At 40.1% G+C, this 509030-nt stretch overlaps 1 protein-coding gene, 1 long non-coding RNA gene and 1 other non-coding gene across 3 annotated transcripts; all 3 read right to left on the bottom strand.

The window, feature by feature from the left end:
* Positions 1-50660: 50660 nt before the first annotated feature.
* On the bottom strand, positions 50661-67356 carry LOC126469532 (uncharacterized). Its single transcript, XR_007586005.1, has 2 exons — positions 67108-67356; positions 50661-50966 (listed from the first exon to the last, which is right to left on the bottom strand). It is a non-coding gene; the product is annotated as an uncharacterized LOC126469532 (long non-coding RNA).
* A 56941-nt stretch (positions 67357-124297) lies between these two features.
* Positions 124298-444455, bottom strand: LOC126470406 (WD repeat-containing protein 6). The gene is made up of 17 exons (XM_050098254.1): positions 443470-444455; positions 367874-368045; positions 348153-348320; positions 320451-320595; positions 281638-281847; positions 276284-276394; positions 263079-263427; positions 257858-258013; positions 253708-253859; positions 250454-250693; positions 243490-243672; positions 205904-206198; positions 167164-167392; positions 158146-158600; positions 157865-158024; positions 138232-138346; positions 124298-127104 (listed from the first exon to the last, which is right to left on the bottom strand). The coding sequence occupies exons 1-16, from the start codon at positions 443555-443557 to the stop codon at positions 138250-138252; spliced, it is 3210 nt and encodes a 1069-aa protein (XP_049954211.1). The 5' UTR covers positions 443558-444455; the 3' UTR covers positions 124298-127104; positions 138232-138249.
* A 60143-nt stretch (positions 444456-504598) lies between these two features.
* Positions 504599-504682, bottom strand: Trnas-gga (transfer RNA serine (anticodon GGA)). Its single transcript is given in 2 exon segments — positions 504599-504633; positions 504643-504682. It is a non-coding gene; the product is annotated as a tRNA-Ser (tRNA).
* Positions 504683-509030: the final 4348 nt, after the last annotated feature.

Below are 509030 nucleotides of genomic sequence, written 5' to 3'. Positions count from 1 at the left end.
CTATGTTGCTGTATTTAATGGACTATAGCAGTTTTAATATTAGCACAGTGGTAACAAGGAGGGACTTCAACAAATTTGATCTCACTTTAATGGCATCTTGATGCATGTGTGTTCCATAACTGTTATGTGTATTATAAGTAAATGATTTTGATCATATGAATTACAGTGAAACATCCATGACATTTAAGCATTTATATTCTTTCTTTTTAGGTTTTGTTTCTTCTTATTTATCTACATTTGTGTCCACTTGAATCATTGGACTCCATCAATTGGTAAAAATTGGCTATAATTCATTTTAGTAACTGTACAATTCTTAGAAGTAGTGACTGGCATAAATTTTATATTAAAAACAAATTGTTCAAAACAATATTTTAAACCATGTAGTACAGACAGTACTAATTTTCATTAATTGATAGATTGAAAATCTATTTTGAAAATAAAATTGAGTCTTTTTACAGTGTGTGTTGTTTCTTTACTTCATTGTAATTTATTGTGTAGTTGATATTTAGTTTCCCCATTAATAAATCCACAAAAAAAAAAAAAAAAAAAAAAAAAAAAAAAAAAAAAAAAAAAAAAACTATACTTGCGTCAGCTCAATTGAAATTTTTCATTGTGGTTTTCTGGTAAATGTTAGATATTGCTTGTATGTTGTAAAAATTTGTTCATTATGTTGTGTGCATTTAGAGCTAACTCAGGTCTCTAAAACCAAATAGGATATTCATGTTTAGCATGATTGTTGTTGTGACAGTCAGGCTAGTAGTTTTTTCACATAAAACTACAGTAATGAATCTGACACATTTTTACTTTCCTCGTCTGCCTCTGTAGTTCAGTGTTCAGGTTGTCTGGCTATTCTACAGAGGACCTAGGTCTGATTCCACATACTGCCGGGGATTTTTTTCCTTGGTGGGAGGACTAGAACAGATTGCACTCAGCATTGTGTTGCCATTTGAGGAGCTATTTGAATGGGAAGTCATGGCTCCATTGTCTGGAAGCCAACAATGGCTGGGAGACTGGTGTGTCAACCCCGAACCACTCCGTACCACATCCAAATCATGCCATAGGCAGAGTATGACATGACTGTCGCATATTCTCAAGTGGTCTACCTGAGCAGAATGTGGAGCTCTACTTTGCTTTTACTTTTATGAAATCTGATAAAATTTACTTGTATCAAAAACTTTTGTGTTTGCAGTACTTCCTTTCTCGGCACATTACACACTTTATTGCTGTTCATAAACTCTTGAATTATTTTGAAATTCACAGGTAGTTTTATCCTTAATGTTATTAATTTTGTCATTTTGTTACAATTGATGGTTATCTCCACCTACAGTGTCATTGTCACAAAATAATGTTTTCACATCCCATTTCATTTCATTCTAGAAAATACGATCCAAGGATTTCAGTGTGTCCTTTACAGTTGATAGTTTTTTTGCTGACTAAGAGTGAATTTGAGCATTTGTATTCCCTTATACAGAATGTTGCAGTGCCTCATCTCTGTAAGAAGAAAATGTTCTTTATTCACCCACACTGTGATTCTGAAACACTTGTCCTTTCTACAGGCAATTATTTGTGACAGTATTAGCCACTTCCATCTTTGATTGCCTTTTGATCTCGGTATGCACTGTGATGTTAAGAGGAGAAACCAGAAAGAAACACATACTTACAATGCAGATTTGTAAGTGCAGTGTTCAAATAAATGAAAGGAAAGTACTGCACTTGGAGAGCTTGATAACACAGCTATGAAAGTATATAAGGTGGTACAGTTTAGAGACATTTGTGTTTTATTTTAATGCACACACTTTTGAATAAATGCCTGAAATTCAGCATTTCAAATGTACAAATACACTAACTTCACACCCGTGTCATTTGTAAGATTTTTATTGTAAACGTCAGGGTGTTGTACATGGCAAAGGTGAACATGAAACAATTGTGTAGACAGACTAATACGGGATGAGTTTTAAAATACTGACACAGTCATTAAGTACTTGCACAAATAAGCAACAGTGGTAATTACTTGGGATCAGATTAATAATTTATGTAGCTGCTTAACTTATTGATGATTACGCAATGGTGACCATGGAATTTTATAACATACAAGGTGTTTAAGGAGGAGATCGAACGAGATGACAAAATGGACCATTCTGATTGGAATAAATATATCTGTATTCTCTATGGTACCTGACATAAAACTTTTTGAAACTGTCATGAATAAGAATGGAAGCAGTACAGGTGAAAATAATAAAATATATCATTCATTGTGCTTAATTGTGGATTTCCCCAAAGTTCAATGTTTCTGTCAGCAACTTCAATGTGTTTTGTAGCTTTGTAGACAACATACCATCTATTAAGTGGACTTGATGTCTAATGCTTGCTTTCCATCTTGTCTTAGATCGAGCCTCATTCCTTTGTGCTATTCGTGTTTCAATGAGGTGTACACCACCATAAAATGCTGTGCACTTGAAATTATGGGCCACTCATTATATTTGAGATGTGTCATGATTTCCCTCCCCCTTTCATACATTTTCAATTAAGAATATTTGGCAAAATGAGGACAAATTACTCACCTATACAATCCAAGTCAAGCTAATGCTAACAATTTCAGTGTGACATTCTCTAACAAAAGACATGGTATCTCTTCAAGAAGCAAATGTTGGTGTGTTTTCTGATTGCCTTAAAATATGGTATGAATATTGTTATTTTCTTGCATTGAGCTGAATCTCTATCAGAATGGCCATATAAGTTTAGTAACCAGAAGCAGAATTAATTTAAAAACAGTGATATCTGGAACCAATCTAAATGAACCGTATATGATTAGAAACACAAATATGTAAAATGGAACAAAGCAATAATTATAATTATAATATCCAAATGTTTCTAGTTGAGGAATTGACCATTAACAGTTGTGAATTAATTTAATTATGCAGACTAAAACATGGTTATTCATAAGCTCCTCCCAGGATTTCAGAAGACAACTGCACAAACATTACAAGACATACAGAAAAAAATGACACAAATCAGTGGATAGAGCATCCGTCCAAGTTTCAATTTGCATGTCAGAACGTGTTGAAAAATCACCCACTCCATATTGAATTAGTTCACGATTGCAGATAAACAATCTAATGACCATATATCCAAAGCAGGCTGCTGTTGTAATTTCCTGGGCACTTCATGTTAGTGAATTTGATGAAATACACATGTGTATTTATGTTTGCTATGCACAGATGGTACCCCTATTAAGCACATGTATTGTGAGTTAATATTTGAAAAAAATGCTCTATCCACTAATACATTTTTGTTTTCTGTATGTCCTGTAGTTTTCATGCAGTCATCTTGTGAAATCCATAGATACTTACAAGTAACCATGTATAACATTGCTCAGATTTTTGGCATGTTAAAAATTACTGACTATATTGTTGACATCCCCATCCTTGGTACTCATGGCCCACTATATTTCACAGGTTTGCTGTTGATTTATTCAAGTATTGTGCAACTTCTAAATTGGCATGTAAATTGATATGCACATAAATACGAAGTCACATACTAGCACACAACAAACAACAACTAAATTTCATTATTATACATTCATTTACACTGCAATTAACAGAATGACAATTTATACAACACGCTATACATACAGTGTTGTTGTTGTTATCACTAGAGCTAATAATATTGTTCTGCCGGTATTAACTATAACTTTTCATTAGTTGCCACAATACTGAGGCTTGCTGTTCCATATTCTGTAGACTACATATGCTTCACAATGGATCCCACTGATGCCAGCTACTTCTTTCAGTGTAATGTAGAGGACCTTCTATATCTGCAGTGGTTTCATTTTTTGTGCCAGATCACTATACTTCACCAGGATTTTATAACGAGGGGTTTCATCTCTGACAGTACTTCGTCAGTGTGAAAAATCCCAAGCACCCATGTGGTTCGGATTTCAGCTTATAATGTAAGTATTCCCATGACCAACCAGACAAGCAGATTCTTAAAATAAGTAAGTCAAAAGATACCATCTCTAGTAGGGATCAACAGAATAAAACACAGTGGTGCAAACATTTGAAATGGTGGTGCTCTTACCTTCCTGTCTTTTAATAAAACAGTTGACATTTCCTTTCACGCATAAGCAAATACATCTGAAATTGGTGTAAAATGGCATTCCCAAAGCACATTGGTGAAGCGACACCTTGTAATGATATGCACTAAAACAGCCCATTAAAATTCTGTCCTGATGATTTATTTGTCACCTAGGAAAGCAATCTTGTGACAATTATTAAATTAATGGGCATAATATTGATTTCCTTTTAAGCTTAGTGTATGTTGAAAAGTGTTAATCACTTTGGCTCAAACATTTCATAGTAATGGACTAAATAATTTTGTAAAGGATAAGTACAATCAGTTGAGCTTTGATCTAAAAAGTAGATAAAATTTGTGAAAATAAATAGTGTAATTCTGTAGAACTTGTCTTAGAACTTTTCACTTCAAACTCAGCATCATGTGAGGAGGCTAAGTAAAATACCTGTTAATCTTCCCTCACATTCAAGGCTCACATACAGAGGTTTTGCATTGTCAAAAGGCACGCAAATGAAATAGTGAACTTTGCCTGAAGGCTACATAGTGCTGACTGACTACATTTTGCCTGCACTGCATCTCTGCAGCTCGAGTGGGGGGAGAGGTTGTGTTGGGTAGAATGAACAAGTAGAAGAAGGAGGTGACAAGTGGAAGGGAGTTCTGAGAAAAGGTGGCTGATAAATGGGAGGGAGAGAGAGACAGCTTGTGCATGAGGCAGGAATAAGGAAGGGAGAGGCAGCAGCAATGGAAATGCACATTGATTTGCAGTAGGGTTTTAGAACATATACTGTGTTCAAACATTAAAAAGTACCTCAAAGAAAAAGATTTATTGACACGTAGTCAGCACGGATTCAGAAAATAACGTTCTTGTGAAACACATGTAGCTCTTTATACTCACGAAGTAATGAGTGCTTATCAACAGGGAATGTCAAATTGATTCTATATTTTTAGATTTCCAGAAGGCTTTAGACACCATTCCTCACAAGCGTCATTTAAACAAATTGCGTACCTATGGAATATTTCCTCAGCTGTGCGACTGGATTCATGATTTCCTATCAGAAAGGTCACAGTTCATAGTAATAGACAGAAAGTCATCGAGTAAAAGAGAAGTCATATCTGGCGTTCCCCAAGGAAGTGTTATAGGTCCTCTATTATTCGTGATCCATATTAACGACATAAGAGACAATCTGAGTAGCGGTCTTGGATTGTTTGCAGATGATGCTGTCATTTACCGTCTTGTAAAGTCATCAGATGACCAAAACGAATTGCAAACTGATTTAGATAAGATTCTGTATGGTGCAAAAAGAGCAATTGACCCTGAATAAAGAAAAGCGTGAAGTTATTCACATCAGTACTATAATAAATCCGCTAAATTTCGATTACACGATAAGTCTCACAAATCTGATGGCTGTAAATTCAGCTAAAGTATTTAGGGATTACAATTACAAATAACTTAAATTGGAATGATCACATAGACAGTGTTGTGGGTAGAGTAAACCAAAGACTAAGATTCATTAGCAGAACAGTTAAAAGGTGCAACAGGTGTACTAAAGATTCTGCTTACACCACACTTGTCTGCCCTATTGTGGAGTACTGCTGTGCGGTGTGGGATCCCCATGAGGTGGGACTGATGGATGACATCGAAAAAGTTCAAAGAAGGGCAGCTCATTTTGTTTTATTGTGAAGTAGGGGAGATAGTGCCACAGACATGATACATGAATTGGAGTGACAATCATGAAAACAAAGGCGTTTTTCGTTGTGATGGGATCTTCTCATGAAATTTCAATCACTAGTTTTCTCCTCCAATTGCGAAAACATTCTGTTGGCACCCACCTATGCAGGGAGAAATGATCATCATGATAAAATAAGAGAAATCAGGGCTCACACAGAAAAATTTAAGTGCTCATTTTTCCAGAGCACTGTTTGAGAGTGGAATGGTAGAGAGACAGCTTGAAGGTGGTTCATTGAACCGCCTGCCAGGCACTTTATTGTGAATAGCAGAGTAATCACATAGATGTAGATGAAATGTAGCTTGGCCACTGGCATTCGTCAACTCATGCAGTGCATGATGATGTAGAGGAACAAATTGGTCGGAGGAGACAGAACAGAGGAAGAGAAGACTGTGGGGAAAATGGTGCACGTGCAGGATGAGTGAAGCCAGATTCCTGGGACAGGGGTGGAGGTGGATGTAAAGCAGTGGGCTAGAGGAGTTTGAGGCCAGAAAGATTATGGGACCAAAGGATGTATTGCAAAGACAACTCCCACCTGTGTAATCCAGAAAAGTTGATGTGGGGGGAAGGATGCAGATGGTATGGGCTATGAAGCAGCCATTGAAATTGAGCATGTGCTCAGCAGTATTCTGCCACTGGGTGTCAATTCAGAGCTACGGAACAGTTTCATAGCGACCATTTATTTGGGTAAACAGCTGACTGGTGGCCAAGCTGACACAAGGTGATGTTTCATGTATTTATTTACCAAATTCTGTTGGATCATGTGAGCCAAAGCAACTTGGTCTAGCAATGTATTGTTTGTGAACTGCCTATTTAAAAAAAAAAATTATAAACACAACATTTAAGAATTAATCAAATGCAAAAAACAGAGTATATGAATAAATAAGGCACTAGAGGGAAAAGTTTTCAACTACTCCAAGAAACTTCAGGACATAACAGGAGGCACGTGCCCCAAAGGAAACTTTCAGCATGGAGTTTAGTACTTGGGGTTTATCACAATTTTTTTCAGTTCTGCTGAAGCGTATTGAAAATGAAATTTGCTGAATAGTGCAGACTATTTTATACAGTGCCATACCAGTGTTAGTTCAGCAGTAGGATGTGTGGGCATCTGGGAAAGGCAGTGAGAAAAACAGATGGTTTAAAAGGTAAAATGGTGCATTTTCTTCAGTTAGGAGTTCAGCTGGTGACCCTAGGTTTGGTGAACAATCAGAGGAACCATAATGGCCGATCATGTATGGAGTAGTGTCCACAAATCAAGGGGGAGAGAGGAAGGGAGGAAACATCTTTACAAGCTGAGCACTGAGACCAGAGGGGTTGATGTCCCTCGACTGATGCTTCTGGACCCATCTCATGTTACATCATACTCAACGTTTGAAAGTATAAGAGGACGTTGGCCACAAACAAGTAAGTATTGGCACAGACTACTATATTATGTGAACAAAATAATTGTTGAATGTGATGAATAAGCTAAAAAAAGGGGGCGGAAGGTACGGAGAAAGGAGTCTATATAATGTGAGCATGGAATGGTTATAAAATGCATATTATTTAATGGTAAGAAAAATAGTAATAGGCTGATACTACTTTAGTAACAGTGAAATATTAAACTGTGTTTGGGCATTAAGGGTGAGGAAAGGGTTCTTTGATTGGGGTTTATTAAAAGCCTTTGGCTCTTCTGTGGAGAATGTGACGTTTAATGTCACAAGAATGAGATTCATTCAGAGCATGTTAAGCAAAGATGGACACTTTCTTTTTGAACTTCCAACTCTTTTCATGTTCAGTCAGTCTAGTAGTTATAGCCTTACTTAGTGGGTCTACATGTAATTTGTCACACAGATAGCAGGAAATTCTGAGAGATCCACTCTGTTCTAAAGGTGGGATCTTGTCTTGACTGCGGAACAGAATGTGAGCAACGCTACTCCTAGTATAAAAATCTGGAGTATTTTTCCTGGATTTTAGTTGCCTGGCAAGTATTTATGAAGTCCTACCTAAATACAGCATGCAGCCTGTTGTTGTGGTTCAGTGCTTTCTGAGGAGGATACAGAAGTGCTGTTACCTTGTCTCTCTTCTTCCTACTGACTATGTTGTCAATTATGGTAGGATTATAACCATTGCTGTGTGCTATATGTTTGGTTATTTCTAATTAATTTCCAAAATCTGATTTGGTTTGTACACTATGTTTGTGTGTTATGGAATACCTAGGGGTTCTAAAATACAGTGCTGGACAAGGTACGTGGTTGATGTACTGTACTCGTGGACAGTTATTACGAGACAAAGTTTTCCAACATTTAAATTCACACAACAGTAAAATTAAGTTTACGGTGGAGTTGCTAGACCTTACATTGACATGAGTAAGCAATAGCATTTATTGAGGATAAACAGGAATGTAACTTCTACAGACACAGTAATATCTGCCAGTTCAAAAATGGTTCGAATGGCTCTAAGCACTATGGGACTCAACATGTAAGGTCATCAGTCCCCTAGACTTAGAACTACTTAAACCTAACTTATCTAAGGACATCACACACATCAATGCCCGAGGCAGGATACGAACCTGCGACCGTAGTAGCAGCACAGTTCTGGACTGAAGCGCTTACAACCGCTCGGCCACAATGGTCGGCCACCTGCCAGTTCCCAGCATCCCAGAATACACTGTCATGCATGCAAACAGCACCAAAAAGCATATCATATTTTGGAAGTGAATGAAAAATCATTCAAGACGTAGCATACTGCAATGGTTTTAATCCTACCCTATTTGATATCAGTCAGTAGAAAGAAGAGAGACAAAATAACAGCACTTCTGTTTCCTCCTTAGAATGCACTAAACCATCCTGATAACAAATGGGCTCCATGCTGTATGTAGGTAGGACTTCACAGGTACTTGCTAGGAAACTAAAACCCAGGAAATATACTTCATGTTTTTATACTAGGAATACTATTGTCCTTATTCTGTTAAACGGTAAAGACAAGATTCCACCTTTAGAACAGGATGGAATTTATAGATTTTTCTGCTATCTTTGTGGCAAATTTATATATAGGTCAGTCAGGTACGGCTGTAACTACTAGACTGATTGAACATGAAATGAGTTGAAAACTGGAAAAGAAAGATTCTGCATTTGCTGAACATGCTGTAAATGTGTGTCATTCATATATATTAAAAGTATTCTCTGCAGAATAACTAAAGGCAGAAAACTAACAGTACTCAAAATTCTAGCTTTTGATAAACACCAATAAGAGATTACTAGCCTTATGCTTAATGCCGAAACACAGTTTCATTTCTCCCCATTACTAAAGTGGCAGCATCAAATTAAAATTTTTTCTCACTGTTAAATAATATGCTTGTCAGAACTGCTCCATACCCACATTCCACAGACTTGCCTATATAACGTAGCAGTCTGTGCCAGTATTTTACACCACTTGTGGCTTACACCCTCTAATACTTTTATACTTTGAGTATAAAATATCATGAGGTTTATTTGTTCAAGGCTTCTTTGTGAATTTCATTGTGCTAGTGTTTTTTATAGATACTCTCCAGGGACCCCATGAAGATGACAATGAGTCTTTTTGCCAAAATATTGTGGACTTATTACTGTATGCCCTGGTCACACACCCAAGAATTCTACTAGTAGAAATATGCCAGGAAAATGTCAGATTGAATTGCTTATCCTGATCAGCAAGCTCTCCATAATTTTCATTATGCAGCTGGGATTGGAAATGGTGGATGAATGATGTTTAATGTTGGTAGCTGAAGAGATTCTTAACAATGATAGCTGGTGGTTGGCCTCTGCAGGTTTGTTGCATTGATCATGCAAAGTCTCGTGCAACAAATAATTCTCTTCCTGGAACATCAGATGATCCTTTTTATTATCTACATACTACTGACACATTATAGTCAAATACTGAGCTAGAGTCTCGCGCAACAACAAATTCTCTTCCTGGAACATCAGATGATCCTTTTTATTATCTACATACTACTGATACGTTATAGTCAGATACTGAGCTAGCAACAACCTAAATTTTTGAGTCTCACTTACTGAAGACATTCAGGACTCTGTTTGCTGTGGAGAAACAGAAAGCGTAGGTCTGCCAACAGTACATGGAATGGAATTATCATTACCTAAGTTAAAAAGTAGTCCTCCTCTCAAATCAGGGTGCAAGTGATAATGATGCAGAAAATCAGCCCCTAACAGATGTTTGTTAATGTCAATCACAATAAAAATCCATGTTAAAGTTTTGCATAGACCTAAGTTAATGGTGCAGGTAGTGGAACTATATGCTGTTACTGGTGAATTGTTTGCAGCCCACAGCTGTAGCAGAGATCTTGAAGTGTGAGAAATAACAAGGCCATGCTTATCTTGAAGCCTGGGTCATCTAGAAAATGTTGGCTTATACTCTTCTTGAGACTACGGAGATGGTTGTTGTGTTTGGAAGTATGAAGCAAGCTAGTTTGTTGTATGCACATAAGGCCTAAGAGAGAGGGTTTTTTTTTCCCCCGTGTGACTTGTGATGCCTGCTGAAGATTGTGAGTGGCATTTGAGTGCTTGCATGGTGAGATGCATTGGAGCATGAGAGTGCTGAAATGCAAGTGAAATGAGCACCAACAAGCACTCTGTTGGTTGTTGTTGGAAGTCTTAGTGATGTATGGTGGTAGCCAGTCAATTATATACAGCTGATGATGTTGAATCTTGGAGGCCAGAAGGCACTGACATGTGGTGGGTGTGTCACGATTTACTGGATGTGTTTGGCACTGTTTAGTTGCCGATTATCACGACATAGAGCAATATGGCTGCCATAGACGTGGCTCCTGGGTAGTTAGAGTGTCCATCTTGTGGTGCAAAAACTTGATCAACATTCTGTAGTTTCACATTCTGCATGAGTCCTTCATTCACAATCAAGAACCTTTGAATAATGTGAGGCAATTTACTCATCAATATTGCCCATAAAGGGTTGTCCAATATTAACTTCAGATCCTCTAAGTTCTGTAAATGGCACCAGAACTATAAAGCTCTCCTTCCAGTTAACTGTTTTGAGTAAAGTGGGTGATAAACTTGTTGCAAGAAAACTGCTTTAGCTGCACTGAGCTTGCACAAGGTTGATAATAGATGCATGATCCCTGATGTTACAAAGTAATGCAGAATATTTTGCTGTATCATCAATGACACTGTGAAATGAAAACGGAGATTCTACAATGGTGAACGAAGTTTGTGGTTGACGAGAGAGAAACTGTGTCAGTTAATGTAACACACACTATATGATACGAATGTTGCTGGAAATGTATGTGTATGATACCAAGTAATTCAGTATAGGGGTGTCAGCAAACATAACACTACTGATTGGCCACAAGACAGTAGGTAGCCCAGAGATCATGTGTGACCTGATCATCAAGGATGGACAAGTGGGAATAAATGGGTTTGTCTCCTCAAAAACTGGTGCAGAAGCATGACTGGAAATGTGAGGGGCCTTATCACAATGATGTACTCACCCACAAAAATCTGATGCAGGCCCAAGAACACCTGTTTTTATCAGTCTCTTTTGCTCGTCTTTCATAAAGATGCCCATAAGATCTGAGATAAGTAGCAAAGAACTGTAATGTATGTGATCCACCTGATCTCGTACATGTGTGGGAGGAGAATTGTAATCACTTACACGCATAGCTTCATACTTATACTATTTCATATTGTTCATTGCACAACACCACATACCAGAAACACAATCCGTATAGACCAATGCCCCCAGGGGCTCAGCATTCATTTGCTGGGTACGGACTTGGCAACCCCGGGGTTCCTGAGCTGGGGACTGGTAAGCGCCGCCAGTCCCCTGTCACCGTAAGCTCTGAGCATACTTCAGCGACCACCGTGCGGCGCGGCGATGGAACGTTGTGTGTCTCAGGAAATGGGGATCTTGGCTTGACCGCCCGGATCGCGAGGATGGAATAAACCTCTATAAACAACCTTTCAATCTCAAGGTGTGCTGTGCGCTGATGAGATGCGTGGCTGTTGAGGTGGAACAGTCGTTAGCGGGCAACCTCTGGAGAACCTGCCGCACCTCAGTTGTATAAGGCTTACCTAGGCACGCGGGGCTCTGTCTAGGTGGACTTCTAGTTCCCTAGCTGCTCGTGGGACCGAGATGGAACCCTCGAACTTTTCTTCTCCTCCTCCCAGCAGAAAGGGTGGGCCGCTGGTAGGTTCTAACACTCAATCTAACAAGAGGGCTCGTGTAGCCAGTCCTCCTGATTCAGGTAGTAGTAACAGAATGTGTTTCTCACAATTAAAAAAAAAAAAAGATGGGAGTTTTGAAAAAGTTTCAGGATTTTATATACAGAAGGGCTTAGAAGGTATTGCTGGCACGTTAAAGTCTGTAAAGCGCTTGCGAAATGGCACCTTGCTGGTTGAAACATCTAGCTTCCAGCAAGTCCAGAACCTTCAGAAGGCACAATTTCTTGGGGAGTTTGTGATAGAGACTGAATTTCACAACACCCTGAACTACAGCAAGGGTGTTGTGACTTGCAGAGATCTCGTTGACACTCCCCAAGACGAACTGAAGTCTGAATGGTCCCGGGAAGGAATTGTCGACGTGCAACACATTATGAAACGGGTGGATGGTGCTCTCATGAAATCTGACTCATTTATCCTTACGTTTAACAGCACCAAATTGCCAGAGCATGTGAAGGCAGGTTTCCTACATCTCAGTGTACGGCCTTATTACCCCAACCCCATGCGGTGTTTTAAACGCCAACACTTTGGCCACACTACTCTCAGCTGTAAAGGGGAAGCCACTTGCGGGAAATGTGGTAAAGCCGCCCATGAGGGAGTTGTTTGCTCCTCTCCTCCCAAGTGTGTCAACTGCTCTGGGGATCACCCTTTGTGGAGTAGGGAATGCAGAGTTTTCCTTGAGGAACGGAAGATCCAGGAACTTAAAACCACAAAACACATCCCGTATGGTGAGGCAAAGAAAATCTACAAGTCCATGCAGCCGCCCACGTTTGCTGCCTCCTTTTCTTCCATTCTGAAACAGCCAGTCTTGAAAACCGATGCCGCTATGCAAACGGAGGTTGCTACTGTCAGCACTAGCACCTGCATTTGTCAATTTACATGTGCTGCTGCTGTTCCTGTGAAGCCTGCTGCTCCCCCCCTCCCCCCCCCCCCCCCCCCCCCCCCCGCCTTCTGACCAGGCCGCAGGCCGTGGTAGCTGACATCATGGAACTTCCTGCCCCTTCCCGGGTCCAGTCTTGTGCACTGCCCAGCACTGCTACACCCCCTACTGTTTCTGAGGTTTTGGCCTCAATGCCACCTCAGGCCAGAAAATCTAAACCAAAGCCAAAGGTAAAGACTCGCCCACTGAAGGAGACTGAACTTATACAGTCTGCTGATGTTGATGTCATTCTCTCTGACGTCTCTCTCAACTCCTCTTCAGAGGCGATGGAGGTTGATGTCAGATTGGGGCAATCATCTCGCCCCAAAACTGAGCCTCTACCTGTTGTGGGCTCACCTCCCCAACAGGAAGTGAGAATGAAGGTACTCCCACCCTGATAGATGGCTCCCATTATACAGTGAAACATGAATGGATTCGGGGCACATGTGGAGGAACTTAACCTCCTAGCACAGCAACGTCCCCTGTGCTTGTGTTTACAGGAAACGCATTTCAAACCTTCTGATGCTCATGTACTAAGGGGCTATACGTTATATCACAAAGATGACCTGACTGGAGAAAGGGCCAAAGGTGGAGTCGCCATGTTTGTCAATCATGACCACCACTCCTCGGCTCTCCCCCTGGATACTGACCAGCAAGCAGTTGCAGTTGAAATTCATTCATGTCGGAGGCTTACCGTTTGCTCCCTTTATTTGCCCCCTCTGGATGCAGTGAACTTAGAGGCTCTCACAGATCTTATCGACCAACTCCCCCACCCATTTCTCCTCCTGGGAGACTTCAATGCCCATCATTTCCTGTGGGGCTCCACTTCTCTTTGCGCTCGAGGTCGAATTTTGGAGAGCCTCCTAACATCTCAAGTGTTGTGCATCCTCAACACAGGTACTCCGACCCATTTCTCTACTGCTACTGGGTCATTCTCAGCCATTGACCTATCTTTCTGCTCTCCAACCCTCACCGACTCTGTTCACTGGGAGGTCATTGACGACCTTCATTCCAGCGATGACTTCCCCATCCGCATTCATCTCCTGGATGGTGTATTGCTGGAACAGAGGCCGCCATTGTGGATGATTGGCAGAGCAAACTGGCCACTGTTCACTCGGTTGGCTGTCTTTGAACGCCACAACAGCGTACAGGAATGGGTGGATCACATCTCACTTGTGATCCATCATGCTGCTGACCTGTCCATACCACGGTCTTCTGGCCCTCTTAAGTGGCGCCTTGTGCCTTGGTGGACAGAAGAGTGCCGTTCCGCCATCCGGGACAGGCGTGCAGCTCTTCGACGATTTAAATGCCGCCCAACAGCGGCCAATCTTACCGCCTTTCGAATCGCGAGAGCTAGGGCACGCCGTGTCATTAAAGAGAGCAAGGAAAGGTCATGGCAGGAGTTCCTGGACTCCATCAACCGTTCCACTTGTTCCACAAAAGTATGGGAAGCCATCCGGGGGATTTCCGGTAAATGCAGCCGTTTACCAGTAGCTGCAGTCCTGAACCAGGGATACTTTCAAATGACACCCAGAGCCATTGCTCAGATGCTGGCAGAGCATTTTGCACAAAGTACTGCCACTGCAACCCAGGATCCAGCGTTTCGTCGCTACCGTGCGACTGTCGAAAGAGCGACCTTGGACTTTCGGTCGAACAGTTCTGAGGCCTACAACTCCCCTTTCTCCATGTGGGAACTTGAATCGGCACTTAATGAGACTTCTGACACTGCACCAGGTTATGACCGCATCCAGTACTCCATGCTGTGACATCTGCCAGCGGCGTCAAAGGAAATCCTCCTTGAATGTTTTAATCTCATATGGCAGACAGGAGTGTTCCCTACCTCGCAGAGGGAGGCAATCCTCATCCCTCTCCTCAAACCAGGAAAGGACCGCACATGTCCCAGTAGTTATCGTAGTATCGCCTTGACAAGCTGTGTTGGAAAGACCCTGGAACGGATGGTTAACCGGCGTCTGGTCTGGCTGTTAGAGACCAGACAGCTCCGTAGCCGCTTTCAGTGTGGATTCCCCAAATTTCGGTCCACGGTCGACAACCTGACCCTCCTGGAGGCGGCTATTCAGCAGGCTTTCCTCCGTCAGCATCACTGTATCGGTATCTTCTTTGATATCAGTAAGGCATATGATACTACTTGGAGACACTGTATTCTTGCACAACTGCATCAATGGGGCTTTCGTGGCCACCTCCCCATTTTCATTCGGTCTTTCCTGTCTCAGCAGTTTTTTCGGACCCGCGTTGATGACACACTGTCTGATCGCTTTGAGCAAGAGAACGGTGTCCCCCAGGGCAGTGTTTTAAGCGTTACACTCTTTGCCATAGCCATCAACAGTATAACGTCTACAGTGAGGAGTCCAGTCGAGTGCTCCTTGTTTGTAGACGACTTTGCTGTTTTCTGTTCCTCCTCCAGTGTTGCAACCGTGAGCCGTCAGTTGCAGCTAACAGTGCGGCGGTTAGAGGAGTGGGCTGCAAAGACGGGTTTTCGGTTTTCTGCCGATAAGTGTGTTTGTGTTCATTTTAATCGTTCTCGTCGTCTTTTTACTTTGCCTGCCTCGCATATGGGGGATACTGTCCTACATTTTAGAGACACAGTGCGTTTTCTGGGCCTAATTTTTGACTCCAGGTTGTCATGGCTGCCACACCTACGTGACTTGAAAGCTAGAACCCTGAAGGCACTGAACATCCTCAAGTGCCTCAGCCACAGGTCTTGGGGAGCGGACAGGGTGCGTCTCCTTCAGTTTTATCACGCTTTTGTGCGTTGAAGGCTGGACTATTGGTGCACAGTATATGGGTCAGCAAGGCCGTCTTATTTGCAGATCCTTGACGCTGTTCACCATGCTGGGATTCGACTGGCCATGGGTGCTTATCGGACCAGTCCCGTACCCAGCCTCTGTGCTGAGGCTGGCGAACCGCCACTTACCATCCGGTGGCAGCTCCTGCTGGTGCGCCAGGCATATAAGTTTCTTGCAGCTCCCAGCTCGCCTGCTCACCATCTTGTTGCCCATCCACCTCTGGACCGCCTTTTTTCCCACCGTCCTCGGGCTACGTTGGCGTTTGGGATCCGTGTGCAACGTGTGCTAGAGTCCCTCGGTGTGGAGTCTGTACAACCCCAAATCCTGGGTTTTAACCGCCTGCCACCCTGGTTACTGAAGAGCCCCCAGAGTGATTTTAGATTTATTGCAGTACAAGAGAGATTGCACTCCTGCCACTGTTTTTAATGCAGCATTTTCTGCCATTTTATCTGAGCACCACGACTATGTAGCTGTTTTTACGGATGGATCGAAACAAGGGGATTCCGTTGGTTGCTCAGTTGTTTTTCCGGATCGTGTCCTCAAGGTCCGACTGCCTCAGACTTTTACTGTCTTTGATGCAGAATTGTCTGCGATCTTGCGGGCACTGGAGCAGATGAGGCTTTCTTCCTCTCCTAAATTTCTTGTCTGTTCCGATTCGCTCAGTGCCCTTCACTCATTGCAACGTTTGTATCCGGCAGACAAAATAGTCCAGACCATCCAGGATGCCCTCCTCCGACTACAGCGACTGGGGAAGGTTGTAGCTTTCTGCTGGGTTCTGGGGCATGTCGGCATTGCTGGGAATGAAAGGGCAGATCTCGCAGCCAAGGAGGCGTGTCTCGAACTACAAGTATCTCAGTGTGCTATCCCCTTGCACGCACTCACCTCGCTGTTGAGCTCACAAGTCATGCGTCAGTGGGAGGATGAGTGGCTGGAAGTGACTGACAATAAGCTCTGTATAGTGAAGCCCACAACGCGTGTGTGGTGTACTTCCTTTCAGCTCCATCGACGGGACGATGTTCTCCTCACGCGGCTTCGAATAGGCCACAGCCTTATGACGCATGGCTTCCTGCTCCGGTGGGAGGACCCTCCAATGTGTGGTGCTTGTGGCGTTCAGGTCACTTTGCGCCACGTTTTATTGGATTGTGTTTTATTTTCTGACCAGCGGGCTGCGGCTGGCTTGCCAGCGGACCTGCCATCTCTTTTAGGCAACACTCGGACGAATGTGGTTAAAGTTTTAAAGTTCTGTGCCATGTCAAATGTTTTTACAAAGATTTTAGGGAGAGTATTTTAATTTGCTCACTGTGTGACAAGCTCGCCAATATTTTATGTAAGTGGCCAGCCAGTGACAATTTTGTGTGGCATTCTTGTTGCTATGTTTTCCCTTTCCTTCGGTTTTACTATCTTATGTAGTATTTTCCTTCTTTTCCTGTTTTCTTTAAGTGTGTTTTTCAGTTTTATTAGGTCTCTCCACATTCGTTCCTTTTAATGTGTGTCAGGGCGCTGATGACCTCGATGTTGAGCGCCCATAAGCCCCAACACACACACACACACACACACACACACACACACACACACACACACACAAAGTATAGACCAAAGGTCCCAATAATCTTTGTTGGGTATCACTGTTCATTGACTGGTGGGAAAGCAACACAACACGCTTTCTGAGTCTGTAGGTATTGTACGGCTGTTGCAGGTCATCAATGTTTTTGTTACCATAGAGGTATGTAGATGGAATAAGATGCACATACTGATTCTACAAAAGTAACCACTTTATTAAACATGAATGACATGATACACATGCATTAGCATAGACAATCTGAAATGAACTAGAGAAAAATCAAGAATGAATCAAAGGGCAGTACACACCTATAATGTTCTTAGGGTTCAATTTTGCTTGCTCTTATTGACCTCTGGAGGTCGATGTCATTGAGAGGTGGCACAGCATATGTTCCAGTGGTTCAGTGAAAAAAAGATGACTGTTTAAATATATACATTTATAATTTACACACTTATTCTTCATTTGTTTCTCATATTAGATCATTTTATCTTAATTTTCAAGGTATTTGCATCATATAAAAAAAAACTTTTAAGGTCTCCAAATAGCATGCGTATACCCCCAAGCACTGCTGGGGCTCAATGTCCCTTCTGAACCTCCATAAATAAGCTTATGGGTGTTCCTTTGGCAGGCAGGAGCAAGGAGAACTATTGCTAGTAATATATGCACATTTACACTGGTGGAAGGACCAGCTCAGATGTGAGTTGGACTTTCATGGAAATTGACCTGAACTGAAAGATCACAGCCCATAACCAAAGCAGTTAGCACATGTGCCTTCATTGTAATGGAGTGATGTTCATACAATAGCTTAACAGTGTATTCAGTTATTAATTGTGCTTTAGTGCTCACATGCATATTCATCTGTTCTTGGAGTTTGCTGTCAGAGAAGGATGAACTGTGTTCAATACCTTTTAGATGCAAATTTCTCAGCTTTGATCTTGGAAGAGAAGTGTGAAATGAAGAAGCTTGGTAGGCCAGTACCTCACCTTGAATTAAAACAAGCTGAGGAAAGACATAAGTCATCTAAAACAGAAGGCTAAGAAGTGCAAAGAATCTATTGCACATAAGAATTCTTATTTAGATTTATCAGTCCTTGGAAAAACAGAAATTAGGCAATAGCTTAGCTCAGCTTTCAGACATAATATAGAAAGTCACAATGACAATGTAAGAAAAAATAACTATGATTGACTCCATAAAGTTCTGCTGTGAGTTTGAACTTGGCTTACGTGGACTTGATGAAACAGCGGAATCTAGCAATTCTGGAATATTCAGAGGGTCAATAAATTTCACTTCAGCAAAGATGCTCTTTTAAAAGAGCACATGAACAATGCTACAGTCTTTAAGGGTACATCCAAGGATATACAAATTGATTTACTAGGGTATGTTACATGCGTTTCATGGAGAAATTAATTCAGAAATAGCTAAGTCAGATTTTATGTATGTGACATCAGGTGAAACTTCTGCTGTATCTTTTAAATTTCAATTGCTTGTAATGTTTTGTTATCTATTATCTGCTGGAGAGCCTGTTGAAAGATTTTGGACATTTTTAAATTCATCTGGTAATGATGCTTCCTCCTCAGCAGCTTGTATTAAAAATGTTCTTGCTGATGTTCTCCAAGAAAAGAAAGAAAAAGTAACATCCAAAAGTTATGATGGTGCTTGTATCATGCACTGCCAACATGCAGGGGTACAAACAATTGTAAGAGAAAAGTATCATTTCGTGTGTTATGTGCATTGTTATGCACACCAGCTGAGCTTAATTCTTGCCCAAGTTACAAGTAGGAATAAACAAGTAAAACTGTTTTTCAATATTATTGCAGACGTAACAATATTCTTCTCTAATTCACCTCAAATTGTGGCTTTTCTAGATGCAAGTGTGAAATGAAAAATCCCTCATTGATCAGCCATAAGATGAAATTTTAAATCAAGAACAATCCTTACAGTGCATAAGAAAAAAAAAAAGCCATTCTAGAATGTTTTCAATCTGTTGAAGACACCAGCAACCAGATGACAACTTTTGCATATGGTCTAAGGTTGAAACTGTAACAGACAAAAATTCTCCTTTTGGTTAGAGGTATTTTATAAAATAATGTCTCACATGGAGATCTTGTGCAACCAATTACGAAAGTCCACCACTGATCCCATCTCAATAAATCAAGCAGAAAACATCATACAAAAATGAAATTTTGAAAGTTAGAGGCAATGTTAATAACATCATAATCGAGGAAAAACCAAATACAGCAAAAAGAAGCTGTAAGGACATATATGAAAAACAAGGAATGAAGCAGCAAAGAAAGTAACTGACATAATAATTAAGGAGAGCAAACAGAGGTTTGAATTTGCCAGCCACTTATTGGTCTCTAATTTACTTCACCAGCACTTCTTCCCCTCACTGAAAAATAAATTACCTGAAAAAATTCTTTCCAATGTTATGCAGTCCTATCTATTTTTAAATAAAGCTAAGTTAAAAATAGACCTATGAATCATTTGGGCTTGAAATGATTTTCAAGAACTGAAAAGTGCAATAGCCCTTCTAAAATTTTTAATTGAAAATAACCTGTGAGAACCTTTTGTTGACATTGCGAAATTGTTGAAATTAGTAGCTACTATCCTAGTGACAATGTGTGAAACAGAGAGGTATTTTGCCACTTTGTCACAGATCAAAATGATCCTTAGAAGTACCATGGATGAAGATAGACTGTCTGCTCTTGCCAATTTATCTGCTGATATAATTCACATGCTTCCAGATACTAACACAGTATCATGAACCATAGTTCACTTAGTAAAACAGTTAAAATAATAAGCAATAGATAGCTGAAACTGTACAGTAAAATTATTAATGTCATTTACTATTACAGTACTCTTACACAGTCTGAATCTTAGAACTCTGAGCTGCTTTCTCTTCATAGCATAACAGAAAACACCTCTCAGGTGTCTTTACTCTCAACTATAGAATGAACACCTTTTCATATAGAGCTGCCACAGTGACAGTTATGAACATTATGATAACAAATATTCACTGTAGTTTTACTGAAGTGCTAGTACTGAAGTAAATACTAAAAGCATAAAATAACAGTGCTGCAGTCTGGCTAAAGGGGGTCTGCATATTATTCTTGCTAGTTGAGACGTAAAGAACAAGACAGCGGCATGTCGTGGCAGGAGCAGCTGGTCCACTGTCATTTAAAATCGTCAACAGTATCCATATTCAGATATTGGAGAGGTGGGTCCCATGATGTCAAGAACGCAGGATGGCCACTAGGCCATAATGTAGAAATGGGTGGTGAGAGGAGGGACAAGGACGGATAGTGGTCTCATGGGGACTCTGCACATGTGGCACAAAGCATGCATGCGTGTTCTCAGAGGGAGGAGGTAGCAACTGTGTCAAGCTCTGTGCATTTGCAGGGACTCTTGGAGGAGAACTTGCAATGCACTGGCTGCCCATCCACACTTCCCATATACTTATGTTAGGGATGCAAGCTGCAGTCACTGCCACATTGGAAAGCCAACTTATTCCAGTCAAGGCACAAAAACTACTTGGCACTTTCAGAAATACCACTGGTTGTATGGGGTACAGTAATTTGAAAATACAGGAAAGAAAAGAGCACTGTGAAAGGATTGTTTAGAAAGATTTTAAGGATGGGACTGCCAAATTATCTTACAGAAATTGTTTGGGTAATCAGAAACACTGCACACCTGTTTCATGTTTCCATACCTCCTGAGAGTTGAGACGGGAGTCTGCAGAGGACAGTCAATTGTGAGGAAAAGAATTTACACATTACAAATGATGGCAGGGATATTGTTGTTTCCAGTTCCATAATTCAAACTGAATTCAGTCCTTTGGCTGCAGGACATATGGGCATTTAGAGTGCCAGTAAAAGAAGTTTCATAAATCTCCTAAAATTTTGGGAGGTACTGCATTTAACTCACACAGGATCAACAGAAATTACAACTGGTTGTGGTGTCAAACGACCATCATCAGGCTATAGCCTATCAAATTGCACGATCACCGTGCAGTCTGATACTGTATTTTGGCATCCAAAGGTGACATCTCCCAAGTAATCTGGTATGGTCCTTCATACTGCAGGGAGAACTTTTTGTCCTCCTCTTTTGGAGGGTAGGATTTCTCAACAGCACCTAGTCACCCTGATGGAAAGGTGGTAATACGGCACTTTTGTGATTGTAGTATGAGCATTTCATGATTGCTGTATCAACATATTCAGCCCTACCATTTACTTTAGGATGAAAAGAGGCGGTTCTCCATTTTTTAATATGTGGTAGTTTACAGACTTTTACAAACATGAAAGACATAAAATGTACACCTTTATCAGAAAGTATTGCAACAGGGATTCCAAAAGGCAAGATGAAATACATCACAAATTCTTTCACTACTGTTACAGCTATCATATCAGCTATAGGGACCAGAAATAGATAGTGAAAACAGTGACCAATAATGGACAGTATATGTTTGTTTTCTTTATATGTTTGTTCAAAAGGTCCCACAATGTCCAACATTATGATTTCAAAAGTCTGGAGTCAATGTTTGCAGTGGAATTTGAGGTTTAGTCAGTTGCGCACTCTGCACACACAGAATGTACGTGCAAATGTGTTCTTCAGAATGACATTGATAGCCTTCCCACCAGTACTGTGTCACTACCTATGTATTTGTGATCTGCTTCTCATGTGATGAGCTTGAATGCTATCATGACATTGGGCAATAATGTGATGCCGGAGTGCTTTCAATATTACCAACCAAATTCCTTCAGGCATTTTTTGACACAAGATACCTTCTTCAGACACATGAAGTCCAGAAGTGTGGCAAATTGCTTGCATTCTGCAGTTTTTTCCTATGCTTCCTGCAAATCAGCAACAAGTACCTTATCTGCTTGCAACACACAAACCTTTCTGTGCAGAACATCAGCATTTTGATGTAATTTGCCCAATATGTGGTGTATCTCATAATCATGTTCATTTAGTTTTAAAGCTCACTGCATCAGTTGACTACTTGGATCTTTTAAGTTTAAAAGCCACAATAAGATGGCATGATCAGTAACTACAGTGAGATGTTGACTGTATTGGTATCACTTGAAGTAGTTCTCTCCAAATACCAGTGCCAACAACACTTTTGCAGTTGTGCTGTAATTAATATCTGCTTCATCAGGATGACAGGATGCATAACCAACAGGTTTTTCTTCTGCATCTTGCTCCTGACTTAGGACACAACCCACTGGCATCACATGATGTTTTGAAGTCTAGATAGATTAACAAGGGAGATTTTGACAGAACATCCTTAACCTTAATTTATTCCATTTCTGCCACATTTTGTGATCTAATTGAAAGGTACCGCCTTTTTCAGTAATTTTGGAACTTGCCTTGTGTTGGTGGTATAACCTTGAATAAATCTATGGTAATAATTAGCAAGCCCAAGAAATGGCTGTAGTTCCTTCACGTTCTTAAGTGCAAGGAAATAGTCAACCACCTCCATAAGACACAAAACTTATAATGTGGCCCAGATATTGCACCTAAGACTCAACAAATAACACTTTTCCAAATTAAAACTTAAGTTTCCCTTGTAGCTGTGATAGTATGCTTCTTAGGTGTTCAACATGTTGCTCTATTGTCCATGAAAAGACAATGGTATCATCAAAAAATACTAAACAGATGATTAGTTTCAATCCATGAAGTAATATGACTACAAACTGCTGGAAAGTAACAGGTGCATTTTTAAATCAAAAGGCAATCTAAGAAACTCACATAATCCTGAAGCCACAACAAATGCCATCTCATGTCTGTTCCAAGGCACAATGGGAATGTGATGATAGCCTGATTTCATACTTAGAACAAAGAAATACTTGCAGTTTCCTAATAAGTTAAGTGTCTTATCAATATGAGGCAGCAGATATGTACCAAGAGTGCTTACCCAGTTCACTGCTCTCATCTCAACACAAAGATGATAGCTTATTTCACTGTTAATGCTTTCCTTGGGCACGAGTATAATAGGGGATACCCAAGGGTTTGAGGAAGGCTGAATAATTCCAGAACCTAATTATTTCTGGATGCTTTCTTCAACTACTGATTAAAAGTGGTATGATATTTCTTAGGGTTTTTGGGCAATTAACCATGCATTCCCAGTTGAAATTTCGTACTGAGTCAAATTGGTGGCTAGCAAGTACTGCCATCCTTCAAACAGTCATGCAATTTCCTCTTACACAGGGTAAAAAATACTTCCCTCTGGTTTGTTTGGATGCATTGATTTTTCCCTCAGCTGGTCTGTAAAGTGTGGAGCAATTGAGTACAATCCTCAAATTGGCAATTTTTGCTTTGCACTATCCAGGAATTGAGTTTATCCTATCATATATTGCTCATCATCTGTTATTTTCTGTAAGCTGGGCAGCACTGTTCCACATGGAACTACAACATTTCTCAATCCACAATTATCTAAACATATTTTCACATACATTTTACCATTTATGTTCTCGACCCTACAGGGCCTTGTACGGCATGAGCCTACGGATGATCTAAAACTTCATTGTTGCAGAATAGGTCAACCAGAAAGATAGTTTTCATAGGTTCTCAAAATTTGATTGCCATACAGAGAACTCTTTCTGTCCCACCATATACGCTGGCCTTTAGCACTAAGATACATGTTCCGTGGAAACTCGGGGAATAGGTCTTTTTGGCCAGGTTCCTCACACTTGTTGAGTGTTGTTGCCACCAAACTGATGGATTAAAACACCAAATTGAACAGTTTGTGATATAATTTCAGTGACATCCTGAAAGGTGCGAGGAATCATTACCAAGAATGACATCAAAATCCTGTCCCTTTTTCTAATTGTTTATTTTCACCCCGCAGTCATTACCTCAACCAGAGGGTTCAAAGTCTCTGTCCATTTATGCATCAGTGAGACAGTGTCAATATGTATCACCAGGGGATAAAAAATACTGTGCTCACCTGAGCATCCATATCTATGAACGCTTTCACGATTTGCTTATAACATTACTGAGTACAATTACATTTGCCAACATCAGCCCACAAAAGTTAATGGGGTTGACTGACCTTACTGGAAGTGTGGAGCCCCAGGCCCTCTACCATTTTCTTGACCAGATCTTCCAGTTCCTCTAAAACTTCAAGCTCCTCTCCATCCTCATTTTAGTGTACCCCATGACTGGCAGCAATCAGTAACAAGATGGCCAATCTGTCCACAATAGGTACAATAACGAACATAACATGTATTGAAAATATGACCTGACCACTTGCAACATATACAGTTTGGTTTGGAAGTGTAGACCCTGTGGGAATCAGTGCCATGTGGAGAAAATGAAATAAAGCATCCAGCCTCTCCTCACAGCAATGCTAAATGCACTACCTCCTGTAGGGACAAGGGTGACACCACCTTTACCATTGTCTGTGGGTTTATTCCCCTAACGAATACATAACTGCTCATACCTCTGCCTCCTTAAGCAGGGCATTCCTGGATTGGTTTGATCCTAGCACATACACAGGATATGAGATTGTGCATACACAATTGACAAAAGCTCCAAAACTATTACCATTGCTGTAGTGGACGGTGAACAACTTGTCCTGATAGCAACTTATGCCCCTTTTATCAGTGTACCTGTCTGCTAAAGCCTTAGCCAACACCTCAGAACTGCTGGCATTTTTCAGTCTCCACTGAATCAACATACATTCATGCATCTCCTGACAACTTCAAATGTGTAACACTTAATTGAAATTCGTTGGGCCACTAGCACATCTGGCTGACATCGCGTAGCTTCTGTATAAATGTAAATGTGTTTTCTGACCATCTGCCCACAAAGAAAGGAATGAAAGTGATGGCAGGATAATTAATTACTATGCTGAACTGTGATGCACTAGGAGGAGTGTCAGCATATTTTGTAGGATCGCCAGGGATTGCCTGAACATCTGAATCCACTTCTTTGAACAGGTGGCAATGCATGAATGGTCTCCAGATGCTCCTGCAGTTCAATATTTCTAATAGTAAGAGCCATTATCTGCTCTGCCATGAAATATTTTCCCAGCTTGTCATGATGTTGCGCATGCATTGGATACAGTCCAAATCACAGTGGTATTCCTAGTACACTATAGCTGTTCCCTTTTAGAATAAGTTTATCACAAAATCAAAATTCATTGTTTCCACAACTTTATTTTGATGATCATATGTAATTTGTACATTGATGTCAGACCTACAGTTCAGCTAATTGAACCACTATCATATTGAATGACCAACACAATAATAACACTAAAGTTTACCAGTAACTATTAATATTTGTTTTCCACTGAATAACAGAAAACAGAGGCATCAGATAGCAGAAACCTATGATAATAGATGGTAGATGTTTCGAACTTCAAACACTCAATTCCCCCACCCCCTTTTTCTTTATTCTGCTTCTACAATCAAGCTTTCCAGAGCCATAAGTTTGGTGCTGCTGGGCAAATCAGCTGACAGCAAACATCCACACCCATGCATGCAAGTGTTGCATGTCACTGTCATGCTACTGCACCATATCTCAAGACAGCTCTCCTGTTTTTATGCACTTCTGTGCTACCTCTAGCAGACACCAAATCTTATTTTATTTTTGCATGGTTTCTATCTGTCACGGTGTCAGTCTTGAAGTATCCTAACAATGTTACTATACTCAACACGTCTTTTTATCATTTGGAGAATTTTAATTTAGATTCTTTGGTCCTGAATGTGTACCAATATACAGTGTGTTTGACAAAGAATCCCTAGTTTTAATATGTCCTAGGATCTGTTCAAAGTGACATACACTATTCTAGTTTGTGGTGTTTGATTCATCAACTCTCCAAGTTTGGCTCCCTGCAGTTGGCAGGTCTGCTCAACATTGAGATGGCACCAGTGCCGTTTTATCCTCTGTTCCCTCACTTCAGTCCAGGCATGCATGCAGTGCAGTGCAGAGCAGAGCAACTCAGCAACAATATGTATTCCACAACATAAACTGCAGTGTGTTATTTGGCTTGTGAAAACTGAGTCAGTTATAATAGTGCAACATAATTTTAGACGTCAGTATGGTGGTGAACCACCTACAGCAAAAACTATCTGTCATTGGTTAAAGTCTTTCAAGGAAACAGGTAGTTTTTTAAAAGCAAAATCGCCAGGTAGACCAAGAACTTCTGAAGATGTTGTTGAACAGATCCGTGTTTCGTGTATTCGGTGCCCAAAGAATTCATTGGCCAGGTGTAATCTACAATTAGGAGTGCCTAAAGGTGCATAAAAGACTTAAATTGTGCTCCTACAAATTGCAACTGTTACATGAAATAAAACCTACTGATAAAATCGAAAGGTATGAGTTTGCTGTTGACTTTCTATACAGAATTGATGATGATGTCAATTTTTTTAAGAAAGATTGTCTTTTCTGATGAGGCTACATCAGAATAGTTAATCATCATAACTGAAGAATTTAGAGGGGAAGGGGGGGGGGGGGGGGGGCAGAGCATCCACATGAAGTTATTCAGCATCAATGTGACTCTCCCAAAGTTAATGTCTGGTGCAGTTTGATAGAAGATCGTGTGATTCATCCTTTCATTTTTGTAGAAAAAAAAACAATAAACAGGGACGTTTACTGTGACATGTTGGCAGAGTGTGTCTTTCCCCAAATGGATGATACTGAGGTGGAAAAGGGGATTTTGTTTCTTCAACAAGATGGCACACCACCTCATTTCATTAACCATGTGTGTGCGGCTCTTGACACTCGCTTTCCAGGAAGGTGGATAGGCAGGGCTGGCCCAATACCTTGGCCACCACAAAGCACAGACTTAACCCCACTGGACTTTTTCTTTTGGGGCCACATAAAAAATGTTGTGTATAGTGAAAAGATCAGAGACATCAATCATTTGCGGGAAAGAATTGTCCCAGTGGTTGGGACAGTTACACCTGAAATATTGGTGAATACATGGCAAGAAGTGGGATATTGTCTCAACACGTGCAGGGCAACAAATGGATCCCACATTGACGTCTACTAACATTACACAAAACTTGAAGGCATTCTCTTTCATGATATGTACCGATTGGTGTAATTTTTCATTAATTTCCCCATTAAATTTTTACTTAAAACTAGACTTCTTTTTCAAACAGCCTGTATGTCATCTTTCACATTAGTATGTCAATAATTAGCTCTTTTGAGATATTACTGTAGGTAATTAAGCACTGAAATACATTTTTACTAGTATTTAACCTCAGCAGTATGCAGAAATTGCTTTAAACTTGGAGGTATGACTACTAAATACTCTTTTTGCTGATGCTCCAGCTTCAGGTACTCTAACCAGTTGAGGCGCTGTTTGAATAACATTCTTAAACCATTCTTGTTATATCTTCCACATTCATGTTCAGTTTAAAACATTATGAGCTGTTCCCAGAACTGCCTAAATCTAGAGCAAATCTCACTGGAAAAGGGAGTTACCTATGCTTTTGGATTTGCATTATCACAATAGAATAGTCAAACCAATGTCATATGGTACCTCATTTACAACTGCAATTTTATTAATCATAGAGGAATGTTTGATAGAAATGGTTACTGTAGATTGGAACATACCTCATCTCCTGATACTGTCCTACCCTGTCCACATACTAATGGAAGTCACAGCCTGAAAGATCACCAGATACTAGTGTTTACTGTATATGAGTAATCGAATATTTTTTAAGTTTATACCTGTGGCAGTTGCTTTATGAGCCTAGTAGTGGACCAGTGTATGATCTGACCATGAATTTACTGACATCAGTATCAATGCATTCTTATCTTCAAGGCCATACCAGGAATTGTACCATGCTCATGCAACTGTGCTTGTTATATTCCACTGGCATCATCATCAGCACTTCCTTATCTCCAAGGCCATTCACGGATCATGACATCAGCATCATCACATCCAGTCAGATGCTGAGGCCAGGAGGGTGAGTGGAGGGATGGGAGGGAGGAAGGGAGTGGAGCAGACACACCCCGTGCATCCCAGCTCTGCAGTCAATTGCATGCAGTGCAGTGGAGAAGCTGTGATCTGGTGACATCTCAAGAACAATTTAATGTAATAATACACTACTGGCCATTAAAATTGCTACACCACGAAGATGACGTGCTACAGATGCGAAATTTAACCGACAGGGAGAAGATGCTGTGATATGCAAATGATTAGCTTTTCAGAGCATTCACACAAGGTTGGCGCCGGTGGCGACACCTACAACATGCTGACACGAGGAAAGTTTCCAACTGATTTCTCATACACAAACAGCAGTTGACCAGCATTGCCTGGTGAAATGTTGTTGTGATGCCTCGTTTAAGGAGGAGAAATGTGTACCATCACGTTTTTTACTTTTGTAGCCTATCGCGATTGCAGTTTATTGTATCGCGGCATTGCTGCTCGCGTTGATCGAGATACAATGACTGTTAGCAGAATATGGAATTGGTGGGTTCAGGAGGGTAATACGGAACGCCGTGCTGGATCCCAATGGCCTCATATCACTAGCAGTTGAGATGACAGGCATCTTATCTGCATGGCTGTAACGGATCGTGCAGCCACGTCTCGATCCCTGAGTCAACAGATGGGGACATTTGCAAGGCAACAACCATCTGAACGAACAGTTCAATGATGTTTGCAGCAGCATGGACTATCAGCTCGGAGACCATGGCTGAGGTTACCCTTGACGCTGCATCACAGACAGGAGCGCCTGCGATGGTGTACTCAACGACGAACCTGGGTACATGAATGGCAAAACTTCATTTTCTCGGATGAATCCAGGTTCCGTTTACAGCATCATTATGGTCGCATCCGTGTTTGTCAACATCACAGTGAACGAACATTAGAAGCGTGTATTCGTCATTGGCAAACTGGCGTATCAGCCGGCGTGATGGTATGGGTTGCCACTGGTTACATGTCTCTGTCACCTCTTGTTCGCATTGACGGCACTTTGAACAGTGGACGTTACATTTCAGATGTGTTACGACCCGTGGCTCTACCCTTCATTCGATCCCTGCGAAACCCTACATTTCAGCAGGATAATGCACGACCGCATGTTGCAGGTCCTGTACGGGCCTTTCTGGATACAGAAAATGTTCGACTGCTGCCCTGGCCAGCACATTCTCCAGATCTCTCACCAATTGAAAATGTCTGGTGAATGGTGGCCGAGCAACTGGCTTGTCACAATATGCCAGTCACTACTCCTGATGAACGGTGATATCGTGTTGAAGCTGCATGGGCAGCTGTACCTGTTCACGCCATCCAAGCTCTGTTTGACTCAATGCCCAGGCATATCAAGGCCATTATTATGGGCAGAGGTGGTTGTTCTGGGTACTGATTTCTCAGGATCTATGCACCCAAATTGTGTGAAAATGTAATCACATGTCAGTTCTAGTATAATATATTTGTCCAATGAATACCCGTTTATCATCTGCACTACTTCTTGGTGTAGCAATTTTAATAACCAGTAGTGTATAATGTCAAATATGATAAAGAATCTCAAGTGCCTAAAAGATCAAAAATTTTGTCAACTATATTTGCATTACTGCCTACCAAAAATTCATTTAAAGACTGGCTCACAAGTCACATTGATAAAATTCATTTGAAGCTACAAATCATTCTGCCTCTCTCAGACACATGTATAGATCTGTCACTGCCAAATAGGAGTTCTTGATCACCTATGCAGACGGTATGTGACCCAAAGTTAATTGGACCACTACTGTAGTGCAGCAATACATTCCCTAGTGGCATAATCCAAATCTGAATTCTCCCATGATAGTGCAAATGCTTCCTAACCTATCTTCAAATTAGCATCCCAAAAGACTGTAAGATGTCTCATCTTGTATTCTAAATCACTCACATGAGAGTGAGGCTGCCACAAGTCATGGCAGTTGCTAAGATCTGTGGCTCAGGGCAGTAAAGTGAGGAGCAGCTTTGGTCTCCCTCGGGTTCTGTCAGGAGTTCTGGGCTGGATGGTAGATGGCAGGTGCCAGTACTCAGACAAAGAAGTGAGAAGCAGCTTGGCTCAGTAGGACAGGAGATCAACACTCGCACACTACCAGTACCTCTCACTTCACTGCCAATTAATAAATACTGACTCTACACAAATGTAGCTATCAGTGTTCGTCCTTCAAGCTGGTTATTTAAGTGCATAATCAAAGTGGACATTATAGAGTTTTACTTGTTGCTCTACACACTGAATGAATAAAATCATAAAACCAACACACCGCCCATTTTGAAGTGTTTGACTCACTATGAGCTGTTCACAAAAAGGTTAAGATCTAGAGTTGCAGTTTTAGTTGAGATGAAGAAGCAGCAACTAACAGTGGCAGGTAGGAATGAATGTTTCAGTACATCTAGGATGGCATAAGAAATTCAAAACTTCAGAAGATGGATGTGAAAGTATCCAAAACTGGTAACAAGTGACAATGCTAAAATCCACTACAGTTGTAAAAATTATTTATTTCTAGAAAGGAAAGCACTATACAATTTCAGGGCACATGTCCCATTTTCAGGTGCATCCACAAAAATTTTAAAATAGTGATAATACTGATCCATGTGATAAATAAAATCAAAGCTAAACAGAACCAACAGAAATTCTTACAAAAAACTTCTATGAGTACAATAAAATGTAAGTCCACAAAGGATGCATAACTGAGGTTAAAATGCACTGAAGAGCCAAAGAAACTGGTAAACCTGCCTAATATTGTGTAGGACCCCTGAAAGCATGCAGAAGTGCCACAATACGATGTGGCATGGACACAACTGATGTCTGAAGTAGTGCTGGAATTGACACCATGAATACTGCAGGGCTGTCAATAAATCTGTTAGAGTATGTGGGGTTGGAGATCTCTTCTGAACAGCACGTTGCAAGACATCTCAGATATGCTCAATAATGTTCACGTCAGGGGAGTTTGGCGGGCAGCAGAAGTGTTTCAACTCAGAAGAGTGTTGCTGGAGCCACTCTGTAGCAGTTCTGGATGTATGGGGTGTCGCATTGTCCTGTTGGAATTGCCCAAGCCCATTGGAAAGCACAATGGAGATGAATGGATGCAGGTGATGAGACAGGATGCTTACATGTGTGTCACCTGTCAGAGCAGTGTCTAGACGTATCAGGGGTCCCATATCACTCCAACTGCACATGCCCGACACGATTACAGAGCCTCCACCAGCTTGAACAGTCCACTTCTGACATTCAGGGTCCATACCTGTACATATCCATCCGCTCGATGCAATTTGAAACGAGATTCGTCCAACCATGTAACATGTTTCCAGTCATCAACAGTCCAATGTTGGTACTGACGGGCCCTCATGAGGTGTAAAGCTTTGTGTCGTGTAGTAATCAAGGGTACACGAGTGGGCCTTCGTCTCCAAAAGCCCATATCGATGATGTTTTAGTGAATGGTTTGCATGCTGACAGTTGTTGAAGTCCCAGCACTGAAATCTGCAGCAATTTGGGGAAGGGTTGTACTTCTGTCACACTGAACGATTCCCTCCTGTCGTCGTTGCTCCCATTCTTGCAGGATCTTTTTTCAGCTGCAGTTATGTTGGAGATTTGATGTTTTACTGAATTCCTGACATTCATGATACACTCATGAAATGGTCATAAGAGAAAATCCCAAATTCATCGCTACCTCAGAGATGTTGTGTCCCATCGCTTGTGCACCAACTATAACACCACATTCAAACTCACTTAAATCTTGATAAACCTGTGATTGTAGCATCAGTAATCGAGCTACCAACTGCACCAGACACTTGTCTTATATAGTCATTGTTGACCACAGTGCCATATTCTGCCTATTTGAATATGCATGCCTATACCAGTTTCTTTGGCATTTCAGTGTAGGTTAAAATGCTAAAACAGTGTATCCCTGGTACATGACATGCAACACAATATCCTCTTCGATCTTAGGTCTGCCAGAAAGCCTCTCACAGAGGAGCACCTACATAAAAGGACAAAAGTCCCTAATTAGAAGAGTAGAAAATACTGTCAAATTGAATAAAATATAAAAGAATTAATGATGCAACATCCCAAATCCCCCATTAAAAAATTTACAGCAGTCCAGGCTTCAGTGTGTACCTCACATGGATTCACATGAAGACAGATGGGTAGTCTTTCGAACACTGAAATGTTTGAAAAAGGGGTTACATAGACTGCACACCTGCATTTATGTGAGGAAAAAAATGTAACTCCCTGAGTGAAGTTTGCAACTCACCAGTGCTTCATAGACATTCATCAGACTAGTATGACACACAACCCAAAGTTCAAAAGCTGGTGGGAGTGGCCCTGTATCCATAATGTTAGCAAGTGGGCTGCTCTGATGGTCAAAATTTAGGTTAATGTACCCACAAACAACAGGTCTAAGAATTCACCAGCTGTCATCTGCTGCAGTTAAAATTACCTTCTCTCATGTACCAGACAGACATTAATTACAGATTACCACATCTTCATGTGAATACATTGTAAACCAACCAATTAGGGTCAAACCAACGTAAACTGACATAATTTGTGGAATGTCAATCAAGAATTCATATCGCACACACAGTCTCAAATTGTCACTACTTTGTACATGCACAAAGTTGTGAAACAGTTAATACAAATGGAAGGAAACCCACAAAGCACTTATAGCCTACCAGCAATTACAGCAGAAGCATCTAAGTTAAAACTATTGATCACATGAAGAATAGCCATACAGTGAAAAGTACAATGAAAGATTTTTAAGGAATATCACTAAAATCCAAAATAATAAAAACAATTGATAATAAACAGAGCATAAAATGCATAGTAACCTCCAATAAGGAAGCCTGTGTATGTGCTGCAGTGAAAAGGTTGCAATCCTACCCTCCCTGTAAGAGCTGCTAATTTAATTTCAGAACTGTAGAACACAATGTAACCATAGAGTTAACATACACATTAACAAATGCTAGTGACACAAACAGAGAGCCACATCATAAAGAATCGCATTGCTTCAGGGACAAACAAAGCTTGGCATAAACAAACAGGAAAAAATTTACAGTAAATAACTATAAGCAGAAGATGTAAAGAACCCTCATATTTGGAATGTGGAAATCAATTTTTACTGGCTGTAGTAACCAGAAAGTATTGGACGTACTTATTTAGTATGCCCCTGTGCTTTAACTCAGTTTGTTTATTAAGTGCCTTTTCAGGATAATTAATTTTGCATTTCATAATCCCAATTTCTTCTAAGATGTTAATTTTGACTGTCAGATGGCGTGAGCAGCCCACTTGTTAACAATACAGTTACACAGTCGCTCCCATCGGCATTTGAACTTTGGGTTGTATTTCATACTGGTCTGATGGGCATTATGAAGCACAGGTGAGTCACAAACTTTACTCATGGGGTTACATTGTTTTACTTACATACCTCAGATGCATAGCCTATATAATATAATCCCTTTCTTTTCTTGGACGTTTCATTGTTCAAAAGACCATCCATCAGTCTTCATGCTGATCCATGTGTGGAGTGCCCCTAAGCCTGGTCCGTTGTAAATTTTGGAATGGGGGATTTGGGATATCAGGCTGACAATTCCTTATATCTTTTATTCCATTTAACTGTGGTTTCTGCTCTTGTAATTGGGGACCTTTATCCTTTTGTATGGGTCTTCCTCTGTGAGAAGCTTTCTGGCAGACTTAGAATTGTAGGGGATATTCTCTAGCATCTCATGTACCAAGGATGCATTATTCTAACATTTTAAGCTATTTTAACCTTAGTTATGCATCCTTTGTGGCATCACATTTTAATGTATGAATAGGGGATTTTTTCTTAATCACATGGATAGGTATTATTATTCTTTTAAAAAATTTGCAGATGGATATGAAGATGGGACATATATCCTGAAAGTGGTTAGTGCTTTTCTTTTTGGAAATAAATAACTTTTTACAACTGTAGTGGATTTTATCATTGACTCACAACAGCAGTTGTAGATATCCTGAGAAGAGAACTGTGTGCCAAGATAGTGAGTGGTTGCTGCATCATTGCTTAAGTATTATTACCACAGTCATGCTGTTTGACCCATCCAGAGTGTATATATTCATTAGGATGCTGATTTCTGTTCGCACATCAAACTAGACAGGCCCACTTATCATGGGTCTTGTCCTGTAGATACCAGATGGGAGAAAACCATGCAGAAAACACCATGTCTTTGTGTATGGGTACTGCAGTAACTGAGCTCAAATGCTTGACATTTTGTGATTTCACACTGTTGTAGTGCTTTGTACCTTGATTATTGCTGAGTTTCATTCTTTTTCTTAGTACTGTTGTAGGTTCTTGGTACCAAAGTTTGTAATCACTGCAGTGACTGCTCTGTATTCGAAGTGTTCAAAGTGTCGCAACCAGATTTGGGCTGCAACATACTTACTTTGGATCTCACAATCAGATTGGATGTGACATGGGATTTGAGATCATCTGTCTTAGGCACGTGAATGGCTATGTATGAGGGGTGAGACAGCAAAGGTCAAGCTAAGATTTTTCATTACAGAACAACTTGGATGTTTGGCCAAGGAGGCAGGTATGGTGTCAGTAAGGAAATATTACTGCATTGTCTTTCACTTTTAATACTTCTTCATATGTTTACATAAAATTGCTGAAGAGCACCGACACTGATTTATCACTTGAGTCCTAAGAACCACTAAACATATGTGTAGAATAAAGACGAGCCTTGTAATCTTATACTATTAGTAACTAATTACTAGAATAAATGGCCACACCAGCCTAACACTCTATTAGGAATCAGGTATAGGCAGTAATGTCTAATGATGGTATCCCAGGCAGCAAATCATGAATAGAGCCAGTTTCTATTGCTCTAATCAAACTCTACGTGTCCAGAGGTACGTACCTTTTTTAGTGTAAAAGCTTAAATGAGTATAATTGTCACGCACATAATTCCTGCTGTTGGCTGGTGATCATCAGAGACACTGGTTTCAGTGGATGACAGGGTCGAACTTTAATGTTGGTTGGAACTCTGCCCTGCTTGTCCACTGGTGGCCTCTATATACTGCATTTGAGCCTGTTTGCTTACAGATGGTGCATGACAGCATTGCTTTTTCCATCCAAATCATAATCAGTGGGAGTGAAATCAGCAGTTTCTTAATGCTATAACCCCGTATCAAACTGGCAAAAGCAACTGGCTTTGTACGTCTGCATCTAAGTTACCAAGCTTCCTGCTAATATTCATACCTAAATGATTTTTTTCATATTTATGGCAAGCATTCATGACTTAGTCATTACACCTCAAACCTTAGGAACTTCTCTCTTATTCAAGTTACATGTTACATGACCATATACATATACACACATAAACACATACTTTTTGTTCCACTTAAATGTATAAATATACATGCAATGTTTTCTGTTAATGCATATAATACAGTCCTGAAACACAAATATATAGAATATATAATCATATCTTCTCTTTTCTTCATCTGCGATCCTTTGTATCCAGTGATGAAGCACTAAGGTTAGGAGGAATTTCATTCAAAGAGAACACTTCTTGTGAGAATTTCTCATGAGCCAGATCACAATTCATATGCACATGGTGATAAAACTTCTCTTCTTGCAACTTTCTGCATAAGATGCTGCATTTGAGATATCTAACAATCACTCCTACGATTACGAGGGTGGTGGTGGTTACTGTCACGTAGACAGAAATGTGTGTTTTACGATTGTATCTTTCAGTCTCTACTACTCTTTTATGTAATCCTAAATTATTTTCTATGTAATGTGTATGCTGTCCTATAGTCACTGTTTGCTGCTGCTATTAGGGTTAGGCTAATAGAGGCAAAGTGACTGGATATTAGCCTGTCTCTGAGGGCCAATTGTGATGCCTCCTTCCCCTGTGTCCTTGGTATTCCAAGATATAAGACCCTTTTTAGTCAGTTTCATCATGAAATTTAGCATGTTCTTTCTCCTCATACTTCAGAAACATCAACTTTACTTTTTTTCACAGCCTCAAATACCTTAAGTTAAAAGCACTACCTTAATCTGTTCGTGTGCACCATTATAAACTTCTTACTTGTTAACTGGAGCAGTACATTTGATCATAGGGTCCTCACAGAATCAAAAGACCCTCTCCATGGGCTTATTAATTTCTTTAACTGCCCTCTGTGTCCTGTCTTAAATTCCTTGGAGTTTTGTGTGCAATCATACTATCCCTTATCTTTTTTCTTACATTGCTTATTAAAACTCTAGCCATTTGATACATCTATCACATCCCCTCCTTTAGTTCTGTTGTGTAATAGTAGTAATAATAATAATAATAATAATAATAATAATAGTTGGATCATACTTTGGTCAAATTTTGTTCTTTTGAAAAATAACTTGAATGGAGTTAACCTAGTCAATGAATGCAGTTTGGTGTTATGTACAAAAGTGACAAAAGACACCCATTCATCTCAGCTTTCCTGCTTCATTCCCACATCATGACATATATATTCTGTTAGTATTTGATGTGTTCTTTTGAGTGATTCGTTTTTATGCAGATAGTATGCACAAGACTGAATCTTCTCAGTCTCCAATAAACAACAAACTCTTTTTTTGGGAATCATTTAGTAATTTTCTTTCTTAGTCACTCAATAATACTGATGGTATTCCATAACTGCAGATTATTTTATATACTAAAACACATTATTGTGTCGTCATGCTGTTGTGCTACAGCCTCTGCTATGATGAATTTTGTGAGAATGTATCTATTCCCCATCTGTTATCTGAAGTGGATGGGCCACATTGATATCACAATGAGCAAATACCTGGTTAGGTATTTCAGTAAACACTAAGGGCACCTTGACCTTATTCTGCATAATTTTCTTCTTGTGACAACTCTCGCAACTTCAAATGTACTACCCTACACTGATCAGCCAGAACATTATGACAATCAATCTACTGTTGATATAAACCTTTCAAGTAATAGTAGTGTCACCTAACAAGGAATGACTGCTAGTCAGACACATGCAAGGTGCATGAGCTATCTGTGAGCATGCTGTCCGTGTGTAGAATGGGGAAGCTACACGATATATCTGAGTGACTGATTGCGATGGCCTAGAGGCCTTGCATGAGCCTTTCAGAAACCGCACGGCTTGTCAGATGCTCAACAGGTGCAGAGCATTCCATGGTCTGACGAATTCCAATGCCTTCTTTATCATCCCGATGGGAGTGCATGAATCTGTTATCTTCCCAGTGAACAGCTCCTTAACACCAGTATGATAGAACAGAGACAAGCTGGCAGTGGCTCCATTATGCTCTGTGGAACATTCATGTGGGCATCTGTGGGTCCAGTAGAGCTTGTGCAAGGCACCAAGATGGCCAAGGAGTATCATATACTGGTTGCAGACCACATACACCCCCTGGTGATGGTCACATGTCCTGGAAATAGTGGAATTTTTCAACAAGATAATGCGCCATGTAACAAGGCCAGCAGAGTGATGGTGTGGTTTGAGGGACACAGTGGCAAGTTCTCATTAATATGATTGAATGGAACAGGTTCATTGATTAATCATAAACTGCATCACTTTTACTGGTTTGTGGATTTATTTCTGCTTATGGATTTGGTCCATTACTTTTGTTTGCTTAGGCATTGTTTATATATGGAAGGGCATTAGTAATTCAATCACTGTTCTTCACAGGAAGTAGGAAGCTTCAACGAGATGCTGGAGATGGAATTACTGCAAACAATTAGCAGTGGATGAAGACACATAGTCAAAATAGGAACAAGGTGCAGATGGAAAAGGTTTAGTTCACACAGATGCAGATGACAGAGAAGAAGATTTAATACTTGCTGAAAAACCTAGCTGGGTTATAGGAGTGAAGAATCAGTATGGCAGAACATTAGAGAAGAGGGCAGTCAAAATCAATCAGGAACAATGCGAGGTGCAAGCAATGTAGGTGCAGAAACAGTATATGCAGAAGTACAGAACGTGGAGAGGGAAGCAGGGAAGCAGCAAATAGGTTGGCAAATGGTGGTGTAGGTGACGCGGTAGGTGATAACGCTCATGTAAGCCAGGCAAGTATGTCATCTGCACCTACTGAAAAGGAAAAAAAATGAAGAGAGTGATGTATGAGGCCTGTAGCTGCAAATGGAGCGGCAAGAAATACATAATAAAGAGCATGAGATGCACAATAAAGTGATGAAGGTGATACTAGAGAGGCAAGAGATGAGATTAACTGAAATCAGGTTTCAGCTGGAGCAGTCTCCAATTATGCAGCAACAAATTAATGATATAGAGTGAAGAAAAGGAGAGCAGGACAGCCACATGGAACAAAAAGAGAAAAGAATAGAAGGAGTAGAATTTATGCAAAAATACCAGTTTCCATGATACAAACTGTGAGATGTGAAAATGTGTGCCCCAACCGGATCTCCTGCTTACATGGCAGATGCTCTATCCATCTGAGCCACTGAGGACACTGACAAATAGTGTGACTGCAGGGACTTATCCCTTGCACACATCCCGTGAGACCCACATTCTCAACTGTCCACAATCTACATACGTATCGAGGTATATCAACATCTGTCGGCAGCTGAGGATTTCAATTAATTATCATTTATTCTAGAGAAGCTGCACGGTCATCAATGGTATCTGTTCTTTCGACGACAGTTACTATCTTAATATATTATGGCCACTGCCCACCACAATGTTGGATGCCGCATAGTGGATTTGCCGCCACATGAAAAGGTAACAAAAATATGTAAACAGAGCTGACATGGATGGGGGATCACCCTAAAGAAGATAGGGGCCATATATGAGGAAATCATTGAGATAAGTGACTTTGACAAAGGGCAGACTATTACTATGCAGAGCCTGTGATTGAGTATCTCGGCGGTGGTGAAGCTGGTCAATAAAACTACCACTATGGGCTAAATGGAAGGACGTACATGACTTCACAGAACATGGCATTCGGAGGCATCTCTGCTGAAAGAGCACAATGCTCATGCACGCACAATTGTTTAGTTGGACACAGTTCATCATACATTGTTGAACATGGAGCTTCACAGCAGACCACCACTACGCATTCACACGTTGACCCAATGCATCATCAGTTATGATTGCAGTGGGAATGGGACCATTGGGATTCAGTTGTCGGTCAATGGAAACCTGTCACTTCTTCAGCTGAATCGTATTTTCATTATATGAGGTTGATGGTCATCTCCACAAACATCATCATCAAGGTGAATGGTGGCTCAAAATGTGCAGTGCACCATGGAGCTTTCTGATGGGAGCAGTATTATGCTACGCAAGACATCTTTCTGTGCTTGCATGGGACAAAGACAAGCTGACAGCTGCAAACCACCTGCATCCCTTCATGCTCGATGTCTTTCCTGGTGGCAATGTCGTCTTTCAACAGTACAGTTGTCTGTGTCTCAGAGCCAGAACCATGTTACAGTGGTTTGAGGGGCATTATAGTGAACTCATGTTGATGTCTCACCAACCAAATTCACCTGATGTAAATTCTATGCAACCCATCTGGGCCACTATTGGGTGCAAGTATGGCATATGAAAATCAGCATGAATTACATTTAGATGAAATACGTGAATTACATGACCTGTGCATACCCATCTAATGGCACATATCTCCACAAACCTACCAACAAACTGTGTGACTCCTCGTACAGAGAATCAGTGATGCATTTTGTTCCAAAGATGGACAAATATGATATAATGTTTTGGCTCATCAGTGTACTTTCTTGTAGTTTAATTCCACATAAGATGTAATTTATGTAAATCAACCAGTGGGCTCAAAAATTATTATTCTTTTTATTTTTCTTGTGCCTTTGTCCCACATCAGCACAGGGTTGACAAGGTTATTAACAGATTAAGTTATGCATACCAAGTTTTATCTATGGAAGTAATTGAAGGAAATTTGAGGGACCACATGGAAAAGAATAAACTGCTATGGGACAGTCAGGAGAAGGAAATTGTCTGCTCTGCTAAAGCTTAGTGATGAAGCTGTGTGGTTACGTCAGAGTTTGAATTGAAGCTGAAGACAAAGGTTAAAGGTGCTGTAGGATTAGAGGTGAAAAGTTATTGGATATTGTCAACTTGGCAATATGGAAACTAGTAAACCATACATGCCTTACATTCAAATTGTCATGCAGGGACCTGAGTTGAAACTATTTTCAGGAACAACTTGTGGTCAAGAAGAGAGTTTAAGTACCAGCAGCACTGCTTTGTTAGCCAGGGCAGTGACTGTGGCTCAGAACAGGGATGTTTGGGGGTGAAATTAGGGCTCATACAGAGACATAGACACTTGTTTTGCCTTGCTCTATCTGCAAATTGAACATGAAAGGGAACTAGTGGAGGTACATGGTACCCTCTGCCATGCATCATATGGTGGCTTGCAGAATATGTATGTAGATGTAGAACAGGTATCATCCTGTCGATTTCTTAGCATTCTGTACGGGTATTTTTGTCATGGTGTTGTTGAATGACAGGGAAATTAAATTTGTAGAGTTAGAGGATTCTGCGGACTAAGTTGCAAGATAGTTTTTAAATGGACCTGCATTCAACAGCATCAGGGAGATAATGGATCTTGTTGGCCAGAATGAGTTGCACAAGTTAGTGCATCCCAATAAAACACTGGGGATTTTAATTGAGTTTTGTACTTTCAAAAGGCAATGACCAGAGTCTCTCCATTGGGGCTTGATTCATAGTACAACAAATACAATGGACAATTTCTGGGTTACATAGACAAATTGAAACAAATAGTATGTTACAAACTGAAATCACCAAATAACAGAGCTAGTAATGCAAATGAAAATAATCAAGTACATATGATAAAAGAAAATAAAGCATTTGATGGACACAACCATAACTGGGATGGCAACCAAGGCCAAAATAGTAATAAAACAAACAGTTTCAGGACGACAAAAATCAGGGACGATTCCATGAAGAATCAAAGCGGTTGCAGGTGACAGTTCGGTCCACAAAACTGCCAAAGTTTTATGTACAGGGAGATACCAAGCCAAGTAATGTACAGTTATTTTAGAGGGGAGAAACAACTAATAAGCAGTCAAAAAAACTGGTCTGCATCCCACTTAAGGTCCAAGGCAGGATGACAAAATTTGCAAAGGAACAGACGAGGAGAAATAGTGGTGATGACCATGAGGCAAGTAAAGAGCTAAATTTATGTACATGGACAGCATTCTTGGAAAAACAGAACTGTGGGCTGGTGTTGACAAATCTGGGAACTGGCAAAATAAAGGCAAGATTAAGAGTTAAAATGCTAGCTTAAATAATGATTCTTTTTAATCATTTACTTGAATGAGCTGAATCAAAGGAGGATGCCAACTCAAGTAGCAATATTGACATTGCTGCTTTAAATAACATAAATACGTGTTTGTGGTGCATGGCAGGAGGTAGGTTAGAGCGTTGTACCTCAGAACACTTTTCATGCTTTAGTCTCTAGCTAATCCTGTAATAGAAGTTTAATATGTTTTCTTATTCTGTTTAGAAATAATAACATTCACTTTATGTGTGCAGCAGGCTTTTCTGAAATTACAAAACTTACTCTGAAAAGGTAAGATTTTTCCAAATGTGAAAAATTGTTTAAAGGTACAATATGGTCAATTACCTAAGAACAAATACACTACTCAAATTTATAACTGCTGCAATCAAGAAAATCTTGCCAAAAATGTGTTTGATAGTGTGTGTGTGTGTGTGTGTGTGTGTGTGTGTGTGTGTGTGTTACATTATTACTCTACTACACACCAATAATCAGTAAGTGAAATCAAATTAATATGGAACATTGTCAAACAGCAGTTATAATTTAAAAATATTTTTAAATAGAAGCTAATAGAAACTAACACTTTTTTCTGTTGTTGAGAGAGAAAAAACTATTAAGACATTAAATAAACTCTATTCATTTTCAAATATCATGTGTTCCATGATGTTTCAAGATGCAAGATGATCCATGACTTATGAAGTATGGCTTAACTGTCCACACATTATGTATCTAGTTTTAAAAATATACCTATATAAAGTAAGGAATAGGCAACCACTCACCTATAATGGCCTGATGCATGGAGCATGGTAACAGACATTTTCAGTATCATTTAGATTCATTACTAACTGATCTGTTTCATTATTATGTCCTCTTTTATTATGGAAGGAAACTGTTTTGTTTAACTTTTGCACATTTTTAAAATTATTAGGTATCTGGGTAATTTCAGTGAGCCCAAGTACTGGCAGTCTGGGCTGCTAATATTTTCATATACCCTCTTCCTCTGCAATGAAGGATACCAAAAATCCTCCTGGAGTGTAGAGGTCTTCTTTAGTCTTAGCTTCATTACTCTTGTTGTTGCTGCTGGAGATTCCAATAATTCTGACTATCTAGTGTGTTAAGTGTTATCAGTTAAACACAATAACATCTTTTGTTTACTCAGAACTGCTGATTCTTCTTTATATCTCATATTGTTCTTTGCCATGTACACAAACAAACAATGTTTGTTAATAGCATTCTGCTCTTCATTGAGCCTTTCTAGTTTCATATCACTTCTTTTTCATAATTCTCACTTTCTGCATCTCATAACCTTCAGCATGAAGGACTGGCTGTTGTCAAATAAAGTCAAAAAATTAGGAAAAATTGATGGCATTGCATTTGGTTTCAGCTTTGGATAACGTCTTACAAATGTAGATGTTTCGAATAGACAAGGGATCACTACAAACGGAGGAGGGTGTGAGGAACCGCATACAGCAGGCTGCCACACATGACAGGACCAAGAAGAGAGTTTCCTATCGAGCATGAACCCCTGGAATTTCGCAGTTTCAACGAACGGAAGGGCAACAGGCCCAAGATGTGAAGACAGTGGGAGAAACAAATTGTGCCACCAGAAATTCATACACGTGGTTTTGTAAGTGGAAAAACGAAAGCCATTGTCGATGCTCCAGGAGTAAAGATGATCAAGACATCGCTGAAGATGCTGCTCAGTGAGACAGGTCTGTGGAGAACTGCAATAGATGGCAAAATTGTCAACAAAAAGGGAGCCAGAGATGCCCAGTGGGAGACAGGCCATTATAGGGTTAACGGCGATAGCAAAGAGGACGATGCTCAGGACGGAACCCTGAGGCACACCGTTCTCCTGGATAAAGGTGTCTGACAAGGCAGGACCCACCCACATGCACATTGAAAACTCGGTCTTTTAAAAATTCCTGAAGGAAACAGACCAGGCAGCCACAGAAGCCCCACACGTAAAGAATAAGGAGGATACCTGTTCTCCAGCAGGTGTTGTAGGCCTCCTCCAAATCGAAAAACAGAGCCACAATCTGGGATTTCCACAGAAAACCATTCAAGACATGGGTGGACAAAGTGACGAGATTGTCAACCGCAGAATGCTGCACTCTAAATCCACACTGTGCATTCATTAGCAATGCTCAGATAAAGTTGTACATGTTAAGCAGAAAGTGCTTGCCGACAAGAGAAAGGTGCTGCAACATCTGAATGTGGATGGCATCTAGCCCTGAGACAGAGGATTGGGATGAACTGAGAGCAAGATCTAGCTCCATCATAGTAAAGATGGCATTGTAGCACTCGCGATTCAGAGAAGATAAGGGTATTGCCCAAGCCTCCTCCACTCGTTTCCGATGGAGGAAGGCAGGATGAGAGTGGGAAAAGCTCGAAATTTCCACAAAATGGTGGCCCAAGGTGTTGGAGATAGCAATAGGGTCCACGATGACATTGTCTGCTATTGTTAAACCGGAAACTGGGGAATGGATCTTGGAACCGGAGTGCCATCGGAGGTTGGCTCACATGACAGAGGAAGGGGTGGACCAGTTAAAAGAGCTAGTGAATGAAATCTAGCTAGCTCTTTTGCTATCCCGAAGAATGCAATGACACTTTGCATGCATCTGTTTATAATGAATGCAGTTTGCCATTGTAGGATGATGGTTAAAAATGCAGGGAGCACATCTCCATGTGCGAATTGCGTCACGGCACGCCTCTGTCCACCAAGGGACTGGGACACGGCATGGTAAACAGAAAGTACAAGAAATGGAACATTCTGCAGCAGTAAGGGTAGTGTTTGTGGTATATTCCACCTGGTTATCACAAGTGGAGAAATCTTGTTCTTTGAAGGTCGGCAGGGAGGAGTAAAGTTGCCAGTCAGCCTAAGTAAGGTGCCATTTGTGTGTGCATGCAGGTGGGGTAGGAGTCAGCAAATGGATAGCACACAGGAAATGGTCGTTCGAGTAGGTGTCAGAAAGAACAGACCACTCAAGGTGATGGACAAGCTGGATAGTGCAGAAGGATAGGTCCAAATGGGAATAGGTGTGTGAGAAGTCGGGAAGGAAAGTGGGTGCTCCAGTGTTGAGGCAGTAGAGGTTAAGGTGGTTAAGATCAGCCAAGAGGGCACCTCTCGGACCGGTCCTGGGAGAACCCCAAAGGGGATGATGTGCATTAAAGTCACCGATTAGTGAAAATGGGGGAGGTAACTGCCTGATAAGCTGAAGGAAGTCTGCCCTGGTGCCTGGTGACATCAAATAATGGAGGGACACAAATGGAGGGAAAAAGTCAGGTGGGGAAAGAAAAGGCAAACTGCAACAGCTTTAAGATGGATAGTCAGGGAGATGGGTTGACTATGAATGTCATCCCGTATGAGCAGCATGATGACCCCATGAGATAGGAAGCTGACCTCAGGGGGTAGGTCAAAATGAACCGGAAGGAATGTGATAGTTCAAAGCGGTCAAGAAGGCGTAATTTCATTTCCTGAAGGCAAAGTACAAGGGGACGCTGCCATGCTAAATGCAGCCATAAATCCTCTTTGTCGTACCGAAGGCCGCAAATGTTCCACTGGAGGAGAGTCACAATGAGGATGAGATGTAGGGGTGTCACCTCAGTGGCTGCTGAGTGACAGCCTGTGAAGAGTTGCTACTACAGGGCATAGAAGCAGGAAGGATCTTGCTCCATGGGTTCCACAGAAGCATCGGCTTGCTTGTGATGTTGGTCTGTGGATTCCAACGCTGAAAAGCGGTCCGGGGTGCATATCGGCATCACAGAGGCTGGTTGGGCTAAGGTATCACATGGTGACAACGTCAATGAGCACCTTCGAGTTGGCGAAGGAGAAGATTCTTTGCCTTTGGTGGACTTCTTCCAGCCTTTCTGGCTAGTAGAAGACTCAGGTGTTGGTTGGTTGGAGGGATGTAGGAAGTCTCTATGGGAGTACTCCTGTCCTTTGTAGCCTACCGGTTGTGTAGCTGGTGGTTTTGCCCCTTGAGGTGAGTGTCTGATGGCTTGCACAGCTGGCCAGGGGATGGTGATGCTATCTTGATGGTGAGCAATTTCAAAATCTTAGTGCTGAATTGGAGGTCGCATGTCTGCATGGCCATGTCCTTCATGGAGCGAAGGGTAGAAAGAATTGCACTATAGGTGCCAGACAGGAGAATGCAGGGTTTGCAACTAGCCAGTAACATTACTTGAATCTACTGGAGAGCCCACACATCGAGACTCACTGGAAAATCCCAAGAGGCTGCGGCATGGCCACCATTGCAGCTGAAACTGTGGGGAGGAGGTGGACAATCGCCCTCATGCGCATCCCTACCACAGGTTACACATTTGACTGGGTGTCAACAAGGGATCATTCCATGTCAAGTCACACAGGCCATGACACCCATTATCTAGTTGTAAACTGAGATTTTGTGTACTGCTTTTGTATCTAATATCATGAACTTCTGCCAACTTTTATTGCTTTATATACATTATGTTGGCAGCAACTGCTGAATGTTTGATGCAGTGCTTTACTTCAAAGCAAACTGTAAAAATTTGAAAATTGGCTGCAGTTTTTTAACAAAAAATGGTGTGCTGGCAGTTTTGTCCCTGAATATCCTTTCGGGCATGTAGTTCAACATGATAAAATATAGGGCAACTTGTACATTACATGACATATGAACACTTTCTTACCTCTGCCATAACCAAATTAACTCAATGTAAAAATACATATCATTTTGTTTATAATATTTAAGCATTTTGTCAAAAGCCAATATTGTCAACACTGCACAAAATGATAGTGCTGCAATTTGCATTCATATTTATCCGGCACTACACTTGTGATAAGACTATTTGTTGCTCAGATAATATTTTTCTGTATGAGAAGCACTTTTCTTCCACCAACCTCATTGCTCAGAGAATAAGTACGGCCTGTTGCTGTGGTGATATCAACTTCACACAGAATATGAGAGAAAGAAACATCATGAACATCATTATCAGGCCAATAGAAGGATGGGAATGGTCCATGAGGATGCATGAACCTTATTCTAACATCTCCTTCTTCACAATTCACCTTCTCAACAATTCCCAAATACCAAGAAGAGTCATATGCACATGTAACATAGCACTTGGGCTGCACAGTGCATTTTGGCATTAGTGGTGGAAGTGCATATGAGAAATCATGCACAATACTAAAATCCGTATCACAACTCAGCTTTTTTGCTCCAGTCTTGGTTGGTGGTAATGGCACAATGTGATGCATAGATCGTGTCCCAGGAATTGTTTTTGCACTTGTGAAGCACTGAGAAATAAAATGTCTGACTTGTACCATTTCATCTTTTGAAACAAAGAGCACTGAAATGCCTTGCAGGTTCTTGCGACAGAATTCAAAATACTTGTGAAACTGTAAGTATTTGGTCTTTATAAACTCTTTCCAAACTTGTTTTTGTGACAAGTCTTTTAACAGTGCCACTAATACCATCACAGGGAGATTTGCCATGGCTGGTAGCAAAAGAGGACTATCTGCACTTTATATTGAAGTCATGTTCATGGTAGCAGATATTTCTGAAATTCTTACAATTTTTATATTGTGCAGCACAACCATCAGTGAAATATTCAACATACACAATATGAGTTTCTGGAAATTCATACTTAACAAAATTCAATAAAGTCTACTGAGTCTGGTACACCAAAGCAACTTTATGTTCCAGATAATCAGAAACAATACAAATACTTTTTGCATGCAACTTTTTGTAATGTATATGGACAGTGTGAAGAGTGCAGCTTCCATTGTTCCAATGGTACCCCTGTACTTCACCTTGAACAACAAAATTGAGATTTTCACTGAAATCCATTAACATCAACACTGATCCTTCATCAAGTGTTTCCTTCTTTATTTGCAGATAATCATATTGTGATTGAGAAATAAAAGAGTGTGGAGTTAGTGTTTCAATTTTCTTAATTAGTGTGTCACAGAATTCTGATAGAGAAGTGATTGGAACACTTAAAGTCATTCTATCAGTTGATACCCATTGACTGTACTGTACCATCTCATCAGGATCATAGTCTCCTATTTCATTTTCTAAGTGGGTTTGAAGCAATGAACTGGTGGGGCCTTTTTCTTACATACAAAACATACAGGCTCAGTTATTTATATCATATGTTATTACTGTAATTAGATCTTGGTATGTTTCTTTAATAGAAAGGGAATTTAGAAGCAATTTAATGTTCTGGTGGTAAATGCACACACATATTGTATGTGTTCCTGATGATCCTGCAAGTATACACTGTTTTGGTTGAAGAGAAGCAAATTTTGAGAATCCTACTTTGTCTTCAGGATACAGTTCAGTTAAATTACTTAAAACAAGACTTTTTTCATAGGTATTTTTGCTGGTGCTCACTTTGTCTTTTTTCCCATGCATTATTCTTGTGTTTTCGTCATCCAAATAAAAGCTCTTTGCTTTTTGCACTGTATCATGTGGCAATGTCTTTCCTCTTTTCTGCTCATCCATTGATAAAATTCCCTTCTCCATTAACAGAGCTCTTGCTTGTCATACCAAATATTCAGAAACCTGAAATCTGGAACTGACTTTCTGTTGAGACCATGTTGGCAGCACAAGAGTAAGTAACTGAATTTTTTCACAATTATTTGCATATTCAATTTTCTGTTTGATTTTGTCCATGGGTTCATCATGATGTTTTACCTTTGCTTCCAGTTCTGTTAAATCACAGTCAGGGATAGTGCTTGCATCAGCAGCCAGCTCAACTTGATATGTACATGAAAGATTAGTTTTCAGAGCCCCAGCTACTGATTTGATTTTTCGTTTGACTGCTGCATACTGACTATCCAGAGCAACCAAATGCAGCTTTGCAGGAGATACTGTTACGCTAGTTAAGCTAGTATTGAACACAGATTTATCACATTACTGTTATTTATATAGCCTCGTGATGAGTCATCACTTGCTTGTTTTTCATTGATACTTTTGATACAGGTGGGCATATTTTCTCCCCAGGAATAATGCTAAAGCCTCGCATTTTGAAAGTCTTTGACTTTTCTAAACTAATTTCACACAATCCAGATGAAACAGCTTGTTTATGGCACTTGAAGGGACCACAGCTAATTTTCTTATGTAGAGAGAATCTGCACAGGTACCTGTCTTTGTGTTTAACACATACACACACATGAAACACTTAAATCAGAGTATGAATTAATATTGCTTTGCCATAATAAAAGTTGTTATTCTTCATTGGTCAGTTCAATCACGCAAGTAAGGGCATTGTCACATGTATCTTGCAGATACTGTCCAAGGAGACACTGCCAACTTGTACTTTCCACCTTTCTTCAGCCATAAAACCAATATTTGTCATAAACAATTCAAAAGATGATTCGTGTAACCTAAAAAGTAATTAAATAATGAAAAATAATTCTATTCCATTGTTTCATTACAAAAGCGTTTCACATTATTATTGTAACACTAGGGGACTTACTTTTGTTTTCGAATGAATAGTTAAAAACTGCAACAATTTTTTAAGCAATAATTGACTCTGGATACAGCTCAGCACAAGAGCTCAGAACTGCATGCTCAGCGAACACATGACTAAAAACAAAGGAACTGGATGATGCAGAACATATAGTGGCAATAAAACAGTGTTCTCAGATATGATTTGTTCCTAAGAAAATCCAGTGTAGCCAACTTCAGCAATTTAGTGGTGACACGATAGTCATGAATTAGCAACTTCAATTTTCTTTACAATAGCATTACTTTTCACACTTCCCATTATTTCTACAATCTGATTCTTTTTGTGTGAGGAATATTTATCTCTTCCAGAAATTGAACTGTTTTCATAACAGTATAACAGTGCACTTTATGATAAAATATGTCAAGTTTTCTGGAAAAAAAAAATTACTTATAATTGGAGCTAATGTTCGTAATTGTGCCATCCCTGTGGGTTTCTGCATAAATAATTGTCAGCTTCTTAAGGGTACCAAATTTATTTCTGGACATTGATTGTTTTTAGTTATCTATTCTCAGTGGCAATATGTATTATCAGTTAACATTTTACACAATTCTGAGAGCATGTAGAGCCATTTTACAACACAGTTCCAGCCTGTTCAAGATAATGTTGCCATTCTATTATGTGTTATGGTGAAAGGAAAATAGGATGTGTGTGCCCTGTACGGTTTCATTTGTGGATTTTTCAGCTCTCAAAATTCAACATTCTTACACTAAAAAATTAAATGCAAAATAAATTTTAATCATTCTGGGCATCCCCCGTTTTATTGCATTTTACACATTTCATTATTTTAGTAATTTTTAGTGTCCAGTTGTCATGTCCATTTTTATCAGATTTTCCTAGGCACCTTTTATCCTTTTGACAGACAACATTGGGGTGAGGATGGCCTCAGATGATTAAAGTGTTGTTACTTGTAAGTAACATCCTGTTTTCCCTTTTTAATTGTTTTAATTTAGGAATTTAGCAACAAAGTTCCTTATCTGATATTTCACACTTTAAGATCCCCTCCCATTCATGTGTAACATGATGTTTTTGTTATTACAGTTTATACCAGATGATGGAACTTTAAGTGTTCTGAACCCAGTTGTGTACACAATAAAAGATTGTGGATTAAGCAGCTGTCTTGCAGTTTCTTCATTTTTCAAAATAAGCTTTCTTGCCTAATGTTACTAGCACCTAGCAGATTTTTAAACCTGAAATATTATTTGTAATATTACAAAATAATTGATTAACAAAGCAAGGTGCATAGGAAAATCCTTCATAGCAAAATTAGCATTCTTCGGCAGTACTAGTCTGTCAGTGGTGTTACAAATGCTTACACTTTATACTTAGGGTCCATATAAACCTAGTTAAATCCGCAGAATTAAACAAGGAAAAGCTCAGGGGGTACTGTAATGTGTAAAACAATTCCAGTTCAACATTTTGCTATTTTTTATTTAGTGCATTTTTGCCACAACTGAGTAATACACATGCAAAAATTCCATTGCAGTACAGTGTGAAGGTCTTCAGAAAACTAACAATACTGTACTACTGTGTTTACGCATTCACTTTTACACAGGACTTCAGTGGATACTGATACTTTTAATTATGAAAAGTAGCAATGGCATACTTCAGTTAAAGTTTGTTAGTTTTATATACTAGGATAAAGGTATGAACAGACACAAGGAATGCAAGTCATTTGCTTTCTTTATTAACAACAGTTGAATTTCCATATCACCATAAAAACTTTATGCGTTACTCATTTTTATATGAAAACTTTCCCCAAAGGTCCTATAAACCATTATGTGAGTAAAGAGTAGATCAAGTTCAGTCTTACAGTATGTGTGATCAGAGGCCACACACATAGTCAACACTTCATTGTCAGGTGCCGACTGTCACTGATGATGAAATCCCTTGAAGGTGACTTTTCAGTACGGATGGAGTCTCTCACATCATCAAAAATCCTCAGTAAAGTCACACCTTCCACAATTTTTCCTGTAACATTTCATTTGTTAGCCAAACTATAAACATATCATTACACAAATATTACTTAACTATGCATGACATTCTACATTTTATATCACTCTGTAAGGGTGAATTCTGGGTAACAGGAAATGGCCTGCACTGAGCAGCTGAATGATACAGAATTGGTGCACAAGGTATGAAGCTTACTGCATCTCAGCAAGAACCACAAAAAAAAAAAAAAATGACTAATTGTAAGTATATTGTATAGATATTACGTCCATAACAAAATTAAATAGTATTTAAAAGTTTTACTTTAATCTGTGGAAGAGAAAGAGGGAGTACTAATACTAACCAAAATTAAATAGTCCTGAGAGGGGCATTTTTTTTTTTTTTTTTAACATTTGACAACATTTCACAACAGTGGCAATTTTCAGTATCAACCATTTTCCAGTTCATTCTGAGCACATTACAGGTTATGTAATCAGCCAATCACATCATCACATTTTCAGTGTGCGAACACACAAACTATAAAAAAATGTTAAGCATAAAAACTGAATAAAGTACTTGTTTCAAGTAATGTACAAAATTTACAGTACCAAGCAAAATGATGCTGTAATATACCTGTAGTGCTGAGGAAACTCAAGGCACTGGTTTCTCCGGAAGGCACAGTATTGTAGCCACAGATCTGCCGGGCAGGAAAAGTTTACCCGCTTCAACAAAAAACTGATATAATGTTTCCTTCTGGCAATGTGCTCAAAGGAATGTATGCTCAACTAGATAGTCCACGAAATGTTTGATCTTCCTGTCATATCATGGGATGGCCCCTCTTAACATCCCACCACATTATTCTCTCCACGTTCTGTGTGTGAACAGAACGCTCTTTTGGATCTACAAAGTTCAGATTGTGGTTCACTATGAGGTACTGAAAATCTTCAGGACCTAGAGTGTTGTATGGACTGAAGTAGTCGCTGACAATCGTCGTCCCAGTGAATCTTTTCTTTCATTATTCTGACCCACACTTCCCAAGTCCGAAATTCAACGGGCTCAAGGAAGTAATTTTTTGACCATCGCTGAATTGCACCAAACACCTAGTTTCCATGGATTTTATGGCCTTCGTTGTGTTTCCTTTTCCCAAATTTTGCCTCATCTACTTCAACAGTGACTCCTGGGCCCCCTAATAGTTGAAAATTGTTTATCGCCCACTCAATACACACTTTATTACAGAAGGAAGTCCAGTCAGTCACTGAAAGCATACACATGCTGATATTTGTGACAAGCCTCACCGTCTTCAGACAACATATAGAAACTCACATGCTGCAGAAGTCTTGAGATTTTTCACACCATTCGGGCATGACCAGACCATGTACCATTTCGGGCACTGCACCTGAATGTGCACTCAACATTGACCACGTCACTACTGTTCTGCACCTTCTGTCAGCAACAGCACTGGAAAGAATCCTCATTTGGCAAGAAATTGCTTAGTCCATGGCATCTAGGGAATTCCAATGATCATGGAAGTATACATTATGGTCCACTCTGCTTCCATTAGTCCTTAAGAAATTACTTCATCCAGAAGGCAGCCACAACACTCCATATTAAGAATGAACAATGACCAGACAGATGGTAATCGCCTTCAAATGATCTCAAATTTCAAAATACGTCACAGTACTTGATATGGTATGGACAGTGTCGAACAGTAACATCAAATATGTCTCATCCAGAGCAACTGCTAGAGATGTGCTGTGAAGTAATCACAAGTATCAACTCTGCTTAAAAATGGATGCTTTCATGAAACAGGAAATTAATAATTTAGATTATAATGAATAGTTGCGTCCACCAACTGAAGTTATGCTCTTAGTTTCTTGCCTATCCACGCTATCGGAAATTGCAACATATTCTGGAAAACAGATAATGATTCATGACAAGCAAGGTTATACATTTCACTGCTCTGTCATGAGCTACACAAGATTTTCACCACAATCGAGTGTTTTGCTTTCACACTAGGGGGCTTTGCCAATTAACAAACATGTCTTCCAACATAACATAGACCCCTGGCTATGCCACAGATCAGTCTGTCACCACAACCAGATTTTCTCTGCCAATTCAAGCTGTGGTCTTGCTTCCCAGCCAAATCACACACTTGGAAATCGCGAGATATTCGGAAAATACAGCCGAAAACAGACTAACCACACTCCTGGAAATCGCGACCACTTCTTCACTCCCAGCAATTTAACCTTATATTACTAAATGCTCCTAAAATTTATGACTGTAATTCATACCAATTCACAGTTCCCATTCAACATTTTGAGCAGTAAAATTTTCAGTATATAGTGCATGTAAGACACGACATTTTGTCTTTATTTTCTATGTGACATACCACTGGAGATCTTATAATTGTAATTAGTGAATAAACTACAAATTATGACTTCCTTTGAATAAAATATGGAATAGTAAAATTTACATTGCCCCCTTAGCATCCTAAGACTAAGTTGTGTTGTTACGTCCAAGCCATACGATACCCTTAGAAAATGTAATGCGCAAACCATGACATATAGTGTATAAAACAGCCATATATTTCTCACAAATAAGAATAGCAATGTCATTGCTTCATTTACATCAATTTAAGAGGTTCTCTTACATCCCAACCTAAACACCTGCCTAATGGGGGGGAAAAAAAGCAGCAAGCAATATTTGTGATAATCAAAACTCTATATCTGAAGTCATGGCTTTACTTATTTTTATATTGTGCGTACATTAATTTGTGTTTGCACGTGACAAAATAGTCATGTAGCAATTGGCTGAACAGATCATGTCTGCTATGCTCTCTATAACTGGCTAACTAGATCATGTTCAAAATTTTGTAAGAAAAGCATACTGCAAATTCTATTTCACAATTTCTGAAGCTATCATACCAGTATATGGGGCAGGGAGGGCTCTAGAGGTGCAGTGAAGCCAGTCTCTCTAAAGGAGTAAACCCGATACAAATCCAGGCCCCCCAGGTTGGGGGTTGATCATGGGGGCTAACAACTCCATATCGGAAAAAACATATTGTTACAAAACTCAAAGATAGTAACAGCCGGACTGATGAACAACCCACGCAAGGAAAAGGAAACTGTAAACAGAAAAATGATATATACTTTTCTACTTGGAATGTAAGAACTTTGAACAAATCAGGAGCTCTACATGGACTCAAACAAGAGATGGAGAAATACCGTATAGGAGTACCAGCAATTCAAGAAGTCAGATGGAAAGGAGATGGTATCATAAGAAGTGGTAATTACACAATTATGTACAGTGGAGGAGACAGTGGTATAGTAGGTGGTACTGGCTTTCTTGTAGACAATAAGTATAAAGCAGCAGTCATAAATTTTAACCCTATAAATGAAAGGATGAGTACGTTGAGAATAAAGGCCCACTCCTTCAACATCACTCTAGTATGTGTGTATGCACCCATGGAAGATAATGAGGATGAAATGAAAGATTAGTTTTATTGTCGACCAGGACAGGAATTAGAAGGCATACTAACGAATGGTGTATAAATAGTGATGAGTGACTTCAATGCAAAAGTGGTAAAAGAAGAAGCCTTTAGAGAAACAGTAGGAAATGAAAGACTGCATAAGGAGTCGAATAAAAATAGACAAAGACTTATAGACTTCGCCATGGGCAATGCAATGGCAGTGAAGAGTACACGGCTCCAGAGAAAGAACATAAGGAAAGCCACATGGCACTCTGCAGATGGCACTATTTTTAATCAAACTGGCCATGTGGTAATGGACAGGGGACATGCATCTGACATCCTTGAAGTTGATTGTTGCAGGGGGGCTGACTGTGATTCGGATCATTATATGGTAAGAGTGAGATACAGACAATGCAAAGCAGACTATAGATCCAGAGGGAAGAGAAAAGCTCAACGAAGATACAATGTTTCCAAACTGAAAGAGAAGGGAGTATCCGAAAAGTATGAAACAGAACTGCAGAAGAAGTGTGAGGCTAAACAAAGCCAAATTCTGAAAAGCATCAAAGGGAAGTGGAGTATGATTAAAGAGGCTCTACAAGAAACTGCAGAAGAAGTTTTGGGTTTAGAAGACATGGTGAAAAGGGCAGGACGGTATGATGAAGATTGTAAAAAGGCAGTGGAAGAGGGAAATGAGGCAAGGAAGAAAATGATAAACAGGACAACAAGACCTAATACAGAAGAATTCATGAAGAAAAGGAAAGAGGCAGATAGGATTTGCAGAAGAAATAAATGAGAATTAGAGAGGAGATGGATTACAGAACTAGAAGAAGAGTATAATGATCAAGAAGTAAGAAAATTCTACAAGATAGTTCAGGAACTGAAGAAAGGCTTCCAACCACATATGGTATTCTGCAGAGATAAAGAAGGAAATTTTATAGGAGGAGAAGAACAGGTTCTAGGTCGAGGGGCTGAATATTTCGGTGAGCTGCTGAATGCCACTACAGAAAGAGAAGTTCTGGAAGAAAATGAAACAGAGGGTGACCACCGTGGCAGAATGTTAGTCAGGATGAAAGACCTGTATCTATACCAACAATAGAGGAAGTTAGGAAGGCAATTAAAAGCCTAAGGAATAATAAGGCTCCAGCAGAGATGATCAAGGGTGGAGGTGAACATCTAAAACATTGGCACACCAGCCAATAATGGAAATATGGGAAAAGGAAGAAATGCCAGACCAGTGGAACATTGCCATTACATGCCTGATTCATAAGGAGGACAAAGCAAACTGTGAAAATTATCTTGGCACTGCTTTAGCCAGCATGGTGTACAGAACATTAGCTAAAGTCATTGCTATGAGACTTGCACCAATTACAGAAGAAATAACTCTGAGACTACCAGTGCAGTTTTCGACGGGGCAGATCAACAACTGACCAGATCTTCATTATAAGGCAAATAATGGAAAAGTGTTATGAATATAATGTGAATGTACACCAGCTTTTTGTAGACTTTAAACAGGCTTATGATAGTGTTAAAAGGAAAAAGCTATATGACACCTTAATGGAGACAGAATTCCCAAGTAAACGTAGACTGGTACAAATGACCCTCACTGGTACAAAGTGCCAGGTAAAAGTAGGAGGAAAACTATCTAAAGAATTTGAGGTCAGCCAAGGGTTAAGACAGGGTGATGTATTATCCACACTACTCTTCAACATAGTGTTGGAGAGAGTGATGCGAAGGGTGGAGATTGATAACCGAGGTGGCATTCTGTTTAACCGTATGCACCAAAATCTAGCTTATGCCGATGATGTGCGTTTGCTCTCTAGAAGTTTGAAAGAAATGGAAGGAGGATTTGGCAGACTGAAAAAGGAGGCAGAACAGCTGGGACTTAGACTAAACTACACAAAAACACAGGATCTCTTTGCTTCCAGGGAAAATGCTGTTGTTAAAGCGAAATATATTAAGTTGAACAGAGGCAATTATGAGAGATGTGAGAAGTTCCAATACCTGGGAGTGCTGGTTATGGAGAATAGCAGAATAAGAGAATAAATAAAATCTAGGATAACTTCAGGAAATAGAGCTTACTGGGGCCTGACCAAGACCCTTCAGTCACGTAGCCTGAGCAGAAAATCGAAGGTGACTGCCAATCAAACAGTCATAAGACCGGTGGTAATGTATGGCTCAGAAACATGGACAATGATTGTAGCAGAAGAAGAACTCTTGAGAAGATGGGAGAGGAAATTATTAAGAAAGATTTTTGGAGTCGTGTATGAGGTGGTTGGTGACTGAAATTAAGTGTAACAGATTGAGATGGCTGGGCCATGTGAGCGAATGTTGGAGGATCGAGCTGTCAAAAAGGTTTACACAGGAAACCCAGGTGGCAAAAGGAGCAAAGGAAGACCCTGGAAATGATGGCTGGAGGATGTGGAAAATGATCTGAGAAAGATTGGAGTCAGGAGATGGAGGAAACGAGCAGAAAATCATCCAGATTGGGCTGTAGCACCAAGGAGTAAGTATCATGCCAGTATTTTGAGGCTTTCATATTTATACTTGCTTATGGTGCAAATATGCAGTTTCAATGCTACAGTGCATCAAAGATCTATCCAAGCCACTTCCTTTTCTTTCTCAGTTTGTTGTGCTATGGTGCCATGAAGTCTGACACCCATATATAAAAATTTAACTATTACAGCTACCCTTATCACGCCATGTTACGCCAGGCAACAGTGCTTTACAAACATTGTACTAGCCATCCGCTACGCAGTATTGAAGAAGAAGGGCACTGAGTACCAAAATGACCACAGCTTTCTTCGCAAATTATATTTTAACCACACTTAAAAACATTCTTGTATGAATCTTATGAGTAACTACAGTTAAAGTTGTAGCTTTGGACATTCAGAAATGTCAGTGTGAACAGGAAAGTGTTTCTAAAAGCAAATATTAGAGCCCTACTAAATTTAGAATACAATAAGTACGTTGCTGTTTGTGGCTAACAAGAATAAATATTATGCTATAATCTTGAATTTAAAACTCTGTTTAGGCAATTTAATTTTAGTTATACTAACCGGAAATCTACAAGACAGACTGCTTGTCTTGATGCTATATTTACAAAAGTTAGCAGAGATTTAATGTGTTCTGATGTAGATGTTTTTGCTTTCCCAGATTCTGATTCAGTTTGGGTAGAAATAAGTAATCTTAACGTGAAGTATAAAGAGCTCAAAGAGCTTAAAGTAGACATTAGAAGACCAATAACACAGGAAAATATTTCTAATTTTATTGTTTCACTTGAGAATTATGAATGGAAAGATTTGTTCAACATTAATAGTCACCGTTCTGCTAATATAATCTTTGATAGGTTTTTTCAAGCTTTCTTAAATATTTTTGAGACCAACTTTTCTCAGTATAACACAAATAAGCATAGGCCTAAGGACACCTGGTACATGACATTTAAAGAGTTCAAAAGGATTATAAACATGCAGTCAATGAGGCTAAGAAACAACATAACTTCTTTAGCATAGAGTCATCCAAAAATGCAAGAAATCACAGAGTGCAATAATCCCAGTACCCAAAAGCAAACAAAAAAGAGGCTGTAGCTGTATGACCAGCTGAATTTAATAACTTTTGCGTACAGTCAATGAAATTTGTGAAAGCACTGTTAGGCCTCATGAAACTGTATCTGATATTAGAAAATGGCATAGTGTAAGCCATGCATTAAAGACAATTTTTTTCTCAGAGGTAACACCAGGAGTTGTTTTAACTATGGTAAATAATTTTAGGCCTTCTGGTGTGTGTGTGTGTGTGTGTGTGTGTGTGTGTGTGTGTGTGTGTGTGTGTGTGTGTGTGTGTGTGTGTGTGTACATATATATATAATGTGTTAATTTTTTTTATCAAGAGTTGTGCCCATTTGTAAGAAGGGGACAGAAATTGCCCCTCTAGTTGTCACCCAGTATCTCTGACACCAGCTTTATCAAAAGTTTTAGAATCTGTTATCTATTACCAGTTATGTGATAATGATATTCTCTCTGCACCACAGTTTAGCTTTAGGAAGGGCAAACCTACTGTTCATGCTACTGACTCTTTCATTAAAAAGGTGCTTAGTGCTTATGGAGAGACAAACTTCACTCAGGCTACTTTTTGCGATCTTAGCAACGCCTTCAGCTGTGTAAAGCATAACTCGCTTCCCACCAAATTAGTTTATTTTGGAATAATTAACAACAAAGTAGGTAATAATTTTGAACCATTTCTTAATAACTGTAACCAAACTGTGTGTACTGAGGAGGATAGTTCACAAATAGTTGGAATTCAGCGTGGTGGGCCACAAGGTTCAGTTTTGGAACCATTGTTTTTTTTTTTCTAATGAGAAATTATTTGTCATTTTATATAAATGCTCACTCTGTTCTCTATGTTGATGTCGTGTGACTAGTGTCTCCCGTCAGGTAGACTGTTCACTGGGTGCAAGTCTTTCAATTTGACGCCACTTCGGCGACTTGCACATCGATGGGGATGAAATAATGATGATGATTAGGACAACACAATACCCAGTCCCTGAGTGGAGAAAATCTCCGACCCAGCAGGGAATCGAACCCGGGCCCTGAGGATTGACATTCTGTTGTGCTGACCATTCAGCTACTGGGGGCAGACTCTATGTTGATGATAGTACATTTTTCAGTATCAGTTAACACTTTAATACCCTTCAAACTACAGCTAAATACACCCTATCACAAATATCAATCTGGTTTCGAGTTAATGGATTCCTCTGATCACAGGGTCCCGGGTTCGATTCCCAGCAGGGTCAGAGATTTTCATCTGCCTCGAGATGACTGGGTGTTTGTATTGTCCTCATCATTTCCTTGTCATTCATGAAAGTGGCAAGACTGGACTGAGCAAAGGTTGGGAATTTGTACGGGTGCTGATAACCATGCAGTTGAGTGACCCACAAACCAATCATCATCATCATCATCATCATCATCATCATCATCTAATGGATTCCTACTCAGTGAGAGTAAAACTCAACAGTTATTTAGTTTAAGAGATTTGCCAGCAGAAAATTGTTGTCTATGGGGGTGTACAAACTGCCTGTTGGTTTCTGTCTCAGGTTCTTCAGCCAATGCTCATCTAATGAATTAAAAACATTTCGTCAGCATGAGCGGTTGGCATTGTCAAAGTTTAACCCCTCATTTCTGGTGGTGGACTGGAGCAGAGTTCATGACCGAAGGCTATATGTACCTAGCGTGTCAACATCCAAGGGCTTCTCCGAGCCATTTCTGGTGAGGTTCTCCTCTTGCTACTTGCAACGGTCATTCACTGCAGAGCGGGAAGCCAGGATTCATTTACCTTGGGCTCTCTTCTTTCTTGTTGGAGCTATTCGCATGTTTGTGTATTTCTATTGCTTCTCTGAACAAGCAGGTGTGATAGTTCTTCTCTACAGCCAGAATTTCCATGTTGGTGAATTTTACTATGTGGTCGGTCTCACACAGCGCGTGCTCTGCCACAGCCGATTTCTCAACCTGTTGTATCACTTACGTTCTGTCATCCTTGTGTTGACTGATAATCCAATCATTCCAATACAAACTTTTCTGCATTAGCATGGTATGCGGTATAGTCCCGAAATTGTAAGTGGGTCCCTTTTATTGTTTGCCCATCTGAGGCACTCGTTGGCCTTCTTTGTTGGTTTGTAAATAATCTTTACGCCGTGTCTGCACAATATACGGCTGATTCTGTCTGGCACTCTGGGAATGTATGGCAGAAAGGCCGTACTCGACGTTTCTTTTTCTGATGTGTCACTTCACCGAGTGTTTGACTCTGTTATATTTCTGATACAACTTGTGGAGTACCCATTGCTCTTCAGAATACTTTCCAGGTGTTGCATCTAGCATCTGAGTTGCTGCGGTTCATGTATTCATCTTGCTCGCATTACGAGCATATTAATCATGCCGCTTTTCTGGCTCAGGTGGTGATTTGATAGCTTGTGCAGGTATTGGTCCATGTGTGTCGGTTTTTGATACACGCTGTGTCCCAAGTTCTCACCACTCATGTGGTAAACCATGTGATCAGCACATCAGGAAATGGTAGTTTTTTGTCCTCTTCTACTTCCATGATAATTTTTATGTTGGCATGGAGTACGTTCAGCTGTCTTAGGAAATCACCGAGCTGTTCCTCTCCATGGCTCCACACAATGAAGGTATCATTGACATATCTGTACTGCAGCTTAGGTTTACAAGGTACCAAGTCCAGTGCTTGTGCTTCAAAATGTTCCACAAATAAGCTGGCCACCACTGAAATAAGAGGACTACTCATGGCAACGTCTTCCAGCTGTTTGTAGAAGTTGCCATTCCATATGAAATACCTCTTGGAGAGACTTGCACGAAAGAGCTTTGTGATGTCTTGCGGGGTAAATGGAACCCATGTACTCCAGAGAGTCACTGAGTGTCATTTTCATAAACAAACAACATCAAAGCTGATCAGGATGTCATTTGGTGCAAGATTTAGCTTCTTCAGCTTCTCAATGAAATGTCCTGAGTCCTTTATGTCTGTGTCAGTCTTCCCCACATGCGGCTGGAGCCTGGAGCAGAAAGGCAAAGTGTTTTGCCAGGTTATACATTAGAGTTAGTGAAACATTATTCATATGGACCTATGGTAATCCATACAGCTGAGGTGGTAGGGCTTCTGTGCTGTGCAGGTTCCTCTGCATGTACATACGTATAAACTGGCAAAAGACTTGGCCTCTCTGCTCCAGGCACATGTGGGGAAGACTGACACATCCATAAAGAACTCAGGACATTTCATTGAGAAGTTGAAGACACAAACTTGCGCCAAACGACATCCTGGTAAGCTTTGATGTTTCTTTGTTTACGAAAGTGCCCCTTATACGCGGGCCACTGAAACGTGTCACTCAAGGTCATTCCCCAAGCGCCATAAAGTTGGCAATATAGCTGACAAACAAGTGAGGAACATGAGGCACTGCATCTTCTGAACCAATAACAGAACCAAAAAAATGCCAGTTTCGACGTTGACACTACTATGTTGCTGGCTTCCATGTAAATATTGTTTGTTAGTACGCAACCACCTGCTTTTGTGTTGTGTTGTGTCATGTTGTGTTACCGCCTCGACTACAGTTTCTGTTTATGAAACAATGTCACCAAAACAATGTCGTTCACCAAGCAATAATCTGTTGCGCCGTGGAGTGCCATTAAATAGTCAGGCTTGGGAATTGCTACGGAGGACACACGAGTTTTACGAGCACGAAAAACAATTTGTTTCTGTTCATGAGCAAGTGTTGATTTCAGCTGATAAAGTTTTAGAGCGTACCTCAAAAACTGTAGGACTCAGCCAAAGAACAGTTACACTCCTGGAAATGGAAAAAAGAACACATTCACACCGGTGTGTCAGACCCACCATACTTGCTCCGGACACTGCGAGAGGGCTGTACAAGCAATGATCACACGCACGGCACAGCGGACACACCAGGAACCGCGGTGTTGGCCGTCGAATGGCGTTAGCTGCGCAGCATTTGTGCACCGCCGCCGTCAGTGTCAGCCAGTTTGCCGTGGCATACGGAGCTCCATCGCAGTCTTTAACACTGGTAGCATGCCGCGACAGCGTGGACGTGAACCGTATGTGCAATTGACGGACTTTGAGCGAGGGCGTATAGTGGGCAAGCGGGAGGCCGGGTGGACGTACCGCCGAATTGCTCAACACGTGGGGCGTGAGGTCTCCACAGTACATCGATGTTGTCGCCAGTGGTCGGCAGAAGGTGCACGTGCCCGTCGACCTGGGACCGGACCGCAGCGACGCACGGATGCACGCCAAGACCGTAGGATCCTACGCAGTGCCGTAGGGGACCGCACCGCCACTTCCCAGCAAATTAGGGACACTGTTGCTCCTGGGGTATCGGCGAGGACCATTCGCAACCGTCTCCATGAAGCTGGGCTACGGTCCCGCACACCGTTAGGCCGTCTTCCGCTCACGCCCCAACATCGTGCAGCCTGCCTCCAGTGGTGTCGCAACAGGCGTGAATGGAGGGACGAATGGAGACGTGTCGTCTTCAGCGATGAGAGTCGCTTCTGCCTTGGTGCCAATGATGGTCGTATGCGTGTTTGGCGCCGTGCAGGTGAGCGCCACAATCAGGACTGCATACGACCGAGGCACACAGGGCCAACACCCGGCATCATGGTGTGGGGAGCGATCTCCTACACTGGCCGTACACCACTGGTGATCGTCGAGGGGACACTGAATAGTGCACGGTACATCCAAACCGTCATCGAACCCATCGTTCTACCATTCCTAGACCGGCAAGGGAACTTGCTGTTCCAACAGGACAATGCATGTCCGCATGTATCCCGTGCCACCCAACGTGCTCTAGAAGGTGTAAGTCAACTACCCTGGCCAGCAAGATCTCCGGATCTGTCCCCCATTGAGCATGTTTGGGACTGAATGAAGCGTCGTCTCACGCGGTCTGCACGTCCAGCACGAACGCTGGTCCAACTGAGGCGCCAGGTGGAAATGGCATGGCAAGCCGTTCCACAGGACTACATCCAGCATCTCTACGATCGTCTCCATGGAAGAATAGCAGCCTGCATTGATGCGAAAGGTGGATATACACTGTACTAGTGCCGACATTGTGCGTGCTCTGTTGCCTGTGTCTATGTGCCTGTGGTTCTGTCAGTGTGATCATGTGATGTATCTGACCCCAGGAATGTGTCAATAAAGTTTCCCCTTCCTGGGACAATGAATTCACGGTGTTCTTATTTCAATTTCCAGGAGTGTATAATAAAAGGGGTGCTACTTCACAACTTGCAAGACTCTGAAGTAAACAGTGTGGAAGACAGTCCCTGTGGGAAAAACAGTGTGTTTTCAAGTACCCTGGAAAGAAAAAAAAGCAGCGTCGTCCTCTTAAAGATATTGATTCTTTCCAATCCGATGCAATTCATCGGCACATATATGGATATTATAGAAGGAAAGAATACCCCCACAATAGCGGAGTTGCTAATTTATTTAAGAGAAAGTGAACTTTTCTCATGGGGGAAAACTTACTTACGATGGTGTTAAGAAGTATGGGCTTCCGTTTTAAAAAGTTGGGTGGACGAAAACTGTTACTCAATAAAGCTCATGTTGTTGCAGCTCCTTCCATTTTTTTTTTTTTTTTACACAAAATTGTAGGAAAGGGCATACACTCAGTCATAAGGTTAGATGAAACACTGGTCAATGCTGGAGAATCAGTCGAGAAATGCTGAATAGATGATATTCCGAATAGCAGCTGACATCAGCCAACAAGAAGAGGATCCATATTAATTGTGGCCCATGCAGGATCTTCCAATGGCGTTGTGCCTGTAGGACTTTTAGTTTTTCGATCAAGAAAAACCAATGACTATCATGAGGATGTGGACCACCAACGGTTTTGGCAGTGGTTTAAAAATTTGTTGCTCCAGTTTAGCGTTCCGACAGTGTTTGTGATGGGCAATGCGCTGTACCATTCTGCGATTTTAGATAAAACTCCTCACCACTAGTGACTGTAAAGAAACTATAGTGCAGTGGTTGCAGGCAAGAGACATTGCTGCGGACATAAGCATGACAAAGCTATTGCTATATTCACTCGTGAAGCAAAATAAGCCTGTGACGCCTAAATACGTTTTGGATGAAACTGCAAGCAAACAGGGTCACTGGGTAATTAGGCTACTGCCTTATCACTGCCATTTTAATCCAATTGAATTGGTCTGGAGTGAAGTCAAGGCATACATTAGAAGTAACAAGACTTTTACCATAACAGTAGTGGAAAGGCTGCTACATGAAGATCTTGCTACTGTAGACACTACCTTATGGAGGAAGAAAGTAGACAATGTTGCTAAACTCATAAGAGAAGCACAGGCTTACACATGATTATAAATGAAAACTAACAATTAATGACTTCTCTTAATGATGATGAAGAAGACAATGGTTTTGGCACCAATTCCAATGATAGTGAAGGAGAACTGTAGAGAACTGACATCGTAAATTGGTGAGTGTAAATGTATTAAGAATTAATTCTCTCTCTCTGCAATCGAGTAGGCTATGCGTGTTTTGGTTTATTTCTTTCTGTGAGCATGGATAGCGTGTTCTTTGGTATGCTTAGGCTTACATTATTATACGACTTTTTACATGCAGCTATTATGGTAACAATTCAGAACAACTTTTCATACATATTGTCATTAACTTCGGGTGTTTTTACTTCCCGGTTTCAAATACTATCAAAAGTTTAGTCTCCATCATCTTTATCTCCATTGTTAGAAAAACGTACTTTGCTGTACTTACATATAAACGTCGATTCTAGCTTACATTTACAAAATGTATTTCAGAGTTGTTGGCAGCTATTGCAACCTCACAATCGCAGTATAGCCAACTACACGCGAGCTGCCAAGCTACATATCAGTTCCATTTTTCCCACAAGACACCACAAAGCTCTTTGATTCATGTCTCACCATGAGCTATTTCACATAAAATGGCAACTTCTATGAACAGCTGGAAGGCTTCTTCATGGAAGATTTTGAAGCACAGGCACAGGACTTGGTATCTTGTAAAACTAAGGTGTGGTACAGATACTTCGATGATACCTTCGTTGTGTGGAGCCATGGTGAGGAACAGCTCGGTGACTTCCTAGGCCACTTGAACAGCCTCCATGTCAACAGAAAATGTACCATGGAAGTAGAAATGGACAAAAAACTACCATTTCTAGGTGTGCTGGTCACAAGGGATTGTGAAAACCTGGAACACAGTGAGTATCAAAAACTGACACACATGGACCGATACATGCACAAACCATCAAATCGCCACCTGAGCCAGAAATAAGGCGTGATTAATAAGCTCATAACATGAACAAGACTAATACGTAAGCCGCAGCACCTCAGACATAAAATACATCACCTGGTTTGCATGAGTACTCCACAAGTTGTATCAGAAGTATAACAGAGTCAAACACTTGGTGAAGTGACACATCAGAAAAAGAAACATCGAGTACGACCTTTCTGCCATACATTCCCAAAGTGATGGACAGAATCGGCCATATATGGCGTAAACATGGCGTAAAGACTATTTACAAACCAACAAAGAAGGTCAAAGAGTGTTCAGATCAGCAAACTATAAAAGGGATCCCACTTGCAATTTCGGGAATATACTGCATACCATGCACATGCAGTAAACGTTATGTTGGAATGCCTGTACAATCAATCAACACCAGGATCACAGAATGTAAGCAACATATCAGGTTGGAGCATGTAGAGAAATTGGCCGCAGCAGAGCACGCACTATGTGAGACCAACCTTGTATTAAAATTCGCCAATACAGATGTTCTGGCTGCAGAAAAAAGCTATAGAAATACGCAAATAGGAGAATAGTCTCAACAAGAAAGAAGAAAGCATCAAGGTAAGTGGATTTTGGCTTCCCATGCTGCAGCAAACGACTGTTGCAGGTAGCAAGAGAAGAACCGCACTGGAAATGACCACAGAGAAGCCTTTGGATGCTGACGCACCAGGTACATACAGCTGCAGCCGCAAACTCGGCTCCAGTCCACCACTGACAATGGAGGGTGAAACTCTGACAATGGCAGCCACTCATGCTGGTGAAAACGTCAGAAAAATCATCAGGCAAACATTGGCCAAAGAACCCAAGACAGAGGCCTACAGGTAGTTTGTCAAGAAGTGGCCACGAAAGCCTTCACAATTCTATGGTGGTTTACGTGTTAAGAAATTTAAAAAAATCATGCACCTGTAGCATATGTAAGATCATCCTGTTTTGCTTTTTTTTCACAGTATTATGTCATATGGGCTTTTATTTCGGAGCAAAAGCACCCCTGTTCAGGATATTCCGGTACTTCAATAGAAAGTTATTAGGATTATTACAAACTCTGGGAAACTTGCCCACTGCAGACCATTGTTTACTGACCTAAAAAATTAACTGTAATAAACTTGCACATTTACACAGTTCTTATGTATACAAAGAATAACTTATCAGAATATCAACTTCGACTGGATTTGCACTCTCATGACACTAGAAATTATAGACATATTGACATGCCTTACTGTAGATTATCTACATTATTGAACAGCTATGAAGTGTTGGGTATGACAATGTTCAACAAACTGCCTGTTGAATGGGTAGCAGCTACATTCGATTTATTTAAGCAGACTGTACAGTTGATTATCGATTAATCCTTTTTTACTCAATTCATAAATTTTTATTAATGTGAAAATGCGACAGCACAGTAATAATAATTTGGAGTGTAACACAATTTCTTTAACACTGTCAATACGAGATGCTTTGTTCAAATTGTTTTGGCCTAAATATTGTAGTTTATTTGAAATTTGTTATAATTTATTGTAGTTTTCGCTTTTATAAACAAACCTTTTTTGCATATGTACTGTATATTTATAGTTATACGTTTGTGGCTTGACGTTGTTTATAGCTGTAACAGTTGAACGACAACAAAATTTTAATTATTTCATGGATAAGGATATTTGCGACTTCAAAATAGAATCGAAGCAAGTTCGTCAGTTACTAGGCCGTTAATACAAAGCAAAATCTTTATACATGCACTGAAATAAACTCCGTTTAAAACTATGTCAAAGCAACAAAGAATAAAACTCGACAAATGGACTAAAAAACTTACTACTGTCCTTAACCTATTGATGGTATACATAAAACTGCCTAAAGAATTTGTGCATAATAAATTATTGATTACATGAAGGTATTTACCGTCTGATGACTGGAATAAAACACTTCTTTATAGGTTGTAACAACGTGCTCGTCTTGCACATGTGATCTTTGATTTTTTCACATTTCGCTGTACTTTATGCACTGTCCACAAGCGTGCGTACAATCTCTCTCCATAAACTCATTATCGTACACGCTACATGCGATCAATGCTATTAAGTATTAACAAATCACAAGTGGCTGCCGCCATACTTAAGTGACGTCACTTGCAGAGTAGCCCGTGGCCAAACAAGTTACAGCCTGCCGTCAACAGATGGCATTAGAGTGCAGACTTGAATACCCTTGTGACAAAAATTAAATTTAGAAGCACAGAAGAAAAGAGTAGGTACAATATTTGACAAATTATATTCCAAAAAAACTATTGTTTTAACCATTAGCACTTTTATACTTATAATTTTACTTTACGAACAGATATAGAATTTATACTTACTACGACAACGTAACAGGTTTTCAATAAGGTTATGCAAGCAGGAGTTTTGTGTCATGGGTGGGGAGGGTGCTAAAGCAGCAGTATATACTACTGTTCGCATCCTAGGACACCCACGCTTCTACTGCGGCATGGTGCGCATAGAGTGTGGGTGTCGAATGCTGTACATGATTTGGGGGGGTGTTGCTGTGACTGTACATGTCACTGGTCACTCCTCGGTACACCCATGCACCTAGTGCGGTAATCCCGCATAGTGTGTGGGTGCCGAAGGCTGTACATGATTTGGGGGGGTGTTGATGTGACTGTACATGTCACTGGTCACTCCTCGGTACACCCATGCACCTAGTGCGGTAATCCCGCATAGTGAGTGGGTGTCGAAGGCTGTACATGATTTTGGGGGGGTGTTGATGCGACGGTACATGTCACTGGTCGCTCCTCCATACACCCAAGCATCTAGTGCGGTGTTTTCGGCATAGTGTGTGGGCGTCGAAATACTGTACATGATTAGGTAAGGAAGGAAGGGGGGGGGGGGAGGTTGGTTTATGCGGACCTCATGCCCAGTGTCTGGGTATTGAGGTGCATGTACATGATAATTTTTGAACCTCTATAGTCGAGGTCCATGCACATGATATGGATTAGATAATAGACGATCTAATGACGAGGTCTATGCACATAAGCATGATGGGAGAGCTTGTTTGAACCCGAATGACGAGGTCTATGCACATAAGCATGATGGGAGAGCTTGTTTGAACCCGAACAAGCTACGCAAGTGACGGTGCAGTCAGTACATGATAGTGGTTAATTAGGCGTCTGATGTCGACGTCCTTATATATACTGCTAGAGGAGCTAGTTGCACCTGAATGAGCAAAGTTATGGTGCAACCACCAAGCAGTCACTTATGTAGTCTCCGTGTTACTCCAGACAAATTAGTAAGAAAATCAGCAAATCGGGGAAAACGTATAAAGTTTTGAGTCTTTGGGAAAACACTCATATGTGGTGTAGCAATAAGAAATAGAACAGCTCCTCTTCGTAAGGGGGGGGGGGGGGGGGGGGGGTCTTCCCCCTTTTATCCTTTCCAAAAGTCAATTTGTACACAATAACTATTGTGATTGCTTCTCAGTTTTGGTTACTGATAACTTAATACCAGTGTCTGAGTTTAATGTGTACAGCACCGAAGATGATCACTATGTGATCAAAAATCGATTCTGCTATTAATAAAACATCAATATTACGACCAATGCTGACCTTCCTTTTAATATACACTAAAATCACATAAGAATGACTATGAACACAAACTGCGCGACTGTTCACTTCCACTGTAAAAACCAGCACAGAAGCGGCAGAGACTAGTCTCGATACCTGCTAGCAAGCGCAGCGCACCAGCCTTCATTGAAGAGAGGTGGTGGAGGGGAGCCGAGAATGCCACTAAAACGCACACATAAGGGAAGGGAGGCAAAGACTGGGAGCATTCGAGTCTCAAACAGGCAAATACACCAATACTCAGGGTGCGGCGTGGGCTGCAAAACTGATGTCTTTGCACATTTAGAGCTCTTAGTAGAAAGTTGTTTATATTTTTGTTATGAATTACTATTGTATCTTTTTTAAGCAGGAATACAGGGGAGACTAAGTCTCAAAGTCTCCCCTCACGCTACGCCACTGGTAGAAACTGAATTGAATGATAGTGTTACTGACCGCAATAATTGTTCACTGACAGAGCTTTTCAATAAATCCACATTAAAATCTCCAGCAACCACTATTTCCTTGTTTTTTGCTATGAGGTGGAACAGCGGAGCTTCCAGATTTTTTAGGAAGAGGTTAAAATTTCCCAAAGGAGATCTGTATATACCTACTATTATAAAGGACTTATTATGAAATACTACTTCTGTTGCACAAACTTCTAAGTGCTGGTCTGAGCAAAATTTATTAATATCAATATTCTTGAAATCAAAACAGTTTCTGACAAATGTGGCATCTCCTCCTTTCTCCGTATTTCCTCTACAGAAATAAGAAGCTAACTTGAATCCTGTATCATTTAACATATCTATACCAGTGGTCACATGACGTTCAGAGAGGCAGATTATATCAACTGGTTTGCTCAACTCTAATTCTTCAACACAAATAAGCAACTCATTAAGCTTACCCCTTAGTCCTCGGATATTGTGATGCAAAAGTGATAGCTGATTTTGTGCACTGACTGAATTACAACTGGATGAACCTAATTTTCCTGCCAATTTTTGAGTATCTTTAATTTCAATCGGAGGCTGTCTGTGTGAATTGTGTACATTCAAATTTGCTTTATGGCTGCCTATTTTATCAATGTGAATGTCATTTTCAGCCTGTCTCTGAACAACTTTTGTTTCTGCCCCTCCTACCCTAAAAAAACTGCTGATCTGTCACTTGTAACCACTGTTATTCCACTTGTGACAGTGCCCCCCCCCCCCCCCTCCTCGTAAGTTATTTGCTATGAGCCCAGACAGTTTTCCCTTTCCTGTTGAGGCAAAGGCCATGCCTCGTATAGTCCCACCTGCTGATAGAGTCAACAGGAACCACACCGATATAAGAACCCATGCCCGATCCAAGCAGCCGTTCCACCTCTAAATTAACTCTCCTAACAGAAGAGTTTAAATGAGGCCAGTCATGGCTTCTCAGAACAGACACAAGCCCAACACCAATATGTCTCGTTACTGAAGCTATCTTTACCAGGTCACTCTCAATTGAATAATTTTGGTCCCTATCTATGTCCTTGCCCGCCCCACCCTCCTTTGTGAAGTCTTTAAAAAGTGAACCTACAGTCTCTATCACTTGACCCAGACTTGCACTATATTTAAAAAAGCTAGTGACCTGGTAATCTGACCCTAGTTCATCCAGCAACAGTTGGCCAACACCTCTACCATGTGAACTAACTAACAACAAAACTTTCTTTTCTTCACAGCTTTTTCTGACTTCTCACTTTTCAAACACTTTTTGAAAGTTTGTTGTGTCCCGTCTACTCCTACATCTATTTGTGGCTCATCATTTACCAACTGTGACAACAGATCAAACCTCTTTTCCACATTCACAACACACTGTCTGAAAATGTCCTATTCCTATTTCTTCTATAACCTGTTGTCACTTCCCACCTCTCTTTTCCCTTCTCTCCCCTTAACCTTTCCAGATCTAGTTTCGCTTAATCTAGTTCCACGTCAGTTGAGTTTGCTATGCCAATGAGCGAGGACGCTGCGCACCCGGCCGTGGCAGCCACCTCGGACGCACCGGAGTCGGCCGCTGGTCAGTCGGTTTGGCCTGGCCTGCCAGACGCCCCAGCAGCCGCTCCACACAGGATGGATTCCAGGTTGACAACCCAGGCTACATCACTGGTTCATGACAGGATATAACGTCAAGAACGATGATCGACAGGTGCTATTCGACCGCAGAAGACTACAAACAACACAACGAAACCGTATTCGGACGTCGGCCATACGTCACACCACGACGGACGCGGCTATGAAGACGACCACCAGGACTACGCCAGAAGACTCGATATATGTCGGGAGGAGGACAAAGAAATGCTGAAGGACGTACAACGCCATATCTGTTATTCACGGGAAACACGAGAGATGGATAATGACACCTGTCTGGCATCACCAGCTATGGACTCAGAGATGTCAAATCATAGCACTCCCACCAAACGGTCGACAACGCGGTAATGACAACGGCCTTCCCATCAGAAAACAACGATGACTCCCCACACGCAGAGGGGGTCTTTATGCTCGTACACAACAAACGGTGCAGAAGCAACGCATTAGCCAAGGACTTAGCCAACGCGACTAAGCAATAAACAGAGACCATCCCCATAACGAACCAATTTGCTCCACTGACATCTCAAGCTGCACCTCCATCACCCACCAACAAGCCACAGGCACAAACTTCTAATGCCGCAGAAGCCTTGGACAGAAACAAGAATGTGCTTCACAAAGTGCCCCGAGTCACTGTTTATTACACGAAGGATTATGTTCACCTCAATGAAACGCTCAATGGTCTTCTAGAGGGCAATCTTAAAGCTATATACCAAAAGGACCACATCAAATACCACTTTGAATGCTTTGAAGACCAAAGACATGCAATAAAATTCTTCACAAACCACAGCTTCTCCTATTTTACACACCAAGCACCAGACGACAGAGAACTGAAAGTAGTTGTCAAACACCTTCCGGCAGAAGTTACCGAAGAACAACTTTACTGTGCCCTCAAGGAAAAAGGCTGCAAAGTGCTACAAGTCTACCAATTTAAGGAACACGACAAGAAGACGAAACAACTGATACAGCAACCTGTGTACCGAGTCACCCTCCAATCCAGAAAAGACAGTGACAAGATATATGCTGGCACGTACCTGCTCTACACACGAGTGATAATAGAAACCTATAATAGTAAAGAAGGACCAGTTCAGTGCCGACATTGTCAACGTTTCGAGCATACAGTGAACTACTGCAGCATGCCAGCACACTGCGTCCGTTGTGGTGGCTCCCACAAATCATAGAATCGTGCCCATCCTAGAATGGCACCCCCAAAGTGTGCCAATTGTGAATAAGAACATCCAGCGACCTACCATGGCTGCCCCAAATTTCTAGAACTCCTACGGAAATGCACTAGAAGGACATCAAAGAAGTCAACCCCACAAAGGCATGTAATTGTTAAGAACTCGGCCATGGCAGTGATTCTGGCCACCCAACAACAAGCGGCACCTCTCCCTGCGGAAACAATCGCCTCTCGACCACAACCAGCGCCCAGAGTGACTCCACGACAGACAAGACAACAGTGCTCTTACTCCAAAGCAATATATGCCCATCCACTGATGCCAACACCAGCAGAGACATTATCTGCCTGGTCCATCATCTGCTTGGTCGACCACCTTTACACCAGCATTAACAGATATTGTTCAACTACTCACCGCCCTCCAGCAGAAGCTGACATCTATCCTCTTGCTTGTAGAAAGCATACTGACAGCTTTTCAAACGCCCTAAATGGATTGACGGCATCACACGAGGAATCTTAACTTCTGCATCTGGAATGCCAACGGCCTGAAACTGAAGAAAATAGAATTCACGGACTTCTTGCATCACCACAGGATAGACTTAGCATTTGTCTCCGAAACACATCTCCGTGAGTCAACCGACCTCCACTTGAAGAACATACACATCTACCAGATGCACAGACGGGACCAACGGGATGGAGGGACCGAAGTTCTGATCAAAAAATGCATTCGTCACCACCAAGAACATTTACCCCAACTCCAGACTTTAGAGGCCATGGCAGTAACAATCCACACAATGCTTGGAAACATTATCTGTATTGCAGCTTACCTTAGCCCAAAGAAGCCTCTTCACCCAGAAGATCTTCACGCCATTACAGAGGGTTATGACAAGATCCTCCTTGGAGGGGATCTTAATAGTAAACATGTTGCCTGGAACTTCTGTAAAACTAACCCGGGAACCAACGAGGATACCTTACATCCAGACACAAGACCCTGATGTTCTAGACATTGTCATAATCAAGAACGTCAACCTGAATCTCCATCTGTGGATGCTGGATGATCTTTCGTCGGACCACAGACTGGTGTTAGGACTCATAGAGGGGGCCACTTTGCAACTCCCACCACCGATGACAAGAACTTACGACTGGTAGCAGTTCCAAACGTACCTCAACAACAATGTGCGACCAACCCAGGTTGTTCCTACCAGAGAAGCGATTGATGTGGCAGTCTCAGTACTCACGAAGAAGCTTAACAGTGATAAACAATGAGCTCTCATGCAGCGCCTGCAACCAGGAGTCAATTATGACAAGTTTCCACCACCACTGCAGGAACTTAAGACAAGGTGCAATCGATTTCGTAAATGATGGGTCCATTACCGCCATCGGGATGATAGATGGGAGACTCACAGACTAACCTGAGAACTCCGGTGGAAGGTTCAGAACTGGAAGCAACACACGTGGGAACTCTGCAAGGACAACTTTCTATCATGCACCAAAGATGAATGGCATATAGTTAAAAGTCTCAGACAGCTACAGTCCCCCTAAAGGGCCATGACTCATTGGCACAGGCGGAGCTGTATGCGGTTACATACCAACAACATATGACTACGCCCCCCATGGAGGATGGAGATGATGCACTCCATCGTGCAGAGGAGGACACAGCCCCAACTAATACTATGCCCCAGTTGACAACGCCAGAGGAAATTAGGAGGATTATCAAGTATAGCAAACACACCTCACCTGGAACAGATAGAATCGGAAATATGGAATTGAAACACCTACAGAGAAAGCCTATTGTGCTTCTCACCCGGATAGTGAACAGCTGCATCAGGACTGGAGACTTCCCCGAGGCATGGAAGATTGCCAGAATAGTGCCAATACCAAAACCGGGCAATGATCTCTCACACCCTGACAGCTACAGACCCATAAGCTTACTGCCAACGCTGGGAAAGGTACTGGAACGTGTCCTACTGAAATACATGCTGGACGTCCTTGTGGCACACAACATCATCCGACCGGAGCAGTTTGGCTTCCAGGCGAGTTACAACTACTATGCATCACGGAATCTATCCAAGACAATTTCAACAAGAAAAAACATACCATTGGAGTCTTTCTCGATATAGACAAGGCTTACAATAAAATATGGCAATGTAACTTGATCGTCAAGCTCTGATGTACCACTCCCCTACCAGACTGCTATTTAAAACTTCTTGACAATTTTCTTCAGGATCGCAGATTATATGTTCACATTGATGACGAGAATTCAACAACACAGCCTGTCCTTGAAGGACTTCCACAAGGATCGGTCATATCTCCACTGCTGTTTCATTTATACATTAACGGCCTCCTGACGGTGTCACATGTTACTGCCAGTTTCTATGCCGACGACACAGCACTCCTGACTGCAGGCACCAGAATGCCAGAATGGACCACTTTGTCACACGGATGCAGTGCCAACTAGATTTAGTGGACCACTGGACCCACAGGAACAAAATAACAGTCAATGCAGAGAAAACCAAAGTTATTGTCTTCACACATCGGAGACTCATCATCAATGAATGCCTACTGATATCAGACCAGCCACTCCCTTGGGCAACAACTGTAAAATACCTCGGAGTGCATCTGGACGCCAAACTGCTGTACAGTCATCACATTATGAAGAAGAAGACGTCTGGCCTCTAAATGCTGGGAGCTCTCCTCCAATTTCTGAAGAGCTCGTACCTCAGCCAACGCACGAAACTTCAGTTGTACCACACCACAGTCAAACCATCTATTTATTATGGATCAATCTCTTGGGGTGCTATGTGTGCCACTAACTGCAAGAAGTTACAGGTTGCACAAAGCAGATGCCTATGATGGATCACTGGAGCCCAATGGTGGATCTGGAATCATGATATTCATTGAGCCTTAAGCGAATCTTACCTCTCAGGCAAGGTTAAGGAGAAGGCACGAACCTTATTTCGGAAGTTGGACATGATACGCGACAATACACCACAACTCACCACAGTAGGTACGGTAGAACCCTTACGCAACCTCAAATATAAAGTACCAAAGGTGATAGTATTTGAGCCTCCGTAAATGTTATCCCTACATAATTCTCCATAATTTAAGGACATAAAGTCCTTTAGCACTTCTACACACCGTTTTCAAACACACACCAAAAGCAGCGAGTTAAAGGACCCTTCTTTGTGCCCAAACTGAAGCTGAAAGAAGAATAAATAAATAAAGTGAAAATTTTTACCCTTTCCATTCCCTACAGAAGTAAAAATCAATGAAGTTGATTAGACTTCACACACACACACACACACACACACACACACACACACACACACACACACACACACACACACACACACGCAGAAAACTAGTTCTGCCGGAAGGGCAGCAATCTTCTCCTCCTGTTCCACTATCTTCCTATCTCTACAGAAAATCCTCCACAACCAATGAACCTAGTTTATTTCCCCAATTCCCACGTTGCTACAGTCACCCACATGAAAGGAACTGCAACAACCCTCACACCACAACCCGGAACTAGCAATCCTATGGCAAGTCATACACTTCTCTCTCATGGCAAACAAATATTAGCTTTAGTCTGAGTTAAGACAAGAATAATTTCATAGACTACTCAAATAATATATTAAATTTATTAGAAAGTTTAGGCCCAAAGTTTGGATACTAATTGAAAATTTCTGGAGAAACAAAAACGATATAACCTGTATTGTTTACGTGATGAAACAAAATGTAAACAAAGAACTGAGCCAACACTGTATAAAGTTTCCACTTATTTCGGTACTTTTCACTTCGACTACCTACAAGAGAATCAAATAGATAGCGTGTGAGAATACACTAACACAACCTTACTTTATTGAAATAATCACGTAACTTACAGTACAACACAACATAAACAAATCCTAGTTCAAAACCCGCGCCTACGAAATGTTTTCTTTTTTCAGAAAAATACGCAAAAAATATGAATCCTTCAATTGATAGCTTACAATAGATATTAACTTACTAATTATGATGTAATATTGCCTTAATTAATTGTTATTATGCAATTAAACACTTATCTTTATGAGAGCTGTGAACTCAGTAATGTAAAATTCTGGATAACAATAACGTTATCCAGGGTGTGGTTTTGTGAAAAATGAAAGGTAGTGAACAGTCCCCATTAAAAAATGAACAGCAGTATCCCATGTGATTGTGTCAGCTACCCACTGCAGCTTGGTCTTGCAGTGTACTTGTTTCATAAAGTGGGATCAGAAAACATTGTTGAAATTGTCTCAAATATGGGTTTCTGCTCTCCACATAGCACTGTGCTTTGTTTGAGGCTTCTGCCATTCAGTTCTGGAAACCAAATATTTCAAATGATTCGTTTCCACAGTTCATTTTCGATAATGCTGACTTCAATATTGCAACAATGAGGGATAAAGGTACATTCCATGCTATGGGTGAAATCAGGCATGTGACTCTTGGGAGAGTGATAGAACATCAGAAGGTAATGAAACTCTTTGTCATTCTGAGCTCTACCGAAACAGCAAGTACCCAAAAAATTAGTCTGCTAACATTCTGAAGGCAGAATAGAGTTGGAATTGAAGAAATTGTTCTACAAGATGTCTACTCATAAAAATCATTCACTAAAGAAACAGTGCCTACCAATCACGATTTTACTTGGATGATAGGAAAGTTTTACAGCTTTCTATCCCTGCATGGCAAAGTTTTATCGAGAAAATCACAACTGGAGAACCTTATACGCAATCAAATGTATTAGTGCTTCCCTTCATCAACAGCCCACCCACAGATTATAGTACTATTTTAACTGCTTTAACTTCTGCCATCACAGAGAGTAAGAAGACCAACACACAGCAAACATGTAGTGTGACGTTTGATCGACCACTCTACATGAAAGATAAAGATATAGTTGCAATGGAGGCTGATGGAGGGAATGAGTTATTCACTGATGTAGTTATTTGAATAGGAGGCTTTCACTTGGTAATGTCTTTTCTAGGAGCAATAGGATTCTTAATGGGAGACAGTGGACTCTTTCAACTTTTGGAGACTGTGTATGCTGCAGCTTCTGTTCCCCATATACTATCTGGTCATACATACACGAGGGCAACTTAGGCTTGATCTGCAGTCATTTGTGCTCATTCCATTATAATACTGGGGGAAATGGCAGTCATGGAGGGGGAGAAGCAACATATTAAACACTGTAGTTCTGATTTTAGTAGAAATGGTGCACCTTTTGGTGATTTGGAAAAAGATCGTGATTGAAAAGGTGAAAAATAAATTTGTCAACACAATGGATGATATTAAGCAAAGAGGGGAAACTTCCCAGCTATGGATACAATACATTCAGCTTGTCATCTTGGCATTGGATTTCATCCAGGCAGAGCGTATGGGGAATTGAGAGCTCCATATAGAATGTGTGAGAGCTATATTCCCAATATTCCATGCAACTGGACACTTTCCTTATGCTAAGGTGTGTCATTTGTACCTCCAGGACATGAAAAAACTGAAAGAAACCATGAAACCCGCAGAGTCTGATAAATTCACCAAGGACAGCTTCTTCATGGTTCAACACTCTGATAAGTATTGGTGTGGAGTATGGACTGACATGATGATAGAACAGATGCTTATGAAGAACCTGAAGAGTGTTGGAGGTGCTTCACAGGGAATAGGTTTCACCGATAGTGTGTTGAACTGATGGATTTGCAGTATACCAATAGTACATCACATATGTGAAGTTACGGAACAGTTCTGCAATTTACATTCGGTTTCAAGTGATCAACATGTCGAATTGAGGAGTGGGAGGATAGAAATTGACAAGAAAATTTGCAGAACATTTCAGCTATGGCTGCAACAACACACCCAATTTGTTTATAGGGAACAATTAGATTCATTAGGATCTGGATTAGTAGCTTCTCAGGAAGTAAACTGCTACAAAGCTGTGTCTGTTGGTGAAGAAGCTCTTCGAACAATAGTTACTGTCTCATCGAAATTTGGTTCTCTGATGCTTAAGCAATCCCGCATGGTTTGGACAATGTGCATATCAACTGTAGGCTTGAAAAAAATATAACTGAAGTAGATACAATGCAGTTAGTTCAGAGAATACTGTGCACATTTCATTCACCTGATAATTTAAAGCACTGCTTCATGTACGAATTATCGAGTGTACCTGTGTCTCTGTTTGACAGCAGTGGATTCATGAGGAAAACAAAAGAGTTGTCACTGTACAATCTTTTCAATAAAGTACCTGAAAGGAATATTGACAATATTGATTCAAAGTTCTTTGTTATAGATGGAGGGTTTCTTATCCACCATGTCGTGTGGCCCGAGAATGGAACTTTTGCTGACATTTATAAAACCTTATAGCCTGTATTCAGAGACATTATAAAGATGAAGTTGCTGTTGTATTTGACAGATATTCAGATAGTTCTCTGAACATAAAACTATTAAATGTCAAAGGTGAATGATGAAGTGGACCTCACGAGAAATTTTCTTTAATGATGAGACAGTATGTGTTGAATCACAGCCCGCCTTTCTCAGTAACCTCAGCAACAAGGAAACGTTTATTACTCAGATTGTGCAAAAACTAGTCAGTTTTGGTATTGAAACAAGGATTGCAGATGATGATGAAGAAGTTGAAATTGTTGCAAAAGCAATAAGTGCCTCAAAATTTTACCAGTAGTGATTATAGTGGGTCAAGCTGTAGATCTTCTTGTGCTACTTATTGCTCTTGTCCCAGACATAATTTCTAAATCCCCTAAGAGTGTTTTCCTAAAGTTTTGAACTCCCAACAAACAGTGCATGCAGAATTTAAAAACGTGTGCTGTTGCTTTAGCAGAGAAGAAACAAGGCAATTTATTGTAAAGTAGTCACTAAAGTCTCATTAAAGAATGAAAGTTGTCACAGACGCCAGGTTCTTTAGCTGCATTTGATGCTGAATATATGAAGTTACTTGTATCAGCACATCATTTATAACATACATTCTCACATTATTTCTGCAATTTCCGAAGTTAATGTGGATGTGTTTCACATGACTATTTAAGAAGAAACATAAACAAATTATAAATCAATTACTGGTACTCTTATGCGAATGCTATTTTTGTGAAAGGGTATTTACTATGTTTTGCAATTTTAATTAAGCTCAGTCTACAGTCTCCAGCCACACGTGCTTACCATAGGTCCAGACATACAGAACTGTACCAATAGTATGTGATAATGTGTTAGTAAAAAGTGATGATAATAATATATGCTAACTACTGCATGATAGTGAGTGATTAAACATGAAATGCAAAATAAGTAATAAGGTTACTGTGATTCGACTGGCTGTTGCTTGGGCACAATATTTGCAACTTCCTTTCCTTTTTTTCCAAAGGGGTGGGATGGGTTCTGTTAACAAAAATTTGTTTTGTGTTTGAAAAAAGATTATCATTGCATTTATCTTTTTGTGTATCATTCATAAATTGTGCATCTGTATTTGGAATGTGTTCCCATATGCCAGTACTGAATGGAAATTGCCAGAGAAGTTAGCTTCTTTGAAAAGTAGGTCAGTAACCCATACAAGTTCATCAGTTACACAGGCACAAAAGTCTGTTAAGTTGTTTCATTGGTTTTCATCCAGATACTGGTACTGAAGACAGTTTTCAAAGACTGACAACATTGTTTTAGTATTGTTTCTTCAGTACTCTCCCTCAGTATTTAGTATATGTTGCTTCTTGCCATTTCCTCAGTCTTAAAAAGGTTGTTGTTTGTAATAATTTTAACCACACTTGTCTCAGAGTACTTTATGCTAGGACACCAAGGACCCAACCTTTCAATCATTGTCATTGTCATGAATGTGACATGTAAAGCAAAAGCTGTAGAGCTCCATCTCTTGTACAAAAAGGTCCAGTTCAGTCTTGTGTCAGCTTAATCATTCTCTGTATTTTATTTATTGTGATTAAAATTGTGTATGTTTGATAATTGTTAGCAAGACACACTGCCAGGCACTGTACACTGTAGAGAGAGAACATTTAATTTAATACTGAAGTTGTCGATAGTACATACAAGAGACTGTCATAAGATAGAGTTTATGGTTGAAGATTTTTCAGTATGCCCCTAATTATTAACTGATTCTGAATTGCAAAAACGCTGAACTATTAAGATATTTTTTAGCTCTTTCAGTTAAAAAATGTACATTAAAAACTTCTCACAAGATTATTTCTCCTTTTTTAGTGTTAAATGGAGGAGATATGTTGCTTACCATTAAAGTACTGACATGATACACAGGTGTTCATAAACTGCCAGCTCTTAGCAAGATACCACCAACTTTCATCTCCTACGCACAGGTCTAAAATTGCTAATGTGGCCATCATTTGTTAATTATTTTTTTGCATCTGTACATGTTTACGCAGAATAATTACACAGCTGGTCTACAACAATTGGCAACATGAGTGTGTGTCCATGTAGCATTTTGTGATTTATCATGAGACACACAGAAAATGACAATCTACACACTCCATCACGTTGCTGAAGGACCAACTGAATAGGTTTGTGATGTGTTCTTCAGAAAGAGGATGGCCCAGCTCTACTGTAATACTGGTCATATTTTTAAACAAGATTTTCCATTATAATAACATAACTGTGGAATTTTACACAGAAGTTATCAATCCATCAACTTTTTTTTTATTATTCCTTTAACACCGACTGCCATGTGCTCGCAACAGAACCATGCACCACAGCATAATTTCAATTTCTAGCCAGCTGCAAATGTGCATACATTATTTGAAAAATATAATGTACCTACAGTTTGTGAAATTTTGTACAGTAATTACCCTGCCAGTACAGAGACGAGTAATGACTCAAAGTAAAACCTGTGTTGAATGGGAGCATGTCCCATCAAACACACTTGTTCCAGTGCATCAAATGTGTAGTGGAGGCTTATTAAAAGTGGGGATTCCTTTATGCTTTTAGTACTGTTAGAGCAATATTTATGATATATCACCTCTCTAGCCAACAACCCACAGTACATCATAACACTCCCTAGGAATGTATTTGAACATTTGCAATGACAATTATTTAACAGTTTGTGTTAAAGCATTTCTGTTTTGGTCCTTTCAGATAGTGAGATATGAAGCCAAGTAGGCCTACATATGTAGATTTTTCTTTACGTTATGTTCTTGCTTCAGTAGTGAAGTAAAATAGGAATGCAGAATTATATAAAAAAATATGAAGTAGTGCAATCAAAATGTTGTGGACTCATTTTTAGAGTTATTTCTGCGTTTGCACTACCATGTTACACAGGAAAAGTGTAATGGTCAGTGATGAAACGAAGTGTTTGTGATAACTACAATTTGAAATGTAATGTGTCTCATGACATGCAAGACAAATCACGTTATTTGCTGTAAAAACTGGCAAACTGCATATAAAAGATTGTGAATCACAAAAGTAAAATAACTAAATTTTAGAACCATCAGCTATAACAGTGATATGCAGGAGTATTTATTTACAGCCTGGGAAACATCTGTTAGAGAGTTACAGCAAACTCACAACCATGAATTATTTATTGTAACAGTAGCAGCTTCTGCTGGGCTACCGACATTTCTAATGACATTCATTGCTAGTAACCTTGATTTTATTCTCCCCAGAAAATACCGCTGTAAATTATTATGTGCTGGTGCACATACAGTGGTACCAAGAAAGGATGGAAAGGTGATGCAGAGGCTCCATAAATACAAAAGGAAATGGCAAATGACATGCTCAGGAGAGATATAATGGGTACAGTAACTCCGCAGGAGTAAACTCTTTACTAAGTGTATATGCCATCATTTTTTAGGTTTGCTAAGGCACCACCATCAGAAACTACTTTATTTTCATATCTGTGGATTATAGTGGGTAATTTGCAAGACATTAGGAAAACTGTTCATAATTATTGATAGCACATGGTTTTGTTATCTGTAACAAGGAATACAGTAAGCTTACTTTTCACTCAAAAAAGATAATTACACAATCTAATTTATTCATATTTCAAATTCACATACATAGTACACGTCTGCTTATAAAAATGTGGAAAAAAAGAAAACTAAAATACATTGACATATGCAATAATATCACCTTTTAAAAGACACCAAAACTTGTAGTCAGTCTGAACAATAGATTATTGGTAAGCTTAAAGGAACAATGAATATAGATGAAGGTACTCTGACAGTGATGATATGAACATAGTTATTCCCTCTTATATCATGATATATTTAACCCGTATGATTCATCATCGAAGGAAATGATAATTACACAATGAATTTATTCATTCCAATAGGACGTACTAATACCATAATCAAAAGACAGCATGTGTATTCAGACTGTGTAACAAATTATGGCAAAGCCTAAATGAACACTGCCTATAAAAGTATTTTGAGTTGATAGTGGTTACTAAATGGAAAACCCTTTCTCAAATATTAACTGTTTTACGACATAGCTTAAACAACTTATATCCATCTGTACAGAGCTTATTTGTTGTAAGGAAGGCAGTGAGTAACCAAGATGTAATACAGACAACAGACACACTTGTTGCAAATAGAACATCACTAAAGTTTGTTAGTTACACTTTCAAGGTTTGTGCTCTTTAACTTTGCCAGGAAAACAGACCTGATCACACTAACATAATGTTTCACCCTGTAGTCAGATTCTAATTTATCACCTTATGTATCAGGCCCTCGAGTTAAAGAAAACCACTATTGACCAAGCTGTGTTACAGAATCAAATTAATGAGTGAGGAAATAATTCAAGGTATGAGAGATTTTTTCAGATGACAGATGAACTGCAGCTATCACCCTTTTGTTGCGAGAACAAGTGGCAATAGAAATTTATAAAGAAATATAGTAAGGTATGTTAGCTTTATGCAACTTACAAAACAATGATGTATGACATTCCATTATTTTTCTTAGTAGTGAAAGCTAATGTATGCTATTTAGTAGTTGGGATATTCTTTGTTGAAGTAGAAAATACAAGTTCAATTGAAGAAGCTCTGTTCTCTGAATTCAAGATACAGGTCGTTTAAGGAACACTTATTCTGCCCATGGTTTACTTATGTTGACATCATTAGCAAGCAAGGCTTAGTGGGAGAATTTAGCAGTACCAGGAGGTATTAAGTAAAATCTGATCATATGGTGACAGTGCTGCATCACTATCTGAAGAATGTTTGTAGCTAATAGGAAAAGCTTAAAATTCTTGAAGTATTTATAAGAAATAACAATGCACTTGCTAATTTTGGTAAGCATTGGCTGTCAGTATCTATAAGGTGGATGACAGTTTGTGAGGACAAGTAAAACAATATTAATACAATTATTAGTGGTGAATCAGTGAATAAGAGGGTGAACCATTTTTTCCTCAGGCACACAGCAGATAAAACACTGACAAGTGTTGTTAAAGTTTTAGTAAATGATTTCCTCCCTAGCCTGTTTAAAATTGCCTGAAAGATTCAGCAATCGAATCTTGCATCTCACATCCTGCATATTAACACTCACAATTTTGTGAATCCTATAATAAAAAGGTACTTTTTGGGACAAACTGAACTTACTGAAAGTTCAGTGAGAGAAATGGGGGAAGGATTGTTTTGTGTAGAAAATGGTGTTTACAGAGACTTACTATGTGGCTCATTTTATACAACCTAAGAGCACATTAAGGCTCTGAAATGTGGAAATATCCACTTCTGTGCCATTTTCATTTATGAAAGTGGGTAGTTTCAAAAAGTGAATGAAAATTATAGGATTGGCCCTTTAATTTGTCTTGACAAGACTAGAGTTTGGCCTGAGCAATAGCTATTTTGCTCATACTAGCCCTGTATTATAAAGTTCAGAGGACAACAGTGAGGAGTCAACAAACCAAGGCAGAGACTATCTCATAAGCACAACTTCTTTATCAGAGGAACAAGACTCAAGGGAGTTAATGAGACAAGTTAAAAATCTGACATACAACACCAGAAAAAGAGAAACATCATGTAGAACAATCAACAGACTTGGAGAATGTATGCACAAGTTATGTTGAATACCCTGAAGATGATATACTAGTAACAGTATCAAAAATTCAGAAATAGAAATTCCAGTTCTGCAGCTACTTCAGTTATTGCTTTAGGAATATCAATAACTTGCAACACAGTACAAAGGTATAAAATTATTTATAGTGAATTGCTTAGATAACATGTTCCTGAAAATTCAGAACCAGGTACATACCTTTGTTTCCCTGTGATCATTTGCTCACTGAATAGACAACCTAGGAAATACTAACATATTTGCCGAAACTGTAGCTGAGCTTTCTCTCATTTGCATCCATTGTATTCTTCCTTGGACTGATATGGTCTGCCTATAAGTATAGAAACCAAAATGAAATTTGCCTGTAAGTAAATGGAAATACCATGTGTCTAGGGCCCCTCGTCTGGTAGACCGTTTGCCTGGTGCAAGACGTTTGAGTTGACGCCACTTTGGTAACTTGCATGTCAATGGGGATGAAATGATGATGATATGGACAACACAACACCCAGTCCCTGAGCAGAGAAAATCTCTGACCCAGCCAGGAAATGAACCTGGGTCTTTAGGTATGACATGCCATCGCACTGACCACTCAGTTACCAGGGGCGGACTGCCTGTAAGTGATATGTACTGATGTAAATAAATGTTATCACTTAACATAACTTGATGTTCCACATTCAGATAATGTGTCACAGTAACCTTACTTGTAATGGTAGGGCCTACCACATCTGTGCATGCATTATGCGTGGATTACAGTTTCCACAAGAGAAGGCAGTACAAAGGAGTGGCCATGACATTGCCTCTCCCCACTTGGGAGAAAACAACTGTCACTTGAAAAGGAGTACACTGTCATGAATTTTCAAATAACTTTGTCCACAAATGATATTTTAATCAAAAGTCATTACAGAGACTAATATACTTTGATATCACACAGAAGGTGATCTGCAGCTGCAAATCTTTTGGAAACAGTACCTGTGGCATGTCCATTGCTTACACACTACATGTAGAAGCCATCAGTAAGAATATGGAAGTACAAATGAACTTTACTGTGCATACATTTTCTGAAATTAATGCACCTTAACTGTAAAGTCTGATCCCTCAGTGATAACCACATTAGTTCCTTGAAAAATATCTACTTTTTGGTCTGTAACACAGTCCGCAGACACATTCACAGAATTCTCCATAACAAATGTTTCTGACATCTGGCAGCTAAAGATGCACAGAACCAATTAAAATCTCAAGCAGATGACTCTCCAGCTCTCTCAATATTGGCTGGACCTCTGCTAACCTTTGCAGCTCCCACATGCCTGTGCCACCCATACTAAATAAGAGGGTTTTGAGGTCCATGTACACAATACCTATTAGACCAGTGATGATGTACACAGCTCCCACATGCCTGCACCGCTTGCAGGTCATAAAGAATATGGAGCTAAGAACAATAAGAAACATTCCACAATTCACACGCACCATGGAAATTCATAGAGAATGCTGCCTTGAGACTCTCACTGAGGTTTACAAAAGTCTTGCCACACAACTGTACAGGAACTTGAGATACTCAAACAATCCTTCCTTTTTAAACCTGGGAAACTACGATCACAACCATAGGTGGAAACATAAGTGCCTAAAAACACTCCTTGCTAGGGACTATTAATCACATATGGCTACCAGAAGCTTGCAATCAAAGCAAATACTGGTGAACCCCTGCATTACAGCAAAACTGGCTGGCAACATCAGTTAAATGTATCCAGCCGACCAGCTGACAGTGCAGGGAAACTTTGTTGCACACCAAACACAAACAAACCCAACAATATCCCACACAATATGTGAATGATTTATGGCCAATCAGCCAATCATATGACAGCCTTGGCACCTTACAGGTACAAACAGTGCTGCTGGACCAGAATACTTAACAGGTTCCTAGCCTCAGTAGTACCACTCCTTGATTTGACTGATTCTCGTATGACAATCTGAGCTATGAAAATGGTACCAAGCACTGCAAAATACTCAAAAAACTAACTACAACTACACCCTTGCGTGATCTGTCACAGATAGGAAGAATACGGCTTCTACTCTTACCACCTGTCCAGACTATCACAGAGATTTTTTTTCCATGGCACATGTCTTGGAACTTTTTCCCCTCTGCCCTAACTCATTACCTTTTATTCACTTTTTGACCACTTCTATATTTTAGATGGGCCCATATTAGTGGGTTATCCTACCCAGATGTATGGACAACATGGCCTCACATCCTATGATCACCTCAATTACAACTAACAACACAGAGGAGACAGTAGAACTTTTGTGTTGGTCAACATTTCAGAGTGGGCTTGGAGGAGAGACTGTTCTGAACAGTTCCTTTTGTAGAATAGTTCATTTTAACTGCTTTGTTCAAGAGCTACATATCCCTAATTTGAACTGATAATTGTCAGTGTGGGTTGGACAAATCTATCAATAAAGTTTATTATAGTAAGAGGATTATCTTTGATTGTATAGTCTATGGTATGGGCCACAGGCTGAATGAAAATACAAAGAGATCAAGAGAAAAAGATTTCCTCACGGCCGAGTTATGCACAAATTCCATTGGGGACCTCTCTGCAACATGAATCCCCTACAATGCATTAAGTAGCATCGTATCGAAGGACTGACCAATGAGTTGGGAAGGTGCAATGAAACACATTCACAAAATTGAAATTACGTTGCTTGTACTATAATGCTTGTCAATCACTGTGAGTGCTGGCTGCTTCTTGTAGTGTATGTGTGACGATGTTGCCCAAATGGCAGGGGTGACAGCTTTTGAAAATCAGTGTGGGTGCTCTAAACCACAGTTCACAAATTTTGAAAACTAATCCTCCCTTCTGAAAATCCAGTTGCAGGTATTTTTGAATGAGCAAAACTGTATAAAGGTAAATGAACTATTCCATGAAGTTTCAGGATTGTAGCTGGTGACATCAGATCTTGCCACAATATTTTGCTTGACACGCGTTCAGCCATCTTCAGGTGAGTGGTTAGCATTGGAGATTGCTATTTTTTTCCTTTGTTGTTATTTCATCCTTCTCACACCATATGGTGAGCTGGAATTGGTACAATATTCTGCTCTTCAGCCAAACAAACTGAAAAAAATATAGAATGAGAAACAAAAATGTTTTTATATTTAAAATTAGAAATCAAAGACAGACAAATAAAAAATGAAAACATATAAATTTTAAAAACACATCACAGTCAGGAGAAATTCTTCTGATAAACATTGAAGCACTGCACTTTCACCTAAGATCTGAAGGACCTCCACTCAGTGACAAGTATTGTCAGAGGAGAGAATATCTTCAATAGGATAGAGGAGCATGGGTAAAGAGGTAGGGGCCATCATATAGAGGAAGTATAGAGAGAATAGGTACTAGGTGAGGCGGATAGTGGGAATATGGACAGTGAGAAAGACAGAGGGTGAGGAATAGTGTGGTGTGCTGGGAGGGTAGTGGTTACAGGAGGAGAAGGATAGGGATGGATGGAGAGGGAAAAGGAGAGAGGGGCTCTGAGATGGAGTGTGGAGTGCAATAGGAGAAGAAGAGTTAAAGTCGGTAGTAGAGATAAATATCAGGGCAAATCTCATTGTCTGAGAGAAGGAATTGGTTGGAGTTGCATTGAGATAGGATATGGAGTGTGTGCAGGTGTAGAGATGGAGGGATGTGTTTGTAAAGGTGTGACAGCAACCAGAATTGGTGATCAGAGGGGAGACAATGGAATTACTGGAATCTAGTTTGTGGATGGTACAGAGGATGCAGAGGTGTTCGATGTGGGTGAGAAGGGATGAGAATCAGGTAAGATGGTAGAAGGTCCGTGTGTAGGAAGGTAAACAGATGCAGCAAGGCATAGGGCATGGCATTCCAGGACTTGGAGGGATTTACAGAACATTGGTGAGGCAGAGATCAATGTAGCATTTGCATAGCAGCAGATGGGTCAGCTCAGGGTTTTATTGGTGTGTAGAGTAGTGGAGGGATATAATCCCAAAGTTCAGCCTGTTAGTAGTTTTAGTCTATTTTGGGCTTTCTGTTGGATGGTTAGTAGGTGAGATTTCCACACTTTTTGCCAGTCAAGGGTTAGTCCAAGATATTTTAGTGTGTTAGGTAATTGGATAAGACAATCGTAAATGGTAAGGTTTAAATCAAGGAGACGGAAGGTGTGGGTTGTTCATCCTATAATTATTGCCTGGGTTTTGTAGGGGCTGATCTTCAGGAGCCATTGGTTACACCAGGAGGTAAACTGACTGAGGTGGATTTGGAGGAATCGTTGGGATTTTTGGGGTGGAGGTAGGAGGCAAGGGGGATAATGCAGGCATATTTACTGGAAGAGCCTAGATCTGAAGTTTGAAAAGGAGACTGGAATGCCATACATAGTCGTTGATTTACTCTAGATCAAGGGAGACAAAAATAGTGGATCTATGGAAGTTGAGTTGTTGGAACAGGAGATGTGTGAGGTGCAGGAGCTGGTCATCAGAGAAGAAATTGGGACAGAAACAACACTGGTTTAATGGGAAGGAGGTGGTGATGGTTTAGGTATTGATGGATGTGTTAGGAGAGGGTGAATTCAAAGATGTTACTGAACACTGAGTTGAGGCAGATGGGGCAGTAGAAAGAGGTATCAGAAGGAGGTTTGTGCAGTTTCAGAAAATGTAGGATTCTGGAGGTTTTCCACATCTCAGGTTAGTAACCTGTGGAGAGGAAAGTGGTATGATAGGTTGTAAGGGTGATGAGAAAGAAGAGAAGGCAGTCTTTAAGGTGTTGATGAGGTGATGTGGTCATGACCAGAAGATTTGATGCGTTTTCTGTGAAGTACTTGTTATATGTCATGTGCTGTGTTTGGTGTATTGAATTCTCTTTGTGGTATGTTATCGAAGTACTGGAAGCTGGGAGCCAAGGGTGGGATGGCAGTGTTAGTACAATTGTGGATGTTAGGGAATAGGGAGTAATCAAAATGAGAGTTACTAAGATGGAGAAGATGCCAGAGAGACAGGATTAAAAAAAAATGTGGTCTGCTCTGGTTTTCAGGTAAGGGCTGATTATTGTGGAGGAGTGGGGAATGCGGTACGGTGTTGAGTTTATCGAATGCTTTCCAGTACTAGGAAGAGATTATGGGGAGGGTATGGGGGTCATTCCACGTCAAATAATCCAGAAATTTTAGGAAATGACACCCTATCATCACGCAAATTCTTGAAATTTTAGGTAGTGGAAGTTTACCCAGATATACTCACATTTCCAAAATGTAAATGTTGCAGGTCATTACTTTTTCAGTTATGATAAAAAGAAGTTGTATAGATTCAGGAATTCAGGCTCTCATAGACGAGCTCCTTTATAATTTAAAAATGCAATAGTTCCTACAGTTTTTATAGTGGAAGCTTGAATTTTTTTTAGTTAAGGAGGAAGGTTTATATTTTTATGCTCCTTGTAGTGAATATCCATAATCTACATCTCAGAAAAAAACGTAAATAATTTCTTTTAAACAAAATCCATGCATAGACATTATAATTTTTTAAGGTATTGCCCACTCATAGACACCTTTGAAAAATTTACAATATTATCATAAATATTCTTCACACAAAAAGAATCAGATTGTAGAAATAATGGGAAGTGTGAAAAACAATGTTATTGTAAAGAAAATTGAAGTTGCTAATTCATGACTACCATGTCACCACTAAATTGCTGAAGCTGACTACACTGGATTTCCTTAGGAACAAATCATATATGAGAACACTGTTTTATTGCCACTACATGTACTGCTTCATCCAGTTCCTTTGTTTTTAGTCATATGTTCACTGAGCATGCAGTTCTGAGCTCTTGTACTGAGCTGTATCCAGAGTCAATTATTGGTTAAAAATTCAATTGTTGCAGTTTTTAACTATACATTCCAAAACAAAAGTAAGTCCCCTCATGTTACAATAATAATGTGAAATACTTTTGTAATGAAAGAATGGGATAGAATGATTTTTCATAATTTAATTACTTTTTAGGTTACACCAATCATCTTTTGAATTATTTATGACAAATATTGGTTTTATGGCTGAAGAAAGATGTAAAGTACAAGTTGGCAGTGTTTTCTTGGACAGTATCTGCAAGATATATGCGATAATAACCTGACTTGTGTGAATTAACTGACCAGTGAAGGACAACAACTTTTATTACGGTGAAGCAACATTCAACCATACTGTGATTTGTTCCATGTGTGTGTGTGTGTGTGTTAAACACAAAGACAGGTATCTGTGCAGATTCTCTCTACATAAGAAAATTAGCTGTGATCCCTTCAAATGACATAAACAATTTGTTTCATGGCAAAGACCTTCAAAATGAGAGGCTTTAGCATTATTCCTGGGGAGAAAATATGCCCACCTGTATCAAAAGTATTAATGAAAAACAAGCAAGTGATGACTCATCACGAGGCTATATAAATAACAGTAATGTGATAAATCTGTGGTCAATACTAGCTTAACTAGCGTAGCAGTATCTCCTGCAGAGCTGCAATTGGTTGCTCTGGATAGTCGGTATGCAGCAGTCAAACGAAAAATCAAATCAGCAGCTGGGGCTCTGAAAACTAATCTTTCATGTACATATCAAGTTGAGCTGGCTGCTGATGCAAGCACTATCCCTGACTGTGATTTAACAGAACTGGAAGCAAAGGCAAAACATCATGATGAACCTATGGACAAAATCAAACAGAAAATTGAATATGCAAATAATTGTGAAAAAATTCAGTTACTTACTCTTGTGCTGCCAACATGGTCTCAACAGAAAGTCAGTTCCAGATTTCAGGTTTCTGAATATTTGGTATGACAAGCAAGAGCTCTGTTAATGGAGAAGGGAATTTTATCAATGGATGAGCAGAAAAGAGGAAAGACGTTGCCACATGATACAGTGCAAAAAGCAAAGAGCTTTTATTTGGATGACGAAAACACAAGAATAATGCATGGGAAAAAAGACAAAGTGAGCACCAGCAAAAATACCTATGAACAAAAGTGTCTTGTTTTAACTGAACTGTATCCTGAAGACAAAGTAGGATTCTCAAAATTTGCTTCTCTTCAACCAAAACAGTGTATACTTGCAGGATCATCAGGAACACATACCGTATGTGTGTGCATTTACCACCAAAACATTAAATTGCTTCTAAATTCCATTTCTATTAAAGAAACATACCAAGATCTAATTACAGTAATAACATATGATATAAATAACTGAGCCTGTATGTTTTGTGTGTAAGAAAAAGGCCCCACCAGTTCATTGCTTCAAACCCACTTAGAAAATGAAATAGGAGACTATGATCCTGATGAGATGGTACAGTACAGTCAATGGGTATCAACTGATAGAATGACTTTAAGTGTTCCAATCACTTCTCTATCAGAATTCTGTAACACACTAATTAAGAAAATTGAAACACTAACTCCACACTCTTTTATTTCTCAATCACAATATGATTATCTGCAAATAAAGAAGGAAACACTTGATGAAGGATCAGTGTTGATGTTAATGGATTTCAGTGAAAATCTCAATTTTGTTGTTCAAGGTGAAGTACAGGGGTACCATTGGAACAATGGAAGCTGCACTCTTCACACTGTCCATATACATTACAAAAAGTTGCATGCAAAAAGTATTTGTATTGTTTCTGATTATCTGGAACATGAAGTTGCTTTGGTGTACCAGACTCAGTAGACTTTATTGAATTTTGTTAAGTATGAATTTCCAGAAACTCATATTGTGTATGTTGAATATTTCACTGATGGTTGTGCTGCACAATATAAAAATTGTAAGAATTTCAGAAATATCTGCTACCATGAACATGACTTCAATATAAAGTGCAGATAGTCCTCTTTTGCTACCAGCCATGGCAAATCTCCCTGTGATGGTATTAGTGGCACTGTTAAAAGACTTGTCACAAAAACAAGTTTGGAAAGAGTTTATAAAGACCAAATACTTACAGTTTCACAAGTATTTTTAATTCTGTCGCAAGAACCTGCAAGGCATTTCAGTGCTCTTTGTTTCAAAAGATGAAATGGTACAAGTCAGACATTTTATTTCTCAGTGCTTCACAAGTGCAAAAACAATTCCTGGGACACGATCTATGCATCACATTGTGCCATTACCACCAACCAAGACTGGAGCAAAAAAGCTGAGTTGTGATACGGATTTTAGTATTGTGCATGATTTCTCATATGCACTTCCACCACTAATGCCAAAATGCACTGTGCAGCCCAAGTGCTATGTTACATGTGCATATGACTCTTCTTGGTATTTGGGAATTGTTGAGAAGGTGAATTGTGAAGAAGGAGATGTTAGAATAAGGTTCATGCATCCTCATGGACCATTCCCATCCTTCTATTGGCCTGATAATGATGTTCATGATGTTTCTTTCTCTCACATTCTGTGTGAAGTTGATATCACCACAGCAATAGGCCGTACCTATTCTCTCAGCAAAGAGTCCTTAAAGTTGGTGGTAGAAAAGTGGTTCTGTATATAATTTTTTCCCCAATGCCATTCATTTCTCAAAACTGATTATTTGTGTGATGAAACTTTATTATTTGTAGATCACTTTCAAATTTTGTCAGTGTTTTGTCCAAAGTATTCATTCTAATTCAACAATAAAATTAAATAAAATTAATTTCCAAAAATTTAATGGGCCAGTTCTAACACATTGTCAGAAACTACATGTCCAAAAGGATAATCAGGGAATAACTATCTGCATACCTTTTTTGTTTAAAAACTGCAGCCAATTTTCAGATTTTTACAGTTTGCTTTGAAGTAACACATTGCATCAAACTTTCAGCAACTGCTTCCGACAGAATGTATGTAAAGCAATAAAAATTGGCAGAAGTTAATAATATTAGATAAAATAGCAGTACACAAAGTCTCAGTTCACAACTAAATAATGGGTGTCATGGCCTGGATGACTTGACATGGAATGACCCAGTGTTGAGTCCGGTGCATGTCTGGCTGGTCCAGGTGTTTCTTTGCATTTAATAAATTTCTGATGTGTGTTCCATATTTGCATGTGAGTATATCCTGGTCATGAGTTCACAGGAAGAAGCGACACATGCATCAGGATTCTTGAAGGAGGAGTGGGGCTTGTGGGGGGAGGATGGGATGGTGAGGATATATGAGGATATATGTCCTTGGTAGGAATGTTCGTGGATATAGTGTCTGAAAATTTGCTGCAGGGAGGATGTGGCATGAAGGATATTGTCAGGAAGGTCAGGAGGTAGCTTCCAATCTGGGTTTCTATGGAGTCCCAGTAGGACTTATTGTTGGCACAGGAGTAGTCTTGGATAACTCTGAGGAAGAGACTGGGGTAGTGTGCATGGAGACGAGGTTGTGTGTAGGAGAGGTGAAGAATGCAGGTCCAATTGGATGAAGGGCTTCTGCAGTGAGGCATCCAAGGAGGTTTTGAGATGTTAGGGTGACATCTGGTGTGCTGCTGCTTTCAGGATGGGTGTGGTGTGGGATGGGAACAATGTCACCTTGCAGGGAGCTGGTAAACTGACATCACTGTTGGCGTTCTGCAGGGGATCTATCATGGATGTTGAGGTCAGTGGCAATAATATAGGTGTGGATGAGGAAGTCATAGGAGATGGCATGATTAGGTGGCATTGGTAAAGATTAAGGTGTGGAAAAAAGGGTAAGAATAAGGTGTTCATGTAAGTATTAGTTGGTTGGTTGGTTTGTGGATTAAACTGCAAGGTTATCAGTCCCTTCTTCCTTAGTCACATGGGTCTCAGATTAAAACCAATCCCAAAAGAATCCTACCGATTATTATTATTATTAATTCTTTACTTTCTCAGACGTTAAGTCTGGTTAAAAATGGGATGTGATGCGGACCTTGATCAAGCATCACTTCCTTTTAACTGTACGGTATATGTTATATTGCATTTAGGAACTTTCGGGTAATTGAACATGTATCAATAATTACGGATTTCTGTAATTGTATATATAAGTTTGGATGTAGCTGTATTGCGTTTATGTACTGGTGGATATTGTGTGGTATGACTCCTGTAGTTGATAGTATAATTGGTATAATGTCAACTTTTTTCTGATGCCACATGTCCTTGACTTCCTCAGCCAGTTGGATGTATTTTTCAATTTTTTCTCCTGTTTTCTTTTGTATATTTGTTGTATTGGGTATGGATATTTCGATTAGTTGTGTTAATTTCTTCTTTTTATTGGTGAGTATGATGTCAGGTTTGTTATGTGGTGTTGTTTTATCTGTTGTAATGGTTCTGTTCCAGTATAATTTGTATTCATCATTCTCCAGTACATTTTGTGATGCATACTTGTATGTGGGAACGTGTTGTTTTATAAGTTTATGTTGTAAGGCAAGCTGTTGATGTATTATTTTTGCTACATTGTCATGTCTTCTGGGATATTCTGTATTAGCTAGTATTGTACATCTGCTTGTGATGTGATCTACTGTTTCTATTTGTTGTTTGCAAAGTCTGCATTTATCTGTTGTGGTATTGGGATCTTCAATAATATGCTTGCTGTAATATCTGGAGTTTATTGTTTGATCCTGTATTGCAATCATGAATCCTTCCATCTCACTGTATATATTGCCTTTTCTTAGCCATGTGTTGGATGCGTCTTGATCGATGTGTGGCTGTGTTAGATGATACGGGTGCTTGCCATGTAGTGTTTTCTTTTTCCAATTTACTTTCTTCGTATCTGTTGACGTTATGTGATCTAAAGGGTTGTAAAGGTGGTTATGAAATTGCAGTGGTGTAGCCGATGTATTTATATGAGTGATTGCTTTGTGTATTTTGCTAGTTTCTGCTCGTTCTATAAAGAATTTTCTTAAATTGTCTACCTGTCCATAATGTAGGTTTTTTATGTCGATGAATCCCCTTCCTCCTTCCTTTCTGCTTAATGTGAATCTTTCTGTTGCTGAATGTATGTGATGTAGTCTATATTTGTGGCATTGTGAACGTGTAAGTGTATTGAGTGCTTCTAGGTCTGTGTTACTCCATTTCACTACTCCAAATGAGTAGGTCAATATTGGTATAGCATAAGTATTTATAGCTTTTGTCTTGTTTCTTGCTGTCAATTCTGTTTTCAGTATTTTTATTAGCCTTTGTCTATATTTTTCTTTTAGTTCTTCTTTAATATTTGTATTATCTATTCCTATATTTTGTCTGTATCCTAGATATTTATAGGCATCTGTTTTTTCCATCGCTTCTATGGAGTCACTGTGGTTATTCAATATGTAATCTTCTTGTTTAGTGTGTTTTCCCTTGACTATGCTATTTTTCTTACATTTGTCTGTTCCAAAAGCCATATTTATATCATTGCTGAATACTTCTGTTATCTTTAGTAATTGGTTGAGTTGTCGATTGGTTGCTGCCAGTAGTTTTAGATCATCCATGTATAGCAAATGTGTGATTTTGTGTGGGTATGTTCCAGTAATATTATATCCATAATTTGTATTATTTAGCATGTTGGACAGTGGGTTCAGAGCAAGACAGAACCAGAAAGGACTTAATGAGTCTCCTTGGTATATTCCACGCTTAATCTGTATTGGCTGTGATGTGATGTTATCTGAATTTGTTTGAATATTAAGTGTGGTTTTCCAGTTTTTCATTACTATGTTTAGAAACTGTATCAATTTAGGATCTACTTTGTATATTTCCAATATCTGTAGTAACCATGAGTGGTGTACACTATCAAAGGCTTTTTGGTAATCAATGTATGCGTAGTGTAGCGACCTTTGTTTAGTTTTAGCTTGATATGTCACCTCTGTATCTATTATCAGTTGCTCTTTACATCCTCGTACTCCTTTGCAGCAGCCTTTTTGTTCTTCATTTATAATTTTGTTCTGTGTTGTATGTGTCATTAATTTCTGTGTAATGACTGAAGTTAATATTTTGTAGATTGTTGGTAGGCATGTTATGGGGCGATATTTAGCTGGGTTTGCTGTGTCTGCTTGATCTTTAGGTTTCAGATAGGTTATTCCATGTGCAAGTGTATCAGGGAATGTGTATGGGTCTGCAATGTAACTGTTAAATAATTTAGTTAGATGTGAATGTGCTGAGGTGAATTTCTTTAGCCAGAAATTTGCTATTTTATCTTTTCCAGGGGCTTTCCAATTGTGAGTAGAATTAATTGCTTGGGTGACTTCATGTTGCAAAATTATCACTTCAGGCATTTGTGGTATCATCTTGTATGTGTCTGTTTCTGCTTGTATCCACCGGGTTTGACCATATGTTGCTCCAGAAGTGTTCCATGTCTGTTATGTTTGGTGGATTGTCTATTTTAATGTGTGTGTTATCTATTGTTTGGTAAAATCTCTTTTGGTTTGTGTTGAATGTTTGGTTTTGTTTCCTTCTATTTTCACTTTTTTTGTATCTTCTAAGTCGTTTGGCCAATGCTTGTAATTTCTGCTTCTTTTCATCTAATTGCTCTATCACTTCTTGTGGTGAGATTTTACCTAACCTTTTTCATTTTTTGTCTGATATTTCATTTCTTATAAATTGTGTTAGCTGTCCGATGTCTTTTCTCAGTTTTTCTATTCTGATCTGTAGCCTGTGTTGCCATGCTGGTTTTGTGGGTTTCTTCTCTGTGTTGGTTTGTTCTGATCTCTGCTTAGTGTGTATATTTAGTGTAGTGAGTGCTCCTATATAAACCAGTAGTTGTAACTCTCCCATAGTTGTATTTTCATTTATTTTGTTGTGTATGATTGTGTTGATAGTTTTTATTGTTGTTTCGACTTGTGGGTTATTTGGCGGTCTATGCAAGAATGGTCTAATGTCTGTATTTGTGTCTTTGTATTCTATATATGTCAGCTGAAATTTCTCTTCTATATCTAACATGTGTGTCTCTTCATGTTCTATTTGTGCTTGTTCTGGTGGCTGTCTTAAGATTTCGTTTTCCTCTGATTGTTTAATTGATGCGTGTTGGTCTTTGTTTGTTTGCTCTGGGATGTTTGAGTCCATTACTGTATTTTCTTCTTCTTCTGATTGCACATTATTTTGTTCCAGTATTTGTTGTACTTGTTGTTTGATGTTTTCTAATTCTGACTGGGGTATCCTGTTATTTTTTATTATTACACGGATCTGATCAGCTAGTCGTTGTTCTGTTAAAAATTTTAATTCTGGGTATCTGGTAATAAATGTTGTGTATACTTGTGATCTGTATCCAGTTGTGTTGGTACCTAGGTTTGTTGCTTGGTAATAACAGAACATGAGGTGTCGATTAACTTCATCTGACCATCTCATCCTCTGTCTTTGTTTTCCTTCTAGGGTGGTTGCAGGAAGCATATCCTGCAAAACACCTCTATTTGGATTTAAATCATTTTCCAGTTGGCTAGCAGTGTCGTTACCATTGTGGGCGGGCATAGGGTTCAAGCGTCGTCCCCGACCATGACGGCGCTTGTCCGAGGCTTCTTTAGTTCTGTCCTGAACCGAGTAATCACACTAAAAGGGGGGTTAGCCCTATTAGTGGTTTGTTCTTTTCGTCGCCTTTTACGACTGGCAGAACATACCGGAGGCCTATTCTTTTCCTGGGCCTCCACGGGATTTATTATTATTATTATTATTATTATTATTATTAATGCCTGAAGGTAGTAAACAGCAAGGTCATTAGTGCCATTGCATCAACGATATGATGAGTGTGGTGAAAATCTATGAAAAAGGGCCAATAAATTGGAAAAGCAAGTTTCATCCCCCCACAAGAATCGCAATGCAAACTCAATAAGGGGAGCTTCAGAAAAGCCCATACTAAAATCCCTACAAGACACAGCACAATTGCTAGATGAAACCCAGGATAAAATAACTGTCAAAACATGATTAAGGAAGGAACAAATAACTGCAGATGGATGTCACTGATAAATAATGAGTGACCTAGCCTCATTGTGATACATTAAAATCTCACACACAATATTTTGGAAGAATTCCGGACACCACAAAAAATCTTAAAGCACGAATAACACTCACCTCATTACCAGTTAAAATAGAGTTCAGATCCTGTGGGAGCCCCAGTTAAATCGCAGGTCATCATATAAAACACATTCAGCTGAAGTATGTTGCATTGACTGCTGTGTCCTGCATCTCTGACACACTGGGGGCTCCTCCTAACATAAGAGGAAGCCATGTGTCAATGGGCAATGTCCCACTCTAAGCCATGTAAGGATTACTTCTTCAGACTGTCATGGGCATAAGGAGGTAAACTATGCTTGCATTGAAGATTTTATGGAAGGTAGTTTATTATTCCTCACTTCCAGCCACTGAGCCTCCCACCAACACATGGCTTTCCTGGTCACAAATGAAATGAAAACCTGGTGGGGAACTCAACAACGGACAAGAGGAGGAAGAGAGCAAGCCTTCTTGGCAGCCACATCAGCGAGTTTGTTTCCCCAAAACCCTATGTGCCCTGGAACCCCAGTAGAAAATGATTTCCCTTGTCTTGCTTTTGCAAGAGAAGAAGAGTATCCTGCACTTGTTGCATTATTCAATCTTTTGGGTACATCTGTCTAACTTTTAGAATCTCAGAAGATGAGGAATTTCTTGTCATGATGGCATCTCATATATTCTATCGTCCTCGGGATTGCAAACAATTCCATGTAATAAATTGGAAACTGCTCTGTGAGCTCTACCTTGAGGACAATGTAGGGGAACATGACAGAACAACCAAGAAAATCTCTCTGCTTAGAATCATCTGTGTAAACAGTAATAAAATCTGGGTGGTAATGTAAAATCTCATTAAATTTAATTGTAAAAATACTGTCTGGGAAGCAATTGTTCCTGTAAGCAGCCAGTTCTAAAAGCAATTTGGACCTCAGTAGTAGCCAGGGTGATGCCCTACTCCACCCCTGGCTTTGGACCTTAACAACCCCCCCCCCCCCCCCCCCATTCGCCCACCTGTAATAATAACTCCTTGCATGGATTCCAAATGGAATTGTTGCCTGTGGCCGATGACTGACAGCCATTCCAGTGGTGGCTGTGCAACATAGCTGGATGCTGGCGATGTAGGAATGGACAAAGCCCTATATGCTTGGTGTACCATGAGATGATGATGTTGAATAGCCTCCAGGCTCACCAGCCTCCACACACAAGTAAACGACAGGACTCTTGTGATAGGCCCCTGCTGATGTTCAATACCCTTGTGGTGAACTGCATCCAGCATTTTGAGGTATGAAGGCCTTGCTTAAACATAAATCTGGGATCCGTATTCAAACCAGGGTCCCAAAAATGGCGTTATAAAGTTGGAGCATAAGTGTCCTGTTGGCTCCCCAAGACTTATGACTAGACACATTTAAAGATGTTTAAGTTCTTTAAAGTACGGCAGCCATGTTCATTTCTTATCAAAAGTAAGGCCCAGATAATTCACCTTTTCCTTATAAGTGAAATGGTGTCCCCAGTTTTAAAATAGGTAATTTACAAAGAGAGGAGGAATGATTAAAATCAACATGAACAGTTTTCTCCAAAGAGAATTTAAAACCTGTGGTGCAAGATCATTCCTCCAACCGTCTGATTGTCAGTTTCAATTTCCATGTAGTCATTGAAGGCTGGAGGATGTACAGAAGATGGAGAAGTCATCCAGAAACAAGGAACATAGTACAGGCCATTGCACTGTTGATGTAATACTATTTATTGCAATGACAGGTGCCGTGACACTTAAAACACTCCCGTGAGGGACACCATTCTCCAGCTTAAAACAGTCAGACAAGACCTTCCCAACCTTGTATCTAAAATATCTGTCCCAGAAAAAGGACCGAATGAATGTGGGTAGATGTCAACGGAATCCCCACTGATAGAGCTGTGACAAAATATTATGCCTTCAGATAGTCTCATAGGCCTTTTCCATATCAAAGAAAACACCAATAAGGTGTTGCTTATGAAGGAAAGCTTGTTGAATTGCTGCTTTGAGCAGTGTCAGGTTATCGACTGTGGAGTGATACCTCCTGAACCCATGCTAGGAGTGACTGGGTAGGGTCCTGGTTTTAACGACCCACACTAGCCGTCAATTGGCCATATGCTCCAGTGTCTTTCCTACACAGCTTGTCAGGTTAATACTACAATAACTATTGGGGTCTGTCTGATCCTTCCCTGGTTTTAAATTTGGGATTAAAATAGATTCTTTCCACGAGCTGGAAAAGTCATCCATCATCCAGATTTCATTAAATTCAAATTTCATTGAAGATCTGAAGGAGGAACACCTTAAACTGTGGACCCAACTGTTGCAATATGATGTACGTTATCAGGTCACTTCCAGGGGTCGTATCAACAGCTATTGACAATGCAGAATCCAGCTCCCACAGAGAGAAAGGCTGGTTGTATTCTCCCATGTTGGTGGAACGGAAATCAAAATCAACCTTCTCCTGTGTCTTCTGATATCACTGGAAAGTAGGATCTTGGCTACAATCAGCCATAAGGGACTCGTATGATTGAGCTATTGTTTGAGTTATGCCTCTTGGCAATGTTACGAGAGACCCCTGTATTCATACAGCTGCTATTGATGGTCTAGTGTTGCGCCCTGAGATCCTCCTGAAGGCTTCCTATACTTTGCTGGTGGATGTGGACCTGTTGATGGAGTTCAGGAACTCTTTCCAAGACCTCCACTTACCCTCCCAAATTATTTGCATGCACCATTCAAAAGTTTGCAAGATTCTCATCTGTAGGACATCGATTGAATCAGCACATAGCCACTCTCCTGTGTCTGATTGCAGAACAACACTCATCATTCCACCACCGGACTTGTCGCCCACTAGGTGTTCCCATTGACTTTGGGATGGATGCATCAGCAGCATTGTGAATCACAGCTGCAATGTGATCCACCCAGTTCTGGAGGCTGTCACACTGCTTGAAAACAACTAACTGCCTGTAAAGCATCCAGTTAGCCTTTTGGAACAACCATCTCAGTGGCTTCCTTTCGGGATTTGTTTGATCAAGCAGATGGATCCAGATAGAGTAGTGGTTGCTACCATGAAGGTCATTGTCCACTCCCCATTGAGCAGTGTCTGCAAGGGCAGAAAGCAAAAGGAGAGGTCTATGGCTGCAGATGAATTGGCATCAGTGTTAAAACGTGTAGCTTGACCCACATTTGTTAGTATAACTTCAGTATTGTGTATCAAGTCCTCAAGTATCCAGCACTTGGGGCAACTGGTTTTAGAACCCCCATAGTGGACCGTGTGAATTGAAGTCCCCTAAAGAGAAGAAGAGACTGGGTAGTTCATCAAGAAGATGAGTGAGAATCCTACTGCCAAGGCGCTCATGACGCAATAGGTACACAGAGCACACCATGACGACAATATCAGCCACTATCCAAACAGCAATCACTTGTAGTCTTGTGGTTAAGTGCACAGGTGATGAGTGAAAAGTGTTCTTTACAAACATTGAAACCCTACTTTTTGCCCTGTCACCAGTAAGGTCGCCTTTTCTATAGAGATTACAGCCTCCAAGTCCAGGTGTATTAGTCTCTTTAAAAAGAGTCTCTTGAAGACAGAGACAAGTCGGTCTGTCCTGTAGAAGGAGTCTCAGTTCCTCCAGATGACTCCTGTATTCATTTATATTCCATTGAAGTATGTGAGCCATTTGATCAGTTTGGTCTTTATTTATCCCTGTCCTTGCACTGGGGTGGTGAGGCCCTTATAAAGTGAGGTGGGTTGGAGGGGCTGCCTGGGTCTGGTGATGATGCATCAAAATCCACAATATCATCAGTCAGATGTGCCAGAATGACATCTGATGGCATCCTAGACAGTGTTCAATCTGAATACTGAGATACTTTCACTGCTCCCTTTCCCAGCAAGGTTAAGGTGGAAAGAGGGTGGTGAGAGCCACTTTTCTTTGAAGGAAGTGGGCTTGGAAAGGCACTTGCTTCTGATGTGCCTTCAGGATGCTCACTGCAAAAGTATTACTGGTATCTTCCATAGTAGCTGCCTGGATCTCTATAGCTTTAGCTTTGCTTTGGCACATTCAGGTGCAGGAGCAGGCACTGGTGGTGCATAATGATATGCTGGGTGTCGTCCGTGTCAAAGCGTGGACCTTAGGAACAGGTTTCTGCATCAAGGAAGCAAAAGAAGAGGCAATGACAAGGGGTTTCATCGCCTTATATTGCTTTTTGGTTACTGCATAGGCAATCCGCTTGGTCACTTTTATTTCCTGAATTTTCCATTCCTCTACAAAATCTTGGCTCCAGGCTGGGTGGCTCCCAGAACAGTTAATGCAGACTGTTGGAGATGGACTGTCAGTCCCAGCTTCATGAGCTACCTTTCTGCACTTCCCACAGGTAGCTTTGCCTCTGCAACTCAGCGTTATATAGTCAAAACACTGACATCTGAAGCAGCACATAGGGTTCAGTACATAGGGCCTAACCTGCCACTACATGTTCAGCATCAGAAATTGGTCACAATGAAGGTGGCAGTCTTCTCAATTTCTCCATTATTATTATGTGTCCTCTGCTCCACATCCACTATCCCCTGTGATGCCTCTCCTTGTCCGAGTTTGGCAACATCGATTACCACAATATCATGGCAGGTGACTGCACTTTTACTAGAGTTACTTGAGGTATGCAACTCAACAATGATGTCATAATCACCCAATTTCTATGACTTCCTGAGTAGTTCCACCTGATTTACCCAATTAATCTTGACCAGTAAGGAACCATTTTGCAACCTCTTAATAGACTTTAGGATTGATTTGATTTGATTTGGTCTGATTTTTATCAGGGAAGCAAAAATGCCCCGGCACAGTGCAAGGAGATCCTTTACCAGTGCTTTGCTAGACACAATTTCTTCAGGTCTGGTTAATCCGAATATTCTGTGTGTTTTAATCTCCAATGCCTTGCATTCAAAAACCAAATGTGATGCTTTTTCCTCTCCCACACCAACATATCCTACATTTGGCATCTTCTTCTATTATCCCCATTTTATGTAGGTGCTTTTTGAAGTTCCCATGGCCTGTCAATAGTCCAACCATGAGTTTCATTTCTCTCCTGTTCCAGCCCTGTTCAAGCCCAGGATTGAGAGACTTCTCTTAGAACATGGCTTTGGCATCAATATCTTACCATGCTTTTGCTTTTGGACCTTAGCCCAATATTCTGCATGCTGTCTCCCTGTCCAGTCTCATAGTTTTATTTTGATCATCGCCTTCGTGATTGTCAGGACAGGTTTCAGTCCAATAAATAGTGTCATCGCCCCTATCCTGGCCAACCTATCAGCTTTCTAATAACGACTAATCCCTGAGTGACCAAGGACCCACAATAGGTTTACCCTATTTCTTTCCCCTATGTCCACAAGGACTTTGTGGCATTCTGCCATGATCTTTGAACTTGTTGCACAGGCTGCCAGTGCTTTCAGGGCTGCTTGGCTGTCTGAATAAATGAAAATGCTATGACCTCTGTAACACCTCCAGAAATTCTCCTCCGCGTGCACCCTGATAGCAGATATTTCTGCTTGAAACACAGTGGCCATCTTCCCTAAAGAGATTACACTCTCCAGCCTTGGCTGAACTCTGTATACTCCAGCCTGAACACCTTGGTCTGTTTTCGAACCGTTAGTGAATCAGACTATGTCCCCAGTGTAGTGTCGAAATTTGTTCTCTCAGAGCTCTGTAGTTCCAATTACTACATTGAAAGGCTTGTTGAAGCTGGGAGTTGTTATATAGTCAGATGGCATTTTCCCAACCATACCTATGTCTATCTCACTCAGTATTTCAGTGTGAGATCCTGGATTCCCCAGTGAGTTCCAGTTTTTGCCAGTCTTTAACCTGTGTGTTCCAGCTGCTGCCTCCACCTTTACCCACAGGTGTAATGTGGGCATGTCCAGCATGGTTCCCATCCCAGCAGTGGGTGGGCTGCCAATTTTGCCTGTAATGGCTAAGCAGGCTAATCTCTGCACCTTAGCAAGCTCCATAGCAGCTACCTGCTGTTCTACCTTTTTCCACGACACTTTAGCCTGATAAGTATCATAGGTCTTGCTACCACGGTGTATATCCAGCCCCAGGTTTTACCAGAAGCTCGCCTTGGGACAGGTGCTCCATACATGAGAGGTCCATGATATTTTCTTATCCAGGGTTACCCCTAGATATTTCACTATCCTATTCACTGGTAGAGTTAAATCGAGAAGCTTGAGATTCCAATATGTGCATTGGATCTCCTTCCTCATAAATGGTACTACAGCAGTCTTCTTAGACTGACCCTTAGGTCCTGTTTCCTGCACCAATTTTGTACAATGTTCAATGCTCCTTGTGCCACAGATCTGACTGTACTTGAAAATTTGCCAAATATTACTGTGACAAGATCGTCTCCATATCCCTGGCAAAAGTACTGTCTAGAGTTTAATTCTACAATGAGTTCATTCACCACAAGGTTCCACTGTAGAGAGGACAGGAACCCTCTTTGTGGACAGTCTCTGGCGGTATTGATTACAATTTTTTCTTGCATCATGGTTGCTTCTACCTTTCTATCACTAAGCATGGCTCTAACCCACCTGCAAATGGTGGTCTCCAAGCCATGAACCTCTGCTGCTATAACCATGGATTCGAAGGTTGTGTTGCTAAAAGCCCCTTTGATGTCCAAAACGATGCAGAGGGCTATTTCCAGAAAGTGTAGTGCTTTCTCCACCTTCCCAACAAGCTGGTGGAGTGCAGTTTCACACGACTTTCCTGGTTGGTATGCATGTTGGTTTATGTGTAGAGGGACCCTAGTTAGCCTCCTCTCCCTAACATGCACGTTGACCAGTTTTTCTAATGTTTTGGGAAGAAAGGAGGACAGACTAATTGGTTTTGTATCCTTGGCCTTGGTATGATCAGATCTCCCTGGCTTTAGAATGAAGACAACCTTCACTGCCCTCCAGGTGTTAAGAATGATTCCTGCTGCTAGGCTAACCCTAAATAACCTGCAAAAGAATCTTATTAAGTTCACTCCTGCTTGTTGCAGGAGCGCTGGAAAAATTCCAACTGGACCAGGTGACTTGAAGGATTGGAATGTTCCTACTGCCCATTGGATTTTATTATGGTCAACACATTCTTTGGCAGATTCCCAGTTCTCCTTTCTAATACTTATCGGTCTATGTTGTCTGTCAGAGTACATTGAGGAAAATGAGTCTTGAGGAATAGTTCCAGCATTTCATGTGCTGTCCTTGTATACTCTCCATCCTCTTTCCTTAAATTTCCTCCTAGATTAGTTAGTATCCTAATGAGGATTTTGTGATCCCTGGCCTGAACAGCCGTACCCTCTACATCCTCATGGAATACCTCCCAGGAAGCGTGCTTTGCTTGGTTAATTACAGGATTGTATTTGACAAGGGCCTCCCGACATTCTGACCATTGTCCTTTCTTTCTTGCAATGTTAAACAGCCTTTGTACTTGTTTCCTCTGTGATTCCAGGTTGTTGTTCCGCCAAGATACATTTCTATTGGTGCACTTCTTGGTGACTGAGCAGTTGTCATGGTATGAGGTCATGTTGGCAGAGATCACTGCCTCTGCTACCTCCACAAACTCTACTGGATTCCCTATTGAAGTACTGACTGCCGATAGACTTGAGTCAAGGTCCCTCCTATATACCTCCCCGTCCATTTTCCTGGGATTCCTATAGGACATGGTCTGTCTAATTCCCATTTTAACCTTGAAGTGAATATAGATGTGGTTTGATGAGGATGGCTCTAAAGCCACATGCCATTGTTTGACATAACTACCCCTCAACCAAAGTTTATGTCATTACCTCTTCCCTTCTTATATTCCTTGCCCCTATTGAGGATCTCTAAGTTATTAGCTAGAAGAAATTCTAGAAGGTACTCACCTCTACTGCTGGTGTCAGTGCTGCCCCACACTAAGTTGTGGGTATTAGCATCACATCCAACCAATAGCTGGTCGCCCCGTTGGGCACAGGCTTCTGTCAGTCTCCTCATCTCCTGAGGAGGAGCACTGTCCTAATGTAGAAGGTAAGTCGAGGCCATTACAAACTCCCTCATGATACCTTCCTCACGTTGCTGCATCATGATGATCACAAAGTCCCTAGAATAAAAGTCTGCCATCGGCATGAAGGGGATTCCATTTTTTACATAAATGCATGTTCTGGAGTTTCTTGTATTTCTAGCATAAACCAGCTTACATCCAGTGCCGCTGAGGCCCAATACACACCTTTTATATAAATAAAGTTCTTGAATTAGGGCCACATCCACCTCTTGTCCTCCCAGAAGACGACTCAGGGCAATAGTGTCCCCTTTACTGTGTTGCAGATTTATCTGCACCACCTTCAGTCTCTATCTTGTCGCTATTATCGCTTTTGATGTCTTTGATTACCCTGACGGCAACCTGCAAATACCCCAAGAATAGTCTCAGGCCATGTACCTGCATTGCCTTCAGGGACTTCTCTCTGACCTTCACCACAAGGGTTTGGCCATTTTGTGCAACCTTCTGGTTGATTACCTTTCAATCCTCTGTCGAGACTTTCGGGTTTTGAGACACTATCCCTATTTTCTCAGAGTCTCTGGAGAAGTATCCTTAAGGAGTTTTGGCACCCAGATTAATATATTTGCGGTCTTGAAGAGCTCAGCCGCTGTCTTTATCAGCAGTTTCACATCCTGCTATGGTGGTATTAGGGGCACCTTTTCCTTAAGCCAGTCCACTGCACCCACACCCTCACAGACAAAGATAAGAGCACTGTGCTCCAGATAGTCTCTCCTGAATTCGAGTCCTGGGCCAGCATCTCCCCCAATCTTCTCAAAGAGAGTCATCTGCACGAGCTCCCCTGCTGTGAGGTGTTCTTGACCAGTGGATAGCCTTGCTGAATAACCGCCATCCTAAAAGCTGACACTGCAGTACTATAGGTCTGTTTCCCTATTTCTTGTCTCGACCAGATACACTTATCCTGAGAAGTGGGATTCCTCCCTTGTTCTCTTACTGCCTGCCCTTGGTGTGGAATGGGTTTGTACACCCCCTTCGCCCTGGGACAATCTTTTTTTGGAGGTCTTGGTCTCAAGCCCATTTAGTTCCCTCCACTTTTGTTTAGGAAGCCACTCTTTTCCTTCCCTTAGCTTTTCTTCTCTAAGAAGTTTCCCCCTCTGAGCTCCAGACAAGTCTTTGATCTTAATCTGGTCCAACTTCTTAGTAATCATTTCCACTACTTGAACAGGTCTGTCCCTCTGTTCAGCTGATAGGATGTTTTCCATCGGTTCCAGCTCCAATGTTTTGGTGTCTGAAGTCTCAACTTGCCCCTTAGTATTGAAATTTTGTTTCGTGTCCATTTTGGTCCTACGAAAATTGGGGATCTAATCGGCCCACATCACGAAAACCTCACGTGGTGCAAGACTAATTACTCAGGGAGGTCGCCCAGTATCCATGAGGCTCAGTTCACCACACATCTTCCCAATTGCCATGCACTCCTGGGCATGGATCGCATCACACCTGAGGTTGGGTATTGAGGAATTGGGAAAGGACAAGGAATGGATGTGGGATGACAGTTCGTTGTGGGACACACTAAGTCTGGTCCATCAGTCAAGACCTTACTGACTGTAGGTCCCCACAGCCGCCATAGCCCGTAGTTTCACACGAACACACAAGCCTCTCCATACACACAGTCAGTGCTACTTCAAGGTGGTGTATCATGGAGAGGAGACCTTAGGGTTCCAGTAAGCCGTTCAAAGCCTTTATGGATATAAAAGGGGGACACTGTTTCAAACGGTTCCCCTTTTCTCTTGATCACTACAAAGACATTCTGATTCATGATTCCTTGAGTCCCATTACTAACAGCAAGTTGATTATCAGGAGGACTAGCCTCCCTCATTCCTTTTGATGAATCAGTGTGAGTACCAACAGGCAGTACAGCATTCCCGCTGGGAGGAGAAAAAGAAGATTTGGAGGATTCCACCTTGGTCCCATGAACAGCTAGGGAAATAAGGGTCCTCTCACACAGAGCTCTGCACACCTGAGTAAGCCTTATACAACTGAGGTGCGGCAGGTTTCCCAGAGGTTGCCCGCTAACGACTGTTCCACCTCAACAGCCATGTATCTCATCAGTGCACAGCACACCTTGAGGTTGAGGATTTTTTCCAGGGTTTATTCCATCCTTGCATTCCAGGCAGTCAAGCCAAGATCCCCATTCCCTGTGACACACAATTTTCCACCACTGTGCCACTCGATTGTCGCTGAAACATGCCAACAATTTACAGTATCAGAGAACTGATGATGGTTATCTGTCCCCAGCTCAGGAGCCCCAGGGTCGACAAGCCCATACTCAGCAAACGAATACTGACCCCTGAGGGGGCCAGTGAGGACAGACTGGCAATGAAGACTGTCAGAGAAGACGATGAAGACAACTGGAAATTTTTCCCTACTGGAATTTAAACTCAGAGCTGTTCTTATTCCTGAGAGGAAGAGGAGTTCTAACCCTCGAATTTACTGGAAATTGCTAGTTCACGTCAGTAACCTTATACCAAAACATCTTCGCGGAGTCGTATGAGCAAAGGTAGCCGCTACATGAACGATTTCTGTCGAGTTTCATGCCCTCCTCCAATATTGCCCCATCTACAGCACGCAGGCACATGTGTAATGGTGATAATATATGTGCACTCTCTGTCGGAATGTGGGCTTCCGGAGTTAAAAGTTCAGATAGCAAATTAATAAAATTAACCGTTGCTATGTATCACCAATCATAAAATGTTTCCTTTCCATAGATATTAACGAATTCACCGGGTCCCACTTCTTATCCAGTTGAAAGCCAACATCACGATAAATAAGATCTTTCGCCAGATGTATTTTCACCGATTCCTTAATAACTGAATCCCAGAAGGGTCTCGCCAAGGCCAAGATTTCCACGGCAGAATAATACATGAAAGGTCCTGTGGAGATACAATTCTCCACTATTGCTGACATACTGGGCTGCGAAAGGCGAGTGTGGTGATCATATTTAATACACCTATCACGCACTGTGCGCGTTGTGTGACCACGTAAGCTTTGGCACATTGGCAAGATATTCTATACATTCCAGCCCTCCGCAATCCCAGATCGTCCTTTGCCGTACCAAGAAGAGCACAAGTCACTGTACGTGGGCGGAAGATTACTTTGACATGACGTTTCCTTATGATTCAGCCTCCTTTCGAAGAAATACAGCCGTTTTGTAGGAGGGACGACCTGGACTTGAAATGCTTCTTCTCCTCTTGATTTTGTAGATGGTCACGTTTCTTCCTTCTCAAAGCTGTGCAGATCTAATGTGGAAAATATCCATTACCTTTCAATGCAGGTTGTCGGTGTTCTAGCTCCTCTGCAAAGCTGTTTCCATCAGACACATGTTCCCAGTGCACCAATGTTCGAAGGACGCCGCCCACAGTTTGTGATGGATGGTGGCAGCTAGTCACCTGCAGATACAGCTCTGTATGTGTGGGCTTATGGTAAAAGAAATGTCCCAATGACCCATCAATTTTCTGACTGACCAAGACAGCCACAAACGGCAGACAACCGCCCTTCTCCACTTCAACCGTAAATTTGATACTCTTGTGTATTAAATTTAGGTGCTGCGGAGAGCGTGACAGTTCTTCTTCCTCGTGGGGCCACACTGCAGAAGTGCCATCTGCATATCGGCAGAACAGTTTTGGTTTACGTTTTCCCGAATCTCCACAGTTCTGCATTCCGACAGATAGCGCGCAAGTAATGTCGCCTCACCACCATGCATGCGCCTGCGCGCCATAGGTGAAGTAATATGCGAAGAGGGTGCAAAACTCGACAGAGTTCGCTCATGTAGCGGCTGCCTATGTGCATGCGACTCCGCGCCATTGTTTTGGTGTAAAGTTAACAATGTGTACCAACTCACCTGAAAATAGCTGAATGGATGTCAGCCAAAATATCGTGGCAAAAAGTTGAACTCATCTGGCTGCAGTCCCGAAAATTCAAGGAATATTCTTTAGACTGGGAGAAATTCAAGCATTAAAAAAAAATGTTTACTAGGTTCTTTTTTCATACTAACTAGTACAAAAGTAACCAACCATCCACATAGAATTGCTTTATTTTTCTCGAATCTTGGTGTAATTTCTAATTCTCACTCAGAAAGTATGTGTACCCATGAACAGCAGTGGATAGTTTTTATGAAAAAGTTCGCCACAGTGTCAAGGTTCAAGTTTTTTTTGCTTATTGTTTATGAACATGCACGATAGCATTATCGTTCAATTTCTCTTGTGTCATGGTGTTGCGCAGGTAAGTTTTTAATCTACTAAGGGCGGAGAACGAATGTTCTGCTGTACATGTAGGGACTGGTATAGTCAGTGCGACCTTGGTCAATTTCGCCGGCGGGGTTGGCCGAGCGGTTCTAGGCGCTACAGTCTGGAACCACGTGACCTCTACGGTCGCGGGTTCGAATCCTGCCTCGGGCATGGATGTATGTGATGTCCTTAGGTTAGTTAGGTTTAAGTAGTTCGAAGTTCTAGGCGACTGATGACCTCAGAAGTTAAGTCCCATAGTGCTCAGAGCCATTTGAACCATTAGTCAATTTCATGACCTCTGGAATCAATTCGTCAACGTGCATACTTGACAAAAAGAAGCCCACTAAGCCCCCCCTACTCCAAACGAAATAATTTTTAGTCATACACATCTAACATCATATTTTTATGCAAAGTCATCCTTATAACATTCTATTATAAAACTGCAGCATTTAGTTTTGGAAAGAAGAAGTTTTTCTATTTGTTTGAATTGACTCATATCGATCCTCGAAACAATGAATCACAATATCTAAAACATCAAATTCTGTGGTAATAATCAAGGCGATGGCAAAAGCATAGGGTAGAGCGTCGTCATCAACTTTTCGACAAATCTGTCGAACTTTTGGAAGTTTCGGATCTTCAACAGCAAACATTTTGGTCACATTCCATTGAAACGTTCATCAGTTAGAGGCAACTTTACACCATCTCTGACAATATTGTCTATGGCTTTTTGGAACTGTAGAGAGGGATTTTTGCAATAAAGCTTTCAAAATATCGACTGGGTCTAAAGTTTTAATGAGAAGTGTAGCGATAATAATAAATTTAAAAAAGTACTAAAAATTTAAGAAATCTTTAGCTTTAGCAGAAGCATCGGATTTTTCAGGCTGCATTTCCTCGAAGAACAAAATTAAGTCCTAGTAACTCTGTAAAATAGTTTTCTACGAACTTACTGTACAAAACTACAGGACAGAGCAAAAAGATAGCAAGCACCATGGGCAGCTTGCAGAGACTCAAATATTGCTAGTCGCGTAGAGGACCCACATACACAATTGGTCGTAGTCATTGACGATCTTGCATTATTACGTGCTTTGTTTCTTTGTGCCTATACTCTTTATTACGATAAGTCATCACTGTTGGCCTTTGCTGCGATTTATTCAACCTACCCGAATTATCCTATGAACTGCTGCGCTGCACTGAAGATTCACGCTGACGGCGGCAGTTGATTTTCCTGTGACGAACTTACCTTGAAGTCTGAAAGCTTAAAGTCGGCGTGGTAAATCACAGGAACTAGCTTGAAGTGTGTTTGGACGCAGACTTAGGGCTTATAGTCGATGTCTTGACAATTAACAGATGGCCCCTTCAAGTAGGAAGAGCTTGGGACTGAACGGCCATGAAACTCCGTTCGGCATTACAGTGTCGTAAGAGGCTGTATTTTCAGAATCTACTTTTTGTTAATAATTTGTAGCACGAATTTTTTTAATGTGTTTTGTAAGGGCACGAATAACTGGGATTGGTAAAATCAATACAGTATTTTGATTTCAAAAAGGAGAGATCGTGGCTGTATTCCGAAGTTTTCTAGCTGCGTTATGTAAAAGTGCTGGATGCTGTAGCTAAGCCAGGCTCCTCGCAGTCGTTGTGGCGTGATACCAGTGGCAGGTGCTATAGTCAGCAGGATCCATTGTAGCGTCGGTAGTGAGCGTACCTCCAGAGCACGAGCGGCTCGCTCGGTGCATTTATGACGGCCAGTATTCACGTGCTTGAGAAACGTTGGAAAATGTATCTGGCTCATTGACGCAGTGGTATTATGAATATCGATTTGCAATATCATAATCTTCTGTTGTCGTTATATATACAAAATTCGTAGTTTACTTCAATTACGTTTACGTGGCGCGAGGATACGACTGGAAATACTGAAGATTGATAAGCTGGTTACCCATAGTGACTTTTAGATACTCAAGTCCTCATGCTGTTATTACAGTTACAAAATAAATGGCAGGTCTCGCCCTAACTTAAGTGAAGCATTACTGAACACAATCAATAATGGGTATTACTTATATCGTATCTTGAACAGGACTTCGTGGTATTTGTATCTTAATGTGCAATTTCTGCTTAGTTTGAAATCTCTACTAGGAGTAAATTTACTGGGTCAGAATTTGACTATACTGGCGTATTATACTCTCTTTCTCTCTCCCTCTCTTACGCATTAAGGATTTCCACGGACATGCATATCATAGTAGGCTCTTGCTAAAGTATGAATTTCCGTTAATCACTCCTGCTGCAGCGATAGACAGGACGACCAATTCGGCCGGGAAGAGTTAAATGATATTACTAATGGGAATGGTTTACTTGTGTTTATCAAAACTGCATCCATTATGGTTCTGAGTCTTCAGTCATAGAACGGAATCAGGTTGCGTGAGAAGCTAGGAATATTTTCGTTTATCTACTGAAAGCTATTAACATCGGCCGCGCGGGGTAGCCGCGCGGCTTGAGGCGCCCTGAAACGGATCGCGCGGCTCCTCCGGTCCGAGGTTCGAGCCCTCCCTCAGGCATGGGTGTGTGTGTGTGTCCTTAGCGTAAGTTAGTTTAAGTTAGATTAAGTAGTGTGTAAGCCTAGGAACCGATGACCTCATCAGTTTGGTGCCACAGGAACTTACCACAAATTTCCAAATTTTTAACATTAGATTGCATGCTATGATTGATATGGTAGATTGTGCGGAATTGTTTCAGGTGAGCTCTGAGCAGTCTAACATTGGGATTAATTAAGCCATTAGGCAAATGCATAACCCTTCAGGCTTTCCCGGCGATCTACGAGGTGCATTCAAGTTCTAAGGCCTCCGATTTTTTTTCTAATTAACTACTCACCCAAAATCGATGAAACTGGCGTTACTTCTCGACGTAATCGCCCTGCAGACGTACACATTTTTCACAACGCTGACGCCACGATTCCATGGCAGGAGCGAAGGCTTCTTTAGGAGTCTGTTTTGACCACTGGAAAATCGCTGAGCCAATAGCAGCATGGCTGGTTAATGTGCGGCCACGGAGAGTGTCTTTCATTGTTGGAAAAAGCCAAAAATCTCTAGGAGCCAGGTCAGGTGAGTAGGGAGCGTGAGGAATCACTTCAAAGTTGTTATCACGAAGAAACTGTTGCGTAACATTAGCTCGATGTGCGGGTGCATTGTCTTGGTGAAACAGCACACGCACAGCCCTTCCCGGACGTTTTTGTTGCAGTGCAGGAAGGAATTTGTTCTTCAAAACATTTTCATAGGATGCACCTGTTACCGTAGTGCCCTTTGGAACGTGCCCTCGCTGTCCCAGAACATGGACACCATCATTTTTTCAGCACTGGTGGTTACCCGAAATTTTTTTGATGGCGGTGAATCTGTGTGCTTCCATTGAGCTGACTAGCGCTGGATTGAAAAATGGCATCCACATCTCATCCATTGTCACAACCGACGGAAAGAAAGTCCCATTCATGCTGTCATTGCTCATCAACATTGCTCGGCAACATGCCACACGGGCAGCCATGTGGTCCGTCAGCATTTGTGGCACCCACCTGGATGACACTTTTCGCATTTTCAGGTCGTCATGCAGGATTGCGTGCACAGAACCCACAGAAATGCCAACTCTGGAGGCGATCTGTTCAACAGTCATTCGGCGATCCCCCAAAACAATTCTCTCCACTTTGTCGATCATGTCGTCAGACCGGCTTGTGCGAGCCCGAGGTTGTTTCGGTTTGTTGTCACACGATGTTCTGCCTTCATTAAACTGTCGCACCCATAAACGCACTTTCGACACATCCATAACTCCATCACCACATATCTCCTTCAACTGTCGATGAATTTCAATTGGTTTCACACCACGCAAATTCAGAAAACGAATGATTGCACACTGTTCAAGTAAGGAAAACGTCGCCATTTTAAGTATTTAAAACAGTTCTCATTCTCGCCGCTGGCGGTAAAATTCCATCATCCGTACGGTGCTGCCATCTCTGGGACGTATGGACAATGAACGCGGCCTCATTTTAAAACAATGTGCATGTTTCTATCTCTTTCCAGTCCGAGAAAAAAAATCGGAGGCTTTAGAACTTGAATGCACCTCGTAATGACATCTTGGGTTGTCGGGTGTTCTGCCGGATATCTGCGTTTTACTTGCACGATATTTCGGTCACGTAGCTCGTGACCTTCATCAGGTGTGACCTGAGACTGCTCCTCGAGTGGACCTGGTCCAGTATTTATGCCTATGGCCTTCCCCCTCCACCAACGGCTGCAGGCGCTTCCTCTGTGGTCCGCGCCCATTCCCTGCGACCTGCTGGAGCGTTGCTGCTCCGTTTTCCGTCCGCTGCGGTTCTAGGTGTTCCCTCTGCGGTCCGCGCCCACCAAACCCGCTCCTGGGGGTTTCATCTACGGTCTGGGGTACCAAGCGTTCCCCCTGCGGTCCGCGCCCGCTCACCACGACCTCTTGGAGCGTTGCCGCTCCGTTTTTCGTCCGCTGCGGCTCTGGATGTTCCCTCTGCGGTCCGCGCCCACCAGTACCACTTCTGGGTGTTCCATCTTCGGTCTGGTGCGCCTGGCAGTCCGTCAGGGGCTCGTTTTCCATCTCCATGTCTCTGGTTCTTCTGTTTGTGTAGTGTTGCAGCTGGCCCCGTTGCTCCTTTAATCCCAGGCTCTGCTTAGCTGGTACCCTGTTTCACGGTTCATAAGATCGTCAGCCATTTTAATTTCTATCGATTCTCTTATAACACTGTCCCAAAATCTGGGTGTTTGTGCTAGAATCTTGGTATCCTCATACTTCATGGCATGATATAGTTCTAGACAGTGTTCAGCAATGGCTGACTTAGTCACCTGTCTTAATCTAGTGTGCCTCTGATGTTCTTTGCACAGTTCTTGTCGTCTGGCCAATGTAGGACATGCCACATTGACAAGGTATATTGTAAATCCCTGGTTTTCGTAACCCCAGGTCGTCTTTGACACTCCCCAGCAGTCCCCCGATCTTGTTGGATGGACAGAAAACACAATTGATTTGTGTTTACGGAGGATCCTACTGATTCTGGCAGAAATAAAGCCTATCTCTATAGGTAGATTCTCTTGGTCTGACAGGGCACGTGCTCTGTGGACCAAAGTCTTCAGAACCCCATTCGTCTGTGCAGGGTGGTGACAGCTGCTGGCCTGCAGATATAAATCAGTGTGTGTTGGTTTTTGGTACACACTGTGGCCAATTGATCCATCTGCTTTCCTCTGGACTAGTACATCCAGAAATGGCAGCTGGCCATTCTTCTCCAGTTCCATGGTGAACTTGATATTAGGGTGGCATGAGTTAAGATGTTCAAGAAACTCATTGAGCCTGCCCATCCCATGTGGCCAGATCACGAAGGTGTCATCCACATACCTAAAGAAGCATGCGGGTTTAAATGTGGCTGTCTCCAATGCCCTCTCCTCAAAACTCTCCATAAACATGTTGGCAACCACAGGGGACAGTGGGCTGCCCATAGCTACACCTTCAGTTTGCTCGTAATATTGGTTTCTGTACAGAAAATACGTGGATGTCAGTGTATGACTGAACAGGTCCAACAGAGCACCGTCAAATTTCTCTGCAATCAGTCCTAGTGAGTCCTTCAGTGGGACCCTGGTGAACAGCGATACCACATCAACTATGATGTCCGAATCTGTGATGTGCAGTTGCTTGAGGCATTGCAGGAAATCTTCTGAGTTGCGGATGTGGTGAATACATTTCCCCACATATGGAGACAGGAGACCTTTCAAGTACTTGGCTGTTGTGTACGTAGGTGCCCCAATATTACTGACAATAGGACGTAGGGGCACGCCCTCCTTGTGCATTTTAGGCAGACCATACAGTCTAGGTGGAACTGGCGCTTTTTCCCGTAGTTGTCTGATGATCTTATCGGGCATCCCTGTTTCCTTCAAGAGAGCACTAGTCTTCTTGGCCACCTTGTCCGTGGGGTCACACTCCAGAATTCTGTATGCAGGGTCCTCCAGAAGTTGGCGTACTTTCTCATCATAATCCACCTGCTGCAAGATGACAGTGGAGTTCCCTTTGTCTGCTGGCAGTACTACAATGCTGTTGTCTTCCCGTAGTTTCTTGAGTGCAAGCCTCTCCTCGGTTGTGATGTTCGATTTCGGCGGCCTGGCCTTGGTGAGGGCCCTGCAGGTCTCTCGGCGGTCTTCCTCTGCTACATTAGGTGGAAGTGTGGCTGCAACTTGCTCTACTGCACTGACGAAACCTGAAATGGGTACGTTTCTAGGGGTCGTAGCAAAGTTGAGACCCTTGCTGAGTACCTTTAAGGTTGTATCATTAAACTGCATGCCACTCAGATTCGTCACAGTGCGTGTCTCTTCCAATCTGCTAAGTTTGACCGCATGAATAAGACAGCACAGCGGACTCTGAAGAAGTTTTTCTGACTGGAAGGGAAAAATTTAGAGTCGAAACATTTGTTCCAGTACTTGTCAACTTGTACACCGAATTAGTGAGGAGGAAGGAAAATTATAGAACACTGTTGGACTCCTTCACAGTTTTCTGTAATCTCGAGAACAGTTCACCAGACGATACTTCTGAACGTGCAGCAAAACTCCAAGCGTCATATGACACAGATTTAAAGTCTTCATTCCCTCTTGAAAGTGTACATTTCGTGGAACTTTTGAAATCTTCTGAGGTTAGTAATATACCAGTCGAAATAAGTAAAGTTTTACGAAAAGAGAGGTTACAGACCGTGTTTCCGAATGTTGACATTGCTCTTAGAATATTAACATGTATGGCACTTACAAATTGTTCAGCAGAACGCTCGTTTTCGGCTCTTAAAATAATGAAATCGTACCTACGTTGTCTGAGGAGAGATTGAACGCCTTGTCCATTCTTCACATCGAAGCCGACCTCCTAACTGATAACCGTCTGAGCTATGAAGATACGATCAATGAGTTTTCTGCCGTCAAAGCCGGATGCAAGCTTTGCTGACTGGTGAGTTTGTTTATTTATTCATATTAGTTTTAAAAATTTAAGATTATAATATAATAGAGCACATTCATTGGATTTACGAACTACGTATTATATGTTTATTTTACAATGACAGAACGGGGAACTAAACCTCGTTTACGTGCAGACGTGACCGAAGGCGCCCGACAATACTAAACAATACCCGAACGACTCTCGCCGCTCGGCGCTGTACAGCCGTCATACGTAGTATATTACAACTGATGTGTATTCTTGGCCTCTGCTGAAATGTATAGTTATCGCGGAAATATACATTATCGGAGAGTACGCTCAGATGAAAAAGTGTTAATAAATATCGTAGTTCAGTTCTGTCGATAAATGCGTAAAAGCTTTGCTAATACCGTTAGAAAGAGCTATGGTGAAAGCAATAGCTGCAGTACAAAACTGTTCAGCCCTTACATGGGTTAAAGGTATTTTGTACACTTATTATGCAGCATCTAGCAACACAAACCCTAATGATTTACACGTTTACCACACTAGTCTGTAAAATTATGTAGGCTAATAGCAAATCCAGTTCTGTGTTTGTTCGTCTGTATTTAGTTACTAGTTCGTGCACCGAAATGTCTATTTCATTTTCATTTCTTACGCTTTCCTATAGATTCACGTATTAATACCGAACGTGTTTTTTTTTTTTTTTTTTTTTTTTTAATCTGCTACAGATTCAAGTTATTAGATCTTAAAACGAGAGTTTAATTTTAATTTTGAACGCATCTCTGTAAAAGTAAGTATTAATTTTTAACGGATTCGAGTAAAAGAAAATATTAAAAGTGAATGTACAACAAAGATCCGTTGTTTCCCACACGCTCTGCTGAATTTTTAGGTCATAAAAGACCTTGTCTTCGTTTCTCTTGTCTTTCGACAGATGAATCTGTTAACGCAATGCAGTTTTAAGTTTGTTTTATCCGCTGCCGTACACCAAGTGCAGTTCAGGAACCATATTACATTTTGATTGATCGCCACTACTCCGCTGACGAGTCCTTCAGAACAACGTATAACAGAGTACGGAAATAGGTCACAGCGCTCCCACCCAAAACTGCGATTGTGAAGTGATCGGGTAATAGTTATTAATTAAAACATGTTTTTTTTTGGGGTGGGGAGCATATAATATGGTGTGACCAGGGGCTAAAAATTTTTAAATCCGCCACTGGCGTCACCTAGTCAGATGAATGATATTTTTTGTTATACCATGCTGACAGCTACGTCGAGATATGCCACCATCCAGGTGTACATTTGCTCGAAACTTGCACCACACCACGAACACAGTGGGTGTAGGCAGTATTATGTATGCTAAGGGTGGCATTCAACTAGGTTTCCATGGGACCTGCGGTAGTAAATGAAGCAACGTCACAGCTGTGTAGTACAGAAACATCAGTGCAGATCACCTGTATCCCTTCATATTTTATGCCTTCGCACATGGTGTTGGCATATTCCAGCATGGTAACCGTCCTTGTCACAAGGGCAGAATCATGCTACAATGGTTTGAGGAGCATTATCATAAATTCGTGTTGATATCTTAGCCACCAAATTTGTCTGATCTGAACCTGAAGGAACACATCTGGGACGTTGTCAGGTACCAGCTCTGCATGCACAAACCACCAGACCATAATTTATGGGAATTGGATGACCAGTGCATAGACATCTGGTGTTACATACCTCTGGAAACCTACCGAGGACTTGTCAAACCCATGGAATTCAAAATTGCTGGTGTAGTAAAATGGAAATGAGCATTTGGCGTCATTGGCCGGGAGGTACCTTACGGGGCAGGTACGGCTGCCTTGGTGCAGGACTTATTACATTCGACACTACATTGGGTGTCCTGCGCGCCGGATGGTGATGAAATGATGCTGAAGAAAGCACAACATCCAATTCCTGAGGAGAGAAAATCTCCGACCCAGCCGGGAATCGAACCCGGGCCCGTAGGATGGTAATCCGTCACGCTGACCACTCAGCTATCGGGACGGACGCTGGTGTACTGAATTTGAAGGATGGACCAACATGCTATTAAAAATGTGGTCATATCATTTGGGCTCATCACTGCAGTACCTCACACAATAGAAGGCAGACAAGAAGTAAATCAAGGATAAAGGGCATATGAAGATGTCTACTTCTTCAGTTTTGCTCCCAACCTTCTATCGCTACTTTGAGGTTTTTATCTCTCCCTTCATATTTTTTCTGTCACCATCATTTGTTTGGTTTTTCCACTGTCTATATTTTTTCAGTCTATCATTGAATTTTGTTTATATCTTTAGGCAATCTTATACTTATCTTCCCAGTGCTTGCTTCATCACATATCACCTTCTGGCCTTCTTCTCTGGCTCTTCTAGTGGCTTAGTTTTGAATCATCATTTGTTTCACTTCAAGTTCCTTATCACTATAATTAGTAACTCATGATATACAGATTTCAAAAATGTTTTGTGTTCAAAAATAACGGGCACACTAGGACCATTCTGAATGAAAGACAGATTGAATCATGCAGAATTGCCTTTCAAAATCCCAAAAATTGATAACAGATACTACTGCAGTAAAATAATGCAGACACCCATTTACATGGCTTAATAGGTAAAGATCAGCTGAAAAGTATACCACACAAACTGTGAGTTGTTGAAAACAGAACTGCCAGAGCCACATGTTGAATGAGACCTCCTGGCATACACACTCAGTGCACAAGGTGATTCTTCCTATCCCTCACAGCCATTCTCATAAGGGATACCATTTTATAAGCAAACTTGTGGATTCTCTTTTAACCTCTGGACCTCCTACACTAAAAGACTTACAAGTTCCCTATAAGTACTGAAGCAATTAACAACCAAGAAAGCTATTTTCTATTCCATCATCTTTTGGGCCTGCACCCAAGACAGTATTATTTCTTCTTCAGTTGGAAACTTTAACAAACACAAACTGATTTTATATTATAACAAGATCAAACATTACGACAAAATATCTTGATTCCCTAAAGCTACATGGACCTTTGTGTCTCAAACTTTCTTTCCGTCCATGTTATATTCATTAATTCTTTAAAGGGCAGGCACCACTGTAACCTACCGCATATGCAGATACTTTGAAAGGGCAGTGGTCACTGTGGCTAACCACATTATTTTTCTCAGTTTACCATTCAGGCGCAGTAGTTCTCTTAACTATTGTTGACTTAAGTATCACTATATGGCAGGAGAACCAAAGTGCTGTATTTTTCCACATATTTATGGCACAAGCTGATATTTCATACAATGTTGACGTTGTTCATGGAAGTCTCATGCACTCCTCTCTGTAGCTGCTCTTTATATGGCTATTTTGGTAAGTAACTGTTTATATTTATGTGCTGACCTCCCATAAATCTACAAGATGTGTTACTTTTTAATCAAATAGAATTTTCTATACTTCACAGATGGATGTCTGTGTGATTAATGGCACTAACCACTTGCCCTTCTTCTGCATCCAGTGTATTTTCTTCCACATCCAGTATGATTCACCAAAAAAGAATAACACAGGAATAATGTCGCTGAATATTACTTGATGAAATTCTTTCTAATTACAACAGTGTTAACAGTGATGAAAGTGATAATAATGACCAATCATTCAATACAGATTGTGCAACTTCTAGTTTTGTTTAAAGTCCTGTGTTGAGCAGTATTGATTCTGAAGGTCACAGTGAAAGTGATGAGACAAGAGAAAACAATGCGGTGTCATTCACTGTTCCATCAACTGTCATGATAAAGTGGGGCCAAGAAACAAGTGTTGACCAAGTGCCATTATTTATTGGAAAAGGTGGTAAGGCTGCAGCAATAAATAAGAAACTGAACCTGAAGCCAACTGACTTATTTTGTGAGTTTTTTGATGAAACACTTATGAATCACATAATGTTTCAAACTGATTTTAATGCAACACACACAAGCAAATCTTTCATCTCCACCAACGAACATGAAATAAGAACTTTTATTTGAATAAATCTTTACATGGGAATGGCCAGAATCGTAGTTATGATGATTACTGCAGCTCTGATCCAGACCTTTGTGAAAGTTATGTATCAAAGCTAATGACAGTAAAAAGATTTAGTTGGTTGGTGATAACTTGCACTTCAACGGTAATTCTGTGGCTCCTCACAGAACAGTCAGAATTATGACAAAATATACAAACTATGTCCATTGCTAGATAATTTGAACATTAAATTCCGATATTTCAATTCATCACATCAGAATCTCGCTATTGATGAATCAATAGTTAAATTTAATGGCAGATCACCTCTCAATAAAGTACATGAGAGGCAAACCTATAAAGAGAGGATACAAAGTGAGGATATTATATGACGAATCATCACACAACTTGAAATTTGATATTTATACAGGAAAAGTTTCACAGTCTCCAGTAGTAGGGATCTTAATAGAAAGAATCATATTTTTATGGACAATTATTTTGCATCTACATCTACATCCATACTCTGCAAGCCACCTGACGGTGTGTGGTGGAGGGTACCTTGAGTACCTCTATTGGATCTCCCTTCTATTCCAGTCTCGTATTGTTCGTGGAAAGAAGGATTGTCGGTATGCTTCTGTGTGGGCTCTAATCTCTCTGATTTTATCCTCATGGTCTCTTCACGAGATATACGTAGGAGGGAGCAATATATTGCTTGACTCTTCAGTGAAGGTATGTTCTCAAAACTTAAACAAAAGCCCATACCGAGCAACTGAGCATCTCTCCTGAGAGTCTTCCAATGGAGTTTATCTATCATCTCCATAACGCTTTCGTGATTACTAAATGATCCTGTAACGAAGCGCGCTGCTCTCCATTGGATCTTCTCTATCTCTTCTATCAACCCTATCTGGTACGGATCCCACACTGGTGAGCAGTATTCAAACAGTGGGCAAACAAGTGTACTGTAAACTACTTCCTTTGTTTTCGGATTGCATTTCCTTAGGATTCTTCCAATGACTCTGTCTGGCATCTGCTTTACTGACTATCAACTTTATATGATCATTCCATTTTAAATCACTCCTAATGTGTACTCCCAGATAATTTATGGAATTAGCTGCTTCCAGTTGCTGACCTGCTATTTTGTAGCTAAATGATAAGGGATCTATCTTTCTATGTATTCGCAGCACATTACACTTGTCTACATTGAGATTCAATTGCCATTCCCTGCACCATGCGTCAATTCGCTGCAGATCCTCCTGCATTTCAGTACAATTTTCCATTGTTACAACCTCTTCATACACCACAGCATCATCTGCAAAAAGCCTCAGTGAACTTCCGATGTCATCCACAAGGTCATTTATGTATATTGTGAATAGCAACGGTCCTATGACACTCCCCTGCGGCACACCTGAAATCACTCTTACGTCAGAAGACTTCTCTCCATTGAGAATGACATGCTGCGTTCTGTTATCTAGGAACTCTTCAATCCAATCACACAACTGGTCTGATAGTCCATATGCTTACTTTGTTCATTAAACGACTATGGGGAACTGTATCGAACACCTTGCAGAAGTCAAGAAACATGGCATCTACCTGGGAACTCGTGTATATGGCCCTCTGAGTCTCGTGGACGAATAGCGCCAGCTGGGTTTCACATGACCGTCTTTTTCGAAACCCATGCTGATTCCTACAGAGTAGATTTCTAGTCTCCAGAAAAGTCATTATACTCGAACATAAAATGTGTTCCAAAATTCTACAACTGATCGACGTTAGAGATATAGGTCTATAGTTCTGCACATCTGTTCGACGTCCCTTCTTGAAAACGGGGATGACCTGTGCCCTTTTCCAATCCTTTGGAACGCTACGCTCTTCTAGAGACCTACGGTACACCGCTGCAAGAAGGGGGGGCAAGTTCCTTCGTGTACTCTGTGTGAAATCAAACTGGTATCCCATCAGGTCCAGCGGCCTTTCCTCTTTTGAGCAATTTTAATTGTTTCTCTATCCCTCTGTCGTCTATTTCGATATCTACCATTTTGTCATCTGTGCGACAATCTAGAGAAGGAACTGTTCAAGAACCTAAAGTCCAGTGGTCTGAACACTTGAGGAACAATAAATCTCAGAAGGAAAAAATTCCAAAACTCAAGGAGGAAAAGGAACTTGAGATGGAAATTTTATTATACAATTAGCAATAATGTAGTAGTTATGGAAGGACAGCAGGGCAGTCAATATGATTTCTATATGTCATGCACCATCGGATGTGTCCATACTAGGTCACAGTATGGAAGACAGAACAATAACCAATGTCACTTGCTCTCTTGCATTGAAAGATTACAATTCCAGTATGAACTAAATGGGTAATTTTGATTGACTGAAGTGAGACTACATTGCAGACAGAAAAAGTAAGAGATGGTGGATGAGATTGCTCTTCCACTTTGTAGACTGCTGTGTAACAAAACCGTTCATTATGCACAAGGAGACTGAAATGGAGCAGTTCTCCAAAAGATGATGTGCAATTTTCAGTTAAAACTGTGTGAATGTGTTCAGCGTGCAAAATACCTTTGTGTCTGAGAATGGGTAAGAACTGTTTCAAGAGATACTTTGAAAATTAAAAGCAAGTTATACCAAAGTTGAACCACTAAGCACTGAACTTGTATACCGTAATGTGGTGGCGGGTTGCTGTGATGATCATATTTAATAGCAATATTTTGGTATCGTGAAGGTGAATTTTGGCAAACCTGCTGTAGATAAATAAAAAACTTAAGTGTTATAAGTGGATCAGATTTGAATATGTAAATTACTGTTCATATCCCCTTAGGATAAATTTTTATGGTGTTCACCTGCCCCTCAAAGAGTTATCTAACTTGCAAAACAAACACAAAAATGGTAACATATATGGTAAACACACACAATACATTCTGCAGATGAAAGGAGAAACTAAATAGAACACACTGTGATAGTTATAATATCCACAGAACGTGCTGTTATGCCATGACAGTTGACTTCGTACGACCATGATCGTAAACTTTCAGATACCTCAGTAGTACAATCTGGCCAATTACTGGAAAAAGGTTGAAATATTGAGTTAATTATATTAGTATCTAGATGACAGTTAATTGAAAATGATTTTCCAGACCAGATGTTAATGCTAAAATAAGTAGAATGTGCAAATGTAACTCGCCACGATCAGTTTACTTTGAAATACATTATACACAACATTTACAAACTTCCAAACATTCTCAAAAATATGCCTTGATTTGCACAGATATAGACATAGTACACACATAATACAAGAGTTAATATATATGATTTTACATATATCTGATTTTACACATATCTCATTTTACACATATCTCATTTTACACATATCTGATTTTACATGTATCTGATTTTACATGTATCTGTAACTTATTTACATAATTTTAGTCAAATTATACATAATAAATCAAAGAACTTATCACTTTTTACTCATGCTGTTCCATAGCCTCTTTGGCAGAAATTTTACTAGATGATTACAAGGATAGCCTAACAGGAAATAGAAGTGGTGGATTCATCGCAACAGACACAAAACTCAAATCCACTGACGGAGAAAGTGAAGCTGAATGTGAGATTTTTTGGCCAAGACTCAGTATCAGGGATGTACATAAATTTATTACTGGGTCCTTCTGTTGACCGTGAGACTCAGGATCTTTATGTAGGAAATTTAATGTATTTTAATTTTACAAAGGGATATGTTTTTGCCAGAGCATGTGGTTTTTGAATTATTAAAGAGAAACATACAAAAGTGACCTCCAAATGCATTTTTCTTGAATAACACGAAAATTGTGCCCTCCAGCAAAAATGTATCCCCCGATGCAAAATTTAACTACATTTAATTTCCTACAGAAAGGTCGTGTTCATTTTGTCTGTAGGACTAATAGTTTGCACACAGCAAGTGAGAGAATATGAAAATCCTGCACATGAGGGTTGCATAAAATGCAAAAATCTTATGGCTACAAATAAACCTGACCTCTCTGAGGAGGTCCACATTGAAACAGGTATCAGTGAACACAAGGCAGTTGTAGCAACAATGATTTGTAAAGTATAAAGGGCAACTAAGGCCAGTAGAAAGATTTACTTATCCAGTAAATTAGATAAAGAGGCAGTAGTGTCATATCTCAAGTAGAAATGTGAAGCATTAAGCTCTGGACAGGAGCATGAATAAGAAATGTGATTGAATGTTACGGTATATTGATAATTTTTACTTATGGACCATCTGACAGCAACTGAATAAAACACAATTTTAGTGCCATACACGTTTCGCCTTTATTTTCTGCAGAGCATTATCAGTGGCCTGAAATATGTACATATGTTAGTTATTTAAATTTACATTTTTGTCACTTACGGTCCATAAGTAAAAATTATCAATATACCGTAATATTACACACAACTGAGGAAGACAGGACTACAAAAAATGAAAATGTGATTCAAGTTTAGAGGACTAATTGACTAATGACTGGACAGATATATTCATAGTAGGTCAGTTCACAAAGGGGGTCCCTGTTTGGTATACAGTCTCTGTAAGTAAGAAACACTGAACATTGCACAATAAGTGCAAAACAAAGCATAGGGCTGTAGATAGAGATTTGCTGAATGGAAAGACACTTCACAAGAGGCAAAGAAATTCTGGTCATAAATATAATGGCTTTCAGTAGCACCCGAGTTAGTGCCAGACACTCATGAATGACATTGGAACTGAAACTGAGGTAGCAAGACAAAAGCAGAAATGTTTAATTTGACTTTCAAATGTTCATTTACAAAGGAAAATCCAGGACTGCTGCCCCACTGCCATTCTCATGCCACGGAGAAGATAGTGTACATTGAGAAACAGCTGAAATTGCTAAACTACAACAAACTTCCTGGACCCAGTGGAGTCTCCATCAGTTGAACTACTGTGATGGTTTAGTGTTGTCAGCTGGGAAAATGCAGCCCTGTGTGTGTGTGTGTGTGTGTGTGTGTGTGTGTGTGTGTGTGTGTGTGTGTGAATTAATCAAGCAACATAATAGTTGAGAGAGGCATTTACTGCCAAATGATTCTCTATTTCACTTCAGTCACCCGAGTTATTTTCTGGTATGCAGGCAGACCACAGCCCCAATGTTCTGGATCCATTCCTGTACAGTTATTTGAAAAACCTCTTTTCTTCACATTCCTAGTTTTAAAAGTTATTGAGCTTTCTATCTGAGATGGTTGAGCTGCAGCAGCCTGGTAAGTAGATGTTTTCCTTTGTTTCTTTTACCTTTTTCATACACTGAAACTAATCTGAAGTTTACAGGCTGATGGGGAAGTATTATGTGACACTGATTCTGAATAAATGAGTGACCATTTACTGGAAGAAACATTGAAAAAAGGAACCAGGAAGGAAGATTAGGGTTTAACATCCCATCAACATCAATGACACCTCTCCACAGTTGACAGCTGACTGATTTAAGACAATTTTTAGCACAAGTACCTATTACAGAACCCAACATTACTGCCTATCTGCCAACAAGAAATTAATTCTCCCCCTTTCCCGAACATAAAAGAAAAGTTTTGTTATTTTGTTACATCTCATGTGGTGTCCATGCTACATTCCTTTTGCTACAATGAAATACAGTAACAACAGCCATAAAACAAAGTATCTTTAATAGAACATTAGTTACCAAATGATATGTATTTACATTGGAAAATTTAAATTAAATCCTGATTCTGAATAAATGAGTGACCATTTACAGGAAGAAACATTGAAAAAAGGAACCAGGAAGGAAGATTAGGGTTTAACATCCCATCAACATCGATGTCATTACAGACAGAATAGAAGCTCAGATTGTTTCAAGAATGGGGAAGGAAATCACAGATAACCCAGATCGGGATGGCTGGATGGTGAGTTGAACTGTCATCCTCCCAAATCCAAGTCCAGAGTGCTAACCACTGCATCACCTTGCTCAGTAGGAAACACCGAGTACGTCTTAATACCTGTAATTATGTTTGACAAAAATTCAGAATCAATTTGTGGTTACACTTTAAATTCACGGCACACACTCACACTTAAGGCTCCCTTTCATCAGAAAACAAACACAGAATATGAATTTTATTGCTACAAGTCTGTTTGGAAATACACATGCATTACAGTCATGTTTCATATTTATCATATAAATTAATCACTTTTAAAATGAGAGAAGTACTTGTAAATTAACCTCAGTATCGGTATTTCCTCACTGTACACCTTATAAAACAGAGTGATGGTTTCTGCTACTGTGTTCCCAAACAAGACATATAGGTTAATATCAGTGTGTTCTTTTCATATGATCACAACTGAAAAACACCTGATCATATGAAAGAGAATTTATAAAAACAGACACTTCAAATCTAACTGACACCTCTCCACAGTTGACAGCTGACTGATTTAAGACAATTTTTAGCACAAGTACCTATTACAGAACCCAACATTACTGCCTATCTGCCAACAAGAAATGAATTCTCCCCCTTTCCCGAACATAAAAGAAAAGTTTTGTTATTTTGTTACTCCCTTCAGTAATAATTACCTCAAAAAACTGCTGTTTCAATGCAGTAATTACAATAGCTCATACAGGAAAAGATTGCCTGCACATAGAGGACACATTCTTGGCTTGCATGTGAGTCCACCGCTTTATTCCAACGAGATCGCCATTAAATTCACTTACTGTCTGTCATCCAGTGATGAGACTATAAAACTGTACCCAAGACAATGGGACCCGTTCCAGTGAGTGAGTGAGTGAGTGAGGGAGGGAGGAGCAAGTAGCTTCCAGAACTTTTCTACTCTAGGAAATATATGGAAAAGGGAGAAGGATGTTTTAGATTCTTCATGAACGAGTTGTCTCGAGACTGGTACATAATTTCCACATCACACACAAACTGCCACAACAATGAAGCAACTCCTTCTTTCAGTGAAAGAAAATGTGTCACTTAAAGGAGGCATTACATTATAAAGCACAGTAGAGACTTCAGGTATGTTGGTGTTTTTTTATACTGTCTATGCCACATTTAAGTAATTAATCAATTGTGTAATTCACTTGTAGACACTTATCAGCTGAAGAGAAACATCTGATAATAATATGGTGCTTTTTCAACATTTATATACAAAGTAGACATATTGTTTCTACACAAAATAAGAAATTGCTGTCAAGATAGCAGTGCCATCATTTCTACCACTGGAAAATACATTCACAGTTCTCATATTAAACTAAATAAATGACCAGATGGATCAAGTGAAAGCAATGCAGGTAACCAAATTACTCTGCATGAACAAATAGTATTGGAGGGCACAAGGAATTAATTAATCAACTGAAAACTACTAACTGGTTACCTCTACAGGAAGAAAGTCTCGTTTGGTTTCTAATATATTTTTAATATTCAGGAAAGAGAGTAAAATGGGAGATAAGCATGAAAATATGAATGTTATACACTTTTCAAGGTAATTAGTTGAGCCTTTATCATTTACTTTAAAAAAATCTGTACAGCATTGTCGAAATTTTATTGACTGAATAGTTGTTTTAGTGTAGGACTGTCCGCCGCCGGTAGCTGAGTGGTCAGCATGGCAGACTGTCAATCCTAAAGGCCCAAGTTCGATTCCTGGCTAGGTCAGAGATTTTCTCCACTCAGGGACTGGGTATTGTGTTGTCCTAATCATCATCATTTCATCCCCATCGATGCGCAAGTCGCCGAAGTGGCGTCAAATCGAAAGATGATACAAAACTTGTCAAGTTCTTGCTTTAGTTTGACTGTGCAAGTTAACAACAAACTGAATGAGAAACCACCAATACTGAATAGCAAGAACACTGAGCTAAATTACTAATCTAAGTAGTCAATGTGATAACAGAAAGTTCTTAGTGGAATTCGAATAATCTGATGATAAGAGTAACTCACTGAATAGTTGGGGCACTGAGTTGTCAACAGGCACATTAACTTTGACCTTTGAAATCCAGCCAGTTGTAGTGGGAACAACAGTATAACATGGACTCCAAACCATGGTTATTCATATAATGTTTAATTCAACCAGTTAAGCAAAGAAATTGAATCCCCATTTACCTTAAAAAAATCTGTACAGCATTGTCGAAATTTTATTGACTGAATAGTTGTTTTAGTGTAGGACTGTCCGCCGCCGGTAGCTGAGTGGTCAGCATGGCAGACTGTCAATCCTAAAGGCCCAAGTTCGATTCCTGGCTAGGTCAGAGATTTTCTCCACTCAGGGACTGGGTATTGTGTTGTCCTAATCATCATCATTTCATCCCCATCGATGCGCAAGTCGCCGAAGTGGCGTCAAATTGAAAGACTTGCACCAGGTGAATGGTCTACCTGCCATGAGGCCCTCATCACACAACATATTATGTGTGGGACTGGAACAGAAACTGATACAAAACTTGTCAAGTAACTCTTGCTTTAGTTTGACTGTGCAAGTTAACAACAAACTATAGCAAGAACACTGAGCTAAATTACTAATCTAAGTAGTCAATGTGATAACAGAAAGTCCTTAGCGGAATTTGAATAATCTGATGATAAGAGTAACTCACTGAATAGTTGGGGCACTGAGTTGTCAACAGGCACATTAACTTTGACCTTTGAAATCCAGCCAGTTGTAGTGGGAACAACAGTATAACATGGACTCCAAAATATGCTCTAATAAAAAAATTAAATACCCACATATATATTCTCTGCAGCTAAACTTCTGGGGCTCTTCTCTAGAAGCCATCAAATCACTTAGTACGAAATGTTATAGAAATGGTATGAGCTCTAATAAAGAACAGAATAGCTAACAACATGTCTCACTTGTGGATGTTTAGAAGTTTGCTGAGAAAAAACTTGCCTCCTTTGGCAAACAAGAATGGGTAGCAATTTGAAGAACTGTTGATGAAGGTGACAACAAGAAACATGTCCATTGTGAAAAACTAATCTATGAAATGGAATAATTGATTCTTGATTTCCATGCTGATAATACTGCATTCATCAACAACAACAAAGGATTTTAATCTTTACATACTCATAAAGGTCAGTATTTAATTTTCTGTGTGCTCCTTATTTTACAGTGTCAGCTTCACTATGTGTGTTTTCATCCACTAAATCTCTTGTCTTTTTGATAGCAATGGGTTTGGTTTACAACTTCTCCTTCTGATTATGGATTTAAGTCAGTTGATGTGGGTTTTTTAGTGGCTGTATTTTTCTAATTGCTATTTGCAGTGATCTAACCTATACACAAGACTGTTTGCCAACTCACTAACAGTACAATGTAAGATGTGCATCAGTTTGAGGACTATGCACCTGCACCAATCATTTCTGTGCAGGTCTCAATTTGTTGAACTGTGCTTCTCTTACTATGTGGTGGATGTTCTCAATTGAACCTACACTATTCAGCTAATAGGTCAAATTCTGTTGTGCATAACCTAAATAGGCAGAAAATGTTTATGAGTAAAATATTTTTGCAAAAGACAGCAAATAAAAATGTTTATTGCACAATTATTAACATAGTTGCTTAAATAATATGAGGCAAAGCTAGTTCCCATTTTAAGACAGTTCAGCATCGTACATTTATAAAGGATTTATGTCAGGAGTTCAGTCCCCCCAAATGCATTCTCATCCTCGTTACCTCTACCCTTACTCTCTCCAATCACTTACCAATACTTTGGGCTTGAGAATTAGACCTGTAGTGTGTTCATGTGTGCTTCCTATCAGAGGTAGGCTATGGTCAAAAAATATGGTTGTTATGCTAACTACCTTCCTAGTAATAGAGATACCTTATTTTCAAATTATGATTAAACTTTCTATTTTCTGTTAAATGATTCCCATAAATCCTTAAGAAAGTAAATGGTACTATATTTTGTCAGTGTTTCCCTTTCTCATTGTGTAATGAAGAATTCAACGGTGTTGTTGTCCACATCTCTGGCTACTTATTATGCTTGCTTGTTGAAGTCCCTATCCTTGTGTTCCCTTCTTTTCTGCTGTGCATTTATCCCAGCCACTGTCATATTCTGGAATAAAACTCCCTTTGATCCAATTGCCACCTGCCAGCAATTTTATCAAATAGCCTATTGGTTTCTTGTTGCCAGGTTCTATTCAGTGTGGAGAAAAAGAGCAACTGAGGAAGAATTATACCTATCTGTGACAGTGAAAGTGACTATCTACCCACATTCTCTTTGCGAGGAGAAGCAAACATCTCCCCAGGGGAAGCAACGTCATTGCTTCCACAGCCACCAGCTGACCAAGCACATATATAATAATATGCCCTCATTCATTCATTGTAATTCAACAATTTCTTCTTAATCAGGGTGAATTTGACAGCCATCACAGGAATCTTCAAAGTATGGGGATGTTTTCCAATGGTTGTTATCCATGTTATAGTATTGCATTGATGTTTCCAAACCTCTTGTCACTGTGTCATCAGGGTTTTTCAATGTACACTATGTGATCAAAAGTATCCGGACACCTGGCTGAGAGTGATGAACAAGTTCGTGGCGCCCTCCATTGGTAATGCTGGAATTCAATATGGTGTTGGCCCACCCTTAGCCTTGATGACAGTTTCCACTCTCACAGGAATATATTCAGTCAGTTGAATAATAAAAAAAGCAAGGCTATAATGGTATTAGTGATTTATAAATACATCTCTGCAATGTAAAACACAAAAATTCTGAAAGATGTAGCTCAATTGAGGGTTATAATCACTCTTCTTCACTCCGAAATTCTCAGCTTTGGATAAGAAGGTTCAGGCTACACCTATCATCATTCATTAAAGCATATGGACTGCACAACAAACTTTAATTAAACACTTTTTAAAGTACCTGATGTAGTTAAAGAGTTGTTGTGTAGAAAAACAAGAAAAAAAATCTGGCTACTGTAAACAGTCCTATTGCCTATATGCATTAGAAATTTTAATTGAAATTCTTAATGAAAGAATACCATAGTTTGGCTTATGAAACAGCACAATTCAGATTTTTGATTATATGGAGAATGGCACTCAGGTACAAGTATTAGAAGTACAGGTTTGTTTAAATGAAACACCTGAAACTGTAGAACCTTTTATTTCACAGACCTCAGACAAACAAACCATTTCCTCCAAGTGTAATGCTTTAAGTGGAGACAATGCAAATGTAAACTTTGGTGGTCTTACCTGTAAGCCTGGACAGAATGTGTGTTCTGTTCAATGAAAATATGGTAATTATTAGTTGTCCAGCACATACTGTGCCTACCTGCTTACAGCATGGAAGTGATACTCTCCCTTTGGTTACTAAATCACTAATAACAAAATTTTTTAACTATTTTCATGTGTATACAAACCAGATAGAAGCGCTAAATTTTCTGTGAGTTTCTTAATACTTGATACCAACAACTCCTAACACCATGTGGTTAACATTTAATTCAGCAGTGAAAAGACCCTTGAAACTGTTTCCAGCTCTGTGGTCTTACTTCCAGTCCATTAATCAGTGTCTTCCTAAGTAAGTAAGTAATTTATTTTAACATAACTTACATGACTGCAATCTTATATTCCTTATTTCAACCATGCATCTATTCCATGACAAAATATTGTTAACTGAGCAAAACAGCATTTCTGTTATTGAAATGCAGGAAACCTTTAATTTTGCTCTCACTTCAATGAAAGAGAACTGGAAAACAAATGTATCCCACTAGAAGCCAAACAAGCTCTAAACAAACTTCAAAATGAATGGTTATGGCAAAGATGTGGAATATTTCATGGAAAGTGTAGGATGAGCTCAATGGGAGAATTTATGACTTTTGTTGTAAAATAACCACAGAAAGCTGTTAAAAGTGTTTGTTTTATTACTCTGCAACTAACCTAATGCTCTTCATCTGACAGAACTTTTTTAAAAAAATTATGATATATACCACTTTTCTATAATTTTGAAAATTAATCCACAATTACTTATCACTGTACAAATATGTGGCCCTTGCATTTAACATGACATCATCAGATCTTGTTATATTAAAGAGCCACATAGTCACACAGTGATAAGTAATCACAGCACAACATCCTGGTCCATCTCTACGTGAGTCCAGCTCCCAACCCCTTGCCACAGGGGCCATACCCATGTCAAAGACCCAGGTGCAAGACCTGCCCAATTTACCTACCCAGCACATGTTACTCTAGTCTTGTCATAGTCTATCATGTCCAGTCAGAGGCAGGGACTCCTATGAATGCAGCAATGTCATGTACTAGCTCTGCTGCAGTTTCTGCTCAACACTTTATGTGGACATCACCACCTACCAGCTGTCCACCACGATGATTGGCCACTCCCGAACTGTGGCAGAGAACAGAGTTGACCTCCAAGTAGCAGAACTGCTGGGCACAACATGCTCAAACTCAATGCTGCTATACAGCCCATGCCATCTGTATCCTTCCCCACAGCAGCAACTTTTTGAACTATGTAAATGGGAGTTATCCTTGCAACTCATACTTCATTTCAGTAATCCTACTGGCCTCAATCTCCACTAATCAACTGTACCCACACTCTCTACCCAACTGCTTCACTTCCCCTGTCCTGTCACCCCTTCCCAATCCACTCCTTCACATCGTTGTCATTGTGCACTGCACCAAGCCACCAGCTAGACAACCCATGTGTCTCATTCCTATCCTGTGCAACTACTGCTTCTCCCTCCCACATTTCTATCCTGTGCAGTTGCTGTCTCTCCTTCCCACATTCCTATATTCCTATCCTGCACATCTGCCGTGTGTGTGTGTGTGTGTGTGTGTGTGTGTGTGTGTGTGTGTGTGTGTGTGTGTGTGTGTACAGTAGCAAACTGTTCAGTCTTTTTTGTGTACCTGTCAATTACTCAGTGGCTCTACTATTCAGTAAGCTGCCTCTTTTACTCCTAAATGATTGACATCCTGCAAGAACTTTCCTTACCAGTTTTATTAGTCTCAGTTTGAAAATACTGACACAAATTATCTGCAAAATAACAGAATAATTGGTAGAAGCCAGCCTGGTGGTAAGATCAATTTGCATTCTGGAGAAATGTACGACCATGCAAGGCAGTATTTATTCTTTGACTCATCTTACAACATAGACTGAAGAAAGTCAATCCTACATTCAACATTTGATAATGGGAATGCCTTAGGGGAATGCAAATGATGGAAGGAGTAAAGGTAACATCTCACCATATTGTAGAGGTATTGAGACAACAATATGCATACAAACATGACTAATGAATTTGCTAGCTTTTGGACGGATGCTCCTCCAGAGTTGGAGAAGGATTCATCTGAAAGTTAGCAACATTCTTAGCTTTGTTTGTGTGCCTACTGATGACTCAATGTCTCATCTAAATTTTGAGTTGTTACATTTACCCCTTCTGTTATCCAACTCTTACAGTTACAGATATATAGAGAGCTTTTCACAATGCCAACTGGAAATCGCTCATTGAAATCAAGGCATTATTGAGGATATTAAACAGGGAGTGAAAAGCTATCTACAACTTGTACAGAAACCAGGCTGCAGCTACACGAGTAAAATAACACAAATGGGAGTCATTAATGGAGAAGAAAATGGTACAGGTTTGTATCCTACTCATTTTTCAGGTTTAGAGCAAGCAGTAAAGTAAACCAAAATAAATACTTTAAGGTTTATCAATGATATCTTAGTTCTGTTATAAATGGCAAATAACTTGGGAGATTAGATAACAGAATGGATAGTGTCAGATGAACTTCAACAAAAGTAGAATGAGGGTAATGGACAGTAGACAAATTAAATTAGGTGATACTGATGGGGTTACATTAGGAAATGAGACACAAAAATAGCAGACAAGTTTTGCTATTTGAGCAGCAAAATAACTGACATTGGCAGAAATCCAGGGGATATAAAATGCAAACTGGCAAAAGAAAGAAATATTTATCTGAAAAAGAGTAACATGTTAACATCTGACATAAATTTATACAGGGTAACACAGAAAAATGGGAACATTTCCACAATCCAATAAAACTAGAAGTGATGAAAGAAAGAAATTGCATTCATAGTAATTGAAACCTTACAACTTTGTCATTTACAAAACACTGATGGCATTTGTCATTTTTTTAAAAATTACTTTCTTTAGATGGCGTCCTACTGTATGAATACATTCGCAAAACCTGTTGTTGAGATTCCTCATTGACTGCTGCAACATCTCAGCTGGGATACTGTGAATTGTATTCCGAATTCTCTGTTTTAACTCACCTAGGGTTCTTGGTCGAGTCGTGTAGACTTTGCTCTTGAGGTAGCCCCAGAAGAAAAAATCACAAACGGATAAATCTGGCGATCTAGGGGGCCAGGGAATGTTACCAAACCGTTAGATCACATGGTTGCCAAACAATTCTCGCACACATGCCATTGATTGGCATGCAGTGTGATGTCGCTCTGTCCTGTTGAAACCAGACTTCTTGAACATTGGGAAGTTTTTCAATCCAGGTGTAATGAAAGTTCATAACATCTCCACATAACAATCGGCATTGACAGTTATTGTGTTTCCCTGTTCATTTGCAAAAAAATATGGTCCAATAATACCATGTGATGAAACAACACACCATACTGCCACTTTAATAGTGTGTAAAGGGTGCTCATGAACATCATTAGGATTTGTGTTTGCCCAGTAACGGTAGTTCTGTTTATACAGATAACCTGTGAGATGAAAACGTGTCTCATCTGACATCCACAAGTTGTTTAGAAATTCATCGTCATTGTTTAGTCTTGTTATCATTTGTTGACAGATTCCTAATTGTAACTGGTAACTGTTGTCCTTCAATTGTAGCACCATCTGTAGTTTGTATGGATGAAATTTTAAATCAAGATGAAGAATTCTGTGAACACTCTCCTGAGACATTCCAACCACTGCTGCTTGCTTATGAATTGAATGCCATGGGCTCCGTAAGACAGACTCGTATACAACCTCAATGTTTGTTGGAGAATGCACACTTCTTGATCGTTCTGTTGGTTTCTGCTTGAGGGCAGATCCAGTCTCTTCAAAGTTATTAATCGCGTGGTTTGACAGAATGGCATCATGACATCCTAAATTATAAAAATGTCGAAACTCCTTCTGCGCCGCTACCAAACTATCATTGTTTTTATAAAACATTTTTATGGCTAACGCATGCTGTTGTGTGTTCCACTGATTCATGATTACTGAAATGGCGGACTGTTTACTTGCTAACTGTCACGAACCCGCAGTGCTGCCATCTGCCCATGGCTGCCACTACTCACTTCAAACATTTCCATTATTCTGTGTCACCCTGTACATGAAGAATTCATTTCTTAAGATATCTTTTTGGAGTCTAGCTTTACATTGAAATAAAAAATGTATGATAAACAATACAGACAAGATAAGAACAGCTTTTGAAATGAGATGCTATGAAAGAATTCTGAATGGGTCGATCAAGCAACTAATGAAGAGGTACTGAATTGATGGGGAGAAAAGAAACGTATGGCACAATTTGACAAAAAGAGGGGATACATCGGTTGTGCCCATCCAGAGCCATCAAGGAATAGTTAATTTGGTAATAGAGGAGAGTGGGTAGTAAAAATTGTGGAGGGAGATCAAGGCTTGAATATAGAAGCCTTTGAAACTGGATGTAGGTTGCAGAAGTTGTGCAGATGTGAAGAGGGATGCATGAGGTAGACTAGCATGAAGAGCTGCAAGGAACCAACCAGCCTTTGGAATGAAGAGCACAACTTATTGGTGTATTATACAGAGTGTTTCATGCTTCCTATTACAGGATTCTAGGGGTTGTAGAGTGGAACATAATAGATAAAGTCTTGATAAGTGAACCATTTGGATATAAAATGAGTTTGAAGAGCGGATCATTTGCAAATATTCCATTTCATGTTACATTATGTAATGATCAAGTTGCACAACGCATGTCAAGAATGTTTTCTGGGTCATCTTATTGCAACACATACCATTTTCATCTGACTATAACAATTCTGCGAGAAACTAAAAAGTTCATGGTGACAGTTGACTGTGGTACTCCACGACCATGCACCAGGGTGTGGGGGCTGTGTGTATGAAAGCTTGTACTGCAGATGCACCTCGTGGAATGAACAGAGTTGCCACATGGAGCAGCTCCTTTAGAGCACACAAATCACAGGTCATTGTCTCACCTGTGTGTGTATAGTGAAGCAGGAGATTTGAAAGTGAACCAGTCTTCAAACTTATTTTATATCCAAGAGGTACATTTCCAGACATGGGTTCCTTATTAAAACTCTACCTACTCAATGCTCTTTATAGTCCTTAGAAAGCTGTAACAGAGCTGTGAAACAGACTGTTCATATGATTTCATGTGCTACATACAGTGTTTTAGTATCTACATAACAGCGAATAAATAGGGTTATAGGAAAATAAATGCAAAGTTGGAGGAGAACTGTTGTGTAGTTATGTGTAATTAACTTTACACACTTGTGGAGATGACTAAATAGAGTGCAAGAATGAATTTTGATACCCTTGTCAATACACAAATATCAGTGGCACAATGTTTAACCAGAGGCACAGTGACACAGAATTGAATTACAAAACTGAAGTGTGTGCACACAATGCACAAAATAATCCAAAGCATGAAGCATTAACAGTCAACTCAACTGCATCCAGTTTAGCAAGAACAGAATACTGTTTTGGATTTTGCTTCTAACAGGAGAAATCTCCATTGGGCAGATTGTGAAGATGTAGTTCCACAATCACTTTTTCTCATAGCTGTTATAGTTTAAGGAGAGCCTTGGATCGACTTCAAAACTGGGCATGTTGTTCATGTGCTTCCCTGTCACAGCAGTGAGGATGTAGATGTTTTGAATTATAAGGAATTATGACTAACTGATAGCTGTTTAAAGAGGGTGGAGGCAATTCTAAAGATGGATTCCAGCATGTTCCCAAGAATGAAGGACCCATTAGTGTCAGTATAACTTAAAAGTTGAACATATCCCTCGGAATCATACCTAAATTATTCTGAGAGTCGAAATTCACCCCAACTCTGGACTGATCTGTCCTCATATTTCCATCAGCTCAGACATAGGTTTATGTGATAGCACAAAAACATTTGAAATTTGTTGAAAGAACATACTCTGAAATCCACAGAAAAGATAATGAAATGTAGCTTAAATATTTTACCTAATCTGCTTTCAGATTTCAAACTTTTTGAGCTGCCTCCTTGTCCGGATCATCATTCACGATGGCTCTGATCAATTCCATGCCTTGACCATAAAGAGAAATGGTAAATTCATTCCTGAAATATGAGTAAAAAATTACTTACTTATAATGCACTGCTATCAATAATATCAACAACACATGGCACACAGAGTTTATTTTGAGGCCACGGACAGCCTTTAAAACAGTGGTTCCCAAAGTGGTCTGTATTGACCCCCCCTGGTTGACTCCAGGTTGGAAGGATTTCATGTCAGCATAAATAAATAAATAAGCAAATCAATTAATTAAAATAAATAATAATAATAATAATAATAATAATAATAATAATGGAGGCCCGGGAAAAGAATAGGCCTCCGGTATGCTCTGCCAGTCGTAAAAGGCGACGAAAAGAACAAACCACTAATAGGGCTAACCCCCCTTTTAGTGTGATTACTTGGTTCGGGACAGAATTAAAGAAGCCTTGGACAAGTGCCGTCATGGTCGGGGACGACGTTTGAACCCTATGCCCGCCCACAATGGTAATGACACTGCTAGCCAACTGGAAAATGATTTAAATCCCAAAGGAGGTGTTTTGCAGAATATGCTTCCTGCAACCGCCCTCGAAGGAAAACAAAGACAGAGGATGAGATGGTCAGATGAAGTTAATCAACAAACCCAGGAACCAACACAACTGGATACAGATCACAAGTATACACAACATTTATTACCAGATACCCAAAATTAAAATTTTTAACAGAACAACGACTAGTTGATCAGATCCGTGTAATAATCAAAAATAACAAGATACCCCAGTCAGAATTAGAAAACATCAAACAACAAGTACAACAAATACTGGAAGAAAATAATGTGCAATCAGAAGAAGAAGAAACTACAGTAATGGACTCAAACATCCCAGAGCAAACAAACAAAGAACAACACACATCAGTTAAATAATCAGAGGAAAACAAAACCTTAAGACAGCCACCAGAACAAGCACAAATAGAACACGAAGTAACACACATGTTAGATATAGAAGAAAAATTTCAGCTGACATATATAGAATACAAAGACACAAATACAGACATTAGACCATTCATGCATAGACCGCCAAATAACCCACAAGTCGAAACAACAATAAAAACTATCAACACAATCATACACAACAAAAGAAATGAAAACACAACTATGGAAGAGTTACAACTACTGGTTTATATAGGAGCACTCACTACACTAAATATACACACTAGGCAGAGATCAGAACCAACCAACACACAGAAGAAACCCACAAAACCAACATGGCAACACAGGCTACAGATCAGAATAGAAAAACTGAGAAAAGACATCGGACAGCTAACACCATTTGTAAGAAATGAAATGTCAGAAAAAAAACAAAAAAGGTTAGGTAAAATCTCACAACAAGAAGTGATAGAGCAATTAGATGAAAAGAAGCAGAAATTACAAGCATTGGCCAAATGACTTACAAGATACAAAAAAAGTGAAAATAGAAGGAAACAAAACCAAACATTCAACACAAACCAAAAGAAATTTTACCAGACAATAGATAACACACACATTCACCAAACATAACAGACATGGAACACTTCTGGAGCAACATATGGTCAAACCCGGTACAGCATAACAGGCATGCACGTTGGATACAAGCAGAAACAGACACATACACGATGATACCACAAATGCCTAGAGTGATAATTCTGCAACATGAAGTCACCCAAGCAATTAATTCTACTCACAATTGAAAAGCCCCTGGAAAAGATAAAATGGCAAATTTCTGGCTAAAGAAGTTCACCTCAACACTTTCACATCCAACTAAATTATTTAACAGTTACATTGCAGACCCATACACATTCCCTGATACACATGGAATAACATATCCGAAACCAAAGATCAAGCAGACACAGCAAACCCAGCAAAATATTGCCCCATAACATGCCTACCAACACTATACAAAATATTAACTTCAGTCATTACACAGAAATTAATGACACAGAACAAAATTATAAATGAAGAACAAAAAGGCTGTTGCGAAGGAGCACGAGGATGTAAAGAGCAACTGATAATAGATGCAGAGGTGACATATCAAGCTAAAACTAAACAAAGGTCGCTACACTATGCATACACTGATTACCAAAAAGGTTTTGATAGTGTACACCACTCATGGTTACTACAAATATTGGAAATATACAAAGTAGATCCTAAATTGATACAGTTCCTAAACATAGTAATGAAAAATTGGAAAAACACACTTAATATCCAAACAAATTCAAATAATATCACATCACAGCCAATACAGATTAAGCGTGGAATATACCAAGGAGACTCATTAAGTCCTTTCTGGTTCTGCCTTGCTCTGAACCCACTATCCAACATGCTAATAATTCAAATTATGGATACAATATTACTGGAACGCACCCACACAAAATCACACATTTGTTATACATGGATGATCTAAAACTACTGGCAGCAAAAAATCAACAACTCAACCAATTACTAAAGATAACAGAAGTATTCAGCAATGATATAAATATGGCTTCTGGAACAGACAAATGTAAGAAAAATAGCATAGTCAAGGGAAAACACACTAAACAAGAAGATTACATATCTGATAACCACGGTGACTGCATAGAAGCAATGGAAAAATCAGATGCCTATAAATATCTAGGATACAGACAAAAAATAGGAATAGATAATACAAATATTAAAGAAGAACTAAAAGAAAAATATAGACAAAGACTAACAAAAATACTGAAAACTGAATTGACAGCAAGAAACAAGACAAAAGCTATAAATACTTATGCTATACCAATATTGACCTACTCATTTGGAGTAGTGAAATGGAGTAACACAGACCTAGAAGCACTCAATACACTTACACGATCACAATGCCACAAATATAGAATACATCACATACATTCAGCAACAGAAAGATTCACATTAAGCAGGAAGGAAGGAGGAAGGGGATTTATTGACATAAAAAACCTACATTATGGACAGGTAGACAATTTAAGAAAATTCTCTCTAGAACGAGCAGAAACTAGCAAAATACACAAAGCAGTCACTCATATAAATACATCGGCTACACCACTGCAATTTCATAGCCACTTCTACAACCCTTTAGATCTCATAACATCAGCAGATACGAAGAAAGTAAATTGGAAAAAGAAAACACTACATGGCAAGCACCCGTATCATCTAACACAGCCACACATCGATCAAGACGCATCCAACACATGGCTAAGAAAAGGCAATATATACAGTGAGACGGAAGGATTCATGATTGCAATACAGGATCAAACAATAAACACCAGATAGTACAGCAAGCATATTATTAAAGATCCCAATACCACAACAGATAAATGCAGACTTTGCAAACAACAAATAGAAACAGTAGATCACATGACAAGTGGATGTACAATACTAGCAAATACAGAATACCCCAGAAGACATGACAATGTAGCAAAAATAATACATCAACAGCTTGCCTTACAACATAAACTTATAAAACAACACGTTCCCACATACAAGTATGCACCACAAAATGTACTGGAGAATGATGAATACAAATTATACTGGAACAGAACCATTACAACAGATAAAGCAACACCACATAACAAACCTGACATCATACTCACCAATAAAAAGAAGAAATTAACACAACTAATCGAAATATCCATACCCAATACAACAAATATACAAAAGAAAACAGGAGAAAAAATTGAGAAATACATCCAACTGGCTGAGGAAGTCAAGGACATGTGGCATCAGAATAAAGTTGACATTATACCAATTATACTATCAACTACAGGAGTCATACCACACAATATCCACCAGTACATCAATACAATACAGCTACATCCAAACTTATATATACAATTACAGAAATCCGTAATTATTGATACATGTTCAATTACCCGAAAGTTCCTAAATGCAATATAACATATACCGTATGCTTGATCAAGGTCCACATCACTTTCCATTTTTAACCAGACATAATGTCTGAGACAGGAAAGAGAAATTATAATAATGAAATTGTGGGTACATTAGTCGTAAATGTGGGTCCAATGAGTGAGGATCCCATTTGGGCATGTTACAACCAATATTCTGAATTATTCTCACAGAGTTGGAGCTCTCTCCTATGTAAATCACTGTTCATCTTCTTGGCTAAGAGAGAGAGTGGAGCAACTCTTTATTTTTGCTCACAACATTCAGCAACATTATTAATAATTTTTCTAGCTCCACTCCACGAAGTATGAGGCATGTTTTTTTAAGTACGTACCATTTTGACATTAAAAAAAAGACATGCTAAAATATCTCAATAACTTTATTTTTACATGAAAGCCAGTACCTTAATCTACTTTTCTACATAATTTCTGTCAATATTGAGGCACTTGTCATAACATTGTACCAGGTTTTGAATACCCTCCTCATAGAAGTCAGCCACCTGACTTGTTAATCACTGCATCACCACTGTTTTGACTTCATCATCGTCTTGAAGACGCTGACTGCCCAGGTGTTTCTTCAAGTGCAGGAACAGATGGTAGACAGTGGGCACAAGATCGGGGCTGTACGGAGGATGATCTAGAGTTTCCCATCAAAAAGATGTGATGAGATCTTTGGTCTGATTCACCACATGCGGATGGGCCTCGTCTTGCAGGAAAACGATGCCCTTGCTCAACTTCTATGGACTGTTGCTTTGATTCTGGTGTGACATAGGCCACCCATGTTTCATTGTTCATAACAATTTGGCTTAAGAAATCATCACTGTTGTTATGGTACCACTCAAGGAAAGTCAATGCACTGTCTAAACATTTGGTTTTGTGCACATCTGTCAACATTTTTGGTACCCAATGTGCGCACAATTTTCAGTAATTCAAGTCCTTGGTCACAATGCCATACAAAACAGTATGAGAAACATTAGGAAAGTCATCCTGCAAGGTGGAAATCATAAAGCGTCTGTTTTCTCTCACCTTATTGTCCACTTCCTGCACCAAACTTTCATTAACGACCAAGGGATGCCCCACTTTCTTACCATTCCGTCATTCATAATGATTTCTCCGTAAACTGCACAGATCGCATGGTGAATATCGATCGCTTTTAGGCCTTTAGCACTAAGAAACCTTATAACAGCTGCGTACTTCACAGTTGGTGGGACTCATGATTATCAGAGGCATCTTAAACACTCAGTACAAAACATAAACAAGGAAGAAACAGACTGTAATGGCATCAGTGTGTAGATTAAGGTACAGGCTTTCATGTAAAAATAAAATTATTGAGATATCTTAGACCATCTCTTTTTAATTTCAAAATGGTACTTACTTAAAAAACATGCCTCGTACTATCCTTGCCCTTCTCTGAGGCATGGAAAGAGTGTCTTGTGCTGCCGGTCTGCAAAAGGAAGAAAGTAGACCCATGAAGAAAAGGAACAACACTCTTGAAAAATCAAGGAAATCTGGGAGCAACAAAAATTAAACACAAAGAAGCAAAACCAAAGCTGATTTATTGAACCATCCAAAACTTATTCAGTTAAATAACATACTAATTTATGGAGGTTACTAATTAACAGTAAGATAAGTAAAGAAAGTTGTGGTAAAGTGACTAGGATGGGAAAAGAGGCCACTGCATACTTTTTCTCTGAATAGCACTGGTGCCTGCTGAGAAATGGTCCAACTAGCTCTAATATACTTTGCCACTGTTGTCAGTGAGACTGATAGAGGAAGCTCTGTCCATCATTTTTTAGTAAAAACTATTTTGTTTTTCAGTTATCTGATGTAATATGTCATTTATATTATTCTTGTTACCTCACTTGTATGGAAAGTAATTATTTTATATGGCATCAATGTTTAAAGAAAGTCATATGGCTGAATAATGTAGTTCATTTTTATTTATTTCAGTCTGATAGATTCTTCTATGGCTAGCTAATGCCGATGTGGATTTTGATTGGGCAAAGTGGCCACACTAATCGTCAGAAAAAGTGGCAGAGATGTTCACTCGATAAAAGTTAGTTACTCCTAAAAAAAACAAGCATAAAACAACAAATAAAACTGACTTATAAACCCTTTTATATACAAAGCTATCATCTGCCATTCTCTCTCTTTACGACAGTTATGAATTAATGAAGCCATATTATTTAAAACCATTTGCTTCGGATGAATTTGGCCCAATACAAATTTCCACTTGAAAATGGTCTGCTGCAGCCACTTGATATTCTTTCAGATACCAGCATGTTAAGGTATCCAGATAATGTGCCCGTAAAACAGAAACATAAATGTGAGACCCTGTTGCAAAGGCCTTCATAAAAATGTATATAGTTGTAATATATTATTTTCTTTTTTACTTGAAAGTATGAGGAGTATTCAATAAGTAATGCACACTTTTTTTTTAAAAAAAAAAAGCTGGTTGGTTTTATTTTGGATTCAAATACATCATATTATTCCCCAATCTTCTGTTTCGAAAACCCTATTTTTCAACATAATCTCCTTTCAATGTGACAGCCTTATGTCACCTTACTGAGAGGGCCTGCATGCCAGCATGGTACCACTCTACTGGTTGATGTCAGGGCCGACATTTTGCTGCACCAAAATCCTCCCCATCATCCATGAACTGCTTCCAGTGGAATGCATCCTTCATTGGCACAAACAGATGTAATTCAGAAGGTGTGACATCTGGGCTTTAGGGTGGATGAGAAAGAACAGTCCAATGAAGTTTTGTGAATGCCTCCTGGGTGTGTAGGTTTGTGCGAGGACTTGCGTTGTCATGGAGAAGGAGAAGTTTGTTTGCTTTTTTGCGGTGGTGAACATGCTAAAGCTGTTGTTTAATTTTCTGAGAGTAGTTCAATACACTTCAGAGTTGAACATTACACCATGAAGGAGGACATCAAACAAAATAAAGTCCTAGAAGACCATCAACATGACTTTATCAGCTGAAGGTGCATTTTTTAACTTTTTCTTCTCAGGAGAGGTGGTGTGCCACCAGCCCATGGATTGCCATTTTGTTTCTTGTTCAAAGTGATGAACCCATGTCTCATCATCTGTAATGATATTCGACAAAAAATTGACACCATCGGTCTTGTAACATGGAAGCAATTCCGCATAGATGGTCCTTTTTTGTACTTTATGGTCTTCTGTTAGGCGACAAAGAACCCAGTGGGCACACACCTTTGAGTGCCCCAACTGATGGATGAGTGTATCAGCACCACCAACAGAGACCTTCAGTTGAGCAGTGAGTTGTTTGATTGTGATCTGTCGATCACCTGAAATGAGAGTGCAGGAATCACAACTGTGTGCGGCCAGCTGACACACGCAAGATCGGATAGGATTGCATGATCTTATTGCAGTGATGACAGATGCCTCACTCAAAAAATCACCATGCTTTTTTTCACTACCAGGTGTCCACAGACATTCTGCAAGCACCTATGAATATTGTGATGTTCTGGTTTCCTGTCACAAGAAACTCAGACAGTTATGTCCTTGGAACACACTTCCACCACAGACACCATTTTGAAGGCAACATATAGTGCTGCCACCTATCAGAAGTTCATGAAACTATAGGGGCTGAAACAGAAATATTCAGTGATGTCCCACAACAAATTCTGCATTGTTTCAACCATAACTGTCCAAGAAAAAAACTGTGTTGCATTACTTACAGAACACCCCTCAAATTTGGTGTGGTACCCTGTAATATGTAGATTCAAAATGTGTAACTGTAAGCTTCTATCAGTAACCATGGTTGGGTAAAACTTAATTTTTGTTTGACCACTTTATTCTGACTCCTTTCATATGAGGCCTGAGGTGTTGCCTTACAATGTTAATAATGGCTCTTGCACAAAAGGTTTGACAACCACTGGTGTGGGCCATTGTTCAGGTGTTCCAGAATTCTAATTTTTCTGCATCTGTATATATATTCCATCATGGGATTTGTTGTTGAGAGATTGGAACAATCATTTAGTGAACACTGGCTTCCAGCAGAACTGGAAAAAAGTGATAAGCCCCAAATAGTCACATCCAAATTCAAAGGTTTCCTTGTGCATACTACTCCTTTCTGTACAGGAGTTGAACTTCCCTCTCTAATGTGTTATTTATTCATATACTGTCTCACAATTTTTTCATGTTTCATTAATTATTTAGTTCTTTTATTTATAAATTTTCTACTCAACATTATGTAAACTATATAATAAATTACTCCATGACAAAGAAGCTCTCAGTTGTGATGTCCCACAAAATTGAACAGGTAAATGAATAAATAAATACACATAAAGGAAGAAATGTTGCAGTCCAAGATCAATAGATTGTGAGCACATATCCTGGTATAAGTTTAAAAACTTTCAGCAGCATCTGAACAAGAAACTTCTGGCAGTAATCCCAACTGTCAGATGGTGACACGAAGCTTGCAAGCTTGTCCTTTTTGAGAGAGATGAGTTATTGTGTGACATTAGCTGCAACTTTCTTTCTGCCCTTATTTCCATACTTATCCATAACTGAACAACATAACATTACACAGTATAAATACCAATCCCAGTCCTATAAATATAAGCACACATTTGTGACATTATTTATAGGCGATTAAAAAGATTTAATAAATAAATGTCTTTTACACTTGAGATAGGAATTTAATGTATTCTGCTGTGTACGCATAATTTAGCTCTATTACTTCAAAGGAAATAAGCACGCAGCTGAAACTGATAATTAATAATGATGGAGGAGCAGCTGGTGTACACACAGGAGTACACCATGCTTTCAGAAATATACAAATTACATCTTGGGTTGTCGGGTGTTCTGCAGGATATCAGCGTCGTACTTGCACGATATTTCGGTCACGTAGCTCGAGACCTTCATCAGGTGCGACCTGAGACTGCTCCTCGAGTGCACCTGGTCCAGTATTTATGCCCATGGCCTTCCCCCTCCCCCAACGGCTGCAGGCGCTTCCTCTGTGGTCCGCGCCCATTCCCTGTGACCTGCTGGAGCGTTGCTGCTCCATTTTCCGTCCGCTGCGGTTCTGGGTGTTCCCTCTGCGGTCCGCGCCCACCAAACCCGCTCCTGGGGGTTTCATCTACGGTCTGGGGTACCAGGCGTTCCCCCTGCGGTCCACGCCCACTCACCACGACCTGTTGGAGCGTTGCCGCTCCGTTTTTCGTCTGCTGCGGCTCTGGATGTTCCCTCTGCGGTCCGCGCCCACCAGTCCCACTTTTGGGTGTTCCATCACCCAAAAGTGGGACTGATGGGCGCGGACCGCAGAGGGAACATCCAGAGCCGCAGCAGACGAAAAACGGAGCGGCAACGCTCCAACAGGTCGTGGTGAGTGGGCGTGGACCGCAGGGGGAACGCCTGGTACCCCAGACCGTAGATGAAACCCCCAGGAGCGGGTTTGGTGGGCGCGGACCGCAGAGGGAACACCCAGAACCGCAGCGGACGGAAAATGGAGCAGCAACGCTCCAGCAGGTCACAGGGAATGGGCGCGGACCACAGAGGAAGCGCCTGCAGCCGTTGGGGGAGGGGGAAGGCCATGGGCATAAATACTGGACCAGGTCCACTCGAAGAGCAGTCTCAGGTCGCACCTGATGAAGGTCTCGAGCTACGTGACCGAAATATCGTGCAAGTACGACGCAGATATCCGGCAGAACACCCGACAACCCAAGATGTCATTAGATCGCCGGGAAAGCCTGAAGAGTTACAATATACAAATTGCTAACTAACACTTTAAGCAGCATAAAACAGACATGTACTGTATATGTGAAATAAAGCAAATATGTGAAAACCAGCAAACTGGTTCTCTCTTCCCACTTGAAAAAGGATTTCTCCATAAGCTAGTAAGTTTTCTTTCTTTCTGTGTGTACCTATCAACAACTCAATGCTTCGGCTTTTTGGTAATTGGTCTCCTTCGGTCCAAAAGTAATAAAGAATATTAGAAGTCTTTATTATAAGAGAGCATTTTTTGTTCTCTTTGCATAGATAAAAATCAAAAAAGGCTTTATTCTTAATGATGCTGTCAGTACGAGAAAGACAACCATTGTTATCGCGTAAATTCAGACTTACTTAATTACAATCTTTTTGATTACAATCTTTATTATGCTGTCAGCGCAAGAAAGACAACCATTGTTATCACGTAAATTCAGTCTTACTTAATTATAATAACAGAAATAATGACCTTGGACTATTACTGTGCCTTGACAATCTCCGGTAATTATTAATTTTGTCCTCCTATGAACACAAGAATATAGTATTTTGGGTGCTAATAGTTTGTATAAAAATGCCATTTTAATTCAATAACTGATAATCAAATTACTTTTATAGGACACTGAAATGCAGTCACAAAAAATAAGGAGACCAGATAATGACAAAAATTATGAAATATTCCAGTAAAGTTACAGAAGAGATAGATTTAGTTGAGAATTATTAGCAAACAATTTTAAATTTAAGGCATTTCTTAATTAAATGGTTTCTATATTCGAAAACAGTTTCTCTACAAAATTAAATGACACATTTTTGTAACGTGTGAGGCAATGGAGAAATACAAGGACCTCAGATTTTGTTTTTTCAACCATAAATATCTATCAGCAAAGCACATTTTTCAGAATCTAGGAGCACTAAATGTAGAAATTAAGAATGCTGACAATGAAGTCAAATAATTACAAATATAGTGATGTGAGAGGGAGGAAAGTTAGGAGAATATTTTTTCTAGAAAGAGCTGGTAAGAATTTGTTAACATCCCACTTAGACAATGAATAGACATCATTTAGTTCCAACATGATGGATGTAAAGGAATTATGGGCAATATTTAAATGGAGTGTAAATGGTCCTCTGGAGAAGTGTGTGCTGAGTAAGTGGATCAAGTACAGAAAATACACATCGTGGTTAATAACTAAATTCTAAATACGCTGAGGAAGCAGAGACTATTGCACTCTCAGTTAAAAAATGAATGCTTAAATGATGACAGGCAAAAGTTAGTAGAAATCTGTGCAGCTGAAAAAAGATCGATCTGCAAAGCTTACAATTACCACTTTTTTCATACCTTAGCAAAAGTTCTTGCCGAGGACCAGAGAATATTCTGATCATACCTAACTCAGTACATTTTCACCAATGGCAATTGTTCATCAGAGACAAGGGTAACATCAAGAGTGTACCAGTGAAGTGTAATTAGGCCGCTCTTATTCTCTATATACATTAATGGTCTGACGGACAGGGTGGGCAACAATCTGCTGCTGTTTGCTGATGATGCTGTGGTGTATAGGAAGGTGCTGTCATTGAGTGATTGTAGGAGGATACAGGATGACAGACAAAATTTCTAGTTTGCTCTAAATGTAGAAAAATGGAAGTTAATACAGATGAGTAGAAAAACAATCCTGTAATGTTCCAATATGGCATTACTAGTGTGCTGCTTGACACAGTCATGTCAATTAAATATGTAGGTGTAATGTTCTAAAGTGATATGATATGAAATGAGAATGTAAGGATGGTAGTGGAGAAGCTGAACGGTCAACTTCAGTTTATCAGGAGAATTTTAAGAAAGTGTAGCTCATCTCTAATGGAGAGCACATATAGAACACTAGTGCAACTTATTCTTCAATAATGCTTGAGCGTTAGGGATTCCCACCAGGTTAGATTAAAGGAACACATGGCAGCAATTCAGAGACATGGTGCTAGATCTGTTAGTGATATGTTCTATCAAACTGCAAGTATTATGTAGATACTTTGTGAAATGGAGGGAAGGCGACACTCTATTCCTGAAATACTATTGAGAAAATTCAGACAAACAACATTTGAAGCTGACTGCAGAACGATTCTACTGCTGCCATCATACATTTCGTTTAAGGGCCACACAGATAAGATAAGAGACATTAGCATTCATAAGGTGGCATGTAAACAGTTGTTTCCCCCTTGCTCTATTTGCAAAAGGAAAAGGGAAGGAAATGACTAGTAGTGGTAAAAGGCATCTTCCACCATACACCATACAGTGGCTTGCAGAATATGTATGTAGACACAGATGTAGAAGCAATACTACTCATGTCACTTACCAGATGATGTATTCAAAGCACATCTTTATTTAGACACAAAGACAACCACCACCAAATGGGAAGAGTGCCTAGGGGACATCCAGCATTTAAATACTAAGTATGCCACAGAGCATGTCTCATGAGATTGGGGTGTTTGCTACACAAGGCAAACCATTTGGAAACTCCCACTCACTATGTTCCCCTAAACTCCAAAGATGAGAACTTGCTTTCCATTATACCACCTTATTCTTCTATGCAAATGAACTCTCTCTTTCCTTTCTTGAATCACCTCCATTAGATAATTTCTTTATTTTTCTCCTTCATAATTGTCCCTCTTATTCTCCTCTTATTTGTAGTGGTCCTTTCTTTTGCTTTTTTTTCTTTTTTTATATATTTATATTTACTTCTCACTCTTTCATTGACTTCTACCTTCTCCGACCTGAAGATGGTGCAGTGCTTACTCGTATAATGTTTTGACCATTTATGCCTGTCTTCTTCCTTATACAAAGTGAAAGCTTTTCAAACCTTCCCCTCAGCTATTTCTCTTTTCTGTCTGAAGAAGCTAGCAGTGCTGTTACTGGTAGTTATTAATTTCTGTCTATTGTACAGGTATTTCTATCTCATGTACTGGCTAATGGTTCTAATGGACCAATCTGATTCACTTTGATGTTCTCATGTTACACTTTTTCTTCTTCTACATGAATGACTGTATGACAACAAGTTGTTTTGTGCAGAGAACATCCGACTTAAATTTTTGTGATTGTGGAGTGGTATGCTACAAGCATGAATCAGCAGTGGAACTGTGCAAGCAAGGACCTGAGCTAAACGTCTTCGATGAACTCTGTTATGACTTAGATGTTGTTGAAAACTACACTAGTATGTTGAAAGGCATGATGCAATGCCTAGAAGATCCTGTAATAAACTGTGAGCAAGAATCTGCAGAAAATTCAAGTAAACAATACTTTCACACTGGCACCTGTGATATTAAATATAGTGTGCCGTTAAGACATAGGTATGAAGTTCTGTCCGAAGAAGGTGAAAACTGTGAAAAGAACTGCAGAGGCATGAAAGATGACTTAATCAACCATAATAGCCATAGGCAAACATACACATTGCAATCTCGGCTTAAGACTCCCAAATGTACAAGCCATGTGGAGTAAAAGACAGGCACAAACTTAAAGATATTACTTATCAAAAGAAGGTAAAGGTGAAATACTAATATCATCAAAAAGTCATGAGAAAGACCTAGCCACGATCATGGCTGAAGAGCAGACACAGTTTAGAGTGACAGGGAAACATGAAGCCTGGTGTGCTATAATGTGAAGTACTCAGGAACTAAGAGATATTTAGTAAAAAGTGTGGCAGTTTGTCATAATTGGTGGAGGAAATAATGTTTAGTGAAATGAAAGTAGACTTGCAACATTGGCAGTGACAGAAGTTCTTGAAAAACAAGTGCAAGCAAATTTTGTTGTTGTTAGTATCCCGCACAAACACAATCTAATAGAAAACTCTAGTGTGTATCAGGAAACTGTTACAACAAACAAGAAGTTTCAGAAGATTTGCAGGAGATATCAGCATGCCACATTCACTGAAACAAATGATGTGGGGGAACATTTTACCAAGCATGGTCTACTTAGAAATCACAGTGGGAAGATCATGCTGTGCAAAAAAATATTAGACATGATTATGAAGAGTGTTCCAAGTGCACCAGCAAACAATACAATAGCAGTGCCATTGTCAGCAAAGCCTGTAACTGCTGCAGAGGAAGATTTGCATTCACCAGACAAAGACTCAACAGGACCTAACACAGGGGCAGAGCTACTAGTATATACAACTCTGTCAGCAGCAGGCTGTTCTCCAACACAAGCAGTACTGTTGTCACAAGCAGATGAATCAATACTGCAAACAACAACTCCACAGCTACAGTGCACCTGCACCAAAATCAGCAGCACCAAAGACATCATCATCACTGGCAGCAACTGCAACAGTGGTAGCAACAGCAGCAGTATCAGCAACAGCAGGGGCTTGAGAGGGATGCAGAAGGAGTCACGGGATCACACTCAGCAGGAACGAGGGTTTTCTGTACTCGCAGCTGGGGTGAAGAGTAACATAGATACTACACTCCTGGAAATGGAAAAAAGAACACATTGACACCGGTGTGTAAGACCCACCATACTTGCTCCGGACACTGCGAGAGGGCTGTACAAGCAATGATCACACGCACGGCACAGCGGACACACCAGGAACCACGGTGTTGGCCGTCGAATGGCGCTAGCTGCGCAGCATTTGTGCACCGCCGCCGTCAGTGTCAGCCAGTTTGCCGTGGCATACGGAGCTCCATCGCAGTCTTTAACACTGGTAGCATGCCGCGACACCGTGGACGTGAACCGTTTATGCAGTTGACGGACTTCGAGCGAGGGCGTATAGTAGGCATGCGGGAGGCCGGGAGGACGTACCGCCGAATTGCTCAACACGTGGGGCGTGAGGTCTCCACAGTACATCGATGTTGTCGCCAGTGGTCGGCGGAAGGTGCACGTGCCTGTCGACCTGGGACCGGACCGCAGCGACGCACGGATGCACGCCAAAACCGTAGGATCCTACGCAGTGCCGTAGGGGACCGCACCGCCACTTCCCAGCAAATTAGGGACACTGTTGCTCCTGGGGTATCGGCGAGGACCATTCGCAACCGTCTCCATGAAGCTGGGCTACGGTCCCGCACACCGTTAGGCCGTCTTCCGCTCACGCCCCAACATCATGCAGCCCGCCTCCAGTGGTGTCGCGACAGGCGTGAATGGAGGGACGAATGGAGACGTGTCGTCTTCAGCGATGAGAGTCGCTTCTGCCTTGGTGCCAATGATGGTCGTATGCGTGTTTGGCACCGTGCAGGTGAGCGCCACAATCAGGACTGCATACGACTGAGGCACACAGGGCCAACACCCGGCATCATGGTGTGGGGAGCGATCTCCTACACTGGCCGTACACCACTGGTGATCGTCGAGGGGACACTGAATAGTGCACGGTACATCCAAACCGTCATCGAACCCATCGTTCTACCATTCCTAGACCGGCAAGGGAACTTGCTGTTCCAACAGGACAATGCACGTCCCCTGTATCCCGTGCCACCCAACGTGCTCTAGAAAGTGTAAGTCAACTACCCTGGCCAGCAAGATCTCCGGATCTGTCCCCCATTGAGCATGTTTGGGACTGGATGAAGCGTCGTCTCACGCGGTCTGCACGTCCAGCACAAACGCTGGTCCAACTGAGGCGCCAGGTGGAAATGGCATGGCAAGCCGTTCCACAGGACTACATCCAGCATCTCTACGATCGTCTCCATGGGAGAATAGCAGCCTGCATTGCTGCGAAAGGTGGATATACACTGTGCTAGTGCCGACATTGTGCATGCTCTGTTGCCTGTGTCTATGTGCCTGTGGTTCTGTCAGTGTGATCATGTGATGTATCTGACCCCAGGAATGTGTCAATAAAGTTTCCCCTTCCTGGGACAATGAATTCATGGTGTTCTTATCTCAATTTCCAGGAGTGTATTAATGTAGATATTTCCACCATAAAAATTTTGTATCAGAATGTTCAGAATGTGTCATGTAAACTTGACGAGATTGAAATATTATTAGCAACTGAGACAGCACAAATTTTAATTAAGTTAGAATGATACTTTAAAGAGAATGAAATGTGTGTTTACAATCCAGCGAACTTTAAAGGATTTAATCATTTCTGCAGGGACAAACGTAAGGAAGGGAGAATTACACCATATGTAAGCAGTGAGACAAAGTAAATTTCTCCATGGCCAATTGAAAATAGTTCATAAATGTTTTTCAAAGCAGTAGTTATGGAAATAAAGTTACAGGGAGAGATATGTTACATACTGGGTCTGTTCAGATCACCTAGCTCACCAATAAATAGCTTTTTAAAAGAACTAGAAGTATTTCTAGATCAGGTCATAAATGAATTCCCTTATGTAGTTATAGTGGGGGATCCAAATACTGATACATTAAAAGATAATTGTCATAAAAGAAGTTTCTGTGATCCGATCAATGCCTACAATCTCCAATTAGGTATTTGAAGCCCAACAAGATGTTGCCAGACCTCACAAACATTGATAGATCAGACAAGTACTTCAAATATTGGGAGTAAATGTTATGTGTGAAAAAATTCTCCTAGAATCCAGATAGTTAAAACCAGAAAATTTGAGTAGACTACAAACATTAGTAAATGGGGAAGACTGACAGGAAAAACACTCCATAAATAATGTTGAGGAGAGATGGGAGTGATTTTGTTCAACACTAAGCTATTACATAAATACTGCTTGCTCTACTGTATCCAGAAGTCTAAATATGGGAGTTAATAACAAATGGACCACCTCAGATATTATAAAATCAAGGGAAGATCTAAAAATGACATATGAAAATTGCCGGATAACCAAAACCATGGCTAAATTGACACATATAAGGAGAAGAAGAGAGCCTACAGTAGAATTATAAGAGAAACTAAGTCCAAATTTTATCAGAACGAAATTTCAACTTCTAAAAACATTTCCAAGACTGGATGCTCACAAATCAGTGGGTGCAGGAAAGGGTCTGCTAGGAAAGAGAGCAGTAATATAATTTTAGAGAAAGATGGTCCCAAAAGCCAAGTAATATGTATAATATATCCAATACTACAGCATGTATTTTTCTGATGCCAACAAGTAAATAAGAGATAGATAGCAAAAATAACACACACTCCAAGGCCCAAAAACACGGAAGGTCTTGATGGGATACCTATCTGTATAGTAGAGTACTGTTTTCAGTGGTTGGTAGAACTCTGACTAATTTAATAAACTCAACCATGGAACATGGGATATTTCTTAAATGTCTGAAAAAAGAGTAAGGTTGTGCTCATTCATAAGGGTGATGATAAGAAAAATCCAATAAACTATAGGTCAATTACTATAATGCCCGTCTTATCTAAAATTGTGGAAACAGTCTTGAAGGATAGAATATTAAATTTTATAGAGAAGAATGACATACTAAATGAGGTACATCGTGGATTTAGAAAATATAGATCTACCACCACAGCCATAGCTAATTTTGTAGCCGAAGTTATTGGAGCATTCGATCAAACAAAGAAAAGTTTGTGGTATTTTCCTTGACCTCTCAAAGGTATTTGATTGTGTGTGTCACTACAAACTAATTCACAAGCTGATCTATTATAATATATCACGGGAAAGGCAAATGACATCATACAATTATTTATGGAAAACAGAGAGCAGTGTGTAGAAGTAAAACGTAAAAAGAATTGTGCTATTGTAAACATACACTCTAATTTTCAGGCAGTTAATTATGGTCTACCTCAGGCAACAGGTTTAGGTCCCCGTCTGTTCATTCTGTACATAAATGATATGACATCAGCAGTAGATGACAATGTAGTAATGTTTGCAGATGAAACTTCACTCGTACTAAAAAGTGACTTGGTAAAAGAACTGGAGTCAAGTGCTTCTGCAAATCCGAGTGAGGCTTACAAATATTTCAGTGAAAACATGTTTGTAAATGGGAATAAGTCAACACAGACACAAGTACGGGTGTCATCATTGAAAAGCATTTGACTTGGGAGAACCATATCAGCAAAGTACGCTCAAAAGTAAGCACTAACATATTCTTAATGAGGTGGATATTGAGGACAGTACGCAGACACGCTGTTAATAATGTACTATGGTCTAGTCTACCCCCACTTATCTTACTGCATTTTAGTCTGTGGAAATGCTAGTGAAGCTTCAAAAGAAGGCTGTTAGATGCATTGCAAATGTTACCCCAAGCCAATCCTGCAGAAATACAATCAGGCAACTTAATATCATGACAGTCCCTTTACTATTTATATTGAAAACAATTATGCATGTGAAAGCAAATAGTACTATCCAGATGAATAGAGATATACACAATTACAAAATGAGAAATAGAGATGATTATCATCTACACAGGAAATGGCTCAAATTATACAAGAAAGATCCTATAACTGCTGGGTGAATTTACACAATAAACTGACACTCAGCATAAAAAGCATTCGAAAGACATCTATTTTCAGAAACAAATTAAAAGGTTATTTAGTCTCCTTAACCCTGTATAGTTTAAATGAATACCTAGAAGCTGAACAATAGAGAGTATTTTTTTTTCAAGCAGCGAGGCCATCGTAAAATGTGTACCCATAAATCAGTAAGCACAAACATAAAATACTTGTACTGTCTTATTATATAAGAATGATGATGTTGCTGCCACACAGAGTGGCCATGCTGTTAGAGGTGCCATGTCACGGATTGCGTGCCACATCCTGCCGGAGGTTTGAGTTCTCCCTCGGGTATGGGTGTGTGTGTGTTGTTCTTAGAATAAGTTAGTTTAAGTAGTGTGTAAGTCTAGAGATCAATGACCTCAGCAGTTTGGTCCCTCAGGAAATCGCACACATTTTTTGATCCTGTTCTGTTGCTGCTTGCCCTTTTTTGTTTGTTTCAGGTGCACTGAAAGACATGCTGTTATAAAGTGAGGCTACCAGAGTGTAACATGGCAGAATTACTCAGTGCATGGTGTAGACTACTGGAGTGTCATGGTGAAAGAATGATATTGTGAAAATGTGAGGAAGAGCATAAGATTACTGTGTTGTCATGAGATTTGGTATTTATCACACAGAAAAATTTACATTCTGCTAAATTGCGTATGTCTGATTCATGTAATGTATATAATTGAAACATTGACTACATCTTTGTGACTGCATCTATATCATGAAAATTGTCTACAGAAGGATTAAGAAATAAATAAATGAATATAAAGTGTCAAAGATACACAAAATACATATATTTCAGTGAAGTGAGATAAGGTAAACAGCAAAGGAATCCCTGAGATTTACGAATAAAGCATAATTACTTTTTTAAAAAAAGCGACATTACCTTTGTAGATCACTAGATGGCATTTAATATTACCTCAACAGTTAACATATGAAGACAAAGTGACAAGTGGCAGCCACTGCTATCATTATAATGACTTACATCCTCTCAACAATCCATTAAATACAAAATACTCCAAACACATGTGAATGAAGAAATGTACAACAATCAAATAAAAACCTTTTTTGCTGAGAAACTAAATGCTTCCTGTATTCTAAAGGCTCAGTCTTTTTCAATGACTGTTTTAATACAGAGCTATATGGAACAATATTATGAAAAGGATAGTAAAAACTGAAACATTGTTAAATGCTGTAACACAGTTTAGAACCAATTGCATCAAAGAAATACAAGTTCTTGATTGAATAACATACAATAAAACATACACCAGACAATATAGGTACTGTAATGTGACAAACAGGAAATGTTCAAAATATAATGGAGGCATGTTTATGGGTTTATGATCTCTGTACTTTACAGTTTTCAAGTGATTTACAGAATAAAGAAACTCCTAACTCTCTTATTGAAAACCAACTTTCATGACAACATAATTTTTGTGTATTTCACATGGCAGTGTTATCTATTCCTCTCATGCCATCTAACATTTCCTGGTACACTCAGTGAGTACTAATCTGAGTAAAGACTAAGTGAAGAAATCATTGATATGGTAAAAGAAGTTGAAATCTACTCACTCTGTTCTCCATGCAAGAAATCCTTTAATGTCAGTAATGGTACTACAAAAGCTTTGAAGTTTCGTAGCATTCAGTTTGCATGATAGGTAACTCCAGCTCCACAATGCAATGCATTGATCCACAGAACCAGTAATAATGAATCCATTAAACATTTTTATGCCTGCAACAAATGTAAACCAGTAGAAAAACATTCCTTTTCAATTCTGATAGATTCCACAGCAAACAAGTTGCAGCTATTACTGAATAATGTGAATATTTTCTTCTGAATAATTATTGCATACCTGTAATCTGTGCAAGATGTGCAGTTGTATCTTCCCACTGAGAAACACAAACTACATCCATATCTCCAGCATTCCCAATCTTCAAATCAAGCATGGTTAGTGATAGTGCATTATCATCACCACCTGTACCAATAACAAACCTCTCACATGATACACTAAATGTATCACTACTATTAATGCCTGTTTGGTGCACTTTAATGGAAAACAATGGTTTTCTCTGTTTCTCTGTCTGAACAAAGGAATTTTTATGATTGTTAGGCATCTGAAATTTACTTCTTACTGCGTCATGGATATCAGCAGTTAAATCCCATAATTTTAAACATCCATTGGTGTCCATTGTAAAAACAAAATAATGACTCCTAGTGAAAAGATAGCCAACTTTCAACACACACATTTGGCTGGGAAATGCTTTCAGATGATTTAGATGGTCACACTGTGTATTGTAATTTAGCAACCTGGAAAATAAAATCATTAGTGTGTGAGTTACTGAGACATTTAAAATTCAGAGAAGAATGGCTAAGATTCTGCTGTATTTTAAACAGCCTAGAAAATTTCACAACTCTACATACTAATGCTAAGACCTTCAACAGTCATATACCATCTAAAATATGAAATATTAATAAAAACATCTCATCTAAAGGTACATACATTGCACAAGGAAAATAGTGAAACCAAGAGTGAGTATTTTAAAAATATCAGGACACAGTCTGTTGCATATAAGTTCACCACGAAACCCGTTAACAAATTAATACTGTGAAACCATTTACTCACACCAACAATAACAGTTCCTACACAGGCGATGTTCCGTTCTTTCAGTATTTTTATTAATTGTTCAGTTTTATGAATAGAAGAGCAAATACAGATAATGAAACATGCATCTGTGCGGCAATGTAACTGCAGCAGCACTGCTGGCCGAAGTGGCCGTGCGGTTAAAGGCGCTGCAGTCTGGAACCGCAAGACCGCTACGGTCGCAGGTTCGAATCCTGCCTCGGGCATGGATGTTTGTGATGTCCTTAGGTTAGTTAAGTTTAACTAGTTCTAAGTTCTAGGGGACTAATGACCTCAGCAGTTGAGTCCCATAGTGCTCAGAGCCATTTTTTTGCAGCAGCACTGAATTTGGAATTAATCCAATACACATTTTCAAAAAAGAAGAATTATTAAATTTTGACATTATAACTGAAGTGGCACACCTTGAAGTACACATGGATGTTGTATTGATAACTAATAAGTCACTCATAAAGAGAAAAATCAGACAGTTATATGTGACATTAACTCATCATATATAATGAACTTCAAGACTTGAGTTTGCACAAAACAGAAAATCACATATGCTACGTTGATATAATGAACAGATAGAATCCTCTCTCTGCACATCTTTTACCAAATGGAAAGCTACACATTACTAACAATCAAACCTCACTGGCTGATCTAGCAGTCAAGTCAATTTTGTAATAAGTCTGCCAAAAAGTGACACCATGAAAATAATTTCTGATTAGGCCCCAGATGTTGGAGAGTCAAGGAATATGGTCCAATGGTAATAGCTTGTTTGCTGCTACTAACAAAAAGATGTGCATAGAATAAGTCAAGAATGTCTATAACTCAAAGAAGAGTTATAGACATTCTTGACTTATTTTATGCACATCTTTTTGTTAGTAGCAGCAAACAAGCTATTTGTTGTGACAGTGCCACGAGATTTAAAAATGGCGCTACGTCAGTACGCGAACACGGCGATAGAGGCACTCCGCAACTCGGCCGAGCGCAGGAGCGCCACCTGGCTATGAACGGCGCCGGCCGCATGTCACGGCACGGCAGTCGAATGACAGATACGGAGTTAATAGCATGTAACCCGCTATTGTTTCTACTTTTGTATATCCACGCAATTTATTAGTGATTAAAGGTTATAACACTTTTTGGCGACGAGGTCAGATATTTTTTTTCCTGCATTGTGGAATTGTGTGTTCGTGTCGGGGCAGACATGGAACAGCTTATGCAAGTGCTCATTGAACAACAAACACAGCTGACGGCTGCTATTCAGGCACAACAAACACAGCTGACGGCTGCTATTCAGGCATTGTCGACGTCGCTTACTCATCGTCTGTCTTCCTCTTCTCCGCCTCCATTCCCTCCTTACGATGAGGCCGCTGAAGACTGGGAGGATTACGAGAAGCGTTTGCGGCAACACTTCTTGGCTTTTGGCATTGTCGATGCTCCTATGTGTAAGTCGTTATTTCTATCTTGGATTTCCCCACGGATCTATCAGCTGCTATCTCAGTTAGCCCCTCTGCGGGAACCTGCCTCTCTGTCCTTCCAATAAATGTGTGAATTATTGTCTAACTATTACCGAAAAAACACCCACGTCGTTGCTGCCCGCATGGCGTTCTACCGGTGTCGTAAACAGCTCCATCAATCTCACCGGGCTTGGGCGGCGGAACTACACGGTCTGAGTAGGAAATGTCAGTTTGTTATGGACACTCATCATGAGTCTTATGCTGATTCAATGGTTCGGGACGCTATTCTACGGCTTGCTCCTGATAAAGAAGTTTGGCAACATGCCTTACAACTGCCAAACCCGTCGTTGTCGGAAGTTCTCAGCATCGCTCAATCTTTTGAAGTGTCTCACGCTGCTGGTGCGCAAATAGACGCGTGGTGTGATGTGGGCGCTGTACAGACCACTTTCGACGCGGAAAATTTGCCTGTTTCACAGGGGAATGATGATGTGGCGGCGGTTCACTCGCGTCAACAACGTCGCGTTGGGCCACCACGCTCGCAGCGAAAACAGCAACCACAGAAGCAGGTTCATTCCGCACTTCCTTCTTGTCCACGTTGTTTCGTACAGCATGACAGGGCCACGTGTCCAAAACGTTGGGCCATGAGTAATTCATGTAGGAAAAAAGGCCACATTGCTTCTGTGTGTCAGTCCCCTAAAGTTCCTGTCGACGAGGACGAGGCATTGGACATGGATGTTAACTGTGTGCTTTCTCAAACAAATAAGTTGTTTGTTACTGTTCATGTTCTGGATAAAGACATTCGCATGCAAGTGGACACGGGCTCTGCAGTAACTCTCATTAATTGTCGCACGTATTTGGAGTTGGGCTCCCCTCCCTTGTCTTCCGTTACGTGAAATCTGCAAACTTATAATAAGCAGAAAATTCTTATCGTTGGCCAGTTTGATGCTTCCACTGCCTACAAGTCTGTTGTTAGGCCCCTCACGTTTTATGTGATGGATCGTGATGGCACGGAAAACCTGTTCGGTTATGATGCTTTCCAGTTGTTCGGGTTCTCCATTGATGATGATGTGCACCTCATATCTGAGGATATTCCGTATCAACAGCTGGATGGATTGTGTTCTGAATTCTCGTCCGTGTTCTCTGCTGGTCTGGGTCGGGCCAAGGATTTTGAAGCCCACATTACTCTTAAACCTACAGCTCGCCCTAAGTCTTTCTGGGCACGCCCTATTCCGATGGCGTTGCGTGCGCCTGTCAAGGCTGAGATAGACAGGTTAACAGCTTCAGGGATTCTCCTTCCTGTTACCTCCAGCGAATGGGCATCGCCAATCGTGGTGGTTTCTAAACCAAATGGGAGTCTGCGATTGTGCAGTGATTTTAAAGCCACTGTCAACGCTCACAGCCTCATTGACACTTATCCTCTTCCCCGTCCTGAGGAGTTATTTCCCAAGCTTGCTGGGGGCCAGTTCTTTTCCAAACTTGACTTATCGGAGGCGTACCATCAATTGCCGTTGGATGCGTCTTCCAAGGAATTTCTCGTCATCAACACTCCTTGTGGGTTGTATCACTACCAGCGGTTACCATTTGGCGTCGCTAGCGCGCCGGCCATTTTTCAGCGGTTTTTGGAACAGCTCACGGCTTCCGTTCCTGGCTGCATCAACTACCTGGATGACATTGTTGTCACGGGGGCCTCCGCTGAGGAGCACCTTCGCAATTTGCGTTCACTGTTTCGGGTTCTGCATTCGGCTGGGTTGAAGTGCAATCTGGACAAGTCACAGTTCTTCCAACCCTCCATTGTTTATCTTGGTTTCCACTTGTCCCGTGAGGGTATACGTCCTCTACAACAGCACGTTGCGGCCATTACCGCTCTACCCCGGCCGTCTACGGTCAAAGAACTTCAGGCGTTACTAGGCAAGATTGCTTATTATCACAAATTCATTCCCTACGCGGCGGCGGTGGCTCATCCTCTGCATCAGCTGTTACGCAGAAACGTTCCTTTCTGCTGGTCCGACGAGTGTGAGCAGGCTTTTGTCCGCCTGAAGGCTCATTTGCAGTCGGCGCCTTGTCTTGCCACATTCCGTCCGGGTCAGCACTTGGTTCTGGCAACTGACGCGTCACAGTATGGCCTAGGGGCTGTTCACGCCCATCGGTATGAGGATGGGTCAGAACGACCCATCGCCTACGCTTCCAAGGCCCTCAACGATGCCCAACGGCGTTACTCTCAAGTCGAAAAGGAGGCGCTCGCTATCATTTATGCTCTAAAAAAGTTCAGTGTTTTTTTGTATGGTTCTAAGTTTCACCTCATCACCGACCACAAGCCGCTGGTCTCTCTGTTCAGCCCCTCGGCATCACTTCCAGATAAGGCAGCACACCGCCTGCAACGTTGGGCCTTATACTTGTCTCGTTTTCACTATGAGATTCACTTTCGCCCCACGGCCCAGCACGCCAACGCTGAAGAAGCCCTAATAACTGGTACAATGGCAAGTAACCTCTGCCATATGCAGAGTATGGCTGCAGATGTAGAACTATTAAGTAAAATTTCTATATCACATTGCCCAGACTTAAAAAAAGAATATTAAAATCACCACAAAGTATCATTTTCCTACTTTAGTCAGGTAGGTGGCATAATAAGGTTTCATATTTATCTAAAAGCTTCTAAAAATTTCCCAGTGGGGATCTGTAAGTTCTAATTATTATAATTATGCTATTAATCCATTATGACTTCACATGCACTTGATTCCATGTGTGTTCTGCAGAAAAACTTCTTGTGTCTGCAGTTTTCAATTTGTGATTATTTTTCACATAAAGGACAACTCCTCCTTTCTCCATATGAGAAATTTGGTACAGTAGGCTCAAAAGCAACAGCATTACAGTATATGCAACAGTCATTATCACAAACATTCAATCAATTCAAGATTACTCAATCATCTCCCTGTGGAATATGGAAAATAATTAACTCCATTAAAAACAAAAATTCAAACAAGACATTAAAAAGATGTTCTCCTAAAGAATCTAGTATACTCTACATCTACATCTACATCCATACTCCGCAAGCCACCTGACGGTGTGTGGTGGAGGGTACCTCGAGTGCCTCTATCGGTTGTCCCTTCTATTCCAGTCTCGTATTGTTCGTGGAAAGAAGGATTGTCAGTATGCCTCTGTGTGGGCTCTAATCTCTCTGATTTTATCCTCATGGTATCTTCGTGAGATATACGTAGGAGGAAGCAATATACTGCTTGACTCTTCGGTGAAGGTATGTTCTCGAAACTTCAACAAAAGCCCGTACCGAGCTACTGAGCGTCTCTCCAGCAGAGTCTTCCACTGGGGTTTATCTATCATTTCTGTAACGCTTTTGCGATTACTGAATGATCCTGTAATGAAGCGCGCTGCTCTCCGTTGGATCTTCTCTACCTCTTCTATCAACCCTATCTGGTACGGATCCCACACTGCTGAGCAGTATTCAAGCAGTGGGCGAACAAGTGTACTGTAACCTATTTACTGTGTTTTTGGATTGCATTTCCTTAGGATTCTTCCAATGAATCTCAGTCTGGCATCTGCTTTACCAACGATCAACTTTATACGATCATTCCATTTTAAATCACTCCTAATGCGTACTCCCAGATAATTTATGAAATTAACTGCTTCCAGCTGCTGATCTGCTATATTGTAGCTAAATGATAGGGGATCTTTCTTTCTATGTATTCACAGCACATTACACTTGGCTACATTGAGATTCAATTGCCATTCGCTGCACCATGCGTCAATTCGCTGCAGATCCTCCTGCATTTCAGTACAATTTTCCATTGTTACAACTCAGCTATATATTTAATTTATCACTTTCCTGCGGTTTCTTTTGAGCAGAGTAAAGTATGCAACTGCAACAATGCTCTTTAGAAATGGCAGTATGACAGAAATTAATTATTACCAACAATTTTTACTATTGACTTTCTTCTCAAAAGTTTTTGGAAAAGGTGATATATTTCAGAGTGGTTGAGTATATCCAGAAATACAAGATTCTGACCCAGCAGGGCCTCTCCACTGAACATGCCATCTACCATTTCATTGACCATGTATTAAAATATCTAATTGACAAGATTTCATGTACCAGGATTTTTTGTGATCTGCATACAGCACTTGACTGTGTAAATCACAACATCGTTTTGGAGAAGCTTAAATTTTATGGCTTTCAAGGCATATTAAGTAACTGAATTCATGTTTATTGATAAGAAGCAAGGGGTCACATTAGACGACTTACACAGCTCTTGCGATGAATCTTTTTCTGCAAGGGGACAAACCATCAACAGACATACAGCAGGAAGGAAATAAAATATGTAATAATGGTTGTTTGAAATTCAGAGTGTGTAACCGAACAGAATTTGAATTGACAATCACATATTATAGATCTTAGCAAATGATTGGTTCAGTAACATTTGCTCTGTATATAATTGCTAATTTTGGTAACAAAAGTTTCAAAAATTAACTTATTTTCATGCACTTACAATCATTAATGTCACATGGAATAATTTTAGGGTAATTCCTTACAAAGAGACAAAAGTATTCATGACACAGGTACATACTGTAAGAATAATATCCAGTGTCCATCCTCAAACTTCATGTAGGCAACTGTTTAAAAAAAATTAGGCATACTAACAACAGCCTCACAATATGTTTAGTCTCCTATAACGTTTCCTATACAGATTCAAGCATATTTGAAAATAATAGCTGCAGTCATAAATGTAACACTAGGAATAAATATAGTCTCCACTGTCTAAACCTTATCCTTACGCTTGCACAATAAGGAGCAAAGTATAGAGTCATAAATGTATTTGACCATCTCTCTTGTGAATTAAAGGTGCTGGCAGACAATGAAAGTTTTACAAACAAATTGAAATCATTTATACTTGACTTCTCCCTCTACTTCGTAGATGCATTTCTGAGGAGACAGTGTGCATATGATCGGGTTACATTTACCAAATTTTGTTGTAAATTAAGAGAAACAAAAATTCCAGTTATGAAAACCATGTCTTATTTGTGAACCTACTGACACAATTCCACATTGTGGGGAGTTATTGAAAACATGAGCCATGGCACATGCAAAATTCTAGACTAAATTAAATTATCCTGTAGCAGCTAACTACACTGCCCAGTCACATTAACAAACAACCTGTCAAAAGCCTAAATAATCATATTTTGCAGTGCAAACCATTGAAAGGTATGCAGGAAGAGTCAGTGAGGTTCTGGAAGGCACCTACGGGGATGTGGAGCCACACCAACTACAGTGCTGTGGCCAGCTGCACTAGGTTTCTTAGTTGAGGATCCATAGCGCAAAGAACCCAATCGAGGTGGTCCCACAGATTCTTTATTGTGTGTTAATCCAAGCAGTTTGGAGGCCACAGGAGTACAGTAAACCCATCCTGGTTCTGAACCACAAACATACACTTTGAGTTGTGTGACATGGTGCATTGTCCTGCTGGTATATGCCATCATGCTCAGGAAAAACAAACTGGCATACCTCTGCTGACCCACTGTGCCTTCCAGAATGACAAGATCATCTAGGGAATACCACAAAAACATTCCCCAAACCATAACGCTGCCTCCTCCAGCCTGGAGCCTTCTGTCAAGTGTCTGCGGAGTGTTGGTTTCAGATGTTTCATGCTGTACGTGCCATCGACCATCTGTCTGATGAAGTATAAGATTCAATTCATCTGAAAAGACAACCTGTCGCCACTCAGTGGACAGTCAGGTGTGATACTGTCATGCAAATTCTGGCCTTCATCACAGATGAACAGCAGTCAGCATGGTTGCTTGAACCAGGTGCCTGCTGGGGAGGCCCTTATGCAGCAACAATCGCTGAATCGTCATTGAGGAGACACTGTTCACAGTCCCTTGGTTCATCTGGGTGGTGAGTTGCATAACAGCTGCACATCTATTCACCCAGACACATCTTCATAGTCAGCATTCACCCTTGTCCTCTATGGACCATGGTGCACCACAGTTTCCTGTGTGCCAGTTCCGATAGCACCATTTTGCAATGCACAGTATACTTTAACCATGGTGGCACATGAATGGTTTACAAACTTAACAGTTTTGAAAATCTTCCACCCTTGGCCCAAAATCTAAAGATCAAGTCCTTTTGGATGTCAGATAAATCACTCTGTTTCCACTTTACGACAAATGCACTGTTTTCTGCATCCCCGAAAAGCTTTATATACCCTCCACTGATAGTGCTGCCACCTGCCACAGTGAGTAGTTGTTGCACATGGATGTCAAACATAAGTGGTGATCACATTAAACAGGCTGGGCCATGTATAAGCAATATGTGCACTAAAGTACCATATGTACATGTATCGAGTTCTGCAAGACTTCTGTTTCTTTGATTAAAACACTGTTTTTTCAAAAGAACTGCACTCATCTATGGCACTTCATTTTATCTTGAATTTTGTAGTGCAGCATGTTCACCAGATAATCTCAACAGATGTATCCTGAACTTGACAGCCTCAGATGCTTGTGTTTTCGGCAATAGTCAATTAATATTATTCTACACTCTTAAATAAATTTTGTTTACAATATTTCTGGTTTCAGCTGCAGTTCCTTCTTCACATATTGAAAAATAAAATGGCATCCTTGAAGTACTTTCAGAATTTTCATTTGAAAAGAGAGATAAAGTGCAATTTAGAGGACGGGAGGAAGGTGGGATCATCAGAAAATTATTGTAATGTAACAATAGGATAGTTTTGTCAGTCTTGTAACATAAATGATTATATCCAGCTTAATGAACTCAAAACATAGTTACCTCCAGTTCCCATCTGAACACCCTACCAAAATAAAAGCAAATGGAACAGTGTATTCACAAGTGTCTCTTGGGGTGTGTTCGGTTTGCAAGATGCAGATGTCCATATACCGCATATCTGCCTCTGCCACAGGCCGCAGTGACTTCCAAGATGCTTTCTTCTTACCTCCACATTTATTCAAAATATCTGAGCAAACTTCAGAGCAATACACTTGTGGCAATACAGCTTCATCTGAAAGAGAAACATGAGAGGAGATACTCAATGTTGACACTAACATAAACACGTGTGCAACCCGCGCGCGCCCACACACACACACACACACACACACACACACACACACACACACACACACACAAGGGAAGGGAGAGGTGCTGCTTGGGTGAAAGTGTTTTCTTTTAACCATGTTTTTATTAGGTCACTTTCTTGTCTCTATGTCCATTTGGCACAAATTTTGCACCTGATTTTAAACTAACTTCCCAATAGGAAATGTACCTGAAAATTTAAAAATAGTGAAGAATATTAACTTGCTTTCATGTCAGTCTGTTTGGTATGGCTGGGGGTGGAGGTGAAAAAGTTTGGTAATACCTAACATCTCGGCTTCCCTGCAGGATTGACATGTTGTGTAGTAGTATATTAATTCATTCCAGGCAGTATGTGAGTGGACATCCATGAGTGTGCTGAGAGAGGGAGGAAGAGGAGTTGAATAGTGCTTTCTTGTCTGTCTGTCTGTTCAGTATAAATTTTGCAATCAATTTTAAACTAAGTTCCTGATGAGCTAAAGACCTGAAATTTTAAACATAGCTCAGAACTGGATGCCAATGCAATATTAATTCGTAAGAATGCAGAGTCTGGTGGTGGCAACACTGAGTAAAGTGTTCTCAGGTTTCTAGTCATGTCAAGTGATTAAAATTACATAAGCTGTTGGTCAAGCACTCCTTGGCCATAGTCAAGTGATATGACTGCCAGTGGGTTGCTGGTACACCCCTTATATAAACTAGCTGCTGGCTGTGACATCACTGGTGCTCATGGCACTGACATGTATGGGCATACATTGACTCGGTGTTCGATACGCTTGTTTCAACCACACGATTGTAGGATCCCATGCCATACTGAGCTGCCAGCCACTATTACTAATTAGGGTGTTAGCAGTGATTTTTATTTCAATAGTTTCTTTAATTACACAGTCCCAGAAACCATTAGGGCAAGCCATGATGGGCATTTCATCAAATTTTATCTGGTGAGCATTTTCTAAAGGAATCTCAGTTAAAGCAGATTCCTTAGGGTATCATAGGCGATAAAACCTCTCATGATCCTCTCTGCATTGTTCTACAGTGTGCACTGTTTGTCCAACATGAGACTGGCTACACTTACAAGGTATCTTGTAGATTCCAGGTGTTCTGAGACCTGCTGCATCTAATATCCTTAGACACAGTGCCATTAAAGCCTAGTTGTTTCTTTTGATACATTGACAACACATTCATCATTTGGTCCCATGGAAATGAGAAACTTGATGACTCCTTGGAACTCCTCAACGGTATTAACAGCAACACCCAGTTCACCTTGGAAGTAGAAAACAACAAAATGTCGCCCTTTCCAAATGTCCTCATCCACAGCAAACAAAATGGATGCTTTGGTGACAGCATCTACAGAAAACCTGTCCATGTCAATTCATACTTATACACCATCAGTCATCATCACCGGGCACAGAAGTGCACTGTGTTATAAAAATTGGTGCATTATGCAAGAATGATATCAGACGTTGATAACCTGTCCCATACGTTGAGTCACCTAAGCAAGATCTTCAGGAACAACGGCTGTAGTGTTGATTAAATAAATGAAGTGATTTCAAGCAAGAATCCCAATAAGACCACTGGCAAGCAGCAGGAAAAGAAACTTGCTTTTTTTGTTATTCTGAGGCTACATGTCAGGCAAGATAAGTCACCTGTTGAAAGAACGCTAGATAAAATTGAATTTCAGGCATCTGACAAAAATCCGCCAATTAATGAGACCAGTTAAAGATACAGCAGGTCTCAGAACACCTGGGGTCTACAAAATACCTTGCGAGTGTGGCCAGTCTTATGTTGAACAAACAGTACGTACTGTGGAATAACACAGGAAGGAGCTAGAGAGGTTTTATTACCTATGATACCACAGCATGCGTTACAAAACGGTCACAGATAAAATCTCATAAAAAATCTTTCACATCTCTCACTAACGGCTTCTGGGATTGTGTAGTTAAAGAATGGAGCCAGCGACTGTCGGCCACATTGAACATTGAGTCAGCGTATGCCCATACATCGCAATGCTGCAAGCACCTGTGACATCACAGCTGGCAGCTAGTGTATATATAAGGGGGTGTACTACCAGCCCACTGGCAGTCATATCACTTGACAATGGCCAAGGAGTGTTTGGCTGAAAGCTTGTGTAATTTTAATCACTTGATGGTGCTAGAAACCTAAGAACTTTTTTTTCAATATTAATTTGCTTTCTTGTCTGGTGTGAGGAGAATGTTTTCTGTACCACTCCAATTTCCCCCTACACCTGTTCTAGTCACATGTAATTTTCAGAAATAACAATTGCTGGTAAGCCTCTGTGTGAACTCAAATATCTCTAATTTTTACCTTTTGCTGCTCTGGTCATGAGTGATTGACAGAAATAACAATCGCTGGTAAGCTTCTGTGTGAACTTTAATCTCTCTAATTTTTACCTTCACAGTCTTTTTACAAGATGTAAATAGGAGGAGACAATATATTGGCTGAGTCAGGTGAAGAGAAACTGAAATAAACCTTTGTTGTAATCTCATCAAAATGTTTGAAGTGGGCTGATGCATGTCACACACACAAGACTAAAAAGCAGAAAATAATTATTTAAATAAAAAAGAATTTTTAATACACCATATTTTTAAATTGGATTAAAAAATAAGAAATAAGGTCACCTATACCAATACAGATTCCTAACCACAAACATATAGCCCTGAAAATCTGTGATTGTAAATTTGCAATAGCTATGAAAATACTTGTAACAAAAGCCAGGTTGTGCATGTAATACATAAATGATGCATGAGTAATTCACCTCCTTACTATTACCTGTTGCATGTGTCCCATGTTTTTCACTTTAAATCTTACATACCTATTAAAAATTCACAATCAAAAATTTTATGTGTGGGGTTAGGAATCTGTATGGGGCTAGGAGAAACTATTTTATACTTTTTAGTCCAATTTAAAAATGTAGTATATTCAAAATTCATTTTCATTTAAAATATCATTGCTGATTCATTCATTTTGAAGTCAGGTAAAACAACTGTGTAAATAAAGAGATGCTTGTTGTTGTTGTGGTCTCCAGTCTGAACACAGGTTTCATCCAGCTCTCCATCCTTTTGAACTTGCTTACTGTATTCATCTCTTGGTCTCCCTCTATAATTTAATCCCCCCCCCACACACACACACACTCACTTCCCACCAGTACTGATTTGGTGAATGAGTGCTATCGTCCAGTCTCTTCTTCTAGTTAAGTTTTACCACAAATTTCTTTTCTCCCCAGTTCTGTTCAGTGCCTCCTTATTAATTATAAGATCTACTGATCTAATCTTCAGCATCCTTCTGTAGTGTCACATTTAAAAAAACTTATATTCTCTTCTTGTCTGAAATGTTATGTCATCCACTTTTGATTTCCATAAAAGCTACACTCCAGACAAATGCTGTCAGAAAAGACTTCCTAACACTTAAATCCATATTTGATATTAACAAATTTGTTTTCTTCAGAAACACTTTTCTTACAACAGCCAATCTACATATTATGTCCTCTCCACTTCGGCCATCATCAGTTATTTTACTGGCCAAATACCAAAACTCATACACTACTTTCCAAAACTCATACACTACTTTCAGTGTCTCATTTCCTAATGCAATTCCTTCATTGCAATTCCTCTTATAGTCTTTTTCCAAGACACTGTCCATTCCATTCAGCTGCTTTCCCATGTCCTTTTCTGTCTATAACACAATTACAACATCACTGACAAACTTATAAACATTTTTATTCCTTTCCCTTGCCCTGAACTTAAGCTCCTCCTCCAAATTTTTCTTTGGTTTCCTTCACTGCTTGCTCAGCGTATAAATTGAATAACATCAAGGATAGTGAACAAGTCTGTCTTACTCCCTTCTCAACCACTACTTCTTTTTTATGCCCCTTGACTCATAACTGCTGCCTGGTTTCTGTACAAGTTGTTAATAGCCTTTTGCTCCATGTGTTTTAGCCCTCTTACCTTCAGAATTTCAAACAGTGTGTTCCAGTCAATACTACCAAAAAAAATTTCCAAGTTTATAAATGCAACAAAACACGGTTTTGCCTTCCCTTAATCTATTGTCTTGTGTGTTTCAACATTTCTCCAGAACCCAAACTGATCTTCCCTGAGGTTGGCTTCTACAAGTTTCTCCATTCTTCTGTGTTTTGAAACAATGACTTATTAAACTGACAGTCCCGTAATATTCACACCTGTCAGCACCTGTTTTCTATGGAATTGGAATTATTACATTTTTCTTTCAGTTTCTTGGTAGACTCTCCCAAGGATATCAGTAGTTCTGAGGGAATGTTGTGTCTCCAGGGCCTAGTTTCAACTTTGGTCTTCCAATGCTCAGTCAGATTCTTCTTGCACTATCATATCTCCCATCTCATCTCCAAATGACCTGTTTCCTTTCTATAACACTGCCTTCAAGTTCATTTCCCCTGTATAGCCCCTCTAAATACTCCTTCCAACTTCCAGCTTTCCCTTCTTTGCTTTTCAGGTTTTCCACCTGAGCTCTTAATATTCATATAGCAGCCTCTCTTTTTTTAAAAAGTCTCTTTAATATTTCTATAGACAGTAGCTGTTTTCTCCTAGTTATATAGCCTTCTATATCCTTGCACTTGTCCTCCAGCCATTCCTGCTTCACCATTTTGCACTTCCTGCCAACTCATTTTTTAGATGTTTGTATTCCCTTTCACCTGCTTCATTTGCTGCATTCTTATATATTCTCCTTTCATCAATGAAATTCAATATCTCCTGTGATAACCAAGGGCTTCTTCCAAGCTTTCTCTTTTTCCCTATGTGAGCCTCTGCTGTATTCACTATTTCATCTCTCAGAGTAAGCCACTCACCTTCCATTCCATCCCTTTCCCCTCTTTCAATCAATCATTGCCTAATGCTCCATCTGAAACTCTCAACAGCTAATGGTCAACCTCTAAACATGTATGTTCACATTTTCAACCTTTAGATCTTTGGCATAATATAGTGCTGTATACAATGTTTACAGTTCTTATTTCTTTCTACAAATTAAATAGGATTAAGAGGGAGGTGGGAGGGGGAAGAGATTCAAACACAAGAAAATTGTATAAATGTAATTGAATGACAAAAAATAAAAAATATATCAACAATATCATCAGGGCTTACAACTTAATGCCAGCTATGGCTCCTAACTGGTCCCATAAGGTGTTTTGGATAGACTAATAATGCTTCTCAAACAAGCTGTGTTCTATATATGTTTTTCCTGTCATCTGATGCTACATTTTCACTGACGGGTAATTAACATCTTAAAATACAGTGCCTATGAGTTATAGAATAAAATCCCTTACACAATCAGTATCAGAGTAGATGAATTGCCCCCCCCCCCCCCCCCCCCCCCCCCCAAATTTCTCCAAAAATTATCACAATGAATTTGTTGGACAGGTTTATTCTTCTAGTTCTATGGTATAACAACCATAACCTGCAGAGGATTACTTCATAGAATTCCCTTTTCTCTTTCTTTCGTACAGTTTAATGTGCTACTGACAGGTTGGCTGCAAGAGAAAATGTACCAGATTTCCCTCAATAGCAAATAGGTGGCAGAAGGCTACAGATCTCTGCAAGACACAGTAGCTACAGTACGTCTTGAATCTCTTAGCATCTTGATAGTAGATCATATTTTATCACCAAAGTATCTTCTTCAGAGGCATAAATCGTACAAAGTCCCATCACTATCCATGTCCATGACAACAGTATTACTATAATATAAGTAGTTCTTCAGAAGAGATCCCTTGTCTGCAGTGGCAGACACAGAAAAACCTCAAGGAGGGGGCACTAAAGATATCTTGAGCTACCTTTACTTTTACCATAATAAAAAGTAATCAAGTCACATGAAAAGTTTAAGAAAGTTTTATTTAAACTGATTATATACATATACAAGACAATGCCATCTTATGATATAAAAAAAGTTAAAATTGTGGTTCTCTTCCTTAAATGATGAATTCTATGTTCCTATTCTTCCTGAAAAATTGGTTAATTACATCGTCAATAGGACAATCAATGTCAGGGTGACAGTGTTCAACAGAGCTAAGCCATTAAGTTGATCCTCCTCAGCCATGTCTTTGTACACCGCAGGGTTGAAAAACTTCTTTCTATGGTAGCAATAGATGCAGGTAGACAAGCAAATATTTTGTACAGTTCTCTCATGTCAGTTGTAACATGGTCCAGTGTTGGAATGAAAACAGTTCTTTTTCAATATGTTGTAGCATCGTCATTATGATCAGTTTTCCTTGTGTCTCCGTCTGCCTGTAAGATGAGGAACACTCATCTTCACGTCTAACTCTTCCATAACTGCCTTTGTCTCTTCAACAATACGAGCAAAGTGGCTATCAGCATTAGCTCTCATGCTATCGTACACCTTGAGCGTCGAATCTAATTTTGCTTTTGCCATCGCGATGTCCAAGCTAGAGTCTTGTAAGATTTTGCCGACTGGATATGTTATGCTCACAATGTCTCTCAGTGTAAACAGAGTGATGATAAACTTTCTATTAGAGAGAGCTTGAAGGAGAATATTGGCTTTGGCAGCAGTAGTATTATCCCTCCAACACCATATTTCTTTAAGAACTTTGCAAACTGTTCCAAGATCAGCTGCGAATTGAATAACAGCGTCATGTCACTCAACTCATCTTGTTTGACAATGTGACTGTACCGAGTGTTTTAGGTGACTCTTCAATGTTGCAAACTGCTTGCTAGAGCCTGTAAAGAATGATAATACTTCTTCAATAGTACCAAGTGAGTTTCTCACACTTGTAACTTTGCAACTGCAAGAGACAGCAAGGTTGAGCTGATGACTTTGACATGGTGCCACTTGCACATTGATGGCTCAGCTGCTTTTAATTCTGACATATTAACTAAGCAACCATCACAGCCCATACCCACACAGTTATCAAATGACAGAGAAAGGCTTTCCATTCTCCTTAGAATTGTAGTACCTAATACTTCACCAGTAACATTACGCTCTTCATCTTGACACTCTTGAGGTTCATCATCAATGTTTCCACTACAATCATTGTCTTTATGGATGTCAACAAAACCCAAAAATCTTTCATGTAATTTGCTGTTGCTATCTACACATCTTGCAGCTAAACTCAGTTGGGCGATGTGCCCTACGTCCTTAATCTCATCGAAGATTATGCTGTAATACCGAGAATCTTTGATTCCCTCCAGTATTCTCGATAACTTCACTGTTTCACAGCACGAAATAAGTTCATTACACGTTGTTTTACTTATGTAAGTGGTGTTCACTTTAGTGGTCTCAAGGTGATGTTTTAGCTGCAAGTCTCTGGTGTCAATTCTAAATCTCTGAAGAGCTCTAAAGTTTCCCTCATTACTCACTATACTTTCATGGTCATTTTTGTTTTCTAATCGAATCCCATCATCTCTATGCTCCTGCTTTTATTATAGGTACAAGATAGTCTCTGTTTTCCTTAATGCTTTCCATTCTCTGTCTCGACAATTTATTTAAGACCTCAAGTTTGCGGTTGTCTCATGTCACCAAAAATAGTTTTGCATCTGTTAATGCTTCAATGTGGTACTTCAACTGAGAGTGGGTCTCAAGGTCACCATCTTTACCAGTAAGTTTGGCAAGCTTCGTTAGTGGTTCAGTCACAAGTTTCTTGGCGATAATTGATTTCTTTCCTCCAACCATTTCATTATTCACAAAAATTGAATGGTTAATTCAAAGAAGTCCCTTTTTAACTTGTGAGAACACCAGCCATGGATACTGTTCAAAGTGATTATTGTGCACTTGCTTGCATTCAAACTGTTTCCTCTTCTAGTGCTTGGAAGAAGGAAAGGTATAACCTTTTTCAGGTTTCCTTGGATCTGTGAGAAGCTTCTGTTTTATATCATCAGCAATATTTCCTGATGCTAATAGATCCAAATAATTGCCAATATCTGTGGGATTAAAGAAATCAGTTGATGAACTTTGTTGTGGAAGTTTCGACGAAGTGCTAGGCTCTGCCTATACATCTGGTGGTGTTTTTGCAACTGAATAGTGACCGGAATTTTCAGATGTTTCTATTTCTCTTTTTCTTATTACATAACAATCTATTTCATTATATTGTTATGACATAGGTAAATTAGATGCCAATTATTCTCAAATAAACACTCCATTCGCCCTGAAAAATGTAACACTAGTACACTTAGCACTAAAACACACATGGTAACACTCCACATATTTCTAATATCATTAAGCACAATACTGACTGAAGTCTGTGGTAATAGCCAATAATTGCAGTTGTTCACTTTTTATCACTTTCAAGTTATCGCGATGATTTTAGCTTCCAAACTGACTACCTGGCAGTGACTCTGCTTCCCTTATATATACGGCTCAGTTGTTTTGAGAACTTTCACTGCCAGAATGTTTGCTTCCAGACTTTTATGGAGTGTGAACAAATACCTACTGTGAAAGCAACAGGCCAATATCTACCTTACGACGTACAATATAAGGGCGAGTTTCCAATGATGATGTCATTTGGCAATTTGTGTGTGTGGAACGTTTACTACCAATTTTTTTCCTTTCTAATGCATTCGATAGAGTCTTGTAACAATATTTTTACTGAGAAATTACTATGAAATACTATTATTAATACTTCACAATCAGCTGATATCTCTCACTCTTGACTAATCTTCACACTTTCACTTGCTAAAACTAGGACTTTTTACTTATTCATTCTTCAGTCTTAATATTTAAGCTTCTGAATGTAAACTATCTTCTCTTTTGGTGAGTAGTCCGTATTTATAACGCTACTTATCGAAGGTTCTCTGTACAAGAAAACAGTAGAATATTTATGACTTTCATCGAACAAATCCGTGACTTTTCTTGTAGGTATGTATCAGCTATCTATGTACCAGATAGAAAGGTATGAAATACAATGACGCGGATGCGCGTGCTACATAGGAAAGTACAGCTACTCGATAACTCAATTCAGTCGGGTCGACTGATAAAAGAAACGAATTAATAGCATATGGGCTGACTGGTTGGGGCAACACGGGTGGCAGCGTGGGGGGCCCCACAATTGGGAGGGGGGGGGGGGGGGGGGGGGGGGGAGGCATGTGCCCTGCGTGCTCTCTATATGTATCCACCACTGCTTGTCTGACATTATTTGCAATGATTATGTTGTCTTAATACCGTTCTTTGTCATTATTTATGATCATGCAGGCCAACAAATTCACCTACACTTTTTATTTCTTTCTATACGAAGTTGTACTTTCCACAAGCAAAAAGTTAGGTATTAGAGTACAAATTCCTCTGTAAGCTTTTGTGAATAATTACTCTGCACTGGATGTATTTAATATAGCAGGATACTAAAGTGACATAAATTCCCACATAGTTCCAAATCTTAAAGGTATGCAACTGCTTGAAACACCAGATAAAATGATCTTATCAATACAAAAGCAAAGACAGCTTCATCAGACATTTAAGTGAAGTCAAAGCCTTGTTGACATACAAAGTTGTATGAGGCCAAAATGGGAGCAAAGAAAGCATCTACATCTACATCTACATTTATACTCCGCAAGCCACCCAACAGTGTGTGGCGGAGGGCACTTTACGTGCCACTGTCATTACCTCTCTTTTCTGTTCCAGTCGCGTATGGTTCGCGGGAAGAAAGACTGTCTGAAAGCCTCCGTGTGCACTCGAATCTCTCTAATTTTACATTTGTGACCTCCTCGGGGGGTATAAGTAGGGGGAAGCAATATATTCGATACCTCATCCAGAAACACACCCTCTCGAAACCTGGCGAGCAAGCTACACTGCGATGCAGAGCGCCTCTCTTGCAGAGTCTGCCACTTGAGTTTGCGAAACATCTCCGTAACACTATCACGGTTACCAAGTAACCCTGTGACGAAATGCGCCGCTCTTCTTTGGATCTTCTCTATCTCCTCCGTCAACCCGATCTGGTACGGATCCCACACTGATGAGCAATACTCTAGTATAGGTTGAATGAGTGTTTTGTAAGCCACCTCCTTTGTTGATGGACTACATTTTCAAAGGACTCTCCCAATGAATCTCAACCTGGTACCCACCTTATCAACATTTAATTTTATATGATCATTCCACTTCAAATCGTTCCGCACGCATACTCCCAGATATTTTACAGAAGTAACTGCTACCAGTGTTTGTTCCACTATCATATAATCATACAATAAATGATCCTTCTTTCTATGTATTCGCAATACATTACATTTGTCTATGTTAAGGGTCAGTTGCCACTTCCTGCACCAAGAGCCTATCCACTGCAGATCTTCCTGCATTTCCCTACAGTTTTTTAATGCTGCAACTTCTCTGTGTACTACAGCATCATCCGCGAAAAGCCACATGGAACTTCCGACACTAACTACTAGGCCATTTATATATATTGTGAAAAGCAATGGTCCCATAACACTCCCCTGTGGCACACCAGAGGTTACTTTAACGTCTGTAGACGTCTCTCCATTGATAACAACATGCTGTGTTCTGTTTGCTAAAAACTCTTCAATCCAGCCACACAGCTGGTCTGATATTCTGTAGGCTCTTACTTTGTTTACCAGGCAACAGTGCGGAACTGTACCGAACGCCTTCCGGAAGTCAAGGAAAATAGCATCTACCTGGGAGCCTGTATCTAATATTTTCTGGGTCTCATGAACAAATAAAGCGAGTTGGGTCTCACACGATCGCTGTTTCCGGAATCCATGTTGATTCCTACAGAGTAGATTCTGGGTTTCCAAAAATGACATGATATGCGAGCAAAAAACATGTTCTAAAATTCTACAAAAGATCGACATCAGAGATATAGGTCTATAGTTTTGCGCATCTGCTCGATGACCCTTCTTGAAGACTGAGACTACCTGCGCTCTTTTCCAATCATTTGGAACCTTCCATTCCTCTAGAGACTTGCGGTACACGGCTGTTAGAAGGAGGGCAAGTTCTTTCGCGTACTCTGTGTAGAATCGAACTGGTATCCCGTCAGGTCCAGTGGACTTTCCTCTGTTGAGTGATTCCAGTTGCTTTTCTATTCCTTGGACACGTATTTCGATGTCAGCCATTTTTTCGTTCGTGTGAGGATTTAGAGAAGGAACTGCAGTGCGGTCTTCCTCTCTGAAACAGCTTTGGAAAAAGGTGTTTAGTATTTCAGCTTTACACGTGTCATCCTCTGTTTCAATGTCATCATCATCCCGGAGTGTCTGGATATGCTGTTTCGAGCCACTTACTGATTTAACATAAGACCAGAACTTCCTAGGATTTTCTGTCAAGTTGGTACATAGAATTTTACTTTCGAATTCACTGAACGCTTCACGCATAGCCCTCCTTATGCTAACTTTGACATCGTTTAGCTTCTGTTTGTCTGAGAGGTTTTGGCTGCGTTTACACTTGGAGTGTAGCTCTCTTTGCTTTTGCAGTAGTTTCCTAACTTTGTTGTTGAACCACTGTGGGTTTTTCCCGTCCCTCACAGTTTTACTCGGCACGTAGCTGTCTAAAACGCATTTTAAGATTGCCTTGAACTTTTTCCATAAACACTCAACATTGTCAGTGTCGGAACAGAAATTTTCTGTTTTGATCTGTTAGGTAGTCTGAAATCTGCCTTCTATTACTCTTGCTAAACAGATAAACCTTCCTCCCTTTTTTTATATTCCTATTCTGCACTTTCCAGCAGGTGATATTCTTGACCATAGAGTGTTTACCAGAGTTTTCTGCACAATGCATGAAACAGGATTTCTTTCAAGTCCCCATTTTTTTCTGAAAATATAGCTCAACAACCTGTGGTCAAAGAGCAGTAGATCATTGAAATGTTGCAGTGTAGGCCTACTTCCAGCACATGGCAACTATCTGCATATATCAATGCCCGACAAACACATGAATGATCAACATTACATGTGGACGTCTTAAACTCATTTCACATACAGCTTGTCCCCAATCTCTGTAATGATAACAGTGTCACATGGCTTGAATTTTGTCACTGGCTAAATGACTATCATCATTTGTTTTCATTAACACTATTCACTGATGAAGCCACATTTACATGGAATGGAGCCAACAATACATTTAGTAATCATAGATGGTCGCAAGTAAATTGACACACTACAGTGGAAACCAATTTCCAAGTTCATTTTTTGATCAATGTTTGGTGTTCATAAGCAATAACAAGTTGATAGGTCCAATCATTTTAGAAGAGTGAATGATTGGACTGAATTACTTGCACTGTTTGGAAAATTCATTTGTTTCACATCTTGAGGAAGTTCCTTTGACTGTGCAGACTGCAATGTACTAGCAGCATGATGGAACCACTTCACATTTTACCAGATGTGTGAGGGAACATCTCAACTGCATTTACCCTAATCACTGGCTTGGTCATGGTAGTGCAATTAACAAGACACAAGATTACCAGAACTTAAGCCATCAGATCTTTTCTTGTTTTATAGGGTTGGATGAAGGCTGAGGTGTACAAAGGAAATATGAATATGTGGGATGAGCTGTTTGGTTGAATCATAGATGCAGCTGTCCTCATTAGGGAACATGCAGAGGTCCTCAGATAAGCAACACAACATATTCTTCCAAGAATGCACACATGTACTGAAGTTGAAACTGGGATATTTAAACATTTATTGTGAAGTGTACAACAGCTGCAATGTGACACGAACAAGAATACCTAAAGGTGAATGTGTTAAAAATTTGTAGTTTTCAACTGATACTTTGTAAAACATACATATTTACTAATTGTTGTATATGTGTAAACCTGAAAATTTATTGGATAACACAGAAAATACATAACAATGTCCATTAAATGTGTTGTATCTCAAAACCGTTCAGAATATGGTATACATCCATGTCAAGTTTATTTCTGTTTATCCTTGAATACTGACCATTACTCCTGGGACATCCTATATAGTAAGGTAACAAGGCCAGAAAGATGTAGCAGAATGCAAGATGACCAGCATAAGGTGCGGGGTTTGGTAGGTCACCCTGAATGTAAATAAAGGTAACATATTGTGTGTAAATGGGAGAATAGATCCATTAGCATTTAATTACACTATTTTTGATAAGTTATTATAAAGAGTAAAACTGTAATTTACCTCAGAGTGACCTTTTGGAGCAAGCTAAAGCGAAATGACCACATTACACCTGTGTTATGAAAAGCAGATGCCAGGTTGACATTTGCTGGGAAGTATTTAAGAAATGTTATTTATCGTAAAAGTAAAAGGCTTATGAAGCAGTTGTCTGCTTGACTCCTAAACATTCTTTGTCAGTCTTGGACCCTAACCAAATTGGATTAATAGAAGAGAGAGGGATATGAAGAGGGTCCAATAAAGAGCAGACTGTTTCATGACAGGTTATTTTAGTAAGTGTGACAGCGTTATGGAAATGTAAGTGTGACAGCATTATGGAAATGCTCAACAAATTAAAGTGGCAGATCCTACAAGAGAGATTTTGTGCATCATGGACAGGACTACTATCAACATTCTGAGTGTACACTTCCTGAAGAATCGGGAAATATATTACTTCCTTCCACACATGTCATGATCATGACAAGAAAATCACAGAAATTAGAGCTCATAAGGAATCTTATGTATGGTAGTTGTTCTACTGTGCCATTCGCAAATGGAACAGGGCAGAGTAAGAGTAAGATATTTCCAAATATGTTGTGTGTGTAGAGCACATAGTAGTTCCACATAGTTCTGGCATGAATATAAGTTGAAATATAACATGTGGAACTTAGAAGCTGGTGCTACTTCATATTGCAGTTAGCAAGATACTGCAATATAGAGTGGAGTTCCTGTAGGATAGAGCCCACTGTTTGGTTAAAAGGACTGTACACACACAGGTGAGACCACATGGTTTATGAAGGAATGTACAAGCAGGCAGATGCAATGAGAGGGGGTGGGCTGAAGCATCATGGAGGGCCCAAATCTCTCAAGGGTTCAGATCCCCCAGGGTGCTCAATTGGCAAATATTAGATAGCTATTGTAAAATAAATTTTGTATTGTATTGGTTTTTGGAACATTCCCAAAACTGGAAACATTGATCAGTCAAAAGAGATTAAACACATTTCAAACATCATCAACTTTCTACTCACCATCCAAGAAGCAAGAAATACTGTAACAATGAGCCCACAAGCACCTTGCCTTAGGTCACAACCTAAGATACACAAAAATGGGACCCCCATCAGGCCTATAGTGAACTGCAGGGACAGCCCAACATTCAAACTCAGCAAAATGCTCTTCAAAGTTCTCGAAGAAGCATACACATTCAATAATGAGACAACACTTAAAAACACAACAGAATTTACACATGTCAAAAACATAGAAGTACCTGATGGAGCCACACTTGCCTCATTTGACATAAAAAACCTTTATTCCTCTGTGCCAATAGATCCCACACTACAAATAATCAATGCCAACCTACAAAAGCACAAAAAATCACTTCAACTCACATTACTGAACTAATGGACCTGCTTGAATTCACACTTTCACACAACTACTTTAAAGTTAACCGTAAAATCTACATACAAACAGATGGTATGGCAATGGGCTCGAATCTTTCTGGATTGCTAGCTGAAATATTTATACGTAACTTAGAAGACAAAATCCTTAATTCCAATCACCACCTCCTCAAAAATATCATCTACTACTACAGATATGTAGATGATACCATCATTTTAATCAAAGGCACTAAAGATGACATCAGTAAGTTGAACCAGTTATTCAACTCCCATGAAAACATAAAATTTCACAGTTGAACACCAAACAGATGACAGTATAAATTTCTTAGACATTACCATTAGAAGTCTGAAATTTATCAGAAGCCTAACACAACACATACTACAATCCACAACTCCTCTTGTCACCCCACAGTCCACAAAATGGCAGCATTCCGGTACATGAGCAATAAACCTGTCCAATTACCACTCTCTGAAGACAAATGTGATCAAGAAATTGAAATAATAAAACAAACAGCTATTGCAAATGGTTATAACAGCTCAATAGTAGACACTCTAAAACACTCAATAATGGCAAAAAAAAAAAAAAAAAAAATAAAAATAAAAATAACATCTTCCATACAATCCTCTTTCTAGGTAACATTTCATATCATACTGCCAATGTCTTCAAACAAAAAGGCATAAGCATATCCTTTACCACAGACAACAAGTTTGGACCGAAGTTACCCCACAGCATCAGCACACGAAACCCTCTTCATCACACAGATGTGTACAAAATTGAATGTTTGGACTGTGACTGCTTCTACATAGGCCAGACAGGCAGATCATTTGAGATTAGATTCAAAGAACTAAAGCACTAAAAAACAAAAAATACCACACATCAGCAATAGCCACCCACCTGCATGAAACAACACAAGTATCAGCATCCTACACAGCCAACCAAAAGGCAGGAAACTAGACATCCTTGAAACACTCCAAATATACAAGCACCAATCCAAACAACTGAATCCATCTTAAATGACAAAAACACACACACACACCTCATACATTTGACAAGGTGTTTAATATAAAATATCTATGTATTCGGTTTCCTGATGGGAACTGGAGGTAACCATGTTTTGAGTTCATACAGTCACTCTTTCCACCCTCTTCCTCCATCTCATTTCTCTTTCTCCTCCTCTTCCTCCCCCTCTGCCTCCAGCCTTTCATATCTAAATATGAATAACAACCAAAATTGCTATTTGTGTATAATTTTACCACTGTAGCCAATATGATTTATATACCACCTGAAGTATTTATCCCAATGAATGTATTCAACACCTCAAGCAACACCTCCACAGCCTTTAAAAAATTTATTCTGTAATAATGTTGTTAGGACGTATATTCTTTGGACTTTGTGACAATGTTTGATTGAAATAGGGGAAAGGGATGGAATGGAATGTTTTCTCTTCTGCTATATGATCCATGCACCCAATAGACACTGATGCCATATTTGTTTACAAAATATGACAGTACACATGTGATGTGTTACGACTGTGAAAGGAACCTGTGGAGGTACTTCATTTTACTTATTTTATGTTTACTGTTAGATACACGTTTAATTTTTTTGTCAAAAGAAACCCAAAACCATGTTCTGAAATAGTGTTTTGTTTCTTCACTAGACAGTGCCACAAGTTCCTCCAAAAAATCATAACACACACAAATGTCATATTAACAAATGTAAATCCACCTGATGATGGAGGTTTAAACCTTTGAAATGCATTATGGAGATAAATTAACAGTAACTGGTAGCAGTGAACTTGTGTTTCATTTAATATTGATCAGCCATCAGTTCATAATAGAGGCCAGTGTTGCTAAGTCACTGATATCACACCGACTCCCATATGGAGGACATAGTAATAGGCATCCCTCATGTAGAGAAGTAACTAAAAGAGTTGGAAAAAGACGCATCACCGGGTCCAGATGGAGCCCCAATTCAGTTTTATGAATAGTATTGCATGACATTGGCCCCTTACTTAGCTTGCATTTATCGCAATTCTTTCACCCAAGGCAAAGTTTCTAGGCACTGGAAACAAGCACAAGTAACTCCTGTATATAAGAAGGGTAAAAGAATGGATTTGCAAAATTATAGACCAATATTGTTAACATCAGTTTGCTGCAAAGTTGTAACATAGTCTCAGCTAGAATATAATAAATTTCCTTTAGACTAAAAATCTTCTGTCCACAGATCAGCATCATTTTAGAAACCATCACTCACGTGAAACTCAGCTCACCCTTTTCTTACACAATATCCTGTGAACTATGGATGAAGGACAAATCAAATTCCATATTCCTAGATTTCCAAAAAGCGTTTGGCACAGTGCCCCACACAACAATGCTAAGAAAAGGTACCAGCATACAGAATAGGTTCACAGATATGTGAGGAGCTTGAAGACTTCTTAAATAATAGAACCTAGTATATTTTCCTCAACAGTGTGCATTCATCAGAGACAAGGGTATTGTCAGGAGTGGTAGGACCACTCTTATTCTCTGTACACATAAATGATCTGACAGATAGTATGAACAGCAATTTGTAGCTGTTTGCTGATGATGCTGGGGTGTGCTGGGGCATTGTCATTATGTGACTGTAAGTGGCTGCAAGATTAGTCAGACAAAATTTCTAGCTCATGTGATGAATGACAACTAGCTCTAAATGTAGAAAAATGTAAAATAATGCAGATAAGTAGAGAAAACAGTCCTGTAATGTTTGAATACAGTGTTGATAGTATGTTGCCTGACGCAGTCATGTTGATTAAATATCTAGGCATAATACTGCAAAGCGATGTAACGATTGTAGTTGGGAAGGTGGTTAGTCAACTTTGATTTATTGGGAGAATTTCAGGAAAGTGTGTTTCATCTGTAAAGGAGAAATGTATAGAACACTAGTGCAATCCATTCTCGAGTACTGCTCAAGTGTTTGGGATCCCTACCTCGTCAGATTAAAGGATGACATCAAAGCCATTCAGAGATGGGCTCCTAGATTTGTTACTGGTGGGTTTGATAAACATATAAGTATTATGGAGATGCTTTGCGAACTCAAATGGGAATGAAACTTCCTGGCAGATTAAAACTGTGTGCCGGACCAAGACTCAAACTCGGGACCTTTCGAGTCTCGGTCCGTCACACAGTTTTAATCTGCCAGGAAGTTTCATATCAGCACACACTCCACTGCAGAGTGAAAATCTCATTCTCAAATGAGAATGCCTGGAGGGTAGGCATCATTCTTTTCAAAGAACACTTCTGAGAAAATTTAGAGAACTGGTGTTTGAAGCTGACTGCAGAATGATTCTACTGCCACAAATGTACATTTTTATGTAAGGACCACATAGATAAGGTAAGAGTAACTACAGCTCTTGTGGAGGCATACAGTCATTCATTTTTCACTCACTCTATTTGTGAGAGGAACAGAAAAGTGTATGACTAGTAGCGGTACAAGGTACCCTTGGTCACACACCACATGCTGGCTTGTGATGTATGCATGTAGATGTAGATTATTATAGTTACATCTCCACCAACATAAGAGTGCACATGGCAGTTCACCCTTATTTTGACTATTCTACGAACGAATAAAAGAATGTGTGCACAGCTATAGGGCACAGATATGTTATTAACTCACTAATGGTGTATGTGTCAAGTGAATGTCTTTTGGGATTGTTATTAGATGAGCAATGCTTGCTTTACTTTGTTTCTAATAACCTAGTATTTGAAAGCAATGGAAATGTTAATAAAAACATTTTGTTTAGAAATTGCAAATTTTAGCACCACCGATATGGCAAGTTGAATTTTTGCCTGTTGTCTTTCAAAAATTGGTTAATAAGACTAAAAAGCCAGTAAATTTTTCCATCCCTATGTCAGGGCGTTTAACCAGACAAGGAAAAAAAAATCTACCAGGTGAAAACACACTTTTTCTGTGTTAAGTGGCAGTATATTTTCTGTCGGAACTGTAAAACTTATCAATCCTTTGGTGGTTATGATTTTATACACAAGCATAGAATTTCCCTGCACTTTAGAAAACGAAATTCGGGGTGGAAAATACATATTTTGAAAAGGTCTTTGATTTGCAACATTAAAGCTGCATGTTTTCTTAATATGAAGGTATAAATTTGAATTCCACCAAACACCGCTTGTTACTTTCTGAAGCATTGAAATCGAGACTGAGATGCACTATTGTAACCAAGTCATAGCTTATGTCATGTGATGACAGCAGATATTCAGAGCATAGGACACGTGATGTTGTCAGCCAATACCAACATCACTGTTCAGTAGCGCGAACACACAAACAGAAAAAGTTAATATTTTAAATTAATATAAATAGTGTTGCTACAAGAAAAGCAAAGCTTTCACATATAATATTGGTCTCTAATGTTAATAAGCTGCAAGAGAAGCTAAGCTTTCACATATAAAGTTGATCTTTTCTGCGCATGTTCACTTTACGATATATCACACAAATGTGCCAGTAAAATTTTTAATAATGACTAAATGTCTGATTTATGGGCTCAACATTCTTCTAAATGGCTCATCATCAAAGAGATGATTTTTAAATGAGAGTCAAATCCTCTGTGATTTAAGAAATTCATTGCATATTCTCGCACGTAGTTCAACCAGCATTAAAGGAAATTTACTTTGAAAGCAACACTTTTCAACCCACCATTCACAATACTTTCCCGCAACCTGTTAGACATAGATTCGTTTCAGCAGTTTCCAGAGAGCACCAGATAACAGGCACCACCGTGCTTGTGCAGCTACGATGATGTTGGAAGTCCATATGTTCATATGTGTAGAACATTAAAAGATCTTACATTAAGTCGTAAAAGAAACAAGACATCTCGGGATATTCCAAGAGCATCGGAATTTTGTGAACAATACTAAAATGTGCACATTTAAAGTGCATACTTAAAGTGCACATTCGTATGTCCAGATCCTCAATAAAGTAGGCCTCGAACTGATGTTAAGTTTTGCAGTGTGGTTTTTGGGATGCAAATTTTCTTGGAGTACCAGTACTGTATTATCTCATGTTTGGTCACGGGTTTAGTTATCCTGCGATTATTCTCCAGTTAGGCATTGTTACATGTTCATGCAAAAAGTTTTCCACTCTACTTCCAGAATAGAACTTAAGCAGCTGCTAGCTGGGGACTGTACAACTGGCCCTTACTAGTGTAACAATCTGGCCAAAAATTTTCTGTCAAAATTTCATTTTCCTGGCTACACCAAGAAGATAATGTGGTGTCACTACCAGACACCACACTTGCTAGATGGTAGCCTTTAAATCGGCCGCGGTCCGGTAGTATATGTCGGACCCGCGTGTTGCCACTGTCAGTGATTGCAGACCGAGCGCCACCACACGGCAGGTCTAGTGAGACGTCCTAGCACTCGCCCCAGTTGTACAGCCGACTTTGCTAGCGATGCTACACTGACAAATACGCTCTCATTTGCCGAGACGATAGTTAGCATAGCCTTCAGCTACGTTATTTGCTACGACCTAGCAAGGCGCCATTACCAGTTTATATTGAGATTATTATTGATGTATCAACAAGAGCGATGTACACCAATTATGGATTAAAGTTAAGTATTACATCAACTACGTACTTTATTTGCTACTATTAATTCCCTTAATTGTTCCAGACCTTGCGCCAGCCTGCGTGAGCTTAAGCGCCTGCCTTTCGGCTTCACCTCATAGTGACTTGGCTGTCTTGCCAAGTCACAACATTTTGGCTTCCTCCAAACCCCATGAATTGGCTCCTGACAATTCACAACAGATAATACGTAGTCTTTCTTTACCTGTTATTCCTGTTAGTCGTTTATTTCCACTTTCGTAGTCTGAATCTATGGATTTCACTACTAATTATAGCAATGCTGCTCATTTGCAAATGTAATCAATCATATAATCACACAGTGCTTGTCTTGGCATTCATCCGTTTGGCTTTACTCCACAAAGGTCATATAGCCCTGTCCCCTTTTGTCTGCAGGAAAGTTTTCTAGATGCAATGAGGATTCCCCTGACAGAGACATCATGTACACTATGCACACATTCAAAAATCAACTTGTGGTTCATTCAGAAAACTACTTAGAATGCTTTCTCTGAGAATTACTTTGAACAATTAGTTCATGAGCCCACACAATTAGTAAATGGTTGCGAAAACACACTTGACCTCTTAGCCACAAATAATCTTAATCTAACAGAGAGCGTCATGACAGATACAGGGGTTAGTGAACACTAGGTCTTTGTAGCGAGGTTTAAAACCATATCAACCAAAACCACTAAAAATAAATGCAAAATATATCTATTTAAGACAGCAGATAAAAATTCTGCTTGTTGCCTTCCTAAGAGAGAGTCTCCATTCCTTCCAAGCTAATTATGTAAGTGTAGACCAGATATGGCTCAAATTCAAAGATACAGTACTGACAGCAATAGATAGATTCATACTGCATAAGTTAGTAAGAGATGGGACTGATCCACCATAGTATACAAAACACGTCGGAACACTGTCGCAGAAGCAATGAAAAATGCATGCCAAATTCAGAAGAACGCAAATATTCAAGAAAGGAAATAGGAGTAACCCATTAAATTACAGACCCATATCACTGACCTCAATTTGCAGTAGGATTTTGGAGCATATACTGTACTCGAACATTATGAATCACCTTGAAGAAAATGACTTATCGACACATAACCAACATGGATTCATAAAATATCATTCTTGTGCAACACAGCTAGCTCTTTATTCCCATGAAGTAATGAGTGCTGTCAACAAGGGATCTCAGATCGATTCCATATTCCTAGATTTCCAGAAGGATTTTGATACCATTCCTCACAAGCGACAATTAATCAAATTGCATGCATATGGAGTATCGTCTCAGTTGTGTGACTGGATTCATGATTTCCTCTCAGAGAGAGTCCCATCTCTTACTAACTTATGCAGTATGAATCTATCTATTGCTGTCAGTACTGTATCTTTGAATTTGAGCCATATCTGGTCTACACTTACATAATTAGCTTGGAAGGAATGGAGACTCTCTCTTAGGAAGGCAACAAGCAGAATTTTTATCTGCTTATATGATTTGGCAGCCACCATTGTGGTCAAACAGTATAACTTGTTTACCTTTTCTTAAGGCATAGTAATGTGTTATGTATGGAACAGAGGGGTAAGGTTTACTGCACCATGGGGAGTGGAATGTTGTGCAGAAGATCTTACACAGTACTGACAACACTTTCAGCTCATGCTACATTTTAACCACTTGCTGTGAAGGAAATGGCGTATGGAGTGATAGACAGTAAATCATCTAGTAAAACAGAAGTGATACCTGGCGATCCGCAAGGTAGTGTTATAGGCCCTCTGCTGTTCCTGATTTATATAAATGATCTAGGTGATAATCTGAGCAGCCCCCTTAGACTGTTTGCAGATGACACTGTAATTTACCATCTAAAAAAATCATCAGACTATCAATTCCAATTACAAAATGATCTAGAGAGCATTTCTGTATGGTGTGAAAAGTGGCAATTGGCACTAAACAAAGAAAAGTGCGAAGTCATCCACATAGGTACTAAAAGAAATCCGATAAATTTTGGGTATACGATAAACCTCACAAATCTAAGGGCTGTTAATTTTATTGTTGCAGTATTATTCTCCAGTAGCGGGATACAGGAACATCATTTGTTAGAGTATCAGTTCTTACCAGTTAAAACCTAAAAAAAATTAACTGAAAGCTAAAACAATGAAAAATTTGTGAGGTTTTCCCAGTTCTCCTGGATGAAAAATTCCCAGGTTTTTCCCAGATCTCCCGGTTGTCCCAGATCATATACACCCTGTCAGTTCTCTTTGTGTGAATGGCAATGCAAAAGTAAAGAATTACTATAATTATGCCATGTCTGGGATTCTCTTTGCTGTTCCTAAAGATCATTGTCCTCATGCACACCTGTTACATGTCTGCTGTAATCAGAACAGGACAACTACCAAATAGTAGTTTTATTGTAAGGCATGTGGTTTCATACATAGCGCCATCAAAGAGCTGACCACAGTGCACCTCCACTTCGTCTTGAGACCTTTCAGTTTGCAACATTGACAGTAGTTTTATAACATTTTGACAGTTTTGGGTTTGTTGAGCAAGAGTGTGAGCTTGATTTAAGTGATTTAACATTATGGACTCTAAACACAAGTCTGAAGCAATGAAGAGAAAAGGGAAAAAAAGGGAGAAAGAGGAGAAAGGGGGAAAAAAGGTAAGACAAGTTTGTTTATCCTTGGATTTTTTTCTACCTCAATTCACAATGATAAAGAAAATGACAAAAACCTGTTGATGTTCAAGCAGCTGCAGAAATGGAAAATAGTAAAAGTAATGCAGAATAATTACCATTTATTAATTTTTTAGTTCATATGATTTGGCAGCCACCATTGTGGTCAAACAGTATAACTTGTTTACCTTTTCTTAAGGCATAGTAATGTGTTATGTATGGAACAGAGGGGTAAGGTTTACTGCACCATGGGGAGTGGAATGTTGTGCAGAAGATCTTACACAGTACTGACAACACTTTCAGCTCATGCTACATTTTAACCACTTGCTGTGAAGGAAATGGCGTATGGAGTGAACAAGGTTTTGTGAATGCACGTAACAGTAATCTTATGTTCATATGTCACACTTATTTGTAACAATGAATATGAAACGAAATGATATTAATGCCAGCACAAGGTCAATAAATAAGTAATTCACTGTGTAGTGGCTACTGCAGCACCGCATAGTGTTACATAATACTGACTGGCAACAATGGTGAAATTGCTACACTTATTCCATCTAAACTGAAGCAAAGTGCAGGACAAAAGTGTAAGATACAACATGAACCATGGACCTTGCCGTTGGCGGGGAGGCTTGCATGCCTCAGCGATACAGATAGCCGTGCCATAGGTGCAACCACAATGGAGGGGTATCTGTTGAGAGGCCAGACAAACTCCTGAAGAGGGGCAGCAGCCTTTTCAGTAGTTGCAGGGGCAACAGTCTGGATGATTGACTGATCTGGCCTTGTAACACTAACCAAAACGGCCTTGCTGTGCTGGTACTGCAAATGGCTGAAAGCAAGGGGAAACTACAGCCGTAATTTTTCCCGAGGGCATGCAGCTTTATTGTATGGTAAAATGATGATGGTGTCCTCTTGGGTAAAATATTCCAGAGGTAAAATAGTCCCCCATTCGGATCTCCGGGCGGGGACTACTCAGGAGGACATTGTTATCAGGAATGTCAGATCCCTAAATTGGACAGGTAGGTCAGAAAATTTAAAAAGGGAAATGGATAGGTTAAAGTTATATATAGTGGGAATTAGTGAAGTTTGGTGGCAGCAGTAACAAAACTTCTGGTCAGGTTAATACAGGGTTATAAATACAAAATCAAATAGTGGTAATGCTGGAGTAGGTTTAATAATGAATAGGAAAATAGGAATGCGGGTAAGCTACAACAAACAGCATAGTGAACACATTATTGTGGTAAAGATAGATACGAAGCCCACGCCTACCACAGTAGTACAAGTTTATATGCCAACTAGCCCTGCATATGATGAAGAGATTGATGAAATGTAGGATAAGATAAAAGAAATTATTCAGATAGTGAGGGGAGGCGAAAATTTAATAGTCATGGGTGACTGGAATAAGATAGTAGGAATAGGGAGAGAAGGAAACGTAGTAGGTGAATATGGGTTGGGAGGAAGAAATGAAAGAGGAAGCCGCCTGGTAGAATTTTGCACAGAGCATAACTTCATCATAGCTAACACTTGGTTCAAGAATCATGAAAGAAGGTTGTATACATGAAAGAGGCCTGGAGATACTAGAAGGCATCAGATAGATTACATAATGGTAAGATAGAGATTCAGGAACCAGGTTTTTGATTGTAAGACATTTCCCGGGGCAGATGTGGACTCTGACCACAATCTATTGGTTATGAACTGTAGATTAAAACTGAAGAAACTGCAAAAAGTTGGGAATTTGAGGAGATGGGACCTGGATAAACTGAAAGAACCAGAGGTTGTAGAGAGCTTCAGGGGGAGCATAAGGGAATGATTGACAAGAATGGGGGAAAGAAATACACTAGAAAAAGAATGGGTAGCTTTGAGAGACGAAATAGTGAAAGTAGCAGAGGATCAAGTAGGTAAAAAGATGTGGGCAAATAGAAATCCTTGGGTAACAGAAGAGATATTGAATTTAATTTATGAAAGGAGAAAATATAAAAATGCAGTAAATGAAGCAGGCAAAAAGGAATACAAACGTCTCAAAAATGAGATCAACAGGAAGTGCAAAATGGCTAAGCAGGGATGGCTAGAGCACAAATGTAAGGATGTAGAGGCGTATATCACTAGGGGTAAGACAGATACTGCCTACAGGAAAATTAAAGAGACCTTTGTAGAAAAGAGAACCATATGTATGAATGTCAAGAGCTGAGGTGGAAACCCAGTTCTAAGCAAAGAAGGGAAAGCAGAAAGGTGGAAGGAGAATATAGAGGGGCTATACAAGGGTGATGTTCTTGAGGACAAAATTATACAAAAAGGAACAGAATGTAGATGAAGATGAAATAGGAGATATGATACTGCGTGAAGAGTTTGACAGACCACTGAGAGACCTAAGTCGAAACAAGGTACTGGGAGTAGACAACATTCCATTGTTGTTGTTGTTGTGGTCTTCATTCCTGAGACTAGTTTGATGCAGCTCTCCATGCTACTCTATCCTGTGCAAGATTCTTCATCTCCCAGTACCTACTGCAGCCTACATCCTTCTGAATCTGCTTAATGTATTCATCTCTTGGTCTCCCTCTACGATTTTTACCCTCCATGCTGCCCTCCAATACGAAATTAGTGATCCCTTGATGCCTCAGAACATGTCCTACCAAACGGTCCCTTCTTGTAGTCAAGTTGTGCCACAAACTCCTCCCAATTCTATTCAGTACCTCCTCATTAGTTATGTGATCTACCCATCTAATCTTCAGCATTCTTCTGTAGCACAACATTTCGAAAGCTTCTATTCTCTTCTTGTCCAAACTATTTATCGCCCATGTTTCACTTCCATACATGGCTACACTCCATACAAATACTTTCAGAAACAACTTCCTGACACTTAAATCTATACTCCATGCTAACAAATTTCTCTTCTTCTGAAATGCTTTTGCTTGCCATTGCCAGTCTACATTTTATATCCTCTCTACTTCGACCATCATCAGTTATTTTGCTCCCTAAATAGCAAAACTCCTTTACTACTTTAAGCATCTCATTTCCTAATCTAATTCCCACAGCATCACCCGACTTAATTCGACTACATTCCATTATCCTCATTTTGCTTTTGTTGATGTTCATCTTATATCCTCCTTTCAAGACACTGTCCATTCCATTCAACTGCTCTTCCAAGTCCTTTGCTGTCTCTGACAGAATTACAATGTCATCAGCGAACCTCAAAGTTTTTATTTCTTCTCCATGGATTTTAATACCTAATCTGAATTTTTCTTTTGTTTCCTTTACTGCTTGCTCAATATACAGATTGAATTCCATTAGAACTACTGATAGCCTTGGGAGAGCCAGGCCTAACAAAACTCTACCATCTGGTGAGGAAGATGTATAAGATAGGCAAAATACCCTCAGACTTCAAGAAGAATATAATAATTCCAATCCCAAAGAAGGCAGGTGTTGACAGATGTGGAAATTACTGAACTATCAGTTTAATAAGCCATGGCTGGAAAATACTAACACGAATTCTTTACAGACGAATGGAATAACTGGTAGAAGCCGACTTTGGGGAAGATCAGTTTGGATTCCGTAGAAATGTTGGAACATGTGAGGCAATACTGACCCTACAACTTACCTTAGAAAATAGATTAAGGAAAGGTAAATCTATGTTTCTAGCATTTGTAGACTTAGAGAAAGATTTTGACAATGTTGATTGGAATACTCTCTTTCAAATTCTGAAGGTGGCAGGGGTAAAATACAGGGAGCGAAAGGCTATTTACAATTTGTACAGAAACCAGATGGCAGTTATGAGTCGAGGGGCCCGAAAGGGAAGCAGTGGTTGGGAAGGTAGTAAGACAGGGTTGTAGCCTATCCCCAATGTTATTCAATCTTTATATTGAGCAAATAGTAAAGCAAACAAAAGAAAAATTCAGTTTTGGAATTAAAATCCATGGAGAAGAAATAAAAACTTTGAAGTTCGCCGATGACATTGTAATTCTGTCAGAGACAGCAAAGGACATGGAAAAGCAGCTGAAAGGAATGGACAGTGTCTTCAAAGGAGGATATAAGATGAACATCAACAAAAGCAAAATGCGAATAATGGAATGTAGTCGAATTAAATAGGGTGATGCGGCGGGAATTAGATTAGGAAATCAGATGCTTGAAGTAGTAAACGAGTTTTGCTATTTGGGGAGCAAAATTAGTGATGATGGTCAAAGTAGAGAGGATATCAAATGTAGACTGGCAACGGCAAGGTAAGCATTTCTGAAGAAGAGAAATTTGTTAACATCGAGTATAGATTTAAGTGTCAGGAAGTCGTTTCTGAAAGTATTTGTATGGAGTGCAGCCCTGTATGGAAGTGAAACACGGACGGTAACTAGTTTGGACAAGAAGAGAATAGAAGCTTTTGAAATGTGGTGCTACAGAAGAATGCTGAAGATTAGATGGGTGCATCACATAACTAATGAGGAGGTATTGAATAGAATTGGAGAGAAGAGAAATTTGTGGCACAACTTGACTACAAGAAGGGATCGGTTGGTAGGGCATATTCTGAGGCATCAAGGGATCAATTCAAATGGTTCAAATGGCTCTGAGCACTATGGGACTTAACATCTGTGGTCATCAGTCCCCTAGAACCTAGAACTACTTAAACCTAACTAACCTAAGGACATCACACACATCCATGCCCGAGGCAGGATTCGAACCTGCGACCATAGCAGTCGCGCGGTTCCGGACTGAGAGCCTAGAACCGCTAGACCACCGCGGCCGGCATCAAGGGATCACCAATTTCGTATTGGAGGGCAGCATGGAGCGTAAAAATCATAGAGGGAGACCAAGAGGCGAATACACTAAACAGATTCAGAAGGATGTAGGTTGCAGTAGTTACTGGGAGATGAAGAAGTTTGCACAGGATAGAGTAGCATGAAGAGCTGCATCAAACCAGACTCCGGACTGAAGACGACGACGACGACGACGACGACGACGATGACAACAACAACAACAACAACAACAACAACAACAACAACATTTTATATCAGATCTCATACTGTGATGTACAAACTACTCCATGGATAGGAGTGAGCAGATTTTGCAGTTGGATGATCTTCCCCATTTAAAATGTGCTCTGATCATGTCACCTGATGCTGAATTCAGCTTTCCAACTTACAAAATCTAGTTGGTTAGTAACTGATGATCCTTCAAATTCAACAGCCTGAGAGTAACACTGCAATAGGTTCACTCAACTAAAGGTACCATGACCAATCATGACCATTTGCAGATGCTCTACTGCACATGTGCAATTTCGTGATCATCATTGTCATCGAGACAGCTCTGTGTTGTATAATGCATATTGAATGTGTTTCATTGTTTGGCTACCTTTAGCACTAGTTGACTCCTTTTATCTCTTTATGTTTTTCAAATGTTTAAACTTCCCATTTGTGGTCAGCACTTCTTGGAGCGATTACCTAACACCATGAGCAGCAGCGTAACAAATGTTAACTGACAAAATTCTGAATTATTTCTGTCACTTGCCACACACTCATTAACATCCCATTATTTTTTGCATATTTTGATTAGATAAATATTCTAATACATTTGATAAGATTCTTCACGATAACACATAGTTTTGTTATGACTGCTTCTAATTATCTGCTGTGTCTTGCCAATATTGCTTAACTATAATACAGTAAATCCCCAAACATCAAATATGCTGGGCATTATCTAATTTCAAGAAAAATTATCACAGGTTAATTTGGTGTGGCTGCAAAGTGTCCAGTGGAAAAATATATGGCTAGTCCTATTAGCATTAACCCTGTGGTGCACATGTCCACTGCAGTGGACAGCTGTTAAATGGTCACTTCTTTGGCATTTTCCATCAATCCTGAGGTTGAAAATTCATGCAGGGCACAGCACCAGTAGGGAGTGGTCACTTGAGTGGGCTATGTGCATTTGCAGCCTCAGGAGTGATTGAAAACAACAAATAAATGACATTTAACAGCTGTCCACTGCAGAGGGCAAGGCACCACAGAATTAAGTATACTACCAAGTGTTCTAGGCTAGTGTCAATGGATTAACTACATATGGAAAAGCTATTTATAAGAAGTCGCAAATAAATAATGTAATATCAGTTAAAGTGGTCAGGACCATACCTCACAAGGAGAGGTCCCCAGTGGTAGAATCGACTGTTTGAAACCATCTATAAGGTACTGTAGGAAAGGGCCCTGGGGTATCACACACTGCAACCATTCACCCTGGTGGGACCTTATTTGTGAGTAATTGACAAAAAAAATTTTGGCGTTTAATGTGGTGATCTAAAGATTTAAAAATGATATATATATTTTTTGTTTAGCATAGTTGTTGTAGTACAAGCCTAACAAGCAAGAGGTTGTTGATTCGAATCTTGTCAGGTGCTTTTTTTTTTTTTTTTTTTTTTTTTTTTTTTTTTTTTTTTTTTTTTTTTTTTTAATCTTTATTGGAAAAACTTTGATCAGAATTTATATTAAATTAATTGGTTTAAAGGAAATTTTGAAATTTATGTTTCTGTCATGTCATTTTAATCACCATATTATTTTTTTCAACTGCTCTCATTTTTTTCTTACCATCATTATTTTTCCTGTTGGAAGCTTTGACCTGTACAGAAAATTCGAATAGAGATCAACATAAACATCATTTCCACCCTTTTTATTGCTCATGAAAACCACACATTGCATGTTGTACCACCGTACAGCGAGACCTTTCAGAGGTCGTGGTCCAGATTGCTGTACACATCAGTACCTCTAATACCCAGTAGTATATCCTTTTGCCTTGATGCATGCCTGCATTCATTGTGGCATGCTATCCACTAGTTCATCAAGGTATTGTCGGTCTAGATTGTTCCACTCCTCAACAGCGATTCAGCGTAGATCCGTAAGAGTGATTGGTGGGTCACGTCCATTAACAGCCATTTTCAATCTATCCCAGGCAAGTTCGATAGGGTTCATGTATGGAGAACATGATGGCCACACTAGTCAAGCAATGTCATTATTCTGAAGGAAGTCATTCACAAGATGTGCACGATAGAGGTGCAAAGTGTTGTCCATGAAGACGAATTCCTTGCCAGAATGCTGCCGATATGGTTGCACTATCAGTTGGAGGATGGCATTCACGTATTGTACAGCCTTTACAGCACCTTCCACAAGCAGTGTACATCGGAGCCACATAATGCCACCTCAAAACAGCCGGGAACCTCCACCTTGCTGCACTCGCTGGACAGTGTGTCTAAGGCATTCATCCTGACTGGATTGCCTCCAAATACGTCTCCAACGATTGTCTGGTTGAAGGCATATGCGACACTCATCGGTGAAGAGATGGTGATGCCAATCCTGAACGGTCCATTTGGCATGTTGTTGGGCCCATCTGTACTGCACTGCATGGTGTCATGGTTGAAAGGGTGAACCTCGCCATGGACGTTGGGAGTGAACTTGTGCATCATGGAGCCTATTGCACACAGTTTGAGTCGTAACACGACGTTCTGTCACTGCACAAGCCACATTATTCAACATGGTGGCATTGCTGTCTGGGTCCTCCGAGCCATAATCCATAGGTAGCAGTCATCCACTGCAGTAATCGCCCTTGGGCGGCCTGAGTGAGGCATGTCAGCAACAGTTCCTGTCTCTCTGTATCTCTTCCATGTCCAAACAACATTGCTTTGGTTCACTCTGTAACACCTTGACACTTCCCTTGTTGAGAGCCCTTCCTGGCACAAAGTAACAATCTGGATGCAATCAAACCGCGGTACTGACCATCTAGGCATGGTTGAACTGCAGACAACACGAGCTGTGTACCTCCTTCCTGGTGGAATGACTGGAACTGATTGGCTGTCAGACCCCCCCCCCCCCCCTCCCCCCTGTCTAATAGGTGCTGCTCATGCATGGTTGTTTACATCTTTAGGTGGGTTTAGTGACATCTCTGAACAGTCAAGTGGACTGTGTCTGTGACACAATATCCACAGTCAATGTCCATTGCAAAACTTTTTTTTGATGTGTGTATACATATTTGTCCAACACATTCAATGCACAAATTTCTCAATTTTGTTGAGAAACCAGTTAATGTGCTAAGATTTATGCAATGTGGATTGGTGCAAGGAGAAAAAAGTGGGAAGGTGTGATTCATTCTACAGGCACTGGCAAGACAGTAATAGTCCTGGCCTTTTGCTAAATTGACGAGAAGGTAAGCCATGTGACTCCCAGCACAGGCCAGTGAATTTTAAGTAGAACAATCTTCATCATTATTTTCATCAGTGGTTGAATTATAATAATGACAAATACTTTCAAATCCAGCATATGGCTAACAAGTAAAAGTAAAGGTCTTAAAGAGCAGAAGGTTACATTCCTTAAAGCCAAAACAGGAACTTGGAAACCCAAGACAGACCACATCACAGGCTCAAAGATAGACAAACACAATTGGGAAAAGTGGACCCATAAGAGTATGGAAGTAGGAAAGGGAGGTAAATAAGCAGTGCAACTGACACAAATTTTCATTATGGATGTCACAGCAACAATAAATTCTGGGGCAGATGGATGGATACAGCAGGAGAATGAAACTACTGAAGAAGAGTAGCAGTGATTCAGTGATTCAATTTCAGGTAATGCACTTATAGGAAAGGACATTTTATGTAATGTTTCTGAGGGAGAAGTAGGAAAGTAAAAGGTAAAGTTCATTCAAGTGGGCAGTTCTATTGCTGAACTGGAGGCAGAAGCAAACCCAAACTCCACAGAAGACAGGTGTACTAAGAATTCCAATAATGTGAGATGCAGTAGCAATAATAACACATATTGTCTTTTTTGATTTAGAGGTCTCTCTTCCACAGTCACAGCTTTACAACTAATATGAGAGTTATTTCATCTTTTGGGACTGTAACAAAGTCTTGTTTGGAACACACAGCTTTCTTTTATTTAAAGCATCTGAAGTGGTCAATTTTTGGCTCTTACATTATTTACGTGTGGTCCTCTACATATAGGCCTTGAGTTTCTAACACACCGCACTACACTGAGTGCCTAAGTTTACATAAATGCATAGAAATAATGTAGGATCCCAAAAACCTGACCCCTGGAGATGCTCTAAATAAAAGCGAAATGTGACTGATTCAAATAAAACTTTATTACAATTGCAAAAGATAGAGTAACTTAAATATTATTTGAAATTATAATTATTTGGGAGAAGTTATTATGGTGAATATTACTGAAGGAGGCAGCATAACACTGGGCATGTTAGCTGGAGATTGTGACGTTGTTAAGGTGTCTGTGTTTGAAATAGACAGCATATTGTTGGGTGTATCAGCTGTGGAAGCACAGTGTGTGAGGAGTTAATGTTGAATCTGCACTGATTAATATGGCTGATGCATGTAAGGAGAGAATCAGTGCATTTGCTTCTGTAGGGGGAGGTGAGCTGACGACTTCTGAAAGAACCAAGGATGGCAAAAGATTAATTTAACATTTCAGATTGAAAACCCTGTGTGCTAGTAAACAATGCTCTAACATCAAGTTGGTGAGTGATAAATGACTTCAATTTAGCAAGGGAGACTGAACAATGAAGAAATGAAACTAGGGCTAAAGAGAGATCCAATGGGAAAGTTTAAGTGGTACAGTAATAAAGAAGCTATAGGTCACAGATAAAATGTGTGCAAATGAACCACAAAAGATACTGAAAATTATTTACTGGAGGTAAGATATTGAGAGGGAGGTAAATGAAAACATATGGACAATTATAGAAGTTTATGTAAACAGTGACAAAGCATAAGCTATCCTACACTAGGCACTTATAGTTCAGTGGTGCAAAATTGTTTTGTGTAAAAGGTCAAGCATCAGAATGATATAAAAATGTTTTAGGAATAAAAATTAGGACTGCAAAGGGTGGGCTTATAAAGTCCATAAGGAATTAAATACTACAAGAATTCAAATGTTAGATTTCTCATTCAGCGTTAATTGTTTTATTGTTAGTTGTCTTGTCAGTCACATAATTTTAGGCACACAATTCCTTAAGGGGTACCAGACAGAACTGAACTGTGAGGAAAGACACCTCTAATTTGGGCAGGCACAGAATCATTGCAATGTGTTTCTCAAAGACACTTTGCTATTTAGTTGAATTTCGGGCCATTAGGTTTGATCATGTAACTTTTAGCACTCACCTGGATGACCTCACACTTTTCATTATTTTAGGTCATTTGCCATTTTTTAAAAAACAGGTATCTTTTCTAGATCATTTTGCAATTTGTTTCGATTTTGTGATGATTTTACTAAACAATAAACAACAGCATCATCTGCAAAAAGCCTAAGATGGCTGCTCAGATTGTCTCCTAAATGATCTACATAGATCAGGAACAGCAGAGGGCGATAACATTGACTTACGGAATGCCAGAAATCACTTCTGTTTTACTGGATGACCTTCCATCAATTAGTATAAATTGTGAACTCTCTGACAGGAAATCACGAATCCAGTCACATAACTGAGATGATATTGCGTAAGCATGCAATTTGATTACAAGCTGCTTATGAGGTACAGTGTCAAAAGTCTTCTGGAAGCCTAGAAATATGTTCAAATCTCTTGTTAATACCACTCAACACTTAGTGTGAGTAAAAAGCTAGCTGTGTTTCACAAGCACGATGTTTTCTAAATATGTGTTGACTGTGTGTTAATAGACCATTTTCTTTCAGATAATTCATAATGTTCTAATGCAATATATGTTCCAAAATTCTGCTGCATATCAATTTTAATGATACTGGCATGCAATTTAGTGTATGGCTCCAATGCCTTTCTTGAATATTGGTGCGACTTGTGCAACTTTTCAATCTTTGGGTACAGATATTCCATTGAGCGAGTGGTTATAGATGATTGTCAAGTGTGGAGCTATTGAATCAGCATACTCTGAAAGGAACCTAAATGATATACACTCTGGACCAGAAGACTTGTTTTTATTAAGTGAGTTAAGCTACTTCACTACTCCAAGGATATCTACTTCTAAGTTACCCACGTTAACAGCTGTTGTTGATTTAAATTCTGGAATATTGATTTGTCTTCATTGCTGAAGGGATTTTGGAAGGCTTTGTTTAGTAATTCTGTTTTAGCAGTACTGGCATCGATAGTATTTCCATTGCCATCGCACAGGGAAGGCATTGACTGTGTCTTGCACTAGCACACTTCACAAACAACCAGAATCTCTTTCGATTTTCTGTCAGTTTTTAAGATGAAGTGTCATTGTGGAAGCTATTATAAGCACATCACATTGAAGTCCGGACTAGATTTCAAGCTTCTGTAAAAGATCAGCAATCTTGGGAATTTCCCATTCGTTTAAATTTGACGAGTTTTTTTGTTGTTTTTGTTTGTTTAGAAACAGTCAGCTCCATCATTTGTTAATTTACTTGATATAAATTTAAAAAATAAATAATAAAAAAATAAAATAAATAATAAAAAATTGCTGTCAATACTATTTCTTTGAATTCAATCCACATCTGGTCTAACCTTACATTGTTAATTTGGAAGGAGTTGAGATTGTCTCTCAGGAAGGTGCAAAGTGAATTTGAATTTGCTTTTTTGAATAAGTATATTTTTCATATATTTTTCAAGGATTTGGGAGTTATGGTATTCAGTCTATGACAACCCTGCGTTCAATAATCCCTGTATCCATTTTGATTCTTGTTAATAACTCAGGATTATTTGTTGCTAAGAGGTCAAGTGTGTTTTCACAACCATTTACTATTCGAGTGGGCTCATGATCTAATTGCTTGAAATAATTTTCACCGAATGGGTTTAGCACAATTTTGGATAACTTTTTATGTGTACATCCATATTTAAACACCTATTTTTGCAACATATCAAGGGTAAATTGAAGTCATCATCACTATAATTGTATGAGTTGGGTATGTGTTTGAAATTAGACTCAAGTTTTCTTTGAACCTTTCAGAAATTGTATCATTTGAGTTGGGAGGTCAATAAAAGGCTTCAATTATTATTTTATTCCAGTTGCCAAGAATGACCTCTACCCATACTAGCTCACAGGAATTATCTAATTCAATTTCGCTACAAGATAAACTACTTCTAACAGCAACAAACACACCAACCACCAACTATATTTAGCCTATCATTTCTGAACACCATTGGGTCCTTCACAAAAATTGTAGCTGAGCTTATTTCCAGATTTCAGCACTTGCAGCTCTGTTACTTTCCCAACACAGCTACGACAATTTACAACTGTTATACTTATAGTTCCTAGATCAATCTTCTTCCTGTGCTTAACCTGCACCCTTTGAGACTGAAGCCCTTTTTGTGTTTCCTTGAGACCCTGTAACCTAAAAAATCATCCAGTGCCTAACACAGCCCCTGCTACCTGTGTAGCCGCTTCCCACATGTAATGGATTCCTGACATATTTAGCGGAACCCGAAACCCCACCACTCTATGGTGCAAGTCAAGGAATCTGCAGCCTACACAGTCGCAGAATCATATGAGCCTCTGATTAGACCCTCTACTCAGTTCTGTACCAGAGGTCCACAATCGGTCCATCAACTATGCTGTAAATGGTGAGCTCTGCCTTCATCTCACAAGTAAGACTGCAGCCTTTACCACTTCTGATAGTTGCTAAAAACTAGAGAGAGTCTCTTCTGATACAAAGTGAAATACATTATTGGTACTGACATGAGCCACCACCTGCAGCTGGCTGCATCCTGCACTCTTCATGGCATCCGGAAGGACCTGTTTCATGTCTGGAATGACTCCACTCAGTATGCACACGAAGTGCTGATTGGTTTCCTACCCCACCATGGCAGCTGTGTCCCTAAGGAGCCCAATAACATGCCTAACAATGGAGTTCCCAACTACCAATAATCCCACCCTTTGTGAGTGCCTGGATACTGCAGGCTGAGAAGCTTCCCCTGCAACAGGACAAGTGACTGCATATGGCAAACTCCCACTCAACCATGTGTGAGGGAACAACCTTAATGCAGCAGCAGGGACTGGCCACCAGTGCGGACCAATTGGTGGACTCGTGAGTCATGCTGGATATCCATTGTATCCCCATGGCTAGCCTACAACAGTGATGTCCATTCACTGCAGGTTCAAGCTGTGTAACTGAAGCCGAAACATCCTGGAGCTGAGAGCAAAGTATCATCAATTCGGCTCATCTGCACACAGCAGTTACAGTCCCTATCTGTACTAAAGACCATGGAAAACTGCTCTACACAAACAAAGGACTATCAACATGCACTACGAACCTCTACTGTGGACACTGAGGAAAACACAAGAAATGTCTCTAACAAATTAGTTTAACATGCATAGATTTGAAACTAAACTACCAAAGCACACAGGTGAGACTAAATAATTCACTCCTTGCTTATAATATGTCACAAAATCAGTTTATTTTCTGACACAAATGAAAATGCGGAAACTGTTTCCATCAAATAGTAAAGTAATATACAGAAGTTCAAAAACTAAACTACCAAAGGACAGATGAAACTATATAATTCACTTCTGGTCAGGAACTCATAAAATGTCACAAAATCTGTTACTTCCCTGTTGCTGCTTGTGTTTTGGCCAGCTGCTGCTGCTTGACGTGTGTAACCTGATAACTGGGGTTAGTTCATATTGCACATAGAAAGGTAGGGGCAGTGTGAGCTGAGGTTCCTGTAAGGCGGAGCCTACTGCTTGGCAGACAGTTGCCAAGAATTGAAAACACAGGATGTGACCATCACAGTCTGCATGGTGTGTCAGATAAGGTACAGGTAGTTCAGAATATTCATCTCAGAGAACCAGGGCTGACAGAGCAGTTAGGCCTTACAATTTCCTGTCCACTGTGTGAAAACTGAGTGACTGGAATGATTTCTGACAAACATGCAAAGTCATAATGGAAGGCTTTGGGTCAAGTTACGAAAAGAACATCTGCAGACATTTCAGAAATCAAATTTCACATCTCTGACTAAACTTACAGAAGTTCTATATACAACAATATCATTGCTGCTTAGTTGTACTATTAAAATTAAGAACATTTTGGGTCTTTGCATAAATCAATGCTTACTCAAAATACATATATAAAAATTAATAGCTGCAGTCACAATCATGTAGTCATGCAAAAGCTGAAGGTGTCAGTTATCATCACTGATCACCTTGGGGACAGTCAGGATTACAATATATTCTTGTTAAATCTGACTTTACATGTGTGTCAGATCTCTAGTTCTTCTACACATACATGCCATATGACTGTAGCCCCAAACACACCCCCTTTCAAAATGTATCACATGTGTAGATTTAAAATATATTTAGTAGTCACTTGAGTAATTATTCGTTTCAACCATAAATAAAGAAGTGCCCATAAGCTATGCTCTAGAGCACCATTGAAAGGAGCTCAGAGATAATCAATATAAGCAGGCAATGTATATTTATATTGAAAGAGATAATGATGTTTCTGTTGTTTTAAATGACAAGCACATACGTGTGATGCATGTATTTTTATTGATTGTTACTGAACCAGTAAACAGAGAACAGTGTGAGGTCAAGAAATAACCAGTGATCAGAGGTTCTTCTCTCAACATGTTAACTACATGCTTAATGTGCTGTAAATATGAACGGTGAGCTATTTTCATAATAGTCTGCTGTTACATTGGATCTCAGAATGGATGGCGAGTGACCATTTGTTTACAGTCTGTTGCAGTGTATCACCTGATAAGGTAGGATACATGCTTTTTAAAAGTCCAGATGATATTCATAGTTTTTGGGGAGTGAGTATGCTGCACCATTTTCATACTTTAACGGTCTACAAGTGATAGACTCTGGTCATCAGCTCAGGAAATTTGCTATTGTTTGGTAATACAATTTGGTCATGAGCTGAGACATGCAGAGTAAAAGACACTGAGCAGGTGTTGGGATTGAGAAATATTAATTCTAATTTTAGTGATTAGCATCTGGTATTGTGTAGAGGCTTTAACATTTCATGGGTTGACTGTAAGATAATGCTATGAAACACTGACTGTATGGTAGTGTACTAACTTTTGGGCTGAGGCTCTTTGGGACTTTGCATTTATGAGCCACTTAAATGAGCCATAGTTAGGGGATTCTTCCAGCACTTATTCACTTAAATGGATGGTTTACTGTACTTGTAACATTTCACATATTTAGATAGTACTGAATGTGTATCCCGTATTGCCTGTAAGGACACAATTCATAATTTTTTTTTTCTATATGTTAGAATAAATACATGCTTTTCAATTATCCATACAGTTTTGCTACCAATTATCCTACTGGATCATGGTGACTATGTTATTTAATTTGCAAAATGTGTCACACAAAAGACTCATTCAACCATATGATCATGTGCAAAACCTGTTGCTCTTTTAGGTAGGACAGCTGTAGGACAAATATTTAAGTACGTAGAACACAACCTCTAAGATTATGTAAACAGGTCATGGCAATTCAGTGTTGTACATTTGGCCTACCCGCCTCAACTAACTGCTCTCATTTGGAAGAGGCATCCACAGAAGCAAATTACAAAAGGGAACCTTACAACAAGACAAAGACTATCATGATACAAAATCATCATCCCAGGATGCAACATCTTTAACTTATCAGACAAACTTGTATCAAGAAGACAGGAAAGTTAACTATATGCCTATTGCTGCTACTGACATATTCTGAAAGTTTATTTCTCATTTCTATGTACCTAATACACAATATTTGTGTTTCATAATGCATACCACACAATATAATTTTGTTATTATGAGAAAAAACAAACTGTTATTTTTATATTAAGTATAGTTAAATATACCTCCTGAATGCGAAACACAAATTTTCCACACTTTCAGCTGAGCTCTTCCACCAGCAGTAACCAGCAGGAACAAATCAGACTCTTCAGACTTTCTTAGGCAACATACATCCAGAGTTCTCACACTGGATATGTGTGTGTCAAGAACTGCTGCTACTGTAGGTGCCATGCCAGCTTGAAGAAAAATAAGATAAACTGTATTGTTTTCACTACCGCATGCCACAAGGCGGTATGGAATTTTGACTGTATTTTCACAAATAAGCTTCTGGCAATTAATGTCCTTGAGATGAAAACCTCTCTGTTAATAAATGCAATAAAAAAAATTAATTAAATAATATTTTAGACAAAAAAACAAAAATAAAATGATTTTTCTGTTCTAACTCTAGAACACAAAACCCTCTGTGCAGAATTTTAACATAGAGAAAAGAATCAAATGTATCTATACTATACTGATTATTTTTTTATTAACTAACATGGCAATCAAATTCAGAAACAACAGACTCCTGCTCTCACTTGTATGAAAGCAAATGATTACAATTTCTTTTAGTTATTAACTGGCATCATCATTTATATTGTGCAACTGATCTACTCTCCAGTCACTATTCTAAACAAGTGAGTATTTGATACAACAGCATTTGCACTGTGGGTTAGCAGTAATATCACTCATTTCTCAACAATACATGCAAATAACTAACAAGAATACAGTCACGTAATATCCTTGACAACCACTGATATTTTGACAGGCTGACATCCTGTCATTTTCAAGCCATAAATGAAATTAGAGATCACCATGTATGGCCATTTAAATGCTCAGTGGGAGGGGCTGTGTGAACAAGGAAATGAAAAGAGGTGGAAATTTTTGCTTGAATTCTGTGTGGAATCCTGCTCTCTCTTTCGTCGAACAACAGAGGGACCTAGTTTGTGCTTCTGCTCATCTGTCATTGCTTAATTCATTGATGGCCATTAAAACTGCAACAACATGAATGTGAGAAGCAGTAAGCATCAAACTGAAATGAAGTGTACTACATGCCTAAATATGCAAGAGGATAACATTTCAACATAGCCACACAAATTAGGTCAGAGTGATAGCATCTACATCCTATATATAAAGAAAGATTACACAGCATTTGAATGCATAACAAGGAGAAATGTCTACTAGAACACATCAGAAGCAAACAGCACTTGGATCATAGCCTATCAAGATTGCAATTTATAGTTTCATGGTAGCCTGCTAGCATTGATTGAGATTTCTGATCACTGTGCAAATACATAACGGAGGGTTCAGACGGATCTTACTCAGCACCATGCAAGATTTCAAAGGCACCTGTAACTAGCATCCAACAGGAGAGATATACTGTTTGCTCAACTGTGCACTTCTCTTGACATGGCGATAAAGAGAGAGGAGTGCCAACAATGGTGCACCCAGTGACAACATGAGTGGCACCGCATCATCTTTTGAGAAGGATCCTGCTTCAGCATGCAATATCATGACAGAAATATCTGTGTGTGAAAAATCCAAGGAGAATGGATGTTCCCACATTACATTTGTCATCATTATATGGCCCAGCATGCAACAAGATGATCAGAGTCTGCATGTTGCCCATGCTGACCTGACCTGACCTACCTTCACAAAGAGAATGTTCAATTGTTGCCATGACCGACACATTCTCCAAATATCTCAACAATTGAAAAAATCTGGTCATAAGTTGCCATGACTACTTGCCAGCCACTATGATTACTGAAGTTGAAGCTGCATGGAATGAAATACACATACCCGTCATCTAACAAGGAACACTTTGACTGCAAGGTCACAAGTTCAGTCTTCAGTAAGGCTCATTTGAAAGTGTTTTGTTAGCAATTATGACAGAAAAAATATTAGCTGCTAATGACTCATCATGTGTGTGAAGAGGGCAACAGAAAATGAATGTCCGGGAGGTGCCAAGATTAACCTTTTGTGCGATGTATGTATCACACATTACAAAATGGACATAACCAACATTCAAGAGATGTTCAAAACAACTATTAAGTTGCACCATGAACACCAAATGAAAAATAGTTCACCACAGTGATCACAAATGTTCACACCATCGAGATCAATCATGAACTCATTGGGAATTACAAACTGTGCAGGACACTCAGCTAGGTATCCACTCTTAAAGAAATTGTAGTACAGAATACTGTTGGTGTAATGGGGTGATGAGAACTGATAGAATGTGATGGCATGCAACTGAACATGAAACAGTCTGTTGTGGAGTTTATCATGAAACTAGCTATCCTTTAAGGCATAGCTGCAGATAGTAGGATAATACGTTTTATAGGCACAGAAAAAGAATCCAGACACTGAAGTTATCCAGTGGTTCCAGGTGGTATGAATTGCAGTGTCACACTCTTTTTAGGAGGGACAGATTGTTATAAAGGAGTATGGTCTTTATACACAGACCAGTAATCACGCAAAAGTAAGTTATTTTGACCAGCTATTGGCCAAAAGCAGTGCTTGTACCATAGTTGTAGTTCTCGTACACCCATTTTGGGAAAAATTTAGTGTACATTTGCAACGATAGGCAAATGGGAATTGGAAGTAGTGTATTTGTTGCAGAAGACAGGAAACTTAAATCAACCATGATAGAAATTGAAGTGGCATGAGAGATTGTTTGGGCAAGACTCAGTATCTGGGGTGGGCATAAAATAATAACTGCACCCTGCTATTGCATACCAGACTCATCCCCTGATGTAACTGAAATCTTTAGGGAAACCCTAAGTTCACTTGCACGTAAGTTCCCCAATCCTACTGTAATCATTGTGGTGACTTTAATCATCCAAAAATTAATTGGGAAAATTACTGTTTTGTTTGTGCTGGGTGTGATTAGACATCCTCTGAAACATTACCAAATGCTTTCTCTGAAAACTATCTAGAACAGAAATTTAAGACTCCCACTCTTGATAGAAATATATTGGATCTAATGGCAACAGACAGACCTGACCTCTTTGAGGATGACCACATCAAAAGTGGTATTAGTGACCACGATGCAGTTGCCGTAACAATGATTACCAAAGTCCAAAGGACAACTAAAACAAGCAGAAATATATAGATAAAAAATCAGTAGTTTCATATCTCAATGAGGAACTTTAAACTTTCAGCATAGGGCTGTAGCATGTAGATGAACACTAACTCATTTTTAAAAGAATAGTAGACCATGCACTGGATTGACACGTACCCAGTAGAACAGTCCATAATAGGTGGGAACCTCCATGTTATTCATTCACCATAAAGCAACTCCGAAATAAACCAAGATAATTCCATAACAGGTGTAAATCAAAGTGTACGGCTATAGATAGAGAGATGCTGAATGAAACACATTTGGCTTTCAAGAGAGCAATGTGTGATTCCTTCAGTGACTACCATGGGAGAACATTGTAAAATGATCTTTCACAGAACCCAAAGAAATTCTGGTCATATGTAAAGACTGTAAGTGGTATCAGAGTTAGTGTTGAGTCCCTAGTGAATGAGACCAGAGCTGAAGTTGAGGGTAATGAAGCTAAGGTTGAAATGCTTAACCCCATTTTCAAATGCTCACACTAGGCATATTTTTTTTTTTTATATATATTTAACTAAGGTGCTTGATTGTGTTGATCACAAAATATTGCTCCACAAGTTGGACCAATACGGAATACGGGTAGTAGCTCACAATTGGTTCACCTCTTGCTTCAACAACAGACAGCAAAAGGTCATTATTCACAATGTTGAGAATGGCTGTGATGTAGGATCTGAGTGGGGTACTGTCAAGTGGGGGGTGCCCCAGGGATCAGTGTTGGGGCCACTTCTGTTCCTTATTTATATAAATGATATGCCCTCCAGTATTATGGGTAACTCTAAAATATTTCTGTTTGCTGATGACACTAGCTTGGTAGCAAAGGATGTTGTGTGCAACATTGGCTCAGTTTCAAACAGTGCAGTTCATGACATGGGTTCATGGCTTGTAGAAAATAAACTAACGCTAAATCACAATAAGACTCAGTTTTTACAGTTTCTGAAACATAATTCACCAAAACCAGACATTTGAATTTTACAGAATAGTCATATGATTAGTGAAACTGAACAGTTCAAATTTCTAGGTGTTCAGATAGATAGTAAACTGCCATGGAAAGCCCATGTTCAGAATCTTGTTCAAAGACTTAAAGCTGCCATTTTTACTATTCGAATGGTATCTGAAGTAAATGATCGTTTGACCTGAAAATTAGTCTACTTTGCTTATTTTCACTCACTTATGTTATGTTGTATTATATGGTGGAGTAACTCTTCCCATTTTAAAATGATATTTTTGGCTCAGAAATGGGCAGTTCGGACAATAAGTGGTGTAAGTTTGCAAACCTCTTGTTGACCCCTGTTCACTAGTCTGAATATTTTGACACTGGCCCTATCAAAAAAAATATTAATATATTCACTGTCATTTCTTGTTAACAATATTAGCTTATTCTCAAGAATAAGCAGCTTTCACTCAGTTAATACTCGGCAGAAATCCAACATGCATTTGGAGCGGACTTCCTTAACTCTTTTGCAGAAGGGTGTGCAGTATACTGCTGTATCCATTTTCAATAAGTTACCACAAGAAATCAAAAATCTTAGCAGTAACTCATGTGCTTTCAAATTGAAACTGAAGAGTTTCCTCATGGGTCACTTCTTTGTTCTGTTGAGGAGTTCTTTGAAAAATTAAGCTGACTCTTATGTTATATTATTGACTGCATTTTCTGAAACTCATGGCTTGACTCTTTTTGGTTCAATAAACATTTTATTTTTATCTGTTATTACTTTTATGTTGGAATTTCATGTACTGACACATTCCATGACCTTGGAGATTTACTCCTCAATTTGACCCTACAGAACTTCAGGTCTAAATAAATAAATAAATATTAGTGTCAGTGGTGTTGAGAAATAGCTAAAATCATTAAAACTGAAAAAAGCTCCAGGGCCTAACAGAATCTCTGTCAGATTCTATACTGAATTTGGAGTTGAGTTAACCCCTCTTCTAACTATAACCTATCATAGATTCCTCAAACAAAAACTCTTACCCAGTTCTTGGAAAAAAAGCACAGGCCATACCCATCTGCTAGAAGGGTAGTAGGAATGGTTCAAAAAACTACTGTCTAACATCCTTGACACTGACTTGTTGTAGAATCTTTGAGCATATTCTGAGCTCAACCATAATGAGGCATCTTGAACAGAATGACCTCCTCAACACCAACCAGCATGGAATCCAAAAAAATTGATCATATGAAACCCAACTCGCACTTTTCTCACATGACATACTGAAAGCTTTGGATCAAGACAATCAGATACATGCAGTATTTCTTAGTTTCTGAAAAGCATTTAACTCAGTACAAAACCTACACTTATTGTCAAAAATAGCCTCATATGGGGTATCAAGTGAAATTTGTGACTAGATTGAGGAGCTTTTTTGTAGGTAGGATGCAGTATGTCATCTTGAATGGAAAGTCATTGTCAGATGTAGAAGTAACTTCAGGTGTACTCCAGGAAACTGTATTGGGACCCTTGCTGTTCATGTTGTATATCAGTGACCACGCAGCCAATATTAATAGTAACAGCAGACTTTTTGCAGATTATGCAGTTATCTATAATGAAGTACTATCTAAGAGAAGCTGCATAAATATTCAGTCAGATCTTTATAAGATTTCAAAGTGGTGCAAAGATTGGCAACTTGCTTAGATGTTCTTAAATGTACATTAAGCACTTCACAAAATGAATGAAAACATTGTATCCTATGACTACAATATCAATGAGTCATTGTTTGAATCAGCCAACTCATATAAATACCTACATGTAACACTTTGTAGGGATATGAAATGGAACCATCACAAAGGCTCAGTTGTGGGTAAAGCAGGTGGTAGACTTTGGTTTATTGGTAGAATACTGGGGAAGTGCAATCAGTCTACCATGGAGATTGCTTAAAAATCACTCGTGTGACCCATCCTAGAATATTGCTCAAGCATTTGGGATCTGCACCAAATAGGGTAACAGGGTATATTGAACATAAACAGAGAATATACTAGGATAATGGAATGTAGTCAAATTAAATCGTGTGATGCTGCGGGAATTAGATTAGGAAATGAGACATTTAAAGAGAGAGGATCTAAAATGTAGACTGGCAGTGGCAAAGAAAGCGTTGCTGAAGAAGAGAAATTTGTTAACATCGAGTATAGATTTAAGTATCAGGAAGTCGTTTCTGAAAGTATTTGTATGGAGTGTAGCCATGTATGGAAGTGAAACGTGGACGATAAATAGTTTAGACAAGAAGAGAATAGAAGCTTTTGAAATGTGGTGCTACAGAAGAATGCTGAAGATTAGATTGGTAGATCACATAACAAATGAGGAGGTATTGAATAGAATTGGAGAGAAGAGAAATTTGTGGCACAACTTGTCTAGAAGAAGGGATTGGTTAGTAGGGCATATAATGAGGCATCAAGGGATCACCAATTTAGTATTGGAGGGCAGTGTGGAGGTTAAAAATCGTAAAGGCAGACCAAGAGATGAATACACTAAACAGATTCAGAAGGATGTAGGTTGCAGTACGTACTGGGAGATGAAGAAGCTTGCTCAGGGTAGAGTAGCATGGACAGCTGCATCAAACCAGTCTCTGGACTGAAAACCACAACAACAACGGAGAGTGGCAGCACAAATTGCCATCGGTTTGTTAAATCCATGAGAGAGTGAAGGAATTGAACTGAAAGACTCCTGAAGATAGATGTAAACTATTCAGAGAAGGTCTATTAACAAAGTTTCAAGAACTGGCTTAAAATGATGACTCTAGGAATGTACTACAATCCCTTATGTATTGCTCACACAGGGATTGTGAGGTTAAAATTAGAATAATTACTTCATGCACAGAGGCATTAAAACAATCATTCTTCCCATTCCCCATAGATCAATGGAATGGGAAGAAATCCTTATAACTGGCACAATGGGACGTACCCTCTGCTGTGCACCTCATGGTGGTTTACAGAGTATAGCTGTGACAAATATTCCTTTCTGCCCTTGCAAGGAAATGCACATGAGACAGAAACATACGGGGCAGAGCAATTCCAATTTCTCACAGCACAATAAATAACTTTCCAGCCAATTTACCATACAGGTTAACAGTTGGCATAATTGTAAATGAATGAATTAAGGCATTGATGATATTTGATCATGATACAGCTCTCTTGGTACTGTTAATTTGCAGAGTTTCTTTTACTGCAATTCCTCTTCAAATCCCGACTGGCCACAGTGGAAAGCAAATGCCTTACTGAATGAGGAGATAAGTTTCTTTATTTCCATTTACAAATTTTTGGGCTGATTCTGCAGTTTGCTGTGCACCATCAAGTTAACACTTTGTTTGAAATTTCATTATCTTATGGCTTACAGCCCCCCCATGAACCATGGACCTTGCCGTTGGTGGGGAGGCCTGCGTGCCTCAGCGATACAGATAGCCGTACCGTAGGTGCAACCACAACGGAGGGGTATCTGTTGAGAGGCCAGACAAACGTGTGGTTCCTGAAGAGGGGCAGCAGCCTCTTCAGTAGTTGCAAGGGCAACAGTCTGGATGATTGACTGAGCTGGCCTTGTAACAATAACCAAAACGGCATTACCGTGCCGGTACTGCGAACGGCTGAAAGCAAGGGGAAACTACAGCCGTAATTTTTCCCGAGGGCATGCGGCTTTACTGTATGATTACATGATGATGGCGTCCTCTTGGGTAAAATATTCCGGAGGTAAAATAGTCCCCCATTCGGATCTCCGGGCGAGGACTACTCAAGAGGATGTCGTTATCAGGAGAAAGAAAACTGGCATTCTACGGATCGGAGCGTGGAATGTCAGATCCCTTAATCGGGCAGGTAGGTTAGAAAATTTAAAAAGAGAAATGGATAGGTTGAAGTTAGATATAGTGGGAATTATTGAAGTTCGGTAGCAGGAGGAACAAGACTTCTGGTCAGGTGACTACAGGGTTATAAACACAAAATCAAATAGGGGTAATGCAGGAGTTGGTTTAATAATGAATAGGAAAAGAGGAATGCGGGTAAGCTACTACAAACAGCATAGTGAACGCATTATTGTGGCCAAGATAGATACGAAGCCCACACCTACTACAGTAGTACAAGTTTATATGCCAACTAGCTCTGCAGATGACGAAGAAATTGAAGAAATGTATGATGAAATAAAAGAAATTATTCAGATTGTGAAGGGAGACGAAAATTTAATAGTCATGGGTGACTGGAATTCGAGTGTAGGAAAAGGGAGAGAAGGAAACATAGTAGGTGAATATGGATTGGGGGACAGAAATGAAAGAGGAAGCCGCCTGGTAGAATTTTGCACAGAGCACAACATAATCATAACTAACACTTGGTTTAAGAATCATGAAAGAAGGTTGTATACATGGAAGAACCCTGAAGATACTAAAAGGTATCAGATAGATTATATAATGGTAAGACAGAGATTTAGGAACCAGGTTTTAAATTGTAAGACATTTCCAGGGGCAGATGTGGATTCTGACCACAATCTATTGGTTATGACCTGTAGATTAAAACTGAAGAAACTGCAAAAAGGTGGGAATTTAAGGAGATGGGACCTGGATAAACTAAAAGAACCAGAGGTTGTACAGAGATTCAGGGAGAGCATAAGGGAGCAATTGACAGAAATGGGGGAAAGAAATACAGTAGAAGAAGAATGGGTAGCTTTGAGGGATGAAGTAGCGAAGGCAGCAGAGGATCAAGTAGGTAAAAAGACGAGGGCTAGTAGAAATCCTTGGGTAACAGAAGAAATATTGAATTTAATTGATGAAAGGAGAAAATATAAAAATGCAGTAAGTGAAACAGGCAAAAAGGAATACAAACGTCTCAAAAATGAGATCGACAGGAAGTGCAAAATGGCTAAGCAGGGATGGCTAGAGGACAAATGTAAGGATGTAGAGGCCTATCTCACTAGGGGTAAGATAGATACCGCCTACAGGAAAATTAAAGAGACCTTTGGAGATAAGAGAACGACTTGTATGAATATCAAGAGCTCAGATGGAAACCCAGTTCTAAGCAAAGAAGGGAAAGCAGAAAGGTGGAAGGAGTATATAGAGGGTCTATACAAGGGCGATGTACTTGAGGACAATATTATGGAAATGGAAGAGGATGTAGATGAAGATGAAATGGGAGATATGATACTGCGTGAAGAGTTTGACAGAGCACTGAAAGACCTGAGTCGAAACAAAGCCCCCGGAGTAGACAATATTCCATTGGAACTACTGACGGCCGTGGGAGAGCCAGTCCTGACAAAACTCTACCATCTGGTGAGGAAGATGTATGAAACAGGCGAAATACCCTCAGACTTCAAGAAGAATATAATAATTCCAATCCTAAAGAAAGCAGGTGTTGACAGATGTGAAAATTACCGAACTATCAGCTTAATAAGTCATAGCTGCAAAATACTAACACGAATTCTTTACAGACGAATGGAAAAACTAGTAGAAGTCAACCTCGGGGAAGATCAGTTTGGATTCCGTAGAAACACTGGAACACGTGAGGCAATACTGACCTTACGACTTATCTTAGAAGAAAGATTAAGGAAAGGCAAACCTACGTTTCTAGCATTTGTAGACTTAGAGAAAGCTTTTGACAATGTTGACTGGAATACTCTCTTTCAAATTCTAAAGGTGGCAGGGGTAAAATACAGGGAGCGAAAGGCTATTTACAATTTGTACAGAAACCAGATGGCAGTTATACGAGTCGAGGGGCATGAAAGGGAAGCAGTGGTTGGGAAGGGAGTAAGACAGGGTTGTAGCCTCTCCCCGATGTTGTTCAATCTGTATATTGAGCAAGCAGTAAAGGAAACAAAAGAAAAATTCGGAGTAGGTATTAAAATTCATGGAGAAGAAATAAAAACTTTGAGGTTCATCGATGACATTGTAATTCTGTCAGAGACAGCAAAGGACTTGGAAGAGCAGTTGAATGGAATGGACAGTGTCTTGAAAGGAGGATATAAGATGAACATCAACAAAAGAAAAACAAGGATAATGGAATGTAGTCTAATTAAGTCGGGTGATGCTGAGGGAATTAGATTAGGAAATGAGGCACTTAAAGTAGTAAAGGAGTTTTGCTATTTGGGGAGCAAAATAACTGATGATGGTCGAAGTAGAGAGGATATAAATTGTAGACTGGCAATGGCAAGGAAAGCGTTTCTGAAGAAGAGAAATTTGTTAACATCCAGTACTGATTTAAGTGTCAGGAAGTCATTTCTGAAAGTATTTGTATGGAGTGTAGCCATGTATGGAAGTGAAACATGGACGATAAATAGTTTGGACAAGAAGAGAACAGAAGCTTTCGAAATGTGGTGCTACAGAAGAATGCTGAAGATTAGATGGGTAGATCACATAACTAATGAGGAAGTATTGAATAGGATTGGGGAGAAGAGAAGTTTGTGGCGCAACTTGACCAGAAGAAGGGATCGGTTGGTAAGACATGTTCTGAGGCATCAAGGGATCACCAATTTAGTATTGGAGGGCAGCGTGGAGGGTAAAAATCGTAGAGGGAGACCAAGAGATGAATACACTAAGCAGATTCAGAAGGATGTAGGATGCACTAGGTACTGGGAGATGAAAAAGCTTGCACAGGATAGAGTAGCATGGAGAGCTGCATCAAACCAGTCTCAGGACTGAAGACCACAACAACAACAACATGGCTTACAGTTCTGTAGCACTGTTTGTAGTTATACAAACATCCACTGCCTTCCCTGAATCACTGAAATCTATGCTGTGCAGTTTGATGTGCATAACATTGTAGGTCACTATGATGTTCATCCTGTAAACTGCATCAAGCATCTTTGAAACATGCAAACAACATTCGAAATCTATTCATAATTTTTTTTACTATGCTGCAGATGATCTTCAATGTATGTAATTATGTTTAGTACCCACTCCTTGGACAATGACTGAACTTTACTATGTTTCACTGGAGACGAGATTTGTGGCTTCCTGTCCAACAAGGATGTTGAACTACAAGGCTCAACACCTGCTTCAGTAACACCTTCAGTTGTTAAGCACATATCATCATCATTGTACTCCTCATGTACACTGTCCACACATTTCAGTGTACACTCTTTGACACAAAACTCGACCGGCGGCCGGCCGCTCCAGAGGCTAAGTCCGCGCCGATCGCGACATGGGACAATAAAACTGGCCAACTCGCTAATTCTCTAAGTCCGGTTATCTGCACAATCTGGCAACACTGCAGACTGCGACACTTCTGGAGGAAAACTTGTCCCATGATAGAGAAACACTAGGCCGATTACGCCTGTGGTCTAGCGATAGCGTGCGTTGTTTCTGTTCGTAATGTCAGTGGATCGAGAGCAGCTGGCATAAAATATTTTTATAGCCTCTTCTGTCTGAATGCTGAAGACGTGAATGTAATGGTAGCGCAGATTCAATCTATTTCGCTTTCTGACACACCGATATCAAAATTTTATCCACTAACGATTTTGCGGCGGATTTCCTGCAGACTGTCCTCCTCTGGACGCCGTATGCGGCAAAGCTCCGGGATCCATTTGCTGGCTACCGGCAGCGGCCGTGGCGACAGCAGCGGCGCTGCACTCCCCCGTTCTTTATCGAAAGCGCCTGCTCCCGCTCATCGCTTTTGATGATTTAAAACGCTTTATTATTAAATGTTGCTCCACAGAAAATTTCTACGATTTCCATTCACGCTCAAAAGCAACGGAGACAGACGACCTGATTAGTAGGCGGGTATTATATTACATTAATCAGCAAGAGCTGAGTATGGCCTGAAATTAATTTTATAGACTGGGACGAAATTAAACCACCTCGCTACATTCGATGAATTTATAAATGCTTCATACCTCGTTTCTTTTCCTTTCAAACTCAATTATTTGTGCAACTTTTGGTCAATGTTCGGATGTTTTCATCAAGCCGAGGTGAGCGTCTGTGGTATAAAGTGTATTACAGTTCTTGTTTCATTCCTTATGGTAACTCTATGCGATAAACTGTGTGAATACCTTGCAATGTATGCTCTGTAGCAGTGCAGGAACACTGCACATTTGGAGTTCCATGTATGGGTTCATGAAGTATTTAATGTTGATCGGAAGTGATAGTTAAGGTCATCAGAATTAGACCAGAAAAATTTGTCGTTTTGGAGGTTTCAGAGAACGGAAAGGAATTGCTAACACCAGTGTTAGAAAACGTCTACAGTTAAATGCTATTGCAAAAATTTAGAAGAGGGGAACTATATTAATCAACATGTGCACTTCATAAACAACCTTCTGACATGTTAGACCTATATGACGAACAAAACTCAAATTTATATCGTTGACAGTTGCTTTGAATCTTTTCAGGATCTATTTTACAGTGAAGCACCTTGGCATTTGCAAAGCAGACATCCATGATATTAACTTAATTTACCAAGTCGAATCGGAAGAAGATTGATGTTTAAAGGCATTCTTCAGATTTCGTATAAACAATTTTTACTAGCCGTTTGCAACTCCATTAATTAAAATGGAAAATAAAAGGTTGTAGTCAGCGGCTTCCACCGAGATTGGAACTGCTATGTCATACAGTACGACCACTGCAACGCACAAGGGAACCTCTTTTTTTTTAATTTTGCTTTTTTTCTTTTACTTTTTTTTACGATTACCCCTTTTTTCTCTCTTATTTTAAAGCCCCTTAGGAAAATGGCAATAAAAAAAGAAACTAAGTGCCACCGCCACTTTTCATCCTATAACAAAAAGAAAATATCTGGTCCACTTCAGGCGTTGGCTCCTGACTAAACCTACCCCAAGAGCTGCCTATATACCAGGGGAAATATGGGAATTCAAGGTTAGGGCTATCATTACAAACAAAACAAAATCTTCCTTTTTCTGAATTTTATTTTTATTTTGATTTTTGTTTTGTTTATTTTTGTTGTGTAATTGATCAGACTCCTTCTGCGCCCCGCTGGTAATATGTTGAGTCACGTCTTCTCGAAATTGGTGTGTTCCGTTCAGTAGTTCAGAAATGTTCATTGGTTCAAACTGGAAACCTTCTTCACTCTTGACTTAACACATTCCAGCTGCGAGGCGGGTCGTGGAAAGCACTCCCAAGGAAGTTCGAGAAAAATTGTCTGTATTTTGGGTGGCGGACAACGACATAATGACGGTCGTTGAGGTATGTCCAAAAATCGAGTACAGAGTCTACAGTTTGTCCAACTAGGTAGTGAATGGCATGTCCGCGAATCCAATTCACAGCATTGGTCTTTGTCCGAGGAAAATAGTCACGTCCCGGAACTAATAATGAAAGGGGAGTATCCCGATTCAGAATGTCCCGCGTTAGAAAAGCCACAATATGACGAATAACCTCTGAGCTAACGACACACTGGCGACCACAGACGGACTATAGTCACTGCGATGTTGCCTGAGCCTCAGAACGCAACCTTAAAACACACAAACAGGTGTTACTTATGTGAAGAACGCCGTTCTTGGAGTCCAGAAATTAATTATACTTTCTAAGTGTCTCATCTTACAGTGGATTCTATCGTTAGAGTCTTCGATGTGGAAAACGAATGTCAAGTGAATTTAGCGAGGTAACGCCGGCCTACACCCGGAAGTAAATGCACTATCAGAGTGTTGACAAATACTTGCTACGACGCTGCCATTTCTCGGTTCTCTTACGAGGCAGCTCTTCAGCGAAATGCTTGCCGTGATTCTCCGATACGGTCCTTCAGAGTGGAGACGCGCGCGCACGTTTGGTTTTTATGCGGCGTTCTCCCCTGATGGTTTCTGACGTCGCCTTGTGGGCTATGTCTACACTTGCGACATTCAATTATCATTAATCCAGAATGATACAAGTTTCAGCTTCCGGCGTGGAAGAAGGCTGTTGACGCCGACATTATATCATTTCAACGTAGGGAAAGCAAAACCGGTCATTCAATGTTTCTCATTCAACATAAAGCATGTGAGATAATTTTCCGTAACGTTCATAATCATCTAAAAACACAAACGAAGTAAAAATACATCTGAAGCTTATTCGAATTGAATATAATGTAAGATACCAAACGCTTTGCACCTCGATGTCGAATTTGTCCACGTGCAATCTTTTGCAGCATACAAAAAGAATGTCATGATTACCACGAGAATGAAGAAATATGTTGGTACGGATGGAAGGAAGGAGAGACGCAGTCAACAAATATTCGATTCCTCATGGCATTAATTTCATTTGAGACGTAAGAAGAGTTAAAGTGGGATATTACTTTCGTTGACACGAAAGATATGCCGCACATATTGATAACGAGGAAGTCTGCGTCTTCATACGTTTCCTCCTTGAAATCTGTATGCTCTCTTATGTACTAAGTAGCCTGATCATTGTTTCAGTAATGTTACCCTCTTGTTTGACCCCGTAACGATGAACAGATTCCAAATGCATGTCTCTGCATGAAAGTAGCTGTTCGAACCCTTCCTGGATTGCTTTTTGTGTTTTATTGCTTGGAATTCCTGAAGCAGACCACTGTGCCTTCTCCCCTTGTGGGTTAGGTCTCAAAACTAAACCGCTTTTTATCCAATGGCATAATTTATTCAGACAGCATCAGCACAAGACTGTCAAACAAAGCCTTCCATTTATAGTTGCAACACTCTAACCAGCACTGACCGAAGTGTAATCCACGGTCATGGTCCGAAATTAGCAGCTGTCTGCTACTGTGGCAAAGTCCGTACTACACTTTCGATTCCGCAGCACCATTTTATCTGGTAACACTGTGTAGTTGCAGAGTTGTGCTAGCATGTCTGTCCTCACACTGTCAACTTTATGTATCTCACTTCTCCTGTAGAGTTGATCACAAGGAGCAGAAGTAAATGAGTGTATTCTGCATGACGTAACATTCAGTATTCCCTTCTTTCATAGCCACTCTTCATGTGCATCGATACCAAATAGGAATGTGAAAACTCTTGCGAGTGAGAGAATGACAATAACAATCGTAACAAGAACAATCAAATAATGAATAATGTTTATTCCAACGCAGAACGAGAATGGCTTTAAATATAAAAATCTATATCTATATCCATATCTATTGATCTTTGAGTGGGCACAATGCAAATATATTCTTAGCATTTAGTTACTGAATTTAGTTCGGGATGTTTGCAGAGAAAAGGAAAAGTCGGTACTTCTCGCTAGTGTAATGTAATGTGAACCAGCAACTACCCTTTCCTCAGAACACTACTCAAGCAGGTCCCCAAGTAGATACCAAGGCACTGCTGCATTCTGTTCCCTGACATTGCTCTGATGACGGTTAATGCAGATAGTTCCGATTATGAAATACAAAACGTATTGCAGGTTAGTTCCTAGGATAGTAACATTAAATTTGCGTTGTAGACGGCACATGAACGTGACGACTAGCCATATTACTCATCAATATAAAAAGACAATATTATGGGAATTTAGCAGGATTACTCAACATGAATTCCGAAATTGGTTGACTGACCGCACAGGTGCTAAACGTCGTCAAGAGTATACGATGTCCTAATCGCATTAGGAATATGAAGATCGTCTTTGACAGCTCGCAACTTTCACATTGCTATCTCCACCCTACTCCAGACAGACTACATATTGAAAAATAAAAGCGAGTTCTCTTGCAGCGTAAGCTTATTGTAACTAATCTAAAAATTATTGGACAGGAACATTGTCCTATTCAAAAAAAGCTGTCCAGCAGGTCCTCTAATCGCTCCTTGGTACAATCGTTTGACTATTGACAATGGTTCCAACATGTCACCACTAGAAAACACTGCTCTGTACCGCAATAACTCAAGATGTAAAGTAATACCACGATACTACAAATATCAGGGAACACCTTATCACAGATAAGACTGTCCTTAAGGCTTGTAAGCTCACATTTATTACAATAAATGACATACCTGAAATGTTCCCTCTCTCATTATTACGTCAGATTGGTAATGCACGTAGTAAGTTCGTCGTATTCAAAGTAACATACCGTACTTATTATTTAACACAAAATGACATTAAAAATTTAAGTTATTCACGAGCAGCTAGTTGAGAATATGTATGAACTTCAAATGACACGACGAACCGCCTTGTTCCGCATATGGATTCAAACCAGCTCATGCAGACTAAGCAAAGATTTCGTTACTGACGGAAACTAACAGTCATTCCTGATTAAGCATACAGAGAGTGATATACCTCGATTTTAGACAGTATCAGTTAGCAAATATCAACTTTAAATTGCATAACGCAAACATGTTTAACAGACGCGAATTCCTACCCATCATCTATTGTCCCTGTTAACGAACTACGAGAGATGTTAAATATTGCTTCTTCACAAGTAACTTACTTGAAATGCTGTGAGGTAAAGCTTTGTGTTGGACACGGATGCGAACCCAGAACCTAATCGGATTGCTATCGAAGCACAGTCAAATGTGACATATCGGATTTTCGCGGCAATAGCTAGATGTTTTAACTGAAATGACGAGACGAAACATTAATTTTTTCCTTCCCAGGACTCCCACCCGGCACCTATCGCTGTTATATTCTAGAGAAAACGAACGTTAAATATGGGTTTGTTGCGCCAGCAGTAATATGTGAGCATGTTTGAACTAGAAATAATATGACGAAGAGTTCAGCGCTCACTGGGAATAGAGCCCCACACATATCGTTGTTGACTACACACAAAGAGACGTCAGCTACCGAATTTTTCTCCACCAGCTGCTCAGAATAACATCTTGAACTTACAGTCATCTCGCAAATAGTTCTGTGTCTCACTGGGAGTTAAAAACGTCAGATATCGTTAGTGTTGACAACGAATGAAAATACGTTAAAAATCAAAATTCTTATCCACCAGCATATAGGTGTTCTCATGCTAGAGCTTGATAATACATAATTAAATCTTTAGTGCCGGGCCAGGATTCGATCCCATTCACGCGCAACATGTGGAGATGTTGAGGAATCTGCAGTTTTGAACAAACAACAAATTGTAGCCGAGCTGTATTGTCACGAAGGGATCAAATTCCGCGTTAAGGGCGGTCTGAGTTGCATTCCCAGTTCAGAACCAATCTTATCGACATACAGAAGCTCAGATAAAAGATGGAATAAGTGTCCTGTGACCATACATAGCGTTTGTTTCGTCACTTGAAATAAATAACTAGTATAAGAAAGGTTACTGGTGATAGAGTTTCTACATGTCACCACTCCAGACTTTATTGTGGTTCAACCTACCGTCTACTTGGTAGAGAAGGAAAATCATCATTAATGTGAATTTTCAGACGACACTGCCATTACATCTTCTTCACTTGGTGTAGCCAGGAGAGAATGGACTCTGTCTCTCCCTATCTAAAATTATTGACAGAAGTGGGAATCCAACCCAGACCATACGTATAACAACCTACCAGCCGTCCAACAGACCACGAAATCCTCTTCTCTCATTTTTCTATCGTTGCGCCGCACTGGATGAGAATTCTGACACACAGGCGTCCTGTAGTAATTTGCACCATGTTCAGTAAATTCATTTACTTGGTTGACCGAATCACCATGAACTAGCTGCCTCGGCTACCCAGTGCATACATTCCACTCTATATTTTGTAATCACCGAAATAAAATCACGTAACTGCCACCTACACAGAACTGCCAACAGTGTAGGATGCAGAAGTTTAAATAGGAAGTGTTCCTTTCCACTTGAGCTACACTATTGCGCTATCTGTTTGTAGAAAACGTCGTTCAGTAAAAAAAAAAAGGAAAAGCTGTAACTGTTTGTCTCTCAGAAGTCAAAACCTGGCCATATGCATAATCTCACATTGCTGTGGAATCAAAAAGTTCTGGAGGAATAGTTGTCGAGCTCTGGAGCTGTTGTAGCTACGTGTCAGCTAGTAGCGTAGATAAGATGTCGCGAATTCGAATACATTCAGTGCTACATTTTTTAAAACGCAATTCTGCTGTCTGCTGAAGTCGTCAATCTAATGGAACTTTGAACATACTTCCCTTCACTTCTCAACCCAAAGTAGTCGCATGTGGAAAAAGGACTAACTACTGTGACATTTTGTTCTGTTCAGGTTTAATAGACAGCAGGCAGCAGATGCATCTCGAAGATGTGTAGGGAGAGCGCATCGTGTCATAATATGTCAGAAAAGTATTTTCTACATTAGTTGTCGTGTGGTAGTGAGATTTTATTCTTCTTCAAACTTTGTTCGACAGCTTTAACTCAGAACAAGTTTTCTACATGCATGTAATCAATAAACTGCACGTGCATTGTCATACTGTCATAGATAACATCAGAGAATTCGCATATATCGTTGATGATTAATTTCTCTCTCATGTTTACTATTGTTTTAACAACACTAAAGGGAACCTTACGAAAATTGTGCACTGTATTATAAGAAATGAAATAAAACTAACCACGATAACCTTACGACGAAAGTATGTTTTAATAAAACCGAGTATCTGTACACAAATGTGCCTCTATCGACACGAATTAGTAAAATACTACTCACTTAGATTTTGATTGGGTCTGTGTTTCATTGGTATGCTGTGTCGTACTCAAGAGGTATGCAAATGTGGCATTTCATAAATATAGTTACGTATTCCTAGAAACCCAAAATTCGCTTGTCAGCAGCGGAAAGAGGCGTTGCCTGTTGTGCAGCATTGTAAGTTTTTCAACATTGCACTATGAGCCGAAAGTATTTTCTTGCGATTTCCTTATTGATGTTTGATCAGACTCCTTGTAGCTCTTTCACAGAAGGGATAAAAACGTTGCAGTCAGTGAGACTGGAACTGCAAACCATAACAGACGCTTCTCCACATGTCAGCACATTACCACAGAGCTGGCGAAGAGGTATGGGTCTGAGCGTCCTCTTACGACGGCAAGTGCCTAGAACTCGTAAACCGCTATTTAAAGGTCGAGATTAGTTGCGATTTCCACCTGCAACGACTTTCCTGGGCTGAAAACCGTAAATTTACAATCTTTTGTTACCCTTCAAGTGATAATAACTCAGATTATTCAATGGAAATGACAGGTAAAATCAAGTGAACTTTGAGGCTTAATTCCGTGCACACCAGGAAGTAACTCGTCGATCACAGAGTTGCCAAACATACGTTGCCTTGTTGCCAAATCTCAGTTACAGTACCAGCAGGAAGAAGACGAACCGATGTGATCCTACAGCGGGCTGGGAAGTGACCATAGCTGGTGTCTCCAAGTCGCGGCTGCTACGGCCTGGAATACGTAATGCGTCTGACTCGCTTACTGTAACTAGGTTTAGGGACTGGAGCATAGTTACTAATAATACTCAGAACTGACTGCAAACCAAGCATCATAAATCAGTAACTCCCATTGTTGTTTTTATATTTCTTTAGTAATTGTACTCAAAACTAAGAAACTCATTCACAGGCGTTTTCGTGCCCCGCCGATAGTCGAGCACAACAAACAAATAAAAATAGAAAAGAATGTCTATATATATGTGTGTGTGTGTGTGTGAGAGAGAGAGAGAGAGAGAGAGAGAGAGAGAGTGAGAGTGAGAGAGAGATAAAAAAGAGTGAGAGTGTAAAAAATTGTTGTAAAGAAATTGAATCATGGTATTTAAAGAAATCTTTCATTGTAATGACACGTTCCACATCATTACGAAATGTGGTATTCATGATCTATTGAACAAGAAGTAATGTAATGTAATGTAATGTAATCTAATCTAATCACATCATATTGATGACTAGCCATAAAGAGTCATGAATTACCGAAATTTTTGCCAATACCAGTAACCAAATCTAAATTTGAAAATAAAAGACGACAAGTTTTGTAATAAACCGTAACTCCTATCAAGACCCTTTCGTCCCTGTCATCTAACCACGAAAGATGTCTGATATACCTCCATTCTGAAGTAACAAAGTGTGCATGCATTTAAAGATGAAGTGCATGATGTGAAGTTCTGTGACGGAGATACAAACCCAACACGTAATCGGATTGTTAACTAAGAAAAATCAAATGCTACGTATCGGTTTTTCTTACGAGCCGCTAGGTGTCTGAATCTAAAATAAGGATACAAACTTTTGTGCCTAAGAGACAATCGAACTGCACACCTACCGTGCATCCACGAACGTTGCTTAAGTATCAGTTTCTTACTCACGAACAGTAAGATGTGTGCGTGTTTGACCAGAAATAACGACACCTGTTGCGATTGTTGGCAACACATGAACAGACATTAAAAATGCGCGTTAATTTTCACTAGCAGGTGAGTGTGCACTTGATAGAGCTGGAAATGAAATTATGAATATTTTTGTACTGGATCAGGATTCGGACCCACATATTTACCTTTGGAGGAGACCTAGAGAAGACTGCAGTCTTGGGAAAAGGAACGAAATGGTTGAACTATACTTTTCCGAGAGATTCAGATACTCGAAAGAGGAAATACGAATGCGAATCACAGTCCAGCACCAAATTTTTCAACGTCTCTAGTTCAATCAAGTACAAGTAAACCAAGAGCCCTGTCCCTTTAAATGGCTATCGGTTCATCAAATAAAATAAAATTTGCTAATGTAAGTAAGCTTACTGGCGACTGTATTTCTGTTTACAATGACTTCCGCTATGTCATTTCCCAACGTAAACTGGCTCTGCCCAGTTGGTAATGAAGGAACGTGATGCTTAATGCTGATTCTGGATTATAACGTCTTTCTCTTGAGGTTACCAGAGGTAAAATAAATCTGTTTGTGCCTCTTAAAAGCAAATGCCTGAACCCACGCATTGCACCTGTGATAGTTCGTTCCACCAGACCATTGTAGCCACATTTCCCAGCCCCTGGAGTGTGCTGTAACGGATGATGTGCTTAGCTTACAAAATTAATCACGGTGGAAAAAATGCGAGTCTATTAAATGGTTAAGTAGAAGCAAGCTTCTGACGTAGAGATTATGCTATTCTCATGTCAGCAGGATGTAAAGACTCTTCTAGGCATCATAGGCTGGATGTGAAGCCATTTTGATTTTTCACAAATTCAGCAAATTTCTTAGTTCGAGAAAATCCACTGTGAAGTGTGAAGTTGCCGGATAATTCGATTATTATTGTTATTATTACTATCATATTAACATCTCTCGTAGTTCGTTAACAGGGACAATAGATGATGGGTAGGAATTCGCGTCTGCTAAACATGTTTGCGTTATGCAATTTAAAGTTGATATTTGCTAACTGATACTGTCTAAAATCGAGGTATATCACTCTCTGTATGCTTAATCAGGAATGACTGTTAGTTTCCGTCAGTAACGAAATCTTTGCTTAGTCTGCATGAGCTGGTTTGAATCCATATGCGGAACAAGGCGGTTCGTCGTGTCATTTGAAGTTCATACATATTCTCAACTAGCTGCTCGTGAATAACTTAAATTTTTAATGTCATTTTGTGTTAAATAATAAGTACGGTATGTTACTTTGAATACGACGAACTTACTACGTGCATTACCAATCTGACGTAATAATGAGAGAGGGAACATTTCAGGTATGTCATTTATTGTAATAAATGTGAGCTTACAAGCCTTAAGGACAGTCTTATCTGTGATAAGGTGTTCCCTGATATTTGTAGTATCGTGGTATTACTTTACATCTTGAGTTATTGCGGTACAGAGCAGTGTTTTCTAGTGGTGACTTGTTGGAACCATTGTCAATAGTCAAACGACTGTACCAAGGATAGATTAGAGGACCTGCTGGACAGCTTTTTTTGAATAGGACAATGTTCCTGTCCAATAATTTTTAGATTAGTTACAATAAGCTTACGCTGCAAGAGAACTCGCTTTTATTTTTCAATATGTAGTCTGTCTGGAGTAGGGTGGAGATAGCAATGTGAAAGTTGCGAGCTGTCAAAGACGATCTTCATACTCCTAATGCGATTAGGACATCGTATACTCTTGACGACGTTTAGCACCTGTGCGGTCAGTCAACCAATTTCGGAATTCATGTTGAGTAATCCTGCTAAATTCCCATAATATTGTCTTTTTATATTGATGAGTAATATGGCTAGTCGTCACGTTCATGTGCCGTCTACAACGCAAATTTAATGTTACTATTCTAGGAACTAACCTGCAATACGTTTTGTATTTCATAATCGGAACTACCTGCATTAACCGTCATCAGAGCAATGTCAGGGAACAGAATGCAGCAGTGCCTTGGTATCTACTTGGGGACCTGCTTGAGTCGTGTTCTAAGGAAAGGGTAGTTGCTGGTTCACATTACATTACACTAGCGAGAAGTACCGACTTTTCCTTTTCTCTGCAAACATCCCGAACTAAATTCAGTAACTAAATGCTAAGAATATATTTGCATTGTGCCCACTCAAAGATCAATAGATATGGATATAGATATAGATTTTTATATTTAAAGCCATTCTCATTCTGCGTTGGAATAAACATTATTCATTATTTGATTGTTCTTGTTACGATTGTTATTGTCATTCTCTCACTCGCAAGAGTTTTCACATTCCTATTTGGTATCGATGCACATGAAGAGTGGCTATGAAAGAAGGGAATACTGAATGTTACGTCATGCAGAATACACTCATTTACTTCTGCTCCTTGTGATCAACGCTACAGGAGAAGTGAGATACATAAAGTTGACAGTGTGAGGACAGACATGCTAGCACAACTCTGCAACTACACAGTGTTACCAGATAAAATGGTGCTGCGGAATCGAAAGTGTAGTACGGACTTTGCCACAGTAGCAGACAGCTGCTAATTTCGGACCATGACCGTGGATTACACTTCGGTCAGTGCTGGTTAGAGTGTTGCAACTATAAATGGAAGGCTTTGTTTGACAGTCTTGTGCTGATGCTGTCTGAATAAATTATGCCATTGGATAAAAAGCGGTTTAGTTTTGAGACCTAACCCACAAGGGGAGAAGGCACAGTGGTCTGCTTCAGGAATTCCAAGCAATAAAACACAAAAAGCAATCCAGGAAGGGTTCGAACAGCTACTTTCATGCAGAGACATGCATTTGGAATCTGTTCATCGTTACGGGGTCAAACAAGAGGGTAACATTACTGAAACAATGATCAGGCTACTTAGTATATAAGAGAGCATACAGATTTCAAGGAGGAAACGTATGAAGACGCAGACTTCCTCGTTATCAATATGTGCGGCATATCTTTCGTGTCAACGAAAGTAATATCCCACTTTAACTCTTCTTACGTCTCAAATGAAATTAATGCCATGAGGAATCGAATATTTGTTGACTGCGTCTCTCCTTCCTTCCATCCGTACCAACATATTTCTTCATTCTCGTGGTAATCATGACATTCTTTTTGTATGCTGCAAAAGATTGCACGTGGACAAATTCGACATCGAGGTGCAAAGCGTTTGGTATCTTACATTATATTCAATTCGAATAAGCTTCAGATGTATTTTTACTTCGTTTGTGTTTTTAGATGATTATGAACGTTACGGAAAATTATCTCACATGCTTTATGTTGAATGAGAAACATTGAATGACCGGTTTTGCTTTCCCTACGTTGAAATGATATAATGTCGGCGTCAACAGCCTTCTTCCACGCCGGAAGCTGAAACTTGTATCATTCTGGATTAATGATAATTGAATGTCGCAAGTGTAGATATAGCCCACAAGGTGACGTCAGAAACCATCAGGGGAGAACGCCGCATAAAAACCAAACGTGCGCGCGCGTCTCCACTCTGAAGGACCGTATCGGAGAATCACGGCAAGCATTTCGCTGAAGAGCTGCCTCGTAAGAGAACCGAGAAATGGCAGCGTCGTAGCAAGTATTTGTCAACACTCTGATAGTGCATTTACTTCCGGGTGTAGGCCGGTGTTACCTCGCTAAATTCACTTGACATTCGTTTTCCACATCGAAGACTCTAACGATAGAATCCACTGTAAGATGAGACACTTAGAAAGTATAATTAATTTCTGGACTCCAAGAACGGCGTTCTTCACATAAGTAACACCTGTTTGTGTGTTTTAAGGTTGCGTTCTGAGGCTCAGGCAACATCGCAGTGACTATAGTCCGTCTGTGGTCGCCAGTGTGTCGTTAGCTCAGAGGTTATTCGTCATATTGTGGCTTTTCTAACGCGGGACATTCTGAATCGGGATACTCCCCTTTCATTATTAGTTCCGGGACGTGACTATTTTCCTCGGACAAAGACCAATGCTGTGAATTGGATTCGCGGACATGCCATTCACTACCTAGTTGGACAAACTGTAGACTCTGTACTCGATTTTTGGACATACCTCAACGACCGTCATTATGTCGTTGTCCGCCACCCAAAATACAGACAATTTTTCTCGAACTTCCTTGGGAGTGCTTTCCACGACCCGCCTCGCAGCTGGAATGTGTTAAGTCAAGAGTGAAGAAGGTTTCCAGTTTGAACCAATGAACATTTCTGAACTACTGAACGGAACACACCAATTTCGAGAAGACGTGACTCAACATATTACCAGCGGGGCGCAGAAGGAGTCTGATCAATTACACAACAAAAATAAACAAAACAAAAATCAAAATAAAAATAAAATTCAGAAAAAGGAAGATTTTGTTTTGTTTGTAATGATAGCCCTAACCTTGAATTCCCATATTTCCCCTGGTATATAGGCAGCTCTTGGGGTAGGTTTAGTCAGGAGCCAACGCCTGAAGTGGACCAGATATTTTCTTTTTGTTATAGGATGAAAAGTGGCGGTGGCACTTAGTTTCTTTTTTTATTGCCATTTTCCTAAGGGGCTTTAAAATAAGAGAGAAAAAAGGGGTAATCGTAAAAAAAAGTAAAAGAAAAAAAGCAAAATTAAAAAAAAAGAGGTTCCCTTGTGCGTTGCAGTGGTCGTACTGTATGACATAGCAGTTCCAATCTCGGTGGAAGCCGCTGACTACAACCTTTTATTTTCCATTTTAATTAATGGAGTTGCAAACGGCTAGTAAAAATTGTTTATACGAAATCTGAAGAATGCCTTTAAACATCAATCTTCTTCCGATTCGACTTGGTAAATTAAGTTAATATCATGGATGTCTGCTTTGCAAATGCCAAGGTGCTTCACTGTAAAATAGATCCTGAAAAGATTCAAAGCAACTGTCAACGATATAAATTTGAGTTTTGTTCGTCATATAGGTCTAACATGTCAGAAGGTTGTTTATGAAGTGCACATGTTGATTAATATAGTTCCCCTCTTCTAAATTTTTGCAATAGCATTTAACTGTAGACGTTTTCTAACACTGGTGTTAGCAATTCCTTTCCGTTCTCTGAAACTTCCAAAACGACAAATTTTTCTGGTCTAATTCTGATGACCTTAACTATCACTTCCGATCAACATTAAATACTTCATGAACCCATACATGGAACTCCAAATGTGCAGTGTTCCTGCACTGCTACAGAGCATACATTGCAAGGTATTCACACAGTTTATCGCATAGAGTTACCATAAGGAATGAAACAAGAACTGTAATACACTTTATACCACAGACGCTCACCTCGGCTTGATGAAAACATCCGAACATTGACCAAAAGTTGCACAAATAATTGAGTTTGAAAGGAAAAGAAACGAGGTATGAAGCATTTATAAATTCATCGAATGTAGCGAGGTGGTTTAATTTCGTCCCAGTCTATAAAATTAATTTCAGGCCATACTCAGCTCTTGCTGATTAATGTAATATAATACCCGCCTACTAATCAGGTCGTCTGTCTCCGTTGCTTTTGAGCGTGAATGGAAATCGTAGAAATTTTCTGTGGAGCAACATTTAATAATAAAGCGTTTTAAATCATCAAAAGCGATGAGCGGGAGCAGGCGCTTTCGATAAAGAACGGGGGAGTGCAGCGCCGCTGCTGTCGCCACGGCCGCTGCCGGTAGCCAGCAAATGGATCCCGGAGCTTTGCCGCATACGGCGTCCAGAGGAGGACAGTCTGCAGGAAATCTGCCGCAAAATCGTTAATGGATAAAATTTTGATATCGGTGTGTCAGAAAGCGAAATAGATTGAATCTGCACTACCATTACATTCACGTCTTCAGCATTCAGACAGAAGAGGCTATAAAAATATTTTATGCCAGCTGCTCTCGATCCACTGATATTACGAACAGAAAGAACGCACGCTACCGCTAGACCACAGGCGTAATCAGCCTAGTGTTCCTCTATCATGGGACAAGTTTTCCTCCAGGAAGTGCCGCAGTCTGCAGTGTTGCCAGATTGTGCAGGTAACCGGACTTAGAGAATTAGCGAGTTGGCCAGTTTTATTGTCCCATGTCGCGATCGGCGCGGACTTAGCCTCTGAAGCGGCCGGCCACCGGTCGAGTTTTATGTCAAAGAGTGTACATGACACCACACATTCCATTGACTCATCCTGCAGAAACTCTAATATTTCATCTGACACTTCTTTCTCATTCTGTGAAATTCCTTGGGTTCCTTTCCGATAAATTGTCAACTTTAGTTGTAGATATGATGCAATGTTTGCTTTGTTTATTATTGCCACATTGTTATGCTTTATATCAACACCACTAACACTGTAGCACTATGTGAGTTATTCATCAACTAAGCAGTTCAGCTACGCTCCATAGCCACATGCTGTGCTCAGCATTGGATACCTCCAGATCCACTCCCTGTTTCCATTAGCACCCAATATTGAGGCTGCAGTGTAGACAATATGTGGGTCATTGAATACCATAAACGTCATTCACATTTTGCGATCCATTTCACACTCAAGGGTTCCTTTTTAAATTCAGTTTAGCTCAGAGCTCAGCCAGGCTAGAGCCTATGTTGCTGCCAGTGATGGTAGCTCCATGTACTAAATTTTGTAGTCGTATACTGTCAGATCACCTACAGATTCAATAAATGTAACTAGGTCCTGGAGAACTGTGGAACAAAAGACTAAGTTGAAGAAACACTTCCCAGCTATTTAATTCCACATTGTACAGGATGTGGAGTGATTACTGAAGAAATTGCAGATTAGATGTTTACCATCTCATTGATGAAGAGGTAACTGGTAAAGAAGGTTAAGGCTTCACATTAGATAGATGAATATATCACTAGACATGGGGCGTAAGCTTGGATTGAGGAAGGGTGTCTTTTTTCTAAAGGAATCAGTCCAACATTTGCCTTATGCAACTGAGGGAAATTGCAAGAAACATAAAATTGGACAGTTTGGTGGGGATTTAAGCCACCCTCTTTCTCAATGAAAGTCCAATGTTGTAACTGCTGCACCATTTTTCCAAGTATAAAAGCTCATTAGACACAGAGCACAAGCTCTGCGTTAAGCAATTTAGGAGACAGCAGTAAGCCTAAATTTGGATGGATTGACATCACTCAGAATCCAGGAAGGACAATTAATGTAACACTCAATTACAGATGAAAGAGTTGATAGCACTGTTGTCACAGATTGCATCTCTGGTTGTCCATGAGAATTAGTGGATTCAACAAACTGATGCACCATTCTATCTTAATAGCAATATCTGTGGGCATCTGAAGAATAGATATGCTCATTGCCACCCGTCTACATCTACATCTACATAGATACTTCACAATCCACCATAAGGTGCGTGACAGACAGTACCCTGTACCACTACTTGTCATTTCCTTTCTTGTTCCACTCGCAAATAGAGCGAGGGAAATATGACTGTCTGTATGCCTCCATATGAGCCCTAATTTCTTGTATCTTGTCTTCATGGTCCTTAAACACAATGTATGTATGTTGGTGGCAGTAGAATTATTCAGCAGTCAGCTTCAAATTCAAGTTCTCTAAACTTTCTCAATAGTGTTCCCAAAAGGAACACCGCCTTCCCTCCAGGGATTCCCATTCAAGTTCCCAAAGCATCTCCATAACACTTACATTTTGTTCAAACCTACCAGTAACAAATCTAACAGCCCTCCTCTGAACTGCATCGATGTCTTCCATCAGTCTGATCTGGTATGGATCCCAAATACTTGAGTGGTACTCAAGAATAAGTCGCACCAGCATTCTACACACAGTCTCCTTTACAGGTGAACCACTCATTTCTAAAATTCTCCCAATAAATGATTTGTCTTCCCTACCACAGTTTTCACATGCTCATTCCACCTCATATCGCTGTGCAACATTATGCCCAGATATTTAAACGACTTGATTGTGTCAAGCTGGACACTAGTAATACTGTATGCAAATATCACAGGTTTGATCTTCCTACTCATCCACATCAACTTACATTCTTCCACATTTAGGGCTAGCTGCCATTTATCACACTAATTGGAAATTCTGTCTAAGTTGTCATGTATCTTCCTACAGTCACTCAACTTTGACACCTTACCATACACCATGGCATCATCAGCAAACAACCACAGATTGCTGCCCACCCTGTCAGCCAAATCATTTATGTATAGAGAGAACAGCAGCAATCCTATCACACTCCTGGGGCACTCCTGACAATACCCTTGTCTCTGATGAGCACTCGCTGTCAAGGACAACACACCACGTTCTATTATTTAAGAATTCTTCAAGCCACTCACATAACTGTGAACTTATTTGATATGCTCGTACCTTTGTTAACAGTCTGCAATGGGGCAGCATGTCAAATGCTTTCTATAAATCTAGAAATATGGTATCTGCCTGTTGCCCTTCATCCATAGTTCTCAGTACATCATGTGAGAAAAGTGCAAGCTAAGTTCCACACGAGTGATGCTTTCTAAAATCATGTTGATTTCTGCACATAAGCTTCTCAGTCTCAAGAAAGTTTATTATATTCGAACATGTTCAAGGATTCTACAGCAAACAGAAGTTAGGGATATTGGTCTGTAATTCTGCAGGTATGTTCTTTTACCTTTATTATGTACTGGAGTCACCTGCACTTTTTTCCAGTCACTTGGGACTTTGTGGTGGGTGAGGGATCCACAATAAATACAATCTAGATAAGGGGCCAATGTCACACAGTACTCTTTTTAAAATTGAACATAGATTCCATTTCGACCTGGTGATTTATTTGTTTTCAAATCTTTAAGTTGCTTCTCTAAGCCATGTATGCTTATTTCTGTATCATCCATACGGAAGTCCGTCCAGTGGTCACATAACCGTACGTTTGTACAATTCTCCTGAGTGAACGATTTTTTGAAAATGAGATTTAAAACTTCAGTTTTCATTTTGCTATCTTAAACTGGCACACCAGACTGGTCAACAAGGGAAGCCTTAGACCCACTTATCAATTTTACATACGATCAGAATTTTCTTGGATTCTCTGCAAGATCTTTTGCTAAGGTGTGACGATGGTAGCTGTATGCTTCGCACATAGATCTTTTCACATAAGAACAAATCTCTAATGACATTTGCATGTCATCATTTGTGCATTCCCTTTTGAACAGAGAGTGCGACAGCCTCTGCTTCCTCAGCATCCTCCAAATTTTGTAATTAAAGCATGGTAGGTCTTTTCCATCCTTTATTCTTACTAGGCACTAACTCTCCACATCATGATTTATAACCTGCTTAAACTTTGCCTGTAATTCTTCTACATCCATTTTACAGGAACTAAGTGATGTCAGTCCCCTGTCTAAGTGAGATGCTAACAACTGCTTATCTGCTCTATCTAGCAGAAACACTCACCCAGCCTTCTTGACTGATTTATTAACTTTTGTAATCACAGTTGCTATAATGACATTATGAATGCTAATCCCCATTTCTATATCAACATTGTTGATAAGATCCACCCTATTTGTAGCTACAAGATCTAAGATATTTCCATTGTATTTGGACTGGCATACTAGCTGCTCAAGACAGTTTCCAGTAAATGTGTTCAAAAGTATTTTGTATGACTGTCTGTCTGTACCCCGCACAATGAATCCATAGACATCCCAGCCTATAATCGGCAGGTTAAAGTTGAAGGCAACTAGTATTGCATGATCTGAGTATTTATGTGTTATTTACCATAAACGTTCTTTGAATGACTAGAATTGTCACAATGGAATCGAGTGGCCAGTAAACACATCCTACAATTAACTTGGTTTCACCTACACTGTTATACGTGACCAGATAACTTCACTGTCGCATTCAACTTCAACCTCAATATAGATAGTATTTTTGTCAACTGCAATGAACACTCTCCTCCTATGGCCTCTAATCTATCTTTCAGATATATGTTCCATGACTCGCTAAATATCTCAGAGCATTCCACTTCGGGTTTCAGCCAGCTCTCAGGCCCAAGAATAATTTGAACGCAAGAACTCTCCTAGAGGGCAGTAAATTTTGGAACTTTATTATGAATGCTTCAACAGTTTACTGATAAAATTATGACAAAGTGTCTTTATTCTGAATCTCAACTGACTTCTCTTGCTGCATATTAACTGGTGAATGTTCATTAGAGCACCTCAAACTACTGCCTAGCCTAAAACAACCCTCACATGCACTCCACAAGTGCTCTGATATCCAAGTAGCTGCTTCCTCTATGAACTGCTCCCCTGACCTATCAAAGGGATACCTACAAATCCCCACATGATAATGCAGGTCCAGAAACTGCAGCAAAGACCATCACAGAGTCAACAAAAGCCTACGGTTGAGACCCTCCACTCACCTCCAAACCAAAGGACCCCCGTCAACTCTGGGAATGATACTGCCAATTGCGAGCTCTGCTTGCACTCCATGGGCAAGGCCAGCAGTCATCACCACCTCCACCAGAAGCATGTACGAACTGAGGATCACCTCAGAACCCATGCGATAGGCGTCACTGGTGTCAACGTGAGCCACAGTTTGCAGACAACTGCAGCTTGCACCAGCAAGGCCACCTCCTCATCTCAGGTGAGGTCTTCCGGCAGACATACTGAGTGTGCATTGGCTTTCTTTCCAGCCCTGAAAGCTATCTGCCTAAGGGGTTCTGTAACATGCCTAACATTGGAGCACCCAATAACCAGTAAACCACTCCCCCCATGTGCCTGCTCAGATCCTGCTGAAGGAGCAGCCACCTGTCCACTAACAGCATGAATGGGCAAGGCCAAGTGGCCAGTTTCCACATTGGCCCTCTGCCTTGACCGACACGAACAAGTTACCACCCACCACTTTTCCTGCTGTCAGGGTGGATCCTCCGCATCATGTGCACTAGAAGGTGCCTCAGAAGCAGAGCCCATGGGTAAATCAAGTGACACCTGAGGCGCCAGATTCTCCACCACTGCTATACCCTGCGGCAGCAGTCAGAAGGTGACTGACTGTAGCCAACAGCATGTTCAGTTGTTCGTGAACTGCAGCCAGCTGCTCCTGTCTCCAAACACAGCCTGTACACATCCTACCCATCCTGGAAAGACTAACTGAATAAGTGAACTATAAAAGCAGACAATTCTAGATATTGACTTGCTAACCTCCTGATGTGTCACCAGTGGATGCTGATGTAGTCGCTCAGTGAGAAACTATTGCACTAAAGACTGAATGAATGTATGGTGATTCGTTCTGCAAGAAATATGTACGAATATCTCGGTTGATACCTAGCGGAATCATAAACGGAAAGTCAGTGAGTGAAAAATATATCACCAAAATAAACTGTGCTCTTAAAGAACAATGTGATTGTCTTGGGGCAGTTTTTATAGACCCAAACAAATTCCTACATGAAAACTCATTAGCAAAGGATGGCTTGCATTTAAATAGACTGGGGTCTGTAACTTTCAGCAGAATGTTTGCAGATGTCTGCAAAATCATTAGAAGCAAGGGAAACTAATATGGCCTGAAGGGGGTGAAAAATCATACACTCTAGCTCGAAAAGAAAAATATAAGCACCATACAAAAAAAGATGATGCTAAAGAATTTGCCTCAGAATACAGCTCACAACATGTAAACCAACAAAAGAAAAAATTACATAAAAGTACTTCATCAAAATATTCAACACTTTGGTAACAAAAAAAAATAGAAGCAGAAGTACTCCTGAGTGAAGTAAGACCAGACATATTATGCATCAGTGAACATGGACTAACTGAAAGTAAAATAGATAATGTTGCAATAAAGGACTACAAACTAGGTAGTTACTTCTGCAGATCTAAAGATAAGGGTGGTGGCGTTTGTATATGTACTAAAACAGGTACTCTCCTAAAGAATGTAAACAGTGAAGCTGCTACATTGCCCATAGCTAGAGAGAAAGACTTTGAAGTTACTTGTATAGTGACAGAGGATTTTAGAGTGTTTTGTGTGTACAGGTCACAATGTGGCAATATTAGCATCTTTCTGAAAAAATTGCTAGCTTATTGAGAATTAATGTGAAGAGAAACCTTATTATATCTGGAGACTTCAACATTGACATTGGAAAAGACACAAAAATAAGACAGGATTTTGAAGAATTGTTAATACAGCATAACATGAAAGTAACAATAACTGCACCAACAAGAGTGACTTTACAATGTGAGACAGTTATTGACAACATAATTACTAATATGTGTAACTATGAGTCACATGTAACTCAGGCAGAAATATCTGATCATCATGGACAACTAATCAGCTTTTGCAGAAGTAATGACACAGTATCAGAACCAAAATGAACAACCAAAGAAATCAGGATCATCAGTGAACAAAATATCAACATCTTTAGAATAACGTTAAGTAAGGAAACTTGGAATGAAACCGTACAGGCCCAGAGTGTAAATGATAAATATGATGCATTTATTTCAACAATTAAATACCATTTTAATGTAGCATTTCCCAAAGTAAAGAGACAAGAAAGGCTGCAAGATCAAACACAGTGGATTACCAGTGAAATACTAGAACAGCAAAGGTAGCTGCAGGATCTGAGATGGATGGGCGAAGCTGAAAACTATAAAATGTTAAAAAAGAAGTATAGAAAAACGGCAAGAGAAGCATAAGCAAGAGCAATTGAGACCACCATAACGAACTCAAAAAACAAGGCAAAGGCAGCTTGGAATGCAATTAATGCTAAAAGAAAGGAAAACAATGGGTCAAACAAAGATGGAGGTATTAGGTCAATTAAAATAGACAACACAGTGGTCACAGATGGTATGGAAATAGCAAACATACTGAATAATAATTATATCAGTGTAGAAGAAAATTTAAAATTGGAAAGAAATAGTCAAAAACAGAAGAGTATTAAGATACCAAAAAGATCAAGCATTACTATGTTCTTAAGACCAGTCATGGAAGATGAACTACAGAAAACCATACAGGAACTGAAGTCCAAGAAATCAGCTGGTGATGATGAAATATCAAATCATATAATAAAGCTGGTAAGTGAGCAGATAATAACATCACTGCTGAACATAGTAAACTGTTCTTTCAGATATGGAATTTTTCCAGAAAAACTGAAGATAACGAAGGTGGTGCCAGTGTACAAGAAAGGGGATAAGGATGACCCCAGCAACTACAGACCAGTTTCACTTATATTATGCTTCTGAAAAATCCTAGAAATGCTTATGTATACCAGATTAGTTAATTATTTGGACAAACATAACATTCTCATACCCTCACAACATGGTTTCAGAAAGACTGAATCTACAGAATCAGCAATTGCCAGTCTAACAGAATACATTTTACAGTCCTTGGATGAAAAATAGGTTGTCTCTGCAATGTTTCTGGATCTTTCAAAAGCATTTGTCACCATTGACCATGAAATGCTGATACAAAAATTAGGCAACTATGGTATTCGAGGGCAACTAGGTGAATGGATAAAATCATACTTGTGCAACTGCAAGCAGTATGTATAATTAGGAAACTCATACCAATCAGAAACCAAACCCATCAGATATGGAGTGCTGCAGGATTCGATAATGGGGCCATTGTTATTTAATGTGTTTGTAAATGATATAGGTGTTGAAAAGGAAGAAAAGAAAATATTGTATGCTGATGACATGACAACACTAAATAGTGACCAAAATATGGAACAGCTTGAGAGAGGAGCATACATATCTGCAAATGTCACAGCTCAATGTCTGTTTGAAAATGAACTGGTTATAGATCTAAAAATGACTATGTATGCAGTGTTTAAAAACAAGGAGAAGGCTGTAGACATGGATTTAGAGGTTGATGGAACAAGGCTGGAAGAAGTAGAATCTGCTAGATTCTTAGGTATTCTTGTGGATAATGAACTGAAATGGAAAAAAAACACATTAATAATGTCTGTAAGAAACTGAGCTCTTTCATACTCTTAATGATGCAGCTATCGCAGTATTCAGACAAGAACCTTCTGTGTACAGTGTACCATGGACTTTTCGAACAATACTTACAGTATGGAGTGACTGTGTGGGTAAACTCAAACAAACAAGAGACAAAACAAGTGTTCACATTACAAAAAAAAGCAATTAGGACCATTTTAAGAAGGAAGACCTCTGAAATGTGCAGAAACTGTTTCAAGAAGTTAAGTATCTTAACTTTTTCATCATTTTATATATACAAAACAATAATGTACATCACAAAAGGTAGTGAGGACTAGATTACAAATGCTAGTGTACACACCCACAATACAAGAAGGAAGAATGAAGTATGGAGCATACCCCACCGACTGGCAATGCTAGAAAAAGGACCCCAGTACTCTGGTATCAGACTACTAAGAAGTCTGCCTAAAAACCTGCAAGGTAGTGTACTTGATAATGACTTCCCAAAGAAACTTAAAGATTATCTCAGTGAAAAAGAGTTTTATAGTGTTGCAGAATACTTATGCCTTTAAATTTGTATATATTGTTATTCATTATCAATGATGTAAAAATGTAAGCTAAAGGGATAGAAAAATAAGTGATAATGAATGTTTGAGATGTCCTATATTACACGTACATTTACTGTACACAATGTAATCTTACAGGATCAAATCAATTCAATGTGAGATTAAACCTCTTAAACAGAGAAATGTGCACGAAATTTAATAGATGTACTATGTGGAAAACACAGTTAAGGATAAACACTTTACACTCTGTAGGTGCTCTTGTATCACAGCCATTAGCTGTATCCTGACTGGTTGGTTTACTGAACGAATGGACTGTTGCTTTCAGAACAAAACAAATGAGCAACTGATGCACTAGAGACTGAATGAATTTACGCTTACAAAAATGCTAGAGTAATCCTCTTAAACAGAGAAACACACATAAAATTTAATAAATATACTGCATGGAAGACACAGAAAAGGATAAACACTTAACTTGCTACTCTGTAGATGTACTCATATCACAGCCAAGAGCTGGAGCCTGTCTATGCTCAGTGCTCTCTGTATAGCTTGCTTGACTACTGATACAAAGAATATTGTGTGTTGTGTTCTGATAGCTCAGTGAATAAAGGCACTGCACTCAAACAACAGACTTCCAGATTCCAGTCCCAGTCGCCCACACAGTTTAAGTCAGATAGAAAGTTCCACATTAGTACATACTTCACTACAAAATGAAAAATTCATTTAAGAAACAAGCCTGGACCTCAGTTACATCATTTCTCCATGGTATCCTTTATTCTGGGAGTACTAAACCAGAAAAAGAGGTTCTAGGAAGAGAATATATATCACAGTCAGAAATTGGTCAGAAGGGAACAACTGTGACACCCGAGTACTTACTTACTTGTCTTCCATTCTCTTGGAGCTGAGTTTGAGGCACATCTGTGGTATAAATTTTGCTATTTTATTCTTCTAAGGTTGTTTCATTCACATGCACTTTATGTATGTAGTTGGTATGTCTTCCCCAAAACTGATCAAACTCTTTCTAGCATCATCCCCATGAATTGTATGGTTTGTATTTGTTTGATCAGAAAGCTTTTTTGACCACAGGAAATCATTAGGCATTACCACTTGCCCAATGAAAGTAAAAGTAAACCTACATTTTGTGTCAAGTTCCGTAGTACAGCACACTGTCTATAACTGTGAAAATGATAATGCAGCCAGTGCACACTATTCAGTCTGTCTAAATGCCTCAAAGAGTCATTTCAAGTGTAGAACATGCTCCCCTTGCTATTATATAACAAGAAGCATTGACAGCATGAGAAGTTTCCTCTTAAACTGGTGTACGAGGCATCTGGAAGGACTGTGTCAAACCAGATAGCATGCAGCTGTCTGCAAACAATCTATTTGGCCTCTAATAACCCATTACAAGCAAAGTACAAACCTTCCAGTACAATAGTGTGAGAAGAAATTGAGTGAGGGAACACCTGAGATAGGGGGAACACCTGAGATAGAACCTGGATCAATGGCATCAGGTTCCCTTCACCACTGAGTACAGGATTTGTTGATGCTTGACACTCATCATAGAAGAGTGTGGTGCCAGTCAGTTACAAAAACGTGCATCAGGCATGCAGTCACACTGATTAAGCAGGGAAGACGGTCAGTCATTTTTTGGGTCGATATACTGTACAACTGTCTGACACCTCTTTTTGCTATTGAGGGGAATTTGAAAGCTGTGCAACAGGAGGACAGGATACTCAAATCTACTATCCAACTCTATGGTCAATATTTCAGCAACAGTTTCACCTTTCAAAATGATACTGCAAGATAACACTGCACCCACCTTGTGAACACCCGTCTGAGAAGCAGGAATCGACTGAATGGAATGGCCTATGGTGGTTGCTGCCTTGAACCCAACTGAGCATGCTTAGGAACAGTTAAAACTTGCAGTGTGTTACTGCATGAACCCTCCTATCTCATTGAATGACCTCAGGAAGGCCACTGCAAGATGTGGTATAGGCTCAAGCAACTACTTCTTGACTGCCCTGTAGATGGTGTGTCGAAAAGTGTCTGAGCATATTATAAAATGCAAGATGTGGTATATGCTCAAGCAACTACTTCTTGACTGCCCTGTAGATGGTGTGTCGAAAAGTGTCTGAGCATATTATAAAATACAGGGTGGGTTGGGTTGGGTTGGGTTGTTTTGGGGGAGGAGACCAAACAGCAAGGTCATTGGTCTCATCAGATTAGGGAAGGATGGGGAAGGAAGTCAGCCATGCCCTTTCAAAGGAACCATTTCGGCATTTGCCTGGAACGATTTAGGGAAATTACAGAAAGCCTAAATAGGGATGGCTGGACACAGGATTGAACCGTCATCCTCCTGAATGCAAGTCCAGTGTGCTAGCCACTGCGCTACCTTGCTTGGTAAATACAGGGTGGAAACAGTACTGAGTGGACAGCATTCCTTTTCATCATTGTTTTGTTTTTATTTCAAAATAAAGTTAGTTTTTAGCTTCATAAGATTCATTCTTTCATTTCTTCCTCCTGTTTGATTTAAGTCCACACACGTTAGAAGACATACAGATGAAGTAAAGCTTTTTGTGAGCAGTCTGAGACAACATGACAACACTTTCATCAGATTAAGCAAATGTTTGTGCTGTACACTTACAGTACCAGTAAGAGGTAAGTGTGCCCATACCCGGAGGCAAGGGGTGTGAGTGGGAGGGGATGGGGGTGCCCCCCACCCCTTCCCCAGTGTAGTCAGGTGTTTTTCTTTCAAGAAAATTATTTAAAAGTTGAAATTACGTAGGTCTTTAATAGATTCAAAACTGGGACTTTTTTATGGCTATTTGCAAATTGCCATTCGTCCTTCAAAATATTAAAAATATTCCATACACCTAGGGCTAGTCCCCCCAACCCACTTTACCACTACAAACTGTTGTATGGATGAGCTTGATAACATGTCACAATAATTTAAATTAAAAGTTTATGTTGCAAGCTACAACGCAGTCAAAGTAACCAAAATTTTTATTTCACATTTATTTTTAACTGCTTACCTGCAAATGTGGTCGTGTTAAATCAACTAAGCTCCATATGCATCTGTGTACAACATTATCTTTCAGATATAGAAAAGTGAAAATATCTTCATTAACTGCACAGTCCCATGCTCTATGACCACCTCCACATTGAACTTCTAGGAGTATTTGTTTTTCTTCATGGCTCCAAACAATAAACTTCACCTATAAATAAAAAATTGCAAGATTATTACACAACAATGCACAAAATGATAAACAAGGCATACTATAGCATCAGGAAGGAGATTTTTTTATGACTGCCACTACACTTCAGTAACCTATTTTCCATGACAGCCTCACATGTACACATCCCTTCAAAATGATCTGTCATGCTGTTTAAATGATATAATCTAACCAGTCATGAAATTAATCATCGAGCTCATAAAATTTGGCAACTTCAGCCTTCACAGTCACTATGGAAGAGGTTGGAAGTGGGAGCAGCAAAGGTGAAGGGGTAGGGCAGAAATGTTTTCAGAATGCAGATTAATATTCAGTGTGTCCATGCTGATGGTACAGTGTGATACTTTCTCATTCAGCATGTGTAGCTTAGGTTGGAAGGCTGAAGTGACAGAGTGGCAAAAAGGAGTGTATAGTATACTGCCCTGCATAGACATTTTAGTAGACATTTTAGCCTAAAATGAATCCAGGACAGAACTGTGGCCTTCTGATGGTTATGACAGAATGCAACTGTCAACTTCTGTCTCCTATCTTGGAAAAAAAATCTCTCTACTATGAGTAGAATATGACTGCGAGAAATCCACATCTATCGCTTTCAAAATGAAGACTCCAAAGTACATTGCAGATCTGAACTACATTTGCACATTTGAGTGTAACCTGCTCCTTCCTGTCCTTGACTGGAAAGTGTTATAGTGGGTGTAAGTTCACCAGCAAAGAATCATGGGAATGTAAAAAATGTCCAAAAGGCTTAGCTCCATCTACCATTATGAGATTCTTGCATCTATGACCTAAATTAGTGATTCCTTGGCACAGGAATTCCACAAAAAATTGGCAGTACCTAAAACAGTACGCTAAATTACAGGAGCAGCACTCATACAATCCAACTGAACTGTTGTAGCAGCAATGACTATACGTTAATGAGATCTACATCTGAAATCTTGAAAAGTCAACAGCATAGGATGCCACAACTGTTATCAAGTCTCAACAGTCAGATGAAAGTGAATATTTTTTCCCTTGTCAACTTTTCGACACCTAGCAATAAATGAAATGTGTTCTGTGGAAAATGATAGTTTTAGATGGGATTACAAAACAAGTCAAGTAATATGTTCTAGTTTTCAAAATTCACTGCCCATTGAGAGCATTCTCTCATGATCTTTCATTTGCAATGGTGAATTTCAGTGAGCTTCATAATGCTGAGACTACATATTCTTGAACTACAGGATGATTCCACGTAGAATCGGCAATCAGACCCAACATCTGAGCAGTAGTTGGACAAAGAATGTTTGGTCATCTACCGGTTATCATTTGAAAGAAATTATGAAATAAAGATACATCCCTGAAGATGTGGCTCTAATGCCACGAAACTAATTGAATCATAAATAAAGATTTAGCATACAGCTGAAGTGGTCTTTTTCATCTGGGTAAAACAGCAGTCAGTACCTCATTTCTCCATGATTGAGATTTGATGCTTTGTGACACAGGCTCCATGAGACACCGACAACATAATTCATTACCAATCAACCACCATGCACAAATACTTCAGAATGATCAAAGTTTGGCCCAAGACATGCACATCTCATTCAAAAACGTCCCAAATGTGTTTAGTAGAATTGAGATTAGGAGAAGTATTTCTCAAAAAATCCTGGCACTATGTGGGGATGATACAGTTTTGCATTGAGGGTGCACATTGCCCGCAGTGTACTGTAAATAAACAAACAGATGTAAATACATGGAAGTATCTTCACATATTGTTTGTCAGAGAGAGAGAGAGAGAAAAGCAAACCTATCAAATTACCCATTTCATTCCCTCACATAAGAGTTGCTCCACCACATGCCTGAACAATAACTTTTTGTGAAGCATGATATATAACCTAATATGGATTTCAGTTTATTTGTACCCTGTCATTTTTGAGTTCAGGTGACTTTGTTCCACAATTTTAGAGTCTAATGATGATGTTCCAGTGCCCACATTAACCTCTGCAGCCTTGTGATGTTTGGTGAGCAGCAGTAAATGTGTAGGGTGGTAATGTTTGTACCGCACATCGAGGTAGTAGTTTTGAATGGTTGTCTGCTCAACACTTTTTGTTGACAGTCCTAGAATTCAGAGTGATTTGCTACACATCTGCTTTTATAACTTACGGCTGTGTGTTTTTAATCATCGCAGCTGATTAAAAAGCTGTTTTCTCTAAATCAAGGTACTCACAGTAAATACTTGACACAGTGGCACCTGCAAAACCTTGCAGTTAAGTGAACAAGGTAGTTGAATTACATTTACCACATTAATATATGATGTATTAAAACTGACACATTTCTGAGGTAAAAGCATCCATATTCAGACACAAACCAAACTAAGAATCAGATCATGAACAAACAAAAGCAAAAATCACTTCATGTGGTAGCCTTTGTGTCGGGCACAATTTCCATTACGATCATACAATATGTTGAACTGTGCAGCATCCCTAGCACTTGTCACAGCTTCCAGCAACTTGTATTCCAGCTTGTCTGACATACCAGGACTGACGCATATACCACATGTGAACATCTGTCGTTCAGCTGAGCCACTTTATGTAATCCCAAATTGCATAGTCGACAATCCCCCCTTCCCCTCCTGCCCAATTTTGTACACACTTGATTTTTTGTATTAATTTGTTTCACATTCCAGGTATGCTGTAACTTATACCCCAGCATGTTACCCATTTTGAAAAAAATTTTAATCTTACATGGTTCGAGAATATTTGCTTCCTTTTCTAAAATGAGATTACAAATAAAGCATATACAAGGTTATTCATAATTAGCTCTAGGTTCCAGAAGATGACTATGTAAAAACTACAAGCCATACACCAAATAGATATATATCAAAGGACAGAGCATCTCTCCAAGTTTTTAACTCACATGACAGGTGCTCAATATGGGCACCATTTGTGACATGGCAAACATGAATATGACAGTCAGATTCTTGTCATACACATATCAACATGTCATGGCCAGTATCATTTATGTCAGGTGACTTAAGAAGCCACTGAAGAAAAGTAATGATGGGAAGCTCATCCAAATCCATCACTTAGGCAGAATAACAGTGAGGTAATCACATATGCTTGAAAGTATGGTGAAGAACCATCTTGTTGCAAAATGAAGTCTCCACTGTCTTGCTGTAATTGGGGCATAAGTCATTGCTGTTACATGTCCAGGTACACAAAACCAATCACGCTTTTCTCCGCAAAGAAAAATGGTGCATACATTTTTGAAGAGGACATGGCACAAAAGATGTTACCATTAGGTGAATTACAAATATGTTCCACAATCTCCCGTCGAGTCATTGCAAAAGTCAGCACATTAAACAATTGCATCCCATATGGTTTTACACACAGACGTTTGCGCAGAATGTATCTGAGAGTTCACTGCAGATATGCAGTTGCCTGCTCGAACATGTCACTATTTCTTCGGGCTCCTGACAAATGATTTCCACACACATTCTACTTCCTATGCTGATAGTACCAGCTGATTTGTTCTGTTTCTGCCACATAAGCAGACTACTCAAGAATATGTCACACCAGTGTTCTATACGCAGACTCCTTTACAGGTGAACCACTCATTTCTAAAATTCTCCCAATAAACGATTTGTCTTCCCTACCACAGTTTTCACATGCCCATTCCATCTCATATCACTGAGCAACATTATGCCCAGATATTGAAACGATTTGATTGTGTCAAGCTGGACACTAGTAATACTGTATGCAAACATTACAGGTTTTATCTTCCTACTCATCCACACCAACTTATATTTTTCCACATTTAGGGCTAGCTGCCATTCCTCACACTAACTGGAAATTCTGTCTAAGTTGTCATGTATCTTCCTACAGTCACTCAACTTTGACACCTTACCATACACCATGGCATCATCAGCAAACAACCACAGACTGCTGCCCACACAGTCAGCCAAATCATGTATGTATATAGAGAACAACAGCAGTCCTATCACACTCCTGGGGCACTCCTGACGATACCCTTGTCTCTGATGAACACTCACTGTCTTGGAATCTGCCTGTTGCCCCTCATCCAGTACATCATGCGAGAAAAGGCCAAGCTGAGTTTTACACGAGTGATACTTTCTAAAATCATGCTGGTTTCTGCACATGCATGTAAGCTTCTCAGTCTCAAGAAAGTTTATTATATTCGAATGGAGAGTATGTTCAAGGATTCTGCAGCAAAAAGAGAAGTTAAGGATGTTGGTCTGTAATTTTGTGCATCCGTTCTCTTACCCTGCTTGTACACTGAAATCACCTGTGATTTTTTCCAGGCACTTGGGACTTTGCACTGGGTGATAAATTCACAAAAAATGAAAGCTAGGTACAGGGCCAATGCCATAGAGTACTCTTAGTAAAATTGAACTGGGACTCCATCTGGACCTGATGATTTGCTTGCTTTCAAATCTTTCAGTTGTTTCTCTATGCCAGGTATGCTTATTACTAAGTCATCCAAATGGGAGTCTGTCTGATGGTCAAATGACTGTATGATTCTCCTGTGTGAACAATTTCTTGAACGTGAAATTTAAAACTTCACATTTTGTTTTGCTATCTTCAACTGCCACACCACACTGGTCACAAGGGATGGGATGGAATGGAAACTTTAGACCCACTTAGTGACTTTTCCTCCCAGTCCCATTCATCCCTCTCCCACATCCTTCCTTCCTACCCCCCCCCCCCCCCCCCACACACACACACAAATGATGAATAAGATCAATGTTTGGAATGTATATGACTGACATGTTTTTTTCATCTTAATTACAGAAACTGTAATATAAAAAACTCAGTCAATGGTGAAAATATACAGTGGAGGTCATTACTCTGGCATAACCTAATTTCCAAATGATTGTCATTAAACCCTTCCTTAGTATCAAGTTTAGGAAAGTGTGTCTGTGAGGGACACGTATTTAGTGCCATTCTAAATGGGATTCAAAACTGTACTCTGAAAATAGTGAAAGCAATACTAACAATCAGAAATTTTAACAGTATCACTTTTCTTAGCTACTGGTTAATAACAGCAACATAAATTACAGCAACAAAAATTAGCACTTCAGTTCCACAGTATATGCAATACACAAAATAGAAATGAAATGCTTAGGTCCAAGAATAACTGTCAATACATGTGTGAAATGATTCCTTTTAAATTCACATTCTGTGAAAAAGAGATATGGAGTAAAACTACAAAAAAAAAATCTGGACAATAGGGCAAAATGTTTAAACATATAGTCAATTTTATACTACATTTATTTCTGCATTAAGTAATGCTTGAGTTCTATCATGACTGGTGTGCCTACCACAGCCTGTCTTTACAATAATTTCTCTTTTTCCATTAAACTTATGGTGTGGTTTATAAAACTATGAACCACTCTACCACAAAGGATGAATGGATAAAAAAACAGAAAATGTATTTATGCCACTAAATAAATGGTACAATTGTGTCACTTTCCTCTGTTGTCTGAAGTTCATGCCAAGCACTTATACTGAGGAAACAGCTGTTTTGCTTTTCATAGAACTCCACTCAGGGCTCAGCTAGTTTTGCAAGGAAATCTTTGATAGTTTACTTTTCTCAAATGACTGAGACACAATACAATCTTTGAAGTGTACAAAGCGATGACAGTTTTACTGAAGTCAGGCTTATAAAGTATGTGCTCAAAATTGTCTCATTGGGACTTGTCAGTATTCTCACTTCATGCTTTTTACAATTAAAGAAAACAATTCAATGTATCTGTATTTCTGATAATAAAACTTTAATGTCACATCACTGTTCTGGAGTATTACACTATGAGTGTGAAATATGTTATTTGTTATAGGCTCCATGAAATCCATGATGTGATTATCCTTTTGGCCGCCGTGTTCTGCTGTCATGTTCTTCTCCTGAAATGAAGTTCTCTTTCCCCATTTTGGATTAACTGGAATGAAATCACTCAAGTAACCGTTGTCAGGAGTTACCATTGATGTACTATCCCACTTTTCATCACCAATGAAAAAAAAGACCTTTCATAGCACTCTGTGAAAATGGTATAAGAAACATGGGCACTTGCGAACCTGGAAATACTCCTTATAGCAACTACACACATTGTCTTATTTTACATTCTTAAGTAAAGTACTGAAATACAGTATTTCATCAGTGCCGTGAATAGTTCTTTATAACAGTAAACATTTTGGAGCCTAACATCTGCAGCACAACATATTTCTCCAGTATTACATGAAACAAAAGTAGTGATAAGTCTACTACTTTGCATTTTTGGGTTCTGTAGCTCCCCCCCCCCCCCCCCTTATTTTCAGTGTCTTTCAACAATATGTTGCTCAATGACATGCAAAATTCTACAAAAGTCTTCTAGCAAAAGTCAACACTATTATCTGAAGATGAGCAAGTGCTTAAAAACAACATTGCAAAGTTTACATACATCAACAAACACAACACTCCACCACTGCAGCAGTACACATGATACATGTTAATATCACTGCAGCTTTTTATATAAAGACACTTCAATCACAAAATAACACTTTGTTTTAGTTTTGTATGCTTTAACAATAATACCATGATTTGCAACTTTGTTTAAGATTAATCACAACAAAAAAGCTGCAAATCTCTCATACTGTCTTATTTTGATAAAAAAAAATTTTTTTTTGTATAAGCTCAATCACCAAGATACAAAACATGTATGAAAATAAATGGACACAGAAGACAGAAAGACAAATTTTGCTCTGAAAGACTGAATTTTAAAAAAAAAGACAGTACTTACATCAACAAAACCTGCAATAAGGATTCCACCATTTGCAATAAGAATTCTTGCAGGCCATTCCATAGGTAGCCTACAGACAGAAACCTCATGTAATGTTTTATTTGCTACAGTAAACCAGCAGAGCATACCATCACGTCCAACTGAAATTATTTCAGATTTCAGGCTCATTATAAATGTGACACTTTCTTTTCCGTGCTGGTGCTTTGTATGCAGTTTATCCAACATTACTGTCCCATTGTTCTGGAACAATTAATTACTGATATGAATGTGTAACCAAGATCACAAAATTTATCACAAATAAGCAAATTAATTCAGAAATGGAAATTCTTATGGGACAATAAATCATTCCTGAAAATTTTCCTTTCCTTTAAGCACAGAGTCACAAATGATTTGAAATAAAACATTTAATCATATTACATGCCAATGTGTAAACCTTCACAGATAAAGTAGCAATGTATCCCTTTTGCTGACTGCTATCTACTACGTAGAATCATACATGTTGCAAGTGGCAAAAGTTGCACAGATTCCAGTGAACCTAAGGAATATACACATGCCAGTTATTAAGATTTACAGACTATGGTGGAAGCATTTAATTGCAGCTACTTCTGCACCAGTTATTCTACCCCCACCCCCCACCCCCCCCCACCCCCCACCCACACTGTCCATCCAATACTGAAAACAGCAGTCAGATACCTAATGAAATTAAAGCCAATGACACTGTAATTACCTGCATTCAGTTATAGGATCTCTCTTCAGTACACATATTCTCTCACATTGCAGTTTTCTTTATTCATGTTGTTATTTCTAATGTTATATTATTACATTTTACTTTCTTAACTGCCATTATTAATGTCTTACTCTTAATTGAAAATATTCATGCATGCATTCATTTTTTAATTTCCTTTCTTCTTTGCTTCTATCCCACTCCTCTTGTCTCCAAATCTCACAATCACATCTGCCTCTTTGTTTACAATCAGTATATTTCTGCTTATCCTAACTGGCTCACATGAGGTCAAAATGTGATGTGATGCCATTTCCATTATTTATTTGCCTTTTTATACATCCACTTGACAGTTCTCTTTATCTGAGATTACTTTATCACATATCCAGAACAGCAGATATCTAAGATGTTACAGAACTAAATGATAAGAACTCATGCCATCCATATAAACATAAAATTGTATTTTTTTTTATACAGTGCATAGGGCTAATACCACCCCCTTAAATCTTGAGGACAAAGATGAACACTTAGACAAAAATGATCGGTTATGATGCAGGTTTAAAAGATATGATTAATGCCATGGCAAGACATAGAAAATACCAAAACAAGATAAATTTACAGCAATATAATAGAGTGATGCCATATTGAGGAATCATCTCATATGGACTGGTGAAACTATTTGATATACATTTCATATAAGGACTACAAAGATAAGAGTGTGAAATTAGTGCTTATATGGTGGCATACAGACAGTCGTTTTTCCCTCCCTCTATTTGCAAGTGGAGTAGTAAAGGAAATGACTAGTAGTGGTACAGGGTACCCTCTGGCAAGCACTGTATGGTGTCTTGCAGGATGTGTATGTGGATCTAGGTTTATAAGTTAAAAAGCATTTTGGCAGATAAACTGGAGCAAAGCTAGAACATAAAATTGGTAATGGTGCAAATTGGATGGGGTAAGTAGGACTATATGAAATGAAATATCAATACTGTGAGATGAAGTATATGGGTGAGAAGGGAAGAAACTTTAAAATAAGGTTCAAAGTACATAATAGTAAAGGGAATGGTTCATCAGCAGTAGCAAAGAATGAAGAGCACTCTTTATTAAGCAAGTGTATTGTTTGTTTGCACTGATGTATACAGAATAAGGCATTGCAATCCTTGGTAGGTAAATGGCATTGGAATTTTGTTTGCCAGTAAACAGAGTTACATAATAGTGTTAAGTGCTACAAGTATTGAAGAACATTGTGTGGTAAATATAATGAAAATCATATAAACCACACATTGAGATAACTGGTACATCATAATCTCCATACTAATATTATCATACTGTTGTACCATTGCTTCACAACAGAAAAAGTGTCAGTATGATTCCTTGAAATACGTCACACACAGTTTCCCACCCATCCTCATTCAATCTGGACTGTACTCTATCTCTAATGGCCTCACTATGATTGGCTTTAAAATCTTACATTATTTATCTTCCTTCTATGAGAGACTGGTGTGCTATTAGGTATTATATAAAATTAATGACAAGTAGTTCCATTTATGAAAAGGGAAACTGAAGACGCAGGCAACTCTCCACGCAAAGCATAACACATTTCAATTTACAAATATGTTGTTGCTATGATGGTGCAAAAATCTGATACCTTTGTCAATCTGTGTCATGTGCCTTACCACTCTTCTGCTCACAGGACATAAAATGTACAGAATTACTGTATCGAGGGACTATATCAACAACAGACTTGTAGGCTTAGGATCGTTAGGTATAAAAATGTACCAAAAGGTGTAAAAAAAGATGTGAGACTTCTGGTAGAAACAAGGAGGCACAAAGTGCCAATTCCAAACGCAAAAAAAAAAAAAAAAAAAAAAAAAAAAAAAAAAAAAAAAAAAAAAAAAAAAATAAAAATAAAAATTGAACTCTTACATTAGTTATTAAGTCACAAATCTCCCAAAAGAATTCATTCAAAGCCTTTAAGATTGAAAAAAATGATACTTTCTGTGCCATATTAACTGCTTCATTTTTAAAGAAAACTGCTCCTTATGTACCTCGTGCACATCACATTTCTTATCACTCATAGTCTGCACTGAAACAAGACTGTTGTGTTTCTGTTATATTTCCATCTAACCAACGTGATGAACAAATGTGTGTACAAACAAAGTCCACATAAACTATGGAAAGTTTTTATTTTTTAACCTGATGTATGATCCATTCTGGCACCATGGGCAATAGGGTTGTGTTCCAACTTCAGATTTTTCCTGCTGTAATGAGTTCATTCATGAAACGGTTTCCCCTTCATTGTTTGCTACCTTGTATGGACTCCACCAAAAATTAGGGTGATATACTTATATCCGCATCATAATCATGATGAAGCCCTCATTTATGTGCAAAAAAGCTTCAGGCATTACTTTCATGAATAAGAAATCTTGGGCCTAAACATGTTTGATGAATACATACTGGGATCAAGGGGTGGCTCAAAGATGTAATTTACAATGTAAACTTTTGCTGAGTTGGCTGGCATGAAGATAACACTTACATCATCAGTGGTTATTAAACCATAAACATGAATGTTTCCTGTCCTGTCACCAAATAACAGATGACTGTCATGAATCACAGCTGTCATAACAGATGACCTTTTCTTAGTTGGTAAGCTGAACTTCTGAAGACAGGTAAGAGAGTGACATTCATCTGTAACAGAAAATAAAGCAATATGCAGTGACTGGAAATATGGTAGATACCACTGACAAGTACAGAAAATAAGTAATTTTTATGTGGTCCCAGGTAATCAACTTTCTTTCATCAAATAAAAATTTATCACTTGATTACATGATGGTGTGTTTTGAAAAATGTGGAATATATTTATTACCAGTCACAGCTCTTCATAGTACATACATTACGCGATCAAAAGTATTCGGACAATCCCAAAGACATACTTTTTCATATTATGTGCATTGCACTGCCACCTACTACCAGGTACTCCACATCAGCGACCTCAGTAGTTATTAGGCATCGTGAGAGAGCAGAATGGGGCACATCGTGGAACTCATGGGCTTCGAATGTGGTCAGGTGATTGGCTGTCACTTGTTTCATACATCTGTACATGAGATTTCCATACTCCTAAACATCCCTAGGTCTACTGTTTCTGATGTGATAGTGAGGTGGAAATGTGAAGGGACACATACAGCACAAAAGCATACAGGCCGACCTCATCTGTTGACTGACAGAGACCGCTGACAGTTGAAGAGAATCGTAATGTGTAATAGGCAGACATCTATCCAGACCATCACACAGGAATTCCTTACTGCATCACGACCCACTGCAAGTCCTATGACAATTAGGTGGGAGGTGAGAAAACTCGGATTTCACCGCCAAGCGGCTGCTCATAAGCCAAAAGATGCCTCATTTGGTGTAAGAAGCATAAACATTGGATGACTGAACAGTGGAAAAACATTGTGTGGAGTGACAAATCACGGTACACGATGTGGCGATCTGATGGCAGGGTGTGAGTATGGCGAATGCCCAGTTAACATCAGCTGCCAGTGTGTGTAGTGCCAAAAGTAAAATTTGGAGGCAGTGGTGTTATGGAGTGTCATGTTTTTCCTGGAGGGGGCTTGCACCCCTTGTTTTGCATGACACTATCACAGCACAGGCCTACATTGATGTTTTAAGCACCTTCTTGCTTCCCACTGTTGAAGAGCAATTCGGGGATGGAGATTGCATCTTTCAACATGATCAAGCACCAGATCATAATGCATGGCCTGTGGCGAACTGTTACATGACAATAACATCGCTGGAATGGATTGGCCTGCACAGAGTTCTGATCTGAATGTTTTGGAACACCGACTTCATACCAAGCCTCACCCACTGACATCCATACCTCTCCTCAATGCAGCACTCCATGAAGAATGGGCTGCCATTCCCCCAGAAACCTTCCAGCACCTGATTGAACATATCCCTGTGAGAGTGGAAGCTGTCATCAAGGCTAAGGGTGGGCCAACACCATACTGAATTCCAGCATTACCGATGGAAGGCACCATGAACTTGTACGTAATTCTCAGCCAGGTGTCCCGATACTTTTGATCACATAGTGTAAGTACACATTATTACAGGATATACATTTTTTCTTTGTGTTTTTCAGAGGGTTACAAGAGGAAGTGATCTTCACCCAGATCAACAGGGCTGCAGGAAAAGAAATCCAGTTTCATCTTCCTGATTTAGACTGTCAGTAAAACAAACTAATTCTGTATTTGGCATTTCCTATTATGTACCTAACAAATTAAACCCAACATGCAAACATGTTGTTGTTGTTGTGGTCTTCAGTCCTGAGACTGGTTTGATGCAGCTCTCCATGCTACCCTATCCTGTGCAAGCTTGTTCATCTCCCAGTACCTACTGAACCCTACATCCTTCTGAATCTGCTTAGTGTATTCATCTCTTGGTCTCCCTCTACAATTTTTACCCTACATGCTGCCCTCCAATGCTAAATTTGTGATCCCTTGATGCCTCAGAACATGTCCTACCAACTGATCCCTTCTTCTAGTCAAGTTGTGACACAAATTTCTCTACTCCCAATTCTATTCGATACCTCATCATTAGTTATGTGATCTAACCATCTAATCATCAGCATTCTTCTGTAGCACTACATTTCGAAAGCTTCTATTCTCTTCTTGTCCAAACTATTTATCGTCCACGTTTCACTTCCATACATGGCTACACTCCATACAAATACTTTCAGAAACGACTTCCTGACACTTAAATTTATACTCGATGTTAACCAGTTTCTCTTCTTCAGAAACGCTTTCCTTGCCATTGCCAGTCTACATTTTATATCTTCTCTACTTTGACCATCCTCAGTTATTTTGCTCCCCAAATAGCAAAACTCCTTTACTACTTTAAGTGTCTCATTTCCTGATCTAATTCCCTCAGCATCACCCGACTTAATTCGACTATATTCCATTATCCTCGTTTTGCTTTTGTTGATGTTCATTTTATATCCTCCTTTCAAGACACTGTCCATTCCATTCAACTGCTCTTCCAAGTCCTTTGCTGTCTCTGACAGAATTACAATGTCATAGTAGTACCTCAAAGTTTTTATTTCTTCTCCATGGATTTTAATACCTACTCTGAATTTTTCTTTTGTTTCCTTCACTGCCTGCTCAATATACAGATTGAATAACATCGGAGAGAGGCAACAACCCTGTCTCACTCCCTTCCCAACCACTGCTTCCCTTTCATGCCCATCGACTCTTATAACTGCCATCTGGTTTCTGTACAAATTGTAAATAGCCTTTCACTCCCTGTATTTTACCCCTGCCACCTTTAGAATTTGAAAGAGAGTATTCCAACCTTCTAGTATCTCCAGGCTTCTACCATGTATACAACCTTTTTTCATGATTCCTGAACCAAGTGTTAGCTATGATTAAATTATGATCTGTGTAACATTCTACCAGGCAGCTTCCTCTTTAATTCCTTACACCCATTCCATATTCACCTACTATGTTTCCTTCTCTCCCTTTTCCCACTCTCGAATTCCAGTCACCTATGACTATTAAATTTTCGTCTCCCTTCACTACCTGAATAATTTCTTTTATCTCATCATACATTTCATCAATTTCTTCATCATCTGCAGAGCTAGTTGGCATATAAACGTGTACAACTGTTGTAGGTGTGGGCTTCGTGTCTATCTTGGCCACAATAATGCGTTCACTATGTTGTTTGTAGTAGCCTACTCGCACTCCTATTTTTTTTATTCATTATTATACCTACTCCTGCATTACCCCTATTTGATTTTGTATTTATAACCCTGTATTCACCTGACCAAAAGTCTTGGTCCTCCTGCCACCAAACTTCACTAATTCCCACTATATCTAACTTTAACCTATCCATTTCCTTTTTTAAATTTTCTAACTTACCTGCCTGATTAAGGGATCTGACATTCCACACTTCGATCTGTAGAATGCCAGTATTCTTTCTCCTGATAACAACGTCCTCTTGAGTAGTCCCCGCCTGGAGATCCGAATGGGGGACTATTTTACTTCCAGAATATTTTACCCAAGAGGACGCCATCATCATTTAATCATACAGTAAAGCTGCATGCCCTCGGGAAAAATTACGGCTGTAGTTTCCCCTTGCTTTCAGCCGTTCGCAGTACCAGAACAGCAAGGCCATTTTGGTTAGTGTTACAAGACCAGATCAGTCAGTCATCCAGACTGTTGCCCCTGCAACTACTGAAAAGGCTGCTGCCCCTCTTCAGGAACCACACGTTTGTCTGGCGTCTCAAGAGATACCCCTCCGTTGTGGTTGTACCTACGGTACAGCTATCTGTATCACTGAGGCACGCAAGCCTCCCCACCAACGGCAAGGTCCATACAAACATAATGAATGCTTAAATGTTTCATGTGACCTAATTTAAAACTGTGCTCCAAGGAGGAGTTAAGAGCAGCAGCTGTGAAAGGTGAGATACTGCTTCATTACTTGTTTCCACAGCAAACAGCTGATGGACAGTACAACACAGACAATGATCAATGGTACCATGGTTGTTACACTACAGTATTGTTTGATCAAAGATGTGGCAAATATAGTACTGTCTGAAATTGTAACTCCTGTCACTTCATGACTAGCAAGCTGAGAGGCACAAAAAATGTGTGCAGATGCTACATAACACAGTCTTAAGATTGTGTACTCACCACCAACTGCTTTGAGTTTCCATAGCTCCATAGGACCAGAAGAGGAACATACTAATAAACAGTCATCTGAAGCCCAGTGCAATGATGATATGGCTCCTTCCGAAGAGTGCACTTTGACCAGTTTTGTTAAGGTTTCCCCTCTGCAGCAGTTTTCATCTGGCAATGCAAAATAAGATATTAAATAAAACATTGTTACATGTTTGAACATATCTCATCAAAATAAACATTCACAAGTCTATGATTTCTTGATAACAATTTGTATACCTTTCCAGTGTCCATAGGTCAACCTTAACTATTGGGAAGGTTATTTTACATTGCAGTCATTGATTTTTTCTCTTTTCTTGGTTGATAACTTAAAACATTAATACTGAATTTTATGTTTCAATTTCTATTGTTTTATTTTTAAGTGCATAAGCCTGCAAAGATACATCACACACCATACTGCAACAAACTGTGGTTGGCCTGTTGCACAGGTGCCCCCTACTGAACACCACCTCTTCATGTGAATGTATTTTCAGATGACACTGTGAGTAATTGAGATGCTCACAATGTTACATAAAAACAGAATGTACAGCTACTAGTAATGTGGCCACACCACTACCAGTGGTAGCAGTCAGAGCTGCTGGTGGCAGAGATCATGTGTGCATCTACAACTCAATTCTACATCTACATCTACATCCATACTCCACAAGCCACCAGACGGTGTGTGGCAGAGGGTACCTTGAGTACCTCTATCCATTCTCCCTTCTATTCCAGTCTGGTATTGTTCGTGGAAAGAAGGATTGTCGGTATGCCTCTGTGTGGGCTCTAATCTCTCTGATTTTATCCTCATGGTCTCTTTGTGAGATATACGTAGGAGGGAGCAATATACTGCTCGACTCCTCGGTGAAGGTATGTTCTCAAAACTTCAACAAAATCCTTACTGAGCTACTGAGCATCTCTCCTGCAGAGTCATCCACTGGAGTTTATCTATCATCTCCATAACGCTTTCGCGATTACTAAATGATCCTGTAATGAAGCGCGCTGTTCTTCGTTGAATCTTCTCTATGTTTTCTATCAACCCTATCTGGTACAGATCCCACACTACTGAGCAGTATTCAAGCAGTGGGCGAACAAGCGTACTGTAACCTACTTCCTTTGTTTTCAGATTGCATTTCCTTAGGATTCTTCCAATGAATCTCAGTCTGGCATCTGCTTTACCAATGATCAACTTTATATGATCATTCCATTTTAAATCACTCCTAATGTGTACTCCCAGATAATTTGTGGAATTAACTGCTTCCAGTTGCTGACCTGCTATATTGTAGCTAAATGATAAGCGATCTTTCTTTCTATGTATTCGCAGCACATTACACTTGTCTACATTGAGATTCAATTGCCATGCCCTGCACCATGCGTCAACTCGCTGCAGATCCTCCTGCATTTCAGTAAAATTTTCCATTGTTACAACCTCTCGATATACCACAGCATCATCTGCAAAAAACCTCAGTGAACTTCCGATGTTATCCACAAGGTCATTTATGTATATTGTGAATAGCAATGGTCCTACGACTCTCCCCTGTAGCACACCTGAAATCACACTTACTTCGGAAGACTTCTCTCCACTGAGAATGACATGCTGCGTTCTGTGATCTAGGAACTCTTCAATCCAATCACACAATTGGTCTGATAGTCCATATGCTCTTACTTTGTTCATTAAATGACTGTGGGGAACTGTATCGAATGCCTTGCGGAAGTCAAGAAACACGCCATCTACCTGGGAACCCATGTCTATGGCCCTCTGAGTCTCGTGGACGAATAGCGCGAGCTAGGTTTAACACAATCGTCTTTTTTGAAACCCATGCTGATTCCTACAGAGTAGATTTGTAGTCTCCAGAAAAGCCATTATACTCGAACATAATATGTGTTCCAAAATTCTACAACTGATAGACGTTAGAGATATAGGTCTATAGTTCTGCACATCTGTTCGACGTCCCTTCTTGAAAACGGGGATGACTTGTGCACTTTACCAATCCTTTGGAACGCTACACTCTTCTAGAGACCTATTGGTCATCTTGACAATGGGTAGCACTGTATTCTTTTCCTAATCCTATCCTTTTGGTGATATTCCAATCTGGAGTCTCCATTTTTTGATTCTGCTACTCATTGAGGTATTCCCCAGATGCCTAAAATAAAACAAAGATATTCCAATGAGTAATAAAAAAAATTGCTGGTGATGAATAACATCCTTTCTAGCCCCAAATATTATATACTTCAGTCAGCACAAAATCTTAAGCAGAAGAATACTGGGGGTATGACTCCATACATTCTGAACCCTGTCTTGACTCGCTCATGTTGCTGCTATAAGGGGTGAGCACTGTACTGTCTATGCAACATAGCATGACTCTATTGTGGGTATATAAGCACCAACATGAAGACAAGGTATTAGTGTGTCATTTACGTGTTTTTGACAAGCATGCAGTGCAAGTGCAGAAACATGAACTATGGTGACATTATTAGCAGATGCATCCAAACAGGACCAACATGCTGTTATTCTTCTCTTGGCTGCTGACGGACAAACACTGGTAGATATCCACTGGAGAATGAAGAGTGTGTACACAGCAGCATGTCTATTCAAAAACCCTTTGTGGAAAAATTTGACAAGAGGCACTGTTGCTTCATGATAATGCACATCCGCATATTGTAAGTGTTGTAACACAAAAGTTATACTAACTGAAGTGAGAGACACTCAAACACTCGCGATATTAGCCTGATCTCTCTCCATATGATTATCATGCTTTCAGTCCCTTAAAAAGGGCCTTGGAGAGTCGATAATTCCTGTCAGATGAGGGACAGTTAAAGACTTCTTCATGCAACAGGGTATGTTGTTCCACCAATCAAAACTCTTCATCCTGGCGTGCTGGTGTGTCAGCGGGGTGATTGCCTCAATGCTCATGACAATTTTGCCTGACTGGCATACCGATTCTGGACTATGCGGCCTTCAAAAAGAAACTTTTTGGTGCCTCTTATATCTTGAATATACAATTATTACACCTCTGAATTTACCCAGCAGCCTTTTGATAGGAAAACTTTACCTTTCTTTCTAAAGTCATCATCTAAAACTGCTGAGCAACACCAAGCTACTAACATATCAACTGAAACTGAAAACTGCTCAGCAACTAAACTATTAACTGGAACTATCATTTACAGAATATTCTGTCGGTACTTGGAGGAACATAACTGATGTCTCACAGTAATATAGTCTTACGTTATCTGAGGATTGACTAGAAAGCCAAAAACCAGTTCAGAATGAAATATAAAATAAATATTATTAACACCAATACTGTGTATTTCAGTAACTACCAGTTACAACCATAGCAGGATGTCTCTGAATTCCTTCAAACAATGTGCAACAGCATGTTCTTTGCCTTCACTGGCTGCTATGTCAGCTTCCTAATTTTAATAAATTCCAGTGCTCTGAGGGCACTCAGAAGAATTATACTTCTTTTCCATAAATGAAAAAGGTGCCCTATACATTCTGGGCCATTTAGTTGCACACATCATTTCTCAGTTTTTTGATGCTCATTTGTGTAATCAGAGCAGATGAGGAATCACAGAAGATGATAAAAATCTTTATTATCTGCTCCAATATCTTTCATGAATTCATTTAGAAGGCAAAACTCAGACATTTTAAGGGAAAATAACTGAATCCCCAACAATGCCCCCTTGACCTAATTCACCAAGTTACAGTGTGTATCTAACTTAGTGTAAAAAGCTTATCTAAAGGCATAGTCTGAAGGATATGATTTATTATGCTTTTATTTGTTTATTCACAACAAAGAACCCCAGCATTAACCAGTATATGTACATAAACCAATCTTGGATTAATTCGTGTATGCAATACCTATATTTGTAAGATGTCTCTTTGTTTGAAATGAAAGTTACTTTTTTGGCCTTCTGCAACTTTGAAAAACACATTTATGACTATGAATTGAGATTAAAATCTGGATAATATAGGGTTGACACGAGTCGATACTCATGACACTATGAATAATTTGTGCTAGATGAAAAGGGCACCTTCACCAGCTTCAGCATAAATGCTCAGTGTTATGGACATTCTGAAGGTGTCCATTGTCAATATATTGCCCTTATGGTAGACACTGTTTAACAATTTTATGTATGACAGCCAAGCATACTGACGTATTCAATGCTGCCACTGCCTAGCTGGAACAGTGAAAAATGTAATATAAAAGAAACAGTGAGGAGCATTTTTTTTTCTCTGGTACTTTTTTTTAAGGAATCTGGGATTGTCCAGATCCTTCAAGGATCTTACTTTAAGATTTCTTAGGTATGGCACCAGGTGAATTCTTGGTTGAACAGGCATTTGTTTCTTTAGGAATGACAACAATGTCCTTGAATGACACAGATTATACAAATGTAACATATATGGTTAAAAGTGACATAAACAGATTTTCCAGGAAAATGTTCATATTGGCATATTGGCCTTCTGCTAACACATCCAGCCTCCTCAGTCAAAGGATGAGGTGAGAATAGAAAAGGTACACAGAAAGCATTGTCAAATTTCCTTAAAATTTTATTGCTAACTTCAACTTCTTCTGGAGTTCTGTCATATGTGTTATGCCTCTATATATTCTACAAAAACTTACAGTAATTTAAGGTGTTGTGCAATTCAACTGTAGCTGTGTCAAAACACAAGTTATGAAACTTGGTGTATAGTTTCCATTGGCATAGTTACCCTACAGGGTATCTCCATAGAATTAAACATACCTTACTTTGTTCTATCTCTCTGCATATGAAGAACTAACATATGTCTTTTAATAATTATAAATATATTTCACCACATTCATCATATTATGCACTTTTTTACTGTCAAGTTTGTGAAGGACTAGTAAGACCAACTCCTTAACCCTATAGTTGTATGTTGCTGAATGTGTGAAGTTTTAAAATAGGTACTGTGTTTTAATTTTTTATCCCATAAGAAATAAGAGACTGAGTAAACACAAAAAATTGGGATGAAACACAGGTTGCACTTTAAAAAGTATGTTGTCTCCCCTTATCGCCCACTGTCAATCTTGAGGCTTAGTTCCCCCACCTCTGGCTTCCATTAATATGACATACTGAAAATTTCTGTAACTCATACAAATAAAATTTCTGTCACAGATGAAACAACCTGTTAACAAATCCGTTCATTAACAACAGTGTTTCATATTACGATACATACCACTCATAACAAGAATTTCACCATCACATGATGCAATAGCAAGCAAAGCTCTTGATGTTGAGATGTCAAGAAGGCATATATTTGAAAATCTTTTGCAGTCAAATGTAAATTTACATTCGGCACCATGGCAGTCATCATAATGCCAAAGAGCGGCATTTTTAGTTAATGCCACTACATGGTTATCCTTTAAAATAAGAATACGGCGAAGTATGATGCCATCTATATGATTTACATGATTAACTGAATTGTTTAAGCACCCGTGGAAAGACAATTGTGCATGATTCAAACTCTCTTCTCTCCACATATTAAATGGCCATGCAATAATTCCCCCATCACTTCCACCGACAACCTACAAAAACAAACAAAAAAATAAATAAAGACATTCAGTTCACAACTGTGCTAGTCAGTATCATTTAAAATAAAACACAATCTGAATATACATTCCATATTTCCACACAAAACCCTAAAGCTGCTAACAGTCTAACCAAGGAACCTATGATGCTCAAAATAAATAATATACAAGATATGGCAGTCAAGTATGGGAACAAACCAACATACAGAAAGTACAAAAAAGTCATGTATACACAACAGTAAAGGTATTTACTATATTCAGTTATTTAAACTCGTTTGTTTACAGTCTCACCACATACAAAAGAAATTAGTGCATATAGCTCAAAATTTTTGTACATTTATAATTCTTAATTTGTTACAATGTTCCAAACCCAGTTGAATAAATTGTATAACATTTATCTTGAAGTTATGACCCAAAATACACTAATATTGTGAAACCCGCAGCACCTGGAAAGATTGGCAAAAATGAATTCAAACACAAAGGAGGTGTAGAATGCTGTTCGTAGATTACCAACCTTGGAGAGAGACTGTGTAAATGTAGACACAACAGTGCTCTCTCATGTGACTGAAAAAGGTCAGTGTTACACAATGCTCTGTCAGTGAAAATCAGTCATATGAAGAGCAGTCACATGAAGCTACAGCATAAAAGCAAATGACAGGACATCTTGTCAGCATCAAAAAGATCAGCATGTGAAAGACTCAAAGAGCACAGAATAATTGGTCTCCATGAAATGCATTTTTCATACTGTGGCATGTTGGCACATATGCACTGGTGCTATGACAGTGATGTCTGTACAATTTCTGGAGAGAAGAGGGTCAGATACAGCATTAAACCTATAATATGAGCACAGCACAAGATGACTGCAATGTCACCTGCAGAGTTCAACCATAGTTTCCAGTGTTGGTTTGACACTGAAGAACTGCAGGGGGTGTGGATTTGATTGAGCAGATGGTTTGATAATTTTCTCTCCTACTCTGTATTGGTAGAACTCACTTTATGATTACTCGCACTGGCAGAGAACCACGAAATGAACAGACAGTTCATGAGGTCAATGAAAGTGGAGTTCACAAAGTGAGAGGATACCCAAAACAAGTCCTGAACCTAGTAAAGTTGTCTTAAGCACATACAACAGTTCAGGGAGCAATCCAACTCACAAATGTAAATCGGGAAAGGTCAGGACTCTACTATTCTATGGTACGGAACTAAAGGCTTCACAGACTATCAAAATACTAACTGGGGTGACCGAGTTGTGATATTTAGTGGGACGCACACATTGGAGGGCAATGCCAATTATGTTATTGCTGCAATTGTGGCACCTAATGCAGACACTAGCTGTGTCCATCATATGCAGCCCAAGTATCTCTGACATGTTCTCCCTATAAATACTTGGGCTAGATGGGGAATCTGAGTCACCGTTAGATACTGAAACTCCCCCCTTTTAACTGGCACATAGTGGTAGAAAAGGTCTGGACACTTCCAGCTTCACTGAGTAAGTGGAGAGGGAGATGCAAGAATCCTCCCCAAAGGCTCCAGCAGCATGTCCTCAATGTGATTGGCTGGGTTGGATGGCAGTGCCATCTGTGGGAATCCCAGCCAATTGACAGGATCTGGGGCACAGCTTGGGTCTGTCTGCAGGGAAGTGCCACATGTGACAGACATGTGAAAAATAGTTTTGTTTCCTTGGGCACCACAGTCCAAAAATGCTCAACCTCTATTGAAGTTGAGGGGCCAAGGTCACGGCTGGTGAGGGTGGGGTTGGGGGTGGGGATGGGGGTGGGGGTGAGGGTGGGAGCCAGCAGTGGTGTAGGGGACTGAAATGGTATCACCTGCATTGGCTCCCATCACCATTCACTGTCGAGTTCCTGTCGATGCCTAACACAACGTCAGAAGTTGCAGTGGTAAGAGGTAGGCTGATGGGCTGGCCCATCACTACAGTGGTCACAGAGGTCATGCCCATTCAGTGGTTGTAGGGAAATGGGTTGGTACATTATGTTACAGATTGACCTGATTCCGATAATATCAAGTGCTCCTGGCTGACAACAACCTCAAACATCTTTCATCCGCTATTGCTGACAATGACGCCTTGTTTCCATCCAGGTTTGTGGCCAAAATTACGAGCCTACACATGGGAGCTCACACCATAATACAGCTGCGCACATGGGTGGTGACTGTGTCAGATGTAGCAGGTCAAAGAGAGTAAAATTTCACCCGCATAAAATTTCTGCTGGCCCTTCCGAATTGGATACAGAACGGAAAGGAGCAGTTGTCAGGAGCTCAATGCCACTGCACTGACAAAAACCTTGAAACACATATGCCATGAACTGAGGGCCATTGCTGAAAATCAGGGTAGAAGGTGCCTCCTCTATCGCAAATATGATGGACACATCATGGATAGCTGCTGCCATAGTAACTGTTATCATCAGTGTCATATACAGCGTGTGTCATAATTAATTGTGTAAATTCATACAGTTGAAAGTACACGATAGTAGAAGCAAAAAAGTCTCAGTAAACATAGGGTTAAAAATGCATTACTTAGGAGCTGCAAGCAATTCTTCATGTTTGATACTGTGAAACAAATCTCTTCTACTGCAAGTGCTTTCCTTCCCATATTTTGGGAACTGGTAGTATGGACTAAACATGAAAAAAAAAGTCCAGTAAACATGTGCTCTAAAATGCATTCCTTTCAAGGTATGAGCGTCGACAAGTGTCAACCAAACTGCTCCCCAGAATGGACCATCAAAATCAACATGTACTCTTTACCAAGTGTGATCAGGGCATGCAGTGCAAGGGCCAAATACACACATTAAAAGAGGCTTTGCATTACCTTGGTTCTGAGAGTTCCAGAACCTGTACAGAAAATTGAAATAGAGATCAACATAAACATCATTTCCACCCTTTTTATTGTTCATGAAAACCACACACTGCATGTTGTACCACCATACAGCGAGACCTTCAGAGGTCATGGTACGGATTGCTGTACACACCAGTACCTCTAATACCCAGTAGTACATCCTCTTGCATTGATGCATGCCTGTATTCATTGTGGCATACTATCCACAAGTTCATCAAGGCACTGTTGGTCCAGATTGTCCCACTCCTCAATGGCGATTCAGCGTAGACCCCTCAGAGTGGTTGGTGGGTCATGTCGTCCATTAGCAGCCCTTTCCAATCTATCCCAGGCAAGTTTGATAGGGTTCATGTCTGGAGAACATGCTGGTCACTCTAGTAAGTGATGTCATTATTCTGAAGGAAGTCATTCACAAGATGTGCATGATAATAAGTGCAAAGTGTTGTCCACGAAGACGAATCCCTTGCCAAAATGCTGCTGATATGGTTGCACTATCAGTTGGAGGATGGCATTCACATATTGTACAGCCGTTACGGCACCTTCCATGACCACCACCAGCGTACATCGGCCCCACATAATGCCACCCCAAAACAGCAGGAAACCTCCACCGCACAAAAAGCATTATTCAACATGGTGGCATTGCTGTCAGGGTTCCTCTGAGCCTAATTGATAGGTTGCAGTCATCCACTGCAGTAGTAACCCTTGAGCGGCCTTAGCGAGGCATGTCATTGACAGTTCCTGTCTCTCTGTATTTCCTCCATGTCCAAACAACATTGCTTTGGTTCATTCCAAGACGTCTGAACACTTCCCTTGTTGAGAGCCCTTCCATGTACAAAGTAACAATGCGGACGCGATCGAACCACGGTATTGACTGTCTAGACTTCGCTGAACTACAGACAACACAAGCCGTGTACCTCCTTTCTGGTGGAATAACTGGAACTCATTGGCTGTCAGACCCCCTCCATCTAATAGGCAATGCTCATGCATGGTTGTTCACATCTTTGGGTGGGTTTAGTGACATCTCTGAACAGTCAGAGGGACTGTGTCTGTGATACGATATCCACAGTCAACGTCTATCTTCAGGAGTTCTGGGAACCGGGGTGATGCGAAACTTTTTTTTATGTGTGTAGTTGCGGGGACAGGCATAGCACTTCTAGATGGTGCCTTCAATGGTGAGGTCAAACCCAGACCAATACACAATGCCTCACTATTGCCTTCATTCTGTACATTCCCCAAAGTGAAGTGTGGAGGAGTTTTGGCTTGTGGTGGCGGAGCATGGGAGGAATTACAACCCAGCATTCAGCACTATCCATAGCTAACAAAAGGATCTCATCAATGATGTTAAGCAAGTGCCATAAGGAAAAACAGGTGCATCATTTGGGGTTGATGTCCACAGGCAAGTGCTATGGCCAATCTCACCATACAGCAGACAACAAACACCCTGCAGAGAAGTGGATCACAGTCCATTCCTCTTGTTATTTCACACACCATAATCAGAAACTTGTCAAGGGCATGTTGTTGATTTGCACCTAATGTGAAACACAACACTTTACACTTATCAAACTCAGCATCTGAGCTGCACAGCATTGGAGTGCTGCGTGGTGGGCCAATAATGGCTCTCATAGGTATATAGGGTGTACATAATTAAAGTTCCAGTTTCAAAACTCAGTAGAAAGAGAATGACTGCTCAGAATGATGTCAAATTTGAAAATATTATTGACACAGAAGAAAAAATCATGGAACAATAAAATGTAACAAAAGTTTCACCAACAGATGGTACTGTAAGAGTGTTAATGTAAATGGGACTGGCTAGAAATAACAGATCAATCACAATATAGTGGCTATTGCTTCAGCTGCACATTACACTATCAATCTGCCTCACTGCACAAGTTTTGCAGTCAACACTTGTGGCACTGTTAGTTTGGTAAGCCCATCCACATTGACAATGTTGTATCACATCAGATGGGAAAAACCAGTTTCTCATTGTCCTCATACCAAAAACTGCAGAAAAATCAAAATGACGACATCAGTTCTTAATTGTCCTGGAGCCAAAAACTGCATAAAAAGCAAAATAACATCAATTTTTAACTGTCTTGAGACTGCACAACACATGTTTGCTATGCTGTCCACCATTTTCTGCCTCAAGTTGAAGTCAAGAAATAGCATGTTCCACAACATATTGGAGTGTTTTGGGGGTCAGGTTCAGAATGCATTTGCAATGCGTGCCTTCAGTTCAGCTACATTCATAATTGGAGCACTGAGCAGAACATCTTTCAGTTAACCCCACAGCCAAAAGTCACACAGAATAAGATCAGATGATCTGGATGGCCATTCTGTAGGGAAATGATGGGTGCTGTCAACCTGCACCACACAGTCACCTTTGCAGAATTAAGTGGTACTGGTTTATGTGCATTCAAGTTTTCTGTTGCCCATATTCTGCAATTCTGCATTTTGACATGTCCTTGGAGATAGAGACGGAAATACACTTCATCTTCCACAGAATGTTCCATGGTCATTCATTGTCCACTTCAGTGTGAGCAAGAAATTCCAGATTGAACATTTGTCTTCCTCGCAGGTCAGCAGAAAGCAGCTCCTGAACACGGGTGATTTCATGTGGATAGCGATGCAGGATGTTTCATAGAATTTTATGCACCATGCTTGCAGACACGTCCAATGTTTGGGCAAATCCCCATGCAATGTATGTTTGCACACCACTGCTTGGCTCCTCCTGTAATGCTGTGGCCACACATCAACAGACATAGGACCAACTGCTTTCCTCCCTCTGCCACAACACACTTCAAAAATATCTGTGTTTTTGAATTTTTTAATCATTCTCTCCAAACCCTTAGCAGACATCGAACCAATACCCTTTAGTGGCTGGAACTTCTGCAGGGCTACTGGCACACAGTCACCATTCTTGTAAAAAAAGCTTTACCAGCAGCATGCAGTCCTTCATGGAGACAGACATGTTGGGTGACTTGGACGCAAACTGGGGAACAGACATGGGCTGTCTGTCTTTTGGTGTGCATATTCTGATGCTTAATATGGTGTTCAAATTTGACATCATTCTGAGCAGTGGTTCTCTTTCTACACCATTTTGAAACTGGAACTTAAATTAAGGACACCCTGTAGTTCCTTACGTACAATGCCCACTGTTGCAGCCACTCTGCCATTTTATCTGAACAGTGGTTGGTGATCAGATGAAACTTAGTACCATAGAGATACATGTGAAACTTCCAAACACCAATGTTTCTTCCTCTATTTGTAAACAATTCCTCTGCCCACATTTAATGTTTTAGAAGCAAATGCACTGGACAGTTCCGTGCCATCAGCATATTTGTGGGACAACATGGCACCAATGCTACAATCTGACATATCAGTGGCAAGCATTAAATGCATGTCAGGATGGAACACTGCTAAACAAGGACACAATCAAAGGCACTTTTTAAGTTGCACAAAAGCCTTCTGGCATGCCCGCATAAATTTAACACCACTTTTACACAGTTGAGTGAGTGAAGGAGAAATGTGGGCTGAACTGGTAATGAACTTGGTGTAATAATTTACTTTGTTGAGGAATGACTGCAGTTCTTTGAGGTTCTTTGGATCCAGTAATTTAGTGATTGTGTCCATGTGATCCTATGTGCATGTGAACCCATCTTTACTTAATATATGTACCATGTACTTGACATTTCCTCAAAGAAACAGTATTTCTCGAGTCGACAACATAGACCATGGGCCCGGAGTCACTCACACAACATCTTTAGGTTGCACAGCCACTGCTACCACATGGTTCTGGCAACTAACAAGTCATATAAGTAATTAACATATTTGAGGAAACCTTGAATGAGTTGCTCAAGGTATCTCTGAAATATTGCAGGAGCACTTGCAACGCCAAATAGCAAACCATCAAAACAATACATGCCAAATGGCATATTAATCACTAAAAACAATTTCATATGCTCATCTATATGCAATTGAACATAGGTGCTAGCAAGTTCAATCAGTGAAAAATAATGGTTACCAGCCAATTTAGCCAACAATTCCTCCGGCCAAGAAAGTGGATACAAATCGACATTTGCTTGAGCATTAACTTTAGACATAAAACCATCACGAATATGAAGGGATCCATAAAGTTTCTTAACTTTGACCACAGGCATAGCCCACTGGCTAGATGCTACTCAGGATATAGCATCCACAACTTGCAATCTGTGTAGCTCTGCTTTAACTTGCTCATGCATGGAGAAAGACACTGGATGAGATCTATAAAACTTAGGCACTACCGATTGCTTTAAGGTAACGTGGGTCTGAAACCCTGGTGCACAACCTAATTTAGGTTCAGAGAGTTGCTTAAATTGTGCACACAACATATCAAGTTTTGTGAATGGGATCACAGTTGAAACTAGATTAAACTGGTCCTGAATTTGAAAACCAGGAAGTGCAAAAGAGTCTAAACTAAGTATGTTAGATGCCATCCAAGTGGTGACTACCAGCAAAGTTAGATGCCAGACTATATTCTTATACTTAGCTTGGACTATGTTCTGACCCTGCAGTGGAACTGACTGGCCATTGTTTGTCACCACTCTGTGTTGAGAGTCCACAGCTGCGGGGAGCCAATGCGCTGGCATGTGACCTCATTAATCAGTATCCAATTGGAAATCTGCTGTCACACTATTAATGTTCAGTTGCAACATGAGACATTGCACCCCACCAGCTGCTGCCATGGGCAATACAAAGTAGCGTGTAATGTGCTGACAACCACTATCATTGATACACACCAGCTGAGGTGGTCATTCGCAAGGTGCTGCAGTTTGTGGCAAGCAAAACAGATGACATACAGAAAGGGCCGTGATGCCTTTGATGCTGTGATCTACAATCTGGACAGCATGAACTTTTGTGGGGTCCTTTTACAGTGAGGGAGAGGAAAATATTACACAAGCCTCTGCTCGCTTTGGGACGCATTGGCGGCAAATAAAGCACTTCTGTTTGTGCACTTCTACTGATGATGAGGGCAGGGGATCACTAACTACTGAATCCCATGTTGCTTGACTACCAGACAAACAGGTGCCTTGTAAATTTGATGATAACATAATGGAAGTCATCAGCTAATTGTGGAGTACACCAGCGCCTAATACTACTAACAACATCAGCATCAGAGGAATCATGAAACTCAGCTTCCACTGACTTCATGAGCTTTGGTAATTTTTGACACACAACACAGGGCGGGCTAAAATGCCTCTAAAGCCTTTGCACCAATTTCTCAAACAAGAGCAAAATAGATAATGTCATGGATTGAGAAGTCTACATATGATGTGCACACTGTTTACAGGAAAAATCACACTTGTCAGCAGTTCTTGCTATGCAGGATTGCTTAATTTGCTTAACACACTGATTTAACTTGAACCTAGTTGCAATTATGTGAGTTTGGAGACCATAATAGTTGGTCAGAAAACCACAAACACCAGGAAAAATCAAACTACTAGGACCAGAGAGTGGATGTAGTTTTTGCACCACTTCTTACAGTTTACTACTAGAAGGAAGTAAGAGGGTACACTGACATACAGAGTCAGATACTAAATTGCCTTGCAGTGAAGAACAAAATGACATATAAGGGGTATTCACAAATGAAACCCAGTCACTAGCATAAAGTAACAGCAATGATTTTATTAACTCAAAAATGTAATTATACACAGTACACTTAATCAAAAATAGTCACCAAAACTATTGGCACATTTATCCCATTGTGACATTAGCTAGTCGATTCCATCCTTGAAGAAGCTAGTAGGCTGCTGTCAGATACATGCCTGGACCCAGTCACACATTTCATCATCCGTTGTGAATTGATATCCACAAATAGCTTGTTTTAGAGGTCCAAACACATGAAAGTCACATGGTTAATGGTCAGGACTGTACTGTGGATGTTCCAGTATTTCCCACCAAAACTGCTGCAAAGTTGTCTTCACCACAATTGGCCATGTGTGGGCAGGCATTATCATGCAGGAGGATAATGCCACTGGACAATGCTGTGGCCTTCTCCATTAGACATCACGGCGTCTAGAGTATCAGCAACCAAACTGGCAGCCTGCAGCTGCGGTTGCCCGCCTCGCAGGCACACCGAAGCACTACACGACCAACAGGCAATATTGATGAACGGCCACAACAACAACGCCACATCAAAGACACCAGCGGCCACCAGGGGCCACTACCGGCCCACATAAACATAAGGAAGAGGTCATTGCAGATCCCGGAACTATTTTCACATGTCAAACCATGTGATGGAAAATAGTTCCGAGGTACTCATCTGCTGGAGCGCTATAAAGGCTGGCGCTTGGCCACACATCGGCAGTTCATCGACCGCCAGCAGACATGGATAGCTGCCACCCCGGCAGCCCGGCTTGGATCTTCTCACTGATCTCTGGATTAGGCTTGGTATATCAGAGAAGTCTCTGGCGGAGACTAGTAGGAAATTATTTAAATTGTTTTCTATATTGTTCATGTATATAGTTGTGATTCGAAGATGGATCACTGTTTTGTGTTGGTGTTATACTTGGAGAATTTGTTTTGGTTAATTGAACAGTCCAATAAATTGTTTTCGGACTTTGATCGTTAGTTTCTTCTGCTTATGCAGACATATCAGACAACATGCCTCTGCATTTCAACTTGATGGCTCATCTAAGATTCTATAAACTGGCTTGACAATACTGGGCATTGATGCTGGTTTGTCGTTCCAGGAACTCGATGAGTACTGGATCTGGTACGGCGCGCCGCGGAATTTGAATCCGCGCCAGGCGTCATGGACGTCGAAGACCCATAGAGGTCTCTGCACCATCGCGTCTTAAGCTGTGGCGGCGCGCACCTCCTGGCCCGCTTTTACTGTGGGGGCACCACAGTGGAACACATGGTCCCAGCGGCCAATAGCGGCACCCCCGATAGCGTACTTAAACGCCGGCCACTCGCTCAGCCAGTCAATCTAATCTCGCTTACGTCGGATTACACGTCACTTTACACTAGACTGCTTATGAGTTTGTTTCCTTGCGACTCTGTTGTTCGGTCTTGTTGTATTCGTTCCATCCTACATTGGTCGTGTCCATCCTCTTCCATTGTGTTGTTGTTCGCAGGCCTCTCCACGGGTCCCACCACGCCTTCTGTCTTTGCTACCCCGCGACCGTCCTGGTCGCAGTTACAACACTGGGCCCTTGTGGTCAAAAAAGAAGGCCATCATGACCATACCAGAACTGGTGTTCACAGCCTTTGATTTCTTCGGAGGTGTGAAGTCACATGTTTCCACTGCTTGCTCTGACACTTGCTTTCTGGTTCAAAATGGTGGCACCATGTTTTGTCACCTGTGACAATACGGGACAGAAAGCCACATTCCTCCTCATGATAACATTGCAGTTAAGTCAAAGATAGCACCATTCGAGTACTGTGCAGTTCGGTGGTCAGTTGGTGGGAAACCCACTGTGCACAGATTTTTCAACAGTTCAAGTGTTGATGGATTATGGTGTGGACGGTGCCCTTGCTAATACCCAGTAACTGATGGATCTTGCCCATGGTGATTCTGCAGTCGTCCAAGAATAAAGCCTTCACTTCCTCAACCAATTCTAGTGTAATGATATGATGAGCCTGTCCAGGACAAGCATCATCTTCCAGTGACACATGCCCCTCAAGGAATTGTTTGCGCCATTGCACAACACTTGAACACCTCAGACTGTGCTCACCGTACACAGCCTTCATCCATCATTACATTTCACGACCTCCAACTCCCTTTGCCTCCCAAAATCAAACCATTCCTCATTGTTCCTGCTTACTCGCCTGCATGTTTGGTAGTGGATGATAACTTCTTGTGTGACAAACTTTCCTTTGGCGTGAAACCACACTGGCACTACGCAACATTCAAAGGTGTGCACGCGTCAGTCTCTCTACCAATAGATGGCGCCACCATACCCCCAGTTACGTGGTGCCACCTTACATGTAAGGCAAAGGTAGATGCACTGACAAGGTTTCATTTGAATGAACCTCATGAATATACATACCAAGTCTCGTTTGCCTCATCAAAGCAAGTGAACAAAAGAGAGGGGTGGTAAGGAAATGGCAGCTGCCAACTGTTTTTGGTTTTACAACTGGCATAAAAGCAAGAACTGCTGTTGCCGGTAGAATTCCCACATCTTTTCTTGCTGCTGCTGCTGCTGCTGCTGCTGCTGCTGCAGCTGTTGCTGCCAGAAGTCACACTGTTTTTCTTGCTGTTGTTGTTGTTGTTACAACTGCTGCTGCCATAACTTTAGAAACTTGGGATCTGTGCTTCACTGGAATAATTGCATGATGAAAAAGTTCTTGTCACTACTTTTCTATCCTACTCTGTGTTGGTAGAACTCAGTTAACGATCACTCACACTGGTAGTAATGCAGAGACTGGCAGAATGAACAGGCAGTTCCTGAGGTTCACAAGGTAAGTAAGTAACTAAAACAAATCTTGAGCAGAGCAGTCTTTTTAAGTCTTTACAACAGTCAGAAAGATATCCAAATCACAAATGTAAATCAGGCAAGGTGAAGACTACTATTCAATGGCACAAAACTAAAGGCTTCAGAGATTAACAAAAGACTAACTGGGGCAGGCCAGGATGCAGTATTTAGTAGCACACACACGTCAGTGGCCAGTGCCACCTGACATGTTTGCTGGGCTGCAGCACCTTGCATATGCACAAGCTGTTGCCATTGTATGTAGCCCAACTATCTTTGACACGTTCTTCCTACTGATACTCAGGCTGTATGGAAATCAGACATTAAAAATGTCACCTGCTAAAGGCTGGACCAGTGCTACACAGTTTACAGTGCACAGTGGAAAGATTCAAAGTGTGATATCTGGCATGCCATTTGATACAACAAATAATTTCAGCTTTTACATATCAAGTGTAATCTGAAAATTTACATGACATCAGGAAGAGTTTACAGCCTGAAGTACTGTGCTTCCTTCATGTTACTCTGTATGCCATATTTCAGCAGGACAATACCCATTCACAAGTGACAAGAGATGGACAAGATTTTTTTGCAGAAAAGTAGGCCACTACTTGCTGTTCTGCACTTTCACTTGACATGTCCATCAAACATGGTTGGTCAGCTACTGGTTTGTCATATTCCTCCAGAAAAGATTGTTAACCTGTTGTGGGCTTGCATACAATCCATTCCCCAGAAACATATCCAAGATATATTTGATTCCATGCCACAAAGTTTAAAGCCTCTAATTCAAACTTGTACGGCACCATACTGAATTTTCAAAATCAAAGACCACATACACTTCTGTCGTCTTATGACTGGTGTATTTTTATGCACATAAGCTGTGATATGAAGTTTATTCTGGTAACATGTCTCCTACTTGGTGCAGCAATTTTCATAAGTTTTACTGTTTCATAGACGGGAAGTTTAAACACGTCCAGTTTCATCGAAATCTATTCACCAATATTAGTCCTTCATTGAGAGAATAATTTAAGTCACTGTAAATGGTATAAATAGATTTAATTACCACCTGCAAAGCATACATATGACATTCTATTTAAGAATTTCTTCCTGTAGAAGAGGTTTGTGCTACCATGGTGGAAGACAAAAAATATAATTGAAAAATCATTTCTTATACCATAGGAGGCCAATGTTTATTTCTCTAGTGTGATCAAAACGTGGAATAATTCTGATGAAGTTTGAGAGCTCAAACATAGTGTACACATTAACCCTGCCACAGCCAGCCAGACAGACAAACAGACGCATGCGCGCACACGCATGAGCGCGCGCGCACACACACACACACACACACACACACACACACACACACACACAAAATAATAATAGCGCTAACTGTGATGTAATTAGAGCATACTAATTAGCAGCAGTTATCCTTCAGAACAAGGGTTTCCTAAGAGATATCAACTAATGATCATGAACTGAAGTATATTAATAAGATTATTTTCCCTACATTTGAGTAATCATAAGAAACACACATAAACAATTGCCCTATACTTACAACAATGTTTTTCTCAGTGCTGTAGTCCATAGCCCATATGGTAGTGCTCTGATGATACTTCCACTGTTTCAGCAATTTTCCTTCAAATCCCCACACCATTACAGATGAATCCTGATAACAACAGAAAACACAGAATGAATTATTTCTGCAGTGGAGCGTCCACTGTTAAGAAACTTTCTGACATTAAAACAGCATGCCACACCAGACCTCTGACCAGGATCCTTTTAATGTTCCAAACATGAAATACAGTTTATTTATTGGTTGCCTGCTACAGTGGTGTACAAAAATTAAGGATAAAAGTAACTTTGACATTATTTGTCAGTGCTAAGTAACATAGCTTGACGAAACTGGAGCATACATACACTGAAGTGCCAAAGAAACTGGACTAGGCATGTGTATTCAAATAGAGAGATTTGTAAATACGCAGAATACGGCACTGCGATCGACAACACCTATATAAGACAAAAATGTCTGGTGCAGTTATAAGATTGGTTATTGCTGCTACAATGGCAGGTTATCAAGATTTAAGTGAGTTTAAATGTGGTGTTACAGTTGGCGCGTGAGCAACGGGACACAGCATCTCCGAGGTAGTGATGAAGTGGGGATTTTCCCATATGACCATTTCATGTGTGTACTGTGAATATCAGGAATCTGGTAAAACATCAAATCCTCGACATCACTGCAGCCAGAAAAAGGTCTTGCAAGAATGGGGCCAACAATGACTGAAGAGAGTTGTTCAATGTGACAGAAGTGTAATCCTTCTGCAAACTGTTGCAGATTTCAATGCTGGGCCATCAAAAAATGTCAGCATGTGAAACATTCAACAAAACATCATCGATATGCACTTTTGGAGCTGAAGGCCCACTTGTGGGGACTGTTGATGACTGGAAACATGTTGCCTGGTCAGACAAGTCTCGTTTAAAATTGTATCAAGCTGATGGACATGTACGGAAACAACCTCATGAATCCATGTACCCTGCATGTCAGCAGGGGACTGTTAAAGCTGGTGGAGGCTCTGTAATGGCGTGGGACAAGTGTAGTTGGAGTGATATGGGACCCCTGATATGTCATATCTAGACTCTGACATGCAACACATACATAGGAATGCTGTCTGATCATCTGGATCCATTCATGTCCATTGTACATTCCGATGGACACGGGCAATTTCAGCAGGACAATGTGACACCCCGTACATCAAGAATAGCTACAGAGTGGCTATAGGAACACTCTTCTGAGTTTAAACACTTCTGCTGACCACCAGACTCCCCAGACATGAACATTATTGAGCCTATCTGGGATGCCTTACAACATGTTGTTCAGAAGAGATCTCCATCCCATTGTACTCTTACAGATTTATGGACAGCCCTGCAGGATTCATGGCATCAAATTCCTCTAGCACTACTTCAGACATTAGTCGAGTCCTTGGCACACTGTGTTGCAGCACTTCTGTGTGTTCACAGGGGCCTGACATGATATTAGGCAGGTGTACCAGTTTCTTTGGCTCTTCAGTGGGGAGTGAACTGCTACAGTACATTACAGAAGGTAATGAGAGAAACATGCAACGAGACAAACAGAAATAACACTTTTATTCAAAGACAATAACTATGCTGAGATCACTGCAATTTTTATGATGGTGCCCTAGACATTACAAAAGGTGGGACATGGTTCTCAATAGGATGGTTCTTAATAGTGTGTGTGATCACCACAGGTGGCAATGCATACTCTGCAACATTCTCCCATGCTGGCCACAAGTTTTGTAAGGAGTTATTGTGGTAGGGCATTGCATTCCACCACCAGTGCAACAGACAACAGCTGAATGGTCATTGGTACCTGTGGACATGCTGCAATACATCTCCCCACAATTGCCGAATGGGGATTAAGTCAGAGGGAATATGCAAGATAGTTCATTTTCTGAATATCGTCTTGTTCCATGAGCTCCTCTAACTGCATTATTTGGTGTGGTTGCACACTGCCATCCATAAAAATGAAGTCAGGGCTGAACACAACCCTGAAAAAATGTGCCCTGGGAAGGAGTACAGTGGCACAACAACATTGACAATTGAGTGTACTGTGTTCAAAGACCTGTAGTTCAGTACACCCACACAACATCATGCCTCCCCACCATCCCATCCCATCTGGACCACCAAAATAATAATGCTTGAGAATGCTGGATATACCCTCATATGGTGAGAGGTGTGAACACTTAATGCACTCAGTAACCTTGTCGAACATGATTGTTTTGGTGGTCCAAGTGTTATGGTGTGGAAAGGCATAATGTTGCATGGGTGTACTGACCTCCAAACCTTTGAACATGTACACTCACCAGTCAGTGTTATTCTGACATTGTATTCCTTCCCCATGTGTGTCTTTTCAGGGTTGAATTCGGCCATGACTTCATTTTTATGGGTGAAAATGTGTGAGCACATCAGACAGCATGGGTTAAGGAGCTTTTGGAGCAAAAGAATATTCAGTGAATGAATTGGCCTGATTGTTTCATCCCACTTAAATCCCATCAAACACGTGTACGATTCATTGTGGAGATGTTCTGCAGCACATCCACATGCACCACTGACCATTCAACACAGTTATCAACAGCATTGGTGGTGGAGTACTGGGACACACTACTGCAAGAATTCCTTGCCAACTTTGTGGCCAGCATGGGAGCTTGTTGCAGAGAATGCATTGTCACCTGTCGTGACCACACACCCTTTTAAGAACCCTGTCACACCTTTTGTAATGTCCGGAAGACAATCATAAATTGCAGTGACTTCAGTGTAATCAGTGTCTTTGAATAAAAGTGTCATTTCTGTTCATCTCATTGATTATTTCTCCCTGTTACCTTCCATAGTATACTGTAGCAGTTCTGACTATGTATTGTCCAAATTTTATTGAGTTATGTTACTTTTCAGTGACACATCATATGAAGGTTATTTTCATCCTTATGTTTTGCACACCAGTGTACTGTCCTAAAAACTGCAGAGACTTTCAGCCTTTCACGAATAAAACATTTTTTTTCCATAAAAAGGTAACTGTAAAATCTACCAGCAAACCTGGACTGCAAATTTAAATAGGTGTCCAAATAGATTTGTTCACACGCTGCACACAGATAACATACACTATCCTTGGAAGAGTCCTGTCAACTTTTTGTGACTTCTTGAATTTATAAACCCCTCAGCTATGTTACCCACAGCCTTTAGATTCAAAAGAAACATAAATACTGCTACCTGGTTTGGTAAAGCTTATGAAGTGTTCCCCATTAAAATTTGGTGATATGGGGTGGCATCTTTGTGTAGCATTCCTTGGTATGCTTACTATATGCTATAAACACAAACAGCCAGGTTCACCATCTGCTTTTTCAGATCACTCTCACATTTTTGTCTTGTCCTTCCAGATATGTGCCATCTCTTTCTGAGATTTTCATTTACAATGCAAATATCTTTGGGAATTCCTATGAAATGTGCACTATATCCAGTCTGTCTACAACACAGTTTCCTTCATTGAAATTAAGTAAGGTGACATGGTGATCGATGCTTGTGCTCTGCCTATAATGACCTCATTGTCAGTGAGCTAGTTATCTTTCATTCCATCTATAACACTGTTTGTTTTTGCGTTTCTACTTGCCTTACAAGACAATCCATCTGGCAAGTTGCTATTTGCTTCTAGGTTTCTGATTAGTTTGTCAGTCTGTGGTCTATCAATAAACTGATGGTGACACCTCAGTACCTATTTCTATGCTTCAGTGTATGCAGCGAGTGAATTAACTGACTGACATCACTACTACCAAAGAAATATTGATGTGATAGGTCCTTGAATCTTCCATCTACATGTCAGTTCCTGCTCAACTTCTTTATTGTTGGAGCACTGTTCTTTTCTCTTATTATATTTACGTTACCTTGGTTTCCATAAATTGCTAATAATTGTTGTCCTCAGTTACTAATTGATAAAATCATACACCTTTTAAATTATGCAGTGAAAATGAAAGGCTAATGTGGAAAATTCATCCAGGGGAAGAAGTGATCAGTATTAATACAGTGTGGACACAGCAAATATGTATCAACAAGCAAACATATACAGTAACAAAACAGCCTTGGTGTATAATTAGGCTCTGAAATTTGACACAAAAAAGGCCACTGAAATTATTGACGAACAACCACCACAGCTCATTAACATAATGAACACACTCAACTTCAAATTAACTATTCTAAATTAATTCTGTAACAGATGTGCTACATATTTATGAGCATTAGAAAATCTACTTGTATTCACTATGCAGAATAACTTTGGCTGCAGCCTGTTAGCTTGCAGTAAGGGCAAAAAAATGGGATGTTGCTTTTTCAGTATACTTGTTGATGCTGCTTACATTTTCTGACATCTTAGTGTTGATTTTTTTCCCCTTCATGGCAACATAACATTTTGCAGGAACATTTGTGGTTTGCAAGGTAACAGCCTGATAAAGAGTGACAGCCTCCTGTCCACGTAGACCACCAATGGGCACAGGTACTAGTATGGGTCCTTGTGTTACAGCACAAAGTCATCACCTTAAAACACATTGTAAATGCATAGTACATTTTAAATTCAAATTCTTACCAAATCCATCAGTACCTAGGAGATTTTCTTTTCTGTCATAAAATTATCCCTCAATAAACAATCCTGTGTTGATGAGTGGTCTTGCACACAAATATGAGCAAGTCACTTTCCTGAACTGTTCTTCAAAGGTACACAGCAAGTAAATACTCATAACATCTTCATAGCCTACTTCTGCAGCATTGTTACATTAAGCAACATGAGGCATGCAGTCTCAATGAGAACAATATCTTATTTAAAAGTAAATTCTACAGTACACGGGTTTCACACCAAAAGATACTTTTCGTTCAAACAAGCATTCTTCAAACAGAACAGCACCTGTCAGTCTATAGTCCACCAAAGCACAAAATGGCTTTTGATTGTTGTGTCATCCCATACATTTAATGTTCACAGAATTTACAAAAGCTTGTAATGCAGTACCAGACAGATGCCTAATACAGAATATGTATTATTGTGGGATATCTATCCAGGTTTGCAACTGGACAGAAAATAATTATCTTGAATGGAGACCCATTTACTGAAAAAGAACTAATTTTGAGTGTGCCCATGGAAATGATACATCTTTCTGTGTAGGTAGTATTACTCGCAGTTTCAGGTTTTTAACAAGTAACTGACATGCTAAGAAGCACATTGTGCACTACAATTATAAAACTTTAAATCTGAAGAAGTTAATTACTTAAAATACATACAATACCACATATACTTAATGTTTGATATTAATTAGCAAAGATGATAAATTTTCACATCACACAGATGTTATTCTCACTAACCTCACCAACACTAACTACAGTTCTGTTCACTGTGACAGCCTTCCATACTCTTGCTGTGTGTCCATACAATGAACAGACTAACTGAATTGATGCAGTTTCCCAATATTCCTCATGATTCAGGTTCACTTTCCATATTTTTACTGAGCGGTCATCTGAAGTGGTACAGATGACACTAGTCTCTGCATCATATGATACAGATGATACAACACCCTGGAATAGATGAAAAGTTACAATCATTACCAACAATAAAACTTTCTGTGTAAAGAATCTGATGTACCAAAACCATTTAAAAAGAGTTCATAAGCAACTGTCAGCAGATCATAAACAAATAACATATTAAAGTAATTTTAACAAAAATCTGTGCATAATAAAACTTCAGACTGAGGTAGAAATAAAAGATTGTATCTGCATGGTTACCATTTACTTATAATTAACAGACACAATAATATTCAGCGACATGCATGAATAGAATTATTGTGCCTTGTTGTGTAAAATTTACAGGACTATTATTTTTACACAATGTCCTGTTTCGAACTGAATAAAAAGTGCAAACATGCCAATGTAAATTTTGAGACAAGTGTTATCTTATGCATAGTTTTCCAAATGAAATGTACAATTTAAAAACCACATAAAAGAACAGAATTTGAAAAAGATGTAGACATCGAATTTTTAACACAAAATATGTAATAGCTCATTCAGAAACTGAATCTGATGAATCCCTCCATAGAAGCTGCCCCAGATCAGTTTGGACCAGTAGTAATCTTATCATTAAAGAGTGTGCGGATCGACCTATAGGTTTGGTTTATGGTGTTTATCTTTCCAATTGATTTTTATTGGTGAAACTCTAATGCTATGCAAATTGGACTTTGACTGGAATGCGTACTTATAAAAGCTTGTACTGCACTGAGAAATACTCAATAGTGTCCATTAGTCTTGTGTGCAACTCCTCTTTCGCAAAAGGGGAGACAACTCGGGACGTGTGACGTGTGAAAGTTGGATGTTGAACATTTTTATGATTCAGTCAAAATGTGGTTTTTCAGCCATGGAGGAACTGCTACAATGACTAACGCAGGCTGCATGGGTTTATCAGGAACTAACAGCAGCACTGTGACAGGCATTGCAAGCCTTAGAAAATTTAACAGGAACATATTATACGCTGTGCATATTTTCAGCTTTTTCACCAGTTACTGGATGAAATGAAGAGTGGGACACTTACTACCTATGACAGCATTTACATTTTATAGCTTATTGGATATCTGACAATGAAAGACAAAACTGTATCATACAATACAGAAGCAAGAGCCACTAATGTGTCCAATGGGACCCAGATTGCCTAGAATCTTTTCTTTATTATGAGAATGTTTTTCAGTGAAGAAACATATTATTGAAGCCAGGTTAGAATTTTGGCAGTGGAAAAAGGGCCACAATCATTCACATTATGCAGACTGGGCTGCCAGCCTACAGGGATTTAGTAAGAATTGCAATTTTTAATGTTTGTGCAGGCAAAACTATGCTCTCTAGTAAGTGGCATTATAGTGTCTCTTACAGTCAACTTGAAAAAGAGAAACCAAACACTGAGGATATCAAATACACATCTGATGGAATGACTGTGAATAACTCAACTGTATGAAACAACTTGCGCAGCCCAGAGTTTGCTTCTGAGGTAAGAAAATGTCGCGGCAGTCACCTCTCTGGCACTGGTCAAGTGGGCTGTCATGACACCTCCAGCAGGGCCCTCACCTGCTGAACAGCCCAGACAACCCATAAACAACCACACCAGTAGCATCAGTGCCCAACCATAAACATTGCTTCTTTCACCATGCATGCAGTGCGTGTCCCTCTCAGAATGCAATACACTAAAGTGCAGCAAAAAGAGAGATTTTTAAGAGTATATTTTAGCAGTTCTGTTGCATACACCCTCCAACTTGCAAAAGTGAATGAAGTGACTGTTAATCCTTTGACTACCATTGAGACATGTGTGTCCCATGATAGGTTATCAGAGAACCAATTGGGATTTGTTGCATGTTATTGTTACGTGTCAAAGTCCCACAGGTAAAGGGAAGCCTAATAATGGTTAGCAAAACTGTTATAATTACAGATTGTACTTGATGACTGTGTTGTCCTCAAGTTTCATTTTTAACTCTTGTCTCTGTATTGTCACATCACATTAGTTCACAACTGCAGGTGGGCAACCAGTTAGCAGATTCACAAAGAGGGCTGCCTTCACACCTTACCACACACATCATGTCAACGACCTGCACCAACAAACTGACCTTTGCCAAATCACAAACAAAGTCCATATTGAGCTCCTGTAGAGAGAGTTACATACTTGGAGAGATGCTCTGTCCACTGGAGTGTGTGTGTGTGTGTGTGTGTGTGTGTGTGTGTGTGTGTTATACCCTACCCTCCAACCCTCTTGGAAGATGAAACTGGGAAAATATTCTTTTCATATATTTACTTCTGACTAATACATTAATTAAAATAACCATACATTAATGTTGTTGAAATAAAATTGGTAGGCAAATGGTTAAATCTAGGAAGTGCAGATTTCTCAGAACACTGCCCAGCAAATGTACTTAGATGTGTTCCATAGGAAAATACCCTGTGAAGTTACTCCTGAACATCAGTGCTTCTGTGACCTTGCTAAACCAACCAACTTAATTAAGTTTAGGGTCACAACCTTTTCAGGCAACCAAGACAAATCTTTGGGCATATGGATGTCATAATGTGCTCTTTCCAGGAAAGTTTCCATCTGGACTCACTCACAACCATGTCACTTATCCAGGAATTATCTTGTGCAAGCTGACACCAAAGTGGACATAGTTTTTAGGGTAGACTCTTTCCATACTTTTGGGCTTGTGGTTCATGAGGAAGTTCAAGCTATACAGTCTGATGTACTTTGTGCCATTAAAAAGACAGCCTGTGACAGATATACTCAAACAGTCTCCCTTGGGCTAGGGAAGGTAACTGATTTTGAAGCTCACATCACTCTTAAGATGACAGCTATTCCTCACCTCTTCAAAGCTTGCCCGCTACCCCAGGATCTAAAGGGCACACTTAAAACAAAACTGGACAGACTTATTCATGAGGATGTGTCAACACCTATTTCCTATAGTCAATTAGCCACTCCACTGTTAACAGTACCACACCAAATAGGACCCTGTGACTTTGTTGCGACTTTAAATTAACAGTAAACTCACCAGCTGAAGTGGAAACTTAGCCTCTATCGACCACAAATGAACTCTATCCAAAATTAGACCATGGCACCTTATTCAGTAAAATTCTCCTCATGGAGCCATATTTTCAGATTCTCCTGGATGCAGTATCACAAGATTACAGCCTCTATTGTTACAATCATTTTCTTTTTGAAATATCTTCAAGCCCCTGCCATATTCCAGCATTTTATAGAGCAATCACTATAAGGTATTCCAAATTGTGCAGCTGTCACTCCAGAGGACCATCTTCACAACCTTGAGCTTCAGAGGCTGATAGCAAAAGAACACAAATGCAACCTATGCAAGTCAAATTCTATGCAACCATCCTTGACATATTTGGGTTTTAAATTCTTGGCCAATGGACTAGAACCAAAGGAAGATTATGTCATGGCAATCGATATCATGCAGCCACAAATGTAAAAAACCTAACAGTGGTTCTCGATAAGATCAACTACTATGGCCGTTTCATTGCGAACCTAACTGAGCACACTTGTGCAATGAGCCAGCTACGATGCCAATGCATGCATTCTGTCCCAAATTCTTCGTTGTATCATTACGTTTGAGTGAGCAAGAGACTCAGATATTTAGTGATGAGCTGAATACAAAACAAAATGCTCAACACAAAAGAGTGCATGTTCATTGTTGAGTGTTACACAAGGCACAATTGATGGAAAACATGTGCAGAACTGTTTATGCAAGAGTTGAAAAGTAGAAGTCTTTTGGCAGAATTACCAGTGAAGTCTGCAATGAAGAAATGGTGTGAAATGGGTGCTGTAGTGAATAGAAACTATAACTACCTGAAAAGAGTTTGAACACCAGAAAACATTACTTGAGAGAAGGAAAGCCTGGAACAAACTCCAATGAAACATCAACAATGTTTATCTGTGTACATGGGCATTAAGAGATTATGTGTCTAAACACAATCAAAAAGGATCTGAATCTGTTTCTTTACAGATTTACTGCTGTGCATGAGTTAAAGTGCCCAGACGATATTCATATGTTGAATTCTGCGGGTGGTTTCTCAGTGAAGTGAAGTCAGAACTTTTGCAGCCTCAGTTTTTCATTTCTTCAGATGAAGCCTGGTCCAACCTGTCAGATTATGTGAACTCATAGAACATGCATCACTACGCATCAGAAAATCCCCACCAGTACTTTGAAGAACTGTTGTATAATATCAAGACTGGAGTTTGGTGCACAATATCTGATACCATACCACAACACTAGTCTTTCATCAAACCGCCACAGGTAACTGGTATGTCCAGGAGCTGTTTAATCCACATTGAGATCAAGCATATAAAAATATTTAACAATATAAAGAAAATGGTGCACATTGCCTAGATAACCATGTCACAAGTGGTTACAGCATTTGGTGAGGAGAGGACAATCAGCAGAGGCTGTGTGATCTCCTTGCCATCTTGACTTCCTGCTATCTCTTTCTCTATGTGATTTGCACCAGTGGGGCAAATTGAAGGGTCAGGTGTACTCAAATAATCCTAAGACACTGGAAGAGCTACAGCAGAAAACTGAAAATATACACTCCTGGAAATTGAAATAAGAACACCGTGAATTCATTGTCCCAGGAAGGGGAAACTTTATTGACACATTCCTGGGGTCAGATACATCACATGATCACACTGACAGAACCACAGGCACATAGACACAGGCAACAGAGCATGCACAATGTCGGCACTAGTACAGTGTATATCCACCTTTCGCAGCAATGCAGGCTGCTATTCTCCCATGGAGACGATCGTAGAGATGCTGGATGTAGTCCTGTGGAACGGCTTGCCATGCCATTTCCACCTGGCGCCTCAGTTGGACCAGCGTTCGTACTGGACGTGCAGACCGCGTGAGACGACGCTTCATCCAGTCCCAAACATGCTCAATGGGGGACAGATCCGGAGATCTTGCTGGCCAGGGTAGTTGACTTACACCTTCTAGAGCACGTTGGGTGGCACGGGATACATGCGGACGTGCATTGTCCTGTTGGAACAGCAAGTTCCCTTGCCAGTCTAGGAATGGTAGAACAATGGGTTCGATGACGGTTTGGATGTACCGTGAACTATTCAGTGTCCCCTCGACGATCACCAGTGGTGTACGGCCAGTGTAGGAGATCGCTCCCCACACCATGATGCCGGGTGTTGGCCCTGTGTGCCTCGGTCGTATGCAGTCCTGATTGTGGCGCTCACCTGCACAGCGCCAAACACGCATACGACCATCATTGGCACCAAGGCAGAAGCGACTCTCATCGCTGAAGACGACACGTCTCCATTCGTCCCTCAATTCACGCCTGTCGCGACACCACTGGAGGCGGGCTGCACGATGTTGGGGCATGAGCGGAAGACGGCCTAACGGTGTGCGGGACCGTAGCCCAGCTTCATGGAGACGGTTGCGAATGGTCCTCGCCGATACCCCAGGAGCAACAGTGTCCCTAATTTGCTGGGAAGTGGCGGTGCGGTCCCCTACGGCACTGCGTAGGATCCTACGGTCTTGGCGTGCATCCGTGCGTCGCTGTGGTCCGGTCCCAGGTCGACGGGCACGTGCACCTTCCGCCGACCACTGGCGACAACATCGATGTACTGTGGAGACCTCACGCCCCACGTGTTGAGCAATTCGGCGGTACGTCCACCCGGCCTCCCGCATGCCCACTATACGCCCTCGCTCAAAGTCCGTCAACTGCACATACGGTTCACGTCCATGCTGTCGCGGCATGCTACCAGTGTTAAAGACTGCGATGGAGCTCCGTATGCCACGGCAAACTGGCTGACACTGACGGCGGCGGTGCACAAATGTTGCGCAGCTAGCACCATTCGACGACCAACACCGCGGTTCCTGGTGTGTCCGCTGTGCCGTGCGTGTGATCATTGCTTGTACAGCCCTCTCGCAGTGTCCGGAGCAAGTATGGTGGGTCTGACACACCGGTGTCAATGTGTTCTTTTTTCCATTTCCAGGAGTGTAACTGCTGCTATCTCTCAGGCAAAGATGCTATGTGTGTCTCACAGTTTTATAAAACAAGCACAGCACTGCATCAACATCAGTGTGATCATTTCCAGCATCTTCTGTGATGTTTCTTTATGAGGATCAATCCCACATCAGTCTTACTGTAAATATTTTCTGGGACAGGTTTATTTTACACAGGAGGCCCTATGCAGTTCAGAAATTTAAATTATTCCTTTTTTGTTGTTGTTGTGGTCTTCAGTCCTGAGACTGGTTTGATGCAGTTCTCCATGCTGCTCTATCCTGTGCAAGCTTCCTCATCTCCCTGTACCTACTGCAACCTACATCCTTCTGAATCTGTTTAGTGTGTTCCTCTCTTGGTCTCCCTCTACAATTTTTACCCTACATGCTGCCCTCCAATACTAAATTGGTGATCCCTTGTTGCCTCAGAATATGACCTACCAACTGATCCCTTCTCCCAGTCAAGTTGTGCCACAAATTTCTCCTCTCCCCAATTCTATTCAATACCTCACCATTAGTTATGTGATCTACCCATCTAATCTCCAGCATTCTTCTGTAGCACCACATTTTGAAAGTTTCTATTCTCTTCTTGTCCAAACTATTTATCATCCACATTTCACTTCCACACATGGCTACACTCCATACAAATACTTTCAGAAACGACTTCCTGACACTTAAATTTATACTCGATGTTAACCAATTTCTCTTCTTCAGAAACGCTTTCCTTGCCATTGCCAGTCTACATTTTATATCTTCTCTACTTTGACCATCCTCAGTTATTTTGCTCCCCAAATAGCAAAACTCCTTTACTACTTTAAGTGTCTCATTTCCTGATCTAATTCCCTCAGCATCACCCGACTTAATTCGACTATATTCCATTATCCTCGTTTTGCTTTTGTTGATGTTCATCTTATATCCTCCTTTCAAGACACTGTCCATTCCATTCAACTGCTCTTCCAAGTCCTTTGCTGTCTCTGACAGAATTACAATGTCATAGTAGTACCTCAAAGTTTTTATTTCTTCTCCATGGATTTTAATACCTACTCCGAATTTTTCTTTTGTTTCCTTCACTGCCTGCTCAATATACAGATTGAATAACATTGGGGAGAGGCTACAACCCTGTCTCACTCCCTTCCCAACCATTGCTTCCCTTTCATGCCCATCGACTCTTATAACTGCCATCTGGTTTCTGTACAAATTGTAAATAGCCTTTCACTCCCTGTGTTTTACCCCTGCCACCTTTAGAATTTGAAAGAGAGTATTCCAACCTTCTAGTATCTCCAGGCTTCTACCATGTATACAACCTTTTTTCATGATTCCTGAACCAAGTGTTAGCTATGATTAAATTATGATCTGTGCAACATTCTACCAGGCAGCTTCCTCTTTAATTCCTTACACCCATTCCATATTCACCTACTATGTTTCCTTCTCTCCCTTTTCCCACTCTCAAATTCCAGTCACCTATGACTTAAATCTAGGCTCGATGTTAACAGATTCCTCTTCTTCAGGAATGCTTTCCTTGGCATTGCCAGTCTACATTTTATATCCTCTCTACTTCGACCATCATCAGTTATTTTGCTCCCCAAATAGAAAAACTCTTTTACTACTTTAAGCATCTCATTTCCTAATCTAATTCCCTCAGCATCACCCGATTTAATTCGACTACATTCCATTATACTCCTCCTTTTTTTTTATTTTTTTTTTTTTTATTGTTGTTCATCTTATAACCTCCTTTCAAGATACTGTCCATTCCGTTCAGCTGCTCTTTCAGGTTCTTTGCTGTCTCTGACAGAATTACAATGTCATCAGCGAACCTCAAAGTTTTTATTTCTTCTCCATGGATTTTAATACCTACTCTGAATTTTTCTTTTGTTTCCTTTACTGCTTGCTCAATATACAGATTGAATAACATCGGGGATAGGCTACAACCCTGTCTCACTACCTTCCCAACCACTGCTTCCCTTTTGTGCCCCTCGACTCATAACTGCCACCTGGTTTCTGTACAAATTGTAAATAGCCTTTCGCTCCCTGTATTTTACCCCTGTCACCTTCAGAATTTGAAACAGAGTATTCCAGTCAACATTGTCAAAATCTTTCTCTAAGTATAGAAATGCTAGAAACATAGGTTTGCCTTTCCTTAATCTATTTTCTAAGGTAAGTATTGCCTCACATGTTCCAACATTTCTACGGAATCCACACTGATCTTCTCCAAGGTCGGCTTCTACCAGTTATTCTGTTCGTCTGTAAAGAATTCGTGTTAGTATTTTGCAGCCGTGGCTTATTAAACTGATAGTTCGGTAATTTTCACATCTGGCAACACCTGCTTTCTTTGGGATTGGAATTATTATATTCTTCTTGAAGTCTGAGGGTATTTTGCCTGTCTCATACATCTTGCTCACCAGATGGTAGAGTTTTGTCAGGGCTGGCTCTCCCAAGGCTATCAGTAGAACTAATGGAATGTTATCTACTCACGGGGCCTTGTTTCAACTTAGGTCTTTCAATGCTCTGTCAAACTCTTCATGCAGTATCATATCTCCCATTTCATCTGCATCTACATCCTCTTCCATTTCCATAAGATTGTCCTCAAGAACCTTGCCTTTGTATAGACCCTCTATATACTCCTTCCACTTTTCTTCTTTCTCTTCTTTGCTTAGAACTGGGTTTCCATCTGAGCTCTTGATATTCATACAAATGGTTCTCTTTTCTACAAAGGTCTTTTTAATTTTCCTGTAGGCAGTATGTATCTTACTCCTAGTGATATATGCCTCTACATCCTTACATTTGTCCTCTAGCCATCCCTGCTTAGCCATTTTGCACTCCCTCTCCATCTCATTTTTGAGACGAAATTTTTGTCTCACTTCACTATCTGAATAATTTCTTTCATCTCATCATACATATCATCAATCTCCTCGTTATCTGCGGAGCTAGTTGGCATATATACTTGTACTACTGTGGTAGGTGTGGGCTTCATATCTATCTTGGCCACAATAATGTGTTCACTATGCTGTTTGTAGTAGCTTACCCGCACTCCTATTTTTTATTCATTATTATACCTACTCCTGCATTACCCCTATTTGATTTTGTATTTACAACCCTGTATTCACCTGACCAGAAATATTGTTCCTCCTGCTACTGAACTTCACTAATTCCCACTATATCTAACTTTAACCTATCCATTTCCCTTTTTAAATTTTCTAACCTACCTGCCCGATTAAGGGATCTGACATTCTATGCTCCGACCCATAGAATGCCAGTTTTCTTTCGCCTGATAACGACGTCCTCCTGAGTAGTCCCTGCCCAGAGATCCAAATGGGGGACTATTTTACCTCTGGAATACTTTACCCAAGAGGACGCCATCATCATTTAACCATACAGTAAAGCTGCATCCCTCAGGAAAAATTATGGCTGTAGTTTCCCCTTGCATTCAACCATTCACAGTACCGGCACAGCAAGGCTGTTTCGGTTAGTGTTACAAGGCCAGATCAGTCAATCATCCAGACTGTTGCCCGTGCAACTACTGAAAAGGCTGCCTCCCCTCTTCAGGAACCACACGTTTGTCTGGCCTCTCAACAGATATCCCTCCATTGTGGTTGCACCTATGGTATGGCTATCTGTATCTCTGAGGCATGCAAGCCTCCCCACCAACGGCAAGGTCCATGGTTCATGAACAAAAATTTCATCTTGTCACAGACTGTCACCCATTGCTCACCACTTACTAGATTGGACTGCCCATCACCCCTAGTGCTCGGTGCTGTACTTGTCTAATTTTCACTATTTTTTTCACTATCAAATAGCTATATTTCATGCAAACAAGGACATGCTGTCCTGATTCCTCATGGGTCCCAATCCAGCTATTGACCAATACGAATTGGTGTGTTTTCAGCTTGATTCAGATCTGTATTTGGCCACTTCAGTTTTTCCTTAACTTCATGACATCAGAGTCAGCATCCATAAGTACCCTATGTTACGCTGCCTCACTCAATTTGTGCAAAACAGGTTGCCAGACACACCTTCTGGCCCAAATTTTCGCACCCAATGACCACTGGGAAATCAGTTGCCACTAAACCAAGGAGTTCTGTTGTGGGTCTCAGATAAGGATCACTACCACATAGTGATCATAGTGATTTCTCCCTCTCTTTGGCTGTGAGTGCTGCATTTCCTACACACCGCATATTGGGACACACTAACGCGTGTTCTGGCTAATATTGACTCTGGTATTGTGGATACTGTCTTCCAATATTCTGCCTGTCAGACCCATCAACTGCCCCTCCCCTGTGGTTCTCTCCCTGGCCAGATGCTGCAGAGCCATGAAAGCATATCTACCTAGATTTTGTTGGCCTGTTTTTGGGTCCCATGTGGTTGATTGTGACTGATTCCTTTTCTCATTTTTCTTTTGTGTTCTGCATGTCTCAGGTCACTCACATTGCTACTATCAAAGTCTTGGAAAAATCTTTGCTCTTGAAGCCATCCCATGCACTTTTATTTCAGATAATGGGATGGCATTTATCTCTCACAACTTCGAATAGTTTTGTGCCTGTAACGGGATTCAGCAGCTTCAGTCCAAGACCTTCACACGGCCCATAAAAGTAATGTAGAATGATTTATCCACACCTTGATCACCCACCCCAGACAGGAAATGATGTCTAACACTGCACCTAATGCCCTCCATAGTTTTCTAGCAAGTTGCAGGGCCATGCTGACTGAAAGTGTAGCCCAGAGTAATGGCTTCATGGTCATTGTTACCACACATTCTTGGACATCCAAGTTCTGACATCTCCTGACATGGACTCAAAGGAGTGTTTCCACCTGACACAGGTCCATGATGAATACCATGGCCTCTGCCTGATTACTTCTGTGGTACCACCAAGAACAACATTGTCTACGTCATTCTGGTGTGCAGCCACATGCTTCTCTGCCAGCTGCTGGCGGTGGGTGGGAGGTGGGGAGGGGATGTAGTGGTGTTACCTTACATTGTTATGAAAACAAAGTAGATGGTGAAAGATTGCTGTTGACTGCCACAGCTCCACTACCTGGAGGGCATTTGTCACTGGAGCACCCTCTGACATATCCCCCATATAAGTCTGTCCAGGGCCAGTCTGAGCCAGTTGTAATTCTATCAGCGAATTCTGCACCAATTGGTCTATATGTTTTGTTTGCAGTGTTTACCTTTTGGACTCTGTTTGTTGTTAGTGGAATTCTGATACTGTGTGAACTGAACTAAGATTGGAATGATGGCTTAAAAAATTTGCATTGTCCCAAAAAGCACCCTGTAGTCTCTGTTGGTTTTGTGTGTAGCTTGTCTTTCTTCTACTTCTTCCAGTACCACTACATCCCAGGATGGGACTTGGCCTCCTGATAATTTTTTCCACTCCTCTCTGGACTTCACTGTAGACCTTCAGTTATGGCAAACAACTCGGGCAGCATCTTCTCCAACATCGTCACTCCATCTCAACCTCAGTTGTCGTCTTGCTCTTCTTCCTCCAGGTTCACTGCAGCAGGCTATCCTTCCAGGATCTGTCTCATCGAGTCATATTACATGTCCAGCCCATGTCAACCTACACAACTTTATGAATCTGACCACATCATCCTCCTTGTAGCATTTATAAAGCTCATCATTGCTTTGCATTCTCAAACTCCCATTTTCATACACAGTTCCAAAGACTCTCCTCAATATACTTCTTTTGTGTGATCTCAGTCTGCTTTCAGGCTGTGTTGCAATCATCCATGTTTCTGAGCCATACATAAGTACTGGGCATATCAGTATTTTATAGAGTCAGCACTCAGTCTCTCGTGATAGAAGCTTGGATTTAAAATGTCACAGCATCCCAAAATAACATTGATTAGAAGCACTTATGTGCGTCATAATTTCAGTCAAATTGAAACTGTGAGGGCTGGGCGTGAGTCGTGCTTCGGTAGCTCAGATGGTAGAGCACTTGCCCGCGAAAGGCAAAGGTCCCGAGTTCGAGTCTCGGTCGGGCACACAGTTTTAATCTGCCAGGAAGTTTCATATCAGTGCACACTCCGTTGCAGAGTGAAAATCTCATTCTTCAGTCAAATTACTGTCATTTGCTTCTACCTTTGCACCCAGATAAGTGAAACATTCCACTCACTCAAAAGCAATTTAATCAAGAGTTACCATGGGTTGGAAAGGTTGATTTGTACCATTATTCATATACTTAGAGTTTCCTTCACTAATTTTCAAGCCCACCTTCCCTCCACTCAGTTTTAGAGCTGAGAATGCACTTTGTAGATCTCTAAATGTTCTACTCATTAGGTCCAAATCACCTGCATATCCCAACGGTTGTACAGATTTATAGTAGATAGTATCTCTTTTCTGGATACCTGATTCACACACCACTTTTTTGAGTGCCAAATTGAAGAGCAGATAGGAAAGCACATCCCCTTGTTTTAGCCCAGTTTGTGTGGGAAACTGGAGTGATAGCCCAGACTGCACTCGACACTGGGGGTGTCTTCGAGTGACCTTTATCAAATGCACCAACTTCCCGGGCACAAAAAATTCCAACATTGTCTCATAAAGTTCAGCCTGATTTATTGTATCATATACAGATCTGAAATGAATAAAAAGATCATGTGTACCAACATTAAATTTGTTTGTCTTTCCTACTATTTGCCAGAGGGTAAATATCTGGTTCACAGTTGATTTCCTGGTTTGAATCCACATTAATAACTTTCAATAATGTTTTTTGCTGTTGGTGAGAGTCTACTAAACAACATATTTGACAGTACTTTACATACAATATTTAGGAGTGTTATGCCTCTGTAGTTGACAAATTTAAATATATCTCCTTTCTTGTGTATCAAACATACTATTGCTACATTCCATTCTTCTGGCAACTTTTCCTTTTGCAGATGAGGCACAAAATCTTGTATACCCTGCAATTTAACTCAACTCCTCTGGCTTACAGTAGTTCTGATGTTATATTATCGTTCCATGGTGCTTTATACTCTTCAGTTGGGCAACTGCTTTGTCTACTTCTCCTTGAGAGACTATGACCTCATCATCTTCTTCTGGGGGGATTAGGATCTCTTCAATAGGGGGCTTTGGAGCATCCAACAGTTCACTAAAATACTCTAACCAATGTGCCAGTATATCTTAGTCATCAGTTAGTAATTCCCCATTTTTACTTTTACATATGTTAATATGTGACTTAAATCTTCTTCTTACACTGTGAATTCTCTGATAGAATTTCTGACATCATTTGTTTTTCCAATTGTCTCCAATTCTTCAATCTGCTTTCTTTCCCCTTTCCTTTTTCTTCTTCCAATGCAGTTTCTTCTCTTATTTCCTTTTATTTTGATAAGTTCTTACTGTTAAATGGGTATGTGATGTCTCAAGTATTTTCCTACAAGCCAGATTTTTCTCATTACTTATTCTATTACAATCTTCACAAAATCAGGAATTCCTTTGATGTTTTTCTTCTATCCCTAGAGCTCCTCCTACTGCCTTAATGACAGTGTGCCTACATGCACTGCATTCCTGAGTGTAGGCCTTTACAAAAGGTTATGTAACGCTAGATATGTCTACTTTTTTTTAGACTGCTGCTACAATTTGTTATGATTTTCAGCATTAGCATATCTTCTTGCATAGAGCAACGCGAATTTTTGTATAACAGCTGTCATCTTCAGTAAGCACATTTCTGCATAACTACTTCAACCTATAATCACTTGAACCTGCTTACTGTAGTCAAGCATGTATCACAAATTTCTTTTCTCTACAATCTGATCCACCTCATTAGTGATCTGATCCAGCCACCTAATCTTCAGCATTCTTCTGTAGGACTACATTTCAAAAGCTTCTACTCTCTTCTTGTCTGAACCATTTATTGACCATGTTTCACTTCTATATGTGGCTACATTCCAGGTAATTACTTTCAGTAAAATTTTTCAAATACTTAAATTTATATTGATATTAAAACAATTCTATTTTCGCAGAAATGCTTTTATTTCCACTACCAGTCTCCATTTTATATCCTCTCTAACTCACCACTGTCAGTTATTTTGCTGCTCAAATAGCAAAACTCATGTACTACTTTTAGGCATGACTTAACATTACTCCACCCCATTATCTTTGTTTTACTTTTGTTGATGTTCGTCTTACAACCTTTTTTTAGAATATTGTCCATTCTATTTAACTGATTCCCCAAGTCTTGTGCCAGCTCTGGCAGAATTAAAATGTCACTGACAAACCTTAAAGTTTTAGTTATCCTCCCTGAACTTTAATTCACTTTCCAAATTTCTCATGTTTTGCTCTACAGCTTGCTGAAAGTTCAGACTGGATAACAAGAGGATTGGTTACAATCCTGTCTCTCATCCTTATCAGCTATGACCTCCAGTTCGCATCACACAACTCTTATGAGTAGAATCTGGCTTATGTACAAGTTGTAGGTAATTTTTCACTTCCTGTACTTTATTCCTACTTTCTTCAGAATTTCAAAGATTGTATTTTTAAAAAAGAGTAAGGAAGGAAGGTTGATTAGAGTTTAACATCCCATTGATATTGAGGTCATTAGTGATGAAGCACAGAGAAGGAAATTGGCAGTACCCTTTCAAAGGAACAGTCCCAGAATTTGCCTGGAATGATTTAAGGAAATTACAGAGAAGAACTGTAATTCTCCCAACTGCAAGTCCAGTATACTAACAATTGTGTCACCTCATTCAGTGAGTGTATTCCAGTCAAAACTGTCAAAATATTTCTCTAAAATTACAGATTCTACAAACATATGTCTGCTTTTCTTCAGTTTTGTTCTAAGGTAAATCATAGGCTCACTATTACCTTACAAGTTGCCTACATTTCTCTGTAACTCAAACACATCTTGTCCAATGTTAGCTTCTACAAGTCCTTCCATTCTTCTGTAAAAGCAGTGAAGCACCAAAGAAACTGGTACAGGCATGTGTATTCAAATACAGAGATACGTAAACACGCAGAATACAGCACTGGGGTAGGCAATGCCTGTATAAGGCAACAAGTGTCCAGTGCAGTTGTTAGATCAATTACTGCTGCTACAATGGCAGGTTATCAATATTTAAGTGAGTCTGAACTTGGTGTTATAGTTGGCATATGAGTGATGGAACACAGCAGCTCCAAGACAGTGATGAAGTCGGGATTTTCCCATACAACCATTTCACAAGTGTACCATGAATATCTGGGATCCTGTACAACATCAAAACTCCGACATCACTGCAGCTGGAAAAAGATCCTGCAAGAATGGGACCAACTACTACTGAAGAGAATTGGCCAACACGACAGAAGTGCAACCCTTCCACAAACTGTTGCAGATTTCAATGTTGGACCATCAACAAGTATCAGCATGTGAACCATTCAACAAAACATCATCAATAAGGGCTTTCAGAGCCGACGGCCCACTCGTGTACCTTTGATGACTCCACAACACAAAGCTCTACACCTTGCCTTGGCCTGTTGACACTGACACTGGACTGTTGATGACAGGAAACACATTGCCTGTTGGTATGAGTCTTCTTTCAAATTGTATCGAGGAGATGGACATGTACAGGTATGGAGACAACCTCATGAATCCATGGACCCTGCATGTCAGCAGGGGACTGTTCAAGCTGGTGGAGGCTCTTTAATGGTGTGGGATGTGTACAACTGGAGTGATATGGGATCCCTGATACACCTAGATTTGACTCTGACAGGTAACATGTACGTAAGCATCCTGTTTGATCACCTGCATCCATTCATGTCTATTGTGCATTCTGATGGACTTCAGCAATTCCAGTGGGACAATGTGACACTCCAAAAATTTAGAATTGCTACAGAGTGGCTCTAGGAACACTCTTCTGAGTTTAAACACTTCCACTGGCCACCAAACTCCCCAGACATGAAAATTATTGAGCATATCTTAGATGCCTTGCAGCACGCTGTTCAGAAGAGATCTGCAAACAATTGTACTCTTATGAATTTATGGGCATCCCTGCAGGATTCATGGTGTCAGTTTCCTCCAGCACTACTTCAAACATTAGTCGAGTCGAAGCCACATTGTGTTGTGACACTTCTGTGTGCTTGTGGGGGCCGTACACAACATTAGGCAGGTGTACAGGTTTCCCTGCCTCTTCAGTGTAACTCACGTTAGTATTTTCCAACCATGACTAATTAAACGGATAGTTCAGTAATATTCAACCCAGTCAGCACCAGCCCAGTTTGGAAATGGGGTTCTTACATGCTTCTTGGAAACTAAGGGTATTTCACCGTCTCATATATTTTGTATACCAGGTTGAACAGTTTTGTCATTGCTAGATTGCCCGAGGGCATCAATAATTTTGAAGGAATGTTATATATTTCAGGTGCCTTGTTTCAACATATGTCATTGAGTGCTATGTCAAATCCTTCTCATAGTATCATTTTATTCATCTCTTCTTCATCTGCTTCCTCTTTTCTTTCCACAATACTGTCTCCAAATTTGTTTACTTTGTACAGCTATTACATACATTCCTTTAATATTCAGTTCTTCCTTTTTTCATTAGTGCTGGCTTCCCATCTGAGCTTTTGATATTCATATGGCTATTTCTATTTTCTATAAAAGTCTCTTTAATTTCCTATATGGGCATTTACCTTTGCCATAGTCTTGCACTCCATTTTCCTCTAGCCATTTCTGCTTTGCTGTTTTGCACTTTCTGTCAATCTCAATGTTTACATGTCTGTACTCCCTTTTGCCTGCTTCATTTTGGGCATTTTATATTTTCTGCTTTCATTAATGAAATGCACTACCTCATGTGTTATGTGAGGATTTCTACTAAACCATGTGTTTTTGTCTACTTGATCCTAAGCAGCCTTCACTATACTATCTCATCTTCTATTATGTTCCTTTCCCCCTATTTCAGTAAAATGTCACCTAATGGTCACTTTGAAACTCTCACCAATCTCCTGTTCTTTCAACTTATCCACACCCCATCTCATTAACATCCTACTTTTCTGTGATTTCTCCAGTTAGTTAGCAGTTCATAACCAATAAATTATGGTCAGAGTTCACATCTGTCTCTGTGTAAAAGCTAGTTTCAAAATCTCTGTCTTGCCATTATGTAATGTATCTGAAACCTTCCAGTATTTCTAGATCTCTTCCACAGATACTGCAGTCATTCATAATTCTTAAAAAAGTGTTTCCAGTGATGAAACTGTGATTTATGGAAAATTCTACCAGGCAACATTCTCTTTCATTCCTTTCCCTCAGCATATATTCTCCTACTTTTATCAATCTCCTCATTTTCTTACTACTGCAATCCAGTACCTGATCACAATTAAATGGGCCACCATGATTGCTGTCCAGGGTATCTTTCCATCATGTTTCACCATATTTCTGTCCCAATTACTTCACATCTGTTAGCATCAATAGTAAGAGTAATTCCGGGACCTTAACTGGAATACTTCTGCAGTTAACTAATATTATATTTATTGCAAACTGAAAACATGAAGTCTGTATAAGAGTACACAACCATAATTATGATCAAGCTTCTTTCCTCTGTGAAGATATCTGTTCCCCTTCACTAAAATTACAGGTGACCTGCTCATGAGTCTGTCTACTCTGCGGGCCTATGAGGGGTTTCTGTAACCTAAAATACTCCTGTGCATGCCGTGCAAATTCTGCTACCAAGTAGCTATAGCTGCTTCCTGTGTGTAGTGAATCCCTGACTTATTCAAGTTGACTCTATAGTTCTGTACCCAACAGAGCAAGTAAAAAAAATCTGTCCTCAAGGTCTTCATAAGACCAATGATGTACCTGGTGCAACAGGCTCACAGTCAGTCTTGAGGACAATGCTACAAATTGTGATTTGTGCTTTTGTCGCACAAATAGGGCTATCTAAACCATGTAACAATCATAAGTAACAGGTTGGCTTCTGAAGATGCTTCAGTCTTGCTGATGTGTCATGACTCTAAGCAGGCTGCACCCAGTGTATTCATTAGCTATCAGTAGAGTACCCCACCCATCTTGGATAAGACCCACTGCCAGTCTTGCTGGACTTCTTTCATGAACTGTCTCCTATCTTCCTGAGTGGCTGCCTAACATTGGAACCACAAGTAACATGCATTCCCTCCTTTGGATCTTGCATGAAGACTAGTCCCATTTCTAATGGACAAGGCAACTCTTGCTGACCCACATGCACATTCAACACTGGGCAATGTATCTATCGTTAAGATATAAGAGGAAAGGCATACAGCTGGTACCTAAAGCTAGTTTCTGACTAGCAAAATGTGACATCACCAATGTACACCATTCACTACCAGGTGAGTGATAAACAGGTGCCAGGGACTGCAGCCATTATTACAAATGGTACAAGCAAACTTACATAAAAGTGCACTTACTGCAAAGAGGACTCATAATTCCAAATGGATACTCACTGCTGAAAAAAAGGCAGTATGGAAGATTGTAAAGCAGGAAACAGGTACCAGACAGATTAATCAAACAAACATAAAAACCAAAGACAAAGGCACTCTACCAAAGATCCAAAAGATTTGGCAAACTTTATAAATAACAACTTTAGCATTATACGTACCAAATTACAGGAAAAATTTCAAATATGCCCTTATGCAAAAAGCTAAATAAATGTGTTCTGCAGTGAAAGGTATTACTGCTCACAACAAAGGAAGAAGTCTATAAAGGAGTTTATAAATTGAAAAATAGTATTTCAGCAGGTTTGGATGACATACCGACTTGGCTGATTAAGGACTGTATAGAGAGCTGAACATCATCATTAGTTGACACTGTAAACTAGTCAGTCAAACATAGTTGTTTTCCTGACCACTTAATGTATGCTAAATTACTGCCTCTCTTCAGAATGGGCAACACTGAAAATATAGAAAATTACAGCCCATTCTCATTACTCTTTGCTTTGCAATAATAATAGGAACTACTGTGAAAGATAGACTAAATACATATTTAAATAAATGCAACCTCCTTTCCAATGATCAGTTCGGTTTCCAATCAGGGAAAGATACTGAATTGGCAAAAGCATATCTTACATTTTCTTACGTAACAAGTCCTAGAAGCATTGGATATAGGGAATTATACAACAGGTGTATTCTTTGATATAACTAAACCATCTGACACAGTTAAATACACTAGATTTAATCTGAACAAGGGGGGTGTTGAAAAAGTGGTTTCAGTCATATCTAGAAAATAGAGTACAGTTGACTTAAATTACGCATATATCAAGTAACTCCAAATATACTGAAAAACAAATGCCTGATCCTAAATATATCAAAATATGTGCACTGCTGGGTACTGTGCTATGTCCAGTACTGTTCCTAACTTACATTAACGATTTCCCACAATGTATTAAGTATGGGCAACCGGTGTTGTCTGCAGATGACTCTGATGTACTGATCACTGACAAGTCACCAGAAGTACCAAGAAAGAAAGCTGAAGAAACACTTAGCAGTGTATATAAGTGGGCAATAAACAATAAAGTCACACTTAATATACAGAAAACAAGCACTATGAACTTCTACAGAAACAAAAAACCAGATTCCAATAACCTGAAAATAAGTAGTGAATTTATACAATGTGTGGAAAGCAGAAAATTTTCAGAAATGCAAGCTCACTGCCATTAAAGTGGGAAGAGCATGTAAAATTACTTAATAACAGAACCGCAACAGCATGCTATGCCCTCTGAATTCTTACATCAGTACGTGGTATTTCATGAATCAGATAAGCATATTTTGCTTCTATACATCCTGTTATTAGTTATGGCATAATTTTTTAGGGAGAGAATAGGAAAAAAAATTCAAGCTATATTCAGACTGTGGAAAAAAGCTGTATAATGACCAGCATAGCTCACTGCCTGGGACTTTTTAAAATGCTGGAAATACACACATCAAACAAAAAGTTTTGCATCACCTTGGTTGTGAGAGTTCCAGAAACTGTACGGAAAATTCTAATAGAAATCAACATAAACATCATTTCCACCCTTTTTATTGCTCATGAAAACCACACATTGCATGTTATACCACTGTACACTGAGACCTTCAGTGGTCGTGGTCCAGATTGCTGTACACACCGGAACCTCTAATACCCAGTAGCATATCCTCTTGCCTTGATGCATGCCTGTATTCATTGTGGCATACCATCCCCAAGTTCATCAAGGCACTGTTGGTCCAGATTGTACCACTCCTCAATGGTGATTTGGCGTAAATTCCTCAGAGTGGTTAGTGGGTCACATCGTCCGGAAACAGCCCTTTCCAATCTATCCTAGGCATGTTCAATAGGGTTCATTTTTGGAGAACATGCTGGCCACTCTAGTCGAGTGATGTCATTATCCTGAAGGAAGTCATTAACAAGATGTGCATGATGGGGGCATGAATTCTTGTCCACGAAGATGAATGCCTCACCAATATGCTGCCAATATGGCTGCACTATCAGTTGGAGGATGGCATTCATGTAACGTACAGCCATTACAATGTCTTCCATGACCACCAGTGGCGTACGCCAGAGCCACATAATGCCACCCCAAAACAGCAGGGAACTTCCACCTTGCTGCACTCGCTGGACAGTGTGTCTAAGGCGTTCAGCCTCACCGGGTTGCCTCCAAACACATCTCTGATGATTGTCTGGTTGGAGGCATATGTGGCACTCATCGGTGAAAAGAACATGATGCCAATCCTGAGCAGTCCATTTGGCTGTTGTTGGGCCCATCTGTATTGCACTGCATGGTGTCGTTGTTGCTAAGATGGACCTCACCATGGATGTCGGGAGTGAAGTTGCGCATCATGCAGCCTATTGTGCGCAGTTTGAGTCATAACACGAAATCCTGTGGCTGCACGAAAAGCATTATTCAACATGGTGGCACTGCTATCAGGGTTCCTCCAATCCATAATCCATAGGTAGCAGTCATCCAGTGCAGTAGTAACCCTTGGGCGGCCTGAGCGAGGCATGTCATTGACACTTCCTGTCTCTCTGTATCTCCTCCATGTCTGAACAACATCGGTTTGGTTCACTACAAGATGCCTGGACACTTCCCTTGCTGAGAGCTCTTCCTGGCACAATACAACAATGTGGACATGATCAAACCTTCGTATTGACCATCTAGGTGTGGCTGAACTACAGAAAACATGAGCCTTCTACCTCCTTCCTGGTGGAATGACTGGAACTGATCGGCTGTCGGACCCCCTCCATCAAACAGTCACTGCTCATGCATGGTTGTTTACATCTTTGGGAGGGTTTAGTGACATCTCTGCACAGTTAAAGGAACTGTGTCTGTGATACAATATCCACAGTCAATATCTATCTTTAGGAGTTCTGGGAATGAGGGTGATGCAAAACTTTTTTTTATGTGTGTATTAACTGTCCCTTGTGAATATATTTTTCAGAGTGTTATGTGTGTGGTTCGCTATTTGCTAGTTATTGGTAGCTCCACCATTAAGCACATTATGGAGCCACTTGTGAAGACAACGTTCGGGGCTGGAAAGAAAGCCAATGTGCACTTGGTATATCTGGTGGGGGGCCTCATCTGAGATGTGGAGGTGGCCTTGCCTGCGGCTGTCGAGCATAAAGGGTGCAGTTGTCTGCAAGTTGTGGCTCATGTCACTGACAATGCCTGTGACATGGGTTAGAGGACATCCTCAATTCTTATAGGTGGCTGGCAGAGGTGGTGACGACTGATGGACTTGTACACAGGATGCAATTCACAATTTGTTCCCAGAGTTGATCGGGGTTCTTTGACTTTGAGTCAAGTGGAGGGTTTCAGCCAAACGTTTCATCATCTCTGCGATGGCTTTGGCTACAGATTTCTGAAACTGTATTATTGGGTGTGATTTGTAGGATTCACCTTGATAGGTCAAGGGTGTACTACATAAAGGAAGCAGGTACTCGGATAGCAGAGTACTTGTGGAGTGCACATGGGTGTTTTTTAGGCTAGGCGGTAGTTTGAGATACTCTCATGGACACTCACCAGTCAGTACACATATAGGGAAATCAGACCATGTTCAGAGTAGACAGTTCGAATGTACAAATTTTATTGGTAAATTGTGGAAGTATTCTTAACAAAGTTCCCAAATTTGCTGCCTCTGGGAAAGTTCTCAACCTCAAATAATTCTTGGGACTGAGAGCTGGCTAAAACCCAAAGTCAAAAGCTCTGAGATATTTAGTGAGTCTTGGAATTTTTATTGGAAAGACAGATCAGACACCATAGCAGGGGGAGTGTTTATTGCAGTCAACAAAAATATTGTCTCTACTGAGGTTGAAATTGATTGTGATAGTGAAGTTATCTGATCATGGATAACAAGTCTAGGTGAATACAAGTTAATTGTTGGATGTTTTTACTGACCAAGCAACTCTGTTGTGACTGTTCTAGAGTAATTCTAAAAAGTGTACGGTCAGTTGGGCATAAATACCCAGATCATGCAATACTAGTTAGTGGTGACTTTAACCTACCGAATATAAACTGATGGATTAATTCCAGGAGATACAGACAGAGAGTCTTGTGAAGTACGTTTGAACAGGTTTCCCAAAAACTATCTTGAGCACCTAGCTCGGCAGCCACATGCAATGGAAGTATGACAGACCTTGTAGCTACAAATACGTCTGACCTTTTCAGTTGCATCAGTCTAGAGACTCGGATTAGTGATCATGATGTCTTCATAGTGACTATGGCTAAGAAAGTTAGTAAATCAGTCAAGAGGACTAGGAGACTGTTTCTGCTAGAAACAGCAGATAAGCAGTTGTCAGCATCTCACTTAGACAATGAACTGCAATTATTTAGTTCCAGAATGATGGCCATAGAAGAATTATGGGCAAAGTTTAAATAGACTGTAAATTGTACTCTGAACAAGTAAGTGCCAAGTAAGTAGATTAAGCATGGAAAAGACCCACTGCAGTTTAATAACAAAATTCAGAAAATGCTGAGGAAGCAAAAGCTTGTTGCACACTTGGTTCAAAAGATGACATGTATATGGTGACAGGCAAACATTAGTAGAGATCTGTGTGTCTTTGAAAAGACCTATGCATCAACCATAAAACAGCCACCACTGTCATACCTTGGCTAAAGATCTGATGGAGAAACTGAAAAAATTCAGGTCCTATGTAAAATTGCTAAGCAAGTCTAAGGCTTCCATTCTGTCACTTGTTGACCAGTCTGGTTTGGCAGAAGAAGATAGCAAAAGGAAGGTCAAAGTTCTAAATTCCACATTTAAAAAATTGTTTATGCAGGAGAATCATACAAATGTACAGTCATTTCATTTCACCATCACATAGAGTTGCAGATGGATGACACAGTAATAAGCATCTCTGGCATGGAGAAACAACTGAAAGAGGATCTAGATGGAAACGCCAGTTTGGTTTTACAAAGAGTACTCTATGTCATTGATCCCTTACTTCATTTGTATTTATTGTGAATCTCTCAACCAGCATATTGTGTCAAGCCACTGGAAAATAGCATAAGTGACTCCTGTATATAAGAAGGGTAAAATAACAGAACCACAAAGTTACCAACTAGTATTCTTAACATCAGTTTGTTGCAGAATTCTAGAGCATATTACGAGTCTGAATGTAATAAATTTCATAGAGACCAAAAAGCTCATGTCCATGAATCAGCACAGCTTTAGAAAGCATCACTCATATGAAACCCAGCTTTCTCTTTTCTCACATGATATACTGCAATCTTTGGATGAAGGGTAACAAGCTGATACCATATTTCTAGATTTCTGAAACATATTCGACATGGTACCCCACTGCAGACTGTTAATGCAGGTACGTGCACACAGAATACACTGCCAGGTATGTGACTGGCTCGAAGACTTCTTAAGTAATAGAACACAGTACATTGTCCTCGATGGCAAGTGTTCATCAGAGACAGCATTAACATCAGCGGTGACTAAGGGAAGTGTGATAGGATCTTTGCTATTTTTCTGTATGATCTGGATCTGACAAATAGGGTGGGCAGCAGAATGTGGTTGTTCACTGATGATGCTGTAGTGTACAGGATGATGATGCTGTAGTGTACAGGAAAGTATCAATGATAAATGACTGTAGGTTGATACTAGATGACCTAGACAAAATTTCTAGTTGGTGTGATGAGTGGCAGTTGGCTCTTAATGTAGAAAAATCTAATGCGGATGAGTAGGAAAAACAAACCTGCAATATTCGGATGCAGCATTAGTAGTGTCCTGCTTGATATAGTCACATCTTTTAAATATCTGGGTATAAAGCTGCAAAGTGATATTAAATTGAACGAGCATACGAAGATTGTGGTAGGAAAGATGAATGGTAAATTTCGGTGTATTGGGAGAATTTTAGGAAAGTATAGTTTATCTGTAAAGGAGACTGAATATAGGACACTAGTATGACCTATTCTTGCATACTACTCAAGTGTTTGGGATCCACATCAGGTCAGATTGAAAGAAGACGTCGAAGCAATTCACAGGTAAGCTGCTAGATTTGTTACCGGTAGGTTTGATCAGCATGCTAGTGTTATGAATATGCTTTGGAAGCTCAAGCAGGAATCCCTGGAGGGATGAAGACATTCATTTCCAAAAACAATACTGAGAAAGTTTAGAGAACCGGCATTTGAAGCTAATTGCAGAATGACCCTACTGTTGCCAACATACATTTCACACAGGGACCACAAAGATAAGGTACGGGAAATTGGGGCTTGTATTGAGGCATACAGACAGTCGTTTTTCCCTCACTCTGTCTGCAAGTGGAACAGAAAAGGAAATGACTAGTTGTGGTACATGGTGCCCTCTGCCATGCACTGTATGCTGCCTTGTGGAGTATATATGTAGATGGAAAAAAAAAAAAAAAAGGACTACTAAGCTAAAACTTGTTTAGCACATGATTATAAACCTAGAAACAGCTATATTTTCATTTGGTCAGGAGAAATAAAGTTAAAACGCAGCAGAGTTTATTGTACAGTGCCATCAAATGATATAATAAATTACCACAATATATAAAAGACATAGGTATGGTCTGCTCTTTCAAAGCAAAACTGAAAGATCATTTACAAAATAATAGTTTTTATACAGTCTTGGTAACAGACTACCTGAATTAAAATGGGTTACGTAATTTAAGATGTAGTGTATTATAACATACACAGAAATAAAAATCAGCTAACAAGGGAAACTCCTCATTGCACCACCGTCAGATTTAGTGGTAAGATGGTCCAGTGGGTGGCCCATCAGAAACTGAACACTGATCAAGCTTGAAAACAGGAAGAAGATGAACTGTGAAAAAAAGCAAAACAGAAACAGCCAACAGTCCAAGCTTAATAAGTACAACAGCGAGCACACTTGAATAGCCATTGCATCATGGTTAAGTGGTCATGATATTGGACTCCAGTGCAGATGAGCTGTGTTAAAACTCCTTCATGGCAATTTTTTATTTACTTTTTTTCACAAAACTATCACCTGTCCATCCGGTCATTGAAATGTTTGTTCTCTTTCTGAAGTCTTGGCAACTGTCATAATGTATATTGGTTACAGAATATGAGTCATGTGGTGAGAATACGCTACTTCGCAAGTAAATATGATGAATAGTGAGAGCAGGCAAGATATCACATAGATATCTCACAGAAATAAAACCAACAAATAAATGGATGTGTATAATGTTACAACAAAGAAATTCAAGAGTCAAAACTTCCAAAATGGAATGCAACTTCAAAAATATTAAAGCATATACCTTGATAAATCAGAGGGAGAACTGTGTGATTGTGAAATGTTGCTTTCATTTACTGCAGCTTATGTGACAAACTATTATTTTTTCATCATTTCGTTGGGAGTGATCACATTCAAATTCATACAAACACCTAAATCGGGCAAGGAAGCATATCTCAGTGACTCATCAGGTGTACAAGTTAGGTACATTGATAAGAGATTCCTGTAATAAGACACTTTACATGGACAGACGGTTCATAATTTTGTGAAAAAAAAAAGTTGGTATGACAGTGCTTTGAACACCGGCTCATCTGCTTTGTAGTCCAATTCTGTCACCACTTAACTATGACACTATGGCTCAGCATCTGTGCTCGATGGTGTACTTCTTGAGCTTGGACTGTTCAATGTTTCTATTTTGCTTTTTTCCACAGTTTGGTACACCTCGTTCTTCTTTTCATGCTTGAGCTGTGTTCAGTTTTTGACGGGCTATCCACATGGCCTTCTTACCACTAAATCTGAGCGGGGTGTAATGGGGAGTTTCCCTTGTAAAACTAAAAAACAAATGTAATTAGATTACACAAATTCATTGACAACTACTGTGCAAGAAACTAACAGCAAGCTGTTAATTTTTCAATGTTTTGAATGACAAAATCCATACAATGTAAATTTTTTTATGGATTAATACAGAAATCAGTCAATTAGAGGTTAATTGTCAGAGGCACCACATCACTGCTGGATTCCAGACTGGCAGTCTGAAGCTCACTCATCACAGGCAATGCAGCTTCTGAGGATTTTTGCAGCCACCAGTCAATTCCCCTTATATCCATCCACAATAATGACAGTTCTTAGGCATCCATTGCTGTCAGACAGAACTTAGATTAAATTAAAACACAACAAAGGTGTCTAATCTGATCTGAATGTTTAAGAAACTAACAAACAACCTAGCACTCAGTATCAGTGGACACTAAAACATTCTAACCATTGTTCAAGTTGGCTAAACCACTACGGACTGTTACAGTTTTTAATAAAAATTCTGTAACCATCATTGATTTTATTATACAGAGGAGCCCATAAAAATGAAGACACTCTTTTATATTTAATATCTTTCGAACAAAATGACATACCATTGCAGTTTTGTGCGGTACCATAGTCCATGGTTTTCTCAAGAGATCTTGGTGTGCATTTCCCAGCAGATGATAGTGCAGCAATGAATGAAGTTAGATTGTCATTTTGGCAATACAAGGCCATATTGAAGTCATACTGGAAGTATGAAAACATGATAGTGGTACAACGGAAATTGCACAATGTGTACAGAACACTGCCATCAACACATACAACAATTTATGAGATCCAGGATAAATATGAAGCCAATGGTACAGTTCAGGATGTGCATAAGAATAGATCTGACCACCCAAGACCATCTTCCAGCACTGCTGTGTTGTAATATTTTACTAGATCACCTAAAAAATATGTGAAGCAGGGTGCAGGTGAAAGTGGGGTAAGCCAATCAAGTGTATGACAAATTCTGAAGGCTGCAAAGTGGAAAGTTTGCATTCCAAGATAACTGCACACTATGAATGAAGATGACCTGGATCGAAGTATGGAGTAGTGTGAATGATTTAAAGGCATCCGACAACTGTGTGTATTGGGCTCCTGAAAACCCTCATGTTCACATGGACAAACATGTTAATCTACTAGCTGTTAATGTGTGGCGTGGTTTGTCACCATGCAGTTTGATTGGCTCTTTCTTCTTTGAAGGTACTGTAACTGGTGAGGTGCATCTTCATATGCTGCAAACACTGATTTTACCTGCCATCCTAGAGGTGTTTGGAAATGAAAGATTTTGCCTACAACAAGATGGCACCCAACATCACTACTACAGAGATGACAGAGCCTACATGAATGAAAATCTACCTAGACAATGGATAGGTTGAAGAGGAGCTTCTGAGTACCCACCACAGTCTCTTGACCTTACATCTCTTGACTTCTACCTATGGGGGACCTGAAAGAGCCATGAGAAATCACTGATGCATTCTGTGTGGCAATCACACCAGCAATACTCACAGCCGTAGTTTGGCCAACAGTTGAGGGGCATTAATGTTGTTTGGCTGCTGATGGGAGTCATTTCAAATGCATAAAATAACCTTCCCCCCCATGCAATAATTGTAATGGTATGCCATTTTGTTCCAATAATATTGGCTATCAACGAGTGTCTACATTTTTCTGGACTCTCTGTATAACTGTGTATTACTCAATACATTGACAGGGTCTAATGCCTAATGTTAAACAGATAACTGCTGAGGCAATGTAACCAAGCTATTACTAGAGAAAATCAGTTTATGATGTTCTCTTATATATAATTCAAGCTACAGGGGATAGACAAAATAATGTGAACATTTGTACTTACTCGGGAATGGTTTATTAATAAGTGGTTGGACCCCCATTTGCCCATAATACAGCTGCGATTCTGCTTGGAATACTCGCATGTAATGATTGTATAATCTCCAGTAGAATGTAATGCCACTCTTTGATCAGCACCTCTTCTAACTTGTGTAGTGATGAGGGAGGCGGAAATATGCTCCGGAGCCTGCGCTCCAATACCGCCCACAATGGTTCGACAATGTTCAAGTCCGGGGATTGTGCTGGAAAGGGAAGATGCTGCAGTTCAGTTGCATGCTCCTCCTACCACAATTTTACTGTCCTGGCTGTGTGAATGGGTGCATTATTGTGCTGAAATATGGCATCATTGTTGGAGAACAACATTTCAATCATGGGGTGCACCTGATCACCTAAAATGTTCACATAATTGTTGGCTGTAACATGGCCTTTTGAGAGTAATGATGGGGCCAGCAGAATACAATGATATGGCTGTCCACACCATCACACTTCCACCTCCATGCTTAACTGCAGGAATCAAGCAATTGTTGTTGTCTTCTTTTGGCATTCTCCAGACGTAAACCTGGCTGATGTTGGAAATAATGAAAACGTTGACATGTTGGGGCATATGACATGTTTCCGCCGATCATCCATCCAGGATTTATGCTCCTGACATCATGTTTTACATTTCTTTGTGTCAGTTATCATCACTAATTGTTTCAGTATAGCAGCGTGTCCATGAATATTAACTTTATGGAGTTCTTAGTGGATGGTGTCAATAGACACAGGGTCTCAAGGATGGCTACTGAGTGCTGCAGTCACTTAAGCTGCCATAGTTTTGACACAATTTTTGTTAGCATATGACAATCTCTGTCATTTAGTTTTGATTTGCAGCCACTATTACGTTTACACAATCATGTCTTTCCATGTTTTGTGTAGGCTGCCATGACTGTTGAAACAGTTGCTATGGACACATTCAATAAGCTGGCTGTCTTGGTTACTGATGCTCCAGCTAATTGGGCCCCCCACAATCCAATGCCTTTGGAACTCTGTTAGGTCTTTCATTGCATGTTGACCTCAGTCTCTGAATGCAAATACGAAGTGTGCCCTTTTCGTAAACAACCTTCATTAATGCCTCACTCATACTGAGCATGCACAATCCAGTATGACATGTGGCCTACCTGTGTTGTTGACTGTCAAACACGACCATCCCATTACTACCACTGTTCACATTATTTTGGCAATCCCCTGTATTTAAGTCATGAACCTTGCGATGTGTCAGTTTTTACTTTTTACTTTACAGAATAATTAATGGTCAACAGTAAACTCTCACATTATTCTTGGAAATGGTTAACCCTAATGAAAGGGGGACACAAGTGTCTTCAAAACTAAAAAGTATAAGATACATTATACATTTCTTTCTGTTTCTCTTTTTTAAGTAATTAATATCCTACTGACAATGAGGTTATTAGGGGGAGGGTGGCTGGTGAGTTTTGGGAAACACCAAAAAAGAACTGTGTCTGTCAAAAATAGTGCATGGAACTTAGGAATTAAATTTCTCATTTGAAATAAGAATAATAGCTTTTATCATCATGCTTGCAATTAAGACTTAACTTCAGAGTGTAGACTGCTCAAAGTAGCCACCTTGTGTCCCGATAAAGACTTCAGCTCATCACCATAGTGAGATTCAAAATACTTGAATTCACCTGGAACTGATATATTCTATCACATGCTTGCACAGCTCACACAAGAAGAGATGCAGTAACACTGATAGGTGTTGTGCAAACATGTAATGCCTAATTGCCCTTCCTGCATTATGGCAGTGTCTGTTGTCCATTATGGGGGTAACATATGCTGTGACACACAAGGGGTGAAAGATTTCATTGTCTAACCACCCAATATCCAAATGATCACACACTTACAAATGTTTATGCATAATATCTTCTTCTAAAATTGATGTAATTAATACTCTTCAGGATGAACCAGAGTTACAACTCATGTAGGAAACTGTTGATGCAATGCCAGTGCAGTTTTTTTTTTTTTTTGTCCAGCAGCAAACTGACTTGGAAAAACACTTCACACAGCAATAAAATGCAAAAACTGAATAATAAGTACTATTTGGTGAGACTGCAGTTAATTTTAGGATGATCTCCAACAATTATGATTCCTATGCCTTTAACTACACTGTACACAAAGCCGCATCACTCAGACAAGTTCAGTCACAGACTGCTTTGACTATTGTTTACAAGCTGCAAGTTGGAAGACTTTGGCTATTGGCACTATCAATCAAAAGCAGTCTGACAATCATCTTTTATTTCAATATTTAATAAAATGGTTAACATAAATATGCTCATTAACAATCATTTTATCTGGGAACTTTCCCACATAATCCTCTCAGTGACAACTACTTTACAATGGTATTATTGATTTAAAAAAACTGTTTACAGTCTTACCACATGAAATAGAGGTGCATCCTTATCTTATGAACTGTAAGGTATGCATAGTTCAGTATGTGTTTGGATCATCTGCAATGTTTTGGGTCATATGAGAGTCAGCATATTGATGTTGCAGCATGAAAGTATGATATGCTGTCAGTGCCTATTTCTGCAGATTTACTCAAAGCTAACAACAACAACATGCAAACACTGGCCCTTGTCCATATTACAACAGTCACCAGGTCATCGATGTGGTGGCCACTGTAACTGTGCAACCAATGTGCAGTCCAGGGATCCATCATATGCAAAGTCCACTTGAGCTATTCAGTTGTCATGCAGCTGGATCATCCACCTGTACAGCATCTGCTGGGAAGCCATTATTCATTCACCAACCATCACTTATATGTTGAGCTCCAGATTTCAAGTTTGGAGCCACCAGTGCCACCCCGACTCCCCTTGACCCATTTGCAATGCAAGCAGCCCCAAGCAGTGAGGTCATGACGGCCAGCTTCTTCCACCACAACAGCATCAGCTGCCATCAGCCTAGCACTACCATCGAGATTGGGTACTGCAATGCGACCTCTGCAATGCACCACCACCACTTTGCTCTGCGTAGTGCAGAGGTTGACACCAGGCTGTGCTCAGACCACGAGTGTGGGATGTATTGAAAGGCCTGCGGTTAAAAAACAGCTCTTCCTAGCTGTTGGCATCTTGATAACTTAGGGAAAGAAATCAGCTCTGTCCTACCGTTCACCTTAAGTGATTTCCCTAAATCACTGAAAACCTTAATTTGGGATATCAGAAGTGCTACACATGCCCCTTCTCCATCAGATGGCTATAGGGGCACATACACTTTTGCATTTCAGTATGCCCAATATCATTGTGCAATAATTATAATTATTAGAACAACTTCTTATCATACCGTACAGTTGCTCTCTTGTCACAGAAAATGAGAATACATGAATTCAATAAGACATTAGTTTCAGCAGCCTCCTAATGGTGCAACATGGTATTTCTTTAATCCAATACATTTGCCTTTACTACGATTTGATCACACACTCAATACAAATGACTCTGTAGTCTGCAGCTATGGTAGTACATTTTATTGCAAGAACTCCACAAATAACTGTATCTTGAATCATTTTTAATAAGGAACTACTGGTTTCATAGCTTTTAGCCACATCATCAGTCGCATATCTAAACAACAAGAAATAAATGATGATAGTGACTGAACTCTTATACATCAAAGTAATACTTGAGCCTCAAGCACTTAATTATGAGAATAAATAAAAACAAATGTGTACTTACAAGAATTAAAATATGGTGAACAACATGGCAGAGAATACAGAAGGCCCACCCTTCATAGTTAAAATCATAATGTCCATAGGGCAAATCTTCAATTAACAAAAAGTTTGGTGATTAAAAACATCATATGCCATGTAACGAGGATGTGTCCATAACCAAAGAGCAAAAGTGAGACACTGGACCAGTAGTGCCTTAATAAAATTGGTTCAAGATACAGTTAGGTGTGGTGCTGTTGCTACAAAATATATGAAATGCTTTAGTAAACAGATGTTATTTATCTTATTTTTCATAATTCATTCTCCAGTATTAATTTCTTTGTCACATGATCTGGAAATCATTTTATTTTGGATCATTTATGGTGGTCCTACTTCAAACATACATTCATTGTTCCTCACCAGGCCCCTTAGAAAACACATAAATACATCTCAACAGTATTCTTTAACTTACCTTATTGATTTTTTTAAACATTCAGTTTACAGTACTTTCACTTCAAGATCAGTGACTGTTTTGCCATTAACATTAATATGTCCTCTCTGTTCCACTTGCAGCTATCATTTACAGTGGGGCAGAATCTTCTCTAGACAACAATAATTTAATGTATTCTTACGACTTTCATCTGTGCGTAATTCTTTTTCGCGTCTGGACTTGTACATTCAGGAAAACTGATCATTCTCACTTTATTTCAACTTTTAACATCAATGTTAGCCCACTAATATTCTACATGAAATTATTCTCTTGCCATTTTTTTGCCAGTTATCAGATTATTAGTTACATAAACAGTATCTGAAATACACATTCTTCATTAACATATCCACTATACACATTTTATTCTGAGTCACATGGTTTCAGAACTTTTACATACTCAACTTTCAACAATACTTGCATTTATAAACAACTACTTTTGGCTTCTGCATACACTTGAGAACTCCTCATAACATGCATAAGAAACTCAGGAGCATCTATCATTCCCCTAACTTACCCATATTTGCTTTACAACACAGCATACGTATAACTTCACAAATTGATAACTGTTCATATATCTTTTTCTGTGCTTCAGTAGTTGGTTGTTCCTTTCTTAGTTCATTTTTTGCCACCCTCTTTAACTTTGCTTTTATCAAATCCACATTTAATGGTAATTAGTTAATGATCAATCATGCTCAGACCTTATCCAAACCGCCCCTCAACGTAGTGTGAGTTTTTAAAGTAAGAACCATTTTGTTATAGTATAAGAAATATTTTATTTATGAACATAACTTTTATAGGAAATGAAAGTACAAATGTTATCTTATTTTTCCACCCAGTCACCATTAATATTTAAACATTTGTCCAGTCCTGGCATCAGGTTTCGGATACCATCATCACAGAACTCTGCCACCATTCTATTTAACCAGTCAGTTACAGTTTCTTTCAATGTGTCATCATTCCCCAATCATCGCCCACCAAGAAATTCCCAAAGCTTTGGAAAAATATGAAATTCTGAGAGTGCTAGAGCAGGACCATAGAGTGGATGGTCCAGTAATTCCCACTGAAACTTGTCCAGTTATGCCCTTGTCCTTGCTGCAGCATAAGGTTGAGCACGGATATGGATGTTACCCTTTGAGAGTAGACCCCACTGGCAGTTTTGATTGGTGCACCTAAGCTTTAATAAGGTTTCACAATTCCCCTTTTTGATCCCAGAAACTGAGGCCATCATTTTCTGTGTTAATAGTTGTTTGAATTTTCTTGTTTTGTCAGAGAATTTGGATGATGCCGTTCACTGGATTATTGTTTAGTCTCTGGAGTATAATGAGCAACCCATGTTTCATCACCAGTCACAATGTGACTCATGAACTCACACCACCCTTGGCACAGCACTCCAAAAATGACAAAGAATGTGCCACAAGCTTTGTTCAGTGTTCATCCATCAATATTCTTGGGGCCCATCTTGCAAACTTTTTTTGTATTGAAGTTTTGTCAGTAACAACTGCATAAATTACTGACCTTGAAACTTGAGGGAAATGTTGATGAAGCTTGTCAATACTGAAGCACCTATCTTCACAAATCTTCTCATCAACTTTTTGCGTCAACTCTTCACTGGTGACAGTAGGTCACTCATCATAAACATTCCTTCTTCCTTCATCAAACAATCTGCTCCACATAGCACACATTTCCATCACTTATCACACATTCTCCATAAATTTCAACAGAATGGACTTTTTTGGGTTTAGAAAGTGAATGATGGAATATGCCTCATAATTGGAGGGATTATTAATTTACATGATGGCAAACAATACAACACAACTGAACAATCAACACAGACAGAGTTGAAACTTACTGGCAGAGTAGTGGAGGACCAGCTGAGAGTGGCTGACCTTGAATTGGCATTACCTGACACCCTGTGCAAACACTCTGTGCAATTAGTTCATCAAAAACAACTATTGTAGATTAAGTGTTTCTTATTACTAAATTCCTGTGTGTCATATTGGTTGTACTTCATCTGTTTTATTTGATATGTTTTGCTTACATTACCACTCAATTTTTCTTGGAATTCCATTAAAGTTTTTCTCATTGAAGAAAAACACAAAAATTGCTAATACGTAAATAACTGTCGTGTCACTGTCACCAGGACCATTTCCTTTGTTTCCTCCTGATTGACACTTCTAGCCTACTTCTTATATTCATTTCTACCTTTCTGGTGTTATTGTTGTCAATTTCACTGATTTTAAGTTTTTTTCCAAAAATCACTTTGTATTTCATCTAATAAGATGATATTGTTATAAATTTTCTCCTTACAATGCATTTTTACAACACATGTTTTGTAAATGAGCTCAGATTGTACCTTGTTGTCATTTACAACATGAGTCTCATTCTATGACTAGAATTTGTTACACATTTCAGCAGACTCAATATTTTTTTCTGCACCATGTTGAACATTACATTCTCCAAAATTATATTCATTTTCCTGAGTTTCCAATTGCTCTAAGGCAATTTCAGAATTTTTCTAAATTCTCCCGCCTCCTTGACAGTTCAATAAGTTTTTTATTTGCACTGCTGGCAAACGTTAGGAAACTTCTTTTATTTCTTTACCTATTTTCTCCTAATATGTTTGTATCTTTTTAATAAACTGATCAAGTTGAACAAATTGTTTTACAGTGGTATTATTTATCTTTTCCAGTTTAATATTAATATGTTTTCTTAGTTCAGTAACACATTGGATTATTATAAATGAATATTAATGCTTTTGTTTATTTCAGTAATACCTTTGTTGACTATTTTCAGTAATACTTTCGTTGATTTCAGCAATATTGTTAAACATTTTTCCAGGTATTAAATTAAAAGCACAATTCATGCAGTGAAACTATAAAATTATAAAACAAAAATGCTGCCTCATACTTATCTTCAGGAGGCAAAAGTCAGTATTGCTGATACGTAAATATGACGGTACATACACTATCCTAGCTTTTGGAACTAACAATTCCTTCTTCAGGAAGGAGAGTGTGACAGTTTGAGGAATGTTAAAAAGGAAGGGCAGGTCACTTAAATCCCAGAATGAGAGGGTCCCACCTGTTATGAGCATGAGGGGAGACAAATAGACAAATATCATTACTGACTTCTTTGAACAATAAACAAAAATACTCTTATGAAAGATATTATTGAAGATTTTATTCTAGTAAAATTAGTTTCCTTCCATACATCTGTATTTACAGGCAGTTTCTTATACACACCATAAAATTCATAACTCTCATCCCACAATACATAAATTTCCCCAATAGCATTAAAAATATCATTAATAATTACACTGCAATTGCACTGTCTGTCTAATATTGAAAATATTCTGTTCATTAAAACAATTACTCCTTACACAGTATATTTAATGCATGCTACTCTGAAATAAAATCAAATTTCAGTTACAACACTGCACTTTTATTTACATTTACTCACTTTTGGCTTTCCACACCCATATGCCAATGTGTAGTTGTAGAAGCAAGAGACTTCACACTCCTGACTGTGTGATTTCAGTGCCTCATAAGCTGCCTAACCTGCACTATGACATCTGCTTCACTTTACACCCATTTAGGCACCCTTAACTGCAACTGGTTCTCACTTAACCTTGCAGTATGCTATTTGCAAAATTTGTGTGACTGTTTAAGCATGCCAGATGGTCACATATTCTGAGTGAATCACCTGGTATACAACTTGTGTTATCCAAATAACAAAACATCCACTCTTCCTGACAAGCTGTCTTTAATAGTTTCTCACTTGTAAAGTTCACAGCACTCACCCCTAACTGCCTTGATCGCATCATTGAAATTCACAAGCTAACAGTTTGCAAATAAGTTTGTGCAAAGATGGATCATACACTTTGCTAGAGTCCAACATGGTTCAATTTATTTATGACCACTTTATCTTTAATCAAGATAAACTCATCTGTTCACACTGCTCACATGCAGGAAACCCTATGAGCATAATCCTCTGTCCTCATAATTTTGAAAATAACAGCAATGCCCTTCGTTTTGGACTGTTACTTACAGGGATGTCTAAAACAGTGCCCTCTTTAGTCAATTCTCTAACTGCTTGAAATAATTTTCAGTAAAAATTTCACAATGATCTCCTTCAAATCCCTGTCCCTGGCAACTAGAATGAGTAAGCTTGTCAAGGTGTGGTTTTCAGTGGGTTATAGGGGACAACGGGGAGAATTTTTTAATGCATGCACATAAATTTTAATGTTTATAGTTGCCAAATTATTACATTAGCCTTTATTTATACAAATAAAACTATAAATTTTCTGTGGAATCTGAAAGAGCTTTCAATGAAGAATTCAACAACATAACATGTGTGGAAGTTGATCATATAGCAACACCACAAACCACTGTTCATCAGAAGAGATACCATAAATGCTGGCCCTACTGTACCAAATGTGATGCAGGTACATTTTCTATGTTTGCCTGTGCACTTGAAGCCCATTAGTCTGTGCTCTGCTTTTGTAATGATAAGACAACTTGCTCAAGAAGCTATTCAGACTTACACAATGTATACAATAGTCAAAAAGTGGATATGGTGTTTTCCTTTATTTCGAATGTCAGCAAACTGTTATGGCAATGTATGGTTGTATGTGAAAAGGTATCATTACACCAAGCCCTTGCAATCCACCTTTGCAAACTTCAAAAAAGAAAAACTAGAAGTGTGAAGTTTAAAATTTGACAACAAAAAAGAACAGCAGTGATGTAGTATCCATATATCACTATGAGGCAGCTTCAATGTCCATATGGGATCAGCTGTGGGAGTGTTCTGCAGCAGAGACAGGTGTACCAACAGTGGTGCATCTGGCAGCAACACTGGACACAGGAGTGGCATGACTGTTCTGAGAACAATATCACAATGCATGTACTGGTCTGTGGAGGCTCTGCACAAAATGAATGTTTCTATACCACATTTTTCATCATCATAAAGGCCCAGAAACTTGCATGACAATATGGGATGCCATTCAGTGCAAAACTTCTGGTATATATTGACACTAATTTAGACAGCAGGTGTTACTTTTCTGATGTGTTAAGGCTGGTGATGGCGCAGTCTTGAGGTCTCCATAATGTTGTCTTTTAACAAGATAATGCAAGACCACATGTTGCCCTTTCTGTCACAACATACCTCAACACAGAGGTTGTTTGACTTACCCTGGGCAGCATGTTCTCCAGATCTCTCATTCACAGAAAACATCTTGTCACAGGTTGCCAAGGAACTGTACACAATTCACCACCCACTATGATGAACTATAGTATAGAGTTGAAGCAGCATCCATGCTATCTCCATATCTGTCACCTAAGTTAATTTCAAGGTGATTCGCAGATCGATTAGAGCAGTTGGTGCTGTCAGAGATAGCAGCTTACTGCACTAAATTTTGCACACAGTAAACCCCAAAAAATGCATAAAAATTTAATCATATATTATTCCTACTGTATACTATGCATACAGTAAATAAAATGGCATTATTTGCTTTCCTTCCTGATGATATAATATTAATGGCCATGGTGTACAAACATTAAAAAATATTTTTTTTATGTCATAATTTGGTAGCCATAAGCGTCAAAAATTACTTACATATGTCAAAAAATTTGCCACATTTGACACTATAACTGAGAAAAAAGGAACTCTCAATATAGTTAGTTATTCTGGATACACTTGGGGTTGTCTGTTTGGATTATGGTAGCTTTCTCTTCCTAGCACATTACTAGCTTTGAAAAGTGAGACTAATTCTGGGACCTTATCGCAGATTTTCTGCAGTTTACTAATACCACATCAACATGATCTTTTTGTGAACTGCAAGGACAAATGTTCTCCTCTGCAATGAACAAAGTTGATTAACACATTTTTTCTTATATGTCGTGTAACTAATCATGGAGCATTTAGCGTGCTTCCTTATATGTACATGTGTGACATACTCCAGATATCCAAATAGCTGCTTCCCTGGTGTAGTACATGGTTGGCCTATTCAGGGGGACACTACAATTCTCTGTCTATTAACAGAGGTCACAAAATCTATGTGCAAGATCAATACAGCTTTATCTGAGCCATCTATTATATGTCACTGCTGCCTCAATCTAACATACAGTCCCCCCTAACACATCAGTTGCTCATACATTACAAGCTTCAAACTGAGGTATATTTAAACAGACAAACAGAAATATGTTCCTTTCCACAACAACAACAACAACAACAAGAAAACTTATCTTTACCAGTACACTCTAAGACTTTGTGTGTGACATACATAGCAGAATGACTATAACTGAACATTATTCATCACACAACAAAAAATAACAACTTCTTCTTTAGGGTACATCTTGGCTCCATCAAATGACATACTTGACATTATCATTTAAGTAGAAATTACAGTACATTGATATTTTATTGAATAAATAATGTAATACTCACATCATGCCCAGTAAGTGTATGCAGGATGTGTTCCTGTTTTTCTGAAAGATTAAGAGCAGGTTTCCATACAAGAATTTTCCCAAAAGCTGTGCCTGCTAACACAATCAGGTTTGACCATGATTCTTTAAGTATGACAGCACTATAGCTGATTCATATTTAAGGACATTATATTTAAACGAAAACCTAGGTAATAAAAGCAAAGATTAACATAGTACCTTTGCAGACATTATATCCACATACATATCTAACTTCAGACACTAAATTCATTCTTACATTTTATATCAGGCAAATACTTAGGTTCTTCTCTATAAATTCTGTCTTATGCTTTTATGAATGTAGTTCATACCATGTTATTCACTAAACGACTAAAATTACTTACCTGATCCATCAACTATGTACAGGTGATACACTTTCACAATGTATGAGTTCTATAAGTAATATCTTGCAGAGGGTCTACAGAAATATTTATTTAACTACATTGTGAAGTTCATATTTCTGTTGCCCACAGCCATTCACCTAATTATAATGTACTGCACTAACTATAGCAAACTTATAAAGTCTTCAAGTATAGTAAGTAAATCAAGAGTGAGAATCGCCATAAGATAAGGACGATGATTCAGCTTGGTGTTCTGTTCATTGTGAAGTTACACACACCAAAAATTTTTTGCACCACCCCAGTTCCCAGAACTCCTGAAGATAGACATTGACTGTGGATATTGTATCACAGACACAGTCCCTTTGACTGTTCAGAGATGTTACTAAACCCACCCAAAGATGTAAACAACCATGCATGAGCAGCGCCTACTAAACGGAGGGGGTCCGACAGCTGATCAGTTCCAGTCATTCCACCAAGAAGGAGGTAGAAGGCTCGTGTTTTCTGTAGTTCAACCACGCTTAGACGGTCAATATGAAGATTTGATCATGTCCACATTGTTATTTTGGGCTAGGAAGAGCTCTCAACAAGGGAAGTGTCCAGGCATCTCGGAGTGAACCAAAGCGATGTTTTTCAGACATAGAGGAGATACAGAGAGACAGGAACTGCCAATGACATGCCACACTCAGGCCAGCAAGGGCTACTACTGCTGTGGATGATTGCTACCTACAGATTATGGCTAGGAGAAACCCTGATAGCAATGCCACCATGTTGAATAATGCTTTTCATGCAGCCACAGAATGCCATGTTATGACTCAAACTGTGCACAATAGGCTGCATGATGCGCAACTTCACTCCTGACGTCCATGGTGAGGTCCATCTTTGCAACCATGACACCATGCAGCATAGTACAGATGGGCCCAGCAACATGCCGAATGGACCGCTCAGGATTGGCATCACATTCTCTTCACGAATGAGTGTCGCAAATACCTCCAACCAAACAATTGTAAGATACATGTTTGGAGGCAACCCGCTGAGGCTGAATGCCTTAGATGCACTGTCCAGGGAGTGCAGCAAGGTGCAGGTTCACTGCTGTTTTGGGGTGGCATTATGTGGGTCAGACGCACGTCAAATGGTGGTCATGGAAGGCGCCGTAACTGTACAATATGTGAATGCCATCCTCCAGCTGATAGCGTAACCATATCAGCAGCATATTGGTGAGGCATTCATCTTCATGGATGACAATTCGCACCTCTATCGTGCACATCTTGTGAATGACATCCTCCAGGATAACGACATTGCTTTCCTCAAGATGGCGGCGTGTGTAGATATCCGCGATTTTACTCCAAAAATAAGTTACAGTGAAGCCGTTAAAAATTCGTGTGTAAGTTGCAAAAGTGAATTATTAAAGTATAATGAGCGTATTGCTAGTTTACAATGTGTAATCAGCAGTCTAAGAATAGAAATCGACAGCCTGAAGTCCGAAAATATGGAACTGAAGTCGAAGCGAAACATGGATCCATTGCTTCAAGACAGACAGAAGGACAAAAACTTTCGCGAGAACATGGCTACATTGGTGCAAAATGACGCTGATAAATCATCAGAATGGAAGGTAGTACACAACAAGCGTCAAACAATCGGCACTAAAAATTCGTGTACAGCAAATGTTTCGAGGTTCGAGAATGTAAACAATTTTGATGTACTTTGTTCTAGTAATAGTCTCACTGAAAGTGAAAACAATCGTAAGAAGAGTGTGCCGATAAACTATCAGAAAAAGGTTAGGTTTGATCTTCCAAAGCCACAACGTTCTGTTAACAGCAATGAAAGTGGCAGTGGTGTGATCCAGTCTGCTGTGAGTGAAACATCAACAAATCGTTTTCACATTTTCGCTGATAGTCATGGTAGAGGCATGGCTGATATAGTGAAAAGCAGTTTTAATGCTGCCGATGTTTGTGGAATTGTGAAGCCAGGTGCTAAACTTCAAGAAGTTGTAGCGGGGTGTGATCCTGAAAAAGTAAAAAACGAGTGTGTGATCTTAATAGGTGGCTCAAACAACGTTGCCTGCAACGAAGGGAATGATGCCATACAGTCGCTCAGGAAGAAAATACCGGCGCTTCATCAGTCTAAGGTATTTGTTGTGAACATTCCAAAGAGACATGACTTAATTCCACAGTCCTGTATAAATGAGGCTATCTCACAAACGAAATCTAAGTTAGCAAAGTTGTGTAAGCATTTTAAAAATACTTGTGTTGTAGATGTAAGCAGTTTTGGACGAGAATTATTTACAAGGTACGGTATGCACCTGAACAGACCAGGAAAAAAAGCATTAGGTACCCTCTTAAAAACAAAAATATTGGAAGAAGTCCACAAATGTGCCCCAAAGTTGGAACCAATCGCACTTGAATGGCTCCAACCATCAAGTCAGACTCGGTTTCAAACTCAAATGTTTCAGGAAATTGTTAGTAATGAACGTACTGTGTCTGTAGCTACCGATAATTTTTTAGGCAAAAGTTTAGATCTGTCTCTAATTCCAAAGAAATGACGATTTTTCACAAAAATGTGGGAGGACTTGGTAATAAAGTAAATGACATTACTGTTCTGTTAGAGGAACCACAAGGAATAAAAGATACTGATGTATTATGTTTTAGTGAACATCATGTGAAGGATATTGAAAGGTTACAGCTAAGTGGTTACTGTCAGGCAACGCATTACTCTAGAACCAACATGGAAAAAGGTGGAGTGGTAATTTATGTAAAAAACAACATATCTTACAATGCATTAGATTTAAAGAGCCATTGTATAGAGCAACAAATTGAAGTATGTGGTGTTGAGATTACAGTAAAATGACTTCACGGCTGTAGTGTTAGCACTGTATAGATCTCCCTCAGGGAATTTGAATGTATTTCTTAAGCACTTAGATTCTTTATTATCCATACTGTACTCAAAGTCCAAGAACTTGATAATTACTGGTGACTTTAATGTTGATTTCCTAAATGAGAGCAATAGTAAAGCTGATTTAGTACATTTAATGGAGTCTTATAATCTGATGGCAATAGTAGATTTCCCAACTAGGATTACTGATAACAGTAAAAGTCTGATAGATAATATATTTATAGATAAGTCTAAATGCAATGAGATCACTGTACATCCAATCCTTGGCCTTTCTGATCATGGTGGTCAATTGCTTAGGCTCAATTACATCAGTGTGTGCAACAGTTCCGAGCATTCTTGGAAATCTTTTAGGATAATAAATGAACAGGGCCTTAAAAATTTCAATGATAGCTTAAAAGAGATAGACTGGAGCTGAGTTTATAGGGAAACAGATGTAAACAAAAAGTACAATTCATTTTTAAATGAATTCATGTCTGTATTTGAGTCCATCTTTCCCAAAAAAGTAGTTAGAAATAGTCATATAGGCAATGCCAAGAAGTCTTGGATCACTACAGGGATAATAACATCTTGTAGAACAAAGAGGATGTTATACAGTTCTCTCAGGACTTGTAATGATCCAAAGAAACGACAACACTACAAATTTTACTGTAGCATTCTCAAGAAGGTTATAAATAAATCTAAAAGTATGTGCATAAAATCAGAAATTGAAAGCTCAGAAAATAAAATTAAAACTATATGGAATGTAATAAAGAGGGAAACTGGCAGGACAACAGGGAACATGTCTCAGGTAGAGATTAATACAGGGGACAGTATCATAAAGAAACCTGAGTTGGTTGCAGAAATATTTAATAACCACTTTTTGAGAGCAGCAGAGAAGACAGGCTGTAATGGTTCTATGGAAGAATCATTGTCCCTCCTACAGAAAGCTATTAGCAACAGAATCCCACAGTTATCCTTACCTCCAGTTACTGTAAGCGAAGTCATAAGAGTTATTAGATCATTAAAAAATAAAAATTCTGCTGGTGTGGACAATATTTCTAGTAAAATACTGAAACACTGTTATAAATTTGTTAGTCCCGTCTTATGCAACATATACAATGCATCCCTACAAGATGGGATTGTCCCTGACAGACTTAAGTTGGCTGTAGTGATTCCTCTCTTTAAAAAAGGGGATAAAAGCATTGTTACAAACTATCGCCCAATATCCCTATTAACTACCTTCTCGAAAATTCTAGAAAAACTCATGCACAGGAGGATTGTAGACCATCTCAACTTCCACAGTATCTTAAGCAAAAATCAGTTTGGGTTTCGTGCCGGTCTTTGTACTGAACAGGCAATATTCTCTTTCAGCAACCAAGTTTTGGAAGCCATTAACAAAAAAATGTCTCCAGTGGGTATTTTTTGTGATCTTACGAAAGCCTTTGACTGTGTAAACCACCAAATTCTTTGGAAAAAGGCAGAATACTATGGTTTAGGTGGTACTGTTGGCTTGTGGCTACAATCATATCTACAGGATCGGAAGCAGACTGTAATGCTAAATGGCTCTTCTGGAGAACCTGCCTCGTCTGAATGGGGCACGATAACGTGTGGTGTGCCTCAAGGCTCCGTTTTGGGCCCACTGCTTTTCCTCATCTTTATTAATGATCTTCCTCTTTGTTCTGAGACAAACAGCAAATTTACCCTGTTTGCCAATGATACCACAATTCTAATTGACGATTTGATTGATCATGATCTTGAAAAACTACAAATACTGTTTTTAATGACATCTTAAATTGGTTCTCCTCAAATGGTCTCTCGCTCAATGCAGATAAAACTCATTATATGAGGTTCCATACATCACAAAGTAATCCCGATGAAATTAACATAAAATGTAGAGATCAACCAATACAGAAAGTTGAAGACACAAAATTCCTGGGTGCTTACATAGACAGTAAATGTAATTGGTCAGTGCACATTCTTCATCTATGTAAAAAACTTAGCTCGGCAACATTTGCATTACGGGTAATTTCTTCAGTGGCTGAAGTTGACACTATTAAGGTTGCCTACTTTGGCTACTTCGACTCATTGATGTCATATGTTATCATATTCTGGGGGAACCAACCACTTGCAAAAAAAGTTTTCACCATCCAAAAAAAAGCAATCAGAATAATGTGTGGGGTCCATCAAAGACACTCTTGCAGGCACTTGTTTCGGAATATAGGTATCCTAACAACTGCCTCACAGTATATTTTTTCCTTGCTGACCTTTGTGTGCAAAAATTATTCCATCTACCAAGACAACAGTAAATTCCATGGTTATAACACCAGAAACAAAAACAATCTACATTTAGAAATGAAACGTCTCACTCTGGTACAAAAAGGAGTTTACTACTCCAGCATTAAGCTGTTCAATGCTCTACCACTACATATCAAATGTGTTCATACAGAACTGCCAAAATTTAAACAAGTTCTCAAAGATTACCTGACAGAGAAATCTTATTATACTGTGGATGAATACCTGAAAGAAAATGTATACCATCACTAAACTTATTGTGTCTAGAAGTAGTTCAATTGATTTTATTGTGCATTTGGCCATTAGTGCACTTTTTGTAACAACAGATTCACTGTACATGTATTTACTCTTGTAGGCCTAATATCTGATTTAACTTTGTGCCCTTATCTTTAACCTTTATTTGAAACTCCTTTTTCTGTCAAATGGTAGCTATGTTATCTAGCTGACATTGTATCTGTTACTGTATTTATAGTATGTCTTACTTAAACCATGTACAATTTGCCATTGAATTGCCCTTGTATTTATTGAAAGTTTAAATTGAAACCTGTACAATTTGACACGTTCCATATCGTTGTGATTGACTCACTAACTGGATCTACGGAACAAGAAATAAATAAAATAATAAATAAATAAATAAATGACTAGAGTGGCCAGCATGTTCTCCAGACATGAACCCTATCAAAAGTGCCTAGGATAGATTGGAAAGGGCTGTTTATGGATGACATGATCCATCAACCACTCTGAGGGATCTACACCAAATCGCCATTGAGGAGTGGGACAATCTGGACCAACAGTGCCTTGATGAACTTATGGATAGTATGCTACAATAAATACAGGCATGCATCAATGCAAGAGGACATATTAGAGGTACTGGTGTGTACAGAAACCATGCTGGAAGTGATAACAATTTTAAAAAAAAAGAACAAGACCAGTCACCACCTATCATATATCCTCTAAAGAAATCTGCCACTTTGACTGTTATGGAAAAATTTTTCAAAAATTTGAAGATAACAAGATGTTTACAAGTTGATGGAAGGGACTGGTGAAAATAAGGTGTGGCTGCTGCCTAGTGAGTGGACATTTATAGTTCAAAAGACAGTTAGAGGAAATTTTGGTAACAAAATATTTTGGAATACCTACAATTCAGAAACCAACCATTTTCTGTTTGTCTTCAGAAATTTTGCGTGCTTGTGTAGTAAGAGATATAAATCCACTTAGAATACTGAACTCTTTTAGTAGAAAAATTAGAGAAGGTGAGAAAGTGTGAAATGCATTTAGCGAGCAAGACTCTGGCTTTAGGATAAGAAATTCGAATTTACTGTCAATACCTAAGATGATTCTATGTGCAAGTAAAGATTGGTGAACAAACCTGTTTGATGGCCAGATAATTGGTTTAGTGTGCTCCTTGCACATTATGCATAACCCATGGACAGATTATGCATTCAGAACAGCAGCAGGCTCAAACTGAAGTAAAAGGAAGATCAGGTTTTAAGAATCCACTGACAACAGTGTCATTAGAGACAGAGTGCAATCTCAGATTGGGGAATGATGTGGACTGAAATTTGTCACGCCTTTTAAAGGAACCAGTCCAGTATTCACCTTAAATAATTTAGGGAACACACAGAGAGCTTGAAACTAGATGCCTGGATGTGGATTTGAGCCACCGTCAACCACTGTCCTCCCGAATGCAAGTCCAGCATCTTACCACTGTATCACCTTTTTTGAATGGCAAAAATTGGCATTGCAAAGCTAATTACATGATGGCACATGGTATGAGGTGTGTTTTGTTGGGAGGGAAAAGGACATACTTGTTTTGCAGTGTAGGGGAATATGCCTGCCTCTCCTCTCATGTTCTTGCTTATCACTCTCAGTTACGTGACAGTGTAGATGTAGCCTGCAAGAACAGCATGGCAAAAGCTACTCAGGGAGCTGTGATGTGGTTGGTAGGCAAGAAAGGAAAGAAGAGGATAGTGATAAAACTGAGATTTATTTGTGTGTCTTGTTTAACAATATGTGGATGAAATAAGGACACACTTCCTTGTATGCCAATGCAACTGTCGTCAACACAGAAAATGGGAAAAATTTTGGTGTACACGTACTGAGTAAATATTGTCATATATGTAGCAATAAGAAGAAAGATAGTGATCATCAAAAAGGGGTATAATGGAGAGAAATGCAGTAAAGAAATTTCTTCAAAAATTTTTCAGGTAATAGTGGAGGGATGGAACCAGTTGACACGTTTGGGCGCTAGTGACTGCAGTGTTTTAGATAGTGTACTCAAAGCTAACCACACAGTAGAAATAAAAAGTTGAGTGTGTTGACATGTGCAAAAGTGAGCAGGTGGAAGAATGATGAAGCTCAGAAAGGACATGAACTACAAAAAGTTGTGAGATGGATCACTGGTGCCACATTCTTATACACCACCTGCTTCTCCATCCCAGGCCTCAGCCACCCTTCCTCAAGATCCTTTCCACTCCCCACCTCCTTTCTCCCCTCAACCACTCCAACTGACAACTTCTCACCCAAGCTGACATGCAGAATGTAACCAACCACAACAATGTAGCCATTCAGGTGTGCACACCTTTGGACCACTCTGAAATATTATCAAAAACAGAACTTCATTACGAATAATTGTATCATGTGTGAAAAATCTGATGTTACCATTAATATTGTAAGCAAAGTCATCAATATACAACACAATATTAAGGGCCGCAAAACACACTTCCCTGGGGCACACCTGAAGTTGTTCCTACATCTGTTGATGAGTCCAACAATTTTCTGTCTTTTCTCCGATGGTTTCTTTAATTTTCTGATATGTGGTATCTACCTTTCCCATAGTCGTACATACTTCAATAACTTTGCATTTCCCATCTAGCCATCCCTGTTTTGCCATTTTGCACTTTTTGTCAATCTCTTTTTTAGTCTACATTCCCCTTTGCCTGCTTCGTGGATATATTTTTAAATTTTCTCCTTTCTATCCATGTCTGTTTTGCCATTCTGCACTTTTTGTCAGTTTCTTTTTAGTCATATTCCCCTTTTCCTGCTTCATGAATGTATTTTTATATTTTCTCCTTTCATTAATGACATTCTATGTCTCCTGTGTTATCCAAGAGTTTTTACTGGACCTTGTCTTTTTGCTAGTTTTTCCTCTGCTGCCTATACTTCATCTTTCAAAGCCACCTGTTAATATTATACTGGATTTCTTTTCCCTATTTTAGTCACCTGTTTAATACTGCCTCTTAAACTCTTAAGTAATCTCTAGGTGTTTCAGCTTATTCAGGCCCCATCTACTTAATTTAATACATTTCTGCAATCAATAAATTACAGTCAAAGTCCATGTTTGCTCCAGGAATTATTTTTCAAATTGAAATTCTGGTTTCAAATTCTCTGTCTTGTTATTGCACAAGCTACCTGAAACCTCCCAGTGTCTCCAGGTCTCTTCCACGATGTTCTCTGATGATTCTTTAAACAAATGTAGGCATTGATTAAATTGCGATTTGTGCAAAATTATACCAGATGACTTCATTTTTCATTCTTTTACCCCAGTCCATGATCTTGACCTACTTTTCTTTATTTTTATTTTCCTACTATTTAATTACAGGCCTCCAACAAAATTAAATTTTCATCTCCCTTTATGCACGAAATAATTTCTTTGATCTCTTCATGCATTTTTTCAGTCTCTTCATTATCTGTGGTGATAGTAGGTCATAAGTCACGGTTGTGGCCTTGTGTCTATTTTGGCTATGATAATCCATACAAAATGCTGTTCATAGTAGTTTATTTGCATTCCATTTTCTTGTTCATTATTAGACCCACTCCTACATTATCCCTATTTGAATTTGTGTCAATAACCCTGTACTCAACTGACCACAAATACTGTTCATCCTACCACCACACTTTACTTATTCCCACTATATTTAAATTCAGCCTTTTTTGAAGTTCTATAACTTGTCTGCATGATAAAGGGATTCAAGAATCCTGCCCCATGGACTGCAAAATTTATTTTTCTGATGACAACATTCTTCTGAGTTGTTCCTGCCTGAAGATGCAAATGGAGGGACTATTTCATCTTCAGAATATTCCCCCAGGAGGTTGCCATCAGCATTAAACAATACAGCAGAGCTGCATTTCCCCAGGAAATATAACATCTGTCATTTCCCCTTGCTTTATGCTGTTCCATAGCCCCAACATACCAAGGATGTTGGCTAATGTTACAAGGCATTATCAGTCAATAAGCCAGACTGTTATGTGTACAGTTATTTAAAAGGCTGCTATCGCCCTTGAGGAAGCATATGTTACTCTGGTCTCTCTACAGATACCTCTCAGATATGAGTCATTGAACCACACAAGCCATTCCACTTAGGCATGCTACATGGTTCAATTACATTGGGAGATTGAGGACTGTACATAGATGAGCCAGTCTAGCAGTCATCTGGTGGTTTAGGGAAACCATATAAATGTAAATCTGTATGACCAAATGGAAATTTGAACCCTGTTGCTCCTGAATATAAGTATATTGCCTCAATCACTGCATCACTTTGTAAGCTACTATGTAGTCAAAATACTATATTTTGACATATATTTATAAAGAGTCCCAGTTTCATGCCTTGAGCAACAAAATACCAAATGACTGCAATTGCAGATAGAAGTGATTGAGTAATTCTACATGCCAATTCACTGCTTACAAATCTGGCTTACAAGATTTGAAGTACACAAAGTGACTAGTGCTGCATATTCTGAAAGAAATAAAAATTGTCTGCAGAGAGCACTTTACTAGTTCATAAAAATTGAAAATTTTAATGTACAAATACAGGTTTTACTTCAAATATCCCTATGGTTCAGCACACACAAACCAGATGGGATTTTCCAGTACAACTTGCCAATATAACTAAGTTTCCACACTGGAATGCTACAACTTAACATTACATGCAAGGCACGAAATTTTCTAGTTATTGAAAGACTATTATCAAAACTATCTTTAGTGTTATGTATTTGTACACAGTGTTACAAGTAACCCAGAATTGCAAATAATCTATCAATAAGCTAAATAAAAATTTATTTTTTTCAACAAAAGATAGAAGGGTGGGGGTCAGCTAATCAAAATTAAAACACAACTCATCTTTAAAAGGCTTATCAGTAACAAAGCAAACCAGAAAGTCATTTTAAAAAAGGAAAAGATATTAATACATATTTTATGGTTAATTCAGAGAGTTTACAAAGTAACACTTGGTATGGAATGTTTTTATCACATGAAGTTCTGGGTAATAAACACAAACAACTAAAAGACCACTTTTTCAGTAAAATTGATTTCTCATTTGTTTCAAAGTAGCATATGATGTATAGTATTGTGGATTTGCAGCAAGTGTTCATGCTCACTGACTCCATCTCGCATGACACAGAGCCACATTGAGACACATCAAATTTACAAGAGTTTTCTGAATTACACCAAGAAACTCTCCTCATTATATGCTCCATCGACACCACAGGAAGATATCTGGTGATAACTTATTAATCACAGTGAAATAACTCGTATAAAGCAAGAAAGATTATAAATGCCAGGACAGACATGAGGTTAGGTCTTCAAAATTGGAATTTGGCAGAAGGGAGAGGGTGATAGGACACATTCTCAGTCATCAGGGAATTACCAATTTGGTGCTGGAGGGAAGTGGAGAGAGGGGTCTTATAACTGTAGAGGGAGACTAAGGGATGAACACAGTAAGCAGATTCAAATGGATGTAGATTGCACTACTTACTCAGAGATGAAAAGGTTTCCAACAACGACATGTAGAAAATATGAAATTTACTATGAGTGCAGAAGATTTTGCCATTCATTGTAAAAAAGCAAGAGACATACCTACTCAACTACAACCTCAAGAGAGAACGTATGCAGAACAGATGAGGCAACACAGTAATATTATCCAAACAGCATGGAGTATCACAAACAAGAAAAACAGGGGAAGTGACAATGTAGTGTGCAATAACATAATAATAAGAGGCAATGAAAAATTGTTGAGTGACCCGTAGGAAGTAGGTCAGAGATTCATAGACCAATTTAGTAAGATGAGTAGGGAGGATGTGACTGACCCACCACAGGTGCTAAATCCCAGTAATGTCATTAATTCATTCTACCTGTGTTACAGAACTGGAAATCATGAAAACCATTTCCAACATAAAAGCAATTACATCCAGTGGCTGGGATGACATTTCAGCCAAATTTCTGAGAGAATGCAGTAATGAATGAATAAAGCCATTATAACATTTAATAAACAGCTCTTTCAGTCAGGGGTCATTTCCTGACTTGTTAGAAGTCCCTGAAATAAGACTGGTGCATAAAATGGGAATAACTACCAATGTGCAAAATGATAGGTCTATTTCATTGACATCAATACTCAATAAGTTGTTGGAAAGCCTACTTCATGATCAACTTGAGTCAATTTTCTGTCTGCCCCCGGTAGCTGAGTGGTCAGCGCGACAGACTGTCAATCCTAAGGGCCCGGGTTCGATTCCCGGCTGGGTAGGAGATTTTCTCCGCTCATGGAATGGGTGTTGTGTTATCCTAATCATCATTTCATCCTCATCAACGCGCAAGTCGCTGAAGAGGCGTCAAATCGAACGACTTGCACCAGGCGAGCGGTATACCCAACGTGAGGCCCTCATCACACGTCATCATCAGCAGTCAATTTTCTGCAAGTACAATCTACTAAAAAGCTCTCAGCATGGTTTCAGGAAGGGCAGGTCTATAATAAAAGCTGTAGCTACATTTTTTCAAGCGGTACTGGATAAACTTGATGATGGAAACAAAGTTATTGGCACGTTTTTAGACCTAACCAAGGCCTTTGATTCTGTAAATCATTCCATTCTTCTATGTAAATTATAAACTTGTGGAATCAGAGGAGTGGCATTAGACTCGTTAAGATCCTAACTTACTGACAGGAGATGATATGCTAAGCTGCATCATACAACTGGGAGACATGCACAAACAGTAAAATTATCTTATAAAATTCCTAACTAGCACAATAGCACCAACTGTCTTAAGACAAATCTATTTTGGAATCATACACTTCCACCTACAATATGGTATCGAGATTTGGGGTGGGGCACCAATGGTATACATGGATAGGGCATTCAGAGCCCAGAAAAGAGCAGTTAGGATAATAGCTAATATTGGTTAACATCAGTCCTGAAGAGAATACTTCATGATGTATAACATACTAACAGTGCTTTTATTGTATGTTCTCCTGACTATACTGTTTGTAAAAGAAAATATGGAACATAGCATAAACAATAGTAAAATTCATAATTATAATACACGAAAAAGAGAGGATTACCATATAAAATTTAGTAATAAAAGAGCAATAGATCATAGTCCATTTTCCGCTGGAAGACATTTTTATAACAGACTGCCAAATAATATAAAACTGTTAAATGGAAAGATATATAAGACAAAATTAAAGGAACTGTTAATTGCTAAATTTTTGTACTCCATCAAGGATTTTTAATGATGTTGCATATAATTTATCTTTAATTATAAACTCTTATAATGTTCATATGTTTATACACAGCGTCAGCATCGAGACACACCAATGTTGAATTTGTATCTGTCCTGAGACGCCATGACCGGCCTCATTTGAACTCTTCTGTTGGGAGAGTTAATTTGGAGTTGGAACGGCTGCTTGGATCGGGTGCGGGGGCTCATATTGGTGTGGTTCCTGTTGATTATCTCAGTAGGTGGGACTATACCAGGCACGGCCTACATCTCAACAGGAAAGGGAAGGGGAAACTGGCTGGGGTAATAGCAGGAAATTTAAGGGGGGGAGGCACTGCCATGAATGGTAAAATACCAGTGGTTACAGGTGTTGGAGCAGCACCTTTTTTAGGATAGGTAAGACAGAAAGATGTCAAGTTCTACGAGAGGTCAGGATTGAAACAAATCTTCAGTTTAGGAAAGAAATTAAACAGCACAATTCTAGCGCATTGGATCACCAATCACAGCTATCAATTATAAATTTTCACCAATCACCAGAAATTTTATCTCCACCAAGTTGTATCTCAGTCCTAGGTAATTCCATTGATGAATTAAAGTCACCCAACCCAGTTGACATAATCTGCCTCTCTGAACACCATGTGACCACTGGTATAGGAACTAGGCCTAAGCACAATGAGAAACTCAGACAGGAGAGTACTGCAAATGTTAGAATAAGGAAAGGTTCTCATAAAAGTATAATTAAAAATAATGTAAGTATATTTCATCAAAATATTGGGAGTTTAAAGAATAAAGTAGATGAGCTTCTGGTTTGTTTAGAAGATTTAGAAGCTGAGAATGAAATAGATATACTATGCCTGTCTGAGCATCACATTGTTACTGATATGGATAAGGTAAATGTAAGTGGTTATAAGCTCTCTGCACATGTAATGAGAGAAAATATGGAGAAAGGAGGAGTTGCCATATATGTCAAAAGTTATCATTGTGCAAAAAGTATAGAAACAAAAAAGTTTTGTGTAGAGAAACATATAGAAGCATGTGCCTGTGAGCTTAAATTAAATAAAGGCACATTTATAATTGTAACTGTATATAGGTCCCCATCAGGAAATTTTCATCTATTTCTGAAAAATTTGGACTCCTTGTTGTGCTATTTGTCAGACAGGGGGAAGCAAATTATTATTTGTGGGGACTTCAATGTAGATTCTCTGAAAGAGGGTAATAGGAAAAATGACCTTGAAGTATTACTTGGTTCTTTCAATTTGACACCCGTTATTGATTTTCCTACTCGGGTGGTAAAGGATAGCAGCTCACTGATAGATAACTTGTTTATAGACCAAGATAAGTTTAACCAGATAAATGCTCAGCCTGTTGAGAATGGTCTTTCTGATCATGGTGCACAGCTGGTTACAATATATGACATAGCTCCATTCAGCAATACTAAACAGTCCTCCAAAGTAGTACGTTCAGTCAACGATTTAACAATTGCAAATTTCAGGGAAAGCCTACAGCAGTTAGACTGGGATGAGGTGTACTGTGAACCTGATGCCAATTTAAAATATAATTTATTTCATGACATTTTTGTAAATGCATTTGAAAACTGCTTCCCCAAGAAAATAGTTAAATATACTCGTAAGAAACCTTGTAACAAACCATGGCTTACTAAGGGTATAAAAATATCTTGTAACCGGAAAAGGGAAATGTATCTGACAGCAAGAAAGAGTAGTGACCCAGAAACTATCAAAAATTATAAAAACTACTGTGTTATATTAAGAAAAGTTATTAAAAAATCCAGGAGTATGTGTATCATGTCTGAAATCAGCAACTCTGATAATAAAATTAAAACAATTTGGAATATTATTAAAAGAGAAACAGGTCAACCAAGAGCAGAGGAAGACAGTATTACCATCAAATTGAATGAAAACTTTACGAACAAAAAGTCAGAAGTTGAAAATATTTTTAATAATCATTTTCTAAATGTTGTGGATATAGTAGGATCCAGGTGTTCATTAGAAGATGCTAGGCTGTTAATGGAAGAGGCCATACCTATGCAATTTGATACAATTGAAATCTCACCCACTTCTCCCTCTGAAATTAGGAAAATAATAAACTTGCTTAAAAGCAAAAACTCACATGGAATTGATGGCATTTCCAGCAAAATACTAAAAGCTTGTTCTCAACAGATAAGTAAGATTCTCAGCCACCTGTGTAATAGCTCTCTGGAACAGGGCATTTTCCCTGATAGACTGAAATATGCTATTGTTATACCTTTGCATAAAAAGGGGGATAGATCTGATGTCAACAATTACCGTCCAATCTCCCTTCTAACAGCTTTATCCAAAATTTTTGAGAAAGTAATGTATTCAAGAGTAGCTTCACATATCTGTAAAAATGAAATACTAACAAAATGTCAGTTTGGTTTCCAGAAAGGTTTTTCAACAGAAAATGCCATATATGCTTTCACCAGTCAAATTTTGAATGATCTGAATAACCGAACACCTCCCATTGGGATTTTTTGTGATCTCTCAAAGGCTTTTGATTGTGTAAATCATGAAATTCTGCTAGACAAGCTCAAGTATTGTGGCATGAGTGGGACAGTGCACAAATGGTTTAATTCGTACCTAACTGGAAGAGTGCAGAAAGTTGAAATAACTAGTTCTCGTAACATGCAAAGATCAGCACATTCCTCAAACTGGGGAACTATCAAGAATGGGGTTCCACAAGGGTCAGTCTTGGGTCCTTTGTTGTTCTTATTATATATTAATGACTTGCCATTCTATATTCATGAAGAGGCAAAGTTAGTTCTCTTTGCTGATGATACAAGTATAGTAATCACACCTGAGAAACAAGAATTAACTGATGAAATTGTCAATACTGTCTTTCAGAAAATTACTAAGTGGTTCCTTGTAAACGGACTCTCACTGAATTTTGATAAGACACAGTACATACAGTTCCGTACAGTGAATGGTATGACGCCATTAATAAATATAGACCTTAATCAGAAGCATATAGCTAAGGTAGAATATTCCAAATTTTTAGGTATGTCCATTGATGAGAGATTAAATTGGAAGAAACACATTGATGATCTGCTGAAACGTTTGAGTTCAGCTACTTATGCAATAAGGGTCATTGCAAATTTTGGTGATAAACATCTTAGTAAATTAGCTTACTATGCATATTTTCACTCATTGCTTTCATATGGCATCATATTTTGGGGTAATTCATCACTGAGGAATAAAGTATTTATTGCACAGAAGCGTGTAATCAGAATAATAGCTGGAGTCCACCCAAGATCATCCTGCAGACATTTATTTAAGGATCTAGGGATATTCACAGTAGCTTCTCAGTATATATACTCTCTTATGAAATTTGTTATTAACAACCAAACCCAATTCAAAAGTAATAGCAGTGTGCATAACTACAATACTAGGAGAAAGGACGATCTTCACTATTCAAGATTAAATCTAACTTTGGCACAGAAAGGGGTGAATTATACTGGCACTAAAGTCTTTGGTCACTTACCAAATAGTATCAAAAGTCTGACAGATAACCAACAAGTATTTAAGAAGAAATTAAAAGAATTTCTGAATGACAACTCCTTCTACTCCATAGAGGAATTTTTAGTTATAAATTAAGAAAAAAAATATTAAAAAAATAAAAAAAAATAAAAAAATAAAAATAAATAAATAAAATAAAAATAAAAAAAACAAAAAAAGTTGTTATATTAACTTAAGTATGTTGTTAAATTAACCTAATTATGTCATGTATTGGAAAATTCGACTCGTTCCACATCATTACGAAATATCGTATTCATGATCCATGGAACTAGTATTAATCTAATCTAATCTAATCTACACAGACTATGTCCATAACTGTAAAAGTTATTATGGGCAAACAAACCATTCATTATTATTATTATTATTATTATTATTTCTTTCTTTTCTCAGATGTTATGTCTGGTCAAAAATGGAAAGTGACGCGGACCTTGATCAAGTGTCACTTCCTTTTAACTATACGGTATATGTTATATTGCATTATGGAACTTTCGGGTAATTGAACATGTATCAATAATTATGGATTTCTGTAGCTGTATATATAAGTTTGTATGTAGCTGTATTGCATTGATGTACTGGTGGGTATTGTGTGGTATGACTCCTGTAGTTGATAGTATAATTGGTATAATGTCAACTTTATCCTGATCCACATGTCCTTGACTTCCTCAGCCAGTTGGATGTATTTTTCAATTTTTTCTCCTGTTTTCTTTTGTATATTTGTTGTATTGGGTATGGATATTTCGATTAGTTGTGTTAATTTCTTCTTTTTATTGGTGAGTATGTCAGGTTTGTTATGCGGTGTTGTTTTATCTGTTATAATGGTTCTGTTCCAGTATAATTTGTATTCATCATTCTCCAGTACATTTTGTGGTGCATACTTGTATGTGGGAATGTGTTGTTTTATAAGTTTATGTTGTACAGCAAGCTGTTGACGTATTATTTTTGCTACATTGTCATGTCTTCTGGGGTATTCTGTATTTGCTACTATTGTACATCCGCTTGTGATGTGATCTACTGTTTCTATTTGTTGTTTGCAAAGTCTGCATTTATCTGTTGTGGTATTGGGATCTTTAATAATATGCTTGCTGTAATATCTGGTGTTTATTGTTTGATCCTGTATTGCAATCATGAATCCTTCCGTCTCACTGTATATATTGCCTTTTCTTAGCCATGTGTTGGATGCGTCTTGATCGATGTGTGGCTGTGTTAGATGATACGGGTGCTTGCCATGTAGTGTTTTCTTTTTCCAATTTACTTTCTTCGTATGTGTTGATGTTATGTGATCCAAAGGGTTGTAGAAGTGGTTATGAAATTGCAGTGGTGTAGCCAATGTATTTATATGAGTGATTGCTTTGTGTATTTTGCTAGTTTCTGCTCGTTCTATAAAGAATTTTCTTAAATTGTCTACCTGTCCATAATGTAGGTTTTTTATGTCAATAAATCCCCTTCCTCCTTCCTTCCTGCTTAATGTGAATCTTTCAGTTGCTGAATGTATGTGATGTATTCTAAATTTGTGGCATTGTGATCGGGTAAGTGTATTGAGTGCTTCTAGGTCTTTGTTACTCCATTTCACTATTCCAAATGAGTAGGTCAATATTGGTATAGCATAAGTATTTATAGCTTTTGTCTTGTTTCTTGCTGTCAATTCTGTTTTCAGTATTTTTGTTAGTCTTTGTCTATATTTTTCTTTTAGTTCTTCTTTGATATTTGTATTATCTATTCCTATTTTTTGTCTGTATCCTAGATATTTATAGGCATCTGTTTTTTCCATTGCTTCTATGCAGTCGCTGTGGTTATCCAATATGTAATCTTCTTGTTTAGTGTGTTTTCCCTTGACTATGCTATTTTTCTTACATTTGTCTGTTCCAAAAGCCATATTTATATCATTGCTGAATACTTCTGTTATCTTTAGTAATTGGTTGAGTTGTTGATTTGTTGCTGCCAGTAGTTTTAGATCATCCATGTATAGCAAATGTGTGATTTTGTGTGGGTATGTTCCAGTAATATTGTATCCATAATTTGTATTATTTAGCAGGTTGGATGGTGGGTTCAGAGCAAGGCAGAACCAGAAAGGACTTAATGAGTCTCCTTGGTATATTACACGCATAATCTGTGTTGGCTGTGATGTGATATTATTTGAATTTGTTTGGATATTAAGTGTGGTTTTCCAATTTTTCATTACTATGTTTAGGAACTGTATCAATTTAGGATCTACTTTGTATATTTCCAATATTTGTAGTAACCATGAGTGGGGTACACTATCAAAAGCTTTTTGGTAATCAATGTAAGCATAGTGTAGCGACCTTCGTTTAGTTTTAGCTTGATATGTCACCTCTGCATCTATTATCACTTGCTCTTTACATCCTCGTGCTCCTTAGCAACAGCCTTTTTGTTCTTCATTTATAATTTTGTTCTGTGTTGTATGTGTCATTAATTTCTGTTTAATGACTGAAGTTAATATTTTGTATATTGTTGGTAGGCATGTTATGGGACAATATTTAGCTGGGTTTGCTGTGTCTGCTTGATCTTTAGGTTTCAGATAAGTTATTCCATGTGTAAGTGTATCAGGGAATGTGTATGGGTCTGCAATGTAACTGTTAAATAATTTAGTTAGATGTGAATGTGTTGAGGTGAATTTCTTTAGCCAGAAATTTGCTATTTTATCTTTTCCAGGGGCTTTCCAATTGTGAGTAGAATTAATTGCTTGGGTGACTTCATGTTGCAAAATTATCACTTCAGGCATTTGTGGTATCATCTTGTATGTACCTGTTTCTGCTTGTATCCACCGTGCATGCCTGTTATGTTGTACCGGGTTTGACCATATGTTGCTCCAGAAGTGTTCCATGTCTGTTATGTTTGGTGGATTGTCTATTTTAATGTGTGTGTTATCTATTGTCTGGTAAAATTTCTTTTGGTTTGTGTTGAATGTTTGGTTTATGTTGAATGTTTGGTTTTGTTTCCTTCTATTTTCACTTTTTTTGTATCTTCTAAGTCGTTTGGCCAATGCTTGTAATTTCTGCTTCTTTTCATCTAATTGCTCTATCACTTCTTGTTGTGAGATTTTACCTAACCTTTTTTGTTTTTTTTCTGACATTTCATTTCTTACAAATGGTGTTAGCTGTCCGATGTCTTTTCTCAGTTTTTCTATTTTGATCTGTAGCCTGTGTTGCCATGCTGGTTTTGTGGGTTTCTTCTGTGTGTTGGTTGGTTCTGATCTCTGCCTAGTGTGTATATTTAGTGTAGTGAGTGCTCCTATATAAACCAGTAGTTGTTACCCTTCCATAGTTGTGTTTTCATTTATTTTGTTGTGTATGATTGTGTTGATAGTTTTTATTGTTGTTTCGACTTGTGGGTTATTTGGCGGTCTATGCAAGAATGGTCTAATGTCTGTATTTGTGTCTTTGTATTCTATATATGTCAGCTGAAATTTTTCTTCTATATCTAACATGTGTGTCACTTCGTGTTCTATTTGTGCTTGTTCTGGTGGCTGTCTTAAGATTTCATTTTCCTCTGACTGTTTAATTGATGCATGTTGTTCTTTGTTTGTTTGCTCTGAGATGTTTGAGTCCATTACTGTATTTTCTTCTTCTTCTTCTTCTGATTGCACATTATTTTGTTCCAGTATTTGTTATACTTGTTGTTTGATGTTTTCTAATTCTGACTGGGGTATCCTATTATTTTTGATTATTACACAGATCTGATCAGATAGTCGTTCTGTTAAAAATTTTAATTCTGGGTATCTGGTAACAAATGTTGTGTATACTTGTGATCTGTATCCAGTTGTGTTGGTTCCTAGGTTTGTTGCTTGGTAATAACAGAACATGAGGTGTCGATTAACTTCATCTGACCATCTCATCCTCTGTCTTTGTTTTCCTTCTAGGGTGGTTGCAGGAAGCATATCCTGCAAAACACCTCTATTTGGATTTGAATCATTTTCCAGTTGCCTAGCAGTGTCGTTACCATTGTGGGCGGGCATAGGGTTGAAGTGTCGTCCCCGACCATGACGGCGCTTGTCCGAGGCTTCTTTAGTTCTGTCCTGAACCAACTAATCACACTAAAGGGGGGTTAGCCCTATTAGTGGTTTGTTCTTTTCGTCGCCTTTTATGACTGGCAGAACATACCAGAGGCCTATTCTTTTCCCGGGCCTCCACGGGAATTATTATTATTATTATCTTCACTTTCTCAGACGTTAAGTCCGGTTAAAAATGGAGTGACGCGGACCTTGATCAAGCGTCACTTACTTTTAACTGTACGGTATGTGTTATATTGCATTTAGGAACTTTCGGGTAATTGAACATGTATCAATAATTACGGATTTCTGTAGCTGTATATATATGTTTGGATGTAGCTGTATTGCATTGATGTACTGGTGGATATTGTGTGGTATGACTCCTGTAGTTGATAGTATAATTGGTATGATGTCAACTTTATCCTGATGCCACATGTCCTTGACTTCCTCAGCCAGTTGGATGTATTTTTCAATTTTTTCTCCTGTTTTCTTTTGTATATTTGTTGTATTGGGTATAGATATTTCGATTAGTTGTGTTAATTTCTTCTTTTTATTGGTGAGTATGATGTCAGGTTTGTTATGTGGCGTTGTTTTATCTGTTATAATGGTTCTGTTCCAGTATAATTTGTATTCATCATTCTCCAGTACATTTTGTGGTGTATACTTGTATGTAGGAATGTGTTGTTTTAAAAGTTTATATTGTAAGGCAAGCTGTTGATGTATTATTTTTGCGACATTGTCATGTCTTCTGGGGTATTCTGTATTTGCTAGTGTTGTACATCCGCTTGTGATGTGATCTACTGTTTCTATTTGTTGTTTACAAAGTCTGCATTTATCCGTTGTGGTATTGGAATCTTTAATAATATGCTTGCTGTAATACCTGGTGTTTATTGTTTGATCCTGTATTGCAATCATGAATCCTTCTGTCTCACTGTATATATTGCCTTTTCTTAGCCATGTGTTGGATGCGTCCTGATCGATGTGTGGCTGTGTTAGATGATACGGGTGCTTGCCATGTAGTGTTTTCTTTTTCCAATTTACTTTCTTCATGTCTGTTGATGTTATGTGACCTAAAGGGTTGTAGAAGTGGTTATGAAATTGCAGTGGTGTAGCCGATGTATTTATATGAGTGATTGCCTTGTGTATTTTGCTAGTTTCTGCTCGTTCTAGAAAGAATTTTCTTAAATTGTCTACCTGTCCATAATGTAGGTTTTTTATGTCGATAAATCCCCTTCCTCCTTCCTTTCTGCTTAATGTGAATCTTTCTGTTGCTGAATGTATGTGATGTATTCTATATTTGTGGCATTGTGATCGTGTAAGTGTATTGAGTGCTTCTAGGTCTGTGTTACTCCATTTCACTACTCCAAATGAGTAGGTCAATATTGGTATGGCATAGGTATTTATAGCTTTTGTCTTGTTTCTTGCTGTCAATTCTGTTTTCAGTATTTTTGTTAGTCTTTGTCTATATTTTTCTTTTAGTTCTTCTTTGATATTTGTATTATCTATTCCTATTTTTTGCCTGTATCCTAGATATTTATAGGCATCCGTTTTTTTCCATCGCTTCTATGGAGTCGCTGTGGTTATCCAATATGTAATCTTCTTGTTTAGTATGTTTTCCCTTGACTATGCTATTTTTCTTACATTTGTCTGTTCCAAAAGCCATACTTATATCATTGCTGAATCCTTCTGTTATCTTTAGTAATTGGTTGAGTTGTTGATTTGTTGCTGCCAGTAGTTTTAGATCATCCATGTATAGCAAATGTGTGATTTTGTGTGGGTATGTTCCAGTAATATTGTATCCATAATTTGTATTATTTAGCATGTTGGATAGTGGGTTCAGAGCAAGGCAGAACCAGAAAGGACTTAATGAGTCTCCTTGGTATATTCCACGCTTAATCTGTATTGGCTGTGATGTGATATTATTTGAATTTGTTTGGATATTAAGTGTGGTTTTCCAATTTTTCATTACTATGTTTAGGAACTGTATCAATTTAGGATCTACTTTGTATATTTCCAATATTTGTAGTAACCATGAGTGGGGTACACTATCAAAAGCTTTTTGGTAATCAATGTATGCGTAGTGTAGCGACCTTTGTTTAGTTTTAGCTTGATATGTCACCTCTGCATCTATTATCAGTTGCTCTTTACATCCTTGTGCTCCTTTGCAACAGCCTTTTTGTTCTTCATTTATAATTTTGTTCTGTGTTGTATGTGTCATTAATTTCTGTTTAATGACTGAAGTTAATATTTTGTAAATTGTTGGTAGGCATGTTATGGGGCGATATTTAGCTGGGTTTGCTGTGTCTGCTTGATCTTTAGGTTTCAGATACGTTATTCCATGTGTATGTGTATCAGGGAATGTGTATGGGTCTGCAATGTAACTGTTAAATAATTTAGTTAGATGTGAATGTGTTGAGGTGAACTTCTTTAACCAGAAATTTGCTATTTTATCATTTCCAGGGGCTTTCCAATTGTGTGTAGAATTAATTGCTCGGGTGACTTCATGTTGCAAAATTATCACTTCAGGCATTTGTGGTATCATCTTGTATGTGTCTGTTTCTGCTTGTATCCACCGTGCATGCCTGTTATGTTGTACCGGATTTGACCATATGTTGCTCCAGAAGTGTTCCATGTCTGTTATGTTTGGTGGATTGTCTGTCTTAATGTGTGTGTTATCTATTGTTTGGTAAAATCTCTTTTGGTTTGTGTTGAATGTTTGGTTTTGTTTCCTTCTATTTTCACTTTTTTTGTATCTTCTAAGTCGTTTGGCCAATGCTTGTAATTTCTGCTTCTTTTCATCTAATTGCTCTATTGCTTCTTGTTGTGAGATTTTACCTAACCTTTTTCGTTTTTTGTCTGATATTTCAGTTCTTATAAATTGTGTTAGCTGTCCGATGTCTTTTCTCAGTTTTTCTATTTTGATCTGTAGCCTGTGTTGCCATGCTGGTTTTGTGGGTTTCTTCTGTGTGTTGGTTGGTTCTGATCTCTGCCTAGTGTGTATATTTAGTGTAGTGAGTGCTCCTATATAAACCAGTAGTTGTAACTCTTCCATAGATGTGTTTTCATTTATTTTGTTGTGTATGATTGTGTTGATAGTTTTTATTGTTGTTTCGACTTCTGGGTTATTTGGTGGTCTACGCAAGAATGGTCTAATGTCTGTATTTGTGTCTTTGTATTCTATATATGTTAGCTGAAATTTTTCTTCTATATCTAACATCTGTGTCACTTCGTGTTCTATTTGTGCTTGTTCTGGTGGCTGTCTTAAGATTTCGTTTTCCTCTGATTGTTTAATTGGTGCATGTTGTTCTTTGTTTGTTTGCTCTGGGATGTTTGAGTCCATTACTGTATTTTCTTCTTCTTCTGATTGCACATTATTTTGTTCCAGTATTTGTTGTACTTGTTGTTTGATGTTTTCTAATTCTGATTGGGGTATCCTGTTATTTTTTATTATTACACGGATCTGATCAGCTAATCGTTGTTCTGTTAAAAATTTTAATTCTGGGTATCTGGTAATAAATGTTGTCTATACTTGTGATCTGTATCCAGTTGTGTTGGTTCCTAGGTTTGTTGCTTGGTAATAACAGAACATGAGGTGTCGATTAACTTCATCTGACCATCTCATCCTCTGTCTTTGTTTTCCTTCTAGGGTGGTTGCAGGAAGCATATCCTGCAAAACACCTCTATTTGGATTTAAATCATTTTCCAGTTGGCTAGCAGTGTCGTTACCATTGTGGGCGGGCATAGGGTTCAAGCGTCGTCCCCGACCATGATGGCGCTTGTCCGAGGCTTCTTTAGTTCTGTCCTGAACCAACTAATCACACTAAAAGGGGGGTTAGCCCTATTAGTGGTTTGTTCTTTTTGTCGCCTTTACGACTGGCAGAACATACCGGAGGCCGATTCTTTTCCCGGGCCTCCACGGGGTTTATTATTATTATTATTATTATTATTATTATTAACGTTATTATTATTAGCACCAACAGAATTCCATATAGGTGAGGATGCCAAAAACAACACATTACTTTTTTGTTTTATTAATTAATCATCTTCACTTAAACTTATGCCTAATGAACTAGGATTTCCTTGCTATATACATGTATTGTTAAGTTACATTGCAGAAACCTGCATCTTTAGCAATGTATTATTAAAAACACAATTATGTGGAGGTAATTCATTGTACTGAATGCATAATATGACTGCTTTAGACACACATGACAGCAGGTTTTCAGTAAGCAATAAATAAATAAATAAATTTCTTCATTACAACTGAAGGAACTAATGTGTAACGTCATGTCATCCCAAGAAACCACTTCTACATTGATTGTAAGCTGGATTTCACCAAAAATATGAAGGCTTACTGAAAATTAATGCCTCTGAATTTTTTATGTGAAAACTCTTAAAACCTTTCAAAAAAACAAATGTTACTAACATTCTACATCTTTATTCTTCATCTCCACATATTTTCAGGCCTCTGCCACTAGAGGGCTCCAAATTATAATGTGTAACATGAGAATATGTAATGTAACTATGATGGTGCAGGAGAAACAGCATGCTGTAATTGAGTTTCAAATTAGAAGAGTTCATCTACACATGGGGAACCCTCTCATTCGGCATGACAATGCCAGACCACACACAAGACTTGTGGCATCTGCAACAGTCTGATGCCTTGGGTTCACTGTTGTCAATCATCATCCATACAGTCCCGACTTAGCCCCATCTGATTTTCATCTGTTTCCAAAACTTAAAGAACACCTTCAAGGACTTCACTTTGATAGTGGTGAAGTGATGCAATCAGAGGTGAGGTTGTGGCTCCATCAATAAAGTCAACCATTCACGACTATATCCACAAACCGGTCTCTCATATGGAGAAATGTGTTTGTTCCCCATGACTATGTTTACTTAATACAAAAAAGGTAGACTTTTCAATTAAGTACCCATGTAATTGGGCTCAAATTCCACCCACACTCACCTTAAAAAGAAACGCAATACTACATAAGCATGTTACATGTTACAATTTTCTGTGCACTGCCTGTAAAAGGAGGCATTTTATGTTGTGTCCTTACATTTGGATTAATGTATAATTCATTGCTCTCTAATTCTTCTACTGTGCCAACTGGAATACTGCACACTTCACTTTTGAAGTGGCCCCAGACAGAGAAGTTCAGATGACTGAAGTCAGGTGATCTTTGTGGCCAAGGCACAGGAACTGCTCAGTCTATCCTCCTAGGACCATATAAACACTTTAGATGTTACCTTACACTAACAACAAAATGTGCAAGTAACCAATCATGCATGTACAACATTTTCCATTCTTGTGCAAAGGGTACTGAAAGATCACATTGCAGAATATGAAAGTAACCCTGTCCATTAAGTTTTCTTGAAAGTATGTGTGACCCAATGAGACAATTACCTAGTACCCCAAAACACACATTTAATGAGAAATGTACCGATGTGGTGATTATTGAACAGCATGCAGGTCTATGTCACTCCAAAAATGATTATTATTTATAAAAATTAAATACACCATCACCTGTGAATCCCCACTTTGTCTGTAAATAAAATGCTAGAATGGTTGACTGCAGTCTGTTGTTGAATACACTGACAAAAAAATCATCGAAGGACAATGTCTGTTTCACTGAGATATTCATATCATTGGATGGTATACGAGTATACTGAATTATGATGTGAAATTCTCCATACAGTAGTGTGGATTAGTACAGGCATCTGTGCAGTTATTATCCTCGATGATATCCCTGACAAAAGTTCAATTTCAAGTGTAATGTGTGCAGGTCTTCCTGCTCCCCTGCCAGATACAAAGTTCTACTTTTGTCAGAGATGCTGATGAATCTCTATTAAGTGTGCTCTTTCAGTGTGTCTTTGTTCAGGGTATTTTTGTCAATACCATCATGCAGTTTCTTATTCAGTGCCATCAGCACTGCCATACTTCAAATGCATGTCTGCATACTCTTTTTGCTGTAACGTTCCATTGTGATTATACCTGACATTTTTCAGACAAGGGAAGTGACTGCTATGAATACGCACTGTATCTATCCTGTCTGTCCTGTACGTAATGTTGGATTACAACTAAACCTTTTGGCAAATCTCTAAACAACATCACATTATGGATTGTTTCTTGTGTACACTGAGGAAAGAATAACTATGTTTAGTTTTGTGGCGGTGTTCGTAGCGACAAGCAATTCGCTGTAGAAACGGCTTACGAAGTCACCGCCACACTTTTAATAGCGGGCCGACCGGTCCGCTGGAACAGTAAACAGGAAGATGAAAACCCAAACACTCTGATTAAATAAAAGTCGGTACTTATCTTTATTGCGAAGATACAGCAACACAATAGTGAACTCCGTGTCTACAGAAATCTGTCTAGTTCGAGTCGGAGCGGCTAGGTCAACGTCGGCTGACGACAAACAACAACTCTGCTGCGATGAACACACGACTGACTAGCAAGTACACAATTCGGTGGCGAGTATACAACTGAGCGGCAAATACAGAACTGTCCTAGCGCTCGCGACTCCAGCGCTTAAGAAGCCAGAAGCCAGCGGTGGCGCGCGCAGACTTGCGGCGATTTCCTGTATCGCTGGCGCTGCTTATGCGGACGGCGTCCGGACTTTGATGCTGCCAACCTTTTGGCAGCGGGCTCGGGTGGCATTACTGGCTAGGATATAACATTTAGAATAAATGAAGTCAGTGGGACTTGTATACACAAGTTCACCACTATCCTGAAAATGGCTCATTTGAAGACCAATGTTTACTGGAATGTGTTCGCATCCACATTACATAATTTTACCCATGTCAGTTTTTGGTAACAATTATGTTACACCCTGTATACACAAAACAAATTACGAAATTCCTAAAACAGGCAACAGATTATCAATGTTTTTTCAGCAGTTCTGTGGGTATCACAAAAACTTGGAAATGTTCTGATTTTATAGTAATATTTATTGGAGAACTCAAATCAATGTTAATTAAACATAAGACTAGGCATATGCCTAATAGCAATACTATGTTCAGCAGAGTTCTGAAACAGAAGTACACAGAACCTCACTAAAACAAATTTACTCGAGTATAATGAGAATACAGTCAAAATAATATTTGTCATGGAAAAGGATACACAAGACAGTTTAACTTGCAAGAAACTTTAGCAAGTTGCTCTGGTTCATTCATCTTCCAGAGTGAAATGACATTATCTGCAGTAAGAATGGCAAATTTTCTTCCACATTCCAACCAATGAAGATCAATGATCCACTCATCAACATGACATCTGATTTTGTTAAGGATTCTGGGGACAAATAAAGAGCTATTTTTTGAATATCATTAAAAATCAGTCATAATGTATGGTACAGAATTTTATGTTACCATATATATATTTTCAAAATATAAATAATGCATACTTTGATTAAAATAACTTTCTACATCTATACCTGCAGCCATACTCTTCAAACCATTGTAAAGTGCATTGCAGAGGGTACTTTTCATATTACCAGGCATTATGGCTTCTTCGTGTTTCATTCATCTGTGGAGCATGGGAAGGATGACTGTTTAACACACTGGAGACCAAGGCTGAGCACAGCTTGGTCCACAACTTTGTGTTAAACAGACCACACCTGATTACAGGTCGGACCCTAACGCACTGCTTTCCGGGTGGGAAGGAGCACCAGTCCCCGGCACAAATCCGCCCGGCAGATTTGTGTCGAGGTCCAGTGAGCCAGCCAGTCTGCGGATGGTTTTTAGGCAGTTTTCCATCTGCCATGGTGAATGCAGGCTGGTTTCCCTTATTCCGCCTCAACTACACTATGCCGGCGAATGCTGCGCAAACAAGTTCTCCACGTATGCATACACCACCATTACTCTACCATGCAAACATAGGGGTTACACTCGTCTGGTGTGAGACGTTCCCTGGGGAGTCCACCAGGGGCCGAACTGCACAATAACCCTGGGTTCGGTGTGGGGCGGTGGAGGGGTGAAGTGGACTGCGATAGTCGTCATGAGGTTGCAGACCACTGCAGCTTCAGCAGGGATGGAGCCTCTCCGTCGTTTCTAGGTCCCCGGTTAACATAACATAACATAGGTTGGGCCACAATTTTCTCAATGCTTGAATCACCTGTTGCTCGGAAACTGGACTCATTTTGTATGAGAACCATGTACAGACATCTCCAACCTGCCCCTTGACTGTTGCTAAATTCTGTTATCAATTTCTAAAATTATTTCAAAAGAAACATTAGCGAACATAACAGCTGCTGTCATGAATGGCTGAGCCAACATGATCGTACCAAGTTTAAGGGCAAGCCATCCTCCAACTCTATGTTTTTTGTGGGTTTAACATGTTCAGTATGTTCTGCACCTACATTGAAATCTACAGCTATACTCCAAAAACCACCTTCTGGTACAAAGCAGAGGGTACTTTGTGTACAATAACCATTTTACTCCCCTTCTCTGTTACATGCATGAATGGGACATGGGTATCAGAATGGCTGTCACTATGCATCAGCGTAAGATGGCATTTCTCTGGTTTTATTGCCATAGTCATTTTGTGATGCAAATGTAGAAATAATATGTTGTGGGCTAGTACTCAAGGTGCAACAAGTGGGCACACTGAAATTATAACACCAGGCCCTTCTATGAAAACATGTTGAAAGTGACACTGTACTTGGATGTGTTAGCACTGTGACTATATGTTTTACTCTTGATCAGCCCCTAATGCAGTCAATACTGACAATACACACTGAAAGGTCAGTAAACATTTGTTAGCCATCCCAACATTTGTTGCCCATTCTCATGTATCAGCCTGGGACATGCCATATGCTACTGCAATGCAGCAGTGCTACACAGTTACTGTTGGAGTACTAATTAGTCTTCATATTTTGTTGTCCCTGTTAATACATATTGATAAACCAATCATCATACTAGACTAAATGGACCCACTCTATGGAAAGGACAAACAAAATTTTACTTAAAAAAAAAAATCAACATTTCTCCACTGAAATGTATGACAAGCAGTATTTTTATGAGCTTACTATGGCTACACATTGCAACAATGAAATTGCCAATATCTGCCAAAAAATCAGAGAAAATTCATTTGATACCTGGTTTATATGAAAAACTCAGTTTTCCAAGTCTGAATCCCAAACATTTTGCAAAAATGTCTAATGGACATGGATACTCTCCTCTATATAGCTGTCAAAATTTACAATTAAATTGTGAACAAATAGAAGAACTCATCACTCATAAGTATATGTCAATAAAATTGTAATTATTTATGAATTTTTAACATTACCTATGTTGCATGTATGTATGTACGCATAAATACAGATTGAATATAATAGAGGGAAACATTCTGTGGTGTAACCGCCAGACACCACACTTGCTAGGTGGTAGCTTTAAATCGGCCGCGGTCCATTAGTACATGTCGGACCCGCATGTCGCCACTGTGTGATCGCAGACCAAGCGCCACCACAAGGCAGGTCTCGAGATACGGACTTTCACTCGCCCAGTTGTACGGACAACTTTGCTAGCAACTACACGGACGAAGCCTCGCTCATTAGCAGAGCAGATAGTTAGAATAGCCTTCAGCTAAGTCAATGGCTACGACCTAGCAAGGCGCCATTAGTAACATTGCATGTATCTAAAGAGTCTCACTTGTATCGCCACAATCTCCAGATGTACCAAAAGGATGGATTAAAGTTAAGTATTCCAGAAGCTACGTACTTTTCTTTATAGCATTCAGTATGTATCCTGTTTCAGACCTCACGCCATCCTGCTTTAGCTTAGCGCGTGCCTTTCGGCTTCCTCTCATTGTGTCTAGGCTGTCTTGTCTAGACACAACATTTTTGGCGACGAGTCCAAAAAGGGTCTTGTTCTTTCTAATTGCTTACATTTACTTGTCATGGCTTCGCCCGATGTACTGTCCGAATTTTATCGCTTGCAGACTCAGCAGACGCAGGCGTTATTGGATGCCCTTGGACAGCTCGTCCAGGGTCAACGTGCACTGCAAAACGATGCGGCAGCCGCCGCTTCACCGCTACCGCAGCCACAACATGCTGTTGCACCCACGTTCCGGCACTTTGACCCAGCTAAGGAAACATGGACGGAGTGGTCATGCCAGTTTGGATTTCATCTCGCCGCCTACAGAATTCAAGGTAACGAGCGGCAGCCTCATTTATTGGTGTGTGTAGGGGTGCAAACGTACCGTGTGATAGTGAAATTATTTCCCCGACATGACGTAGCAACTCTGTCCTACGAAGAAATTTTGTCTGCTTTGGATGCCTATTTCAAGGAAACAGTTAATGTAGTTGCAAAAAGGTATACTTTCTTTCGTACAAAACATATGGCCGGTCAAACTAATAGGGAGTGGGTTGCAACATTGCAAGGCCTTACAGGGGATTGTGCTTTTGAGTGTGAATGTGGACTCCCTTATTCAGATACTATGGTACGTGATGCAATAGCACAGAACGTTTCTGATGTTCGTATACGGGAACAGATTTTGAAACTAGTCAATCCCTCCCTTCAACAAGTGATAGACATATTGGATAGACAAGACACGCTTGACTTTGCTCAGGAATCATTTGCAACTTCGCCAGCCGTGTGTAACATTAACCGGCCCGCCGGGCGCGCTGCAAGGACCGGTAAACTGCCCTCGCGCACGTCCACGCAGCTGCCGCCACGCTCTAAACCACGTGTGCAGCGCAAGCGTACAAATGCAGTGAAATCATGCCCGCGGTGTGCAACTAGACATTCGCGTGAAAATTGCCCGTCACACCAAGCTATTTGCTTTTTCTGTAATAAGAAAGGACATGTTCAAAGTGTTTGCCAGAAAAAGCTCAGATCAGACACTCTTAATCATTCCAGGCCCTTTGTTTCACGCCGGAATCGAACCAAGGACACTCAGGCTCGTGGACCTTCACCCATGGACATTCATGTAGTTAATTCCACTTTGTCCAGTGCCACTGTCTCTAACAGTGACTGTGTTCGTCCCACACAAAGTGTGTGTCGACGTCGCCGGAAATCGCGTCAAGTCGCAAGTGCTTCTGTACCAGTGTCAGTTCAAATTGCACGAGACAGTCGCTCGTCATCAGCAGGACAATAAACTTTTTGTAGATTTGGACTTTAATGGCAAGGTCATACCATTCCAGCTCGATACCGGAGCTGCAGTTTCATTGCTCAATCATGACACGTACAAACAACTGGGCAAACCTCCGTTGCGTGCCGCACAGGTTCAGTTAAATAGTTATTCAGGTCAGAATATCCCTGTGTTAGGACAGTGCACTCTTCTTGCAACCTACAAGGGACAAACAAAACTTGTGCCATTTTACGTTCTTCGTTCTTCTTCTGCAGTGAACTTGTTTGGTTTAGATTTATTTCAATTGTTTAACATGTCTATAGTAAATCAGGTCCTATCAGTGAATCAGACTGTGCCTTCAGACAGTGTTTCTCGCCTGTGTGAAGAATTTGCAAACATTTTTGCACCGGGCTTAGGTTGCGCTCAGAACTATAAAGCACATTTGGAACTGAAAGTCAACGCGCAACCGACATTTTTCAGAGCGCGCAATGTTCCTCACGCATTGCGTGATGAGGTCGCAAGAACATTACACTATTTAGAATCACAAGGTGTAATTGAACGTGTGCAGGCTTCTCTCTGGGCCTCACCCTTAGTAATTTTGCCGAAACCTTCCGGAAAACTGAGACTTTGTGTGGACTTCAAGGCAACAGTGAATCCACAACTAGTGATTGCAACTTTTCCCGCTCATTAGCAGAGCAGATAGTTAGAATAGCCTTCAGCTAAGTCAATGGCTACGACCTAGCAAGGCGCCATTAGTAACATTGCATGTATCTAAAGTGTCTCACTTGTATCGCCACAATCTCCAGATGTACCAAAAGGATGGATTAAAGTTAAGTATTCCAGAAGCTACGTACTCTTCTTTATAGCATTCAGTACATATCCTGTTTCAGACCTCACGCCATCCTGCTTTAGCTTAGCGCGTGCCTTTCGGCTTCCTCTCATTGTGTCTAGGCTGTCTTGTCTAGACACAACACATTCCACGTGGGAAAAATATATCTAAAAACAAAGATGATGTGACTTACCAAACGAAAGCGCTGGCAGGTTGATAGAAACACAAACATACACACAAAATTCAAGCTTTCACAACCAATGGTTGCTTCATCAGGAAAGAGGGAAGGAGAGGGAAAGACGAAAGGATGTGGGTTTTAAGGGAGAGGGTAAGGATTCATTCCAATCCCAAGAGCGGAAAGACTTACCTTAGGGGGAAAAAAGGACAGGTATACACTCGCACACACACACATATCCATCCGCACATACACAGACACAAGCAGACATTTGTAATGACCTTTACAAATGTCTGCTTGTGTCTGTGTATGTGTGGATGGATATGTATGTGTGTGCGAGTGTATACCTGTCCTTTTTCCCCCCTAAGGCAGGGCTTAACAACTAGCCGGTTTTGAGTGCGAGTACTCGCGTCTGCTCAGGCACGTGCTCGCGAGCAGCTGCAAGGACGCACAGTAGGGAGGGAGGGGAAATGCGCGTGCATGTTTGAATAGGGCCGCAGCGTGCCTATTGAATTCGCGCCGACTGTGTAACATTTGAAGTACTACGATCAGCTCTTAACAGTCACTTAGCTGGTTAAGAATCATGTGAAGTCGCCATTGTGTACCCCTAACCATGCTTTCGCAGTTCAACCCCCATTGGGAGGAATTGTATCTGTTTACTGAAAAAGATGGTGTTGCAAAATGTTTAGTATGTCACAAAACACAATTCTTTTACGAAATTTAATTTGCAGCGATATTATATGTCGTACCACGCAAAAGACTACGGACGTGGAAAATGTGATTGACCAGATCGTGCACAGGAAGTTATTAAACTTAAAAGGAAGCTATCCAAAGAAGATCTGGACAATGAAGAAAAATCAACTGAGGCAGCTCTCAGAGTGGGTTACAAAATTGCTTTGCTTTTAGCAAAATCCCTGCGCCCCTTAACTAATGGCGATTTAATAAAAGAATGTTTGGTAGTTGCAGCGGAACATTTGTGTCCATCTCAACTTGAACAGTTTCGGATTGTGCCATTATCTAACATGACCATTATGCGTCGCATACAGGACATGGCAGACGATGTCCAGAACCAGCTTGCAAATATCTGTAAAGATTTTATGGCGTATTCTCTAGCTCTGGACGAAAGTGTCGATATCACTGGAACAGCGCAGCTTGCCATATTTATTAGAGGTGTTAATAGAGATCTTCAGGTGAGGGAGGAGCTCCTCGATGTAGTAGCCATGAAGAACACTACAACCGGAGGTGATATTTTAAGTAGTGTTGAAAATATAGGATTGTCATGGAATTCTTTAGTTTCAGTGTCTACAGATGGTAGAGGCATACACTAAGCTAATAAAATTATGTGGCACTTGTACATTCTCCTTTATTTGTTTCATTTGTCGCAGTAATAATTCGTGAGTGATATCCCTGCAGGTGGCCGCGGATTTACATCGACTGGCAGCAGCTGTTGTGTACCCCACGTGACTCTCCCCACTTTCCACTCTGGTCCGGTAGTGGAGGTAGCGTGCTCGCGCTGCTCCGTGCTCGCGTCTTGCTGCTCACAGCTTGCTCCGCAAGCACATATGTTGTGAAGCCCTGCCCTAAGGTAAGTCTTTCCGCTACCGGGATTGGAATGACTCCTTACCCTCTCCCTTAAAACCCACATCCTTTTGTCTTTCCCTCTCCTTCCCTCTTTCCTGATGAAGCAACCGTTGGTTGTAAAAGCTTGAATTTTGTGTGTATGTTTGTGTTTGTTTATGTGTCTATCAACCTGCCAGCGCTTTCGTTTGGTAAGTCATATCATCTTTGTTTTTAGATATAAATACAGATTGAAGTATATATGCTAATCTCATTTCCTAAAGCATGTATATAAGATTATTTTTGCATTAACTGACTATTCCCTTGGTTCTTGGTTGAATACTTTACACATTATGAATGAAAAAAAAAAAAAAAAAAAAAAAAAAACATGACACTGACATTGGCATAACAGCTGAAATAATATATATAAAATAATAAGTATTGTAGAATATTACACCAGTGTTGTCTTTTGTTTCCATTCACAATGATTTTTTTTTCATTGTATAAATGTAAACTAGTAGAGTATATAGTAATACAAATAAAACATGACTTACAGGTCAGATCTCATCTGATTCAATCTAATGAACCTCAGCCTGGAATCTGTCAGTGCATTCCTCTTTAAATTACTGCTGGATATGTTACAGTTATGACTGTTTCCAGTGACTAATTGTCAGACATGTAGTGAAACAATAATAGGCACTTGCATTTCTTCATAAGTAATACATCATATAGGTTTATACTGAGGGCCAAAAGCTATCCCTGCACCAAGCATTCATCTTCTGCATGCTATACTGCATTTTACAACACTATTCTAGCATTGCAAATCAGCTGCATACAGAAGCATCACTTGCAAGAAACCTCACAAATCTTTATTTTTACGCATCAATATATAATAAATAATAATGACCCTGTAACACTCCTCTGGGATGTACTCAAAGTTACTTTTCCATTTGATAATTCCTCCCCATTAAGAACAACATGCTGAAGTCTATCTTTAAGAAGTCTCCAATCAAATCTGAAAGCTCAATATCATATTCTGTTCAGTAGATGACAGTGAGGCACCCTATCAAACATCCTGACATCAATAAAAATTGCATCAATCTTGGTGCCACTATTTAGTGCCTTCTAGACCTTGTGGACAAACATGAAAAACCAGATTTCAGAAGTTTGCTCTTTCCAGAATCTATGTTGATTCCTACAATGGAGATTTGAAAACTGAAATGAAACTATATGGTTCCAGAGACCTTTTCACATCTCAAACATCTATGATGTGTGTGTATATATACAGACTGAAGCAATGAACAAAAATTTGTACTGCGGCTGCTCTCTAGGCAGATGTGCTAACCACTATGCCACCCTGACACAGTGGCTTTGCAAAACTGGAAAACCCTCTGGCAATAGCAGCAATTTAACCCAGGCCTACATAATCTATATACATACTCTGAAAGCGACCAATATGGTGCATGATGGGGGTACCTTGTATCATTATGATCATTCCATTTCCTGTTCAACATGCAAATGGAGCAAGAGAAAATAACTGTCTATATACTGCCACACAAGCCATAATTTCCATTACCTTGTATCTGTGTTCCTTACACAAAATGTACATTGACAGTAGTAGTATAGCTCTGCAGTAAGCTGCAAATCTTAATTGTCTACATTTTCTCAATGGTGTTTCAAGAAAAGAACATCGTCTTCCCTCCAAAGATTCCCATTTGAATTCATGAAGCATCTCTGTAATACACGCTCAAGCATCTCTGTAATACACGCTCACTGATCAAATGTACTGGTAACAAATCTAGCAGCATACCTCTGAGATGCTTTGAGGTCATCCTCTAATTGGATCTAGTGGTGATTCCCAACACTCGAGCAGCTCTCAAGAATGAGTCGCATAAGTGTTTTATACCTGGATCCTTTATAGATGAGCTACACTTTCCTAAAGGCCTCCTGATAAACCAAAGTTTGTTGTTCAAGAGTGCTATCATGTATTTCATTACCTGATGGTAACAAACAATAAGTAGCATCAGCTGATTACGTACACAAGTTGTCAGATAGAAGTGATCACATGTCACAGCTGTGTCCTGGTCTGCACAGTACCACAAACATTCATGGCAATGACTTCAAGTTACTGTCATTGCTTGTACCTACCACCAAAGTTCCAATGAAATTCCGCACATAAGGCTTCACAGAGAACTCTCCCTCATTAGGGCTATGTCTCCTCAAATCTTCAGAAAAATTTACTATGATCACTGTCATACATCTGACTGGCCGAAGTCTCCAGTTGAATTATTTGTTAGCTACTTTCATTGCTATTGCTTAATGCTTTTCTCCCCATATTAAAAGAAACACACAGTCATCAATAATGTCCATTTCTAAAATCATTCCTGAGTAAACTTAAGTAATGTTTAGACTACAGATATCAACAAAATTCCATGTCTTATTGTATCATAAATTTTACTTTAATGAAGATGTTACACCATATGTATTATTAGTTTATTATCTATTTTTAGTATTATTATATATAGTGTAAAACTGACAAGTCACCTATGTCACAATCTTTGATTGTATAAGGCATGTTATATGATGATAAAAATGGAAATGGAAATGGAAACTGGAAATGGGTCACCTACCGGACATTATCATTGAGAAATGGGACAGCCTTCGTTCAGGTCCCTTGTGAAACATTTCTGTTGATTTATCTATGCTTTTTGTCATGCTAAGATCAACTGCAAGCTAGGGAACTACATCTAATCAACTGATTCAGATGAAAACTCCTTTGTAAAGTATAATGTAAAATATTATTTAGTAAAAGTAATTATCAGACTTATTGAGGAATTTCTCTAACCCTTAAAAAACCACACATGTACACACCACATATACTCTGATAGCCAAGTAGCTACTTTTGGGTGTAATGCACTAATGATCTATTAAAGAAGACCTCCACAATTTTTCATCCAGAAACACACCACACAATCCTCTGAGCCTCTAGTATAAGCTCTCCATCCAGCTCCAAACAAGAGGACAATAACTGAGTGTGGGAATAATAGCGTAAAATAATAATCATGCTTCCTCAGCATGTGTGAGCCCAGCTGCCTTGATCAAATCAGCCAGCCATATAAAGGAACAGAGGATGGTCTCTGAACCAAGGTAACAGGTATCATTCATGCAGACATGAACTATTTGCAACTGCGTGCTCCATGCAATAGGCAAAATGTCATATCCATTGTTAAGATGTAAGGTAAAAGCCATGAAGCCAGGTACCCACATTTGTCATTCACACAAACATACAGTGTTTGTACAAAAAGTATTTGGGAAAGTTTGGGAAAAATAAGTTTATTTGGGATATTGCTACAATGCCTAAAAATTCTTCAAAGTACAGCCCTTGAGAGTTAACAAACTTTTGCTAGGAGCTTTACCTTGACTTGGAAGCTCCCTGATAGGCAGATTCAGGAAGGTCCTTAAGGATACACATGCAAGCTTCTTTGATGACACTTAGGATTCCATGGTGGTGACCTCTGAGGGAGGATTTCACTTCTGGGCATACGCAATAGTCTGCTGGTGCCAAGTTGGGACTGTAAGAGGGTTGGAGAATTGTTCATGATGCCATTTACTGTCACGTAGTTGGTAACCTTGGAGCATGTGGGGCTGCGTGCACTGTCGTGATGCAGTTTCCAATTTTCAGCAATGACTGGTCTCACCCTGTTGTCCCTTCTCTTCAGTCCTCTTAGTATTTCCAGGTAAAATGCATCATTCACTGTCTGCCCTTCAGGTACAAATTCATAGTGGACCACCCCTTGATGTCCAAGAAAACAATGAGCATGGCTTTCACTCTGGATTTGCTCCTTTGAGCCTTTTCTGGATGAGCTGATGTGGTAATTTGCCATTTGGAACTTTGCTGCTTTTTTTCTGGGTCACACTTGAATATCCAAGTTTCTCTCATGATTATGCCCAAAAAGCTGGGATCTTCTTCAGCACACTGCAGAGGGTCTTCACAAGCACACACACACACCCCTGCTTTTGATCATCCGTCAAGACCTTTGGGACAAGTTTAGTGCATATCTTTCACATAGCCAAATCTTCAGTGACAATGGAGTGCCGTGTCATTTTATCAATGCCAAATGCTTCTGCAACCATGTACACACTTAACCGATGGTCTGAATTCAGTACTTCATGCACACATTGCACACTGCCATTGGTTCTTGATGTTGACAGCCATCCAGTATGTTCCTTATCCTCCACACACTCTCTGAGCCATCTTTGGAGAGCTTGTGCCTCTTAGAAACTGCAGTATGTGACATGCTTTCATCCTTTAACACTTGCTGAATCATGTCCAACGTCTCCGTACCCAATTTCCCCAGTACAACACAAAATTTAATGATGTATCACTGCTCAGTCATTCGCTGCATTTTGCGCTTGTGCCAAGTCACTAGACAGTGTTCCACTAAAAATGTGATTCCGTCTAAACGAATGATCACAGACAACTGGTACCTGGCATGTGTCGGAAGTCACACCCCTCTGCCATCACTGAGCATGCACAGTGTGAAGTGCTGTAACAAACAGTCATGTCAAGAAAAACATTCCCAATACTTTTTATGCAGACTCTGTATGTGACTCCTTCATTGTCCACCACTCACTCTTGGGTGCATACATATCAGCCAGGTTATCTGAACGAGAAGACAGTCACATCAGTGACCCAGGTAAAGCCAGAGTTGTCATATTCTTCACTCCACATACCACAATGCTGCCACAGCCCAGTGGAGCAAACTGATACCTCTCCACCATGGCTAGCACAACTTCAACCTGGACACTGGTGAATCCTCCTCCTCCTCCTCCTCCTCCTCCTCCTCCTCACCACCACCACCACCACCACCACCACCACATCCATACAATAAAGACAGTCCATATCCATCCACCATACAACTATACAATAACATGAAAGAAGATATGAAATTATACAATCAAAGTCTAACTGAAAACTACAGTGGCACAACTATAACAAGAGATCAAACTGCATGACTGTGGACTGAAGAAGATGGAAATTTTGGAAATTTGTGGTAAGGTCTTAAGGGACCAAACTGCTAAGGTCATCAGACCCTAAGCCTACACACTACTTAATCTAACCTAAACTAACTTATGCTATGGACAACACGCACACCCCTGCCCGAGGAAGGACTCGAACCTCCGATGAGGGGGAGCCACACGGACCATGACAAGGCGCCCTAGACTGCGCGGCTACCCTGCACGGCTGAAGAAGATGCAAAGCCACATTATTTAAACACAAACTACAAAGAATGGATGAAAACAAGAAAATAAGAATAAGCCCTTGTGCATTTTAGACAAATAAAGCTATTTCATAAAAGTAAAAATGAAAGCTATTACGTAAGCACCTAGTATTAATGTGATGTGTACAGGCCAATAATTTAATGTTGGCTGTTTTGTAGGTATTGTTCAGCTTTTTCAGATACAGTAGTTTCAGCAGAATGGTGTGTCTAGCAAACATAATATTGCATCTAATACAGCAGTCAAATGACACAGGCCAGATAAAAGAAAAGTACTGGTTAGAAATCATGTAACCACTATTTTGTGGCTGCAAACTTCAAGATCATGTACCAATCAGAAGAAAACCTTAGCCTTTATCCAAAACCTACATTACACTTACAACCATCATAAAAGCAAACAATGTTGTGAGTCCAGTGAATTTTTCTCAACAGACTCCAATGGCAGACTCTACATCAGTAGTGCAGAGCATCATGGAGAGGTATACTGTTGAAATCCCAAGTTTAGTATATGCACAGGTGTGACAATGTCACTATACTAAACATTCAACGTGAATACTTCACAGACCGATGGTTACCCAATAGTAGCTGGGGAACAGTATCCCATGAGAAGAAAACAAACTCACCATGTGAGTCAGTCTATGGGAAACAAAGAGTCTGAACCCACATAGAGACAGGCATGAGAGCACAACAGCATGTGGCTGGTGTGGACGGCTAATGGCTAAGCACTCAGCAACAACTGAAAGTACGGAGTGCAATGCGAGGCCCGCAGTCATTGAGCTCTGGGTAACTACTGGCTCAACTGGCCTACTACCACCGACAGGTAAATACCTCCACCAATGTGTCTGCCCATGCTACACATCACAAGCACATGGCAGGTTTCTGCACCGTCCCATTGCACTACCCACGCCAACTCATCTGCCTTCATTGTGATGACCACTAGTGGGGATACTAAACCAAGAGTGTATGTTTCAGGAAGAATCAAGCAACATATTACTTCCTTCCACATACATCTTGCAAAATGATCATTATGAGAAAACTACAGAAAATAGAGATCATGCAGTGGTCTAATGACAATCATCTGTTAAGACAGTCTAAAGCAGTCTAAACCTACAGATTTAAACTGCTTTAAACTGCCTTAACAAACATGGCATAATAATTGTCTAACAACATTTAGCACTGTACTTGAGAATGGCATAAAAGCCAAACTCTAGACAGTACAAAAGATAAATACAGTAACACACAGTCAAATGGCAGTTTACTCTTTCAAAAAGTTTTAACAGTGTGTTTGCATACATCAACACAGTAATATATTTTGCTGCATATAAACAACCAATATGTATGTACAAGAGGCATTTGAAAAGTCCATGCAAAAACAAAAACTACTAACGTGTTTGGGGTAAACCTTTTTTTATTTTTTGACATAGTCTCCTTTTAGACTTACACGCTTCATCCAACGCTGTTCTAATTTGTTGATCCCTTCCTAATAATAGGAACTGTCCAAGTCTGCAAAATAGCTATTAGTTGCTGCAATCACCTCCTCATTTGAATAAAAATCTTTGTCCCGCCAGCCATTTCTTCAAATTGTGGAACAAACAGTAGTCCAAGGGAGCCAAGCCTGGAGAATAGGAGGGATGTGAAATGAGTTGGAATCCTATTTCCATTAATTTTGCAACCACAACTGCTGAGGTGTGTGCTGGAGTATTGTTGTGATGGAAAAGGACTTTTCTGTCGCCCAATCACGCGTTTTTCTTGCAGCTTGGTTTTCAAACGGTCCAATAACGATGAATAATATGCACCTGTAATAGTTTTACCCTTTTCCAGATAGTCGATGAGGATTATCCCTTGCGAATCCCAAAAGACAGTCACCATAACCTTTCCAGCTGAAGGACTGGTCTTCACCTTTTTTGGCGCAGCTTCTCCCTTGGTAACCCATTGTTTAGATTGGTTTAGATTGTTGTTTGATCTTGGGAGTATAGTAATGTATAGTAATGTATCCATGTTTCATCCACAGTGACAAAATGACACTTAAAGTCCTGCAGATTCTTCCTGAACAGCTGCAAACCATCCTTGCAACACTTCACACGATTCCGTTTCTGGACAAACATGAGCAATCGTGGAACCCATCTTGTGGATAGCTTTCTCATGTCCAAATGTTTATGCAAAATATTATGTACCTGTTCATTCAAGATGCCCACAGCACTAGCAATCTCACGCACCTTACCTCTTCTGTCATCCACCACCATATCATGGATTTTCTGGAGTCGTAACCTCCACAGGGCATCCAGAACGTTCAGCATCACTTGTGCCCACATGGCCACTCTGAAAATTTTTAAACCACTTATAGACTGTTCTAATCAAAGGTGCAGGGTCACCATAATGTTTAACAAGCTTCTCTTTAGTCTCCTGAGGTGTCTTGCCTTACATAAAGTAATGTTTAATCACCACACGAATTTCTTCTTCGTCCATTTTTTGACAATCGACTTCCTTGATTCACACGAATGCCAAACACAAAGCAATAGACCAATATGGCTCAAACTTGGTGTGCGTTCTGCAAAGTTGCTATGTTAATCTTTGCTTTTATTAACTAGGTTTTCATTTAAATATAATGTCCTTAAATATGAATCAGCTACAGATTTCAATGCTGGGCCATCAACAAGTGTCAGCATGCGAGCCATTCAGTGGAAGATCATCAATACTGGCTTTCACAGCCGAATGCCCACTCGTGTACTGACATAAAGCTTTACGCCTCCCCTGGGCACATCAACATCAAAACTGGAGACTGTTGATGAGTGCAAAAATGTTGCCTGGTCAGACAAGCCTCATTTCAAATTGTATCAAGTGGATGGACGTGTACGGGTATGGCGACAACCTCATGAATCTATGGACCCTGCATGACAGCAGGGGATTGTTCAAGCCAGTGGGGGCTCTGTAATGGTGTGGGGCATGTGCAGTTAGAGTGATATTAGACCCCTAATACATTTAGATATGACTCTGACAGGTGACACGTATGTAAGCATCCTGTCTGGATCACCTGCATCCATTCATGTCCACTGTGCATTCTGACGGACTTGGGCAATTCCATCAGGACAATGCGACACCCCCCATGTCCAGAATTGCTACAGAGTGACTCCAGGAACACTCTCCTGAGTTTAAAAACTTCCGCTGGCCACCAAATTCCCTAGGCACGAACATTATTGAGGATATCTGTGATGCCTTGCAATGTGCTGTTCAGAAGAGATCTCCACCTCCTCGTACTCTTATGGATTTATGGCCCTGCAGGATTCATGGTGTCGATTCCCTCCAACATTACTTCAGACATTAGCTGAGTCCATGCCATGTTGTGTTGCGGCACTTCTGCATGCTCACAGGGACCCTACATGATATTAGGCAGGAGTACCAGTTTCTTTGTCTCTTCAGTGTATTTTATTAATGTGGTCATTTCTGTCTACATAGGTGAGAATGAACAAAATACTTTTGTGTTCGGAGGAGAAAGTTGGTGATTGACATTTCATGTAAAGATCTTGTCACTCCTCTGTTTTAATGATTGCCAGCTGATCTTAGATATCATACCTGTGACATTTTCTACCTTATTATGCAATAATAAAAATGAGCTGCCCTTCTTCGAACTTCATGGATATGCTCCATCTGTTCTATCTGGTAAGGATCCCATACTGCACAGCAGTACTTCAGAAGACGATGGACAGGCATAGTGTATGCAGCCTCTTCAGTAGATTTTCTGCATCTTACAAGTGTTCTGCCAACAAAATGAACTCTTTGGTTTGCTTTCCCCACAATACCCTCTATGTGATGGCACCAGTTTAAGGTGTTTGTAATTGAAATCTTTGGATACATAATTGAACCTACAAGCTTTAAATTTATAAAATGTATCACATAACTGAACTTAACAGATTTTGTAATACTTATGTTCAGTATTTCACACGTTTTATTGTTTAGGGGTCAGTTGCCACTTTTCACACTACGTAGATATCTTGTCTAAATCATTTTGCAATTTGTTTTTAACTTCTGAAGACTTTACTTGATAGTTAGTGACAGCATTAGATGCAAACAATCTAAGATGGCTGCTCAGGTTGTCTCCTAAGTCGTTCACATGGATCAAGGACAGTAGAGAGCCTATAATACTTCTTTGGTGGACTCCAGATATCACTTCTGTTTCACCAGAGGACTTATACCAATTGCTGTGAGCTGTAACCTTTCTGACAGTAAATCACAAATCCAGTTCCACAACTCAGACACAGGAGCAAATCCCATGACAGAGTGTACAATACTAGTCAGAAAAGTAAAGGAGGGCAATTGAGGGAGGTATGCCTTACTGACACAATTCAAACACGATCTAACACCACATAAGACATGTGTATATATCTGTAATATTTGTACCTATAGTTAATAATAGCATATTTTATTTGCAGAAAAGCTTTTGTGTCTTCTTGGAAAAGGTACAGAAAACAAATGGGGAAATTTTGGTGTCATATTCCAAGTAATAATTCCTTTTAATAATTCCTTTTCCATGTGATCTTGATGCAATCCACAAAATTGTATGTCGCATTTCATTCATAGCAGTGCTGTAGCAGCCTTTGACTGTGGCTGCAATTTTCCACCGTAAGTTTTTTGCTGTCAGGTTTACAAAGTCATTTTAGCAGTATCAGGCCATGACAATGTAGCCACACTTGTATATACACTCCTGGAAATGGAAAAAAGAACACATTGACACCGGTGTGTCAGACCCACCATACTTGCTCCGGACACTGCGAGAGGGCTGTACAAGCAATGATCACACGCACGGCACAGCGGACACACCAGGAACCGCGGTGTTGGCCGTCAAATGGCGCTAGCTGCGCAGCATTTGTGTACCGCCGCCGTCAGTGTCAGCCAGTTTGCCGTGGCATACAGAGCTCCATCGCAGTCTTTAACACTGGTAGCATGCCGCGACAGCGTGGACGTGAACCGTATGTGCAGTTGACGGACTTTGAGCGAGGGCGTATAGTGGGCATGCGGGAGGCCGGGTGGATGTACCGCCGAATTGCTCAACACGTGGGGCGTGAGGTCTCCACAGTACATCGATGTTGTCACCAGTGGTCGGCGGAAGGTGCACGTGCCCGTCGACCTGGGACCGGACCGCAGCGACGCACGGATGCACGCCAAGACCGTAGGATCCTACGCAGTGCCGTAGGGGACCGCACCGCCACTTCCCAGCAAATTAGGGACACTGTTGCTCCTGGGGTATCGGCGAGGACCATTCGCAACCGTCTCCATGAAGCTGGGCTACGGTCCTGCACACCGTTAGGCCGTCTTCCGCTCACGCCCCAACATCGTGCAGCCCGCCTCCAGTGGTGTCGCGACAGGCGTGAATGGAGGGACGAATGGAGACGTGTCGTCTTCAGCGATGAGAGTCGCTTCTGTCTTGGTGCCAATGATGGTCGTATGCGTGTTTGGCGCCGTGCAGGTGAGCGCCACAATCAGGACTGCATACGACCGAGGCACACAGGGCCAACACCCGGCATCATGGTGTGGGGAGCGATCTCCTACACTGGCCGTACACCACTGGTGATCGTCGAGGGGACACTGAATAGTGCACGGTACATCCAAACCGTCATCGAACCCATCGTTCTACCATTCCTAGACCGGCAAGGGAAGTTGCTGTTCCAACAGGACAATGCACGTCCGCATGTATCCCATGCCACCCAACGTGCTCTAGAAGGTGTAATTCAACTACCCTGGCCAGCAAGATCTCCGGATCTGTCCCCCATTGAGCATGTTTGGGACTGAATGAAGCGTCGTCTCACGCGGTCTGCACGTCCAGCACGAACGCTGGTCCAACTGAGGCGCCAGGTGGAAATGGCATGGCAAGCCGTTCCACAGGACTACATCCAGCATCTCTACGATTGTCTCCATGGGAGAATAGCAGCCTGCATTGCTGCGAAAGGTGGATATACACTGTACTAGTGCCGACATTGTGCATGCTCTGTTGCCTGTGTCTATGTGCCTGTGGTTCTGTCAGTGTGATCATGTGATGATCTGACCCCAGGAATGTGTCAATAAAGTTTCCCCTTCCTGGGACAATGAATTCACGGTGTTCTTATTTCAATTTCCAGGAGTTTATGTGTGCACATCAATTATGTTTACCAAATAAAGTTTATTATTCTTAATATCACAAAAAATTTCACAGGCTGGTGATAAACTCTACATATTTAAGTGAACTTAAGCTTAGCTCAAGCCTCCAATTAGATGTGGGGAAAAATACTGTAGAAATAAAATAGCTGTAGAAGACAGACAACACTCACAGCTAAAATTAATTGAGGTCAAACTCCACATCAACATAAATAAATGGTAGTCTAACTGACACACAGTGCAATAACAGTAAGTGCCAATACATGACAAGAATAATCAAAAGTCTCCACTGGCAAATTAAGTCAAAAATCAGACTCAGTGCGAATAACTAAAAGGCAAATTGTCTTAATTCACAAAAATACAAGTCCTGATGAACAACCGGCAGAAATAAAAAAAAGTTCTGTGCACTGCAGAATATCTCTAAGGTCCCACTGAACTGATACAAAATATTCCAAAGAGTCACGACTGATGATGCAACAATTGGTATCGCTGTAAAGCGTGTGGCCACATCACTGCTGAAACTAGCATAGGTCTTGCGTCTGCCAGTTTGTCCCGACCAATAAGAAAGAGTACCACCACCCTCTTAGGTCCTCAGTGCACCCCTCCCTGGAAAATCCAAGCCTCTGCATCACTTAATGACTTCATGCTATCACCAGACTCTCTTACAACATTTTATGTACAAATGTAATTGAAAATCTGTGTGTGCAATTAGATGTGTGCTAAAAATCTAAACAAAACTGGAATCTTACACTTAATTCTATGAGCAGTAGTTTGCCCACAAATTAATTTTTACAAAATTGCAAATCTTAGCAGCAGTCATCAAAACAGTTTATGATCTCTATACCTTCACTAATCCAGTATATATAAATAAATAAATACAAATATGTAAGGCACCTCTGTCTAACAAGAATTTGCCTACTCTTTCGACTGCTGCAATCATAATTAACAAAACTCTAATCAATTTTGAATTATGGATAAAACTTAGTTGATTTATAAACAATTAAAAATGACAAAAATGTAAATCTTACAAACTAAATGTCATAGGTGATGTGTAATCTCATCTGGCAACATACAGTGTCATGCTATTACTGTAGCTGTCTTGGATAAAATGATATGCCAATTTTAATTAAAAGTTCAGTTCAAATGCCTCTCACAGGTTAATTAATTACACTATGAAACATGTGACTAGTGCAGTCAATGTGCATTGATAAGTGATAGAAATTGATAGTAAATGATATTAATTATTTTTTGGATTTCAGTTCAACAAATCTTCTCAGCACTATATATTTCCACACCCATTATCTAGAGTGTGTATCTGCATATCAACAGAATCATCTTCACTACCTCTTTAACATGACATATTGTGCTTTTCTGTATCTATAATTGCTTGCCCTGCACATGTGCAAATGTGAACAATATAAATCTACCCTTTGTGCACACCTCCGGGTGGAACTGACATCATGTCCAGAGCATTCAAATCTGACAGGAGGACATGCAGGCTCCTAGCCTCACTGCTCTGCCCTGTCATGCCATGCCACCTTTGCATGCTGCTGGACACCCATTAGAGGCATGCTCACCTGGCTTTTGCAATCCAGAATGCACGCTCCAGATGTAGCCTCCAAGCAAAATTAATCATGTTTCAGTCTTTTTTATGTGCTTAAAATTGATCAACACCTTAATTATAATGGTGAATCCCACCATTAATTTCCCCATTATTAATTTGGATAGAAATTTCAATAACAGTAATAATACAAATATGGCTGAAATATATATGCATACAAATCCACTAAAATCCTATTAGAGTACTCACTCTTTAAAATTCAGGTTTAAGTGAAGAAAAACAACTTGTCTTCCACCAAAAATAGCAATTCTTTCATCTGACTGTGGAGCTATACCGTGAATCCTCTGTCCATGGAAGACCGAACAATTTAATAAACATTCTGAGGTCTCTGCATTATATATACTGAACCACGGTCCAGTTCCTGCAACATAAAAGTCATAAAAGATCAGGATACAGAAGTAAAAATATGGAAAACACTGGCACTGTTGCTTATTTTACTAAACTTGCCAAACAAGCAAACAGAAGACACAGATATATCAATACGTTGCACATAGCCAACATACAGTGAGAGCGTCTGCAGCAAGAACATTGGTGTTATCTTAAGCCTGTCACATGAACTTCTGTGTTGGGCAAACATAAGCCGCATGGCAGCAGACACTCTTTCAGCTGATATTATGTGACTTAGTCTCTACAACTGAACTAAAGAGCTAGTAGTGCTGAGGCTTACATCCAGTTCAATCACTATTGCATATGAATTTTTATCTGGAACTATGATTTATATTAATTCCTATCAAGAACTATTTTTGCTTGTTTCCATAGACTAATAGAAAATTTTAATCTGTTATTACAGAAGTTCATTTGCGTTCAATAAATGTTGTTGGTCTTAAAGTGAAGGTAATAACACAGGCAATGAGGTGGTTCCAGTTTGGAACACCAATTGCTATCATGGATGCAAAATTCTTTGAGCTTTGACAGGAACAATTAAACCAGCATCAGGAATTGGGTCAAATATTTAACTAGTTCAATGCTGCAGAAGTCACAGGTACTACCAGCCCTCTTGTCATTTCAGCCATTTAACCAGTCTCAGAAAAACTGAGAAGTATATCAGAAATGTCTCATGTTGCACTATCTGGCAAGTGGTATCAAATGGCCAGATTGTTCATGGGACTTTCTGTTGTCTGTAAATCCACAGTTATATTCCTGGTTCAAAAGTTAACCACATTATCTGATCCATCCAGGTTAATGTTGTCTGACCTATTCCCTTTACCATCTGATCAATTTTTCAACAAAATACATGTGGTAGTGGCACAGCTGGAATTCTTACAACCCCATACATCAGATGCTATAAATTATGCTTCTTTTATTGTGGATTTGCATGGGTTGAGTCAAAAATTCAGTTCTTCACATATATATATATATATATATATATATATATATATATATATATATATATATATATATGTGTGTGTGTGTGTGTGTGTGTGTGTGTGTGTGTGTGTGTGTGTGTGTGTGTGTGTGTGTAAATCATACACAAAAAGTTTAACATGTGAAGTAATGTGAGTCACTTAGTCCTACATAAGGAGGTTTGGTCAGAACCTTTAAGACAGTCAAACTCCTGCCAAGCTGATGTGCTGCAAATTCCTAGTGCTGTTGGAATATCGCACACAGTGCAACAAACTTTTTCAGCACACTTTGACATTTCTCATGCTGCCCAGAGCTTTAGCAACAGAGTGCAGTGGATTTATTTAACAGACTCTAAAGTGTTCCACAAGTTCCATTCAGTGACAGCCCACCAGACTGCTCTGCAGACCCACGGCAGTACCATGCATTGTTCACGGCGATACACTTTGTTTCCAAGGTGCCCAGACTGTTTTCCCTTGTATGCCGGACAGGAATGTCCACATTATGATGATTCAGTTTGTTAGTTTCATGTTCGATGGATCATGTTGCATGATAAATTGTAATGGCGCGGAATGAGTCATTTTACATTCACATCGCAAATTAATTTGTAAACGTGGCTACATGCTAAACATTTATGGGCTGTTTTCTTTTTTTTTTTTTTTTGTGTACAGATGTGAGTTAGCAATTTCTGTGCACCACCTTGTCAAGGAGAAACTTTTTAGTTTGTTTTCAAGTTTTACTCTGCTGTTTGTCAGACATTTTATATCACTCGGAAAGTGATCAAAATTTTTAGTTGCAGCAGTTTGTACCCCTTTTGTACTAAATAAAACCTTAATGTGGAGTAATGAAAATCATTTTTCCTTCTGGCATTGTAATCATGTACATCATTGCTCTTTTTGAATTGTAGTGGTCATGAGGGAATAAATATACTGTGAAGCAGTAATCAGAATGCACAACTCCTTACACAGATGTCTACAAGATGATTATGGGTGAGAACCACGTATTATTCTTACAGCATGTTTTTGAGCAATGAAGATTTACTTTCTTAAATATGAGTTACTCCAGAACATTTTTCAATATGACATTATTGAATGAAAATATGCAAGATATGTCAACTTACAGATTTAGCTCTCCCCACGATTTTCAGTGATTCTGAGTGCAAATATGGCTGAACTAAAAGGTGGAATCCAAAATTTTCAGGACTGCTGCTGCCATCTGGAAAGTAGGAGTAGTAGATCTTTGTACTGCCAGGTGGCAAGAGCTGCATATCTGATGAGTCAGTGTGTGGAGTGGCAGTCAGCTGGGAGGATGTGTCGTATGTCAACAGTAATTTCCGTAATACTCTGTGTTTGGTGTGTGGCGATTTTACGATGGATCCGCAAACAGAACAGCGCCTGTGTATCAAATTCTGTGCGAATCTTGGGAAAAGTGCTACAGAGATGAGAGCTGGATTTATGGTTATGACCCAGAGACAAAGCAACAATCGTCCCAGTGCTCTCCAAGACCCAAAAAAGCAAGACAGGTGAAGAGCAAAGTGAAGAGCATGATCATCATTTTCTTTGATACCAAGGGAATTGTGCACAAAGAATTCGTCCCACCCAACCGAACTGTGAATTCCACATACTACTGTGATGTTTTGCGATGACTCCATGAAAACTTGCAGCAATGATGGCACGAACTTTGGCATCAAGGGAACTGGCTCCTGCATCACGACAATGCGCCCTGCCACACATCTTTGTTCACCAGGACCTTTTTGACAAAAAACAACATGACACTTGTACCCCACCCACCGTACTCGCCAGATTTGGCACCTTGCAACTTCGCGCTATTCCCAAAACTGAAATTTAAGTTGAAAGGGCATCGGTTCAATGCTCTAGAGAGGATTCAAGAAGCATTACTGGTGGTGATAAACACCTTCAAAGAACAGGACTTCCAGAAAACATTTGACCAGTGGCAGAAGTGCTTGGACCAGTGTGTATGTGCAGATAGGAACTACTTTGAGGGTGATGGTGGCCCTTAATCCAAATGTAAGGATTTCAACAGATGGCAGAATAAGTCCCGAAAATTTTGGATAGCACCTCGTAAGTTGCTTTAGAAGTTCCAAAATGTGCTTTTTCCAGTTTAAATTCTCATCAGTGTGGACACCTAAGAATTTTGAACTTTCCACCCTGTCTACTATTTTCGCACCATGTGTTGCACTTATCATTGGTGTAGTACCTCTAGGTGTGTGGAACTGAGGGCAAGACCATTCACAGAAAATCAGTCAGTGATACTTGTAAGAAAATTATTTACTACTTCAAAATAAATTTACTGAAAGCAAATAACTTGGCTTCAGCTGTGATAGGTGTAGATGAACTACCTACTGGTGATACATGAAAATTTGTGAGGGGCCAGGACTCAAACCCGGATCTCCCACTAATTGCGAGTGGTCTCTTTAACCATTAGGCTATCTGTGCACGCCTCTCGGACCAACTCAAACTTCCATATGTCAAACTGTATACATCCCTATACCATAGTCTCCTACATTCAACACTGAATGCTCGCAGTTATATTCTGTATTCCCACACCAGTGACAATGAGACTAAGAGGAATTGAGACCTATGATTTTATCATCTTAGGCCTGCCTCAGTATGGAATATTTACTTGCCTGTCTCGATGAATAGACATTGTTGATGATAGGCAACTGTCTGATACTACTTCAGAATAAATTCACTGAATGCTAATAACTTTTCTTGACTTCTGCTGTGTTAGGTACAGATGTACTACCTATTGGTGACGAGTGAAAATTTTTGCCAGACCAGGACTCAAACCTGGATTTCCCACTTATCGCAAGCAGTTGTCTTAACTTTTAGGCTATCCAAGTGTCCCTCCCTGACCAACCCAAACTTCTGTATGTCTCATTATCACTGGTGAATGGATACAGAGTATAGCTGCAAGCATTCAGTGATGAATGCAGGTGACTGTTGTATAGGGATGTAGACAGTGTGACATATGGAAGTTTGGATCAGTCTGGGATGCGTGCTTGGATAATCTAATGGTTAAGAAGACTGCTGACAATAAGTGGGAAATACGGGTCCAAGTTCCAGTCTGACACAATTTTTTTTATGTCACCAGTAGGTAGTACATCTACACCTAACACAGCCAAAGGCAAGTTATCTGCATTAAGCGAATTTATTTCGAAGTAATATTGGATGGCCGTCTATTGTCGACCATGTCTGTTCATCCAGACATGCAACTAAAAATTGTTTACCATTTCTTCTGTTTCTGTATGTATGATTGGACTGATTACAATACTTGTGTCATGTGCAAAAAGAACTAATTCTGCTTCTTGTATATTAGACAGAAGATTGTTGACATATCTGAGGGACAATAGTGAACCCAAGGTTGAGCCTTGGGGAACCCCCTACATGATTTCTTCCCAGACAGAATTATGTTCCCAGACTACATTGGTTGCATTACTGTACAGCTTTTTGCATTCTTTTGGTTAGATATCACATTATCCATTGGCTGGCTACACCATCAACCCCATAAAACTTCAATTTATATGGGAGAATACTGTGATTCCCACAATCAGTGATCAGAAATGGTGTCTTTATGCTAGCATAAGAAGAAGAAAGGAACAGTTGAGCCTAAATAAAGCAGCAACTCTCTGTACAAAGACCTGCCTGCATCCATGAAAGATAACATTGTACATCTGGTGCACAATAACGTCTGCCCACATTCTGATAGACTGACAAAAAACAATACAGGAGTTTGGTTGGGGAGTCATTCCTCGTCCACATTATGCACCTGATCCTGTGCCCTCAGATTTTCACCTTTTCTGCCCCCTATGGAATAACCTTCAAGGAACTTTCTTTCTGGATGAAAATGTGCTCCAAAAATGGCTCAACGAGTTCATCTCAAAACCATGTGACTACTACACTCATGGAATTGAAAAGTTACCCCAGTGTTTGCAGACTGTAGTAAATAGTGAAGCAGAGTATATTATTGACCATTAAAGTCTCTGTTATGTGTATCTGCTGTGTTTATTAAACTTATGGAAAAAATGTTATGAACTTATGCATCAACCCAATATAAGAGACACTCAAACTCAAATGATTTCTACAGTTGCAGAATCGAAAACTTACCCCAGCTTTGGCAGACTGTTGTAAATTGTGAAGGAGAATATATCATTATGACTAAAGCCTCTGTTATGTGTATCTGTTGTGTTTATGATTTAGTGGGTAGGATATGGAGGAATAAATCACACATAGTAATTCACTTTTCCTAGAAATACTCAAAGGTCCTTAGCAGATTTAGACACAGGCATGTTCTGAACATGCCTCTACATATTCTCTGATGTGCTGAAGTCTCTCTTCTCTGGAGATATTGCCTAAACAAGTGACCTCTGGTTGAAATAATGTGCATTTGGGAAAATTACAATTAAGGCAATTCTGTTTAAGGGCTTCAAAAACCAGACATAGACTGTGCAAATGCTGTTCTGTTCTGCAACCAATGATCAGGATATTATTGAGCTAATTCACAGAATATGGGATCCCAGCAATATTCTGTTTAAGAAACCTCTGGAATATGGCAGGGGCATTAGCCATGCCAAAACGCAAACAATTATATTGATGAAGTCCAAATGGCAAGTTGAAAACTAAAATCTTTATTGTCTCTTCATCAAGGAGCAACTGAAAATGTCCCTCTGCTAGATCAATTTTAGAATATTTACATCAAGGCAGTGCAGAAAGAATTTATCTGGATAAGGCTGGCATAAGAATCAGTGTCCACTTGGGCATTAATGGTTTGCTTAGTTCTCATCCTTAATGGTCAATGGAATTAGGGGAGCTTCGCAATGTCTTGGACTTGCTGTTGTCTTTAAGGCAGTGTGGGATTTCCTCTAACCTGGCTTAAATGCATGGCTGAGAGACTTTCAAACAAAGATGTTATGGATATTTACTTTAATTAATGCCATAGTCAGAAGCAACAACACGAAAAAAATATTTCACTTTGTGTCATTTTCCAATGCAGAGAGGGGTGGAACAAACATGATTTTTCGGAAGTACCTCTTGGGTTTCAGAAAAGTAGTGTATAAAAACTACAAGACATGCAGAAAACAGTCATATATTGGTGGACAGAGCATCCCTCTAGGTTTTTAACTCACATTACACGTGGTCACTACAGGCATCATTTGTGTGGTGGAAACATCAATTAATGTGTGCAATTCATTGTCGTGAATTGTCTGTGAAGATGTGACAGTAGCCTACTTTGGTCTCTGTTAATTGGGTTGCTTATCTGCAGGCATGAACTAATTCAGTGAGAAATTACAGAGTGGAGCTGAGGGTTAATAATAAAATTCTAATACTGCACAACCTACAGATGAAACTATAATTATAAGTTCTGCAAACCATTAGCAGGCTTCTCTTTACCAGTTGGACTTTAATACATAGTAATAACATACAGAAAATTCCCATTCATTGTAGAATGAATTTTTGATGGCACAACGTGCCATCATCATGATGCACATTCACTGGGTAAACCTACGAACAAACATTAATATATTTCATTATGGAAAAAAAAGAAAAAAAATGGTAGTAAAAGGATTAAACTTTTATGGATGCACACTCATAGATATTCTTTGGCAGTGACTATTCCCAGTAACTGGTGCAACCATAAAATTAATGGTATCTCCACTTAATTATTTCAATTTGCAATAGGTTACATTTTTTTACTCTGAGGGCTAGCTGCCACTTCCTGCACTAAGTGTTGTGCCTCTGCAGGTGCTCATGCATTTCATCAGAATGTTCTGGAATTGCAACTTCCCAATACACAACAGCATTAATTGCATACAGCCACTCAGAGCTCCTAATGTTATCCACAGATCATTTACGTACATTGTGAACAGAAACAATCCAGTTACACTTTCTTGGAATATTCCCAAATCTATTTTCACACCCAACAATATCTTGCCATTAAGAACTGCATACTGAGTCTTAAATGGTTCAAATGGCTCTGAGCACTATGGGACTTAACATCTATGGTCATCAGTCTACTGAGTCTTACTTAACAGAAAGCCTTCAGTTGAGTCACAATGATTATCTGATACTTTGTTCACATTTATTTTGTGGACTAAGTGATGATTGATAGTGCAGAACTGTATTGAACAAGTCAACGAACAATGCATCAATCTGAGCAGCCCAATTTACTGCCCCCGCAAGACGTCATGGATGAAAAGAGAAAGTCAAATTAAATATAACTGAAGCTTGTGGAATCAATGCTAATTTCTGTGGAGGCAATTCTCCATCTTCTGATAAACAAAATATAGCTCATTCAATGGTACTGTGAGATACTTTCGTAAGTGATATGTGTCTGACATATCTTCTTCAAAATGGAAATACCTGTGCTGCTTCTCAGTCACTCGAAAGATCAAGTTGATCACTGTACAAACATGTTTTAAAAACCATCAACCAACAAAAAATTAAAAAAAATAGTTCAAAAATTGTGAAAACCTTCCCTGAATCAAATGCTGATACAGATCGTAATTTGCTAGTGGCAGACATGTCAACAAGGCTAAGCATTTTAAAAGAAAACAACTTGAAAGAAAATGGGATGGTCGTAACCTGACTCCAGAAGGATTTAAAGACTACTCTGAAACCACTGAAAACAAAGTGGAAAATTCAGCAGAAAGTACCAGAAAAATGGAATGCAACTAAAAACATAATTCTGAAACCCTTTGAAGAAGAAACTGGAGAAGTAGAGAATGAAAAGAATAGGAAACGAAAAATTACATCAGGTATTGATGAACATAGGAAATGGAAGAATGACCATTCTACATAATGAAAAAAGAACTGTATAGAAAGCTGAACAATGAATTAAGATTATCTGGTCAGGTTAGATAAGAATGTATGAAAACCCAGTGCGATGAGATTGAAGGACTGGAAAAGCAAGGTGTATTACAAGCAATGTATAGGGTAGTTAAGAACCTAAAAATCAAAGATCCAAGAAAAGTTAGTAAACGGGCCATACTAAATAAAATTGAAAAGATGACAGCATGTATAGGTGAAAAGAAAATGGTATGGAACAAGTAGGCCTTGGTTGAAGAATTATATGAGATCACTCACAAATAAGATTGCAACATGAATTGGAACGTGATGACATAGACCATGGACTAAAGCTATTGAGATGTGGAATAGAAAATGCCATTAAAGATTTAATAAAGAGGAAAGCAGTCAGCTGTGATTAAATACTAGCTGAAGCTCTAAAAGTGTTCGGAAACAGTATAATATCCTATTAACCAGTCACACTAATAAGATCGATAACAAGGCGTTTTGGCCAGAAAGTCTAGTTAAAACTACCCTAGCCAATTTACCATAACATTACATTGGCAAAGGATGCAAAGATTACAGAACAATGTACGCCTAAAACTCAGATGACTAGGAAAAGAAAAGGAAGATGATATGTGTTTCTATCTGCATGTGGAGGTTAATCTCAGGAACTATTTCCGGGAGTCTGATACACTTTTCACTAATAGACTGACTGGTTCACGGTGAAGGTTTGTGTGTGTAATTTATTACCTCTATGCCAGGTAAGTCACTTGACTGTAGATACTTAGTGCTATTCCTGTGAAGGCTTGGCTGGTTGCTCATGGACATATGTGATGTTCATTGGGAAAAGACATTTCATAGGATGGACTGGTGTATCCTCAGGAATACCTTAAAATATGGTGGTATGGACTTCAAGCACAAAAGATTTACAAAATAACTCCACACAATAAAGAAAGTGGTAATAAGGATTGGCAATGGGGAAATAGTTCAGGCATGCATTGGAAAAGGTGTTTCAGGTATGGGTGTTGTTTTTCAAAAATGCTTTTCAGTATTATGACAGGACACTAACAGAAAAATCAGTAGAAAAAGCAGGATTATAATAGCAGAAGGAGAAGGGGTACAGACAATTAAATATGCAGATCATCAGGTAGAATCAGAAGAAGAACTACAGTTTATGATGGAGGGGATTGTAGAAGTGGGAAAAGAATATTGAATGGGGATAAATATTAAAAAGATCAAACTGATGAGACACAGCAGACATGATGATTCCATCAAATCATTATGGAAGAAAGTACTATGGATCAAGCAACCTCTTTTAGGTACTTAGGAAGTTTGGTGGCAGAAAATGGAAGCTCTGTGGAGAAAATAACAAGTACAATTTCACAAAACTAAAAAATTGAAGCTTGAAAAGGATTGGAATTATAAATACACAGCTGGGTGGTGGTTTCAGGTCAACAACAGTGCTGTCATCAGTGCACAATGTTGTACCAATATCACTTAAGGGAAACAAACATTAAAATTTTTCTTAAAAAAGACTGAGGAGGTATGTCATGTACAGAATTAGCCTGGATTTTTAATATATATTCAGTTGGATATCTTTGTTAGGGACAAAGTGTTATATAACTTGTCACAAAACACATACACACACACACACACACACACACACACACACACACACACACACCAGAAAAATAAAACATGGAGCTATGGAACACGAGAGTGTAAATTATACGAAAATGTAATAATAATAACATCTTCTACACCAAGCTCTTCATGGCACTCCTATTCTCACAATAAAAATGATTGTATGGCCCATGGACTGCTGTGGAATACCCACTTAGCAGACCAATCACTAGCAGTAGTTGTGACAGTAAATTGTGGAAGGAAGGATGGAAGACTAGAGTTTAACATCCCATCAAGTACAAAATCATTAGAAGTGAAGCACATGCTTGGCTTGGGGAGGTAACTTCTCTGTATCCTTTTCCCATCCTTGAATTTGTGTTAAGCAGTTTAGGAAAACAACAAAAAACTTAATGAGGATGGTCAGATCAGGATTTGAACCACAAGCCTTCCAGAAAAGCTGTGAACCAATATGATGTCCAGACAGTGATCACCATCAAGAATCCATAAGCATAAAGGGCATGTCAACCTGCTTACTTTACAGTCATTGTTTAACTGCAAATTGATGAAGGTTTCATTACACTGTCAAAAAACAAAACCAGTCCATCTTGCCTTCAAAATCACATAATTTTTTTAAAATCATTTAAATGCAAAAGCATGGTGAAATACAAAGCCTAGGAAGTCTACAGAATGTGTAGGATTAAGGGTGGTCTCTTTATGTTGCAATTTAGGCACACTAAAAATATATTTAAAATGCAAACATACTGGTATTTTTTTATAAAATCTAAGACCTGTAGTCTTTGCCCATTCTTCTAGTGTTTTACTTGTTAGCTCAAAGTGACAATCAACTGTTGCGAGGCAAGAAGGGAAAGAAATTTCTAAATCATTCACAAATAATAATGACTGAACTAGGTTTGCAAGAAGCTCCATGATAATAGGAAAAGCAACCAACATGTTACTTAAAATGCTGCCTTGTGGTACTCCATTCTTCTGAGTAAAATGGTCTGAGAACACAGCTTCAGCTTTGTGTAGCAGAAATGTTTATTGTGGTCTTCTCCTTTTAAATGATCATTTAAACATACTCATATAAATTTTCTGTGGAATGTTTGTTCACTGCTAAAGTCCCATAATTTGAGCATTATACTGGTTCTAGCTTTTGTATTATATCTCATGTTAGAAGTAAATCCAGGCGTATTGAACCCTACATGTTGTCAGAACAGTAGGATATTCTCAGCCTTGAAAAAGGCTGTGACACCACTTTCTTTAAAGATTATTTTGCCTGACACGCGAATGAGACCTTCACAAATCATTCCTCAATTCCTATGTGGTGGACACCTTTGTCCTCACAATAAATGGATCTGTAACATCCTCGAGTCTAAGTGATCTTTTGCTCCTTTCTAACTTTCCTAAGCATAATCCTCTTTCATGCCTGAGGAAGAACAAATGTGTCTATTGGCCATACTGAAATTTCACCTCCCGAAGATGTGTACTTGTCAACAATTTTGTCCTTGTAATCTGTCCGCCCCTGGTAGCTGAGTGGTTAGCGTGACAGAATGTCATACCTGACAACCCAGGTGCAATTCCCAGCTGGTTTTGAGATTTTCTCCGCTCAGGGCCTGGGTGTTGTGTCATCCTTATCATCATCATTTCAACCCCATCAACACGCAAGTCGCCGAAGTGTGTCAACTCGAAAGACTTTCACCAGGCAAATGGTCTATCCAACAGGAGGCTCTAACCACACGGTATTTCCATTTCTTTCCTTTGTAATCTTATAATTTTCTCAAAAGAGAGAGAGAGAGAGAGAGAGAGAGAGAGAGAGAGAGAGAGAGAGAGAGAGAGAGATCACACAGGGAATTTTTAGCATTAAACAGTCTAATTCACAATTACGATATTAAAACACTAGAAGCAGGAAGGAATGTCACAGAGAAGTACCGAGCAATATGCTACATAGACAATTATGTTTCATAAACCTAAAATAATTTTCAATGCACTGTCTGCAAAAATAATAACATGAAAATGTCAGGTTTATTTAAGAAATAGTAGAGGTATTTAGAACAAAAGAGTGCTCTTAAAGCTGCAGAGTGCTACCTCCCTGTTCCTAACTGTACAACTGCAGGACGTGTGTGCCATAGATAGGGTTGATTCCAGCTCACTACAGTTAGATTCAGAACAGCTCTCTTTTATAAGTCATAAGGAACTAAACGTTTATGTGATGTTGCATAAGTGCTCCAGCATTGTCTGGGCTATCTCCCTGGGAGCAGTAGTGAGAGTGTCAATCCTTAGTGTAGCACTGATGGTATGAATTTTCCCTACACCAAAGCACTTTCAAGTAACTCCCATACACCTGCGAATGGTACAAGCATGACATATGTTCTCAAGCCTTACATCATCTCATATTACCTTCTTCAAAAAACAGTGACTTGTTTCTCATAACAGGCAAGGCTTTAAGGTATTTAGAAGTAAATAATCCTTTTAAAGTTTCAGAGTGCTACTTCACAGTTCCTAACTGTACAACTGCAACTGTCATTCAACAAAGAGACACAGTGACTTATCAAGTAATCTGAAGTTAGGGAAACGGTTTCTGCAACAGTAATGTGAATCATTATAATGATATGGAAACAGATGATCACTTGAGTATAAATAATTAATGTAACTGTAAAACCTCTCATCCAACTGGGTCAAGAAGGGTTAAACACATGATCATTTCATTATAATACAATGCTATCCTAAGGCTAAAGTAACATATGCCAATACTATATATTTTTAAAGTCCTTGTTCCTTGTTTCTGTTGTATGGAAACTCTAATAGAATAGAATAGCCTTAATGGAATACACAAATGTGGACACTAAATTCAGATTATAGACTTGGTCTTGTCTGTGGAGCATAATTACTATTCTGCAGTAAGGAAGCAATTGGAAATTGCTGTTGGAATTACTGTAGAAAGATTTGGAAGGCCATGACAAAGATCTGCTGCAATTACAATCCAACAAGTGCAGCTAAACAACAGGAAGGGCACATTAAATTAGTTACTTTTCAACATCAGTAAGTTACATAATAACCCTGTGGGAGGACAAAATGAGGATGAGTAGCTGCTCAGTGACATGATGGAAGACAAGAAAATTAAGTTTATGAGTATACAGCAAACAACAGCAAAGCCATAACCTTTATATATATATATATATATATATATATATATATATATATATATATATCCTTAATTTGAGACACTGTAGTACAATCATAGGATAACTTTATGATTGTGTATGTCTCATTAAAAAAAACTGCAGCAAGCAGACATGTTAACAATGATGTCTCTTCAGGGTGCAGAAGGAATTCCGGAGTTAGTGGGCAGTGTCCTTTTATGGAGGTGAGCGAGAATTGTCTCATTTATTCTAAGTCATTGGAAAAAGGTATGCCACAGTCAAGTGATTGGCTGAACAAACTAATGCTTATTCTCATTTGCTTTCAGCCATTCTCTCTCACATCTGTACATGACTATCCTTTTCAACGACAAAATTACTGACCTGACTGCAAAGAGATAGTGCATTGAGTCACAATAATTTATTCAAAAACTTTTCTGCTTCTTGCATGTGCCATCTGATTGTTGTGGATTTCAGTGCACTGAGACACCCAGCAGAATGGTTCAACTTTGTCCTGTTTCTGGATGATGACAGAAATGGCCAAGACAACATTACCTGCCAGGTACTTTCCTTCAATAGTGTCAGAGCACTTGATCAGTTGGTGCACATGAGTGACTTCAGTATAAAGTCACATTGTATCTACTATAATGCCAAAAGAATTGTCTTCAATTTGACAACACTGGATTCTGGTGGTAGATGAACATTCTACATTTACTTTCATACAGTCTGGTCACATTCCCACAAGCAAAATGACCTTCCCATTTACTACGTAACGCATTGCTGAGAATTCGGAATACACAGACATAACCTTATGTGAACCTATCCTACCTTAATATGTTTGGATAAGCCTGACAAAACAAAGATACCCGTTTCCTCCAGAGTTCTGCATATTCTTTATCATAATGCACTTTACTCCATCTGCTGACTTTCTGAAGTTCCAGAAGATTTAGATTAAATATGTATCTGCATGTCATAATTTCTGGCAAAAATTAAGGGTTTTGTGTAACACATCTGCTACAGAATATTCACTCAACTTCTTACTGCAGTCTCAGTTTTGTCACTTGTCTAGCTGCAGTGGTTTGAATTACATACCTATCATTTCTTAATATTTGTATATAATGAAGTCCACATGATATAGGTCTACCTTCTAGATGTACATTTAAATACACATGACTATTCTACAATTCACACTTAAATGTTTAGAAGAGTTCACAGAATTACTTTGAGATTACTAATCAATTGTTCCTGTCTTGTATAGCATGTCGGAAGATGAACACCAGAATCTTTCCATGTGAGTTCTGACTTCTTTTATTCTTATTACAGTGGTGATTTCTTACTGTGTAGGTGTGAGTCAACAAAATTTTCTTGCACTATAAGGAGAAAACTGGTGATTGAAATGTCGTGAAAGCATCTCATTACAACACAATAAGTCTTTGTTTTAATGACTGGCACAACGTGCTTATCATATCTATTGGACACTGTCCCCAGTTTAACAACAAAAGGAAAGAGCTTCCCTTGGTTCAACTTTTTAGATTTCCTTTTACAATTCTATTAGATAAGGATTCCATACTGTATAACAATACTCCAGAAGGGAGAGACAAGCTTATTGTTGGCAGTCTCTTCAGTAGATATGTTGCATTTTCTAAGTATTCTGCTTCCCCATAACATTTTCAATGTCATGGTTCCAATTTACATTGTTTGTAATAGTAATTCTTAGATATTTGGTTGAATCTATAACCTTTAAATTGGCGATGTTTACTGGGTATCTGAAATTTAACTGATTTCTTTTAGCACTCATGTGGATGATCTGACTTTAAAAAAACATTAACAATTATTAAGTGTGAAGTTTTCAGCAAGTACAGGTTACTTTAATAGTGCCAAGGTACAGCATGTTTATATGGACTACATTCAGATAGACACTTATGATAGTAACGTATGTTAAACGTTTGGTTGGACAATATTTGACGAAAATTTATATTTGATCCTTTGATGTACACACTTTTTCGCCTGTGAAGATGGTTGTGATAACTGAAACCTGTAAGGAACAAACATGCAATTGTACAGATGATGGCTCAAAATATTTAAAAGCCGTTGACAGTCACCTACAAAAAGATTTATCTCACCTTATATTGCTTAGAGTCAACTGCAACTTTTCGTGCCACAGACGTATCCTCTCTAACTAATTTTGCAATTAGTTTTGATATTCTGATGACTTTACTAGAAGGTAAAGCTGTTCAAATCGTCTCTCAAATCGTTTGGTATACAGATTAGGAAGAGCGCAGAGGCTGTAACTATCCCTTGGGGAATGCCAGCTATCACTTCGGTACAATTTTATACCGAATTGTGACCTTTCTGGTACGAAATCACGGATCCAGTCGCAAAACTGTGATGATACCTCATATGCACACAATTTGATTAGAAACTGCTTGTGAGGAACCAAGTAAACTTGGAAATCTAGAAATACGGAATCAATTTGAGATCTCCTGTCAAAGGCACTCATTTGTTCATGTGAATAACGAGCCAGTTGCGTTTCACATGAACGATGTTTCTTTGAATCCGTGCGGTGTGTTAATAGATCGTTTTCTTCAAGGTAATTCATAATGTTCAAACACAGTGTAAGTTCTAAAATCCTACTGCAGATCGGCGTTAGTGATATGGGTCTGCATTTCAGTGGTTTAGTTATATTTTCTTTCTTGTTTATTAGTGTGAGCGGTGCAACTTTCCAGGCTATAAGTACAACTCTTTCATCGAGCGTGTGGTTCTAAGAGATTTCCGAGTACGGAGCTATTACATCACCACAATCCAAACGACGCCAAATAGGTATACGATGTGGACCGGAGCCTTTATTAAGTGATTCAAGTTGCTTCGCTACACCAAGGGTGTCTACTTCTATGTTACTTATATTGCAGCTGTTCTCGACTCGAATTCTGGAACGTTTAGAGCATCTACTTTGGTGAAGGACTTTCGGAAGACAGTGTTTAGTAACCCCACTTCAGAGGTACTGTAATCGGAACCATTACCACTGCTGTCGTAAAGTGAAGGTATTTAATGTGTCTTGCTGCTGGTAGTACCTTAAATAATTTATGACGAGAAGCTCTTTGGATTATAAGTCAGTTTTCGAGACAGCGTTTCGTTGTGGAAACTATTAAAAGCACTTCACATTAAAGTCCATGCTAAATTTCGAGCTTCTTTTTTCGTTACTTAAGCGACAGTGTCCTGGCGTGTATACCATGACGGAACTGTTCCCGGTTCTCATCTCCCGTCTTAGAAACGCGCCCCCTAGACGTTCAATATCACTACACAGTTTTTCCCGTAGCGCAATAACAATGAACGTCTAGGGGTGAAATTGAGCGATTGTGCAATAATATTGAGAAAATCAGAAACTGTCGACAGTGTGTCTCGTGCTACAGGCTCTGGGGACGTCTGTATTCGCAGCTTGGTGTTGTCATCGTCACTGACTGTGGAAAATTTAAAATGACCGCAAAACAAGGAGAGAGAACAATTTTGCAACAGTGCATAGAGCTCTACAAATCTACGACAGCACTGACTTAATAATATTGTACACTATTATTGCGCTATTTTCTTGCATAGTCCAGGAAGATTTAATAATATTGCTTAATATAATTGTACAATATTATTGCTCGTCTAGAGGCCGCTTCAGGGTGCTATAAACCCAGCACTCGATAATCCGGGAGACGCGATAGTCCCGCAAGCATCTGAAACTTTCCCTTATTTTTTGCTTGTCGCGGTTGGCAGTACAGTCGGACTCCTGCGAGAAACATCGGAACTATTCGGTTCAGCGTCTTCTCAGTAACAATTGTATGCCTCAGGGAGCAATTGTATTCTCGCGAAGTAACACAGTCTCATTGTTAACGTTGCGCTAGGCTTAAGTTTGAATCAGTTACATCTGCTTCAGTGCTGTGCGGTTTTATTTAGTAGCTAATTAATAAAGTCGTTGTACTGTATCAATATTCAGCAACTTGTACGACCGTTAAACAGACTGCAGAACAGTAATAAAGTTACGTACAGTGAATATGTTTTTCAGACAGAGAAAATGTGGCATTAAAACGCCAACACGCAAACTTGGGATTGACAGTCTATCAAAACAGGACATCACAAGACTGGGGGAAAGGTGAGAATTAAAACAGTATTATAAGTGAATATAATATCGCAGCTTCAATTATATACGACATTAAAAAGAAAAACAGCAACTAGAAAAAATTATGTTACAATATGCTTCAGTTAAAAATTTTAGACGTTAGGCAGACTAAACAATAAATAAATAAAACTAAATTATAAACTGTAGATGAAGCTTCGTGTAAGTGGTTCAGTGGCAAAAGAGCAGAGGGAACGCAAATAACGGGATCTATGTTAAATAGAAAGGCCGAATTTTTTCACAAGGAATTAGATGTACCCAAAGATGAAGTCCTTTCATTCTCGAAACAATAACATTATAATTACCAAATATGTTATGGCATCCATAAACTTTTAATTCAGTTTTGTGTTTAGAGAAAACTCTCTCCTGTTGTTTTAATAAGAAACAATTTGTTTTATTTTTGTACGTTAAATATCTACATTTTGCGTATACCCCCGTTTTTTAAAAGAGGTTTTCAAAAACTGTTTTGATAATGCGGCATTTATAGATTCCCAAGCATGCCGGATTAGAATGGTCTTACTGTAATTTATTTGGTATGAATCCCTCGATTTCCATCAATACTATTTCTCTGAATTTAAACCGTATCTTGTGTATGCTTACATAGTTTGTAAGGAATGGAGCATGTAGTTTTGGAAGGCATCAGGCGAATTTTTATCTACATTTTTAAATAGATATTTTTGGTAGATTTGGATGTCACAGTAGTCCGTATCACTACAATAACCTTGTGGTCACTAATACCTGTACACATTACGATACTCCTTATTTACTCAGGATTATTTGTTGCTAAGATGTCAAGTATATTTTCACAATCAGTTACACTGTAAGTGGGCTCCTGAAATATTTGCTCAAAATAATTTTTGAAGAAAGCATTTAGTACAATTTTAAATGATGTTTATGCTTTACTTTAAACATATATTTTCGTCTATGTATCGAGGTTAGATTAAAGTCACCACAATCTATAATACTGTATGAGTAGGGCACCTATTCAACAATTTACTCAAATTTTCATTGAATCTTTCAGCAGCTATATCATCTGGGTCAGGGGTTGGAAAAGGGAACAAAATATTAATTTGTTACTGCTGACAAGTATAACGTCTACCTGTACTAACTCACAGCAACTATCCACTTCAATTTCACTACAAGACAAACTACTTCTAACAGCAACAAACATGCCACCACCAAGGGGATGTAATCTATCGTCTTCTGAACCCTGCTGGACGCTTAGTGAAATCTTTGGCAGGACTTATGTCCGACTTTAGCTAGCTTTAAATACCTCTAAAGATTTGAGTTCAACTGCTTTCTGTTAACACTTGGAGCTATGGTTCTTTACCAACAATCTGATTTTTTTTCTTATTTATTTATTTTTCTCAAGCTGCATTATGGATAGTAGTACCTGCCATCTTATTATTTTATGCAAGTTGTAGTACCGCACACAGACCTCTTTAGACAGCTCCCGCAGCTCCCACCACAGCAGAATTGTGCCATGCAGTTGAGACTGCAGGCACTGTTACCGATGCAGCACCATGTTGAGGTGGGGCTGCTTGGAGTTCTTGTGTCTGCCCTTTGGTATTATCTTTTATTTACTTACAGCAATTACATTGTTTTTTTTTTTTTTTAAATACATGAATTTGAAAGCAGGAAATTATAGATTTAGAGCATATTTTAGAAAGAGAACAAAAAGACAACAAAAAAGAGGAATGAGATATACATTGTGATCTTTGGTTAATGTTCACATTACTTCTTGTGTATGTTTTATGTTGCATGTTTTGTGTGTGGGAGCATTGTCACTGTCACTCATTTCATCGTCAGTAGTGAAACTATGTGAACTGTCTACATCAACTTGTCTTTGTCTTCTGTGCCGATGAGTCTGTTCATAAATGTCATGTTCTGCTTTTGAAATTTTGTCAGAAATTGTGTTCAGCTGTGTCCATGTATCTGGGTTCCCAGTGCGTTGTGTGATGTAGTTTCTGTTATGTTGTTACGTAAGTGCCTGTATCTAATGAATTTCGAAAGCTAATGTTCAATGTTCTGGGGAAAGAGTTTCAACGCATGTGCGCCAGTGGCTTTCTGAAAGTGGGACGCACTGCAAGTGCGTGGGATAAGGGCCGTGACTAGTCACAGATTGAACCATGCCTCAGCTGGGGTCAACATGGTACATCTGTCATCACTCCCAGATATTGGGGAAAACTAAATAAACTAGATGACCCTTAACACTTTCATTCCACTCTTTTTGCCAAGTGTCCACAAGCCAATGTTTTAGTTGGTGCCTATCTTCTACACCCTGCTGCCCAGATCTGTAACACTATCTCAGGTCTACCCATCTTCCGCCAGTATGTTACAGCTCCATAACTGGTGGTTATATCTATCGGCTATATTCCAAGCACCACATACGATGAATCAACTGACGTGTGCTGAATGTCCCAGATAGTCTAAGCAGCACACTCCTCTGCCCCCGCATAACAGTGATCCTGTTCATGGTGGGAGCAAGTCTGTGCGCCCATGGTACTAGCTGCAGAGCTGAATAAAGAAGGGAAAAAAAAGAAAAGAAAAAATGCACAATGGTATATTCTTATGTATAGTCTGTTTCATGTCAAATTTAATGTTGCCAGTTTGTGAAGTATACTTTCAGCTTTTTTTTGTAATTACACTACTGGCCTTAAAATTGCTACACCAAGAAGAAATGCAGATGATAAACAGGTATTCATTGGACAAATATATTATACCAGAACTGACATGTGATTACATTTTCACGCAATTTGGGTGTATCGATCCTGAGAAATCAGTACACAGAACAACCACCTCTGTCCGTAATAACGGCCTTGATACGCCTGGGCATTGAGTCAAACAGAGCTTGGATGGCATGTACAGGTACAGCTGCCCACGCAGCTTCAACACGATACCGCACTTCATCAAGAGTAGTGACTGGCGTATTGTGACGAGCCAGTTGCTCAGCCACCACTGACCAGATGTTTTCAATTGGTGAGAGATCTGGAGAATGTGCTGGCCAGGGCCGCAGTCAAACAGTTTATGTATCCAGAAAGGCCCGTACAGGACCTGCAACATGCGGTCGTGTATTATCCTGCTGAAATGTAGGGTTTCACAGGGATCAAATGAAGGGTAGAGCCACGGGTTGTAACACATCTGAAATGTAACGTCCACTGTTCAAAGTGCCGTCAGTGGGAACAAGAGGTGACCGAGACATGTAACCAATGACACCCCATGCCATCACGCTGGGTGATACGCCAGTATGGCGATGACGAATACACACTTCCCATGTGCGTTTGTGCGTTCATCGCGATGTCGCCAAACACGGATGCGATCATCATGATGCTGCAAACAGAACCTGGATTCATCTGAAAAAATAATGTTTTGCCATTCATGCACCCAGGTTTGTTGTTGAGTACACCATCGCAGGTGCTCCTGTCTGTGATGCAGCATCAAGGATAACCGCAGCCATGGGCTCTGAGCTGATAATCCATGCTGCTGCAAACATCATTGAACTGTTCGTACAGATGGTTGTTGTCTTGCAAACGTCCCCATCTGTTGACTGAGGGATCGAGACATGGCTGCTCGATCCGTTACGTTACAGCCATGCAGATAAGATGCCTGTCATCTCGACTGCTAGTGATACAAGGCCGTTGGGATCCAACACGGCGTTCCGTATTACCCTCCTGAACCCACCGATTTCATATTCTGCTAACAGTCATTGGATCTCGACCATCGCGAGCAGCAAAGTCGCGATACGATAAACCCGCAATCGCGATGAGCTACAATCCATCCTTTATCAAAGCTGGAAATGTGATGGTACGCATTTATCTTCCTTACACGAGGCATCACAACGTTTCACCATGCAACGCTGGTCATCTGCTGTTTGTGTATGAGAAATCGGTTGGAAACTTTCCTCATGTCAGCACGTTGTAGGTGTCGCCATGTCACCACCGGCGCCAACCTTGAGTGAATGCTCTGAAAAGCTAATCATTTGCATATCACAGCATCTTCTTCCTGTCGGTTAAATTTCGCGCCTGTAGCCCGTCATCTTTGTGGTGTAGCAATTTTAATGGCCAGTAATGTAGTTGTATGATGCTGTTTTTTGTGCTGCTATGGATCATTTGTTTTGGTTGCATTATTGTTATATTGTGTGTAGCATCCCAATGGCCTTGTTTTCAAACATTGTTCTTTTGTTGGCTGATATCACAATTAACAGGTCGCCAGCATATGCAACAATCCTGTCTGAATGTTGATTAAATTCAGAAGTGGTTCAATGTGATATCCCAGAAGATGGATCCGTAGATAGACTTGTGGACATGATTTGGTAATCGTTTTGACAACTTTGCGGTTGCCCTATTGCCACTGTGTTCCTACAAGAATCTCCGACAATACTGTACAGGGATCTGGGTACTTGTAGTTCTTGATATTGTGCAAACATTGCTGGCCATCATAGATTATCAAAGACACTAACAATGTCTTTACTGGAGGTCAGTCTGTATTTTTTGTGTGCAGTTTGCAATATTTGCTGAAGTCTGTGTGTTCTTAGGTCTACACTTTCGTCTATATTTAAAACTTTTATTCATTATGGATGAGGATCACTGCAACTGTGATGAATAAAGGTTTCTTGAAATTCATGCAACCAGTTGACTTTTGCAACTTGTTGCAGTCATTTCAAGAAACATTTTGTCTGTTTTTCACAATTTTTATCTCTTACATAGTTTTGAATCTCCTCCCAGCTTACCCTGCTTAATATGTATTTATTTGGTGATGGTGTAGGATCTGCTTTAGATTTGTGTCAGTGATTGTTGCATTATGATCACAAGTCATTATATCTAGATGTACATCCCAATCTGTTTCTATATTTACATGTATGTGGTTAACTATGCTTATGTCTATATTGTTACTGCCAGCTTTATTTTCTGTATACATAGGTGGTTGTCCTTCTTTACTGATAATGTACAGGTTGTTCACACATAGGATGTTGTTGACAATCTGATCTGTCGTCTGTTCGACCACAATGCCACAAGGTGGATATGGCACTGATGTTGGCTCCTTCCCTCTTGAATAAAGTGCTATCTTTTCCAATTTACGATTATAATACCAATGGTTCCTTGGTCTACCCTTGTCCTCTGTTTGACGTCCAACATATGAGACCCAAACCCTGTTCATACTTTATAATATAGACACTCTAATTAGGGAAAAAAAGCACCCAATCAACTGCATACAGCCATCACTACCTGTGTTGCTGCCTCCTGTGTGTAAAGGAGCCCTGATCTATTAAGTGGATCTCGACACCTCTCCATTTTATGGCACAAGTCAAAGAATCTGTAACCTACATGGTCACACAGTCATCTGAGCCTCTGATTCACACACTCCATTTGGCTCTGTACCAATGGTCCCCAATTGGTCCCATCAACAGTGCAGCAGATGGTGAACTAAGAAGCTTGTAAAATGAACACAAGAACACTCTACTCTCCTGGTGCTGCTTGTACAGAGGTCAGCAGCAGACTGAGCTCCACACCGTCCATTGGCTGTTCTAAACAAAATAAATGACTGATCTTTATGGATCAATATGTCGAAGACACCATGTTCTATTCTTATGAAAATGAAGAGCTGTCACAACTGTGTCCATAATTTTAACTGACTTTAGTGTTGGAGAAGATTACTCAGAAAAGCTGATCTCTTGAGCTCTTGTTTAGTTACTTATCAATACTCCTTAACTGTAAACCCATTCTATTAGAACCCTTGGATTCATAATTAGAGTCTGACTTTCGAATCCACAGGGAAATTGGGGAACTGCATGTCAACCTGAAGTATCTGCACTAGCAGAATAGAAATGCAGAAAACACAAGTCCGAAAACAATTTATTGGACTCACCAAAACAAAACAATAATACAGTCTCCAAAAGAACAACAGACTCAATCCCAACTGTGGATCATCACAAATATAAAATAACAAATAGTAATAGAAAAGACCTGACTCTTCATGTGGAGAGATCACAATAAAACAGTTCTACAATGTCAAGATGATCTTCGACTATACCAAGTCCATCTGCAAGAGATCGGCCCGCTACAGGAGCCGTCTGACCGTGGCTGTTGGGGTGGCATCTCTGTATACTTCCAAGCGGTGTGTCGAATTCCTCTTTGCCGGCAGTGCGCCGCACTATAAATCCCATTTGGTGGATTTATCTGCCAGAACTATTTGTGATCACATGCCTGGTGTATCAAAGTAGTTCCTGTGATAGTTGCGACCTCTGGTGCAGCTGTTCTGCAGGCTTCCCGAACAGGTAGCGGTCCCTGGTGGCTGTTGGTGGAGACCTGGTGTTGTGTTGTGTTGTGGCCACCAGTAAATATTTGTGTTAACAACACAGATAATATAGGTTTTCCTGGTGAGTATAAGTCCTATGATGCAGGCATCCTGTGTTGGTTGGACATGAAGTGCGATGCTGATGCAGTAGGTGCTACGAAGTATGAAGTGGCCGGTCACAGCACGACCCAGAGAGAGCCTGCATGTCACAGCAAGATTAACAGAACTGTGGTGTGACGGGTATCCTAAGCATCGTGTTACTAATGACAGTTTCCCCTCCACAGTCATTCCCTACTTTGTAGCTCTCTCCTAGGTGGAAGTTCTTTTTTACTTGTTTTTATAGAGACCTGTATTGTGCTTGTGATTCAGGCATCATCAGTTATGTGCTCACCATTTAGTACATATATGAAGCATATGCAGTTTAAGAAAGTTATGGATGCAGTGAAATATTTGCCCCCTTAAAGTTCCTCCGAGATATGTTAGCCTGTGCTACAAGTAATAGCTTTTTCATTTGGACCATGAATTAGTCGATATTCCATTTTTGTGTGGGGTGCATCCAGCAAGAGTTGCGACTGACATCAGAAGTAGCAGCTGAATTTGAACAGTGTTGTGAGGTGATGTACAGCGCCATCAGCACAATAGGATGAGCGCAGTAAATGTTTTTTCTTCCATGTTTTCCTGCAAGTACAATGACTGGTCACTTGGACTGGCACATGGGTTGTAGTGTGAAATTCATTAAGCCAGGTGAGGGCACAGATTTAAGCCAATTTAAGGCTTACTGCATGCCATGCCAGTATGCATCTAGTGTGGTGTACACGGTGTAAGAGGTTAGTTAATAGCACAGCATATATGTAACAAGCCCCAGTGACATGCTCTACATGTGAACATTATGCTAGTGTGTGTCAGAAATAAGCATGGCTCATGATGAGGCACAAGGACTGAGCAATGTTTTTGTAATGTTACAGTTAGCTGTACTTCTGTTCCTGTGGTTTCTCTCTCTCTCTCTCTCTCTCTCTCTCTCTCTCTCTCTCTCTCTTTCTTTTTTTATACTGAGTACAAGCTACATCATGTCTGGATCAGAAACATAGTCAGTTGCCACTCAGGTAGTGGGTCAGTCTTTGATGGAACAGGTAGCTCAACTAAGAACAGATAATGCAGACCTGCATAGACAGACCTGCATAGTTAAGAGAGGGTTGGACATCATCCAGTTTGGCTGTTCCCTTCTTAGATTCAACTACCATAAGCCTTGTTAATGCTTTTTCAGGCAATACGAGAGGACATACTAGTGGCTGTAGGTAACCTGTTGACAGCAGCAAAGCTGGGACTTTGAACAAGATGAAGAGCTGCTGAAGGTGATCAAATTGTGCTTGACAGCAGGAACAAAAACTTATGTTATGTTATGTTATGCTCAGTCATCTTATGAACTCAGGAAAGGTCTGGTACAACAATACAGGAGGCAGAAGAGCTGCAGTTTCTATTGCAATCAGTTAAATGGGGTTCAGTAGAAGCAAAATGAATCTGTCAAGAATTTTATACATAGGATACAAACGATTAATGTTAGTGCCTATTGATTGACAGATAGTGACAAAACCAAATAAGTGGTTTACTTGTAGAAAAGCAAATAGTCAGAGGTAGGTGAATAATGGGAGTTTAGTTGATTAAGAAAGTAGTAATATTGTGGAGTTAGGAAATAATATGGGATTAGCAACTCTGATTTCTCCTAAGAATTCAGAATCTGATTTGACTGCAGTAGAAAAGGAAGTAAACGTGTTTTTTACTGAGATTAATGAGTGTGTGAATAGCCACATGGGTGATACTGATGTAGATACTATCTACACCAATTGAAGCTGATGCATGTTGTTTGCAGGCAGTGGAGCCTGTGGCACGTATTTTCCTAGATGGACAGGTACAGCGTAGTGCATGTGAAAATGATATTTGTGTTTTGCAGAGTGTAGCAGCAGACGATAATTTTGTGGCAGATACCGGAGGCTACTTATGATATTAATTATGTTTCAAATGTTGTGGTTAAAGAGATGGTATAGACAAATTTAGTCATAAAATGTGAACAACAGATGATTGTTGATAATTATGCAAGCAAAGAACCTTGGCATGATAAGAGGAAAAGTGATTTAAATGCTAGTAATCGGGAAATTGGGAGATTCATGAATTCGATTACACTAAGCAGGTAAGAGAGTTAAGTGTGAATAATTCTGAATATCATGATGTTTTCCGTGTAATATTTTCTGGCAATATAAATGTTGAATGATTAAAAGAAAAACAGATGTTACCATGTTGAAAAAGAAACTTAATGCACTTTGTACAAGATCATTAGGGATCAATTTGCCTGATGAAGTACCACAAGGTACAGGGAAACATAACACTGCAATCTGAAATTAGTATTGAAGTTGCCTTAGTGGATACTGTTAGTACCACATGTGGGTTAGGTATCGCGTAGTTATAGGGAAAACACAAAGCAAACACACGAAGTACCAAGACATATACCAAAATGGCAAGTGAAGAAACCACTAGCTAAATGAGAAGAAAGAGTTTTTGGTTACACAATTTGGTTACACGATTCAATGAAGTTATGACTATGAGTGTTGAGAGGAGCACAGAAAGGCATATTGGTCCAGTGCAAATGCTTCAGCATGTGCAACAATACTGCAGTACTCACCACCACAAAATTGTGGCAATAAGCATTTCCATCTTTGGTATAATCTTGCTTTTGTCTCTTATCTGTGCAGCATATATATGTTGAAAGTCGAGAACTTCCTGCCCACCTTAATTGTAGACCATGGACTGACTGACTGGGGTCACTTAACAAGTAATTAGTGACAAAGTATGCCAACCATTGGACACTGTAATTAAAGCTGGGTTAGCATAAGAGAACTTGAATGGAATGTACGTAAATGTAAAAATGTAAGATGTGTTGTCAAGTAACTTTCAGAAATAATGTCAGTCTGCAATCTGGTGGACCAGTTATTCCAAAGAGGCATGTTGTGTCACTGCTTTTCAATTAGGCATTTGTAATCTGTAGCCAAGCAAATGGAAAAGTTGTCACTACATTCTGATGCAAGAAGCTGCTGTGATGGAGTGCACCGGCCAGGCTCTAGAGCAGGGCTAGTTCAAAAATGGTTCAAATGGCTCTGAGGACTATGGGACTCAACTGCTGTGGTCATCAGTCCCCTAGAACTTAGAACTACTTAAACCTAACTAACCTAAGGACATCACACACACCCATGCCCGAGGCAGGATTCGAACCTGCGACCGTAGCAGCAGCGCGGCTCCGGACTGGAGCGCCTAAAACCGCACGGCCACCGCGGCTGGCGAGCAGGGCTAGTTACCACATGTCCAGCCTCGGCGCTCCTGCCAGAGCTGCAATATTTTCAACACAGTGAAGTCTAGGGGCCAGGCTGTAGACTGGACTGCAACATGTCTAAGCCAGATGCCATGCCACTTAAAACTGCAGCAGCTGCTGAACAAGCGTTTAGTAGTAAAACTGGTTTCACACAACCCAACTTGTTCTTATTATTTAACTGGTATCAGCTTGTGCTCATTCTCGCTATGATACATTGGGTACATTTGATAAGATACAGGATTTGGATCTTATTTATTTGCTTTCCTTGCCACTTTTGATCTTCTGCCTGTCTTATTTTCATTATGGGTTCATGTATCTGACTACAGCTTAGACGATTTACTGTTTTTATAATACTGTCAATTTCATGGCCCTACATAATAATATGGTTATTTTCCTCTGGGTGGGCATAAGACAACAGAGTTTTATGAGTTTTATCCATTTCTTGGTACAGTTGAAACATTTTTACTATATTATCTATGTTTCTTTTAGGAACTTGAGCATTTACCGTGGCAATCTTCTTCATTCTGTCACATATATTTTGACTACCATTCCTTTTAAGGACATTTTAATACCACTTGACTGAGAGTGATGGGAGCGTCCAACAACCTCTGTGTTTACTGAGCAAACCTACTGGTAACAAATGTAGCAACACATCTCTGAACTGCTTTGATGTCTCTCTCTAATCAGATCTAGTACAGATCCCAAACACTCAAGCAGTACTCAACAATGGGTCACACGAGTGTTCTGTATGCTGTCTCCTTTATGAATGAGATTCATTTTCCTAGAATTCTCCCATTAAACCAAAGCTGACCATTCACCTTCCTACAACTAGCCTTACATGCTCATTTCATTTCATCTCAACTCACTTTGCAACATTACACCTAGATATTTAATCAAAGTGATTTGGTCAAGCTGCAAACCACTAATACTATTCTTGAACATTACAGGATCATTTTCCCCACTCATCTGCATTTACTTACATTTTCCTACATGTAGAGCAAGATGCCATTCATCACACCAAATAGAAATTCTGTCCACGTCATCCTGTGTCCTCCTACAGTTACTCAGCAACACTTTCCTAGAAACTAGAATGACATTGGCAAACAGTCAATCATTGCTGTTCACCCTATCTATCAGATCATTTAAGTATATACAGGAGTCACCTTCACTTTTTCCCCGTCACTTGGGACTTTTCGCAAGGTGACTTATGTGCGATAAATGCATGATAAGTAAGGAACCAGTGCCAAGGAGTACTTTTTGTAAAACCAAATAGGGATTCCAAGCATGTCTGGTGACTTATTTGTTTTCAACTCTTTTAGTTTCTTTTCAATGCCATAGGGATGCCTACTTCTACGTTTGTACGGCAGTTAAGTGCTCTTGTGTCTGAACAACCCTCCAGTAGTAATGATTTTTTAAATGTGGAATTTAAAACTCGAGCTTTCCTTTTGTTGTCTTCTATTGTCACACCAGACTTCTTGACAAGTAACTAAATAGAATTTGCTTAGCAATTTTATGTAGAACCAGAATTTTCTAGGATTTTTGGCAAGCTATTTCACTAATGTTTGACGGTGGAAGTAGTTATAATGTTTTGTGAATCAATCTTTCTCTAGATGTGTGAATTTCTATGAACTATTGCCTGTCATCATTTCTGTGAATCTTTTTTGAACTGATATGGCAACAATTTCTGTATCCTCAGCATTTTCCTAATTTTTTTAGTAAATCATGATGGTATTTCCATCCTTAATCCACCTACTCAGCACATACTTCTCCAGAGCACAACTTCCGGTCACTTGAAACTTTGCCTACAATTTCTCTACGTCTGTCATACAGAAACTAAATGATATCCATTCAAGGTGTATGTAGGATACTAATAATTACTTATTGGCTTTTTCCACCATAAAAACTCTTCCGGCCTTCTTGATGGAGTAATTAATTTTAGTTAACCATTATGGCTATGATATCTTGATCGCTAATCCCTGTCGCTAAACTGAGACTTTCAGCAAAGTCGGGCCTGTTTGCAACTAGAAAGTCTAAAGTATTTACATTGCATGTGGGTTGTTGAACAAGTTTCTCAAGAAAGTTCTCACAGAAAGTGTGCGGAACTACTTCCCAAGACTGCCTGTCCGTACCATGTGCAATGAATCCATCGGCGTTCCAGTCTATACTAAGTAGGTTACAGTTGTCTCCAACTAATATTGCATAATTGGGGTAGACTTTATTTGAATGATTCTACAACTGTTAGTATGGAATCAGATGGCCACTAAAAACATACAATGATTAATTTGTGTTCACCTAGTCCTAGGCCATTAAAATATTCCCACATAATTTCTCAGTCAGACTCAGTTTCAGTTGCTTTTGCAAACTGAAAAGAACTCTCCCTCTCCTATGATTTATAAACTGCTTTTGCTCCGTATACACCATGTGATCAAAAGTATCAGGCCCTCATGGATAAAAGGAGGTTGTGAGTACTGTATTGTCAGCAGAGAAGCAGTAACAGCAGAACAAATTGGACAAGGGAGATCAGTGAGTACAAACATGGACTTGTCATTGGATATCACCTGAGTAACAGATCCGTCAGGAACATTTCAACTCTTAATTTGATCATTGGTGATGTGACATGGAAATTGAAATGCTAAGAACAGCAACTCTAATAACTTTTCTGATGTCATGAACACACTTTTTATTATTTCCACAATCACCTTACAAGTTCTGTCATTCCGTCATTTTCAAATACTTTAAAATACAACACAAAACTAGTATCAGAAGATATGAAAATAAGCTGCATTTCACCATAGATCAAAGACATAATGTAATGGGTACAATATGTCTCTCTAGCTGATGAGTGTTATGTCAATAATGTAAAATTGTTCATTAAATACATTGTATCGTATCACACATTCCCAATGACAATACAGGTGCAAACTGCTACCAAGGGACAATGTGGAAGCCAAGTGGGTTAAACCACTAGGTGACACTTGATAACTGGAAAACGTTGCATTTGTTTGTTGACAACTGCATTTTCTTCATTACATCATATAAAACAGTTTCATTAGTAAAGAATTCATGGAAAGCGCTTTACAGTGTTTCACAAAAGGTATTTGTTTGCAATACAATGTGTAACAGATCTTTTGAGTGATTGAAAATGATACATTGGAAAAGGACGCTGAGTGGCACTAGGTTACATTAGGCCAACAGTCTGTAAACAAACAATTTTTTTTACAACTTATAGCATGTAAATTACTAACACCAGCAAAAGTTCATTTTATAAGAATTTACAAAGTCTAGAAATACAGCTGAGACGTGTAGCATTCACTTATGAGGAACAAGTGGTGCCCACGCATTGCTGTTTCCACCAATGGGAGCAGATGCATGTATATAGAAAATTCAAACAATTTGAGAAGGTACAATCTTGGAACCCCATACATCAGTTCCATCAGTAGTGTATGGCAACCATCCCAGATTGCCTTATAGACACTCCTTAACCCCAAACATCAGTTTAACTAAAGCAGCATTCAAAGTACAATCATGTAAAAATTGGTGCAATATTATTGCTAATGGTATATCGGCAAATGTGCTATCTTACATAGTTTGCTCCCTTTTATTTATGTTACATGCCCCAGTTTTTCCTCCAGGAATTAAAGAAAATTCTTACAAAAATAGGTATCACTATATAAAAAACCATAAGCTATAATTGTGTGTGTGACAATTGAAAAACAGATAACAAAATTAAAAACTATAGAGTTTATTAGAGGGTGGAAAGGGAATAGGTTTAGGAATGGCCCACTTAAAATAACATACATAAAATCTTCTGTGCTTCTGTGACCATAAAAATGTTTTCTGTGAATAAAGAGCATTTTTACAAATCGCATGACACAAATTAAAGAAGGGGGTAAAGGGGTAAACAAGATTAGACTTGACATACTGATAATCCTTTAAAACTGTTTGTAATCCTGTAACTACAAATGTTTTACAAAATGACAACTTCAGATAAAATAACGCAAATGCGTTGTGAAACAGCTATGGTAGTGCTGTTGTGGAAAGTCTTCAATTTGCGCCATGCAGTATCAAACTCTGAGTAACAGCTTATAAATACTGACAAACTGCCTATTGGCTTCTGTCTCGGGTTCTTCGGCCGACGTTCATCTAATGATTTTTCTGACGTTTTGCCAGCATGAGTGGCTGGCATTGTCAAAGCTTCACCCTCCATTGCCGGTGGTGAACTGGAGCCGAGATTGCAGCCGCAGACTATATGTACCTGGCGCGCCAACGTCCGAGGGCTTCTCCGCGGTCATTTCCAATGCAGCTCTCCTTTTGCTACCTGTGACGGTCGTTCGCTGCAGTACGGGAAGCCAGGATCCGTTTACCTTAAGGCTTTCCTCTTTCTTGTTGAAACTGTTCGCGTGTTTTTGTATTTCTACAGCTTCTCTGAACAAGCGCGTGATAGTGCTTCTCTACAGCCAGAACTTCCGTGTCGGCGAATTTTATTACATGGTCGGTCTCATTCAGTGCGTGCTCTGCCACGGCCAATTTCTCCACCTGCCCCAACCTGCAATGTCGCTTATGCTCTTTGATCCTGGTGTTAACTGATCGCTCGTAACGAGAGCAGGACGAATATGTGAGCCGCAACACCTCAAACGAGAAATGCAACACTTGGAAACTGTTCTGAGGAGCAATGGGTACTCCACAAATTACATTAGAAGTGTAACAGAGCCAAACACTCGGCGAAGTAAGGAACCAGAAAAAGAAATGGCAGGTACGGCCTTTCTGCCATACATTCCCAGAGTGACGGACAGAATCGGCTGTATATTGCGCAGACACGGCATAAAGACGATTTTCAAACCGACAAGGAAGATGAAAGAGTGTCTTAGATCAGTGAAGGAGAAAAGAGACCCACTTGCATTGTCGGAAATATACCATGCACATGCGGAAAAGTTTATGTCGGAATGGCATGGACGATCCATTAACACCAGGATAAAAGAGCATAAGCGACATTGCAGGTTGGGGCAGGTGGAGAAATCGGCCGTGGCAGAGCACGCACTGAATGAGACAGACCACGTAATAAAATTTGCCGACACGGAAGTTCTGGCTGTAGAGAATCACTATCACACGCACTTGTTCAGAGAAGCTGTAGAAATACAAAAACACGCGAACAGTTTCAACAAGAAAGAGGAAAGCCTTAAGGTAAATGGATCCTGGCTTCCCGTACTGTAGCGAACGACTGTCGCAGGTAGCAAGAGGAGAACCGCACCGGAAATGACCGCGGAGAAGCCCTCGGACGTTGGCGGGCCATGTACATATAGTCTGCGGCCGCGAGCTAGGCTCCAGTTCGCCACCAGCAATGGAGGGTGAAGCTTTGACAATGCCAGCCACTCGTGCTGGCGAAACGTCAGAAAAATCATTAGATGAACGTTAGCCGAAGAACCCGAGACAGAAGCCAATAGGCAGTTTGTCAACAAGTAGCCACGAAAGCCTTAACAATTTTGTCTTATAAATACTCTTATGACCAATAAGAGCAAGTTACGTTATATGTGTAGTGAATAATTAAACTTTTACTTGTCTTGTGGGGAAAAAAAAGCACAGGACTAACCCATGCAAAGGTGCACAGCTTTGGGGATAGAATACGGAATGGTATGACATTTGTCACAAAAAGAATACTGTGTAGCAGTGAACTGAACTGTACTGTGTTGCCATCTACCGAGGCCCTAGGATGGTGGCAGAACTATAAAATTTTCATCAGAAATACTAAATGAACAAATAGATTCCACCAAGAATTGGTTTTCCAGTCTATTTACAGAGCACTTATAGTTCTGCCGCCATCCTAGGGCCTTGGTAGATGGCAACACAGTACAGTTCAGTTCACCACTACACAGTATTCTTTGTGTGATAAATGCCATACCATTCTATATTTTATCCAAAAAACTGTGCACCTTTGTGTGGATTTACTCCTGTGTGGTTTTTTTTTTACACACACAAGATGAGAAAAAATTTAATTATTTACTACACTTATAGTGTAACTTTCTCTTATTTGTCATAGGCTAGAAGAGTATTCATAAGCTATTACTCAGTGCTTGACACCGCATGGCACAAATTGAAAACTCTCCACAACAGTGCTGCCATAGCTATTTTACAATGCATCTGCATTATTTTATTTAAAGTTATTTTATAAAACATTTGTAGTTACATGATTACAGACAGTTTTATAGGATTATCAGCATGTCGAGATTAATCTTGTTTACCCCTTTACCCCCAACTTTAATGTGTGTCATGAAATTTTTACAATGCTTGTTATTCACAGAAAACACTTTATAGGCTGTAGTTGTAAAAATCTGTTTCTTAACAGACAGTTGGCCTCGTGTACCCTAACAACAATCAGCGTTCTCTTTCAATGTATCATTTTCAACCACTTAAAAGATCTGTTACACACTGTTTTGTAAAGAAATACCTTTTGTGAAACATTGTAAAGTGCTTTCCATGAATTGTTTACTGATGACACTGTTGTATACGATGTAATGATGACAATGCAGTTGTAAACAAACAAATGCAGCATGTTCCATGTATCAAGTGCCACCTAGTGGTTCTATCCAATTGGCTTCCAAGTTGTCCCTTGGTAGTAGTTTGCTATTGCCTCATGGTGGAGAATGTTGATGAGACACAATGTATCTAATGATCAATTTTAGATGATTGACATAACACTGGTAAGCCAGAAATCCATATTCAACTCATTATACTAAATGTCTAATCAACAGAAAAATGTAACTTATTTTTATATCTTCTGATACCAGTTTTGTGTTGTATTTTATAGCCTTAGAAAATGACATAATCTCAAAACTCATAAGGTGATTTTGGAAATAATAAAAAGTATGGTCACAATATCAGAAAAGATAATTAAAATGCATCCAAATAGTTGCTTCGTCTCATTACATTTTCATGGGAATTCCAACCACAGCTAAACCAAGAACAGGCACACCTCATACGCGATGGACAGAAGCTGTCAAGCATTGTGGAGGGTGGTTGAATGAAATTCCATGAAATTAGCAGAAAGAAATGCATCTGAATTCCAAAGTGCTACCAGCAGACCATGTAGCACAATGACTGTGTGTTGGGCATTAAAAAGAATGGAGTGCAGTGGCCGAGCAGCTCCTCACAGGCCACGTCAGTGTTAAGTGATGCTTGAGGTGGTGTAAATAGCAATGGATGACTGGAAACGTGATATAAAGTAACAAATCACGCTATACCCTGTGGCAGTCTGATGTGTAGTGCTAACAGTGAAGTACAGAGAAGGTGGTGTTATGGTATTGAGGTGTTTTTCATGGCTAGGGTGTAATTCCATTATTGCACTTCAGAAAAGGATAAATGTGGAAATATATGAACACAATGTACAGCATTGAGAACTGTGTACAGTAGAGGAAAAGTTTGTAGATGATGACTGACTGTATCAGCATGACAATGCACCCTGTCATAAAGCAGCATATATGAGGTAATGGTTAGTGGGCAATAAACTTCCTGAAATGGACAAGCTGCCCACGGTCCTGACATTAACCCAGTGGAACACCTCCTGGTTGAGGTAGAATGCTGAATTTGCTCCAGACCCCAGCATCCAACATCTAGGCTGCAATTCCTCCACAGTCATTCAGACACCTCACTGAAAGCATCCCTAGCAGAGTTCAAGCAATTATTAAGGCGAAGGGTGATCATACCCCATATTAGGGTCCACTAATAGGTGTCCGGGTACTTTTGACCAGACTGTGTATGTTCCATGTCTCACAAAATGATTTGGAGCTTTCTACTACAGATTTCATATGGTTCTCAGTTCTAAGTATAATTTTAGCATTGCAGTTTTTCTTGGAGGGCAGCAAATCCAGGGATTTTGTCACAAATGCTTCCATAATTGACCATTACAATCTTGATATTCAAAGTGTGTTTACTTTGTGTATGATTTAATTTCACACTATGTGTATACACTGGTGGATGCTCATCAGAGGACCTCAAACTACCACCTAGTCTGAAAAAGAAACCGTATGCTCTCCATATTTACTCTGTTGTAATTGGAGTTGCCATTGATGGCAGTCAAGTTTAGACTCATTGTGCACGTCTGACATCACACATTCTCTGACAGCCAGTGAGCATTTGGTAGTGTTCTGGTGTGAATGTCTTGGTTAAATGTGGTTTATGGAGATATTTGGCAAATTTTGATAGCATATGTTGCAAGCTGTCATTGGTGATGATGGGGTAAGTGACAAACTCTGCATAAGCAAGCAAGAGACATAATTTACAGAATACACACTTTCTGCAAGTGCAAAGCTCTTCTATGCCCATGACCTGGCTGTTGCTTGGAACTGGCAATATTGCAATCCCTGTCCTTGCTTCAAGCTGTTCAGACTTAGCAATTCATGAATTGGACCTGTCAAGGGGAATCCTACACTCCTCCACACTGCAACTCATATCTATAAATTTTCAGCCAAGACCATCACAGAATCGACAGAGCCTCTGGCTGAGACACTGTTCTTGGCTCCAAATCAAATAATTCCTATCAGTTCTGGGTATGATGATACAAATCTTAAGCTCTGCTTGTGCCCCACGAGAAAGACCAGCTACTGTCAGCACTTTCACCAGCTGCCTGTAGGAAGTGAGAATTGCCTCAGAACACAAGCAACAGGTGTCACTAGTGCCAACATGTGGCACAAATTGCAGATACTCGCACCCTACACTCTCAATAGCTGCATGCCGAGCCTCCTCCACATCTTGATTGGATCCCCCCCACCAGCAGACATCCTCATTGCATATTGGACTCCATTCCATTCATAAAATGCCCAACATTGGTGCTCCCAATAATTAGTAAATCCCACTCCCAGTGTGCCACCTGAGACACTGCTTTAGGGGCAGCCACTTGTCCAGTCATAGGGTGAATGAGCAAAGGCAGCCAGCCGGTCCCACCATCTCATGCACAAACGAATATTCACAAATGCAAGCTATGCTGTGACACATCTTGCTTTTACATCTGTGTTTATATCTGTACATTGTAAATGACTATCATGTGTCCCTACCTCGTATTCCAGGAAGAATGACTATCAGTAAGATTCTATAAATGCTCAAATTTCTCTGATTTTATTGCAGTGGTCATTTAAAGAGATTTATGCATGAGAAATTAATATGTCATCTGATTTGTCTTGGGATACATAATCACAGAATTTTAATAGAAAGCCACAGTGTGATGTACAACATCTCTTTCCTCATGTTTTCCACTGAATTTATTTGACTGCCTCTGTGATACTGTCACACTGACTAAATAAATCCCTGATGGCATGCACAGTTTCTTTTAATTGTCCTTGTCTTCTGAGTAAACCAGGATATTAAGTGTCCCAGACAGATGAGTAAAACAAAATACATAGTCAAGCGATGGTATTGAAAGCTATGTCCTATATAGACAAAATATATTTCTGCCTCTCATCTCAATTTCCAACAAAAATTTTAGTTTGGTTGATTCACTTTAACTCTTTGACTATCACTGAGATGTGTGTGTCCTATGATAGGTTATCAGAGAACAAGTAGGAATTTTCTGTATGTTATTGCTATCTATCACATTCCGAGTGGTAAAGGGAAGCCTGCTAATGGTTTGCAGAACTTATAATTACAGCTTTCATCTGTAGGTTGTGCAGCATTAGATCCACTCTGTATTGTCTCACTGAATTAGTTCACACCTGCAGATAATCAACCCAATTAATAGATATGCATGCTGATGTCGTGCCTTTTTCATATTGTTACTTGTAACTATAAAAATAATTAAAGTAAATATACATTAATATCTTTCACTCTGAAAAAAATTGGTATTCAGAGGATTAAATTTTTATGGTCTCATATGCGTAGCTATTTATGCTTGTGACTACTTCCAGTGATTGATCATCAATGGTGCATTCATAAAATCAATGACCTCTTCACTTATTTATTTCAGTTTGCAATTTGTTACATTTGTTTATGCTGAGGGTTAGCTGCCATGTGCTGCACTAAGTGATGATCCTCTGCAGATGCTCATGCATTAACTGCAGACAGCCTCTCAGAGCTCCTAATGTTACCCACAATTCGTTTACATACATTGTGAAGAGAAAAACTTCCTTGGAATATGACCAGATCTATTTTCATACCCGACAATATCTTGCCATTAAGAAAGCCATACTGAATATTACTTAACAGAAAGCCTTCAGTTGAGTCAACAATCTACTGCCTGCAAGACGTTATGGATGAAAAGAGAAAGTCAAATTAAATACAACTGAAGCTTGTTGAATCAAAGCTAATTTCTGCGGAAGCAATTCTCCATCGTCTGATAAACAAAATAAAGCTTATGTAAGTTTCTCACAGTGCCACCGAATAAGTGATATATGTCTGACATATCTTCTTCAAAATGGAAATACCTGTGCTTCTTCTCAGTCACTTGGAACTACACTCCTGGAAATTGAAATAAGAACACCGTGAATTCATTGTCCCAGGAAGGGGAAACTTTATTGACACATTCCTGGGGTCAGATACATCACATGATCACACTGACAGAACCACAGGCACATAGACACAGGCAACGGAGCATGCACAATGTCGGCACTAGTACAGTGTATATCCACCTTTCGAAGCAATGCAGGCTGCTATTCTCCCATGGAGACGATCGTAGAGATGCTGGATGTAGTCCTGTGGAACGGCTTGCCATGCCATTTCCACCTGGCGCCTCAGTTGGACCAGCGTTCGTACTGGACGTGCAGACCGCGTGAGACGACGCTTCATCCAGTCCCAAACATGCTCAATGGGGGACAGATCCGGAGATCTTGCTGGCCAGGGTAGTTGACTTACACCTTCTAGAGCACGTTGGGTGGCACGGGATACATGCGGACGTGCATTGTCCTGTTGGAACAGCAAGTTCCCTTGCCGGTCTAGGAATGGTAGAACGATGGGTTCGATGACGGTTTGGATGTACCGTGCACTATTCAGTGTCCCCTCGACGATCACCAGTGGTGTACGGCCAGTGTAGGAGATCGCTCCCCACACCATGATGCCGGGTGTTGGCCCTGTGTGCCTCGGTCGTATGCAGTCCTGATTGTGGCGCTCACCTGCACGGCGCCAAACACGCATACGACCATCATTGGCACCAAGGCAGAAGCGACTCTCATCGCTGAAGACGACACGTCTCCATTCGTCCCTCCATTCACGCCTGTCGCGACACCACTGGAGGCGGGCTGCACGATGTTGGGGCGTGAGCGGAAGACGGCCTAACGGTGTGCGGGACCGTAGCCCAGCTTCATGGAGACGGTTGCGAATGGTCCTCCCCGATACCCCAGGAGCAACAGTGTCCCTAATTTGCTGGGAAGTGGCGGTGCGGTCCCCTACGGCACTGCGTAGGATCCTACGGTCTTGGCGTGCATCCGTGCGTTGCTGCGGTCCGGTCCCAGGTCGACGGGCACGTGCACCTTCCGCCGACCACTGGCGACAACATCGATGTACTGTGGAGACCTCACGCCCCACGTGTTGAGCAATTCGGTGGTACGTCCATCCGGCCTCCCGCATGCCCACTATACGCCCTCGCTCAAAGTCCGTCAACTGCACATACGGTTCACGTCCACGCTGTCGCGGCATGCTACCAGTGTTAAAGACTGCGATGGAGCTCCGTATGCCACGGCAAACTGGCTGACACTGACGGCGGCGGTGCACAAATGCTGCGCAGCTAGCGCCATTCGACGGCCAACACCGCGGTTCCTGGTGTGTCCGCTGTGCCGTGCGTGTGATCATTGCTTGTACAGCCCTCTCGCAGTGTCCGGAGCAAGTATGGTGGGTCTGACACACCGGTGTCAATGTGTTCTTTTTTCCATTTCCAGGAGTGTATTATGTTACTACACTGACTGATGCAGCTAGACATGTACATTGTTGCAGTTGTTGTTGTGTGGTCTTCAGTCCTGAGACTGGTTTGATGCAGCTCTCCATGCTACTCTATCCTGTGCAAGCTTCTTCATCTCCCAGTACCTACTGCAACCTACATCCTTCTGAATCTGCTTAGTGTATTGATCTCTTGGTCTCCCTTTACAATTTTTACCCTCCACGCTGCCCTCCAATGCTAAATTTGTGATCCCTTGATGCCTCAAAACATGTCCTACCAACCGATCCCTTCTTCTAGTCAAGTTGTGCCACAAACTTCTCTTCTCCCCAATCCTATTCAATACCTCCTCATTAGTTACCTCATGGAATGTTGTCTACTCCCGGGGCCTTGTTTCGACTCAGGTCTTTCAGTGCTCTGTCAAACTCTTCACGCAGTATCTTATCTCCCATTTCATCTTCATCTACATCCTCTTCCATTTCCACAATATTGTCCTCAAGTACATTGCCCTTGTATAAACCTTCTATATACTCCTTCCACCTTTCTGCCTTCCCTTCTTTGCTTAGAACTGTGTTGCCATCTGAGCTCTTGATATTCATACAAGTGGTTCGCTTCTCTCCAAAGGTCTCTCTAATTTTCCTGTAGGCAGTATCTATCTTACCCCTAGTGAGATAAGCCTCTACATCCTATTGTTGCAGTAATGTTAAGTATAGGCGACATGCCTCAATTTAGAATACAATGGCAAAATAGGCATTAAATTTAGGAGGTGCAGCTACCAGCTTTAGTCTAGACATCTGTAACACTATCGTGGAAAATATGGACGAAAACACAGACAACCCAATAAGATCAAGGAAAGCATGATAGCACATGTAAAAATAGAGCAAATCCAGGGTAGCACTGAGAAGTTTCAAAAGAACAAAGAGGCCCTCTTGCTATAAAGAAATTTCACAACTGAGACATTATTGCACTCTCAAAAAACCTTTCATCCCCTATTTCACTCCCTTAAGAGTGGAATTTCAGACAATCCCTTCTTAAACAACACCTATAGTATAAGATCCACACTCTCTCCAAACTTCAAGTTTATATCCTTAGCGGTTTGGTCTGGTCGATGATGAGTCAGTGACTCAATCTGAGCCTATTTCACCCCCTTAGGGGTTGAATTAAAAATAAATAAATAAATAAACTTGCCTATTTTTATTTCTAACTGAGAAGCCAAATTCAAATTTTCATAGATTTATCTTATAAAATGCTTACACAATGAAATATTTCAATAAAAGTTTTTGTTCCCTCTTTCACCACCATAGGGGGTTGAACTTCCAAAAACAGTGAGACATGTATTTTTTAAATTTCTAACTGAGAAGCCAAATTTAAATTTTCATAGATTTAGCGTTAAAAATGCTTTCATAATAAAATATTTCATAAAAAAATACCATCCCCTATTTTGGCCCCTCAGGGGTTCGATTTCCAAAAACACAGAACATGTATTTTTAATTTATAACCAAGAAGTCAAATACTATTGTTCATTAGATGTAGCTGTAAAAAAAACCTTTAGTAGTTCTTTAATAACGATGTATTTTCAAAAAAGCTTTCACCCCTATACGGTTAAATTTTGAAAATGCTGAAACATGTATTTATTTATTTCTGACCAAGAAACCAAATACCAATTTTTGTAGGTCTAGCTTCAAAATTTCTGTAATAGTGACATTTTCAAAAAACCTTTCATCCCTCTCATTCACCCCCTTAGAGTTGGAGTTTTGAAAAATACCCTCTTAAATGACGTCTGCAGTATAAGATCCACACCTTTTCTAAATTTCAAGTTTCTATCCTTAGCGGTTTGGGCTGGGCAATGATGAACCAGTCAGTACATTGCCTTTTATATAGAGGGATTAATCACTTTACAAAGAATCATACTGGCAAGATCTGGAGAATAGACAGAGATTCAAGGTAGCTGAGGATACTGCTACTGTGTTAAAAAGTGAATCATACACCATGTTGACAGGGATTAAATATTGCAACAGTAAAAATGTCTAATTCACCTGGGGCAAGTGGAGTTGAATCCATGACAATTCCATTATTATATATTGACATCCCATGGCTAAAGTAACCCGTGTCATTATTGCATGTTTTTAAACCATTTGTTCCTTGATCCTGTTATATGACAACTAACAGAATAGAAGAGCCTTAATGGAATAGGGAATACGCAAATGTGGAACACTAAATTTTCAGATTATGTAGTGTTTCTTGACTGTGGAAAATAATTATTATTCCGCGGTGAGCAGGCAGAATGAATGTCAAAATTACTGTACAGAGATGCAGGAGAACCTCACTATGAACTATTGGAATTACAATCCAACAACTCAGCTAAACAAGGGCAAGGGTATATTAAATTATTTAAACTTCAGCATCAGTAAGTTACGCAATAATTCTAAAGGACAACAAAATTAAGATAAGCAGCTGACCAGCAGTTTGATGGATGACTTGAAAATCAATGACTTAACCCTTAATCGACTGATGTGGTGCCGAACGCCCCAGATAGTCTTAAGCAGCACATTCCTCTGCCCCAGCCTAACAGTGATACTGTTCGTGATGAGAGTGAGTCTATGCACTCACCTTCCAGCTGCAAAGCTCAGTACTGACTAAAAAAGTGCACAGTGGTACATTCTTATGTGTGTACGTAGGAGTCTGTTTTGGGTCGAATTTAATGTCATTAGTTTATGAAGTATATTTTTAGCTTTGTTCATGATTAGACATATGTGTTTGTTGAAGCTATGTCGTTCGTCAATGTGTAACGCCCGCCCCCCCCCTCCCCCCCCCCCCCCAATATCAAGTTACAACTTCGGTGTTTTATGTTTATGTTGTTGGTTTTAGTTACTGGATATGCTGATATGGATACTTTGTTTTGGTTGTACCATTGTTGTATTGTGTGTACCATAGCACTGGACTTGTTTTTCAACACGTGAACATTCAGCTCCCTTTATTATATTCAAGAGAGATTCAATTGTGGTATCTCAGAAGATGGATTTGCAGATAGAGCCATGTAAAAATTCTTTGGTAATCCTTTTGACATCCTTGCTGTTGCCCTCTTGCCATTCTGTCCCTACAATAGTCTTTTAGCTGCTCGACTACTGACACCTGACCCAGCCTCAGGGCATCATCTATTAATTTTTTTAAATATGGGGTTATTTGTGGTGAGAGGCCTGGTGCAATGTTTCCAAGTGGATATGGTGTGATCCTGGTGCTTTCTTGTTTTTCAAGCCAGCAATTGCTCAGTCCACCAAGGCACCAGGAGATGGTGTGGTTCGTCAAAGGTTGCCAGGGGTGAGTAAAGCCTCCAGCCAGCCTTAGAAAGCTGCCATCTGGGTGTGCACAGACGTGTGGTAGGAGTCAGCAAACGGATAGCTGCAGTAGGAGTCAGCAAACAGATAGCACACAGAAATGGTCGCTCAGATATGTGTCTGAGAGAATGGACCACTTGAGACGATGGGAAAGCTGGGCAGTTGAAAAAAAAAAAAGGTTCAAATGGGAATAGGTGAGCATGGGGTCTGAAAGGAACGTGAGTGCTCCTTTGTTAAGGCAGATGAGGTTAAGTTGACTGAGAACATCAGCCAAGAGGGCACCTCTCGGACACGTTCTGTGAGAACCCCTAAGGGGATGGTGCACATTAAAGTCACCAAGCAGCAGAAAGTGCTGAAGGAGTTGCCCAACAAGCTGGAGGAAGTCTGCCCTGGTGACACCGAATTACAGACGGATGTAAACAGTACTAAGAGAAAAGGTCAAGTGAGGAAGGAAAATGCAGATTGCAACAGCTTGAAGCCATCTAGTCAGGGAGATGGCTTGACTATGAAACCATCCTGGATGAGTAGTATGACCTCGCCCATGAGATGGAATGCCATGTTCGGGGAGAAGGTCAAAGTGGACTAGAAAGAAATGAGAGAGTTCAGAGCAGCCGTGAGGACGTAATTTTGTTTCCTTGAGGCAGAGGACAAGCAGACACTGTAATTCCAAGAGCAGCTGTAAGTCCTCTTTGTTACATTGAAGGCCATGAACATTCCATTGGAGGAGAGACATGTCAATGAAAGGGGAGGAGGGAAAAAAAAATGAAAGGGTGATCACTTCAGCGGTTGCCGAGTGCCAGCCTTCAAAGCCATTGCTACAGGACACAGCGGTTGGAGGATCCTGTTCCATGAGATTTGCAGAGGCTTTGGCATTCTCCTTCTGTTCATCTGCGGAGTCCAGGCAGAAAAACAGATGGCAATGCACACTGGCAACATGGAGGTCGGCCAGGTGATGGTATCACGTGGCGACACCAACAAAGGAGCAGACCTTTTGCCTTTACTTGATTTCTTGGAGCCTTTTCGGTTTGCAGAGGAAGACTCAGACCATTTGTTGGCTGAAGGGATGTAAGAAGTCTTCACAGGAGTATTCCTTCAGTCCTTCCCAGCCTGCCAGTTGTGTAGCAAGTGACTTTGCCCCATGAGGTAAAAGTTTGGTGGCTTGTAGCACAGCTGGAGCAGGAGACAGGCGTGCTACCATGACACTGGGCAATTTTACAACCACGGTGCCTAATTTGAGGTTGCATATCTGCATGGCCACGCAGAATGAGACAGAGCAAGAACAGTACTGTAAGTGCCGGATAGTAGAACACAGGGTTTCCAACTAGTCAAGAACTTGCGAGTGACCATCTAAGGCACTTTTTCCTTCACCTGGATCTCCTGGACGGCCCTCATAGAGATACAGGGGACAATCGTGGGAGAAGGATGCAGAGTATTGCCCTTGTGAGTGTCCCTACCACAGGTTACACATTTGGGCAGGTGCCGACAGGACTCTCAAGTGTGGTTGTAACAATGACACTGGCAGCAGCACATTGGGTTCGGAATGTATTGTCAGACTGTGATAACTTCATAGCCTGCTGCGATCTTTGACGGAAGCACCTCTCTATCAAAAGTGAGAAAAAGAGAGTATGTGGGCACTAAGGATGCATCTATTTTTTCCATCACCCAATGGACTGCAGTGACACCTTGATCAGAGAGGTACATTTGGATTTCTGCCTCAGTCAGATTATCGAGCCGCTTAGTGTAAATAACACCACAGGAAGAATTCAGCGTTTGATGGGCCTCGACATGAATAGGATAGCCATGGAGAAGTGAGGCTGAAATCAGTTATTGTGCTTGAAAATCAACTTTCTGAATAATAAATGAATTTCCCGTAGCAAATGACTGACTATCATCATTAAGTGAAACAATGAACCTTGATGCAGCTGGGTGGGTCTTTGAATCATTAGCCTCATTCCGTTTACATGTAACAGACATTTACTGTGAAGATGATCTTTGGCTCATAGCAAGAAAATCTCCCATGATTGCCAGGGTCTCTGATGGCATGCTCCTTCCAACTGTTGTCTCCCCCTCAGAGGGGGGTGCCCCCACCTTAGGTGATTGTTCACACCTCCCGAACTCCCGACAGAGGGATCAATCAACAATTTGGGAAGGTAGCAGCTCAGGCAGTCACCCCTCCGTGGGCCTGGCCTGTACAAGGGCATACATGTGAACTCTACCTGTCGACTCGGGGCTGGGAATTACACATTACCCAGTCACCTGTTAGGTGTCAGACACGTGGGCCAGCCTTCAGGAGTGCACAAGAGGAAGAGGAAAATGAGGAATCTCAAATGCTGATGCGGAGGAAGGATAGGAGGAGGGAAACAAAGAAAGAAAAATTGAACGAAAAACAGTGGTGGTACTGTTCTGATATTAGCTACTGAAAATGCAGAACACATTCCCAAAAACATCCCAGACATGCTCCCAAAGAGAGGGGAGAAATAATAGCGAGAGGACAGACATGCAGCATGGAAGGAAAAAGATGCTGCAAAGGCTGGGGCCCCATGGAAGCCAACCACAAACCCGCCAAAGAGTGGCGAGCCTCCTGGGGTTCCCTAGAGATGTGAGCCCGTGCTACAAGCAATAGTTTTTTCGTATGGGCCATGAATTAGCTGATGTTCCATTTTTGTGTGGGACGTATCTGGCAAAAGTTGCAACTGGTGTCAGAAGTAGCCGCTGAATTTGAACAAAGTCACGAGGTGATGTATAATGCCGCAGGCACATTAGAACAATTGCAGTAGCTGTTATTTCTTCCATATCTTCAATCAAGTATAACGACTGGTTGCCTGGACTCATAGATGGGTTTTAATGTCATATTCATTGGGACAGATGATGAGCATAGGTTTAAGACAATTTGCTTTGATTATATCAGGGAAGCTAAAACAGCTTAGGCCTAACCTGCCACTGCCCGCACCGAAACTAAGTTTATTGTATCGCTCCCTACCTATCTAGTAAAGCCAACCAGTGCCCTTAAATAGTGCAAGGAGTCCCTGTACCAGTTTTTTGTTAGACACAATTTTTTTCAGGTCTAATTGTCCCGAAGATTTTGTATATTTTACTCTCCAATGCCATGCATTCAAAGATCAGGTGTGATGCAGTTTCTTCACCCTCATCACAGATCCTACATTTAGGGTCCATAGTGTGTAGGTGTTTTTTGAAATTCCCATGGCCAGTCATCAGTCCAGTCATGAGTTTGATCTCTTTCCTGTTCAATCCCATTATTACAGAGATTCTTTTAAAACATGGCTTGGGCATCATTAACTTACCATGTTTTTGTCTATGCACCTTGGTCCAATATCCTACAAGCCAGTTCCATAGTTCTAATTCAATCATAGCCTTGGTGATTGTCAGGACAGGTTCTGGTCCAATAAATGGAGCTGTTGCCCCCACCATAGTCAATCTGTCGGCTTGTTCATTGCCACAGATCCCTGAGTGGCCAGAGACCCACACTAAGTTTATCCTATTGCTTCCCCCTAGCTCCACCAGAGCCCTGTGGCATTCTGCAAAAATCTTAGATCTTGTTGCAGGAGTAAGACAATTCAGCGACATGTAAGCGTAGGCCCTGCCAGTATGCATCCAGTGTGGTGTACACAGCTTAACTGGTTAGGTTGTAGTGCAGCGTGTACTGAATAAGCCCTAGAGATGTGCTGTACATGCTGTGGGTATGGACATTATGCTAGAGTGTGTTAGGAATAAGCATGACTTATGATGAGGCACAAGGACTGAGCAGTGTTTTGGTAATGTTACAGTTAACTGTACTTCTGTTGTTCCTGTTTTGTTCTTCTGTTGTTTTTTTGTGTGCTGTGTAAAAGCTTCATCATGTCTGGGTCAAAAGCATGGTCAGTTACCACTCAGGAAGCAGTTCAGTCTTTGATGGAACAGGTAGCTCAGCCAAGAGCAGATAATGCAGACCTGCATAGGCAGTTACATGCTGTAAGAGAGGGCTGGATGTCATCCAGTTTGGCTGTTCCCGCCTTAGATCCAACTACCGCAAGCCATCTTAAGCCTTTTTCAGGCAAGAAAGGAGGACATACTAGTGTCTATAGATAACATGCCGACAGCAGCAAAACAGGGATTTTGGACAAGATAAAGAGTTGCTGAAGGTGACCAAGTCACACTTGACAGGAGACACAAAAACTTATGTTCTGTACCACGAGGATCTCAAGAATGCTCAGTCATCTTATGAACTCTGGGAAAGTCTAGTACAGCAATATAGGAGGCAGAAGAGCTGAGAATCTGTGAAGAATTTTGTTTGTGGGATACAAAAGATTACTATAGTACCTATCAACTGACAGATAATGATGAAATCAGAAAGGTCTTCAGCTGTAGTAGCAAAGGAAGTCAATGTGTGTTGTGCTTAGATTAATGAGTGTGTGAATAGCAACATGAATGATATTGATTTAGGTGCTATCTACACCAATTGGAGCTGATGGGTGTAGTATGCAGGCAGTGGAGCCTGTGGCAGGTATTTTCGTGGATGGACAGGTAAAGGGTAGTGCATTAGTAAATGATATTTGTGTTGTGCAGTGTGTAGCAGCAGATGACAATTTTGTGGCAGATACTGTGAAAGATGCACTGGAGGCTATTGATTATATTAATTATGTTGCAAATGTTGTGGGTAATTTTAACACTAAAAGGCTTTTGTACTCAAACCAGTGCCATATTTAATTACATACTATGTAAGAAAGTTAATCCAACAGCAATAGAGAGTTTTTTAAACCTTTTCAAGGAACAAGAGTGACAGGATGTTTATAGTGCCGATAACATAGATGATAAATACAATGCTTTCCTTAACACATTTCTCATGCTCTTTGAGAGTTGCTTTTCATTAGAACATTCTAAACAGGGTACTAGCAGTAATAGGCAGCCCAGGTGGCTGACTAGTGGGATAAGGATATCTTGTAGAACAAAGCGGGAATTATATCAAAGGGTTAGAAGTTGTCACAATCAAGCTACAGTAGCCCATTACAAACAGTATTGTAAGGTGCTTAAAAATGTTATTAGGAAGGCAAAGAGGATGTGGTATGCAACTACAATAGCTAATTCACAAGATAAAATTAAAACCATATGGTCAGCTGTCAAGGAAGTGTCTGGTCAGCAGCACAAAGTCGACAATATAAAGTCAGTTCATAGTAAAAATATTTCTGTTACTGATAAATCAGATATATGTACAGTATTTAACAATCATTTTCTGAGCATTGCTGGTGAACTAAATAAAAATTTAGTTTCTGCAGGAAATCATATAACTTTCTTGGCAAATGCCTTTCCGAGACTGATGTCTGAAATACTCCTCTGCGATACAGACAAGAGGGAGATTGAGTCAATAATTAAACCACTGAAGACTAAGGACTCTCATGGTTATGGTGGAGTGTCTAGCAGAATATTAAAGTACTGTGCTATACATGTTAGCCCAGTATTTAGCCATATTTGTAATTTTTCCTTTAGAAATGGTCAGTTTCCTGACCGATTAAAGTACTCAGTAGTAAAGCCGCTTTATAAAAAGGGGGAAAGGGATAATGTAGATAATTTTAGACCTATTTCTACGCCATCATTGTTTGCAAAAGTTATTGAAAAGGCTGTGTACCTAAGGATAATTGATCATTTCATATCACTCGATTTGCTATCAAATGTACAGTTCAGCTTTAGAAGTCGTTTAACAACTGAAAATGCTATATTCTCTTTTCTCTGTGAGGTACTGAATGGGCTAAACAAAAGGTTTCAAATGCTTGGCATATTTTTTGATTTAACTAAGGCATTTGACTGTGTTGATCACAAAATATTGCTCCAGAAGTTGGACCATTGTGGAATACGGGGAGTAGCTCGCAATTGGTTCACCTCTTACTTTAGCAACAGGCAGCAAAAGGTCATTATTCACAATGTTGAGAATGGCTGTGATGTGGGATCTGAGTGGGGTACTGTCAAGTGGGGGGGGGGGGGGGGGGGGCAGGGATCAGTGTTGGGGCCGCTCCTGTTCCTTATTTGTATAAATGATATGCCCTCTAGTATTACGGGTAACTCTAAGATATTTCTGTCTGCTGATGACACTAGCTTGCTAGTAAACGATGATGTGTGCAACATTGGCTCGGTTTCAAATAGTGTATTACATGACCTAAGTTCATGGCTTATAGAAAATAAACTAACACTAAATCACAATAAGACTCAGTTCTTACAGTTTCTAACACACAATTCAACAAAACCGGACATTTTAATTTCATGGAACGGGCATATGATTAGTGAAACTGAACAGTTCAAATTCCAAGGTGTTCAGATAGTTAGTAAACTGTCGTGGAAAGCCCACCTTCAGGATCTTGTTCAAAGACTTAATACTGCCATTTTTTATATTCGAGCGGTATCAGAAGTGAGTGATTGATTGACATGAAAATTAGTCTACTTTGCTTATTTTTGTTCACTTATGTCATATGGTATTATATTTTGGGGTAATTCTTCCCATTCTAAAAGGATACTTTGACTCTGAAACGGGCGGTTCTGGCAATAAGTGATGTAAGTTCACGAACCTCTTGTCGACCCCTGTTCCCGAGTCTGGGTATTTTGACATTGGCCTCTCAGTATATATATTCCTTACTGTCATTTCATGTTAACAATATTAACTTATTCCCAAAAATAAGCAGCTTTCACTCGGTTAATACTTGGCAGAAATCAAACCTGCATTTGGATCGGACTTCCTGAACTCTTGTGCAAAAAGAAGTGCATCCATTTTCAATAAGCTACCACCCGAATTCAAAAATCTTAGCAGTAATCCACGTGCTTTCAAATTGAAACTGAAGAGTTTCCTCATGGATCACTCCTATTCTGTCGAGGAGTTCCTTGAAAAATTAAGCTGATTCTTATTCTATTATTGATTGTGTTTACTTAAACTAATGGAGTGACTTTTTCGGGTTCATAAACATTTATTTTTATCTGTTATTACTTTTATGTTGTAATTTCATGTACTGACACGTTCCATGACCTTGGAGATTTGCTCCTCAATTTGGTCCTACGGAACTTGACGTGTAAATAAAAAAATAATAAAACATTTAGTCATAAATGGTGAACAACAGATGACTTAATAAAAAAAAAAAAAGGTTCAAATGGCTCTGAGTACTATGGGACTCAACTGCTGTGGTCATAAGTCCCCTAGAACTTAGAACTACTTAAACCTAACTAACCTAAGGACAGCACACAACACCCAGCCATCACGAGGCAGAGAAAATCCCTGACCCCGCCGGGAATCGAACCCGGGAACCCAGGCGTGGGAAGCGAGAACGCTACCGCACGACCACGAGATGCGGGCAGACTTTTAATAACTATGTAAGCAAAGGACCTTGACAGGCTAAGAAGGGTGCATGAATTTGATTACGCTATGCAGTTAAGATAATTGAGTGTGAGTGGTGTTGTCTTCTGTCCAGAGAATGGTTTGATGCAGCTCTCCATGCTACTCTATCCTGTGCAAACTCCATCCCCCAGTACGTACTGCAACCTACAGCCTTCTGAATGTGCTTAGTGTATTCATTTATTCCTCTCCCTCTATGATTTTTACCGTCCACACTGCCCTCCAATACTAAATTGGTGATCCCTTGATGCCTCAGAACATGTCCTACCAACTGATCCCTTCTTCTAGTCAAGTTGTGCCACAAATTTCTCTACTCCCCAATTCTATTCGATACCTCATCATTAGTTATGTGACCTACCCATCTAATCTTCAGCATGCTTCTGTAGCACCACATTTCGAAAGATTCTATTCTCTTATTGTCCAAACTATTTATCATCCACATTTCACTTCCATACATGGCTACACTCCATACAAATACTTTCAGAAACGACTTCCTGTCACTTAAATCTGTACTCGATGTTAACAAATTTCTCTTCTTCAGAAACGCTTTCCTTGCCATTGCGTCTACTTCAACCATCATCAGTTATTTTGCTCCCCAAATAGCAAAACTCCTTTACTACTTTATGTGTCTCATCACCTAATAGACACAAAGCCCATGCCTACCACAGTAGTACAAGTTTATACGCCAAATAGCTTTGCAGATGAGTGTGAGTAATTCTGAATATTGTGATGCTTTCAATGTAATATTTGCTGGTGATAGGGATGCTGAATTATTAAAAGAAAAGCATATAATACTGTGTTGAAAGATGAACTGATAGAACTGTGTACAAGATTATTAGGGATTGATTTGCATGATGAAATACCTCAAGGTATAGAAAAACCTAACACTGCAGAAAGGGTTCAACCTGAAATTAATACTGAAGTTGCCTTAGTGGATACTGGTAGTACCATATGTGGGTTGTGCATTCCTCAGAAAACACAAGGCAAAACTACTTTGCGGAGACAATAAGGTGGAGAACTCTTTATTTCCATCTGTCTTATTTTCATTTTGGGATCACATATTTAACTACATTTCATATGCTTTACTACTTTTATAGTACTGTCCATTTCATGACCCTTTATTTTCCTCTGGGTGGACATGATAAAACAGACTTTTATGAGTTTTAGTGATTTCTTGGTCCAGTTGAAATACTTATACTATATTATGCTCCACGTTGTTTTCTGTAATTTGAGCCATTTACCAAGGCCATATCTTTTATTCTACCACTCGTATTTTGACCACCACTCCTTTTAATGACCTTTTAAAAACTATCTGACTGAGAGTTTTGAGGGCATCCAATCTCTACATTTCACTGTAAATGATTTGAATGTGAGTATTCTGTTTATTGAGTATCTGATTCTATTGAGGGTTATTGTCATTTCATACATTTAGTATCTAAACATCATTGAAGTTATGTATTGTTTTCACTGGAACTTTTGTCAAAAAAAATTGATTTTTCCTCCAATCTCTGATTTTTATATTCAGATGTACCTGATAATGCGACTTTAGGTTGTGAAACCAGTTGTGTTAATAAAAGATTAGTCAGCAGCTACTGCAGTTTTGTTTGACAAGAATACATTCTTACCCAAGTGGTTGCCCCCTACTGCTACCAGATGTGTCTCTGCTAGCTGCAGGTCTACAAGCTGCACCTAGTCCTGATGCCTCCGGGAGTTGAACTGGTGCCTTTCTGCTGAGAGACCATTTGCTGGCTGACTTGTATCAACTACAGGGCACCAATCCAGGGGGCTCCAAAGTTTGCACCTGTGCCTGACTCACTGACAAGCTGCTGTCTGCCCTGAGTACACGCACTCTGCTACTGCAGGTTTGCGTCTGCAGGCCACTGTCCCTGAATCCTTTGCTGGGGTCCTTGGCTCACCTCAACATGCTTACATGCTTGTTGCACTGAGTCACACATCCACACCATACTGAGTGACCAACTCCTAACTCACTTTGGAGTTCGCCATAGCTGCATGCTGGCCTCTTGCCTTGGCCTGACATGGCATTACACTCGCGAAGCAGCTGACACCGTTAACTTCATCACTGCTGCCTAGCATGGTTACTCTGTGTGCTGGCCGGCTCCTGAGACCACGTGCTAAGCTAAGCACACATCATTATCTAAAGCCATTGTGACTGTTGTACTGTACACCATGAATATATGAACTATCATTTTTCATAGCTTTCATGATTTCCTATGGTCATCCATCTGGCTCTACACATCAGTTGTCCCGTCAACCGTCATGCCTAATCATTATGACCTGCAATGGATAATAAACACTCCCACCATTCTCATCCCGTTAGACCGAAAATAAAATGTCTTGGAACTTTATGGATAGAGGGTTTTTGTTTTTGTACCTTGCTTCCTTCCATAAAGACTTGAAAATCTCTGTTACAAATCAGGTGACTGACAGAGCAATTGGCATACATATGTGGTGATGAACCAAGTATTGCCTGTACATGGGCAGCTTTACCAGACTTTCCACAAGTGAGTTCCTCTTTGTATGCAGCTGTTGTCTGATCCTACTTCTATCAGCACCACACTGTATTAGGTACAGTGCGATTATAATTAAAGTTCCCACAAAAAAAAAGAAGAAGAACCACTGCTCAGAATGATGTCTAATTTGAATGGAATACTATTAAAGAAGGGGAAATGTTATGAAAACTAACTAACACTCTTTATTCCGTGTTCACTGAATGGACTAATGGTGAACATAATCACACAGTCCAAGAGTAGTCTGGATCCGAGGTAGCATTTGTCATCACATGGTGACCAGCGTAATATGTGTGGCTACTTTCTGTTGTTTGTCTTTTCGCAGCCACTCGCAGTGTCACCATCGGTGGAGTGAGCAACAAGCGTGGATCGATTCTGAACGTTTGTGATAACTCTATTTCACTGCCCGAGTCAATTATCTAAACGCTACTCCCCAAAAGATGGCACATAGAAGTGGAACTGGTCCCTCTGGTGCCGACTGCATTGATGGGGTGGTGGGGCAGTGGTCAGCATGGGGACCAGAAGGGTCCCCGATGAGGCCAGGCCATGTCCAGGACAGGTTTCCTCTTGATACTGACAATCCTAGGACTGCCAGGATTTTCCGACGTGCACTGTGCAGCCACTGGAGATAGGGTCATCTCCATTTGGAACTGGAACAGAGACAGACCGGAGCACCAGTGTGCACTCCATGTCCCCCGTGGCACCAAGAGCCCAGCAGGGTCAAAGTGGAGCTGGTGGCATGAGAGGGGGAGACAGCAAGATGTCCAGGGCTGTGGGTGGTGACTGTGGTGATTTCTGGCATAGATGGTTCTGGTGGTGCCGGCAGAGATGGCCGCCACTGGACATCTTGTACATTTAGCAACTGTGAGAGCTGTGGACTGTAGCAGGAACTCAGGATGTACAGCAACTGAATGAGTGCACCCACACTGGGGCACCAAGTGCGATCCAGCGATATGCCTGAGGCAGGTTGGGTTGAGGTCATGGTGCATACAGCAGTGTAAGCAGAGCCCAGACTGCAGTAGGGCTCTTCCCAGTGATGGGAGTAGCCCAATTGGTGGTCAAAAAACAGTGTGAGGGCCTCATCCATGGAAGCAGAGTGCACCATTGCTGACATCATCATCTTGAAAGTCTGTACCATCTGCTCCATCTCCCTGTTGGATTGTGGGTGGAATGGTGCAGTGAGCAGGTGCGTGATCCCTTGGAGCTTATAAAAATGGATGAACCATGCAGAGGTAGACCAGGGGCCATTGTCGTGGCAGTGGCTGATGGGAGATCCCAAGTAGCAGACATGTGAGACAAGACCTGAATGATATTTGCTGATGTGCTAGAGGGCTTATAATGAAACTTGGATGACAAGTTGACCACAATGAGCCACCTCCACTGCAAAGGGCAGGCAAAGTCTGAGTAAAGACACACCCTGGGGCCAGGGTGATAAAACATTTGGGGGATGGGGCTGGCTGCTGGTGGCCAATAGGCATATCGCCGGGCCAACTGCTTCATATGTAAAACACCCCAGTGACTGGCATGGAGGAGATGAACAGCCTTGCGGTGCAGAGCTGGCAGAATAATAACTCAAGGCAAGTCTTGTACAATCTGGAGAAGCAGAACCCCATCACAGGAGGAGAATCGAGGCCAGAAGTCATATCTTCAGGAGACCATGGGTGTCCATGGGCAACCTCTGAGTCCAGTCATGCTGAATCCATGGGATGATGGAACAGCCCCACCTGCTTCTGAGCTGTGACTGCTGATGCATTGAGGGGAACTTCTGAAGGGTCAATGCCAAGTCAGCCTAGTTGAAAAACGATGACTTCCAGAGTGTCAAACTCGGGATCTGGGTTATCAGACAGACAAGACAGATCAGCATTTGTGTGGCAAATGGCAGGTTTGTGGGTTGGTTGGTTTAAAAGAGGGAGGGGAAGGGACCAAACTGCGAGGTCATCAGTCCCTCGTTCCCAATAAAATAAATACACAAGGAAAAGAAGAAAAGAAAGGAGAAGTACAGCACAATAACAGGAGAAAGGAAGAACCAGAAGGACAATCAACACTACCATGAACAAAACAGGAAAATAAAACCACAGAGAGAAGCAAGAAACAGGTAGAAGGGGTAAAAACAAGAGAGCAGATGACTGTGGCTGGCTGACCACTCCATGGACATACGCGAAGCCAACGTGAGCATCAGCCATCGAACCATCGGTGTAAATCACTTCATGACCTCGGTATATGTCAAGAATCAAGAGTAAGTGGCAGTGGAGAGCCGCGGGTTAACTGACTCCTTAGGGGCATGTGAAAGGTCCAGGCGGAGCTGCGGCTGAGGTGTACACCATGGAGTTGTACATGAATGGACCTGAAGTATAGGTGGTAAAGGCAAGGAAGGACTCCAGTTTGGAAAGAAGGGATTGGACTTGAACTGCAATTGAAAGCCCTGACCTGGGCCACCAATGAGGGAGATGAGCCACCGTGGGTGGGAAAAGGAGATGGTGATTCAGATGTGCAGGAGAACTACGAAAGTGTGCAACGTAAATGGCCAGCAGTTGTGCACACCCAACCTGAAATGGAGGGACTCCAGCCTCCACCAGGATGTTGGTCACTGGACTCGTCCTAAAAGTTCCTGTTGCTAGTCGAACGCCACAGTGGTGCACTGGGTTGAGTAAATGCAACACTGAGGGCGATCCGCCGAACCATAAACCACACTACCATAGCCAAGGCAGGATTGAACAAGGGCTCTGTAGAGCTGCAGCAGTGTAGAGCGATCTGCACCCCAGTTGGTGTTGCTCAGGCGGCGCAGGGCATTGAGGTGCTGCCAGCACTTCTGCTTAAGCTAACGAAGGTGAGGAAGCCAAGTCAATCGGGCATCAAAAACCAGTCCTAAGAATCGATATGTCTCCACTACAGTGAGTGGATCATCATTAAGGTAAACTTCTGGTTCCAGATGAATGGTACAATGCTGACAGAAGTGCATAACACACGACTTTGCAGCTGAAAACTGGAAACCGTGGCTAGAGCCCATGACTGCGCCTTGTGGATGGCTCCCCAGGTGGTGTCATAAGCTTTTCGTAAATCAGAAAGGCAACCAGGTGTTGGCATCTGGAAAAGGCTTTTCAGATGGCAGACTCAAGGGACACAAGATTATCAGTGGTAGAGCCACCCTGACAGAAGCTGCCCTGACATGGAGCCAGTAGGCCACGCGACTCCAGGACCCGACCCAACTCAACTGCCGACACACCATACATTCCAGCAGCTTACTAAGAATGTTGGTCAGGTTGATGGGCCGATAGCTATCCACATCAAGCGGGTTTTTACCATGTTTGAACACTGGAATGATGGTGCTCTCCCACCATTGCAATGGAAAGACGCCATCACACCAGATCCAGTTAAAGATGATGAGGAGATTTCGCTTGTAGTCAGATGAGAGATGTTTAATCATCTGACTGTGGATCCAATCTGGCCCAGGTGCTGTGTCGGCGCAATGTGCAAGGCACTGAGGAGCTCCGACTCTGTAAATGGGGTGTTATAGGATTCACTGTGGCGTGTAGTAAACGAGAGGACTTTCCCTTCCAGCTGCCGTTTTGGAGTGCGAAAGGCTGGGGGGTTAATCTCTGACACAGAGGCTCGAGCACAGTGGTCAGCGAAGCGCTCGGCAATCGTATTTGGGTTGGTAGATTACACGCCATTTATGTTAACACTGGGAACATCTGATGGGGTCTGGTACCCAAAAACACATTTGATCTTTGCCCAGACTTGGGAAGGTGACGTATGGCACCCAATAGTCGAGACATATCTCTCCCAACACTCCTGCTTCTGTCTTTTGATAAGTTTGTGAACGTGGGCATGGAGCCATGTAAAGGCTATGAGGTGCTCCAAGGAAGGTTGCCACTTACGCTGCTGTAGAGCTTGCCAACGCTCCTTAATTGCTTCAGCGACTTCCGGCGACCACCAAGGGACTGCCTTTCACCGGGGGCACCATAAAGAGCGAGGGATCGTGTTTTCTGCCACAGAAACGATTGTTATAGTCACCTCAACCATCATATCAATGTTACCGTGTGGGGGAGATTCAACGGTGACAGCAGAGGTGAAAGTTTCCCAGTCAGCCTTGCTTAAAGCCCATCTGGGCAGGCATCCATGAACCTGACGCTGTGGCAGTGACAGGAAGATGGGGAAGTGGTCACTACCACACAGGTCATCATGTGCTCTCCAGTGGATAGATGTGAGAAGTCCTGGGCTGCAAATTGATAAATCAGTGGCCGAGTAACTACCATGAGCCACACGGAAATGTGTAGCGGCCCCAGTATTTAAGAGGCAGAGGTCGAATGGAGACAGTAAAGTTTCGACATCTCTACCTCGGCTAGTAAGCACAGTGCCATCCCACAAGGGATTATTGGTGTTAAAATCTCCCAAAAGTAGGAAAGGTTTAGGGAGTTGATCAATCAGTGCAGCCAATGCATCCAGGGGTACTGCACCATCTGGAGGGAGATGTATGTTGCAGACAGTTATTTCCTGTGTCGTCCTTATCCTGACAGCCACAGCTTCAAGAGGGGTTTGAAGGGGCACAGTTTCACTACAGACTGAGTTTAGGACATAAAAACAAACTCCACCTGACACTCAATTATAGTCACTACAGTTCCTGTAGTATACATTATAGCTGCAGAAGGCAGGGGTCCACATTGCTGGAAACCACGTTTCCTGGAGGGCAATGCAGAAAGCAGATGTAAAGCTTAACAGGTGCCGTAGCTCATCCATGTGGTGGAAAAAACCGCCGCAATTCCACTGGAGGATGACGTCATCATGAGACTGGGAGGGCCTGGAACATTCAAGAAGGCAGTTTATGCCTCCAGGTCACCTGCTGCCACTGACTTTTTACTGAGCAGTCTATATCCATTGTATCTGAGGGTCCGGCGAGATCTAGGTCCTCAGCAGACGCCAGAATCTCCACCTCATCCGCAGCCTCAGACCTTGTAGGTAGCGGCGGTGTGGGTGCCACTGCAATTCCCTTGGTCTTGGGGACCTTGTTTTGGATTTCTCTTGCTGCTGTTTGGGTTTCCCTGGCTGGGAGGACTTCACTGATACAGTCTCTGGGACTGAGGATGAGAGTGAAGCCCTACAACCAGCTGCTTTTGGGCCCTGCAGCCACTGGCGGGTGTCATCTTTCCCATTAGCAGAAACCTGGGATGGGAGTGACCCAAGGGACCCCTTCCTAGCGAGAGAAGCTGAAGAAGACTTGCACTTCTCTGGCTCAGAAATGGGGACTGATATCACTGATGGTTGGGGGGGGGGGGGGGGTGTTGCTCCCGAAGTAGGTGGTGCAGCACTAACAGGGAGGAAAGTGCCCCACACCGTCAAAGGGGCAGGCGTAGTCTTCTGGTTCTGAGAGGTGACAGGAATGCGAGGAACTGATGGGGCGACAACTGTTGTCATAGAGGCGGCCTAAGAGGAGGTCATAGCCACTGGATGTAGGCGCTAAAATTTGCTCTTAGTCTCAGTGTAAGTCAATCAGTCCAGGGTCTAATATTCCATGATTTTACTCTTTTTCTGTAAAATCCTGCAGTCTGGTGAGCAAGGTGAATGACGCTCTCCACAGTTGACACAGATAGGAGGTGGGGCACATGGAGTAGTGAGATGTGATGGATACCACAGTCTCGACATGTGATGCTGGAAGTACAGCAGGAAGACACAGGGCTGAATTTCCAGCACTTAAAACACCGCATTGGGGGAGGGATATATGGCTTGATGTCACATTGGTAGACCATCCACCTTGACCTTCTCGGGCTACGTGTCACCCTTGAAAGCCAAGATAAAGGCACCGGTAGCAACCTGATTATCCCTCAGACCCCGATGGACACGCCGGACGAAATGAACACCTCATGATGGTAACACAAACATCCTCCAACTTGTCATAAGTGAGTAATGCCCGTGACTGGGCAGAGGATGCTGTTTTTATCAAGACTGACCCAGAGCGCACTTTTGGACAAGCCCTCCACCTCCCCAAACTTGTCCTCTAAATGCTCTACAAAGAAATGAGGCTTCATCAAGACAAAGGAGTTCCCATCAGCTCTCATACATACGAGGTACCGGGGTGAATAAGGTTCACTTCCATCCTTGGCTTGGCGTTCCTCCCATGGTGTCGCCAGGGAGGGGAACGATTTACGATCATACTTCCTTGCACTGTACTGAGACTTGGAACACTTAGAGACACCAGCAAGTGACAACGTGGTAAGCTTCATCGCATGTCAACCCACTCCATCCAGGGGCCCTCCCCATGGGCGCCACCCGGCCGCAGCAAAGGCCACCTGGCAGGATGGCCATTGCCGGGTGTCCCGATGCCCCAGGATGATGGGCATCTTCTACTCCTTAGCATATGTTGGGAGGTAACAGCGCAGGCATCAGCAGAGTATCCCTGTGTAGTGCGGGGGTACAACCAACAGGGTACATGGCGGCCCCACCACAACGGACTGGCTACCGTGCTGGATATGAGGTGCAAAGATTTCCATGGTCATTGCTGGCGCAGAAAACAACACTGTATAGTGGGTGGAGAAAACGCACCCAGGAAGGTGTCCTCACCCAAGAGATGGAAGATGAGTGGGACTGCAATGCCATGATGATAAAGTGGGCTAAAGATCTCTATGCACAATGGACACGATGCACCATGTAAGGTGCCTTTCCCCAGATGGTTCGCTCTTCAGGAAAATTTTGAAAAATGGAGGTCAAACCCTACAGAGGACCATCACATGAAGGCCGAAAGGTGCGAGACTCCTTTTAGTCGCCTCTTACGACAGGCAGGAATACTTCAGATCTATTCTAACCCGCAGGGGGAGGCAGGTTTGTAGAATATATCATAAGTATATGCTCACAGAAATGAGTTCAGCACTGAAGCTTTTGTGTCATTTTATCCAGGAGTCGAGACTGAGAACCAAACAATGTGAGTAAGGGTTTGTGGTCTGTGATCAACTGAAACTTCATGCTGTACAGATAGGTATGGAACTTCTTCACTGCATAGATAATGGCAAATGCCGTTTTCTCTATATGCAAATAGTTACACTGGCCCGAGTGACAGTCTTGGACATTAAAGCGACTGGGTGTTCGGAGCCGTTGGGGTCCCAGAGGGAGAGCACCGCGATGACTCCATGCTCTGAGGCATCAGAGGAGAGGAGATGGGGCTTTCCCAGCAAGTACGGTACGAGGCACAGTGCAGATCACAGAGACTGCTTTAGTGCGAGAAATGCCACCTCACAACCAAGTGACCACACCATGCGAGCCCCCTTCGTATGCAGTGCATTGAGTGGGTCAGTGAGCTTGGCAACCTGTGGGATAAAATGACCGTAATAGCTAATCTTTCCCAGAAAGAAGTGTAGCTCTTTCAGAGTTGTGGCGGGGCATGTTGTCGACAGCCCACAAGTGGTCTCTGGTCAGACTGATGCCTTGTTTACAGAAGAAGAAACCACGGTGCTCCACCGTCGGCTGGAAAAACTTATACTTACTGAGATTATATTTCACCCTGTTTGCTAATAAGCAAGAAAACAAGGAGTGCAAATTCTAGAGGTGCTCAGCTGTGGCCGTTCCTGTCTCAGTGATGTCATCTAAATAACTGCCACATGAGGGATTGCCCTGAATGAGTTGTTCTAAGCAGTACTGAGAAACAGCAAGGGCACTAGCAATTCCAAATGGAAGCTGGTTATACTGGTAAAAACCAAAGTACATGTTAAGCACCAGCAGTCTTCACAAATCTGGATGCGATGGCAGCTGTAAATATGCATCTGACAGATCTATCTTCTTGTAATAGTCTCGTTTCTGTCGCCTGTAGAACAGGTCCTCTAGTTGTGGAACTGGAAAATAATCTACAATCAGCTAGTCATTCACAGCCTTAAAATCACTGCACAGTCTGAGAGAGCCATCCAGTTCCCTGATGACAACAAGGGGAGAAGGCCGCTGACTGGAAGAAACTGGGTTGACCACATCAATGGTGACCAACCTGTCCAGTTCCGTATTCATCGTGGCCGTGAAGCACGGAGTTAAACCTGGTTTCATGTGAAGGTGAGCCTTGACAGATACCACCTGACCCAAACCTGGAGCAAAAAGTTCTGAAATGGAGGTCATCAAGTCTTCAATGCCTCGAAATGCAATTTGCAGGGATACCAAACACAGATTCTCAGATATGGAAAACCTAAACTGAAGGCATCTAACCCAAAAATGTTTTCTGCAGTACTGGAAGAAACGACCAAAAATGAAAGCATGCAGAACACATTTTTAAGTGAGACCTCCATTGAAAACATGCCCAGCACTGGAATTTTATGACCGCCATAGGCCACAATCTTCCTCTAAGTGGGTACAGTGGAGGATAGCCCAGCATCACGTAGTGAGAACTATTGACCAGAGATGAAGATGAGCCACTATCCACCTGGAAAGGTACTGTCCGATACATCACATGCAGTGTGAGTAGGAGCTTGATGGGTTTCCCTGATGTTGGGTTAAGCATGGTGTCAATGGCGGAAATATCAGCTGGAAAAGGTGATGTCAAGCACATGGCTGTGACAATACTAACAAGGGAACCTCCCCATCACATCCCCCTCAGATTTAGTTATAAGTTGGCACAGTGGATAGGCCTTGAAAAACTGAACACAGATCAATCGAGAAAACAGGAAGAGGTTGTCTGGAACTATGAAAAAAATAAGCAAAATATACAAACTGAGTAGGCCATGCGCAAGATATGCAACATCAAGGATAGTGTGAGCTGAGGAGCGCCGTGGTTAGCGTGAGCAGCTGCAGACTGAGAGGTCCTTGGTTCAAGTCTTCCCTCGAGTGAAAACTTTACTTTTTTTATTTTCGCAAAGTTATGATCTGTCCGTTCGTTCATTGACGTCTCTGTTCACTGTAATAAGTTTAGTGTCTGTGTTTTGCGAGCGCACCGCAAAACCATGCGATTAGTAGAAGAAAGGATGTGCCTCTCCAATGGGAACTGAAAACATTTGATTGCAAGGTCATACGTCAACTGATTCCTCCACAGGAAAACACGTCTGATATATTCTATATATTCTATATGACAGGAATATGTTATCGACCCACCTAACTTGTACACTTGGCGAATGGGTAAAAAGATTCTTCTACCTTGCCCGATTTAGGTTTTCTTGTGGATGTGATAACCACTCCCAAAAAAGTGATGGCAACGGACGGACGGACACATAATAATTGTCTGAAAATAAAGTATTAAACTTTTCACTTGAGGGAAGACTTGATCCAAGGACCTCTCGTTCCGCAGCTGCTCATGCTAACCATGGGACTACGGCGCTCCTGAGCTCACACTATCCTTGATGTTGCCTATCATACGCATGGACTACTCAGTTTGTATATTTTGCTTATTTTTTTTATAGTTCCACGCAACTTCTTCCTGTTTTCTCGATTGATCTGTGTTCAGTTTTTCAAGGCCTACCCACTGTGCCAACTTATAACTAAATCTGAGGGGGGTGCGATAGGGAGGTTCCCTTGTAAGCCACTGTGCAGGCGCAACACAGCACACAGAAGCAATGTGGCCATGAACACCACAGGCAAAACAGACAGCTGACAGGTGCAGGCAGCACAAGTGTGAATGCCGGTAGAAACACAGAGCACAAGGAAGAGGACACTGCCCCTTGTGCTTGCCCGACAGGGAAGGAAATGCAGCATCGACTGGGAACACTCTATGTGTCACTGTCCAACTCAGAATGACTGAGGGAACAAGTTATTTACATGGAATGACGGGGTGTGTCCCAGTTTTCCTCTTACATGCCCACAGCATGTGTACTGCCAGCCCAGCCATCACGGCCGATGTGGGAAAACAAAACTTCCCTCTGCTCTGCATCACACATGAGTTCAAAAGCCATAGCAATTTTAAGAATTTCATCCAAGAAAGGATCTATCCAGTACAAACTGAAGAAGAGAACCCCTAGTCATAGACTCTGCATACAATCTTCAAGAAGCACCTGTCAAGAAGGTGAAAGCATCATGATGACTTAGGCCAGGAAGCTCAGTGAGCTGCTCCTGAATGGCCATGGAGCACTCGTCAACAGATATAGCCCATTTCCATCTCCAAGATCATGTCAATACATGGTATTACAGAATACTGGCAATGGAAAACCTGCTTGCACATCAACCCGTGCCACTTCATTCTGCAAAGATAACTGTGTGGTGCAAGTTGACAGCATTGTTTACCGTAGGGCCATATTTTTTCAAAGAAAAAGTTACCTGTATCGGTGAACACGATGAGAACCATTATCACACCAATGTCATTCCAACCCTTCAATAGAGCGGTTGTGAGCGTAGGATCAGTTTTAATGCAAGATGGTACTCCCCCGCACGGAGCACAGCCAGTGAAGCAGCTACCATAGAGGCATTTTGAAAATACTAGAATTATCGGACGTTATTTCCCTACTGCCTGGCTCTCCAGATCCCCTGATTTTAACCCGTGTGACTTCTGGTCATCAGATTATCTGAAAGATGCTCTTTTTAGTGCTCCAATTACAAATATAGCTGAACTGAAGCCACACATTGTGTAACCCATTCTGAACGTTACCCTGAGACACACTGATCTGTTGTGGGAGATGCTTTCTCGATTTCAACTTGTGGCACAAAATGGTAGACAACATATTGAAAAAGTCACACGACAATTAAAAACAGATTTTATTGTAGCTTTTTATGCAGTTTTTGGCTTCACAACAACAGGATAATTGACTGTTTCCTGGAAATCATCTTAAATGGTTAATCATTTCATTGTATGCTCATGACATGCTTATTTCTGTCATGAATACCCAAAATAAATGGTCAATTATGTCATTTTATGCTCATAACGTGCTTATTTTCCTCAAAATAAGCACAGTGAAATTCAAATAATTGGAAAGTGCACTAAAACACTCCATTTGAGTCACATGATGCTGCTCCTGTCATAAAGTTGCGTCACAGTGATATCTTGTTTTTTAATTTACATTTTAGAAAATGGGTTACAAATGGTGTATAGTACAACATTTCACAAATACATCTATAAAAAAAACTCCCAAAAATTGTTTTTGAGTGTTCCAAAGAATGAGGAGATGCATAAAATGTGGTTTGCAACTCACTAGTACAGAACCAAATGAGGTAGTGGTCAGCACATGTATTTATTTCTGTGAGTATCAGGTAAGTAAAAACGCCATATAAACATGTTTTCACTTGTAGTGTTATAAGTAGTTCACTTGTAGTGTTATAAGTAGTGTACTAGACTTGTAATGTAATGTTCACTATATCAATTCATTCGGAGGAAGGTTTTTTCCTTTCTTTCTTTCTGTTTAATACCACTATCATCTTAAGTTCACTCATTTGTAATATAGTTATGTACACTTGGTAAATTTGAGATGAATCACAAGGATGGCGTTAAGAAAGTCTGTTTCATGTCTGATATAGCTCTTATTCCGAAGAATCTGAGAAAACATTTAACAATTTCTGAGCACATTAATGTCCTGGAGGAACAGAAAAACTGCAGTTTATAAAGCTGTTGAGGTTAAACACGATGATGCTCTGCAGTTTTACTGTGCAATCTGAAAATTTGAAAACAGAGAAAAGAGGTACTTGGAAAACAGGAGTAGTTCTGGCAACAGCCACAGCAATCAACAATCAGTATCATCTTCTGAATGAAAAAGTTTCCACAGTGTTTTATTGTGCAGGCTTTCACAACTTGTCCTGAGAAACCTTTTCAACATGGTCTAAGAAAATAATTCTATGCCAGATACCCTCAGTTTAAAGACCATTCTGTGACTTATCACTATCACAGTACTTCCAGCCCAATCGCCATGCATTTAAAGACAATTCTGTGACTTATCACTGTCACAGTACTTCCAGCCCAATCGCCATGCAATGCAGTTTCATGTTTATTTCTGGAACACAAAAATCTGGCTTGTTTTTCAAGAATGAAGACCCAATAAAACATTAACTTTCACATTTTCACTATCAGCCATCACAAAATTCCTTTCCTTTGCTACTTGAAAGTTGTAAATGCATTTTCCATCACTAGCTAACTAAACTGTTTACAGAAGAAGTACGGAAAAACACTAGTAACTACAGCTAACACTCCTGTAACACACGCATAGCTTCATCCTACTCCTAGTCTCTGATGTCACCAGAGGTTAAGCCAATAACAAAGCAATGATCATGTGACCAAATCTTGAAATTTAATGAATTTTAACCTTTAATTACATAAAAATAATAGGCATTTTATGAGAATATGGGGAAAAATGCAAATTGAATGGTATAATCATTCAGAATAATGACAATCTGAACAATATTTTTAACATAGGAAAATAGCCTATTAAAAACTGATGTCATTGCTACTTTTCATGTGGTTTTTGACCTCAGTACAATAAAAACCCGATTTTTCCAATCCAATGTGATATGACCTAGCCATGGTGGATGGACTTGCCTAACTAACAGTGCCACAACCGTTAAATGCCAGACTTGTGGGGTCACGTACATCACACAATATGGTTGAAGCTTTCGCAACAAACTGTTGCCTCATCAGGAAAGAGGGAAGGAGAGGGAAAGACGAAAGGATGGGGGTTTTAAGGGAGAGGGTAAGGAGTCATTCCAATCCCGGGAGCAGAAAGACTTACCTCAGGGGGAAAAAAGGACAGGTATACACTCGCACACACACTCATATCCATCCGCACATACACAGACACAAGCAGACATTTGACAAATGTAAGTCACACATTTGACAAATGTCTGCTTGTGTGTGTGTGTGCGGATGGATATGAGTGTGTGTGCGAGTGTATACCTGTCCTTTTTTCCCCCTGAGGTAAGTCTTTCTGCTCCCGGGATTGGACTGACTCCTTACCCTCTCCCTTAAAACCCACATCCTTTCGTCTTTCCCTCTCCTTCCCTCTTTCCTGATGAGGCAACAGTTTCTTGCGAAAGCTTGAATTTTGTGTGTACGTTTGTGTTTGTTTGTGTGTCTATCGACATGCCAGCACTTTCGTTTGGTAAGTCACATCATCTTTGTTTTTAGGTATATTTTTCCCATGTGGAATGTTTCCCTCTATTAATTCATTACACAATATGGTTGGTTTAATGTGCAACTTGCACCATAGCCATTGTATTGCAATTCATCTTTCATCTGTAACCAAACCTATTTACATTATGAGTGCCATCTGCGGGAAAAGTTTTGTTTTGTTTTTGTAATGTTTCTCCCTTGTTTGATAACATTCCATTCAAAATTAATGTCATTCTGAGAAGTGGTTCTTTTTTTACAGTGTTTAAAGCTGGAATGTTAATTATAATCATCTGATATATAAAATAATCTATTGTCTGAGAGACAATGTGGGTGTCTTAAAAGTGGGCATGACTGTAGTAAATTTCTCAATCACTCAGTAGTTTTCCTACATAATATTATTTATGTCAATTACAGCCTCAGACTTCCATTCAGAACCAAGTTCTTTTAACATTGCTATTGAGGATACTGTGTCATGTTACAACACCTCAGCCTAAAGCAAGGCTGTTGGGCATGTGCATGGAAATTGTGTGGCCCTGAAATTTCTTCTCTTCTATGAGGCATACAGCCTGTAACACATTTGTAGTTTCATTGAGAGAAATCCTCTTATACAGATTTTTTAAAAATTTCTTCTTTGTCACACAGTTCCACAAATTTCTTATGAATAAAAAGCTGAAATAACTTCTTCCAAGTTTGGACAGTTAAGTGTGCACACAACCATTTAAGCAGCTGTTCTTCATGTACCCCACTCATAATATTTGGTACAGTGGTAAGTAATCTCTGCTGCTGTGCAGTTAAAAATTGGATTGCAAAGTATTGATGTAGATGTAGTAATGCTTGCATCCCTTCTGATTACAAAAAATAGATTCTGGACAATAAAAGATTTTCTGTTACTTTTACCAACTGATAAATATGGATAGCTTCTTATTCAGTTGGGTATTAATGCTAATCAGCTGCACATACATACCCATATAAGTCATAATGATATTATTTGAAGTGACTGTTTATATTAAGTGTAAAACTAAGAAACAGCATACCCGAGCAAGATTAAAACAACTGAAGTGTGGAAGGTGTCCTAGATGTTGCAAACTATCGAATGTCTGACTTCAACAATCATGGACTGGGAGCATAGACAAACCTCAGCTCAGGGATCCTGCATTTTCCAAATGTGTACATAGTGAGGATCACTTGAGCTCCTTGATGTTTTCCCCATTTAGCATAACCAATAGGGCAAGTGAAGCTTAAGAATGCTAGGACTTGGTGAGGAGTAACCTTCCAGCAACAAACACTCCACTAGTTTTTTTATAAGAAAAAAATAAGAACCTTACAAAATAAATTGAATCATTTTTACTGTCAATGAAAACAACTGGGAGATCAAATAAGGTTTCTATATATAGTTTATGCTTATAAAATCACTACTTGTGGGTCACTAAATAGAGCAAATATGCCTTGTATTGTGTAAATGATAATGGGAAAACAGGACTGATTACATACATGCAATCATAATCATATTCCAAGGCCTAGATCTAAATGATTCCTAGGCAGAAATGCTACTTGAACACTGTACTGCATTAGTGGGTTTCAAAACACACAGGCTAGTAGTCCTAACTTTGTACACATTACAGCTTGTCGATGGGAAATGTTTAGGCCTGATGATGTAATTAGAGGTGGTTTAATGGGATGCTGCATAGCTAATTGGAGAGTAATTTTATTCATGTTTAGGGACTTTAATATTGAGTATACATCAAACACTATTATATGAAACAGCAGAGATTATATGAACCTGGAATTATTGATGTTTTTAATTGTACTGAGACCAAAAACCACATGAAAAGTAGCAATGACATCAGAATTCTTTGGCTGAATGTAATAGCCACAGACAAGTTTGTTACAGATCAAACAGTCTTTAATAAATTACATATTGAAGATGCAAAAACCATTTTGTCTGGTGATGATAAAATAACTATTTTCATGGTTTTTAGTTTTTCAATGTGTTCTTGGAAAGTACCATGTAACTTGACTACACTTTGTTAGCCTGTGACTATATCTTGCTAGTATACTGTTGGGATTTTCTTTGGATATTAGCAAGACCTTTGACTGTGCACATCCCCCCTTCATAAATTCCAATGTTTCTATCTCAGTGGCACACCATTTGTATGACTGGAGTCTTACCTCCGTAACAGAAACAGGGTTCAATTAGAAGACTACATCACAGGAATAAAACAATTATCAAGAGTCAAGAAAAATCAAATATGGCATCTTCCATGGTTCAGCGAACGGTCTGCTTCCATTCTGGCATGCTTTAGTGACCAACCCAGGTCTTTCAAAAGGCCTTCAAAGACAGTATAGTTTGCTGACAAAACATGGATATTGATGAATGGATAAAGCTCAACAATGCAAAGCACAGCCAAGATATTATCTGAACAGGTATAGGTTTATAACTGGTTCACAGCTATTAGCTTAACTCTTAAGCTCATAAAAACCAAACTTACACAATTCTATGCTATTAATTTCTATTTTACAGGTGCAGCAATACACTAGATTTATAAATTAATGGAACTATTGAATAAAGAGCAATAATTAGCACTTCAGTGGCCATACCTTGTATGTATATTTTGTAGCTTGTACACCATACTTAGTATTCGAAATATTCTGCCTGTTTCATTGAGAAGTTTTAGATTGGAAGTTTTTATTGCATTGTTCATGTATGAGAAGGAAGCATTTCACATAATCTTTTTCTCCATCATTTCCTTTGTTAAAATGGTAATCAGCTGTGTGTTGTTTCTCCTGCTGATTGTTCAGGAGGCACTGTTGTGGTATTATCCTTCAGTACTTTCCTCTACAACCTATGTTTCACTACATATCATTTTTTGAGGATGATATTCTCAAAAATTTCTTGCAAATACAAAAATAATTGGAACGTGCAGCTAACTTGGTTCCTCACCTTCTTCACATGCCAAACAATCATGTATGGTTAATAAGCTCTTCAATAAGTTGCCTCCATTCTGTCCTCTCCAATGTGGTTTTTACCAGCCTCTAACTCTAAGACTGCTTTTGTGGATCTCTTCTTTGTCTTCATCCAGTTGAGCCTCCATTGACTATACCTTTTTTGCCAGTGTACCAGCATCAGCCCTGAGAACATGTCAGGGTCATACTGTTCTCCTACATTTTATTGATCTTAAAAATAACAGCACCTTGTATAAGATGATCCAAGTCAGTATTTGTTTTAGATCACCACGTACGTCTAACATCATTTTGCACAGCAGCCTGCTTTCAGATATTCTGACCAGCTGCTCATCAGTACTCATTAATGTTCAGGTTTCATATTAATAGGGTATGACTGACATTATCATTACCTTGTATATTTGCACTTTATCTGTCTGTTTAATATCCTGGTAGCCAGTAACTTTTTAAATGTGTGGAAGCACCAACAACTGTTTAAGATTTCTGTTTTTATTTCAGTTGGCACTGAATTTGGCCGATATTAAATCCCTGATATTCAGAGTTATGAATGTGTTCAAAATTTAAGCCTGCTGCTGATAATCTATTTAGGTTGTTATTGCCGGCCGAAGTGGCCGTGCGGTTAAAGGCGCTGCAGTCTGGAACCGCAAGACAGCTACGGTCGCAGGTTCGAATCCTGCCTCGGGCATGGATGTTTGTGATGTCTTTAGGTTAGTTAGGTTTACCTAGTTCTAAGTTCTAGGGGACTAATGACCTCAGCAGTTGAGTCCCATAGTGCTCAGAGCCATTTGAACCATTTTTTAGGTTGTTATTTTCCTTCCTGGTGAGCATCATGTATATGATCACTCCAATAATAGAAAGCACTCTATGTTGTGTGGCTTCTTGCATCTTACTGTTTTCTTTAATGAGCCTCTTCTTCTGCTAATAACTGCAACATCATCAGCATATGCATATATCTGAGTAGACTTCGTATCTATGTTACTAGAAATTTGAAGTTTTCAAATAACGGCTTCCAAAGTCAAAGAATTGTAAGAAGGGTGTCCATTTGTCTCACTCTTTTACTGAGGCTAAACCAAGTACTTAATTCTCCATCAACTCACACTGTAGCCTTGGAACCAATCATGGTTGCTTGGAAGAACGAGATTGTTTAACATACATATCTGGTGTACATAGTAATAACATACCATATCCTTCCTGCTGAAATTATCAAATACCTGCTTGAAGTCCACATAAAGGTTAAAAAGCTCAAAATTATATATCAGATCTGTTGTTGACCTACTAGAGAAAGCCACACTGACTAAATTTTATAGATTACTTTTGTCAGTGTAACTCCTAGTAATTTTAACAAGGTCCCCTTTTTAGTGTATTGACTGAATCGCACCTCAATTTCACTCTTTCTGCAATTATTCTATCAGTGCCTGGCACTTTGAAATTTCTTAGTCAGTCCATTACCTCAATTACTTTCACTGAGTTGGGCTCATCAATCTTTGGATCTGCAATATAATAGGATAGCTCCTCTCTTCCAGTGAGATTGCCTTTCAAAATTCATATTCTATTAAAGTAATATCTCCTTCTGTCCTGCATTTATTGTTCACCTGTCAGCAAATTTCCCTCTGTATCATTTAGACACTGTTGGTTTAGGTCCATATCATTGAGCTCCTTCCTCACTTTTCTTATAAAATTTTGTGCTTTCATTCCTCTGCTAATGTTCACACATATCCTTTGCCTTTCTTCTCACAGCTTCCCTTTTTTTCCCCCTAAATACCAATGTTTCCTCTACTCTCTTTTCATTGTATATTGTCTTATTAGATCTCGTATTTCACTGTAAGAATCTTAATCCAACTTCCTCGATTCAAACTGAATATTCATTATTTACATAAAACAAAAAGAATCACCAGGAGAGGAGGGAAAAAGTGCTGCTCAGTGCAGGTACACTGAAAACATGATATTCATTCTAGAATTTTCAACAGGGACTAAGCTATTATCACACAGAACTGCACAAATATTATTAATGAAGAGAATTAGAAATTATGAATACGTATTTGGTTGTGTGCCCAAGCATCAACCCTGTGTATGTTACATCGCAGAAACCAAATCTTTCAGCCAACAGCTGCAGGTGTGCCCACCAAGTGATTAAGAAATTAATTTTTTTTTAATTATTCAAAAATTGAGTATATTTATACTATAGTGATGACTTAATAAATCCATCACATACAGATCAGCATTCTTGTAATTCCATATCTTATATACATCGTAAACAACTTATGAGTATGGTCAGACCTGTTGCTAGGATAGCATCTTCGACAGTCAGCATTGTTGAACAGTGCTGAGAAATTATATTATCACATGAATGACAATAGAGGGGTGCTGGCAGATACGAGTCAAAATGAACTAGGATAGAGGAGGCAAGTTCATTAAATATCTGGACTCCTGTTGTTCATGCAGCCTGTCCGAAATCTTTAGAGCCAAAATAATATAAATGGTACAAGATAATAAACTGCATTCTTTGAGGTAAGAAATTAATCATCAGAAATGAATATTTAATTTTTTACTGAAGTAACAACTTAACACCTGCAAGCAACAACTTAAGCTAATAGCAGCTTTTCAGAACGACTTCCCCAGTTACAATGCATGCATTACAACATTATAAACTGACAATAATGAAATGTAGATCAAAAAACATTTGGTCCCATTGCTTGCACAAATTGCTTATGACAGCGGTGTAATTGCTGCTCCATCAGTTCTCTCCACAATGTATTCTCTGAAATGTGCATTTCACAGACTAGATGGTGGATGTTTCTAGTCAAATCTTCTCCCATGTGATCGAAAAACATCTCCTTCAGCTTGAGCATCCAGATCTCTTGTAATTTTCTATTCAAGACAGTAAATTTTATCCTATTATGGTGAGCCCAGTTGCAAAACATTTCTCTGTACATCAATTTGGCTTTCTGGGCACTACATCCTGCATCACAATACATGAAATAAATGCATTTCAGCAGGTTCCTGTAAAGAATAATGCTCCTTTAACAACTAATCATGAATAGTCAATACTGGCAACCTCCACACTGACACATCCCAAATGATTGTGCATTAATGTTTTATGGCAGTGCAACTAGTGTCAACATAGCAGACAGTTGTCTATTGGGATACATAGTATACAAACATGTTCCTCATGAACACTGCTTATTTAGGACCTTATACCACCTGGAATCCTGGATTGTAAGACCTATACTGGTGTAGACAAGGCCAGTGACCATATTATGCCATCCATGAAAAATGCAGACAAAACTGAAATTGATCAAGAGGGCAAGAATAAAACAGATTCCTCTTACAGACAAGAATAGTCTCATATAGTGTGGAGAAAGAGTAAGTTCCAAACTCCAGCAAGTAATGAAGGAACCCAAAACATAGGACAAAATGAAGGAAATAATCAGTTCGTGTCTGCCAGAACTGGTTACTAACATCCCAAAAGTAAACATCACTTGATTCTGAACACTATTCTATTATTGATCTCGGAAAGGACCACACTGAAGTAACATGCCATACAAGCTGCTCAAGATGAAGAAGCATACAAAGTACTTTGGCACAACTGCAAAAGTTACAAGACACAGAATACCGTCTATATTCATGATATAATACACCAGCATAGGAGCTAAATCAAATGCACGACTTCTTCAAGAAGATAAACAGCATCACACAAGAATTAAAAGCATGCACATGGGTGATAGCAGATGTAAATGGCAATCTTACTGGTGACAAGAAATAAGTAATACTTAGGTGGAATCAATACTGCAGAATCCTGTATTGCAAAGTATATAACATCAAGGAAGAGAACATTTGCATGTAATTAGACATGAAAGCTGATATTCTACCCTGTGAACTTGAGAATGCCTTCAATTATTTGAAAAACAATGAAGCCCCTGGTACAGATCATGTTTCCAAAGAAATGCTGACTGTGATGGGAGAGGAAAGTACGCATAATTGAGAGGCAATCCATGAATTTGAGGCAGATATTTGAAAAATGTCTCAAGATCTGTATACCAACTTTTCTTTGTTTCCTAGATTATAAAAAGATTTTGATTGTGTCATGTGGAACTAGTTATGTGCACAATGAATTTGGGACTCCAAAACATGTCGTATCATTATTAAGATGTCTTTATAACAGTCATTCTGTGACCATAAAGGTGGATGGTGAATACTCGGACTCTTTTGATGTGACAAATGAGTCAGACAAGGTTGCATACTGTCTCGTCAGCTCTATACCATCAGGGTGGCTGGGTTGGTGCAATTTCAATTAGCAGCAGGGAAATCAACACACTACACTTTGCAAATGATAAAAACCTAATTACAGGAAGTGGGGAGAAACCTACTGATCTGTTCTCCAGAGTGAAGACTATTAGTTTACATTCTGGTCTAGAGATAAACATAAAAAGCCCAAACTAATGGATATCAGTCACTGTGATTTAGATTAAATCCAACTTAACAGCTTGCTTAAAGGATCTGAAGGTAGTGAATCATTGTGTGTATCTAGGATCACTGATCAATGACACAGGAAAGTGTGATACATTAATGAAATAATGAATCATCCTTGAAAAAGCCACAATGGTTAAACTCTCTAAGATCTAGCAGGACCAGGTATCATCCAAAACAACGAAGATGCACTTGGTGGAATCACTGGTGTTTCTTACACATGTAAGACATGGACTGTCTAAGCTAGTGGCAAGCACCTAGTTAATGCCTTTGATATGTGGTGTTGGCAGAAGAGGTTACGCATACTATGGACACAAAGAAGAACCACTGCGTTTCACAGTTTTTTATTATTATTTTTTTCCTGAGCATGTGACATTTTAAAGTTAAATTTACCAGTTCTCATGCTGTTTAATAGTTGTCATGTAATTTTTAATTTACAAATAATTATAGCAACTCATACAGTCAGAATAACTACTAATGACTAGGTATAATTTTATTTTTGGATGTAACATAAATTAGTTTACTCCTGTGAAGCATGTGACAGAGAAAAGAACAGAAAAAAAAACATTTACGGAATTTTAGAAAATCTTCTGAAGTTTTGTTACAAATTTTATGTATAATATTTTCACTGGTAGCCATATCCTTTCATTATGACTGCATGGTAATGACACTTTATTTCTATATTTGTGTTAGCCATGCACGGGTTTGTTACTTATGTGACTGTTAAGCATGTGATACTTAGTCCATAAGAAATTTAGTTACAATAGAGCTTAAAAGTGATTGAAATTTACCAAAAGAACACTATAAAGCAAGAGTAAAGACTTATTTATTCCATGAAATTAGGAGACAACACCATGATGGTACTTACACTGCCCAAAAAGTTGTTGCAGTGAGGTACACAATTACTCCACATTTCTACATTCACAAACGTACATTAACTATCAAACAAGACAACTGTATACTTATGGCTACATTCATAAAAGGACATTAAATACCAAAGAAGGTAACAGTATATTCAAACCTAGTACTTAACACAAGTTGTTCTCAGAAATCCTAACAAGTGTAACTCAGTTCATCCCTCCTGCCAGGTGTTGGTTTATAAAACAGGTGCTATGTCAGTATCATCATTCAGAACATATTCATGCCTGTCATCTGGCCACACAAAGATGGCACTGTTAGTTTGTCTCCTCAATCTCATCTTCTACATTTGGCATACCTAACAACTATGATAAAAAGGCCTGTATTAGACTCAGAATTGATAGCTGCTAATACCACATATATAAAAAGCCTTAATCACGTCACAGATAATGTACAAGGTTATCAGGTCTTTCCTGGCATGATGCTTCATCAACAATTATTTCCTTTTCTTGTTGGTGTCAGTTTGCAGTAGATTTGCTGTTATGCCACTGCCTGTTTATTGTGTGACATTGGCAGTGCTTTTTTAGTACTGCAGACTGCTTTTCCCAATACTCGAGGAGAAATTTAATGAACATTCGTATCTTGTTGCTGCTTTTTAAGTTTTTCTCACCCTCGCTGACGAAGTTCCCTTCCTGCAGCTCTTTTATGTTGGTCTTCCTTACCTCAACAATGTCACACTGCTTTTCTTCTTTTGCCAAACATCTCTGCCTCTCTCTTACTTCTTCACCTTACAATGATTTACTTATTCACCTGCTAACTTCTTTCTACAAATTTATCCCAGTTGTATGAGAGATGGTAGGTGCAACTATCAATTGTAAATACTTTGGGAAATACTTTCCTCTTGCTCCGGGAAGAAAAAAAGGATTAATGCCACATGCCTAACAGAAATTTTGCAGTTTTAATGTTTACTGTTACACCAATCTTGGTACATGAATTTCTTGTGGTTATTTTTGTTATATTTGGAAAATATGTATATTAACCTTTCATTTCATATGTCACTTTAACTAGTTTCTTAAAAATTGAAATATGCATATCTTTTCCAAAATATTGTGAGAGACGACCATTGAAGAACTTAGCATCACAAAAAGTTTATCTTCTCATGTCAGCCAAAGATACTTCCAGTCTGTTGGACACATTTTGAGAAGAGAAGGGGATAGTTAGAAAAGATCCCTCTTGCAAGGTAAAATTGAAGATAAAAGAATTCAAGGCAGAGGAGCAAGTAGATGGTTAGGTCAAGCAAAGAATTGGCCTACCATTTCAAAACATATTAAGAAGAGCTGAAGATCACTGTGGATGGAGACATCTAGTTGAAGATTCAGGTACTTAGTCAATGGAGAAATGAGATCATGACACTCGGCAGTGAGTAAACTGACTAATGGTGATCACCTGAATATTCATTTCAAATTATTAGCTCATTTTGAAATTTTCATTTAAAATCATCTACTCTCCTTGTAATGTTGAACCTAAAGGTTTGGAATGTGCTGTACTCTTTTGAAATGATTTTTAAGAACAGGCTCACTGTCCGCAGAATCCAGCCAAATACAGTCAAGTGTTGAAATATGAAGCATTGGCTGATACCTGCTGTTAACCATTTGAAACGATAGGACCATGATCCATACAACTTTGGTTTCATCTAGCTACAGCCATCAGAATCCAATATTATCAAATGTGCAGAAAGTTTAATGAAGGTGGATGTATATGAGACAACTACCCACATGTGCAGTGCTCACCACTAATCACAGGAGGGAGGTACTACAGTGGCTGTGACAAAAAGTAAAGTGAATTGTCAATCAATTCAGCCTCTTGTGAAAAGGCAAAACCAGAATTCTGAAAAAAGTGACAACTGGGTACTTTTTTGGCAAGAAACCAGAATCCACTATCTGTCAAATGTCAGTGCAAGTAATGCTTTCAGATTACAATGTTCAAATATTTCTGTATTTCCGCATGGAAATTCTATTGTGTTAGTCTCTAGTCATGATATCCTTGATTCTTATACCAGTGCAGTAGGTAAGACTTACACCTCATACAATTTTACTTGGCCTTGTATACAAAATGCAGGAGCAACTGATCTAGCAAATCGAGTAAATGTAATAATTTGCTTCACAAATTAATATCCAAAAGTCATACGAAATAATTCAAGGGAAGCAATCATACTGATTACAATGGGCATATATAGAAATGCTGAACAATATAATTAAAATTATTACTCTAAAAGACTGACATTGATCACCTAATAGATGTAATAATTCAGCAACAGAATATTTAAGTGGCAGTGATAAAGGAAATTTGTCAGGGAGATTATGACTGTCGCACCCGAAATTTAACCCATCAAGAATTTATTTTTAAATCACATCTGGTCTAGTTACTAATCAAAACTTTTCTGGAAAGCTTGGGGATGTCTTACACACTTACTACTAAACATTAATTTGATTCACAAATATTAAATTAATAGATGCCAAAGTTTCCCAACATAATATTCATACCCACATGAGCATTAAATTCTACTAGTCAACATTCAAAGCACTTTATTTATAATATGAAAACTGCAATTACAGCTGGATTTAATGCTGGAAAGACTGAAACAAATATGCAAGGCAGACAACTCATGTTAACCGCTGTCATGCAGCCCATCAAGTAAATGTCAATGAGAGAGAGAGATAATTACCTGTCAGTACGTAATCTCCGTAACATTTCACACACGTTACATCCGTATTGATGTACAGCGATTCAAAAGTAATGCAGGGTTCGCTCATCTTCTTGAATACTCCAATATTCGTGATAAAATGTAAAGTAAAAATTGTTAACGCCAAAGTAGCGTATCATCTAAATAGGTACATAAACTGGTGAACATTTTAATGAGTAAAAACAATCCCACTGCCTAACTATACAAGAAAGAAGAACGGTGTAATGGTAATGAACTGACAGTGTATCATTAAGCACAAAGTGTAGTAGCGCACATTGGATTTAGCAGCACAGAACTCGCATTTACAAACAATTTTGACAAGGTTAAAAACACGTCTGCATAGCCTTTTTTTAGTAAAATTTCATGTTTGTAAACAAACGAAACAGGAATGCCATACACGATCAAATTATTTATTGAACACACCAACTGCCGGTATTACTTAAGTCTTCGTAGGTGGCGCGTGATAATATGTTTTGTGAAAGTTGAGCTATATGCCAATTTTCATTGTGTTATCACAGTTTTCAATTTATCATTGAATAAAGGCACGTTTGTAGTGCGTTGCAAACATGTTCTGTAATGATGTTCGCGGTTAGTAACTGGATTACGAAGTTGGCAACACAAACCGGTGTTCACAGCTTTGTCGGTACCAATCATGGAGGTAAGAATAAGGTACCAATGGTCGGTACAGATCAAAGAGGTATATACTGCCCTCCTAGCAGTAAATACAACAACACAATACTTGTGATTGTTTTGGTCTGTCAGTAACGAACTTGCCACTCTCTTATGAGGCACATGAGTGCATCTGGAATGTTCGAAGTTCTAGCTTTAAAAATGGTAAACAGAAGCATGACTCTACAAAAAATTTCTGCGTTCTTTGTAGTGGTGGGCAGGAAATCGCGTATCTGTTAGAAATCACAGTGACTGAGAAGTCACAGCTATCACAGTAGCAACTTTACAGAATCTAACTGCGATTTCAGTCACAGTTAGCAGTCGTAAGTAGTATTTCACATTCAAAGACTTGAGCCATCTATTGGTCGAATTTAGCACTGCTTTCTGCGATTTCAGTGACAAGTCGCAACTAAGAGTCGCAAGTAGCAACTAAAAAGCGCGGTTAACAGTGGCATCTGTTGGTCAAAGTTCGTACTACGTCCATCTCTGCGGTACGCTATGGAGTCCAACTGCGATTTCCGTGACAAGTCGCAACTAAGAGTCGCAAGTAGCAACTAAAAAGCGCAGTTAACAGTGCCATCTGTTGGCCAAAGTTCGTACTACGTCCATCTCTGCGATATGGTATCGAGTCTAACTGCGATTTCCGTGACAAGTCGCAACTAAGGCTGCGTTCACACTGCCGGCCGGGTCGGGCCGGGCTGACGCGTACTGGCTCGGCTCGTGCCTAGCCAGCTCAGGCCGACGAGTAGTGCATTCACATCACATCGCGCGCCGCGCCGAGCCGAGACTGCGAAATGGAGGAAAATCCACTTCTCCGATTTTCATGTTTTAAAAATTCTTAGCGGTATATAAGACTTCGCCACATCGTTTTATGAACTTATTTTTTCCTTAAAAGCGTTACTTACGTCGTGAAAAAAAGAAAAAGTCTGCTTTTCGTTTCGCGTGATTTCTTAGTTTCGTAACGCTTCCCAACCGATTTTGAAGAAAGTATGCGGCTAAAGAATCTGATTTTTGTACACGTGGTAGTGCAACTTCTTAGCTTCGTATTGAATCATTTATCTTTCCATATTTCTTAACAGTCATTGTGAAATGATGCTATTTGTCAACGTTGTGCACTTGATTTACAAATCTTGTAGTGAAAAAGTTATGTAGCGGGTAGCTTACTGTTAGATCCGTTTTAGACCATACATTGTTGGGAATGAAATGTAGCTAAAAGTACCAAAAAGTTTTTGAAATGATAATGATACTGATATCTGTCTCTGGTCTCAAGTAATGCGAGCTATTCAGTGGTGTCAGTGCCGCGTCCGCAAGCGCGGTTACAGCTTGGTTTAGTGTGGTCATATAATGTAGGACAGGAAAAAACTAATTACTAGTGATCAGCGCAGACCTAGTGCCGACCCCTCTTATTATTTTAATGGTCTCATTCTGTAAATAAATCCAAATGTATAAGAATTTTTCCCTCGGCTACTGGACAATCATCTGCTATGCTTTTATAATTGGCCACACGTTGGATCACAAAAGACAAACAATTATTTGTTATCAACATCCTACAATTAGTATGATGTACATTTCGTATTTCGAACTAAAAGATAACTGAAGCGCAATTCTGTAGTCTCGTTGTCTACTTTGACAGAAAAAAAATAATGGAGAGTTTATGAAACTACTGTAGATCGGCACAGATGTGCGTTTCATTGTTCTTCATTTTTTTTTTTCTTCCTTGGCGGGCTGCGCTGCACTGTCAAGGTAATCCCCACTCTTTGGCTAAATGGCTGGCGGGAAGCCAAATAAATAAATATAAAAAGATCCCCACCCTTCGACAGCTGACAAGCATGTCAGTAGAAAACGCAGCTGCAGTCAACAGTTGCTCGCCTTTAGCTTGTCTGTGCTGTCGTGTAGAACAATGTCTTCACTCTTTTATTGGTATTGTTTTGACTCTGCAGTAACTCGTCGAGTTTTGAAGTACAGAAGAACTAGGAGGTTATGGATTCGTCCTATAAATAGCGACAGACATTTAGGAGAGTTTTTTTCTTTATATGAAGAACTTAAAAACTATCCTGAAAAATTTTATCCAAATTACAGAATGAATCATAATACATTTCAGTGTGTGCTGCAGAACATTCAAGACAAAATTTCTAAACAGAACACAAATTTTCGCAGAAGTATTGCAGCAGAAGAAAAATTGTGTATAACGATAAGGTAAGATTCGTTAGTACGCACTTTTTGGTTTGCAGTAGAATTTTGTACAGCATTCACTACCTCCAATTAACTGTAGTCGTGCTTTTGTATTTTAAATTTCACAAACGCTTACCTCTGAGAGGAAGAGAGTTTATGGGACTCCTGAGAGTCATTAGGAAGTAATTAGCTTCGTCATTTTGGGTAATATCTTGCTGTGCCTTCAACGAAGAATCGCAGAAATACTCCTTCAGAATTTTCCAACTTTTTTCTTCATGATGCAGCGCTTGGCAGTGGTGATGGTTCATCATGTGGAGCCACTGATGACCTCACAGAATTCTTTTCATTACCTTGTAAGATAGACAGATTGATAGGCGAAGAGTTTTGAGATAATGCCCTTTGACTCAGTGGTTCTATTTCCACTGATAAGGAACTGCCACAGCATGACTTTACAATGCATTATCATCTGGTAGGGACACATTTCCGTCCCTCAGTGACGCTCATATCTGTCTCCGTTTACAAGTAAATGCGAACTATTCAGTGGCGGCAATGCCGCGATAGCTGGCGAGCTATTGTTGTAAATGCATGTAAATACGGTAGATTAAATAAATGAAATAAAAGTAATTTCGCATGTATCATTATAATAAACGTAATTTTTCCTCACTGATTGTGAAATGTGAGGTAACATCTTAAAATAAAACACGTGTTCAGTCACACTTGTGATGAAAGCAGAAGGGAGACGTGTGATGCGTGTACTGCAGAAGCTGTGGTGCTGCTCCACAGGCTCGCGCCTGCGGTCGGCTCGCGCCGGCAATATTAAACACTCGGGATGTCGCCGGCTCGGCTCCGGGAGGCTCACGCCGTGTCGGTGCGGCCCGGCCGCCAGTGTGAACACCGCAATTCAAAACCATGTGCTTGATATCGAAGCGGGCGGCGGCCCGGCCAGGCTCGGCTCGGCCCGGCCGTCAGTGTGAACGCAGCCTAGAGTCGCAAGTAGCAACTAGAAAGCGCGGTTAACAGTGCCATCTGTGGGTCAAAGTTCGTACTACGCCCATCTCTGCGATACACTATTGAGTCCAACTGCGATTTCAGTGACAAGTCGCAACTAAGAGTCGCAAGTAGCAACTAAAAAGCGCAGTTAGCGCTGCCATCTGTTGAGCAAAGTTCATACTACGCTATTCGCTACCGAGTCAAACTGCGATTTCTGTGACAAATCGCAACTAAGAGTCGCAAGTAGCAACTAAAAAGCACAGTTAACATACTTTTCTTAGTGTCATCTGTTGATCGACGTACGTACTTCGTTATGAGAGCCTTGTGCCTCACGAGATCGATGTGCTGTGTGTGCATGTGGAAGGGCTTATTTCAATAGTGGTACAAGTCCATTTTTGTTCATTTTGAGATACAGAGTCGTAAAGTTAAATGAGCGCTGAAAAATCTGCAGTTGAGATACCAGAAATATTCAAGCATATGGCTTCTTGCTAGAAGTGAACCTTTATTTATGTTTGTTTGGATCACTAATTTCAGAAGCATTATAGACAGAAAAGTGGAGGTAATGGACTTGTACCACTATTGAAATAACCCTTCATATTATACGACGACATGCACATTCAGCATCAGTTATGGTTGGTCAAATACTGCAGTGACTCAATGTATTATATTAATAAGAAGCAACATTGCCTTTTTCTCCTGAAAATATCAAGTAACATAACAAATGTGTTTGATTCTGCTTCCAATATGACAGTTTTGGTTAACACTCCACATGCCTACAGGACTTTGCAATGTTAACACAGAGGAACTCAGACATCTGTATAAATGTAGTGAAATGAAAAAAGTATTATTGGGTCATATGAATGCCTCACTTTTGTTCAGACACAGTTCAAGGCTCGGGATAAAAGTTTTACACCTGGTGTTCTACATGGCAACTTCACACACAAGAACTTTTTGCCGACACTACTACCACCTACATAAGTAAGCTTTTGCTGTGTTACTTTCAAGTAATGCACTTAAGCTATTCCTGATTTAAATGGAAGATCTGTACTGCCCACTTTCATATCAACAGCCTCAAAATGCATATTGTAGACTTTGGGATATGTTACAAGTCAGTGTCATACCCAAGATTGTGGACACGGGGAGGGGGGGGGGGGGGGGAGCGGCATGTCACTCTCCAACTGGTGTTTACCAGTAAATAAGTAACGGAAAATTGCGGGTGGGACGGCTTAAATATGTGGAAAATGAGATTTTCATTATTCACTCACTGTATTTAACATTTATTATTCCTTTAAAATCGCACAACAACTTCAATAAAACACAGTTTAATCACTCATCTGCACACTTATTTCACAATTATGTCACTTTTAAACTGCAAAACCTTCTAAGAGCTGTCTTCAATCTTCACGAGTCTCTCTCAACAGCCTTGATGTGGATACTGGATAGATATGTACAGCAACCAGTAATCAGAGTCAGAACTGTGTCTGCAAAATCACAAGGATTATTAAACAATTTTTGCTGTCACTAACTACAAGTAATATAATTGACAGAGTAGATTGCTAAAATTTGCTCTAATGAAAGCCACTCAATGGGGTATATTTCACATTTGCAAGAACGATCTCACTGAAGTAATTAAGTCCATCGAAACACTTAGAAACTAACCTCTCATCTGACGAAAACGGTCTAAAGATGCAGTGGCAATTTCTCCAGATCTGTTGACAATGATATTTTGAGTTATCACTTTACTGAGTGACTAAAATTTAGTTCGCGTACCTGTGAACATAACAATTTGGTAGAATTCATTTTATAAACACGAACTATTACGCTACTGTATGGCTACTTACATATTAATATTTTCACAGTTGTTTCTTCAATACAAGATTAAAGCCAACGGAAGAACAAACGTAAAACATACTTACCAATGACAGGTTTGTTGAGATGCAATTTTCTGTGTGGACATATGGAACTTTTTCATACGGTGGTAAGTCGCAGAAATCGTAGGAGTCACAGAAATCGCGGAAGTAGCAGAAATCGCAGAAATAGCAGTGGCGGAGGGATACACGACCTAGGTTCCTTAACTGCGACTCTTAACTGCGACAAATCACAGTTAAGTATAACAGATACTGAAAAGTAGCATTCACAGAAATCACTGATATCGGAAAATCGCAGTTTAGCCCATCACTAGTTCTTTGGCACTAGCAGCAGTAACGCCGATAAAAAAATTAAGTCTCCCACTTCTCAGTATGTGAGCTGCCGCTCAACGGAAAGGCGGTGATGAAAAAAAAAGAAAAACTACGCTTTCTATGAGGCAGAAATGAATGTAGGTAACGAGGGAGCGGTCAGTAATAATGTGGATGAGGCAGGGGGATCACAATTGCAGATTTCCCTATTACAATGGAATTGTGAGTGACATTGAGGCCGAGAGTGTTTTCTTTATTGAAAATGATCATTTGGATTAATTTAATATGAAAATAAAAATATATGATCAATTAAATAATATAAAAGAATTACGTTTACATACTGCTTCAACCAAAGCTTCACAAACTGCAGGCAGTACTTGGGATATGGCTGGCTTTGAAATGTGGAGTAGTTATGCAAAGCTATGACAGGCGTCTCCTGTTTCCAAGATACTAAGAGTAACAGCAAGTGATTCGTGATTCGTCACTCCACGCAACCTTTTTCCATTGTTCAGTTGTCCAATGTTTATGCTCCTTACACCAAACGAGGCATCATTTGGTATTTACCGGTGTGATGTGTGGCTTATGAGCAGCCGCTCGACCAAGAAATCCAAGTTTTCTCACGTCCCGCCTAATTGTCATAGTACTTGCAGTGGATCCTGATGCAGTTTGGAATTCCTGTGTGATGGTCTGGATAGATGTCTGCCTATTACACATTACCACCCTCTTCAACTGTCGGCAGTCCCTGTCAGGCAACAGACGAGGTCGGCCTGTACGCTTTTGTGCTGTGTGTGTCCGTTCACGTTTCCACTTCACTATCATATCGGCAACTGTGGACCTAGGGATGTTTAGGAGTGGGAAAATCTCGCATACAGACATATGATGCAAGTGACACCCAATCACCTGACCACGTTCGAAGTCTGTGAGCTCCGTGGATCGCCCCATTCTGCTCTCTCACGATGTCTAATGACTACTGAGGTCGCTGATATGGAGTACCTGGCAGTAGGTGGCAGCACAATGCACCTAATATGAAAAACGTATGTTTTTTGGGGTGTCCGGATAGTTTTGATCACATAGTGTATGAGATATGCGCAAAACTGGAAGTTTGAGTTCTAATGTGCATAGACAAGTTTTAACGTGTGGACAGAGCCATACTGTGCCCTTGGCAAAACTGCCTCCCCACCCTCTCCCCCCCCCCCACCCCCCTCATCCTCGAATTTCTCGATAAACAGATTTGCCACTACTGGAGAAATTCGAGGATGAGGCACACTTATTACTGCTGCCACCAGCTTACATGTTTCTTCTGATATGTTGATGACATGTTCGTCATGTGGCCACATGGCCGGAAATAATGGACGAGATCCTGGACCATCTGAACTCGAGACACCCCAACATTAAGTTCATCGTGGAACTAGAGAATGATGGTTAACTCACGTTGCTGGTTGTCCTGGTGAAGAGGAAGTCAGGTGACACATTAGACTACAGTGTGTACAGGAAACTAACACACGCTGACTTATATCTGGTGGCTGATAGCTGCCATCACCCAGCACAGAAGGATGTGTTGCTGAGAACACTTGTACACCAAACCATAACACTCTCCAACTGAGACAGCTTGACAGCAGAGTTATAACATTTACAGGGAGTGTACACAAACGACGGGTACTCAACCAGGGACAACTGGAAAGCAGTGTAACCCATCAGACCACCTGATTCAACGTGCGATGTGCAAGAAGAAGAGATCTGAAAGCTAGCTTTTTTACCATATGCAGGATCTGTATCTGCTAAGATCAGCAAAACCCTGAAGAAATACAAATCAAAAATGTGTTCTTCCTGTGAAACAAGATCAGGGCGCTCCTTGGAAAGATGTGCGGTTAAGTACAGCGTGAAATCCGGCTTTGGAACTACTACAGAAACAACAGAAGAAAGTTTCCTTCGCCGGTCATGAATCTCAGATGACAAGAGGCGTAATTAATGGGATCAAACCTCTTATGGAGCATCACGTGGCAACAACCTCCTCAAGAGACAGCCACACTGGTCATGGACAAGACAGAGAACAACATCAGCCACCTTAAACCTCAAGTACCACACAGCCTGGGAGCAGGCACAGGACAGAACGCCAGACAGCAGCCACCGCCATGAGATATTGCTTCAGTGTGCACGAACATAACAGGCAACTCCTACAGCAGCCTGATGCTGCATTAGCCAAGCGGTCTAAGGCGCTGCAGTCATGGACTGTGCGGCTGGTCCCAGCGGAGGTTCGAGTCCTCCCTCAGACCTGGGTGTGTGTGTTTGTCCTTAGGATAATTTAGGTTAAGTAGTGTGTAAGCTTAGGGACTGATGACCTTAGCAGTTAAGTCCCATAAGATTTCACACACATCATCTTCCTGATGCTGCAGGAAGCGCACCTTGCAGGCGCATAGTGAACTAAGAAGAATAGAAGAATGACACGACCATGAGAGGAAGCCGCAGCAGTCATGAACAGCATAAAAAGAGTCTACAGCATTATGGTAGTGCTAGGAACGCGCCTGACGGTCTCAGACCTGATACGAAACGCCATGGGATGGCCGCTACCTGGGAAAACAGCCACAGTGGGCATGGACGGCATAATAAACACCAGAGACCGCTCAGGTGTAAATATGGCATGTGGTCAGCTTGTCGACCAGACGCATCGAAGCATCCAAAGCGTGAGCAGCTACCTTCGGAGCAGCAGGAAGGGAAGAAGAAAGAAGAAGGCATAGAAGAAAAGAAGGGAAGGTGGTGCACAAGAAAAGACGACTGTGAGTCAGCCCACAGCGGCAGTGCAAGAGAGATCCTACCACGCTTGTGTAGTGGAGGAATAAAAAAGTAAAGGTGTCATGAAGCTTCACTTGCGAAGTGTCTCGAAAACTGTAAAAAGTTGTGAACCACACCAGTACCACACAGCAGAGCAAACTTTGCCTTCACAGATCGTAAGGATTTTTCCATGCCAGGGCCAGTTGTGTTGTTCCATAACCCATGCACGTGTAGAGTAGGCTGCAGTAGTTTGTGAATGCCTCCACATTTCCATAAGTATTTACACCGTGAGGTGGCAATGAAGCGAAATCCCCAGGCTCCCTAGTGTGGCAACACAACACCAACATATACAAATTCAAGTCCAGAACAGAAATTGACGACCCAGAAAATCAAGTCAAAGTTGCCAGTCTAGCGAAGCCTACTTGTATACGTGCATAATCACTGATGTTTCCAAAAGAAATAACAAAAGCCCTCACGTTCCACAAATATCTGCAGGGGTTCGATGCACTTACCATCAACCTCAACAAGTACAAAAGCATTGGTTATGTTAGGTCAAGGGACTTGAATGCAGCATGGAAGCTAAGTGAAAGTCTATGTCCACTCCTGCGCCATTCAGTGTATGTACAGGAGCAAAGGTCAAGAACAAACGAACGCCAATACGGTTGGCAATGATGCAGCTACAGCTGCATTGTATAAGGAATAGAACAGGGGTTGAAAGCGACAACATACTACAAGAACTGTGAAACAATAATTTCGACTGCATCGTGGTGCATCAAAAACAGAGAACCAATCATGAAGTTCCGAGTAATCACATAGTGTCCAGACATCCTAGACAAATTGCTCCCAGACTGGGCATACATACACCATAAATGGCACAGAACGAAAGCATCAAATCTCCCATGACCCAAAACAATTCAGTGCCGCAAATTTGGACATCCAACCGAAAAATGCGCAGAAAGAGAAACAAAAGGCGGAAGATGCAGCAAAAACCATGGCATTAGAATCTGCAAAGCAGATATAGCGGGCCTAAACTGTAGCATTCTCGACAAAATCTACAGAGAGACCAAAAGAAGAAGGACCCAACGAAATAAGATCCCCAATCAGATCTCTGGACAGTCCAGCCTCAATCCCTGAAGAAGAGAAGAAACTAAGAGAGGAAATAGCACGGAAAGTGGATACTGTCCCAAGACAAAAAGCAGAGTGGGAGAAGTCTCCCAGAAGCTGTTTGGGAAAGCAATAAAAGTAACACAGACCGGAAATGGGGTACACATCACAGTCAGCACACTAGACAGACACAGAATGGAACGCTAAAAACAGACACCAACTAGTAAACGGGACACAAAACCCCAAACAAACCGAATATGGCAGAGAAGAGACGATAGAATACAAATTAAACTTCCTGTACTTTAACGCAGATAGACTGAAAACTAAGAAGACAATCATAAACCACACACCCAAGCACAGGGACGTTTGTGTGATGGGTGTTACAGAAACATGGGCAAAGAGATATGAAAAATGGAATTCCCCAGATATAAATGCCACATAAAACACAGAGCCAACAACAGAGGAAGACGAGGAGTGACACTCTATACAGACAATTAAATACTATCCATAGAACAATAGCTACCAAAGCTATTCCAAGACATCAAGGCCATAATAACACAAATCCTGATAAGAAGAAGGGACAGTTACCTGTCTCTATGTATCACCAGGACAACCCCTACCAACATTCATCCACTATCTGTTCACATTCTGGAAACTAATATTAATTATGGATGGGAATGCCAGGCACAATAACTTAGGCGACACAGCTGATAACAACAGCAGGCTATTATTTGGTCTACTGACAACCAAAGCACTTGAAAGAATACCCATTGGCCAGCCAACGTCCATAGGGCAGAATGGCCATTAAAACCCAGACCATGCCGTATATAGCACAAACCAGAAAGAATGCGTGCTAACAGTATGAAATAGGATTGTCAATATCAAGTGACTACCTACCAATAACACTCGCAAGCACAGTTGGACCTCCACCACACCCAGGCCAGCAAAAAAAAGATCAGAAACTATCAGACTGGGAAATTTATCAACAAATAATACTTGAAGATCTAACGACACCAGTAACCACCACAGATGACCATGACCTAGAAATAGTCAACATCAAACTAGATACAGCGCTCCAAAACGAAAGCATGACAAAAAAAGAAATTCAGAATTGGTAACTAACAATACCAGAGGCAGCACTAAGGCTTGTAAGAGAGAAAAAAGGATCTGCAGAGAAATTAGAAGGACAAACCACCCCATATTAAAACCAGTCTGGAATAGACTAAACGCACAAATCAAACGAATAGTCCCAAATTACAGACAAAATAAATGGACAGAAGCTTGCAAAGAATTGGACTACAAATATGGGGGAGAATTCTGGCACAAACTCAAAACCCCTGTGGGACAGAAGAAAATAACAGGGACGTGCTTGTAAATTAACAATGAACCTAGCACCAACGAAAAAAAAAAAGGACAAGAATTTAAAAACTCTCTAGAAGCAGTGCATTCACACCTCCATAACCCAAGATTCAATTAAATACATCAACAGTAAACAGAAAAAGACATAACCGAAAAACTCAACATGCCGACTATAAACAATGGAGAAGAAGAAACGTCAACAACACCAATCACAGAGGACGAGCTCACAGATGTCACAGTGGTGTGAAAGAACTCTGTTCATGTAGAAGACAGAATCCGAAGAATTCGTCTCAGGAAGGCCCCACAAGAAGTAATAATGCATAATTTTTAATGATATGTAACTAGTGCATGGAAAATGAAACAACACCCGAATCCTCGAGAAAAGGAAAAATTATAATGTTGGCAAAACTCTACAAGAACCAGAGCAAATCCAAGCTCCTACCGGCCAATGACGTTACTAAACGTTATTGGAAAAACACATGAGCACACAATAACAGATTGGCTATGAAAATTCGTAGAACAGAGACATCTAATCCCCATACATACAATCAAGATTTAGGAAGAACCATTCTACCAACAACATGCTCTTAAGACTATCCACTGACATTACAAGAGCCTTGAACAACAACCTGTGCATACTTGCCATACATCTTGACATCGAATGAGCATTGTGTAGGATATGGCACAATGAGCTGCTAATGAAATTAATCAATAATGGACTCCCCACCAATATGGTAAGAATAATAAAAAAAATAGTCAGTGAACGTCAATGCAGAGTGCATGTAGGAAATGAAACATCAGAATTCTTATTACCACAGGCTGGCTACTGTAGGAAGCAATCATATCACTGCTGTTGTACACCTTGTACAAAACAGACGTACCCACCACTGACGACAAAGAAGCAGTAGCATTATATGGAGATGATAGTGCGTATTGTGTCTCTGGTAGCCAAACACAAACAATACAGCATAAAGTAAGTATGTACCTTAACCAACTGGAAATTGGATGGCCTCCAGCCGAATTAAACCCAAATCCAATAACACTCAATTGATCTTATTTCGCCACAGGTATCTTATGCGAAGGCTGAACCAAGACAAGAGGGACATTCACCTATCACTCTAGGGCACACCACTTAAACTAAGCAATATGACAAGGTATCTCGTCTTTCACTTCGACAAAGTCCTAAGCTGGTGCATCCACTAATAAGAAACCCTGAGAAAATAAGAAAAAGACAAGGCCTAATTAGGCTCATCATAGGAATATTCGAAAGTTGGAACACCCAAACAGCAGTGTACATTTGTAAAACCTTTATAAGACTGTATGAATACGGTGCCCCCACCCTAGAGGGAATGTTTGCAATGGTTGCCAAGAAAATGTATGCAACTGAAAGAAGACTAATATGTAGCTTCCTAAGAATGCACAATACAACGCCAAGCAACAAAGTATATCCACGGGCTAGAATAGCCATGCTGCAAACACGCACAACCAACCAGGGAGCCAGACACAGAAACTGAATACTCAAAATTTGCCTGACATTGTACATATGGTAACAAAAAAAACAAACAATACGAGAAAACCCAAATTTAAGTCCGCACACCCACATAGCACAGTAGCACAGAACATGACAAATGTCTTCCTTTATGTGACACTCACCATGCTTCTCCTCACATGAAGAAACATGAGTTCACCTGGACGGATGGCAACAAGCCCAGTATAAGAAGACAACGGTAGAACAAGAAATAATCAACAACAAAACTTTGCAATAACAAGTCCCCTACCAAAGTAGTTGGATCTGTAAAATAGATATAAGTACAACAAACCTTATAGAAAGCAGTCACTGCACAGAGCAGTGTGACCTGTAAGAAACATTTACAATTATAAGCATAAGAACAACAGAAAAAGTTAATCCTTAGTCTTAATTTCAATTCAACATGACATTATTCTTAATTCTAATAAAGTATGTGTACATATATTGGAATTTTATGAAATAAAGTACGGCTGAATAAATATGTGTAAAACCGTAAGGCTGAATAAAGCATGAAGAAGCTCTCAAGCAGCCTGCCCACCCCCACCCCCCCCACCCCTCATCCCCCAAGGGAGGGAATGAAGAGATTAAAAAAAACGCTTGTCGATCAGTTTCAGGAAGCACCTGATGAAGAAGCCGAGTTATGATGTCAAAATATCATGTTGGGAAGACTCGGAACACCTGCAGTACACCCAATTCTACAAGATGACAGAGTGAGAAAAATTTGTAGTGTAGATGTAATATAATATTACTTAAATGAGCTATACAGGTGGGAAATATTGCATACAATGAGTCAAATGTATCATTGTAGTAAATAAATAACAAATTTCGTAACTTTCTAAAACAGTTGAAAGTAAAACAAAATCTATGTCTTATTGTTTATGACACCTAACGTACACTGATTTTAGTATGATGTACAATAAAGAACAGGTTTTATTTGCTCCTCATGAATTATTAATGGTGCATGAATTATGAACTGTAAATGAAAAGAAATAGGACTATAATAGCGTCAAGAACACATTCCTTTACAATAATTGTATTCTTATTATAATTTTGCTTTCCATTTCCTTGCTTCTAGCAAAGTAAACTCATTGATTACGTCATTGAAGTCTACTTTAGTAGCTGTCTCATACAGGGTGTTTCAAAAATGACCGGTACATTTGAAACGGCAATAAAAACTAAACGAGCAGCGATAGAAATACACCGTTTGTTGCAATATGCTTGGGACAACAGTACATTTTCAGGCAGACAAACTTTTGAAATTACAGTAGTTACAATTTTCAACAACAGATGGCGCTGCGGTCTGGGAAACTCTATAGTACGATATTTTCCACATATCCACCATGCGTAGCAATAATATGGCATAGTCTCTGAATGAAATTACCTGAAACCTTTGACAACGTGTCTGGCGGAATGGCTTCACATGCAGATGAGATGTACTGCTTCAGCTGTTCAATTGTTTCTGGATTCTGGCGGTACACCTGGTCTTTCAAGTGTCCCCACAGAAAGAAGTCACAGGGGTTCATGTCTGGCGAATAGGGAGGCCAATCCACGCCGCCTCCTGTATGTTTCGGATAGCCCAAAGCAATCACACGATCATCGAAATATTCATTCAGGAAATTAAAGACGTCGGCCGTGTGATGTGGCCGGGCACCATCTTGCATAAACCACGAGGTGTTCGCAGTGTCGTCTAAGGCAGTTTGTACCGCCACAAATTCATGAAGAATGTCCAGATAGCGTGATGCAGTAATTGTTTCGGATCTGAAAAATGGGCCAATGATTCCTTTGGAAGAAATGGCGGCCCAGACCAGTACTTTTTGAGGATGCAGGGACGATGGGACTGCAACATGGGGCTTTTCGGTTCCCCATATGCGCCAGTTCTGTTTATTGACGAAGCCGTCCAGGTAAAAATAAGCTTCGTCAGTAAACCAAATGCTGCCCACATGCATATCGCCATCATCAATCCTGTGCACTATATCGTTAGCGAATGTCTCTCGTGCAGCAATGGTAGCGGCGCGGAGGGGTTGCCGCATTTGAATTTTGTAGGGATAGAGGTGTAAACTCTGGCGCATAAGACGATACGTGGACGTTGGCATCATTTGGACCGCAGCTGCAACATGGCGAACGGAAACCCGAGGCCGCTGTTGGATCACCTGCTACACTAGCTGCGCGTTGCCCTCTGTGGTTGCCGTACGCGGTCGCCCTACCTTTCCAGCGCGTTCATCCGTCACGTTCCCAGTCCGTTGAAATTTTTCAAACAGATCCTTTATTGTATCGCTTTTCGGTCCTTTGGTTACATTAAACCTCCGTTGAAAACTTCGTCTTGTTGCAACAACACTGTCTTCTAGGCGGTGGAATTCCAACACCAGAAAAATCCTCTGTTCTAAGGAATAAACCATGTTGTCTACAGCACACTTGCACGTTGTGAACAGCACACGCTTACAGCAGAAAGACGACGTACAGAGTGGCGCACCCACAGACTGCGTTGTCTTCTATATCTTTCACATCACTTGCAGCGCCATCTGTTGTTGAAAATTGTAACTACTGTAATTTCGAAAGTTTGTCTGCCTGAAAATGTACTGTTGTCCCAAGCATATTGCAACAAACGGTGTATTTCTATCGCTGCTCGTTTAGTTTTTATTGCCGTTTCAAATATACCGGTCATTTTTGAAACACCCTGTATTATATCGACAAGATAGCTAACTTTCACTGTCACCTTCAACTAAAGCTGCACTGAAAAGATGCTGCAGCCACTGGAATTGTCATAAATATCCTGAAAGCTATTTTGATGTTTGGATAGCATCTTGTAATCCATACTTCGAAGAATAAATCTTTAACATATCCAAATAGGAAGCTGTGATAGTGTTCTTAATTAGTTGTGTTTACCGGATTTTGAAAGCCACTATTTCGTTAACTAGCTTAGATGCAGGGGCGGTTGCAGGTTTTCATCTCAGTAGGGGCAAAACAGTTTCCTCATACATGTGATTTAGTAATTTTGAGGACATTGTTATCTACTCATCATTTTCTTCTATTGCTTTCCACAGAGCACATGTAGTATCTAGTCAGTGTTATATACATAAACGATATAACTGTAGTAAAACCCTGATTTTACGTTTTATCGCCATTTACGTTATTTTGCGTTGTCCCAATGTAAGCTCTATTTGCTGTTATTGATGGTGTTAATCAGATCAATTCTTAATACTTCGGAGCACATGTCAACTAAATCTTTTGGGTTCTATGAGAAATATAGCTGGCGTTTTTATGGGTGCTTTCAAAATGTTTCCGCAATATTTCGTCACATGTCTGTACCATACATTGCAATAAATCATCAGAAAACAGTTTTTAAATTTGTTTTTCCCTCTTAAAACAAAGTTATGTAATGCTCAGATGATTATGCAAAAATAATTGATTTCAACTTATCCTCTCAGTTTGTACTAATTTAGCGAGAATGTCATCGACAGTGTCTTCTATGCTCTAGTTTTGTTTGTCATAACGTTAACAAAAGTACTTTACACTTCAACTGCATCTTCATGCCATTCGGAATACATACGCATTTTTGCAAATTCGTGAATCTTTTTGAAATTGATGAAATGGCGAGATATGAATGCATCGTTACAACTACTGTACATTACATGTGGCCCAAAATGCACACACACGCAGAGTACACCCATAATTGCTTTATAATACACCAACCATGGATAAAAGGACAGCCAATCTAATAGAAATGTTCTCTTTATGCTGTCTGCTCATCCCTAACGCTGTGATTATTGTCAAGTCGCCATGGAGCCAATAAAATCTTATACTTTAGGAAAACATCAGTCCCATTTTTTTTCAACACAGTTTCTGACATCCATCAAAGCACATGAAGCCAGCAGAGGTACTCGCTAGGTCTACATTTTCTGTATAGTTTTATATACAGTTGCTGGGATATTTAATAGAGATATTTGAATTGACTCATCCTGTTCTTGTGATATTTCCTCGCAGGTCCTATGTTTTTCGATTTCCTCCCATTCATTTACGGTTTTCATGCGTCTATGAGATACAGAAATCTTACGAATATCGGTCGTTTTTTTCACTCTATATGCTTTTACACCCCACAATGTGCAAAATTCGAGGTAAACAACATTCCTGGACCACTGCTCACTTACAACTCATTGTTGACTATGGAAAAATGGGGAGATAGCATCTTTTACTCTTGGCAGCACTCTTATGCCGCAGCGATAATCTGGATTTCATGAAATGAGCCAGCTGGCGCAGTGGTCAATATACTGGACTCGTATTCCAGTGAACAATGATTTAAATTCGCATCTGTCCATCCCGATTTAGGTTTTCCGTGATTTCGTAAGTTGCTCCTGGAAAATGTGGGGCTGGTTCATTTGAAAGGGCGCGGCCGATTTCTTCTCCCATCCTTGAAACAATCCGAGCTCTTGCTCCCTCTCTAATGACCTCGTTGTCAACAGGATGTAACCCTAAACTTCCTTCCTTCCTGTGGGTTTTGTACAAGTGCGTTATACAGAAGTTCACACTCAACTGTGGTGCTTCTGAGCTGCAGTGAATATGAAACCAATTACCTGAAGGCTGTCGTACAACAATTACTGTTAAATCACATAGACTGGCAGTAGTTCCAACAACGATGAGTTCCTACTTATACTGAGAAGTACCCATCATTGGCCGTACAGTTCAAACGAACACCTCTTCAGCGAATGGAAAGAAATATAACACAGTCAGCCTCTTTATACAAATGTATAAAACATTCTCGGTATTCTTGTGGCGTCAGTTCTAAATAAAATCTAGAACTGACGCGGCAAGAATATCGAGAATGTTTTATACATAAGTGCCGCCGCGAAACTTCGTTCTCTTTATACAAATGCCTAACAGTTCTTAATCATTATTTGGACTTTTAAGTAGTAAGTTTTTGACTAGTGTGTTTTGTCATGCATCCATTTTAGCACATGAACAGACATTCGAGATTTCCCTAGCAGAGGTAAATTTCCGAGACAGAACACTCAGCAGGCATATCCTTCTTAATGGGGCTGCATATACATGTAATAGTTTCATAACTCAGTCGGCAACTTAACTATACTATTATAACTTATTAGTAATACACGGTGTTTGACAACATGTAATCTTTCTTTAGTTATGAGCTACACAGTGTTCACAAGTACTAAAATCCAAAATAGTCAGGCTGTAAAAATGTAACTTTTATTTTGCATTTTCCATCATACAAGTACTGTATTGTATTTAATTTTTCAAGGATGACATAATTTGTAAGATTTTATTTCATTTTTTACATTTTATGTTTAATGCCCACATAGATTTCTGACCCAACAATTAGTTCTTTTAATGTTGGCTAGAATGAACACTGGACTCACCCTACTGGACAGCTGTGCATGCTAAAGCGTCACTTCAGGATCGAATCCAGCTGGCAGATTAATGAGGAATACCGGTGTGCTGGCCAGCCTGGATGTGCTTTTTAGGTGGTATGATCCAGCGGGTTGTGCAATGTTTGGACGTGCAGGAAGGTCGCTTTGAGCATCTGTTGTTCCAAGGACAACGTATTCTGTTGTGAAGATCATGCAGTCAATAATATGGACATCATTCTGGTCACTGGTTGCTAATATGCAACATCTGAGTGCTCATATTACATGTAGTACAAATGACAGGTAGGGAATAACGGACATGTATCCAAGTCCAGACTCAGTTACACGATTTGCAAGTATTTATAAAACTTGCACTTACTTTCATATGAATCATACACACGCAAACAGTCAGAGTACACAAATAAACTTGCTATGGAAAACCAGTTAATAACCATTGACCCTCTGCCAATGTGGCACAGAAGAACAAGCCATGCAGGTACCTATTTAATGCCAAAACAGTCTAAGATCTGACAATTTGTGTGTTAGTAAACAGTGGCCCCTAGTGTATTCAAATAAGTTTTCCCTTAAAAAATTAATCTGATTCCTGTGTTGTAATGTTGATTGCGTTCAAATAATTTATAGCATGTCGTTTCTTTAGGATTCATAAACATTTTATTTTATCTGCTATTGCCGTTCTGTTGTAATTTCATTTTGCTCCTTAATTTGGTCCTACAGAACTAGATCTGTAAAATAAAAGCTAAAAAAATAAAATACATGTTAATAATATTTTTTATTTACTTGCTGATATTACATCATTGCTGTAATGATGTGCTTTCTAAATCAAAAACAAAACAGCAATTAATATATGATCAGAAAGAGTTCCTTTAGATCAAACACTATTATTTCTATGATCTGTTACTATTACAGCCCTCCTCCTCCTTCTTCTTCTTTCACTTCCAGTTCTAGCAGGTGCTGTTACCATTCTATTAACTGATCGAAACTTAAATACATCATTCTTTTACCCTGCAGGTGAAGGATATTCAACATCCATTCTAAGAGAGGTCGTACATGGACTCACCGTACTGCAGCTACTGAGGAAGCTATTCTGGAGATCATACACCAAGAACCTCAACGAAGTACATGTAGCGTAGCAAGGCAGCTGTGTGTCTCACAGGGCATGGTATTTAACATGCTGCACGAGCATGGGCTGCACCGCTATCATTATGCTTTCATGTCACACCTGCATCCTGCAGATTACCATCAGTGGATGCAATGCTGTGAATGGTTCCAACAACAACAAGAAGCAAAAGATAACTTTGTGAACACCATAATATGGCTGGATGAAGCAACATTCACTCGTGAGAGTGTCTTCAACATGCACAATGTCCACTCTTGGTGTGAGGTTAACCCGCACGTCACCCACAACCATGGATATCAAGTTCACTTTGGTGTCAACATCTGGACCGGACTATTGGGCGACACGTGTTTGGGCCCCTACATGTTGCCTGAGCACTTGATTGCACAAAGGTATCATGCATTGCTCTCAAACTATCTGCCTGATGGAAGATGTTCCACTACATGTTCGGCAGAGGACATGGTTCCAACGTGATGGTGCACCTCCACACTCTGGAATTAATGTGAGAGAGTATTTGGACAGAACATTTCCAGGGAAATAGCTCGGACGTGCAGGTCCAGTTGTATGGCTACCACATTCAGTTGACCTAAATCCCATGGATTTTTTCTTGTGGGGACACCTGAAGGAGCACATGTACTCTACTCGGCCGACAAATGTGGAAGAATTGGTAGCACGTCTTCATGTTGCTTTTGTTACTGTGGATGCAGCTTTGATGTGAAGGGTCCAGAGCTGTATGATCCAGCGGGTTGCGCAATGTTTGGACGTGCAGGAAGGTCGCTTTGAGCATCTGTTGTTCCAAGGACAACGTATTCTGTTGTGAAGATCATGCAGTCAATAATATGGACATAATCCTGGTCACTGGTTGCTAATATACGACATCTGAGTGCTCATATTACATGTAGTACAAATGACAAGTAGATGTGTTATTGTACTGTGTTATCATCTTAAGCATCTCGAAACTAATATTGTTTTTGTAGTTATTCTGTCCTATGACAGGTCTATTTCTTATTTGTCTAACAACGTATTGGTTATGTTCAGCGTTACAAAATGTTGTAAATTTAGGATACATGTGACCTAAGAAACGGTATATATTACAATAATAAATGTGAGAATGAAATTACCAAATTAAATAATGCGCCCCAACCCACTATGAACCCCCGACCTCCTGCATGCTAACCCAAAACTCTGTCCACTGCACCAAATGTACAGTGCAACTAACTGCTGCTGACAGAGTTAGTTACAATACATGTGATTACAATGTTGCCAGATTTCCACTCTTTAATGACCTTTTTCTACCAGATGTACTCGCCAGACGAAATTTTGTGACATACATTTTTTATCGCTGGCATGTGAGGAGTCACGCAGCGAAGCCCGAGTGTGCGAATTTCGCTTCATATATATATATATATATATATATATATATGAATGATGAAGTCCTGAACTCCGAGGAGCATAGGGGACGATGCAGGAGACCTGCACCGCTGTACTAGGCAAGGTCCTAGCGGAGGTAGTTTGCCATTGCCTTCCTCCGACCGTAATGAGGATGAATGATGATGATGATGAAGATGACACAATAACACCTAGTCATCTTGAGGCAGGAAAAATCCGGGACCCCGTGAGCGGGATGCTAGAACGCTACCGCAAGACCACGAGCTGCTATATACTCCGCAGCTCGTGGTCTTGCGTGTGTGTGTGTGTGTGTGTGTGTGTGTGTGTGTGTGTGTGTGTCTAACTTTCCATTACACCATCTCAAGTCGTCTGCCATCACAATACAACATCTTGTCTCATATCATAATGTACCAATTTTTTACACTATCTTATCAAAAATATCCAGACACCCCCAAAAGCAAACGTTTTTCATATTAGGTGCATTTTGCTGCCACCTACAGCCGGGTACTCCATATGAGTGATCTCAGTAGTCATTAGACATTGTGAGAGAGCAGAATGGGGCGATCCGTGGAATTCACAGCCTGCGAATGTGGTCAGGTGATTGGGTGTCTCTTCTGTCATACGTCTGTATGAGAGATTTCCCCACTCCTAAACACCCCTAGGTCAATGGTTTCCATTGTGATAGTGAAGATAAAACGTCAAGGGACATGTACAGCACAAAAGTGTACAGGCTGACCTCGTCTGTTGACTGACAGAGGCTGCTGGCATTTGCAGAGGGTCGTAATGTGTAATAGGCAGACATCTATCCAGACCATCACACAGGAATTCCAAACTGCATCAGGATCCACTGCAAGTACTATGACAGTTAGACTGGGGGTGAGAAAACTTGGATTTCATGGTCAACCGGCTGCTCATAAGCCACATGTCACACTGGTAAATGCCAAACGACGCCTCACTTGTTGTAAGGAGCGTAAACGTTGGACGATTGAACAGTGGAAAAAGTTGTGTGGAGTGACGAATCATGGTACACAATGTGGCAATATAATGGCAGGGTGTGGTTATGGCGGATGCCCAGTGAACGTCATCTGCCAACGTGTGTAATTTCAACACTGAAATTCGGAGGTCATGGTGTTATGGTGTGGTCGTGTTTTCATGGATGGGGTTTGCACCCCTTGTTGTGTTGCATGACACTATCACAGCACAGTCCTACACTGATATTTTAAGCACCTTCTAATTCCCACTGTTGAAGAGCAATTCAGGGATGGCGAATGCATCTTTCAACACGATCGAGCACTTGTTAATAATGCACGGCCTGTGGGGGAGTGGTTACATGACAATAACATCCCTGTAAAGGACTGACCTGAATCCTAGAGAACGTCTCTGGGATGTTTTGGAACGCCAACTTCATGCCAGGCCTCACCGATCAACATCGATAACTCTCCTCAGTGCAGCACTCTGTGAAGAATGGGTTGCCATTCCCCAAGAAACCTTCCAGCACCTGATTGAACGTATGCCTGCGAGAGTAGAAGCTGTCATCAAGGCTAAGTGTGGGCAACACCGTATTGAATTCCAGAATTACCGATGGATGGCGCCACGAACTTGTAAGTCATTTTCAGCCAGGTGTCCGGGTACTTTTGATCACATAGTGTATGTTCGATGTGAACTGTCAACAACCACCCACGATAAACCATGTGCCCATTATGGTGGTTACTCATACATCGTAAAGAGAAACAAAGCAGATGGGACTGTGATATGGCACTGTTCGAAACATAGAACAACATGTTGCCAGGGAATACTCAAGACCAAAGGTTGTATTGTGCATCAATGCTGGGCACCAGATGTCACTCGCTTCGAAGTAAAAAAGACTTTGAATCAGGCAAAGACGAGATTATGAGAAGAAGAGACTTCGATTTCAAAAATATATACCAAAGAGTTAGGTGACTTGCGCAATCGAGGGTATGATTTTGTTACCGAAATAATAGAACAACAAGCAATGAAGAGAATATTATACAGGGACTGGGCCAAATCACACAGCATTCAGAAATAGCCAGAAACACGACAAGAAGTTGCTCTTCAAACAGAGTTACTAACCATGAATGACGGTAGCAGTTTTCTCTTAAGTCATGATAGCTTTGGGAATAGGATAGCTTTTAGCGGAAAAGCGGGAAGAGAGGCTCTAAAGACTAAACAAGACTTTTTTTATGGATGGGGCCTTCAAACGCTGTAGCAAGCAATTTTCACAAATATATACTGTTTATGCAGACTGCGGAAGTTCGAAGTACAGTGTCTTTTGCATTCTTGCCAAACAAAAGAAAAGAAACATATGAAGGGGTCGGAGAGAGATAGTCATAAGCTACATTCATCTAATTTGAAATGCAGCGACTTTAAAGTTTCATGGAAGTATAAAGATGTTGAAGACAGAATAGACACTTCCTTTTTGCTTTTAATTATACTTTAATACACTGCAAACCTTGCATAAAATACACGATCTTCTTTCTGTTATATAATATTAATTTTAGAGTCATTTTAATTATGATGTGGTCGAAAATGGCTTATGGCTGTCTCCCTAAAAATAATTTAGTACACAAAATACGTTTTTAAGGTTTTGTTTTAAAAATCATATGACAACTAGTAAATTTTAACAACTTTTGCACTTTCACATACACACATACATAATATATAAGCCAGTCTACAACTTTATTTTACACTGTAAATGTGCAATCAAGGAAGTTGTTCTACGTCATCATCATTCACATTATTTCCAGCACATGCCCAATAAAAGCTTTGATTTGCTGCAGGTATGTATGCCATAAGAGACAGTATGTCATCAATGTTTTTCTGATTAACTTGAAGTGGCTTTCTATATCATATTGGCAGCTGAAATAGATCTGGTTCAGCAGGTCTTCCTTTCCTCTTGCTATGTACCGGGTGATCAAAAAGTCAGTATAAATTTGAAAACTTAATAAACCACGGAATAATGGAGATAGAGAGGTAAAAATTGACTTACATGCTTGGAATGACATGGGATTTTATTAGAACCAAAAGAAAAACAAAGTTCACAAAATGTCCGACAGATGGCGCTGGACACCAAAACGTCAGTGACTGCGCATGACAATCGTGTATTAAAGGAGCTGTAACGAGAGAGAGAATCAGATGCGCTAGCAGTCGCCGCATGTTGGCGTTACCTGAAAGGGCACTTTTAGTGAAACTGTATTATCAGAATGGGGAATGTGCTAGTTCAGTGTTACGATCCTATCGCCATAGGAAGGGGATTCGAACGGGTAAAGGTCCGTTTACAAATGCAGCTGTGGCGAGAATGATTTCGAAGTTCAAAGCCACGGGTTGTTTAGACGATAGACCCCGTAGTAGCCGACCGAGCATAAGGCGTAATGCTGCTGAGACAGTTCAGGAAGAAATGGAGACTGTAGCAGGTTCGACTATGCACGGGGAAGTCAGCGCTCGTGCAGTCGCACGTCACACCAGCATACCATACACTACTGTTTGGTTGGCACTGAGGCGTACCCTCCGATGCTATCCGTACAAAATCCATCGCGCATCATGAACTGTTACCTGGCGATTTAGTGAAGCGGGGGGCATTTGCTGTGTGGGAGTTTCAAAAGATGGCGAAAGATTACGATTGGTTGAGTAACGTGTTTGGACCGACGAAGCTCATTTCACACTCCGAGGGTCTGTCAACGCCCACAGCTGCAGAATTTGGGCTACTGAAAATCCTAGAACTGTCGTGGAAACTCCATTGCAAGACGAGAAAGTCACGGTATGGGTTGGATTTACCACATCCACCGTTATCGGACCTTTTTTCTTCGAGGAAATGGGTGATTCTCGTTTTGTAACTGCTACCATGACGGGTAAGAGGTACGCCGATATGTTACAGAATCGCATCATCCCCAGCCTGGCTGATTAACACCTGCTGGAATGTACGATGTTTATGCAGGATGGCGCTCCACCCCATATTGCTAGATGCGTGAAAGATTTCTTGCGCGCGACGTTTGGTGATGATCGTGTGCTCAGCCGCCACTTTCGTCATGCTTGGCCTCCCAGGTCCCCAGACCGCAGCCCGTGCGATTGTTGGCTTTGGGGTTACCTGAAGTCGTAAGTGTATCGTTGGTTCAAATGGCTCTGAGCACTATGGGACTTAACATCCTTGGTCATCAGTCCCCTAGAACTTAGAACTACTTAAACCTAACTAGCCTAAGGATATCACACACATCCATGCCCGAGGCAGGATTCGAACCTGCGACCGTAGCAGTCGCGCAGTTCTGGACTGAGCGCCTAGAACCGCTAGACCACCGTGGCCGGCAAGTGTATCGTGATCGACCAACATCTCCAGGGATGCTGAAAGACAACATCCAACGCCAATGCCTCACCATAACTACGGACATGATTTACAGTGCTGTTCACAACACTATTCCTCGACTACAGCTATTATTGAGGAATGATGGTGGACATATTGAGTATTTCCTGTAAATAACATCATCTTTGCTTTGTCTTACTTTGTTATGCTAATTATTGCTATTCTGATCAGATGAAGCGCCATCTGTCGGACATTTTTGAATTTTTGTATTTTTTTGGTTCTAATAAAACCCCATGTCATTCCAAGCATGTGTGTCAATTTGTACCTCTCTATCTACATTATTCCGTGATTTATTCAGTTTTCAAATTTATACTGACTTTTTGATCACCCGGTAGATCTGCTTAAGTGAAGGTTTCTATATCTGAGTGGCAGTGCTTCACATTTAGCTTGAAGGGATCTCTATACTCAAACTTAAATTGAATCACTTCACTGAAACGAAAGGGATCTCCAGATCTGAATAGAGTGGGTATCGAGCTTAATGACTTCAGGTCGCCCAAGCTTCTAAAGTCTTGTCTAAGCATTTTCGTCAAAATGAAATTTTTTGGACTAACAGATTTGACTACATCTGCCCATTGATCTGGCATGTGTGTGTTTCTGCAAAAATTTGAAAGCGACCAAAATCACGATCGCAAGGAAGTCTAGTATGACCTACCACGTGCAAATAATACTACAGAGATTCAAATCTTTTGGTGGAAACGAGAGTCCTTTCTAGGACAATGAGAGACCAATTCTTTGCCTGGCCCTTACAGTTATCTGTGATTATGCGGAGATTTTTGGCTTGGGTGTTAGTTATCTCCAAGTATTTTAATAAACAGATCCCAGCTTCATCTGAGCCCTATCCTCCTTCCTTCTCACTCCACAGAAACATGTATCCCTTATTTAACCCACAATCGTGGATACATTAGTTATATGTCCAAATTTTTCTCTTGTAGAATGCTTTGCTAAATGTTAGTTTTGGCATGGGAAACGTTTGTTGCATGTCCATTGTTACTGCGTGGTGCTCTTTCATATTCTCTTTAGCCAGAGAAGTTACAGACACGATCATATTTTGCCCTCTATCAGCCTTTCTAAGACGCAACTCATGTTGTTTTTTCCTTTGTTTAATTTCTTCTGCACATAATTCTGTATTCCTCGTTTCTGTTAGAAAGGCATCACATGTTGAACAGGTGTCGCTTTTCGGCGGTTTGAAGCCTATGTAAAATTCGGACACAAAAATTGCGCTGAATTTGCTTTGTGATTCAGTAGGGGCATCCTTTTCCTTGCTGTATTCAGAGTATTGGTCCCGAAATAAGGATGCAGTTGTGAGATCACATCCAAAATATGCTTTGTAGGAGTTCTGCTGCCTGCTATAGTGACTGTCATATTTTGGTATAGCATTGAGGAAGTCTCTTACACGTTGCACAGCTTCGTTTTGAAATTCATGTAGGTGATTGCCATGTTTGCCTGAAACAAAATACACAAACCTCTTTCATCTTCTATTGAAACCGAGAGACCCAACTTCATTCGCTGCTGCAAATTCGTCACTCTTCTTGTTTGTTTCTGTAAGCCATGAACCCTGAGGAAAGCTTGATTGCAAATCATGACTTCCATTCCATTTACTTTCACATTGTATGAAAATGTCACAGCTTTAGATGAAATTTGCTTTGTAGTCTTTTTTGGATAACTGTGAAAGAAAGAAATGTGAAGCAGAACAAGGTAAAGTAAATTTGTGGCAGTTGGTCCATTTGTGTTTAAAAAAAGTGAAAAGAACCTTCGCTTTTTTGGTACCATTTTCATACAACACGTTAGGTAAGTATTCTGGGCATTAAAGTTTCCTATGTCCCAAAACGAGTGGAAAATATTTTCTTCTTCTCCGAGTAGTTTGGTATAGCACTTATTTGAACAACTACAGGGACTTCCCAAAGATGCTGTCTGAACAGTCTTGTTGGTTTTAGAAGACACATACTGCTGGCCCACGTTACATCAACGTTTGGCCTTAATTTGTTTCTACTGATCAATATTACGTTTTCTTTTTCTTCAAGAGTTTGGTTTCTGGGGCGATACTTCATTTGCTCTGCTTATTTCAAGCTGTAATATGAGCAACAAAACAGTCACAAAACTTCAGTGAGATATAGTCACAAGCCACACAAATCATTATATGCCACTGAAATGGCATTGATAATAAAAATATTCTTACAAGTTTGTAGCTATGAAAACTATATTATTACTGCAATCAGTGGTCATTAAAATTAGGTTATAAAGGTTTCTCATTAACATAAAAGACGACGATCAGCTGTGACAGCAATGTTACGAGAAACAAAGTCACAAGCCACTAAACAACGATTACCAGTAAAAAATATTTTTGCATACTTACCGAAACATCTTCTGAGCTAGTAAGGTTGCGTGATGGACACCAAGACTCACCACCATCACTGTCAAAATGATCAGAATCCTCATTTACAATACTATCACTGCCATATACGCCTAGCCTTCAGGTGTATGTGAGCGTTCAGCCATTTTGATGTGGCTTTGTGACTATGTATGTTCTGAAAAAGACACCAGGTGGCAGAGTATAGAATTACATTACGTCATCACCTGCAACCTGAAAGACGGAACTTCCTCACTCCAAGATGAGGAGGGCATCGTTAAGAATTTCATAGCATAAGTATCTTAATTTCGACAAAAGTATCGCCTGTGACTACATGTCTCCGACCCCTTCATATATCTGTCTATTCCGCAATGTTGTGGATAATGTACCAGAATGGAAGCCTAATAATTTCACCGTTGATTTCGAATCAGCCGTGATTCTGCGCTAAAAGTTGTGATCCCGTCAGTTCAAGTGCATGACTGCCATTTCCATATGAAGAAATTTCTCCGGACGAAAGTGCAAGATTTGGGATTTATTTGCAAATACAGAGAAAACGAAGAAATAAGGCTGCAAATTCGTATGTGTGCTGCTCTGGCGTTCGTTCGACCTGAAGATGTCTGCGATGGCTGGCTCGTGATACATTCACAAGCACCGGATATTTCGACTATTTTGTAGATAGATGGTTGGAGAATGACGAAAACACTATCAGTCTTTGGAACTGCTACAGACGGCGCCATCGCACCACTAAAGCTGTAGAAGGTTGGCACAACAGAATTAATAATCTTCTCTGAAAACCGAATCCTAAAATTCAAGACGTGATCGAGCGTATGAAAGCAGGAGCAGAGAACTCGGCATATGCATTAATGAAGTCAGAACTAAATATGGAAGGCGAACGAAAGAAAACAGCTTATACGAAACGTGATGAAAGACTGGAAAAAATAGTAGAAAAGTATGAAGAGGATGGTGACATTAGGGCTTGTTTGAATGCAATCCCTTATGTCCAAAAATTTGAATGAAGCCATATGTTAGTGTTGGACGATGTATGTGAAAAGAATGTACAAAATGTAAATACTCATAGTAATTTAAAAATTTAAAAATAAAATATAAAATTAAAAAATACAAAAAAATAAAAATATAAAAAAACATAAGAAACTGATTTCAAAGACGCCTAATTGACAATTTGCTCTTGCCATTTAGCCAGTCCAAAGCCTGGATAAAGTGTGATGGGAGTCTGTTTATTACGAAAGATACCATGGTTGACTGTTGGATATTTCTTTTATTTTCTCTCTGACACAATCACAAAATTTTCACATATGGCCTGTACCAGCCAACGTCGTCCATCTCCAGAAACAATGTAAAACATGTATATAAAATTATAAACATACAATTTAAAAATCACATCTCTTCTGCCTGTCAAAAGCATACTTTAAAATGAACATAAATAAAGAGTGACTCATAACTAAGGATTGCATCTCATGTATATGTAATGTAAAGTATGTAAATGCGTTGTCGCATAATGTGCGAAGATGAAGGCGCACTGTACAAGGGCTGCACGTATGCTTCGCTAGATGTGACGTGAGAAGCCGTGTACAGCTAATTATTCCTATATATGTGCCTAACCCTGGACTTTTAGTTAGTATGAAAATGCGTCTTAGATACATCTACCATATGCTGATCCACGGCTGTGGACCATATTTTACTTTATGTTTATTTTAAATTATTCTTTGTGAAGCAGAAGTGGTTATACATTTAAATTCTGTGTTTGCAAACTGTTTTTTCTGTTTTCCATAGTATTATCTGAAGATATAGTACTAAGTAAAATTATCTAACAAAAAAATTATCACTTCTCATAATAATAAATATGGCATTACGAATCTTGTTCGATCGTCACTAGTCCCCTTCACCTGTAAACCACGTGAGGGTAAGTTTACACGGAGTGTAAAAATTGGCTATTGCTCACAATTTAGGCTGGAAGAGTTGTCTGGCAATGTCACAGCCACACGATTTACCGCCAAATGTACGGCAACGCTGCCGGCCACTGTTGCCCGGCAATGTTTGCAGCAAAACCTTTCTGGGCCAAATGTGTTTACATGATCCAGCGTAATGAAATAAACCAAGATAGTGGGTGTGAGTGGAGATCTCCTACATTTGCATTCTACAACAACAAAACTAATAGGGCATCATGGATGCCTTTAAAAAAAGAAAAAGCTTCCGAAACTTTAGCTTGTTAACTGATACTTGGAACATACGTTTTCCAGAATGCTGAAATCCGATTTAGAATGTATTGTTTAAAAGTAATTCGTCCGAGAATTGTTAAAACCAATACCACTATTATGTACTATATACGAGTTACAACCGTTCAGTTTTCGGCTAGTGGGGGTTGATACAGAGGTATGATATTCCTCTTTCACGAGCTGAAAAAAATACATTTTTAAAAGTTTTCGCCAGAGCTGCTAGTTATTTGCTGTTGGCTGACAAGTTTCGGGTTTTACCTATTTTCAGATGCCACCTGTTACAGAGAATAAAATTCGTAATGAATCGATGCGTCGAACATGAATAATAAATGTAGACTGTCAGTAATAGTATGGTTCATATGGTAACTACTTACATATTTTGTATGTAGGATATGTTTGGTGTGAACAGCTCTATTTATGTCATAACACTTACACGTATCTCAGATCTGCGTTAAAATATGTCACAATTGTAGTTACACCTTACTATATAATGTTAATATACCTGCATAATATATATTTTCCTTAGTTGCTGTGCCTTAATATCCCAGCATGATGTGATTCAGGTGACAACGATATTTTATATACAATGGAAAAGTTCCTCAATGAACTACACTGTGCGTCACGCTGGATTATTTTTCGTAAATATTAACACAATTTTGACAGACGTTGATGCAACGAATTTTATTATGTCTTATGTAATCTTTGATTTATTCAATTTACTTCGCGATTGTTTAGATTAGATTAGATTAGATTAGTTTTTCGTTCCATAGATCCGTGTTGAGAAGAACCTCGTGGATGTGGAACATGTCACTTTTTTTTTAAGCTGAAATAACAATACTAATAGTATGAATATATACAATACATCATTTGTTTCTATTAAAAAATTCGTCAATGGAGTAGAAGGAGTTGGCCACTAGTAAGTCTTTCAGGTTCCTTTTAAACTGATCTTTATTTGTAACTAAATTTTTTATTTGCTAGCAAATTATTGAAGATGAGTGTTCCTGAGTAGTGGGCCCCTTTTTGAACTAAAGTAAGTGCTTTTAAGTCCTTGTGCAGATCATTTTTGTTCCTGGTATTGTATGTATGAACTTAGCTGTCTGTTGGAAAAAGAGATATATTATTTAGGACAAATTTCATTAAGGAGTAAATATACTGAGATGCAGTAGTTAGTATACCCAGTTCTTTGAAGAGGTTTCTACAAGACGTCCGTGAATTTACTCCACAAGTAATACGTATTACACACTTTTGGACTGTGAGAACTTTTGTTTGACTTAAAGAGTTACCCCAAAATATATACCATATGACATTATGGAATGAAAGTAGGCAAAGTATGCAAGCTTTTTCACTTTTATGTCGCCTACGTCTGCTAACACTCGAATTGCAAATACAGATTTGTTAAGGCGTTTCTGCAGTTCTGTGGTGTGCTCCTCCCAACTGAATTTATTATCAAGTTGTAATCCCAGGAATTTTAGACTGTCAACCTCTTCTATCTGCTCTTCTTCGCACTTTATGCATATGCTGGGTGGAAACCTCTTACAGGTTCTGAATTGCATATAGTGAGTCTTTTCGAAGTTTAATGTCAGTGAGTTGGCTTTAAACCATTTATTAATATCCATGAAAATATCATTAGCAGATCTTTCTAGAACTACACTCGACATACTATTTATTGCAATACTTCTGCCATCTGCAAACAAAACGAACTCTGCTTCTGGCAGTGTAACTGATGAGAGATCATTAATGTACACAAGAAAAAGCAATGGCCCTAAGATGGATCCTTGTGGGACACCACATGTAATTTCTTCCCATTCTGATGATGACTGACGACTTAATTCACTAGTCCCTTGCACTGACGCCTTTTGTTTCCTGTTAGCGAGTGACACCATAGAATTATAATTTATTTAAAAGGATGTTTTGGTTTACACAATCGAATGCCTTTGACAAATCACAGAAAATACCTGCTGCTTGTAACTTATTATTTAATGAATTAAGTACATTTTCACTGTAGGTGTAAATAGCCTTTTCGTTATCAGAACTCTTCAGAAATCGAAACTGTGTTCTTGGTAATACGTTATTTGTGGTCAGATGGTTGAGAAGCTGCCTGTACATTACTTTTTCTAAAATTTTTGAGAATGCTGGCAAAAGTGGAATCGGTCTGTAGTTTGATGGCATCTCTTTATCGCCTTTCTTGAATAGAGGCTTAACATCTGCATATTTCAGCCAGTCAGGAAATGTAACAGCTACAATTGACTGGTTATACAAGTAACTTAGAATTGTACTAAACTCACAAGAACATGCCTTAATTAACTTTGTAGATATTTCATTGTAACCACTAGAATGCTTTGTTTTTAAAGATTTTATTATGGGAGTTATTTCTTTTGGTGAAGCGATTGACATATTCATGTACCTGAAGCTATTTGTAAAGGCTAGTTTCAGATATTCAAGGGCGTTATTTACTGATCCTGACAATCCCATTCTATCAGTAACAGTTATAAAGTACTTGTTAAATAGATTTGCCACACAATGCCCATTGGTGACTAATGTGTCATCTACCCTTAGTGCTATTTGCTCCTGTTCCTTTCTGGTTCTACCAGTCTCCTCTTTCACTATATCCCATATTGTTTTTATTTTGTTCCCTGATATTGCTATCTTCTTCCCATAGTGCAGTTGTTTAGATGTCTGAATTACTTTTTTTAATATTTTACAGTATTCCTTGTATTTAGCTAAATCATCGGCATTGGAGCTATTATTGGTCGACAGATACATTTTCCTTTTGGTCTTACAGTAAATCTTTATTCCTTGTGTGATCCATGGTTTTATTATAGACTTCTGTTTAATTTGAGTAACTTTTAGGAGAAAACAGTTTTCAAACATGGTACTGACATTGTTCATGAATTTGTTATATTTTTCATTCATGTCATGAGCACTATAGACATCTTTCCAGTTCATATCTTTGAGCAGTTTTCTAAAACACTCAATTTTTGATTGATTGAATACTCTCCTGTACTCAGATTTAGCAGTCTTGATAATCTGCTTAGAATTTACATCTAAAACAAGGAGCTGCATGTCATGATCTGATAGTCCATTTATTACAGGTTTTATGAAATGATTTTGTTCCTTTGATTTGTCTATAAAAATGTTATCAATGGCTGTCCTTGAGGATTTAGTGATCCTAGTTGGAAAGTTTACAGTGTGAGTTAGATTGAAAGACAACATTACTAACTGCAGTAAATGTTTACTGGAAGATTGAATTAGAAAATACGTATTAAAGCCACTAGTAATCAAAATTTCTTTGTTTCTTCCTGTTAAATAACCCAAAAGAGCTTCTAGCTGATTTATGAATAGATTATAATTTCCTACAGGTGCTCGGTAATTAGTTACTATTATATAGGATATGTTATAGAACTCTACTTCTGTTGCACATGCTTCTAGATGCTGCTCTAAACAGAATTTATTAATGTCAATGTTCTTGAATTTATGGCAGTTTTTAGTAAATGTGGAAACTCCTCCTCCATCCATATCTACTCTGCAGAAGAAGGAAGCTAGCTTAAATCCTGAAATGTCTAACATATCTATACCAGTGGTCACTTGATGTTCAGAGAGGCAGATTATGTCAATTTGGTTAGATTAATTCATTTCATCGATACAAATGAGTAGTTCATCAACTTTATTTCTGAGTCCTGGAATGTTCTGATGTAATAAAGATAACTGATACATCATACTAATGGGATTATAACTGCTTTGGCGAAGATGAGCTCGCAGTTTCTGATTACTTTCTGTTAAACGTTGTTTAAATGGAGGCTGTATGCTAAAATCTGACTCCTGTTCATCTGTTTTCTCAAACTGAGTGTGTCCGCCAATCTCTCTTAAAACTCGTTTTCTATCCCCCTTCCCTGTCCTAAAAAAGGAATCCCTTCACTGCTTACTTACGATTCGCGCTCGTGAAATTAGGCCTAGGATTCGTGCTACAGGCGCGAGAAGAAAAATACGCTTCTTACACCGTTTAATCTTATTTTATACTTCACTAACACTTCCACTAATTTAACAACACTTATATTATATTTATAACACATGTAGACGTTTAAAAATAGTTTAATAACAACGCTTTTTATAATTATTTAGTGCAGCAAATACTCGAAGAGTCCGCGTCGGCGCAGTGTTGCCAACACGCCCAAAGAAGATCAATGACTATATCCCAGTGTTCCATCACATCACAGTTGTACAATAAACATTTCATTTCCTTCCAGCACTATTTGAAATCAAACATATAATTTAATTTGTATTTCAAGGAAATCTACATACAAGAGTGTTCTGCTTTTATAATTCTCACTGTATAGATTGCGATTCATATGCTGATTAAGGTACTATTGAAGGTTTCTATGAATCGTTTGTAGTCGCGTATTTGACAATTAATGCATGGTGGAATGCCTTTCATGTGCTGGTTAAGGTGCCATGGAAATGTAGATTTGTACAGGTACTTCTTCTAGCATGTCAATCAATTGGCCTTTGTAAAGTAGTGAAATATCTCTCTATATTTTCAATGGAGTGTGTACTATTCTCTGAGGTGCGTGGTGAAAATTGAAAGGTTATTTTCACTTCTGTTTATGTATTCTGTATTTCTCGTTTTAAGGAGACAAAATGGTTCAAATGGCTCTGAGCTCTATGGGACTTAAACCTGAGGTCATCGGTGTCCTAGAACTTAGAACTACTTAAACCTAAGGGCATCACACACATCCATGCCCGTGGCAGGATTCGAACCTGCGACCATATCGGTCGCGCGGTTCCAGACTGAAGCGCCTAGAACCGCTTGACCACACCGGCCGGTTATAAGGAGACCTGTCCGACGGGCTGCATAGCTACGCCTCGCTTTCATCGCGTGTTACTTTTGACCTACAAAGCGAAGGAAGTTGTGGTTTTGTACCAACACTGAATGACATTAAGTAATGCTGTACCAGGAAAGCCATTTAATTATCTATTACAGTTTAAGAAATACGACATTCTGTATAACAGGCAGTTCAATTTGTAGAAATTTGGTGAACACAGCTAAAATCATTGTGAAGATGTATGTACCTAATCTTCTGAAAATGTAGTTTCAAGAAAATGAGAAGATATTCTTCTCAATGTTGTTGACTCACCGTACGCCTCTTTCAGAACATTCCAGCAGCGTTATCTTGCTGGCCAGCTGGTTCTTCATCCTCTGTAGACGTTTCAGTAATCTTTTCCATACTCTGGACCGTTAGTGCTGACTTTTGCAACCCGTTCAGCTTCAACTACTTCCTGACAATCTTTGGCATTCAACACAGATATCATATTATTTCCTCGGTGGATGCATAATTTGTCCATTAGTTTTGTCTTGCTAATTACATCATCACTGAAACAGATGACAACACCCATTACACCTGAATACTGTCAATCGAACAAACACTGTTTTTGGCACTCTCTGTCACACGCAGCAGTTGAAACTCACATTAGTGTTTGGTGTATGGCCATGTATACATCTCCTAAGTAATTTTGTATCTACAAGGTCCCTGTATATTGGCTTTATTGTCTCCATGACTGTGGCAGGCAAGAAATGTTTATGGTAATATTCCTTGCCTGTCGCATGAGCGTGGCTGCTTCGCAGACATTTGTTCAAAGAGCGTTTAAGACCAAATAAACAATTGAAAAGTAGATAAAAAATACATTTTTTGAAAAGAGAAAAATTTGTCTTTCAGATGGTGACAAAAATATATTTCACGGCCAGGTCCTCTTAAACGTCCGTCTGTCCAACATAGGCTTTGTTACATTCGTTGCATTCGTTTTTTAACTGCCAGAACAGTTATGTCGTCATGTTTTGGGTACTTTATAAATGATGCTGGTATCGAGTATGTCTCTGTCAAAATTGCGATAATGCCTGCAATAAATACTCCAGCGTAATCCAATGAGAACAAATTCTCTACTGACAAGTGGATCAAATCATGCTGCGTAATGAAGGTACCACAATTGTACAGGGTGGTCCATTGATCGTGACCGGACCAAATATCTCACGAAATAAGCGTCAAATGAAAAAACTACAAAAAACGAAACTTGTCTAGCTTGAAGGGGGAAACCTGATGGCGCTATAGTTGGCCCGCTAGATTGCGCTGCCATAGGTCAAACGGATATCAGCTGCGTTTTTTAAAAATAGGAACCCCAATTTTTATTACATATTCGTGTAGTGCGTAAAGAAATATGAGTGTTTTAGTTGGACCACTTTTTTCGCTTTCCTGGTACAAGGCATTTGCAATGCTTTAGTGGAAGGGCTCAAAGACTTTATTAAAGCAGTAGACCAGTGTTGGCCCGAGTTATAGGGCGTGCAAAGTAATGTATACAACCATCGCAATAAAATAATAACAGTTGGCAAATTGATGCCCATTTGAAACGTTTAGGCGTCTTAATAACCGATGTAGAATAAAATTTCAGTTCAGCACTGCAGATCTTCTAAAACGATAGCAGTGAAAACGTCCTTTTTCAGAATCGCTCTCTGTATACATGACTTCCTGTTTCTTTCGCTCTAGTCGTAGATGTATTTATAACGTTCGTCGATTTCTCGTTGGTTGTCTCGTTTGCCCAATTTTACATACCTGTAGCTGCTTCTGTATTCTTGGAGCAGCGGTTCGTGTAATTCATTACACGAACCTAATCTCAAAGAACGAAATAGTGCCGTTTCATGTGACTTGACACAGCAGTACTGTCGGCTGAGGAAGAAGAATCGAGGCTGAGAGTGAAAGGCAAACACATACACACAAGGACTGAGACGGTTATGGCCTGGGCACTGACACATTGCAGCAATGTTGCTGGCAACGCTATTGCAGCTCCACATTGCCGTAAAATAAGGCCTTCGGCTCTCGTGCGTGCAGAGCGGCGATTCTACCTGCCGGGCGTAGATCAGACGGAGAGATTACAGGACCTTCCGTCGATCTTTTCTGCTGTGCGAGTTTCACTGGGTGCGAATTGCAGGACACCGTACGATGCGTGGCTGTGCATACCCTGTACCACTACCAATCATTTCCTTCTCTGTTTCACTCGCAGAAAGAGCGAGGGGAGAAGGCTATCTGTAAGCTTCTGTATGAACCCTAACTTCTACTATCTTTATGGTCCTTACGCGAAACGTACGTTGGTGGTAGTAGAATCGTTCTGCAGTCAGCTTCAGATGCCGGTTTTCTAAATTGCTCACTAGTATTATTCGAAAAGAAAGTCGTCTTCCCTCCAAGGATTCCCATTTGAGCTTTTGAAGCATCTCCATAACATTCGCGTGTTGTTCGAATCTACCAGTAGCAAATGTAGCAGCCTACCTCTGAACTGCTTTGATGTCTTCCTTTAACCCGACCTCGTGCGGACCCCAAACACTTGAGCAGTGCTCAAGGATAGGTCTCCTTTACTGATGAACCACAGTTTCCTATAATTCTCCCAGTAAACCGACCCGACCATTCACCATTTCTACTACAGTCCTTTCATGCTCATTCCATTTCATATTACTTTGCAACGTTGTGCCTAGATATCTAATCAACATCACTTTGTCAGGCAGCACACTACCAATACTGTATTTAAACGCTTGGGTCTGTTTTTCCTACTCATCTGCATTAAATTATATTCCTCTACATTTATAGCTAGCTGTTATTCATCACACCAACTAGAAATTTTGTCTAAGTCGTCTTGTATCCCCCTACAGTTACGCAACTACGACACCTTCCCACACAACAAAGCATCATCAGCAAACAGCCGCAGATTGCTGCTCCCCCTATCTTCCAGATCATTTATGTACATAGAAAACAACAGAGATTTTAGCGCACTTCCCTGGGACACTCCTGACGATCTGTTCATTCAGATCCTTTACCAAACTCTAATGTAGACCAATGATAATGTTTCATTGTGCAATGTAATCTCATGTCAATAAGTAAAAACATGACACAAATTCCACTGCTTTTCTTATCTTTTCGGTTCATTCAAATCCTTTACCAAACTCTGATGTAGACCAGTGACAATGTTTCATTGTGCAATACAATTTCATGTCAACAAGTCATTTGATCTCATTAAATTATAGGGTATCAACAGTAGTAGGAAAAGCATAGAGCGCTACTCACCATAAAGGTGATCCATAGCTTTCAGTCAAAGCCTTCTTCATCAAAGAAAACACACACACGTTCAGATTATAAATAACCTTCTTCAGACCTTTCAAAACTTTGGTCTGTGTCTAGTGCCCACTCTGTATTCTTTTCCTGAGTGCAATTACAGGCTGACAGTGTGATATTACATCCTGTTTTCGGAATTGTTAGACAGCATTGCTGACAGATATTCATTATCTGCATTAGAGGGCAAGGAACACTGCTCTCTCAGCACCAAACATGGGTTGGATACTTGTGTGTATGTGTTCACAGATATTAAAATTTAAAATGTTGTCTGAGCAACTGCATTTCTACGAATGCAAACATGTGTTGCAGATGTTACACTAAAGTAAACATTGTCTTTCACATGCCAGTTCTGAGTTTTTGATAACAATCTACGCTTTGGAACCACTGGAAGAAAGCGCTTTCCACAACCCTTCACCCTGCGCAAAATCATGTCATTTGCTATTTTCGAGCTATTATTGTGGCTTACCTTCAATTTTGATGCCCAGAAGCATTGTTTACGTTTTTAGAGTTTCACTAGGCCATCAAAAGCTCCCCCCCCCCCCCCATTAAACATATTATTATAATTCTGCCTAGTGGCAGGTCCATGTTTTCAGACGGAGAATTTCTGATGTCATTGTTCCTTGTATTCAACTTCTTCCTTCAGTCTGCTGTATCTCCTTCCATCTTTCATGTCATCAGATGTTGAATTCTTCTTCTTCCTCGTCTTGTAGTTCCTCTGATCTTCCCTTCAATGACGTCGTGTATGAACCCCTGTCTAAATATGTGTCCTATCCAGTTGGCCTTCCTCTGAAGAATTGTATTCAGAATAGTTTTCTTCTCTCCTACTTTTCTCAGTACATCGTAGTTTTTCACCTGATCTGCCCACTTGATCTTCTCTATTTTCTCCAGCACTACATTTCAAAACTTTCCAGGTATTTTTTTTTCTAAATTTTTCTCATGGTCCACGTCTCTGCTCCGTACAGTGCAATTCTTCAGAGTAGCACTCATCAATTTCTTTCTTAATTCCAAGCTCAACTTGGTCCTCTTCTTGCCGAATGCGGCTTTGGCCATAGCGATTATTGTTCCAATTTCGTTTGAGCTGTGGGGATCCTTTGTCAGCAAGTTTCTCAATTACTTGAATTGCATCACATTCTCCATCTATCGACTGTGATTGTGAACAGTTATCCTCAAAGGTTTCTTCCGTTTTCATATATGCATCACTTTTGATTTCTTGACGTTGATTTCCGTGGCATATTTCCTTCCAGTTGGTTCATCATATGCTGCAGTTGTCTTTGATTTTTGGCGAGCACTACCAGGGCAACTGCATACTTGATGGTGTTAATGAGATATCCTCCTATCCTGAAGTTTCCGCATTCTTCCAACTCTTCCGTCGCCAGCCATTTTCCATACAAGTTGGTGGGAGGGGGGGGAGGAAGGGGGGGGTGTCAGCAATGCAGAACATCCCTGTCGGACTGCCCTTCCTGTTTCCACGTTGTTTGTTTCTCCATAGTTCTGTCGCACCTGTACTGTTTGTCCCAGGTACAAGTTGAGAAGTAGTCTCTGGTCTCTCCAGTTGATTCACATCTCCTTAAGGATGTTCAGCAATTTTGTCCAATTGACTCTGTCGAAGGCCTTCTGCCAGTGTATAAAAAAGCACAAACTTCTTCGTTAACAGCCAAAATTCCCTCTGACAAAAACCTCACCATACCGATGGCGTCTCTGGTTCAATTTTCATTCCTAAATCCAAACTGATCCTCTCCCATTACTTCTTCAATTTTGTGCTCCAATAGTCTGTTGAGTATTCTTGCAATGATCTTCACCATGTGTGAGGTCAGACTAATTGTTCCGTGATCATTACATTTCATGGCTTGTTGTTTCTTCTCAAGAGCAACCATTGTAACGTCCAAAAAGTCCTTAGGCCAATCTTCAGTTTCTTACAGTTTGCTGATGCGTTGCGTCAGCTCTTTCAAACCTCCGTTTCCGATTTCTTTCAACAAATAAACCGTCATATCGTCGTCTCCTGTAGCTTTCCTCCTCTTATGTCCTTAATCGCTTTCTCTACTTCCGTTGACAGTATGGTGGGCACTTTTTTTTTTTTTGTCTTGCAGACGATGTTTGCTATCGTAGAGTTCCCTTTCGTATTCTTCCCATATTTTCAGCACCTCTGGCTGTTCAGTAACCACTTATCCTCTGGAGTCTCCTATTCGAAAGGTCGTTACTCTTTTGTTCTCGCTCCGTCCCAGCTCCTTCGTTTTCTGGTACACGAGGACCTACCTTCGTCCTCTTCGCAGTTCCTCTATTTCGTCGCACATTTCTTCTATGTACTTTTCCTTCACATTGTCTATTTCCCTCCTGAGTGCGTTTTTAAGTCGTCTGTATTCTTCTTCATTAACATTTTTACGCTTCCTCCTTTCCTCGTCTTCTCCAGCATCTCATGGGTGATTCAGGGTTTCCTCGCTCTCTTGTTTCCCTCTCAACTTTACTCACATTTAATGACCTGACAAACCTTCTGCCTTTTTTTCCTTTCTGTATTTAATTACTTTATATAGGAACTCCAAGTAGCTGTTTGTGTTAACCTCTATTCGGTTGGGAAAATACCTGTCAAACTCTACACTGTCTGGATCATTTAATAACTCTTGTGAGGAGTCCTTCTCTATCGACTCCACCAACGGCCATGTAACTCGCAGAGTTTGGCACCCTAAGACATGAGAACTACCGCCAATCCGTGTCCTTCGGCGAAGAGAGCCTGCGCAGACAGGGACTGCAGCGCCCAAAATGGCTCTGAGCACTATGGGACTTAACATCTGAGGTAATCAGTCCGCTAGAACTTAGAACTACTTAATCCTAACTAACCTAAGGACATTACACACATCCATGCCCGAGGCAGGATTCGAACCTGCGACCGTAGCGGTCGCGCGGTTCCAGACTGAAGCGCCTAGAACCGCTCGGTCACCCTGGCCGGCTGCAGCGCCCAGACAGAAGGGTTAAAAAGGAGCAGACCGGCCAGTTCGTGGGCAGTCTCGGTTCTGCGTTGGGGTCGCTCCCTCCCAGTTAACGTGGTCTGCTAATCAATCGTCATTACTTACACTTTTGAGACCTTTGCCTGAACGGACTGGATTTAAGTTGCTGTATCGAAAACTTTGCTTGTAGTGTAGCCTACCGTGTATATGGACGCTGCATCTAAAAAAGTTAAATAGTGTCAACTGTTACTTACTAAGCGTTGTTCGTCTCATCGCTCTTTTGTGTTTGAGTGCTACCTCATCCTTATCACTTACTCCTGGGACGACACAACATATCTGGCGACGATGAATCTTCGAGGGTTTGCTTGCTTTTTCTTGTCAATGGACCTGGATTCGAAATGTGTGTTTGTTTCGCTGCCACTGCTGCTTTTCGCTTGTTCTCGCTGCTTGCATGGGTTTGTTCTTTGTCTTTGCGTCTATTTGTGCTTACTTTCGTTGTTGTATTTACTGAAATTGTCTTGTTCTACAGGCTGCACACCTTCATACTGCTAATCTTGTTCCTTTTAGCTAATTTCTTTTGCTCGTTTTGTTCTTGTTATTGTGTAACAATGGCTAGCAATTCGCAAAACGCAGCGCAAGGACCCTCTTTAACACAAGTTATTCAGTTTCAGACCCAGAAAATCCAACAGTTAATGCAAATAATGACCGAGATCCAGTGGTGAAGCGTGGCATTTTTGTAGGGGAGGCTGAGAATTACGAATTTCGAAAAAAGAAAAAAAAAGAAACCAATAACAGAAACACTGCAAAATTAACTTAATTACATATTTCTACTAAGGTTGAAACCACTACGGAAATTGTCATAAATAAATCCATAAACATATTAAACAACTACACATTAATAAATATGTAACCCATAGTAACTCGCTGTTACATTTTTTTATAAATTAGTTCTATTTTCTTATCCTTTTTCTGGGCGTAAACGTCGATAACACGAGATATTAACTCCTGCCGTCTGGTTGAAGACTTTACGGTTCCCTTCTCTATAGCCAACATCGCTAAGTTTAACGGTCTGTTATTTGTCATTGTGTTGCGAAGGTAGCTTTTAACGCCTTTTAATGTACTCATGCTTCTTTCACAAGACGGGGTAGTTGCTAGATTTGCAAGAACCATCTACAGTAATTTTACACATTTAGAGAACATGCTTTTTAATCCATTGTTTATAATGGATTTTAGGAGGTCCTAAGGCCGTAGATGTTTATCCTCACTGCTGTGAATAAACGTCAGTTTTTCACTGTCAGAGAAAGGATATATTTTAAGTAGTTTTTCAACTTCGCGTATCGCGAAATTGTGTTCTGTAAAATCTGTTTCATGAATGCCCTGGAATCTAGTTTCCATGCTTACTACTACCGTGTCAATTATTTTAAATGCTAGCCTTCTCAATTTCTGAATACTTGCTTCTGTTTCGTTAAAATTATTTTCAGCTACCCCCGCTGAATTTGTAAGGCTCCTAGCTTCCACTAAGCATTTCAGAATAAATTCTTCACATCTTAGTCTTTCAACAGCCTTAATGCAGGTGTCAATTTCGAGCTTACAGCGTCTTGTGTCCACAGTTTTACTTTGCAAGATGTCAAACAACATACTTCTTTGCAGGAAAATGGGATTGTACAGCTGCAGTAGAAAAAGAAAAGTTTGATCATCCAATACACCATGTAGCTCGATTGTTTGATGTAAAGAATTATCATCTGACCCTTCATTGTTTATCACATCATTAAATGCCGCTCTCAGGTCTGTATAGTGAACAATAATGGTTTGTACAGCACATGAATGAAAATTCCACATTGTTTCGAAAGACTTAGTAGTTTAAATCCTCTTTCCTTCAGAAGTTCACTTCTTTTATTGGAACGGCTAAAAATGCGTGACATCTTCATAGCTCTGCCACAAAAAAGTTTACTTGCGTAATTTTTTTCCAAGCATAGGCTAGGATCAACTGATGTGCTTAGCAGTGGATAGAGAGAGCGTGAGGATACTATATGGGAAAACTAAGTAGACACTCGGCGTGGTAGCTGACGGAGGCCTCCGTAAAGGCATTTCCCATTTACAGTCGTTCCCAGCAGCGACTGTGCTTAGTGTCAGCTTAGTTTGCGCATATAATATGATGGTTTCACAGTAGATTGAACACCATAATTTTTTCCTGCCATTGCACTCCAGCCGTGGTACGTTTGCGATACTAATTTGTTTTTATCAGTATTCCAGCCGCTTACCACTTGCAACAAAACAGTGGCAATGCCTTGTGCATTCTAGCTACGTCATAAAACCGTACGAATCTCTGTTGTATTTCCCTTGATTAGTTATTTGCAAAACGAAAAATTACACTCATTAGACTTCTAGTTGAGATATCCATTGTTTCGTCGACTTGTACTTATGTAAAGGACTGTTTTTAACGTCATTTGAAATTTGATCTTCACTTACATCCATAATACAAGCTATTAATTCATTCTGTGTGTCAGAGGAAGTGCCTTTAAATACTCCATCGCATGCTAAATGATCTTTCATGTATGCTTCTTCTTATGCCAAGAAATCCAAAAGTTCTAAATAATTTCCTTTGTTTACTGACACCTCAGATTCGTCATGACGTTAAAGAGCTAACTCTTTCCGTGCTAAAATGCGGATAGCCGGAATAAGTCTCTTCATTATACTTCTGTTTCGATCAACCTTCTAGTTGTGTTTCAAAGCTTCCAGGCGTGTTGCTTTAAAAAGTACATCATCAATTCTTACTGTACCAAGCTCATTGTATTTAACAGCTGCTGTGATATGTGAACCGGACATCCGTGCTTTTTAGCTTTCGAAAGGAAATTTTGAAGATTCTCTTCGCCTACTCCGCACTTACTCCATTGAGAACCGTTATTACCCACTCCACATACTACACAGTAAAAACAAAAACCTTTGTTCCTTACAACGCTGCCACTTACAGTTTTGAATTGTACCATTGTGTTTGGAAACGTCTTACAAATTTTCCATAAGACTTTTTAATGGGCAGAATGGCGTCGGCTTTCGTTCTTTTACAATCTTCAGGGGATTTTGTGATGAAATAAACTCGTCCATGGCAGTTTGAAGTAGTCGGAAATACCATGCGTTATAAGATAATAATTTAAATATTAGACAACTTATAGTTTTCCAATCGGCAACACAATGACAAGACAAACTGACGAAGACACTTCGCATTTGACAGGGCACATCTAAACATAGTTCACTAATCAGTTAATCACTACCACTACTTACTACATTTTAGCTACAAAATTCATGTTCCGGGTTTCACCTTAAGCTAGTGTATTACTGTTGATATGAAAACCTAAAGACACGCTATGGAACTACCAATGTTTGAAATTCGTAAGGCAACTAAATTCTGAAGAACAATGAAAGTACATGGTTATTCCCTATCATCTTGCAACAACATCCAATGACGCATTCACGTTTATTTTGTATTTATTATGAATGTATTCTTGTCCTCTGAGTTTTAAATAAACACTTAAATTAAGTGTTCATGGTTTCTTATTCTGTTCGGGTTACTGGTAGCGTGCCAGACGATGCGAAGTAGCGCCATCTGTTAAGGAACTACTGAATGACTTGTCATTCCACTTCCTGGCGAGAAGTAGAAACAAATCAAACGCCACCTTTTAAAACCCGTATCCACACTGTAGCAGTCCCAGACCGCCATGTAAAAGAAGCGGGCTTACTGAGCATGCTCGTAAGAAGCACGGAATTCCGACGTGCTATTGATTGCAAACCTAGAGGAGTGATGCATTATACTGGTGGTTACATATACAAAGTTCAAACGTAAAATATTTGAAAACATTTACCGGGTGGATTCATTCGAGGCGTGGACCAACGGGTCCTTCCGGACCCCATGAAGAGCACAGGGTGCAGCCAACTGGAGGTTCTGTCGCTTTGCATTGGAAGAGATTCTCTCTGGTTTCGAGCGACTAACAGAAGTGGTAAAGGCTGCCAGCCTTGCTTGCGAGATGAAAGCAGAGCTGTTCATTTACAGCATAGTCGACAGGACCGATTGCGGACCTCTGGAACAGAGCCGAGTGGAGGGTCTGAATCAGAGGCTTACATGCTTCTGCGACCGTGTAGGCTGTAGATTTCTCGACTTGCGCCGTAGGGGTGTTGGTTCTCGGTGCCGCTGCATAGGTCAGGAGTCTACTATACGCAGGAGGCGACTACACGGGTAACAGAGTCTTTGTGGCGTGGACTGGGCGGTTTTTTTAGGTTAGAGGGTCTCAGGAAAACACAAAATGGGCTTCAGTCACAGAGGGTGCAGGCCGAACACGGGAAGAACGTTACAGGAACCATTGGTATAACAGTTGTAAATTGTCGTAGCTGTGTTGGGGAAGTGCCAGAGCTCCAAGCGCTAATAAAAAGCACTGATGCTCAAACCGTTATAGGCACTGAACGATGTCTAAAGCTGTAGATAAGTTCAACCGAGATTTTCGCGAAGAACCTAACAATGTTCCGAAAGGATAGGCGAAACACAGTTGATGGTGGCGTGTTTGTTGCTGTTAGAAGTAGTTTATCTTGTCGCGAAATTGAAGTAGATAGTTCCTTTGGGTTAATATGGGCAGAGGTCATTGTTGACAACCTGAATAAAATATTAATTGGATCCTTTTACCGACCTCCCAGTTCAAGTGATACAATTGCTGAAAGTTTCAAAGAAAACATGAGTTTGATATCAAATACATACCCGACTCATACAACTATAGTTAATGGTGACTTCAATTTACCCTCGATATGTTGGCGAAAATACATGTTTAATTCCGGAGGTATGCATAAAATATCGTCCGAAATTGTATTAAATGCATTCTCTCAAAATTATTTCGAGAAATTAGTTCAAGAGCCCACGCGAATAGTAAACGGTTTTGACACCCACTTGACCTTTTAGCAAGAAATAATCCTGAGTTAATAACGAGCACCAAAATGGAGGCAGGGATTAATGAACACAGAGTTGTAGCGAGACTGATTATTGCAACGCCCGCATCCTACAAAAAGAAATGAAAAATATACCTATTCAAAAAAGTAGATAAAAATTGACTTGACGCCTTCTCGAGAGACAATCTCCACTTCTTCCAAATTAACAGTATAAGTGTAGACCAGATGCGACTTGAATTCAAAGAAATAGTATCGGCAGCAAAATGGTTCAAATGGCTCTGAGTACTATGGGACTTAATATCTATGGTCATCAGTCCCCTACAACTTAGAACTACTTAAACCTAGCTAACCTAAGGACATCACACACATCCATGCCCGAGGCAGGATTCGAACCTGCGACCGTAGCGGTCACGCGGTTCCAGACTGAAGCACCCAGAACCGCACGGCCACACCGGCCGGCCTTATCGGCAGCAATTGAGATATTTATACCAAGTAAATTAACAAGTAACGGAGTTGATCCTCCTTGGTGCACAAAATGAGTCAGAACACTCTTGCAGAAAAAAAAGAAAAAAAAGAAAGCCAAATTTAAATAGACGCAAAATCTCCAAGATAGGCGATCACTTACAGAAGTTCGAAATTTAGCGCGGATTTCAATGCGAGATACTTATAAAAGCTTCCACAACGAAACTTTGTCTCGAAACCTGAGAGAAAATCCAAAGAGATTCTGGTCGTATGTGAAGTATGCTAGTGGCAAGACACAATCAATGCCGTCTCTGCTCGATACCAATGGAGATACTATCGAAGACAGTGCTGCCAAAGCAGATTTACTTAACACAACCTTCCGAAACTCCTTCACAAAAGAACACGAAGTAAATATTCCAGAATTCGAATCAAGAACAGCTGCCAAATTGAATAACATAGAAGTAGATACCCTCAGAATAGTGAAGCAACTTAAATCACTTAATGAAAGCAAGTCTTCTGGTCCAGACTGTATACCAATTAGGTTCCTTTATGAGTATGCAGATGCAATAGCTACATACTTAAGAATCATATAAAACACTTCGCTCGACGAATGATCCATGTCCAAAGACTGGAAAGTATCACAAGTCACACCAATATTCAAGAAAGGTAGTAGGACTAATCCACTAAATTACAGGCCCACATCAGTAATATTGATATGCAGCAGGATTTTGGAATATATATTGTGTTCGAACATTATGAATTACCTCGAAGAAAACGGTTTAATGAGACACAGTCAACACGATTTTAGAAAACATCGTTCTTGTGAAACACAACTAGCTCTTTAATCGCACGAAGTGTTGAGTGCTATTGACAAGGGACTGGTAATTGATGCCGTATTTCTAGATTTCAGGAATGCTCTTGACGATGTACCACACATCGATTTGTAGAGAAATTTCGTGCCATATCGCCTCAGTTATGTGGCTGGATTCGTGATTTCTTCCCAGGGAGGTAACACTTCGTAGTAACCGACGAGAAGTCGTCGAGTAAAACAGAAGTGATTTCTGGCGTTCCCCAAGGTAGTGTTATTGGCCCTATGCTGTTCCTTACCTATATAAAAGATTTAGGAGAAAAACTGAGCAGCGGTCTTAGGTTGTTTGCAAATGATGCTGTCGTTTATTGTCTAGTAAAGTCATCAGAAGATCAAAACAAATTGCAAAACGATTTAGAAAAGATATGTGTATGGTGCAAAAAATGCCAATTGACCCTGAATAATGAAAAGTGTGAGGTCATCCACATACGCGCCAAAAGAAACCCGTTAAACTATAAGTAAGTCAAATCTAAAGGCCATAAATTCAACTACATTCCTAGGAATTACAATTACGAAGAATGTAAATTGGAAAGAACACATTGAAAATATTACGGGGAAAGCAAACCAAAGATTGTGTTGTTTGGCAGAACACTTGTCCGTCCTCGTTTGGAGTATGCTGAGTGATCTGGGATTCCTACCAGAAAGGGTTAACGGAGAACATCGAGAAAGTTCAAAGAAGAGCAGCATGTTTTGTATTATCACGAAATACAGGAGAGAGTGTCTCTGATATGATACAGGATTTGGGCTGGAAATCATTCAAACAAAGGTTTTTTTCGTTGCGGCAGAAACTTCTAACGAAATTTCGATTGCGAACGTTCTTCTCCGAGTGCGAAAACATTTTGTTGACGCCGACTTACATAAGAAGAAACGATCATTATAATAAAATAAGGAAAATCAGAGCTCGCCCTGACAGATATAGGTGTTCGTTTTTTCCGTGCGCTGTTCGAGATTGTTATAACAGAGAATTATTGTGAAAGTGGTTCGATGAACTCTTTGCCAGGCACTTAAGTGTGATTTGCCAAGTATCCATGTAGATGCAGATGTAGATAGTGTGGAAACAGTTTGAAATATAACATAATTAAATCTGAAAAGGTTAAAGCTTGAAAAAAGTACACCAAATGTAAAAAGTAAACACAAATATAACGCAAGACTTTCATGTTTCATAAAATTAAAAGAAAAAATGTATATAGACCAACAAATTTAGAATAAATTTATCTGGGCAAGAATTACTGAATAAATCAACATAACAATTCGCACTGAAGTGAACACATATCATATACATGTACAGCAATGTATAGATATTTTTAGTTTATTTCTGACAAATACGTCTTTGGAATACCACTTCGTCATATAGGGCTGAATATCGAATTAACTATGCTATAAATTTTGCTATTAGTCAAATATCGAAACGAAAAGCAAAGTAGTGGGGGTAGCGGATTTCGAAAAAAAAATGACTTGTTTGGAAAATCTGGTTGCTCCATTGTAACGTACATTAAAAGCCATAGGACTCTCATTTAAAGTTTTTTTTAAATATCTGTTATTGTTTCAAAGGTTTTTATTCAGAAATGGTAATTTCAGTTTTTTCATTGGGGTATTTCGGTATATTAATGGTCATATGGGCACATACAAAAAATATGTCTTTTATTTTGCTCTACACTAAAATATATTCTTAGCCGATCAAAAACCAAGTGCATCACTTGGGTAGGCTTATAGGTGTGTATCAAGCTGAGCACGATGCACATTTTGCGGCCATCAAGTGCAAAGTATGTCAAAACTTTCTTATGTTCTGGCTTCGGTTGGTGTCTCCGCATATCACCTTGCGACAAAACTGTTCCCCACTTTGCGCCCTGAAAGTGTGGCCTGTGTAGATTTAATATCTGCGCTAGAAAAGTACTATGATTCTCAAATTAATGTGGCTGCGTCTAGGTATAAACTTCTTCACCTCTGGCGGCAACTAAATCAGACCTACACTACTGGCCATTGAAACTGCTACACCAAGAAGAAATGCAGATGATACACGGGTGTTCATTGGACAAATATATTATACTAGAACTGACATGTGATTACATTTTCACTCAATTTGGGTACATAGATCCTGAGAAATCAGTACCCAGAACAACTACCTCTGGCCGTAATAACGGCCTTGGTACACCTGGGCATTGAGTCAAACAGAGCTTGGATGGCGTGTACAGGTACAGCTGCCCACGCAGCTTCAACACGATAACACAGTTCATCAAGAGTAGTGACTGGCGTATTGTGACGAGTCAATTGCTCTGCCACCATTGACCAGACGTTTTCAATTGTTGAGAGATATGGAGAATGTGCTGGTCAGGGCAGCAGTTGAACATTTTCTGTATACAGAAAGGCCCATATAGGACCTGAAACATGCGGTTGTGCATTATCCTGCTGAAATGTAGCGGTCGTGCATTATCCTGGTGAAATGTAGGGTTTCGGCCGGCCGGAGTGGCCAAGCGATTCTAGGCGCTACAGTCCGGAACCGCGCGACCGCTCCGGTCGCAGGTTCGAATCCTGCCTCGGGCATGGATGTGTGTGATGTCCTTAGGTTAGTTAGGTTTAAGTAGTTCTAAGTTCTAGGGGACTGATGACCTCAGAAGTTAAGTCCCATAGTGCTCAGAGACATTTGAACCATTTTTGCGAACAAGAGGTTACCGAGACGTGTAACCAATGGCACCCGATACCATCACGCCGGGTGATACGCCAGCATGGCGATGACGAATACACGCTTCCAATGTGCGTTCACCGCGATGTCGCCAAACACGGATGCGACCATCATGATGCTGTAAACATAACATGGATTCATCCGAAAAAATGACGTTTTGCGATGCGTGCACCCAGGTCCGTCGTTGAGTACACCATCGCAGGCGCTCCTGTCTGTGATGCAGCGTCAAGGGTAACCGCAGCCATGGTCTCCGAGCTGATAGTCCATGCTGCTTCAAACGTCGTTGAACTGTTCGTGCAGATGGTTGTTGTCTTGCAAACGGCCCCATCTGTTGACTCAGGGATCGAGACGTGGCTGCACGATCCGTTACAGCCATGAGGATAAGATGCCTGTCATTTCGACTGCTAGTGATGCGAGGCCGTTGGTATCCAGCACGGCGTTCCGTGTTACCCTCCTGAACCCACCGATTCCATATTCTGCTAACAGTCATTGGATCTCGAACAACGGGAGCAGCAATGTCGCGATACGATAAACCGCAATCGTGATAGGCTACAATCCGACCTTTATCAAAGTCGGAAACGTGATGGTACGCTTTTCTCCTCCTGACACGAGGCATCACAACAACGTTCCACCAGGCAACGCCGGTCAACTGCTGTTTGTGTATGAGAAATCAGAAACTTTCCTCATGTTAGCACGTTTTAGGTGTAGCCACCGGCGCCAACCTTATGTGAATGCTCTGAAAAGCTAATCATTTGCATATCACAGCATCTTCTTCCTGTCGGTTAAATTTCGCGTCTGTAGCACGTCATCTTCGTGGTGTAGCAATTTTCATGGCCAGTAGTGTATATCCAACCTACCAGCGTGGCACTGAATACCGATTTAAAGATAATCCGAACCAGACGATATATAGAGTATAAGATGATCTCAGTAGTGAGGTTACTTCAAATATTCACAGTTCATTTAATGAATGCACGGCTTACAGCAGAGGATCTCAAGGAAGCCATCCACCATAAAGTACAGGGCTATTTATCGCCAGTTTTACTATCGCCAACAAACTTTATATTCGTGTTGAGACGAATCCGTAATCAGTTACCAGAGACATTATAATTAACCTTCCCTCCACACAAGGAACACTTGGCGCAGTACTACCACCTAGCTAAGGTACTAGTGGACACAGATGATGTAAAATTATGAAATCATATTTCCTTCCTAGTGACTGGCAAAACAGATATCTATGAATGTTATCCTGTACACTCCTCCCCAGTGAAATGGGACCAACTTCACAAATTTGTACAATTTTGAACAAGTCAGGTATTCCTAAACTCCAAAACAACAAATGCTACTGCAGTAATAACAGCTGCGGAATTAAGTAACTCCATACACGAACGGTTTACCACATGTCCATCATGTGTCACTGAAGTGAACACCGATAATTGTGAATTCCAACTATTTTTTGTGCAAAAAATCATCAAATTGCCCGCGCGACATACTAACTGCTTTACCATATTTTTTCGAGCAATTAGGAGAACAATGGCTTTACGCAGTTAACCATCCGACCGATATCTCTGTACACTGTTTCGGCCACGGCGCCACTACTACAATCGAAGATTTTGAACTCTGCGGTAGTGGACTGATAGTTAATGGGGCATTATGTTCTCTCTCTTGCGTGAAATTTCGCTTGCCTATAACAGGTTTGACCACTGTCACCTCATCGTACCCATTAATTTACTGGCCAGAAACGACTATGCAACCAGTGGCTTCTCAAAATTTGCCTTACCTAAATAACTCCCTTGATTCCTCCATCCTGCACTCATTAGATGTTCTTATCACTGCACAACAAGGCAAGGTTGATACCAATGCTGTGCTATGATATTGTACAGTTGAAAGAGGAACATAAAACGCGAATTTTGATATTGGGCACAGGTATTTCTGGAATCTTCTTGTTCATAATTATACTTTGTACTGCTTTCCTGTATATCAGACGAAAACCCAAGACAGACAATATCATATCACTACACCAAATTCCATGGCTACAAAAATCCTGAGCGTATACATGCACTGCAAAAATGTATGAAGAGATAATGGTTGCCTGATACTTCATTGTATTGTTACTGATCGTCATTCTACCATATTTCTAACATTACTTTCAGAAGTTTTCTTTGTGCTGATGTATTTCAAGCTATTACAGAATCAATGTATTTTATAATTTTCCTGACAGACAAATGTTTCCCCTTTGTTCTTGTTTCTTGTCTGTCAGTCATTTGTAGATAGACATAGGAGAAAATTCAGGGACGAATTATTCCGGATGGGGGAGGAATGTAGGGGGTATAATAATTATGTGTTATTTATGGTTGTTCAAAATACGTAAAGACTTATTATAGGTTAAGTAAACATTTTAGAGACTTTGACACATTAAGCCACAATATTTGGAAGCGACAGCACCCAAAAAAGGAAAGCCGGCACGTGTGTCGACATTGGTCACGTTCATGCGCAACGTGAGAAGTACAGATCAACGGCCGAATAGTCGGTCGCTGCCATAGAAACTTCGCGAAATTGGCGAAAACATACCTCCACAAACGGGCACGAGGTGTCCTTTGAGGGGAGAAAGAAGAGACGAAGAAACGTCGCCTGGACGGACGAACTGATGGTTGGTCAGCGGATGTTATACTTCGCTGCAACGACTTAGCCACTACGTTGCTCAACAGAGGAAGAGGTTGGTGCTGCGCCAATAGGTCAATTCGGAAGATGCTATCCCAGATGTTACCAGAAAGAAGTTCGCATGGTACTTACTCAGGTGATGGTGACGACGAAGTCACTGCCGCCTCACCAAATGAGTCACTTGTGAACCTAGAGGTTGATGAACTCCACCGGACGACGCCGAATCTGAGGGTCGCTGGGTCGATTCCGGGACGGAGCACTCCGCGCCACGGCGTAGCCGCCTGTTAATAATGCAACGAACGAATACACAAGGAGAAGACCGCGCCGCCGCCGTAGAAGGTCACGGGCACGGTACTGAATGGAAGAATACGCCACGTGGCACTCCGTTGCAACACGCAGTATCAGCGGTCATTGGAATGTGCACACTACGACTCCGCGCCGCACCACTGCCGCGACGAATTGAGCGAGTTAAAACACTCTATATTTCTCTGTTTGTTTGAAGGGTCTTATGTGTAAATAAATGACAGTTAAACCACCAATGTGTCACTCACACCTCTCCCACTGAGCCAAGTTAAGAACCCATTCCACCGCCGACAGAATGTCGCTTTCCCACTCGCCATCCCTGACAAAATAATGACATATGCTCCTCTCTGTCACTGAAGCTCAATATCTAGTGTCACTAAACCTCGACATGCTACATCACAATTTCCATAGGGAATCTGACGCACCCCCGCCTTCTGAAGCAATAAATCATCCTTCACAGAACGGAGTAAAGCTGCAGTCTTCGTAGGAGGCTGGAAGATAATCTTAACTGGGTGTTTCTCGAGAATACGGCTTATCTGCGAGGAAGGGAACGCACATAAAGTAGAAACGCTCTTGATTTGAAGGCGTTGCTTTCTTCTTCCAGATCATGCACTAGGATTAACATTGAATGCTCTGCGAATTTGCTGCTTTGTCGCAACCAAAGGCAGTTATAAAATTTTAAAACTGTGAGGTTCGGTACCGCCGAGATTTCATGGACTTTCTAAAGTTCGAAAGATGGATATGGATGAGCGTCTAGATGATTTGTCTAACGGCCAATAACTAGCACTATTGTTTCACTAATGTACCTTTCTGCCAAATATTTGGCTTCATTATTAAAACCATTGGTAGGAAAATGTAATCATCATACTTGTAATTCTATGGATTTTATTCACAGATTTACTAACCTCAGGCTAAATAGTACAGATATGCTGGTTAGTTTTGATGTGGTATCATTATATACCAGGGTACCTTTAACGTATTCTTCATCTCTTATCGGGAAACATTTTGACAAAAAACATCACTGCCTTATTTGAGCATGTACTCCTGTCATCTCATTTTCAGTTTTAATTGTTAATTCTACAATCAGATTCATGGAGTTGCTATGGTAAGCCCCTCTGCCCTTTAGTATGGCAGACTTCAAAGACAAGGCACTGGACTTTGCAAGTTTTAAACCAATGGTCTTTTGGCGGTATGTGAACGACACATTTGTAGTTTGGCCTCCCAGGAAGGATAAATTACATATATTTCTTGAGCATCTGAGTTCTATCCGCGCTAGTATTAAATTTATTATGGAAATAGAAAAAGATGGGTGCCTCCTTTTTTGGGTGTTTTTGTTCGTCGCAAAAGTTGATGGTACATTAGGAATGCTCTATATCGTAAACTAAGGCACACTAATCTATATTTACATGCTAATAGCTGCTATCATCGTTCACAAACCGTAGGGGTCCTGAAGACCTTAGGACACACTGTGCATAATTTAATGATAATACGCAAGAAGAGCTGCCACACCTCAAGAACATTTTTGAAGCGAATGAATAGTCCCAGCAACAAATTCGCAGGGCATTCTATGTGAATCCTAGAATGCGAGTACTTGATTCGGAAGAAGAAATTAATATGTGATCATATAGACCTTATAATTAAATTTTCCCCTAGACGTTTAAGTCTCACCTGTATCTCCCATAATATTGGAAGCTGGAGATACGAATTAACATTTGTGCCACAGCCAAGACTCAAACCTGGGTCTTCTCGCTTCCTAGGCAGAAATGCTGACCATTGCACCGCCGCAGCACTATGGACAGCATTGCTGCACAAAATACCCAAGTCGAATGCCCTGCTGAACACAAACTTCAATTCATATCTCCAGTTTATTTTCCCCTTACATTGTCACTATTACTAGGGAAAATAAGATGAAGATATGAATTGAAGTTTGTGGAGGGGAGGGCATTCGACTAGAGTATTTCGTGCAGCAACGATGACCGTAGTGCTGCGGCGGTTTAGTGGTCAGCTATTCTGCCAAGTAAGCAGGAAGACGTGGGTTCGAGTCCCAGCCGCAGAACAAATTTTGATTCCTATCTTCAGCTTCCAGCATTATCGTAGATTAAAAAAATTAATACTTTCAGATCAAGAGCGTTTTTGCCTTATGTGGATGTCATTTCCTCGAACCCGTATTCTGGGGAAATTCCATGTTAAGGTGAGCTTCCAGTCTCCTAAGAAGACTACAGCCTTACTTGGTTATGTGAAGGAAGATTTATTGATTCGTAAGGCGAGTGTGTATCATTCCTTGGGGAAATTGTGATATGTCATATACAGGATAGACAACACGCACCTTTCACGAGAGATGCGTGGAACAGCAAAGATATACACGCTTACTACAGCCAGAGAAATCAAATCAAATGTGTGTGAAATTTTATGGGACTTAATTGCTAAGGTCATCAGTCACTAAGCTTACGTACTACTTAACCTAAATTATCCTAAGGACAAACACACACACACCCATGCCCGAGGGAGGACTCGAACCTCCGACGGGATCAGCCGCACAGTCCATGACTGCAGTGCCTCAGACCGCCCAGCTAATCCCAGAGAAGTCAGCTTTGGCAGAACATTGTATAAATACGGGTCATTCGATGAACTACAGTGATATGAAGGTCTTAACATCAGCCTCTTCCTTTTGGAATTCTATTTTCAAGGAAACCATAGAAATTAGATCAGCCAATAACTTAACAAATAGAGATGAAAATGGAAATGAGCGTTTGGCGTTATTGGCCGGGAGGCCCCTTACGGGGCAGGTCCGGTCGCCTTGGTGCAGGTCTTATCACATTCGACGCCACATTGGGGGACCTGATCGCGGGACTGGGATAAAATTATGATGAAAACAACACAATACCCAGTCCCTCAGCGGGAGAAAATCCCCGACCCAGCCGGGAATCGAATCCGGGCCCCTTGGGACGGCTGCCCATCATGCTGACCATTTTTTTCCCCTTTATTAAAACAATCATATAAGCACATAAGTACAAAAACAAAAAAAATGAAGTACTGGAACTCTTTCAACACGAATTGTATCCTACAATAGACTGAAGAACACATTTCAATATAGCGCCATATAGTGCCATTCGTAAGCTTACGAAACAGAACAAAATGACAATAGCATCTTCAGTCCAGACAGAGACATAGAACCAAAACGCAAACATATTAAAGAGAATTACAAAATATATGACTGTCTTAACTAGAATTGCAGTTCTGTCAATTTGATTCACAACCGTCCATAATCTTCACAGAAAGTCATTTGGAACATACAAACGAATAACAAAAATATGCACCGGCAACATAAATTAAGGAAAACGTCAATGAAGTTAATAACACAATTGAGAAGTCGGGAGCAGTCTTAGGAACAGGTGTAACCCCTTGTTCGTTGTGTATTGTGTTCGCTCCATAGTCTTGCACGTGATTTGCGTCCTTACCGGCGTCGAGAATTACCTTACGCCTTGTTTTTCAAACATTATGTCTAACATGTTACCAAACATCGTCCTGAAATTTGGGTAACGTTTCATCTTCCAACGTGCCGTTCTCATATAAGCCTCGAAAGTAATGAGATTATCTTCACTGTTGTGAATGATGATATATGTCACAAACTGTCCTAACAGCCACATCACGGTGTTGTTCTTGGTAGCTGGAAAATGTTTCGTGTCCGGCCAGAGCAGGACGTCAGTGCAGTGGCTGGCTGGGCTGCTGCGGGTAATCAGGCCCAGCCTCTGCTGCACCCATTTCCAGTTAATGAGATGGCCGCCACAAGTGAAGCGATGGCGTAAGTTGTCGACCAGGCCACAGTCACTTAAACCGATTCTATGCAACCTTTCATTAGTGGGTACAACATCGTTGACCACTTACCATGTGGACGCCACGTTTAAACTTACGTTGTCCCAAACTGCCTTCCAATGAACATTCGGGTATTTAAGTACAATGGAATTCCGGACTGCTGGAGATGTCCATCTTTTTAATAACAGGTGCGTCGTCGGTAAATCCTGCGTGAAATAAAGTCCATCAATATAGCTTACTTCAAGAAAAAACTGCTTGACATGTCGTAGTTTGTAATGCATTTTACCTACAGCAGTGGGTGGGTGTATGTCGGTGGGTTGTAAGGTTCGGAAGAGCCAACTGGTTACGCTGAGAGGTTCCTTGTCCAACAAGTGGGTGATTCGTTTAATATACAACGCAGTACACATTCGGTTAATGTCAGGCATGTTGAGTCCGCAGGCCTGTCTGGAAGACGTCAGCGTGGTGTATTTCACTTTGAACAGATGCCCTTGCCAGATAAATCTATTAGAGTTTCATCACATGTTTGACCTGCATCTTGGGGACTGGAAATATTTGGGCCGTATAGGAGGCTTTACTGAATATATAACTGCTGAGGAGTCGTATGCGTTGGAGAATGTCAACGGACCGCCAATTGTTTTCATAGATGGCACCTTGCATTTTATTGGTGACCTGCTTCCAATTTTTTGCATTCATTTTTAGCGGGCATTTGTCGATAATCGTCCCCAGAGTGGTGTAGGTTTCGACACGCTTCGCCCAAGGTACAGTGACTGCGTCGAATCCTCTGATGTTGACAAAGGTGCATTTATCGGTGTTGATTTTAGCACCGGAAGCACGACAGTACTCGTCTACCGCGGTGTTGAGGGTTGTTACGTCTCCGTCGTTGCGCAGTAACACTCCGACGTCGTCGGCGTAAGCACGAACCACGAAGGACGTCCCGGCGATCGAAAGGCCTGCAAGTTTGTCATGAATAGAGCGTAAGAGCGGCTCGAGCGATAAAACAAATATCATGGAGAGAGGGCTCCCCTGCGGCACTCCTCGTTGGACCTCGATGGGTCGGCTAAGCTGTCCATTTACGCTGACTCTGGTTGTAATGCCCGTGACGAAATGTTGCACGACATTAATAACCCGTTGATCAAAACAACAGCGCCGCAGTAGCTGTAGGAGGTACTCGTGGCAGACGCGATCAAATGCCCTGCAAAAGTCGATAAACAGCAATGCGAGATTCACGTTAGTGACTGATGCTATGGCTATTACATCTCTATATTCCGAAAGGGGCGTCATAATAGTGCGACCAGGGAACTATGATTGATGGTTGTGAATCACTTGCTTCATTAATGGAGACAATCTGCTGTTGAGTGCTCTGACAAAGGTTTTTCAATCAAAATTGAGTAAAGTAATCGGTCGGAAGTTATCTAAGGTTTTTCGGTGGTTGCTTTTTGGTATCAGTACAATTCGACCTTCCTTCATTTCGGCCGGCACGGCACTCCCTCGAATCACTTCATTGAGAACATCTGTAAACGCGTGTCCGATTATGGGCCAGAAATGCACATAAAATTCCCGTGGCAAACCATCAGGGCCATGGGATTTATTCGATGGCGAACCAGAAATCAGTTCAAGGACTTCGTCTGGAGCAAAATCGTGTACGACCGCCGAGTTCGCCGGAGGCGTGACTACGGTGGTCAGAGCACGCACGATATCGCCGCCGTCATCACCATATGAAGCGCATTGCGAGTACAGATCCGTAAAGTACCGGTAAACTACAGTAATAATGTCACTCTGTCGGGTCAAACGGAGTCCATCATCTGTGTCCAGCTCCCCGATAAAAGCTCGCTTGCGATTGGCACGATGTTTTATGAGGTGATACAGCGATGCAAGTTCGTCTTCTTGAAGCGATTTTGCTTTAGATCTGATCTTCAGTCCTTCAAGCTGCGTTCGCTTTATGCCTATAAGCTTCGGCTTTATTTGTTTGATGGTCGTCAGCTGCGTGTTGGTTGGTGACGTAGTCGCATACAACTCTCGCAGAACTGTCTGGTAAAATTCAGTCATGCGTTTGACATCTTGTGCCCCGTTGCCAACTGTACTTCCTTAAGGATAATCGCATTTTACGTTTGACCACAGCATTCCACCAGGCTATCTTGCTCGGATATCTGCAGCATTGCTTGAGACAACCCGCCCATGTTGTGGAGATGACATCTTGTAGCGCGGCATCGGCGAGAATAGAAACATTTAGGCTCCACGGAATCCTATGCCATTTAGTATGCTGTTTGCCCAGATTTATCGTGACACAGAGGGCGCAGTGGTCGGAGAAACTAGCCGTAATGACATCGGCGTCCAGAACATGTTGGCAAACTTTCTCAGAGATGTACAAACGGTCTAGACGGCTACATGCGGTGGCGATCAGGTACGTGTACTCTACCAGGGTAGGAAATTTTAGTTCCCACGCATCCTTCAGCTGCAGGTGACGCACCAAATCATGTAGTTCCCTACAGTAATTAAAGTTTGGCGATTGATCTTTCCTGTGGATCACACAGTTAAAATCACCACTAATTATCAACTGGTTTGGGTTGCGGCGTAACAAGTAGATGATGTCTTGTTTAAAGAAGTTAGCTCTTTCTGATTATAGGGTCGTTCCAGATGGAGCATATATATTGACGAGGGTGACATCAAAAATTTGGCAAGCTATGGCTCTACCGGAGTTCAACATTTCGATATTGTTCACTGGGATTCCGTCTCGTGACAGAATGGCCGTACCTGTGCCCCCGTCCGCCGCGGTGTTTACGATTGTTGCAAATCCTGATACATGAAAACTTAAAGATAGACACTTCCTGTAGCAGAACTATACCAGCTTCGGACTCATAGATAAACTGCCGTAACATTGCTAATTTTAAATATGTCCTAACTCTGTTGATGTTCAGAGACAAAAACTTATAAGCTTGACTCACAATCATCAGAGACGTGTGGGTGTTGGGAAGCTTTGGAAGCCCAGTCCATCTCACCGTCGGACTTCGAACCTAGATCCGCAGGTTTTGTACCAGTTTTTGCGCTGACTTCACTTTTTGACTTACTTCCAGCCACAGAGTCACTTGGTTTAACTTTATTTTGCCGTCGCACAGTCGTCCGAAGTGTCGTAGAAGACGGCGGAGTCGGCGAGTCATGGCTGTAAGCAGTATGTGAAAGTCCTGTGTTCGGAACGGGTGACGGCAAGTCCGAAGACGCGGCTTCAGCAGGCTCACTGTGATTGGTTGGAGCCACACTGGCTGTTTGTATACAGCTTTCCGGTTCCTCGCGTTGTTTGGAAGCAGTTCCGAGGTGGCGGGTGTTTATGTTATGCTCTACACCGCGTGCATCATCCTCTGTGTTTACGATTGTCAGTTGACTGACTTCCGCCTCTTGTGTGTTGACCACCTGTGGCGAGCCGAGAAGCGGCATCGGAACGGATTGCTATAAACACTCGACTGCACTCGTATTGACAGCTTCTGCGTCGGGAGTTTCAATGTGTATGTGGCGGGCCGTAACTGAGCCATCCGACATATGCGCGTCCTGCGTGGAGGCCCGTGACTCCGCGTCATCGGTTTGATTTTTTACGACCTCGTCACCGGAGCCACTACCGTCACTTGTACAGCGTCGTTTGTTTCCTACAGATAATGCAACACCGGCGGCTAATGGGTGACTGGCCACAGGTTTCTGAGGTAATGGTGGTAAGGCGCCGTTACCGAGACCGTTGTCCTCTGACACAGATGCACTTGGTTGGGAGTCAACCACAGAAGGCGCCTGATTTTGAGTTAGCCAGTGTTAATCTCTGTCGTTGTTGCAGATTGTTTCGAAGTACGACAACGCGCCGTGGGCAATCATCTCGTAAATGGCCACTCGTGTTACAGATAAAACAAGTGCCTACTTGTCCATCGTAAATGACATGAGCCTTATAACCACAAACCATTATATAGGATGGGATATTGACTTTAACGGCCATGTCAATTGGGCGAACCCTACTATAACATTGGAGTTTGTGACGGCTCGACCATTTTTCGTTTCTAATCTGTCGGATGTCACCGTATTTGGCGAGGACATCTCTAAGAAAACAATTCTCAACCTCAGGTGGCAAATTGAACACTCGCTCCTGTTTATAGTCAATATCAGCGTTAGTTATTGAAACTGTACTCACCGACTGATCACGATGTCGGAACTCTGCTTTCCCACCAGCATTCACCAAAATTTTCTCCAATTGTATCTGGTCTAAAAACTTCACAAAGAAACATTATTCCGCCATGTCATAATATGCTGTGTGGACCTGGCCGGGCTTCATGCCAATGATATCTACTATCCAGTCATGGATTTCTAGAGAGCTCGGTTGCACATTCCTGGAAGATTTCTCAAATGCAAAACACAGGGTATTCTTACGTGGTACACTGTGAGCCATAACTGCACTATATGAGCGGCTGAGACCGCTGTGAGTGTATTAAGAAGCTTGTGTACGACGGTGGTGAAGAAACACTGAGAATATCACAGGTCACAATCCAAGAATTTCTATAAACACGGCTTGCGGCGCTACGACTACGCGGAGTTAGTGACACGTCCGGTCGCTGTCGCGTCCCATGCGGTTCAGAAATGGTTCAAATGGCTCTGAGCACTATGGGACTTAACTTCTGAGGTCATCAGTCCCCTAGAACTTAGAACTACTTAAACCTAACTTAACCAAAGGACATCATACACCCATGCCCGAGGCAGGATTCGAACCTGCGACCGTAGCGGTCGCGCGGTTCCAGGCTGTAGCGCCTAGAACCGCTCGGCCACCCAGGCCGGCGTCCCAAGCGGAACTGGCCATTCAGCTATCGGGGCGAACGTAAATAGAGATAATGGTTTTAATTTGGATAAGGCATGGAATCCGGCTCTTGGTGTAATTAAATTGCAAAGAAGTCGTCGAAGTATTAGCACAGCCGAACTTACAACGATAAACCAATCGAACGTCTGAACACTTTCACCACAGGTGACGTATATGTAAGTGTACCTCTTTGCTGTCAACTTGCGTCTGTGACCAATATACGCAGTACCGTCGCGGTGGACAATTAGTACCTTGTCGTCAAACCTGCGACTCACTCTGAGGATGGCCGGACAATAAGCGACGGAAGTATTCAGTTGAAGAAGTAGTATCTGTGCGGCAGCATCTGACATTTAATGGATAAAGTCTGAGTCAATTAAAAATGAAATGATCATTTGGCATTGACGGCCGAGTGTCCCCACCTGGGGAAGTTCGGCTGCAGAGTTGAAAGTCTTTTTTGTTGACACCACACTAGGCGATTTGCGTGTCGGTAATGAGTGGGACAACACAATACCCAGTCTCCGAGTAGAGAAAATCTCCCACCCGGCCAGGAGTTGAACCCGGGCTCACTGCATGGTAGTCACACGTGCTGACCATTCAGTTAAGGAGGCGGATTCAGTCAGTGCACCATGGTTAACACTGCCAGCACCCACAGAAACAATCCATTAGTGTCAATTCTTGCCCCGTTCGATCAAAGCGCATACGCGTCAAGCTTCTCCATCCCGTGACACTTAACGCTTGCGTTGTGGAAAACATTGACACGTACAGGCAGTTTACTTGAAAAGAAATGAAGTGCCAAATCTCTCAGCGCATCCAGTATATGTAGTTTTTCTTTAAAGCCTAGTTGTGACTCTCTAGTAGCCAGGTCGGATTCTCGGGCATCACGGAAAAAATCGCACGCTTCTTTCATTCAATATAACGATAGCAAACTTTTTTGTCACATTGCAGATTGGCAAACGGGAAATTCGATTGCAATTGGACACTGGTGCTATAGTTACTTTGCTCAATAAAAAGACATGATTTGCGAGGCAAGCCACCATTGCGTCACACTCAGCTACGTTGCCTGCTTACAATGGAATACAGCGCATTTCAGCACGAAAAACAGTCCCAGCGTCAAACAGTAGACCACAGCATACCGTGTATTTAACACCATCCAGAAGGCTGGAACACTAACTTTATATCCCAACACACATTTACAACATAATCGAAGAGTGGTTTAAGATATGTCCACCACAGATTGAGACTCGCCACAGCGATCTATATTGCAAAGTACAATTCACACAGGTTCACCACAACTGAACACTTAAATTTACTTGACAGTAACATATTCATTCTGTCAGTGTTTCATATGCAGGTGAAGTAGCAAAACGGGTGAACTAGCAGTGACATGAGATATGGTCCACGATGTGATAGCAGGAGGAATACTTAATAAAATCAGCAAGAAACTATCTGATGGTCCCATGAGCAAACCATGTATGTTGCAGTTGATTGACGTTAAAATTGGTGCTGTGATGGAACAACTGTCTGTAATACTGCAGTAGTAGTCAGATCTTTGATGTACAAGATTAACTGTAAGTTTGTCTTTCCCACTGTCAGTCCAACCATCTCGCTCATGAACTTACATTTGAATAGTTCTTCTTCGCATGCTTTTATTAAAATTCTTTTTTCTATCGCCTATCCTTATTTTCTTAGAATTTCAAACATTTATTCACCACTTCATCGGAAATCTACCTTCCTGACAGTCTAGTGTATCTCGACTCTTCCCACTGCTGTAGGAATGTAATAGGCAGGTTCTTTATAATGGCCATATGTTGGAAGAAACTCTGAGAAGCTGTATCAGAAAATACAACTCTTAGACCTTTTAGGGTAAAAATCTTATCTCGTGTAAAATGTGCTTTCTCTTGGACTCAACAGAAGCAGTTGAACTGTGAAGTCTGTCTCTGACATTGCGAATGTACACTCCTGGAAATGGAAAAAAGAACACATTGATACCGGTGTGTCAGACCCACCATACTTGCTCCGGACACTGCGAGAGGGCTGTACAAGCAATGATCACACGCACGGCACAGCGGACACACCAGGAACCGCGGTGTGGCCGTCGAATGGCGCTAGCTGCGCAGCATTTGTGCACCGCCGCCGTCAGTGTCAGCCAGTTTGCCGTGGCATACGGAGCTCCATCGCAGTCTTTAACACTGGTAGCATGCCGCGACAGCGTGGACGTGAACCGTATGTGCAGTTGACGGACTTTGAGCGAGGGCGTATAGTGGGCATGCGGGAGGCCGGGTGGACGTACCGCCGAATTGCTCAACACGTGGGGCATGAGGTCTCCACAGTACATCGATGTTGTCGCCAGTGGTCGGCGGAAGGTGCACGTGCCCGTCGACCCGGGACTGGACCGCAGCGATGCACAGATGCACGCCAAGACCGTAGGATCCTACGCAGTGCCGTAGGGGACCGCACCGCCACTTCCCAGCAAATTAGGGACACTGTTGCTCCTGGGGTATCGGCGAGGACCATTCGCAACCGTCTCCATGAAGCTGGGCTACGGTCCCGCACACCGTTAGGCCATCTGCTCACGCCCCAACATCGTGCAGCCCGCCTCCAGTGGTGTCGCGACAGGCGTGAATGGAGGGACGAATGGAGACGTGTCGTCTTCAGCGATTAGAGTCGCTTCTGCCTTGGTGCCAATGATGGTCGTATGCGTGTTTGGCGCCGTGCAGGTGAGCGCCACAATCAGGACTGCATACGACCGAGGCACACAGGGCCAACACCCGGCATCATGGTGTGGGGAGCGATCTCCTACACTGGCCGTACACCACTGGTGATCGTCGAGGGGACACTGAATAGTGCACGGTACATCCAAACCGTCATCGAACCCATCGTTCTACCATTCCTAGACCGGCAAGGGAACTTGCTGTTCCAACAGGACAATGCACGTCCGCATGTATCCCGTGCCACCCAACGTGCTCTAGAAGGTGTAAGTCAACTACCCTGGCCAGCAAGATCTCCGGATCTGTCCCCCATTGAGCATGTTTGGGACTGGATGAAGCGGCGTCTCACGCGGTCTGCACGTCCAGCACGAACGCTGGTCCAACTGAGGCGCCAGGTGGAAATGGCATGGCAAGCCGTTCCACAGGACTACATCCAGCATCTCTACGATCGTCTCCATGGGAGAATAGCAGCCTGCATTGCTGCGAAAGGTGGATATACACTGTACTAGTGCCGACATTGTGCATGCTCTGTTGCCTGTGTCTATGTGCCTGTGGTTCTGTCATTGTGATCATGTGATGTATCTGACCCCAGGAATGTGTCAATAAAGTTTCCCCTTCCTGGGACAATGAATTCATGGTGTTCTTATTTCAATTTCCAGGAGTGTATGAACTGCTACGGCTCTCTCTCCAACATCTGAAATGTTAAGTCCTTTAAGGAATTTGTATGAGATAATAAAATACACTGCAAATTGCAAATATATTATTTATTATATACAACTTTCATACATTGTTAACATACAGTTTATATTTTGTGAACTGTGAAAACTAAATAACCATCGTAAAAAAAACACTGTCCTTCTGTCCTTTCTACATCAATTCTATTTATCACTCTGTGATACTTTCAAAACAACTGCTTTTATACACTAAAATTCAGCATGTATTTCACGCAAACCAATTGGAGCTCTAGTAGACTTAGGAATACCATATGTAAACTCCACTTGTTTGGAATTTCTGTTTATATGAGTAGTACTAGCAGACTTAGGTACAGCACACGTACACACATCTATGAACACACACTTAACTCCTCGTCCTCATAATGCATTTCGTGTTCCAATGGATACTTCATAATATCATCAAAAAGTGGTTTAACATACATTTGCCATAGACTGAGTCACGCCCTGCTGATACATATTTGCATCATACAGGCCACACAGATTCATGACACTTGGACGCTCTAAATATGTACATTGTGCTGGTTCTTGAAATGTTAACTTCATCATAAAACCCTCAAACATGTTGATGATGGATGCGTAGTTGCACCGAAGAAATTGATTTGTCAAGCTGATGGTTTGTACTCAGTTATCATACAATTCTCGATGTATTTCAGCTTACTGCGTAGTTGACCCCACTCCATATCACTGAACTATACTTTTGTTCCCCACCAGACATTGCGTCAAATCGAAAGACTTGCACCAGACGAGCGGTCTACCCGACGGGAGGCCCTCGTCACACGACATTTTATTTTAATTCTCTATTGCCACTACAACTTCGAAGTCTCTGTCAAGTGCTAAACCAACGTTAACATGTTCAGTTCGTTGCAGGTCAGTTGATAAGTAGT

The sequence above is a fragment of the Schistocerca serialis genome, chromosome 3 (genome assembly GCF_023864345.2).
Source record: "Schistocerca serialis cubense isolate TAMUIC-IGC-003099 chromosome 3, iqSchSeri2.2, whole genome shotgun sequence".
NCBI lineage: Eukaryota > Metazoa > Arthropoda > Insecta > Orthoptera > Acrididae > Schistocerca > Schistocerca serialis.
This window is presented reverse-complemented; position numbering and strand designations above follow the sequence as displayed.

Bases quoted from the DNA above. Each gene is read 5' to 3' on its own strand.
- LOC126470406 (XM_050098254.1), bottom strand. From the start codon at position 443,557: ATGAGCGAACCCTGCATTACTTTTGAATCGCTGTACATCAATACGGAT. The intron at 368,046-443,469 runs GTAATTATCTCT...TTTATGTTGCAG, and splicing joins CGGAGATTACGTACTGACAG to GAACTGGACCGTGGTTCAGT. The intron at 158,025-158,145 runs GTATGCAATAAT...CATTTGTTGCAG, and splicing joins ACATCTTGCACAGATTACAG to GCATAAAAATGTTTAATGGA.